This window comes from Mercenaria mercenaria, chromosome 18, assembly GCF_021730395.1.
Source record: "Mercenaria mercenaria strain notata chromosome 18, MADL_Memer_1, whole genome shotgun sequence".
In the NCBI taxonomy this organism is placed as follows: Eukaryota; Metazoa; Mollusca; class Bivalvia; order Venerida; family Veneridae; genus Mercenaria; species Mercenaria mercenaria.
In genome coordinates, this window is record NC_069378.1 from 1,421,387 (window position 1) to 1,998,102 (window position 576,716).

A 576,716-nucleotide genomic window follows, 5' to 3' on the forward strand; every position below is an offset into this window, starting at 1 on the left:
GCTTACATGTTACGTTACCAATATATCAGGTATACAAATTATTCTGACAAATAGCCCCCTTCTCAAGAAAATAAGTCTTTCATAAACATGAAGAATAATTTGTAAACAAATCTCTTTTTCTTTTTACTATTTCTTGATTTTTTTAACTCAGTTACATCGTATTCTTCTTCAGTTAATCAATTATTGTTTACTTAAATAATCAGGCAACGCAAACATTTTCTGTACCTTTAATGGATTCAAATTTGAATCTATAACACTGCAAAACAATGTCCACCTCATAATTCTTGAGCTTTCTACTTTACATTTCTGTATGTAACTCAATGGGGCATGATCAGTCTCGAGAATGAATTCACTGCCGTACAAATATTTTTGAAATTTCTTAACTCCAAAAACTATTGACAAACATTCTCTTTAAATTATCGAAAAGTTCCTCTCTCTTTGGAGCATTTTCTTTATTCGCAAAAGCTATAGGAAATTGTTCATCTTCATACATCTGAAGAAGTGCTGCTCCAACCCCAGTATCTGAAGCATCACACTGTAATATAAAAGGTCGTAAAAATTCTGGTAACCGTAGAATAGGTGCTTGTGTAAGCAAAGTTTTAAAAGTGTTAAAAGCTTTGGCATGTTGTTCTTTCCATACGACGTTATTAGATTTGCCTTTCTTGATTAAGTCGGTCAGGGGTGCTGCAACATCCGGGTACGATGCTATGAATTTTCTGTAATATCCTGTTAGACCACGGAAGCTCCGTACTTGTCTCTTAGTCTTAGGTTCGTCAGCAATTCTTATGCGATCAAGTTTATCATCTTCCATTTCCAGTTGATCGTTTCCGACTTTATGTCCAGTGAATAAAAAATATAACTACAGTCAAACTCGCTTTATACGAACTCTTCGGGACCTGGGAAATGTGTTCGTATCAAACGAAATTCGTATTAACGAATGTATGACACCCGGATAATTTGCCCGAGCAAGTTGGGCAGTATCACCAGTATCGCCGATGAATAGCTTTCGATAAATTATAATACAGTAGTGAATAAATGTTCATTGGTAGTTTCAAAGTGATTAAGCGAGTGTATTCAGGTTACAATAAAATAACTCAACAAAATTCATACTGCATTTTTGCAACAGGTACTTTACAAATGGTATTTAATTTTTTTACTTGAAAAAAAAAACTGGTAATTTTTGGTTGAATTTTACTATTATTTAGTTCCTGAATATCAAATTCCTCTAGTTCTGAATAATATTTGAAATAAATTGCTTTTCTTTTTATGCCAGACTTAGGCGTAGCCATTTTTGATACTAAAAGTACACTACATGGCCCTAAAATATACAATGAAATTATATTTCATGGACAGGTGTATAAATGAAAGTGATTATCGCTCAATTGCTAAAGACATTATTACTTGGACTCGAATGTAATGAATAACTGCATACATAGTGTTAATCTCTTTATTATGTATATATCGATTACAGGTGATAATCACTTCGATTAAATATCAGCACTGTACAGATTCAATCTGTTAAAAAACCAAGCGTAGCAAAAATGTCCGCCGACTTCTAAAATCAGTTCGTATCAAAAAATGGAAAATTATAACATGTTATCTCATTGGGACTTCAAGAATGTGTTTGTATCACCCGAAAATTCGTATGAAGCGATTTGCTATTACCAAAATAATTTTACAAAGAAAGACTGTATATCCTATGAAACACTTTGATGGTCTTTATGTAAGCTTTGCATCCCTAACTCTCTTAAAAATATCTTGTAACATTGACTTATGTGTGTCCCATGTCACTGTGTGACCTAAAATATCGTCCACGTAATTGTCAGCATGTTTGCATCCTGTCAGTAATTTTCGCATCATTTTATTAAATGTAGCACCTGAATTGATCATACCAAATGGCATTTTTCGGAACTGAAAACTTCCTTCAGATGTTGTGAATGCTGTCAAGTGCCTATATTGCTTCTCGATGGGAATCTGCCAGTAACCTTTGCTGAGGTCTAATTTTGTGAAGAACTTATCCCCACGAAGTTTTGACCTAATATCTTCATCATTTCTCTGTATCAAATTTCGTTACAGAATCCAAACGTCTAAAATCGATATAAAATCTGTTTGTATTATCTTTCTTTTTTACCATAACGATAGGGGAGTTGTATGCAGAGGTGGCAGGCTTAATAGTACCAGCCTTTACAAGAGATTTTCTTTCGAGTTATTTAGTCTTTCGATAACTGAGGATTGATGTTTCCGACCCTCCTATTCTGACAAGATCGAGCACATTTTCGTCATCAACTACCCCTGACTCTGTACTAACATCGGTCTCAATCACGGCGATACTTCCTGCAAAAATATCTTGTCTTTCCTCGTACGTTTTAGTAAATTGATATGGTAAAGCCCTATTTTGTCAACGACCCTTACTTTAAAATCCACTTTATTGACCACATCAGCTACTTCGTAAGGTCCTTTCCACTGAAGCATCAATTTATTGTGGTTAGTTGGCAAAAGTAACAGCACTTTATCCCCGACCTTTAAACTTCTGTTTCTAGCATTCTGGTCATAATGGTGTTTGTGTGTTTCTTGTGCTGCATGCCGACTTTCTCTTGCTACTTTACATGTTTCCACCAATCGATTCCGTAAGTCTAATACTTATTCATAGGTGTTTCCTGTTTCTGGTGTTCAGCTTCAGTCCAAAGTTCTTTAAGTACTTGCATAGGTCCTGACTGTCCTGCCATAGAGTAGTTCAAATGGTGAGAATCCGGTACTGGCCTGTGGAACTTCTCGATATGCAAACAGCACTGCTGACAAATATCTGTCCCAGTCTTTTGGCTTTTCTTGACACATCTTTTTCAACATACTCTTTAAAATACCAGTCATACGTTCACAAAATCCATAGCACTTGGGATAATATGGAGTTTTGAATATTTGATTCAGACTGATCAGCCTAAACACTTCTTCCATTAGTTGTGAGGTAAACTGACTACCTCTGTCACTCAAAATTCGGATGGAAATCCTACTCTAGAAAATATATCTAACAAACCTTCAGCTACACGTTTTGTCTCAATCCTAGGTAATGCAACTGCCTCAGGATATCTTGTGGCATAGTCGACCACGATAAGAATATACCGATTTCCCTTTTTTGAAACAGGAGCAATAGGTCCTATCAAATCCATGAAATGGTGTCTCCATTATTGGCGTACCTCCTAGTGGAACCTTTCTAACATTTCCTTTTGGGATCATTTTATGATATATATCACACGACCTACAAAACCTTGTGACATCACTAGTTAACCCAGGTCAGTAAAAACTTGTTTGTATTCTATCAACTGTCTTTCTTATTGGCAGGTGTCCTAAAACTATTGATTCATGAGCTAAAGACATAACCCGCTTTCTGAACTGAATTGGAATTACAATTTGTTTTATTATATGGTAATATATACTGTATAATAATACTGCCTTTACTTTCTTCGAAGGTTCTATACAATAAATACAAATACAAATACATGGCATTTATATAGCGCAAAAATTATAAAATATTCTATTGCGCTTTACAATTACATAACACACATTTAACATATATACATACAAAATATGAACAGGATTCTAGAACTTAGATTTAAAGATTTGGACATGTATAAATACTATTTTACACCACTTCTGATATTTTGTATTTTAACAAGACTACACTCATTGTTCATGAAACTGCCTAAATAAATGTGTTTTCAGTTTTGATCTAAAGCTGGCTTCAGACTGAATGTTTTTCAGATAGCTAGGCAGATCGTTCCACCATTTGCGACCAACGACCGCCATAGATCTGTCTGCTAATTTTGTTCGCCGTCTAGGGATGTTAAAGTTAGTGTCACTTTGTGAGCGAAGTCTGTATCGTTGTCGAGTAGGTACAAACATTTCCCTCAGATATACTGGAGCTGTACCATTGATGACACGGAAGACTATTACTAAAACTTTGAACATGACTCTAGCCTTAACTGGAAGCCAGTGTAATTCTTTCAGAAGTTCGGTACTTGGTCTTTCATAGGAAGCATTCTTGACTACTCTAGCGGCATGATTTTGGACTCGCTGTAGTTTATTGATTTGGTAGGCTGGAATTTCTGTAAATAAACTGTTGCAGAAGTCAATGTGAGAATGAACCAATCCATGCACTAATGATTCAGTTGACTTTTGTGTGAGATGTTTCCGTATTGCCCTAAGGTTTCGTAACTGCACATGAGCTATCTGACATTTTTTCTGAATGTGATGGTCAAAGTTGAGTGTATTGGTCATAGTTACACCTAGGTCTCTGACATGATCGACGCATTTTACGTCACACCCACCAACGTTTACACTTGTGATGTTCAATTTCGCTAACTGTTGTCTTGTTCCATACATAATAATTTCAGTTTTAGATTGATTCATTTTCAGTTTGAAGGTTGTCATCCATTTTATGATTTCATTGAGACAACTGTCGAGTTGTTGAAGAACAGTTGTCTCATTTTGAGAATTTCCCGCTTGAATTTTTAACGCAATCTTGTGGTCGTCCGCGTATCCATAGAGATCAGCTGGATATTTCTGCACCACTCGGTTGAGAGCCGATATATACAGGGTAAAGATCACTGGTCCGGCACAAGAACCCTGCGGGACACCAAACCTCAGTGGCTCCGTGTCAGATGCTGACTGTTCAACTAAAACTTTCATTGTTCTGTTCGTGAGATAAGATTCTATCCATTTCAAGGGAGTGCTATGTATACCAAAGTCATCTTGAAGGATTTGAATCAGTATCGGGATATCGATGGTATCGAACGCTGCACTCAAGTCGATCATGACCACGATTGTTATTTGATTTTCATCTATGGTTTCCAAAAGATCATTATACATTTTGACCATTGCTGTTTCAACCCCATGATATTTTCTATAGGCACTTTGGTAAGCTGGGAGGAGATTGTTAGCTTCAATATGCTTGTTGATTTGATTTAGTGCAGCTTTTTCAAGAATTTTGGAGAGGAATGTTAAATTTGACACTGGGCGATAGTTTTGCAGTTCAAGTGGGAGACCTTTCTTCTTCAACAAAGGTTTTATCACAGCACTTTTCCATTCCTCAGGGAACACACCAGATAGCAGTGATCGATTTACAATTTCTGTCACAACGGGAGCAAGTTGTGAAAAATGCTCCTTTAATTTCTTAGTTGGTATCACATCAAGTTCACAAGTTGTAGATTTTGATGCATATACAAGTTTCAAAATATCGTTTTCGGAAAGTGGTTTGAACGCAGTAAATGTATTCATAATCACAGGTGGATTTGAGTAGGAAGAATTACCATTGGGTGCTTCAGTTGATATGTTGTCAAGATCATTTCTCAACTTGATTATTTTATCAGCAAAGTATCGTAGAAAGTCATTTGCCAAAGATACTGCACTTGTGTGTAATGGGAGCGGATTGTCCTTCGACCTTCCCAGTAAATCGGATGTTACAGCATATAGCTTTTTGATGTTTCCTTCAGCTTCTCCAAGCTTGTTACGGTAGTACTCATCCTTGGCCCTAAAAAGTTCAGCACTATATACATTTCTTACACCACTATACACTTTCTTTGAAAGGTCAGATTTGTCATTCATAAAGATTTTTTCTATTGATCGTTTGTATTGTTTCAGCTGTTTTAGGTATCCAGAGTACCAAGGAACTGTCGGTCTACAGAGAATAGTTCTTTCCTTTAGAGGGGCATGTTTCTGAACAATGTCGGACGTGATTCTAGTGAACTCAGACACAAGATCATTGACATTGGACGAGTTCACTACAATGTTATTTAATTGACCGAATTCTGATTGTAATATGTCACTGGATACAGATTTCCAATTTCGAGATTTGATTTCTTTCCTGATCAAGGGAGGGCGGCACTGTTCAATGTTACAACTAACAAAGCAGTGGTCAGAGATGTAATAGTCTGGCAAAGGTTCTGAGACATTCACACGTTTGTCTTCTAGCTTTGTGACCATCAGGTCAAGAATATGACCACCAGAATACATCCTTTTTGACTTCATACAGACACGTGAAACCACTCTTGGTCTTCATTGTCTTCTGATCCGAGGCATATGTCCACAGTTTTCCTAAAGTATTGTCCTCCTTCTGAGCTTTTTTTAAACGTTCGACATCAAGTTCATCATGTTTGGTTTCGGCAGACTTCAATGGTTTTAATGACTTTTTCTTTCTTAGTCTGTGCTCTCGTTACCACAGCTGCAACAATATTTTCTTTTGAGGAAGACTGTTTTCCGTCACTATTACTCCAGTTAATGTCTGGTCTACCACAAGCCCCTTTTATATTTCCTATAACCAAGTCGCAGATCAAATTTGTCAAAACCATGGCTTCAATTTCTCCTGTAAAATATGGTGTATCAACCTGTATCCGTGCTGAAGGAACTATTTCTGAACGTCCATCAATCACAGCCATAATATATTGCTTATCTAACATAAAATAGGCCATAGTAAAGAAATTTGGTGTGTTCAACTCCTTCATACACTTCTTTTTAAGGAACTGATTCAAAATTGCTCAGTAGAGAAATGACAGAGAGCATGACACTTTATCTCATAGAGGTGACCATTTATGCCAAATAAACAAGACTGCTCCTTACTTATCGAAGTTATGTCCCGGACAAACTCTAAATGACATTTTACCTCAAAGTGTGGCCTAAATCTTTGAGATAGAAATCTGGAGTTTACGCATGACACTCTGTTTCATGGAAGTAAACATTCATGCCACATATAAGTTTACAAGATTCCTTTATGCTGGTCAAAGTTATGGCCCGGACAAAATCTGGGGTTTGCGCATGACACTTTGTCTTATATAAGTGAACATTTATGCCAAATGAAAAAAGATAACTCAATATTTATGGCCCGGACAAGCTCTAAAATGACCTTTGACCTCCAAGTGTGACATTGATCTTTGACATAGGAACCTTGGGTTTAAAAAATCAGAGTTTAATCAAATTCTGCATATGAAATAATTTCGATCGTAACTACCATAACTTTCTTCTTTTCTTCGAGTTATTTAATTCCTCTTGGTATTCATTGCAGTCTTAATGCAGCAAGGAGAACACTGAATTATTCAAATTTATCCCTTCCTATTTTGCCTTAAAATAGTTTACAGTTAGAAAATGTTTCCACCGCACTAAATTTTAGAACCTGTACATGGACTAGAAAAACATAAAAACAACAATAACAAAACAACAGTGGGACAACATCATTGCATTCTCAGTGGTTTATACACCACTGGGGACTTTAAACTGGTAAACTGTGTACAAAACTTTAATCTTAACCCTTTTCTTCAAAGTCCCAGTTACAGCTAAGTGTAGTCCCAGATAGACGATATCATTACGTCGAACTTCGGATACGTCGTTGCAATTTTGCAGTTCCTTGAATATCGAGGTAACGGTATTTGACTGTATTTAAATTTCTGCCTAAGACGGCCTATGGGTTAGTTTTCCTATGAAAATACTAAGTATGTAGAGTGAGGCCATTGTTGCAATGCAGCCTATTCCCAGGCTAGACTTATCATCCTTGATGGAGAGAAAAACTTATAATCGGAATACCGTTTCCCTATACAAATAACGTGTAAAGGGAGACAGTTGTTGCAAAACAGTCCATTTTCCAACTAGACTTACCACGCTTGATGGACAGAAAACAATCAAAACTGAAAAAAGCAAGATTTAACTTACCAAAAGGTTCCTCTTAGTGCATATCAAATATTCGTTTTAATGTATCTGTTTTTAGCATCCTGTTACAGATGTTTAATAAAACAGTTATGAAAAAAATGTGTTTTGTTTACGTGCATTTTTATCTTTTGAAAATATTTAAAGTTATTTCACACAAACGTTTATTTAATATTTATAATAATAATCAAACACCTTTAGATAAACGATTCTACCTAAATATTATCAGCGAACAATAAATAATAAAGACCATCATTCTATCAAAATTTCGTGAAACCAGTGTCGAAAGCTTCCCTAGTAGCACAGATCGGAATTTGGGGGCATATGTTTGCCTCTTTGTAAATGTTAAGTTTCACATAACAATACATGGACCGAAAAGTGCTGCCAAACGCAAATTGCATCGCATGATTGATACTTTTAACTCCAAAACGAAATATGGCCGTCAATTAATCTTTTTTGTTTGTTTGGGTTTAAAGCCGTTTTTCAACGTTGTTTGAAAATGAAAGAAATTGCGTTACCATGGAAACTCGAGCCCCGACCGCGGCATATACATTTTAAGTTTACATAAGAAAGCTCACGCGCTTACTAATAACATTATCAACTACCCATTTCTACGGATAACAGTGAAACCGAATAACACTGAAAAATGTAATGTATCCGTATGTCCTTCTTCTATTAATATGAAATACCTCTGAAGGGTCATGTTCTTCAAACCTTGATAGAAAAAAATGTAGTTAAGGACAGAAATAAACGAAATATAGATTGTAGCAGCTAAGACATTAACTACAAGAAATACATAAATTGCTACTGTTCAGTTAATTTGAATCTACCCTGGTAATAAGGTACATGTATACTACCTCCTTAAAGACCCAACTTAACTATGTAATAACGCTTCTCTTGAATTTGCTTATATAAATTCTACTCTGAGATGCAAAATGTGCTAAAGGCGAAGTCATATATTCTTTCTGCTTTCAGAATTACACGGAGCAAAAGAAGTCCTGTCTTTCCGACTAATCAAACCAAAAACTACACTTTTCCTCGTAAATCGACTTTATACAATACCCGGCACTTTCGATGAAGTTGTGTTCGATCACTGTTGGGGATATCCTTGTAGTAGAGTATAGTTTAAAAGATTCACGCGTGGATTCCTCGATGCATCATGCTTCCTCTATGACGATGAATGTGTGAAGTTCTTGTGCGACTTCAGAGAGCCAAATCCTATAGCCGGTGTAGGTCATTCTGGTGACATTATGGATGATGAAAAGCGAGTTGGTCATCAAACAATTCAGGTATCCTTGAAAAGCATACCATACTATATACAAAACATATTTTTTCTCTTAGTGCTTGGGACTATGAAAATATTTCAGCATTCAGTTCTCTGAGTTTAAAATTCTACAAGAAGGACGACCCATCAAACAATTTATGCAAAAAAAAATTCAAAGACAAATACATTTCGCAGGCAGTTCTGATGTGTTGTGTTCCCGAAATGATGATGGTAATTGGGAAATATTTGAGCTCGGCAAGCCATGCAACGGAAATGCATTACATGACGACGGCTTGTTCCGCAAGCGAAAGCCTTAATAGCTTTTCAGCCAAATGAATCATATACATTTTGTAGTTTGAGCACGTGTAGCTTCAGTACACATGGTGTTATAAGACCTGATATGTTAAATGCAAACTTTTTTTTTTGATTGATTTAAGTTAAATGAGCTTTAAAACTATCATCTTTCATATGTCTTATTAAGGTTTATACAAATGTCTCCGTTAAAAAATAAGAAAATGATTCCTTTTGTCACTTTTAGATCAGTTTAAGTTCTGAAAACGCTCTAGCTGAACATTTGAGTAATTTGATCCAGGAAACGTTTGTAATTGTATAAACTTTATGAAATATGCATAATATATAATAGTATTCAGATTAAAACGTTCTATGCTACAGGAAACGTCGCCATTTTCCTTTATCTAGGTTATTGACATTACCAAGGCGGTTCTCCTATTTTAACTTGATTTTTGCCTGTGTCGTTTTATATGTTATGTGTAACGTCTTGTAAGTTGGTATTATTACTTTCCCCATCATCACCCTAACATACATTTTTGTATGCCCCATCCCCTTTGAACATACCGTTTCTCTTCTCATCCCCATTTTTATATCACGGTCTTCTATAATAGAAATGCACTTGTTGATAGGTATTTGAATAAAATCTATAAAACGATCATATAGAAGCATAGAATGCAAAATAATAGCAGACCCGGTTTGACTGAGTCTGTTCATGAGAGGTAATGAAATATGCAGCATCTCTCACGCCCCCTAGCACCGGTTTAAGCGGAACTCTATTACACATATATTGAATGGACTCCATGATCCCAAAGAACCAGAAACTATAACAACACTGAAGTATACCTTTCGACTACGGATTCCAGTTGTTACTGGCCAACTTTGCAATGTATGCTGTTGGCAGTGTTTTCTGTTCGTTCTCAGTTCTTCCATGGAGTCTATTGTAACCTTTAGTTTTTAAGATTTACAAATATATAGATATACGGATATACAGATATTTGGTCGTCGGAAAAAATATCGAATATCCGTTTAAGTCCTTACACGGTGCGTTAAAAGATAGATTGACAAATATTTCCAATGATAAAATGTTCAGTTGCTTTTACGTTAAAAAACGCCAACGTAGATGTCGTTGACATATTTCAATTACGTTCACGTGGTGATGTCAATTGTAGAGTCCTAGAGCGAAGTCCAATATAATATAGTGACTCACCGCACCCATACCGAAATAACAGCATGGTGTTTGATATTGTCGCGATATACCGCCAACTTTTGAAAAGGGTATCAGTCAATAATTATTTAAATAAATATATGTTAAATTTCATAAAGTTTCGAAAATTTGGAAATATGGTTGTTCACGAGCTAATATTTGGCTACAAAAATGCTCTAACATTAAATTTTGCGAATACGTGCAGTGAACTTTATATGATGTACATGTAATATCGTTAAACTTAAAATAAATGTGAATATAAAAATACTTGCATTCAAGTTGCAGGACTGAATTAATTGACACGATTTTATTGATGAGACGTTTGTTGTATTTGTAATCTAAACGTATGAAAGTATGATAGAAGATAAATTAATGCTCCAAATTAAACCTCAGTGTACATCCTGGTTCAGTCATGCTTTGAATAGAATGTTTAAGTTGTGTTTTTTAGTGGTCGTTACAGTTGGTCGATCAATCGATATTTGCAATTAAATTGTAAAAACATATATCGTAAATATAAGATTTTAAAACATTTTAGAGGCATCCGTGGCCGAACGATTAAACTTGCCTCTCATCCCTGTTTGCTCACGCCCGGAATGGTGGTTATACCCAGGTACCAGTATGTGTGCAAAATAATACGTTGAGGGATTTGCAATATGAACTAGCCTTTGTCGGTGTGACGCAAAACAAACACCAAGTGCGTTTACCAGATTATAATAAACAACTTACAAATAAAAGCGGAATATTTGTTTGTCACACTTAACCCGATAAATAGAGACCCTAACCAACAACGCCCCCCCCCCCCCCACCCACCACACACACACACCACCCGATACCAAGATCATGTGGTATGTTTTCTTTCGATGTTCCTCGGTTGGCACGGTACCACCTTGCGCTATATATTTGATCAAATTTCAAAAATGTATAGGTAATATACTGAATCAAATGTCAATACATTTGTACTAAGTTTTACCCGCTTTATGCTTGTCTATTTGCTTTACATATATGTTATTTCTATTTTTCTGTAAAAATATGGCTTGTTCCTCACAATCCATTTGCTGTGTATAGTTTCCACACTTTCAAGTTATGTTATTAACTGGGCACATTGGTATTAAAAACATTTCATCGTTAAAGTTGGAACAAATTGTTTTCTTCATGTTAAGGTAATTTTTATTTTTTGCTAGTAAATTTCGCATATATGAGTTTACGCATATAATCGGTGCGAGTACTGGTTTCAACAGGATGTGTGCTATGACATATAAAGTATGCAAAATAGATTTTCTTGTTGTTGTTTTTTCTGATAAGAATTTCTATGTTACTAGTATCACTTTCTGTTTTAGTCGCCGTGATTGTGCTGTAGCATATTGGCCAATTTGTTGATTAGTTAAGTGCATCTTCTTTTAGTTAAGACCATCACCAGAAAGCATATCAAACTGTATGTTTAGGAGAAAGGTTGCAAAACTCCGCTATAGCTTATTGAAAAGTTAGATACATGTAATACATTTGTTTTAACATTTTGTTTTATTCATAGACCTATTTCTAAAAAGCATACCAAACTTTATGACTTTTAAAGAATGAATTGGAAATTCTCAGAGAATTTCGGCTCTAAAGATGCGATGCTTAATTGTAATAATTGATGTTTTGCTTACTTCTCTCGTTCCATATCAATAACTGGTAATGTCTCCATTAGAATAACAACGCAATAAGAAAAGTAAAAGGAAGTCAGAAAAAGTCAAGGGACCTCCGAGTTGTTGATGTCTCTGACTTCAAATCACTTGTCTCTCACTGATCTTGCTTTAAAACTTCGTTTGTGGTGTATAATTCTTCATGCAAGGAAGCCATCCAACTGGCTAATAGAAAGTCGCTGTCCGTACCTAAACAATCCCCAGAGAAGTAACTTGGGTCTTAATTCTCTGTGAAAATCGGGAAAAGTCGCCACATGATTTAGTTCGTGTCCGAATGACTCTAATCCCAACAAACACAAACAGGAACAGTTCTTAAGCTATAACCACCGACCGTATGTAAGCCAGCTGGATGATTTCCTCGCTCGAAGAATTCAGCATCCTACCTGAGGCTCGAACCCACATCGGTGAGGGGCAAGTGATTCGAAGTCAACCACCTTAATCACACGACCACTGAGACCCCCTGGTCTTTCGTCAACACATGAAAATTTAGACTCCGTGTTGTCATTATCCCTGGTCCTTTACGATCACAGACTCCATTCTTCTGTGAAGTGGAATTCTGCAATTTGGTGTCACCGATATCGGAAGAGGACAGAGACATGTCGAGCTTCTGTCCCCGGAAGTATAACCGTTTTGGAAATGTGCTTTCTTCATTCTTAGAATTTCACCTTTTCTATTCATAGTTAATGGATCAGCAATGAAGGAAATAATTTCATGAGGTGTGTGACCTAGTGGTTAAGGTCGCTGGCTTACGGAAAGTTGTAATTCTATCCCAGTGCCCACTTGCGATGAAATGATACACGAATGGGCACATGGGGTTTTTCTTTACCATCAAAACTGGAATGTCGCTATAATTGAGTCGGCGTGACGTTAATTCAAACAAGAAAGACTAAGAATTACCTTACTTATAGTGAATACCAGTGTAACAGACCTTATAAGGAATATGTGGAATTTCTTGGCAGCACACAGGAACCTGTATTTTGAAAGTGGCCCCTATGACAAGAGGTGTGAAACTTGTGGATTTAATTGAGATATGAAATGAATTAAGGAGCTGTGTATTGTTAACTGTGTGACATGTGCCATTTAATGTTAAAAGAAAAACAATTCATTACAGATATAGAAAGTCTGATTTTTGTCTGAACTTTTACATCTAAAATGCAATAACATAAATAAGAGTGGGTTCTTTTTGTTTAAAAATATTTTCATGCAGAATTTACACATGCACTTAATCTTGTGTTTCTTTTGAGATTACCATTAATGCATGAACAGCAGCATTTTTCGTTTCATCCAATTTTCAGATTTTAAAGAATTTATTGCAATTTTAGTTTTCCTAATGCTGAAACTGGCATTTACAGAATTGTGGTTCACCGGTCTTAAAGCTTCATTGCTAGCATTTTTCAAATGCATGACTTGGAGCCAGCTGTTTGCTATAAATGTCTCAAATATAAACACCGCAAAGTATTATTTGGTTTGACAAAGAATTTAGGTAATAAGGTTTAAGTTTTAACCTTCGTTATCCAACTAGATGAAGTGTATTCATAAAAAAGTAGTCTCTCGTTTCATGATAGATTTGACTGAAACTGAATGTAACCAAATTTGATAGAAATATATAAATAAAGAAAGAATGCTGGAAAATCATGATTTTTTTGCATTTAACAAATCTGCGGATCTATACACCATTTAATAATTATTCTATAAAGATATAAGATATAAGATTAGTTTTCCGTGCTTTGTTTGCAAATAAGACACGTTTTCCCGTTCAGATGCGTCGTAATTAATCACTCAGGTCTTCGGCCTTCGTTATTACGTTACTACACATCTGAACTCAAAATTGTGTCCTATTTGCAAGCACGGAAAACTAAAAATCCATTTCCCAAATGAACGATGTTGGTATACTTTAAACTTTATTATCGACGTAGTAATAGTAATCATTTACCCACGTTCTAAGTGAACTGCAGTCATGAGGGATTTATCATATACACGACGTTTATTTTTTATAATACATGCTATTCAGTGATGGAGGACGAATGTTATCGTTATATTCTCAAACAGAATAACCATTAAACATTGGGTCTACGTTGAAATTTTCAAAAAGAAATATAGGTGTGGAGTAAGAATGTTCTTATTGCGATTTTACAATTTTATCAAGATCAAACAACTCATTCTGTTTGTTTTTTTGTTTTTTGTTTTTTAATTTGCGATGTAACTTCAGCCGTCTTCTACAAACTTCAAATTTAATCATGCTTCATACTCGGGTACATTTTCACACAAGGAGGAAGAACCTGAAAAAAATAACCATAGATTACAGTTATACTTTCACAGATTAGCAGATTGTTAACTCTTACCTTCCTAAGTTTCTAAAATGGACTACTCTATCTTATAATTTTGGCATTACCATTTATAGTTCATAGGGGTATTCACTGAGGAATGTGCAGGTTGATCTTGATCTGAACTGGCCGCAAAGGCAGATTACAAATGCCGCTAGTATGCTAAGAGTTGACTGACAGCAATTCTTTAGGACATGTCTAAGAACTTTAGCCTACAATTATATGTTAGGCCAGCATGAAATTGACCAATGATTTATACTTCCATACCATGAGATTTAAAACAAATCTGTTTCAGCATTTAATTAATTGTTTAATTGCTCAAATTTAATTAATTGTTTATGTGCTCAAATTTAATTTATTGGTTATGTGCTCAAATTTAATTTATTGGTTATGTGCTCAAATTAAATTTATTGGTTATGTGCTCAAATTTTGTGCTCAAATTTAATTAATTGGTTATGTGCTCAAATTTAATTTTTGGTTATGTGTTCAAATTTTGTGCTCAAATTTAATTAATTGGTTATGTGCTGAAATTTAATTTATTGGTTATGTGCTCAAATTTTGTGCTCAAATTTAATTAATTGTTTATCTGCTCAAATTTAATTTATTGGTTATGTGCTCAAATTTTATGCTCAAATTTAATGAATTGGTTATGTGCTGAAATTTAATTTATTGGTTATGTGTTCAAATTTAACTACCGGTAATTGGTTATGTGCTCAAATTGTAAACTGGCCAACAGCAATGTTCATTTTGAGCTTTGTTACCAAATTCAGTTTGTATTGGAGCATTGGTCAAAACAGACTTAAGCGCTTTCATCCGAAGTTAAAATGCGATGTGTCTTTTTACATGGCATTTTGTTATGATTGCCTCTGTTGACCCAGTTGTGGACCATGTTGTATACTAGTATGGGTACCAGCAAATTGTTTTGGTTAAGGTACGTTTTGTTTAAGCTGTTCTTAAAACAGATATATCAAACCCTCTACATAGCGAATATTTATTGTTTTCACAAAGAAAGGTTTAACAAAATTCAATTTGAATTAAATTTAAAAGTACAGTTTATCTTAAGTTTAAAAACCTTGGACCGTCGTATGATTCATCTTCACCTTTAATTTGAATGAGAAGTTTGCTTAGCTATAACCGATTCCATACTGTATAAAAATAGATTGTCTCTTATTTATGCAACATTAGAATGGAAAAGTGGAAAAACTTCTGGCGGTCAGGTCGTTTATTAACCAAGCACGTGTTGCATCTATTCTTAAAACAATATCAAACTCTAAATGAATTTTAAAACCCCACAACACAAGATGAATGATCTTCAGTTGAGTTTGTACGTGTATAGTAAAGAGACGACCTTTCATTGAAATTATAGCTACTTTAATGTACACATACTTACTTTCACAGGTTGGCCCATAAATGCATGATGGGCAATGGCAATGGTACCCATCTGATAAGGAAACGCAAGAACCACCGTTCTTGCATGGTGCTGAGCTGCAGTAATTCACATCTGAATCTGAGAAACGACACGAAATACGAATCAGTAACACTGTTGAAAGCACTACATACATGTATCCTTTTAATAGAGCATAATTTGGACACAAACTCACTTTTTTATTGGATTTTAATAAAGTATATGATGAATTTATTGCTCAAGATATAGTGTCAATATTTTGAAGTAGTGTGGTGGAGTACAAATAAGTTGCTATACACCCTTACAATAATGCTAGCCATGTGTATTACTGTGAGATGACATTTGATAGATTGTGCCGCGCCATGTGAAAACCAACATGGTGTATTTGCGACCAGCATGGATCCAGACCAGCCTGCGCATCAGCATCAACGTCAGAATGCATGCTGTTCGCTTTCAAAGCTTATTGCAATTAGAGAAACCGTTAGCGAACTGCATGGATCCTGACCAGACTGCGCGGATGCGCAGACTGGTCTGGATCCATGCTGGTCGCAAACGCACTATGTTGGTTTTCTCATCGCGCCGCACAATTATTGTTTTATGGTAATATATTTCCAAAATCATACATACAATTTGTGGTGATTTAAAACTATATCTATCAATAATGTAATATACACAACCGAATGTTGTTTAACCAGCAAAAATAAGATCTGTCCCCTTCCCTCAAAAATGCAATAGGAGAGTAGTAACCCAAAGTCTTTGAACTTTATAGATTATAACGAGTAAAGAAGACACAATTTGGGCATGATTGTCTCGAGAAATATGTCAAAAACATCTGCATTACATGATTCTGTATATGACGTTTTATTCATGTCCATTAAAAAACTAAAAAATGTAATACGTGCTACATGAGGCTAAAAGGTATAGGGTCACAATTCGTGTCCATCCATGAACAAAATGTATTACATACACCTACATTCTGTTTGAATCCCTTTTATCACATGTTTGACGACGCGGGAGTGAAATAAAGCTTTTACATAAAAATGATAATGCATTCTAGCATAAAACTGCTGTTATTGTCACTTTTCGGGGGTGTTTTAACAGGAGAGAAAACGTGTGTTAACAAGGAGATTCTCGCGCTCGCGTGCTGTTATAACACCTTTTTATATATGCGCGTTCTGTGGCAAAGCGTAAACGCCATTCGGCCCCAAAACGGATAATTCAAAACGAAATGACGTCAACGTAAAAAACAACTCAGACATTCCCGCGCATTTCGTGGAAATTTAATGACGTTGAGTGACAGTGTGTTCATTTATCAGTTTTTTACGCGTTTTATGCTAGAATAGCGTTAGCGCATGTTGTTTTCGTGTTATAACATCTGCAGAATCCCTCGGGATACGTTGGAACCCTCGCCCTAACGGGCTCGGGCACCAACCAGTCCCTCGGGATTCTGCAGATGTTATAACACGAAAAAACATGCGTTATCCCTACACTAGTGTAATAAAGCTTTGACGTCGACGTCGTTTATAGAAATAGGAGACTTGGTAAAATTTACTTGTTTATATTGTAAAAGAAAGTAGAGTTTTTTATGTTTCGACAGGAAAGGCTTACACGTGAAAAAAAAAGAATACAAATGTATTACATTTGTGACTTTCCACATTGAATTTACTAAACTCGTTGAAAAAAATAAAGCTTCACATTTTATTATTTCATTCAACTCATTTAATAAATTCAACATGAAAAGACACTCGTGTAATATCCTCTATATAATGAAACATACTGATTTTGTCAGTTGGGAAAGGCGCCAAAGGAAATAGACATTACGATAAATTAAAAAAAGTGATGATTTGCTTTATTACGGGATCGGATGGTTACAAATACAAATAAGTCATGGTTGTATGAATCCGTTTAAAATTGTCAAAGTTGTTCACGCCACTCACTTGAGGGGTGAAGGACGGATGGGGTCCTTATGTTTGTTCATCCCAGAAATATACCCTCTCATTGTGATTATTGGTACGAAGTTTGCATTGGAATTCCCTTTCAAAATGTCTAATTAGGTAGCGCCGCAAATATTTTGTTTTGCATTTTCCTTGGTAGGTATTAAGCCATGCTTTAAACAAGGATGAACATAAAGTGTTAGATAAATCAATTATTATTAATTTTAATGGCTTAGTGCATGTATATATTTGTAAGAACAAGTTATATCCTTTTACAGTTTACGGATCACCTTAAATGCCCTCAACGGTTAACGGTAACTAAATTTTGTTATGGTAATAATTCCACTCAAGAGATTGATACGACCGTCATTTCATTGCGCAATCAAATTTTAAAGTACAATGTAGTTTAAAATTAATCAGTAAATAATAATAATGATCTAAGAGAAAAACTAGTATAGAACAGCGTCTTGTAGTCAGTGTAATGACACAACTATCACTTGCCTTGGCATCCGTAAGTGATGCACACTTTAGTCTCGTTATACATCCCTGTGCAGTCTGCTCCACCATATAAAGGCCCAATACATTCTCTGCTTCTAGTTTGGATTCCATGACCACATGTGACAGAACACGCGTTCCAGTTTGTCCAGTTGCCCCACACTCCATCGACTTAATGGATGAGAATTTTGATTTTATAGATATATAAAACTAACGTTGAGGTTCATTCTATCGAAATAAATGAGTTGGTCTCGATGTTAGATTTGCGGATTTGTTACTGAACAAAAAGTATAACAAGAGGGTTATTGACCTTAAAACGCTGCTTCAAGGTTGTTTTTAAAACGTAATGGTACAAGTATAAAGTTAGGTTTATATAAATATCAAGGCTCTAGCTATTATGGATTCGGTGTAGATTCAGAGTAGAAAACACTACGTATCTGTTATCTTAGCCTATATTATGTAAGTGTCACACATTTATGCTTGGTCATTTTTGAACCTAGGGCAATAAGAAGAACAATTACGGTAGACAGTCCTGATAACACATACCAAATGTCCAGGGTATTCATTAGTACAAAAAAGCTAAATAATCCATATAAAATTAGCTGTAACATATAGCCAGACCCATTTTAAGTAAGGAGTACTAGCCTAATGTTCTCAAATGACCTATAAACCACAAAAATAGGGGTAATGTATCTTTAAAGAGAGATGTTATGTCTGTCAGGCCAACACTGTGGAATATCTTCCAAAGTGACAGCTAAAATGTGGGTATGAACACATGTGAAATTAGGTAAGGAAGCAAAACATCTCCTTGAAAATACTACCAAAATGACAGGTATAAGTCTATAATGAAATAAAAATGGGACATGGCTTGCATAAAACATGAATGTGCCATTCTAACTGGGAAAAAAATGGAGGATTCTTTCTTTCCGCCATTTTCCGACTAGCCCGGAAGTGCTGCTTGATTACCTATTTAATACTGTTGTACCTTTAAGAAAAAAATTGGCGTTCTATAATAGTGTCAGTTTCATTTGTATAATAAGTGACAGCTTGATAAAAATATTTTTCAAGGTTTTATGGCATTTTCAGTACCGCGTGTCACTGCGGCAATCTTCCTTATAAATAGTTATGTCACTTCCTACGGATACAAGTCCACCTACGATCTGCGCAGTGCAAAGCAGGGATCAGTTGGCAGGGAAGTGTTCCATACAAGTAAAATTGATCAATTTATGTTAGTTATTGATTTCTTGTCGGCATTCGAATGTCAGTTTCAAGAACCAGTGTCATTTGACAACATCAGCCTGCACATCCATGTTTGCCATTCAGTTTTTTTGGTAAGCACCGCTTTTTGCGGTTAATGGTACTGTCCAAATTGAAAGTTCATTATAGAAAGTTAGCAGGGCAGGGTTAAAAAGCCTTTGTGGTAAAAAGGTGCAATTTATAACATACATAAACTTTACAACTAAAAGCTACACAATGAATACTTAATAAAACTTTCGTCTACTTTAGTATATTTTAATGGTATACTCTGTGTAAGATATTCCATACATCGACAAAAAATTTCTACAAGTTGTAAATTTGTTACGCAATAGCTTTAAAAATAATATATTTTATTAAAAAAGCACACTCCTGTAGAGAATCTTCTTTTAAAAGTGCTGAATCCGACATGATAGTTTGTCGAAAACCAATTAAGTTAACGTCGAGTATAAACAGTTGCTTAAACAAACAAAACATGTCATTTACTTGGGCAATGGAACGGAATGCACGCTCTAGTGTCGTTATTTATTCCTGTACAGTCTGCTCCGCCATAGAGAGGCCCAATACAAGGTCTGCTTCTGGTCTGGATACCATAGCCGCATGTGACAGAACACTCGCCCCAATCTGTCCATTTACCCCAGACTCCATCAACTGGAGAACAGCGAAGTTTGATTTTTTATGTGTTCTAAAGTAGCCTTATTTTGATGATGGCGAATAAATGTTTTGTCGTATTGAAACATATTAACGATAAGGCTTACCCTAAAATTTTATTTCGCACAGAACGTATGTGATGTTATAATATTAATATTTATCAACAAATTTACTCACCATTCTCTATATTCTAATTATTAATGTTAAGATTATGTTAAAATCTATGTTAAACATGACGTGTCAATTTCCGGATAACATAAATAGCTTCTATCTGGAAAGAACGTGTTTTTTTTTTTGTTTTGTTTTGTTTTTCTTCATAAATTTAAGAGTAAGGGTAGATTTCCCGGAAGCACAGAGCACAGAATACACAGCCAGAGCCATACATTGCAAAGTAAACCTGTCACAAAGACAGCATACGGGTTTCTAAGAAAATCCAGCGAGAAGAGCAAGAAAAAGCGAGCAAATCATTCCTGCATTTAGGTACTGTTTTGGCATGCTCTGTGTAAGGATATGGCAAAATATCTACTTTTTCCCCTTTTTTATTGCAAGTTTGGTATTTATTTTACCAACACTAAAAAATCAGAAGCTTTGACTATGACGCATCTAAGGAACAAAACTTTAAAATTATATTTCAGTATGGTTTATGAAAATAATAATTCAAGCACACACTATACTTGTATAAAACTCAGATGAATAGTATAAGTATTTTGAGCTTTGATATGATTTAACTGACTGCAAACGTAGAGAATGTATGACTTATTTGAAAGATAAAATGTTATGAAGCTCAATAAAAGAAGTAAACTTGAGTTATCTAAAACTTATAAGAAAGATATGAAAACATTGCAAAATAATTGTGTTATTTGCTAAAACTATGAGATAGAGTAGGGTATAATATTATGAGTCTCACATACCCCAGTAAAAATATTGCACACTGTCGTCGTTGAAAAAAAAAATCTTTATATATGTACAACAACGAATATTGGTTCATATTTTCTCCCCATTTATTTATAAATGTGTCTTTTAGTCTTCAAGTACAAGTTTGGTTGGCTAAAATGCCCACACCAGTGGTAAGCTTCACTGTGACTAGAACTTTCATACTTTATTCGACAATTTTTAAAAGTACAATGTCACTTACCTGGACATTCGCCATGGTAACACTCTCTAGTGTCATTGTGTAGTCCTGTACAGTCTGCCCCACCAAAGTGAGGCCCGGTACATGTTCTGCTTCTGGTTTGGAGACCATGGCCACATTTGACGGAACACTCGCCCCAATCTGTCCAGTTACCCCACACTCCATCAACTGAACGGGGATAGTTTTACTTTATTATATATTTACATTTTTAATTTAATACATCCAAAAGCAATAACAACGTTTTGAGTGTTACCTTTGTAGAAATGTTTAACCCTTACCCTGCTAAATTTCTATAATGGACTGGTCCATCTTTCAATTTGGACAGTACCACTTATTATTAAAAGGGGTTTTCGCTGAAAATTTACTGACTGAATAGCGAACAGTGCAGACCATGATCAGACTGCACAGATGTGCAGGCTGATCTTGGTCTGCACTGGTCGCAAAGGCAGAATCATCTGCCGCTAGCAGGCTAAGGGTTAATAGTGTAAAATACATGTATTTCAAACTTGAATACAGTAAACGTTTATAGCGAACTTGTCGGGACCAGCAAACTATTCGTTATATCCGATGTTTAAGCAAATCATAGTTTTGTGTACAACGAATATATGTAAATAACAGTCTAATTAATCAAGCCTCGAATTGTGTCCTTCGGTAAATGTGTAGTTACACGATTGTACTTACATCCTAGTAATCGCCATTGTAAAGAGCTAATGTAATTAACAGTAGCTCACTTTTGCAATGTCAGAGACCGCTCTTTCTTCTCTTTGAAAGACTAATACGATTTACATTATTCATTATGAAAAGACATAAGTGTATATTGCAGTAAAAAACCCAATTAATTATGAGCTATCATTTTGTTCTATTCTGAAATAATTCATGCAAGTAAAATATTAAAAATCGAATGCCGTTTTTGCATACGGGTTATAAAAATGTCAGTTTCTATAACATTAAACACACTACCACAAGCAATATTTAATTCGATCAAACAACCTATTTGTGTTTCAGTAAAATAGAATGAATATATCATTGATCTATTTCATGGAGAAAGTACCCGAGTATCCTGTTATTTGAACCGCACCATGAGAAAACCAACATACTGCGTTTGCGACCAGCATGGATCCAGACCAGCCTGCGCATCCGCGCAGTCTGGTCAGGACCCATGATGTTCGCTTTCAAAGTCTTTTGCAATTAGAGAAACCGTCAGCGAACAGCATGGATCCTGATCAGACTGCACGGATGCGCAGGCTGGTCTGGATCCATGCTGGTCGCAAATGCGCATGCTTGTCTGGATCTATGCTGGTCGCAAATGCACTATGTTGGTTTTCTCATGGTGCGGCTCATTTTAAAATGACAGGAGCAGTCTGACGAAACAGGAGTGTCTTTTCTCTGATTATAATTATTGGCTAATTGTGTGAGAAAATTTTCAGTCTAATATTTTCGCCACCTTTTCAGGTACTTTAATTGAATATTTTTTTTTCTGCAGTTAGATATGAGATCAGTGAAACTGCCATTGTGTGGGGTTAATATAGTTCTGGCATTCGATGGTAGTTAGGCAGCTTAACTTGGTTAAACAATGGCATTAAATAATTTAGTGGTTTATTGGTTTATTTTGTGTACACCAATATTAAGGTGTACGAGCGTTCTTTTTTCAGGATATCCACCATTTCAAAAAATGTGTCTTCAAACATTTCTTTCTAGCATTTTTTTTTGCCAAAAATTAATGCTAAATGATTAAAATATGGCTAAAATGTACAATTTTACCAAACAGATTTTATTTGTTGCGAAAAAAATGTTCGCCATTAATTTTGGCTGGCATTTGCCTAAAATTGATGAAAGGTGTACAATGGGATAGGGGTCGGTAAATTCAAATGTCTATTAAAGAAGATCAGATTTGGTTCTAATATTTTTCTGGCTGATATATAATAATGATAAGCTACAAAAGAAATAAAAGTTTTCAACATAACACTTTATATTATCCAGGAAATATATATTAGAACACAAAGAACTAAAAGAAAATCAAAATACACCGGTTTTAAACATTTTTTCTTTTTTCTAAACAAATCTCTTAGATGCACGATGACACCAAGTTTATTTCTTTTTATCTTTTCTGAATTAAGACATAGATCAGTTTATGCTTGAAGTTTTAACTAGTAGAAATAATATAGTCATTTCCAAGTATTCCATATGGTCAGACACTGCTATTAATTTTTCCATAGGCTTACATTGTAAGAAATGACTCTGCAGGACCCCTTCAGAACTTTTGTTGACACATGAGGTGCCATAAACCCTGTCAAATAGCCTTCCATAACATTTTCACATAGGCATGCCCGATTCATTGTTTTCTATTTCCATTCAAAGACAACGGCCCTCAACTGTGCATGGAATTTAGTGGTGAATTCCAACAAGTACTTACTTCATTAAATTGCTAATTTCAAAGTAAAATGTATAGCCAAGCAGCTATAAAATACTTCAAAATCCACAGAAAATATTACATTTCCAGATTTTAAGGATATTTTCATGATTCAAAGCAATAGCTGAAGTCTCATTGAATGCTACGGGTTTCCCTACACATTTTTAACCAATCCGAAGCCGGCAAAAATTTTATTATAACAACATTTTACCAAATATGAAAATATTCAGCGAAACAGAGAACGGAGCCAAGAACTTCGCAAATGATCATTAAAACATCATGTAAAATGCTATTGTACAACTTTTTGATATAGCGTTATTGTAAGCAAAAATGAAATATCTGAAATTTTCTAATCTTACTGGTCGTTTCTCCCTTATTCATACTGAAGAAAATTCCGCACATAACAATTTTAAGAAACATTCCGACCGCTGTTACAACTGAACACCACTTGATAATAATTTGTTCCCAGTTGCTACGTACTGTTTAAATAGTGTTTTCAAATTGCTCAAATATCTAACTGAACTTACTATAATATTCAAACAAATGTTGCTATTAACCTAAATGATGAGACGGATCAAACTGAACTTACTTGCATAGTTTGACAATTATATTCAAACAGATGTTGCTATCGCCCAAAATGATGCAATGGGTCAAACTGTCCTTATCTGCGTGGTTCACATGCAGATGCGCATAATGTTAAAATGGTTTAGTGAACAATATCAAATATTTTATAGGAGTTGGAGTTTTATACTAAATTTGTAGACGTAGAAACTGAAAATTAAAACAATGAATAATAAAATATGTGAGAAGATGCTCTGAAGCACAGAATGCAACCAAGGTAAAGTACTAGTAACGCATTTGTGAAATCAGTCAGTGAAGGTATGGAATTGCAACACTCTCACGTCCTGTACGTTAAGCGGAACTCTATTAAAATGTATTGAATGGACTCATGATCCAAAAGACAAAATATAACAACAATAAGACTTATTAGAACTAAAAATTTAAGTGTTCTAAATTATTCTAATGTAATTCAAGTTGATAGCCGTTACTTTGGTGTTATGCATCAATTCTCTGTTGATATACAGTCAAACGTCGTCCGCTCGGACTCGGACAATTCATTACACTACCTTCATATCGAATGTGTCGGCAAAATATGATTATAATAGTATAGTTCAATCTACGATGTTGTGTCTTACGATCTACACGAATGCATTCTTAATATTCATAACGTAATATGATGAGATTACTAATACGTATTTTCCCCACTTTTGTTTACTTTTTCATAGGAATTACACAAAATTTTGTTGTGAGAGAAAGAAGTTCGACTGTATTAGTTTTTTGACTAACGAATACATTAATAGAGAATTCAATATTCACCCTTGTATCGATAACGAAATGACTGTATCAGTCAATCTACAATGAGGACAAATGTATGACATTGTTTTGTCAATATTCTTATTACTCATTCTGATCGTGTAAGTATTATAACTGATTTAATGGTTTGAGCTGTCATTTGCACTAAATGAATATGGACTATTGATCGTATGGAGAGCCCAACATGTTATTTTGCTTTGAGATGGTTGGCGATTCAAAGCATTGTCAGCTTTATGGACTTAGTAAGAATATTTATTTGTATTATCAGTTTGTATAAACATGATATACATGTCAAATTTTTGAAGATCAAATAACCACATTGACAAATATACAAGTTCGTAGTAGTTTGGTATGACCAGTGTTAAGAAATCTCGATGATCAGCCCGAAATGCTATGAGATAATAGCCAATTTTGTAGTTGAAATTTGCTATGCAGTTCTAAGGTATATTGTTGTTTATTGAGAAGTATACCCATACACTTGGAACTAATGGCTGTACCCATGCAAGGTAATTTTTAACTGGCAGTACGATGTTCTGGAACTTTTATCAAAAGAGTAAATGTCTATATCTTTTAAAATCTGTTTTAAAAACTCAAGTTCTCAACTCAAGAAAACTATTTTTTGAATAGTCGAGCTAAAAATCGTTAACAAGTTCATATCATGTTGTTACAAACTCATTCACCAAAACATGTCCACACACACAAAACTGGTCAATGTGTAATGGTATGTAAATGAAAGAAGTCAATGACGGCTATTATCCACTTTCAAAGACAACAAATGTAGGGCATTATCCATGGTCATTTTCGGCTATTATCCATTTTTCACACAAGGATCAATATAAACGGTTTTGACATGAAAACGGCAAAGGTAAACAACGTACTCTAAACTATGTCAGATAGTGAAATGGTAGAGCTGTATATACAGTGAATTACAAGCAGAAAAAAAAATTCTAAACTTTTATTTTTTATAATTTTCAACTAAACTTACAGGTTGTAAACTACTAAATACGTGTAATCACAAAAATAAAGTAAAATAATTTGGTTCATGGAAACAAATCACAATCGTTCTTTGCAATTGTGGTTAAATCTCTTTTCAAGCACTTACGAAAACTGAATTTTCAGAAGCGATTCATCTGTCTTTGTAGCATTTGGAATTATCACAGCATTTCGTATTATCCGATAACAAGAAGTTTTGTCAGATGGAGGGACAAACAATATAAAACGTTTTTAATTCATGGGGAAAATTTATATGATAAAATCTATAGAAGATCTTTGGAAGCGATATGAAAGCAACCAAATAAAATGATAACAACTGTTGATTGGGTCCGTTTATGAAGGTAATGGATGTGCAAACACTCACGCCTAACACGCCTTAGTAAATCTATTATATTGTGAACGAATGTTTTTTTAGAACTTTCACAGTTGAATCTATGTTTCAGCATGCACAATCAGATATAATTTTTTGCGCGTAAACTGTCTTTACAGAAGACGCTTGATGAAATTTATCTATTTAATTATATTTGTCTGCGTCCTGATTTGTACCTATTGATAGTCATGGCAGGAACGGAACCAGTTGTAGCATGTGATATATATACAACATGTTTATGAATGTATATGCATATACAACGTTCATCACTATATATATATATATATTCAGACAATAGTCAAATTTCTTTGTTGTTAAATACACTGAAAATAGCTTAAAATCACTGGACAAATTTCAAACTGGCTTATGACTGAAAAGTCTTTAAACAGTTTGCTGTCAGAATGTTAATTTTCTACATTAGATTTAGCTTATGATTATTATTATTATTATTGATGTTGTTGTTGTTGTTGTTGTTGTTGTTGTTATAATTATTATTGCTCAAAATAGGTCACTGACTACTTAGGTCCCATACTCAGGTCATATAGGAATGGTTTTAGTGGCCAGTACAGTCAAGGACCACAAAAATGTTTTACCGTAGGTTCAGCTTCTTCATAGGATTAATGGTCATGTTTTAGTTGTATTAGACAGCAGTTTCCATCTCTAAAACTTCAAATTTGTATTTAAAGATCGGTATAAGATATTGGCAAAATACAGTTAGCAGGTTAGCTGATTTGTTTCAAAAGACTATTTCTTATTTCCTTCAAATTGATCTTATTATATCTGCTTAGGGCGGGCCGTCATCTGTTGCTGTAAGAACTTGTGGGGAATTTTATTGTAACCATATCATTCACTGTCACTCTTTTTAGTAAGCTTTTCAGCAATGTCAGAATTACTGCCCAACTGTAGCGTTTACATCGCCTTTTATGTTGAGGGTACCTATACGTACACCTTTTCTTAAAAGTTCAGTAAACCATTCTTCGTGCAATGTAAAATATAAAGAATTACCTTGCGGTATGTATAAAAACAAGGAAACATCACTTTCTGTATTATAAACGATTTATAAATTTTCACATCTATTTCAGATATCGTGATACCCTCAACACAAATACCGCCGCGACCCTTCATTAAAGCAGCATGCCTCCAGATTTGGCTAAAAAAATAATCTTTCTTTCAAATTGAAGTTTGGTCTTATTTTGTACATTAGAATGTGAATTTTTGTTTCTAACATATTTTAAAAGTTCCAAATCAAGAAAAAAAAGATGACCGCGTCGGGAATCGAACCCCGGACCGCCGCGGCAATAAGGACATTTTCTCATCGTCGTAACCAATAGCGATATAGCTGAAGTAGTGAATAATGACTTCAAAATATAGATATTTATAATGGAGACAGTTTACCTGGAGTAAAAGCGTGACAAACGCTTTTCGATTTTCATCGCAAAAAGTAGTAAAAACAGCAAATTCTCATGTGTTTCCGTAACATAAAGTTTGTCAGTAATTAAGTTTTAAAGCCTTCTTAAGGAATATAGCATTTATTTCAAGATATCTAAAAAAAAATACTTTTTTGTCGAACGATCTGGAGGCATGCTGCTTTAACTTCATGCAAATGTGCAGATTGTTTTGAAGACATGACAAATTCAAACATGTGCAGATAATGGTTTATTTATTCCTCGATGGGAAATTTATTCCGTGAAAAATGGCCATAATTGTTATCGTCATGACGTCAATGCTTAAATTTATACCATATTTGTTAACAGCTGCTTCCGGCAGTTGGTTCCGGCTGACATTATCATGTGATTGTGTTAAACCAATAGAAATGCCTTTGAATAATACATATTTGGTAGAGTTTCGTTTATACTACTAATAATTATACTATCAGGCTGATTTTGAAGCCAAGTTCTACCACTTATATTAATCACTCTCATCAACTGATGGAATCCATCGCTACGAGAGTGTAAGAAAAGAGAAGCCAGTTTCCCTTTTAATGCTGAGCGCCAAGCAAGAGAGCTTCTGGTACCATTAAATTTTTCACAAAATTTGATTCAACATAACTCTGTTTAGAAAAGTGTAACTCATTAGTCGGAGAGACACGCAAAATCTTTATAAGGTAGAGCTGATTTTAGATTTCCAGTTATTTATCACTAATATTTTCTCACGACAAAATGATAAACATACTCAAATATAATTCATGTGTAATAGACCTCAGATCTGTGTTATAATGACAATTGCTGGGAAATCTCCCTTAATCATCAAAATTCAAACAAACCTATTCAACATAAAATATGCAACTAGTAATACACAATTGCTTAGTTTATATACAGAGTTGTACATTTGATCTCAATCATGTTTTGCTTTTCACTCATTATTTTCATAATTATGTGCAATTCATTAATACGGTGACTTTTAGGTCAAATGGGCCGGGTATCCGTTACTGAATTTATATTGTTCGTTTGAAGGGATTGCACAAATGTTCTCCATGATGAGGCGACGTGTCAGGTGCAAAACCTGGACCCCTAGCTTAAAGGTCAAGGTCACAATTGGAGGTCAAAAGTCAGTAGGGCTTTTTTTCCTGTCCGGTCTATAACTCTGCCATCCATGAAGGGATTCTAATATTACTCGGCACAAATGTACCTTATAATAAGACAATATGGTATGCACAACTTTTAAGCCCCTAGCTCAAAGGTCAAAGTCACAATTGACAGTCAAATGTTAACATGGCATGAACAGGGTCTGTTTCGTGTCCGGTCCATAACTCTGTCATTCATTAAGTTTGTAAACATTAAAGATTGCGTTTTGTAACCTTAACTCAGGGTTCCATATTTTAGCGTGTCTTGTATAAGAAAAACGTGAGCTCAAACTAAAACAAAACATAATCAAAAAGTAAAAAGGCCATTTTGTAAGTAGAGAAATTTTGTTTTGAAAACGTGTAAACACGTATGACCTAGTAATCGAACTGTACTGCAGTAAAGAAAATTAGGTGCCTTCTATAGTAGGGAACTTTGTATTGCATGGCAATACTTCATTCACTGGTTTATTTTGGATTCAACGGTATTTCAGCTATGTAACGGTGGGCAGTTATCCTAGTATTCCCGAATTCTGTACCAGTACAAACCTGTTCTCCGCTAATAACTGCGAACTTCCCCATATGAATCAGAGCAGAGGACGAATGATTTCAGACACCATATGTCTTTTATCGAATTGTCACGGAGAACATACGCCCCGCTAAGGGATCGAACTCACGACCCCGCGATCCGTAGGTCTGCGCTATCCCTGTTGAGCTAAGCGGGCGGTTAACATCAATTACAATCAGATTTCATTGTAAAAAACAGAACTCCAGTCAATGAAGGAAACGGCACGCGGCAGCAAATCAAGCGGAAATGTTACTTATGAAGCAATGACATGCTGCCGTGTCTGAATTAAAGGTGATAAAGTCTTCAGCTGATAAGCTTAAGAAAGATCTTTGTGAAGTAAAATATGAACTTTCTTGTGGATGATAGCAAACTGTGTTCATAAATGTGTTAGAAGTTATTAGTCTATTCTCTTTATTGAATAAAAGAAATATTCAAAAGATTTGGAAGAACATTTGCTTAATGTTAATTAGTTACAAATTAGAATGCATGTTACGAGGGTTCTGCCGAGCGTTGATAAATGTTACAATTTTTGTACCAGTCTAAGTCGAATATTTCTATCATTGGAGTTTCTAATGTGTTCCCATCCCTCCCCAGTTAGTAAAGGAATGTTTCCATGACAACACAGGCACAGACAGCATATCTGCTACTGTATCCCGTGACAAGTTAATACATTTGTAATGTAACCATATTTGATACCGAACATGACATGCAATCATACCCTAACTTGACCCTATCCGAGCAAAATGTTAAAAAACGAAAAAAGAAAGTTTTTTTTTGTCTGGGTGGATTGAAACCTAGAATACCCAGCACAAAAATTGCAAACTACATCAAAAATCGTGGTCCCAAAGTAGCTCTGGGAAAGAAAATACTACTTTGCAATGTTTTCATTCAGGTTAACGTTGAAAAATGAGACGATTCCATAGTTCTTGCCAAAAGAGTATCATGTCGCCCTTGCCTTTCCAGCAGTCCTTACAGATCATAAAAAGAAAAGAAAGAAAGAAACAGAACCAGGCTATAAATACATTAATCCTAGAGCTTGGTTAAGTCACATATTGATATTCATTCTTCTCCAGCCCGCCAGTGAGTGCACGTCTCGATAAGGCACAGAACATTGACAGAACTAGGTCATTGGCATTTTTCTGTCAATGTCCTGATTGAAGCTGGCGGGAGTGGCCCTAAAGGGGACTGTTTGTGACAAGGAGCTATGTACTTGGCTGACAGCTTGCTGTTCAGACGGCCTGCATATACTGACGGCTTTGCAGAGAAGACCCCGAGCTGCTCAAACTCCACGCTCAACGTGGGGGGCGAGCGGGTAGGGGCACATCACCCACAGCGGAGGAGCGGCGGAGGATTCCAGCGACAGCGGCTTGCAGCACTTACCGCCCTTTTAAGGGCGCCTTCGAGCAACCACGTCTCTTTACGGGTCTCTGTCGTTTAGGTCTCATTGGCCGTGACAGTGATTCACTTTTGGCAACAAAATTATTTTTCTTTGGCATATACTCTACGGAAATTGCGTAGAGGTAAATTTTCACCATTTTGGCTTCAAAAATTTATCTTTAACAGCATGCCTGGTGACATGCTGGGGATCCGTACTCTTAATTAGCGAAAGCTATGTTGTGCCTTAACGGGCGGATGGACCCTAATTAAACATAAATAGAACAGAACAGAACAGAACAGCTTGGTTAAGTCACGGTTACAATGAATATAGCCCATTTTCAATTTGTGCTGATAGGTATAATTCTCATGTGTAGTAATGTGTCGCATCTAATCAGTAATATTGGTATTGCTACCTGGAATGCAACAGGCCAGCTACCCGAATCAATATTGATAATGATATTGATATTAATTATATATTATTCAGATCTGTGGAATATCTGAACAATTTTTATATAATCACGACTTTCATTTTTAGACCAGATTAAAAACAAATTTTTAAGTGACATTATAGCTAACAAGAAATATCTTTAAAAATGATGGTCGGCGAATTGTAATAAGGAAAGAAGTTTATGAATTTTTCATCTAACATTCATCTTTCATCTAACATTTTTCAAATTGCAAAACTAAACACCACACTTTAACAATTTAAATGGTTCTCTTTTAATTTTTCGCAAACGTTTCGTAGGATTGGAATTTTGTTTCGTTTATCCTTAGACGAATAATTACAGCAGTAGTTTGATGAAGATTCATGAAGCGGTTCATGAGAAGAGGTCATTAAACGTGTTTATATTTTTAGCGTAATTGGTCCCTATCCCCATTTGTAACAAAATAGCAGGAGACCTTACGATATTGTTACACATCGAGTTTGATAAAAATCCATTACATTTTAGTGGTTAATGCGAAGAAAGGCCTATCTACTTTTAGCTATAGTGGTCCCTAATAGGGCCCAAGTTCCTATATAAATAAATTTGGAAGAGGACCTTATAATGATGCTCCAGACCAAGTATGACAAAGATCCACCAAGCTGTTCATGAGACGCTGTATAAAGGCATTTCTAGTTTTAGCTCTAGCAGCCCCTAAAAGGGGTCAAATGTCCCAGCTGAACAAAGTTGGCTGCGAGCCTAATAAAGATGCTACAAATCAAGTTTGATTAGAATACATGAGAAAAATCAATTAAAGGATTTTTTTATTTATTATTTTTATTTATTTCTAAAATAGGCCAACTGATCCCGCTTTAACAAATGCATATTCGCTATTCATGAATCTTTGGACAAAGACGTCACACCTAAAAAAGTGAAGGTCAAGCAAAACATACAATCGTAATTATTTCAATATTTCTGTTTCATAAGCAAAGTTTGACCGTAGTCATATCACATAGATAAACTGTATGCAGCGTACCTTTATTTCAGCGTAGTGAGATTCAGTCATTATATAGCATATTTATAATGAAACAGATTTCAACTGAGTTCAATATTTGCATACCATACTAAAGAAAAATATTCATATATAATAAATCAGTTAAATAATTTATAACAAATGTTCAAAGCAAACAAGTACTCATTTTAATATGCAATCTGAATAAGTCACAAAAGCAAGAAACCTTTTCATATACAGACGACAACTGTAACAAGGAAAATCTTTTAAAAAGCACTTCTCTACATAAAAGACTCTTATCACACCCTTATTCATGTGATACGCAGACCGTATTCAGCTCTTTCTTTAATTTGATATATGTTGGTATTTGAACAGGTTTTTATCATATTTATTAAACTTACTTATCATTTTGAGATATATCAATATTCTTGCTAAATATATTGAGCCAAAGTTAGCTTTAAAACTGTGAACAGCGTCGTTTAGGATAAACGCTTTGTCTACATTTCACTCAGCGTAGCACAATCAACAGAGTGAAAGAAATTGACACTCTCGTCCAATCAGGCAGAGTGTTGCATAAATCTTCCATTTTGATAAATTATCTATAATGCGTTATCAAGTAGTTTGATTTGCAAACTGAAGTCACGTGGCATAGGTAAACGAAAACGAATTTAGACGGCGTTCGCCGAAAAAAAACTTTATGCTCCTACGAAACCGAAGAGTAGGGAAAGGAAGCCAGTCTATTCTCATCTCTTTCTCTGAATTCGAATTATGTCATCGGAATACAGGTTAAGCTATCCAGACATGAATGCTATTATGTATTTCAGGTATACTTTCCGAGTTTGCAGAAACACCCCTGGCCGCAACCTTTAAGAGCTACCCGGACGATGTTAGAAAACACAATAAGTCAGTATCAAGACAGACAAAGGTTCAGTACTTGTCATGGGACATACCAGCAAGGCACGAGCAGAATTTCCAATTAGATAGTCGTGAAAGATTGCTTTAAAGATATCCTATAGAAACAACAAAGCTCAATGAAAGTTTCCAGTGCCACTGAGTACTAAATATAGATTACATAAGTAACAGCAATGTTATGGGTGGGCAGTTGGTATAAACCACTGCGTATGTCCGAAAATTATGAGAAATTTCTATATCATTCGAAGCAGTAGTATTTTTAAAAGTGCACTTTGATAGAAAATTATATGTGACAAAAAAAACTATACATAGTCATTTTCTTGTGATGCCTTGTTAGAACTATGTATTGTATGTCTACATCTACGGGAATACTCCCAACAATCAATTTCTGATCATAACTGGGAGGTCGGGGCAGTTGTTAAAAACATGTTTCTATGTTACATGATACATGATATACATGTGTTAAGAGAGTAAGAGCAGTAATATGTACAGCTTTGTTAAAAATAAAAAAAACAGGATGATGACATTAGTACAGATGCGAGTCTAGGTCAGATGTGAAGCACTGAAGGTTCACACTGTCCTTGATGTTATAAGGCAAGGCGTTCCAGTATCTGATCGTGCGGGGGAAAAAGGAGTTCATATGATATTGTGTTCTTGAAGATGGAATGATAAAGTTTAAATTTCTAGAGGCTGTCAGGTGGTTATGATCTACAGAGACGAGGTTGTGTGATATTTTATACAACATAATTAAAGATGCATGTATTCTTCTCTGTTCTAATGTCTGCCATTTAAGAATTTCAAGCATTGATGTTACGCTGCTTTGGTATGAGTAATCATTCATAACATATCTGGCTGCAGCTCTTTGTACCTTTTCTATCTCATATGCTAAGTTTTTCTGCCATGGATGCCATATGGTGTTACAGTATTCTAATTGTGGGCGGACGTATGTTTTATAGGCAGTTTCTTTGATATTACGGTTATTACATTTTACATTTCTTTTTATGAATCTGAGAGTGTTATTAGCTTTTGAAGATGTAGTTTCAATATGTTTTTCGGCGACGCCGTCTAAATTCGTTTTCGTTTACCTATGCCACGTGACTTCAGTTTGCCAATCAAACTACTTGATAACGCATTATAGATAATTTATCAAAATGGAAGATTTATGCAACACTCTGCCTGATTGGACGAGAGTGTCAATTTCTTTCACTCTGTTGATTGTGCTACGCTGAGTGAAATGTAGACAAAGCGTTTATCCTAAACGACGCTGCTCACAGTTTTAAATTAACTTTGGCTCAGTATATTTAGCAAGAATATTGATATATCTCAAAATAATAAGTAAGTTTAATAAATATGATAAAAACCTGTTCAAATACCAACATATATCAAATTAAAGAAAGAGCTGAATACGGTCTGCGTATCACATGAATAAGGGTGTGATAAGAGTCTTTTATGTAGAGAAGTGATTTTTAAAAGATTTTCCTTGTTACAATTGTCGTCTGTATATGAAAAGGTTTCTTGCTTTTGTGACTTATTCAGTTTGCATATTAAAATGAGTACTTGTTTGCTTTGATATATTTGTTACAAATTATTTAACTGATCTGTTATATATGAAGATTTTTCTTTAGTATGGTATGCAAATATTGAACTCAGTTGAAATCTGTTTCATTATATATATGCTATATAATGTCTGAATCTCATTACACTGAAATGAAGGTACGTTGCATACAGTTTATATATGAAATATTGAAATAATTACAATTGTATGTTTTGCTTGACCTTCACTTTTGATAGGTGTGACGTCATTGTCCAAAGATTCACGAATAGCGAATATGCATTTGTTGAAGCGGGATCAGTTGGCCTATTTCAGAAATAAATAAAAATAATAAATAAAAAAATCCTTTAATTGATTTGTTCTCATGTATTCTAATCAAACTTGATTTGTAGCATCTTTATTAGGCCTGCAGCCAACTTTGTTCAGCTGGGACATTTGACCCCTTTTAGGGGCTGCTAGAGCTAAAACTAGAAATGCCTTTATACAGCGTCTCATGAACAGCTTGGTGGATCTTTGTCATACTTTGTCTGGAGCATCATGATAAGGTCCTCTTCCAAATTTATTTATATAGGAACTTGGGCCCTATTATGGACCACTATAGCTAAAAGTAGATATGCCTTTCTTCGCATTAACCACTAAAATATAATGGATTTTTATCAAACTCGATGTGTAACAATATCGTAAGGTCTCCTGCTATTTTGTTACAAATGGGGAGAGGGACCAATTACGCTAAAAATATAAACACGTTTAATGACCTCTTCTCATGAACCGCTTCATGAATCTTCATCAAACTACTGCTGTAATTATTCGTCTAAGGATAAACGAAACAAAAATTGCAACCCTACGAAACTTTTGCGAAAAATTAAAAGAGAACCATTTAAATTGTTAAAGTGTGGTGTTTAGTTTTGCAATTTGAAAAATGTTAGATGAAAGATGAATGTTAGATGAAAAATTCATAAACTTCTTTCCTTATTACAATTCGCCGACCATCATTTTTAAAGATATTTCTTATTTCCAACTAAAGTCATCACTAATAGTAATCCCAAGATATTTAGCATTTTCTGTAGTTTTTAGTTCTTGATTATGTAGTTTATATGGAAAAATGATATTTTTTCTTTTTTTTGTTTTTGTTTGGAGATTCTTATGATTTCGCATTTATCAGGATTGAATTCCATAGACCATTTACATTCCCATTCTTCTAATTTTGTCAAATCATCTTGAAGTTTGTTTAAGTCTACTAATGAGTCGATGGTGAGGTTTATGATGGTATCATCAGCAAATAAACGTATTCTACTTTTAACAGAGTCGGGAAGGTCATTGATGAAACAGAGGAAGAGACAAGGACCCAACACTGAACCTTGGGGAACCCCTGATAGAACTGGTAGAGAATCAGAGTGTGAGCCTTCAACTACTACAGATTGAGAGCGATTACTAAGAAAAGATTGAATCCAAGATAGAGATGTTTTGTTGACACCAAGTTTCATGAGTTTATAGAGAAGAAGTTGATGGTCGACCTTGTCGAAAGCTTTCGAGAAATCCATTACAATGAGATCTGTTTGTTTCCCAGATTGGAGATTGTCAAAAATTTCTTGTGTAAAGGATAATAGTTGAGTCTCACAGCTATGTTTGGAACGGAAGCCATGTTGGAAAGGTGTGAGAAGATTGTTGCTGTCGAAATGGCGCATGATGTTAGAGACCATGATATGCTCCATTAGTTTGGAAGCTATGCATGTCAAGGAGATTGGCCGATAATTGCTAGCTTTATATTTAGGACCCTTTTTATATACAGGTGCAACGATAGCAGTTTTCCAGTCCTCTGGAACTATACCAGTTCTCAGTGAGTTCTGGAAGACTTTAGTGAGAAAAGGAGCTGTTTCGAGAGAAAGTTCTTTAAGCAATCTTGGTGATAGTTGATCCGGACCAGACGCCTTGTTAGGATTCAGATCCTTGAGCATTTTCAAAACACCTTCTACAGTTATATCTATATCGGTCATGTGTCCGGGAAAATACACATAGGTATTGGCTTTGTTGTATAACGCCCTGTTAGAACTTTTATTGTATGCATCCAAGGAAAGATACATAATCATTGGCTTTCTTGTAATGCTCTGTTAGAACTTTGTATTGTATGCATCCGAGGAAATATACATAATCATTGGCTTTCTTGTAATGCTATGTTAGACTTTTGTATTGTATGCATCCGAGGAAATATACATAATCATTGGCTTTCTTGTAATGCTATGTTAGACTTTTGTATTGTATGCATCCGAGGAAATATACATAATCATTGGCTTTCTTGTAATTCTATGTTAGACTTTTGTATTGTATGCATCCGAGGAAATATACATACTCATTGGCTTTCTTGTAATGCTATGTTAGACTTTGGCTTTCTTGTAATGCTATGTTAGACTTTTGTATTGTATGCATTCGAGGAAATATACATAATCATTGGCTTTCTTGTAATGCTATGTTAGACTTTTGTATTGTATGCATCCGAGGAAATATACATAATCATTGGCTTTCTTGTAATGCTATGTTAGAACTTTTGTATTGTATGCATCCGATGAAATATACATAATCATTGGCTTTCTTGTAATGCTATGTTAGACTTTTGTATTGTATGCATCCGAGGAAATATACATAATCATTGGCTGTCTTGTAATGCTATGTTAGACTTTTGTATTGTATGCATCCGAGGAAATATACATACTCATTGGCTTTCTTGTAATGCTATGTTAGACTTTTATATTGTATGCATCCGAGGAAATATACATACTCATTGGCTTTCTTGTAATGCTATGTTAGACTTTTGTATTGTATGCATTCGAGGAAATATACATAATCATTGGCTTTCTTGTAATGCTATGTTAGACTTTTGTATTGTATGCATCTGAGGAAATATATATAGAGCTAATTCATCTACCCAAGAAAAAAGTATTCAAAGGGTATCAGTTGTTACGTTACGTAATTGAAGAAATGCACCAGAGGTGCTGGCATTAGAGCAGAATATAAGGATCTTACACGCCTGCCTGTGTAAGACGGGGTGGAAAACCGAACGTTAGCGTTACACAGGCAGGCATGTAAGATCCTTATACTCTATTATTAATCACAAATTGGCAAACGTTATCAACATCAACAAATGAACTTGCAGAATAAGTCACCATAATTAAATAAGTATGATCTTTTTAATTAATGTTTAAACGTGTCATCAATTAAGTTGAAATAACTATAAAAAAAAAAAAAAAGGGAAATAAGTCGCTCGGTTCATGAAAAACATATATGCCTCTCAAATGTTGAAGCTGAGGAAAAGACACGCTCTCTCGTCGCATCTTTTTTTTTTAATTTTCGGAAGAACGATTTATCAATATGGTGTTGCCTTACAGTGCATCCCCACCTCCGGCCCACTAGTGAACAACACTGGGGAGACTGAAATAGTGTATTCATGGGGAGAGGAAGTAACTGTACTAAGAAACTGGCAGACCAGTATCTGGCCAATATTGAACCGATATCATTTTGTATATCGAATTGATATCGTTTCGACAAAATTTGGCCGGTACTCGGACGAGTTTTCGACATCTGTCCCACAGGGGCATGTCACTGGGTCTGTCGTTGGATTTTTTTTGTTTTGGAGACTGACTTTAAATTGAGATGGCTAACTAATGAATAAAAGTGTCCTGGCAGACATAACTAACTCAAATGTAAAAGTTGTATTTGACAAGTTATTTTGTTACAGTTTGAATGGTACAGAACCTCGTTTGGCGTCTGCACCGTGAACCCGATTGCATTAAAGTGTAACCGAATCTACTCCTCACTGATTAAGCTAGTAGTTGGCAGAACCTCTTCTGCCTGATAAATCTTATAACTATTCGCTGCCACCATCCAAGATAACTTGGAAACTTATTAAGTAATAAAATAAGCAAAACTTGTTACTTCTAATACTAATTTTAATTTACAGTCAGTCTGCACAGTCCCACATTTTTATAAAGTCCAGAATACAATGTATAATAAAATGTCAGGTATGAATACGCAAGATTTTAAATGCAAATACAAACAGTCAATTATAGTAAGATGTAACTTTCAACAGGATATACTGGTGCAAAATACAAAGTTTTAACCTAAACTCAACTTTCTCTCAAAAGACTCCTCTTTTAGATATTCAGACCTTTATATACAGGAGCACCTGAAAATCACAGATAGACCCGAAGACCCAACTATCTCGGGTAGACCCAAAGACCCCAATGTTTCAGGTTACTTATGGTGAACTACAGTACAAAAAAAAGAACAAAGGGTTTAAGTCTTACTTTTCCAGAAATGATGGGTTAACCTGTAAATGTCATAAATTAATGTAACTACAGACCCAATATGTCAAATTGACTCCAGGCCTACTTATTCCAGTTACAAGGCAGAAATATAAGATTTACAACAGTATCTGAAACTTTCAGGTTAACCTGATAATCAATGGTTAAATTACATAATAAAGTGGCTGGAAATCCCAGGTTCTTACTGACCAATACTTAACACCCAATTAAGCAATTAACAGTTTTATTATACTCTACCAATTATAACTATTAGCATTATGACAAAAGTATCAAAATTAATATTCATATCTCTTAAGAGAAAGGTTTGCATGATTATATTGTTGATATTTTATATTTTCATATGTATGTATCTTGCAAATTGAAACTTTAATAAAAAATGATATCTTTCTGTTAATACAAAGAAAAATGTGTTGCATTTAAGAAATTACAACAAAAGTATGCTTAAGCAGGTATGAAAGTTAAGTACATTTATTCTAGAACCTTATCTGGGTGAAAAGCAAACCGATCGTTTGGTTGAACGATAGGCAACTCTGCATTAAATTGATAAATTTTGAACTGTGTGTTCTTCCCCTTAGTTATTATGTACCGATCAAAGCCCATTTAGTAACATTTTATGATATTTTTCACTTATAGTTAAGAAACAAGAATACCCATTACACAGAGCTGCTTCCTTTATACGAAATATGTATCATATTTCGTATATATAAAATTGTCACTTTCGAATTCAATATAGTTTTATGGTGTTACGGATTTCAGATTGTAGCTACAAATAATTTCATTGCCAAGATAGATAAAGGCAGGTACAAATACAATATTGTGCATGTAACTTTTTGACATTGATAATATTTATACCATTCCTTAGGTCAAGTACGGTTATCAAAGTTTATATGAGCCGCACTATGAGAAAACCAACATAGTGCATTTGCAAACAGCATGGATCCAGACCAGCCTGCGCATCCGTGCTGTTGCAATTAGAGAAACCGTTAGCGAACAGCATGGATCCTGACCAGACTCACGGATGCGCAGGCTGTGGTCGTAATTGCTCTTTGTTGGTTTTCTCATGGCCAGACCAGTCTGCGCATCCATGCTGTTCGCTTCTAAAGCCTATTGCAATTAGAGAAACCGTTAGCGAACAGCATGGATCCTGACCAGACTCACGGATGCGCAGGCTGGTCTGGGTCCATGTTGGTCGTAATTGCTCTGTGTTGGTTTTCTCATGGCCAGACCAGTCTGCGCATCCATGCTGTTCGCTTCCAAAGCCTATTGCAATTAGAGAAACCGTTAGCGAACAGCATGGATCCTGACCAGACTCACGGATGCGCAGGTTGGTCTGGGTCCATGTTGGTCATAATTGCTCTGTGTTGGTTTTCTCATGGCCAGACCAGCTTGCGCATCCATGCTGTTCGCTTCTAAAGCATATTGCAATTAGAGAAACCGTTAACGAACAGCATGGATCCTGACCAGACTCACGGATGCGCAGGCTGGTCTGGGTCCATGTTGGTCGTAATTGCTCTGTGTTAGTTTTTTCTTGGCCAGACCAGCTAGCGCATCCATGCTGTTCGCTTCCAAAGCCTATTGCAATTAGAGAAACCGTTAACGAACAGCATGGATCCTGACCAGACTCACGGATGCGCAGGCTGGTCTGGGTCCATGTTGGTCGTAATTGCTCTGTGTTGGGTTTCTCATGGTGCGGCTCATATATACTTACGCTATTAAACAACACTCCAATTTGGTCGGGAAAATCAGATTTAAAAAAAAAAGCACAATGCGAAAATCTAACACGACATTATAAGTACTCAGTGACCAAGTAATTAGTGTAAATGAATTTGAATGACTGCCTTTAAAACACTTGTGGCATCGAAAGTTGTGTCGGCGTAGATTTTAATTCCTTGATAAAAGGAAACAAAAAATGGGGAAAATGACGTAGTTTGTAATCTTCTTCAGTATTACGTTACTGCATGAATTATTAAAGATGCATGTGTCGGTGTAGACGTGTAAGAACACACACACAAATAGAAAGCGGCCTTTTGAGTGTATTTCAAAGGTTCCGCAGAAACTGAGAAATTGTCATAACGAAGTCAGAGTGTCATTAAAAGGAAGCTGCATGTCTCTTTGTTAGTTTCCTGAATAAGAATTCTCCCAATTTCATCAATTCGTGCTCCGATTAGGGAAACCTCAACAATCCACTGCTGTATTCCTTAGTGGAACATAACATGAAAATTCTAGTCGGTACAGGCGCTATTTTGATGATCGATTTTTATTTTTCGGTTATAAATAATAGGAATTCTGTTTCTCCGTTCATTTCTAGAGACCTGAACTATTTCGCTTTCGTTTTTCGTAGGCGGTTACCGTTTTATATTTTATCGCAGTTATTTTTTATTTTTTTATCTTGTCAGTCTATTTGCGTAGTTTTTAGTAAATAAAAGAAAATCAAAAGAACCTGATAAGTTATGTTCAGACGTTATTTAAACCGTTTCTTGCACGATATGTATTTACTGTTAAAAGCCGACAATCGTTGACCTTTGATTTAGTCAATGCCGCTTTTGTAACGGTCACCTGTATAAAATATGATAGGTGTAAATCTATTTATAGCCACGGTCATATAGACCACGTGGTTTATGCTATTTGGAGTACACTAAAATTTTGTCACATAGAAGTTTAATCCGTGACATAAATTTGTGCACGCTTGGATTTATATAGTGTTTTTTCATAGCTGTGTGTTTTTTTTCTCCCGGAATAATCATTGTCTAGTTTGGAATTACATCATAGAAATGAGATAAAATGGGATTGGAGTAAAATTAAAAACATCGTCTGCAAACATGGGGAACTTGTTTTGGAAGTTTATTTTCGCAAGTGGATTTTTATGTCACCTGAGAAATTTTGTTTTGTGTGTAGGTAAGTAAATTGGACCAGTGTCTGCTCTAAATATTTTCTTTACATCGTAAGATATTAATATATGATGAAAGAAAGTCAAATATTGTTTTTCTTACATTTTATTTCAGGGCAATATTTTTGAAGCGCAAAATGCGTGCAAGTTCCCTGTTACGTACCCCATTTATCAATTGAATTACATGACATTTCGACTTTTTTGCGACTTAGTTATCAGAAGTAAGGAATATGGTCCCTTTTTTCAAGGTCGATAGGAAACGATGTTATATTTGACCATTTTTATATATAATTTTTAGTGGCTGAGTAGAGCACGTATACAGAGAGAAAAAATACATTTATTTTTATATGTTATGTAACAACTGGGAAGAAATTTCAGTGATACAAATAAATGTGGAAAAGGGATAGCCTACCTGCATATAAAATAATTTGTTTTGTACGTAGGTTATGTGGTCCAGACTTGACAAATGAATTGGCCAATCTAATTTAGAGAACTTATTACAGAAGTGATATGCCTTCACATGGTGCATTAATATAAAATTTGTATTGTTCTGTAATGTAACATTAATAATTTGTTTGCATTACAGTGAATTTGTTTAACAGAAAACAAATATGTAGAATTCCTTTGAATGTCAATCATTAGAGGAGATAGAAAACACCAAAGAATGTGACTTAATTGGTAATTAAATAACCCTTACCTTGCTAAATTTCTATAATGAACTTGGCCATCTTTCAATATGGACAGTACTATTAACTGTTAAAAGGGGTGCTTACGGAAAGATACTGAGTCTGACTGAATGGTGAACAGTGCAGATCATGATCAAACTGCATGGATGTGCAGGCTGATCTACACTGATCGCAAAGGCAGAATCAGTCTTGTCCAGTATGGTGGGGGTTATGTTCATATATATAAACAGGTAATCTGATTTGATTTATGTTCCATGCCGGTTATGATAGTAAAGTTTAAGCAACTTTATAATATATTTTTTTTTTACAATTTTTAGGTCCTTCAGTTTAAATACACATATCCCTATATAGTGGCGATACACCTGTAATACACCTGTTTACACACTGTTATGCTGAATACTTCATAGAATGATGACAATCTTAAGATACAAGGGGTCTCTAAAGGGAAATGACATAGATCTTCATATATAAGTGTCTGTAAACAGATCTAATATTTCGTTTTTAAATTCCGATGGTGACTTTTTTTATGTAAAATATCAATGTTTTTGTCTGCATGCTTCAGATGAGATAAAACCAGTTATATTTGTAATTTAATTAAGTTAAGAATGAATAGGCTCAATCATAAAAATATGTTTTGATATAATGACTAATATATATATATACTTCCAATTAACTTTAATCTTGAAGCTTAGTGCCACAAATTCGCAAGTTCAGAGTGAATTAACCTAAATTTATTCACTGATGAATTTCCAAGTTTCAATGAAAAAGGTAGATTTGCAGCAATATTATAGACTGATATAATTCAAGTAAAATCATCCTATGTGGTAATAATGAAATAGGGTACCCGGTAACCCTACAAGGATTTCAAATATATAATGAAAATATTACCGTAATTACCCCCAAACTAAACACACCAGGGGTGTTGCAATTTACTGGAGGAGACAGGGTGCCTGGGAACCTTTAGCCCTTACCCTGCTAAATTTCTATAATGAACTTGTCCATTTTTCAATTTGGACAGTACCAGTAACTGTTAGAAGGGGTGCTTACCAAACATATACTGCCTAAATGGCAAACAGTGCAGATCATGATCGCAAAGGCAGAAAAAATCGTGTTCAGCATGATAAGGGTTAGATAGGGGCCCAATTTCAAAGAAAAATATAAATTTAGGGATGGGGATGGGGGAATTTATTTATTATAATTGAGTGAGAGTTTAAATACAGGAATTAATATGATATAGTCATGGTCTTCCTTTAGACACGCACTAATGAATTAACTCAGGTTGAATGCAATTTGATGTTATAATTAAACTGCATAATAATTATATGCTTTTATTTACCCACGTTTTATCAGCTTAGCTGCCAACTAGCTGAGTCTTAACTTGTTTGGTTATTGACAAAATTTGAGCACTATGTTTTCGGACTTTTTTTTTTCTATAAGAAAAGCTTGCATGTAATGAAGGAATATATAAGTTCAAAACCACAATTCAGAAAATTACAGGAATACATTTTGCATTCATGGTTGACAGTTTTATTGTAAATCTGTTATGGTTCTCTTTAAAATGTATCACACAGTAAAATGACAGTTGCTTTATAAAATATATATCACATTTTACAATGCTTTCCACCACATTGCATTTTATGTATTACAAGTAAAAAAAACATTCACTTTAAATTACACTTTAAGGCAATACAATATATTTTTTTAATGCGGATTCTACTAAGCACCATAAAACTGTTCTTTATTCTTTGGAATGTCATTTTTAGTTTGTGTATTTCGACCTAGTGGCACAATATTATTTTGAACTTTTTTTTTTTCATATAGGATTTTCTGAAATACTGCTTAATTAAATTAAAAAGTATTTATTAGTCTTATTTCAAGTCACATTTTAATGATATTTTAAAGGCTTGAATGGATATTAATCCATGAATAAACTTTATGTGGCCTTATTATTGTAAGAAAGTCATGAAATGGTCCAAATATTTAATTAAGTAATATGACATAACATATATAATCTGTGTTGGAATTGTGTAATATGTATATATTGTTTTAATTGGTGGGTGGTAAATTATACTGATTGATGTAAATGTATTGAACATGGTTTTACAACCAAATGCATTTCAAACTTTGGGGAATTTAATATTTTCATTTTTCATGATAATGTTATGTTGTTTACTATGAAAATGTTGCAAATTTTATGTAGATTTGCTTTTTCAGGTTTATTTATAAATATTTTGAAGTTTGTACTTAGGTCCAAGAAATTTTTATTTTACTATTTTTGCATTTTAGATGAAATATTTAGTCAATAACACTGTCTACCTGGTAGCAATAAATATTTACTTTTTGAAGTTAGTTGTCAGTCAGTAAGGAAGGTGTCTGGCATGTTTTAGCTAGAAGCTGCATTAAGAGGAAAACCTGGGCCCTTAGGTAAACAAATGCCAACACAGCAAAGCGATAGATCAATCATTTCTATCATTCTCTGTTCTTTTGGGAAGTAATTTATGAAAAGTTGTCAACTTAAGGTCCAGCATACTGGTATATAAAACCAGACTACAGCAGTTTCTGGCATAAACCAGTTACTGCTGAATAAAGTTATATGTGTAAAAGAATATTTCTTTATTATTGTCTGGATTTTATAGGTATGTTGGCTCTACTTACTGTATTTTTGTTATAACTTGTTTTAAGTAATTTCACTTCTTAAGAAAATTAAAGTTGAAATAATAAATATTTTTTCGGCAGATTTTAAGTAAATATTATTTGCATTTATTTTCATTGGAAATGTTGGTTATATATTACATGTGTATTCCAACTGAAATAGCTAAATAGAAATTTTCTTATTTTTGCATTTTTACCAGATAAAATTTTCAGTATCAATCTATATGCTTTTATGTAGTTCAAAATATATTGTTAGTTTAAAATTACAAAATACAATTCTGTATATAGCTATTGCATAGGAAACTTTGTATATAAATTTGAAAATGAAATTTGGTATATAGATTTATCTATCTTTCTGTAATGGTATTTTCTACGGAAAATACTGTAAACATTATTAAGCTTTTAATGATCTTTAATATCAGAACAAATGTTAGACATAGGTTTGATATGCAAATGATGCACTTAAAGTCTATATCATCTTTAGTGTAATTTGTCCTGTCAGAATACAAGATGTTAAATTTTGGCCTAACGGTTAGAATGTTCTGAAGATAAAGGCTTTCCATTTAAAACTCATTTCAAATCTACAGCATACAGTATAACCTGTATGTGTGGCCACTATTTGTTATAGTCATTCTGGGACAAAATTGAACATGTTTTAATATTTCCTTTTTGGCAGAACACTGAACTTTTGGGGTGTCTAAACAATATTTAGTTAAACATGGTTTTGGGAAAATAATCAACTATATGCACATCCTTATTTTACTTGTTGAATTGATATTTATAAAGATATAAACTTTAATTAACTAAGTTCTGATCATTTTTATATATATATATTTTTCATTTTATGTGAACTCGTAGCGTTTTAAGAAAGTTTGAATGTAAATGTTCCTTAGCAAGGGAACAAGGCTTATGGAGGTTGATCTGATAATCCTGAGTACTTCTCACTAAGCGAGTAATTCTACCAAGCTAAAATTATACATAATGAGCTTTTCCCCTTTAAAATTAGAGACATAAAGATTACTGTTCTTATAGGCTAATATCCTCAAAAGTGATATGTTAAATGAAGAATTCACTTTGTAATGGTATTATTGAATATGTTTTATTGTAACTTAATAATTGTCAATTTGAGTCATTGGGATCACACAACATATGTTATATATTAGGCATTGAAAACGTATTACTTTGTTTGATACACATGGTGCATATGACATGCATATGTGTGTTTTGCAATGACTTAACTTCCTAACTATTACATGTACATATATTACTGATTATGCATTGAAATAGTATTGTTATATTTGATACACATTGTGCATGTGTTTTATATGTATGTAATTGTATATAAACCAGTTACTGCTGAATAAAGTTATATGCGTAAAAGAATATTTCTTTATTATTGTCTGGATTTTATAGGATACAGATAAAGAATATTACATTGCACGCTACGGCTTCACAGACTGGTGGATGAATAGAGGGTAGAGATCTTTCCATCTTCATGAGCAACCCAAGAAACCCAAATCAATACGCGACAACCAAACGACCTGGATTACGCTCCGGCGGGCCACCTCTGCCTCTCAACCCAGCATTCAGGGACGAAACAGAAACAGAAGAGTTATTTAATAGTGATCAGGAGGCTTCCCTTCACCTAAGTGACATAAGTGATAACGAGTCATACGACAGTGATCAGGAGGGTTCTCTCCATCTCAGTGATATAAGTGACTTAAGCAATACGTCGGTTCCAGCAATAACTCCGGTAGTACCATTCGAAGAAGAAGAGGACGAAATGGCAAACAAAATAACAATGCCAGACTTCCACGGAAACCCTGGGCATAGAGCAGTGGATTGGTTAAGGGATTACGATGACTATTGTAAATTCCTGAACTATGACGATGAGAGGAAAACAATCCACCTCAAATTCCTACTCAAGGACCATGCTAAGGAGTATTACAGTTCCCTTCCCGTCGAAACACAGCGTGATTACGAGAACCTAAAGGAGAGATTAATTCAAAGATTCAACGGAGAGGACGGATCAACCCAGTTGTGGGACCTAACACAAAGGAACGGGGAGTCAGCGGCAGACTATTTTACCAGGGTGCTTCGGTCGGCCAACCACCGACAGTATCCAGAGGAAATGGTAACGAATATTGCTATAAGGGGACTGAGACCAGAGTTAAGGCAAATTGTGATGCCTCAAGGTTTAGAATCTCTAGAGAAAATTAGGAAGGCTACACAACTAGCCGAACAGTCTATGCAAAATTCGACTACTAGTGTGTCAAACGTAAATGCACCATGTAACAATAGTCAGTGCAGCAGTTCTGCCCAATTTGACGTGCTTCAGCATGAGGTATGTAGTTTGAAAGATATGGTTAACAAACTAACCATCCAGCCAGAGTTCCAACAACAGGACTACCCCTCCCCACAGCTCAGGCACCATGGTTACCAGCAAGAATACCAGCAGACAAGGCAGCGCCCGGGATATCAGCAACAGTCTCAACGACAACCTCCGCAGAAAGTTTATCAACAACAATGCCAGCAAATACAGCCACCAGCTTTCCAGCCAACAAGAGCTTCCCCCCTGCGACCAGCAACAAGTGGATGTCAGCGCTGTGGTGAAGGTAGGAAACATGCTTATGAAAATTGTAAAGCCAAAGATTTGTACTGTAGAAACTGTTCAAAAAAGGGTCATTTTGCTAAATGTTGTTTTGATCTTATATACCGTCCTCGGTATGGCAATCAATAGGAACACGCGCCTGTTTGTAATGATATTACAGACAGGCACTTATCAGGTACATTTGTGGATGTCAACAAAAATACCCTTGTGAATAAACAAAAAAGGTTCAAGCAAAATAAGAGAAATAGGATTAGGGACAGTTTAGCTAGGGAAAAGGTTGAGATTAATTCGGAAGTTTGCGATAAGAACTCAATAAGGGATACAAAGAATTTACCTGATAAGACTGAAAATTCAAAAACTCCAAATTGTAAAACTGATCATAGAACTACCTTAAAAAATGCTGCTACTCATTCAAATTCAAAGGGTACTCAAACACATACTCACACCTCCCTTAATGAGCCTTGTCATGAAGAAACTATGGAAAACGATGAATCTGGTATCAAAAATGTTGTTAGCCTGACTGCGTCAATCATAAAAAACACAATTCCAGTAGAACTATTAGATAATAAATTTCAAGCCCTGCTAGACACGGGTGCGGGTGTGAGTTGTGTTCAGAGATCCCTGCTTGAACAAATAGTGCCTAATTTTGTCAGTAAAATAGAACCTTCACCTGTAAATCTTGTTAAGGGAGTAGGAGGTGAACTTCATCATGTGGATGGTGCTATAACATTACCCATAAAGATTTCTGGATTGATAATTGAACAAAACTTTATCATTCTTAAAGATCTTCATCATGGAATAATCATAGGACTAGATTTTTTAAATAAACATAAATGTCACGTTGATTTTCAGCATAAAATAGTCAAGTTTCCATTCATTAATATTTCAACTGTTATACTCCAAGATAATACTTTAGGAAAAGTTAGGAGTAATTCCACTCAAATTCTGAAAGCTAACGCTGAGACAGTCGTAAAAGTTAGGATATCAAAGGGACATAATAATGAAACTCTATTGCTTGATCCCTCTGAGACCTTACAGGGAACAAACATTGTTGGTGCTAGATGTCTTGTGACAATTAAAAACAATAAAGCTATGATGAAGTTGGCTAACCCAACTGATGATGATATATACTTGTCAAAATCTTTAGTTCTGGCCCATGTTTATAACATAGACACTAATGACATATTTTGTTTTGGAGATGATAGTTCACATGACATAAGCACTAGCAATATTTCAAATGTAGAGATTGACTCTCCTGCAGAAAAAGACTTTAACAAAAAAGTGCCTGAGTTTGATGATGAAGTAAAATTTGATATTAACAATGCTAATTTATCTGAAGAACAAAACTCAAAATTGAAAGACCTATTGATGAGTAATAAAGATGTATTCTCTACTTCTTTACATAACATAGGGAAGACTGGCCTTTGTAAACATACAATTGAAACATATCCTGATGCGCCTCCGGTACGGTCGGCGCCTTATAGACAAAATCCCGAAAAACGCGCTGAAATTGAAAGACAAACGAATGAATTTCTTAAACATAACATTATTCAGAGATCTACAAGTGTTTATAATTCACCAGTGGTATTGGTAAAGAAGAAAGATAATACCTACAGAATGGCCATAGATTTTAGAAAACTTAATGCAATAACCAAGCCGATTAGCCAGCCTCTACCAAGACTAGAGGATGTCTTTGACTCTGTTGGCGAAAGTAAGGCCAGAATTTTCTCAACTCTTGACTTAAACTCTGCATTTTTCCAAATGGAACTTGACCCAGAATCTCGGGAAAAGTCAGCATTTGTAACTCATGAGGGAGTTTTTGAATTTTTGAGGCTCCCTTTTGGTCTTAGAAACTCACCAATGTCCTTTCAATTGTTAATGACTCATGTTTTAAAAGATGTCAATTGGAAATATGTTCTGGTTTACATCGATGATATACTTGTGTTCTCAAAGGATTTTGACACTCATTTGCTGCATTTACAGGAGGTTTTCAAAAAACTGAGGGACGCAAACCTAACCCTCAAACCCTCAAAATGTTGTTTTGGCGTGGACCAAGTTCACTTTTTAGGCCATATTTTGTCTTCTAAAGGCGTCCAAGTGGACCCTGCAAATACTGAAAAAGTACAAAATTATCCTGTTCCCACGAAAAAGAAAGATTTACGTGGTTTTATCGGTTTATGTAATTATTATCGACGCTTTGTGAAAGATTTTGGCAAAATTTGTGTTCCGTTAAATGCTTTACTTTCAAAAGATGTAGGCGAAAAGTTCTCAAAAACAGATTGGACCGAGAAGTGTCAAAATGCCTTTGAAACCCTTAAAACGGCATTAGTGTCACCTCCTATCATTAGATTCCCAGACATGAGTAAAGAATTTATCTTGTCAACTGATGCCAGTGGCTCAGCTATTTCCTACATATTGGGTCAAAAAGATGATGATAATTTAGAATATGTTGTCTGTTATGGGGGTAGAGCATTACATGGGGAAGAAAAGAAATGGGATATCTATTCCAAAGAATGTTTAGCAATAAGGGATGGTATTCGGGCATACAAACATTATCTTTCAAATAAACATTTCAAACTTTATACAGATAACCATGCTCTGAAATGGCTTATGACAAAGAAAGACCCTTCTGGCAAATTTGGAAGATGGATCATGGAATTACAAGATCTTGACTATGAAATAATTCATAAACCTAGTCACAAAAATGCTAATGCTGATGCCCTGTCTAGAATTGATTATAAACAATTGGAGAAAAACATAAAAGAAACCAAACAAAATCAAAATATTAATGTTTGTGATGCCTCACCATCCTTTATTGATGCAAATGGTACTAATGTTATGGCTGACGCAACCATATTAGAAACTATAAAAGCAAGAGTTCTCAAGATGGTCAACAAAAATTTAGGAATTGAAGAAAATGATGAACGTCAAATTCAAACGAACGCCATTAATAATGGTCTGTCACAAGAAACCATTTCAACTATTACTAATATAGTAATGGATGAAGTGATGGAACAAAAAGATATTGTTAGAACTGAAGTTAAGTTCGAATACAATAAAGACCCACCTATCATATTTGTGACTGAACCTGAACCAGACTTTACTGATATTGCAAAAGAGCAAAGGGAATGTTCATATTACAAAGACATAATAAATTATATAGAAAATGATCAATTACCTGAAGATAAAGATAGAGCTCATGTAGTATCAGTTTTGGCAAACAATCAGTATGTAATGTGCAATGGCACTTTATATCATTTGTATAAAGCTAGGTCTAAAAACAAAGCTGGTAATCCAATTGACTTTGATAGAGAAAAGATTCAATTGTGTGTTCCTGAGAAAAGAAAAAGGTCTGTACTGCAGGCATATCATGACTGTTTGGCTGGAGGCGGCCATTTTGGGTTAAAGAAAGCATATGATTCAATGAGAGATAAATATTGGTGGCCAAATATGTATTCAGAAACTGAATCATATATTCGAACATGTGACATTTGTCAAAGAGCAAAAGTAGTTAGAAACAAACCGCCTCCTCCATTAAGTCCCCTGCCTGTAGGCGAACCTTTTTCTAGGTTACACATGGACATTTTAGGTCCTTTGCCTAAATCCAAAGATCAGCCTTATCAATATATACTGCTGATTGTAGATTCATTCTCTAAATGGTCGGAGGCATTTCCTTTGGTAAAAACTGAAGCAAAAGATATTGCAAATATACTGTACAATGAGATTTTTACTAGATATGGGGCACCTCACTCACTGGTGTCAGATAGGGCTCAAAATTTCATGTCTAAGTTGGTGAAAGCTTTGTGTGAACTGTTTGAAGTAAAACGTGTTCATACAAGCAGTTACCATCCCCAGACGAACTCAGCCTGTGAACGGCGCAATAGTTCAATTGTTCAAACAATGCGGTGTTATATCAATAAGGATCAATCTAATTGGCCATCTCTACTTCCGAGTATCATGATGGCATTAAGGGCCGTTCCATGTGAAAGCTCTGGTTTAAGTCCACATGAAATATTATTTGGCAGGAAGATAAGACTTCCAATCGACACTACACTGACCCCAAAACCCACTTTGCCAGTAAATGTAAGGCAGCATTTTGAACAATTGATAGCTAAACTTAAGATATCGCATGAAATTGCAAGAGCCAATATGGAGGAAAGTAGTGCTAAGGCAAAAGCTAACCATGACACAAGTGCCAAAACACCCACTTTTAAAGTAGGTGACAAAGTAATGTTGAAACAAGAGCATACTGAAAAGGGCTTATCCCCAAAATTGACTGAAAAATGGGTAGGACCATTTGTAATAATTGAAAAAGGCTCCAACTTCACTTATCAACTGAAAAACATGGGAAATGAAAAAGTAATGAAATCATATCAAAATGCCTGCAAACTAAAACTTTATCATGAGAGGAGTATGGAAGATACTCAAAGTGATCAAACAGGGATCCTGCAAGAAGATGTGCAAAATCCAGAGTCTGATCACTTGCTTCCACAGCAGCCGGCGATACCACCGCCAGCTGTGGAGCAACCAAGTACTTCTCATCAACATGAGGAGACTCAAAAAGAGAAATCAAATAATGTAAATGAAAACAATTCGGAGAATATAGACACAAATAAAAATGATGTAGGGAATGAGTCAGATGAGGTTGATAAAGCTAATGAGGTTGATAGAGCTATAAGTGGTAATAAAGTTAAAGAAAATGGTGAATTGAATGAAAATCAAAAAGAAGTAGATAGGAAAAGAAATAAAACAAATAAAATTGAAAGGGCTACAGGTCGCTCTGCTTTAGGAAATGATATCCGTATCATAGGTGCAAAACGTCAGGGGTATGAACAATGGTATCATATACGCTGGCCTGACAATCACAGAAATTGGGTTAAAGTGCCTTTTGTAAACACAAGGCTTATTCGTGAATACTTAAAAACACATACGAAAATGGGAAAGAAAAGGAAGTTTAAATCTAAGTTCTTTTTAAGATCTCAAAACGCATAGTATGTTGCATGACAGGTACAGACTTAGTGCTAAAAGTGAACCCAAGCTGCGCAGCAAACAAATCTATCCTCCATTCTTTGTACTTAATAAATATAAAATACTAGTTTTGAATCTTCAACATTTTTTCTTTGTTGTCTCTAAATGCTACCTCTCTTTTCTGGCATGGTTCGCCACTAGTATTTTATCGAGTTTCCTAACTTTCAGGGTTCACAATTGGCCGAGTCCTTGCCTTGTTACTGCTGCTGCTGTGTACTGTTGGATCATGTAGTGCTTCAACAGAAGTCATACAGAGGTTGAACTATGGAGTGCTTTTCAAACAGAGCGACAAAGTCATCTTGGGGGCGGATACCTGGTTTCACACATTTGTAATAGACATACCAGAAGCGGTCGCTTCCCCTTATGTGGTTCCATGCACAGATAATAATGTTACATGTACTTTAATTTCAAACTTGGTCACCCAATTAAATGGGGTAAGATCTGAAACATCTACTAGGTTACGTGAGGCTATTAAAACAATTGAAGAATTAGTACCCGAAACAAAAATTCATAAAGCGCGCTCAAAACGTGCACTCTTATCATTTATCGGTAGACTTTCAAAAGGGCTATTTGGCACGGCAACTGTAGAAGACTTTAATATTTTGGCAAGACACATGAACAAAATATCAAAAATGACCATAGGTATATCAAATGCAATGGTGCAGCATGATGATCACTTAAGTTCCTATATATCTTCAGCAAATGAGAGAATGGACAATCTAATGTCAGGAATTAAAGATAACATGCATGCAATTACTTCCATTCAAACACAATTATTTACCAACATGGAAAATATTGAAACGGCCTTTACTAAAGCTTTAGGAACAATGTCCCAACAAATCAAAAAAATGTCTAAAATTAATCATGAAATTGAAGAATTCAAACTCGGTGTCATAGACTTAGTGAATGGAAAACTGTCCCCTCTTCTTATATCCCATCAGGTAATGGAAGCAACTTTAAGTGACATACAATCTATTCTTCAAACTAAATTCTCCGGATTCCATATATCAGTTACTAATATAAATGAAATATATAACTTAGATAATTTCTTATTTGCTAGGAATGCATCAAAATTGTACGTCACTATAAAACTTCCAGTATCAAACTTTGAAAAACCATTGAAATTATATCAGATTGTGTCTTTGCCTGTGCCAATTAATGCCACTTCTGAACATGCTACACAAATATTGTCTATGCCAACTTACTTCTTTTTAACATCAAACAACCAATACTATGCAACTCAAAACACCTTTGATTTCTCAAAATGTCAAGGTAAAAGTGTAAAATATTGTTCAAATAATCTAGTTCTAACCCCAGTTACTACTCAAAGTTGTGTGTTGGCCCTGTATACAAACGATAAAGATCGTGTGAAATCAATGTGTGAATTTCGGTATGTTCAGGCTGTTATAAAACCTAAAATAATGGAGATAATACCAAACTCAATAGTGGTATACAGGTTACCTTTACTGTCTATGCAGTGTTTTCAAAAACATAGAATGATTAAGGGCTGCGACTTTTGTATTTTAGATCTGCCCTGCAGATGTTCTATTTCTACAAACGAAATTTACCTGGCACCTAGATTAACAAATTGTCATATTAAAAAAGATAACCTAATGGTAGTTCATCCGGTCAACTTAGCTTTACTACAACATTTCTTTGATACTGATTTTGTTAACCAAATCAATGCTGATACCACATTTAAAGCAGCTCTTAATGTCTCTGTGCCTCACTTTCATATGTACAATCATGAAATGTCAAATATCATCGCAGCCGATAACAAAGCTCATTTAAATTTAGCTAAAATGGCTGAAGCAACTAAAAATGATGCAAAAATATTTCAATCTCTAGCTGAACCATTGCTAGACAATCAAATTCAACTGCAGTCTGAATGGCCTGATTTTGATGGAATCTTACTACTTTGCTGTATAGGTGTAGTGTCTCTCCTTTGTTTTGTTACAGTTTGGTCTGTTTGGAAAATTAGATTTTTGTCTGTGGCACTTTTAACACTTCAAAAAGCACAAAAAGCTAAAGCTATGGCTACCGATTTACCATCATTCATCTATACAGCAAAGCCTAAAGCAACTGAACAAAGTATTAATTTTGATGTAAACATATCTTGGGATCAAGCTAACTTCATATTGCTTTCAGTGGTGTTACTCATAGCAATGATTTACATTTATAGAAAACTAAGACAAAGTAGAACTTCTAAATTATGTCTAGAAGTAGTATCTGGTAATCATTGTGTCCTTGTTGATGTCCACAGATTGCCCATGTGTTTGTCCAATTACAAGATTTGCCCACCTGAGTCTATTACTGATTTGGAAGTGTCTGATGACTGGTTGTTTCCAAAATTAAGCATTTGTTGGCCAGAGTTCTCAATCATCAATACTCTGGATGAGGAGAAAATTGAGATTGCCTCTGAAATTAAATTAAAGCCATGGACTGCCTTCAAGCTCAGAAAAACTTTGGAAAAATCATTCTTCACTTATTTGCACACTTATCATTCAGGTATTCTTTCTCCTTTAAAACAGTAGTATTTGGCTTTACAGTTATAAGTATATTTCCTATATTATGACTAGTATGTAGCGCCCCGGTTACAAAAACACTGTGATAAACATTTCAAACTTTGGGGACCAAAGTCGACAAAGCAGGGGGAGATGTAAGGGAGTCATGAAATGGTCCAAATATTTAATTAAGTAACATGACATAACATATATAATCTGTGTTGGAATTGTGTAATATGTAGTTATTGTTTTAATTGGTGGGTGGTAAATTATACTGATTGATGTAAATGTATTGAACATTGTTTTACAACCAAATGCATTTCAAACTTTGGGGAATTTAATATTTTCATTTTTCATGATAATGTTATGTTGTTTACTATGAAAATGTTGCAAATTTTATGTAGATTTGCTTTTTCAGGTTTATTTATAAATATTTTGAAGTTTGTACTTAGGTCCAAGAAATTTTTATTTTACTATTTTTGCATTTTAGTGAAATATTTAGTCAATAACACTGTCTACCTTGTAGCAATAAATATTTGTCTTTTGAAGTTAGTTGTCAGTCAGTAAGGAAGGTGTCTGGCATGTTTTAGCTAGAAGCTGCATTAAGAGGAAAACCTGGGCCCTTAGGTAAACAAATGCCAACACAGTAAAGCGACAGATCAATCATTTCTATCATTCTCTGTTCTTTTGGGAAATAATTTATGAAAAGATGTCAACTTAGGGTCCAACATACTGGTATATAAAACCAGACTACAGCAGTTTCTGGCATAAACCAGTTACTGCTGAATAAAGTTATATGTGTAAAAGAATATTCTTTATTATTGTCTGGATTTTATAGGTATGTTGGCTCTACTTACTGTATTTTTGTTATAACTTGTTTTAAGTAATTTCACTTCTTAAGAAAATTAAAGTTGAAATATAAATTTTTTTTCGGCCCCAGATTTTAAGTAAATATTATTTGCATTATTTCATTGGAAATGTTGTTAATATTATACATGTGTATTCCAATCTAGAAAAGCTAAAATGACATAATCTCCTTATATAATGCATTTAAACAGATCTAATATTTCGTATTAAATCAATGGTGACTTTTTTTAGTGTAAAATATCAATGTTTTGTCTGCATCTTCAGATGAGATAAAACCATTATATTTGTAATATAAGTTAAGATAGAAAGGCTCAATTCATAATAAATTTTTGATAATGAAATCTTGGTATATAGATTTACTATCCTATTAACTTATTATCTAGAAAGCTAGTGCACAATTCGCAAGTTTAGAGTGAATTACCTAATATTCACTGAAATTTCCAAGTTTCAATGAAAAGGCTAGTTTGCAGCAATATTTAGATGGTATAATGTGATTCAATGTAAAATCATCCTATGTGGTAATAATAAATAGGTCCCGTAAACCTACAAAGTTTCAAACAAATCAAAATTAATAAATATTTACCGAATTACCCAAACATAACACCTGGGTGTTGGCCAATTTCTTAAAGAGACATGTGCCTGGGAACTTTAGCCCTACCCTGCTAAATTTCTATAATGAACTTTCCTTTTCATTTGGACAGTACCAGTAACTGTTAGAAGGGGTGCTACCAAACATATACTGCTAAAGGCAACATGCAGATCATGCGCAAAAGAACAAAAATCGGTTCACCATGATAATGTTAGATTGGGCCATATTTCAAAGAAAAACTTTAAATTTAGGGTTGGGGTCATGTGGTATTTAATTTGTTATTTTATGGAATGAGGTTTATACAGGAATAGTTGAATAGTCATGGTCTTCCTTTAGACAGCACTAATCAATTAGCTCAGGTTGAAGCAGTTTGATGTTATAATAAACTGCATAGCTTATCTTACTCCCTTTATCAGCTTAGCTGCCAATTCTGAGTCTAACTTTGCTGGTTATTGACAAAATTTGAGCACTAAGTTTCGGACTTTTTCCTTTCATAAGACAAAAGCTTGATGTATTAAGGATATATAGTTCAAAACACAATTCTAGAAAATAAGAATACTTCATTCATTGTGACAGTTTTATTGAAATCGTATGGTTCTTTAATGTATACAAGTAAATGACGTTCTATAAAATATATATCACATTTATCATGGTTCCACACAATCATTTTATTATTACAGTAAAAAAAATTCACTTTAAATTTACACTTAAGGCATATGACATAATATGTTTTTTAATGCGTTCAGTTACATGTACTAAGCACCATAAAACTGTATTTTTATTCTTTGATGTCATTTTAGTTTGTGTATTTCGACCTAGGGCACAATTTTTGAACTGTTTTTTTTTTCATATAGGATTTTCTAAATACTTACTTAATTAAATTAAAAAGAATTATTAGTCTTATTAAGTCATTTTATGATTTTAAAGGCTTGAATGATATTAATCCATGAATACACTTTATGTGGCCTTATTATTTTGAAGTTGCACAATACATTAGAATATCCTTCAGCAAGGCTTGACAATTACCTAATATCTCATCATTGTAGGTGATAACAATCTTTTGTTGTTATTGACAGTTACAGATCAAAGGTACTTATTGGAAAACCCTCAGGGGGTGGGTCAATAGGCTGCTTATACTCGGTGCAGCATGTCTTGCACGTTGCATGGAGAGCTGCTAATTGGAATATCTTCACAATTATTCTTCGCATTCAATGTATGTGAAGCTTGGAAGAATGGGAAATTTTATTGGAGCGAAGGATATGGGGGTTCATTGACTAGGATCTGGTGGTTGCGCAACCTCAAATCACAGTTAATCACTTACTGCATGCATACTGCAGGGTGTTTGGTCCTCGTCTGAAGTTGAGCTTTTGTAGGAGTGTCATCCAGATGGCCAATGCTTGATGGTTCTACCCTGGTATCTGCCTGTCTGTACTCACAGTAGTATATAAAGCTTGAAATAATAATGCAAGGAGGTGCACCATTGATCTTCCTCCACTATCAAAGATGTAAATATTTGTACCCCCCACAACAAAGTTGTAAGGAGGGGTATACTGGTTTCAGGTTGTCTGTCTGTCCGTCCGTCTGTCTGTCCATCTGTCTGTCCGTAGACACAATCTTGTGTGCACCATCTCTCCTCATCCCCTTGACACAATTTAATGAAACTTCACACAAGTGATGCAGTAACAACAGTACTTGTGCATGGGGCATGTTAGGTTCTTTCAGAAAAAAAAATTGCAGAGTTATGGGACTTTGTTTTTTGTTACTATACTATATACATAGACACAATCTTGTGCGCACCATCTCTCCTCATCCCCTTGGCACAATTTAATGAAACTTCACATAAGTGATCAGTAACAACAGTAGTTGTGCATGGGGCATGTTAGGTTCTTTCAACGACAAAAATTGCAGAGTTATGGGACTTTGTTTCTTGTTAACATACTATGTACATACAGTCTGCATATGGAGTCTTGTGCGCGCCTAATCTTCCGAACCCTTGCACACAATTTAATGAAACTTCACACAAGTGATCAGTACCAACCCTAGTTGTGCATGGTGCATGTTATGTTCTTTTAGATAAATATTCTGCATAGTTATGGGACTTTGTTTTTTGTTACTATACTATACTGTATATACATACAGTCCACATAATTATGCAGTCTTGTGTGCGTCAAATTGCAATGTACTGTGTCAGTGCATGCGGGGGGTACATTCATCACCTTTAGTGATAGCTCTAGTTTATTATATTTCAGTTTGAAAATACAAAGTATGGAGAGCAGTCATACTCTATGGTGGCATTGATGTTGCCCAGACGAAATGATGACCATGGTTGACCATGGTCACCAAGGTTTTTATGGTTGACCAAGTTTTAACATAGTCAGCCATCAAATACTATGGTGAAAACATGGTCAGGACCATGGCAGGCCATGGCCCACCATGGTGAGATAAGGTTGACCACGGTCAGAAAAGTCTATCAACAGTTTGACCATGGTCTGCCATGTCTCCCATGGTCAATTTTTTTCAACCATGGACTACCATGGTCATTGTAGTAATTTTCACACTTATCAAGTTTAACAATGCACCAAAGACGCCTGACTGCATTTTGGCCCGAAAAGTCTTTCTAGTTAAAGAGTATTTTTACTGCATATTATAGACAGATTCAATTGTAAACTTTTATAATCTGACTATAATTTGTTGTCATCTTAGCCATTTTATGACAAATAAATGACCGACTTGCAAAAATGGATATAGACTGCAATTGACATGTATTTTCACAACCCTTTAAAATTCATATTTAAACAGTAATCACACCATTAGGTCGACCATGTTCGTGGACCTTGGTCGACCATGGTTTTTGACAATGGTCTGTTACCATGTTTTATGACCGTGGTGCCAATTACCGCAGCCATGGTCAATAATTGTAAACTATTGCCCCATGACCATGAACTACATGTTAACTGATTACCATGAATAACAGGTTCGATAGCCTGATTTCACTTGCATTTCGCAAGTTTTTTAACTTCTAAATAAACACTTGCATTCCGCACATGTTCTATTTGAACTAACACAACACCACGACATCCACCAATCTATTTGCGCTATATAAATGTAACTTATTATGTTACCAAAAACCACCGATGCGGAACGCATCAATGCGCAGTATTGCGCATTGAAAGACCACGACTGTATCGAGTGTAAATGTCTTTACGACGAAGATGAAAGAGTGCCGAAGAAAACATGTATCGCACCTAAAATCACATTTGCCAAAATTTCACTCGCAAAATGCGGTGTCGAAATCTCACCTGCGTTGAATTGCACCGCATTCGGAGTATGCAGCTTAAATCGAACCTGAATACTGTCATTTGACTGCTGTTTGTGTCCTTGTGCATCCGCACCCGTGTTAAAGTTTTGATGCACTTTCTCTTTATCTCTGTAATTACTTGATGGATTAATTTCAAACGTAATATAGTCATTCCTCATCATCACCTACATCATATGGCACAGGGTTCAGTTACTTTCGCACCAAGATTTCATGAATTAACCCCCCTTTTTGCTTAGAATTTCAGGTTAAAGTTTTGGTGTACTTTCTCTCTGTCTCAGTTATTACTAAATGGATTTGATTCAGATTTATAAGAGTTGTTCCACATCATCACCCATATTTGACACAAGGGCCATAACTTTGGCACCAATATTTTATGAATTATGCCCCTTTTTTACTCAGAATATCGGTTTAATTTTGATGCTTTTTCACCATAATTCTGTTGTTACTAAATGGATTTGATTGTTCCACATAATCGCCCACATCATATAACACAAGGTCTATAATGCTGGCTCCAGTATGTTATGAGTTATGCCGTCTTTTTACTTAGAATTCAGGTTCAAGTTGTGACACACCTTTGCTCTACTATAATATCTCAGTTATTACTAAAATGGATTTGATTAACAATAGACCACAACAGAAAAGTTTCTTAATAATAGGTCAGTGCCCCTTGGTCTAAATGAGCAGATTGTGTCATGATGCAAAGAATGCGAGCTTTATTAACTAGTGACCAGAGTATATGGACATAAATGAATACACTGTAGAACACCCTATTAAATGGACAGGTTTCAAGCCGAGGGCAGTTGACCTCATTACCCTTTTATACTACACAAAGTCCACATGTCACTTAAATTTGTTACCTTTTATTTATGTTGTCAAGAAAATTGCTGAACTGTTACAGAGTTAATGTAAGGTCAACAAAAACAATTACATTTAATATGATATCCAGCTAGAATAAAATCTAGAGACATTTGCAGACCATATAACTTTGCAAGTTTCATAAGTATTTAGTTCACTTGGAGGACCTGAGGAAAAAACATGGATTAAGTTTGCGAGCCCGCCCGCCCGCTTAGCCTAATAGGGAGAGCGCTAGTCTACAAATCGCAGGGTTGTGAGTTCGATCCCCGGGCGGTACATATGTTCTCCGTGACGATTTGATAAAAGACATAGTGTCTGAAATCATTAATTCCCCGCCTCTGATTCATGTGGGGAAGTTGGCAGTTACTTGAGTTGAGGAGAACAGGTTTGTACTGGTACAGAATCCAGGAACACTAGTTAGGTTGACTGCTAGCCGTTACATAAATGAAGTACTGTTGAAAAGTGGTGTTAAACCCAATACAAAATAAATTTGCGATGCTTGGTCTTTAATGAATATCCTGGCTATATAAACACTGGGCTAAAATGCAAATAACAAGCAAAAAAAATGCATTTATAAAGATTATTGGGTGTCATTCTTCTATGTTTATTTTCCTGACTAGATCTTATACAGATTTGATATTATGATAAAAGATTTTATGATATATATTATACACAATATTGACAGCTTTGATATAGGTATTATTATGGCTTAAGGCAAATATTGAAATATTCAAGACTATAATTGTGACACTTGATTTAAATAAAACTTGTCTGTATGATAGAAAGGGAATGAAATTCTTTTTTACTGTATGGTTCATTCAAGACTTTTAATTTGAAAGATACCTGAATATCCACCAGCTGTGGAACGGGGATCCCCCTACCCCACACCCCCTCAGTTCCTTTTCCTGTAGCAATTAAAGTTCTAAATGGAGACCCCCAAAGACCATCTCTACTTTGCTATTTCCAGGTGTGTGTATGTAAGTTTATTATATCTATTGTTGCCACCGGTATCGGGTTACCAACATGGGCGACTCCTCCAGAAGACTGTTTAAGTAATGTTAGTAGGAGGATAGAGCAATTAAGATACAGAAGATGCTCCAATCCCACAAGCTTCCCTGCTTCTTTAAAGTGCCAGTTTATTTAAGACCATACTCTGACTCTTTAAAGTTATCCAACGAAGTAAGTTTTTAGTCGAACTCGTGTTCGCCCTTTTGGTAGTCAAATTAATTTACCACCAGGACTACATGTGACTAAGCATTTTTGCTATTTCCACCAAGTTTTCTATATTCAGTAAAAATCAATATCCCTGAATAAATGAAAGAAGAATAAAGTTGTATCATATACAATTGGACTACCGTATACTTCCTGTTAAATTCTCATTCTCCCCTCACATATATATATTAAAAAATAGTTAAATGTTCATATCATTTATGATAAAAATAACAACAGGAATTTGAGTTATGGAACGTAACCGATGACTGATACAATTGGTTCTGAATATGCAATAAATTTGCCCTTGTGATCAGTTGTATTGTTTTAAAGACAAACACTTGGACAAATACCAATATATAATATTTGAATTTCATAGTATATGATCAAATTGAATTTAACATAACTAGCTGGAAACCTCTATCACAATTTGTATAACAGTATCAAAAAAGATCTTAATATTTTGAGAGATAAAGTGCATTTGCTACTATAAACCGTAATTCTCTCTTCTTTGTTACAGAAAAAAAATGTTATATATAGATAACCAAAGGGGTTATTTGCACATGATGGATTAAGTCTAATGATTTATTTTTGAGTCTTAGAGCCATAATTGTGAAAAAATCATACTAATATAAACTAGAGAGTAGTTATATTAGTATGATTTTTTCACAATTATGGCTCTAGGACTCAAAAATAAGTCATTAAACTTAATCCACTCATGTGCCGGACCCCTTTGTATAGAACTAGTTTTATCTGTGGTTATGATTAACCTCAGTATAAGAAGATAAGTAGTTATATTGAATACCTAATATTAATATGAAATTCATGGATTAACTGCACTTAAGCCAATCATATTCTGTTGTTAATTTCACATGAACTATGGAAAAAAAAAATCTAAAATGTTTGAATTAAAATAAATTTACAATTTATATATACTGTAAACAATGATAATTTTGCCCTGCCTTATAATAAATGGTTGTTATGTCAGACCTGCTGAATGGTAAATTATGATTGACCATAGCTACTGGAGCAAGGTGACATTATAACCGGACTGATGTTGTATTGATTTGACATTATTCTGATCTTGTCTATACTGTACAATTCTGTTAATGACTTATGTAACATTCTAATGGCGTCCAGTTCAAATGAATATATTCCAAAGGTTGGTGTCAATTACAGACAGAAAGTGTCCATTTTCTTTGAGTTAGCAGTTTTAATAGACGATCATCCACCTGTATTATTAATTAAGCAGCCACTTGCCTTAAATTTATAGCAGCCAGTCATGCTGAGCTTGTTTCTTTTTTGTTCTAACTTAAATTTGACCTAATTAAGCTGCCACCTGTCTTAAGCATCCAGATTGTTTTGCTCAGTTGACAGCTAGGCTATTTAACCCTTCCCCTGCTAAATTTCTATATAGTGAACTTGTCCATCTTTCATTCTGGCAGCAAGTGATTGTAATTCTGCCTTTGCTTCCAGTGCACAGACCAAGATCAACCTCAGATCACTAGGATAACTTAATGTTTGGTAGGTGCACTTCAGAAATACAAATAAACTGAAATCAAAGTCAGAACATCTCAATCTGTAAGAGAGAGAGATCATACTATCACAATCATGTTAAGATGTTGCAATGATCTCTAAAGATTTGTGTTTGATAAATACAAAGTTGATTGTTATAGCATACATATGTTTGCAAATTTCTTTCAATACCGTTTGATAAATGCAAACTTTCTGTGTACTTCATAGCTTTAAAGGTTATTTGAAATCCACCTGTTGATGTAGTTACAATAATGTTAACTGCATTCCATCTCGGTCAAAAAAAAATTTGCTGCTGTTTATAAGATTAGTGATGCAGTTGTTGCTTCTGAAGAAATCTGCATTTCCATCGTCATCATCATCATCATCGTCGTCATCAGAAACCGCAACAGCATAATGATCATAATCATCATCAGCAGCAGAATCATCATTATCATCATCAGCAGCAGAATCATCAACATCATCATCATATCATCATATCATCATATTTACATTAATCATATAAATTTACCTAGATTTAAGTGTTGTTTGCAGTTATCATCGTAACTATCATTATCATCAGCTACCTTCATAATCATCATCGTTGTTGTCACCATCATCATGTGTTTTTTTCATCATCTACATCACAGTCAGGCATAAAAGAGATATATTTTAGTGCAGTCAGTAATACGCAATGTTTGGATGTGCAGTTATTAATAAACATTACCTCAACAAGGACATAGTAATTGTTGTCCTATTTTTAGCCCACCATCTTCAGATGGTGGGCTATTCAAGTCACTCTGCGTCTATGGTATATATACACCATAGAGACATATGCTTTATAAAAAGGTTTTTATGTAAGGGAAATAATTTTTGATGGGTGACAGGTTGGTGTGCTCCAGAAAAATTTAGTATAATTCTTTCATCTTTACCTACTGACTTTATCTTGGACCTGTGAGTGTTTTCCCTGATATATCTATAAGAATTTACTATTTTTTCACCACTACCCCATTGTTGGAATCTATTTAATAGATAAGGTTTGACAGGAGTAATTGGGTTGTAATGGATGTATGTTAAGGCCAGGCCTATATAAAGAGGGGTTTATTCTAAGGCCAGGCAAACAGGCAAATGTTTGTTTGAAATTTCCAGAATGTTTTTCTCCCTTATTATACACCGAAATACCTTTAATAGGTGAACCTTTACAAAAATGTATCAAATTATTCCGATTAGTCAAAACAAGCATGGCTGCCAAAGTTATATATAAAAAAATGTCCAAACAATTAGATCTAACTTTGGTATAATTTTGAATTAATTTCACAGAAATGTTCTTTTTATAAATATGTCTGCCAGAGCTAAAAATACATATAACTCTTCAAAAGCCATCTCCTAAACCACTGGTCAGTGCAGTTTGAAATAATTTCAAGGAAATGTTCCTGTAAACGACTAAAGGTATGTTAAGCAATATTGGGCCATCATGGCCAACTTGTTAATTGCATTAAGTGTGTTTGACTTTGACATGAAAGATATTTATCTAAAATTATTTACGGTACATATTTTAATATTTCTTTATAATCAGCAGTTATTTCATTATTTCACCAGAAATATTGAATAGAAAATTGTACAGTTGCAAAAGAGACAGCTAGGTTTAATATTGAATGCAAGATGTACAAAGTGTTTTGACCTTTCTAAAATCTTAGATTCTCTATTAAATTGGTGTTCTCGAAATGTAAAATGAACTTACTGCAAAGGTCATATTGTCTGTCAAAGCTGTAATTTTGGTTGATCAGAGTTGCCTTTTACAGCCCATTTGTATAAATGGTGTACTTAAAACACAGTTTTTATTGCAGAGCGTTATTTATTATTAATAGTGGTGTATTCTCTTAAATTATTGATATGTTTCCATACAAATTTGGAACTACTGGGTTAATTCTATGTCCATATAGTATTATTTTTACTTATAATCTGGCAGTATATATGTACAGTAATCAGGAATAAATTGTTCAAACAACTTTTTTATACACTGTGGGGAATCACATGATCAAAATAATTTCAAAACAAATGTTATATTTTGAAGAACATAATAAATTTCCCTTAGACCCATTTGAAATTGATGGTTTTATTACCATGGTAATTCATGGCTTTCCATGGTAGTTCATGGACATGGGACACTGATTTACCATGGTTGACCATGGCTGTGGTAATGGTCTCACGGTCGTAAAACATGATATCATACCATGGTTAAAACCATGGTCAACCATGGTTGTAGACCATGGTCGACCATGGTGATTATTGACTCTCAAAAAATTTGAAAGGGTCATGAAAATGCATGACAATTGCAGTCTATATCTATTTTTGCAAGTCAGTCATTTATTTGTCAAATTGTACAGTTGCAAAAGAGACAGCTAGGTTTAATATTGAATGCAAGATGTACAAAGTGTTTTGACCTTTCTAAAATCTTAGATTCTCTATTAAATTGGTGTTCTCGAAATGTAAAATGAACTTACTGCAAAGGTCATATTGTCTGTCAAAGCTGTAATTTTGGTTGATCAGAGTTGCCTTTTACAGCCCATTTGTATAAATGGTGTACTTAAAACACAGTTTTTATTGCAGAGCGTTATTTATTATTAATAGTGGTGTATTCTCTTAAATTATTGATATGTTTCCATACAAATTTGGAACTACTGGGTTAATTCTATGTCCATATAGTATTATTTTTACTTATAATCTGGCAGTATATATGTACAGTAATCAGGAATAAATTGTTCAAACAACTTTTTTATACACTGTGGGGAATCACATGATCAAAATGATTTCAAAACAAATGTTATATTTTGAAGAACATAATAAATTTCCCTTAGACCCATTTGAAATTGATGGTTTTATTACCATGGTAATTCATGGCTTTCCATGGTAGTTCATGGACATGGGACACTGATTTACCATGGTTGACCATGGCTGTGGTAATGGCCCCACGGTCGTAAAACATGATATCATACCATGGTTAAAACCATGGTCAACCATGGTTGTAGACCATGGTCGACCATGGTGATTATTGACTCTCAAAAAATTTGAAAGGGTCATGAAAATACATGACAATTGCAGTGTATATCTTCTTTTGCAAGTCAGTTATTTATTTGTCATAAAATTGCTAAGATGACAGCAAATTATAGTCAGACTATGAAAATTTACCTTTGAATCTGTCTATAAATGCAGGAAAACTATTCTATGACTTAAGGAAAACCTTTGGAGCCAAAATGCAGTCAGATGTCTTTGGTGCATTGTAAAACTTGGTAAGTGTGAAAATTACTACATGACCATGCTAGTCCCTAGTCCAGGTCAGCCGTGGTTGAAAAAGTTGACCACAGAAGACCATGTTCAAACTGTTGATCGTCTTTTCTGACCATGGTCGACCAATGACCAATCTTATATCTCACCATGGATGACCATAGTCGACCATGGTCCTGACCATGTTTTTACCATGGTATTTGATGGTTGACTACATTAAAACATGGTCAACTATCAAAAACCATGGTGACCATGGTCATCATTTAGTCTTGGTAAGATATGAAATTTAAACATAGCCTATATGACTAATGAAATTTGTTAAAATTGTTATGTTAACAATAATGATAGATATCCTGTAATTACAAACACTAAAGGAAAATAAGAAGTGTCAGTTTCTTGAAGTGTTCCTGATAATCAGAAAGTGATTGTGATTGAAATTTGTGTTAAGTTTTAGGAAACACCTCCGGTGTCATATGATCATGATAGGCTATATTTTAAATTAACAGCAAAAGTTGCTTCAATATTATCCCGTATTATTCATAAATTTATTTTGGTGTAGAGATTATTTTGATCGTGATTCCCCTTTAATAGTGTTATAATTATTCTAAGAACCCTGATTTAAATAACAGAACATGAATATCATTGACCTTTTTTGTGCACTAGTTTTCTTTTCCAGTACCAGCCTAGATGTAACCTGATATTTCACATTACTGTGTAAAGGAAAATCTATTTCCATGGATATATACTGGGCCAGATTTCTACAGGAAACAGACTTAATTGGATTTTTGTCTTGGTACTAGCTTTATATCTCTCACTCTTACACATTTTCTTTTCTCCTATTTCATTCTCTTTAAGCTTGATTTAGGTTCTGATAGATCTATATAATTATATTTATAAATGAAATCAGCCTGATTTTGTTCTAAAACTGGATGAATTTGTGCTGTGACTACCAGTATATATAAGCAAAAAAAAAAGTTTGGCCACAATTTAAAGCCATTTGCAAATCTTCCCCTGTTTTAAATGATTTAAGGCACCCAGGCCTCAGAGTGTGCAGGGTTATTATATCATAATAACAGTCTCTCATATCATGTTTTCCAAAAAGCATGAAAAGGCCAAAAAAAAAAAAAAGAAAAACCCGGAGAATTTAGAATTACTCATTTAAAGCAGTACTTCTTATTTTTAAAGCATGGCCTCTAAACAGTGCCTGCAGTACCGCATGTACTGACTGGGAATGAAGGCACTTCGCTTCCCGTACCGCAGTGTTTTATGTACCAGTGTATAGTATTACAATTACTGACAAATGGAAGTAAACTTTCTAAATAAACAAAAAAAAAAAGATGACATAAATCTTGAGTTGTGCCACTTTAATGATCCTTAATTAACACAGAAATCTCAAAATTCCTATTAATTTTAATCCCCATCAAATAGCCATTTTGGCCAGAAACCAAAAGAGGATATTTAATTCCTAGTGTGAATATGTATTTAATAAGTAAAAGAAAGCTAAATTATAATGTTAAAGAACATAATTCTATCACCACAGGCATGTAAAAAAATTATCCTCAGATAAGACTTTAATATTCGTTTCTAGAGTTTCTGGTATCAGATCTTAAATCACCTGCATCCTAATTGAAATCCTATTGCTCATTGAACATTTGCAGAAATTTCAAATCAAACACATATCACTTTGTTGGGGAGTTTTCACAATTTTCACATTTTTTCAGACAATAATACTGGGTTTGTTTTCAGTGATAATTTATCTGATTGTGGGTTTTGAATTGAAACTTCAGGAATGTATTTTAAGTGGTTTGGATTAAGAAATTAGTGTTTTTATTGTTTAATTTTAGATCAAATTGGTAAAAATACAGTTTGAGGTGTAGCAGAATATTGTTTATAGGTTAAATACAGTTTAAATACGGGTTGCTGCTGACTTCCTAAAGATGTGCAAAATGGCTAGACTTACAGAGTTATCAAATATTTTAGGTGTTAAATAATAAATTTATATGGGCTGCAATATCACCCCATGGCTGAGTGCGGTTAAGGTTGCTGGCTTCCAGTCACCTGCCTCTAAGTGCTGTGAGTTTGAAACTATGCAAAGGATATTCCATGAAGCATTCCATGTCACTAAGCTTAAGGTAGGTCGATCAGGTTCTGTCAAGGTGCCGCCTGCCCAGTCAAAATTGATGATGTATTACCATGGTAATTCATGGTTTACCATGGTAGTTCGTTGTCAATGGGACAATGGTTTACAATGATTGACCATGGCTATGGTAATTGGTGCCACAGTCATAAAACATGGTATTAGACCATGGTCAAAAACCATGGTCAACAATGGTTGTGGACCACTGTGAGTCATTGACTATAAAAAACTGTATAAATATGAATTTGAAGGGTCGTGAAAATACATGACAATTGCTATATATCTAATTTTGCAAGTCAGTCATTTATTAATTTAAATTGTCATAAAATTGCTAAGATGACAACAAATTATAGTCAGACTATGAAAGTTTACCTTTGAATCTGTTTATAAATGCAGGAAAACTATTCTATAACTAGGAAAACCTTTGGAGCCAAAATGCTGTCAGGTGTTTGGTGCATTGTAAAACTTAATTGGTAAGTGAGAAAATTACTAACATGACCATGGCAACTGTGGTTGAAAAAAGTTGTCCACTGTAGACCATGGTCAAACTGTTTATCGTCTTTTCTGACCATGGTCGATCATAGCCAATCTTATCTCACCATGGTCGGCCATGGCCAATCTGATCTCACCATAGGGATTTTTTTGAACTTCGTCAAATGGTTCAAAGGTCCTTTCTGATGTTGTCTAAAAGTGTCAGTATAGGCCTCGGATGTCAGATATTACCATATTTGGGAGCTACAGACCTAGATCATTCAGAAATATTTTCAAAACGAATTTCTTATAATAAATGTTGATTCTATGGAAGCCTGAAAGGGCCATCAGAAGCTATATACATTTTATTGTGTTAGGCTGAAAGGATATACAAGCAGTTCAAGAGTAGACTGGCTCACTGAACATGTTACTTACATGAAGTAGAAGAAGAATTACATAAATCTGATTATTTACTGGGATTATAGTCCAGTAGATATGATAATGATTTATGTCCCACATTTTAAAATGCAGCTGAAGTGTCTGCTGCTGGTGTATTATTGTCTTTATTGAGTCACCGTTTAACCTAGATCAATTAAAAAGACTGTTTAAATTGTTTAGTATAGAATTGTCCATCTGTTACATAAACAGCACATGGTGTTATATATACTGGAAGGTTACCTTATAATGTTAATATTGTTCAATACTTACCACATAAACTTTGAAGAAGCCTTGTGTACAGGGGATAAGATTTTGTCTTCTTATTACTTGTGTATATCTTGTATAGAACTAGCTCCAGTTACAACTATGACTCTAATGACATCAGTGCTGGTTTTTCTCATGAATAAACTGGGTAAGAGTTTTTCTTATACTATCTAAGTATCTTAACTGATTATATTTATATAGGATATATTTCAAACACCATCTGTAATACACCCAAACTCTTGTCCTAACGTCTATATTAAAGGGAGATAATTGATTAAAACAAATGGTAAAATTTTCTATATAATACCGTGTTCACACTAGCAGAACGGTTTTATTTTTATTAGGCACTAATTGGCTATAATTGGTATTTGACATTCAAAACCCATCAAAATATAATCTAGTTTGCGTCCACACTTGGCAAAGAAATGTGGTTTAGATATACACATGTAATGTTGGAAGTTAACAAATAGCTTGCAATAAGCAAAAAGGTTACAAAGAATTGAGGCTAACAGAAACAAGAATGGGTCATCAATATTTAAACTTCTGTGTTCATCTAAGAATTTCTGTTCATTCCATCTATTGTCCATTTTCAAACGAGTTTAAAAAATAAACCCAAGTTAATGTAGGATTAAAAACGTAGTCTGAACACGGTATAAGTGACATAATTATATATTAAGATTACTAACTTTATTTCTAAAAGTAATACGGTACATGAAATTGTTTTGTATTAGAATGGTTGAAAGTATTCATTTAAGTATGAATAATAAATTCAGCAATGTTCAACAAGATAACAGGATCCTATCAAATAAAAAAAGTTTTTTCTGGCTACAGAGATAAAATGGCTCCAGCGTTAGCCCTGCTAAAACCTTGCCCTGAAATTGTTCTGATCGCACTGTAAAAGGGTTACTTGTTTCTTATTTCAAAAAAAAGTCAAGGTATCACCATCTATTTAGACTGGCATCAGTGGTTATAGGAGTATTTTAAAATAAATATCTCCTGCCATAGAATTCTCTCTAATAGCACTTTCTGAAAACAAAACAGTATCTCTAATATCTGACTCTGTTGAGATGAGCCTATACAGAGAAATGGGTTTTCTTATAAATTATCAGAAAGAAATCAATTTAATTGTGGATTACTTGGTCTCAACAGACATTGTAAGTCTGTTATGTTGATATGATGATAGGAAGTTCAACCAAAGAAATACAAATTTACAAAGTTTATTACTTCCATTTCAAAAGCAGTTCTTTTGGTTCAGGACAGTAAAAGACTTAGTTAAAATATAAATACATTTTAAATTGTAATCTGTTTATGTTATAGTTATTAAATTATAAACTCAGGTAAGAACCTGTTCTATAATAGACATTATAACTTGTTCAAAATTTAATAGAAAAGAAAATGTTATTTTAAAAATTATATAAAAGCTAGCTAGGATATTATGATAGGAAAAAATCTGTCAAATTACATAATATTATGATAATTTAAGGAAGTACTCATGAATGCATTCCAAATATCTGGTTACCTTGAGGGTATTATGTGACCGACATGCATTTAATATGATGTAAAAATGAGCCAGAAATGTAATAAATTAAATACAGTTTCATAATATGGAAATTTTAATTATCATTGCTGAATCAGGCATTATCAAAGCTTTTTTCTAGGGTTTGGGGGGAAAAAAGTCCCAGTTCAGATTTTAAATTATTTATGATGTAAATTATCTAATATGAGAAAAAGTGTTGAAAAATCAATTACAGCCGAATTGTCCAAAAAGTACCCCTCCGAAATAAAACGTTACTGTTCATGAACATCAGTGCATGCATATTTCATGAATGGAGTTCATGAACACTTCATGAATTGTTTGTGAAGATAAAATGGCACAAATTCTTGAAACATTCTTAAATACCCTGTTCATGAACTGTGCATGAAAAGTGAAAGATGACTTCAAGAACTAATGTACATGAACAGTTCATGAACTATTCACTTCATGAATAGTTTTTGATATTTTGTTGAACATGAATAGTTCATGAACTTCTTGCTATATATTTGCTGAAAAATTTGGGTCACGAAAATATATAACATTTGATTTTATAGGTCTAAGAAATGTCTGCCCTGTTTTGGGTACTTTATTTAATAAATGTTAATGTATCTATGTGCACTCAACTATCATTGAGGCAAGATCTACAAACTGACCCAAGTATAGGTGACTTCGACCTTTATATGATCTTCACCTTCAAACTTAAACCCTTAATAAAACAACATTGTTAGTCCTACAGCCCAGATAAATGACCCAATTTAGTTCATACTTACACTCAACTAACCTTATGGCAAGACCTACAAACTGACCTATGCATAGATGACCTCGACCCTCATATGATCTTCATCTTCAAACTTTAAAACTTAATAAACATTGTTGGTCCTACAGCCCACATAAATGACCCAATTTAGTTCATACTCACTTTCAACAATCCTTGTGGCAAGACCTACAAATTGACCTAAATATAAATGACCTTGATCCACATATGACCTTCACCTTCAAACTTATAACTTAAATGAACAACATTTTTGGTCCTACAGCCCACATAAATCAGACCCTGGAATTAAGTTCATTCTCACATGTAGCAAGACCTACAAACTGACCTATAATTGACCTTGACCTTCACATGATCTTCAACTTAAAACATAAAAAACATCTTTTGTCATACACAGTGTTTTGAAAAGCATCTCCTTGTTAAAAGAGCATTTGATTTTTAAATGAAAGGGACCTTCATAATTAGTATAGTTTGGTAAAGTTCTGACTCTGATCTCGACATTATCCAATATATGTTTTTAATACAAAGAAATCAGTAATTTAAATGACTAAAGTGAGAGCCATTTCAGTATGGCTGAAATCTCAAATAGTAAGGTGAACCCTAGCTGTTTAAACCTCTCAAATAATGCATTGTTGTTATTTTGTTTTTTACCAAAGGTTCCTTTGAATTATTTCCAGGATTTCTGCACTGACTATGGAGTTTCTAAAGTAATTTGCTTTCAACTGTACAAATCTAAAGGCCATCAGCTGAGTATCTCAAATTTGCTTTAACACTGAACAAAATTTTCCCCACCCACCAAAGGAAGAGAAATGTCAGTCTTCATCTTTGAGGTTTAAAAAAAAGTTATTGGTAGTCTTTAATAAAAGGCCTAGCTCTATTGAAACTGAGGGTAGCAACCTTTCTCATTATTATGTTCCTAACATTTTGACCCCTATGAATTATTTTGGGTACAGCTACTAATCTCCCTCAGAAAAAATGTCCACCATCTGGGCAGAAAGAAGACAATTGTGCATTTTTGGCAGCTAATTATTGGCTTTCTTTCCAAATACAAGCAAGATCTTATGCTAATGAGCATGTTTAAGGATGATTTGTCATGATATGTCAAGTCATATGAAAATTATCAGTGATTTATGGTAACTATTAAACTAAGGAAATAGCTAGGAAGGCTTTGGATGGAACTCAACCCATTATATTGGGGAAAAAGATTTGTTTTATAACATCATGAGGCCAAATATTCCATCTGCTAGAAGATCTAGAGTGAATACTATGTTGACTTACGTCACTTTTTGGAAAATCTTTGTTATAGTAAATGAGATATTTGTGTTGAAAAAAAATGTATATTCAGTATATTTCCTGAAATTTTTGAAAACAAAAACATTGATGTAAAGTAAGGAATCTGTATATATTAGTGTTCCTGCACCAAGGCGAACTTTAATCTTGGCCTTAGTGGAACACTGTATAATATAATCAGTTTAAAAGTCACCTTTAAATACAAATCATTAGTTTCTATATGCCTAAAAATGTTATTTTTAATGATGTAAATATATACACACAGGTTCTGATGAGGGTGGGGATAATTAGAAGTCATTGTCTTTTTTATAGATGCAAATATATATTTAGCTTTATTCAATAAGTATTAATTAGAAGACAATAATTGATAATTATAATTACTAATAATAATTAATTATTAATTAATGATAATTAAAAGTGTCTCAAGGTTCAGTTGTAACTTATGTTTAAAACCTTCATATTAAACGACAATACATGCATCTACATCAACTGCACACTCTTGTTGGATATTCTTCTTTTTACTGTTGTATACATAACTGTAATCTGACCAGATTTACATGGATTCAATTTACAAGAAGGATGTCAATTTATTTGGATATTTAGCCCACAAGTCAAACACCCCTCTTGACTTTTGAATGAAAAAATCTTTAACAATAACAGTGTTTAAAGAATCAAAGGTGACAGGCCTGGAGAGAATGATATACAAGTCAAGGGTTATCATTTATATGTAATTCTAGGGGGTCATTAACCCTGGCGAATAAATATATCCACCATAATGAATAAACCCTATCTATCACCTGTAGTGATTTTCATACATCAAATTGTGTATGTGATCCCTAGATTTGTTTTTACAGTGGACATTGAGAAATCTTTGTATGAAATCTATACTTAATATAGCTGCAAAATATATCACAGACCCTTCTGAGCCAGCCCCCTCATCCCCTCCACTCCTGCAGATGTCAGCCAGTATCTTGGAATAGATCTTGATCATAAAATTATATTTTGTTACAATTTTAACTTTTTTTGTGAAAATTAACATTTAACTTTCAATGCAGGTATTAAACACCAGTTAGAATCGTCATGCAGTCAGCAGGTATCTGAGTCATTTAATGTCAGTCAGTATTTTGTGATTTAACTGAATGTCATTGAATGTCAGGCAGTACAAGTTGAATATCAGTCATCATTATTTATATTGACAGTTCAAATGCATAATTATATTACTTAGTACATGCCATGTACTAAAAGAGGAATTGAACTGATAATGTGAAAATAATGTACTGAGTGCTTTTTGATAAATTTATACTTTCAAGGTATGTTATAAACATGCAGGGTGATCTGTGATCTTACATAAAACATGATAATGTAATTCTTATACAACTTAAATTTTATGCATCATCATGGTTTGCCAAGTTTTACTGCATAATGAGGTATATTTTATAAGGGTATTATCTCATATGAGGTTTTTATGGTGGTGTAAATGTCCCATGACTTTGTTACATGTTGATACATGCAAAACACAATACTTCAGAGACTTGGGACAAACTATTAGCCTTTATCATGCTGAACACAGCTGATTCTTCCTTTGTGACCAGTGCAGATCATGATCAGCCTGCACATCTGTGCAAGTTGATCATGATCTGCACTGTTTGCTATTCAGTCAGTAAATTTTTGGTATGCACCCCTTTTAACATTTAATGGTACTGTCCAAACTGAAAGAAGGACACGTTCATTACAGAAATTTAGCAGGGTAAGGGTTTTCTTCAGATACAGTAAAAAAATGAATTCTAAACTTGTATGAACACTACAAACAGCAGCTTTTTAGCTCGTCTATTCCGAAAAATAGATAGAGCTATTGGACTCGGCCATGTGTTGGCATCCAGATTTGGTTAAGTTTTTATATGTAAGACCACTTGTGGGAATGGATTGAAACTTCACACACTTATTCAGTGTGAAGAATGGACTTACACTGTACAGGTTCCGTAACTCTGTTTTGCTTTTTTGCAAAATTTTGCCACTTTTCAACTTATATTTATTTACAGTTGACAAGCCGCTGTTGAATCATAAATTGAGTGTTGCTGTCCTCCAACAGCTCTTGTTAGCTCACCTGTCACAAAGTGACAAGGTGAGCTTTTGTGATCGCGCAGCGTCCGTTGTCCGTCGTCCGTGCGTGCGTGCGTGCGTGCGTCCGTGCGTGCGTAAACTTTTACTTGTGACCACTCTAGAGGTCACGTTTTTCATGGGATCTTTATGAAAATTGGTCAGAATGTTCCCCTTGATGATATCTAGGTCAAGTTCGAAACTGGGTCACGTGCAGTCAAAAACTAGGTCATTAGGTCTAAAAATAGAAAAACCTTGTGACCTCTCTAGAGGCCATATATTTCACAAGATCTTCATGAAAATTGGTCAGAATGTTCACCTTGATGATATCTAGATCAAGTTCGAAACTGGGTCACGTGGGGTCAAAAACTAGGTCATTAGGTTTAAAAATAGAAAAACCTTGTGACCTCTCTAGAGGCCATATTTCTCAATGGATCTTCATGAAAATTGGTCAGAATGTTCACCTTGATGATATCTAGGTCAAGTTCGAAACTGGGTCACGTGGGGTTAAAAACTAGGTCAGTAGATCTAAAAATAGAAAAACCTTGTGACCTCTCTAGAGGCCATATTTTTCATGAGATCTTCATGAATATTGGTCAGAATGGTCACCTTGATGATATCTAGGTCAGGTTCGAAACTGGGTCATTTGGGGTCAAAAACTAGGTCAGTAGGTCTAAAAATAGAAAAACCTTGTGACCTCTCTAGAGGCCATATTTTTCAATGGATCTTCATGAAAATTGGTCAGAATGTTAACCTTGATGATATCTAGGTCAAGTTCGAAACTGGGTCACGTGGGGTTAAAAACTAGGTCAGTAGATCTAAAAATGGAAAAAAGTTGTGACCTCTCTAGAGGCCATATTTTTCATGAGATCTTCATGAATATTGGTCAGAATGTTCACCTTGATGATATCTAGGTCAAGTTCGAAACTGGGTCACGTGGGGTCAAAAACTAGGTCAGTAGGTCTAAAAATAGAAAAAACCTTGTGACCTCTCTAGAGGCCATATTTCTCAATGGATCTTCATGAAAATTGGTGAGAATGTTCAGCTTGATGATATCTAGGTCAAATTTTTAAGTGGGTCACGTGCCTTCAAAAACTAGGTCATTAGGTCAAATAATAGAAAAACCTTGTGACCTCTCTAGAGGCCATATTTTTCAATGAATCTTCATGAAAATTGGTCAGAATTTTTTATCTTGATGATATCTAGGTCACATGTGCTCAAAAACTAGGTCACTATGTCAAATAATAGAAATAACGACATCATACTCAGTTCAACACTGGGTCATATGGGGATAGGTGAGCGATTCAGGACCATCATGGTCCTCTTGTTTTGTTTTCTGTGATGTAACTGCCCAAGCTTCACTAGATTGAGCATCCAGGTTCATAATTTGTGCAGTACTTCTTCTGGTCAGCTTAGACCGTTTTTCATATACTTTCTACTTTTGGATTTAACTCGAAACTGCTCAGATACCTTAAGTATTTTGCTGATTGTCTTGAAACCTTGATTGAGTGATCAATGTTTTACTGTATTCTAAAATAGAAAATGGAAAAAGAAATACAGATATATATGTGAAAATTTAAATTACAGAGATACTCATTAGAAAATTCCATTTATTTTAGGGTCATAATGCCTGTTGTCATATTGTTTGTTTACAGACAAAAATATAATAATTTCTTGTCAGATCCTATTTTCAACAAATGTTTTCTCATAATATTATATTTGTTGAGTGTTTGTATATTGAAAGATGTAGAAAGTATTACTGGATCAGTTGTTTTTATTACCTCCCTTTATAACTCTAACAGACTGTATTTTCATGTAGTTACCTGAACAGTACAGACCATGTAGTTACATAATATTATATAAGACAGTTGCTGTTTTGTCAGTTTTTAAACGTGAAATTAAAAGACTTACGGAACTTCAAAGAAGCAGTTTAAAGAGAAATTTGGAATTTTTCACAAAAGCAAACTGGAGTTATCATAAAGAAAGTTGAAGGATATGTTAAATGTTTTCAGTTGGCAGCTTTTAATATATAATTTTATGTATATTATATGCAGTTTTGTTTTATCTTAATGTATTATCAGGGAGACATTAATTGTAGAAATAACAAAATACTGGTAGTTCAGCAGTATGCACAGACTTTCTTTTATCAATGATAGAAAGTAATCCACCCTTGGGAACTATGTAGCCTGATCCTTATAGCAGACTGGTTATCTTGTCAAATGAGAAAAATTGAGACAATTAATCAGAGAATTGTGTCACAGTCTATTGTTTTTACATCATTAAAACAGGTGTAACAGTAAACAGTAATTAGGCTATTACTATGTAATGTGTCTCTAAATGTGTCAATTCCTGGAATTCCTACAAATAAAAGTGGAACTCAGAATCCTGGGAAGACTTTAGGGGATTAAAATGATATCTGTGGGATTTAGAACTGATAATTGATTAATCAATGTAATCCAGGTGCATCTATGTAGGAGGTTTCAATCTTTATTAAACTGAACTTAAACTTCTTAATTTTGTGGTATGTTGAATTTGTTTATGCTTCATAAAAATCTAGCAGCTTTGTCCATTCATCTGTCTGCATCTGGCTAATATTCCTTCAGCTCTGGCCCATAATTTATGTCACACTTTTAACCCTTACCATGCTTAATTTCTATAATGGACTGGTCCATCTTCCAATTTTAGCAGTACCATTTATTAATTGAAGGGGTGTTAACTAAATATTTACTGGCTGAATAGCGACCAGTATAGACCATGATCAGATTGCACAGACTGGTCGCAAAGGCAGGATCAATCGTGCCAAGCATGGTAAGGGTTAAAAGTGACCAATGTCTAGTGAAATATTGTGCTTGGGTCCCATTATTATAAAACCCTGTTGCATCTCTGAGCCAAAAAATCCAGGACCTCACAAATTGAATATCCTATACAGTAACAATGATTTTTCAGTCAGTTGATTTTTTTTTATCTTGATTCATGGTTAAAGGATTCTGTATTGAAATACGAAACCAAATATTTTGCTTGACTGCCAGTCTAATGTAGCATAAAATAGACAGTAACATTTCTGACAGCAGGGCTACTGTTGTCATTTAACCTTTGACATCCGGTTACAATATCAACAGCTTTATCACATTATATTTTAATGATATCCTTTGTAAAGCTTTTGTTATGTAATTGATTTTGAAGGAAGTACATCAAGGGAACTGACTTGTAACATGATTTAATGTCATAAAAATTATTCCATCAATTTTACATGTCCCTGTGCAGAAAAGCATATGATACAATAAATCAGTGAAGCATAATTTTGATACTGATGGTTCACTTACACCCTGTAGAAGTCATAACAGTTGCTCCCTCCTAAATGCAACTTGGTCAAGATCTGAACAAGTATGAAACAAGTTTTGTGCTCTCATATATCATGTAAAAATGTCAAATTGTAGAAAAACCTTGTGTACACTCCAGAGGCAAAGTGTTTGACTGATTTTCATCAATTATGGACAAAATGGTTATGTTAATCATAGACATTTAAACTAACTTTGAAACTTATTTTGAAACTGGGTCATCTGGGATCCAAAACTGGACATTAGGTAAAATTATATTAAGAGACTTGTTAACATTTTCCATGCCATATTTATGTCTCCCACCACACAGAGACAAATTGATCTACTTCTGTCTGTGTGTCTGTGCGTTCGTCTGTCACAAATCTTGTCCGCACTCTAAGTCGAACATTTCTCATCCGATCTTCACCAAACTTGAACAAAATGTGTTTGCCAATAAGTCCTCGGCCAAGTTTGATAAGTAGTCAGATAGGCCTAAGCATTAGAATTAGCGACAGGACGCTTACTCCAAAACTTACCGATAGACTGCTTACTCCAAAACTATCAAAGGTATATTTTCTTTGAGTAAACAGTATATAAAGACAGACTTACTATTCAGATGATTAGGCAGTTGCAGCAGACATGCGCTTTTCTCAAAAGAAGCTCTCTAGTATCTGCCTGATCTTCATGAATCTTGGTAAGAATGGTTATATGATATCTTTATAAAATTTAGGTCAAATTAAAAACTGGGTCATCTAGAGTCAACAATAAAGCCACTAATTCAATTAAAGTATAGCCTAATATTACAACTACAGCTCGTTTAAATGGGTCAACCATGTTGTTGCACTTATAAAATAGACTGGTCCGGTTTATATAGGTTTGTCGGGGAAATAGATATTGTTGTATTTTGCCTTCGAAATATTTCTATAATATGCTTCTTCCCCTTCCGTTTGGATCCGTCCATGTTTACAAACATGTTTGTTTATTTTATGGACTGTAGATACATAATTATGAAACCTTGTCCTTATGTCTGCCTCTTTGAAATGAAGGTAAATTTACTTTCAAAAGTAGGTCACCTTGGTCAAAAATAGGCGACAAGGTCAAATCATAGAAAAATGGTGAAAGCGCTATAGAGGCCTGATTTTCTTCCTCACTCACTTTATGAAGACTAATTGGGGTTCCAAGGTCATCCAGGGGTAAGAAGGTAACTTAAAAACTTTGAGGTGAGCGACTCAGGTTGTCATGGTCCTCGGGTTGATTAGAAATTTTATTGACTTAAAAAGAGCATAGTGGTTCAACCCAGGTGCCCGCTCGTGATGAAATAATGCACGGAAGGGCACCTGGGGTCTTCCTCCACCATTAAAGCTGGAAAGTCGCCACATGACCTATCATGTGTCGGTGCGACGTTAAATCCGAAAAAAAAAAAAAAATAAATAAAAAGAGCATAAGTATTGATGGCTTGATTAAATCACTATTGGACACAATAATAATATTAACTGGCAAGCTGCCTAGGTCATTTAGCCATTGTCCACAATCACTAATAGGGGAAAAATGAAAATGTCAGATTGTTCATCACAGGATGATTTTGTGTTGACATTTTAAAATCATGTGAAAAGTTTACTTGTGAGAAGTTAAATACATCATGCAGTGGAGACATACCTGGCACCACATCAAATATCAAAGTCTGATGTATATGATCTGTTTTTAAATTTATATCCCACTCATTCATATTATATTACCTGTGGTTATAGTAAAAATCACCTGTAATTTATAGACAAAAATAATGGACTACATATTGATTATCAAAACTTTGCAATAGATAGAATTAGTTCTGCTTCAGACACTGTTATTTCTGAATACCCCTAAATGTCTACCTTGGAGAGGAAAACAAAGTTTTATGGAGGTGCAATACTGAAGCACCACTTGCTTAAGCATCCAGGTTTACCTTGAGAAGATCATGGTTATTCCTCAGGTGAAATGATGACCATGGCCACCACGGTTTTTGATGGTTGACCATGTTTTAACGTGGTCAACCGTCAAATACCATGGTGAAAACATGGTCAGGAGCATGGCCGACTATGCTGAGATAAGACTGGCCACCATCAACCATGGTCAGAAAAGACGATCAACAGTTTGACCATGGCCTACCATGGTCAGCTTTTTTCAACAACAGTCGACCATGGGCTACCATGGTCATGTTAGTAATTATCACACTTATGAAGTTTTACAATGCATCAAAGATGTCTGACTGCATTTTGGCTCCAAAATTTTCCTAGTTATAGAATAGTTTTCCTGCATTTATAGACAGATTCAAAGGTAAACTTTCATAGTCTGACTATAATTTATTGTTATCTTAGCAATTTTATAACAAATAAATGAATTACTTGCAAAAATAGATATAGACTGCAATTGTCATGTACTTTCATGACCGTTTTGAAATTCATATTTGAACAGTTTTTTGTTAGTCTGACATTAATCACCATGGTCGACCGTTGTTTTTGACCATGGTCTTTTACCATGTTTTATGACTGTGGTGCCAATTACCACAGCCATGGTCAACCATGGTAAACCATTGTCCCATGACATTGCACTACTGTGGTAAACCTTGAATTACCATCAGTTGCAACTGGGTCAATGCCGTTTTCCTTCAGCTTCAGGGTTTACCTTGAGCAGATAGTGGTCACTTAGTGCCATTTTCCCGGAGCATCATGGTTTACCTTGAGCAGATCACAGTTATTCAGTGCCGTTTTTCTCGAGCATCAGGGTTTATCTTGAGCAAGATCATCGTGAAGTGCTGTTTTCCTCGAGCATCATGGTTTACCTTGAGCAGATCACAGTTATTCAGTGCCGTTTTTCTCGAGCATCAGGGTTTACCTTGAGCAAGATCATCGTGAAGTGCTGTTTTCCTCGAGCATCATGGTTTACCTTGAGCAGATCACAGTTATTCAGTGCCGTTTTTCTCGAGCTTCAGGGTTTACCTTGAGCAAGATCATCGTGAAGTGCTGTTTTCCTCGAGCATCATGGTTTACCTTGAGCAGATCACAGTTATTCAGTGCCGTTTTTCTCGAGCATAAGGGTTTACCGTGAGCAGATCATCGTGAAGTGCTGTTTTCCACGAGCATCATGGTTTACCTTGAGCAGATCACAGTTATTCAGTGCCATTTTCCTCGAGCATAAGGGACTTTACCTTGAGCAGATCACATTTATTCAGTGTCGTTTTCCCAGTGCATCAGGGTTTACCTTGAGCAAATTGATCACGGTTATTCAGTGCCGTTTTTCTCGAGCATCAGGGTTTACCTTGAGCAAGATCATTGTGAAGTGCTGTTTTCCACGAGCATCAGGGTTTACTTTGAGCAGAATTTCTGGTCACCTGGTGTTTTCTTTTTATTTTCAATGTCTGGGTTTCCCAAAGCCCTTGATATCTCCAGTGTTTGAACATTCCCTTAATATGATTGGACTGTTATAATAGAATACAATTATCAAGACAAGATTATTTAAGTTACAGACAGCCACAAGATTACTCCTACAAGTATCTCATAAAGAATAAGTTTTTATCTGGCACCTCATTAAGATTATACCATTATACTTACATTCCAATATATTGTACTTTGATAACTTGAGGTTTACCAGGTCCTTAATGTTTTTATTGCTGTGGTGTGGTTAACAGGTGTCCATTAATGTTCTACCTTTTCATTCATTGCTTTTATTTATGCTCATAATATGTTGCTATTAAAAACTGTGAGTTCAGAGAGAGACTGCTTCACACAAGTTTCTAACCTAAGTAACATTAGTATCATATTAGAGTATAAACCTATGAGCCTCTCTTCCCAACCCCCAACCCCAACTGCTTAGGTAGCTTTAATAACCAAATTGAAATGTTGTTTATCGTTTTTTTTAATGAAAAAATTGAGGTGGCGAGCGAGAAAAGAGTTTAAAATATTTTTTTTGTTTTTGAGAAAATCAGGAGTGAGCAGCGAAGAAATATATTTGTCTTGATTTGGCTCTCGACTGACTAAATTAAACCCTTAAAATAGAATGTACAGAGGAGAAACAATCCCCATAACCCTGAATTTTGACAGAGTACTGTTGTGCCCCTTTTTATATACCTTAGAATAGTTTTGTTTAAGTTTTATATAACGTCCAATAGCTCTGTTACTTTGAAAGCTTTTGACTATTATGCCTTTTACTGGCAAAGTTCTAATTCAGAGTCAAACACTTAGAAAAGTTGAGTGCGCTGTCTTACGCACAGCTCTTGTTCTAACTTTCTTAACAGAGTTATCTTTAAATTTGTTAAAACAAAGTCTCAGTTAAAATCTGAAATGTATATATTTTAAAGTGATAAACATTATTCTACTCGAGGACTGGAAAATTTGAAAATCTAAACTGGTCTGAACACAACTCAAAATGTAAATTCCTTACCCTACCCACTTTCGTATACAAATGCTGATCATTTGGACTGGAAAAACAGAAATGCTTCGATACGTATTTACCCTTACCATAATAATGTAGACTGATTTAGGGTAAGGCGTAAAATTTTTTTATTTGTTTCCGGTATCCCGACCTACTCTAAATTTTTGGCCTGACTCTAAATGTTTTGCCTTGGAGAATATTTTTTTCAACTTTTAACAAAAAGTTGCAAAACAGCACTTTTTATGCTTTAAACATGGTCAGTGATGTTAGAAATCAACTTGTTGATGCTGTAAAGGCATAACCCCCTTATTTGTATTCATTTTTTGACACAAAAAAAATCTGAAAAGTCTCACTTATCAAATAAAAAAAAAAAAAAAAAAAAAAAATCCGACTTACCTACCCTAATTTTTTTGAGCATGTTACTTGAAACTAAGATTTTTTTTAGGCCTAAGTTCTCAGAGACATCTCCCTTGAATTTAAGTGCTAAGGAGATGGCGCTATCAAAAACTAATATGACGCACATTCTGTTTTTGATCTTGCATATGTCACAGTGTTATTTTATGAAACTTTGCGTGGGATTCCAACATCCAACATTGTTATACTGTCACAACTTGGGAACCACAAATGAATTCTCCGCTAGACACGCTGACTCTGAAAGATGAGTTTTTAAAAAATGGGTGACAAGGTCCTACACATTGTAAATTCTGTTTGTGTCTTTTCACTGCATACATTTTACATGAGACAAATAGATTTAATTGCTGCAGGCGTGTGTGTGTGGTGTGTGTGTGCGTGTGGTGTGTGCGTGTGTTTCATCCCATTTTCTCGAAATTTAAGAATCTTCAGTGATCTGTAAACATTCCTCTATAGAGACTTCATACATGTTACATGCGTGATTAGATTTTCATTACATGTTGTCAGTGTTGACTTTGTCTTCTAATCTAATATGATTTGACAGGATGGCCGTAAATTAATGTCTTTAATAGAGTTTTTATGGTAAGGTAGTGAAACAGCTGATCTTTATGATTGTTTTACTGTATGTGTATTGCGTGGTTAAAAAGGCTCATAATGCCTTTTTATACGCCTGAAGGGACATATTATGTTATACCCCCGGTGTCCGTCCGTCCCTCCATTAGCAATTTCGTGTCCATTCTGTAACTCTTGAACCCCTTGAAGGATTTCAAAGATACTTGACATAAATGTTCACCACACTGAGAAGACATGCAGAGCGCATGTTTTGGATGTCTCGCTTCAAGGTCAAGGTCAAACTTAGGGATCAAAGGTCATATCAGATTGTTTCATGTCCGCTGTGTAATAATTCTTGAACTGCCTGAAGGATTTCATGGAAACTTGGCAAAATGTTCACCACACCGAGACGACGTGCAGAGCGCATGTTTCGGATGACTCACTTCAAGGTCAAGGTCACAGTTAGGGGTCAAAGGTCATATATGACTTTGCTTTGTGTACATTGCTTTGCTTTGCAGTGCTCTTGTTGTTTTTTTTGGCAGATCCCATTTTTGTTCACTTACAATAAATTTTTTTTTGGAATTACTTCCCTTTTATGTTACTATAAATAGCTTATTTTGAAACTTTTTTATTATTGACCTGTACCTTGTAAGGAATTTTTTTTTTTTGACTTAGAATTTTTTTTTGAATTTCTTCCCTTTGTTGTTCCTGTCCTTTGGGCTTCAACAGTCAAGTTCTTTAAATTTCGCTCCCATCCTCTGATGTAACCCTTTGGGCATATATTGCCCGGCTTGGCGGAGCTCTTGTTTTATAATGTGGCTGCCGACATTTTTTTGTTATCAGAGTAGAATATATAAATTAATTGTTAAATTCTATTTTCAGTAATTATTTGATCTAATATTTGTCGAAGGTTTGAACACTGCAGATTAACATACATGTAGTAGGAAGTTCCTTGTTTCTGATTACCTCCCTTTATGGTTCTAGCTATATAAATTCATGTACAATATATTATAACATTCTGTTTCGATTGCTTTTTCAATTGTTTTTAACATAAAATTGTAAGCTTTGTGGGACTTTAACAACAATAGATTTCTTGAGATGACTGTTACATCATTAAATTGTTCACTTATGAAAATGTAGCTGTCATCATTCAATATAACTGAGCTGCGCCATCCGCGCAGTCAGGTCAGGATCCATGCTGTTCGCTAATGGTTTCTTTAATCGCAGAAGGCTCCGCACAGTCTGGTCTGGATCCATGCTGGTCGCAAAGCCATTATGTTGGTTTTCTCATGGGGCTGCTCATATTCTCTTAACTGAACTTATGTTTTAAAAGGGAGAGGTTTCTTTTGGATCATGGGTAGTCAATAAAAGTCTCCACTTGGAATGGATGAAACAACATGCTCCCAGTGAGGCCCATTTTACCCCCCAGGCAGCCAGTCTAGGACCGATACTGCTGAATTATAGTATAATTTATAGTATTATGTATACTTGTAAGTTTAAGTAAAGTGAGTGCTGAACATCATGCAGTCAGGATATCAGCTGTGACTGGGAATCAGACCAGGAGTACTTGTATACTGTGAAATCTTTTAAATTCGCTGACATGAAATTTCCATTCTCATCCATCAGATGTTCGTCAAAATCCCGAGACGAACCTCTGATTTATTTCTGTCATTTATTTGGTGAGCATGCGCACTCGTAATTACTACCGGGAGAAGTTTCAGCCAATCAATGTTCGCCACTATTTGGCACGCCGAATTGAAATTTCAAACAATATGTAAGCAAGATAGTTGCTAACGATGGATAAAGGTGATATTCCATGATTGCGATTAATAAAGATTTATTTCTGTTATTCGATGTTAAGAAATTTACCTGAAGAAATAATAATATTCCTCGTAAGTCGGCATGGATATGAAAGGACGCGGTCATGCTTTTCACGGACGATTTTGATTGGTTTGCTACATTTTGTCGCGAAACGACGCTGATTGGCTGAAACGTTTTACCTGTAATGTAACCAAACCACAAATATCGGCGAAATGTGCCAGAGGTTCATCCGGGGAACCACGGTAGACCTCTGGTATGCGAGAATGGAAATTTCGCGCAAACGTGAAAAAGGACTGTTTCGCGCGGACTTTAATTCGCGCATTTTCAATTTTTGTAATGAAAAAATATAATTAAAAAATAATAATAGCGCGGTCTTTAATTCGCGCAATATCGGTCGTAGCGCGAAATATGCGAAAATTCGTCCTACGCGAATAAAAATGATTTCACAGTAGTAGTTCAACCTATTATAAACTGCGCAACTGACGCTCATGTTTATTTATAACATGATATTGTTCACTTATTACAGTTTTATTGTATGTATTGCAACATTATATCTTGCTTGACTAAAATTTGCATTCCTTGGAGTTTATATCTTTAGATTGTTTGCTCAAAGGATTGTTTTACTAGTTGTCTGATGTGATATTAAGCCATCTTTCAATAACCATTTTACTAAAATTTGCATTTTTTAGATTTTATTGCATGATGGGAGATGTTAAGTTGAACAGTTAGCTATTATAATGTTATTCTTTAAGGCATTTTGTCAAAGTGATTTCCTTGAGTTTCAGCTCATATAATTTCCATAAAAGTTGGTTTTTTGAAAGGCAGAACAATATCTTTCTGGTTTTTAAATTATGCATGTTCATATTTCAGTTTTCTTGTCTGCTATATTTTTTTAACAGATTTTTACGATTTTTTATGAGCTTTTTACTTTTGTCCAGGCCTTGATTAAGCCATTCACAATGGGATTCTTGAGTATAATTATTTTCCCCTTAATATCATAATATTTATTCTGTAATTAGAAGTGGCGTGAACCCTAAGAATAGTACTCTTCAACAGAGTCAATATATAACAGCCGCTGAAGTATTAAAGCGGCAATTATGATATTTACAAAACGTTCCTATTGAAATAAGAATACAGATGCCACTGATGGATCGTATTACCTGAAATTACACGCTCCTTTAGCTTGATCGAAAAGGCAATTTAGTGCAGGTAAAAAGCGGCTTCGGTATAAAAGTTAAAGAGAGAGTAAACAATGTTATAGATTTTAGCGATCACATTCCCAGATAAGGTAACGGAGACAATTTGACGATATCTAATATTGATGGAATGATAGACTGGTACACCAACTGTATTATATCGGGACAAATTGGTCGCCTGTTTTTATCAGATTACAAACAAAAAGAATTATTGACAGGTGCTCTTTTGTAAACAGAGCAAATGATAAAATGCGAGTAATTGAAGAGATTGTTAGGAACATGCTTGCTGTGCAGAGGTCAGTATCTGGAGACATTTTTCAACCAAGCTTGTATAAAACCATTGAAACTGCTTTAAACATACTAATCTGAATTTAGCATAAAAACTAAAATAACTCTGGTTTGAATTTTGACAGAATTATGCCCCTTTTTAACTTAGAATTTTTGGTTAAAGTTTTTGATAAAGTCAAATATCTCTATTACTATCAAAGCTTTTGACTTGAAACTTAAAATACTTATTTACCATCAAAGTCTACACCAGGAGAAACAATATCCATAACTCTGATTGAATTTTGACAGAATTATGCCCCTTTTGTTAAAAGTCAAATATCTCTGTTACTGTTAAAGCCTTTAGCTTGAAACTCAAAATAGTTATTTACAAAGTCTACACCAGGAAACACAATTCCCATAACTCTGATTTGAAATTTTGACAGAGTTATGTCCCTTTTTAACTTAGAATTTTTTTTACTGGCAAAGCTCTAATTCAGAGTCAAGCACTGAGAAAAGTCGAGCGTGCTGTCTTACGGACAGCTCTTGTTATATATGCACAATCTATAAGGCAAAATGTAAGCATATTGCAGCCCTGTAATGCATAATTAAAACATGTTTGAAAGGAAATAAAGGCTTATTGACTAAATTTTTATGTAATGTTTTGTGCTAGAATATTATTTAGGCATATTTGTTTCCTGTTGTTACATCTGTAATTGCCCCTTGTGATTCATCCTGGGCAGACCGTATGTTCTTGGAGTGCTCGCCATGACGATTTGATAAAAGACATTATGTCTGAAATCATTTGTCCTCCACCTCTGATTCATGTGGGGAAATGGGCAGTTACTTGCGGAGAACAGATTTGTACTGGTACAGAATCCAGGAACACTGGTTAGGTTGCACAGCTGAAATACTGTTGAAAAATGGCATGTTAACCCAAAACAAACAAACAAAACCCTGTGATACATTGATGCTCTGGTCTATTGGGGTAGGGAGTTAATGTTACCTGAGTTTAAATAAGTACTTTTGAATTGAATTGTGAGAACTATGTGAAGTTCTCATAAAAATAATACAGTCAGGAAAGTAGAGCTTTTGATGGGATTGAATGAGGACCTGCAAGACTGTATTTAAACTCATTATTCAGGCTTTTCTAAAAATTATTTTAAAGTAATTACCTAAAAATCTTATTTCTGCTAAAGAGTTTTTCCCTTCGAAAAGTACCGGTATAATTACAATTACCACAAAAAGTCCCAACAGTTAATTTGCTCAACTGTGCAGGAGAAATTTGAGTCAGCTTCCATTTTCTTGATAATGGCTGTAATTTGGTTTCTAGGGTTACCTAAATGACCAGTAGCATTGGCTGTAAAGATAAATTTAATGGCAAATCTTTCCCAGTGGACATTAACAGACAATTACTTTTGTCAGTATTATCTCCAGTGGTTATTATTCAGTAAGTGATGTATTGGAGCATTTCAGATAAGATTCCAGCAAATTTTCTTTTCTTTTTATTAAGTTAATTATGCTTGAATTTGGTCAAGTTGGGCTTGTGCTGTTGTTTATTAAATATAAATTGATCAGAAATTTTTCAGTATCCTCAAATACAGTCAGACAAAGACCAAAATGAATTAATGCCTTGATTTTCAGTCTCTGATTTTGCTATATACTGTCGCCTCTTGTCAGAAAAGACAGAACACCTTAAACAGTGAGATAATTAAGTATATATAAAACTGTACTTAAATACTTTTAATCACTTACTACATCAGATGACCATCCTGACCTTGTGGAAAAATTCATGGACAAACCATGGGAAATGACCAGGTTTCGGCTATGATGTAGATACATTATGACCATGGTTGAAACATGGTTTGACCAGGTATGTCAAATGGAACATTACCACATCGAAGTTGGAACATGGTCACAACAAATTGTGAACTGACAATGATATGAACGTGTCGTCTGAGAGCGATCCGGCAATGATTTGAACATGTTCAAATCAGTTCCAGATCATTTCAGCAATGTCATGGACAATTCATAGTCATATCACGGGTATGACATGTCTGTTATAGCCATGATGTGACAATGTTCCATTTGACATACCTGGTCAAACCATGTTTTAGACATGGCCAGATTATGGCCAAATTAAAGCCATGTCAGACCTTTTACCATTTGCCTGAAATGGCTGTAAGCAGAAGTGACGTCATGACGTTTCAGTGATGCACAATAACAATGTTTCACTTTAGTTTCATTAGCTCATCTGATTTTTTGAAAAAAAAATGATGAGTTATAATAATTGTCATCACTTGATCGGCGTCGGCGTAGGCGTTGCCTAGTTAAGTTTTATGTTTAGGTCAGCTTTACTCCCTAAACTATCAAAGGTATAATTGCTTTGAAACTTGAAACACTTGTTCACCATCAATAGCTGACCCTGTAAAGCAAGAAACATAACTCCATCCTGCTTTTTGCAAGAAATTACGGCCCCTTTTGGACTTAGAAAATATCAGATTTCTTGGTTAAGTTTTATGTTTAGGTCAACTTTTCTCCTAAACTATCAAAGTTATTGCTTTGAAACTTGCAACTGGTGTTCACCATCATAAGCTGACTCAGTACCTCAAGAAACATAACTCCATCCTGCTTTTTGCAAGAATTATGGCCCTTTTTGGACTTAGAAAATCATGGGTTAAGGACAGTTTTTCTATTATACAAAAAAATCAGATGAGCGTCAGCACCCGCAAGGCGGTGCTCTTATTGTTTTAATTGTAGAGTATCATATGTTTTTGAAAATATTCATATTTTATCATAACAGCAGAAACTATTTTGATGAAAAGCTGTTCTCATAAAATAAGCCAAGAATTCAAGTGAATTCAGTGTAAAGCATTCCTTCAAAGTGACATTAAAATTTTGGTTCATCTTGGTTGACTGTACAATGTAAATTATATGTGTAGATTGCAATAAATTCTCTTTGGAACTATTCAGAATCAATGTTAGGCTATTAAAACTCAGAAGAATTATTTAATGTCTAAAATGGAATAATTGACTGCAAGTGTTTATCACATCACAAAAGTTATGCAAATTACAGTGTAAAAAAAACTTAAAATTGTTATAGGTACCCTGTCAAAAATGTCATGGGCATAATAGGGGGTAACATGCAACTGCTGCATAAAATACATAGTACATGTACATAATTTATTTAAATCACAATTCAAATTTCTTAAAATGGTCCTTGAAAACAGTCATCTGGGTTGTCAAAAGCATTTCAAAAATATTCCTTACCGTAGATACCCATGTATAATGCGCAGTTTTTTTTTCACCCCGGGACCACCCCCAAAATCGTGGGTGCGCATAATACACAGGTATAGACAATTTTCCAACTTCAAAACAAGTTTGTTTACCGATGTTCGCCATTTTGGTAAAGGGAAACTACTCCCCGCGCTTACTGTCTCCGCTAAAATCTAAGATTGCCGTTACGTTCCGTAAAAGATCGAATTGTTTATTTTTCTTTCAAACAAAATTAATTTCATATAAATTTAAAAGTATTTTGACGAAAGAAATGTTTACAAATCACAAAAATTATGATACTAATTAAAGATCGAGAATTATCTTTAGTCGAGATCAAACTGTGAACAACATAATTGACACGAGGTGACACGTTAATTGCCGGTAATTACTGGCTTTATGATCGTGACAAAAAGACTATCACACCTTTTGTTATCAGTTTGAATTGAGAAGCTCATGTCATTTTGAAAGATACCATTCTGAAATATTGAATCAGCTGCTATTTATTTATTCAAAATAGTGAATTAAAAAAGGTAAAACAACAAATATAACAATAATTTACTGGTTTTATTTTCGAGAAAACAAAAATCGATAGTACCGTGAGACCGATGCTGCTCTCCGCCGCGGAGATAAAATTTATTACCGGTGTCGATGTAAACTCTACTTTCGTTTTCCATCCACCTCAAAATTGACCAAAAATTTTTATTTATTTTTTTTTCCCCAGGATTTTGGACTAAGATCGGGGGTGCGCATTATACACGGTACACGGGTGCGCATTATACATGGGTATCTACGGTATTTAAAAAAAAAAAAAAAAGAAAAAAAAGCAACATAATAATGATAAGATCATAACTACAGTAGTGATTTAATGCTGATTTTAATAATGTATGTTTTAAACTATTCCATACTGTAGTTGATATGTTCTTCTAATTTGCTGCACTGACATCTCAAAAATTGGTCATAATTGCAACAATACTTCCGAGAGTGCATATTACACTATCAAGGAAACTGCTCAAGTGAGTCATTATGAATTTAAATGTTCATGAAAGTTCTTGAACTTTTCATGAACTTGATAGATTAATGTTAAACCTATATTTTATGTATATAAATTTGATATTTATATATTTTAAGGTTCATGAATTGTTCATGAAAGTTCATGCATTAAGTTTGCCAGTGATGTATTGTTCATGAACAGCCTCAAATTTGTTCATGAACTTATCACATTTTTCATGAATATAAACTTTATGAACAGATCTTAAGCAATTCATGAATAGTTCATGAATGTTTGATGAACTAGTGCTGAAAGTTCATGACCTCATGAACTTAATCTCAACTGGGTAGCTAGCTATAGACTATAAGCAGCAGTTAATTGTCAACATTTATGACTGCATCAACAGAATTGAGTGATTTAAGTTTGATATTAAGTATTAATTTTGTATTTCACCTTCCGGTAGTTCATGTCATGTTCATAACAAAATTTTAGCGGGTCATCATTTTAAAAGTGGTACATTATTTGCAGGGTTAATGCAAAAAAGGTATCATAGCCTATCATCACTTGGTACCTTTTTGCATTTACCCCGCAAATTATGAAATTTAGCTGGTGTTTTGGATTTTAACTGCACAAATTTTACTTTGTATTTAGAATTTCTTTGCCATTAAAGAATGGACATATTATACGATCAGTCGTCTTAAAGTCTTAGGCTTTAACGCACGTTGAATACAAATCCCAATGGTTTTTATATACTATTTCATATTAAATTTGATTAATTTTCTTCTAAAAATGAAATTTCAGGAATTTCTTAACTTTTTGCTTTATTTCAGTTGCAAATTTAATAAATCTGAGCAAAGTGTCTGTTTTCTGTAATAATATTCTGTGTTTAATCTTTCTATAAATTATGATTATAGATGTTTCAAATTTAGGAGATCAGACATTTTTGTCTGCCCTAAATGAATAATGTGAAATGTTTGGTTATTCTCTGAATAATAAATTTGTTTGCTTTGACAGAAAGTATTATTTTCAATACTACAAAGCAAAAATGCTCTTTTAGAGAAAATAGTTCAGCAAATTGGAAAATCTCAGTTGGATCTCGGAATTGAGATTTATTTGTCTGAATTGTATTAAAGTGATAGGAAGTTCAAGACAGCATGCCAAAATACTTTGTTTTTCTTTGTGATTTTAGTATTTTTCCTTATATTGGAAACTCAGGTTGCCATCAGATGTTCATGAACTATTATATACTAGTACTCAGTAGCTGAAAACAGGTTAAGAAAAAAACGTACTTTGCTTATCATTATATGGCCTTTGGTCAACTACCATTTTGTCAGTGCCATTTGCAGTCTGGAGAATGGTCGAGCATGATTGACCATGGTCATCAGAGGTGTGATGTTCGGTCAAGCATTGCTGACCCTGATGGTCATGCAAGCATGGTTTGATATTGGCAACATTGGTAAACCAATATCTTCAATGCAGTATGTTAGAGCTATGGTCGTTATAACATTTCAAGAGCTGCAAATACAAGAAATGCTGAGAAAGTTGAAGACATGCTGCAAAAGTTCAAGAAATGCTGATAAATTTAAGTTCTGCATCTGAAAATCTTCAAGAAATGCTGAAAAAAGTTCAAGAAATGCTGAAAAAATGTTCAAGAAATGCTAAAAAGTTCAAGAACTGCTGAAAAGAAGTTCAAGAAATGCTGAAATAGTTCAAGAACTTTTCAAGATTATTGCTGTTCATGAACCATTTTGATACTCTTCAGGAACTTTTTAAGAACAGTTCATACATTCTGCATGTTCATGAACACTTATTATCTTCATTCATAGACAGTTTAATCCGTTTGAAGTTTAAGAACAGTTCATGAACTGTTTTTTTTTAAAGTGCATGAACAGTTCATGAATTCAAGAACTCAATTTTGCAGGGGTTGTCAAGTATGATTGGCCATTTTCAAAGCATCAAAATAAAACAGTTTTAGTATGAATCTTTTCCAAAGACATATTGCATGTGAACTGTGTGTTTTGAAGAGTTTCTAAATTGACTTGAAACAATCTCAGAATTATTGTAAAATGGGAAATAGTAATTGTGCAATTACAGTCGATGTATTTCTATAAGACCTGAAATGTGTTTGCATGTCTCCTGGTTTGGAGATGGGTGTTTTGTCTGAGGAGAAAAACAGTTAAGGCTAAATAAAAAAATAAGTGTGGTTCAGGTAACCCGACTGACCTTATTTCTACCGCCGACCCTAAGACTTTTTATTGATTTTTGGAACGAAAATTGTGTGTGATTTCGAAGTAGCCTCAGGCTGGGACGAAAAATATTGAGTACGAACTGAAATGCTTTGAAGACAGCGTCTGTCGATAGATAGTCTGATACTTAATAAAACACGATACTTAGTAATACACAAAGACAATACACCAAGACAATACACAAATGTGTCACTATCGAATTACACTTTGGGGCATAATTTAAAACTTCGCCGAGAATTGCCAAGAGTCGATATGATTCGGCAAACTTCACCCCATCTACTTCTATGAAAGCAAATGAAACGGAATATTAGCTGCGCGCTTCGTCTAAAGCTCCACCCATTTTCTGGATGCTTTAATTAAGTTTTCCTGAAGTATAATAACTGTACTAACAAATGTTTTATGTAAGAAAAAAAAATTATGTAAAAAATGAAACTTTCAGAAAATAGAAAATAAAATATACCATTATACTTGTCAAGTTATACAGTATAGAATGATATAAAACTATCTGAGAATATTTACTGAAGGTGATACATTATCTTGAAGCCAGATTGATAATAAGCTAGAATTGATGGAGTATAGATAAAGAGAAGTGTGTTATGAAGGCTCCTTCATCATTGGTAAAACAATAGGCTAACCTCCATTAGTCTGGACTTCTTGTCTCAGAAGGTCTCGCCTGGCTGTCATTATAAAATATAGAAGAACAAACTTCCTTAGAAAATACTTTTGTATCACAAAGAAATTAATGTTCCTTTTAAACATTTGCTACAGCTAAAGAAACATGACATCAGTTTACCAAGATGGTATGTAACAGTATCTTTTAAAAAAGAAAACATTTTAACACAGTTAGCAGCATCACCCTTTCTGTAAACAGGAATCTCATATTTGATGTTACAGTCGTAGTAAAATAAAGCCATCATTATAATACACTAGTGGACGAAAGCTTTGACGTTGATGTCGTTTTAAGTGTAGGAGATGTTGACCAGTTGAATTGACTTAGTCTGTAACAGGTAAAAAAAGAAGATTTTTTATGTTTTAGCAGGAAAAGGTAACACGGAATAAAATGAATATTGCATTTTTGTCTTTCCATATCCTTTCCACAGCTATATAACGTAATAAAACTTATTAGCATCTGATGGCCCTTTCACGCTTCCATAGAATCAAAATTTATTAACAAAATTCATTTTGAAAACATTTCTGAAATGTCTATAGTGACTGCAGCTCTTTAAATATAACGGTTATATCTGACTGTTGGAATACTGTGAAATCATTTTTATTCGCGTAGGACGAATTTTCGCGTATTTCACGCTAGGACTGATGCGCGAATTTAAGACCGCGCTATTATTAATTTTTGATTATATTTTTCATTGCTAAAATTGAAAATGCGCGAATTAAAGCCCGCACGAAACAGTCCTTCCTCACATTTGCGCGAAATGTCATGCCAGCCAATTTAAATGATTTCACAGTATGCCATAATGTGATAAAATCAAATTACTTTGTTTCATCTATCCAGTACTGGTGTCATATGAGAAGGTATGGTTGTGGCCCCAGTGGGGCTCGAACTCGCGACCCCTGGATTGAGCAGCTGACACTTTTAATCCACTTAAGACCGCCGCTCCTTCTAATTTGAAACAGGAAAGCTTCCTCAGTGAATATCATGCCTTTTTACAGAAAAAAAAAAGCCTTTTTACAAAACAAGAGCTTCTTTTCACCATTTTAGGTTTCTTTAAATTTATTAACATTTTATTTTATGTTTTTCGGTGGTTTATCGAAATATAACGGTGAATTATATCCTGATAAACTCACTGGCCACTCAGTGAAAATTATCAAATCTGATACCCGGATTAACGTCAAAAAGTTTACCGAGCGTACTGAAAGCCGGAAACAATATGACGATGACGTCGTTAAAATGACGTCATCTTTGCGATGCTTCCTGATAAAATTTCCCGTAAATTTCGACATTTTATTGAAATAAACACAACAAAAGTAGAGTTTTAGACATAAAATAAACAGAAAAATTGTTGGTATCGATGTAATATCACGGTAATTTCACTCGTGAACACCAAAAGTTGTTATTTTCACTCGTGGCTACGCCACTCGTGAAAATATCACTTTTGGTGCCCACTCTGTGAAATTATAACGTGATATTGCACCGAAACCAACAATTATCCTCTATTTATTGATCAGAAACTTGTTCCATACTTCTATTTTTAAAAGCAGAATTCCAGGAAATATAATGTAACTTAAGTTTTGTATTGTATATTGCAATACTTCATAACATTTTTTTCATTTTGTAAAGAAGAGAGTTGCTGCATCATAACACAAAGTTCTTGCAATATAAATGTAATTGTATCTACCAGAACATCAATATTTTGTAAAAGAATGATAAAATTGTATAAAAAAAGTGTTTATTAGCATGAATATCTGTAATATTAATATGGAAATAGTTCAAACCAATTTCACAATATCCTTAGACATTATTTATTTTCAGTTGCATTTTTTTTCTTTAATTGAGAAATGATCAATACAGAAGCGGGGTTGATTTTAACCAGTTCCCTGTCTTCTCCAGAGTCTGTCATTTTAATTGGTAATCACATTTGGGTTGAACATTGTCATTGACAGCGGAACAAATCATTCTTCTAACTTAATCACACTTTTTCCATATCAGATGACAGAATTAATGTAGATGCGAAATCAAGGATCTTGGCAGAAATATGTGGAATAGCACATCAATTCTGTTGATTTTTACAAAAAAATACATGCTATATACCAGCAAAACTAGAAATCAAAAGTTCTTGTTCGTGATGGAGATCATTACATTGTTATGTAGCATGATATACTTAAGATTTTAAGTCTTGAAATGAAATCAAGGAAAGAATGTTCCCAGTCGAAATTGACAGTTTATTACCACGGTAATGCATGGTTTTCCATGGTAGTTCATGGTCATGGGGCAATGGTTTACCATGGTTGACCATGGCTGTGGTAATTGGCAAAATGGTCATAAAACATGGTGTCAGACCATGGTCAAAAACCATGGTTGTGGACCACAGACAACCATGCATTTACTCATTTATTTATCACAAAATTGCTATTCTATAACTAGGAAAACCTTTGGAGCCAAAATGCAGTCAGGCGTCTTTGGTGCATTGTAAAACTTGATAAGTGTGAAAATTACTAACATGACCATGGTAGTCCATGGTCAACTGTGGTTGAAAAAATTGACCATAGTAGACCATAGTCAAACTGTTTATCTTCCTTTCTGACCATGGTATGATATATACTTAAGATTTATATAGTTTTGAAATGAAATCCTGGAAAGAAATATCTTTTAGTCTTTATAATGATACAAGAAATGCTTTGGGTGGAAATTGTAAAGAAGATTTGGTGATGTTCCCTACTTGGAAAATAAATCAATACTCAGAGGGAGCTATGAGTTAAGCCAGATTGCCTGGTGCTGAACTTGTCACACTGATAATATATTTAGAGAGGAGGAAAGTGTCATTGACAACAGAACAAATCATTGCCCTAACTCAATCACTCATTGAACTGCTTCAGTTGACAGCAGATTGATGTGAAGGATCTGTGGTAGAAAAGTTCAGAATAGATCTTGCTGTCTAAGAATGTTGTTGACCTATCATCCAGTGTTACTTCAGAATGCATGTTGAGAATCACTGATTAAGAGCTGGCTGTTGTTCACTGCAAGAAAACATGCCAATAGCAAAAGAAGTAAATGGTAATAAAGCTAGCATTAAGTATAATACTTAAAATGTGATTCCTAATGTTTTAACGTGGTGGTCAACCATCAAATACCATGGTCAGGACCACGGTTGGCCATGGTCAACCATGTTGAGATAATATTGGCCATGTTCGACAATGGTCAGAAAAGACAATCAACAGTTTGGCCATGGTCTACTGTGGTCAACTTTTTTCAACCATGGTTGACCAAGGCTACCATGGTCATGTTAGTAATTTTCACACTTATCAAGTTACAATGCACCAAAGACGTCTGACTGCATTTTAGCTCCAAAGGTTTTCCTAGTTATAGAATAGTTTTCCTGCATTTATAGACAGATTCAAAGGTAAACTTTCATAGTCTGACTATAATTTGTTGTCATCTTAGCAATTTTATGACAAATAAATGACTGACTTGCAAAACTAGATATAGACTGCAATTGACATGTATTTTCATGACCCTTTCAAATTCATATTGATACAGTTTTAAGCTCGACTATTCAAAGAATAGGTAGAGCTATTGGACTCACACGTGCGTCCGTGTCGGCGTCTGCGTCTGCGTTGGCGTCCGCATCCCGATTTGGTTAAATTTTTGTATGTAAGCAGGTATCTCAATAACCTCTTGTGGGAATGGATTGAAACTTCACACACTTATTTACTGTGATAAACTGACTTACACTGCACAGGTTCCATAACTCTTCTTTGCTTTTTTACAAAATTATGCCCCTTTTTTGACTTAGAAATTTTTGGTTAAGGTTTTGTATGTAAGCTGGTATCTCAGTATCCACTAATGGGAATGGATTGAAACTTCACACACTTATTTACTGTGATAAACTGACTTACACTGCACAGGTTCCATAACTCTTCTTTGCTTTTTTACAAAATTATGCCCCTTTTTTGACTTAGAAATTTTTGTGCACTGTCATGAGCTGATAAGCACTGTGCAGGTTCCATAACCCTGTTTCACATTTTTACAAAATTATGCCCCGTTTTTGACTTCTGTATTCATTCAATTAACAAGGCTGTTGAATAGTCGAGCATTGCCGCCTCCGACAGCTCTTGACCATGGTCTGATACCATGTTTTATTACCATGGTGCCAATTACCACAGCCATGGTCAACAATTGACCCATGACCATGATAAACCATGAATTACCATGGTAATAAACTGTCAATTTCGAGTTGGAACTGTATCAGACTTGAAACATTATGTTGAAGCTTGTCAATATATATAATAAGGTCTAGCAAAAAGCTTGAGGAGAATGGTCTATAACTGTAGAGATCATGTTTCTTATTTTACAGGACAGAAAATCTCGAATTTTCACTGACATGATGGAACATTTCCCATTTTTATGACAGAAACAGTCTCCTTTTTATGTGATTCATGTGATAGTTTCTGAAAGATTTTTGGTATTGGAATTCATGTCTGGTATTTCATTAGGACATTTAATAGAAGATGACAGACCTTGTGATCCTTGTCGCCAAACTGTCAAGACGGGTTCTTAATGTATTGATTCATCCTCTACTGATTTAGCGATACCAAAAGCTGGACGATAAAAATAGTTCATGGATCAGACATGTCTGAATAATTAGATCAGATTCATGGAACTTACTTAGTCTTGATATTTTGTCTCTGTTTTGACAATGTTTGATTCCTAGCAGGAAATTTTGGTTACCTCCCTTCTTTTTGTCTGCAACCAAGACAGGCGGAATAAAACTTAATTTTGAAATCAGAGACTGTTACAAAATGAAACGACATGTGTAAATTTATTCAGTAGAATAACTACTATTAGTTGAAACAGAAAAACATAAAATTTTAAGAAAAGAAATTTAATGTTGATTTTGTAGTAGTTAACCTCATACATATAGATCTAGGTCATCCTTCTTTGTCTATATAAATCCGCCATTTTGATTTTTGAGGAGTCAATTTTTAAAATCACTCGGGCGTGGAGTTAACGGTATGTTTACATATCTATCCAGTAGCAGACAATTACCTAACAATATGGAACCGCACCCTGAGGTGATTCATCGAGAAACAATAGATGGAGCCTAAACCTGTTGCAACACACTCAAGGAAAACAATACAGCCCCTTTATTTTAAACAATAGGACGGATTCTATTTCAAGGATTTAAGCCCAGTTTCACTTTATATCGCTACAATTCAATTTAACCCAAAAATAAAAAAAAAAACTTGGACAATAATGAGTCAGATGGGTAGGTCTGGACACGTAAGAAAAGTTAACTACTCAAACATTATTGTTAAAGGGAGATAATAACAGAGACAATAAAATATTAGTTCTGATATGTATTCAAATAAACAAGCCACTCTGCTTAGTAGATATATCTGTTACAGAATTTATGGAAACTGAAAATGATGCAGTTTTACTTGCCGAATGAGATGTTTTTAAAGTTTAATTTTTTACGCTGATTGCCCATTGTAATCAAGATAGAGTTTTCTTAGAGAGATTAAAAGAAGGCCGGCAATGTTACCATATTGTTCCTTCTAAGGCTAGTGTATTTGAAATCAATTTAATGAACATCTTTAGGAAAGAAACAATATGAATATATGAAAAATTTTATTTCATGTATCATGCAGTGTTTTACATTGACATGTTAACCAGTACTTTCCTCCCTTTTGCCTATCTTGGGCCGTATTCATAAGGCATCTTAAGTATAAGTATAAGAAATTGATTATTTACTTAAGTATATTTGTTATTCATCAGGGGCGTAACTGGGCCTATTTTGAGAATACGCATGATTGCTAGGGGGGTTCGGGGGCATGCTCCCCCGAGAAAATTTTTTTCTTAGAACGTCTCTGGTGCGTTCTGGAGGGTATCCAGATGACGAATTTCAATATGAAAATCATACAATTCACAGTATTGTCCAATTTATTTGACCTGTCAAAAAATGGACCCGGCTTTCATGTTAACCGTATATAGGCTGGAACAGAATATAATGAAAGCCGGTCCATTTTTTGACAGCTCAAATAAATTGGGCAATAACAAATTTGATTTAATACCTATTTTTTATATCTTTAACATCCGATCTGAACCACATTATTATAGGCCTAAGTGACCAGAGAGGGTCCATCACTAGATCTTACATATCAAGTAATGCCCAACTGAATAGCAATGATTTTACGCATGTTACGGCACAGTGTTGAAAATCAAAATATGCGGAACATTTATCCGATAAAGACAGGAGTTAATTAAATACACGTTTTACACGCTTCAGTCGTCAGCAAGAAAAAACACAAAATTCCCCTGATTGACTATAGATGTCTATGGTCGACGGGCTCGTGTCGTATCAGTGATCAGTGCGACATTTTCTATTGACATGATATATATCCAAACACGGAAGTGCCAAACGTCGGCTTTTCCTTTTCGCAAATACGTCAACAACATGTTCTGCACTAATTTCCCGCTCTCTATAAATGTTCAGGAGTCCTAACCCGGACAACCGCTTTCTGTACCCATTGTGATTGTACTGCGCATATAGGTCTTCACACTTCTCATAGTGGAGAAGGATCTTTCTGCGGTTGCAGTTGAGACTGGCATCACTAACAGAATGATCAGACATTTTCTGATGCTTGGGTACATATCGAACGCATACTCCAAGCTTCTCAGTGCATCCTATGTCCACCAAATGCGTCAACAATCACATTCCCTGAGAAAGAGGTTTTCGCTGACATCTACTGGCAGGTTGGCACTGTAAAATTGGAACACTTCTAAAGTCTTTGCATGCATTGTTCCTGTGAAAACGGACGTGACACCTTCAGCTAGGCTAAACGGGTCATTGTCCGCAGGGGGTACTACTTTAAGGTCTCTTAGGGGCTATGAGGATACTCAACCGTAACCCAGTACCCAATGGGGGCATTGTAGTATGCTTAATTGAAAAAATACTAATAGCGCCTGCAGATGCAGTGTACAGATACATCCATGTTGAACAGCTGATTAAGGGCATTAAAATAAATTTAAAATATTTTCGAAATCCATTTTGTAGCGATAAGTTTATCTACCATTTAATTCATATCTGAAAATAAGTCTAATTTTTTTATTATTAGTTTTACCGATATTTTTTAAAAGGCAGGACAGGAGGAGGGGAAAAAAAGAAGTGTCCTGAATTGTAAAGTATTTTTGCAAAATCTCAAACGCAGCCCTATTCAACCTGAACTAAAACTACCAACAAGGCAACACTATCACCAAATGAAATGATGATCATTATTGAACATCTCTGTTCACAAGGCAAACGCTGACAACTAGAAGACAGACAGTAGTTGATCACAAAAACTTACCTGGTGTACCCAGGGCTCAGTTGTTCTCAACATGTTCGAAATATGCATTTTTATTGTTCTTGTATTTTCATCCAAGAAGGCTTGTAATTGTTCAGCAGTTGGTGCCGAGTGGATGCTGGTTCAAATTCGGCTATAGCCCACTACTTTTATATGTTAAGTGATTAAGGTCACTAATTTTATATCCTTACACAATGTCATACCATCAACTGTGGAACAAGGTTTGAATCCCAATGTTCAACGAACCCTATCCGTGGAACAAGTTGGCAGATAAAAGTTAAAGACAGTCGTGATAGTTTTTTTTTTCTAGCATTAAAATATTTTTTTTGACTTTAAATAATAAGATATCAGCAATAAAAAATACACTTATCATATAGTTTACATTTTTGATGATTTAAAGATGATGCATTAACAGTGCACCCCTTATAAATAAAAAAAACTGGAATAAAACCTTTTTGGCAGCAAATATAAAGGAGTCAGGACATATCTTGTTTTATTATATTCCAATACATATTCAAAAACTCATCTTTTTTATTGCATATGATTTGTTCTTAAGCATTAAATATTATTTTCATGTAAAATCAGTATGGAACCTGTTTTCTGATGTTCCTGCCCTTAAACTGTTATTTGATTTTTTTAAAAAAAAAAAAGATACCACTTCACATTTATTAATTTTCCTGAAAAAAAGGTAAAATACCCACTACTAAGAAAATCAACATAAAAAAATAAGTTTACCACCTATGATCACTGTGTGTGCATCATTTTTGGACACTGAGTTTTTTTTTTAAGTCTTACTTTTTTTACTTTCCCAAATGTTAGGACAGGAGGGCTTGTAAAATTAAAGATAGGAAAATACTGGCGTAAAGTGTTTTGGAAGAGATAAATTAAATCAAACTCTTTGGGGAGGTACGAGATAACAGTTCTTAGATAAATTCTGCCGCTGATGCTTTACTTGCTAGTTAGGCCTAAAAATTCTTTGTTTCCGGTAACATGCTTAAAAAATAAGATAGGTAGGTTGGAAATTTTTTTATTAAGTGAGACCTTTCGGAAATTATTTTAATGTCGAATGAGAGGGTTATACTTTAACAGCATCAGCAAGTTGATTTCTAACATCACTGGCCATGTTTAAAGCATAAAAAATGCAGTTTTGTAACCTTTTGTTAAAAAGTTGAAAAAAAAATTCTCTAAGGCATTAGAATCGGGTCAAACATTTACGGTAGGTCGGGATACCGGAAACAAACAATGTTTTACGCCTTAGCAATGAGTTTTTTCCCTGTTTAAAACGTTGGTGTTTAACTCAGGGGATGTTTTCAGTATTCCGGCGGGCCCTTAGTATACTCAAGCAATGTTTTGCTTCCCACACAAAATAATCGTTTGTACAATACAAGTAATTATCTGTCTATTTTCTCAATTACTTCATGACTATGCTTTCTAAAACGTCAGCGCAAGGCCGCGAAATGCCACAGTCAGCCATTTCAAACGTTCACGGTTTGTTTAAACATGTTACATTTGGAAACAACGATAAAGCGATACAATCAAGGGCTATAAACAGTGACACGAAGTAGGTCTGTGGTCGGCTTTTTGTGAGGGACTTTTTCTTTTTGAGATGAAGAACTCAAGAATTCAGCTGTGATCGATAGGAATTTAATGCCTAACCCCCCTTAAGCATCGATTTTTAATGCAGATTTCGCATTTTTAGACTTTTTATTTTTTGAAAATGCGATTTGAAAATGACGCACGTGCGTATTTGCGTATGCCTAGTTACGCGCCTGTTCATAAAACAACTTAATAAGTAATTCTTGTCTTTTATCCTGGATGAAAACATTAAAAAAGACAACAATAATTTCAGACAGATACAACATGCACAATTATGATTAAAATGCTTTTATCTGAAAAACAACACTTTAATCATTATACTCAAGTCATTTCTTATGTATCTTAAGTTTAAGCTGTTTTATGAATAGGACTTAAGTTTTTTACTTAGACTTTAGCTGAAATCACCACAATTTAAGTAAAATCTTCAACTTAAGTCAAAACTTATACTTAAGATGCTTTATGAATACGGCCCCTGGTGTATTAATTCTGGAGTACAAGAAGTTTTGGTTCAGACTGACAGTCTGTGAAATGAGTATGTAAAACAGGAAATTATTACCAGTTGAAAAGAAATACTGATATTGTTTTAGAATACATATTGAAGCAGGGGGGTGGGAATTACAATATATATTAAAAAAATGTTAAGACATTTTAAAACATAAATTTCTAAAAAGGATATATCTCGATCTATATTGAATGGGGACATTTTGGCTCTTAAGTCAATCTCTAAAATATTATTATATTATTATGAAAGTGAAAAATATCATGAAATTTATCAGTGTGGCATGGCTGAGATGTTCAACCGCCATATTATATAAAAGAGCCTTATATGGCGTATTGTGTTGTTTTCATTCCACAAGTAGTGGTGGTCTCTTTAAACGATGTGTTTCTCTCATTTAAAGAGTAGTGAGATGTTTTGGAATTCACTTTTTGTCCTTTTGTAGAGAATCAAGTAAAATTACTCCTGACACACCAGATGAGAGCTTTCTCAAGAGTTGATTAAGAACTATTGATCGTAGTTTTATTAAAGGCACATGCCATATATAGTGTTGTATTAAAGAGGGTACAGCTGCTTGCAGCATTACAAAATTGATTAAAAGAAATTGTTATAATTCCATATTGAAAATTTGCAGTTGTTTGCTATAATACGAGTTCAGTGCCACCTTTTTTTGAAGCATTTTCACTATATCTCTGTTATTTCAGAAGGGATTTGATTCAAACTTAAAGTAATTGTTCATCATCATCACCTACATCATTTGACACAAGGGCCATAACTATGACACCTGTATTTTATGAGTTATTCCCCTTTAAGTTTATAGATTAAGTGCTTAGCTTTTTCACTGTTGAAAGGATAAAGAAGATTTAAGAATGTTGCAATGAGAGAGGCACAGAAATGATACTGAATAATGTAATTAATGTAGGTCATTTATACAGAGTAAAATCTACTACTGTAATATCAAAATTTCATTTTTTCCCCCCAAAAGTGATATTTGTCCTCAGCCTCTCCTCTGTTTACATATAGAACATATTGATTTAATCATTATGTTTAAGCAAAAGTATCATATCAAACAAAGGAATAAAATTAGTACTTTGAGGAATAATTCTGGGCATACTAATTTAAAGCCAAAAAAATTGGGTAAAGATAATTATATTAATGTCGTGTCTCCAGAGAACTGAAATGGAGATTGTCTCTTCACATTATACAATGACCACTGTCTTAATGACATTGCATGAGACATTATTTGCTACATTAGCTCTGGAAATATATTGCTTTAGCATAGAGAATAAATTTAGCAGTCAATCCGCCTTAAAGGCACTGACCTCCAGATGGTACAACAAGAAAAAAAAGGAAACATTTTTTGATATCAGAAAATTATTGCTATATTTCTTAAGATTAGGCTTTGAAACTTAATTATACCCCCACCAAACATGTTTGAGGGGGGTATATAGGAGGCAGTTTTGTCGCGTCCCGTCGCGTCGCGTCCCGTCCTGTCGCGTCCTGAAATCTATTATCTCAGTTATTACCAAATGGATTTGATTCAAACTTAAAATACATGTTCCACCTTATCACCCACATCATGTGACACAAGGTGCATAACTCTTGACACCAAGTTTTCATGAATTATGTCCCCTTTTACTTAGAATTTAAGGTTAATTTTTTGTATTTTCACTATATCTCAGTTATTACTAAATGGATTTGATTCAAACTTAAAATAGATGTTCCACCTCATCACCCACATCATGTGCCCACATCATGTGACACAAGGTGCATAACTCTGACACCAAGTTTTCATGAATTATGTCCCCTTTTACTTAGAATTTAAGGTTAATTTTCTTGTATTTTCACTATATCTCAGTTATTACTAAATGGATTTGATTCAAACTTAAAATAGTTGTTCCACCTCATCACCCAGATGATGTGACATAAGGTGCTTAACTCTGACATAAATTTTTTATGAATTATGTCCCCTTTTACTTCAAATTTAAGGTTGATTTTGATGTATTTTCACTATATCTCAATTATTACAAAATGGATTTGATTCAAACTTAATATAGATGTTCCACCTCATCACCCACATCATGTGACACAAGGTGCATAACTCTGACACCAATTTTTCATGAATTATGCCCCTTTTTACTTAGAATTTAAGGTTAATTTTGATGTATTTTCACTATATCTCAGTTACTACTGAATGGATTTGATCCAGACTTAAAATAGATGTTCCACCTCATCACCCACATCATGTGACACAAGGTGCATAACTCTGACACTAATTTTTCTTCAATTGTGTCCCCTTTTACCTAGAATTTAAGGTTAATTTTTGATGTATTTTCACTATATCTCATTCTGATTGGCTTAGAGCCAAAGGGAAGTAACCTTTTTTAGCCCACCATCATCAGATGGTGGGCTATTCAAATCACTCTGTGTCCGTGGTCCGTCGTCCTTCCGTCCGTCCGTCAGTCCGTCCGTCCTTCCGTCTGTTAACAATTTCTCGTTATTGCATCTCCTCAGAAACTACCTGGGGGATTTTGACCAAACTTTGTCAGAATGATGTATTGGTACCCTAGTTGTGTCCCCCTGAAAATCAGACTGGTTCAACAATTTTTTAGTAAGTTATGGCCCTTTGTTTATTTCTATAATTTACATAGATTTATATAGGGAAAAACTTTGAAAATCTTCTTATCCAAAACCACAGAGCCTAGGGCTTTGATATTTGGTATGAAGCATCATCTAGTGGTCCTCCACCAAGATGATTCAAAATATTTCCTTGGGGTCTAATATGGCCCCGCCCCGGGGGTCACATGGTTTATATAGACTTATATAGGGAAAAACTTTGAAAAACCTCTTGTTCAAAACCACAGGGCCTAGGGCTTTGATATTTTGTATATGACATCATCTAGTGGTCTTCTACTAAGATTGTTCAAATTATCCCCCTAGGGTCAAATATGGCTCCGCCCCGGGGGTCACATGGTTTACATAGACTTACATAGGGAAAAACGTTGAAAATTTTCTTGTCCAAACCACAAAGCCTAGGGCTTTGGCATTTGTAATGTAGCATCATCTAGTGGTTCTCTACCAAGTTTGTTCAAATTATCCCCCTAGAGTCAAATATGGCCCCGCCCTGGAGGGTCACATGGTTCATATAGACTTATATAGGGAAAAGATTTTAAAATCTTCTTGTCAATAACCTACAACATTCAAATTTGGACCACATGTATGGTTTTGAGTGGCAAGATGAACCTTGACATGAGTTGACCTTGATTTTGACCTAGTGACCTACTTTCACATTTCTGTAGCTACAGCCTTCAAATTTGGACCACATGCATAGTTTTGTGTTCCGAATTGGAATTTGACCTTGATTTTGACCTACTGACCTACTTTCACATTTCTCAAGCTACAGCCTTCAAATTTGGACCACATGCATAGTTTTGTGTACCGAAACAAACTTTGACCTTTACATTGACCTAGTGACCTACTTTCACATTTTTGAAGGTACAGGCTTCAAATTTGGAACACATGCATAGTTCTGTGTTCCGAAATAAAATTTGACCTTGATTTTGACCTAGTGACCTACTTTCTCATTTCTCGAGCTACAGCCTTCAAATTTGGACCACATGCATAGTTTTGTGTACCGAAATGAACTTTGACCTTAAGATTGACCTAGTGACCTACTTTCACATTTCTGTAGCTACAGGCTTCAAATTTAGACCACATGCATAGGATTGTGTACCGAAACAAACTTTGACCTTGACATTGACCTAGTGACCTACTTTCACATTTTTGAAGGTACAGGCTTTAAATTTGGACCACATGCATAAATTTGTGTTCTGAAGTGTAATTTGACCTTGATTTTGACCTAGTGACCTACTTTCACATTTCGTCCTTGAAATTGATCTAGTGACCTACTTTCACATTTCTCAAGCTACAGCTTTCGAATTTAGACCACATGCAAAGTGTTGTGTACGGAAATGAAATTTGACCTTGAGCTAGTCAGTAAGTCTTGAAATTTGGAACACTCAAAAATGGCACATTGGTGGGCGCCAAGATCACTCTGTGATCTCTTGTTTAACTTTTGTACTGAGTTTCTTCCCCTTAAATTCCAGGAATTAGTCTATTTTTAGAAATCCTATTTTTAGATTTTCAGTATTTTAGGTATTTTTCTAACTTTTTTATTATAAGTCCTATGTAAAAAGTAAAAACATTTTTCTGTTGTAACATGGGTCGTAAGACCCTTTTTTGTATTCACTTTTAGTGTATCTGTAATATTAGAGATTTAATATATTTACTTGTATTACTATACTAGTATTATACTAGTATTACTTATATGTGGAAGCCCAGGATGAAGTACTCCAGAGTATTTTTAAGATTCCTTATGGTTGCCATTCTTCTGTGACAAGACCGTATGGTGGGGGTATGAGTCACTCCTGTGACAGTTCTAGTTACTGATGTATTAGAGTCTCTCTAGGTAGTGGGAATACTACTGGGATAGCTGAAAAAAACGTAATTGTTGCAACAAGGTTTTTTGCTCTGTAAATGTTGATTTGTTAAGACTGTATTGTCTAATTGGAAAAAAAACCAATGTTTTTTTGTTGGGAGATGTACCGAGATTAGAAGTTTTGTTGCATTTTAGCAGAGGTTTAAGATCAGCTGTCAAATACGTATCAGCTCTTCATCAGTTCATTCATTTGCTCTTTAAAGCCTTATTTTGCAAAGTTTGCATTTTCCAATAAATAATGCACATCTTCACAGAGAAATTGAATATTTTATATCTGACAAGCTGACATGCTGTGATCTGTCATCACCATTGTAATGTGAGAGAAAGCAATGTTGGCCATTGTTCTTTAAATGTTTGGTTCTCCATTAACCCTTACCCTGCTAAATTTTTGTAATGAACTTGTCCATCTTTCAATTTGGACAGTACCATTAAGTGTTAAAAGGGGTGCTTACCAAAAAAAAAAAAATACTGAATGAATGGCGATCAGTGCAGATCTTGATCAGACTACATGGATGTGCAGGCTGATCATGATCTACACTGGTCGCAAAGGCAGAATCAGTGAAAATTGACAGTGTCTCACAGCTCTTGAGCAGTTCTGATCAGATCAGATATGGGCATAATGTTTTGGCCATGTGTGATAAACATCTGGATCGTTCCAGCGGCTCTGGAGTTACGGCCCTTAAAGTACTCTAAATTGTGAAAATTGACAGGGTCCCCTCTCTAACTTGAGCAGTTTGTATCCAGTGTTCACCAAACTTGGTCAGAATGTTAATGGGCTTAATATCTGGGCCATGTGTAGTGACTTAACTAGCCAGCTAGCCCTAGTCAGTTTGCGTACGAAGAAGAAGAAGAAGCCCTAGTCAGTAAAGTTATTGCCCTTGAATAAATTGAAATTGCAAAAATTGACATTGTCCAATTGATAACTTAAGCTGTAAATCTTATCCTTAGAATGTTTATGGGAATAATGTCTTGGCCAAGTTCAATAAAAAGCTGGATAGCAGTTTAGTTGTTCTTGAGTTATTGCCCTTGAATTTACTCAATTAGTAGAGTATTTTTTCTTTGGTTTCAACTGCACTTATTTCCATAAAAGTTTAGGTGAATATCTCAAGGGTTATGGCCCTTGCAGCAGTCAAAATTGAGAAAATTGATAACTTAATGGTCTCAGCCACTTTTTTAGAGTCAACGGAAATTTGCTGTGACATGCATAATATTGTGATACTTTTGCACCCTTATTACTATAGAACTTTATTTAATATGCAAAGTAATTGTAACCTTGTGGGAGTCTTTGCGATTTGCAAATCTGTCTGAGTTATTATTTGGAAGCTCCCAGTCAAAATTGACTGGTAGTTTATGGTCATGGGACGATGGTTTACCATGGTTGACTAAGGCTGTGGTAATTGGCACCACAGTCATAAAACATGGTATCAGACCGTGGTCAAAAACCATGGTTGACAATGGTTGTGGCTGTCAAAAATTGTATAAATATTAATTTGAAAGGGTCATGAAAATACATGACATTTAATTGCAGTCTATATCTATTTTTGCAAGTCAGTCATTACCCCTGTGAAAAAGGTTCATGAACTTCATGAATTTATTCATGAACAAATTCATGAAATAGTTCATGAATAAATATTCATGAGAGTCAAAATTTATGTTGCATGAATTTTGATATTCATGAACTTGTTCATGAATTAAAAATAATACATGAACAAGTTCATGAATATTGAAATTCATGAAACATAAATTTTGATTCTCATGAATATTTATGTCTCCCACCACACAGTGGTGTGGGAGACATATTGATTTACTCCAGTCTGTGTGTGTGTGTGTCTGTGTGTGTGTCTGTCACAAAGCTTGTCCGCACTCTAAGTCGAACATTTCTCATCCAATTTTCACCAAACTTGAACAAAATGTGTTTGACCATAAGAGCTCGGCCAAGTTTGATAACTAGCCAAATCGGTCCAGGCGTCTTGGAGTTATGGCCCTTGAATTACCAAAAATCGGCCTTTTTTTAGTCTTGTCCGCACTCTAATTCAAACATTTCTCATCTGATCTTCACCAAACTTGAACAAAATGTGTTTGACCATGAGACCTCGGCCAAGTTCGATAACTAGCCAAATCGGTCCAGGCATTTTGGAGTTACGGCCCTTGAATTATCGAAAAATTGGCAGTTTTACTCTTGTCTGCACTCTAAGTCGAACATTTCTCATCCGATCTTCACCAAACTTGAACAAAATGTGTTTGACCATGAGACCTCGGCCAAGTTCGATAACTAGCCAAATCGGTCCAGGCATTTTGGAGTTATGGTCCTTGAATTATCGCAAAATTGGCAGTTTTACTCTTGTCCGCACTCTAAGTCGAACATTTCTCATCCGATCTTCACCACACTTGAACAAAATGTGTTTGACCATGAGACCTCGGCCAGGTTTGATAACTAGCCAAATCGGTTTAGGCATTTTGGAGTTACGGCCCTTGAATTACCAAAAAATCCGCCTTTTTACTCTTGTCCGCTCTCTAAATCCAACATTTCTCATCCGATCTTCACTAAACTTGAACAAAATGCGTTTGGCCATAAGACCTTAGCCAAGTTCGATAACTAGCCAAATCCACCCAAGCACTTTTGATTTATGGCCCGTGAATTACTGATTGGATCCACTCATCCAGACCATATAATTGGATCCACTCGTCTAAACCATCTAAAGAAACTAGACATTTTACATAGGGGCAGTTGTGGGAGACATGCGCTTTTCTCAAAAGCATCTCTAGTTATTCATGAATTTTAATTCATGAAGAAGTTCATGAATATCAAAATTCATGAAACATAAATTTTGATTTTCATAAATTTTTATTCATGAACTATTTCAGGGTCGTGAAAACTTGTGACATTTTAACCCTTTCCCACACCGAAACGTTTATCACCGTATCTATCGATTACCAAACAGAAACGTATTGACCCGTGTCTATCGGTTCCCCGATAGAAACGTATTATACCGATTAACGGCCATTTGAACAGAATCGTTTTATCCCGTGTCTCATAATCAATCGCTTTATTTTCGTTCTTTTCCTAAAGAAACAAATTCCGGATGTTTACTAACTCTAAATATGGGATTTCGTCATCATTATTTACGTACAAGATCATGTGGTTACTATTTAAATTTATCGAGTACTTTGCAAGGAAATTTCCTACATGTGCACAACGCTACGTCATGGAAAATTACTGAGAAAACTGCTTGCAACTGGCCGGTTCGCGGGCTTTCCTCGTTCTAAAAATAACAACCATTTAACATCAAAGTATTTTTAAATGTGTTAGGTCATGAAGGTCACGCGTGATACATGCAGATTTCCCCTAAACAACAATTTGTGTATACGATGGCTTGGAATTTATGGCCTTACATAACGGGAAGGACCGCGGCTTTCAAATATTTTATGACACCCTAAGAGTTAATTGCAGCGGAAGTCACCCGTGATGCACCGACGTTTGATCATCAAAATATTACGTAATATTATCCTAAAAATATATTAATTTTTAGCACAAGAATACTGTAGTCGGTTACGAGTCTCGATCTCAGCGATCTTTTTGCACTTTCAGAAATTTTACGATCCGTTATTTTTGTAGTGTTATTCAGTTTGATGGTTGTTGTTTTATATAAATACTTACTGATTCCGATTCGGAAGATAAGTCTATTAACTATAAATCAAACTTTCAAACATCATTTTGAAATGAAATTGTATATGAATTTCAATGTGAAAGTAATCCAAAACAGAATTTTATGCCTAAAAATATATATTCCTGTACTTTAACACTTTATATCTTCGAAACTCAAAGAGAAACTACAATAAATTTTGTATCATCGGAAAGAGAATTTAAATTGCTATAAACTTTATATTGACAAAAATAATGTCAAACTTACAGAAAATATTAAAATAATGACATTTTTAACATAAGTGTGTGTAATCACAGAATAATGCCAACACCTCTGTTCAGATAAGACAGTCATCTTTATCAGCCATATACCAATTATAGATTATTGATTATCACTTATCAGTGTTGTGTAAAAGAGGTTACTTTGGCTTCTGTTCTGTGTGGTAAAGGGTTAAAAGGATTTTATAGTTTTTAAAATGAATGATTTATGACAACACCATAATTACTTACTTGATATTCAGTATACTCATATATATTGCTTCTTTTAAACCATTCCTTACTGTAGTATGATAAATATTTCAACTTCAAGACGAGGTTTTGATAATCTTCATCGCAAGCTTGTAGGAGCCTTACCATTTCGTTTCGGGTTAAGGTTGCTGTACACAAGCTTATGCTACTTTGGGTTGTATGGTTTTTTTGTTATATTTTTTTTTTCTCAATAATTCTAAGGGACTCAAATCGATCAGTTTCCCTTGGTTAAGAACTACTGTCGATCACTTTCGAAATTTCGAGTATCGTTCGGTAATTTAACAACGTTTTACTAAACCTTAAACCTCGTGAAATGATTGATCAGCAACCAGATTATAGATACAGTCTCACATATCTGTCATTATCATTACAGATGTAGGAATAATTGAAGCAATATTATATAAATATATGAAATAGTTGCTTTCACTGGGGATGGGTACTTCTTTGTATATAGTATTTTAGTATCCATGTATTGTATTGTGAATTTAATGTTTAATTCATTTGTTTGCCTGTGTATAATATGTAATGTATGTTGTGCTCTTCATATTATGGAGGAAATAAAAGTATCTATCTATCTATCTATCTTATCTGCTGCACAAACTTCTCAAAAATTACTGAATCACATGTGCAAAAAATTTCCCAGCATGCAACAAAATAATGGAAACTGATCATGTGACATTATGAATTTAATGTTCATGAACATTCACGAACAGTTCATGAACTTATTTATTATTGTAAAAGGTAATAAACCTAAGTTTTATGTTTAATGAATGAACAGTTCAGAAACTCACAATTGGGTTCAAGATCTGGTACTGAACTAGAAAAAGGTTTTGAATTTTAGTACTTTTAATGAACCTGTGTTCATGAACAATTTTGCTTCTTAGTCTAATACCAACAGTAACTGTTCAGGAACTGGTAAAGTTCTGTAAGTTATTGAACGTTTGCTGTTTTTGAACCAATGCTCAAGAACCATCATTGTTCTAGAACCACAGTCTAAGAACTGTTATGCTGGTTCAGGAACAGTTCTTTAAGTTCTTCAGTTCTTGAATGTTCAAGAACTTAATACTAGTATTAGAAAATATTTTACAGGGGAAACCCTGTAGTTCCTGAATCGCAATTTCAATCATTATCTGAATTTCATTTTCAAGTTCATGAATTTCTTAAATGATTTAATGGATTTTCTGAAATGTTCATGAACTACATTTACAAGTTCATGAAATGAAAGTAATATTCTTGAACTTGAGAGTTCATGAATTTAAGTAAGTGAACTTTTCCTTGTAGTTCATGAACTTTTTTGATAATTCATGAAATAATTCATGAATTCTTACAAATTCATTAATAAATTCATGAAGTTCATGAACCTATTTCACAGGGGTTATTTGTCATGAAGTTGCTAAGATGACAACAAATTATAGTCAGACTATGAAAGTTTACCTTTGAACTTGTCCATAAATGCAGGAAAACTATTCTATAACTAGGAAAACTTTTGGAGCCAAAATGCAGTCAGGCATCTTTGGTGCATTGTAAAACTTCATAAGTGTGAAATTACTAACATGACCATGGTAGTCCATGGGTAACCGTGGTTGAAAAAAGTTGACCATTGTCAAACTGTTGATCGTCTTTTCTGTCCATGACCAGTCTTATCTCACCATGGTCGACCATGGTATTTGATGGTTGACCACGTTAAAACACGGTGCCAACAAAAACGTTATCATTTCGCCTGGGTAGTGCAGAAATAAACAAATGCATGCTGCCTTAGCCTTATTTTAATAACTGACTGACAAATAAAGTAAATTGTTCTATATTTTAAGAGAATAACTCAGAATTCTATCTGGAAATTACTGCAGTAATCCTATTAGCTGTGTTTGCCGTTCCTTTTTATTGTCAGTTTAAGTCGCTTTAATATGGTTTATCATGGCACTCCATTTTTAAGAAGGTTTATAGTTATTAATCTTCAGTTTGTTGAATTATGTGCAAATACCCATAGAATATTAAAGACCTGCTCCAGTCCTACATTTTAACCTTAAATTGTCACTGAAAAAGCATGCAATTCCTGACTATGAACAGTGACACCTGTCAAAATAGTCTATTTTATATAAAATTCTATATAAAATAACTGTGTTTTTTCGTGCTAAAGTGTGGCACGTGGCCGTTAACTGTTACCTATTGTAATCATGGGTTGCATACACACAATAGAATTTGAATAGCCGCGGAGCAGGGCTTTAAGTATTGCAGAACAGGGCTTGATACTACTTTTTAACTCATCTGATTTTTGAAAAAAATCTACGAGGAATGGTTCTCACTTGTATGTCGGCGTTGGCATTGGTTAAAATTTTTATTTAGGTCCGCCTTTTCTCAAAAACTGTAGAAGCTACATCTTGGCAACTTAAATTTGCACACTTCTTTCTGAACTGTAACTTATTTCTTACATACTGTCCAGCACTTGCAGATGTGCGGTGGCACCCGTAGGCAGTGCTCTTATTGTATCTAAGAAATAAGTTACAGTTCAGAAAGAAGTGTGCAAATTTAAGTTGCCAAAAGCAGAATAACTTGCCGCCAGCAGGCTAAAGGTTAAATAAATTGTATACATTTAATAATGATACATAATTCCATACTTTCATTTTTCTCCAAATTTCAGAAACTTTATTTCCATACTAGACTTGATTGATACTTGCTTATATTGATTTCCCTGTATATTTTACTGTTTTATGATGGAATAGCTCCCTGTTATATTAGTGTAAATTGGGTTTTATGAACATAGAATAAATTGATGTAGAACAATTCTTCCACCCTGGTATACAATTGAAATGGATTTCTCTTGCTGGAAACTTTTGTCAGAAAATAAAAGAGTCTTCATTAATTTTTATTATTAGACTGCATATCCAGCGGTTGTTTAGATTTGGTTCTACAGTAACCAGAGGTTGTCACTTTCAGTCAAGGATACCCAGAGGTTGTCAGTTTTAGTTCCAGGATATAGCCAGACATTGTCAGTTTTGATTCAAGGATATAGCCAGAGGTTGTCAGTCCTAGTACCAGGTTATCCAGAAGTTGTCAGTCCTAGTTCCAGGTTATCCTGAGGTTGTCAGTCCTGGTTTCAGGTTATCCAGAAGTGTCAGTCCTAGTTCCAGGTTATCCAGATGTTGTCAGTCCTAGTTTTAGGTTATCCAGAGGCTGCCAGTCCTAGTTCCAGGTTATCCAGAGGTTGTCAGTCCTAGTTCCAGGTTTTCCAGAAGTTGTCAGTCCTGGTTCCAGGTTATCCTGAGGTTGTCAGTTTTGGTTCCAGGTTATCCAGAGGTTTTCAGGTTATCCAGAGGTTTTCAGTCCTAGTTCCAGGTTATCCAGAAGTTGTCATTCCCAGTTCCAGGTTAGCTAGAGGTTGTCTGTCCTAGTTCCAGGTTATCCAGAGGTTGAGGTTGTCAGTTTTGGTTCCTTGTTATCCAGAGGTTTTCAGTCCTAGTTCCAGGTTGTCCAGAAGTTGTCAGTCCTGGTTCCAGGTTATCCTTAGGTTGTCAGGTCTTGTTCCAGGTTATCCAGAGGTTGTCAGTCCTAGTTCCAGGTTATCCAGAAATTGTCAGTCCTGGTTCCAGGTTATCCTGAGGGTGTCAGTTCTTGTTCCAGGTTATCGAGAGGCTGTCAGTTTTGGTTCCAGGATATAGCCAGAGGTTTTCAGTCTTGGTTCCAGGTTATCCTGAAGTTGTCAGTCCTTGTTCCAGGTTAGCAAGAGGTTGTCAGTCCTGGTTCCAGGTTATCCAGAGGTTGTCAGTCCTAGTTCCAGGTTATCCAGATGTTGTCAGTCCTAGTTCCAGGTTAGCAAGAGCCTGAGGTTGTCAGTTCTGGTTCCGGGATAGCCACAGGTTGCCAGTTTTGGTTCCAGGTTAGCAAAAGATTGTAAATTCTGCTTTTCAGGTTCCAGGTTAACCAGTATCAAATCCACAATGTTAAATATTTGAGATAGGTGAAGTCTTATTTTCTAAAATTCCTTCCTCCACCTTATTATTCCAAAAAAAGTTATCCACCTTATTATGCCAAAAGAAGTTATCCACACTGTTAAAATGTTATTCTTTCAGTGCTCAAACCAGAATTTTTTCTGTATGACAATTGTGACCCTCTCTCAGACTTTTTAATTGACACTTATAATCACATATATTTAGCTTTCAATGTAAGAAAAAAATTTCTTATCAAACATTGCATTTTCATTTTGTAGGGAAAGAAGGTGTTCAGCAGCTAATTATTTTGGACCAATTACAGTTTAAGGACATATTTAATAGTAAATTGCAGATTCCCTACTATACACATAAGTGCCTGGTCTACAGTTTCAGTAATTGGTACAAGTCTCTATCCAGCATGGGCAAACAACCAGTCTCCTGTTATTCAAGTATCCAGTATGGTGTGAATTCTAGACAATTGTTGGGGTGGGGGGGGAGAATATTCCAACCTACAAATGTATTGCCTTTTGAGTTTGTTAAGAAACCATTATATAAACAACAGCATTATTAATTTACACTCTGTTAAGTGATCAGCATACTGATAGGAACTGGTGCTATTCTATACCTTTGGGCGTCTAGTGCCTAATGTGGTGTACTGCCCTCAACCATAGCTGTTATCTACACTAAAAGCTTTGTCACAACACTTTGTCTTCAAAATTGCAGAAAATTTATGCTAAATTACCCACTGTTTGTTGTGAATTGAGCGAAATGTTAGTTGTAATGCTGTGAAATGTCATTGGGTTTTGTTGGTTTGTCTGTAACATTAGCTGCAGAAGTTGCTAAGCCGTTAAAGCTAATTGACTTAGCTAATAAAATGAAGAATTATTAAGGCTAATGTTTGAATCACTGTCTATAGTCCTCTTCAGGGGAAAAGCCGGTATTGGTTTTATGTAAGAAGGTAAGCAGCTGCTGTGGACAAAGTAGGTTTCAAACTCACAGCCTTTCTGCTGTTGGCCAAGTGCACTTTAATCATCAGACAGCCCCTCGGCTGCAAATGATTAATTATGCCTCCACTTTGAAGAAGAGATCTGTTGTCAGTAAACACTTTGGTTTATCATAATAAACTGGAGAATTCTTTGGCCTAAAGTAAGATAGTTACAGTGGTCAGTACTAAGATGGGGATATGTGAGTCAAAGAACTAGCTCACAGTGACCTTGAGACTGAAAATAGTTTCTGATCTCTAGGCTGGTACTTGCCAAAGGCCTGGGCCCTGGGGCTATACTGACATACTCTTCACTTTTTGAACTGTTCCTGTTCGAAAGAACACTGAGCAGGTCACACATGAATTCAAATGGGTGTTATAATTCAGATATGCGAAAAAATATTGAAATCATCTTTACTTCATCATTTTTCAGCTATATCACAAATAAAAAAATGTACTAAATACTGCTTGTAACTGATCCACATTTTGATAGTGTTAGAATCTCTGATATTCAATCGGCAGGTTTTTAATTTTATAGTCTCTTTAACAGATTCATGATAGCTTTGATATTGTCTTGAAAAAGAAAGTTTTATTATTTAGATTACCTTGACAATTACTTGAGTGTTGCACACACCTTCATTCACAAAAGCAGTAAATGAAGAAACACCTGTTGAGAAACTTGTGAAAAAAATAGAAAGAATTCAGTGAAAGCAACTTGGCAGCTTCTTATTTATAGATCTGATTGATACTGTGATACTGTGCACTGCAGAAAGTGCAATTCTTTTGTAAGAGTTCTTTCCCTTGTTTCGGAAACACAATTTAAGGTTTGAAGAGTTACCCTTCTTACTCAAAATAACAAACCAGCTGCTTTTGTGTGACTTTATATATTACTTTATGTTTTCAGACATATTAGATATAGAATTTTATACCCGAGTATATAAATTTCTATTACACAGATGTTCTAGACAAAGAAGAAATCTTGCATATTTGTTCTGATACTAATATTAATGTATTACCAATTTCTATTTCACAGATGTTGTAGAAATAGACCCAGGCACCAGTTACGTGCAGCCGGAGAATATGTATAAGTGTCCAATTGGTTCTGATTTTACATATGCATGTCCAAGTACCAAACAGCCTGGGCGTGGACTAGTGTGTATACACGAATCATGGTTGTGTGATCAGGACCCTGACTGTCCCGAAGGCGAGGATGAGGGGACGGGGGAGGGTATGCCATGCCATAACAGACATAGTGAGTACAATTTTAATTGAAGTCATTTCTTTAACATTTCCATCACTGAATTGTATTATTATGTCTCCTCCCCACTTGGGGAGACATATTGTTTTTGCCCTGTCCGTCCATCCTTCCATCCGTCACACTTCATTTCCGATCAATAACTGGAGAATCATTTGACCTAGAACCTTCAAACTTAGGATGGCAAGGCTTATGGAGAAGATGACCCCTATTGTTTTTGGGGTCACTCCATCAAAGGTCAAGGTCACAGGTGCCTGAACATGGAAAACCATTTCCAATCAATAACTTGAGAATCACTTGACCCAGACTGTCGAAACTTCATAGGAGGATTGGACATGCAGAGTAGATGACCCCTATTGATTTTGGGGTCACTCTGTTGAAGGTCAAGGTCACAGGGGCCTGAACATGTAAAAACATTTCCGGTCAGTAACTTGAGAAACCTTTGACCCTGAATGTTGAAACTTCAAAGGATGATTTGGCTTGCAGAGTAGATGACCCCTATTGATTTTGGGGCCACTCTATTAAAGGTTAAAATATAGCCAAGAGGTGCACAGACTTTTCACAATAAAAAGCTGTAAAGTTGCAGTGTGATCTTGTGTCTGTGATAGTAATGAAATAAACTTGAATTGTACAGGGTTTGCGCTCTGGTAATAGCAATGGGTCCCTTTAAAATAAGGCAACCTTAGTGGTAATTAGTATTTGAGTGGTATACATAGTGCACCCAAGGTTATTGGCATAGAGTCAGCAGTACCTTTGAGAGTTAATTAATGCATTTTTTGCGGTATTGTATAAGCTATTCCCTTCTGTGGTATAACGTACCACTGAGAGTTAATTAATGCATTTTTTGCGGTATTGTATAAGCTATTCCCTTCTGTGGTATAACGTACCACTGAGAGTTAATTAATGCATTTTTTGCGGTATTGTATAAGCTATTCCCTTCTGTGGTATAACGTACCACTGAGAGTTAATGATGCATTTTTTTGTGGTAATGCATCAATGTTTACAGGTACTGCGCCTTAGCACTGTTGAGTGATAAATATGTTATTTTATGATAGATGCACCACTGAGTTTTAATGTACTCCTTTTGTAGAAATGCAGTGCTTTATATGGTAATGAAACTTGTGTTGCATTAAAGGGCCATAGTGCCTTTGATTAAAATGTGGCTGCCACATTTTTTGTTATTTTTGGTTTGAAATAAAACATATTATTTTCTTGTTATTAAAATCCAACATTTGATAATTGTTTTCTCATGTATTTGCCTATATGGTTAACATAATAGAAACTACTAAAAAATGCGCTGTTTTGATTTTCTCCCTTTATGACCCTGACTTTATTATTTCATGTGTAATATTGAAAGTAGCATTTTTGGCTCATCTGATTTTTTGAAAAAAAAAAAAGATGAGTTATTGTCATCATTTGATGGGCGTCGGCATTGCCTGGTCAAGTTTATTGTTTAGGTCAGCTTTTTTCCTAAACTATCAAAGCTATTGCTTTAAAACTTGCAACACTTGTTCACCAGCGATAGCTGACTCTGTACAGCAAGAAACATAACTCCATCCTGCTTTTTGCAAGAATTATGGCCCCTTTTAGACTTAGAAAATATCAGATTTCTTGGTTAAGATTTGTATAGTGGACGCAACTTGACCCCGATGGTTGACCTTTGCATTATAATACACAATGAGGCACAACCTATTATTGAAAAGGAGTGTACGTAAAACACGAGCTGCACGAGAAAAAGGAAATATAAATTTTTGTTAATATAAATTAGTGTATTGGAAAATTTTAACAGATCAAATGTAAGTGTATATACTTTGATACTGCACTGTATACAAACTAATTCCATACAATTATACACAGCTACCCTAAGCACCCTTGATTTCTATAATGAAATAATCGATATGAATAATCAGCCTAAGGTCAGCCATCGCGGTCAAGTTGCAACTGCTATAGTGTACTGTCACATCGAACAGTGTACTTGATTTGTAGTGTACCATCACATGTAAATGTGTACTTGATTTATAGTGTACTGTCACATGGAAATGTATACTTGATATGTAGTCTTCTGTCACATGGAAATGTGTACTTGATATGTAGTCTTCTGTCACATGGAAATGTGTACTTGATATGTAGTCTTCTGTCACATGGAAATGTGTACTTGATTTATAGTGTACTGTCACATGGAAATGTATACTTGATATGTAGTCTTCTGTCACATGGAAATGTGTACTTGATATTTAGTCTTCTGTCACATGGAAATGTGTACTTGATATGTAGTCTTCTGTCACATGTAAATGTGTACTTGATTTATAGTGTACTGTCACATGGAAATGTGTACTTGATATGTAGTCTTCTGTCACATGGAAATGTGTACTTGATATGTAGTCTTCTGTCATTTGGAAATATGTACTTGATTTGTAGTGTACTGTCCGATGGAAATATGTACTTGATTTGTAGTGTACTGTCCCATGGAAATATCTGCTTGATTTGTAGTGTACTGTCCGATGGAAATATGTACTTGATTTGTAGTGTTCTGTCCCATGGAAATATCTGCTTGATTTGTACTGTACTGTCACATGGAACTGTGTACTTTGATTTGTAGTGTACTGTCACATAGAACTGTGTACTTGATATGTAGTGTACTGTCACATGGAAATGTGTACTTTGATTTGTAGTGTACTGTCACATGGAAATGTGTACTTGATTTATAGTGTACTGTCACATGGAAATGTGTACTTGATATGTAGTGTACTGTCACATGGAAAGGTGTACTTGATTTATAGTGTACTGTCACATGGAAATGTGTACTTGATTTATAGTGTACTGTCACATGGAAATGTGTACTTGATATGTAGTGTACTGTCACATGGAAATGTATACTTGACTTATAGTGTACTGTCACATGGAAATGTGTACTTGATTTATAGTGTACTGTCACATGGAAATGTGTACTTGATTTAAAGTGTACTGTCACATGGAACTGTCTACTTTGATTTGTAGTGCACTCTCACATGGAAATATGTACTTGATTTGTACTGTACTGTCACATGGAAATGTGTACTTGATTTGTACTGTACTGTCACATGGGACTGTGTACTTTGATTTGTACTGTACTGTCACATGGAACTGTGTACTTTGATTTGTAATGTGGAAATGTATACTTGTTTGTAGTGTACTGTCACATTAAAATGTGTACTTTGTATGTAGTGTACTGTCACATGAAAAATGTGTACTTGATTTGTAGTGTACTGTCACATGGAAATGTTTACTTGATTTGTAGTGTACTGTCACATGGAAATATGTACTTGGTATGTAGTGTACTGTCACATGAAAATGTGTACTTGATTTGTGGTGTACTATCACAAGGAAATGTGTACTTGAATTGTAGTGTACTGTCACATGGAAATGTTTACTTGATTTGTGGTGTACTTTCACATGGAAATGTTTACTTGATTTGTGGCGTACTTTCACATGGAAATGTGTACTTTGACTTGTAGTGTACTGTTACATGGAACTGTGTATGTGATTTGTAGTGTACTGTCACATGGAATGTGTAATTTGATTTGTATGGAGTCACGCATGATGGTGTGGTAATTTAATGACATGTCTATTTTAAATGTGAAATTGTGTGGTAATGTACAGTCCAATGGAAAAATGCTGTGGTGTGGTAATACACAGTCAGATATAGATGTGCAATGGTGTGGTAATACACAGTCATGTATAGATGTGCAATGGTGTGGTAATACACAGACAGATATAGATGTGCAATGGTGTGGTAATACACAGTCAGATATAGATGTGCAGTGGTGTGGTAATACACAATCAGATATAGATGTGCAGTGGTGTGGTAATACACAGTCAGATATAGATGTGCAATGGTGTGGTAATACATGTAATACATAGTCAAATGGAAATATTAACATGTGCGAGATTATGCGCAGTGAAATGGAAATTTGGACTTCTGTGGTAATGTAAATTGCCACATATATTTGTGTTTCTGTATTTAAGAAAGGTAACACCCAGTCAGGCTCTCCTGCTTTTAGATATGACTGAATATAGGTAACAGAAATTTGAGAGAAAGTTGATGATGATTTATTTTTTTCCTTATTCATATAATAGCTTTTGTTATTTGCCAGTTTTTAGGTCCTGTCAAGTAAAAAGCTCTTCATTAGGTCATTTAACTGCACCCATTTCTTCACATAATTTGGAAACTACTCGCACAGTCTTTCTCTCTCTGCTTGTAAAAAGAACATGTATTTAACAAACAAGAAAAACTAGTTTGTACTTAACAAACAAGAATTTGTAGTCCTAAGAAAAAACTAGTTTGTAAGATACAGTTATGATTAATGATTTATAATTATAACAAACAAGATTTGCATCTGATAGCTTTATTAATCATCAGTAAATAAAATATCAAACCATTTTTACAGACTGCACAAGACTTTGGTTGTATTAAAATACCTTTAACCTTCAGCCTGCTGGATTTGATTCTGCTTTTGCGATCAGTGCATGTCCGTGCAGGCTGATCATGGTCTGCAGTGTTTGCTATTCAGTCAGTAAATTTTCAGTGAACACCCCTTTGATAAGCAATTGGTACTGCCCAAACTGAAAGATGGACCAGTCCATTTTAGAAAATTAGCAGGGTAAAGGTTAAGAAAATAAACATTTTCCAGAATTTACTGTATCAGTTTGTTTTTACTTTTGATCTACTTAACAAGCAGAAGAAAATATGTTCTCAGTTTCTGAAAAAAATGTGCTATCAACGAGTATAAGTTGGGTAGAGTGAGGTGACTCATAATTTTTATGACTCAATGATTTTTGTCAAGTAGACCACTAATAGACTCTCAGGATGATAATTAAAAGTTGTTTTTATCATTTCAGCTGATATGTGCACAAAAGACGAACAATTCCAGTGTTCGGATAATCCAACTCTTTGCATTCCAATAAACTGGATGTGTGATGGCGACCTGGATTGTGATGATGGGTCTGATGAAGCCAAGCCTAACTGTAAGCTGCCAGTATATTTTCTAATGCGGTCCGGGTGTTAAAGTATGGGGCGAAGAAGAATTTATGTATAAATTATATGGTCCAGTAATTAATGACTCTTTCAAGTGAACAATTTTCTCTTCTTAATTTTAAATTTGCTATGACAGTTATTTGTTACTGCTGAAAAAACCAAAAGGTGTAAGGTTTTTGTGGCAAAGGTTAAACATGAAGACATTTTTTGAAACTGTTGGCATAATATATGCATATTAAAAAGGTTGAGCTGAGACAAACTTAACTATGTTTGTGACAGACCAGGGCTTTTACTGTCATCTTTGTATACTACAATTTTTGAAAATGTTTTTTTACGATATTAATCAAACTTTTGTTTAAATCTAAGTTTTGAATTGGACTAGATTTTCTAGGAAGTCCTGTTCCAAACAAGCTGATAAGCAGTACACTTGCTGCAGTTTCTTGTTTGAGATTTGGGGCAAAAAATTTCCAATAATACAATGTTTTTCAAACTTGTATATGAACACAGTTTCATAAATGCAAAAACAATCAAAGGCCACCGTGCTTGTTTAGGAGTTACCTGCCCTTTTTCTTCAGCTTTGCATATTGAAGTGCAGATAACTCCTGAACAAACCACTGTCATGGTGACCTTCGATTTTTTTTCATATTTCTGTTTCTAACATGACACTGTTTGAACAAAGTTTGAACTAATTCTATTTTGGGGAAATTTTTTACCCAAAACTGCCACAAATGTGCAATATCTGTTAGCAATATTTGCTAATAATATCTAGTGATAATGTTGTATTACTAGCAAAGACAGTACTTACGAAAAAACAGAAAGTTTAACAATCCTGCTTTATTTTTTGAAGGTTTAAAAATGGGAATAGACCGAACAGGTTAGCCTTGCAAGCACGTTTTTGTTTCTGTGTTTTTCTTGTGCATTTTTGACGAACACTCACAATCATAACACGTATGACTGGTCATTGACATAATTTGCATTGGATGAATTAATATTTCAGTCATATAATAATAATTTACAATATTTTCATGCTATAATGATTTTCTTGACATACCGTCTCATAACATGTACGAGTGCTCACTAAGTCTTCATTTGCATTGCATAATTTTGCTGTAATGATTTCTAAACTTCTGTTTAACATTATGTTTTGTGCAAATATTTAATAACCACCCTATGTTAGAAATAAAATATGTGGCTATGATATAACACTGGCATGTAGCTTCATATAATGGTTATCTCCCTTTTGTATGTGAATATAATAATCAGATGTACAAACCGTTCAGGATAACCTGTCAGTTCAGCAGATTAGCCCAGCTAAATTTCTGTAATGTACTTGTCCATCTTTCAATTTCGACAGTACCATTAACTGTTGAAATGGGTGCATACCAAAAAGATTCTGACTGAATGACGACGACAGTGCAGATCATGATTAGACTGCACAGATCAACCATGTCCAGCATGATAAGAGTTAGTATAAAATAAGTTTATTTTTATGCCCCCTTTAAAGAAGGGGGTTATGTATTGTTTTGTTCATTGTCATTCGGTTGGCCAGCCGGTAGACCATTTAGTTTAGGAACAGTAACTAGACAATGATGTTCAAATTCCATTATGGAGATGGTCAGTAATGTTCAGTAGATATATCCCCTATTCTATTAGGGGGTTACAAGGTCAGAGGTCATAGTGACTTGAGATTAAAACAGTTTACGCTAAACAAGTAAAGAACATTTTGACATACCACCTTCAAAACTCAAAGGATGCATGATTGCCTGTGACAGGTAAATGACCACTAATGTTTTTGTGTCAGTAGGTCAAAGGTCAAGGTTAAAATGACTGAAGATGGTTTCTGCTTCGTTATTAAAGTATGCTTTGCCCAACAGTCATTGAAAAATATGAATGGACCCAAATTGTTTTTTGGGTCAGTAGTTAAATGTCAAGGTCTCGTTGACCTTGAGACTTGTTGGTGATCCTATTGTTTGGGGGGCAGTAAGTGAACAGTCATGTAAGAGATGATCTCGAGACTCGGACAGGCCACCATATGGGAATGATACAGTTTTACAAACGGCACTTGTTTCAGCTTCAACATTGATAATATATCTATACTGATCTGCTGAACTGACATGGTAGTCTAAATGGTTTGTATTGTATGGCTAAATGGTTAATTCTTTTCTTGATACATTTTACAGAAGTTTTCATCTGATTCATTGACTTAATATCATTTCTATCTTTTGGGTTTGAGAGATGTATTGTTAGCAAAACTGTGTCCCATACTGCATTCAGATGCTAGAGATTTTGAGACTGTTGTAAAGGGGGACTGAACACTGATTAAAAGTCCTCAAAGCTTTTGAGCAAATAATAGAGCTCACCAGTAAAGGAGAGGGTGCCAAACTAGATCCACACTTTTTAGCTCACCTGAGCAATGCTCAGGTGAGTTTTTCTGATCGCTAGATGTCCGGCGTCTGTTGTCTGTCTGTCTTCTGTCTGTCGTCTGTCTGTCTGTGAACATTTAGCTTGTGTATGCGATAGAGGCTGTATTTTTCAGCTGATCTTCATGAAAATTGGTCAGAATGATTACCTTGATGAAATCTAGGTCAAGTTTGAAAGGGGGTCATCTGGGGTCAAAAACTAGGTCAACAGGTCAAATAAAAGAAAAACCTTGTGTATGCGATAGAGGCTCTATTTTTCAATTAATCTTCATGAATTTTGGTCAGAATGATTACCTTGATGAAATCTAGGCTGAGTTCGAAAATGGGTCATCTGGGGTCAAAAACTAGGTCACTAGATCAAATCAAAGAAAAACCTTGTGTATGCGATAGAGACTGTTTTTTTTTTAACTGATCTTTATGAAATTTGGTCAGAATGATTACCTTAATGAAATGTAGGCCGAGTTTGAAAGTGGGTCATCTAGGGTCAAAAACTAGGTCACTAGGTCAAATCAAAGAAAAACCTTGTGTATGCGATAGAGGCTGTATTTTTCAATTAATCTTCATGAATTTTGGTCAGAATAATTGCCTTGATGAAATCTATGTCAAGTTCGAATATGGGTCCTCTGGGGTCAAAAAGTTGGTCACTAGGTCAAATCAAAGGAAAAGCTTGTATATGCGATAGAGGCTGTATTTTTCAATTGATCTTCCTGAAATTAAGTCCAAAATGACAACCTGAATGAAATCTAGGCCGAGTTTGAAAATGGATCATCTTGGGTCAAAAAGTAGGTCACTAGGTCAGATCAAAGAAAAACATTGTGTATGCGATAGAGGCTGTATTTTTCAATTGATTTTCATGAAATTTGGTCAGAATGATAGTCTTGATGAAATCTAGGTCAAGTTCGAATATGGGTCTCGTACTCTGGGGTCAAAAATTAGGTCACAGGTCGAATCAAAGAAAATACTTATTTATACTCAAGATGTTTGCTCCAATTTTAATGATAATTGGTCAGAATATTTTTTTTCCATGAAATCACTAGGTCAAACATGTTTACAACACTGTTATGGTGTGTTATAGTGTGTTTCTCAGGTGAGCGACCTAGGGCCATCTTGGCCCTCTTGTTTATTAGGATAGTTTCAACAGCAGGAGAAATGGTTAATTTTCATTATGCATTCATAACACTTTAATCATAATTAGAAGATAACAGAAGTTCTGCTGTCATGGTTATTGTCAGCAACAATATAATTAACCATATCATCAGCAATAACAACAACAACAAAATGACCACATCATAACATTGTCATCATCATCATCATTGTTGTCATCATCATCATCGTTGTCAGCAATGAAAACACTTCAATACAGTGTTCCAGCTTTTTTCATTATTAAATTGTCCCATAATTATGTTCGACATATTTATTTCATATTAAACTATATATTGCTTCTATAATATACATCAATTATGTAATACCTTGTATAACATCTGAACGGACAAATTGCGTTTTAAATATAATGCTTATATAATTATTATTCTATTTTATATTTCACATGGTACTAAATTGTAACTAATGCTTTTGACATTCAAACTTTTGCTTAATTTAGCAACAGAGAAATGTAAGGGCATTTCAAACCACGTTTTCACTTTTTTGCCCATGAGAAATGCATATTTATGATTACTGTATTTTCCTAGCACTGCCCATCCCACCCTTGCTAATAGAAGGAAATTGAAGATTATAAACTAACATAATGAGGAAACATTTTTTGATTTTATGATTTGCATACAGTTAACTTTATTGTCATTTTATAATGAAAGGAGTGTACTATAATAGTTGCAAAATTACTTAAATGCTGGAAAACTAAAACAGTATAAAGCCAATTGCATCGATTTACTAACATGCACGTAGTTTCAACCGATGGAGCTATAATATTATGTTACACTGAAGAATAACAAAATTATAATTATGCCCATAAACTGTAGGATTATAAATATTTTGTTAACCTTTAGCCTACTGGCGGCGAGTTATTCTGCCTTTGCGACATCCGTGCAGGCTAATCATGGTCTGCACAGTTCACTATTCAGTTAGTAAATTTTTAGTGAACATCCCTTTGAATAATAAATGGTATTGCCCAAACTGAACGATAGACCAGTCCATTTTAGAAATTTAGCAGGGTAAGGGTTAAAATTAGAATAATTGCACTTGCAACTCCATGCATAAATTAAAGTACAACTGATGATTTTTTTCACCATAAGGAATTACAGTCTTATCCTTAAAAGTACAAATTCTATTTTTGAGTCGGCTAAAGGCTGAAAGCCTTTTGACGAGTCCTTGCTATCCAACGATTCTCTAAATGGACCAAATAACACAGTGAAGGGATGTAGTTCCATTAGATTTCTCAAACTTCAAACAGTTTACTGCATGAATGAAGTTAAGTTGTGTCAATTCCCTTTGCTATGACCAATAAACGATGTAATCTGTCATATTTATGACTTGTAATTGTGCAATTCTCGAATGTAACTCATTAAGCATAAATGTGCATTTTAAGAATTGCGCAGGCTTACAAAGCTTGGGTAACATCCAGCGAAAGACAAAAAATAGTTCCACAGGGCTCCAGATAAGATGCGTATTAGCGTAAATTACGTATAGAAATAATGCAAATACGCATGTCTAATAATTTCTAAGCGTATAAAAACGTATATAAAATTACAGAAACGCACACAATGCTTTTTTAAAAACAAAATCTGAATCGTCTGGATGCGTTAGGTAATATAGCCGATCAGCCTTAATTCTCCCACATTGAACGTAAACACGCATCGTATGATTTCTATAAACTTTGCGTGGGTTGAATTTTGCAGTCAGTAAACGGATAAATTATCGGAAGAAGAAGCTCTTACTGGTTTGTTTAGTTACTACTGATATTAAAAATGATTTTAATTCTTATTTTTCGAGAAATAAACAAATCGTCGAAACATTAAATTGTATTTTCTTGTAGTTTTTGAACTCGAAAGTAGATTGTCTATGTTTGGCTGCTTTCACGAAACGAAATAACTTTTTTATGAAAAGATTTAAATAAGAGGTAATTTAACCGTAAACTTCAATGTCAGATACTGCCAATTGCTGCTAAATGTCTTCGTATCATCACAATTTGTAAAATATATTGTTCAAACTGGAGAAAAGTGTAATCGTATCCGGATATAATATTTTGGGTAAATATCGAGCTGTGTTATGAAATTTTAAGAAAAAAACTAAAAACAAACTGAAACTGGTAGACTATACTGTCAGTACATCAATCATTAGCCGACTCAGGCCATTCAGGCCTTTGATTTTTTTTTTACCAAAAGAAGTGAACATGTAGTTCAGTTGCTTGTATCTCAAAGAGGTGTATCCTCCTCGAAATCTGATGCATATAATCCACAATGGACTTTACAGTAGTTAAATTACTTCACTACAAATGACGTTTTTAAACCAAAGGGAGCTAACTCACATTTTGTAAGTTACTTCATTGCATACCTCATTATATACCTCATTGCATTTAGGTTCTAGCTATTTCGTCACATACTCTGGCCCATTATAACTTTAAGCACCAAGCACAATGTGTATTATCAGATTTATTCTATAGTTCCTCATGCCATTCCAGTTCAAAATAGTGCTTTGTTAATATTTTTTATAACATTACAATTTTGTTATATTAATGCACACCAATATAATGTATATATTTTCTATATGATTTATTGATTTATTTTTGTTGAATATATTTGACATTTTTTGTAATATAATAAATGTTGTTTTGTATCAGAAAAAAATCACAGTTTATTACCAAAGCTACCATGTGATGTTGATCTGTCGTTAACTGAAAAAATTGTTTAAAATTATTGACTGATAACTGTTGATAATTCAGCATTATTTATCAGTGGACTAATGTTAATATTAAGAATAGATGCTCCTTTTTACCCATAATTATAATGGTTTTTCAAGTTGAAATTTGCATAATCGCTGAAAAATGTTTCATATCAGTGAACAAGAAGTTTAGGTTTAATATGTTAGCATTTGAAGAATTGGTACAGATTGTCCTGATAGAGCTTGCATGTTAAAGGAAATTTGCTTTATTATCAATTTCGTATATGTATAAATTAGCCGCACCATGAGAAAACTGACATAGTGCGTTTACAACCAACATGGATCCAGATCAGGATCCATGTTGTTCGCTAAAGGTTTCTCTAACTGTAATAGGCTTTGAGATGTAATAGCATGCATCCTGACTAGACTGCACAGATGTGCAGACTGGTCTGGATCCATGCTGGCCGCAAATGCACTATGTTGGTTTTCTCGTGGAGCAGCTCAAATATTCCTTTATTTTGCAGGTCCCCATGTAAAAAATTTAATTCCATGTACACCAAACCAGCTACGTTGTGGTGGATCTCATAAATGCATTCCATTGAGCAATGTCTGTGATAATAAATATGACTGTGATTCCGGGGAGGATGAGTTTGGATGTTCTAATAATAAATGTACGTTCTTTCTTCTATTTTATTATTGAAAATTATAAGAATCTTATCATATCCCAGTCTGTAATTTCAATTATGGTGATGATCTTGAAGAAGATAATTTTTATGTTTGGCTGTTCTAATACTAAGTAAATTTAAACCTTTCATATTATTATCTTATATAATTGTAGAATATCCGAGTCAAGGTCTAAAGTAAGGTACTGGTCCATCCATGACTCTGTTTTCAATCAATGGATTTTACTATATGGTATTTGGCACAAATGTTTTCAATAACAAGACTGTGTGTTGTGTGCAAGACCTATACCCATAGCAATAGTGTCAAGGTCACATGTGGAAGTCAAAGGTTGACAATTTTGCTTTTGTGTCTAGTCCATCAATCTGCCATCCATCAAGGGATAATAACAATACTTAAATGTACTTCATAACATTAGATGAAGTGTATAAATAGAGAACGATAACAAAAACATTTTCGCAAAAGTCGATTATGTCTTTATTGGTAATTTAGGGTTTTCTTTATAGTTGATATGATTCCAGAGCAGTACAACTGTTTTGTCACGGATAATGGTTTCACTACCCGATTCCCCTTTTCTCAATAGTAACATTAACATGATATTGTTACAAATAACGTGCGAGAGTAGTAATTCGCAAAGTTAGGTTTGTAGCTGTAAGGTCAAGGTCAGCCTTGGAGTTCAAATATTTGCAGTGTCTACGGTATCTTCATGACCTGGTGTAACTCGTGCCATTCATCAATTGATTTTGATCTTGCTTTTCAAAACTGTTTTAATAACAAAATATTGTGTAATGTGTTAGGCCCAAGGTCAAGGTCACTATTGGAGGGCAAAAGGTTACAGGGTCTGTGTCCTGTCTTATCCATAACTCTGCCATCCATCAAGGAATTTGAATATTACTTAGCAAATGCATAACCTGTAAGGTGACAATGTTGCACTCACGTGATGTAGGCCCATAGCTGCCCTTACCATAACTCTGCTGGCCAGATTTTGTCATGTGCAACATTAGATGGGGAACATGGGTAACTTATGTTACAGTTTTCATTTTACAGGTGAAGATGTACAGTGTGACAAGTGTGCGGAGGTATCCGTTGATGGGGCCAAATGTTATTGTGACAAGGGATTTTATTGGAACAATTCAAGAAATTGTACAGGTAAGGGATGTATGTGGTTGGAGCCCTCCTGGTTAGCTCTAAGGATCAAGCTGTCACAAGTTTTTTTATACCTGGGCAAAGTAAATTATTTTCCTCAACAGTTTTAAAGAAAATGGTGTGTCTCATTTCATTGAATTCTTAGGTCCTTCACTGTTGTTTTATGTGGAGAAGTTGGCAGTTACTTGTGGACAACAATTAAGAATCCAGGAACACTAGTTTGGTGTACTGATGAAAGTAATGGAACTGAAATATTAATTTAATAAATACTGCATTTTAACCATATCGCACAATTCCTGACTGCTGTAAAATTATTTAGTTAAATCATCTATAGCTACATAAAACTTTTGTCAAATATGTAACACATTATTACTGACACAGAGTAAATTGTTTCATGAGCATTTTAACTACATGTCACAAATGAAAAAACAAAACAAATAAGTGCCATATTATTACATTTCTGAGACACTGATGAAATGTATGCTTGCAATTTTTCTTGATAACAAAAGGAAAAAACTGTTAATAGAGTTATTATTGAATCACAATAAAGCATAACAAAAGGTTCACAAAAAAGTTGCAAATTGTTCATTCTGCTGAGTTTGTGTCTTCTGTTGTTGAATTTATTCATGTGAGGAGGCCATTCAGCGGCCATGGAAAGTTGGTAGGTGTTCCACCACAGTGATCATAATGATGATCTAAATGATGTCAACTTGACATATAACATATAAACAAACAGAAAACTAGATTTGAACCTGACTTAATTGTCACCTATAATACGCTGAAGCAGCCGCTCACCTAACTTCTGAAATGGAATGTTTGTCCAAATTTCAACCTGCCTTTAATTTTAATAAAAGCAGTCACACTGCCTTAAGTGGTTGCTCAAACTGAAGTAGTCGCACTGACTTAAGTAGTCATGCTGATTTACTGTACCACTCTCTTAGCTGACTGCTCAATACAGGTTTTACTGTAGGGAATCAGTGGTGCAATAGTAAGCAGTTTGGACTACAGCCAGCGGTCCTGGTTCGATTCCTGGTAGCAGCTGATATCCTGACTAGTGTTCTGCGCCGGATGATATTTACTTAAATAGGTAACGTTTCAAGCAGTATTAGTCTAGAGTGGATGCTGGGGAGGTAAATATGGCACCTGCCATGGGCTCGACTGGAAAATAGTTGTTCCAGCCATTCCAGGTGGGGACTTCCGTCGACTACCCATGTTAAACAAGAAACTTTACCTTTTACCTTTACTGTTATATGAACCATCATATTTGTATTCTTTAATTTTTAGATCTGAATGAATGTGAATATGACCAGTTTTGTGACCAGCCGAGTGAATGTACAAATACAGATGGTGGTTATACGTGTGCATGTATAAGCGGATATGTATTAGAAGGGAACTCAACATGTAGAGCTGTGAATGGTAAGTTTTCATTACAATAAATTGCAGTGAATGTTTCTTTAAGTATTTTTTCAAATTTTAAACAGGTTGTGATAAAAAGTTGTATAGATAAACTTGGGAAATCTTCATTGTTTACTGCTGCAATGAAATCCTTTTAAGAGCTGAACAAAGTATAGGAAGCCATTATATACAACAGTATAGGTGTTTCATGTCCATTGTTTTACAACACACAAGTGTAAGGTTGTTACACAAAGTCTGGGGACCAGAATCAAAACTACAGTATTCAATCGGCCAAACTTAAAATGTGCTTAGCCCTTATCATGCTGGACACGATTGATTCTGCCTTTTTCGACCAGGGTAGATCTTGATCAGCCTGCACATCCCTGCTGTCCGGTCAAGATCTGCACTGTTCTCCAGTCAGTATCTTTTTGATAAGCACCCCCTTTTAACAGTTAACGGTACTGCCCAAATTAAAAGATGGACAAGTTCATTATAGAAATTTAGCAGGGTAAGTGTAAGAAATAAAAGGTGATGTGCTGATTAATCTAGGTGTTGACAAGACATGAATAAATAGGCTGTGATGTGATCATTGGCAAAATGCTTCATCATTGACAAAATTCTGTTGTTCTAATAATGTCCCCAAAATCAGCTAAATCTGGTTATATTTCCACTATTATTAATCTGTTAATATGCACATAAGATGATTTCTAATTTGATAGAATTATGATAGGTGTCATGTCCTAGTAATTGAGTTAAAAGTTACCAAAATTATTGGAATTATGTTTCTTTCAAAAATGGAAAAAAAATCTCTTTTTTTTCATCATATTTTGGCCAGAATTGATGGATCTGAGTTTTGTCATAACTAATCAACAATCAGGCATTTTTAGCTCAACTTTTCGAAGAAAATGTAGAGCTTTTGCACTCGCCCCTGGCGTCTGCGCCGGCATCGCCGTTGGTTAAAGTTTTTGATAAAGTCAAATATCTCTGTTACTATGAATGCTATTGACTTGAAACTTAAAATAGGTATTTACTATCAAAGTCTACACCAGGAGAAACAATCCCCATAACTCTGATTTGAATTTTGACAGAATTATGACCCTTTTTAACTTAGAATTTTTGGTTAAAGTTTTTGATAAAGTCAAATATCTCTGTTACTGTCAAAGCTATTGACTTGAAACTTAAAATACTTATTTACTATCAAAATCTTCACCAGAAAAAACAATCCCCACAACTCTGATTGAATTTTGACAGAATTATGCTCCTTTTTAACTTAGAATTTTTTGTTAAAATTTTTGATAAAGTCAAATATCTCTGTTACTATCAAAGCTTTTGACTTGAAACTCAAAAGAGTTATTTTCTATCAAAGTCTACACCAGGAGACACAATTCCCATAACTCTGATTTGAATTTTGACAGAATCATGTCCCTTTTTAACTTGGAATTGTTTTTACTGGCCAAACTCTAATTCAGAGTCAAGCACTGAGAAAAGTCGAGCGCGCTGTCTTACGGACAGCTCTTGTTTTTTCACTGATTAAACAACTTTGATTCCCAACACTAGACAAGGTAACATTTGTAGAATGGTCAACAAACACATTAATCACCATGGGCTGTTGCATGAATGGTTAAAACAGACTCTGGTGACCGGTCGCGCAGTGTATCCTTTCCATTGGTCAATTGTAGATGTAGTCCCAGGAGCAGCCAGTCAGAAGCTTGAATGTTGGGCAGGGACTCTGATGGAATTGCCAGTCTCATGAAGCACTTTTTGTACAGTAATAAAAAAAAAAAATGTTTTTATGTCTTGTTTAAGAACCAGAAGGAGAAGAGCCCACATTGCTTGTTTCAAATCAGTGGGATGTCCGACAGCTCAAAATCAGCGGAAAGAACTTATCACCTCCTTTTGTAAGAGTAGGACAAAGTGTGACAACTCTGGCTTTTGATCATCGGAAGGAAAGAGTTTGTTGGGTAGGTGGTTACTCAGATCCTTATAACTGTTTAGATGTGTATCCTGACCAACCTGATATTTGTGTTGCAGTAGAACATTGCATGAAGTCATTTACTAGGCTTGTAGATGAATTGTACTTCTGCCTGAGTACTTACCTGTGCCTAAAAATAATTCTAGGAGAAACTTCCTGGGTATCCCTACACTTTTGAAGCTAGGAAGGCCACATGAGCCACTCCATGAGAAAACCAACATAGTGGCTTTGCAACCAGCATGGATCCAGACCAGCCTGTGCATCCGCACAGTCTGGTCAGGATCCATGCTGTTCGCTAATGGTTTCTGTAATTGCAATAGGCTTTTAAAGCGAACAGCATGGATCCTGACCAGACTGCATGGATGCGCAGGCTGGTCTGGATCCATGCTGGCCGCAAAGCCACTGCGTTGGTTTTCTCATGGCACGGCTCACATATTGTCTACATAGTGCAAAAAGAGGTTAATTGTATTGGCATGAAGAAGCATTTTATCACTTTCTGCACTGAGGTGATGAGTGATGAATTGTGACTGCTGAGATGATGAAATATGACCACTCTATATTCTAACTTTTATTACAATATAAGTACCTGTGGTAAGGTAGCTGCAACCGCAGTACCACACATAATGGTAAATTGTATGTTATTAGGATCAGATTACATATCTGATATTTTTAGATTACAATTCCCATATTTTCAGATTACATATCTCATATTTTCATATTTCGTATCTCATATTTCATATCTTATGTGTTCAGATTACATATCTCATGTGTTCAGATTACATATCTCATATTTTCAAATTCCATGTCTCATATTTTGGATTACATATCTCATATTTCATATCTCATATTTTCAGAGTACATATATCGTATTTTCAGATTTCATATCTCATATGTTCAGATTTCATATCTCATATGTTCAGAGTACATATCTCATATGTTCAGAATACATATTTCATATTTTCAGATTACATATCTCATATTTTCATATTACATATTTCATATTTTTAGATTACATATCTCATATTTCATATCTCATATTTTCAGATTTCATATCTCATATGTTCAGATTTCATATCTCATATGTTCAGATTACATATCTCATATTTTCAGATTTCATATCTCATATGTTCAGATTTCATATCTCATATGTTCAGAATACTTATTTCATATTTTCAGATTACATATCTCATATTTTCATATTACATATTTCATATGTTTAGAATACATATCTCATATGTTCAGATTTCATATATCATATGTTCAGATTTCATATCTCATATGTTCAGAATACATATTTCATTGTTTCAGATAACATATCTCATATTTTCATATTACATATTTCATATTTTTAGATTACATATCTCATATCTCATATTTCATATCTCATATTTTCAGAGTACGTATATCATATTTTCAGATTTCATATCTCATATGTTCAGATTACATATCTCATATTTTCAGATTTCATATCTCATATGTTCAGATTTCATATCTCATATGTTCAGAATACATATTTCATATTTTCAGATTACATATCTCATATTTTCATATTACATATTTCATATGTTTAGAATACATATCTCATATTCTCAGATTACATATCTCATATTTTCATATTACATATTTCATATTTTCATATAAATATCTCATATTTTCAGATTACATATTTCATATTTTTAGATTACATATCTCATATTTTCAGATTACATATTTCATATTTTTAGATTACATATCTCATATTTTCAGATTACACATCTGATATTTTCAGATTACACATATAATATTTTCAGATTACATATCTCATATTTTCAGATTACATATCTCGTATTTTTAGATTACATATCTCATACTTTCAGATTACACATCTAATATTTTCAGATTACACATCTAATATTTTCAGATTACATATCTCGTATTTTCAGATTACATATCTCATATTTTCAGATTACATATGAGGGCAGTAAAGGGAAATCACTGCTACAATGTTCTGATGTAAAATCCTCCACAGGGCAGCTACATACCATTCCAGCCCACACTTACCTTACCAGTAAGTGATACAAAGAAAAGATCAGAAGTTTTTGAATTATTTCTTTTAAGAGATGATAAAACATTTCTTATTTCTGAAAATCTCTAAAATTTTGAAAATTTTACATAAATCTAAACATTTTAATTATTCAGACTACATGCTGTTTGGAAAAAATTTCCCTCAAACCAATCACTGTTAATTCTTATATTTTAATAGCTGTTGAAAGTTTTGCCAAGGATTGGATCCATGGTAATTGGTACTTTGCGGACCCAGTTTTGATACGAGTTACAATGTGTTCAGCTGATGGAATATATTGCCATGCACTTGCCACAAAAGAAAGCAAGCTTGTTGGACCGAGGAGTCTGGTGCTTGATCCTTTAGATGGGTGAGACATCATCTTATACTGTGAATTTATATAATTTCATGGGCATGAAAATTCGTGATTTGGGCCAAATTGTTTATTTTGTGTGGATATGAATGTGTGGATTCTGAAAATAAGACAAATGGGAATTTTACTCTTTAATTGGGAAATAATTTCATGGATTGACTCAAGCATGTAAAAACTAAAATTAATTCTGTATGATAATAAATGGTTTCACAGTGATGAAGTTTTAAATAGCAGCTACTGGAGTAAGAAAGTAGGATAAGATTGAGATTGGCATTTTTTCGACACTGTGTTTGTTACTGTTTGCCATGGTTATTGCATCAGACCTTAAGATGTAGATTTTGGAAGGTTCTACCTAGTTGCCTGTCATTACTTAAAAGACAGGGCTTGAGGCTTCTCTTCCACCATGTAAGTTTGGAAGTTGCCACAGGTCTATGTACTTGTGACTAAGTTCCAACAAAACAAGCCTTCTCTATATCACAGAAGTTGTTTTGACTCTGCCAGAGAGTTCTCTCTTTCACTTGAGAATATACAGATGGATTAGAGTTTTTCCATTGAATACTTTATGTCCTTAAAAGTGTTGGTGTCTCATTTACGACTATTAATGGTCCAAATAGATGTATTACCTCGTGTGAGTTTAAATGATGAATCTTTAATGAAACAAATTGTTTGTTCTTGTTTTGCTTGAAATTGAAATTTTAATTTTACAGGTTCCTGTATTTTGCTGACTGGGACGAGACAAACCATATTATTTATAAATCAGCCCTAACCGGTCATGGTCTGACCGTTTTTGTGTCAACCAAGCTGATCAAGCCCCGAGGGTTAAGTATTGATTATGCAAACAAGCATCTATACTGGGCAGACATGGACCTCAATGTCTTGGAGAGGATTGATCTATCAGGAGATGCTAACTCTCGGAGAGTTATTGCCGTTGGCCAAAAGGTACATTTGAAATTGCATAACCTTACCATAAAGTGGAATTGGTTATAAGTTAGGCTTCCACAGTAAGTGAAAAATTGTGTTTGTATAGTGTGTAAGCAGGCACACTTACAACAGGTTGATAGGTTGAAGTTAAAATTTGCAGTGAAAATTGAACTTTTTTCAATAAGACTTGAGGTATTTTTTATACGCCCGAAGGGACGTATTATGTTATGACGCTGGTGTCCGTCCGTCTGTCTGTTAGCAATTACGTGTCCGCTCTGTAACTCTTGAACCCCTTGAAGGATTTCAAGGAAACTTTACACAAATGTTCACCACACCGAGACGATGTGCAGAGCGCATGTTTTGGATGTCTCGCTTCAAGGTCAAGGTCACACTTAGGAGTCAAAGGTCATATTAGTTTGTATTGTGTCTGCTCTGTAACTCTTGAACCCCTTGAAGGATTTCAAAGAAACTTGACACAAATGTTCACCACACCATGACGACGTGCAGAGCGCATGTTCCGGATGACTTGTTTCAAGGTCAAGGTCACACTTAGGGGTCAAAAGTCATATCAGTTTGTTTCGTGTCCGCTCTGTAACTCTTGAACTGCTGGAAGGATTTCAAAGAAACTTGGCAGAAATGTTCACCACATTGTAACGATGTGCAGAGCGCATGTTCCAGATGACTCGCTTCAAGGTCAAGGTCACACTTAAGGGTCAAAGGTCATATATGACTTTGCTTTGTGTATATTGCTCTGCATTGCAGTGCTCTTGTTTTTATTTGGCAGATCTCTTTTTTGTACTTACAATAATTTTTTTTTTTAATTACTTCCCTTTTATGTTACTATAAATAGCTTATTTTGAAACTTTTTTATTATTGGCCGTAGGGAAAAACCAAGACCACTTTTCTATGGTACAACATGGATGGTACCTCCAAGTTTAAGGTGTATTTTTACATACCTATACCTGATAAGGATTTTTTTTTGTAGACTTAGATTTGTTTTTTGAAGTTTTCCTTTAATAATTTGTTGTTCCAGTCCTTTGGAACTACAACAGTCAAGTTCTTAAAATTTTGCTCCCATCCTATGATGTAAGCCTTCGGGCGGATATTGCCCCGCTTGGCAGCGCTCATGTTTCTGCCTTATCCTGGTCTTAAAACTTTAAGTACTACATATACAGAAATTGTAAGCGTCAGATATATGTTCAACATTAGCAAGCAAAAGAACAGGCTTGCTTGTTGAAAAGTTTTACTGTGAGATCATTTGAATTCGCTGGCATGAAATTTCGCGCAAACGTGAAAATGGACTGTTTCGCGCGGGCTTTGATTCGTGCATTTTCAATTTTAGACATGAAAAAATAAAATCAAAAGATATAATAGCGCGGTCTTAAATTCGCGCATCGGTCCTAGCGTGAAATATGCGAAAATTCGCCCTACGCGAATAAAAATGATTTCACAGTATCTGTAAGCTATTTAAATCTTTATGAAAGAATAAGCCTATACTGACTTATTAAATTTGCTAATTTAATAGGTTTTGCTGCATAACAATTTCTTGGCTTGGTAGGTGGTTCTAGCCAGTTGCTGAGCAATTGTTGCAAATTAGCAGCAAAGGTGTTGCCTGGGAAACCCTCTGGTAACTACAGACAAGAAGGAAACAGCTCAGGAATGAAGTTTGTAATGCTCGACTATTCAATTCTGTTTGACCTCCTACAGTTGGACCTGCAAATAAAGGCCATGATTTGTAGAGTCAAAAACTGGTTGTTTCTTGTAGGTGGTCATTATTTACAGGTTTATACATGTCAAAGGTTGAAGAAGATGTGTTTACAGCCAGGTAATCTCTGTTTACAAGTGGTCATTAGCTAAGGTTTCTGTCTTCTAATTTAAGAAAAGTGAAAGGAAGTGTCTGCAAGAGTCACTGGCACTGGACTAGAAAGAAAATGCTACTGTACTTGGTAGAGTCTACCCATAGGTTGATGGAAACATAAAATCTGCTTAGTATCTCTGGGATAAAAGATATTGAGACAATGTGCCTGGTGCATATCAATGGAAGATAAATTACCACTTTTTAAGTGAGAAATAACAAATTCAGTGAGCTAGTATACTTTTCCATTCATAGTGTACATTGGCATAGAGTATAACATGTACAATGACATTTTCTTTGTGGTCAGGTGCCAGGGGTTAGGGTTGTGGTGCTCGTATCTTCTGTAGAAGGTTTCACCTTCTGTATGTCCTTGTCTGCCCTCACCCAAATTTAGATACCTTCTGAGTGTTGTTGTTTTTATTTCTCAAGGTTGAATACATACACAGTATAGCAGTGTTTGAGAATTACCTATATCTTAGTGATCGGCATGAGAATCAGCTGATCCGAATGCATCGATACAAGTACGGAGAACCAGTAGAGACACTCAATGGTAACTTGTCGCGTCCTGGACAACTTTATGTCTATCATCGACAGACACAACCTGATGGTAAGATTTGTTTATGTTAAGCCCACATGCCGTTAGCTCAACATAATCAGCAGAAGGCTGTTGGGTATTACATTTGCATGCATATTTCTTACAGATTAGTTTGAAAAGCATGAAGCTATCTTTTTTATATTCTATAGAAATATTTGCCTCTGCCTCTTGGTATGTAGTGTCTTGCACAAACTCCAGGTCCCTACCTCAAAGGTTAAGGTCACACTAAAAGGTCAAAGGTCATATTTAAGATTGTTGATGCCTTAATTTAGTCTTGCATGCAGCAGTTGTTATCTCACCTTGGTGCAAACTACTTAAATTAAGCTATTATAAACACCCTATTTAGGTCATTGTGCACCATGGGTTGTTACCATTTGAACCTAATCTTAATGAAACTTGGTCAGAATGTTTGTCACAAATGTTTGGATGATCAGTACTGGGGCATTCTGGGTAAAAATCTTAAGTCACTAGAATGATGGAGAAACCTTGTTAACACTCTAGAGGAATGTTTGATTTTTTTTTTTTTTTTTTTTGGATTTAACGTCGCACCGACACATGTAGGTCATATGGCGACTTTACAGCTTTGATGGTGGAGGAAGACCCCAGGTGCCCCTCCGTGCATTATTTCATCATGAGCGGGCACCTGGAGAGGAATGTTTGTTGTAATGAATTCCAGGTCAAGCGTTAAACTCATCAATATTTTAAATATTTTGATTTATCACATTCGACGTGGTGGGAGTGTAATAAAGCCATTACATAAAAGTGATAATACACTAGACTGAGTGTAATAAAGCTTCGATGTCAACGACATTTACAATATATGAGACGTTGGTCAAATTGACTTGTTTATAATAGTTAAAGATAAAAAGAATATCACATTTGTGACTTTCTGCATTGAATTAAACTCATTGAATAAAATTGATAAAATGCTCGACAGAGCCTCAATTTTATCATTTTATTCAACTCGTTTAATAAATTCAGTATGAAAAGACACTCGTGATATATCCTCTATATAAAAAACGTTACTGAAGTCAATCCAGTTCAGTCTATAAATACAGTTTTGTGCTAGAAGGCTTGCTCATTTTCTATAGAAAAGTTACTTCTATATTTTCTCCTACATTCTTTCGAAAATTTTATTAATAGTATATATTCCTGATAATTTTAGCCATAGAAGAAGATCCATGCCAGTCAGCCAAGTGTGACCATATATGTGCGGTACATAGACAAGGTGGAAAGCTGAAAGGGGAATGTCTTTGTGCTGCCGGATACACTAAATCTAATAACAAATGTTTAGGTAAGTTTATTAATCTTTTGCCTGCTGGTGGCAAGTGATTTTGCCTTTGCAACCAGTACAGACCAAGATCAGCCTGCAGACGGCAAGTAATTCTGCCTTTTCGACCAGTGCAGACCATGAACAGCCTGCAGGCGGCAAGTGATTCTGCCTTTTCGACCAGTGCAGACCAAGATTAGCCTGCAGGCGGCAAGTGATTCTGCCTTTTCGACCAGTGCAGACCATGAACAGCCTGGCTGGCTCCGTCCCCTTTTTTCAGAGTTGTGACCCCTAAAATAGTCAAAAATGCACATTTTCACCTTTTGATGCACCTAGCTCAAAAAGTGTTTAATATAAATGGTTGAAAACTTGCATAAGACTTTATCATGATATAAACTTGCACACATCTTATTTTTGGCCGACTCCACCCCCTATTTTTAAAGTTAATGCCCCTGAAATAGTTAAAAAAATGCACATTTTCACCTAATTATGTTCCTAGCTCAAAAAGTACTTAATGTAAATTCATGAAACCTTGCTTGAGTCTTTATCATGATGTGACCTTTCACACTTGGCATGCTTCTTGAGAATCTTTGCGCTTATTACAGAGTTATGGCCCTTGAAATAGCCAAAATATTTGATTTTTTGTTTGTGATGCTCATAGCTGAAAAATATATGGCCTAGAATAATGAATCCTTTTCATAAAAAAAGGTAAAGGTAAAATGTTCTTGTTTAACATGGGTAGGCGATGAAAGTTCCCACCTGGAATGGATGGAACAACTTATTTCCAGCCGATCCCACGGCAGGTGTCATATTTACCTCCCCAGCATCCAGTCTAGGCCGATACTGTTGGAAACAGTACCAATTTAAGTAAATCACCCAGCACTGAACACTAATCGAACCCTGACCACTGGCGTTGTAGTCCAACCTGCTAACCACTGTGCCACTGACTCCCTTGACTCCCCTGACTCCATAAAATGTTTGTTTAGGCTAAACCCCATTAAATCTGCAAACATTTGAATTATTGCCCCTTATTTGTGACAAATATACCAATGGGGCACACCCTGTGTCCTACAGATGCATTCTAGTTGAAATAATATTACAGAAATATTCCTAAGTTGTTTCATTATTTATTAACATTGTTAAAAACTGTTTTGGCTTGTCAAGAAAAAAATGGCAGTCTGAGACTGGTCCAGTTTTCCCTGTGTCGCCAGATGATAAACTTTGTAGGCCAGTTTCAAAGTAGTTGGCAGAAACGTTTTTTATACGCCCAAAGGGACATTATGTTATGATGCTGGTGTCTGTCCATCTGTCTGTCTGTCCATTCATTTGTCATCAATTTCTAGTCTGCTCTGTAACTCTTGAACCACTTCAAGGATTTCAAAGAATGTTGACACAAATGTTCACCACATCCAGACAACATGCAGAGTGCATGTTCTGGATGGCTCACTGCAAGGGCAAGGTCGCATCTAGGGTTCAAAAGACATGTGACAATGTTTCAAATCCACTCTGTAACTCATGAGCTGCATAAAAGATTTTAAAGAAACTTAGCACGAATGTTCACCACATCAAGATGACGTGCAGAGCACATGTTCTTGATGGCTTGCTTCAAGGTCAAGGTCATTCTTAGGGTCAAAGGTCGTACCTTTGGGTTTTATATTGCACCGCATTGCAGTGCTGTTGTTTTTATACCTGTTCATCCTGAGCAAAACAGGACTGCCTTGCTTTTAATTTTATTTCATATCTAAATTTACAGTAAATGTATAGTTCAACTTTTGAAAGATATGATAAAACACATTTTTGGTATGATACTGGTTACAGAATTAAATCATTGAATAATTCCACTCTGGGCAACACATTGATGGGCTGTTAAAGACATCATTCAGGTTTCTTTCCAAACGTTCCCTTAAAGTCTAATTTCTAAAATGTTTCTATATTTCTTTTTAAGTTGATGCCAGCTGTTCTGAATTCTGTACTGGTACACAGTGTAATGGAGCAACTGACACACACTACCCAGAAACATGTACACTAGGTAAGTAATGCTTACGTATGATGTGCTTGAGGAAAAGAGATATAACTTGGTTTGAATTGTCGATAAAAGCTAATAATATTTTTATGAGAACTCTCACTGAAAAGCAAAAATTTTTCCCAAAATGTTTTCTCACTTCATTTCTCATCTGTAATTCTGTATTGATAAATTGACTACAGTTACAAAGCATGAACAGTATTGCAGCTGTTTGCTGCATTGTCAGTATATCACAGAAGTCCTTCAGTAGAAAGACAGTAGGTTCTTGCGCAATATCAGTAGAAAGCAATAGGTTCTTGCGCAATATCAGTAGACAAGCAATAGGTTCTTGAGCAATATCAGTAGACAAGCAATAGGTTCTTGCGCAATATCAGTAGACAAGCAATAGGTTCTTGTGCAGTATCAGTAGAAAAGCAATAGGCTCTTGGGCAATGTCAGTAGAAAAGCAATAGGTTCTTGCGCAATATCAGTAGAAAAGTAGTAGGTTCTTGAGCAATATAAGTAGAAAAGCAATAGGTTCTTGCGCAGTATCAGTAGAAAACCAATAGGTTCTTGCGCAATATCAGTAGAAAAGCAATAGGTTCTTGTGCAATATCAGTAGAAAAGCAATAGGTTCTTGAGCAATATCAGTAGAAAAGCAATAGGTTCTTGCACAATATCAGTAGAAAAGCAATAGGTTCTTGCGCAATATCAGTAGAAAAGCAATAGGTTCTTGCAGCAATATCAGTAGAAAAGCAATAGGTCCTTGAGCAATATCAGTAGAAAAGCAATAGGTTCTTGAGCAATATCAGTAGAAAAGCAATAGTTCCTTGAGCAATATCAGTAGAAAAGCAGGAAGTCCTTGAGCAATATCAGTAGAAAAGCAATAGGTCCTTGAGCAATATCAGTAGAAAAGCAATAGTTCCTTGAGCAATATCAGTAGAAAAGCAATAGGTTCTTGCGCAATATCAGTAGAAAAGCAATAGCAGGGGTGGTATAGTACGTCATCAACAGGTGCACGCAACACTTCCCGATGCGGCTTTTTTATGTCAAAACATCTCGATTCGGTGAGTAAACTTACGATTATTTCATTGGTAACGAATAGATTTGGAAATGACATATAGTCTAAAGTACCCGCATGTGTCTCTAGTTTATCACTGACGTTTGCATTTTTCAAGAAAGTCTTACGTTTAAGAGAACATTCGAGCACAATGCACTTAATGGAAACACTTCCCCATTCACCACACCATATTACATCGCATAAAAAGAGTTTTCTTGCATTTCTAATGACTAAATGTCTTGACGGGTGTTCTTTTATGGCAAACAGAGGTCAGTGATACCTTAATTAATTATTGCAATCGATAGTTTCAAAGAAATCAGTAATATAAAATTTCGCCTTCCCGGTTCACCAGGTAAAACGATGCACTTCCCGGCTCACCGCCCGTGTGGCATCGTGCTATATGTAGCCCTTCAATTTATTTTGACGCATTGTACTTCGGTTGCCATACTAGCAAAACTAGTATTAAGCAATGAACGTTTATGTCAGTAAAAACAGTGTTTAATTTACCTTCAAGGGCTATATTATGACAGATTTACTCTTTCTTTTTCAGATCACAACAGAAACACCGGAGATATTCTGTTTATCAGAATTAAATTATGAAGCTAAACATTTGGGGTTTAGCAGTATGATATCCGTAGACAGATGAACATAAACTGCATATAGTAATTCATGCATTTTTTGGGAATAAAATGACACGTAAAAAAAACAGAATTTTAGAAAGAACAATACCCGCATGTTGTGGATGTTTGTGAAAAAGTCAGAAATGAAGACCACAAAAGTAGTCGTTGTTTGAGGCTCACTCACTGGCAATATGTGCAGACACCGTTTAAAACAGCTCACTGTTACGTGTGACCACTACCGTACAATAATTAGCCATGGACAGCTTTTGTAGACGGAATTTAATGTGATTTTGCGGGGACCAAACAATTGTAAATTTTTTTATTGAAACATGTTTTGTTTTGTCTGTCTGGGGTTGAAGTCACAGAGTCTTGTCAGTGCCTCTCCTTTCTTCTAAATAACATTTGACAGATTTTGATGAAAGGCAACAGCAGTATTAAACCTCGTATGAAATGTAGTTGACACTAATGCTCATAACGGGTAAAACACAACAATGTAAATATTCTTGTTATCTCTATGTTTCGGTCAATAAACGTTCACAGATTATACTACATTGCCACTTTATCAATTTTTGTGTGTTTTTAATGAAATTTCTGAGTTATAATTAGCGTAGTTGAGCAAAACCTCAACATTTACCAGTTTAATGGTTTCAAAACCTATTATATTCTGATTTTTGTTGATCTCCACTTCATGTCTTTCTGTGGTGTCTGACTATTTCCAATTGTTGAGAATATGTGACATAGAGATGTACACTTCTTCTTGATCTAAGAAAATTAAAGCTTACATTGTGGAAAAAATGTGTCAGATATTCGATCTTAATGAAACTTAAGGTGAATTTCATTTTTTTAAATGTTGAGTTATAAAGAATTACGTCCAAAGTTAATGAAACGTTATCATTATACTCGTATTTATAAGTGTGTAAAAAAATTTAGAATTGCTACAATCAAGTAATAAATCTACTTTCGTTGATTTGTGTAAATATATTAACATTAGCTGATAAAAAGGAAGATGTTGCTATGTCTTGAGAGTGTATGTGCGTATTGTTTATGTCACAACGGCTTCCACTGTGTAAGGGTTTAAATAAAAAATCAGTAAAATTTCCTGTTTTAAATAATCTTTTATACAACAACATTTTCAACAACTAAACAGTTTAAGAAAAGCAAAATAATTTACATTGCAAGTAAAATTGTTCTACCACTGTTCAAGCTCACTTCGAGTTTTAACATGTAATTGGGTGCACTAAGATTTGCAAGCAAAATCTGAACATTAGTCAAATGTTAAATCCTGAATCGTTTTCTAGTGTAGATTCAATCGATGTCCCATTCTACTACGTGGTAATTATAATTCGGTTGCAGTCACTCTTGGTCTTTCCCTACGCACATCTAAAACTCTTTAATAAGAACATTTCGTTGGCGCGATACAGTAATTTCTCATTTTTCCCGAGCAATTGTGATGATCATGTGGCCCTGACATGTTAAACAAAATTAAATAGTAGCATATCATTAAAAACTAAACTGCATTGGTGCGACTTTATACCTTTAAAAATATATTAAAAGGTTGCTCCTTTTAAAAACAGCACATGATAATAATTTAACTGTATAATTTTGCTTTACTTAGCATAATAATCAATGCATATTCTTATTTGTCTCATCGAGTCTTGCCTTGTACTGAAGTTCGGAATCAAAGCCATCATACTCGACTATTTTCGATGACACGCCATATATAGTTATCATGAAAAACAAATTAGAGTAACAAGTTAACTAATGGTTTCCAAAATACTTTCTATTTATATTATCATGAGTCGAAGTGCCTGTCTAACTATACCCCTTATTAAAGTTTATCTACTGTAACATTATTGAAATTAAATCAGTTATTTATATCCATACCTTCAAGCAGCAACCGACATAGTCGTGACAAAGTTTGGTACGGAGACCTAGTTGAGCGTTGAAATCCTTGTCTGGGGTAATTCCGTTAGAGGATGTTCTCCACTTCTCAAATATTATGTCGTACAGCTTTTGGAAAATATAATACGTCAATTATGTCTTGCATGCCGATCACTCAGCAATCCTTTTAAACATATAATGACAATTCCATTGATGCAGACTAGAAGTTTTGTTTTCTTTTTCATCTTTCATGTACCTAAAATAACAAATATAAGGACATGATAGAACATAATTATATCATACATATGCACGTTTATAGTATACAACATATGTTCAAGATATGCCTCGTTCTTTTAATATTATCTTCAAATGCTTAAATGAAGTTTACGGACCATCTAGTGCAAGCACTCTAACAATCAGTTATTCGAATTAATAGAACTTCCAGGCAAGCGTGATCACATTTACATGAGCACCAGCCCGATGTTAGTCATGCTAGAAATTGGTGAGCCGGGAAGGACATCAATTCAGTTGGTGAACCGGGAAGGCGAAATTTTAGTTTACTGATTTTTCGGGAAGTTTAGATTCTAATGACTAATCAAGGTAACACTGACATCTGTTTACCAAAAATGAACACCCGTCAATGCTTGGATTTATCAGAAATGCATGTAAACTCCTGTTATGCGACATAATATGATGTGATGAATAGGGAAGTGTTTCAATGAAGTGCATTGTGCACGAATGTTCTCTTAAACGGAAGTCTTTCTTGAAAAATGCAAACGTAAATGATAAACTAGACGCATGTGCGAGTACTTTCGACTATATGTCATTTCCGAATCTATTAGTTATCAATGTAATAATTGCAAGTTTACTCAACGAATCGAGATGTTTTGACACAAAAAAGCTGCATCGGGAAGTGTTGCGCGCACCTGTTGATGACGTACTATACCACCCCTGAATAGGTCCTTGAGCAATATCAGTAGAAAAGCAATAGTTCCTTGAGCAATATCAGTAGAAAAGCAATAGGTCCTTGAGCAATATCAGTAGAAAAGCAATAGTTCCTTGAGCAATATCAGTAGAAAAGCAATAGGTCCTTGAGCAATATCAGTAGAAAAGCAATAGGTCCTTGAGCAATATCGGTAGAAAAGCAATAGTTCCTTGAGCAATATCGGTAGAAAAGCAATAGGTTCTTGAGCAATATCGGTAGAAAAGCAATAGTTCCTTGAGCAATATCAGTAGAAAAGCAATAGTTCCTTGAGCAATATCAGTAGAAAAGCAATAGTTTCTAGAGCAATATCAGTAGAAAAGCAATAGTTCCTTGAGCAATATCAGTAGAAAAGTAATAAGTCCTTGAGCAATATCAGTAGAAAAGCAATAGGTCCTTGAGCAATATTGACATATTGATTTACTCCTGTCTGTCTGCCACAAATCTTGTCGGCACTCTAAGTCAAACATTTCTAATCTGATCTTCACCAAACATGAACAAAATGTGTGTACCAATAAGCCCTGAGACAAGTTTGATAACTATCCAAATGGGCTCAGGCACTTAAGAATTATGGCCCATGAAACTCGTTTTTTGATAATCAAAGCACTGAAAGTCTGAAAAGGCAGTTGTGGGAGACATACGCTTTTCTCAAAAGCAGCTCTAGTTTTACTTACATCTGTTTTACAAGCAGCTTTAAAAAGCTATGTTCAATTCTGTTCAATTAGATCTATGAAAGACATACTAATATTTTCATGAAAAAATGCCACAGTACCTGCTGTTGACGTAATATTTACCCCGAAGCAGGAAGTGAGTCCAGAACTTGGACTCCTGATGCAGAGATTTAGATATGAAAAGCGCCTTCTTAGATATTTGTGCTGTGACAGTGGATATAAACTGATACAATGAAGCTTTATATAATGGTACTTCACTATGTTATTTACAGAATATTTCCAGCTGGGTGAAATTATATTCCTAATTACTGAAATAATAAGAGCCTAGGTAGATCACTGTCTCTTTTCATGTTTACAGAACTCTGTCCACCAAACACGTCCTACTGCTCTGTACTGGAGAGGTGTTTACCAAGAGCATGGTGGTGTGACGGTAAAGTGGACTGCCCAAATGGAGATGATGAGGGATTATATTGTAAATACAAGGAATGTTTGCCCATCGAGTTTCAGTGTGCGTCGGGAAAGTGTATTGATATGTCATACAGATGTGATGGAAATTATGACTGTGGACCTGATGATAAAAGTGATGAAGTATGTTACAAACTTCTGTAGATTCTTCTGCTTTTAGGTCATTCATACATTAGTTTATACATAATTCATTTTAGGTCAGTTGTGAAGGAAGTTCTACAACTTATATCAATCACTCTTGATACCTCATTCCTGATGAAATCCATCGCCACGAGAGTATGAGAGAAGAGGCCAGTTTCCCTTCTAATGCTAAGCACCAAGCAAGGGAGCTACTGGTACCATTTTACATGTCTTTGGTATAATCCGGTCGGAGATAAACCCACGACCTCCCGCACTCGAAGTGGACACTCAAGCACTAGGCTATCGAGGCGGTTATTCATGCATTTAGGAGGGTTTTTGGTATTGAGGGATTTTGTTGGTAAAATGTGTGCTACATCACTTTAATAGTTATAAAATTACTTAGCAACCCTGATCATTTTAATCCTGATCTTTGGGGGATTTTTGTGTTGATAGATAGAGGTTCAGTCTAGAAAATTGTGCAGTTTCTGGAAAAGAAGTGGTTTCGATTTACATGGGTAGTTTTCAGATTATTAAGGAGGCCAATTTGCAGGACTGCAAAATTTTTTCAGTTTGGGTGGGGGGAGAAGCGGTATTCAAGGGTTTGGAAGGGTTTGACTGTAGTTGATTTCCATTTCATTGACTGTTATGAAATACTTGTAATTTTGACAGTTTGTTTATTCTATACATTTTCAGTTAAACTGCAATTTAACTTGCAATGCAGAGAATTTGTTCCGATGCACAGAGAACGGGGCATGTATAATGAAAGTGTTTGTATGTGATGGACATAATGACTGTACCAATGGCTCAGACGAGCGACAAGAACTATGTGGTGTGTATAATTTTTAACTAACCTCTTTTGTGATTTGTTTTCTAGAAAACACTACCATTTTCTAAAAATAGATTTTAATGTTCTCCATCTTTTAAGGAATCAAATGCATTATGAATGAGCAGGTTACTGTAAAAGCATATAATTTTGCTGGGTCAAAATTTCGCGAATTTGAAATTTTGAGTATGTTCTCGAGTTTCAATATTCGCGAAATTGTAAAAATTATATCCTACTTGAATAAGAATTAAACTAATGGTGAATATTTTACGCAAGGATTAATTTTCGTGAGATAAAGGGCCTCGCGAATATAGCGAAAATTAAACCCTCGCGAAAATTTCTGCTTTTACAGTAATAAATGAGTGAAGGATGTTTGATGTGTGATCAGAATTTATGTTCATGCATTATGTATGAGAAATATCTACAGCTGAGATCATCCAAATTTTTAGCTCACCTGTCACAAAGTGACAAGGTGAGCTTTTGTGATCGCGCGGCGTCCGTCGTCCGTCGTCCGTGCGTGCGTGCGTCCGTGCGTCCGTAAACTTTTGCTTGTGACCACTCTATAGGTCACATTTTTCATGGGATCTTTATGAAAGTTGGTCAGAATGTTCATCTTGATGATATCTAGGTCAAGTTCGAAACTGGGTCACGTGCCATCAAAAACTAGGTCAGTAGGTCTAAAAATAGAAAAACCTTGTGACCTCTCTAGAGGCCATATATTTCACAAGATCTTCATTAATATTGGTCAGAATGTTCACCTTGATGATATCTAGGTCAAGTTCGAAACTGGGTCATGTGGGATCAAAAACTAGGTCAGTAGGTCTAAAAATAGAAAAACCTTGTGACCTCTCTAGAGGCCATATTTTTCATGAGATCTTCATGAATATTGGTCAGAATGTTCACCTTGATGATATCTAGGTCAAGTTCGAAACTGGGTCACGTGGGGTCAAAAACTAGGTCATTAGGTCTTAAAATAGAAAAACCTTGTGACCTCTCTAGAGGCCATATTTCTCAATGGATCTTCATGAAAATTGGTCAGAATGTTCACCTTGATGATATCTAGGTCAAGTTCGAAAACTGGGTCACATGGGGGTAAAAACTAGGTCAGTAGATCTAAAATAGGAAAAACCTTGTGACCTCTCTAGAGGCCATATTTTTCATGAGATCTTCATGAATTATGGTCAGAATGTTCACCTTGATGATATCTAGGTCAAGTTTGAAACTGGGTCATGTTTGATCAAAAACTAGGTCAGTAGGTCTAAAAATAGAAAAACCTTGTGACCTCTCTAGAGGCCATATATCTCAATGGATCTTCATGAAAATTGGTCAGAATGTTCACCTTGATGATATCTAGGTCAAGTTCGAAACTAGGTCACGTGCGGTCAAAAACTAGGTCAGTAGGTCTAAAAATAGAAAAACCTTGTGACCTCTCTAGAGGCCATATTTTTCAATGGATCTTCAGGAAAATTGGTCAGAATGTTTACCTTGATGATATCTAGATTAAGTTCGAAACTGGGTCACGTGGGGTTAAAAACTAGGTCAGTAGATCTAAAAATAGAAAAACCTTGTGACCTCTCTAGAGGCCATATTTTTCATGAGATCTTCATGAATATTGATCAGAATGTTCACCTTGATGATATCTAGGTCAGGTTCGAAACTGGGTCACGTGGGGTCAAAAACTAGGTCAGTAGGTCTAAAAATAGAAAAACCTGTGACCTCCCTAGAGGCCATATTTCTCAATGGATCTTCATGAAAACTGGTGAGAATGTTCAGCTTGATGATATCTAGGTCAGGTTCGTAACTGGGTCATGTGCGGTCAAAAACTAGGTCAGTAGGTCGAAAAATACAAAAACCTTGTGACCTCTCTAGAGGCCATATTTTTCACGAGATCTTCATGAAAATTGGTGAGAATGTTCACCTTGATGATATCTAGGTCAAGTTTAAAAGTGGGTCACGTGCCTTCAAAAACTAGGTCATTAGGTCAAATAATAGAAAAAGCTTGTGACCTCTCTAGAGGCCATATTTTTCAATGGATCTTCATGAAAATTGGTCAGAATTTTTTATCTTGATGATATCTAGGTCACATGTGCTCAAAAACTAGGTCACTATGTTAAATAATAGAAATAACGACGTCATACTCAGTTCAACACTTGGTCATGTGGGGATAGGTGAGCGATTCAGGACCATCATGGTCCTCTTGTTTCATACTTTTTGTCTTGGAGAAAATGAATTTTGCCGATTATTCATTGTCTGTTTACAGACATGTATTCCTATTTTTAGCTCGACTATTCGAAGAATAAGTAGAGCTATCCTACTCACCACGGCGTCGGCGTCGGTGTCGGCGTCGGTGTCGGCGTCGGCGTCACACCTTGGGTTAAGTTTTTCGTACCAGTCCACATTTTGACAAAGTCTTTTGAGATAAAGCTTTGAAACTTTCAACACTTGTTTACCATCATCATGGCCAGTTATAGGCAAGAGCACATAACTCCATCAAGGATTTTGGCTGAATTATGGCCCCTTTTGACTTAGAAATCATGGTTAAGTTTTTCGTACCAGTTCATATTTTGACAAAGTCTTTTGAGATAAAGCTTTGAAACTTTCAACACTTGTTTACCATCACCATGTCCAGTTATAGGCAAGAGCACATAACTCCATCAAGGATTTTGGCTGAATTATGGCCCTTTTGACTTAGAATCTGGGTTAATATTTCGTACCAGTCCACATCTTGACAAAGTCTTTTGAGATAAAGCTTTGAAAACTTTCAACACTTGTTTACCATCCCCATGTCCAGTTATAGGCAAGAGCACATAACTCCATCAAGGATTTTGACTGAATTATGGCCCCTTTTGACTTAGAAATCATGGTTTAGTTTTTCGTACCAGTTCATATTTTGACAAAGTCTTTGAGATAAAGCTTTGAAACTTTCAACACTTGGTTACCATCACCATGTCCAGTTATAGGCAAGAGTACATAACCCATCAAGGATTTTGGCTGAATTATGGCCCTTTTTGTCTTAGAAATCTGGGTTAATTATTTCGTACCAGTTCATATTTTGACAAAGTCTTTTGAGATAAGCTTTGAAACTTTCAACATCTGTTTACCATCACCATGTCCAGTTATAGGCAAGAGTACATAACTCCATCAAGGATTTTGGCTGATTTATGGCCCTTTTTGACTGAGAATCTTGGTTAAGTTTTTCGTACCAGTTCATATTTTTTGTAAAGTGTTTGACATATGGCTCTGAAACTTTTATCACTTGTTTAGTATAATAGTCTCTATCTGTAGGAAAGAGAACATAACTCTGTCATCTATTTTGGCTGAATTATGGCCCATTTTGGACTTTGAAATTGGTTCTGTTTCCATACAAGTCCATGTTTTGTCAAAACTATTTGACATATGGCTTTTAAACTTTGAACACTTGTTTATCATTATGATTTCCATCTGTAGGCAAGAGTACATAACTATTTTGACTGAATTATGGCCCTTTTTGGACTTTGAAATTGGCTCATATATTGCCATTTAGTGCAAGACTTATCGAAATCAAAGTAATACAGGAACATTGTTTGTCTAATCTATTTATTTCTTTTGTCTGAATATCCGTGGAAATATTTTTACACCATTCTTCAGTCAATTCTTCGAATAGTCGAGCGCGCTGTCATCAGACAGCTCTTGTTTCATAAAGGTATATTAGATCCAAATTTCATATCTAAAAACATGAACAATTACTTCATACAGTTAATGTAAAACTTAAAATTAAGAAATTTTTATGTATTAACAGTACTATGCATTAGGTTTGAAATAGTACACACTGTATATGTATATAGGTAAACACAGTATAAATGTGTACCACTATAAAAACTGGCTGTTTTTTTTTTTCAATCCACTGTTACTGCATGACATTTAATTTTGAATGTAGTTCTATACGCAAACTTAATTTTTGTCGAGCCCGCTTGCGGAAGCGAAGACATAGTTGTCCAAATGGCTGTTTGGTGTATGTGCGTGCATCCATGCGTGCGTCCGTCCGGATTTGTTTGTCCGGACCATAACTTTGACATGCATGGAGCAATCTTGTTTATTTTTGGCATGAATGTTAACCTCAGTGAGGCAGAGTGTCATGCTCAAACCCCAGATTCCTATCTCAAAGGTCAAGGTCACACTTACAGGTCAAAGGTCAAATTCAAAAATGACTTTGTCCAGAGCATTTCTTCCGCTTGCGGAAGCGAAGACATAGTTGTCCAAATGGCTGTTCGGTGTATGTGCGTGCATCCGTGTGTGCGTGCGTCCGTCCGGATTTGTTTGTCCGGACCATAACTTTGACATGCATGGAGCAATCTTGTTTATTTTTGGCATGAATGTTTACCTCAGTGAGACGGAGTTTCATGCGCAAACCCCAGTTCCTATCTCAAAGGTCAAGGTCACACTTACAGGTCAAAGGTCAAATTCAAAAATGACTTTGTCCAGAGCATTTCTTCTTCATGCATAGAGGGATTATAATGTAACTTGGCACAATTGTTCACCATCATGAGATGGAGTGTCCTGTGCAAGAACCAGGTCCCTAGGTCTAAGGTCAAGGTCACACTTAGAGGTCAAAAGTCAGATACAGGAATGACTGTCTGGAGCATTTCTTTTTGATGCATAGAGGGATATTGATGTAACTTGGCACAATTGTTCATCATCATGAGACGGAGTGTCATGCGCAAGATCCTAGAATTACTTCCCTTTATTGTTACTATAAATAGCTTATATTCATAACTTTTTTATTACTGGTCGTAGGGAAAAATCAAGACCACTTTTCTGTAGTACAACATGCATGTTACATCCAATTTTCAGGTGTATTTTGACCTCTACTGGTGAGGATTTTTGTGTGGACTTAGATATTTTTTTTAAGATTTACGTCCCTTTGTTGTTACTTTAATTGTAACTTTTTGCAATCTCTTTTTTATTTGGCATAAATGTTTGCCTCAATGAGACAAGGAGTGTCATGTGCAACTCCCAGTCCTTTTGACAGCTGGCAGGCTCGCCATGTTGCCCGTGGGCATCTAGTATATATTAAGTAAAGTTAAATACATTTGATTAGGAGTTTATGCATTTGAAGTAAATATCTAAAGAAAAAATATTTTAGTGAAAGATGGCCATTGGATATGTTTTAATATGTTTTCAGAACAAAATCCGGTGTTTTTTCCATGTAACAAAGACATAGAATTTCAGTGTCGGAATGGTGAGTGCATAGCGTTGTCATGGCAATGTGACAATGATCCAGACTGTGGGGATGGCTCCGATGAGATTGATTGTAGTAAGTGAGATTGTTAGTACAGATATTATACATTTGAAGAACTCTGCTGTTTTTCTTTGTTGAACAAGGATATAGAATAGGGAATATAGAGCATGCAATTGTAAAGCCGTTTCACAGCAGTATTACAGTGACATTGTGACAGTTGAGCCAGGATTCTTGTCTCATGAAATATATAGAAATCTGTGACTGAACTGCTCCTGTTTGGACTTCATTCAAACTTTGTATCAAATGTTCTGTTTCAAAGTTAAATTTGCATAGTCTTTAAATATTCCAGGTGAATGGTGTTATCTGAGTCATGGCCTGGTAAAAGTCCTTTTTTGAAAGCTCAAGTTTATGCAAGTTGCTGGAACTGAAACTTTTGTAGTATATTATCATTTAGTTAAGGATATATGGAGAGACATTTGCTTCCCCCCCCACCCACTACACACACAAAGCAATCTTCGATCTTAAGTATCATGTCTTTTGTTTACTCTGCATGTGTGTAACTGTTATGTTTAAACTTGTTACAGAATCAAAAATCCAGTGTAAGGACCATGAGAAAGCTTGTGATAATGGAAGACGGTGTATACCGGATCACTGGTTTTGTGACGGAGAACCCGACTGTATTGACAGATCCGATGAGTCTGACTCTAATTGTCCAGGTGAGCATTTGTTTTATGGTTTTAATCTTTATTTAGTCTTTATTCTTCAGAAGTATTTAGAGTATAAGTGGCTGAGTGGTTAACGTCTCTGACTTTGAATTACTTGCCCCTCACCGATATGGGTTCGAGCCTCACTCGCTGCATTGAATTCTTCATGTGAGGAAACCATCGATCTAGTTTACTGAAGGTGGGTGGTTCTACCCAGGTGCCCTTTGCATGATGAAATAATGCACGGAAAGGCACCTGGGGTCTTCCTCCACCATGAAAGTTGGAATGTTGCCTATAACAACGTTAAACCCAACAAAATCTTTATGCTTCAGCATGATTTGAGTATATGAGCCATGCCATGAGAAAACCAACAAAGTGGCTTTGCGACCAGCATGGATCCAGACCAGCCTGCAAATCCATGCAGTCTGGTCAGGATCCATGCTGTTCGCTAATGGTTTCTCTAATTGCTATAGGGTTTGAAAGCGAACAGCATGCATCTGCACAGTCTGGTCTGGATCCATGCTGGTCGCAAAGCCACTATGTTGGTTTTCCCATGGCACATCTCATAAAGGCTTTATTAGAGTAAAAATGAGCTTGTTAAGGTGTTAGTGTTACTAAAAAGTGATCATCTATAGGTTGATACTTAATGGGTAAATCTGTGCCATGAAGGAGGCAAAACTTATAAGATTTATACAACCTTCATGAATTCTACTTAATAGGTTGATATTAGATGTACAGTAGTAGATTAACATGATATACATTATTTATAAGTAATTGATCCACCAAATCCATAACACAACTTGATTTTATGAATTGTGGCGTTATTTTCAAGATTCTGATCAAAAAGTTACATATACGTCATACTAAAGGTCTCTAGAGATGGTAGTAGAATCCTTTATAAGTTTATGATGTCATTGATAGTGTCAGTTTTGTTGCTTAAAATATAAATTTCTCTGTGAAAATTAAGGCTCATGAAAATTTTTGAAAAATAGATTGGTTTGAAATATTACAAAATTATTACCTGGAAATACTTCTTTTTTATTCTGAATAAGATATTCTGGAAGTTTTACAACTGTTGAATCTGTCTACAAATACTGTGAATATGGAATTTTAAAAATAGCTTATATTGACAATTGAATATATATTACATGTACACACAAATTAGCATGAATATTGTCAACAAAAAAATGGAATATCACCTGAGGCCATGTTCAGTGCCTTGTTCTTTTAGCCATTTTCGCATTTCTGGAACTTTAAGAATTTAAGGAGTAAATATTTGCTAATTTTATACAATACAGGTGCCAATTACACCTGTCTTGCACCAAAGAGGGAATGTGAAAAGGATGGTATACATGTGTGCCTGAAACCTGAACAGCTCTGCGACCAGAACAAGGATTGTGATGATGAACACTTGGATGAGGGTGGAATGTGTGAAGGTAAGAGATTGTGAGGAGGAGCACTTGGATAAGGGTGGAATGTGTGAAGGTAAGAGATTGTGATGATGAACACTTGGATGAAGGTGGAATGTGTGAAGGTAAGAGATTGTGATGATGAAAACAAGGATGAGAGTGGAATGTGTGAAGGTAAGAGATTGTGATGATGAAAACAAGGATGAGAGTGGAATGTGTGAAGGTAAGAGATTGTGATGATGAAAACAAGGATGAGAGTGGAATGTGTGAAGGTAAGAGATTGTGATGATGAAAACAAGGATGATGGTGGAATGTGTGAAGATAAGAGATTGTGATGATGAAAACAAGGATGAGAGTGGAATGTGTGAAGGTAAGAGATTGTGATGAGGAAAACAAGGATGATGGTGGAATGTGGGAAGATAAGAGATTGTGATGATGAAAACAAGGATGAGAGTGGAATGTGTGAAGGTAAGAGATTGTGATGATGAAAACAAGGATGAGAGTGGAATGTGTGAAGGTAAGAGATTGTGATGATGAAAACAAGGATGAGGGTGGAATGTGTGAAGGTAAGAGATTGTGAGGAGGAGCACTTGGATAAGGGTGGAATGTGTGAAGGTAAGAGATTGTGATGATGAACACTTGGATGAAGGTGGAATGTGTGAAGGTAAGAGATTGTGATGATGAAAACAAGGATGAGAGTGGAATGTGTGAAGGTAAGAGATTGTGATGATGAAAACAAGGATGAGAGTGGAATGTGTGAAGGTAAAAGATTGTGATGATGAAAACAAGGATGAGAGTGGAATGTGTGATGGTAAGAGAGTGTGATGATGAACACTTGGATGAGGTAGGAACGTGTGAAGGTAAGATACTGTGATGAGGAACACTTGGATGAGGGTAGAATGTGTGAAGGTAAGAGACTGTGAAGAGGAACACTTGGATGAGGGTGGAATGTGTGAAGGTAAGAGATTGTGACGAGGATTACTTGGTTGAGAGTGGAATGTGTTAAGGTAAGAGATTGTGACGAACACATGGATGAGAGTGGAATGTGTGGAGGTAAGAGATTGTGACGAGGAACACTTGGATGAGGGTGGAATGTGTGGAGGTAAGAGATTGTGACGAGGAACACTTGGATGAGGGTGGAATGTGTGGAGGTAAGACTGTGAGGAGGAACACTTGGATGAGAGTGGAATGTGTGAAAGTAAGAGATTGTGAAGAGGAACACTTGGATGAGGGTGGAATGTGTGAAGGTAAGAGATTGTGACGAGGAACACTTGGATGAGGGTGGAATGTGTGAAGGTAGAGACTGTGAGGAGGAACACTTGGATGAGAGTGGAATGTGTGAAAGTAAGAGATTGTGAGGAGGAACACTTGGATGAGGTAGGAATGTGTGAAGGTAAGAGATTGTGACGAGGAACACTTGGATGAGGGTGGAATGTGTGGAGGTAAGAGACTGTGAGGAGGAACACTTGGATGAGGGTGGAATGTGTGAAGGTAAGAGTCTGTGAAGAGGAACACTTGGATGAGGTAGGAATGTGTGAAGGTAAGAGATTGTGAGGAGGAAAACTTGGATGAGGTAGGAATGTGTGAAGGTAAGAGATTATGACGAGGAGCACTTGAATGAGTGTGGAATGTGTGAAGGTAAGAGATTGTGACAATGAACACTTGGATGAGGATGGAATGTGTGAAGGTAAGAGATTGTGACAATGAACACTTGGATGATGGTGAAATGTGTGAAGGTAAGAGATTGTGACGATGAACACTTGGATGATGGTGGAAAATGTGAATGTAAGAGATTCTGAAGAGGAACACTTGGATGATAGTGGAATGTGTGAAGGTAAGAGGTTGTGACGATGAACACTTGGATGATGGTGGAAAGTGTGAATTTAAGAGATTCTGAAGAAGAACACTTGGATGATGGTGGAATGTGTGAAGGTAAGAGGTTGTGATGAGGAACACTTGGATTTAGGTGGGATGTATGAAGGTAAGAGATTGTGAGGATGAGGTAGAAGGTGTAACAATAAATGACCTTGATAATGAACTCTTATATAAGGTTAGAATGTGTAATGGTTGTGATTAATACAGCAGAATAAAGCAGTGTGATGGTGTGAGTACTCTGTCGTGGGTTTAGTAGCATTGATTTTGCTTTGAATTTGTACATGAATCAAGAACACCTCTTGGAATAGAAAAATGATCAACTGAAAACACAAAGATGAAATATTAAGTTACAGATGGTTAATACCTTATGACATGCCTGTTCTACAAAAAAGCAGTGTTTTGGACACAACTCTTACCAATAAGATTTATGTAATTTCCAAAATGAAATTAAGTTACGGTATTATAATAAGGTGAATATATATATATTTGGTGTATAATTATTTTCTATTCAGCAAAGATTTGTCAGCAGGAGGGTCAGCCATGTGAAGATATCTGTTACAATACACCAGACGAGCCGGGTTTCATGTGTGACTGTAACACTGGAGAAAAACTTGATGCAGATAACAAAACCTGCATACCCGCTGTTGCTGCCGACAAACTCTGTGACCAGTGGGGAATCTGTGGCCAGTCTTGTGAGCTTGATATTCAGGCAGAACATGGATATAGGTGTACATGCTTTGATGGTTATTTTCTAGAACCGGATGAGTTTACCTGCAAGCCTCTAGGTATGTTGGTACTTCAGTAGGATGGTACAAAAGTGTGAATTACCTTTAGTCTTCTTGGTTTAAAATTAATTTTGGATTCAGTAAGATAAATTTTTATTGATGTGTTGTAACCATTACCTTGTCGGTCATATTTTTCATTGGTAATTCACAATCTTATCACCTCAGAGTTTATGCTACATACAACACTGTAGATGCAATTCGAGGTATCGGACCATCACCTTGCCTACAGACGGCTGGTCTCTTGGCCATTGTTTTAAACCTTAGCATGCTGGACAGGATTGGTTCTGTCTTTGCGACCAGTGTAGATCATAAACAGTCTGCACATCCATGCAGTCTGATCATGATCTGCACTGTTCGCTATTGAGCCAGTATCTTTTTGGTAAGCACCTCTCTTAACAGTTGATGGTACTGTCCAAATTGGAAAATGGACAAGTTCATTATAGAAATTTAGCAGGGTAAGGGTTAAAGAAACAGATAAAGAATGTCATACTGTGGAGTAAAAATGCAATGTTACCTTGGCACAAGGTTGTTTTATTGCTTTCGACTTTTTGATATTTATTGTTTATAATTGTATGGAAATTTAGACTTAGTCTAATTTTTAGCTCATCTGATTTTTTGAAAAAAAAATGATGAGTTATTGTCATCACTTGATCGGCGTCGGTGTCGGCGTTGGTGTTGCCTGGTTAAGTTTTATGTTTAGGTCAGCTTTTCTCCTAAACTATCAAAGCTATTGCTTTGAAACTTGGAACACTTGTTCACCATCATAAGCTGACCCTGTACAGCAAGAAACATAACTCCATCTTGCTTTTTGCAAGATTTATGGCCCCTTTTGTACTTGGAAAATATCAATTTCTTGATTAAGTTTTATGTTTAGGTCAGCTTTTCTCCAAAAACTATCAAAGCTATTGCTTTAAAACTTGCAACACTTGTTCACCGTCATAAGCTGACCCTGTACTGCAAGAAACATAACTCCATCCTGCTTTTTGCAATAATTATTGCCCCTTTTGAACTTAGAAAATCAGTTTTCTTGGTTGACTATTATGTTTAAGTCAGCTTTTCTCATAAACTATCAAAGCTATTGCTTTAAAACTTGCAACAGTTTTTCACCATCATAAGCGGACGCTGTACAGCAAGAAACATAACTCTATCCTGCTTTTTGCAAGAATGATGGCCCTTTTTAGACTTAGAAAATCATGGGTAGGACAATATTTCTATCATACAAAAAAGTCAGATGAGCGTCAGCACCCGCAAGGCGGTGCTCTTGTTAGTAATGGGGGCCCTTGCTGCTATTGAAAGGTCAGGATGGCATGAACAAACCATTGTTTTGTTTTCGTCAGGAGAAAAAAGTGGTATCATTTTCTTGCCAAATGAACAGTCTTTGCTGTAGATGTATTGCATTTGGGAAATTTGGATGCAAATAAATCTAAATATTTAAAGCAATCTGAGGTTTCAGAATCCTGACATTAGAAAAACTTGAAATTTATGACACTGCAAGCCATATATAGTTATATATTTCTAAATTGCAATTTATTTATTATTTTTTAAAGAGATGAAGAGATCTAGTTATTTTGTACTGTTTACTGAAAGTTATTTATATTACAAAAGATAGAGAGTTTCCTTATATGGCACTGAAAATAACTAGCAAAATGATATCCACAGGGTGGCTGCCTGTTAGGTTTCACAAAAAACAGCTTTTTGTTATTGAGGATGACAAAATGACTTTAAAATAATGTTACATGGCTTAACATTTAGCCTGCAGCCGGCAGGTGTTTCTGTATTTGTGACTAGCACAGACCAAGATAAGTCTGCACATCCATGCAGTCTGTTCATGGTCTGCACTGTTTGATATTCAGTCAACAAATTCTCAGTGAACCATTCAAATAATAAATGGTATTGCCCAACTTGAATGATGGACCAGTCCCTTTTATAGATTTAGCTGGGTAAAGGTTTAAATACCATTAAACAGTTCACCATCTGAAATGTTAAGTCTTGATGTTGTCATTTTAGCAGTTTTGCTTGAGTGTCCCAGTCTGCCTCATTAGAAACAATTCATTTTTTTATATTTTGGACATTGAACCAGTGTATTTAACTATTTCAGAGAGTGACCCACTCTATGTTATATTCTCCAACCGTCATGAACTCCGAAGAGTTGATGTTGCTACAAGAAATGCAGTGTCTCTGGCCTCCGGCTTGCGAAACACTATTGCTCTTGACTTTTACTACAATGACGGGTTACCGATCTTGTTCTGGAGTGATGTAATGGAGGATAAAATTTACAGGGGAACCATGACAGGAAACAGTAAGTTCTTGCACATTACAGGGGAACCATGACAGGAAACAGTAAGTTCTTGCCCATAATGGTTACAGGGGAACCATGACAGGAAACAGAAAGTTCTTGCCCATAATGGTTACAGGGGAACCATGACAGGAAACAGTAAGTTCTTGCCCATAATGGTTACAGGGGAACCATGACAGGAAACAGTAAGTTCTTACCCATAATGGTTACAGGGGAACCATGACAGGAAACAGTAAGTTCTTACCCATAATGGTTACAGGGGAACCATAAAAGGAAACAGTAAGTTCTTGCCCATAATGGTTACAGGGGAACCATAAAAGGAAACAGTAAGTTCTTGCCCATAATGGTTACAGGGGAACCATGACAGGAAACAGTAAGTTCTTGCCCATAATGGTTACAGGAGAACCATGACAGGAAACAGTAAGTTCTTGCCCATAATGGTTACAGGGGAACCATGACAGGAAACAGTAAGTTCTAGCCCATAATGGTTACAGGGGAACCATGACAGGAAACAGTAAGTTCTTACCCATAATGGTATGATCTTCTTTCCTTATAACACACAATTCATTCAAAACTACTAATATACCCTAAAATCCGGAAAATATGCCGGTTTTGAAAATAAGCCTGTCTCGAAAATAAGCCACTATTTCACTACAGGCAAAAAGGGCTCAAAAATAAGCTGCACTCAAAACTAACCCATCCAGTTTTTTGTATAAGTAAATGTGTTAATGACTTTGTTAGGACACCATAATTATAAGATCGCAAAAGTTACCAACGTGTACATAGCAGATTTATTTCCACATATAATAGCAGTAAAACATACTTTGGAATAAAAACACTTAAAACTATGCCAGTTGTGCTGATATTTAAAACCCTGGACAAATTAAAACTTTAAAAACGCAAAAAAAATCCTGTCTCAAACGCTTCTTGTCAAGTCAGTTCTGCTAATTAACATGACCGGTCTTTATAACATAATGCAGTGTTTATCACGAATTGTGTAAGTTATTCATACCTGTTGGCCAATTAAATCAGGAGTATTTGTAAGGTCAAACAAAACTTTTTAATGGGTAATTATCTGTTAGCAACAGATTATTTTCATTTAGAAATTTTAACAAATTATAACAAAACTGGTATGTCAGAATTATAAGTATTTACCGACGTCGATGTTTTTACTAAAAAGCAAAATATATGACATCCATATCTTCAGTATTTCGGTACACCGCTTTTTAAACCATTACTGAATATATGTACTCAAAAGTTCACTGGACTCAAAAATAAGCCGGGCTTAATAATAAGCCACCATATCCTTACGAAAAATATTTAAAATAAGCCGCGGCTTATTTTTGGGATTTCAGTTGATTTTGCTTCATTACTAGCATCACAAAATGTAACAGATTAATAGATTTATGCTACTGAACAATGTGTAAAACAACAATAAAAATATGTTGCTGTTGGTGTGGAACATAACCAAAGAAAACAACAATATTGAACATGTTTTGCTTAAACATTTGCAGTAACTATTTATAGGTTTTATATGAAAACGTTGACATATATTAGCAATATAAAATGAGTCGTGCCATGAGAAAACCAACATAGTGCAGCCTGGTCTGGATCCATGCTGTTCGCTTTCAAAGCCTATTGCAATTAAAGAAACTGTTAGCGAATAGCATGGATTCTGACCAGACTGTGCGGATGCTGGTCGCAAAGCCGCAATGTTGGTTTTCTCATGGCGCGACTCATATAGATAATGTCTTAACTCTCTGTAGGATTTTCTGTCTGAAATTCAGGAATTCATTTGCACATGCCCTCAGTTCTGACCATCAGGAGTTACATGTAATAAATTCATTGATTCTTGTAATTTAACCTTAGCCTGCTAGTAGCAAGTGATTATGCCTTTGCGACCTGTGCAGACACAGATGTGCAGGCTGATCAAGGTCTGCACTGTTTGCTGTTCAGTAAATGTTCAGTTAAAACCTCTTTGAATAATAAGTGGTACTGTCCAAATTGAATTATGGACCAGTCCATTTAAATATGACAGAGTAAGGGTTAAAAGAACCATCTAGAATATTTTCCACTTATTTATTGAACAGGTTTGATGAACGTTGAGGCAATCATATCCTCTGGTTTGGCTACAACAGAAGGTATGGCCGTCGACTGGGTGTGTGAGAACATATACTGGGTAGAGAGCAGTCTGGACCAGATTGAGGTTGCCAAACTGGATGGCTCCAATAGAACTACACTGATAGCAGGAGAAATGAAAAGTCCCAGGGCTATTGTTGTAGATCCTAGAGAAGGGTAATTTGTGTACATTTTTGTAATAGAGGGGTTGACATGTATGAATAATAGTCAACCTTTATACAACCCCACCACCAAAACACACTTTTTTGTTTTTGCCCTGTCCTTCCGTCTGTCACACTTAATTTCTGATCAATAACTGGAGAACCATTTGACCTAGAACCTTCAAACTTCATAGGGTGGCAGGGCTTATGGAATAGATGACCCCCTTTCATTTTTGGTGTCATTCTATCAAAGGTCAAGGTCACAGGGGCCTGAACATGGAAAATCATTTCCGATCAGTAACTTTAGAACCACTTGACCCAGAATGTTGAAACTTCACAGGATGATTTGTCATATCTGATATGAAATAATAATAATAATAATAATAATAAAGACTTTATTTATAGAGGCAACACAGTTAGGTCTAGCCCAATCTTCCCTGTGAGCCTCATACAAAACAAATATTTACAACGGTACAAAATGAAACAAAACAGGGTTGATAATAACAATCACATGGTATTTACATGTAAACAATCTTACTAAAGGGCGGCCAAAAACAAGCTTTATAATGAAAATGAAAACAAGTGGTGTCTGTTTATTGGTGGTCTGTAGACCTCAGGCATGGCTGTTGATTTTAATACAAAATGTATTGTCATTTCTAGAGCTCAAAAAGTGCAGAGTGCTGTCTGAAAGGGGCTGTTAGAGTTAATTGCACCATGGAATTGACAGTGTTTTATTTGTATGAAAATAGCAACAATTTAGTCAACAGGTGCCAGTTTAGAGAGACTGGGGATGGACACAGCCTGTCAATAGAGAAATATTGAACCCAAGTTTAACACTACTCAGATAAATGGACTGTATGATGGAGGCTTACTGCTTGGTCCATATGGTACAAATTCAATCTTAATCAGTAATGTTTGATTACTTGTTATATTAACACTATGACTTTACCCACAGGGCTTTGTTTTGGACCGACTGGGATGGACATGACCCACGTATTGAGAAATGTTCAATGAGTGGTGAGGGGCGTAAAGTGATACACAGAATTAGCCCAGCGGAAGGTGGCGGCTGGCCAAATGGACTCACGGTTGACTTTGATTTTAAGCGCTTGTATTGGATAGATGCAAGGTATTCTTGTCTTTGACTTGCTGTGATTAGTAAACTTACGTAAAACAGAAGAAATAATACACAAAGCTGTAGTTCTGAGAAATGAAATTTTTAATTATTATTCTGCAGTGGTATTACTGGTAAATTTAAGAATGTGTTCTTCACACAATGATGGTGTGAGAACATCAGAATAAAAAAATTCGCATTGAGAAATTACAGTATATACTTGTTCCACAGAAAACGTTCTTTGAGGTCATTAGCTTGCTGTTAGACAATCATATTTCCTGTGTTTCAGATCGGAGTCAATCCACACAGTTGACTATTTTGGGAACAATCAGCGACTGATTCTTAAAAGCCACAAAGATATGAGACATGCGTTTGCAATTACATTGTTTGGTAACCATGTCTACTGGACAGACTGGAGTACCAACTCTGTTGTCAGGGTATGTGATTTCCTCCCTTGCTGAACTTTGGGCAGTGGTATTTTTAAAGTAAAGGAACTATTTCAGAAATTTTGGAAAACATTTTGATAATGGTAACTAATGTGAAATCATGAATATTCAAAGAGGAGTAACTTATGTGAAATCATGAATATTCATGGGGGAGTAACTGAAATCATGAATATTCGTGGGGGAGTAACTAATGTGAAATCATGAATATTCATGGGGGAGTAACTGAAATCATGAATATTCATGGAGGAGTAACTAATGTAAAATCGTTAATATTCATGAGGGTCTACTTTTAGGCAGTTACATTAATGGATTGAATCTTACAATATGACCATCAGTCCATAAAAAAATGTGAATACTGTAACAAAAACATCATGAAATAAGGCTTATACATTACAGTTCAGTTTTAAACAAGCTGGGTGTAATCTTCAAGGGGAGATAATTTCTTTGAAAAAAGTATTTATTTTGATATTGATTTCTTTACAATGAAAGCAATTGGTGTATTTTTCTTTACAACAACAAGCAAAAACAAAAGGAGATTCAAAGAATTTTACAATATGATAACTTTGAAATATATATTGGAGGAGTGTTCAAATATTTGATATTTACTACAGTAACTGTTGTGCACATGAAAAAGTAGCATCCTTAAATGAAATTATGTTTGCACTTTTTAGGCTAACAAATTCAATGGTTCCGATGTTCAGATAGTTCAGAAAAGTATTACTCAACCATTTGACTTGCAAGTTATACACCCGAAGCGACAACCAGCCATGGCAAATCCATGTGCAGTGAACAATGGCGGCTGCTCAGACCTATGTCTCCTCGGCTATAATGGCAGTGTAGGGTGCAGATGTCCACATCGAAAAAGATTGGATAAAGATAATAAGACTTGTGTCGGTATGTACAAAATTAGAATATATTTCATATGAGCTTTTCTTGACTAATTAGCAAACTACACATTGGTAATGATGTCTAGGATTAGGATATCAAACCATTAATTGATAAGCCAATGACCTTAAATATCAACCATTCTTACACTTTTAAGATTTTCTTTTATATAAACAAAGAAGGATTTTTACAACAAAGAAGGATTTTTACATGTTTTTCAAATTGACTTACTTTTGGCTATTCCACCTACGAAAGGATTCGAGATTAGTATCCCTTCCTGGTTTAATTCGAACATGTGAAGAGTGGAAATTTTGGCCCTTGTGATTAAATTACAATGTATTTGAACTCAAAACCATGTTTTATTTGCCAATAAAGCACTCAAAAATAAAATCTATTTCCCAAATAAATGGTTCAAAGCTAGATGAAAATGTTCACATCCTAACAGTGTCCCCCAAGTAAGCTAAATCTAGTTTTAAACAGTTGAGCCGCGCCATGAGAAAACCAACATAGTGGGTTTGTGACCAGCATGGATCCATGCTGTTCGCTAAAAGTTTCTCTAATTTCCGTGTTGGTTTTCTCATGGCGTGGCTCAGTTGTTCATTTGACAGAAGTGCCCTTTGTATCTGTTTTGAAATATGCATGCAAGATGGTTTTTTCATTATATAGAATTTTGATAAATGTTACTGATAAATTGACCTGGAAATTTTACTAATTTCCGACACTACAAAACAACATGGTGTTATAATAGAATGTTGACTTTGTTTCCCTCACCAACCCCTCACTCCTGCAAATTGTCTTATTTTATTGACAATGTAGATTTTGTATATAACAATAAAAGATAACATGAAAGTAGAGAACAACAGGCACCTGTCTTTTTGATATCAATATTTCAGGTGAGGTTGATGTGGGCAGGAATGGGCAAGTCTCTCCTTTTCCTCTTTATATAGACCTCGCCTGATCAAATTCATATCAAAAGACAATAGCCTGTTATTCTAATTTATCATTTGTCATTGACTCGAGAAAGAAATTCCAGGCAAGTGTTATCATGCAGTTTTAATTGTGGTTGCATGATGAAACAAGGTGCCCAAATGCATGATGTGACAAAATGTTATCATATATTGCAGAAAGGTAATTTTGTATGTGTTTTTAGTCATTATATATTGTTTATAACATTTGTATTACAGAGGATATGAAGTTTCTACTGTTTGTAAAGAATCATGAGATACGGGGTGTGGACATTGAGAAGGCTCATTTCAACGTATTGCCTGTCATTACAATTCCACATGTAGATAATCCTACTGCCATTGATTATGATATCAACTCGGACACTCTGTACTGGGCTGATAAAGGTCTCAATGTCATCAAAAAGGCCACATTCAACGCTGAAGTCGAAACACTCATTGATAAAGGTACGTTGTTGTTTTTTTTTTCAAAATTAATTTTGATGTTTTAGTTGCAATTTTTATTAGTATACCAACTGGTCATTATTTACATTTGTCAGTTACTTTGGGATATGGGTTTGTTGATGTCAGCTTCAGAAGGTCAATTGATTCCTAAGTTTATTTGTTCAGTTAGATTAATTGATGCTCATTGACACAATCAGAAACTAAAAAAAAAATTAGATTAATGAAATTTTATGATTTTTTTAGAATTAAAATGAAGCAGAATGATTTAATATATGTAGTACATAGACTGGTTGTGTTTGTATTTTCAGGGTTGAAGAATACTGAAGGTTTTGCCATTGACTGGTTGTCTAGAAATATGTATTTCTCATCATATGACCTGACAGCACAGACTGCTTCCATCTCTGTAGCAACTTTGACTGGTTCATTTAGAACAGAACTGATCAGTACGAAAATAGTACAGCCTAAGTCTATAGCACTTCATCCACTGAAAGGGTTTGTATTTTATTTATAGGTGACATATTGATACTTAATTACTGACTTAATTCTCTTTGTCTAAGTTTAAGCCTGGGGTCTTTACTACTGTTAAGAAGTGTTGGTTTCACTAGCAAGACATAGTGATTGTTGTTTAACATGGTAGGGGAACTGGGTCTGAGAACTATTTTCTTTTTTTCATTTTTTTCACAGATGGGCTAAGGATGGTCCTGTGCGACGACATTAAAATGAAATATATTTTACCATCAGGTAAAAGTGCCAGGCCTACAAGTCTTCATTTGTCCATTTAAAAAAAAATCAGGACATGTTTTAGAATGACATTGTCTGTCCATCAGCAGTTTCCTTTTCTGGACTCAAAGTAAGAAAGTATAAAAGTAACAGTTTACAGACTTTAAAGGATAACCAGAAATAACTTGAGGAGGAACCCTATTTTTTTGAGTCTGTAGGTCTACATTCTAGGTCACAGTGACCTGGAGACTGAAAAATGTTTCCACACTTTTACATGTAAGTCATAAAGTACAGTAGCTACAGCTTAATGACTGAGTACCACTAGAGGAAGATGTCTGTTCATTTGGTGTTCAGTAGCTCAAATGTCAAGGTCATAGGACCCAGGCTTACTTTCTGGTAATGTCTTTGTTTCTGGGTGCATAAGTCAGAAAAGTAAAGGTGAGGGACTTGTTTTCACTATGTCCCCTTGTTAATGCCTATGGTATTAGTTGTTAACAAACTTGGCAATTTTTTTACAGTCTGTCGAGCTTTGCCTAGTTTAACTGTGAATGGTGATGTCCATTTTCCAATATCAACTTTGAGGATTTTTTTATTACTGCCTCAACTTCATTTCTTTTTGTTAAAAATAGCTTCAAATGACTTTTCTTGTTGAATGTAGAGGACAACATTTCATCTGATTTGATCTGAGGCTTACAATTTAAAAATACACTGAAATCCAGGATCTGTTGTTAAGACTGTTAATTTGGATAAGTGGATGGTAGAGTATAATCATGTGTATTTCAGATATATGTTCTTCACTGATGTTGATGGTGCTGATGGCTCACACAAGATCTATCGTGCTAGAATGGATGGAAGTGCAGTTACACAACTGTTGACTGGTCTCAACAAACCAACTAGTAAGCATGTTTATGAGAAATTTCTATTTGATTTACTTAATTGGCAATTATAGGTTAATTTCCATGCATTCTTACTATATCTCTGTTGTTGGTAAATGGATTTGGTTAAGAAGTAGTAGTTCCACTTCATCACCCACATCATGTGACACAAGGTGCATTACACCTGCAGAAGTTCTCCATGAATTATGTGTCTTTTATACATAGAAATTTTAGTTAATGTTTTGGTGATGTTCACTCAGTCTCTTGTTATTACCAAATGAGCCGTGCCATGAGAAAACCAATATAGTGTGTTTGCGACCAGCATGGATCCAGACCAGCCTGCGCAGTCTGGTCAGGATCCATGCTGTTCGCTAACAGTTTCTCTAATTGCAATAAGCTTTGAAAGCAAACATCATGGATCCTGACTAGAGAGCAAATGCACTATGTTGGTTTTCTCATGGTGTGGCTCAAATGTATTTTACTCAGAATGAAACTGTTGTCAGCATTAACATCCACATTGGGGACATTACCAGTTGCTCTCTAGAAATAGTGCATGCTTTTCTGAAACTAGTTGTTAAAATTTGTTTCAGGTCTGGCTGTTGACTTCGAGGACAACAAGGTGTTTTTCATAAATTCTGGGAATAAGACAATAATATCATTTGATTTTGATGGCAACAATGTCAAAACTATTGTAAACCCAAACATTACAAATCCTGAGGCCCTGACTGTGAACAAGGGGCTACTATACGTTTCTACAGAAGAACAGATTGTGTCCATTAACAAAAATGGCAGTGGATTGTTTCAGCTAAGGGAGGCAACTCCAAATGTACATGCTCTGTTGATGTTTGATAAAGCAGCAAGGCAGAAAGGTTGGTTTGTTACTTAAATCTTTAATTACAGTGTGATATCATTTAATTGGTTACGGTGAACACCAAGAAGAAGAAGAAGATTTAATTGGTTACTAATTACATGGTTTTGGAAAAAAAATGCTTGTTTTGGTTCAGATATGAATTTTTTATTTTTTTGTTTAATTCTAATTTCAGTGTAATTACCCGAAGTATAACTTTTGTTGCCAGTGAATCTTATCTCAGTCATTCTGTATATGGTTGTTCAGTCAGTTAAGTGTTTGCTCTATAGATAAATTTTATATTTAAAGCTAAATTTTCATCAAATAGTTGACTTCAGTGATACAATCAGCAACTGTCTTCCTCTATCATTTTTCAGCTGGTACTGTTTTGAATGATTGTCACCTACAGAAGAGTCGGTGTTCCCAGCTATGTCTTCCATCAGATGCTCAGATGTCACACTGTAAGTGTACGGCAGGATTTGACCTTGACACAGACAATGCTTCATGTGTTGGTAAGACATCTCAGTATTTTCTACCTTTTTAAAGGCCGTAGACCTGTAATAAACAGTGTTGGGGCCCAAAAAATAATGATTTTTTTTTACTGTTCTCTTGAAATAAGTCCATGGACATATAACCTCTTTTCATGTATTAAGTACCTTAAACATGGTTTTTCTATACATTATTTCTTAAATATAGCAGCATGTGACAAAGTTTGTTCTTTCTAAACTGAATAATGAGGACCAAGATTACTAAAATATATAGATATTTGCATCATAACACCTGTCTGTAATTTACGGTAGAATGTCCTTTACGGGTATCAAGTCATTCCTGTTGTATGCTGTACTTTACGGTAGAATGTCCTTTACGGGTATCAAGTCATTCCTGTTGTATGCTGTACTTTACGGTAGAATGTCCTTTACGGGTATCAAGTCATTCCTGTTGTATGCTGTACTTTATGATAGAATGTCCTTTACAGGTATCAAGTCATTCCTGTTGTATGCTGTACTTTATGATAGAATGTCCTTTACAGGTATCAAGTCATTCCTGTTGTATGCGAAAGAGACAGAGATAAGGGGACAGAAGTTTGATGCCCTGTCTACCCAGGAGGCCCTACCACCTATCTCACAAATACAGTCTGCTAGTGCTGTTGATTTCCTTGCTTGTAAGTTTATAACATTTCTGGAAAAGGAGAAAAGTTATTTTATTATAGTTTATTACATTTCAATCATATCATTGTATGATATGTATTGCTTTTCATGTAAAGTTAGAAGAAAGCATGAAATACATTAACTTTTTTCTTAACAACATACCGGTTCATGTATATATCAAAGTTGTGATTTTGAGTTGAGGATTTTTAGGGCTCTTGAAAAGTTGGTTGAAAAGAAGAAACTGACATAAAATCTGTGATATTGTTGAGGGAAATAGTTTGGCTTTCAGACTTAGATGCAAACAAAGTCAGAAAACGTATTTTCATTCATCTATTACTGCCAACAGAATGGTAAACTAGTTATGTTTGAAGACAAAGTCTCATGACATTTAGGCTCACAACGTGAGATATTGCAAGTTAAATAAAAATTATATTGAAATATTTTTTGTAAATAATTGATATTCATATAACATTTTCATAACTTTATGTGTGTTTCCTTTATCTAGCTGAAGATAGCATATTCTGGGTGGACACAAAAGCAAACTCAATTTCCCGTATTAAACGTGATCTTACGCAGAGAGAAGTTATTGTACAGGATGGTATCAGCAGTGTTGAAGGACTTGCTGTAGACTGGATTGCTAGTACGAATTATTTGAGCTGTGCCATGAGAAAACCGACATAGTGCATTTGTGACCAGCATGGATCCAGACCAGCCTGTGCATCCGTGCAGTCTGGTCAGGATCCATGCTAACAGTTTCTCTAATTGCAATAGGCTTTGAAAGCAAACAGCATGGATCCATGCTGGTCGCAAAGCCACTATGTTGGTTTTCTCATGGCGCAGGTCATTTTTGCTTTCTACATTATATTTGATTCATACTTAAAATTTCACTGGAAAAAAAATGGGCCTCGACGACAGCAGATAGTTACATAAAATGTGTATGTTTAATCAGATACACATACATTTTCCTTAGAAAATTTGGATGAATAGGGATGAGAAATGGTCTACTTCCCTGTAAAGGATTAGACATGAAGATTAGACAGAAAAACAAACAGTGGAATTTTATTTTGTTACAGACATATTTTCACAGCAAATTACATTTATTAATATTTGAGAGCATCCCTATGGTTGTGGTTTAGTTCACTGATTTCTGATCAATAACCCCTCATAGTTGTTTTTTTTTTTTTTGAAAATCACCAAAGTCCAAGGTTATAAAGCTTAAAGTTTCAGACCAGTCTAAAAACTCTAGAATCTGATTGGTCGATGCTGAGCTCAATCTTGAAATTGTCCAATAGCAAAACTTCATTCTGGGACTTGTAAAAGCTTGTAACCAGCATGGCTTAATTTCTTACCTGTTAGTAAGGATGAAATTTAATCTTTAACATGCTGGACAGGGTTCTGCCTTTGCGACTAGTGTAGATCATGATCTGGACTGGTCGCAAAGGCAGAATCAGTCGTGTCCAACATGATAAGAGTTAACTCTCTTTAGCATGAAGAATATAAAAATCTAAAATGAATAAATACATGTATTACTTTGCTAAGCATTAACTTCATTAGTTATTTTATTATTTTTGTTGGGTCATTGCACCTGTGGAGCATATCATAAAAGTTGTGTTTATAATATGTGATGTCTTTCTTAATTCACTTGTACTCTCTTTAAAATGTTCCATGAAAATGGCAGTAACCGCAGTATTGTGATAGAATATGTGTATTCAATGTGATATAGCTTTATAAATGCATTGTCTATCATTTTATTTGTTGCTTCAACAGATCTGCTATTAAGATAGGTAATGGTGCTCTTTTTTTTCCAGAAAATATATACTGGACAGATGCTGGGCACAGTACCATTGAAGTAGCAAAGATAAATGGTTCCAGTAGATACGTGATTACCAGTGGAGATATGGAAAAACCTAGATCCATTGTGGTCAATCCTGTATTAGGGTAAATGGAAAATTTCTGTATTGGTCACAATCGTTTAGTAGCTGACATTCAGCCTTCAGCTTTAAATGTAAACTTTAAATCAGTGATGTTTTTCCATAAAGACTTTCTGATTAGCTCAGTTGCCATTTGCCTATCCAGTTGTTACGGTTTGGACAACTGTGCTGGTTTGTCCTTCACATCCATTAAATGTTGTTAAGTTGTTAGTTTCTTGCAAAGAACATTACAGTATTAGGAATAAGTTAAAAAATAATCAAAATGGAAAAACCTAGATCCATTGTGGTCAATCCTGTATTAGGGTAAATGGAAAATTTCTGTATTGGTCACAATCGTTAGTAGCTGACATTCAGCCTTCAGCTTTAAATGTAAACTTTAAATCAGTGATGTTTTTCCATAAAGACTTTCTGATTAGCTCAGTTGCCATTTGCCTATCCAGTTGTTACGGTTTGGACAACTGTGCTGGTTTGTCCTTCACATCCATTAAATGTTGGTAAGTTGTTAGTTTCTTGCAAAGAACATTACAGTATTAGGAATAATTTAAAAAATAATCAAGGTGTATTATCAATTGTTTACAGTTACATTTTAGTTAAAGAATACAGGAAAATTCAACAGAATATTTAACCTTTTCAAGTTCTGTGTTTTCAGGTACCTGTATTGGAGTGACTGGGGTCTCGAGGCTCGGATTGAGAGGGCCAAACTGGATGGTTCAGAACGTGTACATTATGTCTACACCAACATTACAATGCCTTGGGGACTCACTATAGACTATGAGACACACAAACTGTACTGGTGTGACACTGCTAATGATATGCAGGTATGTATAGATAATTACCTAAATCATTGCGGAAATGATCCTAGTTTCTTCTTTATTATAATAAAATGCATAAATGAGTTTGCATAAACCTGTGTTAGCTTTCTAGATAAGATAATTTTTACGACAACTGTGATTTAATAGACAGCAGATATACTTGCATACAAAAGAAATCACTTGGTTATAATTTTGGATGTAATATTGTTTAATATTCACCTGCACATAAACCATGAAAATTTGTTTCCTACAAATATTTAAAGAACAGAGCGTACCGGTATATTGTTTTTCTGATATTGGTACATCTGTTAGTAGGTTGGTCTGTCAGTCAGCAGATACTGATCAATTAACTCAAGAATGCTTTAGTCTGCATTGGTTCGACTTCATGGGATGATTACCTGTGGTCAATAGATGACCCTTATTTTATCATTTGTTCAGTTGGGGAAAGGTCAAGTTCAAACTGACTTCACACTAAAGTTGTTTTCCACACAATATCTTGAGATGGCCTAGACCTTCAGTGTTCCAACTTCATAGGGTAATTGCTTGTGGTTAGTTGTTGACCCTGTTTTTTGTGGGGTCAGATGGTCAAAGTTCACGGTCCTTATGATAGTCAGACTAAAAATGGTTTCGTCTCAATAAGTAAAACAAGCCTGGGCCTGCAGTAGTCAAACTTCATAGGATGATTATCAGTGGTCAGTAAATGACCTATATAGTTTGGGGAGCAGTGGGTGAAAAATCAAGGTCAAGAGGGTTTCTGCTGGAGAAGGTTTGGATCTACAGTTGTTAGAATTAACTTGATGATTACATTTGGTGAGAAAATGATGTTTGTTGTATTAGGGCAAAGTTTGTAAGTCAGAGGTCAAGGTCACAGTGACCTTCAAACTGAAAATATTTACTGCCTAATACCAGGAGAAGGAAAGTTGCATTTGGTCTTTAGATGGAGCATCCGATCTGGAGGTCAGTGGAGGTCAGTGGTCAATGCTACAGCGACCTACTTACAGAAAACTGTATATACTCGATAACTGGTGACATAAGATAATTGTGTGGTCAATAGATGGTTTGTATTGTTTTTGAGGTCAGAAGGTCAAAGGTTAAGGTCTTAGTGACCTACTTTCAGTCGTTATGTGGTGAAGGCATGGACTTCCAGCTGTCAGTTTTGATAGGTGGATTTCTTTATGGTCAGCTGATGGCTCTTGTTGTTTTGGGATCAGTATACCAGTCATTGTTTGAGGCTAGAGATTAAAAAACATGTTGGAAAAATATTGGAACTACAGTCGTCAAACTGCAAATCCAGCTTTGTTTCACCCTAAGCGGATTGACATAGATGCTGAAATTGATCTATGACAGTCCTATAGATTTACTAAAGGTTTTGTGTTTTAATTTTTTCAGACGATTGCCGCTATAGATCTACTAACTAATCAGAGACATGTGTTAATCAGACAGACTCCAGATTTTCAGATGAACCCAATATCGCTGACAGTATATTCTGACTACATTTACTGGATAGATGGGTATATAAATGAAATTAATTATGCAATTTAATAAAATGTTGAAAATAGGTGATGTGTAAAAGTGATCTTAATTGCTTTTCAACTCTTTTTCCATTCCAGTACATAAATTTTATATTTTGTACATAATATCTTGTCCTGAAATTTATTTTTCTAAGACAATGAAAAGTGGAAAGCTGATCTATGAATGAAGCAATGATAGATATGTCGTGGGCTGAGCGCGAAACTATTGTAACTGTATATGAATAAAGAACAAGATACAATAGTTAGCGCGAAACTATTGTAACTGTATATGAATAAAGAACAAGATACAATAGTTTCGCGCTCAGCCCTCGATGTATGTATATATTTATTATTTTAATTTCAATGCTAAAGACAATTATTCTTCACTTCATCATTAAAATTTAAAAAAAAATGTTTATTCAATGTTTAAGCTGATTAGATCAGGTGAAATGAGGTGTGGTATTCAGTAGTCTCTGTATTGAAATACTGTGAAATCATTAATATTCATGGGGGACTAACTTTCATGGATTTCGTGGTTGAGTCAGTCAACGAAATTTAATCTCAACGAAATTGCCATTTTGACCAAAACCACTAAATTTCATGCCCACGAAATTAAATGATTTTACAGTAATAAAATCTTTTTCTAGGAAGTTGAGTGGTTCTTCTATTTATCGTGCCTCGAGGATGGATGGAAGTGGACAAACTTTGATACGAGCTGAACTTGGAGGCCATTTGAAGGACATTAAAGCTTTTGACAGCAGTAGACAAAGAGGTGAGATTCATGTGGCTTGTTTAATTGTACCACAGAGAAGTGAGATTCATGTGGCTTGTTTAATTGTATGAGGTGTTAAACTGTTTATGTTTATACCATCCGCTAAACTCTGTTTGAGGGTCAGTATGGGAGTCACCTTGTCTTGTTTGTTCCTTTCCAATCCCATTACTGGAACCCATACATTTACCATGTTGAAACTTACAATATGATATTACTGATACAAAGGCAAGTCCATAACCCATATATTTTGTTTACAGATTTTTACATTAAAGAATATTTTTCTGTTTTTTAGCTCAACTATTCGAAGAATAGTCTAGCTATTCTACTCACCCTGGCGTTGGCGTCGGCGTCGGCGTCACGCCTTGGTTAAGTTTTTGCATGCAAGTACATACAGCTATCATGTACACTACAGGCAGCGCGTAGTCTACATAAATCACCCGACCTCGGTGTTCGTTTTTTAATTTGGGTGTCAAATTGCGGTGGTCGGACACCCGTTTGACCACCACGGTCAATTAAACACGATCGTTACAGTACCGTCGAATAAGTGATCGCGGTGGTTTTCCGGTGTCCGTTGCGGTGGAATTGCGGTGGTCACGGGGTTAAAATTTATAGGAAATTAATATTTTATAAAATAAAAAAAAGAATAGTTCAAGATAAATTAAGTGCATTCTACAAATGTATTTAATTGCCTTTAAAAAAAATATTAATAATTTCTTTTTTATTCAGGTACGGTATATTACAAGCGTGCGTATTGGAGTTAAGCAGCCGCCGTGAAATGTAAACATTCACAGTTTAACGTGCATTCAATTAATGTGTCTTCATTTGCATACTTTTTAATAGATCTATATATATTTGAATTATGTACATTTAGTACAATTTCGTTCTAATTGTAAAATCTTTCACGGCTGCTGCTATTTGACAGTTTCGTTATCATGTTTGAGTTTTCATATATTTTTAAGTTTGTTTCATTCAACTGTTTTCGCATGTTTGAATTTATAATTCCTTTATCATTGTTTGCATGTCTGAGTTTTCATTCAATTTCAGTTCGTTTACGCACGTTAATTATTTAAAGGTTGTTTCATCATGATTACTCAAATCCAGTGCTTCGTTATGATACTAAAATTCAGGTTAATTACATAAAATTAGACCTCAATTTAAATCCTACTTAAATGCATTAAAAGTTTGTCGTTCTTAACCGGAAAATATAATATACACAATTTATTCCCTAAATTAACAGCTGTAAATATTTACGAATTTGATTTAATCGAACTATATTAAATTTAATTATTGCTTTTGATAATGCAACACGTAAATACCTGCGTATTATAATTATATGCTTTTTGATCAAACAATATTTACAGTGCATCTGTTGTCTTGAAAACTGTAGTGTTCTGTTCATTTACACCTGTTTTAGACTAATTGCTTTTTTACTGATTCATGTTCGGTAATCCAGGGGTCCAGGCATGACCCCCCTCCACCACTAGTTCTAAAATTTCGGCAAGATGTATTCTTTAGGGGAATTTCAAGCAAGAAATTTATTTAAGCCACGCCCATTGAACGGAAAAAATGTTGCCTTAAATTACTTAAAAGAAGGCATTTTGCCGAACATTTATATTATACATGGAGCTTCAACATTTTCACACAATTCTATAATCCCCTTGGAAGGATATTTCAATGCATACCTGATATACAAATGTAAAGGTATAGAAGTCCATGGTATCGGCGAAAGCAGTCCACTGAGAATTACGTCTTGAGATAGGGAGAGAATGCAGTATTGGGGTTTTGGAGAATGATAACAGTAGTAAGCATAATTATATTAAACACACAAAAAAAGAAGTAGAAATGCTTTATTGTAATTATAGACAGACATATGTAATGTATACATGAAAACTACAGAATTTATTCATACCTAACAACTGTGTTTGGCGGTTTTAATACAACAAAGATCAAACTAAAACTACAGTAGCAAAACATATATACAAAACATGGAGCTAGTGGGTCTTTGTAAGTAAAGCAAAAATCGGAGTACTCTATTTAGTTATTTTTTGGATAAAAAACGACATGTATATACATTAAGAAGAACACAGATTCATTTAAACGCAACTTTGTACAATGCTGTTTCTTTCGAAAGTCTCATATTTCTCACAGGTTCATATATGACACAAAGTCGTCGGACACGTACGAAAAGTTTATATCTGGCATGCTGAGTGCTGGACTTTGTTCTTGATTGCACGTCGTTGACTGCTTTTTCTGTTTACGTTCTTGTCTGCTCACACGGCGTAAAAGTTCGTTAACCTTAGGAACTACAACATCCTTCCACAGTCTTTGGTCTTTCACCTCCGGATAGAACGTACACACATACTGCTGCACAACAACCTTCCTTTCCTCGCACAGCTCTTTCTTATTTAGATTTCCCCCGCCATTCCAACTGTACATATATCGTAAGTTCGTCACTCCAAAAAGTTCTGGATAGAGACGCTGCACTAGATGTGCCGCCATGTTCCCAGGTCCAGATGACGCCTTGTGAAGGTCTCGAAGGTCCTCAATTGGAATATGGTGTTGAGCTGGCACTTCCTGATCGTCGGTGCTTGTAGGCCTAACGGTGTTGTTGTTGATATTCATATCTTCCAGCTTACACGCGATGCTCTCTAGCAGAGCCCTCATTACTTTTACTTCCCCCTCCATCTCCCTTCGTTCGCGTCTCTCGGCTTCGAAAAGCTTTCGTAAGTTAATCTGTTCCGCTGCCATAGACCTAACGGATGCCTCCAATGCCAACAAGTTGCTCTGGAGTGGTCCAAATCCCGTTGGACGGCCTGTTCTGCTTATGAATCCAGGACGTGATGTTGTTGGAGTGTCGCCTGAAGGCACAGCATCCACGGCAGGTTCGACTGACGTCGGCGATGCTGCTTGCGTCGATATTTCTGTGCTCACGACGGATGACGAGATGGCTGGTACAACCGTCAGTGCTGATGAAGACATGGCTGTTGTCACGGCGGATGTAGTAACGGCCTGTACCCCTGTCGTTGCTGCGCTGACCGGAGATGATGTCGACACTGTGATTGACCCACCGCTCACAGTTACAGTTGTCTCTGGGTAAAACCCAGGTGGAGATACAACCCGTATCACACTGGCGGGCTGTCTCGGCTTTGGAGTCTGAAAGAAAGGAAGATAAGCTGCATGTCAGTCTTGATTAAAATGCGTTTTACAGTTTCAGAAAATTTATATTTTATTTTACATGTAAATAAATTTCTGTTCAAACGTATAAACGTACACTACGCTTAAGCAATGGTACCAATTAACGTCATTCAGCCAAACTACCCGTTTCAACTGGCGCGTCACATTTGTTCGAATTAATTAAGAGAACACTTATTGTCCCCTTATGCAAATTCGAAATTCTCGCGTGTTTACATTTGTCACTTACACCAGAAACTTTGCTGCTGTCTCTAATTTTTAACTAAAATTATTATGTGACAAGACTGCTTTATGCAAGAAAGAAATGACTTTTACACTTAACTACTGTGAAAATATATGTAGACTTGTCACTACGTAATTACCTTTGTTTTCGTCGTAGCAACGGATGTTGCAACGGATGTTGCGGTATGTGCGACAGGCTCGCGTTGTAACTTCTTGCATTCTGCCTTCATCTCCTTCTCACTGCCCGCTGCGATCACCACCGCTGTGTCAACCTCGTCCTTCCTTCCCCACTGAACCTTATAAACTCCGTCTACCATAATCTGAAACACAAAACGAAATTAATTTTATTATACATCAGAGGCTGATAGCGAATCTTTCTTTATAAAAGAGCAATTTTATTTTTAAAATGACTTTAATCCACTTAAGCAAAAAGCGATAGCGCTTTGATAACTCTTATCTCGAACAGTGATCAAGTCACAAGACATAATCTCTTACATGCTTGATTGTCTGCGTGCATTCAATGATAAATGATAAATGAATAAAATTCTTTATTCGGAAATGTGAATGTAATGACTGATGTTTTTCTTTAAGATAGTTCTGCATGTTTGAATCTAAGACTGAATGACAAGGACAGATCTATCAAGTTACCAAAGTCTACCAAATCTATTCAATAATTTCATTGCACATCTTTTAATAATATCATGTATTGCTATTAAAAAAATCAAAGTATACATGTATATATACATGTTTATACGTACAAAGATATAGAATTGTATAGGATTAGCTAGCTATAAGTAAAAAGCCGTATAAAATAGTTAACTATGATTTTAAATGTAGGCAGCTACGATAAAACCTAACAGATCTTATGAAATTTAATAAGGTACATTATATACAATGGGCACAATATCTACACATCTGTTTAATTCACTGAGCATCAAATTAACAGAACAGAACATTTTATATACGAGATTTTTGTGGTTGTTCCATAGTTGAATCTTATTTATAATTGTAACACTTTACAAGGTGCGTATAATAATAATAAAATAAAAAGCTACAAATCATAGCCAATATCTTGTCAATTTTCTTTTAATTCTAATACACTGATACAATCCGCAACTTTGACATAAATCACGCGTTTAATTTCAAATACTTATGTCATACATAAAATTTAATAAATCTGGTATAATAATAATACATCAGCACGTGTCACGATGTTACACCTTTCATTCATACATGCCGTGATTAGGGATGGCAACATACATGTTACTTTAGAATTTAATTGACATAATTTAAATGCTAATATCTTGCCAATACAATACGCTGTCCCATGCCACGATGATATACATACATGTATACAAAGAACAGGGTGCTACTTGACCAAAATGACACTTTTAAAAATCTTAAATTCAAATTCAACCATTGTTGACAACACACACGGCTGTCAAATTGACAATACACATTATGCAATACACATAGTATTTGTACTAATAGACAATACACATGGGTGTCAAACTTGACACCTGTATTATAAGTACACGGATCATGCCCACTCACTTCAGAAATCTTTATAATTTGAACAAGTGATTGCTAGCAATACATAGTTATTCAAGAGAAAATGAGTAAAAATCGTCGAGTTAATCACAGTGTTAAATTAAAAATCATTGACTTGTATAAGTCAGGCAAACGAAATCGTGATATCTTAAAATCTCTGAATGCACAAGGACAGGACATACCAAGGCACGTTATTTCGTACTGGATAAGACATTATCAGAATGGATACTTTGATCCTTATAATGTAACAAGTGAACAGAACGTTAAAAAATTCACCAAAATCAGTAACAGAGACATTGAAATTGTAAAAAAATCACTTGGGCTAAACCCGTATCAATCTGCTGTGGAGTTACACAAAGAATTAAAAGAAGACGGTGCAGAATTTTCCTTGACAACGACAAAATCGGTTATAAAGGCAGCGGGTTACACTAATGACAAACCAAGGTATGCGCAGATGGTACGAGGACCGAACACCATGCCACGTGTGGTATTCTGCGAGAACTTGATAGCAGTTAACGATTCCTTGAGCGACATTATATTCACAGACGAATCTTCTATACAACTACACAACAATAAAACCACCACATACAGACAAATAGGTACAATGAGTCACTCCTTACCGAAACCAAAACACCCGTTAAAAGTTCATGTGTGGGCCGGTATCAGTCGTAGAGGACCCACAAAAATTCTTATTTTTGAAGGAATTATGGACAGCAAGTTTTTTACTGAATCCGTGTTAAAAGATATGTTGTTACCCTTCATTCATCATGTATATCCGGATGGTCATCGCTTCCAACAGGACAATGACCCCAAGCATAAGTCAAAGTTAACTCAGGAATTTATGAGAGAGAATGGCATCAACTGGTGGAATGTATGGCCATCAGGTAAGTAATCTGAACAGTAACTAAAAGTTTCATACATTGTACAAGTTATAATTATATTTCAGGAACTGCACTGTTAGCTATTCAGCAAGTTAATCGTTCATGAAAACATCTCTAAACTATAAATAGTTCTGTTTGAATTTGGCGATAGAGAAGTCCGTTTTAGAAATGTAACTAGGAAAGTGTTACTGTAAGACACATCCGTGCAGTCTGATCATTATCTACACTGTTCGCTATTCAGTCGGTATATTCATGAAAACATGCGAGTTTGTCCTAACTCAAAGATGGACCAGTCCATTTTAGAAATTTAGCAAGGGTAACATTAAAAGAGACACATCCGTGCAGTCTGATAATTATCTACATTTATCCCTATACAGTTAGTACAGTATATTAATAAAATTGTCCAAATTCAAAGATGGACCAGTCAATTTTAGAAATTTAACAAGGGTAACATTACAGAGACACATCCGTGCAGTCTGATCATTATCTACACAGTTCGCTATTCAACTTCAGTATATTGTTCATGAAAACAACTGAGTTATTTATAATATTGTTTACAGTTATAAACAGTATTTGATTGTTTAAATGTATATGAATCCTTATTTTTCAGAGTCACCGGATCTTAATCCAATAGAGATGGTTTGGAGCCAGTTGAAACGTTCGATAGCGAAGGATGAACCTAGAACGAAGGACGAGCTCGTAAAGTCAATCACACAGTTCTGGTACAGCAATATGACAGTAGACCTGTGTAACAGGTACATTGACCATCTGTTCAAAGTTGCACCTGTCTGTGTGCTTATGAAGGGAAAAGCTACCGGTGATGTGCCAAACCGCTTGCTCCCAGAACGTTCGGAAGGTAAAGACTTCAGATACTTCGATTCACTACTTCAATCAGAGTGCAGGAGAGCAAAAGTAGCGTCATTAACTACAGAGTGAATATTTGTGAAGGCGGAATTATTCAAGTTGCATTCCGTATAATAATTAATATACATGTGTACTTGTCTACATAATGAATTTCGCATGAAAGACACTCGTATTTTAGAAACACATTTCTTTCAGTCGTTACCAATCAGTTGCTGCCTTTTTAGTACTTTGATTTTTAAATACTGCACGAACAACAGGCTGGAAGAATTTTGTTAAGTCGAGAACTTGTTCAGTTGCTGGTTTTTTAGTACTTTGATTTTTAAATACTGCACGACCAACAGGCTGGAAGAATTCTCTTTAGTCGAGAACTTGTTCAGTTGCTGGTTTTTTAGCACTTTGATTTTTTAAATACTGCACAAACAACAGGCTGGAAGAATTTTGTTTAGTCGAGAACTAGTTTTTACTGTAATAATTTGTTAATGAACCATTAAAGATGTCTCATGTGCAGAAAAAATAGAAGTATAAAACTAAAAATAAAAAGTGTATACAGTAATCGTTTTATTTGTTATATATTTGATACAGACACAGTCTAATAACACGAGAAACTCGTGTTCTGTAGGTACCATCATATTTGCTTCGAATACAAGTATTTCCCCGCTTTAATGACAACCCTGACTTGTTTTATAAGAGTTACCATGAAATTTCAGGTTGTTTTTTTTTGTAATGTTTTATTTCACTCTAATTTTGTTAAATTGACCAAAGTTATATAAAGTAGTAATAATTTCATAGATTTTGTTTAATAAAATCATCCAAGAGGAGCCCCGCGGTTACTTTCCTGATTCACACACAAGCCATGCATAAAGGCTGCCACTGCCAATGAACTAAGTCTATGCACTACTACTTTATTTAATAACTTTAAAACCTTTAAAATATATTAAAACTTTAAACACGCCTTTATAAAAACAATTTATTTACGTCCGATACTTTTCCATACACACAGGTTTATTTTTAGATTACACGCCACGCCTATATGTCATATCGATAAATATGTTCCTCTATGTACTTTACTGTTCGCCTTATGGTTAACCATTCTGATTTACTGTATGCTTTTAAATTGATGGCATTTTTTTATTATTAAAGATTTTTCTATTCTGTTTGTTTCCTTTTCTAGCTAAAAGTCAAAATTTATTGTTCGCGTTAATTTCAATTTATTTACTTTTAAAGTATACTAGCAATTTACAATCGCGCTGTATGAAATTTAACCGGTAATTTTACTGGAAATCGGCCGTTTTTATGTAATTTTGTTTAAAATAATGTTAATATCTGAATGAAAATGCCCTGATATTCTAGCTGTATCTATTCTTTATTGATACTGAAAGTTTGAAGCAAATCTATTACATAATAGAAGCTCTACACGCGTTTCCTGTGTAGGCCTACATGCCACCTAAATCCCGCGATATAATTCTATTAAATTTCAGGAAAAAACGATTGACGATTTTATATTTAACCTTCACTCTTTAATAGTATACGCATGTGCGTCAGGCGTCTACAAAATTTTCAATAACATGTTCGTCTGCAAAATTACAATGTGTTTGATGCAGAAACTTGGCCAAATCAACTGTAGGCCTATATATTTCTTAAAAAATGTTGTTGTTTTTTAATATTCATGAAATTTTGCATAATTCAACTCTAAAATATTAGACAGTTCCTAACTAAGTTTTAATAAAATCAAAGAACAGGTTTTTAAGATACAGTCGATCAACTGACACAATCACAATTTCAAAAGTTGCAAAAATACCGCCAGTGCCGACGAAAATGTCAAAATGTGCTCATATTTAACTGATATACGTCGGGTTGGTTTAATTAGAATAACATTTTGTATTCAAAATCGAAATAATGCAAAATAGATATGTACAAATGAATATTAAATAAAACAATGATTTCCTGCGATACACGCTGCAAGTCAATTATTCGCCTATAGAAAAAGTGCGACTGTTCAAAATCAAAAATGCTTTACACGGGTTGTGAATTGACATTAAGCAAAAACTGAAGTACTCACCTCTTCATCGGTGCGGAAAAATCCACGAGTCCTGACCTGGGTCTTATTATCACACTGGTAACGTACCACAAAGTGCGTACACTGTTTTGTCAACTGTCTGATACTCATTGTCACAGAATCTCGTAATCACAAAAACAAAATAACTGTATAATAATGAACTATTTGCACTATATAGTTAATCCAATTATTATATTTTCACTATATGATTAATCCAGTAATACTGTCACAGTGTGGGTTGTAAATAATGAAATGTAGGGAGCATAATAACATCTGGTGCTTATATTGCCAAAAGCTGTACCAGAAAAACAAAAGATTTACAGATCAAGAGATTCTCACCCACTCACTGAACAAAGATACCGGCTTCAATTATTACTAATTATATGACAGTTTGAACACGTACAATAAGAATCCTTTATTTTGAAAATACACCTCCTTCAATCAAGTTCAATTAGATACCAGTTTGTGCACGTGAGATATTCACACCCACACACTGAGCAAAGCTACCGACTTCCAACTTAAATTAAGATAAACTGCACGTGCGAGTAACGCCCAGTAATTGAGTAAATCGTGTACCAATTAATTACCAACTGTTAGAGAATAGGTACCGACTTAATTACTGCAAAAAACACGAATCTTTGAAATACTTTCGCACATGATATAAATTAGATATATGAATTATGTATTATGCGGAAGTGTTGAAGATTCATATATATAACTTCCACACCCAACACCTAATTCTTGAAATTATTTTTGTTTGTTGAATTATCATAAAAATATTTTCAATGTGTGTCCAAGGCCGAAGTCCGTATGGGGTCTTCCTCCACCAGCAAAGCTGGAAAGTCGCTATATGACCTATAGCCTAATTGTGTCGGTGCGTCGTAACCCCCCCCCCCCCCCCCCCCCCCCCCCCCCCCCCCCCCCCCACACACAAAAAAAAAGTCCATCCCGTTTTGTACATGTAATTTGTCAAATTCTCAGCAGTAAACATGAGGGGTCCTGTATTCTTTTTTATTTATCTTTATTTTACAAACATATAATATGTGTATAATGAAGAGATTTTTTTTTTGAGAAACAAATATCCGAAATAATGCTTACACTTCCTAATTATTATAATGTACATATATATACCTAAAACAAACGTGATATATGAAAATGGTGTAGTATTTGTAATAACAGTATAAAGTCTCTCGTATCTCTTACTTGGCCATTTACATTATATTTTCTGTGCAGTATTTTATATGTTTATGTAAACTGATTCATGTTAATGGATGAGAATCAAATCAAATAATGCAATCTTCTGATGATCTATTCTGCTTTTCTACTCTGACATCGACGAAGACTTGAAATACATTTTCTGTTCTACTATTTCCATCAGAACCTGAAATTTATCTATAAATGTTGATGACACAAAAATTTATGTATACATGTATGAGAAATGCTAACTCCGTTAGAACCTGAACATCAAACGAGTACGTATTATTTGAGGTTTGCTATAAATAGTGCACGTGACGTGTAGGTATGCTACATTTATGTTTGAAAACAGTGTCGATTGAATGCGTTGAATTCTCGAAACAAAAACATCGGACTTTGTATTAGGAATGTGATTAAATAAAACATGAACAAATCAATCATAAAATCCGTGAAAATGTACATACATGAACAACTGTTACCATAACGGAAACAAGTTACGTTTTAAACAATGAAACGTACAACAAACAAACTGATTTTCTTTGTGATACGTACGCTATCATCTAAACTATAATTGAAGATTGAATTTTTTTTAGGAATATAAATGTACATGTACATGGATCGTAAAAATCATAGTGGAAAATAAATGTACAGGTAAATTGGTGACCGCGCCGACCACCTCGATGTCGCCGTGATGACCACCGAGGTCAGCGTGGACATCCCGTTTCAAAGTGACCGCGGTGTTAATGGCTCTGAACACCCGACCTCGATGGTCATTTTGTAGCGGACACTCCGCTGTTGACCACCGCTGCGGGTGTTCAAATGTAGACTGCGCGCTGCCTGTAGTGTAAAGGCATATAGCTTTGAAACTTATTTATTCTTTTTCTAGGTCAATTACCAACCTCACTGGGTCAAGTTCCATAACTCTAACATGTATTTTGAGCAAATTATGCCCCCTTTTGGACTTAGAAAATTCTGGTTAAAGTTTTACATGCAAGTTACTATCTCCAAAACTAGTGCAGATATTAAATTGAAACTTCACATGTGTCTTCGGGGTTATAAAACTAGTTGATAGCACCAAGTCCCATAACTCTGACCTTTATTTTGGCCAAATTATGCCCCCTTTTGGACTTAGAAAATTCTGGTTAAAGTTTTGCGTGCAAGTACATACAGCTATTACTAAAAGGTATATAGATTTGAAACTTATTTTTTCTTTTTCTAGATCAATTACCTACCTCACTAGGTCAAGTCCCATAACTCTGACATGTATTTTGGCCAAATTATGCCCCCTTTTGGACTTAGAAAATTCTGGTTAAAGTTTTGCGTGCAAGTACATACAGCTGTTACTAAAAGGCATATAGATTTGAAACTTATTTTTTCTTTTTCTAGATCAATTACCTACCTCACTGGGTCAAGTCCCATAACTCTGACATGTATTTTGGGCAAATTATGCCCCCTTTTGGACTTAGAAAATCCTGGTTAAAGTTTTACATGCAAGTTACTATCTCCAAAACTACTACAGATATTAAATTGAAACTTCACATGTGTCTTCGGGGTTATAAAACTAGTTGATAGAATCAAGTCCCATAACTCTGACATGTATTTTGGGCAAATTATGCCCCCTTTTGGACTTAGAAATCCTGGTTAAAGTTTTGCGTGCAAGTACATACAGCTATTACCAAAAGGCATATAGCTTTGAAACTTATTTATTCTTTTTCTAGGTCAATAACCAACCTCTCTGTTTCAAGTTCCATAACTCTTAACATGTATTTTGAGCAAATTATGCCCCCTTTTGGACTTAGAAAATTCTGGTTAAAGTTTTACATGCAAGTTACTATCCCAAAACTAATGCAGATATTGAATTGAAACTTAACATGTTTCTTTGGGGTTATAAAACTAGTTGATAGCATCAAGTCCCATAACTCTGATATGCATTTTGGTCAAATTATGTCCCCTTTCGAACTTAAAACTCTTTTGATATTTAACATTTTGGGTAATAATTTCCTGCTTCTGTGACAATATTTCGAATAGTCGAGCTTGGCTGTCTTATGGACAGCTCTTGTTAGATCAGACAGTTTTCCATTTCAGTTTTGTTTTAGGGTACATGAATCAACATAACTAAGGTCAAAGATTCCAAAGACAGTCAAAGATTCCAAAGACAGTCATATATATACATACTTGTATTATGATAAGATATTGTGAAGGGATCCTATTGATATAGTGGCTTTGCAACCAGCATGGATCCAGACCAGCCTGCACATCCGTGCAGTCTGGTCATGATCCATGCTGTTCACTAACAGTTTCTTTAATTGCAGTAGGCTTTGAAAGTGAACAGCATGGATCCTGACCAGACTGTGTGGATGTGCAGGCTGGTCTGGACACAAAGAGTACAATTATTGGTAGCTGTATAAAATTGTACTTTCTTAACAACTGAATGTACCAGTAGATTTATTTGATGTATTTTAACATGTGAAAAAAGACCCCAGTTAGTAGATTACAGACGCATTTGATTTAACATTATATAAGTTTATTTTCTTATTTATAGATAGCAACCTTTGTGCAGAAAACAATGGTGGATGTTCAGAACTGTGTTTCTATGTTGGAAGCCATGAAGTGAAATGTGCATGCTCCTACAGCAAGCTTGCAGCAGACGGCAAAACTTGTGAAGGTGACAAAAATAAATATGATAAAAAATTATACTACAAGAATTACATCAAGAATTACATCAAAGTCATTTGATCTGCAGTATAATACATAGACAATGTTTAGCTTTAATAGTATAAGATACCTTTCTTGGGGATGAAACTCCCCTTCAGCTTTCAACCATGAACGTCTCATGTTTACTGCTGCAGCTGAGTTTCTGTGGGCATTAGGCTATAGTTAAATAGCCTATCCCCCAAGAAAGCTGGAAGTAAACTGGCTCGACTACACCAGACTAGATATAATAACTTGTTCTTTTATTTATCTCTAACTTGTTTACTATGTTTGTATTTACTTCAGTATAACAATATATATACAGTTTCTAGTCATGGTGTATCAAGCCAGTTTTAGCCAAACAAATAAATGATAGAATAGATCTATGCTTTTATTTTTTCTGTAGTGGAATATTTGGTATAAACAATGTTTAGCTTTAATAGTATAAGATACAAATACCTTTCACAACATGAACAATAGGTGCAGTATTTCCACATAGGCAAAATCTTGATTTTATAAGTGCACATTATTACTGTGAATTGTCTAATAATATTAATGGTGTGAAGTTTCTATTTTTGACCAACTTTTGGAGACAACAGGAATCATGACAACAGACTAGATGTAAAGAAAATGCATTTGAATCTTGAATATGAATGATTTCTTCAGTATGTTATTGTCTATTTCAGATCATAAAGGATTCCTCATGTTCTCCAAGGTAACTCGTATGGAGAGTATCCACCTGGATGATGAAAATGACAAAAACCCTCCAATATACACAATAAAGAACGACACTTTCCTCCGTAATGTGATCGGTCTCTCTTTTGACTACGAGCATCAGATGATCTTCTACAGCGACATACAGAGAGGTGACATTCAGTCTGTCTTCTTCAACGGGACAAATATCAGAGTGGTTGTTGAAGGTATGCTAATTTATGTATTTAGTTACCTGTAATGTTCAAACCCTAAACAGAGATATTATGGTATATGGAAAGAACATCCGTACCCTGTTGTTTGTGCTTCAAATCTCATTAGAAGTAGACACCAACCAAGGCCTCAGTATTGCCTTACCAGAGTGTGCTAGCAAAAAAAAAAATCATGGAAACAGTCTTAGAGTGCAGTCTTAATCATAAGCTATACACAAAATGTTGACTCCCAGATGTGGGTTCTAGCCTTACTCAGGGCATTGTACCCTTTGATCTTACAAAAAGTATGTTCAGGTAAACAAAATAAATTCTTACAAAACAAGATAAGAATGCTGTTTTGTTGTATATGCCCCTAGCACTGGCTTATCAAACCTTATCTGCAGAAAATTAGACTTTTTTCTGTTACTGGCACATCTTTTCATTTTAGGTATTGGTTCAGCAGAGGGATTAGCCTTTGAAAAATTTAATGGTGACATCTACTGGACAAGCTATACCAACTCGTGTATCAGCAAAATCAACGTAAATGACGCTCTAAGTAACAAGACACGTAAACCAGAAGTTGTCGTACAGATGTCCAAACATGATCATCCTAGAGCAATAGTTGTCGATAGTTGCTGGGAGTAAGTACATAACATTTTTTTTACGTTTTGTCTGAAAGACAGACAAGTTCATTGTATAAATTTAGAATGGTAAGGGTAATAATGCCTAGTATATAGTACCATGTTACAGTATGATTTTTATCTGAGAAATAATCATCCAAGTTGTTTCAGCTCTAATTTTTTCATTTGTTCTGAGATTCTTATTTATTAGCAAATATTTTTACATAAAAAACAAAGAAACAAATGAACATGCATTATTTGAAAAAGGTGAGATTTTTAATGAACCAATATTTAGAAGAGAAAAAAAAACAGGGTGGCAGGACAAATTGTAGTCATTGACTGGTGTGTGAAATAATGTCTAGTGAAAAAATTCCTCTAAAGTTTTTTTTACACCCTGAAATGCTAATGGATGTTATCAGAAGTAATGAGTTTAAGGTAGTTCTGCACGTTTGATAAACCGGAAGTGATGGCGTAACGTCATTTATCCGGAAAACGTGGAATGAAGGCCTGGATTCGGCGTACGGAAATGTAAATCATTTTATGAATTAATTGAAATCTATGAATAAATTATTACAATGGCACTGTTGCTATATTTCTATAGTCAAAAAATGATATTAAAACATATGACACGTTAAAATAATTAAAATAATATCTTAAAATTAGTGTGAAATGTCCGGTTCACTTTAATCATTGTCAAATATCTCAAGCACACAGACCTATAAATTTTATTTCACCAAATTATAGATGATGTGTTTATTTACAACTGTGAGAAATTTTATCAGAATCTACATTGTAGAAAAATTTCTATTTGTGAAAATGTTATGAAAGTTATGATTTTCCCATAGACTCCCATTATGAAATTTTGCGTGATGTCCAAATTTTTCAAATCAGTCTAGCAAAAAATCAAGCACACGACCCTCTCTTTTTTATTTGCTGAATTTCCTATGTATATTCTGAAGTTTTGAAAAATCAGAGTTTAATCAAATTCTACATTGTAGAAAAAGTTTTGATCCAAACGTGCAGAACTACCTTAAATTAAACATTCAGTGCACAGGGGAAATTATCAACTCCAAAGCTGTAATAAAAACGCAAGACTATAAAATTTAGTTAGGTGTCTAATATTTGCTGTATGTTCTATGTGAAAGATTTTGGAGTCTTTGATTATTTCCCATTGAAAATGGCAATCAAACAAACAAAAAAACACTTTGTTTTTAAGTGTCTGTATTTATGAATTTTCAGATTGATCTACTGGACTAATTGGAATAATGAGAAACCAAGAATTCAGCGCTCGAACCTGACTGGTGAAGGTGCAGAGGATGTTATTGTAACAGATATTCTTACACCAAATGGTCTCACCATCGATCACAAGGCGAAGAAGTTGTACTGGTCGGACGCCAGGCTTGACAAGATTGAGACATGTGATATGGATGGATCAAACAGACATGTAAGTTCTTTGATCAAGTTTTGTCCAATGCTTAGCTGGAAGGTACGAGGTAAATAGAGAGTTTATCCTTAACATTATTATGTCAGTGTTGGCATCCATGTCTAGGTCAACATCCAGAGCTTGGTTAAAGTTGTTATGCACTTTCACTTTATCTCTGCTGTTTCTTGATGGATTTGATTCAGTCTTAAAATGTTTGTTCTGTATCATCTTCTACATCGTATGACACAAGTATCACAACTTTTACACCAATATTTGAATATTTCATGAATTATACACCCAATTTACTCAGAATTTAAGGTTAAAGGTTTGATGCATTTGCATGCTGATTCTGTTGCTACTGAATGGATTTGATTCAGATGGAAATTGGTTGTTCCTCATAAGCACCCACATCATATGACAGAACAAGGGCATAATTCTGGGTCTAAAACTTCTTGAATTATCCACTCCCCTTTTTACATAGAATTTTGTATAAATTAATGCAATTATCTATCCCCGATACTGTTTAAGCGTTACTCTACTGCTGATAATATTCAGTGGATTTTGACTAAAAGTTGGCCCTTTAAATATTTGTATATCATTCAAGCTTTTTCATCTTCATTTTGAGTTCTGATTTCTTCTTTCAATTCTGGTTAGTTCATACAATTATGTTTTTGTTTTAGGTAATTATCACATCTATACCACAACATTCCTTTGGTCTTGCTGTGTATGATAACTACCTGTTCTGGACAGATTGGATGCTGCGTGCCGTTATACGTGCCAACAAATATGATGGCACGGGTATTGTTTGGCTCCGTAAAAATCTGGAGCGACAGCCTATGGGAATCATTGCAGTTGCTGAGGATAGTGAAGATTGCACGATAAACAATTGCTTTAACAATAAACACGGATGTCAAGATAAGTGTTATACAGATGTTACAGGCCAGGCCTTCTGTCAGTGTACATATGGAAGACTTAAAGCTGATGGGCGGAGTTGTGCATGTAAGTAACTTTCTTGTTTTATCCGGCGGGCTGGGCTGAGAGAAAAAAAAATCTGCCTTTGAGTTTGCTGTTAAAGCTTGGCAGTTTTGGGAGTTCACAAGCTAATATACCTTTTCGAGGTAATTAGAAATATATGACCTAGTTTTATGAACTCCCATAGCCGTGTAGCTTTATTAATCCCCCGCCACAAGTGGTGGTGGGTTATAGGAATGGTCTCCGTCTGTCCATCCTTTCATCTGTCTGTAATATTTTGTGTCAGCTGTGTATCTCCTAAACCCATTCAAGGATTTTCACAAAACTTTGGTCAAATGATCACCTCATCAAGACAAAGTGCAGAACTCATGAGTCAGCCATGTTGACACAATGTCAAGATCACAACTTAAGGTCAAAGGTTTGAGCCTTCCATTTTGTGTCCGCTCTGTATCACCTAAACTCTTGAAGGATTTTCTTGAAACTTGGTTCAAATGATCACCTTATCAAGATGATGTGAAGAACTCATGAGTCAGCCATGTCAGCTCAAGGTCAAGGTCACAACTCAAAGTCAAATGTTTGAGCTTTCCATTTTGTGTCAGCTCTATATCTCTTAAACCCATTGAAGGATTTTGTTGAACCTTGGTTCAAATGATTACCTTATCAAGATGATGTGAAGAACTCATGAGTCAGCCATGTCAGCTCAAGGTCAAGGTCACAACTCAAAGTCAAATGTTTGAGCTTTCCATTTTGTGTCAGCTCTATATCTCTTAAACCCATTGAAGGATTTTGTTGAATCTTGGTTCAAATGATCACCTTATCAAGATGATGTGAAGAACTCATGAGTCAGCCATGTCAGCTCAAGGTCAAGGTCACAACTCAAAGTCAAATGTTTGAGCTTTCCATTTTGTGTCAGCTCTATATCTCTTAAACCCATTGAAGGATTTTGTTGAACCTTGGTTCAAATGATTACCTCATCAAGAGGATGTGCAGAACTTATGATTCAGTCATGTCTGCTCAAGGTCAAGGTCACAACTCTAGGTCAAAGGTTTGAGCCTTCCATTTTGTGTCCTCTCTGTATCTCATAAACCCCTTGAAGAATTTTCAAATTCATTGATGTTGTCATACATGGACTATAAAATATACTTAACAACATCAGTGCTTCCACTCAATGCCATCAACCCTTTCACTATCCATAAACTGCTGTAGGGGATATAGCTGTCTTTCAGATTGCCTTTTAATAAATTTGATGGAACAGAAAACCTTACTTCCTTCTGTTGATCCTAATGCAACAGTTTTGTCTTTCAAAGTGAATAGTTCTTATGTCATTTTCATTGTGTGATTTGATAAATGGTTAGGTTACAGGTTGTTAGTACTTCATAGTTTATTGTACTTTTGGATATACTGTGAAATCATTAAATTTCGTGGGCATGAAATTTTGTGGTTTTGGTCAAAACAGCATTTTGTGGGGATATGAATTCATGGATTTCAACTTTTGAACAAAAAATGAATGAGAATTTTACTTGTTCGTTGGGATTAAATTTTGTGGATTGACTCAACCACAAAATCCACGAAAATTTGTCCCCCATGAATATTAATGATTTCACAGTAATATGGTTATTTGCGAGTGTTTTGATCTGCTTGTAAAAAGTCATTGCTGATATTACTCTGTCTGTGCTACAGTAATATGTGACTTAATCTATTAGAGGCTGACTTAGAGGTCTGTGTGGCAGGGTGGTTAAGGTTGCTGACTTTGTATCACTTGTCCCTCACCACTGTGGGTTCAAAACCTCACTTGGGTTTTATATCTTACATGTGAGCAAGCCCTCCAGGTGGTAGCTTTACCCACCTTTGTCTGAAATAATGCCCAGAGGGGCACCTGAGGCCTTCATCTACCACCACAAGGTGGGTAATCATTATATGATATAATTATAATTATGTCTCATAACACAACAAGAAAACAAAGAGACTACTGTACTTAAAAGCTTTCACCCTAACAGTGTCAGGAAATTGTTGTAACTTTCGGAATAATTCGCAGAGCTTTCACATGCAATATGGTTGCAGAGGCAAACACTAGAATTTATTGGGCCAACTTCACCAGAAGCAGAGGTCTTCACCTTCAGTCTAACTGAAGAGTGTTGAAACTTCTTCTGAGAAAAAATAAAACTTAGTGAAAAATACACATAAAATGCTTAAAACATTTTTGTTGCATAAAATATTTCAACCCAAATCATGAAGTCATGTGGTGACAGGAGTTGTCTTATGGACATACATGAAAATTTTGCTAATTTAGAAAGCAGATGGGAAAGCATGTTATCTGCAAAAGTATTCATATGATTATGTCCCTTTTCCCAAAACAGCTGAGATAGTAAAGGCAGAAATATTTTTAAAGATTTAAATAGATTATCTCATTAATAGCCAGATGAGTAAAAGACTGTTTTTAGTGTTCATATACTGGTTCTCACACTTTGGGAAAGTATTGTGGAAGTTAACTTTCACCAGAATTTGAACCATCTGGAATACTGTAAGTTTACTTTCACCAGAATGTGAACCATCTGGAATACTGTGAGTTTACTTTCACCAGAATTTGAACCATCTGGAATACTGTGAGTTTACTTTCACCAGAATTTGAACCATCTGGAATACTGTGAGTTTACTTTGACCAGAATGTGAACCATCTGGAATACTGTGAGTTTACTTTCACCAGAATTTGAACCATCTGGAATACTGTGAGTTTACTTTCACCAGAATGTGAACCATCTGGAATACTGTGAGTTTACTTTCACCAGAATTTGAGTTTACTTTCACCAGAATTTGAACCATCTGGAATACTGTGAGTTTACTTTGACCAGAATGTGAACCATCTGGGATACTGTGAGTTTACTTTCACCAGAATTTGAGTTTACTTTCACCAGAATTTGAACCATCTGGAATACTGTGAGTTTACTTTGACCAGAATGTGAACCATCTGGAATACTGTGAGTTTACTTTGACCAGAATTTGAACCATCTGGAATACTGACCAGAATGTGAACCATCTGGAATACTGTGACTCAGAAACTGTATGTTGTAACTGTCACATGTTCATTTTTACCAACATACAATTATATTGCATATCACATCAGAAAAACTTTGTCTAAAACCTTTCTCAGCTGTATAATAAAACAATGAATAACAGCTTAAAAGCTCATGGTTACGGAATTGCTATAGGAAATGAGATTGGCAAGCAATGTTATGAATATAAATGGAAGTTCCAGCTATAAAGAGCAGTAACTGTTGGCCTAGATAATGCAATGTAACTTAAACGGGCATATCTCTGGGGGAATATCGAAACTTCAGACATGTTTAAAAGCAGATAGCAAGGTTATCGTATATCAAAATCATAAATTAGTATTGTTACAGTTGATTTTGTACAAGTATGGACAGTGAACTACAGCAGAGTTCAGATATGGATCCAGGGACCATGCCCCGCCATTGATTATCCCCTGAGAAGCAACCTTTTCTCATCAAAGTTAAGACCCAAAGATGCACTAGAGGTCACCATTCCATACTTATATTTTAAACATTTCCTGAACCCACTCTCATACCTACTGTCAGAGGTTGAACAGCATTGTGGGTTCTACCAAAATGATTTCTATAGAGAGGTTGTTCTATGCCGCAGTTTCTTCTTGCATCTGGTTTTATCATATTGAGGTACTCAAAATTAGGACTCAAAAATGCAACAGAGGTCACCATTTCATACCTGTATTTCAAAATTTCCATTGGGAGACATACCTACTTCCTACTCCCTGCTAAGACAACGCCAGTGAGGCCTTCACCAGAAACCAAGATTTTTTTCATGTTTGCCCTGATTTTCTCTCATATTGGCCCTGATTTTCTCATACTGTTTCAGTTGAGTTTGGAATTTTCTGATCTTTTTTTCATATTCTATGCACAATTTATCTACGGTAATCGGGTGTCCAATATTGCATAGTTGAATAATAGACATATTTTTGTGTGAGTTTGAAACAGGTTTTCTACATGAATTAAGGACTAATCAAAATTAATGTACTGTATAAAATTCATGTAACCCTTAATAACAGTTATCAGGTAATGAAAGCACTTTATAAATAAAAACAAAAAAACTGGAGGTGTGCCCCTTTAAAGAAAAATGTCTTTTTGATAAGCTTAGGGTATGATTCTAGGTGTATTGTGAGTTTGATATATCTAAGTGAAGTGAATGTCCTACACGACAGTTTCACAAACTACTGTTATATCTTGTCATTCAGTGTCCACTTCGGAGTGATGTGTGAAAGTTGTTAGTTACAAGTGTAGGCATTATCATCTAAAAGCAGTAAAATTATAACAGGAATCAAGCTGTATACTTACTAACAATATAATTATTAATGAAATATCATCTACTATTAACATTCATTACATTGAATAATTCTTAAATTTGTGATACTCCAAAGACTTTTTATATGTTTTGATAATTTTGATGTTAAAGCTTTTGAAGTAATGCAGAAAATTTACATTTTTCTTACATTTTTACCAATGTCTAACTTTTATTTTCACTCACTTTATCATTTTTCAGTGTAATATATACATTCTTTGCCAAATTTGTTGGAAATGAACATGTTGAAAAATTTCACCCAAACTGTGGGCGTGTAGCTTTAATTTTGGGCCAGTCCCTTTAATATACATTTTTTTATCTTTAGGATAAAAAAAAAGCCCACATGAGTTACAAGTAGTACACTTTCTAAAAATTTTCAGCGAGTTTTGTCAAAGCAGGAAAACAAAAATGAATATTTTGCTATCTGAAATAATGATGCAAAGTTAAACTGTATCATCAGCATTATGGAAATATGTAAATGAGCATTTTTTGACTTCAGATGATAGTTGTTAAATCGATACAAAGAGATAACACCAAGTCACATGCCTTTCAAATTGTTCTGACTCATTTTCATAGCTTCTGAATTTTCAACGGCCATAAGTTGTTATAACCCAATTTCAAATTTCTCTTTTTTTTTCAAAGCGAACATCAGAAAATGGATACTTTAAAATTGGCTTTGAAACAGATGACAGATTTGATATTGACCAAGTATCAGGTTGTCCTTTCATCCATATGTTTCTTGTTTCATTGTTATTCATGGTTGTTGGCTACTTTGTATTTATAAAATATTGAACTAGCCAGGCAGTTAAACCTGTGACCATAAAAAATCATTTTCCTGCACATCTTAATAATTTATGGTAGGATGCATGCTGAAATGGAAATTATTTGAGCTTTAACCGTTAGATAAAGAGATTGAAGCTAGCTGTTCTGTTAAAATCAATATTTTGATGGCAATTTTGAATTAATTGCTTCAGCAGCTGCTGGTGGGATGAAGGGAGCTAACTTTTCCCAACATAATTTCAAATTTATATTTGCTTCGATGTTGTAAGCAGCATAATTATTTGAGAGTGAACTGTTAAACTCTGGTGTTTCTTTTAGCTTTGAACTATTTGTAATTATAGTAATATACGTATGTGAAATATGCAAGGATATTGTGCTCAATTTCAAATCCATATTAAGCACCAAACTGTTAATTATTTTAGTTTTATTAATTCCATGCTGTAAGCGGTATGCTAAATTTAGCATGACAGGTCTGCATACACATGTGATATTGTTGACAAAAAGTACACGATATATTACCGGCATGGACTTCAAAAAACTGTTAGACAGTAAGTGAAACTGTTACATGAATTAGTAACAAATATTATTTTGTGTTAAAACATTATTTTAGTGCAATTATTGCTGTTATTCTTGCGGAAAAAAAGTAAGAAAAATATAAAATGGTTGGATTTTTATTGCTGCTGATGGTGGTGCCCTTGAGTTTGGCAGAAACGTCAAGTAAGAATGGAACAATGGAAACTTCAAATGGCTCAAATCTAGGTAATATTTTAAATGTGACATTTTGTCTTTAGAGTTTTAAATAATTGATAAATAGTATTATTCAAAACTAAATTACATTATCCAAAGCACTATGGTGGCTGGAAGAAAAAGAGTACAGTGTAATTACACTAAGGATCTGGGAATAGGAGTGGGGATGCATATGTCTTGTTAGACAGGATGGGGGCTGACATAACAGCAGCTAAACCATAGAACATAAGGAGGCGTGAAGCAGATCTCCTGTTTTCAAGGGTACGCCATCTCAGTTGATTGAGCATGTTTGTGACACCTGCTGTAAGGGGAGTAGTCATGATCAACCCATTCTGCTGCCCTCCGCCACAGGCAATCGGCGTGTGACTTTGACCCCTTATGAATGATGGACCCCCCACCCTGTTCTCTACAACCCAGATCCCAAACATAATAACAGAAAAACACATTTCCAAAAAAAAAAAAAAAAAAAGCTATATATAAAAAAAATAAAGGTATGGTACTTTACGGCCAAACATTAAGGAAAAAATGGAATGGCCTCAGTAACGATCTCACTGCGTACACAATTTTCGGTCGATTTTTGAAAATCTGGTCTTAATCAATGCATAAAGCATAAATCTTAACGGTAAACATGCACTTTGGTCTCAAGGCTGCATCATTTTGATGCAGCGAGACGCTATTCTTTGACAAAATCATCTCGTACACGATGTGACCTAACCCGTATATTCCGGGCCAATAGACAAGTCAATGGCAGCCACCTATTCCCTTCGTTATTTCCAAGCACAATCGTGGCCAGCCTTTAGAAACATAAATAATTAGCCGCTTACCTATAATTACTTCGTCCAGTTTCCGTTAATAACGATGCATCCAGCGTTGAGAAATTTCTTTCAAAACATCAGCTGCCATGTTATACGGCGACCCGGAACTGGTTTTTACTACGTAGCCTTTTTGCGATTGGTCGATTCTGGAGGTGTGTTCTCCACGTGAGCTGGTATAAACATGGCAGCTGATGTTTTGAGAGAAATACAGGTGGGAAATTGACTGGATGCATCGTTATTGACGGAAACTGGACGAAGTAATTATAGGTAAGCGACTAATTATTTATGTTTCTAAAGGCTGGCCACGATTGTGCTTTGAAATACGAAGGGAATAGGTGGCTGCCATTGACTTGTCTATTGGCCCGAGAAATATACGGGTTAGGTCACACGTGTACGAGATGATTTTGTCAAAGAATAGCGTCTCGCTGCATCAAAAGATGCAGCCTGAGACCAAAGTGCATATTTACCGTTAATGATTTATGCTTTATGCGTTGATTAAGACCAGATTTTCAAAAATCGACCGAAAATTGTGTACGCAGTGAGTTCGTTACTGAGGCCATTCCATTTTTCCTTAATGTTTGGCCGTAAAGTACCATACCTTTATTTTTTTTATATATAGCATTTTTTTTTTTTTTTTTTTGGAAATGTGTTTTTCTGTTATTATGTATGGGATCTGGGTTGTAGAGAACAGGGTGGGGGGTCCATCATTCATAAGGGGTCAAAGTCACACGCCGATTGCCTGTGCCCTCCGCTGAATCATTTCCATCTGGTGAATGTTACGTTGGGTATATTGGCTCCAGACGCAGCAAGCATATTCCAGCTGTGGCCTGATAAGCTAATTCCCGAACTTTTGGGTTTTTTGCATCCAGGGATATTTTGCTTAATGAAGTTAAGTGTTCGGGTAGCTTTGGACGTGACAAAATTGATGTGTTTATTCCAGTTAAGATCTGAGGGTATAGTGACCTCAGGATACTTTGCATTAGGAACTGTTTCCAAGACCATGGCCATGGAGTATATACTTTGATCTGAAAGAGTTTTTTGACCTTGTTATATTCATAACTGAGCATTTTGCATGAAATACAGCAAAAAAAAAAAGAAGAAAAAAAAACACTACTAGATAGTTACATTTTTTCTTTGAATAGGAACTGTATAGAAAGTTTGTTAGCTATCCTCTGTACCCGAAAGCACTTTAAATAGTCCCGTCTCTTTACTGAATGAAAAAAAATGAAAGAAGATAAAAATACACAGATTTAGTAACCCGGGCCTTTATAACTATTACAAGACATTGCCAGATTGGCATTTTGAAGTTATGTGTTAAATTGTTAGATCAGATACATTATATTTCTTATTTTACTTTAATACTTAAGAACATATCATAGGCCCATTTGGCTTGGTGGTTGCTTATGTGAAATATTGCATTTACAGTTATTTAAATGCACATGTGGAGTTCCTTCGTTGAACTATAAGAAGTTCTAAATCTTGATAAATTCCATGTAAAAGTGACAGATTGATCATTGAGTCATGCAGCTGTATCGGAAGTAATGATTGTCAGTAACAAGTTGATGTACATGGCTAGTACTGGCTATACTTGACATTTTTGTCATAAATCTTCCTTTTTAGATAGATTACCATTAGATAGGCAGATATTTTATAATTATAAACTAAATTTTATTTATGTATGTATTTTGTACAATAATTCATTTTGATGGTGTGATAAAAATAAATGAAAATTTTGTATCCATTTCAGTTGAATTGGCAATCACTGACTCTGCATTATCCAGAATAATTGCTGTTTCTTTGTATATTAAATAAAAATGTGTTCTTTTACTCATATTCATAATCAAAGTTTAATTTTTACTGACTTGAAGAGCAGTTACGTTGTACCCAGGGCTGTTTTAGCCAGAATTATGAAGGGGGTTGGGCCTGGTCATTTTGTGGGGGAAAAAAGAGCAATATTTGGGAAAATTGTAAAAAAATTATGAGCAATTCTACAAATTATGAATATAAATAGTGGAAGTACAGATAGCAGACACTAACTTTTATTATGCAAAGAAAAAACACAAATTCATTCATTACCAGGGGTGAGGGTGACACTGAACAGCTGAAACACCTTCATTCATTACCTGGGGTGGGGGTGACACTGAACAGCTGAAACACCTTCATTCATTACCAGGGGTGAGGGTGACACTGAACAGCTGAAACACCTTCATTCATTACCAGGGGTGAGGGTGACACTGAACAGCTGAAACACCTTCATTCATTACCAGGGGTGAGGGTGACACTGAACAGCTGAAACACCTTCATTCATTACCAGGGGTGAGGGTGACACTGAACAGCTGAAACACCTTCATTCATTACCAGGGGTGGGGGTGGGGGTGGGGGTGGGGTCTGCCTTGGTATATTTACAATTGTATCGGTAGAACGTGCATGACGTGCGTGTCTAAATTTCTACTCTTCTTGATACCGAAATCAAATAAATTTAGCAGTTACTTTTAAGCTGTCAGAAGAGTCATTTTAATTTGAAACCAGAAACACAACTACAAGCCCGCTTGTTTATCATTACTACCTGTATAAATTCTGTTTTTGCTTTGGTACTTAACCGGATACACCCAAGTGCTGCTTATCACTTGATTCGATTAAAAATTAGTCACAAATTTGTTGTAGCAGGATGTAAATAACGAAATTTAGGACCCTGATGATTTATGAAATATGCACAAAATTGTGATTTGTCTTTGGCTCTGTGAAGAATGAGTGCAATTTTTGATTGTGAAGGGGCCCAACTTAGGCCTTTTTTTTAAGAAAAAAAAAAAGACCTGGTACCTTTTTAAATGACAAATAATTTGAGTAAGAAAAATAGATTGATTCCGACATCTTTTGAAGAATTTGAAAACAAAGCAGTGCCCAGAGTTGGGTAAGATTCTGTCTCTGATTGGAAAAATATGGTGAAAGAGGTGCTTGCCTTCGCGGCCAGTGTAGATCATGATCAGCCTGCACATCCAGTCTGATCATGATCTTCACTGTTCAGGGCTTTCCTTGACACACATTTTGGTGCGTTTTAGCACACTGATTTTCAAAATGACCCTCAAAATAATTCTGAACGCGTCATTGTTGGTGCAACTACCAGTACGAAGTAGTAAAGGTAGACTGCGTTCTAGGTTTAATTATCAGCTCAATATTGACATCTCTTTATACGGTAAACCATTCATCAAAATGGTGAATCAACAAAAGATTACGTTTTTCATGTCATCTGCACGGACGAAAACTCTATTGAAAGGTCCTCATATACATCATATGTCATCACTTCGAAATGAAATGCTGGCCATGTATCAAAGATTCAAAACAATCCTTCCATATTGGGCTGCGAAAATTTTTGCAACACTGCACTTTGGCAAAAATTTCGTCACGAAACTTGTCGAAAGATCCCTCCATCACGCAGATTCACTCAAAAGGTTGCAATTATTGTCTGATTTCAAAAAAGTGTAAACAGTTAATTTGTTGATGTTTTCTTTTGGATTTTTTATATAGATTTTAATAACATTTTATTCATTTTTTTTTTTAAACTTAAAAAAATGACCCCTTGAAATTGAAAGTGACCCCCAAAGTCAAACAGGAAGGGGTCATAATGACCCCCTATCAAAATTTCCGAGGGAAAACCCCGACTGTCCACCATTCAGTCAGTATCTTTGAGTAAGCACCCCTTTTAACACTTAATGGTACTGTCCAGATTGAAAGATAGATAAGTTCATTACAGAAATTTAGCAAGGTTAGGGTTAATAACAAATATTTATTCCTAATACTGTAATACATCAGTATCATCTTATATTTAGGGTCTATAGTGTTTGCATTTGTGTAGAACAATAAATTGTTGCCTTGGAGACCAATAAACATTAGAGACACATAAAAATGTCTTCTTGGAGATGGATAAATGGAAATCTTCTTGAAAGATGCAATCCAATTACTTTGATACTGTCTAGATGTTGATAGATTTTGCTGTATACATTTTCTGGTCCAAGTTTTCAGTCAGGCTGTAGTTCTATATGCTGTAATGTAATATTAAAGTAAGGGGAAAGCAGTCATGTTTGGAGTAAAATGATGACAACGTCATTGTTTGTAGCCTCAAACTCCACTGCTGTTTACTTTTATATGGAACTTATTACTATTTAAGGAATTATCTTGCTTCAAAATTGAGCAAATTTGAATGAGTCTAAATTCATATTTAATGGGTCATAATGACTTGTACTCTATGCAACTTCACATTTTTGGATATGTATGTAAATTCTATACATTTTAGGATTACCTCCCTTTAAAACCCCGCTTTTTTTAACCGTGTTATTATGCATACTCTATTTGGAGAGCTGCTTTATTCTAACATAAAAATAACGAGTCATGTGTGACTTGAAAAAAGTATAGACACTGAACACAAAACTAATTAATGCATAAAACAACATTCATACATTTGGGTGATAAGTTTTGAAATTAAAGCCAATTTATTTACTTGGTGCATCTGACTTTAGATTTCTCCCTGATATTTATGAGGATACATGGTCATTTCTATGCAAGGACAGTGAGTGTCGTATGGAATGAGAGTTTATTTGTTTGTATGTAAGCTTATTTATAGTGGCACAGTAAACCATATGGGCGACTCCTCAAGAAGACTGTTAGTAAATAAGTAATATTAGTGAGAGGATAGTGCAAGATTCAGAAGACACTCCAATTTAAGAAGCTTCCATAGTTCTGCAGCGTATCAGGTGTAATGCACCCATACACAGCTCTCTTATCTGAGTGAATGTTAGTATTTTTAGTTGGGGGAGCGAGGAGGGGGCTAGTACAGGTACTGCTTGACCAGTGTCAGCTCTCTTACCTGAGTGAATGTTAGTATTTTAGTTGGGGGAGCGAGGAGGGGGCTAGTACAGGTACTGCTTGACCAGTGTCAGCTCTCTTACTGAGTGAATGTTAGGTATTTTTAGTTGGGGGAGCGAGGAGGGGCTAGTACAGGTACTGCTTGACCAGTGTCAGCTCTCTTACCTGAGTGAATGTTAGTATTTTTAGTTGGGGGAGCGAGGAGGGGGCTAGTACAGGTACTGCTTGACCAGTGTCAGCTCTCTTACCTGAGTGAATGTTAGTATTTTTAGTTGGGGGAGCGAGGAGGGGGCTAGTACAGGTGCTGCTTGACCAGTGTCAGCTCTCTTACCTGAGTGAATGTTAGTATTTTTAGTTGGGGGAGCGAGGAGGGGGCTAGTACAGGTACTGCTTGACCAGTGTCAGCTCTCTTACCTGAGTGAATGTTAGTATTTTTAGTTGGGGGAGCGAGGAGGGGCTAGTACAGGTGCTGCTTGATCCAGTGTCAGCTCTCTTACCTGAGTGAATGTTAGTATTTTTAGTTGGGGGAGCGAGGAGGGGGCTAGTACAGGTACTGCTTGACCAGTGTCAGCTCTCTTACCTGAGTGAATGTTAGTATTTTTAGTTGGGGGAGCGGGGAGGGGGCTAGTACAGGTGCTGCTTGACCAGTGTCAGCTCTCTTACCTGAGTGAATGTTAGTATTTTTAGTTGGGGGAGCGGGGAGGGGGCTAGTACAGGTACTGCTTGACCAGTGTCAGCTCTCTTACCTGAGTGAATGTTAGTATTTTTAGCTCATCTGATTTTTTGAAAAAAAATGATGAGTTATTGTCATCACTTGAGCGGTTGTCGGCGTCGGCGTCGGCGGTGCCTGGTTAAGTTTTATGTTTAGGTCAGCTTTTCTCCTAAACTATCAAAGCTATTGCTTTGAAACTTGGAATACTTGTTCACCATCATAAGCTGACCCTGTACAGCAAGAAACATAACTCCATCTTGCTTTTTGCAAGATTTATGGCCCCTTTTGTACTTAGAAAATATCAGATTTCTTGGTTAAGTTTTATGTTTAGGTCAACTTTTCTCCTAAACTATCAAAGCTATTGCTTTGAAACTTAAAATACTTGTTCACCATCATAAGAAGACCCTGTACATCAAGAAACATAACTCCATCTTGCTTTTTGCAAGATTTATTGCCCCTTTTGGACTTAGAAAATCAGTTTTCTTGGTTAAGTTTTATGTTTAGGTCAGCTTTTATCCTAAACTATCAAAGCTATTGCTTTAAAACTTGCAACACTTGTTCACCATCATAAGTTGACCCTGTACAGCAAGAAACATAACTCCATCCTGCTTTTTGCAAGATTTATGGCCCCTTTTGGACTTAGAAAATATCAGACTTCTTGGTTAGTTTTATGTTTAGGTCAACTTCTTCTCTATACAATCAAAGCTATTGCTTTGAAACTTGCAACACTTGTTGACCATCATAGCTGACCTGTACAGCAAGCAACATAAACTCCATCCTGCTTTTTGCAATAAATATTGCCCCTTTTGGACTTAGAAAATCATTTTCTTGGTTGAGTATTATGTTCAAGTCAACTTTTCTCATAAACTATCAAAGCTATTGCTTTAAAACTTGCAACAGTTTTTCACCATCATAAGTGGACACTGAACATCAAGAAACATAACTCTATCCTGCTTTTTGCAAGAATGATGGCCCTTTTTAGACTTAGAAAATCATGGGTAGGACAATATTTCTATTACACAAAAAAAATCAGATGAGCGTCAGCACCCGCAAGGCGGTGCTCTTGTTTAGTTGGGGGAGCGAGGAGGGGGCTAGTACAGGTACTGCTTGACCAGTGTCAGCTCTCTTACCTGAGTGAATGTTAGTATTTTTAGTTGGGGGAGCGGGGAGGGGGCTAGTACAGGCACTGCTTGACCAGTGTCAGCTCTTGCTAATGACTGTATTTTCTTCTCCCATTTATATTCTTTTTAGTGTATCATTAACAAGGAAGTTTTTTATCAATAGATAATCAATACAGTGTATCATACTAGGGTGTTTCAAGGTTTCTTACAATACAGAGCAACAGCTTGTGCAACAGATTTTGCTATTTCTTTCTCCAGTAAGGAAAATATAAATTATCCTAGGGGGTGCGCCTGTCCTTGAAATTAAGTGTTGTCAGTTTGTGTGTGCATCACAAATGTAGTGAATATCAAATTAAAAACTTGAAATAGATCTTACTACTTGACACACAGAATATGTGAAACAGTTATATGAACACTTAAATGAAGAGGGAATGGCCTAATTATCAAAATTTACCTTTGGCTAAATATTCAGTTTTTAGCTCGACTATTCATAGAATAGTGAGCTATTGCACTCGCCCATGCGTCGGCGTCCGCGTCCGCGTCCCGATTTTGGTTAAGGTTTTGTATGTAAGCTGGTATCTCAGTAACCACTTGTGGGAATGGATTGAAACTTCACACACTTATTCACTTGACAAACTGACTACATTGCACAGGTTCCATAACTCTATTTTGCTTTTTTACAAAATTATGCCCCTTTTTCGACTTAGAAATTTTTGGTTAAGGTTTTGTATGTAGTGGTAACTCAGTAACCACTTGTGGGAATGGATTGAAACTTCACACACTTATTCACTGTGATGAACTGATCTACTATTGCACAGGTTCCATAACTCTGTTTTGCTTTTTTACAAAATTATGCCCCTTTTCGACTTAGAAATTTTTGGCTAAGGTTTTGTATGTAAGCTGGTATCTCAGTACTTACTAATGGGAATGGATTGAAACTTCACATACTTGTTCACTATCATGATCTGACATGCACTAAGCAAGTCCCATAACTCTACTCTCTTTTTTTCAAATTATGCCCCTTTTTCGACTTAGCAGTTTTTGGTTAAATTTTTGTATGTAATCTGATATCTCAGTATCCACTAATTGGAATGGATTGAAACTTCACACACTTGTTCACTGTCATGATCTAACATGCACTGTGAAGGTCCATAACTCTACTTGGCATTTTTACAAAATTATGCCCCTTTCACTTAGCAGTTTTTTGTTAAGTTTTGTATGTAAGCTGGTATCTCAGTATCCACAAATTGGAAAGGATTGAAACTTCACACACTTGTTCACTGTCATGATATGACATGCAGTACAGAGGTTCAATACCTCTACTTTGCATTTTACAAAATTATGCCCCTTTTTCAACTTTTGTATTCATTCAATTGACAAGGCTGTTGAATAGTCGAGCGTTGCTGTCCTGCGACAGCTCTTGTTTAATATATTTTTATAGAAACAAACAGTGTTAAACTGAGGGTGTACCAGTTACAACTTAGTGGAATCATTCATATCTTCCATAATTTATATATTTGCATTTTCCAGAGGTATAAAATTGTTTTTAGTTATGTATAATGTTTCTGTTACTATTAGCAATATTGATCTGCACACCTGCTCTCTGTTAATTGGCTGTAATCCCAAACCCATGGGATGCTTTAATTGTAAGATGTCTTAATTGCTCTGCAATTGGTGTATAATTGTGTCATCCAGAAATTACTTGAGATCTTCTGCAGTAATTATCTAACATCCTATATTTTCCTCAGGGATCCAGCCCTGTCTGTTCAGATATTACGTCAGTATTACTGTTAGTACTGTACAGAACGCTATATATTTTGTACTTTAAGATACGGAGTCTTTATGAGATTGGTGGTATAGAGTGTTACTCATGACGCTGTGTGTGTGTGTGTCTGTCCATCTATATGTTTTTGCTTGTGTTTGTAAAATTGTGATTGATCAAGAATAATCAATCGTCTTGTATGATTGGATTTCAGAATTACTTCAGTGGCACAAATGACCAAAATTAAAACTTAGACCCCTGGCTCAAAGGTCAAGGTCACACTTAAAGGTCAAAGATTTAAAGTCAATAAATGCATAGGAAACAGATGTAACTTTGCACAAACTGTCACCATATCTAAATGATAATTGTCATGTGGAAGTTCCAGATCCCTAGCTGGAAGGCAAGGTCATACATACCGCTCAAGATTTAAGGTTTTATTTTTTGCATGATCTGTAATTTTTTATGCATAGATGGATATTTATACATGGCACAAACATTTCCATAGCTCAATTATGTCTTGTTTACAAGACCTAGACCACTAGTTCAAAGATTAGTTACACAGAAGTCAAAGATTTTCCATGAATTTTCCATGTTCTATGAAATGAAATTGTATTGAAATTAACTAAGTATTGATTTATTAGTAATTTAAAACTATTTGCAGTTGCAGATTACCAGACATGCAGTTTTAATCCCTAAATCTTACTTTTTTACTTACTGTATATATAAGTATATATATATATTATATATCTGGTAGACAGATTGGATTATCAGCATAGAATGTATACATCAGGCATGGGATTTTCAGTACTGGCCCTGACTTCAGACTTTTGATAGCCAAAATTTACTTATATAACTACTGAAACAGAGATTTCAGGCTTTTACTATGTAGACTTGTTAGGCTGTTGGTTGTTGACTGAATCCCAGGCCTTATAACGAAGAAAAGGAACTGTGTGTCAGTCAGTGCAGTGTATCATATGATGTGGTGAATGCCTCACAAGTGCAAACAAATCACATGAACAGTAAATTGTAAAAAAAAAATGTGCAAGGAAGACCGAAATATTTGTCTTACATCTTTTAAGTTTGTAATATCAATGTGGTAAAAGGATGAGTTGACATACATGTATAGTTTATCTCTGTGACAAATCAATGAGGTACAGGAAGTTCTTTTCATGTATAGTGAGTTGTCCACTTGAGTTGTCTTTTTGAGCGTCTTAATCCATGTTAATTTATAAGCATGATAAAGGTTTCTTTTATGATAGATCTATCACAGATATGTAAAAGTGCACATGGTTAGAAATTGTGACTAATTGTTGGAGAACACTTGATACTGGACAGACTTCATTGTATTTGTGCACAGGTTTAGTTCGAATAGCTAAAGAGTGGACCTTAGACTGTTGGTTTGAAAGAGGGAAAACTTTTAAAGTTCTTTCAAGAAAAAAAAATAACATAGCATCAATCTATTGCTGATACAAAAAAATAACATAGCATCAATCTATTGCTGTTAGAAAAAAATAACATAACATCAAACCAGTGCAGTTAGAAAAAAATAACATAGCATCAATCTGTTGCTGTTAGAAAAAAATAACCTAGCATCAAACTATTGCTGATAGAAAAAAAAAACAACATAGTATCAATCTATTGCTGTTAGAAAAAAAATAACATAGCATCAGTCTATTGCTGTTAGAAAAAAAATAACATAGAAACTATTGCTGATAGAAAAAAATAACATAGCATCAATCTATTGCTGTTAGAAAAAAATAGCATCAAACTATTGCTGTTAGAAGAAAATAACATAGCATAAATCTATTGCTGATAGAAAAAAATAACATAGCATCAATCTATTGCTGTTAGAAAAAAAAACATAGCATCAATCTATTGCTGTTAGAAAAAAAAAATAACATAGCATCAATATACTGCTGTTAGGAAAAAAAATAACATAGCATCAATCTATTGCTGATAGAAAAAAAAACATAGCATCAAACTGTTGCTGATAGAAAAAAAAACCCCAAAGCATCAATCTATTGCTGTCAGAAAAAAAATAACATAGCATCAATATACTGCTGTTAGGAAAAAAAATAGCATCCAGGTGTTGCCCCAAACAGAAAAAACCTAGCATCAAAATGTTCCCTGTGGAATATAAGACTAACATTAAAAGGTCCCCCAACTTGTCACCTCCACCCCCTCCTGCTTCATGTTGGAAATATTTAAGTATAATAAGCTAAGTAATGCTTTAAGGAAGTGTTTTTTAACTAACTTGGCAGATATGATCAATATACATATTTGTTTGAATCTTGTAAAATTGTTGTTCAGAACACTGAAGGACATGCGGATGTAACTTCAGCTACAGAGATCACTTCCATAACAGTTGAAATTTGTGGATTTGTTGCAATATCTGCCCCTTACAACAAGTTATTTTCTAAGCAATTAAGATGCAATGCATGGATAATATTGACAGAATGAGAGCTTTGGGATATTTAAACATGTTAAATCCAGTGCAGGAGAGAGAGGCTTGTCTTTGATAAGAATTCTATTTTAAGGTTGCATCGTGTTCAGATTATAATCTTGTTACTTTAAAGACACACAATGCTTTTTTTAAAACGTATGCTATTGTAAGCATGGTAAAATTGAAGTTTTGTACATTCTGACAGCCATAAGTTTGAATACATATTAACCTTTAGCCTGCTAAATTTCTATAATGAACTTGTCCATCATTCAATTTAGGCTGTACCAGTTAACAATCAAAGGGGTGTTCACTGAAAATTTACTGGCTGAATAGCAAACAGTACAGACCATGATCAGCCTGCACAGATCCGTGCAGGCTGATGTTGGTCTGCACTGGTCGCAAAGGCAGAATAACTTGCTGCCAGCAGGCTAAAGGTTAATATTTCCTTTTTTATGCCGTATCAAACAAATGAGCTCAGTATTGTACTATTATCTTGAATGTTCTATTTATATATTAGTTAGAAAATAAAAAAATATCACCCATGTTAAAGGACATAATTATAATTTTCCTTCTTTCTTTTTAGCTCACCTGTCACAAAGTGACAAGGTGAGCTTTTGTGATCGCGCGGTGTCCGTCGTCCGTCGTCCGTCCGTGCGTCCGTCCGTGCGTCCGTCCGTCCGTCCGTAAACTTTTGCTTGTGACCACTCTAGAGGTCACATTTTTCATGGGATCTTTATGAAAGTTGGTCAGAATGTTCATCTTGATGATATCTAGGTCAAGTTCGAAACTGGGTCACGTGCCATCAAAACTAGGTCAGTAGGTCTAAAAATAGAAAAACCTTGTGACCTCTCTAGAGGCATAATTTTCAATGGATCTTCATGAAAATTGGTCAGAATGTTCATCTTGATGATATCTAGGTCAGGTTTGAAACTGGTCATTTGCGGTCAAAAAACTAGGTCAGTAGGTCTAAAAATAGAAAAATCCTGTGACCTCTCTAGAGGTCATATATTTCACAAGTCTTCATGAAAGTTGGTCAGAACGTTCACCTTGATGATATCTAGGTCAAGTTCGCAACTGGGTCACGTGCCATCAAAAACTAGGTCAGTAGGTCTAAAAATAATAGAAAAACCTTGTGACCTCTCTAGAGGCCATATTTTTCATGGGATCTGTATGAAAGTTGGTCAGAATGTTCATCTTGATGATATCTAGGTCAAGTTCGAAACTGGGTCACGTGCCATCAAAAACTAGGTCAGTAGGTCTAAAAATAGAAAAACCCTTGTGACATCTCTAGAGGCCATATATTTCACAAGATCTTCATGAAAATTGGTCAGGACGTTCACCTTGATGATATCTAGGTCAAGTTCGAAACTGGGTCACGTGCCGTCAAAAACTAGGTCAGTAGGTCAAATAATAGAAAAACCTTGTGACCTCTCTAAAGGCCATATTTTTCATGGGATCTGTGTGAAAGTTGGTCTGAATGGTCATCTTGATGATATCTAGGTCAAGTTCGAAACTGGGTCACGTGCGGTCAAAAACTAGGTCAGTAGGTCTAAAAATAGAAAAACCTTGTGACCTCTCTAGAGGCCATATATTTCATGAAATCTTCATGAAAATTTGTCAGAATGTTCACCTTGATGATATCTAAGTCAAGTTCGAAAGTGGGTCACGTGCCATCAAAAACTAGGTCAGTAGGTCAAATAATAGAGAAACCTTGTGACCTAACTAGAGGCCATATTTTCCATGGGATCTGTATGAAAGTTGGTCTGAATGTTCATCTTGATGATATCTAGGTCAAGTTCGAAAGTGGGTCACGTGCCGTCGAAAACTAGATCTTCATGAAAGTTGGTCAGAACGTTCACCTTGATGATATCTAGGTCAATAGGTCAAATAATAGAAAAACCTTGTGACCTCTCTAGAGACCATATTTTTCAATGGATCTTCATGAAAATTGGTCAGAATTTTTATCTTTATAATATCTAGGTCAAGTTCAAAACTGGGTCACATGAGCTCAAAAACTAGGTCACTATGTCAAATAATAGAAAAAACGACGTCATACTCAAAACTGGATCATGTGGGAAGAGGTGAGCGATTCAGGACCATCATGGTCCTCTTGTTTAATAGATATCTTCCTGAGAAACTAAGTCTGACAAGACTACCTTGAAACTTACATGCATAAACAATCAAAGGGGCACTTTTATAAATAAACTTAAGAGGAACTTTTATGACATTTAAATGTCGTATGAAAATACCGAATTTTTTTTTTGCATCTAGTTGGTGCAATGTGATTTATAAATGCATATTTAAGTAATGTGATGAACAGTCTATAAGTCATATGATTGAGAATGTATATTTTCTTCATGTGATTAAAAATTTATGTAGCATAATTAATTGCTCAGTTTGTGACTCAGCAAGAAAGGGTAGCAATACATCGATAATTTCCTTACTCAGGGGAAATATCTTGTTTGTGGTCTTTCCGGAATACAATTTTTATACTCCACTAAGTACATAGTAAATACTGTAAAATTGTTAATTTTCATGAGGGACTAATTTCTTGGTAGCAAATACTGTAAAATTGTTTATTTTCATGAGGGACTAATTTCTTGGTAGCCTCAGTCCACAAAACTAAATCCCCACAAATTTCTGTTTCTTTGATCGTTTAAAAAAATTTGAAAGGAACAAATTCAAGTCCCCATGAAGCAGTAGTCTTTGACAAAACCGCAAAATTTAATGCTCATGAAATTAAATGACTTTACAGCAATATTGTTTTAGTGAAACTACACGCAAGGAGGATCTATGCAGCATTCAAATACAACTCAAGTCTGACTTGATGCACCACTGGTAATTACTATACCCCTTTCAAGGTCCTTGTGTTCAAGGTAGTGAGAGCACATTTCCATAATGTCCAGCTGTGCACAATTCTGCCAGCACACCACTTAGGCTTACCTAGTACACCTCTCAGCTGATGAATCACTAAAACTGACCCATTTTGCTACTCAGTGAATACATAACTTACACTGACCCATTGTACGAATACACAACTGTACAGCTGTGTGAATACACCACTCAGACTGACCAATTCTGCAGCTGTGTGAATACACCACTCAGCCTTCCCATTGTACAGCTGTGTGAATACACCTCTCAAGAGTGTCCTATTGTACAGCTGTGTGAATACACCTCTCAAGAGTGTCCTATTGTACAGCTGTGTGAATACACCTCTCAAGAGTGTCCTATTGTACAGCTGTGTGAATACACCTCTCAAGAGTGTCTTATTGTTCAGCTGTGTGAATACACCTCTCAAAGTGTCCCATTGTAAAGCTGTGTGAATACACCCTTCAGAGTGTCCCATTGTACAGCTGTGTGAATACACCACTCAGAGTGTCCCATCCCATTGTACAGCTATGTGAATACACCATTCAGACAGTCCTATTGTTCAGCTGTGTGAATACACCACTCGGAGTGTCCCATTGTACAGTTATGTGAATACACCATTCAGACAGTCCCATTGTACAGCTGTGTGAATACACCACCCAGACTGTCCCATTGTACAGCTATTTGAATACACTGCCCAGACTGACCCATTGTACAGCTGTGTGAATACACCACTCAGACTGATCCATTTTACAGCTGTGTGAATGCACCACTCAGACTGACCCATTGTACAGCTGTGTGAATACACCACTCAGACTGATCCATTGTTCAGCTGTATGAATACACCACTCAGACTGATCCATTGTACAGCTGTATGAATACACCACTCAGACTGACCCATTGTACAGCTGTATGAATACACCACCCAGACTGATCCATTGTACAGCTGTATGAATGCACCACTCAGACTGACCTATTGTACAGCTTGTGAATACGCCACTCAGTCTGTCCCATTGTACAGCTGTGTGAATACACCACTCAGACTGATCCATTGTACAGCTGTATGAATACACCACTCAGACTGACCCATTGTACAGCTGTGTGAATGCACCACTCAGACTGATCCATTGTACAGCTGTATGAATACACCACTCAGACTGATCCATTGTACAGCTGTGTGAATGCACCACTCAGACTGATCCATTGTACAGCTGTATGAATACACCACTCAGACTGATCCATTGTACAGCTTGTGAATACACCACTCAGACTGACCCATTGTACAGCTATGTGAATACACCACTCAGACTGATCCATTGTACAGCTGTATGAATACACCACTCAGACTGACCCATTGTACAGCTGTGTGAATGCACCACTCAGACTGATCCATTGTACAGCTGTATGAATACACCACTCAGACTGACCCATTGTACAGCTGTGTGAATACACCACTCAGACTGACGTATTGTACAGCTTGTGAATACGCCACTCAGTCTGTCCCATTGTACAGTTATGTGAATACACCACTCAGACTGATTCATTGTACAGCTGTATGAATGCACCACTCAGACTGACCTATTGTACAGCTTGTGAATACGCCACTCAGTCTGTCCCATTGTACAGCTGTGTGAATACACCGCCCAGACTGATCCATTGTACAGCTGTATGAATACACCACTCAGACTGACCCATTGTACAGCTGTATGAATACACCACTCAGACTGACCTATTGTACAGCTGTATGAATACACCACTCAGACTGACCCATTGTACAGCTGTGTGAATGCACCACCCAGACTGATCCATTGTACAGCTGTATGAATACACCACTCAGACTGACCCATTGTACAGCTTGTGAATACACCACTCAGACTGACCCATTGTACAGCTGTGTGAATGCACCACTCAGACTGATCCATTGTACAGCTGTATGAATACACCACCCAGACTGACCTATTGTACAGCTTGTGAATACGCCACTCAGTCTGTCCCATTGTACAGCTGTATGAATACACCACTCAGACTGACCCATTGTACAGCTGTATGAATACACCACCCAGACTGATCCATTGTTAAGCTGTATGAATACACCACTCAGACTGACCCATTGTACAGCTGTGTGAATACACCACTCAGACTGATCCATTGTACAGCTGTGTGAATACACCACTCAGACTGACCCATTGTACAGCTTGTGAATACACCACTCAGACTGACCCATTGTACAGCTGTGTGAATGCACCACTCAGACTGATCCATTGTACAGCTGTATGAATACACCACCCAGACTGACCTATTGTACAGCTTGTGAATACGCCACTCAGTCTGTCCCATTGTACAGCTGTATGAATACACCACCCAGACTGTCCCATTGTACAGCTATTTGAATACACTGCCCAGACTGACCCATTGTACAGCTGTGTGAATACACCACTCAGACTGATCCATTGTACAGCTGTATGAATACACCACTCAGACGGTCCCATTGTACAGCTGTGTGAATACCCCACTTAGACTGACCCATTGTACAGTCAGTGAATACACCACTCAGACTGTACATCCCATTGTACAGCTGTGTGAATACACCACTCAGACTGATCCATTGTACAGCTGTATGAATGCACCACTCAGACTGACCCATTGTACAGTGGTGTGAATACACCACTCAGACTGATCCATTGTACAGCTGTATGAATGCACCACTCAGACTGACCCATTGTACAGTGGTATGAATGCACCACTCAGACTGACCCATTGTACAGTGGTGTGAATACCCCATTTAGACTGACCAATTGTTCAACTCTGTGAATACCATCTTCTATTATAACTCTATGAGTTCACTGCTCAGACCAATTGTATAACTTCGTGAATACACCACTTAGTCTGACCCATATGTATGTTAGTGACTTCACCAGTCAGACTTATCCAGACAGACCAGTGGTAACACCATTGAAGCTTACCACATTGTAATCTCACTAGTCAGGCTGATTCATTGCACCACCTGTGAGAACATAGTCAGACTGGTTCAGTGCATCACTTGGGCTCATCCCTAGCACCACTTGGGCTCATCCCTAGCACCACTTGGGGAATACTTCTCACATGCACCAGGCTCATTCATTTCAACAGCAATCTGACTAAAGTACTTGATCTTCTAAACGAAGATCTGAGAACGACCCATTCACATTCGTCTTCTGTATATTTTGGATTTCCAAGATTGCTATTTTTATTTTCGCAAATCTATTTTTGTTTGAACCAATCAGACAACTTGTTCGAATGTTAAAGAGTAAGAAAAATTTGCAGTTAATCCAGGGCTCGAACCCGGGACCTCTCGCTTACAAAGCAAGTGCGCTACCGACTGAGCTAAACGGCTATCTGACATTTTTCTACATGAAAATTGTTAATATCAAATACCAAGGCATTTTAAAGCTTGCAGAATGTTGTAAGTTAACTTTTGATTGGCTAGCGGAAGGGTTGTCAGAACGAGGCCATCAATAGGTCGTTGTCAGATCCTATGCGTAGCGTAATAGGAGATGTACTTTAGTCAGATTGTTTCAACAGTCATTTGAATTACTACCCTGGTGTATCATATGCACCACTTGGTGAATGCACTTCGCCAGCATCCATTGCACCATTCTATGATTATTTTTAAAAACGCTGCTTAGGCTTACCTAATGCACGACTTAAGGAATGCATAACCCAGGTCTACACCAAAGTTGCACACCTGGTGTTCTATTTGGAGTTTCACTCGGCTAGGGCAGAGTTATAGTCCTTCACTTAGTGAAAAATACACAAAATTCTTAAAAGGTTCTGTTGCAGACATCTTAAAATATATTTCACCTAGAGTCATATAATTTATTTTTATTTTGTTGGGTTTAACATCGCACCGACACAATTATAGGTCATATGGCGACATTCCAGCTTTGATGGTGGAGGAAGACCCCAGGTGCCCCTCCGTGCATTATTTCCTCACGAGCGGGCACCTGGGTAGAACCACCAACCTTCCGTAAGCCAGCTGGATGGCTTCCTCACATGAAGAATCCAACGCCCCGAGTGAGGCTCGAACCCACATCGATGAGGGGCAAGTGATTTGAAGTCAGCGACCTTAACCACTCGGCCACGGAGGCCCCTTAGAGTCATATAAGGAAAATAGAATACATCTAGTATCATAATAAACCAAATGTTAATACACATTTCAAAGTTAAAGTTTGGCTAAGCTAAGGAAAAGGGAAAAAAATAGGAGCTTTAGGCAATACATAGTGTCCTGTAGTTTTTAGCAAATAACAAGTGATCTATAGTTGAAATTTCAGCCAACAAGGTTCATACCTTTCTATTATATTAATGATTCATCACATTAACTTGCCATTGACCTAGTGTTTAGTTATATATATATCCCGTTTTATTATTTCATTTCTCTTCTGTATTGCAATGAAATATAATGTGCAGTAACAGGTATGGGATGTATGTTCAGTTCTTGAGTACCATGTGGTTCTAGGACAGCAGATTTTAAAAGAATTGAAATCACAGTCTTGCCCTTGCATGATTGTTAGAGGCGACTAAATGGGGTTTTAACTCTTGGTTTTTCTGTACCTTTGTGATACCTGCAGGAATTCTGGGCCTCTGTGCTCGAGTGGTTAAGGTTGCTGACTGGGCCTCTGTGCTCGAGTGGTTAATGTTGCTGACTTAAACTACTTGGTCCTCACCGATTTGGGTTCAAGCCTCACTTGGGTGTGTTGAATTCTTCATGTGAGGAATCCATCCAGCTGGCTTACGGAATGTTGGTGGCTCTACCCAGGTGCCCCCACGTGATGAAATAATGCATGGAGAGGCACCTGGGGTCTTCCACCATTATAATTGTGCTGGTGTGATAGGAAACCCAACAAAAAGTCTTGGTTGGTTCTGTATAACCTGTACTGTGTTGGCACACTGTAAAACCAAAGTGTCAAATTTTGGGCTAATCAAAATTTACTATTTATCTAGAATACTTTTCTTGCTTCAGGTGAAACAAAAAATATTTCTGTTGGCTTCATTCAGATGCATATCACATATCTGACCTTTACATTTAGTTGGTTATGGACTTCAATTTGAGGATAATGGAGCAAAACAGTTCAGAAATTCTTCTTGATGTATTTAATAATTGAAGCCAGTTTCATCTGCATTATCATTTTCACCAACATTTTACGCTGTGGTCGACTCCTCCAGAAGAATGTCAAGTTATTTAATTTTTTAGCGAGTATTGTCACAATGCAGAAGAAGGCTTCCTTGTTTAACCCTTACCTTGCTAAATTCCTATAATGAACGTGCCCGTCTTTCAATTTGGGCAGTACCATTAACTGTTAAAAGGGGTTCTTACAAAAAAATAAAAAAATACTGACTGAATGGCGAATTGTGCAGATCATGATCAGACTGCATGGAAATGCAGGCTGATCAGAATCTACACTGGTTGCAGCATGATAAGGGTTAAAGTCTACTATAGACAGTTATGAATCTAAACTATGTTTGCTCCACCAAATTATAACAGACTGCAAGATTCAGATAGAAGTTGTGTATTAATTAACTAGTTTACAGATCTTCAAAACTTTACCATAATTATTGCTTGGAAATGTTGCTTTTATGCTAACAAGGATATTCTGAAAGTCAAAATTGGAATTTTAACACTTCGTGTTCAGACTGCTGAAATTTACAGTTAAAATTGTTTTCTTTGATGAATTAAAAACTAATCAATATACTATAACAATTTAATAAGTTTATTCTAGAACTAAGGCATGTTACAGCAGGAAAAGATGTTGCCCCTGACATGGCCTAATAGGCAGGTCCAAATTGCCCAGTCTTACTACATTATGCCCCAAAAAGAGATGTTGCCAAAAGGTCAATGAGTCACAGATTCATAGAATTTCCATTGATATCTTGGATATTGAGCCTAACAGCTCAATGGTGACTTGACAGAAAACTTTTCTTATTTGTAGATATTGATAGTGCATAATAACTCTCCTAGAAATAGATCAAGGCAGTGAATTTCCATTGATATCCTGTGACAGTTCAATGCCAGAGATGTCATGGTGACTTGACAGAAAACATTTCATGTTTGTAAATAATCATAGTGCACTATAACTCTCCTAGAAATAGATCAAGGCAGTTGTCTGTGAATCTTGGCACCAGTTCTCCTACCATTGTATAATTAATTCCAGTAAGAGATATTATCAGTGGGTACAGGTGTACAGGTAAAAATACAGACTAGATGTAACAATATGAAAATTGTGTTAATATTGGTTTTAGGTATCATTTTAGTTTTGTTAGGAAATATTTTGGCTTCACAGCATCTTGCTATCTGATATAGAATATACAGTTGCCTAAGTTGCCTGTTAGAATGAGATATGTTGATATATTTGAATATTAAAGGTGAGAGGAAGTTTATATTCAGCAATATTTGGGGACCTCAGTGGCCAAGTGGTTAAGGTCACTGACTTCAAATCACTTGCCCCTCATCGATGTGGGTTCAAGACTCACTCGGGGCTTTGAATCTTCATGTGAGGAAGTCATCCAGATGGCTTACGGAAGGTCGGTGGTTCTACCCAGGTGACCGCTCGTGATGAAATAATGCACAGAGGGGCACCTGGGGTCTTCCTCCACCATTAAAGCTGGAAAGTCACCATATGACCTATCATGTGTCGGTGCGACGTTAAATCCAACCAAAAAGAAAATGCAATATTTGATAAGGTTTAAGTCACGTTCTGTCTCAAACCCTGATCTCATCATGTCCTGTAGTATAACCCAGCAATTATGTTTTCCCCCAAATATCCCCAATCGAGCTGAAACTCTATCTATTTCTCAGTTCTCTTTTCTTTAATTTCAGCCAATTTCCAGTGTACAGGTCTTGGATACGAGGCATATGCGTGTTTAAATGGATTCTGTCTACCATTCCAAAAGAGTTGTGATGGCGTCATTGATTGTGTGGATGGATCAGACGAGCTTCGTACAACTTGCAGTAAGTATTACTTTGGAGCCGCTGTGGCAGAGTGGTTGAATCTATGTCCTTTTCAGTGTTATAAGTTTAAACTGTCAAAAGTGAAAAAAGTCTGTGCAAAACCTTCAGTAAGGTTCAACAAAGATGCTTTGTCTGTGTCATCATTGGAAGAAACCATGTAAAATTAAAAATAATAGCCAGTCTTAAAATGATGCCTACCCTGATTGTTTCGGGGGTCAGTGGGTCAAAGGTCAAGGTTTCAGTGATCTTGAGACTGAAAGGTATTTTTCAACAATAGCTGAAAAAAGCTTTTCCTAAGATCATCAAACTTCATAGCATTGTCTTCTGGTGAGGCAAAGGTCAAGGTCACAGTGATCATGATTTCTGATCAATAACTAGAGAATGTTTTTGCATAGAATTCAAATTTATAGGATAATTATCTGTGGTCTTCAGTGACCTCTAGTGTTTTGGGGTCATGATTTTAAAGACCAGAGTCAAAGTAACCTTATGACTCAAACTGGTTTAGGATATACAACTGGAGGATGCTTTAGTTTTTAGCCGTCAAACTTTTTAGCATGGTTCACTATGAAATTTTTGGTCATTAGGTCTAAGGTCAAGGTCACAGGTACATTGTTTGTGCTTGAAACTGAAAATTACACACCCTCTTGCCACAAACAGGGTGTGGTGGTTGGATATATTTGTTTTACAAACAACTTGTTTCACTAAATTTAAATTTTCATCTAAAAAATCTGCAGGAATTGATCTTGCATTCTAGGAGAACAGGAGATATAGTTGGATAAGAGAAGAATTGAATAATGAAAAAGTGTGTAACTTGCCTTCAGAAAAACAAGAATGGGAAATGGCTTCCAGAAATTATTGCTTTTTGCTCTGACATGTGTGAACTAGGATTTGATGTATTTGTAGAAATAAATGGATGGATCAATAAGAAATAACCATAAAACATTGTAGCATGTTACAAGCTCATTTTGAAAAAGGCTGTAGCTCAGCAAGGAAAGGACATGTTTTATATTGGAAAAAAAAACAGCTTTCTTCCGCAGCAATTGTAAGCAAGATGTGTATCGGCTTTCACATTGCCAAGTAGTGTCTGACTAACTAGGTTCTTGGGCAGTGTCCGACTACATAATACCTGTTCCAAAAAATTTAAGTTTAAACCACCAGATACTGTCATTTAGGTTTAAAAGTTCCCAGATTTGATTTTTAGATCTATTTACTGTCTTGGCAGAGATTAGGGATTAGTTATTGCATTATTATTTATGATAATCAACAAAACGTCTGGAAATTTGTTAATGCCATGGAGTGATTTCTGCCTTCTAATTGGTTACAAGGAACTGCAGCTTATTACAATGACAAGTTTTTCCTTTTGAGTGTTAGCATTGACATTGTTTACAATGAAGAAAAACTTGCTGGAAATTCAGTGCCATGATGATGACAAATTATCCCACAGGAATGAAAATTTTGTATAGAAATTTGTAAAGAAGCCCCTAAAGAAGTCATAAATCATATCTGTTTAAGATGATGTTTTATTTTTAGCTTGACTATACAGATGTCACAGTGACCTTGAGACTGGAAACAGTTTTTCAGTCAATAATAGGAGAACACTTAAGTCAACCATTGTCAGACCTCATAGGCCTCTTGTGGTCACTAGACGGCCCCTATTGCATTTGGGGAGCAGTAGGTCAAAGGTCAAGGTCACAGGACTTAAAGACCAAGAATTGTTTTTAATCAGTATCAGGAGAATGCTTAAACTTCAGAACCTGATTGGCATTAATGACCACCTTAATAAGACGATATGTCAGATGTAACATCCAGACACCTAACTGAAAAGTCAAGGTCACACATAGAGGTCTTTTATTTGTCTGCTCTAACTTTTTTTATGCATACTTGGATATTATTCAAATAACTTGCCACAAGCATTTACAAGTCAAGGTCACATATAGAGGTCGAAGGTTTAAGATTATTTTATTGTCTACTGTATAACTTCTATGCGAGCATGGATAACACAAACAATCACCGTTTCAAAACAACTTGTCCTGTTTCAGACCCTTACTTCTACTTTTAAGGTCAAGGTCACATTTAGAAGTAAAAGAATTTATATCATTATTTTTGTGTGCACTAGGCCATTTGTATGAATGGATGGATATTCAAGTAACTAGGCACAAACATTTAACATAACTAGGCAATGTGTATTGTGCAGGACCTACTGACATCAGCTTGAAAGGTTAAGGTCACCTGTCAGAAATTAAAAGATTTTATATGAATGTATGACTATTTATGTAACTGTGGGAAAATATTCAGCATTACTAGAAGTTTTGTTGGGTGTAACACCATTTTTTGCTGTCACATTTCCAGTTTTTTCTTATTAAGTTATTTGTGGTTGTAGACTTGTTTGTTGAATTTTTAAAGTGACACTGTTTTAAAGTATTTTGTGTTTATTGTAGAAGACCGATCATGTCCACCTACGATGTTTAGTTGTTCTAACAGAACTCAAGGACAGTGTATTGCCTTGTCCAAGAAATGTGATGGAATCGTTGACTGCATGGACGGTTCTGATGAGGCGCTCTATGTCTGTGGATGTCGAACAGATGAATTCCGCTGTAAAAGTGGTGTTTGTATTCCGAAAGAATATAGATGCGATGGCAACGGTGATTGTCTTGACAACAGTGATGAAGTGGGATGTGGTTAGTGGTTTTTTTGGTCATTTCATAGAGAAATATTTTGTTGAAATTAATTCTTTTCTTTTTAAATTTCAGTAGTTTCAGTTTAACATATAGATATATGAGTTTAACATATAGATATACAGTCGAAACTCGGTATCTCGAATTTTAAGGGACTGTGCTTTTTATTTCGAGATAACCGAAATTCGAGTTACGAGGAGGGACTTATATGGACAGAAATGAGTACACATTACGAAAAGATTTGATAAAAAATAGAAACTGTTTCCTTGATGCCGTCTATACGCTGTCGGCACTTTACGCGTACACGATTCCGTACAGTTTGTGTTTATCAAAGTTTTTATCAGTTTTTCGAAGAATAAAAATGATATTAACCTCAAAATTTAATGTTTTTGAGTCAAGTTTCCTTTTCGTACCATGTTTCTCTGCCGGAGGATTGACAGCATTTCATTTTGACATTTTGAACGAATGATGCTTTCCCTCTAGAAGTTAATGTTTATACAGTCACATCGCGATTACCTCTGACAGCCCTTTTTTTGTAAATTTGGGGAAGGGTACCAGGTCCCTTTTGGAGGGGAAATTTACGTTGCGAAATCATTGTTTGGAGGAATATATTTGCTGAAAAGTTGTTAAAATCAGGACTGAAAATCAAAACTAATTTCATTTTTTTTTGCATGGGGAATTTTTGGCCAAGGTGGGGAAAAAAGTATACTTTCTAGATTGGGGAATGGGGCCGAATTTCGGCCGTAAATTCAGCATAAAATAAGGCCTGTCTGATTAATCTTTATTAAAGATCCCAACTGTTCAAACTAATAAATTCATAAGTTTAAATTAAAAGCAATTTTCATAACATCCCAAAAACAAATGACTGCTACTTAAATTATCATTATGGCACATGCGAACAAGTATGACATCATCTCACTTTGATAATCTTTCTGGATAGGCAATAAACATTGACATGTGTTAAAAACTAGCCACATTCACAATGACATGTGTGAATTTTTATCGCATATTTTTCTCATTTCGACTTACAGAGTTTAAAATGCTCTTGAATTTTTTATTGACGGGACTGAAAATCCCTTTCGACACATCCGGAGTTTCGGTAAGTCAAATTTTGACCTAACCGAAGTTGAATTACATATTATAAAGAAGGAAATTTGACGGGACTTGAAAATTTCTTCGACTTAAGCGGAATTTCGAGGTAAGCGAGTTTGAGATACCGAGTTTCGACTGTATAATGAGTCTTGTTTGTTAAGAATAATCTTGATATATTTATGTCTCTCCCCCACCCGCAACTTGCAGCAGACATGCTGTTTTTGCCCTGTCCGTCTGTCACACTTCATTTCCAATTAATAACTGGAGAACCATTTGACCTAGAACCTTCAAACTTAATAGAGTGATGTTGCTTATGGAGTAGGTGACACCTATTATTTTTAGGGTCACTAGATCAAAGGTCAAGGTCACAGAGACCAGAACATGGAAAACTTTCTGATCAATGACTTGAGAACCATGTGACTCAGAATGTTGAAACTTCATGATTGGACAAACAGAGTAGATGACCCCTATTTACTCTGGGGTTACTTGATCAGAGGTCAAGGTCACAGAGCATAGAAAATGTTTCTGATCAATAACTTGAGAACAATCCGACCCAAAACCTCAAACTTCATAGGGTGATAAGACTTGCAGATTAGATGACCCCAATTGTTTTTAGCTCACCTGTCACATAGTGACAAGGTGAGCTTTTGTGATCACGCAGCGTCCGTCGTCCGTGTGTAAACTTTTGCTTGTGACCACTCTAGAGGTCACATTTTTCGTGGGATCTTTATGAAAGTTGGTCAGAATGTTCATCTTGATGATATCTAGGTCAAGTTCGAAACTGGGTCACGTGCCCTCAAAAACTAGGTCAGTAGGTCTAAAAATAGAAAAACCTTTTGACCTCTCTAGAGGCCATATATTTCACAAGATCTTCATGAAAATTGGTCAGAATGTTTACCTTGATGATATCTAGGTCAAGTTTGAAAGTGGGTCAAGTGCCATCAAAAACTAGGTCAGTAGGTCTAAAAATAGAAAAAGCTTGTGACCTCTCTAGAGGTCATATATTTCACAAGATCTTCATGAAAATTGGTCAGAACGTTCACCTTGATGATATCTAGGTCAAGTTCGAAACTGGGTCACGTGCCATCAAAAACTAGGTCAGTAGGTCAAATAATAGAAAAACCTTGTGACCTCTCTAGAGGCCATATTTTTCATGGGATCTGTATGAAAGTTGGTCTGAATGTTCATCTTGATGATATCTAGGTCAAGTTCGAAACTGGGTCACGTGCCATCAAAAACTAGGTCAGTAGTTCTAAAAATAGAAAAACCTTGTGACCTCTCTAGAGGCCATATTTTCCATGGGATCTGTATGAAAGTTGGTCTGAATGTTCATCTTGATGATATCTAGGTCAAGTTCGAAAGTGGGTCACATGCCTTCAAAAACTAGGTCAATAGGTCAAATAATAGAAAAACCTTGTGACCTCTCTAAAGGCCATATTTTTCATGGGACCTGTATGAAAGTTGGCCTGAATGTTCATCTTGATGATATCTAGGTCAAGTTCAAAACAGGGTCATATGCGGTCAAAAAACTAGGTCAGTAGGTCTAAAATTAGAAAAATCTTTTGACCTCTCTAGAGGCCATATTTTTCATGGGATCTGTATCTTGATGATATCTAGGTCAAGTTTGAAACTGGGTCACGTGCGGTCAAAAACTAGGTCAGTAGGTCTAAAAATAGAAAAACCTTGTGACCTCTCTAGAGGCCATACTTGTGAATGGATCTCCATAAAAATTGGTCAGAATGTTCATCTTGATGATATCTAGGTCAAGTTTGAAAGTGGGTCACGTGCCTTCAAAAAGTAGGTCAGTAGGTCAAATAATGAAAAAACGTTGTGACCTCTCTAGAGGCCATATTTTTCATGGGATCTGTATGAAAATTGGTCTGAATGTTTATATTGATCATATATAGGTCAAGTTTGAAACTGGGTCAACTGCGATCAAAAACAAGGTCAGTAGGTCTTGAAATAGAAAAACCTTGTGACCTCTCTAGAGGCCATACCCTTGAATGGATCTTCATGAAAATTGGTCAGAATGTTCACCTTGATGATATCTAGTTAAAGTTTGAAACTGGGTCACATGCCTTAAAAAACTAGGTCAGTAGATCAAATAATAAAAAAAACTTGTGACCTCTCTAGAGGCCGTACTTTTCATGGGATCTGTATGAAAGTTGGTCTGAATGTTCATCTTGATGATATCTAGGTCAAGTTTGAAACTGGGTCAACTGCGGTCAAAAACTAGGTCAGTAGGTCTAAAATTAGAAAAATCTTTTGACCTCTCTAGAGGCCATATTTTTCAATGGATCTTCATGAAAATTGATCTGAATGTTCACCTTGATGATATCTAGGTCAGTTTCGAAACTGGGTCACATGCGGTCAAAAACTAGGCCAGTAGGTATAAAAATAGAAAAACCTTGTGACCTCTCTAGAGGCCATATTTTTCATGAGATCTTCATGAAAATTAGTGAGAATGTTCTGATGATATCAAGGTAAAGTTCAAAACAGGGTCACGTACCTTGGAAAACTAGGTCAATAGGTCAAATAATAGAAAAACCTTGTGACCTCTCTAAGAGACCATATTTTTCAGTGGATCTTCATGAAAATTGGTCAGAATTTTTATCTTGATAATATCTAGGTCAAGTTCAAAACTGGGTCACATGAGCTCAAAAACTAGGTCACTATGTCAAATGATAGAAAAAATGGCGTCATACTCAAAACTGGGTCATGTGGGAAGAGGTGAGCGATTCAGGACCATCATGGTCCTCTTGTTTGCGTCACTCGATCGAAGCTAGGTCACAGGAGCCAGAACATAGAAAACCGTTTCTGAGGGGCAAGAACATGGAAAACCATTTAGGATTCATAACTATAGAACCACTTGACCCAGAACATTGAAATTTCATTGGATGATCCCTATTGCATTTCAGTCACTAAGCCAACCATCAGTGTCCCTTTGACTTTTGCTCCTGTCACCTATTCTTGCCTACTACTACTATGTTTTGGGGAATCCATGTGCTTTTCTACAAAAACATCTTGTAGTTACAATCTTGTTTCAGAAATTTAAATGGAATACCATTTGATTAATGGTCGAGGAAGTGGAATTTTTGTTTTTGCTCTCAACCTTGTTATTAAAGTCTAGCTGAAGTCAAATTTCATGTGAAGGAACTGTTAAAATAGCTTTCACTTGGAAGACAATCACTACTTAAAATTACAGGGAAGCTCTCAGGCTCACTTCAGCAATTCATGTGTTCCCAAGCTGTTTTCATTATAATTTCTATGATTGGATCACTTGAAAACATGGAGAACTTGAGAAGTTTACTCATCTTATTAGTGACTGATGTTTTCCTGTATGCCAAATGGGGTACAAGTTTTCTCAGTTCACATCAATAGACATCTGTTTACTTGCGTGTAACCACAACAGATCCTTTTATTATACAGTCAGGATTTTCCTTGATGCACAACTTTGTGCGTTTTAGCACAGTGATTTTCAAAATTACCCTTAAAATAATTCTGTATGGGTCATTGATGTTGCATCTTAATTACTGGTCAAAATAACTGCGTCGCGAATTTTCGTACTCAGTATTTTTAAGTATCCATTCGCGCAGGTGCAAAGTAGTAAGGTAGACTACATTCTAGATTTAATTATCTGATAAACCTTTCAACAAAAATGGCTCACTAACAAAAGATGACGTGTTTTCTGTCTTCTGCACGTGAGGAAAGCCCAGTCACTGCCCTGTCCGCAAACGAAACCGAAACAGAAGCTACAAACCTTAAACGGCAAGATGAAATGCCAGCCTTGTATTGCGAAAAACGATAACAAAAATTGCGTCTATTGACGCTTTCAAAATCAATTGTTTACCGATAATGATTGCATGCTAGACTGTAATTATTATTTTTATCGATGCATTTATTACAAGAAAATCATGTACTGTAAGCCAGTGAAGATAAACTTATTTATCCGAGTAAATGTTATTATCTTCACCATTTATTTTCCCGTACTTTGTCAAAGCATGACAAACCAACATCCGTAGTTTATTTGGAGTGTGACTGGGTGGTGGAGATGACAAAAATACAGTGAAAGAAAAAGAAAAACTTCTGTGCAAAAACAATTTAAGCAAAACGAATATGATTAAGTAAAATGGAAATGTAGTGTACAGGAGAATATTATTTGTCTACTGTGTGTTATATTTGAAATTTGTTTGTTGTACATAATACTTCTTTCATAAATTTTAGTGACAGTATTAAAAATGTCATTTAGTTGTAATTTTATTATGGCGAGTGACTGTTCACTAATGGCGAGTAGATTAATTACTGGCTACTAGTCCTGCAGGGCGAGTGGTGTGGAAAAAACATTTACACCCCTGAATACTAATATCACTTTCTGTTTAACTGTTTCAGATGCAATACAGTGCCAGGAGGGCTACTGGAAATGTAAAACAGGAAAAACATGTATCCCAGAGAATCGTAAATGTGACAGCCATAATGACTGCGGTGACAAAAGTGACGAGGCTAATTGCACAAAAAGTATGTTATATGCAATGTTTCCGTTAAATCTTTAAATGTTAATGTTTGCATTTCTTTTGTTTAATCAGATTTGGAGAAATGGTATACAGTGCTTTAGGGTATAGCGGATTTTAGGGTATAGGGGATAGGTTGATAAATTTTGCATTTAGACTTGAATTATTGTATAAATTTTCATATCATTCTTTTATTGGCATGCAGACAGACATTTTGACATACATTTTAAATGATTGCTTGTTGTGTTATTTTTCGTATGTTATCAAATAAAAATCGAGGCTATCCTTTACTGGCTAAATGAGCGTGTATGTAAAAAACATCAATGAATGAAAAGTATTTGATAGAAATTTAAAAAGCTGAATGTTTTTGAAAAGAGAATACATTATTATTCTGATTTATAGTATAAAAAATATTGGGAAGTTTGTTTAGATGTGGATTTTAAATTTTAAACTAATAATGGAAAAAATGACCAAAGCTATCCTGTACACCTTATAACCACCACGTATGTAAACAATAGCATGGAGAGAAAAATCACATGAATTTCTATTAAATGCTGAATGTTTTGAAAAGAATAGCTGTTTTCTGTCTGATATACAGAAAAAAAACTACTAAATTTTGTTTCTTTGAATTAGAATGCAAGAAAAATTAGTTAGCTATCCGCTATACCCTAAAGCACTGTATTGTTTGGTGAGTCCAGAACATAGTGAGGTTTGGTGGGTTGCCATAGGAATCACATGCCCCTCAGCTGGAAAGTCGCCATATGACCTATAATTGTGTTGTGTGAAGTTAAACCCAACAAAATAAATAAATCTGCATCGTGTCCTAAAATAAAAACACAGTCTTGTGTTTCGCAAATTCTTAACCCTGCAAATAAGGCTCGTAATCATGTAATTGCTAAATAAAGACTATGTTAAAGTTTTCATGGCTGCAGTAATTAAGTAAATTATTAAGTAAATATTTCATTATGCCATAGTATACAATACAATACTATACCAACCAGTCAGGAAAATGATTATAGTTACATGGTCTATCAGGCCCAGAAGTCAACAAATTTTCAATGTTAACGGTTTTCTTAATGTGATCTGAAATTATTACAAGTAATGTTTTCTTCTCTCATGGAATAATATGATTAATATTATTGATACTTGCCTACTATGAAAAAATATTTTAAAATTCTGCTTTAAAGGGACTAACCAAACATTTTAGGCGAAAAATAATTTCTCTCAAAAATCCATAAAAGGAGTACTCTTAAAAGTGACTAGTGGTACAAACTTATTGACATAAGATTTTTGCAAGATATTCTTATAAATAGCATAATAAATGAACATGTCAAAAAATTTCACCCAAACTTTGAGCAAGTAGCTTTAAATGATCTTTGCTTGAAGACGCTGATATCTGTATACTTATAGGACAGACATTAGCTGAAGACAGAGGGCATATGTTTTAACCTAGGGTTGACTTGTCATTTTTTTTTTTAAAGCAAATTCTTAGAACACTCTTTTCTTGCTAATACCCACTCCATTGTACATACCCTAAGTAATAAATATCTTCCCTTTAGTTAATATCATATGAGCCACTATCTGTAACACTTGAGCCCGCTCGGTTAGCTCAATAACGAGTGTGGATCTACAGATTGCGAGGCCGTTAGTTTGATCCCCAGATGAAGCATATGACAATTTGATATAAGATATTGTTCCTGAAATCATTTGTCCTCCACCTCTGTTTCACATGGCAAAGTTGGCAATTAACAGGTTTGTACTGGTACAGAATCCAGGAACACTGCCCGGCCTTAAATAAGTGAAATACTGTTGAAAAACTGCACTAGACCCATAAACAAACAAACGGTAACACTTGAAACTTTGGGTGTTTTTTGGTGTTTTTTTTTTTTTTTTCAATAACAATCTTATATAGTAGACGCAACTGACGCGGGGTTTACTTAGGTTATTCATATCGATTATTATATATAATCAGGCGTTAGGTAGCATGTATATTATGAATAAGTGTGTACTTTGCAGTATCATATATACTTACATTGATCAGTTAAACTTCAAATCCCTATTTATTTACATATATATTTCTTTTTTCGTGCAGCTGTGTTTCGTAATCTTTTCAATATAGGTTGTGCTCATTTGTACTATAATGCAAGTCACATCGGTCAATTTGGTCACTATAGTAGATATAATGGATGATTTGAATGTATAACAAGATATATCTGTTACAGCAAGCTGTGCAACAAACATGTTCCAGTGTCAAAGTGGAGAGTGCATATATGAGAACTGGCATTGTGACCGAGACTTTGACTGTGAGGATAATTCTGATGAGCAGGGCAGCCATGCCAACTGCAGTAAGTTACCATAGCAACCAATGTAACTGCTTGTTTCAAGTTTTTATACATATTTAAGTTACAGAAATAAGACAGTGCAGTTCATCAAGTCATAAGTAGCCAAAGACCCTTGATAACAAACCCTTTAGGCCTACTGTTCTTACTCATTGCAGTGTTTTGCAAACAGTAGAACATATAAATTTTAAGTTATACTGGATATTGACCTGTATTATCTAAAATTATTCTTGCCAATTGAAATAGTGCATTTGACAATCAAATCCAGAACTAAATATGAGCTGAAAAGTTTCCATTTTATGGTAATTGAAATATATATATATATAAGTTTTGTAAATATTTTCTATTTTCAGCATACCATTGTTCAAATACACAATTCATGTGTAGGAACGATTCATCCTGTATTTCCGTGAATTGGGTCTGTGACGGCAATTATGATTGTCAAGATAGAAGTGATGAGGCAAATTGCAGTAAGTTTTTTTTGTCTCAGCATTTACATATTGGCCTATTACAAAGTAAATGCTAGCTTATGTCTCCATTTTCCTTTAGGATTGTTGGATGTAAATGTCCTTCAATTGTTGACAATTTCTTTGAAGAACATATCGAGGGCTTGGTGCAAAACTATTGTAAGTGTATATAAATAAAGAACAAGATACAATAGTTCTGTGCCAAGCCCTCCATATTGTAAACCATTAAACCGGTTTCAGTCAAACATTCCTTTTGTGATCCTCTTTCATTTTTAGTCCATAAGTGCAATATTCTGGTTACCATGGCAACGAAGGAAGAAAGCTGAAAAAATGACTAGGTCGAAGATCATAATCACTCTTTGATGTCAAAGATTAAAAAACTATATTTCAGATTGTTTGATGGATTTTCAGACAACTACAATTAAATATTCACTTTCATTATAAAAAGAGAACAATGCATGATCCAGGATGAATGTCAAACTTGGAGTTCAGATAGTTCAAGGTGACTTGATATCTTAGAAATTGTTGGAAGGATTTTCATAAAAACAAGCAAATAAGCCCGTCCGCTTAGCTCAATAGGGAGAGTGCAGATCTATGGATCTTGGGGTAGTGAGTTCGAGCCCTGGGCGAGGCGTATGTTCCCCGTGGCGATTTGATAAAAGACTTTGGGTCTGAAATCATTTGTCCTCCACCGCTGTTTCATGTGGGTAAGTTGGCAGTTACTTGCAGAGAATAGGTTTGTACTGGTACAAAATGCAGGAACACTGGTTAGGTTAACTGCCTGTCGTTACATAACAGAAGTACAGTTGAAAACGGCATTAAACCCAAAACAAACAAACAAATAAACCAAGCAAGGAAGTTCAACAATAAGCAGAGTGCACAATGCAGGTCACTAGGTCAAAGTCAAGGTCACACTTGAAGGTCAGAGGTGATGATCACAACACTACCTACTTTGTATCAAAGCTTTGTCTAGGGGTATGAATAGCCTGTAGATGTAAAGTCTTGAATACCAACAAAGGAATGTCATCAGACAGCATGCTATATAAGGCACAAATTTAAGTTCTGAACCCCAAATTTACTGAAGTGACAGTGAATATATCTCATTTGTGTATGGAAACCAAACACCGCCATATTTCCATTATCATTTATCAACACATGAGTGTAGCTGTTTAACTGGTTATATCAATATTTTATAAGGGTAAGTAGTTCCAGCTTTTACCGTAATGAGTAAAGTTAGATATATGGATAGCACATGCAGACTTCTATGAATAAATCAGGAGACCCATATTTGCAGGGTTTAGTTTGAAACAGTTGTAAATCATATGAAATAAAGAAGAGATATGATCTTTTTACACTAAGTCCTCATTTGCTTTCTTCCATGCTTCTTGTAGTGTTAAATTGAATTATAGGGTTAGAAGCAAATGACGCTGAATGCAAATTACAACAACAACAAGAGAGAATTTTTTTAGAAAGCAGAAAATTATTGCTTTATTTTTTAAGAAGGCCATGATACTTAGTTACTGACAAATTTTTATATTATAAGTTATGGATATACATAATCCATTAATTATAAAGCTTTTTATTAAGCGACTGTTAATTGCGGGGACCTGGGTTCGATAGACATTTGGGGCAAGTTTTATGCTTCTTGATTTTGCATTTTTAAGATAGTTCAGAAACAAAAACTCGTGTTCAAATGTTTATAATATGTCCAAACTTTAGTTTTAAAGAAACACAAGTTTTTAGCCAAAATCTGGAGGTCATTGTCTCCAGTTGAGGTGAACATTATCTAAGAATAAACAAAGGAAACATGTTTGAAATCATTTCTTTTCAACCTCTAATTCATGATGAAACGGAAATCCAGGAAAAACACCAGTTAGATCCACAGATTACTGCTTTATAACTGAAAAACTGTTAATAAACTCATTAAAAACAAGTAAGATTTAAGGGACAGAATGTAGAAAATTACACAAAGAATCTAAAGTTTTGACTGGTGCTTCATTATTCAGGAGAAGGTGTGTGCAGGGCCATTCAGTAATTTAAGTCACTGCCATACAATTCCAGCTAATATAGCATGTAGCTGCTTGATCCAAGGTGTAATTAATTCACCTCAAAATTCAGCATTTACACAGAATTTGATCCAGTGTGTCATTTAACATATTTTTTTTTTACTATTAAATGGTGTTACTAAAAAGTCTTTGCATACAGAAAATACAGAAAATCTCTGATCACGGCATCAAACAAGGATAATATAAGGAAAATGGCTCGACACCAAAATGAATTGCACTGGTGGATCTTCAGTCCTAAAGCAAGCAATGTTTTGCTGTTATTATTCCAATAAAATTTTCTTCAAAGCAGGTGTATACAGAATACCATTTGAATGTTCTATAAACAAGTAATAAGGCTTTTAATTTTATGTGAAATTTAGATAAATTAACTGTCTTCAAAAATATATTCAAATATTGAAACCTATGACAAATATCTGAGATAGCATTTTACAGAATATAGGAAATGACAAGAAGTCAAGGATATTTTATGACAACAGTAAGGTTATTTTTTTTTATGGCTTCAAAACAAGGAAGGAGGCTTGTACAATATGCCTCATCTAGTCTAACAAATGGAAATAGCAAGACTGTTTATTCTCTTGCTATTCCTATTTATATGTGATTTGTCAACATTCATCTGGATAAATGGAAAGATTTATGTTGGTGGATATAACAGTTTTAGACAAAAATGTCTGGCTGTAGACTTAAAAATATGAATATATACTCCTTAGAAATAGCATGTTTGTAGGAGTAACCAATGATGAATATGCTTAATGCATTAGAAACTGTCTGGTTGATGGAACACTAGTTATAACCATGTCTTCAAGCAAAAGTTACTGTATTATAAGGGTTTAGATTGTATAAAGGCATAGGTTGTATGTAATTTTAGTTGTAGGAATATGGTATTAAATACAGTGCTGCAGCGAAACAATTTAAATTTTGATGCTTCCATAACTGCATTTGTTTACATGTGTTATACCCTTACATATGAAATCATTTTAGGGTTGGTCTTGTGTATTAACTTGATTGAGGTGGCCTACTTTTTATGCCCCCAAAGGGAGGCATATTAGTTTTCAACTGTCTGTCTGTTCGTTCGTTAGTCACAACGTTAACTTTTTGCATGAAGGCACTTTACTTGTGAACCACTGCACCCAGGACCTTCAAACTGAACATGCTGATAGTACTTATTGAGTACAGGACCCCTACTGACTTTGGGGTCACCAGGTCAAAGGTCAAGGTCACCTGGTCAAAGGTCAAGGCGCTGCAGGGGCATTTGTCACCATTAGTGACAGCTATTATATACTTTAAAGTGTGCCCGCCGGCTTAGCTCAGTAGGTAAGAGCGTTGGTCTACGGATCGCGGGGTCGCGAGTTCGATCCTTGGGCGGGGCGTATGTTGTCAGTGACTATTTAATAAACGACATTGTGTCTGAAATCATTAGTCCTCCACCTCTGATAATTCATGTGGGGATGTTGGCAGTTACTTGCGGAGAACAGGTTTGTACTGGTACAGAACCCAGGAACACTGGTTAGGTTAACTGCCCGCCGTTACATGACTGAAATACCGTTGAAAAACGGCGTTTAACCCAAAACAAACAAATGCTTTAAAGTGGTACCAATAAACCTGTACAGCTATGAGCACCATGAAGTGTAAACTATTGGGCATGACTTTTTTCCAAGATTGATGCAAGCATTGCAGAGTTAAGGGCTCTTATTTACTGGCTGCATGTGGGATTGAGGTTTCAGTGTTGATTCAATAATTTCTGAGCATAGAGCCTTTATTTTTTGTGACAAAGAAGGGGAGGAGTATATTAATCTCATTATGTGATAACTCTAGTTTTATGTTGCTATTAGAGGAAGTTCTGACTGTGTTTAATGTCAGGCTTCTGAAATTCTAATCCATATTCTGGAGAAGGCTGTAGTCACTTCTTTAGAAGTGTCTATTTTACTGCAACTGTGCTTGGCACATTACGATCTTGAATTATAGACATGTTATGCTATATTTATTTAAAGTCATTGTTTCATGTGTATTATCATCGAGTTGCTAAATTTTCTATACTTTTACAGAGGAATGGAACAGTACAACAAAACAGTTTGTGTGTATGTAGAATTATTGTAATGATAAACAGATGTTGCACCTCTATCCACCTCAATATAGCCAGCTTCTAAGCTCACCTGGGTACAATGTGCCCAATGTGAGCTATTGTGATTGAGTAGTACTTCTAGTTGTCCATGATGCAGTTTGACATCACATATATTCAGGGTCAGACAGTCATCAATTATGGGCTGTCTTGGCCCAGTTCTTCCACACACCTTTCCATAAAACCCAAGCATTCTTTCCTGTTAGCTGAATAGGTTGCACAAGACTTTGATTAGGAAGTCAAAGGTTCAGGTCTAAGGGGAAGTGTATGTTTCCTGACAGTGTGATGATTGACTGATTAGGAAGTCAAAGGTTCAGGTCTAAGTGGAAGTGTGTGTTTCCTGACAGTGTGATCATTGACTGATTAGGAAGTCAAAGGTTCAGGTCTAAGGGGAAGTGTGTGTTTCCTGACAGTGTGATAATTGACTGATTAGGAAGTCAAAGGTTCAGGTCTAAGGGGAAGTGTATGTTTCCTGACAGTGTGATAATTGACTGATTAGGAAGTCAAAGGTTCAGGTCTAAGGGGAAGTGTATGTTTCCTGACAGTGTGATGATTGACTGATTAGGAAGTCAAAGGTTCAGGTCTAAGTGGAAGTGTGTGTTTCCTGACAGTGTGATGATTGACTGATTAGGAAGCCAAAGGTTCAGGTCTAAGGGGAAGTGTGTGTTTCCTGACAGTGTGATGATTGACTGATTAGGAAGTCGAAGGTTCAGTTCTAAGTGGAAGTGTGTGTTTCCTGAAAGTGTGATAATTGACTGATTAGGAAGTCGAAGGTTCAGTTCTAAGTGGAAGTGTATGTTTCCTGAAAGTGTGATAATTGACTGATTAGGAAGTCAAAGGTTCAGGTCTAAGTGGAAGTGTATGTTTCCTGACAGTGTGATGATTGACTGATTAGGAAGTCAAAGGTTCAGGTCTAAGTGGAAGTGTATGTTTCCTGACAGTGTGATGATTGACTGATTAGGAAGTCAAAGGTTCAGGTCTAAGTGGAAGTGTGTGTTTCCTGACAGTGTGATGATTGACTGATTAGGAAGTCAAAGGTTCAGGTCTAAGTGGAAGTGTGTGTTTCCTGACAGTGTGATGATTGACTGATTAGGAAGTCAAAGGTTCAGGTCTAAGTGGAAGTGTGTGTTTCCTGACAGTGTGATGATTGACTGATTAGGAAGTCAAAGGTTCAGGTCTAAGGGGAAGTGTATGTTTCCTGACAGTGTGATAATTGACTGATTAGGAAGTCAAAGGTTCAGGTCTAAGGGGAAGTGTATGTTTCCTGACAGTGTGATAATTGACTGATTAGGAAGTCAAAGGTTCAGGTCTAAGGGGAAGTGTATGTTTCCTGACAGTGTGATAATTGACTGATTAGGAAGTCAAAGGTTCAGGTCTAAGGGGAAGTGTATGTTTCCTGACAGTGTGATGATTGACTGATTAGGAAGTCAAAGGTTCAGGTCTAAGGAAATCAAAGGTTCAGGTCTAAGGGGAAGTGTGTGTTTCCTGACAGTGTGATGATTGACTGATTAGGAAGTCAAAGGTTCAGGTCTAAGGGGAAGTGTGTGTTTCCTGACAGTGTGATGATTGACTGATTAGGAAGTCAAAGGTTCAGGTCTAAGGGGAAGTGTATGTTTCCTGTGATGATTGACTAAAGATGATAACTCTGAGAGACTGCTAAATTTTGGTGTAAAGTCTATGAAATCAAAACAAATGAACTTTGTTAACTTTTCTTGTCATTAAAAGATTTTTTTTTTTTTAAGTTTTAGGGGAATGGTGGTAGGTGGTAGGTCCATTAAGGAGGGGAAAATTACGCAGTAACCACTGAAATAGGCAATATTTTTCATAAATATGTTACACTAAAAAAGAAAATGATTTAAAAGCACATCACTCATGTTTTAATAAGTACAGTTTACATTATATTATCATGTACATCTCGAAAGAGTTTTGTTGGTTGGGATATGTAAACAAATATTCCTTTTTTTTTTTTTAGCTCACCTGTCACATAGTGACAAGGTGACCTTTTGTGATCACCCTTCGTCCGTCGTCAGTCCGTGCGTGCGTGCGTCAACAATTTCGTGTCTGCACGATAGTGGTTTCATTTATGATTTTATTTTAACCAAACTTGCACACAACTTGTATCACCATAAGATCTCGGTTCCTTTCTTGAACTGGCTAGATCCCATTATGGGTTCCAGAGTTATGGCCCCTGAAAGGGCCAAAATTAGCTATTTTGACCTTGTCTGCACAATAGCAGCATCATTTATGATTTGAATTTAATCAAACTTACACAAAACTTGTGTCACCATAAGATCTTGGTTCCTTTCTTGAACCAGCCGGATTCCTTTATGGGTTCCAGAGTCATTGCCCCTGAAAGGGCAAAATTAGCTATTTTGACCTTGTCTGCACAATAGCAGCTTCATTTATGATTTTATTTTAACCAAACTTGCACACAACTTGTATCACCATAACATCTTGATTCCTTTTTTGAACTGGCGAGATTCCTTTATGGGTTCCAGAGTGATGGCCCCTGAAAGGGCCAGAATTAGCTATTTTGACTTTGTCTGCACTATAGCAGCTTCATTTTTTAATTTGAATTTAATCAAACTTGCACAAAACTTGTGTCACCATAAGATCTTAGTTCTTTTGTCGAATCGGCCAGATCCCATAATGGGTTCCAGAGTTATGCCCCCTGAAAGGGCCAGAATTAGTTATTTTGACCTTGTCTGCACAATAGCAGCTTCATTTATGATTTGATTTTAACCAAACTTGCACACAACTTGTATCACCACAAGATCTTGGTTCCTTTCTTGAACTGGCCAGATTCCATCATGGGTTCCAGAGTTATGGCCCCTTAAATGTCCAAAATTGGCTATTTTGGCTTTTGCAGCCATATAGAGACTTCATTTATGGTTTTATTTGATACAAACTTCCAAAATATCTTCAACAACAATAAATCTTGGATTCCATGACAAATCAGATCCAGTCGTAGGTTCCAGAGTTATTTTATATCTGATTACCTCCCCTGATTGTAATCAAAATGGATTTATATCAGTAAGTACTTATAGGACTTATTTGAAATTTCATTATTGTCATTAATTGGACTGAGCCAATCAGGGTAGATAACTATGGACTGATTTTATGTCAAATTACCTCCCTTTATTTCAAATTAAAATGGGTATATCTCCATAACTAATGAAGATACTGATCTGAAATATCATTTATGTCAACAGATTTATTTGGCAGATCCTTCTTTTGTTCACTTACAATAAACATTTTTTAATTACTTCCCTTTTACATTACTATAAATAGCTTACTTTTAGTAACTTTTATTATTGGCCGTAGGGAAAAGCCGAGGCCACTTTTAAGTAGTACAATATGGATGGTACCTCCAATTTTTAGGTGTATTTTGACATATCTGTACCTTGTAAGAATTTTTTTTTTCTTTTTGGTTAAATTTCTTCCCTTTGTTGTTACTGTCCTTTGGACTTAGATATTTTTTCTGAGGACCTTCTTGTCCTCAAGTGCAATGATAACAGGTGAGCGATATAGGGCCATCATGGCCCTCTTGTTGTTGTTGTTTTTTTTGTTTTTTTCAGAATGGGGAAAAAACATACTTTTTGGTGTAAAAATCACTGTTAAATCACTGTTAATGGAGCATTTCTTACCCAGTCTTCTCATTATAAATCCTATTTTAAAGGGACATTTCTTACTCATTCTTGTTAGTGTGAATCGTATTTTAATGGGGCATTTCTTACCCATTTGCGTCAGTGTAAATCCTATTTTAATGAGGCATTTCTTGCCAATCCTTGTCAGTGTAGATCTTATTTTAACAAGAGTATTTCTTACCCACTCTTGTCAGTGTAAATAATATTTTCATGGGGGCATTCCTTACCCACTGTTGTCAGTGTAAATAATATTTTGATGGGGCATTTCTTATCCACTCTTGTCAGTGTAAATAATGTTTTAATGAGGCATTTCTTACTCATTCTTGTCAGTGTAGATCTCAATTTAACAGAGTATTTCTTACCCACTCTTGTCAGTGTAAATAATATTTTAATGGGGCATTTCTTACCCACTCTTGCTAGTGTAAATAATATTTTAATGGGGCATTTCTTACTCACTCTTAAGTGTAAATAATGTTTTAATGAGGCATTTCTTACCCATTCTTGTCGGTGTAGGTCTCATTTTAACAGAGTATTTCTTACCCACTCTTGTCAGTGTAAATAATATTTTAATGGGGCATTTCTTACCAACTCCTGTAAATGTAAATAATGTTTTAATGTGGCATTTCTTACCAACTCTTGTCAGTGTAAATTTTATTTTAACAGAGCATTTCTTACCATTTCTTGTCAGTGTAAATCTTATTTTAACAGAGCATTTCTTACCATTTCTTGTCAGTGTAAATCTTATTTTAACAGAGCATTTCTTACCTTTCTTAGGCGAGTTTAAATGGAGTATTTTTTACCCATCACTTTAAAGCCAGTTTTAATAGAGATGTATTTACCCAGCTTGTCTTCCCAGTCATGCTTAATTTATGCTTACTTCACCAGAGGCTTCACCTTTTTGGCAAAATAACAAGCAAGATTGCTAAAAAGTATTATTTAAATCAAACTACTTTCTATGAAGTCATTTAATTTTGTTGGTGTAAGATTTTCTTGTTTCAGTCAAAATAGTTCTTTCATACGGACTATGCTTGTGGATTTCATACTTTATAGATGAATTACATTTTACATTGGGTTTAGTTTCAATCATGAAATTGTAACACTTTCTTTATATTAAAATTAATGACAGCAATGGCTGAGATACAAAGACCTCACCATATATATTTTTGTGTAATCATGGAACCAAAAGCAATACATCTTAGATTAATTTATGTGTAGGGATAGAAATCTCCAGTTTTAAGAAACCGAAAGGGAAGGAGTTTACTGACTGACCATGATTTTGTAAGGCTGAAGAAGTCGCGTTATCAACTCTGTCCAACTTAACGCGTTTCGTACTTTTTCTATGTGTCTTTAAATAAGGACGTCTCTTAATAACGCTCTACGTGGATATACTACTCTGCAGGAATAAATACTGGAAAAATTTTGTAAACATCCTGGATTTGATTTGTTGAGAAATTAGTGTATTCACTAGAAATGTTAGCGTCTGATATTACTTTGTACAGTTTTTAATGGTAACTTTTTTTGTTGCAGCAAAACAGAATTGCACAGATAGCCAGTTCCAGTGTACATCTGGTCGTTGCATAGAAAAAGAATGGATTTGTGATGGTGAACCGGATTGCAGAGATGGTTTGGATGAGAGCAAGACAGCTAATTGTGGTAAGTTACAGTTGTGAGGAGAGCAAGAAAGGTAGTTGTGGTAAGTTACGGTTTGGATGAGAGCAAGAAAGGTGGTTGTGGTAAGTTGTTAAGGTTTGGATAAGAGCAAGACAGCTGGTTGTGGTAAGTTAAGGTTTGGATGAGAGCAAGACAGCTAGTTGTGGTAAGTTACGGTTTGGATGAGAGCAAGAAAGGTGGTTGTGGTAAGTTGTTAAGGTTTGGATAAGAGCAAGACAGCTGGTTGTGGTAAGTTAAGGTTTGGATGAGAGCAAGAATTCTAGTTGTGGTAAGTTATGTTTTGGATGAGAGCAAGACAGCTAGTTGTGGTAAGTTACGGTTTGGATGAGAGCAAGACAGCTAGTTGTGGTAAGTTATGGTTTGGATGAGAGCCAGAAAGGTGGTTGTGATAAGTTATGGTTTGAATGAGAGCAAGACAACTGGTTGTTGTAATTTATGGTTTGGATGTGAGCATGAAAGGTGAATGTGGTAAGTTATGGTTTCATTGAGAGCAAGAAAGGTGGTTGTTGTAAGTTATGGTTTAAATAAGAGCAAGAGAAGTGGTTGTGGTAAGTTATGGTTTGAATGAGAGCAATACAGCTGGTTGTGGTAAGTTACGGATTGGATTAGAGCAAGAAAGGTGGTTGTGGTAAGTTAAGGTTTGGATGAGAGGAAGACAGCTGGTTGTGGTAAGTTACAGTTTGGATTAGAGCAAGAAAGGTGGTTGTGGTACGTTACGGTTTGGATTAGAGCAAGAATGCTAGTTGTGATAAGTTACGGTTTGTATGAGAGCAAGAATTCTGGTTGTGGTAAGTTATGCTTTGGATTAGAGCAAGAAAGTTGGTTGTGGTAAGTTATGGTTTGGATGAGAGCAAGACAGCTGGCTGTGGTAAGTTATGGTTTCGATGAGAGCAAGGCAGCCTGCTTTGGTAAGCTATGGTTTGAATGAGAGCAAAACAGCCTGCAGTGGTAGGCTGTGGTTTGGATGAGAGCGAGACAGCCTTCTGAGCTAAGCTATGGTTTGTACAATGGTGAGACAGCCTGCTGTGGTAAGCTATGGTTTGTACGAGAGCGAGACAGCCTGCTGAGCTAAGCTATGGTTTGTACGATGTGAGACAGCCTGCTGTGGTAAGCTATGGTTCGGATGAGAGCAAGACAGCCTGCTGTGGCAAGTTATGGTTTGAATGAGAGCCAGACAGCTTGCTGTGGTAAGTTATGGTTTGAAAGAGAGCCAGACAGCTTGCTGTGGTAAGTTATGATTTGAATGAGAGCCAGACAGCTTGCTGAGGTAAGTTATGGTTTGGGTGAAAGCCAGACAGCCTGCTTTGGTAAGCTATGGTTTAGATGAAAACAAGACAGCTGGCTTTGGTAAGTTAGGGTTTGGATGAGAACAAGAAAGCTAGGCAGTGTTGTTAATATTCATGTTGATGCAATTTGAATTTTTCATGTGAGTAAGTCATCTAGCTGGCTTATGGAAGATTAGTGGTTCTATTCAGGTACCTGCCCATAATGAAATTATGCACTGAGGGGCAAATAGGATCTTCCTCCATCAAAAGCTTGAAAGTCACCATTTGACTTAGTTGTGTCAGTGTGTCCTTAAACCCACCAAACAAACAGCAACAGACAGTTTTTCTGTGGCTCTGTTTTCATTGATTTTGTTACACTTTTGGGAAAATCTAAAATAATATTTGTCCAGCAGGACTGCTACGTCAGCATGTTCCACTTGCCAGAAGCTGATTTGTTCTAGAGTTTGCAATTAAGAAATTATTTGTATTGAAACAATAAGTTATTATATGTATAATTATGAAGTAATGAACCAACTAAAAATGTTGTATTTCTATGTTCAGATCCAGTATACTGTGATGACAATGAATTCCAGTGTCAAAATTACCGGTGTATAGAAAAAGAATTTTTCTGTGACAAAGATGATGACTGCGGAGATGGAAGTGATGAACCAGATACATGTGGTTAGTATGATTAGCCCTTCCCCTTCTAAATTTCTATAATGAACTTGTCCATCTTTCATTTTGGATAACACTATTAACTGTTAAAAGGGGTGCAAACCAAAAAAAGGGTCTGACTGAATAGGAAACAATGCAGATCATGATCAGACTGCACAGATGTGCAGGCTGATCATGATCTACACTTCTGGTAAAGGCAGAATCAATCATGAACAGTATGGTAAGGGTTAATGTGTTTAGAGATACTGTTATTATCAGAAGAAAACTATGGGAGATAAAAAATGATTTATGTGTACCGGGCTTATGGTTAAAACGATAAATATGTAATTCAGATTGTTTGAAAGGCATGTTTAATATAAGTTAGATAAACACATGTCAGGCTTGTTCACGCAGGTCAATAAAACTTACTGTTTGACTGAAATCTAAATCTTCAGCTGTAACTTATCTATTAGGATGTTGCATGAAAATTGGGATGACGGTTACTTATTTCTTATCCCCATTTCATTGCTCTCGACCAGTGAGATGAAAAGGTTTAAGCAAGGTGTATTATATTGTGGAATATTTACATTATCTGTTGAACTACACGTTCATTTTCAGAATTCTACAGTACCTGCTCAGACTTTGAATTTGAATGTAAGGACGGTTACTGTATAGATGCTTACAAACACTGTGATGGTACCCCCGACTGTGCTGATGGATCCGATGAGAAGCTCTGTCCAGCAAGCTTATGCGGCAACACTACGATGTTTTTCCAGTGCGCCAACCGTGCCTGTATTCCAATGAAACTTGTTTGTAATGGAGTTAATGATTGTGGTGATGAAAGCGATGAGTCCCCAGAATGTTGTAAGTTATTTGCTCCGGAACGAGTTGCTTTATGTAAATACCAAAAAATCTAATTGCGGTGATGTTATGATGTGATTAGTTATTTGAGGCGTTCTTTGTAGATACCACAGTTTCATTCCTGTTTATCTCCACTAAAAGATTATAAAAACATTCAGTAAAACAACCTGTATATTGTAAGATAAAACATACTTTGCTGTTAATTCTACCCACACCCCCCACCCCCAAAGCAACACCTATTCATAATTGAAACTCAGAGGGTTCACCTCTTTTTCCATGACTACTTGTATATATATATTAACTATTTCAATGCCAAAGGCTAGTTAAACAATATTTTAAAACCATACTTCAAAGAACAGGAGAATTACAAGGCAAACTCCATTTTTATGCCCCCACTTTTTTTTGGGGGGGGGGGGGGGCATATAGATTTGCTCTTGTCCGTCCGTCCTTCTGACAATGTTGTTTCGTGCCTAGCTCCAAAAGTATTTGACGTAGTCACTTTACAGGAATGTTGGTCAGCATGTGTAGTTGTGCACCTGGGGTTTCGCGTTCGGATTCTTCCAGTCCTGTAGGAGTTATGGCCCCTGACTTAGTAAAAAATTGGTCATTTTAATGTTGTGTCGCGCATAGCTCCAAATGTATTTGACCTGGAGTCACCAAAGTTTATAGGAATGTTGGTCAGCATGTACAGTTGTGCATCTGGGGTTTTGCGTCCAGATTCATTCAGTTCTGTAGGAGTTATGGCCCCTGACTTAGTAAAAAATTGGTCATTTTAATGTTGTGTCGCGCATAGCTCCAAATGTATTTGACCTGGAGTCACCAAAGTTTACAGGAATGTTGGTCAGCATGTACAGTTGTGCACCTGGGGTTTCTCGTCCGGATTCATTCAGTATTGTAGGAGTTATGGCCCCTGACCTAGGAAAAAATTGTCATTTTAATGTCATGTAGTGGGGGCATCTGTGTCCCATGGACACATTTCTAGTTATTCAACATTTCGACAATTTATTTTGTCTTCATCAGGAAGTCAACAATAAAATAAACAACAACATGAATCTATGATGTCATAAAAGATGACATTGCATTACAGATATTTTGGCAAAAAAATTTACAATGTACAATAGGTTACATAATGTTGTATATAAAGTACTGAAGTATATTGTGACACAAATTTATAGTGGTTTTACTTAATACATAATATGATTATAAATATTATTTAAAAAAATAATGTTAATAAATAATAATAATAAAAGCAAATACAGGATCACAAAGATACTAAATGACTGGGTAAATTGTGTTATAGCCAAAAAAAAGAAAATACCACTAATATTACCTACCCTAATTTTTTTAGCATGTTTTTAGCATGTTACTGAAAACAACAATTTTTTGTTAGGTCTAAATAGAAAAACTGTTATGTTTTTATGTTTTACAGATATTGACGAGTGTAAAGAAAGACGACCTTGCAGCCAGATCTGTAATAAAAAGATCATAGGTTTTGAGTGTAGCTGTAATCCTGGGTACCAGCTAAGGGCAGATAAACGCACATGTGAAGGTAAGAAAAATGATGCAGTTATGACTGATCCCAAGTACTGGATTAGGGCAGATATATGCAGCTGTGACAGTATGTAAAGTTCAGCAGTTATGACTGTGATTAGGGCAGATATATGCAGCTGTGACAGTATGTAAAGTTCAGCAGTTATGACTTTGATCCCAAGAACTGGATTATGGCAGATAAATGCAGCATTGATGGTATGTAAAGTACAGAACTTATGACTGTAACTTTGGTACTGGTTTAGGGCAGAACCCATGTGTGAAGGTTCGCTAGGAATGCAATTTTGACTGTAATTCTGGGTACCAGCTAAGAGAAGATAAGTGTACATCTGTAGGTATGTAAAATAAAACACTTCTGACTGTAACCCCCAAGTAGATGAAGAATATTTGACATATAACGTCTTCATTATGGTGATAGTTTGTGATCACAGAAAGATCAGTGTCAGGTTCACCTTGGGCCTGAAAATAATGTCTAGTCAGTAACTAGAGAAAACCTAGGTGTGTGGATATGAAATTTCACAAAATGATTGCCTGTTGGTGAATTGTATTGCTTTGTGGATAATTAGGTCAAAAGTAAAGAGCCCGCCCGCTTAGCTCAGTAGGTAAGAGCGTTGGTCTACGGATCGCGGGGTCGTGAGTTCGATCCTCGGGCGGGGCGTATGTTCTTCGTGACTATTTGATAAACGACATTGTGTCTGAAATCATTAGTCCTCCACCTCTGGTTCATGTGGGGAAGTTGGCAGTTACTTGCGGAGAACAGGTTTGTACTGGTACAGAATCCAGGAACACTGGTTAGGTTAACTGCCCGCCGTTACATGACTGAAATACTGTTGAAAAACGGCGTTAAACCCAAAAAACAAAACAAACAAAAGTAAAGAACTTGCTAGAAGTCTCACTTTGTGTTTATTTTTAGATACTGATCAGTGTAAAATGACTTTTACAAGTTCACACATTTAAATATTTTTAGGTAATGATCTGTTCAAGTTCACACTTTTGTTTTATTTTTGCAAAATGATTTCACACTTTAGTTCTATTTTTGCAAAATGATTTCACACTTTAGTTCTATTTTTGCAAAATGACTTCAAGTTTTTGTTCTACTTTTGCAAAATGACTTCCAAGTTCACACTTCTGTTCTACTTTTACAAAATGACTTTTCATTTTTATACGCCCTTTTGAAAAATGGGACGTATTATGGGAACGCCTCTGGTGGGTGGGCGGGCGGCGCCCACAGACTTTGTCGGGAGCATATCTTCTACATGCATGGAGGGATTTTGATGAAACTTGTCACAGTTGTTCATCATCATGAGACTGAGTGTCATGCGCAAAAACCATGTCGCTAGGTGTAAGGTCAAGGTCACACTTAGAGGTCAAATGTCAATTTAAGAATGACTGTCCGGAGCATATCTTCTTCATGCATGGAGGGATTTTGATGAAAGTCAGCACAATTGTTCATCATCATGAGACAGAGTGTCATGCGCAAGAACCAGGTCCCTGGGTCTAAGGTCAAGGTCACACTTAGAGGTTAAAGGATACAAGAATGAAAACTTTGTCCGGAGCATTTCTTCTTCGTGCATGGAGGAATTTTGATATAACTTGGCACAAATGTTCACCACCACGAGGCGGAGTGTCATGTGCGAGAACCAGGTCTCTAGGTCTAAGGTCAAGGTCACACTTAGAGGTCAAAGGATACAAGAATGAAAACCTTGTCTGGAGCATTTCTTCTTCATGCATGGAGGAATTTTGATATAACTTGGCACAAATGTTCACCACCACGAGGTGGAGTGTCATGCGTGAGAACCAGGTCCCTAGGTCTAAGGTCAAGGTCACACTTAGAGGTCAAAGGATACAAGAATGAAAACCTTGTCTGGAGCATTTCTTCTTCATGCATAGAGGGATTTTGATATAACTTGGCACAAATGTTCACCACTACGAGACGGAGTGTCGTGCGCAAAAACCAGGTCTCTCGGTCTAAGGTCAAGGTTACACTTAGAGGCCATGGGTCAGATACAAGAATGACTTTGTCCAAAGCATTTCTTCTTCATGCATGGAGGGATTTTGATGTTACTTGGCACAATTATACACCATCATGAGACGAAGTGTCACGCGCAGTTCCCTTCTTTAGAATTACTTCCCTTTGTTGTTACTATAAATAGCTTATAGTGTAACTTTTTCATTACTAGTCTTAGGGAAAAATCGAGACCACTTGTCTGTAGTACAACATGCATGCTACATCCAATTTTGAGGTGTATTTTGACCAATCTCTACCTGGTAAAGATTTTTGTGTGGACTTGCAATTTTTTTTTTATTTCTACCTTTGCAAAATGACTTCCAAGTTCACACATTTGTTCTTCTTTTGCAAAATGACTTCACACTTTTGTTCTGCTTTTGCAAAGTGACTTCACACTTGTTCTATTTTTGCAAAATGACTTCACACTTTTGTTCTACTTTAGCAAAATGACTTCCAAGTTCACACTTTCGTTCTTCTTTTGCAACATGACGTCACACTTCTGTTCTGCTTTTGCAAAATGACTTCACACTAGTTCTATTTTTGCAAAATGACTTCACACTTTTGTTCTGCTTTAGCAAAATGACTTCCAAGTTCACACTTTTGTTCTATTTTAGATATTGATGAGTGTAAAACAACATATCCATGTTCACACTTCTGTCACAACACAATTGGTTCATTCTACTGTGAATGTGCTGAGCATTACAAACTGGCGGGAGACAAGAGACACTGCAGTCTAACAAGTGAAGGTATGTATTCATTTTCAGAGAATAAATCCTATCAGTAAACATAAATTTCAGCTACTTTACGTCCCAAATTTATTTTACTGAGTTTGAGAAGAACTCTCAGATTTAAGACTATGGCATTCATTTTTGGTTGTGTTTTTTTTGCCTCCAAAGGGAGGCATATTAGTTTTTAACTGTCCGTCCATTCGTTCGTTAGTGACAACGCTAACTTTTTGTATGAAGGCACTTTAGTCGCAAACCTTTGCACCTAGGACCTTCAAACTTCATTTGCTGATAGTACTTATTAAGTACATGACCCCTACTGACTTTGGGGTCACCAGTTCAAAGGTCAGGGTCACAGGGGCCAATGTTAACTTTTTGCATGAAGGCACTTTACTCACGAACCACTTCACATGCTGATAGTACTTTTGCTCTTGTCCCTATTGACTTCTTACAAGAGCACTGTCTAGTTTTTGTTTGGAAAATATTTTGTACATTGTAAAATCATAGAATTTCGTGGGAATGAAATTTCATGGTTTTGGTCAAAACAGCAATTTCTTGGGGATATGAATTTATGGATTTCATCTTTGGACATAAAATGAATGGCAATTTTACTTGTTCGTTAGGATTTAATTTTGTTGATTTTCTGAATTTGTTGATTGTCTCAACCAAAAAATCCACGAAAATTAGTTCCTCACGAATATTAATGATTTCATAGTATTTTCTTCCTACTGTTTCAGAGGGGCAAGCCTACTTACTGGTGTCGAATCGTTATCATATTAAGAAAGTTAATTTTGACCGGACCATGGAGAGCATCGTCGGAAACCTTACACACTCTGTTGCTATCGACTTTGATTATAAAGAACAGAAATTGTACTGGACAGACATACACAGTCAGAGTAGTACTATAAATAGAATCTCCCTAAATGCCACGGAAGACTCTTCTGAAAAGGCAGAGGTAAGATTAGTGAAAATAGTACTTGTATTTTAGAAGGTACACACTATTTAGAAAATACCGAAGAATGATTCAATTTTGTGTGCATATTATGTTGTTTTTGGCCATTTTGTGCTAAGAATTCTGGGATGTCAACTTCTGAAGGCAAAATAAATAAGATTTTTTTATGTCTGTTGGGGTTGTGGGTTGATGCAACATAAGGTAGTCACGGCAGTCAAGGTTCTAATGATAAGCATAAGAAGAAAATTGTACCAAATTGTATGTATGTATGTATGTTTCTTGGCCTTACTTTGGTACACTATGTATCTTTTACCACCACAAGGCGGAGTGTCATGTGACTTTTACAGCGTACTTGTGCCACAGACGGCAAATGAAAATTGTCAAGAGATTTTCAAAATTTGATACAATATCATTTTATGTTTCAGGTTTTACATAGTTCAACTGTATTGAACCCAGATGGCATGGCTGTAGATTGGATCGGCAGGAACTTGTATTGGTGTGATCGTAATACAGATACTGTTGAGGTGTCAAAACTTCATGGCACGTACCGAAAAATCCTGATTAAGGACAAATCATTCTTGAGAGAACCAAGGGCATTACAGCTGTTCCCGAAGTATGGCTATCTTTTCCTGTCTGACTGGGGTGAAAAACCACATATAAGTCGAATTTCTATGGACGGAAAAACAAAGAAGCATATAATCACTGAAGAAATTGCTTGGCCTAATGCTTTGACGATTGATTATGTGACTGAGAAATTATTCTGGGCTGATGCTAACTACGATTACATAGCATTCTCAGACTTAGATGGAGAAAATCGACACGTTGTGATCAGTGAGAATCTTCCACACACATTTGCCCTGACGACATTCATGGATTCAATATATTGGACGGACTGGGAGACAAACGGAGTATTTGTAGCCGAGAAGTTTTCAGGCGAGAAGAGGGATATCATGGTGAAAATGCAACACAGGCCGATGGACCTTGTTGTTTATCATGCCTTGAGACAACCAGAGAGTAAGTATTTTCTAGCAACTAGGGTAGGAAAATCTTCTTACACACCCAATTTGGAAAGTTGCGATGATGCTCGTATCTGTCTATTCATCTGTCTGCCCAATTTAGTAGCCAGAGCGAAACTTAAAGATCATTGTAGGGTAATAAGTGTGGTTAAATTGAAATGGTAAAATCCACTTAAAATTTAACACTTACTTAAAGAAAGCTAGTTTGAAAGAAAGACTTGGTCCAGTGACTGTCATCAGAAATCTAGAACATAGTGTAATTTATTGGTACCATTATATAATTGAATGAATTGAGAAGATTTTTTCATCACAAACATACGTCTTTCAATACTTGTGGAAAATAAAAGTTTAACTAATGGTCTGTCTTAAGTTATTATGATATATATATTTTATATTATATATATTTAAAGGCAGATTTTACTGTTTTTGATATAATACTTTCCAGTGAAAACAAACCCATGTGAGGCACTGGGTTGCAGTCATCTGTGTTTGTTACGACCTGAGAATGGGCCTAACGGAGAGAGACGAGATGCGAGTGCTGTATGTGCCTGCCCTGAGAATCACAATCTAAACGAAGACAAGAGGACTTGCACAGCTGCCTGTGATAAGTAATATATCTTTGATAATTATATCTCCCACCACACAGTGGTGTGGAAGACATACTGATATAGTGTCTGTGTCTGTCTGTCACAAAGCTTGTCACACTCTTTAAGTCAGACATTTCTAGTCCAGTCTTCAATAAACTTAAACAAAATGTGTTTGACCATAAGACCTCGACCAAGTTTGATAACTAGTCAAATAGGCCCAGGCACTTCGGAATAATGGCCCTTGAATTACAAAAAAAAAACGCTCTGGTCTTTACACACAGAAGGCCCTTCTGTACTACTAATCATTAGTAGTATAGGGTCCTTTTGTGTGTCCTTTATGTGTGCTCTAAGTCCAGTCTTCACCAAACTTAAATGAAATGTGTTTGTCCGTAAGTCCTTGGCCAAGTTCGATAACTAGCCAAATCAGTCTAGGCACTTCAGAATTATGGCCATTGAAATACTGAAAATCGGCCTTTTTAGCTTGACTATTCTACTCACCCTGACGTCGGCGTTGGCGTCACACCTTGGTTAAGTTTTTGCATGCAAGTACATACAGCTATCATTTAAAGGCATGAAACTTGATTTTTATTTTTCTAGGTCAATTACCAACCTCCCTGGTTAAGTCCCATAACTCTGGCATGTATTTTGAGCAAATACATGCAAGTTAATATCTCCCAAACTAATGCAGATATTGAATTGAAACTTCGCATGTGTCTTCGGGGTTATAAAATTAGTTGATAGCAGCAAGTCCCATAACTCTGACCTTCGTTTTGGCCAAATTATGCCCCCTTTTGGACTTAGAAAATTCTGGTTAAAGTTTTGCGTGCAAGTAGATACAGCTAATACTAAAAGGCACATAGATTTGAAACTTATTTTTCCTTTTTCTAAATCAATTACCAACCTTACTGGGTCAAGTCCCATAACTGTGACATGTATTTTGAGCAAATTATGCCCCCTTTTGGACTTAGAAAATTCTGGTTAAAGTTTTGTGTGCAAGTACATACAGCTATTACTAAAAGGCATATAGATTTGAAACTTACTTTTTCTTTTTCTAGATCAACTACCAACCTTACTGGGTCAAGTCTTATAACTCTGACATGTAGTTTTGGCAATTATGCCCCCTATTGGACTTTTCTGGTTAAACTTTTACATGCAAGTTACTGTCTCCAAAACTAATGCAGATATTGAATTGAATCTTTAAATGTGTCTTTGGGGGTATAAAACTAGTTGATAGCAGCAAGTCCCATAACTCTGACCTTCATTTTGGCCTAATTATGCCCCCTTTGGACTTAGAAAGTCCTGGTTAAGTTTTGCATGCAAGTACATACAGCTATTTCTAAAAGGCATATAGATTTGAAACTTATTTTTTCTTTTTCTAGATCAATAACCAACCTCACTGGGTTAAGTCCCATAACTCTGACATGTATTTTGGGCAAATTATGGCCTCTTTTAGACTTAGAAAATCCTGGTTAAAGTTTTGTGTGCAAGTACATACAGCTATTACTTAAAGGTATATAGATTTGAACTTATTTTTTTCTCACTGGGTCAAGTCCCATAACTCTGACATTTTGGTCAAATTATGTCCCCTTTTGAACTTAAAACTCTTTTGATATTTAACCTTTTTGGGTAATATTTTCCTTTTTCTGGGACAGTATTTCGAATAGTCCAGCTAGGCTGTCTTACGGACAGCTCTTGTTACTCTTGTCCATGCTCTTAAGTCGTACATTCCTCATCCGATCTTCACAAAACTTGAACAAAATTTGTTTGTCCATAAGCCGTTCTGTTAAGTTTGATGACTAGCCAGATCGGCCTAGGCACTTCGGAATTATGGCCCTTGAATTACCGAAAATTGTCATTTTTACTCTTGTCCACATTCTGAGTGGAACAGTTCTCATCTGATCTTCACCAAACTTGAACCAAATGTTTTTGACCATAACTCCTCAGCCAAGTTCATTAACTATCCAAATCACCCAAGGCACTTCAGAATTATGACCCTTGAACTACCCAAAATCATCCTTTTTACGCTTCAAAGGTATATTTTTGTAGTGTGTAAACAGTATATAAAGACTGACTTACTATTTAGATAATTAGGCAGTTGTGGGAGACATGCACTTTTCTCAAAAGCAGCTCTAGTTTTATGGTGTTTTTTGGTTGAAAATTATTCACACTTAATAAATGTGTAAATTGTCGCAGTGTAAATTTGAACTGCCAATTAAAAATACTTTTTCAGTAAATGACAAGACTGAGAACTGTGACTATATGGCACTTAGTTGTGAAGCAGCTCTATGTACACAGTTACTTTTCTATATTTAGACAAATTATGTATTTTTGATGAGGATTTTCTATATTTAAAGTATAATAAGAAAATTCAAATGGTTGAACGTTTATTTTATAGATGAAAAGAGCGTTATAAAAATCTGGTAAATAATAATAATTATATCTGTAAATTGAATTCTTCAACCTTCCAGAAGGATTCTATATAGATAAACAGTTCTGGATAGAAGAATATAATAAAAGCGTCTTGTTTTACATTCTATTGGCCTGTCCCTATGTTCACAAAACAAATATTGGTCTCAGCTGAGTTTGAGATTTGAATTAAATTTTTATTGCAAATTTTACTTTAACTGCAAGATCAAATTCCATTTGAAACTTACCATCAAGACTGGATGTCACTCGAAAATAATAATTAATTTAACACATTTTTAAACATGCAATTGGTATGGGTTATTTACTTTGTATTTAGATATATGCACGAGTTCTGCAGTGGTAATATTATGCGACTTTAGGAGCGCAATATTATCCGCGAAAGAAGGAGTGCATATATCCACATACAAAGTTGATAACCTTTTTAGCTCTTCCGATTTTTTGAAAAAAAATGATGAGTTATTGTCATCACTTGAGTGGTTGTCGGCGTCGGCGTTGCCTGGTTAAGTTTTATATTTAGGTCAGCTTTTCTCCTAAACTATCAAAGCTATTGCTTTGAAACTTGGAATACTTGTTCACCATCATAAGCTGACCCTGTGTAGCAAGAAACATAACTCCATCTTGCTTTTTGCAAGATTTATGGCCCTTTGTACTTAGAAAATATCAGATTTCTTGGTTAAGTTTTTGTTTAGGTCAACTTTTCTCCTAAACTATCAAAGCTATTGCTTTGAAACTTGAACACTTGTTCACCACATAGCGACCCAGTACATCAAGAAACATAACTCCATCTTGCTTTTTGCAAGAATATTGCCCCTTTGGGACTTAGAAAATCATTTTTCTTGGGTTAAGTTTTATGTTAGGTCAGCTTTTATCTAAACTATCAAAGCTATTCCTTTAAAACTTGCAATCACTTGTCACCATCATAAGCTGGACCCTGTACAGCAAGAACTAACTCCATCCTGCTTTTTGCAAGATTTTGGCCCTTTTGGATTAGAAAATATCAGATTTCTTGGTTAAGTTTTATGTTTAGGTCAACTTTTCTCTTAAACTATCAAAGCTATTGCTTTAAAACTTGCAACTCTTGTTCACTATCATAAGCTGACCCAGTACAGCAAGCAACAATAACTCCATCCTACTTTTTGCAATAATTATTGCCCCTTTTGGACTTAGAAAATCATTTTCTTGGTTGAATATTATGTTTAAGTCACTTTTCTCATAAACTATCAAGCTATTGCTTTAAAAATTGCAACAGTTTTTCACCATCATAAGTGGACACTGTACATCAGAAACATAACTCTATCCTGCTTTTTGCAAGAGTGATGGCCCTTTTTAGACTTAGAAAATCATGGGTAGGACAATATTTCTATTATATATTATTCAAAGAATGAGTGTCATGTTCACACATACAAGTTGTAACCTTTTTATTACATACCCACTGTCAAATAATTGATTCATGTCTAAATTATCGTTCTGTAACGAAAGACAGAAAAAATACGAGTAAAATTTCTCCGAAAATGCAATAAGCAAATAAAAATGACACGCATTAATATTTTCCTGCGAAAAATGATGTCAACTTGTCGCAACGTGCGCGAGGAGGCCATGGACGTCAGGCAATTCTTTCCATAACAACATTAATAAAACATTCCACATCTGATATTTAAACGTTCCACGTCATGATACGAAAAAATATTGCACGATTGCGGTCCATTGAAACCCAGTGGAAAACCTGAGTTATTAGATTGGGGTATGTCGTTGGTCGGGCGGGCGGGCGGCGTCAAACTGGTGTTTCCGGTCAATAATTTTTGTTTCGGTAAAGATATTTGAATAAAACTTGGTATGTATGTAGCTTATATCAAGACAAAGGCTGGGATTGATTTTGGGGTTTCTGAGGTCAAGAGCAAGGTCACTGTTACTTAAAATAGAAAAAGGATTTCCGGTCAATAACTTAACTTAGGAATGAGCTATCATGATGAAACTTGGTGTATAGAAAACTTATATAAAGTTTAGCTTGGGATTGAATTTGGGGTTTCTGGGATCAAGGTCAAGGTCATTGTTACTAAAAATAGGTAGGGTTAGGTTAGGTTGGGTTAGCAGATCTTCTACATGCATGGAGGGATTTTGATGAAAGTTGGCACAATTGTTCACCATCATGAGACGGAGTGTCTTGCACAAGAACCAGGTCCCTAGGTCTAAGGTCAAGGTCACACTTACAGGTCAAAGGATACAAGAATGAAAACTTTGTCCGGAGCATATCTTCTTCATGCATAGAGGGATTTCGATGTAACTTGGCACAATTATACACCATCATGAGACTAAGTGTCTTGCGCAGTTCCCTTCTTTAGAGTTACTTCCCTTTGTTGTTACTATAAATAGCTTATATTGTAACTTTTTCATTACTAGACGTAGGGAAAAATCGAGACCACTTTTCTGTAGTACAACATGCATGTTACATCCAATTTTGAGGTGTATTTTGACCAATCTCTACCTGGTAAGGATTTCTGTGTGGACTTACAATTTTTTTTTTTGTATTTTTTTTTTTTTTCTAAAGATTAACTTCCCTTAGTTGTTACTATAAATAACTCATATTGTAACTTTTTTATAATTGACCAAGACCACTTTTCTGTGGTACAACATAGTTGTTACTTTCTAATTTTAGGTGTATTTTAAGGTATCTCTACCTGGTAAGGAGTTTTTTTGTGGACTTAGAAAAACAAAAGAATTACAATGATTACTAAACAACCACAAAATTAAAATTACATCTGCAAATACAGGTGCTTGAGTAAAGAAATTTGCTGTGACGGGCGTATATTGTGACATTCTGGCACTCTGAAAACCTGGTTTCGTGGCATTGCCGCGTTTCTTGTATTGACTTGTCAAAATTTTGTCCCCAGCTTTCATTATATTCTTTTCACACCTTAGTAAGATTAACATGAAAGCCGGAAACATGTTTTGACAGGTCAATAAAATAGTACAATAATTACGATATATATGTAACAAATAGTTTCGTTATCAGACTCAGCCGAGACTGAAATTGTTTTGTGAATATTGGGCCTGATAAAGTTAGCTGCATCTTAGATTGTGGCTTACTGCTAACAATACTGGTTTATACAAAGGAAAAGGGACCGTTGTATAGGGACTCGTATGTCCTTGTTACAGTTCAATTAACCCAGTGTTATGTATTTCTAGTTCTCAGATGCTGTGTGTAAGCACTTCAAGGTGTATACCACAATGGTGGGAATGTGACGGTCACCCCGACTGCGAAGATGGATCAGATGAGCCTCCAGAGTGCAAAGATAGTAAGTTTTTCATAATAACAGATAATCTGATGTTCTAACAGTTAACTGGGTAACTGATTGACCAAAGGGTGTGAAGATAGTAATTTTCCATGGTAACAAATAATCTGACATTCATACAGTTAACTGGTTAATTGATTAACAGAGAGTGTGAAGGTAGTAAGTTTTACATGGTAACAGGTACTTTGACGTTCTAACATCAAAACAGTTATCTGGATAAATGATTAACCAAAGGGTGTGAAGAGAGTAAGTTTGCCATGGTAACAGATACTGTGATGTTCTAATATCAAACAGTTAACTGGGTAACTGATTGACTTAAAGAGTGTGAAGATAGTAAGTTTTCCATGGTAACAGATACTCTGATGTTCTAACAGTTAACTGGTAACTGAATCACTAATGAGTGTGAAGAAAGTAGGTTTTCCATGGTAAAAGACACTCTGACATTCTAACATCAAACAGTTAACTGGGTAACTGATTAACTTAAAGAGTGTGAAGATAGTAAGTTTTCCATGGTAACAGATAATCTGATGTTCGAACAGTTAACTGATTAACTTAAAGAGTGAGAAGATAGTAATTTTTCCATGGTAACAGATCATCTGATGTTCTCACAGTTAACTGGGTAACTGATTGACTTAAAGAGTGTGAAGATAGTAAGTTATCCTTTGAAACAGATAATCTGATGTTCTAACAGTTAACTGGTTAACTGGTTAACTAAAGAGTGTGAAGATAGTAGTTTTTCCATGGTAACAGATAATCTGATGTTCTAACAGTTAACTGGTTAACTGAATCACTAATGAGTGTGAAGAAAGTAGGTTTTCCATGGTAAAAGACACTCTGACATTCTAACATCAAACAGTTAAATGGGTAACTGATTAACTTAAAGAGTTGAAGAAAATGCGATTCCCGTACTATCTACGTCATGTGTAGACAGTTGCTGACGATTCTCAGCAAGATCATGTCTTATTACTCATCAAAACTGAATAAAACTTCAAATATAGTAACATGCCTTCCCCATGATAATATAAACTGAATGACAGGTTTAGCAACTCCCACCTTCATGTTGCATAAATTCTTTTTTTAGCTCATCTGATTTTTTGAAAAAAAATGATGAGTTATTGTCATCACTTGAGCGGTTGTCGGCGTCGGCGTCTGCGTCGGCGTTGCCTGGTTAAGTTTTATGTTTAGGTCAGCTTTTCTCCTAAACTATCAAAGCTATTGCTTTGAAACTTGGAATACTTGTTCACCATCATAAGCTGACCCTGTATAGCAAGAAACATAACTCCATCTTGCTTTTTGCAAGATTTATGGCCCCTTTTGTACTTAGAAAATATCAGATTTCTTGGTTAAGTTTTATGTTTAGGTCAACTTTTCTCCTAAACTATCAAAGCTATTGCTTTGAAACTTGGAATACTTGTTCACCATCATAAGCAGACCCTGTACATCAAGAAACATAACTCCATCTTGCTTTTTGCAAGATTTATTGCCCTTTTGGACTTAGAAAATCAGTTTTCTTGGTTAAGTTTTATGTTTAGGTCAGCTTTTATCCTAAACTATCAAAGCTATTGCTTTAAAATTGCAACACTTGTTCACCATCATAATGTTGACCCTGTACAGCAAGAAACATAACTCCATCCTGCTTTTTGCAAGATTTATGGCCCCTTTTGGACTTAGAAAATATCAGATTTCTTGGTTAAGTTTTATGTTAGGTCAACTTTTTCTCTTAAAACTATCAAAGCTATGCTTGAAACTTGCAAAACGTGTGACATCATAAGCTGACCCTGTACAGCAAGCAACATAACCCCATCCTGCTTTTTGCAATAATTATTGCCCTTTTGGACTTAGAAAATCATTTCTTGGTTGAGTATTATGTTTAAGTCAACTTTTCTCATAAACTATCAAAGCTATTGCTTTAAAACTTGCAACAGTTTTTCACCATCATAAGTGGACACTGAACATCAAGAAACATAACTCTATCCTGCTTTTTGCAAGAATGATGGCCCTTTTTAGACTTAGAAAATCATGGGTAGGACAATATTTCTATTACACAAAAAAAATCAGATGAGCGTCAGCACCCGCAAGGCGGTGCTCTTGTTTTTCAATAAGGTGATGGACCCTTTGATCTCTGGCTGTCTTATGTACACTTCTTGTTAAGTCAGTACTATTTTTAAGCTTTCATTCTTACCATATTACAGAGCCGTATTACTGCAGACAGACTGGGTTATTCCAGTGTGCTAACGCTACCAGTGAGACTGACTGTATACCACCTATAGGTATCTGTGATGGTACTCCGCAGTGCGCAGATCATTCTGATGAAACTGGATGGAATAATTGTGGTAAATGAACTGTTTTCTCAATGGATTGTCTGCATTAGCAGGCTAGTTAGTTACTATTATTTTGATCCCCCTACTCTTCCTCAAAAACATTTGGGAGTGAGGCACTAAAGAGTTGCCCATGTGTTTTTAGCTCCCCTATTTGGAGAATAGGGGAGCTATACTACTCACCCTGGTGTCGGCGTCGGCGTGACCCTTCTTGGTTAAAGTTTTTTGGCAACCTTTGTTTTTCTGTCATATCTTTGTTACTATTGCTTAGATCTTACTGTAACTTCACATAAACATTGTCCAGTGTACAAACAATGTATGTGTAGGGGCTGAGCCCATTATACTCAAGGTCAAGGCCACCAGGCTGTTATACTGTCATCAGATGGTGGGCTATTAAAATCACTCTGCGTTCGTGGTCCGTCCGTCCGTCATTCCATCAGTCCATCTGGTCGTCCGTCCGTTAACAATTTCTCATTATCGCATCTCCTCAGAAACTACTTGGGGGATTTTGACCAAACTTTGTCAGAATGTTGTATTGGTACTCTAGTTGTGTCCCCCTGAAAATCAGACTGGTTCAACAATTTATGAGTGAGTTATGGCCCTTTGTTTATTTTTGTAATTTACATAGATTTATATAGGGAAAAACTTGGAAAATCTTCTTGTCCAAAACCACAGAGCCTAGGGCTTTGATATTTGGTATGAAGCATCATCTAGTGGTCCTCTACCAAGATGATTCAAATTATATCCCTGGGGTCAAATATGGCCCCGCCCCAGGGTCACATGTTTTATATAAGCTTACACAGGGAAAAACTTTGAAAAACCTCTTGTCCAAAACCACAGGACCTAGGGCTTTGGTATTTTGCATGTGACATCATCTAATGGTCTTCTACTAAGATTGTTCAAATTGTCCCCCTATGGTCAAATATGGCCTCGCCCTGGGGGTCATATGGTTTATATAGACTTATATAGGGAAAAACTTTGAAAAACCTCTTGTCCAAAACCACAGGACCTAGGGCTTTGATATTTTGTATGTGACATCATCTAATGGTCTTCTACTAAGATTGTTCAAATTATCCCTCTAGGGTCAAATATGGCCCCGCCCTGGGGGTCACATGGTTTACATAGACTTATACAGGGAAAAACTTTGAAAATCTTCCTGTCCAAACCACAAAGCCTAGGGCTTTGATATTTGTTATGTAGCATCATCTCGTGGGTCTCTACCAAGTTTTTTTCAAATTATCCCCCTAGGGTCAAATACGGCCCCGCCCCGGGGGTCTCATGGTTCATGTAGACTTATATAGAGAAAAGCTTTTTAAAATCTTCTTGTCAATAATCTACAGCCTTCAGATTTCGACCACATGTATAGTTTTGAGTGGCAAGATGAACATTGACATGAGTTGACCTTGATCTTGACCTGGTGACCTACTTTCACATTTCTGTAGCTACAGCCTTCAAATTTGGACCACATGCATAATTTTGTGCACTGGAAAAAACTTTGACCTTGACATTGACCAAGTGACCTACTTTCACATTTTTTAAGGTACAGGCTTCAAATTTGGACCACATGCATAGATTTGTGTTCCGAAATGAAATTTGACCTTGCTTTTGACCTAGTGACCTACTTTCACATTTCTCAAGCTACAGCCTTCAAATTTGGATCACATGCATAGTTTTATGTACTGAAAAAAACTTTGACCGTGACATTGACCTAGTGACCTGCTTTCACATTTCTCAAGCTACAGTCTTCAAATTTAGACCACATGCATAGTTTTGTGTAACGAAAAAAACTTCTGCATCATCTGCATGTGTGGCTACATGCTTCATAACTCTAACTGTGTTTTTGACAGAATTATGCCCCTTTTGTACTTAAACTTTTTGCAATCTTCGCTTTCTGGATACTACTTTAATGCAATATAAGATAAAGACTTGAAACTTAAAATGTATCTTTATCATTTTCATCTGCATGTGTGGTAACAATCCTCATAATTCTGATTTGTATTTTTGACTGAATTATGCCCCTTTTATACTTAAATTTTTTACAAACTTCGTTTTCTGGACATAACTTTGGTACTATATAAGATAATGACTTGAAACTCAAAATATATCTTTATCATCATCATCTGCATATGTTGTAACAATCCTATTAACTCAGATTTGTGTATTTGATGGAATTATACCCCTTGGTGTATCTTCCTTTTATAGTAGAGGTCTCTTATTCAGACATATATTCATTTTCTGTCAAATCCCCAAATAGTGGAGGGCGCTGTCTTACGGACAGCTCTTGTTTATTTTTATTTCAGACAAAGATCATGTTACCTCGTACATTTGTACACAGAGGTCTTGTTATTACAGACTAGGATCATTTCACCCCCAGTATTGTCAAGTTGGCAGACAAACTATGATCATTTTACAACATTTGCAGAGAAATTATTTATTACTCGTGACAAACAGGTTAATACTGTCCTCCACTTCTGATTTATGTGGGGAAGTTAATACATTGCTGGTGGAGAACACGTTGATACTGGTGAAAAAATATTGGAACACTGGTTAAGATTACCGACTATTTCACATATCTGAAAAAAAATTGAGAAAAGAAGGTGTTAAACTCAATAAAACATAGTTTTTCTGTTTCTATTTCAGCTGACTATCCTTGTATTCTGCACCAGTTCAAGTGTAAGGCTGAAAATAAATGTATTAGTGACCTAAAGAAATGTGACGGAAACAAGGATTGTGATGATGGCGAGGATGAGAAGGACTGTGGTAAGATTTTCATCATTACCAGTGTACTAGTGGTACAGTTATGAATTTTGATGGTGCAGACATACTGCATTTTGTTGCAGAAGAAAGAAATAGTTTGCTTTACTACAGTTTTATGCCTCTCTAGCCTTGGAACCTCGCTAAATGACCTTGAGACTGAAAGTAGTCCGTGCCTCGAGGGTGAAGGTCAAAGTGACCTTGAGACTGAAAATAGTCTGTGCCTCGATGGTGAAGGTCAAAGTGACCTTGAGATACAAAAATAGTCAGTGCCTCAAGAGTGAAGGTCAAAATGACCTTGAGACTGAAAATAGTCAGTGCCTCGAGGGTGTAGGTCAAAGTGACCTTGAGACTGAAAATACATGGGTGAAAGTTTTCCGTATTATGACGGAATTCCGTATTTTGGACCTTCCCAAAGGTCATTTTTCCAAATCGTGTAAATCCGATGAGATTTTCGGGGGTGGGGGGGGGGGGGGGGAAGGAGGGTATCAAGTCAACTCGTCCCGTAGTCATTGTTCCAGTGCGGTCGTCTATCAATGGCAAAATAATGGCCTTCATATTTTCCAGGATGCTAAAAATAGCGCTGATTTCAACACTTGCATCGTCCTTTTCCGTTAGGAATACCGTATGTAACATTATTCTATAGCCGAAAATAACTGAACGCTGGCGATTATTCATCCAAAAATAGACTGTAGATCGGTTATTTCCACGGATAAGAGTGAAGATTCTATTTGAAATTTCCGTGTGTAACCATTTGTAACCGATGGTTAACGAATCATTTCAGCACGCGTGATACTTTATGACCTCCTTTTACGACAACCAAAAACCTGTTGATTACTGCTATCGGAGGCAGAAATTTCGATTGTTCACAATATTGAAGAAAATGACCAATCTGACCATCATGAAGTTTCTACCAACGGATTAAAACACCAAGGAGATTGAGAAACAAGCCAAGAACAAAATTTAACGGCGATGGCAGTTGTCCGAGTTCGATTCTGAGAGGTTGAAATGGTCTGATAGTGAGACCTAGAAGGCTAGATAGATATTTGATGTGTTGCATATTGCACAAACAATTAATTACAAATCCAATGGAAAGAAAGGTATCAGACTTCACTGCGAGGACGGCAAACGCCAGAAAAAAACCACTCGAGTTGTGGAAACTGAGGTGAGATGATTTTTCATTATCTGTTTATAAATGCTTAATCTATATGGAAGAGGTACTAAAACTCACAAGCATCCATGACAAGAATGCCTCAAATTCAAATAAAAATAAGGGTATTAAACATACTCCAAAATACTGAAACACAGTTTTTAACAGTGTTACCTGAACTTCATATATTATTGTATCCTTAATTCAGGCAATTTTGGCATGGATGTGACCCCACCCTCTTCATTTCTTCTATCTTCTCCTTGCTTTACTGGTCATATACACTGTTGCTTTCTGGGACTGTTCTGTTAATTCTGAGTAAATATTAGTTTAGCTTTCCCTGAACTTATGAGCCCAGCAGCAAAGTGTCATTTTAAACCAAAGAAGCCAATTTCTTAGGGGAACCCATGCTCAATTTTTTTTTAATATATATTTATATATGTCTAAATTTGGGACTGTTTGATGTCTTTTATGGCTCTTCTGTATAGTTTTGTATGTCATTTAATACTTGGTCCATTTGTTTACTTTCAGGTTCTGCCGGGTTCTTCTAATGGTACTAAGAACACTGAATCTATGCAAGACAGGCTGGATAAACAACATGCCATAACCAGTGGCACATACGTAAACACACGGCATTGCCAAAAGTTAGAAGGATGACCTAAAGAAAAATCTTATAGGACAGATCTTATCCCTGTATACCAGTGAGGCAACAAACAATAACAATGATAAGAATTTGAATGTAATCGCATTGTGTATTGTGAAATAGTGTGGAAATAATAAAATTACAAATTAATTTTTGAAAAATAAGGTCTTGAATTGTTGTTTGCAGAAGTCTTCAAAACTGAAACACAGAGGACTCTACTTATCAGGAGAAGCTTTGTACAGTACTTGGAAATTGCTGTATTTCAGGAGCTTCCGGGGGCCACTGGCCCCCTGGACCCCTAGCCAGGGCTTTCCCCTGGACCCACTGGGGGCCCTATCAGTCCCCTGGCCCCCAGATATTTCTTTCATTATTTTCAGTTTTTCTAACTTTCACCCATGAAAATATAAGGTCAAGATGACCTTGAGACTGAAAGTAGTCAGTACCTCGAGGGTGAAGGTCAAAGTGACCTTGAGACTGAAAATAGTCAGTGCCTCAAGGGGGAAGGTCAAGATGACCTTGAGACTGAAAGTAGTCAGTGCCTCAAGGGGGAAGGTCAAGATGACCTTGGGACTGAACGTAGTCAGTGCCTCAAGGGTGAAGGTCAAAGTGACCTTGAGACTGAAAATATAAGGTCAAGACGACCTTGAGACTGAAAGTAGTCAGTGCCTCGAGGGTGAAGGTCAAAGTGACCTTGAGACTGAAAATAGTCAGTGCCTCAAGGGGGAAGGTCAAAGTGACCTTGATACTGAAAGTAGTCAGTGCCTCCAGGGGGAAGGTCAAAGTGACCTTGAGACTGAAAGTAGTCAGTGCCTCGAGGGGGAAGGTCAAGATGACCTTGAGACTTAAAGTAGTCAGTGCCTCTAGGGTGATGGTCAAGATGACCTTGAGACTGAAAATAGTCAGTGTCTCAAGGGTGAAGGTCAAAGTGACCTTGAGACTGAAAATAGTCAGTGCCTCAAGGGGGAAGGTCAAGATGACCTTGAGACTGAAAGTAGTCAGTGCCTCGAGGGTGATGGTCAAGATGACCTTGAGACTGAAAATAGCCAGTGTCTCAAGGGTGAAGGTCAAAGTGACCTTGAGACTGAAAATAGTCAGTGTCTCAAGGTGAAGGTCAAAGTGACCTTGAGACTGAAAATAGTCAATACCTCAAGGGTGATTATCAGAATTTGGGTTCCTTTCGAAAAAGTTTGCTTTTTCAGGGCTATATAAGGAATTTGCCAGTAACTTGTAATGAAATACAAAATAGCTAATAGACTGATTAAATGACCCTTGAACCTTTAGCCTGCTGCCGGCGAATGATCATGGTCTGCATTGTTCACTGTTCATTCAGTAAAGTTTCAGTAAACACCCTTTCTAATAATAAATGGGATTGCCCAAATTGAATGATGAACCAGTCCATTTTAGAAACTTAGCAGGGTAAATGTTTAAGAAATAATAAGTTCCCAAACGTGGTTTATCATAGAATAACCTGTGTTTTGAGTTTTTATGCGTAAGAATATATCACGAAGGTCGTAGCCTGAGTGGTATATTATTTCAAATAAGAACGAAAAACTCTGGTTATTCTACGATAAATCAGACTTGGGAACTTATTTCAATTCTAACATGACATACTAGTATCAAGTGTTAGAAAAAATGGTAACAATATTTTTACGGCAGTGGTACGCACCTGGATCAGATAACACCACTGCACAAGCGTGGGTTATTGCAGAATAACCAGAGATAGATTTTGCTCTACATGTATGTAGGTTATTTGCTGGTCGTGTTAGAAAAATTGATAAAAAATTTTTGTATTATCCTAGTTTATATTTTGTCTATTGCAGCCAAGCAAGAATGTCTGGAGACTCAGTTCCGATGCAATACGACTGGAAACTGTATCCCCTATCTGTGGCAGTGTGACGGGGATAACGACTGTGGAGACTGGTTTGATGAGCAGTCCTGTACTAACCGCACATGTAAAGATGATTATATCAAGTGTGAAAAAACAAGTGAGTCAAGTTTTGTTAGCTCTAGTACTTTGACAGCTGGTTTAATAAGTACTTAATGATAAAACAAAGGAAATTTTTGTTAAGAGAGATTTGAATAGCATGCAAGAAAGAAATAGAAATCTAAATAGTAGATACTTATCAGTTGTGTCAGTGCCATTTGTTAGGGAAAAGATAATATTAGAATAAGATTCTGAAGACTGGCAATTTTTTTTTAAAGAGTCGTGATTTTGGGGCTGTGTGACGTAGCGATAAAGGTCACTGGCTTGGCTAGTATTAGTTTGAAAGGTTTTACTAACATTGCTGTCTGAAACAGCATCTTCAGATGTTAAGAAACTTGAAAAGTTAAGGTGTAACTTGAACTTTGTCAGGGTGACGTAAAACCTCACAGAATCGTAACAAACCGAGTTGTAAAGGTATGTACATAATATTATGAGCCGCACCATGAGAAAACCAACATAGTGCGTTTGCGACCAACATGGATCCAGACCAGGCTGCACATCCGCACAGTTTGGTCAGGATCCACGCTGTTCGCTAATGGTTTCTCTAATTGAATTTGGCTATCAAAATGAACAGCATGGATCCTGTCCAGACTGTGTGAATGCACAGGCGTGTCTAGATCCATGCTGGTTGCAAAGCCACTATATTGGTTTTCTCATGGCACAGCTCATATATGGTGTATTTGTTACAGAGAAATGTATTCCTAAGGCTTGGGAGTGTGATGGAGAGCATGACTGTGGAACTGGAGATGATACAGATGAAGATCATGATAAATGCTGTAAGTTACCTTTTGTGTGATACCTCCAAATGTCCAACTGTATATTTGCCCTGACCATAAAAGTTATTTCTTCATTTTTCTTGAAAACATGAAGTGTCTCAACTTTATAACATAGGAATTTGAATAATGCTGCTTAAGGCTGTAGGAACAATTTTTTTCTAATGTTAAGAATTTTTTCATACTCTCATAACTTCATCCTGCTATTTGCAGGAATTATGGCCCCTTTTGGACTTAGAAAATATCAGATTTCTTGGTTAAGTTTTATGTTAAGGTCAACTTTTCTCCTAAGCTATAAAAGTTTTTGCTTTAAAACTTGCAACACTTGTTCACCATCAGTAACTGACTGTACAGCAAGAGGCATAACTCCATCCTGCTTTTAGCAAGAATTATGGCCCCTTTTGGATTTAGAAAATCAGATTACTTGGTTAAGTTTTGTGTTTAGGTCGGCTTTTCTCCTAAACTATCAAAGCTTTTGCTTTAAAACATGCAACACTTGTTCACCATCAAAAGCTGATTCTCTACAGCAAGAAACGTAACTCCATCCTGCTTTTGGCAAGAATTATGGCCCATTTTGGATTTTGGAAAATATCAGATTTCTTGGTTTACTTTTGCATTTTGGTCAATTTTTCTCCTTTTCTCCTTAATGGTCAAAGCTATTGCTTTGAAACTTGGAGCAGTTATTCGCCATCAAAAGTTGACTGCACAGCAAATACCGTAACTCTATATTGCTTTTTGCAAGAATTATGGCCCCTTTTGGACTTGGAAAATCATGGGTAGGACAATATTTCTATTATACAGAAGCATAAAAATCAGACGAGCGTCTGCACCCGCAAGGCCGTGCTCTTGTTACATGTTAACATAATTACCCCACCCACTTTTCAGTGGAAAAAAAACGTACTTAGATTTACAAAAAAAAATCTGACGTTAAGATTTTCAAATATTTTGCAGCTTTAATGACACACAAAAATGTTTCAAAAAGGAAAGAAAAATAGTTGAGGTCACTGTACATCTAAGAGATTTATTATGAAAAAAATGTTAAAAAAACTGGTGAATTTTGAATTTTTATGCCCCCGGCATCTACTGTTGAGGGGGGCATATAGTGATCGTCCTGTCTGTCCGTTCGTCCATCCATACGAGGTTAACCAAATGGGACCATTTCGTCTAGCATCAATACCCCTTGCTAGAATGACTTGATACTAATGCAGATGTAACCTGTGAACATTCCTCATCTTCAGACATCACCTGACCTCAGTTTGACTTTGACCTTGACCTCGTTTTGGACTTAGGGTGCTTTATATGGGCCATCTCTTGGTTAACCAAATGGAACCGTTTGGTCTAGCATCAATACCCCTTGCTAGAATGACTTGATACTAATGCAGATGTAATCTGTGACATTCCTCATCTTCAAAATCACCTGACCTCAGTTTGACCTTGACCTTGACCTCATTTTGGACTTAGGTTGCTTTATATGGGCCATATCTTGGTTAACCAAATGGGACCGTTTCTTCTAGCATTAATACCGCTTACAAGAATGAATTGATACTAATACAGATGTAACCTGTGACCATTCCTCATCTTCAAACATCACCTGACCTAAGTTTGACCTTGACCTCGTTTTGGACTTAGATTGCTTCATATCGACAAGGATTCCACCGGGAGCATCAAGCGTTTATTGAACGCAGCTCCTTGTTTTTTTGTTCTTTTTGTTTTGATTTATATTTTCTAGATAATATAAAGTTCTATCTTGAAAACTTTTATTTCAGTTCTAGCTTACCATTATATGTATCAGTCATGAAAATATCAAAACTAAACCGGGTCTACTTTGATAGATATTTAAAGTTACCTACCCCTACCCCATTGTAAATCTTACATCAATTTTAGGCAAATGCCAGCCAAAAATAAGGGTGAAATTTTTTTTTTTTTTTTTTTTTTTTTTTTTTTTTTTTTTTTTTTTTTGTGCAAAAAGTAGAATCTGTGTGCTTGAATGGTACAATATTAGTCACATTTTAATTATTTAGCATTAATTTTTTGGCAAAGTTTCTGTTAGAAAGAAATATTCAAAGAAACATTTTTCAAAATGGTGGATATCCTGAAAAAAAAAAACCCCAAAAAACGCTCGTACATCCTTAAATGTATGATTTTTAGCTCATCTGATTTTTTGAAAAAAAATGATGAGTTATTGTCATCACTTGAGCGGTTGTCGGCGTCGGCGTCTGCGTCGGCGTTGCCTGGTTAAGTTTTATGTTTAGGTCAGCTTTTCTCCTAAACTATCAAAGCTATTGCTTTGAAACTTGGAATACTTGTTCACCATCATAAGCTGACCCTGTATAGCAAGAAACATAACTCCATCTTGCTTTTTGCAAGATTAATGGCCCCTTTTGTACTTAGAAAATATCAGATTTCTTGGTTAAGTTTTATGTTTAGGTCAACTTTTCCCCTAAACTATCAAAGCTATTGTTTTGAAACTTGGAATACTTGTTCACCATCTTAAGCAGACCCTGTACATCAAGAAACATAACTCCATCTTGCTTTTTGCAAGATTTATTGCCCCTTTTGGACTTAGAAAATCAGTTTTCTTGGTTAAGTTTTATGTTTAGGTCAGCTTTTATCCTAAACTATCAAAGCTATTGCTTTAAAACTTGCAACACTTGTTCACCATCATAAGTTGACCCTGTATAGCAAGAAACATAACTCCGTCCTGCTTTTTGCAAGATTTATGGCCCCTTTTGGACTTAGAAAATATCAGATTTCTTGGTTAAGTTTTATGTTAAGGTCAACTTTTTCTCTTAAACTATCAAAGCTATTGCTTTGAAACTTGCAACACTTGTTCACCATCATAAGCTGACCCTGTACAGCAAGAACATAACTCCATCCTGCTTTTTGCAATAATTATTTCCCCTTTTGGACTTAGAAAATCATTTTCTTGGTTGAGTATTATGTTTAAGTCAACTTTTCTCATAAACTATCAAAGCTATTGCTTTAAAACTTGCAACAGTTTTTCACCATCATAAGTGGACACTGTACATCAAGAAACATAACTCTATCCTGCTTTTTGCGAGAATGATGGCCCTTTTTAGACTTAGAAAATCATGGGTAGGACAATATTTCTATTACACAAAAAAAATCAGATGAGCGTCAGCACCCGCAAGGCGGTGCTCTTGTTATAATATTTTGTTTCACAAGTAAATGAATGGAGTAATTTATTTCTTTTATAATTTTTTTTGTAAATTTCTTCACAAAATCAAGTTCCTTATGGCAAATTTTCTATAGTTATCTATGTATGTAGTAGAGACTGTTCTGAAATCGATATTTTACTGCACATTTAAATATGTGTATTTCAGCATTGATATTTCACTGCATATTTAAATATGTATATTTCAGCATTGATATTTCTCTGCACATTTATATATGTATATTTCAGCATTGATATTTCACTACACATTTAGATATGTATATTTCAGCTGATAGAACTTGCGATGGGACGTACTTCAGGTGTGACAATGCTCACTGTATTCCTGGTAGATGGCGCTGCGATGATGATCGAGACTGTAGCGATGGAAGTGATGAAAAAGAATGCGGTAATTTTTTTTATAACCAGACAAAACTGTACAAAAACAAAATAACACATTATGAGAGACCAAAAGGTACTAAAGATCAGGTGTATCAAATTTAGAAGTTTGTGGTGTTATTTAATATTTTACAAAGGCTGCCCTTGATCAAGATTATTTATGTTTCTCTCAAGTTTGGTCATTATTGTACCCCCCGACAACAAAGTTGTAAGGGGGGTATACTGGTTTCAGGTTGTCTGTCTGTCTGTCCGTCTGGCCGTCTGTCCGTAGACGCAATCTTGTGCGCACCATCTCTCCTTATCCCCTTGACAGAATTTAATGAAACTTCACACAAGTGATCAGTACCAACAGTAGCTGTGCATGGGACATGTTAGGTTCTTTTAGAAAAAAAATTGCAGAGTTATGGGACTTTGTTTTTTTGTTACTATACTATATACATAGACACAATTTGTGCGCACCATCTCTCCTCATCCCCTTGACACAATTTAATGAAACTTCACACAAGTGATCAGTACCAACAGTAGTTGTGCATGGGGCATGTTAGGTTCTTTTAGAAAAAAAAATTGCAGAGTTATGGGACTTTGTTTTTTTGTTACTATACTATATACATAGACACAATCTTGTGCGCACCATCTCTCCTCATCCCCTTGACACAATTTAATGAAACTTCACACAAGTGATCAGTAACAACAGTAATTGTGCATGGGGCATGTTAGGTTCTTTCAGAATAAAAATTTGCAGAGTTATGGGACTTTGTTATTTTGTTACTATACTATATACATAGACACAATCTTGTGCGCACCATCTCTCCTCATCCCCTTGACACAATTTAATGAAACTTCACACAAGTGATCAGTACCAACAGTAGTTGTGCATGGGTCATGTTAGGTTCTTTCAGCGACAAAAATTGCAGAGTTATGGGACTTTGTTTCTTGTTAACATACTATGTACATACAGTCTGCATATGCAATCTTGTGCGTGCCTAATCTACCAAACCCTTACACACAGTTTAATGAAACTTCACACAAGTGATCAGTACCAACCCTAGTTGTGCATGGTGCATGTTACATTCTTTTAGATAAATATTCTGCATAGTTATGGGACTTTTTTTTTTGTTACTATACTGTATACATACAGTCTATATACATACAGTCCACATAATTATGCAATCTTGTGTGCGTCTAATTGCAATGTTCTGTGTCAGTGCATGCGGGGGGTACATTCATCACCTTTAGTGATAGCTCTAGTTATATACAGATTCACCTATGTGGTATAACCTCGAACAACTACACCTTGAAAGAATTCAAAGGAACATATTCTCTTTTTTAGCCTGCCCACTTAGCTCAATAGGGAGAGCACAGAACTACCAATCACAGGGTCGTGAGTTTGAGCCATGTGCAAGGCATTATGTTCTCTGTGATGATTTTAGAAAAGATATTATGTCTGAAATCATTTGTCCTCCCCCTCGGATTCATGTGGGGAAGTTGGCAGTTACTTGCAGAGAACAGGTTTTGCAATGGTACAGAATCCAAGAACACTAGTTACGTTAACTGCCCACTGTTATATAACTGAAATACTGTTGAAAATTGGTGTTAAACCCAAAACAAACAAAGATAAATATTCTTTTATATGGAAAGCAAATTCTTGATAAACTTTTCCAGTACAACAAGTTCTGTTCAAGCATATTTTAGTCTTCTTAGTGTTCTATTTAAAGAAGTTGTATTTTATGTTTATACGGTTTCACTAGCACCTATTGAAAAATAAAACATTAATGAGTCACGCCGTGAGAAAACCAACATAGTGGGTTTGCGACCAGCATTGATCCAGACCAGCCTGCGCATCCGTGCAGTCTGCTCAGGATCCATGCTGTTCGTTTTCAAAGCCTATTGGAACTAGAGAAACTGTTAGTGAACAGCCGTGCAGGCTGGTCTGGATCCATGTTGGTCACAAAGCCACTATGTTGATTTTCTCAAGGCATGGCTCAATTTTAAAGTCTTCCAAAGATATGAAGTGTGCAGTTCTGTGCACTTATAAAATGTGATACAGCAAAATTTATTTGATATTTGTGCTCTTTGTAACTTCCCCACAGATAATTGTAAATTCTAACACGACTTGATTTATCTTCCTATTAAACAAAGAAGGCTAAAAGTTCTGGGTTATTTTACACAATTCACTGTTCTGATGTCATTATTATGCCATAGTGTCAAACAGCATAGTGACACGTTGAAAAAGAAACCAATAAAAACCGGCAAGTATTTGATGGACGTTGTCAAGGATGTACTTAAAAATCCTTGGTAACATGTTAGATTTGATATGATACATCTCATTTAGTGATTTGCTCTTGAATAAAACAATTGTTTGTCGCTCAGATGCGTATTATTTTATCTATCGGGCTGCACCCTCATGATATAACAACAAATCATTGGATGAGTTATATTATTTTACTACCCGAAATTCTACACAAGAAACAACTGCAATATTCACAGTTTACTATATGTTTATTTATACATTTAGGTATTATGACATTCACATAGGCTATACTGATTATAGGTGCATATGATACTGCAAGCAACAACTTTAATTATGTAATTCACACTTGTATATGAAAGTTATTATAAATAGTATGGCAAAGTTTGGCCACTCCGTTGTTTGTAGTAACCCTGTCGACCGGGAGGAAACCAGACGCGCCTGTAAAGCACCACATCATTACTCCACGGTTTGCTGTGGAAGCAACAATCAGCACCACACAAACGCAAGGGATACCACAGTACACCAAAGTAAACCAAACACCCCCATAACTCGACGGTTGGCTGTCAAAGTAATGAGGAATATTTAGCGTACCAACGGAGCCAGGCAACGTACTGTGATTCTAAGCAAAACGAGCAAGGCTACAGTACACCACAATATTTAGCGGACCAACGGAGCAAGGCAACGTACTGTGATTCTAAGCAAAGCGAGCAAGGCTACAGTACACCGCAATATTTAGCGGACCAACGGAGCAAGGCTACAGTACACCACAGTAAATTAAACATTCCCCATAACTCGACGGTTGGCTGCCAAAGTAATGAAGGAATATTTAGCGGACCAACGGAGCAAGGCAACGTACTGTAATTCTAAGCAAGGCAACTATACTATAATGAGCAAGGCTATGACATAAGCAAGGCTATGACACATTTAAGCAAGGCTAGTCAGATATTGCCAAAGCACTAGAGCAATACCTTTTACACAGTAACATCCATACTATGACAACGTTCGTAAGCACGCCCGATCGCCCCCGCGGTCGACAGAATTTTTCTCGGCCACAATAAATTTGCCAAAATTTATCCCCCAAAAATTCTGAGTGAGATTTCTTAAATCAAATATAGTACTTTTATCACAATTATATTTGTTCTATAAACGAACCTAATTGAACCATGTAACTTTAAATATAAATAAATTGGCAACTTAACAGACATGACATGCACGGCAAATCTTGCCAACATCACGTGCAGATTAAATGAAATCACGTTAAACCTGTGTATAAGACCTTTTTATCTAGAAAGAACTTTTAACCAAACAAGAACTTTTAACCAAATCGTTTTCGTGATAATGGTGTATAATACAACTCAGGTTCAACCTTTGAACGAAATAAGTAATAGATTCGGTAAAATTTATTTGCTTTGAGTACAAATTTGAGTTAAAGAATTATGTCCCAATCAATCAGTTTAAAATCTGAATCCAACCTCTTACCCCATTAATTTAGGCGATAAAAACTGTCTCCTTTCAACGAGTTCGGAAATTGGTCGTATTAGACATGCCGATATACAATTCACTTCTATACAAATCTTAATAGTACATACAATAGATTTCCTCGGTCCAGTAGCACCAACAAACCAGTCTATAAATAGATTGCACAATCGCACTGAAGTCCCATTACGAATAAATGGTCAGGCAAGCACGTGTCTATTTCAATATTATACTTCGCTTCGGTTAGCAACACACTTCTCTGTCTGACATAACATGACCTAATTTTAACCTTGTAATCGTGTTTGAATATCTATAAATAGTTCCCTCAAAACAAAGTCAATGTGTTGCCTTCATATTTGCGTGACTAAATGAAATGTTTTCTTTGAAAAACTTGTATTTGTCTCGTATTTTTGTATGTATATAAACTGAGAACTTATGAATAAACTTGAAACTTATATGATGTTTCAAAATCTTCAACACGCACACGAATACAGATTCAATCCAATGCTTATAAATGACGTTGACATGTCTGTCTTTAGTAAAAGTATCAGTTAAGTTTTGTCAATTCAAAGAAATATTTAATGTATTTAGACTTAAATTGTTTATATAGCAAATTCGGCAATGCTGATCTTAATCCAACAAATTTTGCGCGATCCACGGAATTATTGAGATAAGTTTTCATAATGGACAATATCCCTACTCGCTAAGATTGCCCCGTCATAAATATAAAAGAATCTGAACATTGAATAATTTTGACTAATTTGTAAATTCTATATACACTTTATTTAAAAACCCGTTTTGACCCTGCCAACACTTACACAATGTTGTGTCGCATTTCTAAAAGAATTCCAGAAGTTTTAGACTGCGGCTACAATTGACCTTTATTAAGCAGAAGCTTAAAACTGGTTTGCTCTTTTGATGTCTGATGTGACTTACAAACATCGAATACTGATTATCGTGATACAAATTTATATCGTTGACATGTGTTATATGATCTATTCGAAAATGATTTGGTGTTGACAATTCGCCTACTCAGACCATACCAAAAATAAGACGATTTTTTTTATTTTTTTTTTTATAATATATAACTTAGCGGACAGCTGGTATAGATCAACTAAACCCAGTATTACCCGTTCCTGTGACAACCTTCTAAATTCGCTACACAAATGATAAACTTGTCCTGAACAGCCAAGTATGTTGTAATAGAATTTGATAATTTAAAAGAAGTGTTAAGAACAATATGATACGCGATGTTGGAATTGGCCTAAAACATACCAGCTTATCTTATATTTACAACTATGATATTCTATTATAATCTTTAATTACAAAACAAACAGTGACACTGTCAATGGGGAACAATTGAAAAAACAGTTATATCTGCTGTTATCCCCCGTGAATACCATCCAAAGTACATGTTACCTGACACAAGTTACCTTAGAAGTAAAGCCCTTCAAAATAAATATGTAACAGCTGTATGTTAGAATTCGAAACAAATGTCTATCAAGAATTAATGATAATCCTTAAATTTTGTAGAAAAGCTAACCACATTATTTATATATACATATATTTATTTATTTATTTATTTTACTCTAATATTCTCATGGTCATACCGATATAATCCCAAACTATATTAATTAATATAATTAAGGTGATTTGACTTAATTCAATTAAACCTTCCTTCCTTTTTTAAAAACAAATACATGTACTGTATATTCAAAACAAAACATTCAAAGAATAATGAAATAGTTGGGCTGGACCGCAAGTTCATAACATTACTAACTCGGTCCGCCCCAGACAGGAAATGCAAAACAGCCTCTCAAACATTTAATGTAGCTAATGGTCATATACGAAAGTTCGAGCTTTGACAAAAAAATTCCTCTCCAACTCCAAAACAAAAACGCAGTAATGCAACATTCTCCGGTATCGGACGGGTCCAAAACACCAAACAAAAAGAAACTGTTAAATACATTTCAACTTCTTAACACAAAAGACCGCATGCATTTTGTTTTAAAACCTCTTGTGAGCATTTGACGTCGATATGAATAAAAAGATAAAGTAAGATTATTTGTAACGATATCTTTGATAAAAGGGGAATCGAATATTGAAACAATTATCCATTACAAAACAGTTGTACTACTTTTGAATCGTACTGACTGACTGTAAAGAAAAACCAGATTTAATATAAAGAAAAGAAAAGAAAAGCACTTTTTTCAACTTTTCTAATAACGTTATCATTTTCTATTTATAACTATATATTAAAGAACTGTATTCGTTTGTATTCAATGACGGTAACTATACACGATTTGCATGAAAAAATAAGAGGTACACAAGAATTCAATTTGAAATTGACCGTGACATATTCTAGGCCAAGACAATGTGTTTAATGTCTTAACATTTTATTGAATTAATATAGCAGTATGTATGTAAATCTACATCCATGTATTTGGTTACATTTCAATCACTCTTTGTTTCTGCAATATTAGGCAATTATTCATATATCCTTTAAAAACTATGCTGAAAAGATATTGTATAAATAAGTTTGCAAATAACATTGCGCGAACCAATTTATCCAGGAACAGCCTAAATTTACACCTGACAACTTTGTATAGCTGTATATTACCTGTATTACAAAGAAAAACATTTCAAAGGTCGACATGCAACCCTAACAAATTCGACCTCTTTATTTATGTTACATTTTATCCAATCTGAAATTAAACAGTGGATCTTAAATTCTTATTATCTGAATGCACGTGGACTCGTATACATTAATGAGATCATTCAGGGGCAGAATTGTAAGTACTTCCAAATCATAAATTTTGACTAGTGAATTTGCTGATTTTAAGATCCCGATAGAACTATGCTGTGTAACCTGGTCAGACTTGTGCAGGTGCCTACGTTTCACGCATGCCGGCGGATTCTCCCGGTCCTGTGCTACTTATCGCAGGATGACAGCCGGTGATTGTAAGCGCATGTATGATAAAAAATTACTTGAACATCAATTGACATAAAGCTACTAGTATAAATAATAAAACAAATTTATCTACTATCTAAGACGCTAGTTTTTCCTTACAATCTTTCTGCCCAGTTCCGATAAACTCGTCCAAACTTAACCCGCATACTCATGATACTGGGCCATTCACTATTTAGACAATTCAACGGTCCCTTTTAGATTCCAAGGCGAGATTAATGTAAGACCTTCTGCAAATATGCTATTTAATTGCTAGAAATAAATGTGCAAAGTGTCCTCGTCCTATGCAACGTGACGTCACTAACTTGCTCTACGAGCACCTTGCGAATAGTTAGCGGAAATGCTATTTGTGAATCTCGTGTTTTGGAAGTACCAGAAAAATTAATTTTACAGTTGTTAAACGAGAAACGCTAATGGTTTGGTTCGAATCTGCAAATCATAAGAATTAGGGCCGCCACACCCCATATTTAGATTCTCAACGGAAGAACGGTAATTATTAGACTACAAAATTATGTGCGTGTTTCAAATCAATAACAAAAGACATACCAGCATTTGTTTGATGCATGAGATTTATTGGCAAATCCACCGTCTTTTGTTTGCTTTCCTTGGTCATCCTCCAAACAAGCTGGCTTGCCTCTACGTTCCTAGCGCTCTGTATCGTCCACGTGGCATGTAGATCTAGCTATTCAATTTAACATCGATCTGAAACGCTAGCCAGTACACCTTAAATTCAACTGTGAATATTGCACGTGATCTGAAGTTAATATAATGCTTGAGTGGTTCCCAGACGCTAAGGCGTTCATCATTACTCTATTGTGTTTAGACAGGTAACCAATAAATCACAAAACCAGAATACTTGACAACAACGATAGTTTCTAGTTTACACACGTAGCAACAAGATCCATTCATTTCGTGAGAAAATAAATGTAATTATTTTTAGGCAAAATAATTTTTATTATTTCTTAAATAAATAAGGAAGTGATAGGAATTGTAGATTTTTGTGTACAGTCTAACCTGTCTTAAGCAGCCAGCCAAGGGAAGCAGACAATTTGGCCGCTTAAGCCAGGTGACCGCTGATCGGAGGTGCAGCCAGTATATGTATTTTTCAGACTTCTGACCAGTCTATAGCCTTTAGGCCCATTTCTTTTTGGGTTTTCTATTATTATTTTACCAGGATACAATGACGTGCATTTGCCTTCGCAATACGAATGGTATTCTTAGCAATCTAAAACTCCGGCGTGGTTTTTTTACTACAAAAATTGTTACAGACAATTTCCCAACTTCAAAACAAGTTTGTTTACAATTTTCGCCATTTTGGTAAGAGAAGCTACTCTCGGCGCTTATTGTCTACGTTAAATCTAAGATTGCCGTTACGTTCCGTAAAAGATAAGAGTGGTTTATATTTTTTTTTTTCAAACACAATTAATTTCGTATACATTTAATAGTATTTTGATGACAAAAGTATAAAAAATCACAAATATTATGCTACTAATTAGTTATCGAGTATTATCTTTAACCGAGGTCAAACTGTGAACAACAAATTTGACACGAGGTGACACGTTAATTGCCGATAATTACTGGCCATTTGATCATAACAAAAGGGGATTACACATTTGGTTATCAGTTTTAATTGAGAAGCTCATGTCATTTTGTCGTTCTTGTGGTGAAGTCACGCGAAACTTAGCAACCACGTGCTTCTCAAAATCGGGTATCTTCGGCGATTATTGCCTAAAAATAATTGGATCTGGAAGAAAAATGGCCGCTGAAAGGGGTCAAATACGGCGGTCGGGAGGCAATTTCGGTGGCCGCTGGCCGCGGACGGCAGGTGGCCGCTGAATAAAGTGATAAAATAGAGGAAAATCCGTCGGGGGCGTCATAAAATGGCCGCTGAACGGAGGTGACCGCTGATCGGAGGTGACCGTTAGTACAGGTTAGACTGTATGTTGCTATTCATAATTAAAGTAGTTTCTGACATTAATTTCGCTAAAAACAAAAACACCATCATTCTGTTGAATAGGTTTGTGCACTTTTTTTTTTTTCAGAAACGAGAAATTGCACAGACCAGGAGTTCAAGTGTAAAGAGGGCAACAGGTGTATACCTCTATCCTTGGTTTGTGATGGAAGACATGACTGCAAAGATCATTCTGATGAATTGACTACCGATTGTCTATCCGGTAATTTGATCTTTCAGCGCTAATAACTGAATTTGTATGATACAGCTTGGATCCCATTTTTCAAAATGAGCCGCGCCATGAGAAAACCAGCATAGTGCATTTGCGACCAGCATGGATCCAGACCAGCCTGCGCATCTGCATCAGGATCCATACTGTTCGCTAACAGTTTCTGTAATTGCAGTAGGCTTTGAAAGCGAACAGTATGGATCCTGGATGTGCAGGCTGGTCCGGATCCATGCTGGTCGCAAATGCACTATGTTGGTTTTCTCATGGTGCGGCTTAAATATTTCATTTACTTTAATTTAATCTGACCTTTTGATTTATTTAAATATTGCAAATGATTGATAATTATGCAAAATGTAAGAATGTCTGTCAATTTAATTGACAAAGTTTTTTAGTAACTTCATAGTATACCAACTTGAGATGTTGCCCTTAACAATTAACTTCAATATACTTTGAAATCATTATTATTTTAAGGGACATGGCCATGTGGTTAAGGTGGCTGACTTCAAATCACTTGCCCCACATGGATGTGGGTTCAAGCCTCACTTGGGGCGTTGAATTCTTCCTGTGAGGAACCCATACAGCTGGCCTAAGGAAGGTTGGTGGTTCTACCCAGGTGCCGGCTCGTGATGAAATAATGCATGGAAGGGCAGCAGGGGTCTTCCTCCACCATAAAGCTGGAAAGTCGCCATACGACCTATAATTATGTCGGTGCGACATTGAACCCAATAAGATATTATCACATTTAGGAAATTGTGTTTCTGTCAATCCACTAAAAAAATCTCAGTAAAACAAAAAATACAGAAATCCCATTTTACTGCAAAATACTTCTTCTTACTCGTATGTTTTTTTTTGTAAATCAAGAGTTTACCTATCATTTTCAGCGGTCAAGTGCTCAGCGACAGAATTCCAGTGTGTGGCAGGATCATCATGTATTCCAGGATCATGGAAATGTGACGGAGAAGATGACTGTCTGGATGGTTCCGATGAGCAAAATTGCCAGTCGAATTGTGGACAAGGGGAATTCACTTGTAAAAATGGTCGATGTGTGTCATTTCTTTGGAGATGTGATACAGAAAACGATTGCGGTGATAACTCAGATGAAGAGGAATGTAGCAGTATTGCGTGTCCAATCGGTCGGTTCAGATGTGGTGATGACAAATGTATTCCCCTACATAAAAAATGTAACGGAAGGGTTGATTGTTCAGATGGGCTAGATGAGAATATCTGCAGTAAGTCTCAGTACTGAAAAAGTTCCCATTTTACTGTGAAATCATTTAATTTCGTGGGCATGAAATTTCGTGGTTTTGGTCAAAACCGCAGTTTCGTGGGGATATGAATTTGTGGATTACAACTTTTGAACATAAAGTGAATGGGAATTTTACTTGTTTGTTGGGATTAAATTTCGTGGATTGCCTCAACCATGAAATCCACGAAAATTAGTCCCCCACGAATATTAATGATATCACAGTACACCTTTATTTGTAGTAAAAATACATGATACTGTAAAAACACATATTTTCGCTGGGGCAAAATTTTGCGAATTTTAAATTTTGAGTATGTTTGCGAGGTTTAATGTTTGCAAAATGGTAAAAATGGGATCCTGTTTGAATTTGATTTATGCAAATGGCGAATATTTACAAGAGGATCAGTTTTCACGAAAAGTAGGGCCTCTTGAATATAGCAATATTAATACCCTTGTGAAAATTTCTGCTTCTAAAGTAATTGGTTAAATTAATTTCCTCAAGTTGCTGGTCTTCAATCTATGTTTAAATCTACATAATTAACTTTTATCCGTTTTTGCCTTTGCGACCAGTGCAGACCAAAATCAGCCTACATGTCCATGCAGGCTGTTCATGGTCTAAACTGTTCACTATTCAGTAAGTAAATATCTAGTGAACTCCCATTAAAATAATAAATGGTTCTGCCCAAATTGAATGATGGACATGCCGATTTTAGAAATTTAGCAGGAGCAGGGTAAAGGTTAAAAACTTGTGATTGAGGTTTTACTAGTACTTTTTGAATGTCAGTGGCTAAATGAGCCATGCCATGGTGGCTTTCAACCAGCATGGATCCATCCGCGCAGTCTGGTCAGGATCCGACTGTTTGCTGTTTCTCTAATTGCTGTAGGCTTTGAAAGTGAACAGCATGGATCCTGACCAGACTGCGCAAATGCGCAGGCTGGTCTGGATCCATGCTGGTGGCAAACACACTATGTTGGTTTTCTCATGGCATGTCTCAAATTGTTTAAATTCAAATAGTAATACTCTGGATCTTGACATATATAGTTTCATAATTGGTCGAGGATTTTAGCTATGGCACTAGATGTGCCACTATGTTAAGAAGGCACAAACAGGTCATATATTAACCCTTACCCTGCTAATTTTCTATAATGAACTTGTCCATCTTTCAATTTGGACAGTACCATTAGCTGTTTAAAGGGGTGCTTTCCAAAAAGATACTGACTGAATGGCGAACAGTGTAGATCATGATCAGACTGCATGTGCATTCGTGCAGACTGATCATGATTTACACTGGTCGCAAAGGCAGAATCAATCGTATCCTGCATGCTTAGGGTTAATACTTATTATGTTAAGAGAGGTAATTCTATTTATAACTATCACAAAATATAAAAATGATATAAAATAAAAATCTTCCCTGAAGTACAATGTCAGCAGTTGATAATATATGAAGTCATGAACATATTTTTGTTTCAGCCATTTCTAAGTGTCCATATGGTACATACAAGTGTAACAATAATCGTACATGCCTGCACCCACACCAGTTGTGTGATGGTAAGCCAGACTGTGCTGATGATGGTGATGATGATGACGCTGATGATGAAGCAGCCAAAATTTGTGCTAAAGGCAAGTTCCAAATAGAGCAGTCGTCATGAAATACTTTTGTAACAATCTTTTTGACTATAGATAAATTAAACATGCTTAAAGCAGTCAGAACTTTCAGTCCGCTGTAGTTTTATGATAAAAGAAGTAGGTGTCTGTAACTTGATCAAATTGTTGTGTTCATTTGTCTTGAAGGAGTTCTGCTTATTTGTTGCACTTGTTTATGGCCATTATGAATTATTTGGTAGATTATTGTTGGAATTTTGCAGTTATTTTATTTACTGCAATATTTTAAACAGTCATTAGTCATCTGTGACATTAAGTGGGAACTTTGAAAAAAAAGTTTGTATGAGTCATTTAATATAGTGTCTCAAAATGTGGATTGTTTCCATCTTATGATATATACCTGTGTATTTTAGATAACTACTAATGTAATGTGGTAAACTGAAATTTTAAAAAAACATTTAAGTAATGATAAAAATGTTTAAAGAAAAAAGTTATGCTAACTGGGTTAAATTTTGAAAGGGAATTTTAAAAAAGAGTTAGAAAAAAAGATCACTGTCTGTAATTTATCATGAAGTTGTTGGCTGTGGAGGTGCTGGACAACAAAGTAAGGGGATAAAGGCTTTTGTAACAAACATATTGAACTGTAAAATTGGTAAGACTATTTAGTGTAATTTAAGGTCAGACAATAGAATGTTTGATAGAAAATTCGACTTTTTAAGAGAGTTAAGTATTTGGTTTTCCTGTTTTCAGACAAGTTACAGTCCTGTGGCATATTGAATGGTGGCTGTGATCAGAAATGTACCTATCTTAGCGAATTGCACATGACAAAATGTTCGTGTGATCCAGGTTATGTACTTGAGGATAATAACAGAAGACTTTGTGTTGGTGAGCTTGTTTTTCGTCTTAATATTTTCATGCAATCAAAGACTTTAGAATTTTTCTAGCACTTGTTTTAGCTCGCTTGAGCCAACAGCTGATGGTGAGCTTTTGTGACCGCTTGATGTCTGTCGTCTGTCAACATTTTCTAAAAAATCTTCTTCTTAAATACCACTAAGCAGAATTACACCAAACTTCACTGGGGTGGCTCCGTTTCAAAATTGTTCAAAGAATTGAATTCCAAGCAGAACTCTGATTGCCATGGCAACTGAAAGGAAAACCTTTAAAAATCTTCTTGTTCAAAACCACATGGCATAGAGCCTGGATATTTGGCACGTGACATCATCTAGTGGACCTCTATGAAGACTATGTAAATTGTGCCCCTGGGAGGAAAAGAAGCGCACCCCAAGGGTGCCGAGTTACATAGACTTACAGTGAAACACCGCTCCCTTGAGCATCGATGACTCGAGCACCCGGGCTCGCTTGAGCAATTCATGTAGTCCCGGCCGATTTCCTTCTATTTTCTATGTGAAATTACCATGGCTGGGTCGAGCATCGATAACTCGATCACTCGAGCATGACACCTGGTCCCTGTGTATTAATTTACTCTTTGTTGCTTATGGCAAACTTGAGCAAAATTTTTCACACCTTCGGCAGTCAGAATGTATCGGTTATTTTAAAATTTTCTCACGCCGTGAGAATTGCATGGTCTATTCCCCGACTGTCTTAAATGTTTGTATGTGGTATATTTGATCTGATAATGAGATTAATTATTGATGAAAGGTGGAAGAAAAATTTTATTGATCCAAATTGTTATAAATTATTACATTTTTTGCGGGATCGAGAAGATAATTATGAAATCTTAATATTTTATTCAACAATTGTTTGCATGCAAATAAAGGAAATAATATAGCCTTTTCATAAAAATGAGACGATAATTATGAGATCTTAATTTGGAGAAAAAAATTGCGAATTCGATTACAGTATTTCAAATAAATAAAATGTCTTAGCTGTTTCTTCACATTTGCCATTTACGATCTATCATAAATAACGTTTGTAATACGATTTTTCTTGAAAATGTCACGAGTGTGTTATTATTACGCATCACCGTTTCCTCTGCAAATGTTTGGGTCGCTCGAAACCATGGATAACTTGAGCATTTTGCTCATCCCCTTGCGACCTCGAGCGAGCGGTGTTTCACTGTATATAGGAAAATCTTTTTAAAAATCTTGTCTAAAACCACAAGACCTAGGCCTTTGACATATGGTATGTAGCATTTTCTTGTGGTCCTCTACCAGAATTGTTCAAATTATGCCCCTGGGGTGAAAAGAGGCCCTGGCCCGGGGGATCTCAAGGTTTACATGGACTTATATAGGGGGAAAAAGTAAAAATCTTCTCGTCTGAAAGTTTAAGGCCTATGCCTTTGATATTTGGTATGTTGCAATTTGCCTAGTGGATCTCTACCAAGATTGTTCAAACTATGCCTTTGGGGTGAAAAGAGGCCCCACACTGGGGGTCAATTTCTCATATAAGTTATATATAGGAATAGATACTTCAAAAATTATCAGATCATTTTCTCTAGACTGTTTATAATTATAATTACCTGATGACCCCATGCAGTTAGGGGTCACTTGACTGCGGCCTTGACCTACTGACCTTCTCTCTTGTTTTTTAAGATACAGCCTTGAAATTTGGATAGTCTGCACAGTTTTGCACACAGATCTTAAAACTGACTTTCAGTTACCATGAATGTGACCTGGTGACCTACTTTATAATATTTTAGTATCGCTTTGCCATTTTAAACATGTGGCTCATTTTACTCAGGTGAGCAATCCAGGGTCATCATCACCCTCTTGTTGGACATATTACATGTGTGTTATTGTGTTGTCCATTCATTCTTTAATATTTTTTATTGCTGACACATACAGTAAGATAAGTACAGTAACTACAGCTTTAAACAGTAGGAGCCCATCAATTTTTAAGGTGACAATTCTAGACAACTGACCTTGAAACTAAGAAACAGACTTTAGACTAATATTATAGTCTGGAAGTATAACTGAGCATTACAGTTTTCAACTTTACATGACTGAGAAGAGAGATGTTTTAGGGAGCTGTGACTCAAAACAATAGGTCATGGGTACATGACTGAAATAAATTTCACAAGAGGAGGAGCCCTTCAATTTTTAGGGTGAAAAGTCAAGATGACACTGACCCTGAGACTGAAAACCGATTTTAGACTAATCCTAAAATCTTGGAAGTGTAACTGCTTCAAGTAGTTAACATAACTGAGAATAATTAAAGACTGATGTTTTAGGGAGCTGTGACCCAACATAATAGGTCATGGAGACCAGAGTTAAATTTGTTAACTTTTTTAATGTCGAAAAATTTAAGTGAGAAAGGATAATACCAACATCTCTCAAACTTTAAACAGTTTCTTATTAACACTTCAGGTAAATCACTATTGTTGTTATGGAAGGTTACTCAAAGATCAAGGTCACAAAGACCAAAGAAAACTTTTTTGTTTTATTTACAGAGGCAAATCCTTGTGCTGATTTTGGAACATGTTCACAGCGATGTTCGTACTCAAGGAATGACAGCCAGATAAATTGTACATGTGACATAACATACAAGGAAGCGAAGGATGCAGATAACAACACCGTCTGTATACCTGGAGGTGAATATATACGACATGTCTGATTTGTGTGTGGGCTGTAAGGGATAGGGCATCAGACACTTGACCCACAGGTAGTGGGTTCAAATTCAAGTTAGGGTGAAGTTAGAGCATTTTGCCTTCAAAAGTGACTATGTGGCTAAGTGGTTAAGGTTGATGACTTTGTATAAAGATGCCTCTGAGGCTGAATGGTTAAGGTTGATGACTTTGAATAAGGGAGTCTTTGTGGCTGAGTGGTTAAGGTTTATGACTTCAAATCACTTGTCCCAGTGTGGATTAGAAGCTTACTCTGGACGTTAAATTCTATGTGTTAGGAAGCTTTCCAGCTGGCTTATGGAGGTTGGTTGTTCTATCAAGAAACCTGGAGCCTTCCTCCACCATGAAAGCTAGAAGTCATATGACCTATAATTGTGACAGTGAGACATTAAACTCAAAAAGGAAGTCTGACAGAGCTCCAGATAAGCTTTTGATGCAATTTGGTATTTACCCATCACTTTTTGTGTGAATTGGGTTTTGGAAATCTGAATTGGGTAAAAATAACCAAGGCTTTTTCAAAAGTAATTGTGTATTTGCTAAACCCAATTGGGTATTTCACCATAATGAGACGACATGTCATGTGCAAGACCAAGACCCCTAGCTTCAAGGTCAAGGTCAAAGGTTAACTGGGTCTATTTCGTGTCTGGGTCTTTTTCTTGTCCGGTCCATAACTCTGCCATTGATGAAGGGATTTTAAAATTACTTTGCATCCCTATATTGAGATGATGTGTCATGCGCAAGACCAAGACCCATAGCTTCAAGGTCAAGGTCACACTTGGAAGTCAAAGGTGTTTCTTGTCTGGTCCATAACTCTGCCATTTATTAAGGGATTTGAAAATAATTTGACACAAATGTTAACCATATTGAGGTACATCATGCATATGACTAGGGTCCGTGGGGTCAAGGTCACAAAATTATGAATGATTTTTTTGTGCAGACAACTGTAGCATTCTTGAACAGTCTTCGGGGGCATTTGTCACCAATAGTGACAGCTTGTGTTTCTCTTGTGGCTAAATTGGATGAAACATGCTTACTGTTACAGTATGTATCATTAACCAGGTTTGACTAATTTTCTACATGCCTGTAAGCAAGGTAAAAATGTGTATTTTAATTTATAGTTCTAATTATGTAACTTTAACCAAGGATATTTTTTTTCTTGTTCCATCGTATTTTTTTGCCCTTTAAATGCAGTCGGAGATAATTCATCCACAAAATCCCCATTGATGTATTCACCGCAATGTTTTGCTCTCCCATAAGATGTTGGCCAGTAATGGTTGCATTATATTACCATGAACAGAAAAACTGTCTTTGTTGAACAGCAAAATATCTTTCTATTTGTTTGTTTCTGCTGCAACAATGTTTACTGTATAGTGGGATATATTCACGGTGACAAATGTTCGCGTTTTCTTTAGAGTTTTGAAATCACAGTGTCTTGATTTCACGGAAACTACTATTACTGCGAATTATAAACCTTGATCAAAAACAAAAAAAGGGAGGTTACTCTTCCTAGACATGCAAATAATAACAAACACGCAAATAAATCTGTCGTCGTCTGAATAGAGACGCATATAGTGTGTAATAGAAGCTACTAGTAATAATTCAACACGTGCGAAATTAAGTTCTGTAATGCATTGAAATAATCTCACCACTGTTTTATTAATATGTAATCACATTTCGAAACACATTGTAAGTAGCTCCTTACGAAGTACTCATACAAACCCCATGTTTATATTAAATCCAGCAATTGCAATGAAAATTACATCTGGTTCTTGTATTCTTGGTGTTACGTGTATTCTAGTCTACGAAAAAGTTGGTTATTACGAGGAAATGGCTTAATAAAGGGAAATGCAGTATAAAAAGGTCGCCTTTAATAATTTTGCCGGATCCAACGAAATTAAATGATGATGAAAAGGCAACTACAATTAACAAAAATCGATTTGTAAAGTATAACCGCTATATAACAAACAGTTCAATGTTTTTCACACCTTTATTTCTCATGTGTATAATTTCTAAATCTATAGGATCGAAGCAATTAGTGATAAAGGGAATAGACGATAAACACTAGATCACCCTGTTATTGGCTTTCCCTTGGTGAAATGTATATGTTCGCGGTAAAAAATAATCACGGTGTTTAGATTTCGCGCTGTCAATGTTGACCGCAAATTTAGCAAAAATTAAACCTCTGCGAATATAACCAGCTATACAGTATCTGCAAAATGTTTTAGTACTAGAAGTGGTCATTTTATCTGCATTTTTGTTTGTTAACAAAGCTTTCAAATAACACCGATCAGACTGAATGGTCCTGTGCTTTTTCCGATAAATAGCTACCAGTTCTGCCGTAACGTATAACCATGCAGTCTGTTGTTTAGTGTTAAAGTTTCGTACCCATTCTGTAATACAGATAATACAATATGCATCCAATTTTTAATGAATTAGGTATTAGGAATTTTAATTGCGTTTCAGTACGCACACTATGAATTCAGCTGGGTTTTCTGCACCTTTAATTGCATAAATATGCAAATACGCAGCTTATCTAGAACTCTGGAAAGAAGACTTTGAAACAGTTGGTCACTACTGCGGTAGTTTTAAGAGCCTCACTTTAGAATGTAGAGCTTTTACATGTAAGAAAGCCATTCAGCTGGAAAGTCACCATATGACGTACATAAAATTGAGCCGCGCCATGAGAAAACCAACATAGTGCGTTTGTGACCAGCATGGATCCAGACCAGCCCGTGCATCCACACAGTCTGGTCAGGATCCATGCTGTTTGCTTTCAAAGCCTATTGCAATTATAAGAGAAACTGTTAGCAAACAGCATGGAATCGGACCAGACTGCGCTGATGCGTAGACTGGTGTGGATCCATGCTCGTCGCAAATGCACTATGTTGGTTTTCTCATGGTGCGGTTCATATATCTTCACCTCTACATCACATCAATTATCAGAAATTCATAGCTATTCAGACAGTTTAAAGATGGATTTAACTCAAAAGTACAATTCATTTAAAACCTTCACCCTGAGTAACACATAAACAAAAGTAAAATCACCCTGAGTGGGACAAGCTTCTCCAAAATCAGATAACCGCAAAATATCCAAGTACAGTATAAACAAAATATTTCATTGATAAACACAAGTGTTTCTACATTTATACAGGTGACTCCCCAATATTAGTGTTTGCAGACGAAGACAAGATATACGAACAGAAAGTGATTGATCTCTACGCTGATGACTCGACTGGTAGGAATGTAAGTAAAAAGACAAAATGGCCATACTACCCTTCCTTTTTTTTTTTTTACTGAACTTTGGTACAGACAAGAGTGCAAGTTTTTTTACACACATACATGGCTAAACATTTTTCAGTGAATCTAGAATACAGCCAGGATATTGCCTTTGGAATCATAAAATAGGTTGTGAGTAAATGTAAATTTGTATTAAGGTATAACTTATGTTCAGGTGTTTCGCTAAATTTTCAAAATGGACTGGTCCATCATTCAATTCAGGCAAAACCATTTATTATTTGAAGGGGTTTTCACTGAAAATTCATTGACTGAAGACCTTGATCAGACTTCACGGATGTACAGGCTGATCTTAGTCTGCACTTGTCACAAAGGCAGAATCACTTGCCACCAGCAGGCTATGGTTAATCTGTAAGCAGATATCTCTGACATCAGCATATGAACTTGTACATTGCGTTTTCCCATATACAATAGAAATTAATTGAGCCATGCCAACATAGTGGCTTTGCGACCAGCATGGATCCAGACCAGCCTGTGCAGTCTGGTCAGGATCCTTGCTGTTGCTAACGGTTTCTCTAATTGCAATAGGCTTTGAAAGCGAACAGCATGGATCCTGACCAGACAGTGCGGATGCACAGGCTGATCTGGATCCATGCTGGTCGCAAAGCCACTATGTTGGTTTTCTCATGGTGCGACTCATTTAAGCAAGGATTCTGTAAAGTCGACTTCATTTTCTGTATGCAGAATCTTCGTCAAAAATTTGGAAATTTCAATACCAGTTATAAAAACCTGTTTTTGTCACAACTAGTAAAAAATCAAGCTCATAACCATGTCATTTTTAGCTCAACTATTCAAAAAATAAGTAGAGTTATCCTACTCACCACAGCGTCGGCATCACATCTTGGTTAAGCTTTTCAAACCAGTCAACATTTTGACAGTCTTTTGAGATGAAGCTTTGAAACTTTCAACACTTGTGTACCATCACCATGTCCAGTTTTAGTTTTAACATAGAAATCTTGGTTAAGTTTTTCGTACCAGTTCTTATTTTGTGTTTCGACATATGGCTTTTAAACTTTTATCACTTGTTGTACCACCCGACAACAAAGTTGTAAGGGGGGGTATACTGGTTTCAGGTTGTCTGTCTGTCTGTCCGAGTTATGGGACTTTGTTTTTTTGTTACTATACTATATACATAGACACAATCTTGTGCGCACCATCTCTCCTCATCCCCTTGACACAGTTTAATGAAACTTCACACAAGTGATCAGTACCAACAGTAGTTGTGCATGGGGCATGTTAGGTTCTTTTAGAAAAAAAATTTGCAGAGTTATGGGACTTTGTTTTTTTGTTACTATACTATATACATAGACACAATCTTGTGCGCACCATCTCTCCTCATTCCCTTGACACAATTTAATGAAACTTCACACAAGTGATCAGTAACAACAGTAGTTGTGCATGGGGCATGTTAGGTTCTTTTAGAAAAAAATTTGCAGAGTTATGGGACTTTTTTTTTGTTACTGTACTATATACATAGACACAATCTTGTGCGCACCATCTCTCCTTATCCCCTTGACACAATTTAATGAAACTTCACACAAGTGATCAGTACCAACAGTAGTTGTGCATGGGACATGTTAGGTTCTTTTAGAACAAAAATTTGCAGAGTTATGGGACTTTGTTTTTTTTTGTTAGTATACTATTTACATGGACACAATCTTGTGCGCACCATCTCTCCTCATCCCCTTGACACAATTTAATGAAACTTCACACAAGTGATCAGTACCAACAGTAGTTGTGCATGGGGCATGTTAGGTTCTTTCAGCGACAAAAATTGCATAGTTATGGGACTTTGTTTCTTGTTAACATACTATGTACATACAGTCTGCATATGCAATCTTGTGCGTGCCTAATCTACCAAACCCTTTCACACAATTTAATGAAACTTCACACAAGTGATCAGTACCAACCCTAGTTGTGCATGGTGCATGTTACATTCTTTTAGATAAATATTCTGCATAGTTATGGGACTTTTTTTTTGTTACTATACTTATACATACAGTCTATATACATACAGTCCACATAATTATGCAGTCTTGTGTGTGTCAGATTGCATTGTACTGTGTCAGTGCATGCGGGGGGTACATTCATCACCTTTAGTGATAGCTCTAGTTTATTATAGAAGTGTCTATCTGTAGGCAAGAGTGCATAACTCTGTCAACTATTTTGGCTGAATTATGGCCCTTTCTGGACTTGGAAATTGGTACAATTTTTGTACAAGTCCATGTTTTGTAAAAGCTATTTGACATGTGGCTTTGAAAGTTGGAACAGTTGTTTATCATCATGATTTCATCTGTAGGCATGAGTACATAACTCTGTAATGGATTTAAATTGGCTGAATTATGGCCCTTTTTGGACTTGGAAATTGGTTCAATTTTCATACAAATCAATGTTTTGTCAAAACTATTTGACATGTGGCTTTGAAACTTTAAACACTTGTTATCATTATGATTCCCATCTGTAGGCAAGAGTACATAACTCTGTCAACAATTTTGGCTGATTTATGGCCCTTTTTGGACTTTTTAACCAGTTAAATTTTTCATACCAGTCCATATTTTATCAAACCTGTTTGTCGTATGGCTTTGAAACTTTGACCACTTGTTTACCATCATAGTCTACATACCTAGGAAAAGGACTTTAGCTCAGTTACGGCCCTTTTTTTGATAGAAATTAGTGTAGTTTCGCATATCAATTCCATATTTTGTCTTTAAACTGTTTAATATATGGCTTTGAAACTTTGTATGCTGACCAACCATCATGGTCACACATTGCCATATAGTGCAAGACTTATTCAAATCCACAAATTCAGGTACATCGTTTGTCTTATTTATTCTTTTTCTTTTGTCTGAAAATCTCTAGTAATATTTTGATCCTATACCTCTATCAATGTTTTGAATAGTCGAGCGCGCTGTCAACGGACAGCTCTTGTTATTGGGTACAGTTGCTCTGTAAAGTTTAATTTCCTGTGAATGTTGCCTAGTAGGAAAGAAATCAGCTGTGTACATTTTTGGAGTTGTTCATACTGGATATATTATATAACTAAATATATCATTTCCCTTATAAAATTACTTTAAAAATAAGCAAACCATGCTACATTGAAATTTCTGCGTTATCAGATTTTGATAAGTAGTTGTCATTTTTCATTTTATAATTGCGTTCATTGATTACAGATATCAGAAAATGCTTCAAAGATCATCTCCCTTGATGTTGACGTTTCGTCTTGGAATCAGGTTGATTGGAAGATGTTCATTGTGAAAAACATGCAGTTACGGAAGTCCATCATATTGAGAACATTTAAACAAAAAGATACGAAAAATTCAAACGATAAGAAAGACAGTAACAGCAGTGGGAAAAGGAAGAGAAGGGAGACAACTGTTGCTAAAAGGGAAGAAACTTTGGTAAGTTCATATGGGAGGCTGTAATTTTATATTTTGAGTTCTTTAGTGGTATTATAGGGAAAAAAAGCCTAATGAATTGATCTTAAATTGAAAAAATGGTCAGGCTACTGTAAGAGCAGAAATTTTCACGAGGTTTTAATTATAATTTGCAAATATATAAACCTTTAGATCATATTCAAAATTTCAAATTAACGAAATTTTGACCTAGTAAAAATATGTGCTTTTACAGTATTTGTAACACTGAAAGAATTTTAAATTAGACCACTATTGAAAACAATATGCCTGTTTGAAATTTTTCAAAATGACTGATCATGCAGGCAGCCATTGTAGTGTTTAAATCGTGGAATTATCTAAATGCCTATCTGTCTTGCAGATCACGGGTTTGAATGACCCACAAGGCATTGCAGTGGACTGGATTGGAAAGAATTTGTACTGGACAGATGCGTCGACTTCAAAGATAGAAATGTGTCAGTATAATGGAACCTCCTGTACAAGAAGGAAAACTGTTGTAAAAGGAGATCTCGCCGATCCATTTGATATAGTGGTTGATCCAAATTATGGGTAAGAAAAAATAGCATATTGAGATATATATGGTGTATCTAAATTGAATAGGTTAATATTTTTTTACATTAAAACTGTTGATTTAAGCTTCCAAAATAAACACTGCTTCTGAGTGAGCCGTCCAACTGGTTTGTTGAAGATTGGTGGTTCAGCACAGAAGGGCATTTTTTTTTTAACTGGTCCATGGCTGAGTGGCAAAGCTGACTGATCATTAACCCACCATCATCAGATGATGGGCTATTCAAATCATTCTGCGTTCGTCCGGCCGTCCATTAACAATTTCTCGTTATAGCATCTCAGAAACTACTGGGGGGATTTTGACCAAACTTTGTCAGAATGATGTATTGGTACCCTAGTTGTGTCCCTCTGAAAATCAGTGGTTTAACAATTTTTGAGTAAGTTATGTCCCTTTGTTTATTTTTATAATTTACATAGATTTATATTGGGAAAAAATTTGGAAATCTTCTTGTCCAAAACCACAGGGCCCAGGGCTTTGATATTTGGTATGTAGCATCATCTAGTGGTCCTCTACCAAGATTGATCAAATTATTGCCTTGGGGTCAAATATGGCCCCATCCCGGGGTCACATGGTTTACATAGATTTATATAGGGAAAAACTTTGAAAAACCTCTTGTCCAAAACCACAGGGCCTAGAGCTTTGATATTTTGTATGTGACATCATGTAGTGGTCCTCTGCTAAGGTGGTTCAAATAATTCCCCTAGGGTCAAATATGGCCCCACCCTGGGGGTCAAATGGTTTACATAGATTTATATAGGGAAAAACTTTGAAAATGTTATTGTCCAAACCACAAAAACTAGGGCTCTGATATTTGTATTGTAGCATCATCTGGTGTTTCTCTACCAAGATTGTTCAAATTAACCCCCTAGGGTCAAATATGGCCTAGCCCTGGGGGTCACATGGTTCATATAGACTTGTATAGGGAAACATTTTGAAAAACCTTGTCCAAAACCACAGGGCCTAGGGCTTTGATATTTTGTATGTGACAAAATCTTCTAGTGGTCCTCTACTAAGATTGTTCAAATTATTCCCCTAGGGTCAGATATGACCCCGCCCTGGGGGTCACATGGTTTGCATAGACTTATATAGGAAAAACTTTGAAAATTTCTTATCCAAACCAAAAAGCCTAGGGCTTTGATATTTGTAATGTAGCATCATCTAGTGGTTCTCTACCAAGTTTGTTCAAATTATACCCCAGGGTCAAATATGGCCCCGCCCGGGGTCAAATGGTTCATATAGACTTACATAGGGAAGAACTTTTTAGAATTTTCATGTACAAAACTTACAACATTCAAATTTGGACCACATGTATAGTTTTGACTGGCAAGATGAACCAGAGTTGACCTTGATCTTGACCTAGTGACCTACTTTTACATTTCTGTAGCTACAGTCTTCAAATTTGGACCACATGCATAGGTTTGTGTACCGAAACAAACTTTGACCTTGACATTGACCTAGTGACTTACTTTCACATTTCTCAAGCTACAGCCTTCAAATTTGGACCACTTGCATAGTTTTGTGTTTCAAAATGATATTTGACCTTGATTTCGACCTAGTGACCTACTTTTACATTTCTGTAGCTACAGCCTTCAAATTTGGACCACATGCATAGGTTTGTGTACCGAAACAAACTTTGACCTTGACATCAACCTAGTGACCTACTTTCACATGTTTGAAGGTACAGGCTTCAAATTTGGACCACATGCATAGTTTGATATTCCGAAATGAAATTTGACCTTGATTTCGACCTAGTGACCTGCTTTCACATTTCTCAAGCTATAGCCTTCAAATTCCGACCACATACAAAGTTCTGTGTACCGAAATGAACTTTGATCTTGAGATTGACCTAGTGACCTACTTTCACATTTCTGAAGCTACAGGCTTCAAATTTAGATCACATGCATAGTTTTGTGTTCTGAATTGAAATTTGACATTGAACTTTGCTTAGTACTTACTTCCACATTTCTCAAGCTACAGCCTCCAAATTTGAAGCACATGCACAGTGTTGTGTACTGAAATGAAATTTGACCTTGATTTTGATCTTGATCTAGTGCAGTAATTTGGAGCATTCCAAAATTACTAAACGGTGGACGCCAAGATCACTCTTTGATCACATGCGTAGTTTTGTGTTCTGAATTGAAATTTGACATTGAACTTTGCTTAGTACTTACTTCCACATTTCTCAAGCTACAGCCTCCAAATTTGAAGCACATGCACAGTGTTGTGTACTGAAATGAAATTTGACCTTGATTTTGATCTTGATCTAGTGCTGTAATTTGGAGCATTCCAAAATTACTCAATGGTGGGTGCCAAGATCACTCTTGTTTACCTGTCACTGCTGTGGGTTTGAATTGAAGCCCTGGTTAGGTTAGCTGCACTCCATTACATAAATGAAATATAGTTGAAAAACAGCATTTAAAACCTAGACAAATAATCATTGTTAAATAGGAGATTCTATTTTGGATATTTGTAATGTTTATATTAATATTCCAACTGAAATAATCAGTTTATTTGATATCTAAATTTTTAAAATACAATATTTAAACAATATAATTTTATAACGTTTTCAGCAAGATATTTTGGACAGATAGAGGCTACCCACCAAAGATTGAATCGGCTAATCTTGATGGCTCGGAGCGAAGAGTGCTTGTATCAGATTTTGTCATTTGGCCAAATGGTATAACATTGGATTATACCAATGATAGAATATACTGGGCAGATACCAAAAGTCACACTGTTGAGTCTGTCAGACTGGATGGCTCTGACTATCAGCTGGTTAGAACGTTTGATGGTGAGTTTTTATGCTCTATATAGTTAGTGGTACTTCATTGTCACAGAGAGTTTATTTATAGGAAATATGAAGAAATGAAATGTGTAACAGTCAAACATGTCTATATAATGCAGCATTGGAAGGATAAAATCTGGTCTTTATCTGTAGAGCATTAATTTACTAATACCTATTTTTTTTCTTCTCTTTCTTTGTTGTTGTACAATCTGGAGGCCAGTGCCTTTAAGATTGGAAAAGGAGCAAGGACAGGTTTGACTATATTTGAAACACTGTATATTAGTGCCATTCATAAATAACATAAATGGAATAGATCAGCTTTCAATATGCTTTACAAAGGTAACAAAGTTTCTAATTACCCATAATCCATTTGCTTTTAAACAGTTGTAAATGCTCACCCAAATTGTTCTTTCTCACAAGTAAAACATACCTGAAGTTGATTCCTATGGTTTTAACTCAGATGTAATGGTAGCCATGGCAACAGCAGAGACCATTACTCAAGACTCTTCCCATCTGCGTTACTTTGTTAATTTTGCTAATGTATAGATTGTAAAACTCTTTTTCTCTGTTTAGGTTCATTGATTTCATGTTATTTGAAAAAAATGTCTTTGAATTGAAACAGTAGTTTAGTCGTAGAAGTAGGATATATGGCATATTGTGTGTACTAGGTAATTTGAAACGTTTCTGATTGTGTTATACCAGGAAGCAAGGAAGATAAATCTTCTTTAGCTCACCAGAGCCAAAGGCTCATGGTGAGCTATTAGGATGGGTCACCGTCCGTTGTCAGTCGTCCGTTGTCCGTAAACTTTTACTTCAAACGACATCTCCTCATAAACCGCTAGGCAAATTTCATCCAAACTTCACAGGAATGTTCCTTGGCTGAAGCTCTACAAAAATTGTTAAAAGAATTGAATTCCATGCAGAACTCTGGTTGCCATGGCAACTGAAAGGAAAAACTTTAAAAATCTTCTTTTCAAAAACCAGAAGCCCTAGAGCTTAGATATTTGGTGTGAAGCATTGCCTGGTGGACCTCTACCGATTTTGTTCTCATGACCCCGGGGTCAAAATTGACCCCGCCCCAGGGGTCACTTGATTTTACATAGAAAAATCTTAAAAAATCTTCTTCTCAAAAACCAGAAGCCCTAGAGCTTAGATATTTGACATGTAGCATTGCATAGTGGACCTCCCCTAAAGTTGTACAAATCATGACCCAGGGGTCAAAATTGACCCCGCCTCAGGGGTCACTTGATTTTACATAAGAAAATCTTCAAAAAATTTCTAAAAATAAACCAGAAGGCCTAGAGCTTAGATATTTCACATGTAGCATTGCCTAGTGGACCTCTACAAAATATGTTCAAATCATGACCCCCGGGGTCAAAATTGACCCCGCCCCAGGGGTCACTTGATTTTACATAAGAAAATCTTCAAAAATTTTCTAAAAATAAACCAAAAGGCCTATTTCTTAGATATTTGACGTGTAGCATTGCCTAGTAGATTTCTACAAAATTTGTTCAAATCATGACCCCCGGGGTCAAATTGACCCAGCTCCATGGGGTTACTTGATTGTACATAGAAAAATCTTCATAAATTTTCTAAAAATAAACCAGAAGGCCTAGAGCTAAGATATTTGACATGTAGCATTGCCTAGTGGACCTCTACAAAATTTGTTCAAATCATGACCCCTGGGGTCAAAATTGACCCTGCCCCAGGGGTCACTTGATTTTACATAGAAAAATCTTTAAAAATTTTCTAAAAATAAACCAGAAGGCCTAGAGCTTAGATATTTGATATGTAGCATTGCCTAGTAGACTTCTACAGAATTTGTTCAAATCATGACCCCCAGGGCCAAATTTACCCCGCCCCAGGGGTTACTTGATTGTACATAGAAAAATCTTCAAAATTTTCTAAAAATAAACCAAAAGGCCTAGATCTTAGATATTTGACATGTAGCATTGCCTAGTGGACCTCTACAAAAGTTGTTCAAATCTTGACGCCCGTGGGTCAAATTGACCTAGCCCCAGGGGTTATTTGATTGTACATAGGAAAATCTTCATAAATTTTCTAAAAATAAACCAGAAGGTCTAGATCTTAGATATTTGATATGTAACATTTCCTAGTAGACTTCTACAAACTTTGTTCAAATCATGACCCCCGGGGTAAAATTGGCCCCGCCCCAGGGGTTACTTGATTGTGCATCGGAAAATCTTCCAAAAAATTTCTAAAAATCATCAGTTTGACATTTGAAACATGTAGCTCATATTATTCTGGTGAGCGATCCAGGGTCATCATGACCCTCTTGTTTTTCAATCTGATTTTCACTTTCTTATTTCAGCAAGTGATCCACCATACCAGGTTGATGTGTTTGGAGATGATTTGTATGTAACTACGTACAAGAAGCGTGAAGTGTTGAAATTCCCCAAATTTTACGATAAAACTGTAAATAGCACAGAAACCTTGACAAAGTCCATAATGCACATTGAAGATATTGTAATCATACACGCAAGCAAGCAGATGATCAAATTGCCAAAAGGTATTCTGCTTTCTAAATATATTCTTCATGTATAATGATTCCAGCCTTGTAGTGAATAAGAATTTATGTTAATGAATTGGGACATTTGCTAATGAAGTAAGAATTTTTTCTAACAATAAGGCCTATTGTTAATGAATTAAGAATTAATGTTAATGAATAAGACTTTATGCAAATGCGCAAGGCCTTGTGCTAATGAATTAAAAGCATTTGCCAGTAAAAAGGCCTTGTGCTAATGAGTTAAGAATTACATGTATATGCTAATGAATAAGAAATGGTTGGATCGGAATTTGATGATTGTTTATTATGATATGGTTCTGCATATAAAAGTTTATTGTATCCTTGTATGTTCTGTAAGTACTGTGTATTCTGAAAATATCGTGTATTAACCCTTAACCTGCTTAATTTCTATGATGAATTTGGCCATTTTTCAATTTAGATAGTACCATTAACTGTTAACAGGGGTGATTACCAAAAAGATACTGACTGTGCAGAACATGATTAGACTGCACGGATATGCAGGCTGATCATGATCTGCACTGGTCGCAAAGACAGAATCAGTTGTGTCCAGCATGATAAGGGCTAGCTTAAATAACCAGTGTAGTTGGACATGGACATTGGCATAATGGTAACCTCTTTGACCTCCAAACACGTTGCCAAGGGTTTGAAGCATAGTCTGTTAAGATCATTTTTTTATACCATGTATTGTTATTTCATTGACATGTCTTTGATTTTACTGAAAACTCTTGGAAACGCTGGTGACAAGTAATTTGTCATTTGATCTAAAAAAAAATTAAGTCTACATTTCCAACAACAGTATAATATTATTATATTATAGTATAGTATAGTTATATCACTTGTTATGTTTATTCATGAGTACCAGGTCAATACCTGCGCTCAATAGACATTATAGTGACTGTACGTATACTGTTTCATTTCAGTTACAAACGCGTGCAGCAGCCACCCATGTCCTTCTCCAACACAACTGTGTATAAACAATCCTCAAGGAAACTCGGTCAAATATTCCTGCATGTGTGCTGATGGTGCAATATTCAACCCCACCTCAAAGAAATGTGACTTCATCGAATGTCCACAGAATTATTGTAATGGCAAGGGTAACTGTACAGCCACACAGAACAATGACTTTAAATGCAGGTAAAGTTACAGTCCAGTCTGACTCATGCGTAGCAGTTATAAATTATACTAAAGAACTTAATAAGAATTTTATAAAAAAAAAATTGTGTGTGTTTGCAAAGTCAAGGTCATACTTGGTCAGAGTCATGATAACAACTTTTTACTTTCGCTGTATCAAAGCAGTTTTTGACTTGATATTCATTTAGTTGTTCATGCTGATTTATTGTTGTGATATGTATTTTTTTTATAGTTGTGAAATTGGATACGGCGGTAAGAGATGCGAGGTTGATGTGTGTCTACACTACTGTGGTGGTGGAGGAACATGTCTTGTACACTCGGAAAAACCGTCTACACCAGTCTGCATGTAAGTTTGTACAAAGTCAGTCTAGAAATGTGTCTTTATGTTGTCATAAATTATAAATAAATCCACTTGCAATGAGTCACCAGCAAGAAACTTTAATACAGTAACTATAAATTCTTTCAGTGAATAGGCAATAAAACGTATCTTGCATGTCAGTAACTATGATATATGTTTCCCCCAAATGAAAATGAAGATAAGAAACTACGAAAATTTTGTATGTAATTCCAACTGTCTCTCTGATTGGAAGAACATCTTTCAATGGCAGACGTGTAAGATCTGTTTGATAAATTTCTGTTGTCTAGTAATGATGTAGTAAACTATGGGTTGGTTTTAAATCTATGTTTTTATAAAAATCAAAGACAGAGATCCCATTGAAGCAGTCCCGGTCAAAGAATGCACCCACCTTCATCTGGGCTTATCTAATTTTTTACCTGCCTGAACCCATTTCTTGTTATCCCCCGACAAAAGTCGGAGGGATATAGTTTTGGCGTTGTCCGTCTCTCCGTCTGTTCGTCCGTCCAGAGCCATATCTAGGAAATGGTTGGGAATATTTATATAAAACTTCATATACATGTTCACCACTATGAGTTTTTGCTGCCCGCCAAGTTTCAGTCAGATTGCCCTAGTAACACCAGAGTTATGGCCCTTAGAAGTTTCTAGTGTTAACGATATAGGGTACTATAAATATGGCAATTTCTGCATCATAACTTTTGATATATTTGACCCAGAACTATGAAACTTAAACAGACTTTAGATCACCATAATGTAGTTGTGTACACACAATTTCATTTGGATTTATTTTGTAAGTTAAGAGTTATTGCCCTTTAATTGTATAAAAATCCACATATTTGTACATAACAAACTTACCATTTGGTAGAATTTCATTAAATTTCTTTCATTCTTTTCCATGAACATTTATTGTAAACATGTGAAGTTGTGTACCCACACCTGGTCACCTCCTTACCTTGATCACACCCCCCCCACACACACACACACACAAAATAATAAAAATTCCTTATTTTAGATTTTTTTCAAACAAATGTCATATACATGTTCACCACTATGAGTACCCACACCTGGTCACCTCCTTACCTTGATCACACACCCCCCTCCTTCCCCCCCCCCCCACCCCCCACAAAAAAAAATCAAAAAATCCTTATTTTAGATTTTTTTCAAACAAATGTCATATACATGTTCACCACTATGAGGTTATGGGGCCCATCAAGTTTCAGTCAGATTGCCCAAGTAACACCAGAGTTATGGCCCTTAGAAGTTTCTAGTGTTAACTATATAGGGTACTATAGATATGGCAATTTCTGCATCATAACTTTTGATATATTTGACCTTAAACTATGAAACTTAAACATAATTTAGAGCACTATAATGTGGTTGTGCACACACAATTTCATATGGATTTCTTTTGTAACTTCAGAGTTATTGCCCTTTAATTGTCTAAAAATCCACATATTTGTACATAACAAACATACCGTTTGTCAGAATTTCATTAAATTTCTTTCATTCTTTTCCCTGAACATTTATTATTAATATGTGAAGTTGTTCGCCCACACCTGGTCACCCACTTGCCTTGGTCACACCCCCTCCCCTTCCCAACCCCCCTCCCCCCCCCTAAAAAAAAATAATTTTTTTCGTGCCTTATTTTAGATTTTTTTCAAGCCTTCCATGAATATTTATCAACATGCAAGTTGTACCATTTCCCTCCCCCTCGCTCCTCCACCCAGTCATGCCCACCACTGATCATGCATCCCCTTGAAGCTGGTATTGATTCACTTACACGTTTCCTTATTGGAAAAAATGCAGTAGCAGTTGCCATACAAGGAGGTGCTTAGTCAAGATTTTGGTAGATAGAGCCTGTTTCTGTTGTGAGCTAGCACCACAACTTACCTGTCAGGTTCTCAAAGGGTTCTGTATGTTTTGTTTTTCAGTTGTCCAAAAGGGTTTTCTGGAGAAAGATGCCAAACATTCCATTGTAATGAATACTGTCAGAATAATGGAAAATGTGTGTATTCAATAAAGAATGATAACGTAACATGCAGGTAAGAAAGATTTCTGTCCCTTTTTAGCTCGGCTATTCATAGAATAGTAGAGCTATTGGACTCGCCCATGCGTCGGCGTCCGCGTCCCGATTTGGTTAAGTTTTTGTATGTAAGCTGGTATCTCGGCAACCACTTGTGGGAATGGATTGAAACTTCACACACTTATTCACTGTGATAAACTGACTTACATTGCACAGGTTCCATAACTCTATTTTGCTTTTTTACAAAATTATGCCCCTTTTTCGACTTAGAATTTTTTGGTTAAGGTTTTGTATGTAAGCTGGTATCTCAGTACTCACTGGAATGGATTGAAACTTCACACACTTGTTCACTGCCATGATCTGATATGCACAAAGCAGGTCCCATAACTTTATTTTGCTTTTTTACAAAATTATGCCCCTTTTTCAACATAGAAATTTTTGGTTAAGTTTTTGTATGTAAGCTGGTATCTCAGTATCCACTAATGGGAAAGGTTTGAAACTTCACACACTTGTTCACTGTCATAATATGACATGCAGTGCAAAGGGTCAATAACTCAACTTCGCATTTTACAAAATTATGCCCCATTTTCAACTTAGGAGTTTTGGGTTAAATTCTTATATGTAAGCTGGTATCTCAGTACCCACTTATGAGAATGGATTGAAACTTCACACACTGTCCACTGTCATGAGCTGATAAGCACTATGCAGGTTCCATAACCTATTTTGTATTGTTACTAAATTATGCCCTTTTTTCGACTTTCATATTCATTCAATCAACAAGGCTGTTGAATAGTTGAGCGTTGCTGTCCTCCGGCAGCTCTTGTTAACTTTAAACTTGGTGGTGGCAAATGATTCTGCCTTTGCGACCAGTGCAGACAAAGATCAGCCTGCACATTTATTCAGGCTAATCTTTGTCTGCACTGTGCTATTCAGTCAGTAAACTTTCAATGAACATCACTTTGAATAATAAATTGAATGATGGACCAGTCCATTTTAGAAATTTAACAGGGTAAAGGTTAAAGTCGTAATTCACAATTTAAACTATGCCATCAGTGATAGGGTATGTTTTCTGACTGGAAATGAGTTCATTGTAATAGAACAGACAGTAATGAAAATAAAAACAGATCTGGATAAAGTATAGTACTGTTCTTTTATTCTGTTTCTATTGGAATAAAGTTTCTATTGACATTTACAAAATAACAATGTTATAATCTAAATAATATTTTTGCTACCTTTCTAGAGCTGCAGGTTCATATCCATGAAGAAGTCTGTTTGTCATGACTAAAAGAGGTTGAGATTTTAATATGTTAACCTGTACCCTACTAAATTTCTATAATGAACTTGTCCATCTTTCAGTTTGGACAGTACCATTAACTGTTAAAAGGGGTGCTTACCAAAAAGATACGGACTGAATGCAGGGGCGTCGGAAGTGGGGCCGTGGTCACGGCCCCAATAATTTGCTCAAGAACGCTTTTTTGTAAATTCATAAGTTGGGGTCGCAGATCCACTGACCCAATATTTCGTATAGTATGCTAAATTTTGCTTCGCGTTAAACAATACACGGTGTCCAGAGTAATGTGTTACTGTGGTGTCGGTGACACGATCTGGGGGTGTTAATTGGAGTCATACACACGTGTCCGTGATTGGACTTAATTACGCATGAACAAATCAGCATGTTTTTAATTGGCATGTCTTTAGTTAATGGTACGTTTAAGCTATACCCGCCGCAAAGATCTAAGGTATTAACTTATAAAATTCAGAAAAATAATTATCATGTTTTTATTTAATGAAAGAGGTAAATGTTAAGATTTATCACACCGCTAAGATGTAAGAAATTAATTACATAAATTGTTTTTACTCGAAAAATTATTGTTCAGTACATTAAATAAAATAAAATACATGCATTCTGTGTATTGCGTTACGCATTATTAATTCTGATCTTTATTTTGCTTATAGTCATGTAAATAGTAAGAAAATACTGGAGACTTGAGATGGGATTCAGTACCCCTAAAATGCACCAGATCTCGCCATTTATGATCCTGTTTTTTAAATGTTTTCAGGGGGAAACCCCCATACCCCCCCTTACAGATACCTCCTCCCGTACCTACCCCCTCGCGGCCCCAATATCAAACACCTTCCGACGCCCCTGGAATGGCGAACAGTGCAGACCATGATCAGACTACACAGATGTGCAGGCTGATCTTGGTCTGCACTGGTCCCAAAGGCAGAATTACCTGCCACCAACAGGCTAAAGGTTAATGTGTACCATTGTGCAGTACATTCATCTACATATATGTGTGCTGAATTCATATGTATAGGAATAAACAGCTGCTAAAAGTGTTCTATATAATTAAGCAAGCCACTTGCTGACTATAAATGTAAACATTTAGGACTGAAGAATTTCATGATGTACCAAGTCTTCAGAAAAAAATTCAACACTGTATAAAAAGACTATAAATTGTCTTTCTCTTATATCTTAGACACTTTAAAGTTTTGATTTGTCATCTTGCAGGTTTACAGAATGTCTATGGTTCTACATTAGTGCTGTCCTGTGTTGGAAATAATATCCATATGGGTGTTGTAGGTCTTGCCTCAGAATTTAAACTCAGAAGTTGCCATATGAACTTAGTTGTGGAGTTAATGACAACAATCAACAAGCAGTTTTGAGACAAAGTTTGTTTAACCTTCATATTGATCAAGCACATTTCATCTGGATGTTTTGTTTATTTTTCAGTTGTGGCCGAGGATTCTCTGGAAAGCACTGCGAGATAGAGAACCCTAACGTGTCAGATTGTGATAACTTCTGTCTTAATGGTGGAACTTGTCAGCATAACAGCTCTGGAATACGCATCTGTAAATGTAAAGAAAATTATACAGGTATGTATTGCTTACCCTTTCTCTGCTAAATTTCTATAATGAACTTGTCTATCTTTTAATTTGGACTGTACCATTAACTGTTAAAAGGGGTGCAAAAAAATACTGACTGAATGGCGGACAGTACAGATTATGATCAGACTGCACAAATGCACTGGCTGCAAAGGCAGAATCAGTTGTGTCCAGAATGGTAAGGCTTAAATAAGACTGTATGACAAACCTGTACATTTCCTACTCTCCTTGACTCAAAAGAATTTTGCTGTTTGTCCAACAAATTCATGCAACAATTTCTCTGGAGAACCGTTATCAGTCAATCAGTGTATAATGCATATTAAGATCCTCCATACTAAGAAATGGTGATTTTGTTTTGAAGATGTTTATCTTGATGACATTTTAAGGAGTTATCACCATGAACTTTGCTGATTAGAACATGTTATTTTTGAAATATGCAATGGCACCAGGGCTGTGGAAATTCCAATATTTTTCACTTGTCCATGGACAAGTCAGACTTAAAAAATCCACTTGTCCAGTTTTTCAACATTAAAACCTGCATAAAACTACCAATAATTCTATCTTAAGGACAATGATTTACAGTTAGTAACAAAAGCAAACATACTGTGAAATCATTAATATTCGTGGGGGCTAATTTTCGTGGTTGCGAGTCAATCCACGAAATATAATCACAACGAACAAGTAAAATTCCCATTCATTTTATGTTTAAAAGTTGAAATCCACGAATTAATATCACCATGAAATTTCTGTTTGACCAAAACCATGAAATTTCATGCCCACGAAATTAAATGATTTCACGGTAATACAGTTAATTACTGTAACTTTGACAGAAAATAAGTCATTAACACTTTTGCCTGCATACAGGCTGAAGTTGCAAGGCTTGATAAAATGCCATGCCAGAAACACTGCCCGTAGGAAGCCAGCTGAATTCAGAAAATCTTGAAACTTTAATCGTACTTTCGTTTTCTTTATGCTTTTGATCTTTTAGTTTTTGCCTGACGATTTACTTCCATTTTTCCTTTGGCTTAGTTTTGTCAGCAGCCGAAGATTTGATATTGAATTTATCCAAACATTTTCGAAAATTGTTTCGTTTCCGGTTTCTGTTTGCCTAGTTACTTTGTGCCAATTCACGCAAGACCGAGACCAAGAGCTAATCAGAACATAGAAAATCGTGCTAAATTTAGAAGCAAGTGTATTGTTTTTGCAGAACTGCAGCACAAGAGGCCCTCAATGGGTAAAACAGGTTTCTTTTGTAAAATTATTTTTAATAACCTCCATAAACTTGGAGCAACAGCGATACTAAATTATTCTTCACTTTTCTCAATGTCTGTTTGTCTGCAGAGAAACAAATTGAAAAAATGCACTTGCCTGCTGGCATAAAATCCCCCGAGTACGACAAGTTGGACATAGGAATACCACACCCCTGGGCACTCGGATTTCTGCATGGGGTCAGTAGCTTTAGATTAGAAGTCTTGGTGATATATCAATGATACCAGTGCAGACTACATTGAATTTTAAATGACATTGTAAATGAAATTATAATTTTTCAAATGCAGGTAGATACTGTGAAAAATGCGGACTTCAGGATTCCACAGAAACTTGCGAAAATGGAGGAACAGTCATCTGCCATAAAAATGTTGATAATTCCGCACCTAGATGCCAGTGTTTGCCTGGGTATGATCCCAAAACAAATTGTGCTAAACGCACATGTGACGGATATTGTGAAAATGGTGCTCTTTGTACGTTAAGAGATAATGCACTCGCATGTCAGTGTCCATTAGGATATTTTGGAGATCGTTGTGAAAATATCGCTGTTAATTGTACCAATGTGAAGTGTCTTAATGGAGGTAATAAACTTTTTTTTTTTTTTTTTTTAAGAAAAGAAAAAAAAAAGGCCAGAACATTAAATGATAGAATTTGATTAAAATGGTTTAACCCCTCTGTTGTATCTACATTTATAATGTTGTAGCTCTGATATTATGTTACCTGTCCAGAGTTTGATAGTATTTGAGCCGTGACATGAGAAAACCAACATAGTGGGTTTGCGACCAGCATGGATCCAGACCAGCCTGTGCATTCGCGCAGTCTGGTCAGGATCCATGCTCTTCGCTTTCAAAGCCTATTGCAGTTAAGAAACCATTAGCGAACAGCATGGATCCTGACCAGACTGCACGGATGCGCAGGCTGATCTGGATCTATGCTGGTTGCAAACCCACTATGTTGGTTTTCTCATGGCACGGCTCATTTTATTTCTTAAAATGTATCTATGTCTTTAAACAAAAGACTGTAATGGTACAGCATCATAAGGCTGCCATGTATCAGAAAATAACTGTGTAACCTTTTTATGCTTGAAAATTGCTTAAACATTATATCGAAGACTTGTCACTATGAGCAGAAAGATGTTTCATTCAGTGAAATATCTGATAAAGATTCTGTTTATTAAATTTTTATATGGGAGTATTTTGTAGCATAATATATACTTTTCTTCAGCCAGCCCACTTAGCTCAATAGGGAGAGCATAGATCTATGGAGTGCGGGGGTTGTGAGTTCGATCCCCCGGGCGAAGCTTATGACCTCTGTGGTGACTTGATAAAAGACATTGTGTCTGAAATCATTTGTCCTCCACCACTGATTCAAGAAGGGAAGTTTGGACAGGTTTGTCTGTAACAGAATCCAGGAACACTGGTTAGGTTAACTGCCCGCCATTACATAACTGAAATACTGTTGAAAAAAGCAGTATTAAACGCAAAACAAAAAAAACCAAAAAATCTTTCTTCTTTAGGTAAATGTGTTCTTGCCAATCAGATAGGAAATGCTGGAGGACAGGGGGCACAAGTGCAGTGTAGCTGTCAGGCTAGATACACTGGTTCCCGCTGTGAGATGTATCTAGGCTGTGATGGTTTCTGCAAGAATGGTGGCAACTGCTCAGTCGGTGGTAAGTATTTTAAAAATAGGTTATTTGTTGACACAGCACTATTTGTTTTGAGGGGGTGGGGAGGGGAGGAAAGTGGCTTTTTGGCCCAATGGTTAAGGTAACTGACGGAATCACTTGCCCCTCAAGGGGCCTCATGCCGTCGTATAAGGAAGTCAACCAACTGACTGTCCAAGACCTATGGTTCTAACAAGGTATACTAAAATAATACACAGAAGCACTTGTGGTAATTCTTAAGCAGAATTCAATCTGTTAGTTCAACTTAAAACCCTGCAAAACAAAACAAATAAGGTCTAATGTTTGAAAGAAATGTATCACATCCGTTATTGATTTTTTAGCTAATCTGTACAAAATATATGGAAAGCTTTTCTTCATTCATTGTGTCAGTGTCGGCACCAAGACAGATCTTTCTGGTGATACCTGTTGTTACTAAATGGATTTGTACCGAACTGAAAACCACAGTTCCTTATTATCACTGTCATCATATGACATAAGGTCTGTTAGTGTTGCACCAGTATTTGAGCCGCACCATGACAAAACCAACATAATGCATTTGCGACCAGCATTTAGCCAGACCAGCCTGTAATCAGACAGGATGCGCAGGTTGGTCTGGATCCATACTGGTCGCAAATGCACTATGTTGGTTTTCTCATGGTGCGGCTCATTTCATGAATTATTCCCCCTTTTGACTTAAAATTTCAGGTTAAAGTTTTGATGCACTTTTACTCTCTTTTAGTACTAAACAGATTTAAAGTAGGTGTTACACATCATCTCTAATATCATCTGATACTAGGGTCATAACTCTTGTAGTATTATTTCATGAATATGCCCCTTTCTTATTTTGAATTCTGGTTAAGGTTTGACGCACTTTAGCTCTTTCTCTATTATTACTCGATTTAATTTAAACCTGACATTGGTGTCAGTTATCATCACTGATGTCATTTGATGCAAGGTCTCTAACTCTGGTTAAAATATTTCATGAATTATGACCCCTTTTTAGCTCACCTGTCACAGGGTGACAAGGTGAGCTTTTGTGATCACTTTTCGTTCGGCGTCCGTAAACTTACTTTAAACGACATTTCCTCATAAACAGCTAGACCAATTTCATCCAAACTTCACAGGAATGTTCCTTGGATGGCCCCCTTTCAAAATTGTTCAAAGAATTGAATTCCATGCAGAACTCCGGTTGCCATGGCAACCGAAAGGAAAAACTTCAAAAATCTTCTTGTCCAAAACCACAGGGCCTAGGGCTTTGATATCTGGTGTGTAGCATCATCTAGTTGTCCTCTATCAAGATTGTTCAAATTATCCCCCTAGGGTTAAATATGGCCCCGCCACAGTGGTCACATGGTTTATATAGACTGATATAGGGAAAACTTTGAAAATCTTCTTGTACAAAACCACATGGTCTAGGGCTTTGATATTTGGTATGTAGCATCATGTAGTGGTCCTCTACCAAGATCGTTCAAATTATCCCCCTAGGTTCAAATATGTCCCGTCCCGGGGGTCAAATGGTTTATTTAGACTTATATAGGGAAAACTTTGAAAACCTTCTTGTACAAAACCACATGGCCTAGGGTTTTGATATTTGGTTTGTAGCATCATCTAGTGGTCCTCTACCAAGATTTTTCAAATTATCCCCCTAGGGTTAAATATGGCCCTGCCCCAGGGGTCCCAAGTTTTACATAGACTTATATAGGAAAAAAAGTTTAAAAATCTTCTTGTCTGAAACCACAACACTTAGACCTTTGATATATGGTTTGTAGCATTGTCTTATGGTCCTCAACCAAAATTATTCAAATTGTACCTCTTGGGTGAAAAGAGGCCCTGCCATGGTTTTATATAGATTTATATAGGAAAAAGCTTTAAAAATCTTCTTGTCTGAAACCATACGACCTAGGCTTTTGATATTTGGTATGATGCATTGTTTAGTAGTCCTCTGCCAAAATTATTCAAATTATGCCCCTGGGGTTAAAAGGGGCCCCACCCTGGGGTCACTTAGTTATTATGTGAGTTATATAGGAAAAATACTTAAAAAACCATCTGATCCTATTTCCAATAAATTATAATTACCAGATGACCCCAAGTAATATGATGTCACTTGACTGTGACCTTGACCTACTGACCAACTTTCTTGTTTTTTAAGATACAGTCTTGAAATTTTGGTGACACACAGTTTTGTACACAAATTGTAAAACTGAATTTCATTGACCATGAATGTGACGTACGGACTTTCTTAATATTTTATCATCAGTTTGACATTTGAAACATGTACATGTAGCTCATATTACTCAGGTGAGCGATCCAGGGTCATTATGACACTCTTGTTTCTTTGAATTTCCAGTGAAAGTGTTATTATTAAACAGATTTGATTTAAACTTTAAATTGTGGTTCCAAATCATCACCCACATCATATGATACAAGGTCCATTTCTCTGGCAGAAGTATGCCACTTGTATCCTTAGAATTTCTGGTTAATATTTTGATGAACTTTCACTCGATTTCTGTTATTACTTAAAGGAGTTGATTCAAACTAAAAACAGTTGTTCCACATAATTACCCTCAGTGGGGGTATTCATAATTCCAGTGATAGCTCAAGTTTCCTCTGTTACTGTAAAAGCATATATTTTCGCTGGGTCAAAATTTCACGTTTTTGAAATTTTGAGTATGTTCGTGAGGTTTAATATTCGCGAAATTGTAAAAATGATATCGTACTTGAATTTGAATTATACTAATGATGAATATTTACGCGAGAATTAATTTTCGCAAGACTTCCTGGTATTTTGTTAGCAATAAAATTAGTATTTATTGGAAAGAAACTTTAATGTCATTATCGAAGAATTAAATTTTTCTTTACAGAAAATGGATCAATGATGTGTACATGTCCAGTATATTATGTTGGTACACGGTGTGAAACTTGTAACTGTGGTAAAAATGGAGAATGTAGTACTCAAAAAGTCAATAATGTGGAGCAGACATATTGCAAGTAAGTGTAACTTTTGTCATTGTGTTGAAACTATTGTCCTCATTATCATATTTACTCGTCTATAAGACAATGTTTTTCTCCTTAAAATGTCAGAACTAATGCGTTGTCTCCTGTAAGTGAGTCAGTGTCATTGATCTAAAGTCTTTATAAAACAGTCAACAAAATACTGTGCATTTTGAAGTTCTAAAAGGACCTCGTCTTAACGATCAACTTAAAGATGGGTAAATACCGTGTTGTAAACTCTGATGTAGCGAACTTTTAAGGACAGAAAATTGTTCCTTATAACTATGGCTTGTTATATTCATACATATAAAACATTTCATTGCAACTTGAATGAAAAATTCTATTTTTTTCATGCATGTAAAAAAAAAATGGCGTAAGAAGATGAAAATATGGTATTTGAAACTTGTTTGTTATAACCATTTACATTTCGGCATAAATTACTGCCTTCCTGCCAAAATATGTTCCTTATGACCAAAGTCTCACACCTACTTTGCTATATTTGTAGGTTTCTATACGAATAAAAAAGTAAAAATCGGGGAAATAAAATATCGTTCACTATAATTCTAGTTTTACAATTTTAAACGCTCCGATAGCCTAGTGGTAGAGCGTCCGCTTCGAGTGCGAGAGGTCGTGGGTTCGATTCACAACCGCTCATACCAAAGACGTGAAAAACGGTACCAGTAGCACCCTTGCTTGGCGCTCAGCATTAAAAGGGAAACTGGCCTCTTCTCTTATACCTTCATGGCCATGGATTCCATCAGGAGTGAGGTGTCGAGAGTGATTAATATAACTTGTAGAACTTCCTTCACAATCGGCCTAAAATAAATTATGTATAAACTAATTCTAGTTTTACGCTATAATATAGCATATATTATATGCGTTCGCTATATTAGAGTTTACTGTTTACATGTAGGACCTGGTGTGGAAGTTTTAATTTTTTTAAGCATTTTTTATAGCCAAGTTTTGGTCCAGAGCCAAAACTTGGTGTAAGTGAAAAGCATGGAAAACAATGCATATCAAATTTAGTGCCAACATATATGGTTTTCACGTTGCTGAAGCTCAAGATAAATGTTTAAGCTTGGATCATCTTTGGCTAATGTAACATTGTATTGTATCAAATTTCAGATGTATAGATAAGCATTTTGAAGGCCAGTTCTGTAACAGGTCTATTTGTCATGACTGGTGTTACAATGGCGGGCAATGTATCCACTGCCAACTCATGGAAAACAACATTGGACAATGTGAGGAATGTGTGTAAGTAAATAAACTGTAATTTTTCATTTGCAGATTGAATCAAAATGTCAGCCAGCATAATTTTTCCATTTTTAGCTCACCTGAGCACAAAGTGCTCAAAGGTTGGCTTTTGTGATCGCCTGTGTCCGTCATCCGTTCGTCCTTTGTCAGTTGTCAACAATTTGACTGTTAATGCTCTAGAGGTCACAGTTTTGACCCAATCTTAATGAAACTTGGTCAGAATGTTAGTGTAAATAAAATCTTGGACAAGTTTGATATTGGATCATCTGGGGTCAAAAACTAGGTCACCAGGTCAGATCAAAGGAAAAGCTTGTTTAACATTGTAGAAGACACATTTATAACTATATCTTCATGAAACTTGGTCAGAATAATAATTTTGATGATCTTAAGGTCCACTCTGAATCTGGGTCATGTAGGATCTAAAACTAGGTCACTAGGTCAAATCAAAGGAAAAGTTAGTGAACACTCTAGAGGCCATATTTATGACCATATCTTAATGAAACTTGGTCTTAATGTTAATCTTGATGATCAGTAGGTCAAGTTCAAATCATGGTCAGATGGAGTCAAAAACTAGGTCACCAGGTGAAATCAAAGGAAAAGCTTGTTAACACTCTGGAGGTCACAATTTTGGCCCAATCTTAATGAAACTTGGTCAGAATGTTAACCTAAATAAAATCTTGGATGAGTTCCATATTCGGTCATCTGGGGTCAAAAACTAGGTCACCAGGTTAAATCAAAGGAAAAGCTTGTTAACACTCTAGAGGTCACAATTTTAGTCCAATCTTAATGAAACTTGGTTAGAATGTTACCCTCAATAAGATCTTGGACAAGATTGATATTTGGTCATCTGGGGTCAAAAAACTAGGTCACTAGGTCAAATCTCGTTAACACTGTAGTGGCCACAATTATGACCATATCTTAATGAAAATTGGTCAGAATGTTAATCTTGATGATCTATAGGTCAAGTTTAAATCTGGGTCAGGTGGGTTTAAAAACTAGGTCACTAGGTCAAATCAAAGGAAAAGCTTGTTAACACTTTAGAGGCTACATTTATGACCTATCATAATGAAACTTGGTCAGAATGTTGATCTGGATGATCTTTAGGTCAGTAGGTCAGGTGAGCAATACAGGGCCTTTATGGCCCTCTTGTTTTTCTTTTTTGGTAACCATAGTAACTGTTCCATAAGATGTTTTGCCAACATGGAATTCTTGATAAACAGACTTTTTTTAAGTCCATACATTATTCTGTATCAGCAGTCAGTAGAATAACAGCTGATACTGGTTTCCTTGACAAGGTGTCTCAGATAACTGTTACCAACAACAATATTGATTATGCAAGATAAAGAAACTTTGAGATCACATACTTGTATTGGAGTATAGTCGATTTGATTCTGTATATTTTGTTATTGTGTCACTCCTGATGCCCTAAACCTTTTCAAATTGTGAAGTTTTAACCCTTTACTCCACGGAAGGACCTCTCAGCACCTTATACCATTACCCCATAGAAGCGCCTCTTAAGTGCCTCTTGGCACTTCTATCGATTCCTATATGCAAGCGTTATTCGACACCTTTGCAGTATTTCCATGCAAGCGCTTCTGGATGCCTCTATTTTCAAACAAAAAATAAAGATGTTTCTAAACTGCTAAATACTAACTATAATAATTACTTGTTGTATTTCAGTTGCAAGCCGCAGACAAGTGGACCGAGATGTCACATATTTTTGCCGCGGCAAAAGGAGAAACAGTCCCAACATTCTATTTTACCTATAATTGTATCTGTTGTCGTGGTTTTGTGTATCCTCGTTGCCATTCTACTCTTTATTATCATCAGAAAAAGAAGGTTTGTGTTTATTTTTTAAGTCTTGACAGTAAATATCCTTGCTTGAATACAAAATGATCTATTTAATGGAGTGGTTAAAATAGTTGTATACCTTGTCTCTCAAATGCTGTAGATGAGAAGTCTGTGTGGGGTTTGGTTCTACTGGAAGGTCAAAATAAAGTCTAAATGGTTATGATTGGAAAAACAACACAACTAAAACAATGTACTTGGTGTGTGTGTGTGTGTGTGCAAAACTGAAAAATGCAAATTTTCTTCTTAAAAGAAAAATAACTAGTTCAGACCAGATTAAACAGTAATATTACTTCCACATTCCGTGAGGACTACTTGTTTTTAGCTCAATTTTAGGAAAAAAAACGAAAGCTATTGCATTCGCACAAGTGTCGGGGTAGGTGTTGCGGTTGACTAAAGTTTGCTAAAAAGTCAAATATATCTATTACTATCAAAGCTATTGCCTTGAAACTTAAAATACTTACTTACTATCAAATTCAACACCAGAAGAAACAATCCCTATCACTCTGTTTAAATGTTGATAGAGTTATACTCCTTTTTAACTTAGAATTTTTTGGTTATTTTTATGCCCCCGAAGGGAGGCATATAGTTTTTGAACCGTCTGTCGGTCCGTCGGTCTGTCAGTCTGTCCGCAATTTTCGTGTCCAGTCCATATCTTTGTCATCGATGGATGGATTTTCAAATAACTTGGCACGAATGTGTACCACAGTAAGACGATGTGTCGCGCGCAAGACCCAGGTCCGTAGCTCAAAGGTCAAGGTCACACTTAGACATTAAAGGATAGTGCATTGATGGGCGTGTCCGGTCCATATCTTTGTCATCCATTGATGGATTTTCAAATAACTTGGCATGAATGTGTACCACTGTAAGACGACATGTCGGGCGCAAGACCCAGGTCCGTAGCTCAAAGGTCAAGGTCACACTTAGACGTTAAAGGATAGTGCATTGATGGGCGTGTCCGGTCCATATCTTTGTCATCCATGGATGGATTTTCAAATAACTTGGCATGAATGTGTACCACAGTAAGACGACGTGTCATGCGCAAGACCCAGGTCCGTAGCTCAAAGGTCAAGGTCACACTTAGACGTTAAAGGTCATTTTTCATGATAGTGCATTGATGGGCGTGTCCGGTCCATATCTTTGTCATTCATGCATGGATTTTAAAATAGCTACGCATGAATGTGTGACACAGTAAGACGACGTGTCGCGCGCAAGACCCAGCTCCGTAGGTCAAAGGTCCTAAACTCTAACATCGGCCATAACTATTCATTCAAAGTGCCATCGGGGGCATGTGTCATCCTATGGAGACAGCTCTTGTTTTTTATAAAGTTAAATATCTTTGATAGTTTTGACTTGAAATTTAAAATATTTATTTACTATCATAGTCTTCACCAGGATAAACAATCCCCATAACTCTTATTTGAATTTTGATAGAGTTATGACCCTTTTAAACTTGGAATTTTTTGGTTAAAGTATTATCAAGTTTTTACTGGCAAAGCTCTAATTCAGAGTCAAGCACTGAGAAAATTTTTTTATAAAGTCAGATATTTCTGTTACTATCAAGCTTTATACTTGAAACTTTAAATAGTTATTTACTATCAAAGTCTACTCCAGGAGAAACAATCCCCATCACTCTGATTTGAATTTTGTCAGAGTTATGCCCCTTTCTAACTTAGATTTTTTGGTTAAAGTATTGTAAAGTTTTTACTGGCAAAGCTCTAATTTAGAGTCAAGCATTTAGAAAAGTTGAGCGTGCTGTCATCAGACAGCTCTTGTTTTACAAGTACTATCTACAGTGTGATATTCCAGTGAAGATTGGTGCTTTCGTACTGAGCACTACATGTAGACACAAGTCAATATATGGCAGAAATATTATTGAATGGGAAACTAAACCTAAACACATACACCTCTTTTTCAGAAATGTCCAGTTTAGACACAGCAGATTAAAAGATCATCCAAACATGCAAGTTTCGAACCCGATCTATATGCCACAGACGACAGAAGACCTGGATGATGAGGAGGACCAATCCCATCAACCCTTGGATCAACCGTTCGATTTCGACCCAGAAAAGGTGAATTTTTTTCTTACGTAGTACTTCCTTTGCTGGGATTAGTAGTAACTGGGTTTTGGGTTGAATTACTGAATTACTTTGTATGCATAACTCACATATTGCCTCTGATTGTTTGGTGTAGAGTAGCCACATTTATGCCAGGGTGACCAGAGCCCATATTCATCAATGTGTAAACTCTGAAATTTGGGCATTGAAATACTAAAAAAAATACTTTTTGCCCATTATATATAAATTTTGTACAGATTTTAATGACACTTTGCACAGATATGGCATATATTTCAACAAAAAAAAATTTACAAAGTTTCAGTAACATAGATCTGTTGTAAAGGATATTACATAAATTTAAATTTTATTAAAGTTTAAACCCTTACCCTGATAAATTTCTATAATGAACTTGTCCATCTTTCAATTTGGACGGTACCATAAACTGTTAAAAGGGGTGCATACTGAAAAGTTATTTAATGAATGGCGAATAGAGCTGATCATGATCAGACTGCATGGATCTTGGTCTGCACTGGTTGCAGATGGAAAATCACTTGCTGCCAGCAGGCTAAAGGTTAAGGCTTAATTTCAGTCTCAGCAGGTTGGTGAATATGGGCCCTGAACTCTTAAATTGACAAAACTCAATTAGAACAAAATTAACTGATAACACTGTACTCACAAACTGTCATTATTAATGATAATTCAACTAACCATTGTTGTTAGGATGTTTTGTCTGGATAATATCAACCTCTAGTTTGTGTGCTTGTTGTTATTGCTTTTGGGGAGCATGTAGTTGCCACCTTGTCCTTCCATCCGTCTGTGTCTGTCCATCACACTTCTTATCCGGAGGATGGCTAAAAAAGTACAGAAGGTATCAAGTTGTAACTTTATACAGTAATGGAGCTCAGTGAGCAGGATTGTACTGACAAGGAACCATAATGCTAGGTTGTCTCATTTTTTTGAATTCTTCAAAAAGAAAAAGTTCATATTTTTCTCAAAATCCTGACTGCAGTAACTTTATTTTAACATTGTTGAATAATGGTGTTCAACTAGTGTTGACCGTACATAAATCTGAACACATTTGCTGCAAATCAAGCGGCTTAGGTATTCTTGTAGTGGCAGTCTCGAATCTGTATAATTAATACTCGCATACCCAGTTTATTTCATATTGATAAAAATAATTAGTGTTTGAATTTATGCAAGTAGTATATGTGCTTTGTATAAATAGTTTACCTGAGTGTGCTTTGCTCGGTATTAGTCTTTGAATTGCAGACATATCCTCTGTTTCTATTGTTTTTTTCTTAAAGTTTGTCTTTAAATTGCTAAATTTATTTGGGGCACAGGAATTTTGAGTAAGTTCATGCAAAGAATTAGAAGAATGTTTATGTGATTGTACCCAGTGTATTTCTTAAGTTGTTGAATATTGTTATGTGGTGTGGCATGATAATTTTTTATTTCATATTTAATATTCTGATATACAGATTACACTCAGATAAATACCACTGGTGATGGCACTGCATTGAAGCATTTATTTAGGGGTCAATTTTTATTCCCTCCATTGGGGAGACGTATAGTAGTGTAGTCGGACCATCTGGCTGTCTGTTTCTGATTGAAAAATGTAGAAGGCTTCAGCCAACAGGCATTAAACTTCATAGGACGATTGTCTGTGATCAGTAGATAACCCCTATTGTGTTTGGGGTCAGATGGTCAAAGGTCATAGTGATTTTGGATGGCCAGCATGCTTGTTTTACAAACACATCTAGTTTTATTTTTTACTCCCCTTCAAAGATTTATTGCCTGTCTTCAGTATTTTGGAGGTTATTAGGTTAAAAGTCAAGATCAAAGTGACCTCAATATGGAGTGGTTTTCAAAGAACGATTGGGCTTACAATAGTCCCAATTCATAGCATGATTACCAGTTGTCACCTAATGACACCTATAGTTTTTGATCAGTGGGTCAAAGGTCAAGGACAAAGCAACATTTTGACTAAAAATGATTTCTGATCAAAAGCTGGAGAACACTACTTATTGCCATTTTTGTAGCATTTTCAGCTTGAATCCTGATTGCTTTTAGGGTCATTAGGTGAAAGTTCAAGGTCACGGCATAATAACCTGAAATTACACACACTTTTAAGACAGGCCAGCTTTAGAGGCATATATGTGTCACAAATATATCTTATTATCATTCATTTTTGGTCATATTTCAGAGAAGAATTTTCTGTATAACATAGTTGTGAGTTTCGTAACATATTCTAGACAGTTAAAAGCTTATTGCTGTGCAGATTGCCCATGAACTTGCTTTGTGCACTTTATATAAAGGAGTACATACACTGAGGAATGTTGGCAGTATCTTCAGACTTCAGAAGGGTAGAGGGAAGGGGGGGTGTAGGAGAGCAAAACATTCAGACTTGCTTCAGGCGTAGAGACTCAGTTGTACATTTTTGTGTGGCATGGATTTTGATTCCATACCTCATGTTTTTATTTCAATGTAAATGAGATGTGGAACCAAAATTTGCAGTCCTGTTTGGCACCATATAACCATTACTGTGTTGGTGCGCCGTAAAATCCAAATAAATAAATAAATAAATTTTGTGTGGCATGGTTGTTTTCAGGAGTAGAGACTCAAGTGTATATTGTTTGTGGCATGGTTGTTTTGTTTTGTTTCATGGTTTTCCCCTTGATGTTAGAGATATTGTAGTTTTATTTAAACTATTTGGCCTCCTCTACACTATTCCTGTTGAGAAAAAACTTAAATAAACTGTAAATGAAGTTGTTAAATGGAATTTTGTAATTTGTTTTAAAATAGTTTTACCCCAGTAACAATTTGGTGGATAGGTATTGGGGTTTGGGGGAGATGAGAATTATGGGGAGATATCCTTTTATTGGTGTTAGGAGCAAAAATTCTGAATTAAAATGTTGAAGCGTACAAATGAAGTCTTTACTGTTGACATTCACTCAAACAGGGCATAGCATTACTTTTATTGATTCAGGGATTGCAGAGACCTTGAAAAGTCCTTGAATTCAATGCTAGTCTAGAAAACTCCTTGAAAATGGCTAGAACCCCAAAACACCCGAGAAAAGGTTCTTGAAATTTAAAAAATACTGCTTGAAATTTACCAAAAATGCAAGCTAAGCTTTCTTGTTGCTAACAGATGACGAGTAAAATGTCTTTGAAATAAGGAAAATTATACTTGAAAGAGTGAAAATAGTACCTAAAAAGTCCTTGAAAAGTACTTGAATATTGTCTTAGATATTCTGTATAAACCATGTGAGTTACTCTGAACACTTTGAATATATTAAGAATATTTAATGGAATTTTACACAGACCTCAACACTTCCATGTACACACCTTAAATACCTGTTTTAAGAGACCAGTTTAGGGAGAGCAAAAAAGTGGTCTCATAAGACAGGTGGTCTTTAATACAGGTTCAATCTATATGAAATGTACTATAAAGGGACCTAAAACTATAATGACCTTTTAACACAGGTGGTGTCTTAAGCAGGTTTGACTGTACTTATTGAATATTGTAAATATATATATACATTTTACTTTACACTTAGGAAACATTGATGGATAGTGACAGTGATATATTGGAATGATATGAGCCGTGCCATGAGAAAACCAACATAGTGGCTTTGCGACCAGCATGGATCCAGACCAGCCTGTGCATCTGCGCAGTCTGGTCAGGATCCATTCTGTTCGCTTTCAATTGTATAATGCAATTAGAGAAACCTTTAGCGAACAGCATGGATCCTGACCAGACTGGGCGGATGCGCAGGCTGGTCTGGATCCATGCTGGTCACAAATGCACTATGTAGGTTTTCTATGACGTGGCTCATTTTACTTTTGCTCTTAGGAAACATTGATGGATAGTGACAGTGATATATTGGAATGATATGAAGGTCAAGGTTATCCATTTTATAATATTCCCCCTTTTGTTTAGACATTCCCTTTTATAGAAATGCCTATAAATAGCTTACATTCATCTAGTTTCTTATAGAGAGGAACAATAAAAGTAAAAGAAATATGAAAGACCTTTGACCTTGCAGAACAAGGGCTGTATTATTATGCTAGCTTGTGTCTAGAATTTTGTTAAACAGGACGCATTGAAATCTTTTTGAAAAGAAAATTGATGAAAGCAAAAATTTTGCCATTGAACTCATTGGCATACAGGGTTTGTATATCTGATTTTAGATGGAAATAGAGGACATAAATTAAATAAATAAAATGTTGAAAAAAAAGATAGTTTTTCCTGTGAAAAATGATGCTGTTTTATTGAAACTCAGAATCTTCCTATTATTACTGCTGCAGGATTTTTGAATGATGTACAACTTATAAAACAAGAGAAATTCATGAAAAACTCTGTTAATCATTTAGTAGCAGCCATAATCCATGCATTTGATTGCCTTTCCCAGAATGTGGAAACTTTTGTAATCATTTTTTCTAGCCACAGATCTTTCTTTGCGGCCCCTCAAAATATTTAGGGGTCATATATATTTTCCCTCGTTTTATCATATTTTCTATACATGATTTTAGTCCACCTTTATAACATTTGCATCTCCCTTTTTATGCCCCCAGCATCTACTGATATGGGAGGCATATAGTGATTGTCCTGTCCGTCCGTACGTACGAGGTTAACCAAATGGGACCATTTCGTTTAGCATCAATACCCCTTACAAGAATGACTTGATACTAATTCAGATGTAACCTGTGACCATTCCTCATCTTCAGACATCAGCTGACCGCAGTTTGACCTTGACCTTGACCTCATTTTGGACTTAGGTTGCTTTATATGGGCCATCTCTTGGATAACCAAATGCGACCGTTTCGTCTAGCATCAATACCCCTTACTAGAATGACTTGATACTAATTCAGATGTAACCTGTGACCATTCTTCATCTTCAGACATCACCTGACCTCAGTTTGACCTTGACCTCATTTTGGACTTAAGTTGCTTTATATGGGCCATCTCTTGGTTAACCAAATGGGACCATTTCGTCTAGCATCAATAACCCTTACTAGAATGACTTGATACTAAGGCAGATGTAACCTGTGACCATTCCTTATCTTCAGACATCACCTGACCTCAGTTTGACCTTGACCTCATTTTGGACTTGGGTTGCTTTATATGGGGCCATCTCTTGGTTAACCAAATGGGACCATTTTGTCTAGCATCAATATCCCTTACAAGAATGAATTGATACTAATACAGATGTAAACTGTGACCATTCCTCATCTTCAAACATCACCTGACCTCAGTTTGACCTTGACCTCGTTTTGGACTTGGGTGCAAAATCTATTGACAAGGATGCCACTGGGGGCATCAAGCGTTTATTGAACGCAGCTTCTTGTTCTCCTTTTCAAACAATCTTGTTAATGAACACTATCCTAGCTGTGCACAGCCACTGTCATGCTACCTATTCCTTCTTTATATTTTAAACAATTTTATAAACTCATTTCTTTGTAGCATTTAAAGTGGTAGTTGCAGTTTTTTGCATGTTGCTTTTACTTTATCTACATTTATTTTGTTTTGCGATTAAAGGTATATCTGTTTGCTAATTAATCACTGATGATGAAAAAGCTGTTTGAATTTACCTTACTTCAATGCACCAGGTTTTTTTTCTTTAACTCTAATTCTTCCTAAGATGTAAGTTAGTATCTAAAGTCTTTTGCAGATGGGTAGGATTAGATAATGAGCAAATTTTGTTGTTGTTTTTTTCAGTCAACAAACTTTGCCAACCCTGTTTATGAACAGTTTTATGCTGACAGTCGTCAAACTTTGCTTCCGAAAAAAGATGACTCGGATGATGAAGCTTCGCCAAGCAAAAAGAATGGAAGTGTCTAGTATTAGCTCAAAGTTATCCAGTGTTTGTATATAGTGACCTTGTACATATAAATTGAAAACACTTCTACAGTGTGATTATGATAAAATGGATGTAATCCAACAGCTGAGAAAGAATCTGTAACCACAGAAGATCACATAAAAGTATATTTACTATATTACTGCTCTGAAAGAGATTGGATCTGTTGAGTGCTTGTTCTAATTATAGAAATGAAAATTTTATTTATAGAAATGATGAAATTATTCTATTCATAGAAGTGAAAGGTTGTTTCTATTCTTAGAAACACTGTCAGGAGACAGGGGACAAGAAAAGTGTATAACTGGGGTGTAGCAATCTTGGATATACTGGGAAGTCTTAACCATTTAATTGTTTAAATAGTGAATACATAAGATTTAAGAAAAAAAGGTTATACCTTAAGGCCTAAAAAAATTGTTTGTTTCTGGTTTCCTGACCTACCCTAAAGTTTTGGCCCAACTCTTGATGCTTTTATGGCCTTGGAGATTTTTTTTAACAACTTTTTAACAAAAAGTTGCAAAACTGGCTTAAACTGCACTTTTTATGCTTTAAACATGGTCAGTGATGTTAGAAATCATCTTACTGATGCTCTAACCCTAACCCTTATTTGTATTTATTTTTTGACACAAAAATATTTTCTGAAAAGTCTCACTTATTAAATAAAAAAAAAATACTGATCTGCCTACCCTTATTATTATTTTTAGCATGTTACTGGAAACAAACAATTTTTTCTTAACCATAAAGTGTCATATTGCTTTAGATGTATTCAGATATAACTAATGTATTAAGTTGAACATTATATTGTTAAGTCTGCTTGAATAATATAATGAGTTTTCTGATTATAATTCTATTATAAAAGTACTGGTATGCAAAATATAATGTTACTGATATACTGATTGTTTAATTCCAGTGTACATTTTGCCATGAATTATTCATCTGCAGTTAGCAATATATTCAGATGTTTTGTGTCATATTAACTTTATTCATCTGTGAAGAGGGTTTACAGAATTATGAAAATGTGGAGGATGTTCATATAATGGCTTTGTAAGGGTACATTAAGGTAGACAAACCTTTTCTTCATTCAGGCTTGGAATGCATTTATATTGAAAAACTATGTACTAAATTGTAATATCATTCCAGTTTAAAAATCATGCTATTTAATTTACTGTTGTTTTTTTTATTAACCATCCTTATTTATAGATGTAACAGAGTTTTCAGTGATTCTTATCATAACATTACAGATGAGAAAAACCTGAGCCCCTGGAAGCTTCAAGTTGAGCCCAGTCTCAAATTGCCAGTCTCTGATTGGTTTAGTCTGGGTTGCCAGTCTCTGATTGGTTTATTCTGGGTTGCTAGTTTCTGATTGGTTTATTATGGGTTGCCAGTGTGTGATTGGTTTATTCTGGGTTGCCAGTTTCCAGTTGGTTTCTTCCGAGTTGTATCTTGGAAATTGGCCAATGGTTTGCATGCATTTTGAGACTGGTTTACCAAACTTACACTGGAGACAAATTTTTAATTGGGGTAATTTTAGAATAAGTTCAAGAAATGTTTTACTTTATATTATTTTTAAAAATAAAGTTTTTAGTTTAAGAGAAAAATGTCTTCAGAAGTCTGACAGCAGAAGATAAGGCCATTAAAATGAATTGTTAAGTTACACTTTCTGTCCTTTTGTCTGTTGCTTTTTCTGATTTACAAGCCTTGAACAGGGACATAAATAGATATACATTATTCCTGCCTTGAACAAGGGGAAACAATTGTATTATCACATACTTTTCACAACAGTAAATAAAATTACATTTTTAACTACAAGAAATTGTTTGATTTGATGATAAACGTTCTTTATTTCAAGAAGCTACTTGGAAAAGTATCTCAGAAAATGGTTTGGGGTATTCTCTTCAGTTGCTATGTTGCAGTTACAGTATTATGGCCTTACCTGTCTATGCTGACTGAAAATCTGGATTTCCTAAAATGTATTTTTGTACTTAGTGTAGAAAAATAGTCAGCATTCACACATTAATATGCTTCCGAATTTATGGTGCTCACCCTTCAAACCAATTAGGAGTAACCCAAATGATGTAGAATGGAAGAGTCCATCACAATTTTTTTTTAGGTTTGAAGGGGTTTGATTTTTGTACAGTGTTTTGAGTATGTTCATAGACAAACTAACTGAGAAATATCTTGCGCTTCATTTAATCAAAACAGAAATGTTCATCCTCCATTTTGTCTATTGTCTTTAATAATACTTGTTTTTTATGACCAGTAGTTTAACATTAAGTAGATTTGAAACTGTCACAACTCTCACAAAATCTCATGGTTTTTGAACGAGATTTCATGGTCTCTGAAGGTATATGATTACCAGGATTATTGTACTTTTCAGTGGGACATTTGCTATGTAAAATGCTATCACAGTTATTTTATTCACTCCAAACATAAACAGGGAGCATTTTTATATTACTTTGCTTATGTAATAGTAAAAATGCCAGTCTCTTATTAAGAATGTCCTTACATCACAAACGAATTTTCAAGAAAAAATTTCTGGATCTAACTAGATATGTTCTCTCTGGAAAAAGTTTTAACAGTAGTTGGGATTTTTTAGTATATGCCATTGTTGTATATAGTTTACATGTATCTGATTTACACTGGTTTACAAAACCACATTTGTCTAACCTGCTTAAATATGCTACAAATTTATATTGTGTGACATTGTATGGAACTTTTAGCAAGTTTAATGTATGTATATATTTTAACATTTCACAGAGCTTTCTTGTATTCTGTGGTGTACAAAAAGATTTTTAAACTCACTAGTTATTGTGTTATATTTCAGCACTTATAATGTACCATAGCCTGGATCCCTGTCTGAATGGTTATCTTTGTTTTTGTAGTAAATACTGCACATTTGCTGTTCAGTCAGTAAATTTTCAGTGAATACCCCTTTGAATGATAAATGGTACTTTCCAAATTGAATGATGGACCAGTCCATTTTAGAAATTTAGCAGGGTAAAGGTTAAAAAGATTCATTTGTTTACTTTATTCAGCTCAAATCACCTTTTTGGCCGTTTTAGCTCATTTTAAAGTTTATGTTTTGAATTTATATAATTTATTTCTTCCAACTTCTAACTGATACATGAAGTAATGTGTGTATAATTTGAGAAAATTAAATTGTTCCTTTATTCCTAATTGGTCCTTGGAAAGTGCACAGTTGACAAGCTACTGTTTAATGATGGCAATAGTAATCAATAGTAATTTATTATCAGTTGTAATCCTAATAGCTTTCTATAAACATGCATCACTGACAAAAGAAAAACTGGTTCCCATTAGTGGTTCAGAAATAAGCATTTCAAAAATGCTAAAGTTTATATTATAAGAATATTTATGGAATGATTATTTTATTGGAAAATGGGGTTATAAGACTAAAGAGTATTGATTGAAGGGTGATTTTATTGGTAAATTGAGTGGGTAGGTAGTGCAGAGACCACATATAATAATACCAGTAAACAGATTTCATGCTTTTGCTACTAAATATTTGTTTTGGACTTAACTGTATTTTGTAGATTAATAGAAGCCAAAATTTTGCCTGATTGATCGTTTTTTAGTGGGTCAATACCTAAAGATCAAGCTTCAGCTTTCTTTGCAGTGTTTGTTACATCAGGCAGAAATGTTGATGATCATTGTTGTACAGTTTTGTTGATACCTGTGCTAATATTTGTCCAAACTTCCCTTATAGTTTTCCTTGTTTTTTTTTGTGATACTGTTTAAAAGGTTGTGCAGAGATGTATTCCTAGTTTTATGTTTTGTGTTTCTCGGTTTATGTTACGTGTTGTTCAGTTTTATGTTAGATTTTAGGCAGGTTTTGTTTTTGGTTTTTAAGGCATTTTTAACAACTGAATTGGAGAGGTTTGGGGAAAGGGGCATTATACTCTAACTGGGAAGTCTAGGGCATATGGATATAGTATCGATCCCATAGAAACTATTATATAAAACTAAAAATCTTTGCTATTTACATGAACAGAAATTATTTGTAACTAGCAGCAGAAATAGTAAGATTTTTCTTGCAGAGAAGGCTGGGAGTTGCACTGAACTTCATTAGTCCATTGACTATTGTGAGTGTTACTAGTATACAGAATAAAAAAAATCTGTTAGTTTTCTACAAAAGTTTGTTTATATCAGGAGTTACAAGTGAGTCTGTATTAGCGGCCAAGGTACATACTAGTATACAGAAACTGTTTGTGGTAATAGCATGTAAATGGTATTTCTGCATGCTGCTTATGTTTATGATTTTTTTGCAAACAAAATCAGATTGTAAAACTTGGCTTTGTATTAAAACTAATTATATATGAGCTTATATTTTTTACTGGTCTACTTAATAGAAATTTGAAAACGATCAAAATTTTAGTTTTTTACCAGAAACTCGAATTTTTTTACTTTATCAGAAGAAATCGTTATACAGAATTTTATGGATTAGTGTGTAAAGAACTGGTGTACAAATATACATGTTGTTTTTAAGGCCAATAGAATTAATTCTTAGTTTCTAAGTCCTTTTTTCAATAATGTTAGTTTCTAAGTCCATTTTTCAATTTTCGATCAGGCAATATTGTCTTTATCTGTTTTAAAGATCTACCAAAATGTCTGTGTAGTAAGGTCTTAATTTCAAAATTAAACAGATTATGCTATGTATAAAAGTTGTGGCCCATGTTTTTTGTGTGTAGGAAAGTGATTATGTTCATGATATTTCAGATGTATTTTCGGCAGTTACATATAAACACAAATTGTTAAAATGCACTACAGTTTAGATGCATACATGAGATTTCAGATGTATTTTCCGCAGTTACATATAAACACAAATTGTTTAAATGCACTACAGTTTAGCTTGTAAAAAAAACTATTCACTTTGTGATTTGATTGTTTAAAAAAAAAAACTGGTATACTGCTAAAATCTTTGTTGCCCTGGCTTTTTCATACAAAAGGAACTTGACCTGAGAAACAAATTGTTAATTGTTTTGGCCTGATGTTGTTTTGTTTGATATGTTGTCTTCTACTTTATATTCTATGTAACAAAATTGTATTTTTGTAATTTCATTTAATGCAACAACCATCCAGTTTATGAATTTTATGAATAAAAGCTGATGAAATGTAAAACATTTTGATATTTATGTACCAGACCAACCAGTGTGTTTAGTTTAATGTCTTTTTCAACTATTTCTCATTAATATAAACGGCGGTTTCTGCTTGCAGCAGTGAGCATAATGCCCAACTTTCAAAGTGCTGCCTCATTGGAATATCACGCCATAGACACGTGACATGATACCCCACCCAGTCACATTATACTGACACCCGGCTGGCAAGTCCTAGCGCTATCCTGTTAATGCTGATCGCCAAGCGAGGAAGCTACTAGTACTATTGTTTACGTCTTAGGTATGACGCGGCCAGGGATTGAAACCACAACCTCCAACACTCAAAGCGGGCACTTTACCACTAGGCTGCCAAGGCAGTTCCAACCAATGTGGATGTTGGCTTAGTTGAATGGTGACCATCACTTTCCCCTCTGCCGGCTTGAATCCCTGTTTGAGATGTAGAATTCTGCTCATACGAATGTCTTATAAAGGTGCATACCAGTGCCTGGGAGCACCGTGGGTCTTTCTCTACCTTAAAGGTGCATACCAGTGCGCGAGAGCACCAGGGGTCTTTCTCTACCATCAAAAGCTGGAATGTAGCCCTACAACCGAAAATTGTATTGTAGGTTTCCACTAAAATAAAGCGTACCAAGCCAGGAAATTTTGCATTCAACTTTACTAACAATAAATTCCTTTTTATAACTATCAAAGAAGTCGATAGTAAACTTCTGAATAGTGAAAATGACCCGTCAAGTCCTCTGTCTCTTTAAAGGACATCCCCTAAACCACTATGCCAATTTCATGCAAACTTCACAGCAGGAATGATCATCATTGGATGGTTCCCTTTCAGAATTCTTCAAACCTAGGTAATCCATGCAGAATTCTGGTTGCCAAAGCAACTAGTAGAAAAAATTATTAGTGTAAAATAGAAAATATGTGCCAACAGACATAAATGAAAATGTTGCAGGCTCGGTTTGACTGTTCATGGATGGTAGTGGAAATACAAGCTACTCGAGCTCCGGGATGAGCAGAACTGAACTTTTACCAATTTACAAGTACCAAAACAAAATTTAGAGACGCCCGCAGATGTATTCATATGGCAGTATACTCCTCGTTTAAATGGGTCAACAGTGTTGTTGTACCTAAAAAGAAAGACTGGTGGTCAGGGCTACGAATATGCGATATGTATTGTATTTTGTCATTATTTTTAGCTTGACTATACAAAGTATAAGGAGAGCTATCCTACTCGACCCAGCGTCGGCATTGGCGTCTTGCCGCGTCCCCACCTTGGTTAAAGTTTTTTTTACACTTCCTCTTTTTTCAACTTATCTCTGTAATTACTTGATGGATTTGATTCAAACTTGAAATACTTATTCCTCATCATCATCCACATCATCTGACATAAGGGCCATAACTCTGGCACCAATATTTCATGAATTATCCCCCCTTTTCACTTAGATTTTTCAGGTTAAAGTTTTGATGCACTTTCACTCTATCTCTGTTATTACTGAATGGATTTGATTCAGACTTAAAATAGTTGTTCAACATCATCACCCACATCATATGACACAAGGTGCATAACTCTGGCACCATTTTTTCATGAATTATTCCCCTTTTTTACTTAGAATTTCAGGTTAAAGTTTTGGTGCACTTTCACTCTACCTCTGTTATTTCTGAATGGATTTGATTCAAACTTAAAATAGTTGTTTAGCATCATCACCCACATCATATGACACAAGATGAATAACTCTGGCACAATTTTTAATGAATTATTCCCCTTTTTACTTAGAATTTCAGGTTAAAGTTTTATGCACTTTCACTCTATCTCTGTTATTACTGTATGGATCTGATTCAAACGTAAACAATTGTTCAACATCATTACCCTTATCATATGACACAAGGTGCATAACTCTGGTACCAATTTTTCATTAATTATTTCCCCTTTTTACTTAGAATTTTAGGTTAAAGTTCTGTTGCACTTTCACTCTGTCTCTGTTATTACTGAATGGATTTGACTCAGACTTAAAATAGTTGTTCAACATCATCACCCACACCATATGACGCAAGGTGCATAACTCCATTTTTAGCTCATCTGATTTTTTGAAAAAAAATGATGAGTTATTGTCATCACTTGAGCGGTTGTCGGCGTCGGCGTCGGCGTCGGCGTCGGCGTCTGCGTCGGCGTTGCCTGGTTAAGTTTTATGTTTAGGTCGGCTTTTCTCCTAAACTATCAAAGCTATTGCTTTGAAACTTGGAATACTTGTTCACCATCATAAACTGACCCTGTATAGCAAGAAACATAACTCCATCTTGCTTTTTGCAAGATTTATGGCCCCTTATGTACTTAGAAAATATCAGATTTCTTGGTTAAGTTTTATGTTTAGGTCAACTTTTCTCCTAAACTATCAAAGCTATTGCTTTGAAACTTGGAATACTTGTTCACCATCATAAGCAGACCCTGTACATCAAGAAACATAACTCCATCTTGCTTTTTGCAAGATTTATTGCCCCTTTTGGACTTAGAAAATCAGTTTTCTTGGTTAAGTTTTATGTTTAGGTCAGCTTTTATCCTAAACTATCAAAGCTATTGCTTTAAAACTTGCAACACTTGTTCACCATCATAAGTTGACCCTGTATAGCAAGAAACATAACTCTGTCCTGCTTTTTGCAAGATTTATGGCCCCTTTTGGACTTAGAAAATATCAGATTTCTTGGTTAAGTTTTATGTTTAGGTCAAGTTTTTCTCTTAAACTATCAAAGCTATTGCTTTGAAACTTGCAACACTTGTTCACCATCATAAGCTGACCCTGTACAGCAAGCAACATAACTCCATCCTGCTTTTTGCAATAATTATTGCCCCTTTTGGACTTAGAAAATCATTTTCTTGGTTGAGTATTATGTTTAAGTCAACTTTTCTCATAAACTATCAAAGCTATTGCTTTAAAACTTGCAACAGTTTTTCACCATCATAAGTGGACACTGTACATCAAGAAACATAACTCTATCCTGCTTTTTGCAAGAATGATGGCCCTTTTTAGACTTAGAAAATCATGGGTAGGACAATATTTCTATTACACAAAAAAAATCAGATGAGCGTCAGCACCCGCAAGGCGGTGCTCTTGTTTCATTAATTATTCCCCCTTTTTACTAAGAATTTTAGGTTAAAGTTTTGATGCACTTTCACTCTGTCTCTGCTATTACTGAATGGATTTGATTCAAACTTAAAATAGTTGTTCAGCATCATCACCCACACTATATGACACAAGGTGCATAACTCTGGCACCAATATTTAATGAATTATGCCCCTTTTTGCTTAGGATATACTTATATAGTGTTTACCTCTCTTATTACTTTAAGTTGATATTTTTGACATAGACTCAGGCTATTGTGCAATATCTTCATCCACAATTGGAGTCATTAAACACTCCAGTGACAGCTCTAATTTCCTCAGATGTGCCCATTTCACTATCCAGCATCGAAATAGTAAAGCGCGGTCTCCTGTGACAGCTCTTGTTTAGCATGGACCTCCTTCAGTTTGAACCGTGCATGTTTACAAACGCGTTTGTTTATTTTATGAGGAGTAGCTTTACATGGAACGTTCAGTAATAAGCAGAGTGCAATTCCATGAACAGCAATGCATGGTCCATACTTCAAATAGTAATCTATTTCAAGTGTCCTCTCTTTCCCCTCATATTATAGTATTGGATATAAGAAAACTGTGAGCTTTCTTAAAATGTTAGAGGGAAAGGAGAAAGACACAACAACAATGTGTTATCAACACATGCACTGACATATTTCTATCTCGTTTTTTTTTTAAAGAAAAAAAAATATATATATATCCAAAACGTCAACATAGGCTGGATAGCTACTTTACACCTAGGCTACGCTCATGAACATCTGACTTCATCATGCATGTCCAGTAAACAACTGACCAAGTGGCTTATCATATTCGGGGCAGATAGAGGGCACTTGAAATAGTAATCTATTTCAAGTGTCCTCTCTTTCCCCTCATATTATAGTATTGGATATAAGAAAACTGTGAATTCCCTTTACAATGACAGTGCAACATTCATCCTATATTACAACCCTCCCTTGACTTTCTATACATCCAATACTCACAAAAAGCAAGTCCCACAATCAAGTGTGCAACCGCATGCCCCAGTTCAAGTTGCATACCACATAAAACTCATATATTCATTGAATACACAACTGTATGAGCTACCAATACATCAAAAATGTGCTAATTTTGTGGATCCAACACAGCTGTAAATTAATGGTAGACACCTGGTATGTGAATGATATTCATTTATCCTTTAAATAACTTTTGTACTGTGATTTATTATGTAACATTCTTAATATAAGCAAACATTGTCTGTTTAATAAGTTATCATTTGCCATCAGCTAATTCGTTTGTCTCTTGCAGAATTACATTACAAAGTTAAATAAATATATTCCGTATCTATTTGTTTATCACTTGTCACGTAATCTTTGATCAAATATGTGATAATCTCTTACAATCGGCCAAAATCTTTTCAGTTCCCATGATAGATAAACGAGTGTTTATTTCCTGAAACAACAGTAAACCAACTCTTCAAAATCATATTAATCGATGGTAGTTAGTTCAATGCTAAAACTTGAATTGAGCATGGCAGCAACAGTATATATTCTTTACAAGGTCGCACTTATCATCACCGCAATGAAGGTCCCGAATAAAACTTCCTTGTTTTGTTGTCTTCTGACAATGAATTAGACTACTTCATTCTTCCATTCCGTGTGTTTATAGGTCCACCATTTGAGCACTATCAATAATGATTCACAAATAATAAACCCTTTCACCAAAACAGCAAGTCAAAATCAGTTTTATTTAAAAATCACCCATATGATTTCGATTACATCAAAGCAATATAACTCCCATTAACGCTCCCTCTAGAGCCTTGGATGAAAACAAATGCTAAGCTGATGGCCCAGAAGTACCGTGACTAAATTTATAGCCTGGCTGGTTTTTTAAACATGTCAAATATTCACTGTTAATCCTAGAGATTCTTCAAATAAAGGTTTTGTATTTGAACTTCTAAACATTTAACAAAAATGTCAATGGACCCGTAACTTAGGCTGTCCTTACAACATACATACTGACTGTTAAGTATACTGCATATATTTTGTCAGATAAATAGCAAGTTTCTCACATCGCACAGAAGAAAACAACTGAATGAAATCATTATAATTCTGACTATAAAAATATGAAGTTGTTCATCATTTGACTAAAAAACATGAATATTCTCAGTTGAATGCCACCTCTTATTAATCTTTAGCATTTTATGAAAGAGAGCATCAGCATAAAAGAACATTCTTTAATTGCTTTATACACATTCAAATATTCAGTTCAGTCTTGCCGCATGCATTATCTAGTTATTAAAATTTTGTATAAAGGGAGAGGTCATTGACAGTCACGGGACCAGCATTAGTGGTTGTGGTCTCCCTGTACAACTCCTCTATTTAAGATGATGTAAGTTAACAGAAAAACTTTAATTTTGCTGCATCTTTACAAAGTCCTTTTGCTCAGTGTCTCTTCATTGTCAAATTTTATTGTTTCGTTATGTTTACCATTATAACTGAACATAGGGAAAGCTTATTCATTTTCAGACGCCGGATAAAATAATCGAATTAGATAAAATTTTCTCCCGTTTTTGCATTTTCTTCACAACATACGTGGCTTTCACTGACATTAATTGCCACACTTCGAAGTTATTCTCTACACATCTTGATCTTGGTAATGTTATACACTTGTTATTTTGAACTTTGGTCTCCAACATCTGATACTGTAAATGAACATGGATTTCAACTTTTTTATAACGGACATTGAAAGTTGTCATACAGTCACAATCACAGTGAATAATCATATACCAGAGACTGGAATCATATACCATCAACAAGTGCAACCACGTAATGGTTATCTTAACCTGGGAATATTCTACATCAACCAAACTGATCATTTTTAATCCGGTCATGTTTATACAGCTGCAATACTTTATACACAAATTGGTTGCATCTTGAAACAGGATACTTTCCCAGGGCATTTATGACATAATTATGTCTTAAAAGCATCATATCTTGCCCATACTCCTTGTACACAAATATTTAGCAAACTTGATTCGACCCTTAATTCTTGCTAAATGGTGCATTCTTACCACTGTACCTACAATATCACAGACTTCTTACTTAAATGATATGTATAAACTGAATCACTGTGCATATCCTCGAACAAGACATTTAAATTTTACCACTTGAACTCAGCACAATCCAACCCCTGTGATTGAAAATTTTGCCTCGAATCTCCAATTTCTGTAATGTGCATCCCGGACAAGGAATTGTTACCAAAAGCTCTCCCTGCAACATCCTTTCACAAAAAATATTCAACGAGTTTAGTTTTTCACGTGCATCTCTGCACAAAACATTCACCACAATTGCTTCTCCCCAGTTTCTAACACCTTCACAAGAACTTTCCTGTTTTTTCTTGCATCGTGTTACAAGAAACCAGTACTGAAAACCCTTTTTGGCAAGCTTGATCACGCCCATCGCCGCATAAGAAACCCTTGACTGAAAAGATGTTATTCCGATAAAATATATTACTGTGCAAAAAACTCGATCACATGCGCTATTTCACAAGAAGATTCTTATTGAAAATTATTTTCCTTTCAAATATGATCACGTGCATCATTGCACAATGACTTTCTAATTCAGAATTTATTTCCTGTAAATATTATCATGAGCATAATTGCACAAAATTGTTTCTTTTTGCACAAGTATTCTGTTTTCAAACATGACCACGTTTGTCATTCTAAAAGAAATTTGACCCCTTGTTCATCATTGCAAAAGAAGTTTGTTATTGTTTTTTTTTTTCAAATATGACAATGACGTACGCGTCTGCACAAGATTTGCAAATACATTCACGTGCATCATAACACAAAATATTTGTCGCCGAGAATTTCGTTTTTCTGATTTTTTTTTTGTTCTTAGTGTTTTTGTTGTTTTCTTTTATCACCATGACCACGTGCATAACATCACCAGGAATTCAACACTGATTTTTCTTTTCAAGTAAGATATCTTACATCTTTGCACAAGAGATATGATTACGTGCATCATTGCACTAGAAATATGATCACGTGCATCTTTGCACAAGATATTTGTAAATGAGAAAAACAAAAACAAAAAAAAAAGTTTAATAACATCATAATTATGCAACATTGCAACAAAATCTTGGTCGCTGCAAGTTCATAGTTTGCTTTCACTTCAATGTTTAGCGTTGCAAATGTAATGACGTCTTTCACTGTAACAGACAGAAATCTGCAGCCGAAATTCTCGTTTGCTTTTTATTTATTTATTATTTTAAGATATGATCACGTTTTCCATTAAAATAGACATATGGCCAAGTCCATCGCTTCACCAGACATCTGCAACCATTAATCTGCAAACAAGACCACGCGTACCACTGCACTTGATTTTTTTTTTTTTTGCACGTGCATGATTGCACACAATAGTAATATTTTGTTTCCAAATTTTGACACGTGCATCCAGGTACATGAAAGATGATCGCACTCATCATTACACACAAGAACATTTACCGAAAAATGTTTGTTTTCAAATACGATAACGTGCCCTTTTGCACAAGAAATCTAACTAAAACATTTGTTTTCAAATATGATATCGTGCCCTTTTGCACAAGAAATCTAACTAAAACATTTGTTTTCAAATACGACCACATGCACTTTTGCACAAGAAATCTAACTAAAACACTTGTTTTCAAAAACAATAACACGCCTTTTTGCACAAGAAATCTAACTAAAACATTTGTTTTCAAATTCGACCACGTGCCCTTTTGCACAAGAAATCTAACTAAAACATTTGTTTTCAAATACGATCACGTGCACTTTTGCACAAGAAATCTAACTAAAACATTTGTTTTCAAATACGATCACATGCACTTTTGCACGAGAAATCTATCTAATAACATTTGTTTTCAAATACGATCACGTGCACTTTTGCACACAAAAAAAATCTAAGTAATAAAATTTGTTTTCATTACACACAAGAACAGTTACCGAAAAAGGTTTGTTTTCAAATAAGATCACGTGCACTTTTGCACAAGAAATCTAACAATTAACATTCGTTTCCAAATAAGATTATGTGCACCTTTGCACAAAAATATAACTTAATGACATTTGTTTCAAATAAGATCATGCGCACCTTTGCACAAAATGTAATTTGCATAAAAAATATAATTAATAACATTTGTTTTCAAATCAGATCATGTGAACCTTTGCACGAGAATATAACTAAATAACATCTGTTTCAAATGAGATCAGGCGCACTTTGCACAAAAAGTAATTTGCACAAGAAATATAACTAATAACATTTGTTTTCAAATAAGATCACGTGCACTTTTGCACAAGAAATCTAACTAAAATATTTGTTTTCAAATACGATCACGTGCACTTTTGCACAAGAAAAATATCTAAAATATTTGTTTTTAAATACGATCACGTGCACGTTGCACAAGAATTCTAACTAAAACATTTGTTTTCAAATATGATCGTGTGCACATTTGCGCAAGGAATATAACTAAAATATTTGTTTTCAAATACGATCACGTGCACTTTGCACAAGAATTTTAACTGAAAAATTTGTTTTCAAATATGGTCGTGTGCACTCCTGCACAAGAAATATAACTAATAACATTTCTTTTCAAATAAGATCATGTGCACTTTTGCACAAGAAATCTAACTAAGATATTTGTTTTCAAATACGATCACGTGCACTTTGCACAAGAATTCTAACTGAAACATTTGTTTTCAAATATGATCGTGTGCACTCTTGCACAAGAAATATAACTAATAACATTTGTTTTCAAATAAGATCACGTGCACTTTTGCACAAGAAATCTAACTAAAATATTTGTTTTCAAATACGATCACGTGCACTTTTGCACAAGAAATATATCTAAAATATTTGTTTTCAAATACGATCACGTGCACGTTGCACAAGAATTCTAACTAAAACATTTGTTTTCAAATATGATCGTGTGCACATTTGCGCAAGGAATATAACTAAAATATTTGTTTTCAAATACGGTCACGTGCACTTTGCACAAGAATTCTAACCGAAACATTTGTTTTCAAAATGATCGTGTGCACTCTTGCACAAGAAATATAACTAATAACGTTTCTTTTCAAATAAGATCACGTGCACTTTTGCACAAGAAATATAACTATTAACATTGTTCTTAAATAAGATCGCGTGCACTTTTATGCAAGAAATCTAACTGTTAACATTTATTTTCAAATAAGATCACGCGCACATTTGCACAAAAAGTAATTTTTACAAGAAATGTAACTAATACGATTACGTGTACTTTGTATAAGAATTGTAAGAAAAAAACATTTGTTTTCAAATATGATCGCGTGTACTCTGTACAAATAATATAACTACTAACATTGTTCTTAAATAAGATCACGTGCACTTTTGCACAAGAAATATAACTAAAATATTTGTTTTCAAAGACGACCACGTGCACTTTGCACAAGAATTCTAACTAAAACATTTGTTTTCAGATAAGATCACGTGCACTTTTGCACAAGAAATATAACTATTAACATTATTCTGAAATAAGATCGCGTGTACTTTTACGCAAGAAATATAACTAATAACATTTGTTTTCAAATAAGATCACGTGCATTTTCGCACAAGAAATACATCTAACAATATTTATGTTCAAACAAGATCACGTCGCTTTTGCGCAAGAAATTTAACTGTTAACATTTATTTTCAAATAAGATCAGGCGCACCTTTGCACAAGAAATGTAACTAATAACATTTGTTTTCAAATACGATCACGTGCACTTTGTGTAAGAATTCTAAGAGAAACGTTTGTTTTCAAATATGATCGCGTGTACTCTGCACAAGTAATATAACTACTAACATTGTTCTTAAATACAATCACATGCACTTTTGCACAAGAAATCTAACTAAAACATTTGTTTTCACAAACGATCACGTGCATTGTGCACAAGAATTCTAACTAAAACATTTGTTTTCAAATATGATGGCGTGCACTTTGCAAAAGAAATATAACTAATGACATTTGTTTTTAAATAAGATCACGTGCACTTTTGCACAAGAAATATAACTACTAACATTTGTCTTCAAATAATGGCAAATGCACATTTGCACAAAAATATAACTAATAACAATTGTTTTCAAATAAGGTCACGTGCATTTTCGCACAAGAAATATATCTATTAACATTTGTTTTCAAACAAGATCACGTGCATCTTTGCACAAGAACTATTAGTAATACAATTATCTTCAAATAAGATCTTGTGCTCCTTTGTATAGGAAATCTAACTTAACATTTCTTTTTAAATAAGATCACGTGCACTTTTTGCACAAGAAATATATCAAATAACATTTACTTTCAAAAAAAATCAGGAAAACGTTCGCACAAGAAAATAGCTAATAACGTTTGTTTTCAAACAGGATCACGAGCACCTTTGTACAAGAAATATAACTGATAACATTTGTTTGTTTTAAATGATCATGCGCATCTTTGCACAATAACTTTACCTAATAACGTTTGTGTTCAAACAAGATCACGTGCATCTTTGCACAAGAAATATAACTACTAGCATTTGTTCTCAAATAAAATCGTGTTTACCTTTGCATATAAAAAATAAAACTAATAACATTTTAAAAATAAGATCATGTGCATTTTCGCACAAGAATATATCTAATAACATTTGTTTTCAAATAGGATCACGTGCATTTTTTTGCACAAGAAATAAAACTAATGCAACTGTTATCAAATAAAATCACGTGCTCCTTTGTACAAGAAATCTAGCTAAAACATTTGTTTTCAAACAAGATCACGTGCACTTTTTGCACAAGAAATATATCTAATAACATTTATTATCATACAAGATCACGAGCACCTTTGTACAAGAAATATAACTATTAACATTTGTTTTCAAATAAGATCATGTGCATTATTGCACAAGAAATGATAGGACCACGAAAACCATTGTACAAAATAATTAAGCAATGTTTGCCCCAAACAAAAGCAGGTGTATATCAGTGCACTTGAAATTTGTTTTCAGAAAAGAAATGAACACGTACATCATAGCACAAGAAATTATGATCAGGCTCATCTTTGCCCAAGAAATGTAACTGAAAACAATTTGTATGAAAGTAAGATCACATGCAACACTGCACAATAAATTTGAAATTGATTTTTGTTGTTTTTGTTGTTTTGCAGATATGGTCACGTGCATCATTGCACAAAAATTTACAAACAATTTCATGTGTACCATTACCCAAGAAATTTGCTACTGTGAAATTAGTTCGTATCTTCCTTTCTATGCAAACATCTCTCCCCGAGTTATGTCATTAAGCTTTGATTTACTTGACACTTGTTTGTTTATGCAAGTAGCTGTGACTGTATTATCTATAAATATCAAGCATATCTTTACAAAAAGACTGTAATGCTATTAAAAACTGCCAGGTGGTTCCTGTTTATATCCCACTGACCAATTCATTTACAGTACTCCAACCCTCTAGGGAAGATTCTGTGAAAAGTGAAAAGTATGGGGTACTGCAGGGACAGCAGATGTTTCAGCAAAAACCCAACTATTTTCTGCATTGTTCCGCCACATTTACGCTTTAATAAGCATCTTTAAGGTTGCAGCTTTGCTAAGTATAAACATGGTTTCATCAGTAAAATAGCAGATTTGAGCGTTTCCATTTTAAAATGTTTCGAATCAATATATTCATTTAATCTTTAAGATCAATAGAACTAAACCGTCTTTTTTATACCTGATAAACACATTTGAATATCTAAAATCCGGAGTTTTTTTGTTTTTTTTTAATACATGATCATGTGCATCATTTCGCCAAGATTCTGTCATTGATACTTTTCCCTGTCAAATAAGATCTCTTTGCACGAAAAAATATGATCACGTGCATCCTTGCACAAGAAATTTATAACTGAAAAACATAATTTTCCAAACGTGACCACACGTATAACTCACAAACATTAGTTCAGAAAGTTTATCTATTTCTTTTTTATTTTCAAAAATTTCATCACATGCGTCATTGCACAAAACATATGCTACTGAAATTTTATTCCTTTTTAATACTTCCCATCACGTGTTTCCATGCTGACAAAACCATACCACGGGGTTTAATTCGTTTATTTTATCCTTTGCACCCATAACATAATAAATATTCTTGGTATTTTGGCATCTTAGCACAGAAAATAAAACCTACAACACAACAAGCACTGTCAACAGTTTTGAGTTCTCAACAAAACACCTAAATACACATGTCTACATCACTTTTACTTGAATATCCTTCACTTGCAACTGTAACACCGTCTTTCAGGCCAAATATTCAATTAAATACGTAAATCACCTCAGACTGCCAATAACATTATATACCACCAGTTACACGTGCGACAACACAAATAAACTTCACAGTTTTGATCGCTACATAGTATTCTTTATATTTCGTTGTTAAAAAAAAAAAAAATAAAAAAAAACTACTTTCTGTACAAAATAATATCATTTACCTGTGCCAGTAGCACTACAAACGTTCGTTACTCAAAACCTAATTCTAGTAGCATACTCTAGTAACATTTTGAACAATTTCTACTAGCTGCAGTGTCCATTCAGACTATTTTCTAGCATATAACAAATAATTTCTCAATTTGTAAATATATTTCAGTAACAAAACAATGGCTACTTCCAGTAAATATAACAGAAACTATGAGGGAAAACTCAAGTTGACAGTCTATCATGGCAACAAACTCTTTTTAATACATTGATCTACCAGTTATATGTGCTAGTTCATGAAATTGAATATACACGTATATTATATACATTATAACTTACATTCTCTACAACTGTGATTAAATCTCGTCGACACTGCACATCACAGTGCATGCATTTCACTTTTACGATTTCCTAGTTATTTAAACATTTTGTGCATTAAACTACTTTCAAAACACCAACTGAAAAACCAAACGTAACAATTCAGTTCTGACAAATAAAAGAAATATTTGATATCAGACCTCTCGTCAGTCACTTTACTCTCATATATTACAATTTTTAATCACTAATCTTTAGCATCTCATATTAGTCTGGTTGCAATAATGAAGAAAATAAACATACCGGTTCGATCCACTTTTCCTTATTCCTATCACCTCTCATCCTCTACCTTACCTTTTACTTTTCCATACATATTTAATACATACATATTTAATTTCATCACTATGTGTATATGTATATCCATTGCTACTCCTTTGAAATCAAGAAAAGAGAGACAACGTATTATTGTCCAAGAAATTGTTATGTCTAACATTAAATTGTATCAGCTACATTAACAACGATGCTGCTGCATGCATGTCCAGTAAACAACTGACCAAGTGGCTTATCATATTCGGGGCAGATAGAGGGCACTTGAAATAGTAGGCCTTGTTAAAAAAACAGGGGTAAGATACTTAATTAAGAAATAATAAATATGTCCCTATATTTTATCAGTTAATAAAATATGGGCAGGAGTTCGGATGCGTAATAATTAAATCACGAGTGCGTAGCACGAGTGATTTAATATTCGCATCCGAACGACTGCCCATATTTTATTAACTGATAAAATTATTGGAACATATTTATTATTTCGATTCTAACCACGCAAATTCTGCGCATTTTACAGCATTACATTTTAGCTCAACATGTCATTCGGCTGGCCATATGCTATTACAAAAACCTCCCACGAATGGAAAGCGTTGCATAAAACGGAATTTTCCGATATTCATTAAATTTTAATTAAAGTATTAAGTTGTGAAAATGCTATTTTCAATAATATCTAAGGTCACATATAGAAATCAGATGTAAATACTTTATTCAAACCTTATATATATGCAGTTTCTTAAAATAGTACACGTCACTACATGATGGCACTGAAACATACACGCCAGAACATTGCGGCATATAAACACGTAAACACTTGAGTCTGGAAGATTGGAACATGAATTATAATTTTATTTTAGTAATGTCAAAGTAGAATCTAGTTGACATTCGTGGTGCTTACAGCGCAGAAATTGTAAACTACGTACACGACCAGATAGATGAACTGATGTTGAGGTTGAAACTTACCGGGCTGAAACATTTTCTTACGGTAAAAATATAAACAAGTAAATTCATCAGTTAGAAATTGTTTGTTTCAGAAAATTTGATGTACATTTTATTACTACTGCTTAGCACTGAAAAAGTTGAGTATTTAGTCGACATATAACGGAATCTCACAGTCATGTTACAATCGTAGGGTGGAATGGAACAGCTATATTTTATCGTAGATTCATGTATAGGCGATTTCGCTATATGTTTATATAGCAACTGCTGCGGATCGTGTTAGAATTGAAAATGAAACTCTCTTTTTTTTTATTTAACATCTATCTTTAAACAACCAAATATTCAATGGCATGGTTTGATAGGTAGCCGGTGCATGCCGTGGTGTGGACGCATTGGTCAAGAGGACTAAGACGCTTTCCAACGGAGGTGAAGGACCCGGGTTCGATTCCTGGCTACTCTCATTGCGGTATGTCCTTGGGCAAGGCACTTTAACACGATTGTCTCAATCGACCCAGCCGTAAATGGGTGCCAGTAAATTGTTGGGGGTAAGGTATAATTGGTTTTAACTGTTCTTAAAAGAGGGTCGCTCAAAAGCTCTACAGAGCTTATGTTCATTGTTTCACCTTTATCTTTACCTTAAAAGTTTACGGTTCATTTTCTTAAGTGACTTGTAGTTTTGTAGGCATAATCTCTATGATAAGTTTTGATTTATCTGATATAGAAATCTCCTGAAGCGTTATATATCACCTTTACCTTTATCATGCTAAATGTCTAAAATGGACTGATCCCTCATTTAATTTGGGCAGTACCTCTTATTCAAAGGGGTGTTCACTGAAAAGTTACTGTCTGAATAGCCTACGTCCGTGCAGGCTGATCTTGGTCTGCTCTGGCCGCAAAGGCAGAATCACTTGCCGTCAATAGGCTAAATGTTAATATTACTGTCAAAATTTAGCTTACGCTTTAATGGAGTAAAGTACGATTTCAAAAGCGTTTCTGATATTTTATTGGTTTATAAATTAAGTACTATATTTTCATCAAGTTTATACAATTGTAATATAGGGGATGGACCTTTATTATGCATGAAATCTAACAAGAACTGTGAGCATACCATGGTAAATACATGTATCCAGTTTATATAAAAAACATAGCAAGATCGCAAAACATTTCCGATTTAATACCCTGTAAGTACAAACACCCACAATTATTAAGTATCAAAATCGCAGAAATTGCTTTTTTGTGGGAGAGACAAATTAACATGAATATGTTTTGCCTTTCACAATGCAATGTAACAATGACAGAAAAGATTATGCTGTAACAATTACATGGGTCTTTAATTAATATTTTCTAGGTGTAAATATTTATGTTGTTTCTAATAATAATATTCACCCGACTACCTGTTTCTCAATTGAAAAGCTTTATAGATGTTAATCGAGATGTTTCGGATTTCTGTTACGTTTTCACTGTTTAACAATTGCAAAAACTTAAAATTACTCGGACTTTGCCGTTATAGTATTTTCTTATGTATTGCCAACGTGAATGAGAAAAAACTGAGCACTCAATGACAAAATGAAATTCGTCCTCAAGGGCAACAAGATGTACCTTTACTTTCCTATAAATAATACATGTAACAGCATGCGAAACAGTCAAATATAGTCCTATATATCACGTCAGTTGAAAGTGTCATATCTCTTGTGTTACTTTCATCACAGCAACATCACCAAAGCCAAAATTCGCTGAAACGAAAGAGAAATTAATTTTATTTTAGTTTTCAAATTATTACATGTCTTTATAATACAATTGAAAATGGAAGAACAACTTCAAACTGGTTTTTAATTTATTTCCAACTAGTTTCGGCTTTTAATGCCTTCATCAGGGGTATAATGTTTACAAGCAATAACGTTGATGACGTCATGTGGAATATGACGTCATAACAACGACGTCCAAACGTATGCAACAGCATGGCGTAATTTAACATTCAAAAACATTATACATATTATACAGAAATGCACAATGTAAAGGATCTATGAAGATACATTATTTCCAGAGAAAATGCAGATAGCAAAAAGGATATTAAAAGTCTGGAAAAAACTTGAACATTTATAATGCTTATTACTGTATTTTATATATCAAAAGTAGTCTATAGAATTGACTGATTATACAGAGAAAAATGTAAGAAATGTAAAACATAAAGATTAAAAATCTTTAATTAATTATTAGTATAAATATTTTGAGTTCATTCCATTTGGATAAACTGTGTCTAACTCATGCATCCAGTAAGTCTCCCTCAGAAGACGTTTCCAATCACCATTTATGTGTTCTATGGGCATGAATGAAAAGTCATCAATTGTGTGAAGGTTGGAATTAAAATGTTCAGAAACATTAGTCAAAGATTCGGGATAATGGTTTATATCAAAACGATGACTATTCATGCGTTTAGAGCACATCTGGTTGGTCTGTCCAACATACTGAAAATTACACCTTTTACATGTGATAACATAAATTACATTTTTGGAACTACATGGAAGACTCTTTCTAATACTGTAGTTTTTCAAAGTTGCAGAAGATGTAAAAAATTTAGATTCATTTATAGTTGAACAATGTGAGCAGCGAGCTCTATTACATTTAGAAATTTGACCATACCTACTAGGTCTTGTAAAAGAAGAATAAACCAGAATATCATTTAAACTAGTAGGTCTCTTGTAAGCAACAATAGGCTTGAATTTAGAAAGGTACTGAACACTCTGCCTATTAGAAAGTTGTAATAAATTCCAGTACTTATTCAAAACCTCCCCAATGTTAGGTAGAGATGGATTGTATGTACATACAAAAGGAATTATGTTATTAGAAGTGCCATCTGTTTTACTACTAATTAGTGCATCATCCATAGACATTGACTTTATTTTATCAAAACACTTATCAATTATCGACATGGGATAATTTCTTTTGATAAAAAAAGTTTTTAATTTCTCCAGTTCCTGTACAAAAGAATTATCATCTGAGGTAAGACGTCTGTAACGCTTTGCCTGACTTAGAGGAATACTCCTTTTACAAGACATAGGATGAGAAGAAGAAAATTCTACATACTGGTGGCTATTAGTTTGTTTTTCGTGAACTTTTGTACAAATAATACCGCCATCATTCTTATATATCTCAACATCCAAAAAGGTTACTGTTTCCCTAGAGATGCTGCTACTGGTAAACTTTATGCTCGGATGATAACTATTTAAATTTTCTATGAACGACTGAAGCTTATCAAAACTGTGCTCCCAGATAAAGAAAATATCATCCAAAAATCTAAACCATATGAGAGGTTTATATTGCCAAGTTTGTAAAAAATCTGATTCAAGCTTGCCCATAAAAACTGAAGCATAACTTGGAGCCATCTTCGTACCCATAGCAGTACCATGAATTTGCAGAAAGTTTTCTCCATCAAACTGAAAATGATTTTTTGTTAAAACCAAATTTATCAAGTCACAAATAGATTCAATAGAAAGCTTGCTTTTGGTATTACCATTCTGTTGCAAGAAAAATTTACAAGCGTCAGTACCATCTGCATGAGGAATATTGCTGTAAAGTGAACTTCCATCAAGAGTTACTAAAAAAGCATTGTCCTTTAACTTCGGGACTGCTTTGAGTTTAGTAATAAAGTCTGCAGAGTCCCTAATGTAAGAAGGTAAATTTTCCATGTGAGGTTTTAAAATTCCATCAAGATATGCAGAAATATTTTCAGTTATTGATTTACAACCTGATACAATAGGTCTGCCCGGAAAACCTAATGCGATTCATTATTATGTTCTTTGTGAATTTTGGGAAGAACATAAAATTGTGGAGTTCTTACATTGTACGGCACTCTTAATAGTTCTTCATCATTACAATCTATTGAATTCAAAGTATTAAGAATTTCTTGTTGCAAGTTTTGCTCTGGATTATAATCTAGCTTTTTATAGTACAATTCATTATTTAATTGTCTGTGGACCTCGGCACTATAGTCACTTCGGTTCATTATAACAATAGTAGAGCTTTTATCTGCTTTTTTGATAACAATGTTATCATCCTGTGCTAATGACTTCAGTGCAGTTTGTTCATCTTGCGAAATATTTGAATGAAAATAATACCTTTTATTAGTTTTTAACAGTTCATGTGTAATCGCATCAATGTAAAAATCTAATGATGTATCACGTCCTGCTGGCGGGGTAAATGTTGATTCTTTATATGTCCTCTTTTTGGGGTAATTCTTTTCAGAAGATGTGGAATCAACACTATCTTCACCATCATCAGGTGTAGGAGCAAAAAATTCTTTAAGTCTGAGTCTTCTACTAAATTCAAAAATATTTTTTTTAAGTTCAGTTTCAACATGTGGTTTCGGTTTTAAACAAAATTTCAAACCTTTTCCTAGAAGTTGGTATTCTGTATTTGTTGATGTCCGGCTAGACAGATTTAAAACCGTCTCTTTTCCATGTTGAATTTCCTTCCGAATCTTCTTTTTATGTAAAATGTGAAGCGCAACGCATACGAACCGGCATCTGGTTGATATTATATGTATAACAAAATGGTAATACATTTCTACCACATCGCACTACTGTTCCTATACAGAGTATATCTAAAAGTAAAAATGAATTAACTTTAAACTCTTAAAAAGAGCATGAAACGTTAGCGCCTGTGCAGAACGACGTTTTCAAAAATCATGTTCAGATTAAATGTCTGAGGCTAAGTCTTGTCTGGTTTGGAGGTGTGTAGTGAGACTACAGACTTGTCTGGTTTGGAGATGTGTAGTGAGACTACCGTCTTGTCTGGTTTGGAGGTGTGTAGTGAGACTACCGTCTTGTCTGGGTTAGAGGTGTGTAGTGAGACTACAGTCTTGTCTGGTTTGGAGGTGTGTAGTGAGACTACAGTCTTGTCTGGTTTGGAGATGTGTAGGGAGACTACCGTCTTGTCTGGTTTGGAGATGTGTAGTGAGACTACAGTCTTGTCTGGTTTGAAGGTGTGTAGTGAGACTACAGTCTTGTCTGGTTTGGAGGTGTGTAGTGAGACTACAGTCTTGTCTGGTTTGGAGATGTGTAGGGAGACTACCGTCTTGTCTGGTTTGGAGGTGTGTAGTGAGATTACAGTCTTGTCTGGTTTGGAGGTGTGTAGTGAGACTACAGTCTTGTCTGGTTTGGAGGTGTGTAGGGAGACTTCAGTCTTGTCTGGTTTGGAGATATGTAGGGAGACTACCGTCTTGTCTGGTTTGGAGATGTGTAGTGAGACTACAGTCTTGTCTGGTTTGGAGGTGTGTAGTGAGACTACAGTCTTGCCTGGTTTGGAGGTGTGTAGTGGGACTACAGTCTTGTCTGGTTTGGAGGTGTGTAGTGCGTATTTCCAGTTGTAGAGGGTTCCATAAAACTAGTAATGATAAATAATGTTATCACCAACACAAATTTTAAAATATCTTTTTATCAGCAGCTACCGGTTTAACCTTAAGCCTGTTGGCGGCAAGTGACTCTGCCTTTGCTACCAGTGCAGACCAGTATCAGTGCAGGCTTACATGGTCTGCACTGTTCGCTTTACAGTCTGTAAATTTTTAGTGAAAGGTTTTAAAGTTCTAAAAGTAATTCAGTTTAAGTTAAAGCCGATTAAGATCAGGATGAAGAGAAGTTTTTATTGCAAGTTTAGCTATTCTTATACTTTTTATCTATGATATCATTAATCTTTTAATTGGTTTTATGATATTTATGTTATTAATGTTTTTCTTACGCAGAGCTTGGGTCATTTATGGCAAAATGGTTGTAATCTGTCGAAGATGTAAGATCCGTGTAACTAAAATTTATTACTAGATGTCAAACCAGTTGTCCATGGTACTATCCTCATCGTTCTACAACACCTAGGCAACCTCTTGTCCATCTTTGTAGATGAATATCGAACCTTAAATAAACAGGATTATCTAGCTCATTCAGCTCAAACAAGTATAAAAACACGTATGATTTTGAAATTAGCCACGCCCACTTACGGCCTTGTTTTCTGCAAATCAAATAATATGAAACGGTCTATTGAAGAATCATTTATGCAAACTGTGCCCAACTCATAGAGGAAAAGAGCACCATCCTCTGGTGGCCTTATCGCAAATCACGGCAACAATTATAGTAGACAGTCTTGCAAGAAACTGGGATTGCTGATCCAGAGGTGAATGTTTCGATATTGCAGAGGTAAACAAACATCATACCCGGGATGCCACGTTCGTTGACAAATCAAAATGGCGTGGCAAAATTTGGTAGAGGATCACATAAAACACACTTTTGCAAAAAAATGCCGTCCAAACACCTTTCGATTTTCTGAATGGATTTTTTTTTTCAAATTGGCTAGCAGTCTCCGCTATATAAAAAAGGGTTGTTGACAAATCAGAAATAATCTTGGTAGATTTTCCAAAAGAAAATGCCTGGAAAATCGAAGCAGTGGCATAGAAATAGTTGCTCAGCTCACATTTAGGTAACTCGAACTATGTTTTAGAAAGGTTTGGACTACATTTTTAATTAAATATATGATTATGTTAATGTTTTACAATAACTGCATTCTAATATAACTGTGGGCGTGTATAAAGATGTGTCTTATTTAAGAAATAATAAGTTCCCAAGCGTGGTTTGTCGTAGAATAACCCGTGTTTTGAGTTCTTACGCGTAAGATTATGTCACGAAGGTCGTAGGCCTGAGTGATATATTGTTTCGCATAAGAACGACACAATCGGGTTATTCTACGATATATCACACTTGGGAACTTGTTATTTCGCTTCTAACACGAGAAACTAGTATCAACTGTGTTAGAACAAAATGGTAACTACTTCATGTTATAACCCGAAAACACATACGTTATCCCAACATCACTGTCGAGTTTCCAACAAAGAAAATGTTCAAAACTACCATTAATCTGTTAAACTGACATAGAAAAAATGAGTCGTCATGAAAACCGTGACATTTAAGGCAAAAATGGAATTAGGTGTACTTTGATATTTATATAATTTGTTCAATGATAGTCATTTTGTAGGTCGAAAACCCGTATATTTTCAAAATAAAGTTAAATAGTGAACTGGCGTATCAGTATGCGAAATTCTAACCTACTTCCATTTTCAATGACGATCAATAACTCAGAAGTCGTCCTAAAAGCCGTGATACTTTGCTAATGTCCGAGCGACCGACATAACAAGTGTGATATTTGATAAAGATTCATCAAGCAGTTAACGAGAAGTTGTTTAAAAATTCTAGTTAAGCTCTAGTGGCCCCTAAAAGAGTCCAAACACCCTCCCCACATTTGAATAAAAAATTGGAGACTACCTTAATATGATGCTACAAATCAAGTTTGGTGGGGATCCATCCAGGGGTTCATGAAAAGAAGTTGTTTAAAGTGTTTTCTATGTTTACCTAAAAGGGAACAAGTGCCCCAATATAAACAAGCTTGAGAGAGGACCTTACAATGATTCTGACTTGAAAAAAAAACTTAGAGGGGACCTTATAATGATGCTACAGACCACGTTTGAAGAGGATCCATCAAGCAGAACATGAGAATAAGTTGTTTAAAGGTATTTCTATGTTTGCCTATAGCGGCCTCTTAAAGGGTATTTATTAAACACTCCTCGTAACTTGGAGTCGGAACTATAGATGTACCTTATTCTATCGGAATATGACATTGAAAAGCTTTCATTTAAAACAAGAGAATTTGTCACGAATATTTTTTAATTGCGGGACGCATCAAAAATAATAAATTATGTTATTAAAGATATCTGGTGTTCATCTTTCACTAAATATTTATCTTTAGATATTTACTTCTGATGTAAAAACTCATTATCAAAATGTATTTATATTCGCTAAATTAGTTGTAAATGTAGAGCTACATTCTTCAAAATGTCATAGAGTAACAGTGGAATGTTAAAACAACTTCCAGTGCTTTTAGTGACAGTACACAGATTTTTGGGGTTTAGCTGTAAATGTTTGTTTGTTTTCGGATTATCGCCGTTTTTCAACAGTACTTCAGTTATATAAAGGCGGGCAGTTAACCTAATCAGTGTTCCTGGATTCAGTACCAGTACAAACCTGTTCTCCGCAAGTAACTGCTAATTTCCGCACATGAACAAGAGGCGGAGGACGAATGATTTCAGACAAAATGTCTTCAATCAAATCGTCACGGAGAACATACGCCTCGCCTGGAAATCACACACACGAGCCTGCGATCCGTAGATCTGTGCTCTCATCCCGGTTGAGCTATGCAGGTAAGTTCAGCTGTAAAGGTATTTAAATCTAATGCATAATGCTGTTAATGTACATAAAAGTTGTTAATTGTGTGGTTGTAGAGACTATATGTTGCTAAATTGTTCATATTTTTAGTTATGAAATTTGGGTCTATTTACCTTTAAGCAACAAACAATTTAAAATATGAACTGTTTCGCTGTCTTTCATTGATTGTACATTACTGATATGCGTATTATACGTTAAACTCCGATTTATTGGTCCAATTTCATTTTCTTCCTACGGAACATCGCTAAAAAAAAGCATAAACTAACATTAAAGGGAGCGGCTAGGAGTCATCTTTCATAATTGCAAAAAAAAAAAAAAAAAAAAAAACACCTTAGGAGTCAAGTTGATAATAATTAAGGAAAATATCGATGGGATAAGCGGCAATAAATTATTCTTTCAGATAGTAATTGATATAGATGTCTGTCCTCGGCGGACGAAACGTGGTTTCAGAAACCCATTGCTCGCTGCAAATCACGGTCTCCGTTTCACGTACCAGGTGTTAGTTATATCGGTATAGTTTTAGCCTCAGATGCGAATTTGCCGTGATGCGAATTTATCCTTATGTCAAGGTGCGTCTCATAAATGAAGGTAATATTTTCCTTTAAAATAATATTCAAATGAAAAACGATTTCCTGCAATGATATTCCAAACTGGACAGTTTTAAAACTGCTTCAAAAGTTTTCAATTGACTTGAATTGAATTAATGTCCTATACCAATCTGACTTAAGTACTTGATCTTCTAAACGAAGATCTGAGAACCACCTATTCACATACGTTTTCTGTATATTTTGGATTTCAAGTATTGTTATTTTTATTTTCACAAATCTATTTTTATTTGAACCAATCAGACGACTTGTTCGAATGTCAAAGAGTAAGAAAAAATTGCAGTCAGTCCAGGGCTCGAACCCGGGACCCCTCGCTTACTGAGCTAGCCGGCCATCTGAATCTTACGACATAAGAATTGTAGATATCAAAAACCAAGACTTTTTTAAGCTTGCAGAATGTTGTAAGTTAGCTTTTGATTGGCCAGCGGAAGGGTCGTCAGAACGAGGCTATCAATAGCTCGTGTGATCCTAAGCGTAGCGTAATAGGAGACGTACTTCAGTCAGATTGTGTCCTATACCTGCTCACATGTGGAAATCATCCACGTGCAAACGGCAAAAAAATTAAAAGGTCAGAGGTCAGTGTGGATTACCCAGAAACCCAGAGCAAAGCAAACACAGGCAGAGCCGTACATCACAAAGTAAGCCTGCTACAAACAGAAATTACAATGTTTCAAAATTCCAACACATTTTAATCATATACAAATATAAAAAGTCAGTGCAGAACGGGTTATTTTGTTATCCTGTACATATAAGGGAAAATTGCATGCAGAACACTGCGCATTATTTGAATATTGCTTTTCCCATAACACTTTGCGATCAAGTATGTACTGGTCATAATGAGGTCAAGTTGCCCGTGTTTAGCAGACTGAGGTTCTATCTCTTTCTGGATAGGAGCTGAAGAGTATATTGCTTAACTAATAAATGCATGTTTTATATATACTCTCTGTCTGGTTTGTGCGTTAAGGTGATTTCTGGTTTTTTGTCAAGAAATGAAATTGAATCTGGAGTGATTACTGAAAAGGCTGGCGGTTTTCCATGAATAACGTGTGTGACAATCTCGTGCGTTGATACAAGCAATGACACGTCGACATATTAATCTTATGTACTACGAGAACGCAATCATTGATGAGCAACTTTATGCGATCACTGTTTTATGTACCGGACAAGCATTACATAAACATTGCCAATAAAATGGTTTAAAACGAAGAGAATAGTTCATGGAGGAACGCATTTTATTTTTGTAACGAAGTATACCATTGTTAAGAAATCGTCTGACGCCGCTAGATGTAATACGAAACCTGTCTACCGATAGTATCTCATTTTCTATATCATTCTGTGTAGATATGATAGGACTTACAGAATCTAGGAAGATCATGATCTAATGGCTATGTTTTGCTGTCTTATTTCAAGAATCAATTTAACGAGTAAGTTGAAAGAAAATGGAGACAGCTGGATATAACAAGTGAGTCTGTTTCGGTCACACATTCAGCTGCACCGGTAACTATATCTCATTTTACTATTATACATGTATGAATTCGTATCATATATTTCGTGACATGATCTATGAACATTTTGGAATTCGAATATATCATCCTTTTTGTGACAGGGTTTATCGTCAATTTCTTATTCGTCACGAAAACCAAATGAAAAATATGTATTATTCTAAAGGTCTCCAGTATCACACCAATTCTAAGGCGCTACTTTTATGACCGGAATGATTTTTTCTAAAACTTCATATATATATATATATATTTTGTTTTTCGATTTTTTACAGAAAAAATGATCTTTTATGCAAGATAAAAAGTGTGCTTTTATGCAAGATAAGACAACCTGGCAGAGTCAGTTTAGCAATTTAGCAACAAATAACGCCAAACCTGACTGAAACTGTATATTTGTAGGTGTTACAATGTAAAATACTGCAACAAAATGGATTTTTGTTGACAATATATATCCACCTTTTGAGGCAATAAAGAGAGCTGTATCATGTCAATATATAAGTGGCAAAACGCGCATTTACGGAATACATTTATTTGGAAAAATATCCTGTTCGTGCCATGTTAATCCTCGCTTCACTGACACGCATAAATGTGATCATTTTCGCTCTTTTACGGAATCCTGTTAAGCTCATGTCAAGTGTCGTCCGTCGTGTGTAAGGTGGACGCGCGTCACGACGCACAACAATGCGACATGACGTGCAACATGCGATGCCGTGACGACGCTTAACACATGATAAGACTGGCGACAATATGGCACGACATCGCAACATTAATGCCGTGTCGCGTTGTCGTGAGTCATGATTGCATTGCCGTGTGTTGTATCGCACTGTCGTGTTGTAAACTTTTTTTAAGTCGACGCACGAAATGCGATACGATACAGAAGATTACAATGTGACACGCGACACGATAGAACGGAAGACAATAGGACACAATATCCTCGTTGTCGCGTTTCATATCGCTTTGTCGTACGTCATGTCGCGTGTCGTTTCATGGTGTCTCGCGTCGTGTCGTGTCGTATGTAGTGTCATACGGCGTGCGTCGACCTAAATCATGACGGACGACACATGACATGAGCTAAACAGGATTCCATACCTAAAACATGCATAAAATTTCAAAGATTGTAAAATATTGTACGTTTATAAACAACATTGTGATTAAAAAGTGAATAGAAACTTATCCGTTTGTAAATCAGATGACATATTTAGTAAGTCGACTTGTAATGAGGCATCATTTTCCGTTCGATAACATATTCTTCGTGTATGCGTTTTCGGCATTTCCTGTTTGTTATGAAAGATAATGTTATGGATGAAGGATACCGAAATAACATCAGAAGAACACATAATCGTACGGACATTTCAGAGTGTCATTGCAGGTCCGCTTCCTTAATTCCGAGATAAATATCAATTATATATTCAGCAATATCATTCAGCAGAACCTTATAAATAGTACTTATAATAATGTCCTTATAAGGAGATAATGATGACTGTAGAATGACTAAAGTTGTCACCGTTTGTTGATGTGGATTCCATTTTTATAAACGGGTAATGATGCGAGAAATTTTCAAATTGAATACATTGCAACTATTGAGATAATCTTTTCAGAAAACATAACATTTTTAAGTATCGCGATAGCTACCTAGCTATCTCGTGGCAGAAATATGCCACCATACTTGCCGACATCATCTTGTAGTATGAGTTGAGTTTCTCCTTAAAAGTCTTCGTACAAGCAGAATTTTTAAATGTTATTTACATGACAAAATCTGTAAATAGAAAATTTATCATAAAAATTGAGTCCCTTTGTTGATATTGCCACACAATTGAGAACATTTCTGGTAATTGGCAGTGACACGAAAGTCCGTATCCGTATCAATGATAAGTTCTAAAAGCTCACTATGACAGACATACAGCTTGAAAAATCCTTCTTATAAAAATGTAAAAGAGGCTGCACGCAGGTACATTATAATGTTTTTTGTAATTGTTTTTTTTCCTATAAAATACATGCATTCGTTATATTTTGTCAAAAGGAAATGTTCTTTGATAAGAAGATGACTGTAGAGAAGTCAGAGCTGTGACAGCTGTCCGTTGAGTGTTTTGTGTGTAAGTCTAAGACGATCACCGAGAATTTCCTCTTACAAAAGTTTTGTATATTTATTGATAACTGCAATTTAAAAATTTGATCAAAACCGCAACAAAAGTAACATCATTTTAAATATTCAAACATTACAAAGACAAAATACGTTCACCAGCACCCAGGTATGTTCTAAAAATACGGTCAGGCTTTGAATTTAAGTCCCATATTCAAAGAAACAATGTAATATTATAGATTATCATATACCTATGAACGTTTGGTCTGAATCAGTCTGTTTTTCAAAAATGAATACAAAACCATGTTTTCAAATCCATGTGGATACAGTAAAAGACGGCTTGTTTCAGCTGCGAAGTTCCATGCGTCTAAAAGTTCATCGTTTCAAACGAGTTTTTAGCTCTATTTATAAACTACACTTTATCTGTTTACAGGTTAATACATCAAGTACTAAACATTGCAAAGCCTAGGTGCGTCTCGTTTTGCCGTATGACTTTCGTCGCATGTATTGGTGATAAATATTGAAAAGATAAAAAAGTTCTCTCCAGGTTGTAATTATGGATGATGTATGACAAAAATAGTCAACGATGAGACAGTAGAGTTGAGTGTTCAAGGTTCACAGGTAATTTTTTATTACATACTTTTCATAGAATCAGTAGCATATTAGAATTAAAACATAAATGGTAGAATCTACTTAAAAATGAAAAACTAAAAAAAAATCGTTACATTTGCATGTAAGATTAAATATCCTTCATTCATGATTACTGTCTTAAATATTCACTCGTGGATACCAAACAGTGAACATATTGTATCTGGTGTCTACCCGGTGAAAAAAAGATCTTACACTGAACAGAAAATTCTCTAATATTTTTGCCTTTGTAATCCGTGGTGTGAGTATTGCTAGTACTAACCATGAAATCGAATTCCTGAATAGATCGAACTCTTGTTGTGAGCTATACCGCTTGTTGTGAGTTATACCGCTTGTTGTGAGCTATACCGCTTGTTATGAGCTATACCGCTTGTTGTGAGCTATACCGCTTGCATATAAACGTTATACACATATTTTAAACCTGTAACTATCTGTAACATAGATTTCAAAAGTACGATTGAATGCCATCTCCAGTAACAGCCATTTGTAAGATGACTTCCAACGACATTACCTTGCGTGTTTGGTATGTTTAGCCGTCCTTTCAGACATACTACTGCTGCTTAGATACTGTGTAGCAAATGTTAATATTTATTTTTAAATATGAAATTATAGGGCATATCATATAATTAAGTATCTGAATAGATCTATCTTAGCCATTTCGTTTATATCCCGCCCTCAGCAATGTCGTACTGGTACAAAATGTAATGCCCTCAGCAATTTCGTTTGGCTCCCACTCTCAGCAATGTCATACTAGTAATGCCCTTAGGCATTTCGTTTGGTGCCCCCTCTTAGCAATGTCGTACATGTAATGCCCTTAGCTATTTCGTTTGGTTCCCGCTCTGAGCAATGTTGTACTGATAATGCCCTTAGCCATTTCCTTTGGTTCCCGCTCTCAGCAATGTCGTACTGGTAATGTCCTTAGCCATTTCCTTTGGTTCCCGCTCTCAGCAATGTCGTACTGGTAATGTCCATAGTCATTTCGTTTGGCTCCCGCTCTCAGCAATGTCGTACTGGTAATGCCCATAGTCATTTCGTTTGGCTCCCGCTCTCAGCAATGTCGTACTGGTAATGCCCATAGCCATTTCGTTTGGCTCCCGGTCTCAGCAATGTCGTACTTGTAATGCCCATAGCCATTTCGTTTGGCTCCCGCTCTCAGCAATGTCGTACTGGTAATGCCCATAGCCATTTCGTTTGGCTCCCGCTCTCAGCAATGTCGTACTGGTAATGCCCATAGCCATTTCGTTTGGCTCCCGCTGTCAGCAATGTCGTACTGCTAACGTCCCAATTCATGAGTTGGATTATGTCTACAACAATGACTAGGATTATGCTTCCCAGTTATCATTGTAGCCTCAGAAACGTTTCTACATTTATATGGCTCCATCCCTGTCCCAAGGCTTATACTTTTGGCCGCGGAAATGTTTCTACATGTATGTGAACTCAGCATGTCTTCAAACTTAAACTTCTGGCCTCGGAAATGCTTCTGCATATATATGGCCTCATCTATGTCTTTGATTTACAAAAGGTTGATTTTCATTCATCTAAAGTTAAAGCAGAGATCTTTCGAGTTTTCTCTTATTCTTTTACCCTTTTAAACTCGATGATCTGAGAAATAATAATCAATACAAGAAATGGTTTGCCCTTTCAAATACTAGATTCTATTAATAAATGACTATTTATAAATGTACTTTTTGTATTTCAGAAGATACGTAGGTAGATCGACAGTGGGAAGAAGTTTACGAGACACTCCTTCTGGATCAGCGCACACAATGAGGACAAATTTCAGTGTGTAAAAATAACTTGCTGACTTCCACGACCACAGACATTACCGCCTCTGCGCTCGAATACATGTGTATATTCTTACGCCGAGGACGATTTATTTTTTGAAAAAGTTTTTATAAAAGGAAAATGGCCTCCTTTTAATTCATTGACGTTTCCGCAAATAAACAGGACAAACATGTTGCATGAAGTTGCCTTGACTATCTGGAGAGGATTCCCGCCTATATTGCTTGTTTTCGGAACAATTGGAAATCTAATGACAATAATTGTTCTGATGCAACGCAAGAACCGTAACTCTAGTTTAGCAAAATATTTGTCTGCCCTTGCTGTAGCAGACTTAATCGTTCTGTGGATGGCTCTCCCAAGAAACTGGCTAAACAACGGATTTGGTGTTGATTTAAGGTCATTTTCTGAGTTTGTATGCAAAGTACAGTTGTTTTTACTATGTTTTGGGTCTCAAAATTCTGCCTTGTTGGTTGTTTTGGTTACCGTAGAGCGTTTTCTGTGTGCCTGGTTACCCCTAAAAGTAAAACGAATATGTACGGCTCGAAATGCAAATATCGTTATAATAAGCGTGGCGACCTCTCTTGCACTATTTAACTCGCATCTTCTTTTTGGTATGGGACTTACAAAGGGTAACATTTGTTACCCCAGTGACGAAAGCTACGCTTATTTTCTCTTTAACACATGGTCATTGATATCACTATTTGGATTTTCCTTAACACCATTATTAGTGTTAGTTGTTTTGAATACAGCCATCATTGTCCAAATCTTGATGGTGCGACGGAAGTCTCGAACCCAGGTTGCTCCTGTGACGCCAGTAGCAATGGCAAGAAAAATAAAAAATGGTCAGATCACCGCAATGCTGATCATACTAAATGTAGTTTTCATGGTATGTGTCACACCACTTTTATGCTTCCTGATATTTTATACTGACTGGGTTCTGTCACACGAAAATAATCACAGTGATGGCGTGTTGGAGCTGGTTTGGTCAATTTTCAATGCTTTATTTTACACCAATAATGCAGTAAATTTTATCCTATATTTCCTGAGCAGATCTGCTTTTAGGAAGGAGGCAAAGGACATTTTGTTCCGGTGTCTTAATTCGTGCAAGGCGATATGTAAAAGGAAAGTGCATTCACGCGAAAACAATGCGACCATTCGCGGAGCTGAAGAAAATGTAGAGTTGCAAAACATTGGAGTGTTCGATATATGAACACACGATATATGAATGGTTATTATGGATTTCATGAAAAATTGAGAAATAACAAGTATCTCGTTAAATTTGTCAGTGACATATATAAGATCAAGACAATATGTTGTTAGACTCTTACAATATTGATATTGCGGGAAATATTTTCCTTTCTTTTTATAAACACAAGCATCCTCACCTCCACCACTTCGTCCTATCCTCCACCACTTCATCCTCACCTCCATCACTTCGTCCTTGCTTCCACCACTTCGTCCTCACCTCCACCACTTCTTCCTCCACCACTCTCTACACGTGCACTCTTGTTGGTTTATTGTTCCAGTATGAAGATCTATAAGTATTTATTTTTATTTGTCAGGAGAAACGTTGGTCAACATGTGGCGTTTTTTCCCCAACATAATGTTAAAATAATCATGTTTGTACATTATACAGTATTACAAAACATTATATTTTCCCTTCGGCATAATAAAAATAGTCCTTTTTCATGGCACTCATGTTACGTCATGATTTTTCCATAATTACGCAGTATCGGTCAAGTTGTACACGCCAACATAAAAAGTGAGACATGTAAAATTGTGTACGGAAAATTAAGTCCTTTATATCGTTGTAGAAACGACAGTTCTCACATTTTACTGACTAGATAGTTTTGTTCTTACTTTGACGATGTGGGAGCGCCATTTTCATGCTTTTAGTTTATACATAATTTATTTTAGGTCGATTGTGAAGGAAGTTCTGCAACTTATATTAATCATTCTCGACACCTCATTCCTGATAGAATCCATCGCCACGAGGATATGAGAGAAGAGGCCAGTTTCCCTTTTAATGCTGAGCGCCAAGCAAGGGAGCTACTGTACCATTTTTCACGTCTTTGGCGGGGATCGAACCCACGACCTCCCGCACTCGAAGCGGACGCTCTACAACTAGGCTATCGAAGCGGTCATGCTTTTGCTCACCTGACCTACATATGCAAAGTTAGGACAACACCTGAACATTGCTATAAAACGTATATATCTACTTTTCTTTCTTTTACAATGGATAAGGTACGATAATTTGCGTTTGATGGTCAGATTTCTGACTGGTCGATTTGTTACATGTTTTCGCGACTTCACATAGAGTCATATACCGGCAATCACAGGAAAGATTTAATTCGACAAAACAACCTCTTTCTGTTTCCTCTAGTTAACTGAAATAGAAACAAATGAATCCTGGATCTATTTCTTGAAAAAGAAATACCTGAGTCTGCAATGACAAAACGCGAGGCACATGATAATACAATGATTTATAATTATAAATTTAGCATGTAAGGGTACCAGCAAAACACCTATCACGACAGACAATAATAAAACGTACATGTAACCTGTGACATCTGCGATTTTTACATGTTTACAACCTGAACAGAAACTATGTTTGTCCGTTTTTGCCCCAATCAACGTGGCAGAAGAAAACAGCAGTTGTAAATATAGTTTACTACATTTCAATCAATTCTCATCTTTGGTTGAATATACTTTGATGCAGAAACTTTCCTGCCATTCACTATTTACGGGTTGAACTTGTTCATATTTTATCAAATGTAACGAAACTGTTGTATTCCTGGATTTTAATAATGTAATGTAATATGATATACATTTTCCGCACATCAGGTGTTTATCGAAGCTTGATATTAAAATCTGTGATTTTATGGAGGCTGTAGATTAAAGATATTTTTCAGCATGCTATATCAATACTGATATGTCAGAATAGTCTTGACAAGGCTCCCCGTACTTAAATTCAGTGTTGCTATATTTTTTGGTCCTTTGGAATCATGGAGTCCATTCAATGCCTGTGTTAAAGAATCCCTCTTAGGCCGGTGCTTGGTGTGTGAGGGGTGTTGCACTTTCCATTACCTCTCAAGAACAGACCCAATCTATCCGAGTCTGTTTTATTTTGCTTGGTTGCATTCTATGCTTCTGTAATAGGAGCGGGAAAATGTGCGACCTTTGCTTGCAAGTCAGATGCTCTACCAACTGAGCTAATCGGACAATCGATATCACAGACTAATTACATTATATATACACTGCTACATTCCTGTCTCCTTTTTTAAAAGAAAAACTCAGATTCTTTTGACTAACCCAACCATTGCTTCACCCTAGCTCTAGGATTCCAAGGCTAGTCAGCACACTCTACGGCACCAATGTAATCGGAGCTGAAAAATGTGCAGCCCGATACAGGACTCGAACCTGCGACATTCTGCTTGCAAGTCAGATGCTCTACCAACTGAGCTTATCGGACAGTCGATATCATAGACTAATTATATACATTATATACACACTGCTACACTTCCATATAGATTTTGTTACCTATTACAACAGCAATCATTAAGTGCTGTGTGGTGGCCGTAAAATGTCTCAACATACTTAGATTCAGTGTTGTTAACCTTTTATATTTCATTCTTTAGACATAGGTAATATAGATCAATATAATTACTGTACTTATCTTCCTGTATGTATCATAACACCTGCTCATTAATGTGATATTGGTACAAGCAAAACTACAATATGTTCACTATAAATTAATCTTTTCCCCATAAATAAGCTGACAAAAACATTTGAAGCAGTATTATAAATCATAAATCATAAAACCGTTTTCATGTTCAACTCTATTGGATAAGTCCACAGGGAAGTAACTTAAGTACTGGCCTGAGGCAAGAATTGTCATTCTTTGCAAACTGATTACTGTTAATGTCTAAGGTATTCACTTTTCGAAAAGTAATTAACTCCACTATTCGGAGAATAGGGGGGCTATACTACTCGCCCCGGCGTCGGCGTCGGCGTGACCCTTCTTGGTTAAAGTTTTTCGGCAACCTTTGTTTTTCTGTCATATCTTTGTTACTATTGCTTATATCTTACTGTAGCTTCACATAAACATTGTCCGGTATACAAACAATGTATGTGTAGGGGCTGAGCCCATTATACCTAAGGGCAAGGTCATCAAGGTGTTATACTTAGGGTTTTTTTAAGGTTAAAGTTTTTCGGCAACCTTTGTTTTTCTGTCGTATCTTTGTTCCTATTGCTTATATCTTACTGTAACTTTACATAAACATTGTCCAGTATGCAAACAAAGTATGTGTAGGGACTGGGCCCATTATACCCAAGGTCAAGGTCACCAAGGTGTTATATTTAGGTTATTTTTAAGGTTAAAGGTTTTCGGCAACCTTTGTTTTTCTGTCATAACTTTGTTACTTTTGCTTATATCTTACTGTAAGTTCTCATAAACATTGTCCAGTATACAAACAGTATATGCAGGGACTGGGCCCATTATATTCAAGGTCAAGGTCACAAAGGAGTTATACTTGGAATTATTTTCATGTTAAATTTTTTTCGAAAGATTTTTTAATAGACATATCTTTGGTACTTTAAAAGATAATGACTTGAAATTAAAAATATTTGTTTATAATCATCATCTGCATGTGTGGTTACATACCCCATAACTCTTATTGTAATTTTGACAGAATTATGCCCCTTTTGCAATTTTCGCTTTCTGGATATTATTTTAATGCAATATAATATAAAGACTTGAAACTTAAAATGTATCTTTATCACGATCATCTGCATGTGTGGTAACAATCTCCATAACTCTGAATTATGCCCCTTTTATACTTAATTTTTTTTAAACAAACTTTGTTTTCTGGACATAACTTTGGTACTATATAAGATAATGACTTGAAACTCAAAATATATGGTTACCATCATTATCTGCATTTGTTGTAACAATCCTAATATTCTAATTTGTGTATTTGATGGAATTATGCCCCTTGGTGTATCTTCCTTTTATAGTAGAGGTCTCTTATTCAGACATATATATATTCATTTTACTGTCAAATCCCCGAATAGTGGAGCGCGCTGTCTTACGGACAGCTCTTGTTTTATTTATACTGTTTTGTAATATGTTTTGCTTGCTTGTTTATTACGTCGTTATCAATGGAATTAGCGCCATTAGCGTGGTGTAGTTTAGTTTGTTAATTTATTTAAGTTTCATCAGTATAAAAGTAAAGTTAAAGTGAAAAGTGTTTGTTTTATTCTAGTGTCAACCCTACTGAAAGGACCAGCCAGTTTGGCTTATGAGACACCTACAAACATTGAACAGCATTACTTCCCGATTCCTAATTTTCAATGTCAGGCACCTGGCAGGTAGGCAATCGGTAACCATTTAATGAAAAAACATATTCCAGAAGAAGTTGTCTTGGATAATGGAAATATTTCCTCAAACATTTCAAACGTATTAAATAAATGGTAAGGCTTGTGGCATAGCTAACATTCCTTCTGAGGTTTTACGTAATGACACAGCTATTTACTTTTTACGTGTTTTATTCAATTTATGTTTTAATAATAGTATAGTGCCCGCCTTATGGAGCAAACGTATTATCAATCCTTTCCCGAAGTCTTCCTCATTAGATCCAAAGGAGCCTATGTCTTATCGAGGAATTGCCCTCGCTCCAGCTATTTATAAGGCTTATTGTCGAATACTTAATGATAGTTTGACAGTTTATGTGGAGAGAAATAATATGTTAGTGGACGAAAAATGGCTTCAGAAAGAAAAGAGGAACTGTCGATCAAATTTCCTCACTAACTAGTATTATAGAAATCCGTAAAAATGTAAATTGTCTACATACAGTGCATTCATAGATTTTAAAAAGACGTATGATTATATTAATCGTTCGAAGTTATGGCTTAGATTACAAAATATTGATGTATCTGGTAAAATATTACATGCTATAAAGACAGTATATAAATCTGTTTCCTCATGTGTTAGAGCCAATTCACACAGAACAGAGTGGTTTGATGTCAACTGTGGTTTAAGGCAGGGATGCTTATTATCCCCTTTATTATTCAATCTGTTCATTAATGATCATGCTGTATATTTAAAATCGCTAAATATAGGTATTCAGTTAGATGAAGATAAAATTTGTATTTACTCTATGCGGACGATATTGTTCTTTTGGCTGATAGCGAAGAGAATTTACAAATATTGTTAAATAATCTGTATATAAATGTTGGTAAAAGCAATATTGTTCATTTCCGTTCGGGGGCGGTTCCTAGATCTAATTCTGTTTTTACATGTGGAGATAATATTATAGAATATGCTGATAGTTATAAGTATCTTGGTTTAATACTGAATAAATATTTAGACTTCAATGTTACAGCTAAGATGGTGACTCAGAGTGGTAACCGTGCATTAGACTTACTCATTGATAAAGTTAAACTAATTGGCGGAGTTCCGTATAATGTATTTACCAAACTTTACGATTCAGTGGCTTGGCCTGTCATTGGCTATGTGGCGGCAGTATAGGGGCATAAATCTTTCTCCTGTATCGCTGCAGTCCAGAAAAGAGCCATGAGGCTTTTTCTTGGAGTCGGACGATACACCCCTAATCTTGGAGTCTCTGGGGATATGGGTTGGGTTCCGTCAACTGTACGTCAGTGGAAGACGGTGACTAACTACTGGGCCCGCCTTTCCACCACTAACTCTTCACGATTAAATAAGCATATATATCACTCTGGGCCAACACTAAAGCTATGAACTGTAAGAACTGGTTCTACTTTGTTAGAAAACATTTAAATCAATACGGGTTAGAACAGTACTCGGATTTTACTACACCAGTATCCAAATATAATATTGTCAAGCATATTGGAGAAACTATGTTTAAAGGTCGTATAACCGAATGGAAAAATAGTATTATTGCTGTCCAAGGAAACTCCGGTAGATGTGGTAACAAACTACACTTGTACAATCATACTGTACTTTTAAAAAAGAGTTTTGTGTTGAGAGGTATTGTACTATGATACTACCAAATTCACACAGACCAGCACTGTGTAAATTTAGATGTGGAGTTGCTCCTCTCCGAATTGAGACAGGGAGATACGAAGGTTTACCTATAGAAAGAAGGATATGTCCGTTTTGTAATGTGAATAACGTTAATGTATTTGAAAATGAGAGCCATGATTTGCTTGAGTGTAGTATGTACAATGACATCGGAGATACCCTTTTTAGTAAGGCCATAGTTTCTGTACCAGATTTTATGGACAAGAGTAATGCTGATAAAATGAAAATTCTTTTTACTTCAGATGTTTTTATTATTACAAAGAAGACAATTTTATCTGTGTAAATAATATCTATCTATTATAAGTGATTTCCTTTTACTACTACTGAGAAACAACCACTAACGGAATCAACCTCGACAACATTTTAAAGCCGAGTATTCTAATCACATTTTAAAAAGTACTGCCACTTTCACGTTTTTGCTATTGCTACTACTGTTTCTGAACTAAATACCTTAGTCACGTGTTCATTGAAATATAGATTTGACTTCCATATTTAACATATCTGTATACTCTGAGGTAACTTTCCCTCACCAGATTCAATCACACACGCGCGCGCACACACACACACACACGGACACACAGAGAGACACACAGACAGATGCAGACACACACGCACACACACACACACACACACACACACACACACACACACATATACACATGTACAGCTTTTTAAGTAATCTGGTTACACATACATACACATGTCTGTGCTTTTTAAGTCATCTGGTTACACATACACACAGACACCTGCACACAGACACACACACACGCGCGCACACACACGCTTACACACATAAATCTGTACTGTTTTAAGTAATCTGGTTGCTTTTGATGTAGGTATTGTTATTTTTTACAGATTTATATGTGTCTTATAATTCTAAAATTGAATGGCCATTTACATATGTTTTAATGCTATGTTGTATATTTGTATAAACATGTATTTTGTAAATGGAAGAGACTGAAATAAATAAATAAATATCTAAAAATAAATTCGCTTCCATATATAATGAATGAGACTATACAAAAGTGAATGAACAATCAGAATGAAGTCACACCAGCCTAATAAAGAAACGCGTTTGAATAAGTTTGAATATGTAATTAGCGACGCCTTTATAAACGTCTGTTTTTACTTTCAAATATTTTTTCTTTAAAAGAAAAAACACGATAACAAAATAGTTGAAAGAAGCTTTTTATACATGACGGAACTGTTTGAATTGCGCATGAAAAGATTTATGTTGTCAGTCTCAGCACACGGTTGATCTTTGTGACTTTCGATTTGTGGTAATAACAGTCTGGCGAACGAGTCTTTACTTATTCGCATTTGAATAAGGAATAAGTAACAAAAAGTACGTAGTTACTTATTCCTTATTCGAAAAGGAATAAGGAATAAGTAACCAACTTTCTCGTCATCATCTATATTCTTAAAACTAGAATGTGTCTGTAGGACATAGGGTGTGCCCTCACTGGTACATTTGTCACAAATAAGGGGAAATAATTCAAATGTTTGCAGTCTTAAGGGGGTATAGCCTCAACAAACATTTTATGAAAAGGATTCATTATTCTAGACCATTTACGTTTTGAGCTACGAGCATCACAAACAAAACATCTTTTATTTTGGCTATTTCACGGGCCATAACTCTGTAATAAGTGCTAAGATTCTCAAGAAGAATGCCTAGTTTAGAAGGTTACTTCATGATAAAGACTCAAGCAAGGTTTCATGAATTTACATCAAATACGTTTTGAGCTAGGCACATAATTAGGTGAAAATGTACATTATTTGCTCTTTCAGGGGCCATCACTTTAGAAATAGGGGATGGAGCCAGCCAAAAAATAAGAGGTGTGCATGTTTATATCATGATAAAGACTCATGCAAGTTTTCATCCATTTATATCATATACTGTTTTAGCTAGGTGTGTCACAAGGTGAAAATGTGCATTTTTGACTATTTCAGGGGGCATAACTCTGAAAATAGGGGGCGGAGGCAGACAAAAAATAGGAGTTGCGCAAGTTCATATCATGATAAAGACTCATGCAAGGTTTCATCAATTTATATCAAATACTTTTTGAGCTAGGCCCGTCACGAACTTCGGACGGACGCACGGACGCACACACGGACGCACGGACAAGACCAAATCTATATACCTCCACCACTCATGGGGGTTACAACTATGCTGAAAAGTGATTGAATGAATAATTTTGCAGATGAAGTTGTGAAAACACATTTATTCAGGAAGGGCCTAAATTGTCCACCTGAAAACTTGTAGTACAGCTGTATATTACCTGTATTTTAAGAAAGCTTTTCAAGAAGTTTTTTTTGGGTGAAGAAAGTAGATCACTAGGTTGTGGTTGGTCTTTAAGCCCAAGCACTCAACTGGAACAGGGTCAAAGAGACAAAATAAACAATACAAAAAGAAAAAAATAACTTTTTGAAAAATACTATGAGTTCTAAATACAAAGAACGGAGCGTTTCATGGACAATGAATCAGAATACTGGTTTAAATACAAAAGTAACGTTTGGAGGTTAAAATATAGATTATATATTCATATGAATTAAAAAATACTTAGTGTTTATGTACATACATGTACACAAATGTACATAATTTAAGGAAACCAGACGTATGGTTAGACTATTGCAAATGCATCATTTCGATAAATATACTACTGAGATTGTTGTATTAAATACGATAATTGGACTACTTGTGCGCTATTCAGTCAGTAAATTTCCAGTGAACATCCCTTTGAAAATAAGTGGTACTGCCAGTAAAAGACATTTAGCAGGGTAAAGGCTAATATACTTGTATTTCAGTAACATTACCAGTATTCTTATATATATATGTTATTTAGTAGTACAGCCAGTAGTCTAAACATTATGTTTTTCAGTTGTGGGACCATAAGTGCAATAAACTTACTTAATAGTATATTTAAAATTCTAAAGAACCACGAAAAGTAGTCCTATTACCAGTCGCAGCAGTAGCAGTAGCAAAAATGTGTAATTGATATTAGCAGCAGTAGCAGTAAGAGAGTAAGTAGTAGCAGTAAGAGAGTAAGAAGTAGCAGTAAAAAAAAACATTACAGTACAAGTAACAGCAGTGGCAGTAGCAAAAATATGAAATTGGCAAATGCAGCAGCAGTAGCAAAACTGTGATATTGATAGTACCATGTTAAATTGGCAGTGTATCTGTAGCATCCGTAGGTACGGCTCTACTTCTAATGATCACTGCCACTTCTACTGTTGATACTGCTACTGCTTAGTGCCACTGCTACTACTGCTACTGCTTCTGTTGTTACTACTATTGCCAATTTCACATTTCTGCTATTGCTGCTCCTGTTTCTATTGCTACTGCTGCACACTATACGGCTGCTTCTGCTGCTGCTGCTGCTGCTGCTGCTAACTGTTACTACTACAACTGCTACTGCTACTGCCACTTTCACGTTTTTGCTATTGCTACTACTGTTTTTTTTTTGCTCCTCACTGCTAACGCTGATACTGCTACTGCTGCTATTAATATTGATGCTACTGCTACTGCCTGCTTCGATTTTTTGCCACTGCTATCCCTGATACTGATACTATTGTTTTCATAATATTTGTTACTGCTACTGTAATTTCACATTTTTGCTACTGATACTGATGCTTTTGCTACTGCCAATTTTACATGTTTGTTCTGCTTATTCTTCTACTGCTACTGCTACTGCCACTACAATTTTTACGGTTTTTCTACTGCAACAATTTATGTTTATTTTTCTACTGCTATTGATGCTTCTGCTTCTGCCGAGTTCACGTGTTTGCTGTTGTTTTTTTTTTACTAATATTGTCAGTTTCACGATTTGTCTACTGCCACAGTCGACTTCACGTTTTTGCTATTGCTGCTACTGCTTCCGCCCACTTCACATCCGTAGTTTTCCTTTATTTTTCAAATACTGTAAACCTGTCTTTCCCATTCAGTGCATGTGCATGTAAAACTGGTTGACGCTTTTGCCGTAACGGACATTGAAATCCTACATATCTCATTACCGGCTGTTGAAACTGTCAACATTCTACTAAAATGTAAAAAAAGGGGACACATTTCCTAAATTTCACAATACGTTTCGGTATTACTAGAAAACTTGGTCGTAATAATCTATTATAACTATATGATTTTCTTGTAATAACGATGCTATTTCTTGTAAAAACAGACTACATGTGTTTTGTCGTAAAAAAACCCACAAAATATTGATTCGTCATAACCAGACAACATCACGTTGTAACGCGATACTGGTAAATGTCTTGTAATCACGTAATAATTATTTTTGTTGAATTCGATATTCTCATAGAAAGTTCAGTCATAAACGTTTGTATTTTGTTTTTGTTTGTAAAGAAGTTTGCAAATTTCATGGGATTTTCACTTGAAAAGTACATTTGCCTTTAATATGTAATAATTAAAGATGGCTCTTCCTTCATTCAGAAGAAAAATGTATAAACCCTTTTACAGAAATTTTAAATCAAGTTGGAAGGTTTCTCTCCCGAAAACAGAATTTTAAAACAAGAAATAAATTTAATCAATTCATAACTCATTACTACTTATAGTGAAAAAGTAATTATAATTATGGTAAAATGACTTTTTTCCGAGAATGTCTATTTCATTGTTTGAATAAATATGCAGAGTACTTTTTGAAAAATATAATTATACATACATATTAGAATGTCTTCACCTGGACCCATCATTGTATTAATTAACTTCACCTACATAAAACTGCACACTCAGCACGGACAAAGCATGGGCAACTATCGATGAACATATCATAAGGCATTTTTATTTAAAACCAAATTCAAATATAACAAAACGAGATCTATTTTAAACGTTTCTTAGAACCAACATTGAACATCATCAATGTTAAAAATCTTTAACTTGCAATAAGTTGTTATTCAAATCTCAGTTAAGCGCCGTCCGATTTGTTTTAAGTTTAGTACAGTGGCACAAAACAATGAATTGTCTTTGCCTTAAGGCAAAGAAGGCGTAATGAGTGGGAATTTGAATCAAATAAAAATTACAGAACAGAACATAAACTTTATTTCGACTTTAGCATTTACAGCTCATCGTCATACATGATGATCACAATATACATTTACAATATACATTTACAATTTTACAGACTTTATATGGAATATTATAATAAGAACATGTAGGTAAACAAAAACGTACATGCAATGTATGAGAGTGTTTAACTTGGAACACAAGAGATATACTCAATTGTTAAGTACATCATTTCTAAGATTAAAACCTTTAGTACAAAACGTAGCTAATTTATTTAACACTGATTTTTTTATCCGAGTTGAGTAAAACAATAAACTTGTACATACTGGGAGCTGTATAGAAATATCTTTGTATATTTGCCTTTCTTAAATCGCTATATAATGGACAAATTAAAATAAAATGATATTCATATTCGATGTCGTTTAACGTACACAAGCAGCATTTCCTTTGATTTCTTTCTATATTTCTATGGCGTCCTGTTTCGATAAATAAATTATAAGAAATTAACCTTAGTTTCGCCAGCGCATTTCTCATTTTAGGATTTTTATAACGAGAAACGTTAGTATGCCATTCTGAAATATATATATCCCGAAGACGGGTGGTAAGAAGAGGTATGAAAGAATTAATATTAACAGATCCTGGGTATAACCAAACATCATTAAAGCCAGCATTTTGCAACAAGTTACGTACATAAGCTGCCCAGTTTTTTTACATTCTGATTGCTGATTAATTGGTCATTTTGAGACCTTACGACAGTAGATAAAATACAATTACAGCCTTTACTTGAGAAAAGTTTTAACCAATATTTAACAATTGTACCGTACCTATTAATATATAATGGTAATCTTCCTAACTCTGCATATAACGAGAGAGAATTTGTAGACGTCTTTGCATTTAAAAGCCATTTGAGCCGTGCCATGGGAAAACCAACATAGTGGGTGTGCGACCAGCATGGATCCAGACCAGCCTGCGCATCCGCGCAGTCTGGTCAGGCTCCATGCTGTTCGCTTTTAAAGCCTATTTGAATTGGAGAAACTGTTAGCGAACAGCATGGGTCCTGACCAGACTGCGCGGATGCGCAGGCTGGTCTGGATCCATGCTGGTCGCACACCCACTATGTTGGTTTTCCCATGGCACGGCTCATTTACAGAATTTTCTATGGATTCTTTCTATATTTAGAATTACAAATTTACATGTTAAAGTTTTAGGTATTTGTTTTGGAAATGAAAAAAATGAAAATGATAAATTAAATTTGGACGAAAAATTAGCAGCGTGCCAGTCTCTTATTAATACATGGAACAAACGAAATCTGACTATGTACGGTAAAATCTTAATCATCAAATCAATTTTATTACCCAAAATTACATAATTACTGCAAAATTTTGTCCCTCCAAATTCTGTTTTAAATGAGTTCAATTTGTTATTTTTTAAGTTTCTATTGAAAGGCAAAAACGACAAAATCAAAAAGAACAACAATCGGTCATAAATTAGAGGAAGGACCAGATATGATTGATATTTATTCCTGTTACAAATCGATAGCAGTTAAATGGGTTAAAACCTTAAAAGAATTAGACAATACAAGTTGGAAATTGATACCAAACCTTTTCTTAAACCAGTATGGTAAAAATCTCCTAGTTTTAAATGACGCCTCATTACAAGTCGACATACTAAATATTTCAACTGATTTAAATGCACGACATTACCTACGTAAATAACAAATACGGAATCTAAAGCTTCGAGTCTGGCAATCAGCATCAGTTCTAGGACTGATCAGCCCGGTGTCAATATAATGTGACTCGGTTGGGTACCATGTCAAATGTCTACGGCGTGATATTCTAGTGCGGCAGTTCTTTAAAGTTGGGCAACGCGGTCGCTGCTACAAGAAGACACCGTCCATTATATGGTTGAATTTTTGTTGAAAAATGACGCTAAAGCCGATCGCGCACACGCACGTACATTATTATGTTGTTGTAGGTTGTTTTTAAATATAAAATGCATGCATTTTTAACAATTATGTTTTATTAAAAGGAAACGTTCTATGATAAGAATATGACTGTAGAGAAGTCAGGGCTGTGGCAGCTGTCCGTTTTGTGTGTAAGTCAAAGACGAACACCGAGAATTTCCTCGTACAAAAGTTTTGTATATTAATTAATAACTATAATTGATAAGACTGCTTGTTTCAACTGCGACGTTCCGTGCGTGTAAAAGTTTATCGATTATCTGTTTGCAGGTATATACATCCAATACTGAACAATGAAAAGCCTATATAGGTGCGTCTCGTTTTGCCGTGTGACTTTCATCGCATGCGTCGGAGCTAAATATTAAAAAAAAATTCTAATCAGGTTGTAATTATGGATAATATATGACGAAAGTAGTCAACGATGAGACAGTAGAGTCTAGTGTTCAAGATTCACAGGTATTTTTTCATTACATACTTTTCATAGAATCAGTAGAATATTAGACTTAAACATAAATGGCAGAATCTACTTAAAACGTGAAAACTAAAAACAATCCATTTCGTTTAGGTCCCGCTCTCAGAACTGCTAACGTCCTAATTCATGAGTTGGATTATGTCTACAGCAATGACTAGGATTATGCTTCCCACTTATAATTGTAGCCTAGGAAACGTTTCTACATTTGTCTGGCTTCAGCTCTGTCCCCAGGCTTAAACTTTTGGCCGCGGAAATGTTTCTACATGTATATGAACTCAGCCATGTCTTCAAGCTTGAACTTCTGTGTCAGATTTTACGCTTAAAATACCTCTCATGTTTTTCTGTATTTCATAACTTAAATTTCCATGTAAATTTTATTAAATTCGGTTCAGTAATAAGAAATATTTTATAAACTTCAGTTATGCATGTTTTTATCCCAAAAAACACTATAACGGGCTTAAATTGTCCAATTCCAATCCGCGCCAAAGTAGTCAGATTTCCCGGCTATATCGTGATTCACGTGGAAATGCAAATAGTCAGAATACACGCATATGAATGAAATCCAATATTTGGCGGGACATAACCCTACAAATAGACTGGAATAGATATGCCTAGTGCACACCATTTTCGACATTAGACGAATTTACGTCAAATTGATTTTTCTTGGTAGAAAATTTATGCTCGATCGAGGTAAGAAATTTATTTGTTAGATTTTTGTATAATTTTTGAATTACAATTTTTATTTAGTAAAGTTTTGTTCATTCTACAGAATTTTGTAACAGATTTACTTTTCGGCAAGAGATTAGCTAGTTTCGGTATGTCAGGATAATTTAGTAAACTTTTCAGACGTTTGTAAATTATTTCAAAAGAGGAATCTAAAATGTTTCGTTTGTATTAGCTGTAACATTTTTACTTAAATTTGTATAACATGATTATTGTAAAGTACCTTTGTCATAAACATATGTCAAACATTTCGTTGTTAATTATGGAACGCCGTTACTGTATTGCATTGTAATGTATAAATCTATGTGGCAAGTTTAGTACCGTGCATTTGATATTTATTGTAATTTGAAATTATTGTGTGCCAGTCTATAGCATATACATACAATGTCCGTTTTGTTGTATGGCATTTGATATTATATTGATACCAGCTATTGTATAAGGTTTAAATTGCATTGAATTTTGTTAATTTGTAGTTGTAAATAATAGCTGCAGTTTATCATTTCCTTATCTATAATTTTTCATTATAAACTTTTCATAACTTTTCTATACTTTAACATTAGACTTGTAAGTAATTAATTTTAGAAACAATGGAAGTAATAAGTGACGTATTTTAATCACATGACGTATGGACTTTTTTTTTTATAATTTATTTTTCAATCTTCATACATTTACAAAATATGATGACTTGGACAAATGTTTTTAACAATAGATACAAAACATGTATTTTATCGTCATCTAAATAAACAAACATCTGTAGTATTAGATGTCAAAAGAAGACTTTTTCTATATATATATTTTTAGATGAAAAAAATTAGAGAACAAAAAATCTAAGAGAGAAAAAAGTTAAAAAGAGTAGATATATTGGATGTTTAGATCGTCTCCAAACTCATATAATTGTCTAAAAATTGTAATGGTTATTTATGCTACAATCATGTAAAAATCAATTTGTAGGCACACTTTCTAGAAAGTATCATTTTATTATATAGATGAAGAATAAAATATGTAAGATATTTTCTTTTTTTTTTATTATTATTATTGCCAACAGCATCTACATTCATACCTCAAAACCAGACCATTTGATATTATGTTGGTTTATTTTGTCATTTGATAATGCAATTTCTTTTTCAAGTTTTATCCTGATTTTAAGATATGATATGAAACTGTCAAAACTGAGTGTTTGTTTTCTATTTTTGATTTGAAAAATATAAGATTTCATTAGAAATATTATAAAGTTTATCACATTTTTTCGTTTTACGTTCCTTTCAGCGATACCAAAACTGACTACCTCTAAGCTAAATTGTGTTTTGAGATTTTTCTTGTCAAGGTACATATGTAATTTGTTCCATAGTTGTTGTACACAGTTACATTCCCAAAACATATGTTCTAATGTTTCAACATGCATATTGCAGAAATAACATAAATTTGATTCTGTTAATTTGTATTTAAATAATGATTTGTTTGTTGGGAGAATTCTCATCAGATGTTTGTATTGAAAACTTCGTATTTTTGTACCTATTGTTGCTTTCTGTGATTGCATGTATATGTTTGACCAACAAGAGGGGTTCTCTGATATAATCGCTGACCATTTCATTTCCGACTTAATTATTGGTTTTGGTCTGTTTCTTCTTTGCGTGTCGTAAAGTAGTTTATTTGGTTCTTTTGTCTTTCTTAATTTATCTATAAGTAATTCATTTCGTGCATAAGATATATTCTCTTGCTTAAGCACCTGTTTAACAGTTTGTGGAATGCTTGCTATAAGATTGTAGTACTTCAAGAATTGATTGTTTTCTATATTATATAAAAATTTAAATTCGTCAAAAGTATAGAAAGCTTTTGTTCTGTAATCAAATAAATGTTCCAAATGCTTTATTCCCTTTTCGTTCCAGTCTTTATAGAAAAATGTTTTATTTTCAAGTTTTATGCTTGTGTTATTCCATATTACCTGTTTACTTATGCTCTTATTGTTGTCCTGTGTATTAATATTTACCCAAGCTGTCAATAAATCTTTCATAAAAATGTTGGATTTACATATAGTTTCAATTTCTTTCTGAGAATAATTACATTCAAATAAAAGTTCTCCTCCAACATAAGATAATAATGTACTATAAAAGATCTTCCATTGTCCTTGGTTACTTTTATCTATTATCCTTCTGATCCAACAAGCTTTTAGAGCATTTATGAAGTAATCTAGATTTATCATTTTTATACCACCCATTTTGTAGTCCAGTATAATAATCTCCCTATTAATTTTATCTGGTTTATTATCCCACAAGAATTTAAACAATTGTGTTTTAATCTCTTTCATTACTTCATTTGATGGGTTTGGTAACACTGTAAGAGGGTAAATTAGTTTTGGTAAAGCTAATGATTTTATAACAGTTACTTTTCCAAGTAGTGTTAGTTTTCTATGTTCCCATTGTTTTAAACAGTTAGTAAAATTTTGAATCTTGGGTATCAGGTTTAACGTTATGCTGTCTTTTTTATCATTTGTAAATATCATTCCTAATGTTTGAGCTGACTCGGATGTCCAATTAAACATTTTATCTTTACAGTACCGGAGGTTTGTATCTTTTAATGATCCTATCCTTAGTATGTTAGTTTTGTTGATATTAAGTTTCAATCCAGATATACACTCGAAGTTCGATATAACATCTATTAGTTGTTCAAATGAATGTTTTGCACCATTATTGATAAAGGTTGCATCATCTGCAAACAGGGATTGTTTTATTTCAACATTATTAACTGTTATGCCTTTAATGATCTCATCAGTCTCAATATAATTTGAGAGAATTTCAATGCAAATAATAAATAAGGAAGAGGAAAGAGGACAGCCTTGTCTCACTCCACGTAGTATTGAAAAGGGTTTTGATAGATAGCCATTATTTATTACCATGCTGGTTATATCATTATAAAATAATTTTACCCACTGTATAAGAGAATCACCAAAATTGAAGTGTTTTAAACACCTTATCATAAAGTTATGATCTAGTGTATCGAAAGCTTTTTCGAAATCTGCGAACAGTAAAAGTCCTGGTATTTTATTTTGTTGTGCGAAATCTATTATTTCATATATTAACCTAACATTTTCCCCTATATATCTGCCTTTTATGAATCCTGTCTGTGCACTGCTTATGATAGAATTGATAATCTTTTTTATCCTGTTTGCTATGGTTTTGGCGGCAATTTTGTAATCTACATTTAATAGACTTATAGGGCGCCAGTTACTCAAAATTTGTGTGTCTTTATTTGGTTTCGGCATAAGCGAAATAATACCTTGTTTCTGCAAACTAGTCAGATGTCCGGTGTTATAAGAGTAGTTAATAGATTGAATAAAGTACGTTTTAATCTCTGTCCAAAATATCTTATAAAATTCAACAGACATGCCATCTGAACCTGGACTTTTTTGATTCTTCATCTCCTTAAGAGCTTCGAAACATTCATTTTCGTTTAATATCCCTTCACATTTTTGTTTTTCGTTTTCATTTAAAGTTCGCGAATTGGGTCTAAAGAAATCATAATCGCAAGTTTTGGATTCTTTTTTGTTATATAGCTGTTTATAGAATTCTGCTTCTGCCTTTAAAATTTCATTTTGAGAAGTTATTTCTTTATCGTTGATTTTCAATTTGTATATTGTTTTTTTTTCTGCGTTTCTTTTTTCTAAGGCTGCAAAATATTTTGTATTTTTTTCATTTCCTTCAATACTTATTGCTTTTGCTCTGATCAACATTCCATTAATTCTGTTATCAATGATTTGATTTAATTCCTGCTGTTTTTTGTCAAGTTCTTCCTTTAAAGTTTTTATATTAATGCTATTATTATTTTCGCTTAAAATCTTTTCTTCCAATACTTCTATATTTTTGTTTATTTCTTTTTCAATTTTATTTTCTTCTCGTTTTCTATGGGTGGAATATTTTATTGTTTGATTTCTTATAGTGCCTTTAATGACTTCCCATAGAATGTTTGGGTTTGCATCCTTATTAATTGTTACGGTTTCTCGAATGGCATTTCTTATTATTGTTTGATATTCTTTTTCAAGTAAAATGCTGTTGTTTAATTTAAAATAACCAGGGCCTTTTTTTATGTTAATAAAATCCAATTCTAGTTCAACCAATGAATGGTCTGTTTGGTAGCCTGGTTGTATAGTGCAATTTTTGACATAGTGCGTTAAACACTCAGATAATAAAAAATAGTCAAGTCTACTGGAGATGATTGGAATTGTATTTGAATGCCATGTATATTGTAATTTTGATGGATTACATAATCTCCAAATATCTATTAAGTTTCCGATGTTAATGATATCATTTATTTTCTGTCTGCAGTTTTTATGGCTATCAATCTTTCCATTTCTTTTGTCAGTATTTGTATTCAATATGGTGTTAAAATCACCACCAATTATAAAATCTTCCTCTAAGTTTTGACTAATTTCTTTCTCAATAATCGTAAAAATATCAGCTTTATCCTCATTCGGCCCATATACATTCATAATATTAATTAGTATTTCGTTTACTAACAATAATCAATCGCCCTTCAAGTAATTCATGATATGTTAAAATATCTCCTGTAAAGTTACGATTAAAAAGGATTGCTACCCCTTCACTATTGCTTTTGTCCCCACTAAAAAAGGATTTTCCCTTCCATTCCCTTTTCCATTTTTCAGCTATAAGTGTAGATGAATGTGTTTCTTGTAATAAGCAGATAGAATATTTTTTAGATTCTAAATATTGAAACATTTGTTGCCTTTTCCTGAAATTTCCTAATCCTCTTACATTGATTGAGCAAATCCTAACCGTCTCGAAACTTAGTAGGTTTTTTTTTTTTTGATAATTAGACGTATGGACTTAGTAGCACTCATATTTTGTATAAGTAGCATGTATTATTTATGGGAGCCTACGGAGGTATGGTGTACCCAAAGGAGCAGTTTTATGCCCTGACTTTTGTTTTGCTATGGTGCTTACCATATGTTATATATTTTAGCTTCTTCCACCAGACGACTTTTACTTTTATAATACCCGAGGTTATTTTATCTTCACTCGCCTGGATGTGATTTTTCCAGCGCAGAGCTTTCGTCCCATGGTTGTGTTGTAACCCGCAAAGACGATGACTTTTGCTATCAACTGAAACAGCTCAGGGATGCAATCACCTACCATCATAGCGAGCCAAAACGGAGTCAACGTTTTCACGGTTTAGAGGGACTTTACTTGAAGATATGTTGTTTATTTTTTGTGCTACTTAAAGTTCGAAGTTAACGGAAACACCTGTGTCACATCATGTTAAAACGGAACTGTTAGTGTTAGGACTTTATATCTGTTAAAAGAGATTCTGAGCTCAGTTTTTTTTTGGTTCATGTTTTCTTACAATAAGTTTTTTTTTCACTTTTCATTTATTCATTGTAAATAATCATTTTCTGTAAATAAATTTGTAAATCTTGTAATGAGTGTTGATTTGTTCTGGTAGTTATTGTCCCCGGTACGTCCATCCTGTCACACTCAGCCATGTCTTCAAGCTTACACTTCTTGCCGCGGAAATATCTCTACATGTTTATGGCCTCAGCCATGTCTTCAAGCTTACACTTCTGGCCGCGGAAATGTTTTTTCATGTATATGACCTCACCCATTTCCTCAAGCTTAAACTTCTGGCCTCGGAAATGTTTCTACATGTATATTGCCTTTAAGCTTAAACTTCTGGCCGCGGAAATGTTTCTACATGTATACGGCCTTAGCCATGTCTTCAAGCTTAAACTTCTGGCCTCGGAAATGTTTCTACATGTATATGACCTTAGCCATGCCTTCAAGCTTAACCTTATGGTCGCGGAAATGTTTCTACATGTATATGACCTCAGCCATGTCTTCAAGCTTAAACTTCTGGCCTCGGAAATGTTTCTACATAAATATGACTTTAGCCATGCCTTCAAGCTTAAACTTATGGCCGCGGAAATGTTTCTACATGTATATGGCCTCAGCCATGCCTTCAAGCTTTAACCTCTGGCCGCGGAAATGTCTGTACATTTATATGCCTCAGCCATGTCTCCTGACTTAAAATATTAGCCTAGAAAATGTTTCCTCAACCATGCCTCCAGTTTAAACTGAGCACATCACATCGTACAGACATGGTTAAGCTAATTTTTCTGAGTTATGATTTACAAAAGGTTGATTTTCATTTCATGATGGGGTGACATCTAAAAATAAAGCAGAGATCTTTCGCGTTTTCTCTTATTCTTTTATCCTTTTAAACTCGATGACCTGAAATATAATAATCAATACAAGAAATGTTTTGCCTAATAAATGACTTTAATAAATGTACTTTATGTATTTCAGAAGATGCCATTAGCATCCGTTATGTAGATCGACAGTAGGAAGAAGATTCTGGGACACTTCTTCTACATTAGCGCATACATCTATATGTCAATGTGTAGCATTTTCAAAATGAGGACAAATTTCAATGGGTATTAAATTACTTATTAACTCCATCGACTACTAACCCAGCTAGTTTTATTTCGTTACTTACACAGTTATCAGCACCTGTGCGCGTGAATACATGTGTAGATTTAATAAAAAAAGAGCATTTTTTATAAAAGGAAAATGGCCTCCTTTTAATTCATTGACGTTTCCGTAAATAAACAGGACAAACATGTTGCACGAGGTTGCTTGGAGTATCTGGAGAGGATTCCCGCCTATATTGCTTGTTTTCGGAACAATTGGAAATCTAATGACAGTAATAGTTCTGATGCAACGCAAGAACCGTAACTCTAGTTTAGCAAAATATTTGTCTGCCCTTGCTGTAGCAGACTTAATCGTTCTGTGGATGGCTCTCCCAAGAAACTGGCTAAACAACGGATTTGATGTTGATTTAAGGCCATTTTCTGAGTTTGTATGCAAAGTACAGTTGTTTTTAGTATATTTTGGGTCTCAAAATTCTGCCTTGTTGGTTGTTTTGGTTACCGTAGAGCGTTTTCTGTGTGCTTGGTTACCTCTAAAAGTAAAACGAATATGTACGGCTCGAAATGCAAATATCGTTATAATAAGCGTGGCGACCTCTCTCACACTACTTAACTCGCATCTTCTCTTTGGTATGGGGCTTACAAAGGGTAACATTTGTTACCCCAGTAATGAAAGCTACGCTTATTTTCTCTTTAATATATGGTCATTGATATCACTATTTGGATTTTCCTTAACACCATTATTAGTGTTAGTTGTTTTGAATACAGCCATCATTGTCCAAATCTTGATGGTGCGACGGAAGTCTCAAACCCAGGTTGCTCCTGAGACAGTGACGCCAATAGCAATGGCAAGGAAAATAAAAAATCGTCAGATCACCGCAATGCTGATAACACTAAATATAGTTTTCATGGTATGTGTCACACCACTTTTGTGTTTCCTGATATTTTATACTGACTGGGTTCTGTCACACGAAACCAATCACAGTGATGGCGTTTTAGAGCTGGTTTGGTCAATTTTCAATGCTTTATTTTATACCAATAATGCAGTAAATTTTATCCTATATTTACTGAGCAGATCTGCGTTTAGGAAGGAGGCAAAGGACGTTTTGTTCCGAAGTCTTAATTCGTGCAAGGCGATATGTAAAAGGAAAGTGCATTCACGCGAAAACAATGTGACCATTCGTGGAGCAGAAGAAAATGTAGAGTTGCAAAACATTGGAGTGTTCGCTATATAAACGCACGATATATGAATGGTTATTATGGATTTCATGAAAAATTTAAAATAAAATAAAACGTAAAAATTGACAGTGATATATATAAAGTCAAGACAATGTGTTTTTATACCCTTACAATATTAATATTGCGGGAAATTTTATTTATAACCACAAGCATCATCACCTCCACCACTTCGTTCAAACCTCCACCACTTCCACCTCACCTCCACCACTTCGTCCTAACCTCCACCACTTCATCCTCACCTCCATCACTTCGTCCTTATCTCCACCACTTCGTCCTCACTTCCATCACTTCGTCCTCCACCACTCTCTACACGTGCACTCTTGTTGGTTTATTGTTCCAGTATGTAGATCTATAAGTATTTGCTTTATTTTTATTTGTTAGGAGAAACGTTAGTCAACATGTGGCGTTTTTTAATATATAATATCAATACTGATATGTTAGAATAGTCTTGAAAAGGCTCCCCATACTTGGATTCAGTGTTGCTATATTTTCTGGTCCTTTTGGATCATGGAATCCATTCAATGAATCTGTAATAGAGTTCAGCTTACGTCGGTGCTAGGGGGCGTAAGAGGTGTTTCACTTTCCATTACCTCTCATGAACAGACTCAATTAAATCGAGTCTGCTATTATTTTGCTTGGTGTGTTGTATGCTTCCAAAGGATCTTCATGTAGGTTTTATTAACTATTACAACAGCACTCATTAAGTGCCGTGTGATGGCCGTTACTTATTTATATTCAGCGTTGTTAACCTTTAATATGTCAGTCTTTAGGCATAGGTAATATTGATCAACAGAATTACTAATCTTCCTGTTTTGTATCATAACACCTGCTCGTAAATGTGACATTGATACAAGCAAAAGTATAGTATGTCCACTATAAAATACTCAGCGATACTTCATTATCGGAATGTTACAAGGTAAACTTTTCCCCATAAATAAGCTGACAGAAACGTCTGAACCGTTTTCATTTTCAGCTCTATATAAGTGCGCAGGGAACTAAACTATTAGATATCTATGCTTGTGGCAAGAATGGTCATTCTTTGCGTTAATGTCATTCACTTTTAATTTTATTTACACTGTCTTGCAATATGGTTTGGCTTATAACAAGTTTGTTTTGTACGTCGTTATCTTGGAATTAGCGTCTTTAACGTAGTTTAGTTTATTTATTTATTTAAGCCTCATCAGTTTAAAGTAAAGTATAATGCATTTTATTTGACCTTGCGGGGCGTAGTTAATCTCTGCCTTATGCAAATAATGGTAATCTCAAAAAACTAGCAAAATAGGTAGAGCAAACCGATGACTAAAATTCAACGCTACGTTGGTTACAATGTAAGGTAGATGACCATTGGATAAGAAATAAGGTTGCCGAATAAATTACACATCCTGCACAATAATGCAGTCGCGAAGCACCGCCCCGCCCCGCCAGGTCGATTAAAACGCACTATAAAAGTGCAAATGTTTGTTTATTATAGTGTCAATCCCACTGAAAGGGCCAGCCAATTTGGCTTTTAGACACCTACATACATTGAACAGCATTACTTCCCGATTCCTATTTTTTTAATGCCAGGCACTAGGCAGGTAGGCAATCGGTAACCATTATTTAACTTGCTGGCGGCTCACCAAGTTGTCAACCGGTCTATCTTCAGTAACAAGACCCTCCTCTGACAGGGCTCGAACCTTCGACCTACCGATTTCGGGGCAGATGTCTTATCCATTAATATACATCACTTAAGAATACACAGGTACATTTTTTATAGTACATTTAAAATAAATGTTTAACATATATATACACACTGCCACGCTAGATAGAGTTACAAGAGATTATATTAGCATAACTTGACTACACAGACATATGACTAATACTATAAACTTCATACTTTCCAAGGTAAGAACATTCCCATGTAGAATAAAATGTATACTAAAGCGCAAATTAAATGAATGATAGACTGACTAACTGCTGATACATATATTTAGGTCTACAACAAATTAGATGGTATATCCATATACTAACATATTATTAAAGAAATACTCGATTCCATAAATGTGTGATTTCAGTTGTTCAATTGTAATAACCCAGCTTTCTAGCTTCTATCTGAGAAAGAGCGTTTTTCCAGCCTAGCATGCTTAAGCAGATGTCACTGCGTGTTTTCATGTTAAAACCCTGAATCTTTTTGCTGCTAATTTCAGAAAATTATCTATGAGTTCATAATCACAGTTTTTAAGGTTGTTCCACAACTCACAACCGAACAATAAGCGTGGTATACAGATCTTATGGATAAGCTCAGCCGATATAATTGGATTTAAATAAGACGGGTCAATTTTAAGGGACAATAATGAGAAAAGTGACGATTTGGCTTTTTGACAAGCATTGTTAACCTTATCTCTGTCAGACATTTTGCTATTCAGATAAATATCGACATGTTTGACACTCTGAGCAATTTCAATTTTTTTCGGAACCAAACTGGAATGTCATTGGACTTCTTATTCTTGAACGATCTCCAAAGATAACCACATGACTTTTTGATGGGTTAATTATGTATCTATACATACATGTATACTTGTATGTAATGTCAAGCATACCCTGCAAGTTTACAGGGTTTATTGCTGACAGGGCAATATCGTCTGCTAATGTGGTGTTTCCTATTATGGTATCTAGAACAAATGTGCCGAGACCACATTTCTCTAGTTCTTCGAGAAGGCCATTAATATACAAGTTATATTATCCAGGTGGAAATTACTCCTCCCTGTCGAATTCCTTGTTGAACTTGGAAGAAATTTGACTGTAAACCGTTTGCCGCCACGCAGCTGGACATATTTGTATGGGCATCAACAAGTAGCGCCCAAATTTTTCCCTGTACACCAAGCTTAGACAACTTGTAAAAGAGTCCATTTAACCAGACAGTGTCAAAAGCCTTTTTAGTGTCAAGAAAAGCAACATACACTTTTGAGTTTAGTTCATTATTATGGTATATAGACTCTTGAAGGTTAAAGGAAGCTGTTATAGCGCCAGAATGTTTTTGGTACGCGTTCTGTTGATGGTTTGGAAAGGGGGTATTGCTGTCTGATATCCAAGAAGATAACCGATTATGAACTATACTTTATACTATACTACACTGGCCATTCTGTATATGCCGCCGTAGGTCCCTATGTGACTTTATTAATTCATTTTGTATTTTGTTATTGTTTTCAAAAAGTATAACGGAAGTGCCTCACAACTGAAAGCAGAATTGACTTCGATTCGAAAAATAGTCCACTGTAAGTAATATTTTTTGATAAAGGTCCATAGAAATTAATAATTTTCAGATATTGAAGACGCATTTTCTGAATAGGATTCATTATTTGATAAGAAATTATAAACATCGACAGTTCTTTTTAAAATTATACACGTGCTGACACCTGTGTTGTCTCCCGTTTATTATTAGAGTTACCGTTCGTCCAGCGCAGTATTACTTTTGCAGTGAATCGCCGAGAAGTCGTGGGAAAATTAAAAACCATGTAAATAAACTAAAATTAACCACTTTTTCAAGATCAATTTCAAGTAATCGACGTTATGCATTTAACCCACCAGACCAGTGTAGCATCTTAGATACCTGTACTAATGTACTCATTTTGTAGAATGTCATGTTATGCCCTTGCAATGCTAATCCCACTCTGATATTTTTTTTTGTTTACATTTTTTGTCAATGAGAAAGATGGCGTCGATCCCGAGTTTAGATGACGGGGCGTTAAACTTTTACATGTTTAAGCAAACCTGGTGCGTTAGAAAGAAAAACTCAGAAGTAAAACATTATTTGTTACTGGTACATTGTATTGTAAAAAAAAGAACCCTGTTTTTTCCTTATACAAAAGCTTAATATTTTGTAATGGATGTACTTTCACAAAGACATTTGTTTTCTTATTACATTCATAGTACCACATCCTTATCCACAAAGTACTGAATATTACAGGTGTCCATGAGTATTATATCAATTTATTATGTCCGTAATCATATAGATATGATACAATATAAATCATAAAAACGTATTCACATTTATACTTATAATTAGTAATTTTCAAATAATAACTGAATTAACTGCATTTATAACTATGTATAAAACAGGATTATAATACTAAAAACTATTGCTTAAATATTATAATTAAGTTTTCGCTCACCTTAATTAGGGTATAAACGATTATGTATTCATTTTTGCATGGATTATGGAAAACGTGGCTTGTTTTCATACCTGTTGATCGACATTGTACGTCGGTAGAGTATAAACAAGCCGGATTCATTATTCATTATTAAACTTTTTTTATTTTCATTTGTTGTCACGCTTTTAGTTGTGGTTTGGATATGATTAATTCTGTCAGAACTTGTCGCTGTTTTCTTTTTTTTTTCGGAATGAGTTTTAAACAAAGTACAGTGTTTTTGTTGTTGTTTTAAGGTATTGGACACCTAACAGTAATGTTTGAAAAATAGCATTTGCTTGGTATATTCTTAAAGTGTGACCATGTTTCGCACTTTGTTTCAAATTTTAAACAACTTTTACCGTACCGTTTTTTTTTTTGTAAATTTTGTATAGTTTATTGTATTTCCTCAAGCTCAAGTACAGACAAATTTCAATGTGATGACCACTATCTAAAACGTTTGCAGAAAATTCATTACAGCATTAATTTTGATAAAAGAAACATCAAACTATTTTTAAACAATTAAAAAACACAAAATAAAAGTGTAAATATCATTTTTTGCTAGGGTGCCTCAAGTAAACAGATTTAATGAGACAGAATTCTAACTCCAACATTGAAAAATTCAGGTCGAATCCTGTGGGTCTGTTTTGAATTTTACACACTTCATTCACAAATAACCTTGGGGCAGAAGTAAAACCTACCTGCATTTCTTCCACAATATGTAATCTAAAGAATGAGGGCAAAATAGAGAACTTTTACCGCACGTAACTCAGTATTTTTAAAGATGTCTAACTCTACCCCTCCTGATTCAGAAGTAAATTAACTTTGAACAGCAAGAAATCGCTTATAAAATGAAAACTTTCCTCTTTTGTACAATACATCCATAACAAGTCTTAAAAGAAGTAAGAACTCACTAGAAAAAAGGAAAATATGTAGAAAAAAAATTTGGTCCCAGTGGGGCTTGAACCTACGCCCCCCTGAAAATTGCAGTCAAAGTAGGTTTATGGTAGGAATTGAATACTCTTCAAAAAGGAGGTACTCTATTACGGGTCCAATACCTTAACACGATCCTGAAGTCAGTTCTATCCGGCATCATCAATGAATAACAAATAATATATCTAGCTACTAGAACAGTTTCAGAAAGTTGCCAACTTATCAGTTGCCCAGTTATCAGTTGCCCAATTATCAGTTGTCCAGTTATGAGTTGCCCAATTATCAGTTGCCCAATTATCAGTTGCCCAAGTATCAGTTGCCCAATTATCAGTTGTCCAGTTATGAGTTGCCCAATTATCAGTTGCCCAGTTATCAGTTGCCCAGTTATCAGTTGCCCAGTTATAAGTTGCCCAATTATCAGTTGACCAGTTATCAGTTGCCCAAGTATCAGTTGCCCAGTTATCAGTTGCCCAATTATCAGTTGACCAGTTATCAGTTGCCCAATTATCAGTTGCCCAGTTATCAGTTGACAAGTTATCAGTACTATCTGGAACAACTGATACGTATTAGACCTTCCTGGTACTATGCTATCGTTTCATTATTCTTGTTAACATAAGTTTTAGCAAGAGTCCCTCCAGGACACGTCTAAATTGACTTGAAGTAGGCTTTTTTCTCATACCAGTCGAATCAATAAAATGAGACTAGACACTGTTTATGTGAATTCTGTTGTCTCATTGTGGAACTTTCCTTTGAAATGCTGCTTCCGTTGAGTTCGGGAAGACTTTTTGCAGCCACCACCTGTCACTTAAAGACTGCAGTGAGATAATTGATAAAATCTGCCAGAAGTTCCCTTGGAAACATAGAACGCAACCAAGCAACATAATGTAAAGTCACTTGCAGATTCCTATTCACACCTGCTTCCAAATAATACACGAATATATACGTATGTAAAAAAATGAGAAAAGTTGTAACGTTGACAAACTCACATTAAGTTAGTGACCTACATACAATAATCATAACACTTGTATGTAATATCGGCTTAAAGAAAACAGCTAAAACATAATGATATATTTGAATCAAAACATTAATTGCCAAGAGACAGCCAGCTGACTACTAACTATGTGACTTGACTTTCTCATGACGTTCGTATAATATTTTTCCAATTAGCCGAACGGTATTTTATGGGCGGCGGTTACCGCCAAAATTAGTAAATATACAATCCATTCATAAACAAGTCAGTCAGTGCATAGCATTTCAACCCCGTCTAGTCTAAAACTCCATCTCGTCCAATAAATATGCATTTAACGCATTGTATTTTGAAACCATGGAACGATGCATTGAAAAACTTGTTGCGATGCACCGTAATATGAAATCATCCAACAAAACATGATACCGTGCAGCTCAATGTGAAGCCATTTAACTCAACATGAGTACGTGCAGTGTAAATGAAATGATTTGTTACAACTTGACGCCGTCTAATGCATATTGAAACCGCTTTGTGTAATTAAGAGCGGTGTATTAAAACTTGATGCCATGCAGTGCAATGTGAAGACGTTTAACGCAACATGAGTTCGTGCAGTGTAAAATGAAACGATTCATTAAAGCTTGGCACCGTCAAATGCATACTGAAACCGTGTTGTGTGATTTGGAGCGGCGTATCAAAATTTGATGCCATGCAGCCAAATGTGTAGACGTTTAACGAAAGACGAGTACATTGCATTGTAAAAGGTTAATAAGACTATCAGTTCATAAGTTTGACCTGTTATAGATATAGAATCTGGATCAGTTTTACATATGAATATCTTAAAATTTGTCCTAAAACTGACCTTGTGGTAAAATTCTAACATTTAATTTAACACTGTTCCTGCGATTTATCTGAATATTAAAAGGGACCGTATTTTCGTGAAACATCTTTCTTCTTAATTTAAGCTTTTTCAGAAGTATACTTCGTGAAACAGACTCAGTAATAGAAATAATAATGACAAAATTAACAAACACGACTTAATTACCATTTATAGAATAAATGTTAACACATTTATGTTTATCAGTATATCTAATTTACATGTACTTCACTGTGCAATGTTTTGTCAATTTTTGTTTGTTTATTTGTTATTGTTTTTTTCGGGGCCTGGTGGGGCGGAAGATCTTATGCCGTTTCTAAACAGTATTTCATTTAAGTTGGACAGTCAGTTTCCTGGATTTCATACAAGTATTAACTTTATCTCCACAAGTATCTGCGCCCCATGTGGTTCTGGGACGATCTGTGTATGAAAAGAATTGGAACCACTGCCTTACCCTTGCATGATCGTAAGAGGCGACTAATAGGGTCTTAACACTTGGTTTTGCAGTAACTCTGTGATTCCAGCATGTATGCAAATTTTGCTTCCATACCTCATAATTTTATTTCGATGTAAATGAGATGTGGAACCAAAATTTGTAGTCCTGTTTGGCGCCATATAACCTATACTGTGTTGGTGCGCCGTAAAACCCAAATGAATAAATAAATAAACAAGTATCTGCTAAATTGGAGGAAATAAAAAGGACAATAAGAGGAAAAATAGTGACGAATCTATGAACGATGAGCGAAAATCAGGTCGGTATACGCAAACACTCGAGGGAACAACTGTTGTTAGTAGCATTTTGAAAGAGACAAATTCAGTGTTATTTAGAAGAAAGATGCTTTACGAAATTAAGGTCCCTTTTAATATTTAGATAAAACGCAGGTACGGTTTAAAATTAAATGTTAAAATTTTACCACAAGGTCGGTTTTAGGACAAATTTTAAGATATTCTTATGTAAAACTGATACAGATTCTATATTTATAACAGGTCAAACTTATGAACTGATAGTCTTATTAACCCTTTACAATGCACGTACACGTCTTTCGTTAAACGGCTTCACATTTGGCTGCATGGCATCAAATTTTGATACGCTGCTCCAAATCACACAACACGGTTTCAGTATGCATTTGACGGTGAATCGTTTCATTTTACACTGCACGAACTCATGTTGCGTTAAACGTCTTCAGATTGCACTGCATGACATCAAGTTTTAATACACCGCTCTTAATTACACAAAGCGGTTTCAATATGCATTAGACGGCGTCAAGTTGTAATATATCATTTCATGTTACACTGCACGTACTCATGTGTTAAACAGCTTCACATTGAGCTGCATGGTGTCATGTTTTGTTGGATGATTTCATATTACGGTGCATCGCAACAAGTTTTTAAATGCATCGTTCCATGTTTAAATGGATGGAATGAAGTTTTGCATTAAATGGTTTCAAAATACAATGCGTTGAATGCAAATATATTGGACGGGATGGAGTTTTAGACTAGACGGGGTTGAAATGCTATGCACTGACTGACTTGTTTATGAATGGATTGTATATTTAATAATTTTGGCGGTCACCGCCGCCCATAGTATTTGCATTTTGTTCGCACTTATACGTTATCCTTTTGGTCAGTTCATTCACATGTGTTTTGCTTGTGGGGTAAACTGTGCTAAATGATAATAGTTTTAATTTTAGCTTTGATGGCGGAGGTTGAAGGTTATTATTTCCGGCACGGTCCAGATACTAGCTTGGAACAACCGAACTTTTGTCCCTTTATCCGAGTGGTCTAGTGGATAAGGTGTCGGTCGCTCAATCCAGGGGTCGTGGGTTCGAGCTCCGCTGGGGTCACGACCATGACTTCTCATATGACACCAGTACTGGTTTTTTCAGGAAACGGACTCGAGAGTGGTTCCAATAAGCTTGAAGCTTTCATCACAATCGGGCTAAAACAAATTAGTATAAACTAACAAACTAAACTAAACTTAATATGCTCCATTAAAAACAGGTTTCAAACCCATAATCCGCGGTGGCTTGAACTCAAGACCCCTGGTTTCGGAGTCAGACAGTGTTACCACTGGAGCACTGCGTTCTCTCTGTGTTTTTAATCTTGTTGACACATCGTAAGAAAAATGCATATATTGGACTTACAGACAGACATTGATTATGACGCAGTTTAAAAGGTATAACGCTTTATCTTTTTTTTTGAAATCTTGCTTACTGAGCAAAAGTAAGTACGCGAAGGTTGTTATTAATTGCGTAATGCATGTATTGTTTTTGTTTGTTCCCACACAAAAATTGATTATTGTTTAGCATTTTATAACGTCATACGTTTAAATCCTGTTCGAGGTATTAATTAACAATCCTAACCACTTCGTAGAAAGTCATTTTTGACTGTGTATAAAAGAAACATTTTCACCGTCGAAATGCATTACTTACACAACAATGATTGGGAAGAACACATGTCTGCTCTGTTTCGTTTTGTTGTGTGTGGTGTACAGCAAACGTTCCGAGTGTAAGAGTATATTCAGGTACGTAACATGTACAGTATTAATTAATGTCACGATACGTCTGAAATACACTATATATAATGTACTTTAAAACTGACAGGAGAGCACTTTGATGTAAACAATAATTCTAATTTTATTTTTACCATGTCAGTTTACCTTGTCAGTTCATTTGCACTTAAGTTTGCGCATATCTCATATTTACTGCATGCTGCAGTTAAAGCAATTAATCTTAGCAGTTTAAGTTATTGTGATATATTGCTGCAAACACCAAAGAAGCACATAAGGTTATGGCTATGATATATTTACAATTTAAAAATTACATTTAAAAATGTCGGTTTAGCAAAACTGTGAATGATTGTTTCCTTAGAAAATAAGGAAAGAATAACACCAGTATTTTTCGAGTATTTATGTTACATGTAAGTAGACAAATATATTTTTATCAAAAACGAAGCACATAAGGTTATGGCTATGATAGATTTACAATTTAAAAATTACATTTAAAAATGTCGGTTTAGCAAAACTGTGAATGATTGTTTCCTTAGAAAATAAGGAAAGAATAACACCAGTATTTTTCGAGTATTTATGTTACATGTAAGTAGTCAAATATTTTTTTATCAAATAATCAAAACATTCGAGTGATTTGTCAGCTCAGTGTTCAGATGCGCAGTTTTTAAAGCGCAAGGGCGATAGCACAAGTGGTTAAATATGTAAGCATCTAAACGATAAACTATGGTAAATGAGACAATAAACCACAAGAAAGCCTTGATTGTTTGCATTCTTATTCTATGCTTCCAAAGGTCCTGGATCTTTTTTACAGATTTTACTATTATATGCTCGGTGAACATTTCTAATTAGGAGAAATATCGTAGAAAACACAACGAGAACTTGCATTATGATGTAAAGTATGTCTGTTATAAACTTATGTAGACATTTTCCTATGATTATAGTAAACCAAATGTTATCAAAACCGAAGATCTCGAGAAAGAAGGATGGCAGATGATTTTCCGGGCTACATCCGGTAATAAGCAGAGCGTGTATGATGCTTGGACGAAAGGTAATATAACATCATTGCTTAATCAAACATATGTATTTCAATTAAAATTTTCTTAATCCAAAATATGTTAAACACATAGTCAGAAATTTTATAGTGCGGTTGATTCATTCGTTCAGTTTGTTTTTGTTATTTATTTTTTTTACATCTTTTTCGTGGGGGCTTGGTGGGTGCGATTAAAATCACACCGACACAGTTATCTTATCAGCTTTTGATTGTGCAGAATGACACCAGGTGTCATTACGGTCATTATTTCATCACGGACGGGCCCCTGGTTAGAACCACCGACCTACCGTAAGCCAGCTGTATGGCTTTTTCACATCAAAGAACCGAGATTTCGAACCCACAGCGGTGAGGGGCAAATGATTTTATGTCAGATATCTTAACCACTTAAGATTTTGCCTGATAACACGGTATACTTTGAACAAATGAAAACCGTAAACGTTGGGTTTAGATACTGTTAGTGCACGTTCATTTAAAGGATTCGCTATGGGCGATTTTTTTCCCAATAATAGAATTTTCCGAAGGATGACTTTTATCACATAATTTTGCTTCTTATTGATGATTGCCCTTCGTCTCAGAAGCAAAAATATGCAAAAAATGTCATAAGTCACCAGTATTAAAAACGAGTTATATACCCTTGAAAACGGCATTTTTTGGAGCAAATAACTCTTTTTCAATACTGGTGGCTTATGACTTTTATTGCATATTTTTGTTTCTTAGATGATTGTCCTTCAATATCCAAAGTTTGAAGTAATTCTGTTTTTGAATTATTGACTGAAGTTTTGATGCCCGCCCTTTAAAGTGTTAAGTGTCAACAGAGAAAGTTTTAAAATATGTCGACTAAACTTTTCATTTACGCCTTTTGTCTTCAAAAAGACACAACAGGAGAACAACACAGCTTTATATTTGTACACACGTAATTTTAGCATTATTTTTTATTTATTATAAACAGGTGTTGGCACAAATCAGATAAGCTAACCGATGGAGCGGTCACGGGGTTTTACACTATGGGAGATCCTATTGTTTCTGGTGGGCAAACCCTTTGGTATACAGTATGTAAAATTAGCCTCTATAACCAAGATGGCGAGGTGCTAACTGATCTTTAACGGAAGGGGAAAGTGACGTAAACCTGGTTTGATAAAAAAAAGATCATGTCTCAAGCTATTCCGATCTGACTTTCTATTGACGCTTTCAATTTTTTTCTCATAGTTGGAGATTACCGACAAGGTTCTCAGAAAGGCGATTTCTCTCAACCGTTCTTAGGGAGGGTGTGACAAAGTATCGGACACATTGCTGTGATAGATACGAAACTATTCTGCGAAGGGATGCACGTGGGATCAACATCCGTTTACCCAAAATTTCCCTGTATTCATTGATTGTTTGCGCTGATGTTGGAATGTATGCAGTTTGGCAGGCCGATTTCATGGCAGTTTTTATTAAAACTAGTAACTAACTAAATGTCATTTAATTATTTTGTTATTTACAAGGTATGCAAAATTTCTAAACAACAAAAAGAAGTCCCTTTCGTGTTAACGACGTTTTATCTTCTCATAAAAAAATTGCTTTATTTTGTAAATTTTAAAATCATAATAAAGTGATATATCATGATAAACTGTGTTATATTTATTGTGTATTGGAATTCATTGGAATAGGTAAAACTCAAAAATGGTCTTTTAAAATATGTCATTATTGCTTACATTGTCCGACGAATTTCGTTATCTCAGAAATGTTTGATGCGCTTACCGTTATGTAAAATATATTGGTTTACTGCATGCGGGTATATTTTAACTTCTTGATTTCTTTTTGTCTCGAAAAGTCTTGTTTCTCGTAAATTTAATTTAAAATCCTAATATTTTATCTTGCCAACGCAAAATGAACTTGAATCTTTGTTAAATTGCTCGTACACTCAATATCAAGCTTGAAGACTACATTTTTGTACAAATTGAAACAACAAAAAACAAAACAACACAACTCTCATGTAACACAAAGGCGTATTTCAAGTCTGTTTGATAGAATCGTATTCATAATCAAGCTGAATGTGAATTGATCACTGCCGTGTGAAACAAATATTAACCTTTCGCTTGCTGGCGGCAAGAGATTGTACCTTTGAGACCAGGCTCATTATGGTCTGCTCTGTTTGCTACAGTAAATTTGCATTGAACACCCCTTTGAATAAGAAGTGGTATTGCCCAAACTGAATGATGGACCGGTTTATTTTAGATATTTAGCAGGGTAAAGGTTAAAGGATTGAAGGGATTTTAATATTACTTGGCACAAATGTTCCCCATGATGAGACGACATGTCATGCGTAACACCCAAAACCCCTGCTTAAAGGTCAAGGTCAGACTTTGAGATCAAAGGTAATAGGATTTTTTTCCTTTCCCGGTCAAATAACTTTGTCATGCACGGATTTTAAATATCAGTTGGCACAAATATTTCCCTGGACGAGACAATATGTCACGCGCAAAACCCGGGCCCTAAGTTTTAAGGTCAAGGTCACATTTAGAGACCAAAGGTCGGGTTTACAAAAATGACTTTGTCAGGAGCATTTCTTCTCATGCAGGGAGGGATTTTGATGAAACATGGCACAAATGTTCACCACTATGAGACGGATTGTCGTGCGCACGAACCAGGTCTCTAGGTTTAAGGTCAAGGTCATACTTAGAGGTCAAAGGTTAAATTTAAGAATGACTGTCCAGGCATTGGAGGGATTTTGAGGGTAATTGGCACAAATGTTCATTGCCATGAGGCACCTTTTTTAAGAATTACCTCCCTTTGTTGTTACTTAAATAGATTATATTGTTACTTTTTTTACTGGTCGTAGGAAAAATCGAGACCATTTTTCTGGGAACAACATGCATGTTACATTGAATTATTAGATGTATTTTGACCTATCTCTACCTGGTAAAGAGTTTTGTGTGGAATTGTAATATATATATATTTTTATTAATTTCCCTTTGTTGTTACTATAGATAACTTATATGATAACTTTTTCATAATTGTCCAAAATAAATCCATATGAAAGCAACTATAGGTTTTTATGTATGCAAGTTTTAATCCAAGTGTTTTGTTATAACAATTGTATATATAGTACAATATTGTTTATACATCATTGACATATATAAAATTTTTATGAATATACTGCAGTAGAAAACAAAAAGGTGCCTTCCAGTAGGGGACTTTGTATTGCATGGCAATACTTCATTCACTTGTTTATTTTATTTTAGTCTCTTCCATTTACAAACTACAAGTATATACAAATATACAACATAGCATTAAAACATATGTAAATGTCCATTCAATTTTAGAATTATAAGAGAGATATAAACCGGTAAAAAATAATATTACAAACATCAAAATCCACTAGATGACTTAAAACAGTACAGATTTATACGTATAAGCACGTGTGTGCTCGTGTGTGTATATGTATGTGTGCTTGTGTGTGCTTTGGTGTGTGTGTTTGTTTGTGTGTGCTTGCGTGTGTGTGTGAGTGTATGTCCATTACTTAAAAAAGTATACAGACATGTGTAAATGTGTGTGTGCATGTGTGATTGCATTTGTCTGCGTGTGTCTGTCTGTGTGTGTGTGTGTGTGTAATTGAATCTGGTGAGATAAAGTTACCTTAAAGTATGATAAGTGTGGAAGTCAAATCCATATTTAATGAACACGTGACTAAAATATTTAGTTCAGTCAGTCACATTCCATTAAAAATAATTAACCTAACTAAGTACAATGAAGAATATGTATGCACTTGCATGAATAATTTGTAGACTTAGAAACAATGGAAGTAATAAGTGACGTATTTTAATCACGTGACGTATGGACTTAGTAGCACTCATATTTTGTATAAGTAGCATGTATTATTTATGGGAGCCTACGGAGGTATGGTGTACCCAAAGGAGCAGTTTTATGCCCTGACTTTTGTTTTGCTATGGTGCTTACCATATGTTTATATTTTAGCTTCTTCCCCCAGACGACTTTTACTGGTGATGTCACGACCGGAAAGTAAAATTTCCCCGAGGTTATTTTATCTTTACTCGCCTGGATGTGATTTTCCAGCGCCAGAGCTTTCGTCCATGGTTGTGTGTAACCCGCAAAGACGTGACTTTTGTATCAACTGAAACAGCTCAGGGATGCAATCACTACGGAGTCAACGTTTTCACGGTTTAGAGGGGACTTTACTTGAAGTTTATGTTGTTTATTTTTTGTGCTATTTAAAGTTCGAAGTTAACGGAAACACCTGTTTTCACATCATGTTAAAACGGAACTGTTAGTGTTGGACTTTATATCTGTTAAAAGAGATTCTGAGCTCAGTTTTTTTTTGGTTCTTTGTTTTCTTACAATAAGTTTTCTTTTCACTTTCATTTATTCATTGTAAAAAATCATTTTTGTAAATAAATTTTGTAAATATTGTACGGGTTTGATTTGTTTGGTAGTTATTGTCCCCGGTACGTCATCCTTCACACTCACCCATGTCTTCAAGCTTACACTTCTGGCCGCGGAAATATCACTACATGTTTATGGCTCAGCCATGTCTTCAAGCTTACACTTCTGGCCGCGGAAATGTTTTTTCATGTATTGACCTCCCCCCATTTCTCAAGTTTAAAATACCGGCCTCGGAAATGTTTCTACATGAAATTTGCCTTTAACTTAACTTCTGGCTACATGTATATGGCCTTAGCATGTCTTAAAGCTTAAACTTCTGGCCTCGGAAGTTTCTAATGTATATGACCTTAGTCATGCCTTCAAGCTTAACCCTTATGGTCGGGGAAATGTTTCTACATGTATATGACCTCAGCCATGTCTTAAAGCTTAAACTTCTAGCCTGGGAAAATGTTTCTACATGAATATGATTTAGCCATGCCTTCAAGCTTAACTTATGGCCGCGGAAATGTTTCTACATGTATATGGCCTCAGCCATGCTTCAAGCTTTAAACCCTCTGGCCGCGGAAATGTCTGTACATTTATATGCCTCAGCCATGTCTCCTGACTTAAAATATTACCCTTGAAAATGTTTCCTCAGCCATGCCTCCAGTTAAAACTGAGCACATCACATCGTACAGACATGGTTAAGCTAATTTTTTGAGTTATGATTTACAAAGGTTGCTTTTCATTTCATGATGGGGTGACATCTAAAAAAAAAGCAGAGATTTTTCGCGTTTTCTTTATTCTTTTATCCTTTAAACTCGATGAGCTGAAATATAATAATCAATACAAGAAATGTTTTGCCTAATAAATGACTTTAATAAATGTACTTTATGTTTTCAGAAGATGCCGCCATTAGCACCCGTTATGTAGATCGACAGTAGGAAGAAGATTCTGGGACACTTCTTCTAAAATTAGCGCATACATCTATATGTAAATGTGTAGAAATTTTCAAATGAGGACAAATTTCAATGGGTTTTAAATTACTTATTTGACTCCATCGACTACAAACCCCCAGCTAGTTTTATTTCGTTACTTACACAGTTATCAACCCCTTTTGCGCGTGAATCATGTGTAGATTTAATAAAAAAAGAGCATTTTTTATAAAGGAAAATGGCCTCCTTTTAATTCATTGCGTTTCCGTAAAAAAACAGGAAAACATGTTTGCACGAGGGTTTCTTGGAGTATCTGGGAGGATTCCCGCCTATATTGCTTGTTTTCGGAACAATTGGAAATCTAATGACAAATAATAGTTCTGATGGCAACGCAAGAACCGTAACTCTAGTTTAGCAAAATATTTGTCTGCCCTTTCTGTAGCAGACTTATCGTTCTGGGATGGCTTCCCAAGAAACTGGCTAAACACGGATTTGGTTTTTGATTTAAAGTATTTCTGAGTTTGTATGCAAAGTACAGTTGTTTTTAGTATATTTTGGGTCTCAAAATTCTGCCCTTTTTGGTTGTTTTTGGTTACCGTTGAGCGTTTTCTGTGTGCTTGGTTCCTTAAAGTAAAACGAATATGTCGGCTCGAAATGCAAATATCGTTATAATAGCGTGGCGACCTCTCTCACACTACTTAACTCGCTTTCTCTTTGGTATGGGGCTTACAAAGGGTAACATTTGTTACCCCAGTAATGAAGCTACGTTATTTCTCTTTAATATATGGTCATTGATATCACTATTTGGATTTTCCTTAACACCATTAATTAAAGTTAGTGTTTTGAATACAGCCATCATTGGGCCAATTTTTGATGGTGCGACGGAAGTCTCAAACCAGGTTGCTCCCGAGACAGTGACGCCCAAAAGCAATGGCAAGGAAATAAAAAATCGTCAGATCACCGCAATGCTGATACCTAAATATAGTTTTTCATGGGATTGTCACCCACTTTTATGTTTCCTGATATTTTTACTGACTGGGTTCTGTCACACGAAAATAATCAGAGTGATGGCTTGTTGGAGCTGGTTTGGTCAATTTTCAATGCTTTATTTTACACCAATAATGCAGTAAATTTTATCCTATATTTACTGAGCAGATCTGCGTTTAGGAAGTAGGCAAAGGACGTTTTGTTCCGAAGTCTTATTCGTGCAAGGCGATATGTAAAGGAAATCATTCACGCGAAAACAATTGTGACCATTTGTGGAGCAAAGAAATGTAGAGTTGCAAAACATTGGAGTGTTCGCTATATAAACGCACGAATATGAATGGTTATTATGGATTTCATGAAAAATTTAAAATAAAATAAAACGTAAAAATTGACAGTGATATATAAAGTCAAGACAATGTGCTTTTATACCCTTACAATATTAATATTGCGGGAAATATGTTCCTTTATTTTTATAACCACAAGCATCATCACCTCAACCACTTCGTGCAAACCTCCACCACTTCCACCTCTTCGTCCTAACCTCCACCACTTCATCCTCACCTCCATCACTTCGTCCTTATCTCCACCACTTTGTCCTCACTTCCATCACTTCGTCCTCCACCACTTTGTCCTTCACCACTCTCTACACGTGCACTCTTGTTGGTTTATTGTTCCAGTATGTAGATCTATAAGTATTTGCTTTATTTTTATTTGTTAGGAGAAACGTTAGTCAACATGTGGCGTTTTTTAATATATAATATCAATACTGATATGTTAGAATAGTCTTGAAAGGACTCCCCATACTTGGATTCAGTGTTGCTATATTTTCTGGTCCTTTTGGATCATGGAATCCATTCAATGAATCTGTAATAGAGTTCAGCTTACGTCGGTGCTAGGGGGCGTAAGAGGTGTTTCACTTTCCATTACCTCTCATGAACAGACCCAATTAAACCGAGTCTGCTATTATTTTGCTTGGTGTGTTGTATGCTTCCAAGGATCTTCATGTTAGGTTTTATTAACTATTACAAAGCACCCATTTAAATGCCGTGTGATGGCCGTTACTTATTTATATTCAGCGTTGTTAACCTTTAATATGTCAGTCTTTAGGCATAGGACATATTGATCAACAGAATTACTAATCTTCCCGTTTTGTATCATAACAACCTGCTCGTAATGGTACATTATACAAGCAAAAGTATAGTATGTCCCACTATAAAAAAACTCAGCGATACTTCATTATTTGGATGTTACAAGGTAAGCTTTTCCCCATAAATAAGCTGACAAAAACATCTGAACCGTTTCATTTTCAGCTCTTATAAGTGCGCAGGGAACTAAACTATTAGATATCTATGCTTGTGGCAAGAATGGTCATTCTTTGCGTTAATGTCCCTTCACTTTTTAAATTTTATTTACACTGTCTTGCAATATGGTTTGGCTTATAACAAGTTTTTTTTTGGTACGGGCGTTATCTTGGAATTAGCGTCTTTAACGTAATTTTGTTTATTTATTTATTTAAGGCCTCATCAGTATAAAGTAAAGTATAATGCATTTTATTTGACCTTGCGGGGCGTAGTAATCTCTTTCCTTATGCAAATAATGGTAATCTCAAAAAACTAGCAAAATAGGTAGAGCAAACCGATGACTAAAATTCAACGCTACGTTGGTACAATGTAAGGTAGATGACCATTGGATAAGAAATTAAAGGGTTGCCGAATATTCACATCCTGCACAATAATACCCGTGGACAGTCGCGAAGCCCCGCCCGCCATGTCGATTAAAACGCAGTAAAAAGTGCAAATGTTTGTTTTTTATAGTGTATCCCACTGAAAGGGCCAGCCAATTTTGGTTTTTAGACACTACATACATTGAACAGGGATTACTTCCCGATTCCTATTTTTTAATTTCCAGGCACTAGGCAGGTAGGCAATGGTAAACCCTTATTTAAACTGCTGGGGCTCCCCAAATTGTCAACGGTCTATCTTTAGTAACAAGACCCTCCTCTGACAGGGCTCGAAATTCGACCTACCGATTTTGGGGCAGATGTTTATCCATTAATATACATCACTTAAGAATACACAGGTACATTTTTTATAGTACATTTAAAAAAAAATGTTTAACATATATATACACACTGTCACGCTAGATAGAGTTACAAGAGATTAGATTAGCATAACATGACTACACAGGGCATATGACTAATACTATAAACTTCTTTCTTTCCAAAGGTAAGAACATTCCCATGTAGAATAAAATGTATACTAAGCGCAAATTAAATGAATGTAGCTGCCTAACTGCTGATAATATATTTAGGTATACAACAAATTAGATGGGTATTCCATATACTAACATATTATTAAAAAAATACTCGATTCCCTAAATGTGTGATTTCAATTGTTCAATTGTAATAACCCAGCTTTCTAGCTTCTATCTGAGAAAGAGCGTTTTTCCAGCATGCTTAAGCAGATGTCACTGGGTGTTTTCATGTTAAAACCCCGAAACTTTTTGCTGCTAATTTCGAATTATCTAGGAGTTCATAATCACAGTTTTTAAGGTTGTTTCACAACTCAACAACCGAACAATAAGCGTGGTATACAGATTTTGGATAGCTCAGCCGATATATTGGATTTAAATAAGACGGGTCAATTTTAAGGGACAATAATAGAAAAGTGACGATTTGGCCTTTTGACAAGCATTGTTAACCTTATCTTGTCAGACATTTTGCTATTCAGATAAATATCGACATGTTTGGGCACTCTGAGCAATTTCAATTTTTTCGGAACCAAACTGGAATGTCATTGGACTTCTTATTCTTGAACGATCTCCAAAGATAACCACATGACTTTTTGATGGGTTAAAATTTTGTATCTATACATACATGTTTACTTGTTTGTAATGTCAAACATACCCTGCAAGTTTACGGGGTTTATTGCTGACAGGGCCAATATCGTCTGCTAATGTGGTGTTTCCTATTATGGTATCTAGAACAAATGTGCCGAGACCACATTTCTCTAGTTCTTCGAGAAGGCCATTATTTTACAAGTTATTATCCAGGGGGAAATTACTCCTCCCCTGTCGAATTCCTTGTTGAACTTGAAGAATTTGACTGAAACCCTTTTCCGCCACGCAGCTGGACATATTTGTATGGGCATCAACAAGTAGCGCCCAATGTTTCCCCGTACACCAAGCTTAGACAACTTGTAAAAAAGTTCATTTAACCAGACAGTGTCAAAGCCTTTTAGTTTTCAAGAAAAGCAACATACACTTTTGAGTTTACTCATTATTATGGTATATAGACTCTTGAAGGTTAAAGGAAGCTGTTTATAGCGCCAGAATGTTTTTGGTACGCGTTTTGTTGATGGTTTGGAAAGCGGGTATTGCTGTCTGATATCCAAGAAGAAACGATTATGAACTATACTTATACTATACTACACTGGCCATTTCTGTATATGCCGCCGTAGGTCCCTATGTGACTTTATTAATTCATTTTGTATTTTGTTATTGTTTTCAAAAAATATAACGGAAGTGCCTCACAACTGAAGCGGGAAACGACTTCGATTCGAAAAATAGTCCACTGTTTAAATAATTTTTTGATAAAGGTCCATAGAAATTAATAATTTTCAGATATTGAAAACGCATTTTCTGAAAAAGGATTCGTTATTTGATAAGAAATTATAAACATCGACAGTTCTTTTTAAAATTATACACGTGCTGACACCTGTGTTGTCTCCCGTTTATTATTAGAGTTATCGTCCGTCCAGCGCAGTATTACTTTTGCAGTGAATCGCCGAAAAGTCGTGGGAAAATTAAAAACCATGTAAATAAACTAAAATTAACCACTTTTTCAAGATCAATTTCAAGTAATGCTTTAACCCACCAGACCAGAGTAGCATCTTAGATACCTGTACTAATGTACTCATTTTGTAGAATGTCATGTTATGCCCTTGCAATGCTAATCCCACTCTGATTTAATTTTTGTTTACATTTTTTGTCAATGAGAAAGATGGCGTCGATCCCGAGTTGAGATGACGGGGCATTAAATTTTTACATGTTTAAGCAAACCTGGTGCGTTAGAAAGAAAAATAGAAGTAAAACCTTATTTGTTACTGGTACATTGTATTGTAAAAAAAAAGAACCCTGTTTTTTCCTTATACAAAAGCTTAATATTTTGTAATGGATGTACTTTCACAAAGACCTGTGTTTTCTTAATACATTCATAGTACCACATACTTATCCACAAAGTACTGAATATTACAGGTGCCCATGAGTATTATATTAATTTAGGAGTATGTTTTTATCTTCCAACAATCAATTTCTTAAATATGCTCCCCTTCCTCATTTCTACATGAACTGTGAAAGTAGCAATATGCGTCCCCTTAAGTAAAGTTTTTACAAAGATGGAGTATTTAAATACCTGTAAGCTGTCAAAGTCCGTAATCATATAGATATGATACAATATAAATCATAAAAACGTATTTACATTTATACTTATGACTAGTAATTTTCAAATAATAACTGAATTAACTGCATTTATAACTATTTATAAAACAGGATTATAATACTAAAAGCTATTGCTTAAATATTATAATTAGGTTTCGCTCACCTTAATTGTGTATTAACGATGATGTATTCATTTTTTTCATGGATTATGGAAAACGTGGCTTGTTTTCATACTGTTGATCGACATTTGTACGTCTGTAGAGTATAAAAAAAGCCGGATTCATTATTCATTATTAAAAATTTTTTATTTTCATTTGTTGTCACGCTTTTAGTTGTGGTTTGGATATGATTAATTCTGTCAGAACTTGTCGCTGTTTTCTTTTTTTTCGGAATGAGTTTTAAACAAAGTACAGTGTTTTTGTTGTTATTTTAAGGTATTGGACACCTAACAATAATGTTTGAAAAATAGCATTTGCTTGGTATATTCTTAAAGTGTGACCATGTTTCGCACTTTGTTGCAAATTTTAAACAACTATTACCGTACCGTTTTTTTTTGGTAAATTTTGTATAATTTATGGTATTTCCTCAAGCTCAAGTACAGACAAATTCCAATGTGATGACCACTATCTAAACGTTTGCAGAAAATTCATTACAGCATTAATTTTGATAAAAGAAACATCAAACTATTGTTAAACAATTAAAAAACACAAAATAAAAGTGTAAATATCATTTTTTTGCTAGGGTGCCTCAAGTAAACAGATTTAATGAGACAGAATTCTAACTCCAACATTGAAAAATTCATGTCGAATCCTGTGGGTCTGTTTTGAATTTTGCACACTTCATTAAAAATAAGCTTGGGGCAGAAGTAAAACCTACCTGCATTTCTTCCACAATATGTAATCTAAAGAATGAAGGCAAAATAGAGAACTTTTACCGCTAGTAACTCAGTATTTTTAAAGATGTCTAACTCTACCCCTCCTGATTCAGAAGTAAATTAACTTTGAACAGCAAGAAATCGCTTATAAAATGAAAATTTTCCAATTTTGTACAATACATCCGTAATAAGTCTTGAAAGAAGTAAAAACTCACTAGAGAAAAGGAAAATATGTAGAAATAAAAATTGGTCCCAGTGGGGCTTGAACCTACGCCCCCCTGAAAATTGCAGTCAAAGTAGGTTTATGGTAGGAATTGAATACTCTTCAAAAAGGAGGTACTCTATTACGGGTCCAATACCTTAACACGATCCTGAAGTCAGTTCTATCCGGCATCATCAATGAATAACAAATAATATATCTAGCTACTAGAACAGTTTTAGAAGGTTGCCAACTTATCAGTTGCCCAATAATCATAACACTTATATGTAATATCGGCTTAAAGAAAACAGCTAAAACATAATGATATATTTGAATCAAAACATTAATTGCCAAGAGACAGCCAGTTGACTACTAACTATGTGATTTGACTTTCTCATGGCGTTCCTATATTTTTTTTCCAATTAGCCGAACGACAGAGACTCTACCTTTGACATGGTATTTGCAATTTGTTCGCACCTCTACGTTATCCTTTTGGTCAGTTCATTCACGTTTTAATTCAAGTCTACAGTTTTCATTCTCAAAATGAGAAAATAATTATACATGTGTTCTGCTAGTGGGGTGAACTGTGCTAAATGATAATAGTTTTAATTTTAGCTTTAATATGGCGGAGGTTGAAGGTTATTATTTCCGGCACGGGCCAGATACTAGGCTAGAACAACCGAACTTCTGCTTGGACACCTTTATCCCTTTATCCAAGGGGAACGGTGGTCTAGTGGATAAGGTGTCGGCCGCTCAATCCAGGGGTCGTGGGTTCGAGCCCCACTGGGGTCACGACCATGACCTCTAATATGACACCAGTACTGGTTTTTCCAGGAGAGTGGTTCAAATAAGCTTGAAGCTTTCATCACAATCGAGCTAAAACAAATTAGTATAAACTAACAAACTAAACTAAACTAAATATTCTCCATTAAAGACAGGTTTCAAACCCATAGTCCGCGCTTAGTGGTAAGTGATATGCAGCTAGTGATACACACCACTCGGACACGAAGGCAAGACCAGAATATTTCAAGTATGCAGAGGCCAATAAACGTTTTAATCCGTGTTTGTTTGTATTTAAGCATATTTACAGTCGCCAACGGAAACTCGTATGGGCGACTCCTAGTCTACTATGTAAGTATGTGGATCGTACAAGATACATAAGCCGCTCCAATTCCAGAAGCCTCCCGGGTTCTTAAACGTGCCAGGTGTAAAGCACCAAATACACTGGACTCTTATCCCAGTTTTTTTTAGTTGGAGGAGCGGCGGCTTGGACTCATGACCCCTGGTTTCGGAGTCAGACAGTGTTACCACTGGAGCACTGCGTCCTCTCTGTGTTTCTAATCTTGTTGACACATCGTAAGAAAAAAAGCATATATTGGACTCACAGACAGACATAGATTATGACGCAGTTTAAAATGTATAAACGCTTTATCTTTTTATTTTAAAATGTTGCTTACTGAGCAAAAGTAAAAAAGCGAAGATTGTTATTCATTGCGTAATGCATGTATTGTTTTTGTCTGTTCCCACATAAAAGATTGATTATTGTTTACCATGTTATAACGTCATACGTTTAATTTCTGTTCGCAGTTTTTACAATCCTAACCACTTCGTAGAAAGTCATGTATGAGTGTGTATAAAAGAAACCTTTTCACCATCGAAATGCATTACATGCCTAAAAATGATTGGGAAGAATGCATATCTGCTTTGTTTCGTTTTGTTGTGTGTGGTGTACAGCAAACGCTCCGAGTGTAAGAGTATATTCAGGTAAGTAGTATATATATATATAGCATTTGTGTCATACACACTAGCGGCGTAGCTCATAATGTACTTTAAAAATTGTGAATGGAGCTCTAAACTTATTAATTAAAACTGACAAAAGAGCATACAAATGTTGAAACATTTTTTTCTAAATTTTGTTTAGTTCATTTGCACTGAAGATTGCGTATATCTCATATATACTGCACGCTCCAGTCAAAGCTGCTCATACTCTACCCCGTGTAGATATATAATTATACTCTTAGCAGTTTAAGGTATTGCTATATATCGGCAAACATCAAAGAAACACATTATGATATGATAGATTTACAATTTACAATTATCAAGCCTAGTCGATAAACTGTCGCTTTAGCAACACTTGAAGGAATGATTTTTCCTTAGAAAATAAGGGGAAAAAATAACACAAGCATTTCTCGAGCCTTCATGTTAAAAGAAAATAGTAAAATATTTTTTATCAAATAATCAAAACATTCGAGTGATTTGTAGCTGATATAGCACGGTTCAGAGTTCACATGCTCAGTTTTTAAAGCGCAAGGGCGGTAGCGCAAGTGGTTAAATATGTAAGCATCTGAACGATAAACCATGGTAAATGAGACAATAAACCACAAGAAAGCCTTCATTGTTTGCATTCTTATTCTATGCTATCACTTAAGCAATCTTTAAGTGCCGCGTGGCGGCCGTACACTGTCTCAACATACTTGAATTCAGTGTTGTTATATTTTCTGGTCCTTTGGAATCATGGAGTCCACTCAGTATGTATGTAATAGAATTCCGTTTAAGCGTGAGGGATGTTGCATTTTCCATTACCTCTCATGAACAGACTCAATCAAACCGAGCTATCAGTTTGCTTGGTTGCATTCTATGCTCCCGAAGGATCGTTTTACAGATTTTACTTTTTTTATTTTTTTTTGAGGCCCCAAATGGGTAACCCCGTTTATTTTCCCCGTCATATGTATAACTAGGGTCGGAGAACCATCCCTAATTAACCTTACACACAACATATTATAATATTATACTTATTTTAAACATCAACATTTACATATTACAATACTATTACATATGTATATCAAGTATGATATAAAAAGTCATAAACGGGTACCCAAGGAAAATTCGTTTTAACAAAACCATATCAAATAGGTGAAAAAGAAAAAGTGGTTATACATGTATGATATATAATGATGCTGAGCGAGCTTGCACAGACTGAGGATCAGTATTACGAAGTGTAATTGTAATGATATCTAATTACAAACATTTATCTGATGAATAATCTTACAATTGACCAGTTTTGTTTTTCTAAATCTGTAATGTTCAAATTCTTATAAATTTCCCATGCTAATGAAAGGCTCTTCTTAAGTCCAGTAACAGTTGGTATAATTCCTTTTCTTTTGCACAAATATATATATCTTTTTATCTCCAGAAACAAAATATCATATTCAACATTTCTGGGTTTACAACTGAAGGATCCAAGTAAAAAACATTCTTTTTTTCATACATTCCATATTTATATTAATGTTTGTACATATATCTTTTATTCTGCTAAGTAATTCTTGAACTATATGACAATTCCAAAATAAATGTAATAAAGTTTCTTCTTCCATTCTACAAAATGTACATAAATTATCGTTTCTCATATTCATTTCATACAACAAAGAGTTGGTACCTTAAGTTCTATGTACTAATCTAGTTTGAAACCACTGAATATATGAATCTCTTGTATATTTGAAAGGTAAACTATATATATATTCCCAATCTAAAAGACTAATATTAAACAAAGAATTCCATTTTATTTGACTTGTTGGTTTTTAATTATTTTTTTTATAAATATACTATAAATAGTTTTGTTGTTTTTCAGAATTACAGGCATTAAATACCTACTGATACAAGGATGTACCACATTGTAATCAATAACAAAGTTGTTATTTTTGCTTAATAGAAACCTTTCTACACTTCTTTTTAATATCTCATAATGCAAAAAGTTTATTTTACTTCCAGCAATTGCTTCTAAATATTGCAAACTAAGAAACGACACAGAATCTGACATAATATCACTAACAAATCGAATTACTCTATCATAGAGTGGTTTTAAAAAGATACCATTTCCACCAGAGAGAATTTCATGATTATAGAATAGTGGCATAGTTAACAATTGTTCAGCTGTATCAAATTGTGTACACTCTATTAATTTCATACAAGATTTTAAAACATCAATCCAAAATTTATTTGTGAGTTTTCTTGTAGTATATTCTGCGTGTATCAGTGCTATACACTGGGCACGTTAATAAACCAGGCTGTCTATTCGCAACGAGCTAGGCTAATGTAGCCGGACAAGCCTGTATCTGATTACTGATCTCCCTGTCTTCCTTTGTCTCATTCTGTCCCTCTGGTCAGATCGCTCTGTGTCTGTACTAGTATAGGATGAATTATGCGCCCTGTGTTGCTGCATTTGAACTCTGTAAAGCGCCTTTGAACGTGAAATTGATCATGAAAAGGGCGCTATATAAATCTGGTATAATAATAATAATATAATACAGTTTACCAGTATTAAATACTATGTTTCGAAGCTCTTAAGGAGATGAAGAATCAAAAAAGTCCAGGTTCAGATGGCATGTCTGTTGAATTTTATAAGATATTTTGGACAGAGATTAAAACGTACTTTATTCAATCTATTAACTACTCTTACAACACCGGACATCTGACTAGTTTGCAGAAACAAGGTATTATTTCGCTTATGCCGAAACCAAATAAAGACACACAAATTTTGAGTAACTGGCGCCCTATAAGTCTATTAAATGTAGATTACAAAATTGCCGCCAAAACCATAGCAAACAGGATAAAAAAGATTATCAATTCTATCATAAGCAGTGCACAGACAGGATTCAAAAAAGGCAGATATATAGGGGAAAATGTTAGGTTAATATATGAAATAATAGATTTCGCACAACAAAATAAAATACCAGGACTTTTACTGTTCGCAGATTTCGAAAAAGCTTTCGATACACTAGATCATAACCTTATGATAAGGTGTTTAAAACACTTCAATTTTGGTGATTCTCTTATACAGTGGGTAAAATTATTTTATAATGATATAACCAGTATGGTAATAAATAATGGCTATCTATCAAAACCCTTTTCAATACTACGTGGAGTGAGACAAGGCTGTCCTCTTTCCTCTTCCTTATTTATTATTTGCATTGAAATCCTCTCAAATTATATCGAGACTGATGAGATCATAAAAGGCATAACAGTTAATAATGTTGAAATAAAACAATCCCTGTTTGCAGATGATGCAACCTTTATCAATAATGGTGCAAAACATTCATTTGAACAACTAATAGATGTTATATCGAACTTCGAGTGTATATCTGGATTGAAACTTAATATCAACAAAACTAACATACTAAGGATAGGATCATTAAAAGATACAAACCTCCAGTACTGTAAAGATAAAATGTTTAATTGGACATCCGAGTCAGCTCAAACATTAGGAATGATATTTACAAATGATAAAAAAGACAGCATAACGTTAAACCTGATACCCAAGATTCAAAATTTTACTAACTGTTTAAAACAATGGGAACATAGAAAACTAACACTACTTGGAAAAGTAACTGTTATAAAATCATTAGCTTTACCAAAACTAATTTACCCTCTTACAGTGTTACCAAACCTATCAAACAAGGTTCTAGCTAATCTAAAGCAATTACTCTCACTTCCATTAACACATTTCTTGAACCATGATACTTCCAAGCTGTATGTATATGAAAATATGTCTATCATTTCCAGGCCTCCTTCTTTATTTTCTTTAATGATAACTGTTTTCTTGATTTTTACTCTACCTTCCCATACAAAATCATAAAAAAATATTATTAATTTCATGTAACTCTTGATCACTTGGGTTTGGTAACGATATCAGACAATGTGTAAACTAGGGAAGTAACAATGATTTAACAACCATAATTTTACAAATTGGAGTTAGTTTTCTTCTCTTCCAATATGATATACTTTCTACAATTTTACTGATTTTATCTTGAAAATTAAGATCTACCATTTTGTTTAAATCAACATCAAATATAATACCCAGTAGTTTAAACCTAGTTGTACCCTACAAAAGTTTCCATTTTGTTTTTATTGACCTTGTGCTATATTTAAGAGAGCCTATCCAAATAACATTAGTCTTATCAAAATTAACTTTTAATCCTGAGTGAAGGGAAAAATCATGCAGTAAGTCAAGTGCTGAGTTCAAAGATTTATCCGAACCATCTAATAATAATGAGGTGTCATCTGCAAATTGAGAAATCCTATATTCTGTTTCATCAATAACTATACCTTTAATATTTGAACAATTTCTAATTTTTATTGCCAGTATCTCAGCACAGAGAATAAAAATATACGACGAGATCGGGTCACCCTGTCGGCAACCACGGCCGCAGCTAAAAAAATTTGATAAAAATCAATTTAACTGTACTGATAATTGTGTATTATTTAAGAACATTGTTATCCATTTTCTAATCATTGGACCAAAATTGAAAAAGGAAAAAGTTTTCTGTATGAAATTGAATGACAAAGTATCGAAGGCTTTTTCGAAGTCGATTAACATAACTAGACCTGGGATATTATTATCTTCAGTGTACTTCATTACATCATACAAAAGTCTGGTATTTTCCCCAATATAACGTCCTTTAACAAAGCCAGTTTGATCTCTGGCAACTAGATTATCTAACATAGATTTTATTCTGTTAGCAATACTACCTGAAGCCAGTTTATAAACAATGTTTAACAATGTATTTGGTCTCCAATTTTTCAGGAACTGTTTTGGTTTATTTTCTTTTGGAATACATGTTATTATACCTTGTTTTTGTGTAACTGAAAAACTGCTGGTGTGAAAAGCATAATTTAAAGCTCTCACTACAAACTAAAGAAATTTGTTGTAAAACCATCGGAGCCTGGACTTTTATCATTTTTCATGTTTTTCAAAGTGTTAGAGACTTCTTCATATGACAATAAACCTTCTAATGCTGAAGACTGTTCTGGTGATAGCTTAGGATCATTACATTTATCTAGATCTTCATCCATATTATAGTTGTCTAACATATTAACTTGGGAATACAGTGTTTTGTAAAAGTTACTAGTTTCTTTCAAAATTTTCTCCTGGTTATATATATATGAACCATCTTCTGTTTCAATAAAGGGAATTACTTTACTTGAATAGTTATACTTTTCTAGATTACAAAAAAAGCTGGAAGCTTTTCCACCATCTTCAATCCAAACAGAACGTGATCTAATCATGTAACCTCTTATTTTTTCATTTCTTAGTGTATTTAATCTGTCTTGTAAATTTAAATATGTTTCTTTGTTTTCAGTTGTTAAATTATTTTCCAATTTCTTTATTTCCTCTAACAGTATTTGTTCTTGTTTATTTTTATTTTTAGTTCTAAAACTGGCATACGATATTGTTTTACCACGTATTTCCATTAAAAGTGTCTCTAGAAATAATTGGTCATTAATGGTAAAATGTAAGTTCTTATCATCTATGTCTGACAATTTTTCAAAATTATATATTGGTACACAGTATTGTTTCTTTATTTCTTCTATTTTAGTATTTATACACTCTAAGTATTCTATATCATGTAACAATGAATTGTTAAACTTCCACAGACCGTTACCATGTTTGACGTTCTCAAAGCATAAAGAAGTATTTACAATAGAATGATCTGATCTGTAACTAATATAAATATCTGAACTTCTGACAAAATTCAACATATTTTCAGTAATTAGAAAAAATCTAGTCTGGCTTGTTGTAAAGGATTAATAAGCCTCCATGTAAATCTTCTACTTTCTCCATGTAATATTCTAAAAGGATCTACCAAATTTCTGTTTTCAATATGTGTTAACAATTTTCTAGCCTTTACGTTATGATTTCTAGATTTGTAATTGCAATAGTCTAGCTCATGATTCAAAACTAAATTATAGTCTCCATATACTACATAAGAATCATTTCCAATTTTATCTATAACATTAAAAACATAGTTATAAAAGTCTGGACTATCTATATTTGGCCCATATAGTGTAAAATCAAATGAAATATCTACTATTCTTTATTTTACTATTATTTGCTCGGTGAACATTTCTAATTAGGAGAAATATCGTAGAAAACACAACGAGAACTTGCATTATGATGTAAAGTATGTCTGTTATAAACTTATGTAGACATTTTCCTATGATTATAGTAAACCAGATGTTATCAAAACCGAAGATCTCGAGAAAGGAGGGTGGCAGATGATTTTCCGGGCAACATCCGGTAATAAGCAGAGCGTGTATGATGCTTGGACGAAAGGTAATATAACTTCATTGCTTAATCAAACATACAATGTATGTATTTCAATTAAAATACTCTTAATCCAAAATATGTTAAATATATGGTGCGATTGATTTATTCGTTCAATGTGTTTTTATATCATTTTCGTGGGGGCTTGGTGGGTGCGGTTAGCGTTACACCGACACAAATACTGGTCATTCAGCATCTTACCAGTTTTTGATTGTGCAGGAAGACGCCAGGTGTCCCTACGGGCATTATTTCATCACGGACGGGCCCCCGGTTAGAACCACCGAGCTACCGTAAGCCAGCTGTATGGCTTCCTCACATAAAAGAATCCTTAACTCCAAGCAAGATTTCGAACCATTAGCTGTGAAGGGCAAATGATTTTAAGTCAGATATCTTAACCACCCGAGGTTTTGTCTGTAACACGGTATACTTTGAACAAATGAAATACGTTTGATCGAAACAGTTAACATTATGTTAAGATACTGTCAGTGCATATTCATTTAAAGGCGTTCGCTAGAGTTTCTGTATGTGAGATGGGCGGAATTTTCCCCATTAACAGAATTTCATTGAAGGATGACTTTATTGCATAATTTTATTTCTTACATGATTGTCCTTCATCTAAGAAACAAAAATATGCAATAAAGGTCATAGATCACCAGTATTGAAAAAGAGTTATCTGCCCTTGAAAATGGCATTTCTTTGGGCAAATGCCGTTTTCAAGGGCAGATAACTCTTTCTCAATATTGGTGACCTGTGACTTTTATTGTATATTTTTGTTTCTTAGATGCTTGTCCTTCAATATCCAAAGTTTGAAGAAATTCTGTTTTTGAATTATTGACTGATGTTTTAATGCCCGCCTTTAAAGTGTTAAGTATCAACAGAGAAAGTTATAAAATTTGTTGACTAAACTTTTCATTTACGCCTTTTGTCTTCAAAAAGCTACAACAGGAGAAGAACACAGCTTTATATTTGTACACACGTAATTTTAGCATTATTTTTTATTTATTATAAAACAGGTGTTGGCACAAATCAAGATAAGCCTAACACGATGGAGCGGTCACGTGGTTTACACTATCGGGATCCTATTGTTTCTGGCTGGGCAAACCTTGGTATACAGTATGTAAAATTAGCCCTCTATAACCAAGATGGCGAGGTGGCTCACGTGATCTTTAACGGAAGAGGAAGTGACGTAAACAACTGGTTTGATAAGAAAAAGATCATGTCTTCAAGCTATTCCGATCTGACGTCTATTGACGCTTTCAATATTTTCTCAATAGTTGGAGATTACCGACAAGGTTCTCTAGAAAGGCGATTTCTCATAAACCGTTCTTACGCAGGGTGTGACAAAGATATCGGACACATTGCTGTGATAGATACGAAAACTATTCCTGCGAAGGGATGCACGTGGGATCAACATCCAGTTTACCCACAATTCCTGTATTCATTGATTGATGCCGCTGATGTTTGGAATCGTATGCAGTTTGGTAGAGCCGATTTCATGGCAGTTTTTATTAAAACTAGTAACTAACTAAATGTCACATAATTATTTTGTTATTTACAAGAGTATGCAAAATTTCAAACAACAATAAGAAGTCCCATCATGGTTAACGACGTTTTATCTTCTCATACAAAAATTGCATATTATTGTTGTAAATATTAAATCATAATAAAGTGATATATCATGATAAACTGTGTTATATTTATTGTGTATTGGAATTCATTGGAATAGGTAAAACTCAAAAATGGTCTTTTAAAATATGTCATTATTGCTTACATTGTCCGACGAATTTCGTTATCTCAGAAATGTTTGATGTGCTTACCGTTATGTAAAATACATGTATATTGTTTTACTGCATGCGGGTATATTTTAACTTCTTGATTTTATTTTGTCCCGGAAAGTCTTTTTTCTTGTAAATTTAATTTAACATCCTGTGTTTTTGTATCTTGCCAACGAATCAAGCTGAATGTGAGTTGATCACTGCCGTGTGAAACAAATATTAACCTTTAACCTGCTGGCAGCAAGTGATTGTACCTTTGAGACCAGGCTCATCATGGTCTGCTCTGTTTGCTACAGTTAATTTGCATTGAACACCCCTTTGAATAAGAAGTAGTATTGCCCAAATTGAATGATGGACCAGTTTATTTTAGACATTAAGCAGGGTAAAGGTTAAAGTATAACACCGCCCTGTAAATTTAGGGATAATACACATTTTTTTTTGTTAACGTTGTCATAGTGTCAAATAGGAAGTGCGACATATAACGGTGGGCAAATTTTTGCGACATTTAACGTTAAAGGTGCGATATTTAGCGGCAGATGATTTTGCGACATTTAGCGGTGGTTGCGACATTTAACGTCAACCTTGCGACATATAACGGTGGTTGCGACATTTAGCGGCGTTGCGACATTTAACGTTGCCACAAACGTCTGCAGAAGCCGAACAAACGCTATTTGCTATTCTTGTGTACAAATGTGACGCGAAGTGTTAATGTATTGTTTTGATAGGTGATGACTTTACGATTCCGGTACAATTTTATTTACCATTCTGTTGCTATAGGAAACGGTAAACATATTTTGGTGTTAAGCTCTTTTACAGTTAGACGCTACATTTCCCCTTTGATTGTGTCTGATGGAAGAGGTGAAGGACTCTACGGCAGGTAGTTCTTAAATCCGACCGGGACTGAAATATTTGGATTTCTGTCTTCTGGTCTGTTTTGTCGGGTCCTTAAGGGTGTTTCACTTGTTAATCTGTCTTCTGCAAATGCATCGAATACATGCGTTTTAGGTTCATAAGGATTGCTTTTTATATGAATATACAAGTGTTCTTTTTGTGTTTTACTTAATATGCCTTTGTTGCTATTGCGTACGTAAGGGTTTCATCTGGTGGGGATAACATTTATTTACACTATCCTGTGACTTTGAAACATGGTGGGAGTAAGATTGAGGTCAGGTATTGACGGATTTTCATAAAATAAAGCGTATCGAAGACAGGTTTCAGAAATGGGTGTTTTTCTCTGCACAAAGCAGCGTCTGCCATCAGTTCTCAGCACATTTTTCAAACACTTTGCCCAAATCATTTGTGGCCTTACTTTGAAGATAATGTACACACTTCTGCAGTTGGGCGAAGTATTTGAGAAGATCTGATTGTAGACATTTTGTTCGGATTGTTGTCTTCGACGCTCTTTTTCATATAAAATTCCGTCACGTAATAAGGAAAGTATAGGCAAAATGACACCTTAATCGGGACATTTCCTCTGTGTGTATGGTATCAAAAAGTCACGTGAGTTGGCAACCCTGGAGTAGGTACATTGGCAGTACGTGAATCACTTTTTAATACATGATTATTCTCCCGTTTATACATGGATGGATGCAGTGAAGAAAGTAGTGAATAACGTTTTATCATTGTTGTTAGTAATAGTGACAGGAGACAAGATGAAACTTAAAACTTTCGCTACGAACCTCTTTTAGCAGGTGCGATTTATTCCCATTCAACAAGATAAATCTCACTTCTACCACACTGTTGATAGTCATAATTTCGCTTATCAATATACAAATAAAAGTAGACAAAATTGAGAGCTGTTTATTTTTGACGGAATGAGCTTCATATAGATCTATATCGAAAATAAACTTGGTCGCTCAGTCTTGTAATGCGGGTGGCCTTAGAATATAAAATATTTTGTGTCGTAAATTTTATTACATGCATGTGCTTCTGATTTTACCATAAAATGTAAACGTAATACTTAATTTTCTGTACATATTTTGTAATTATCTTTCTACTCAGGTGCCCGCTCGTGATAAAATAATGCACGGAGGGGCATCTGAGGTCTTCCTCCACCACCAAAGCAGGAAACAGAGTGTTGCGGTGCGAAGTTAAACTCAACAAACGAACAAACATACTTACTTCTTGCACAAAAGTACTCAAAATGTGGTCAGTTTTACGGATCCTATTTCGAACACTTTTAAAGTTGTAATAGGAGATACCGTGAAAAGTGTGTTCATGAGAGGGTATAAAATGTACAGTGCCCCTTATCTTCTCTCCCCGCACCCCCCCCCCCGCCCCCACCCATGCACCGGCTTAAGCTGAATTTAATCAAAACGAAATTGAATGGACTCTACGAAAGGAACAAAAAGTATAACAGTTGTGTTCACAACGTAAACATTATCTAATTAACATATCAAAGGCAACGCCAATGTCACGAAACCGTTCAACGTCTTCATGATGCCGTCATATCAAATACATTTAATTAACACAATATGCGATTTCCTGTGGTTCCACGTTACTCGCTACTAAATGCATTTTCTACATCTTAAAACCGTTCATATGAACGTTAACGTCCTGATCAAACACTTACCAAGGTGTTCTTGAACTGTCAAAGATCGTTTACGCGAGATGTTAGCCCCTAACTTCGTCAGACCCTGTCCCTTAAGCAATTTTCAAATACATATCAACCTATATTAAGAAAATGTAGTTTTGAAAATAACTGGTAAGTAATGTCTAGGAAAAGAGATAAAATTAGACCAAATAACGTCCCGTGACGTTGCCATGGGGAGTATAATAAACTTTTTCAAAAAAAAAAAAAAAAAAAGAAAAAATAAACATTCAATTAAGTACATTATAATTATGACAGTTATACCATAGGGCAAGTGGGAGCATCACTCTGTCAACTCTGTCATTTTGATAGATTTTTTATTGCTTTTTTGTGGTGGTGGTGGGGGGTGGGGGTGAGGTTTAACACCTTTTTTTCAACAGTATTGCAGATATGTAACCGCGGGCAGTTAACCTAACCAGTGTCAACAAAATGTTTTCTTTCGCGAATGCGCAAAGTTAGCACTTGTAACAAAACCTTGCACATTGAGCAGGTTAAGCGAATAGATATACAAAAGTTTTAACAGCAGGTTACCATTCAAATATATCTGTCATAACTGTAGTGAATCATTTAGATTTTTCTTTCATAGACGGAAAACGAGTAAAGAAAATCTGACATCCTGTTTTTCAAAATTTAAATAAATGTTTACATGTTTATGTGGTGTTTCCATGAAGTAAATATTTACCGTGTTATTTATTTAATCTTCTGTTCATAAAAAATATTAATACCTTTCATTGTCGTTAGTATTACGTAAACTGGTGTAATTAATGTCATATAACTTACAACTATAATTCATTACGTACAAGTCTTAATGCGCGTTTACAATTAGGCTAATTTGTACCTATATATAATGCGCTACTGTGTCAAAAAAAAAAAGTTTTTAGAGGTTTGTTAATTACTTATATGACGAGATGTGTTATATAAATTGTATGGCTCAGCTGACTTAAGGCCTCATTTAAAATGTGTTTTGAACAATATTTTGTATTGGTTGTTTCACGTTGTAATGCGTCATTTACAAACGGGTATAAAAGAACTTTACAGAGGCAGGGCAGGTGAAACACTGCTTATTTACTAGAAATGAAGTGGTAAACAAATGTTGACTATCAAACTATGTGTTTATAAGAAGTCTGTCGCCATATAGGGTTTTAGGTAATTTGTCTTGATTTCTTTTGATTGGTGCACATAGTAAAATATGAATGATTAATTAGATAAATTATTACTTCTAAGTAATTAAAAATTGATTAAAGGGAAAGGCAATGTTCTTCTGATGTTAATTCCATCTGCTAGGATTTCTTAAATCATTTTAAGAAGTGAAAGAATTTTCAAAAATTGCTCAAAAATGAGAAAGTTATGAGCATTTAAATATTTGATTAAAATGGCGGCCATTTTGCTTCCACGGAAACAAAACAAAATGGCGGATTTATTGAATTTCTAAATACATATTTGTACTGTATTTACTTATTTCTGTGAAATAATTTCTCTACTTTTTCCAGTTATAATGAAAGAAATTACCATGTTTTACATCTTACACTCAAGAAAGCTATGAAATTAACCTACTCAAAAGGTTATTTGCTAAATAAAGAATTCAGCAGTGTGTAAATGACGTCATAAACACACTAAAATGGCTGCCTCCATGATCAGCCATTTTCTTAAATTTCAAACTAACACATCTTTTTTCAATAGTGGTCCGATTTTAAAATTTCTTTCAGCCTTAATATGAAAAAGGCAAAGCCTCTGAGCGAGCGTAGCTTAAACGGCAAAGAAACTATTCACTGCTTAAAACAATTCCGAGAACCTATTCACTTGAAAAGAAACAAAAATTTAGTGTTATTATACCTGTAACAGCGAATATCATACGTTGCAAAATTTATGGAAAGCCGGTGACGTCATTACCTGTTTGTGGCGTTCTTATGGCTTTATGCTTATTTATGACATTTTATCCCATTTTCTGGCCATGCTTGATCTTTTAAAAGAAAATCATATTTTCTTCTACCAACTGGAAATCTTTCTTGCATTATTTTTGAGTGATGGATAATATTCAGCAATCAAATGAAGTTCTGTATTCACTGCCAACAAAGCATTTCCTGTGAGCACCTGTCCTCTAGGGACACGCACTTTGTAAAATAAAAGCAAAATTGAAATTATTTCCATAACATAACTTTTTTAAAAATAAAGACACCTAATGAACATAGAGATTGTAATTCAAATATAAAATTAAAAAAAAAAACAACAATTTTCCCGACTTTGACGGAAGTAGAACAAAATGGCGGCCCCAAAATGGCGGCGCCCAGACGAGAGGAAAATTTTTCAGCTACATCACTTTGCCCCATTCGGCATACCTTTGTTATATTCGCCTACACATTGCCGTAAGGCGAGCTACGCGCTCGCAATTGCGCGAAGCTCGCGAGCTACGCTCGCTATGAAAGGCTTGAGGATGGCTTTCATATGAAATTAACTTATTTTCAGGTATTCCTTACCCTTTAACAGTTGGAAAATAAAATAACGTGTGTACTTGAATGGTTAAATTACATTAGATATCGACCTCGTTTAGTATTTGGTTAAGTTTGAATTTGTTATCTTTTTCAACATGATTAACAATGGCAAACCCATTATGTGCTCTGACAGGTAAGTGAAACTGAAAAACGCTGACAAATCGGTTTGCCTTAGATATGGAAGATCAGTTGTCGACAGAATACATAGTCCGGGGCCGGGATGTGAGCACGCAACATTGAACTCTACCTACTGAGCTATAGAGTACACACCTACTAATATCAACTTAAGATATTGCATTGCACGATTGATGGAGTAATAAGGAAACGCATATTGACCCTCTTATGTTTAAAGTAAATGAGTATGTCATTTTCAATGTAGTACCTATTAACAAAATCCTGTATGATAAAGATTGATAAACATGGTGGCACAAAATGCAAATTAGTAATTAAGATGATATAAATACTGCGAGTATATCTTTTTATTTTTTATTTTGCACAAAACTTTACGTTTCGTAATTTTACACTTTACATGATAAAGAAATATTTTTTGCAGGAAATTTAACAATTATTATTTTTAGAAAAAGCTCGTGGAACAGAGAGTTCAGATGTTAAAGAAAATTGTAACAGCATTTAAATGAGCTGCTCATCCCAACGACCATCACAATTGAGAGCACGATTTGTTTTGCAAAAAGGGATCTGGCGTATGAAAATGGCACAGTCTCTTACTGCATTCCACACTAGAGTTCAAGTAACCGTTATAGGACCAAATTTCGACCCATTCTCCCTCCTAAAAGTATGTTGAAAAATGTTACCTTTCCAACCTTTTTTGTAGTGTCTAGCCAAACTTATTATACATAATTATATAAACGTTACACTGGGAAAACATTAATCATTGTAACGTGTAAGCTGTAAAAATTACTTGAAAACGTCCCCGCAGAGTCAAAGGAACTAGCCTCATTACCCCAAATTGAAGAGAGATCCTCTGGTATGACTATGCCTCCTTTTTGCAGGTAGGAACCTGGATCTCTATACGCTTTTTAAGTTTCAATTGTTACAAAATTATTTCAGTTCCTTTGAACTTTCACCGTCTAGTACTTTGTGGCCGGTTTGACTGAGGTGAGGATAAATGTATTAACTATTTTCCCTCAATTTCCTGACAATGGCGTCTTTTCTTTTTGCAGTAAACTGGAAAAACATAACAATTTTTGAACCTGAGCCTTTGTTCCAGTGTAAGGTTTACATATGCATATTCATTTAGAACGTGAGGTACATACGTAGACACGCATATGTGTGAATATGATTACATAAAATGTAGATAACTATTATGTCTATATGTAAATATTCTACAGTTAAGACAGTCTTACAAAATAAATTGAATTAATTCATTTACAAGACATTTAACACATATAAAGCCAAATGTTAAATTGCATCAAACTATAAACTGAGAAAACAATGCTGAATGTATTTATCGTCGTTTATATATATAACCGACCAGTTGGTGAAGATAAGTAATAAGCATGGGTTGCATTGAAAATGTTTTAGTTTTAAATAGATATCAATCAAAGGACTGAAAGTACTGGAGGATCGATTGTCTTTGAACACAAGATTTTGTCGATTAGCATTTATCATTTATCAATTAATTAACATTAACTATTTGACATTGACGGAACCGGCTACCTAACCACTGCCTTCTCCGCATTTATTTATTAGCATCTGCTCTGTTATCCGTAAGCTATACTCTGTGTACATATGAATTAAAATACTGCAAGTAAGTTAAGACAGAGCTCTTTGCAATATTTTGCGTGACCGATAAAACCATAACCCGCCATCAGTAGATCTATTAGCCCGTAATTGCATTCATAAATACTTTTGACCGTTTAACTGAACTAGATGCTTTTAATCATCTAGAAACAAATTATTGTTTGATTTACTAGTACGTAATATATTTTTCAAAAAATAAAACAACATTTTTATACAAATTTCCAAAATGAAGGTCTGTAAAGCCAGCGGAAGATGTAGTCCCTGAAATAATTTCTGTTCCGTTTTGAAAACGTTTCAGCACTTTATAAAAGTGTTATCTAATCAAGTCCATATCTAACCATCCGTGGACCAATATCTCTTTTATATAGGATAGATATCGTAAAATGATGTCAGACCAATATTGTTTTGCTCACTGGTTTTAAGTCGGTCCGATATCATGCCTAGGTCCGATATCGATCAGGTATCAACCCATCTATCCGTCACTGGGGATACTCCGTCTTTTACGCAGTTCACTGTTATTGACAAAAAAACAACAAAAACATCACGTTGAAATCGGCATGCCAAACAGCTGACATTTATTACATTTAAGTTGCATTTCTTACGACATCTGGCCAATACTTGACCTTTGTTGTTTTTGATGTGTTTAACATATATGAACGGTGGGGATATTTAATCATATCTTACACACATAACACTATGCCTAATCGTTAGGAAAAAATGGTGTGGGTCATATTTTTATATCGGGCAGACATAGCGCCTACCGGCCAATATTCCGACTGCTGTCAATCCAATATAGGCATGCAAACTGAGTGAAACATCTATGAACAAGTAAAATTTTTATGCAGATCATCAAATCGCCGGAAAACTGAATTTACAATAAGGTAAAAAAAAAAAAAACAAACACGAAATTTAATGATATACTCCATATCGACAAAATTAATCGCGTGATCCGAAACAGGTAAGCAGAGAGTTTCCCAGCCAGTGTGTTTATGTACATACAACATGTACACATTGCAAAGATTAACTAGTATTATCTTGAATAAATAACACACACAAATTTAATCAAGTTTAAATTGTTTAAATGAAAGTACACATTTTTTTTTGATTTACCCAGCCATACGGCTGCATTGTCCGTCAAGAACGTTTGATTCTTTTAGACAATGTATGTTGTAATTCATCTTTCCTCTGACTTCGACAACATTTTGCTTTTAAAAGGAATTTATTGTCTGTTTTACAAACAAACGCATCGTGTACATAACTTTCAATAAAAAGTGTATCCTTTTTCAAAGACCCTGTTTTATTTCCTCTTTCTTCTATGTGATCAGCAATATTTTAGAATTCCAATTAATTTTTCACTCCAGTTCAAAGAACTACTAGAGGCCAGTTCTGAAATTATCTGTAAAATGTTAGTAAAGGCTGGGATTAAATTAGGATTCTGTGTAGGTTGAGGGTCTAATTGTTTATTTATTAGCAAGTGATAAGAAATAGATTAACTGTGGTTATTAATCTGACATGGTTCTAAACCCATTGTAAAGGCATTCTGTCTGAAGTGTAGTGAGAATGTTTACCTGTTTCAGATCACATGATAGGGTTATTGATACGGAGTATAGGGATAAATTCTTTATACATTTTTCCTATTTTCCTAAAAAGCTATCTTTTGAAATAATAAAAATCTTATGCAATTTTCAGCTCCTAATTCCTTTATGTAAGCCTTTCATTAACTGCCTTATTTTTCTTTTATTTACAATATCATTTTTTTCATTTTTGATTTAAAAATAACGTGTAATGTTCCTAACGCCGTCATTTCATTACTGTATCAACATTTTGATGGACTACATGTACATTTGTATTTAAACGCTACTGACGTAATGAATAATTAAGAAAAATCAAAACAAAACATCTATAAATAAAACAAATATTTCTCATTCACAAATATTTAACAACTCACAACTTTCCCGTATCTCGCTATGCTATGCTACTTTAATCGTAAGTGTATTAGCCAGAATCCAAAATAGTCGTAAATATGTTAGCCAATAAATCTATTTATATCTTCGGCGTTTGTCCGGTGACCTAGTTTTCGCGCATTAATATGTTACTGCAGTCAGAACAAGAAACAACAGAAATGTACATTATACTGACTGAAAAATACGTTAAAATAGACGTTCGACAGCTGAAAATACCGTCCAGGCAAAAAAAAATATTTTGATGGTTAAATAAATGCATGGCACGGAACTATTTATTTGTACCTACGGCACTACTTTTGTTCGGTCTGCAGTAAGGAAATTTCTACATTGTTAACTTTGGATCGATTGTGAGACAGGAATTACAGCTACATAGATATGATAAATATGCAAAACATGCATGTTTCGTAATACTAATACATAATTCTTGATAGAATCTCTATTTATGCATTATTTTGTAATATATAAGGGGCGGGTGGTCAATATGCGTTTCTGAAGATTAAACATCCCGTGATCATAGTTATAAATCGATGAAATACATTTTGGTATTATTATATATTACTCAAAGGGAATAACATTTCTGGGACAAAAATATGTACTCTACAACAATTTAATGCAATATTGAAGTAATAGATCAAAGCATTCTGATAGTATATAATTCGTGTATTAAATGTTTGTCTATAATAAAATCATTTTATTTTTTACAGCAGTATGTGACAAGAGGCCACACTGTGATAACTACATCCAGATTGAATATGGCAGTGGAAAGCTGATTCTACCGTGTCCCTCAGGAAAAATATTCTTCGATGAAAAATGTAAATGCGATTTCGATGGTTAAAACGAGCTGGCACTTTATGACATCCGTAAACAATCAATTCATCTTGACTGTTGATCTATTCAAAAGTTAATTATTTAGTTGGCTATATTTATCACAATAAACAAGTGTTTAGAAAATACTATCTTCCAAAGCAAGAAAGTCAGTTTGAAGGCAATTTTGTATAAGCTGCGATTTATTCGGAAAATACAGTTTAGTACTGGATGAACGTACCACTGCTGTTTAGGAAGGTCTCACAACCCTGGAGGTCTTTTGTTTCATGGTTTCTATAGAAACACATTTATATAACATCTGCTAATAACCAAACAAAACAAGGTCAAAAGTCTAGCAGGAAAAGTCACGTTTCAGGAATGCATCCGCTCATATAAGAAGGGATATATGTAACATTTCAAGGTCTTAAGGTTTTATCATTTCCCTCAATACATGATGTATGTAGATATGATGTAAAAGAACATATGCAGAAAATCATAAACGAGGTATAAGAACTTAAATAATTAAAATGAAAATAAATGCTTGGGAAAAAATATTCCTCAATTCACGTTTAGACTGAGAAATTAATTTTCATTTTTTAACCTTAATTTCAAGAGAACAAAATGATATTATAAATTTTTTTTCAACAGTTGTTCATTGAATAACAAAAATTATATAAAATGTTTATTTTTGCGACATGCTTTGTTTATCCGAGAAATTTTCTCAGAAATATAATTTTCTTCATGTAAAGTTTTGGATTTACATGTATATTATCATTTATATCGCATATGCAAAAATCAATTCATTGAAGAAAACTTTAAGAAAATGAAATATATAATTCATAGTTTGCTTAAGTTCCTAGTTCTCATATTGAATACCAATTTCAAATTGGACATGTACTTAGCCTGTGCCCTAATGAAACTAAGAGTGTACAAATGTACAAATGTATATAGAAGAAGATAAAATTAACATTTTAAAGGCAGTCCATTAAAAAATCTAGGAAATGTCTTTAAATGTTTTACGGGATCTTGAAGTACATTTATTAAGTGATTGCTAATGGTAGAAACCGCGGGACATTTTATTTATTTAAAATTGCTTTTACTTTCTAAGCTAATCTAGATATACCCCATTTATACCGTTGCTCTTCTTCGGAACATTTTATTTTCCTTTTATAACACATTAAAACTCAAACATGGAAAAACGCATTATAGTCATGTCATAACACACGTGAAGAAACGCTAACCGGTTCTTCCAACTTAACCTTGACCCAAGTATGATTCTATATACCCTACCTATAACATACGCACAAATAGTACTATTAAATTATCACGTTGGAAGTACCTGATAATGATTACACTTTGTCAACATCTTCTACTAGCTTTTAAAGCTTCCAGTGTGTGCAGTGATCAACAGTGGATAAAAGTTGCACATTTTATATTAGAAATTAATAAACAGAAAAAGATATCTTATTATTTTTGAGAAAAAGAAGTTAATTATAGTATGGCATGCAGAGTGTTCATCGCATTTATTATTCAAATTTAGATCTTACCTTGATTAAACATGTAACGAGTCCTTCATCGAAAAGTTGATGTACTACATTGCAGTGACACCTTTTGCAGAAAGATACCTCGGAGAGGCAACACTCTACAGCAGGCACTGATGTGTGCGAAAGGTGCGTTGTATTATTTTGTCATTCTTCAAACGTTCGTTATATTTGCATAGCATTTCTTGGCATAAGTACAATTTTTATTTACTTTATTATATTTTCATCAATCAGAGCATGTTTTCATTGCATTTGCTAAATTTTCTGACACATGATTGTAATGTGATTTGTAATATGCACGAGTTCTCCAGCGGACATATTCGGCCAAGTCTGCATAAACATCAATGACAGAAAGAAACACAAATTAAGATATAAAAAGTGTCAGGAAATCGTCAAATTAATTGAATATAAAAACAACTTTGACTTTGAGCTGCATATCGAATCGACATTGGGTATATGGTTGGAAAACTGACAAAAACAAACCAACAAACAAATAAACAAATTCACCCAAGCTTGATATAAGAGACCAAACCGAACGTTTTTTAATATAACGTGAAACATTTGAAATACTAGTTTTCAACTGTACTGATACAATGCTTTCAGTTTTATAAGGGACCAATTTATCAACACTTATCCTTTCTATGGCTTGTATATTCATCCGTGGGTAGTTTCAGAAAGTTGTTTATCAAGAGAAACTTAAACTGCAAAGATTGTGGAATGAATCATGTCATTACCTCCTCTGATATCGTGTCAATAGCAAAAATAAATATACGAAATACCCTCGTGCGGACTTAGCATCAATTAATAGCGTGTGCCTCCGTGGACATTTTGCACAAGCGACAAAAACGATATCTTTGCTTATTTCATCTGATCTTTCCACTATTAACAAATGTATTAATATCATTCTGTATTGTTCTTTTATACCACAGAATCCCTTTAAGTATTGTATTGCAATACCATAATTAAGATATGAACAAACTGAACAAACTGAACTTTGAAGGGTCTGCTGGCAACTATCCATAGTAAAGACAAACACTATTTCGAAACAATACTTTCATGTCTCCTTGACCCATTATAGACATCATCGAGATGAATTTATTTAACCAGATTATTTGGCCGGAGCTGAACTTAAATACTTTTGGCTTAAGGATTTGTAATATAATGAATTATTTAACTTGAATGATTTGTTATAATATTAGTACATTAACTGTGATAAATAATACATGAATTAAATTGAAAAAAGTAAATTAATTTATAACCTACTTTCCTAAATTTCCCTGCGCAACCAGCAGATATGGCGACGATCAATTCAGAATAATACAGTACTTTTGTATAAAGCTGTTCGGGATAATGATAAGACAATACTGACATTACTGAAATGGAATTTTACTCGAGTTAGAAAATGAAAAACTAATGTAAATTAAACAAGTACTGTTCCGAAAATATTTCTGTGCAAATTAAATCAATACCTACAGAAACATTTTCACAGATGCTGTAATATACGTGTTCTGCTTACGATACAGTCAGCCACAGAAATGAGGAAGGGATCATGTCTTCTTTGAAATGTTTGATACAATCTCTATGCTAAAATTAAACTCCACCATGCCCTGTGTTGTTGGCTGCAATATGTTAAAAATGATCTCAACGTCAATCATTCAATTGATGCGTAATAGAGTTCCGCTTTAGCCGGTGCTAGGGGGTGTAAAAGGTGTTGCATTTCTCAGGAACAGACTCAGTTAAACCGGGTCTGCTATTATTTTGCTTGTTTGCATTCTTTGCTTCCAAAGGAACTTTTTACAGATTTTAATTCTTTTCTTTTTATTAACAGGTTGTTGATGTTTCAAGACTCAAGACTTACCGTCTTTTTGCGAGCAGAAATTTCACAATAGTCAAGCAGGTGATTAGCTTCTGTGCACCCCATTTTCGAGAAGTTCAGTTTCCAGAACTTTCAGCATGGATAGAGATATACATTCAAAGTCGGTGTTGACCTTCACCTTTCATTCTACATATGATGATATATATCCTATGGTATCAACGATACCTACATGTGTAGTAAACCCGTCTAAAGCCACAAAGGAATGTACGAGCTACGACAATGTCTCAGCTCTAGCACAACATATTCCGAAACGTAGACAGAAAGAATTCGTTCCTGAAAATAGGAAAGATAACGGTTACTGGGAAAAAAGGCGAAAAAATAACGAGGCTGGAAAAAAGTCCAGAGAAAAGAAAATAATCAACACCCTAGCTTTAGAAAACACAATGATGGAACTTACAAGAGAAAATATCAGGCTCAAGAATGAATTGATGCTAATCAAGAGAAAGTTTGGGGTGTCATTTGGTAAAGCTTTCACAGGGGACGAGGCTGGTATTCAACGCAGAGAGAAACACCCGCAATTACATCCGATCGATCTCAGAATCTGTAAGAGCAGATAGTCTATCCGAGTATATGGCCAGATACCCTTCAATATTGTCACACTCACATCATCGACTAGGTCTCCTCCGTATATCCGCCCTCTCTAGGCACACACTACATCTTCTCGCTTGCCTTCAAGTACAGTAATTACAGAGTCTTATGATATAAACGATGCCAACAACACTGACCCAGATACCTTTACTTACTCGACGAAACTTCGATGCTCAATACCCAAATAATCTGAAGTACAAATAGGAAGATCTTAATCCAGTTGATATTCAAATAGATGACTAAGTACGTCAATCCTATTCAGTCATAGTGCCAACAAATAATCGCCTTTCCCTTTACAGAAGTATCTTAGCAGATCAGTATCTGAAATCAACTTGCCTGTCAGTTATGGATCGAACGTCAAATATACGCAGCGATGATTGGTAATTAGTAATGACGAGACACTGATTGTCGGGAAGATATCCAGTATCTCTACTCGTGCATCAAACAGTCCAAGTCCAGATTAAGCAGGATCATGATATTTTCTATATCTTTTACAAAATTTATGTAGATTAACGTAGATCAATGTCCACTTCACCCAGCGAAAAAAAATTTTTCTACACAAACCTTCACAACTATTGAAAGTTGTGCTTGCGCCTTTAGGTAATAGTTTGACAATTTGAGTTATCAATGTAAACGATATCAAACAACTTGTATAATCCAAAATAAATCTCTGGTACTCGTAATAGATAGCAGGAAGGCACTAGCATATCGAATAGAAAAACGAAATATACTTGTTGAAAAGATGTCAAGTAAAATCCGATGTTTTTTTTGAAAGATGAAATTGAAGGATGAATTAGAATAACTCAAGCGGAAACAGTGGAGATAATATATCTTTAAGAAAATGACGAAATGACAAACAGGAATATGGACGAACTTTGTGTAAATATATCAGATAGTGTATGTAAATATATTGGAAACAAATATGTAAATAATGTAACTATAGCTCAATGATGTTTATGAGTGCATGAAAAAGGATCTTTCTCCGTTGTATCTGTATTTCACAATACGGCAAATGGCAGATGCATTGTGCATTTTAAAATTTGAAGAAAAATCCTATCAAAAACTTTGAAATATATTAATGTACAGTGATTGCCTCATTTTATTTTTACGCCCTGTTTAAGAGTTAACTTTGTTTACCACTTACCGTTGATACTTACAAATGAAATAACTCAAAGAATATGCCCCTGCTGAAATACCGCATACTCATGATACTGTTTCTTACAAATTCCGCATTTTATCGGGATGTAGTTTGTAATATTTTGAAAATTAAACATAATGCTTATTTAATCAAATATTTGTAAAATGTATAAAACAGTTATCACAAGAGGACACAATGCAAATATCATTAAACACAGTGCATGTTTGGTATTTAACCCCTCTAGTTAGCCGTTACGCTTTCCTATTAGATGGTAAGATGACTAATAAAGTGTAAGACTCCGCGATGCTTTTCTCCTAAATCCTACAAAAACGGACGGAGGGAGTGGAATTTTGTCTTGCAGCTTGCTTAGTTGTGTCCTTAAAAGATAGGCTCTTGATGCTCTGACTTCAGACCAGTAGTTAACATGGGTATAATGATATATAAGATTGACCCTATTTACATGTTTTATTTTATATAATATGGCATTTTTTAATACTGTTAGAGCCTTATTCAGCGGGGAGTTATTTCATTTACACTGTCTGGTCTAACTTTTTGAAAATAGGCTACTTGCGACGTTGACATGCCCTAAACGTGTTTAAACCCCCAGTTTCCTTTACATAGGTTATTGACCCTTCCAAGGCAGTGCACCTATTTCAAACTTGTTTTTTTTTGTCTGTTTCGTATTTTATGTTGCGTTTGTTGTCTTGTTTATTGGTAATGTTTCTTTCCTCTTACCCTATCGCCCCTTGCATTTTCACCCCGCTCCTTTTACTATGAGTGAAGTTGCGTGCCCAACATATTTTGGCCGCCGGCCCTCCCTGGGCTGTGCCCGACTGGAATTTTTCCATGCTTGTTTGCTCTGTTTCTGTATGTGTGTGAATGTGTCTGGGTGTGTGTTTCTTGTGCGGTAACCCATTGTGTTTTTTCCTGCTTATCTGCTTGATTGCTCTGTGTGTGTGTATGTTGGTGTCTGTGTCTGTTAGCTAAGTGAATGTGTCTCGTGTACGTGCGTGTTTGCGCTGCTGTGGTTTGAGGTGTAGGAAGACTGCGTGTTTGAGCTGCTGTGGTTTGAGGTGTAGGAAGACTGCGTGTTTGAGCTGCTGTGGTTTGAGGTGTAGGAAGACTGCGTGTTTGCGCTGCTGTGGTTTGAGGTGTAGGAAGACTGCGTGTTTGAGCTGCTGTGGTTTGAGGTGTAGGAAGACTGCGTGTTTGAGCTGCTGTAGTTTGAGGTGTAGGAAGACTGCGTTTTTGGAATGTTGCTTTCTCTGTTGAATATTCATCCTTGATTATTTTCACTTTCCGCAACACCCGCAACTTTTATCTATTCCATCCCCTGCCCTTTTTGTATTTTGCATATAATTAAAATGTACTTGCTGGATTTTCGAAGCACTCCGTCTGCTATACTTTTCCGTTACAGTTATTTTGTTGCTGCGGGCTTGGCTCTATGGCTGTGTTTGAGGTGCTCTGTGCTTCCTAGAAGTCTACCATTACCTTTAATTAGTTACGCAGGTTTACATCTTGTTTGACACAATACTAGAACGACATGGCGAACTAAATGAAAACGTTAAGGAGAAAGGTGACATCTAAGGATAATTAAACACAGAAATATCTAAAAAAAGAAGTTTGATAGATTACTATATAAGTCGTGCTACATAAACAATGTTTTGAAAATGCAACCTTCGCGCACAATAAGTTTTATTTTGATTTATTATTTCAGCTGCCACATCTATCAATGTAAAGTGTATCAAGAGTTTTCCTTCTGCTTACATATACGAGTAATGAATCGTTAAATAGTTTCCTTTATCAAAAATCAACTTTAGTCATTTGTATATCTTTTCATCTTATTCTAACAATCCATCATAGTTGACCTTATTCAATGTTAGCAAGTTTCAAAAATATCTATAAGTTATTTATAGATGTTGCATACAGGTAATAACTTCGTTAGTAATTCATGTATTCGGAAAACCTCTTTAGAGAACAACTTGCTAGGAGGACTTAACTAGATTAGTTGTACCGGAAGTTGATGCTCTGGACCCAGTTGCTCGAAACATTAACAGGCGATTAAGCTAACGGTTGCTTAACTTTTAAGTTCATACTTCGACATTTCAGAAGACTTAGAAAAACAAATGTATGAGCAAAGGATTATGAGCACTAAACATTCTTTTTAGTTAAAGCAAAACATCATACTGGTGTTCTCCATCATGACTAATATTTTGAATCAAAATGTAACCGGCTGTTAGTTTAACAGCCAGTGAATGTTTCGAACAGCTAGGCTCTAGTGAGTTTAGGTAGAATGTCCGAAATCAAAATCGGCATTTTTTGTTCGATTACGTATTTTCCTCATGCGATTTTATCATTCTCCGGTATTATATTGAAAAGCCATTTTCTGTTATGGCCGAAGAATGCCAGTTCAGCGTACAAGTATACGTTATCTCGTGTAAATAGCCGATAGTCATTACGGGTCAATTACCCTAATTTACTAAGCATTTTATAATGCATTTTTGGAGATGTGTTTGTACTTTGGATGTGTTGTGAACAGAGGAACTATTATCAAGCATGCGTTTGTAAAAAGCATACCTTCACAACCGTCAGATGTATTTTTAAAAGCCTCGATAGCCTAGTGGTAGAGCGTCCGCTCCGAGTGCGGGGGTCGTAAGTTCGACCCACGGCTACGTCATTCCAAAGACATAAAAATGGTACCATCGACTCTCAGCATTAAAAGGGAATCTGGCTTCTCCTCTCAAACCCTCGTAGCGATGGATTACATCAGAAATGAGGTGTCGAGTATGGAGAAAACAGAAAATTTAATCCACGGTGCTATAATAAGAAATAATCCCGAACACCGGACGGGAAGGCGACAGTGCGAGGTTTTACTAAAAATATTCAACTATGTATCAATATTTAAGCGGAATTTATTTCAGTTTCTCGATGCGAGAATTAAGAAGGCCATGCGATAATAAAGACGATAATTATCGTGGTTTAATGTGGCACGAACAGGATACCGTAGTCGAGAGTGATTAAATTATCTTGTTCAACTTGCTTCACAATGGTTCATTTTCGTTTGAGCGTAGCTAATTGGAACCCTCCCCCCCCAACGTATCTACTGTTTCTCCTACTAGTACATGTATATCATTTATAATTAAATGAAATCAACAAAAAAAAATAGTACACATTTCCTGTTTTTATCAGTAGAGTGCCTTTCTTCAATTTAAAACGTACTTTTGATTATTTTTGAACTGGACCAATGTGATATTAACATATGTAAAAAGTATGTAAGAAATGACTTAATTTTTCTATAATAAGCATATTTCAAATCATCATATTGAAGATGAGTGTATAGTTAGCTCAATATATAAACTTGTCATTAAACATGCGCACTAGTACAAAACACTGTTTCTTTATGTTTTAATTCACTAGATCGTTTTTAAGTGCGGAAGAAAATGGCAAAACAATTGCATAAATCATTTAATCAATCACCTTTACTGTAAGTGCAAAGAATATATTTTCATATCTTTACATAATAAATGACCTTAATCATATATATTAAAACAACAGCGTCTAGGCATTTTGTTATTCTTTTAAACATACAGTCGGACAAAATGTATAGATATCTGTTTGCAACGCTTGTAAGTAATAATTTCATATTACTTTTTTATCATGTACCATGCGTTAATATTTTCTTAATGATATTAACATGAAGTTTTTTTTTTGTTTTTTTTTTTGGATTTTAACGTCGCACCGACACATGATAGGTCATATGTCGACTTTCCAGCTTTAATAGTGGAGGAAGACCCCAGGTGCCCCTCCGTGCATTATTTCATCACGAGCGGGCACCTGGGTAGAACCACCGACCTTCCGTAAGCCAGCTGGATGAAGTAGTTGACTGTTTTGAATGTGTTGTATTCTACAAGAACCTTTTCAAAACGATTTCATTATTTAGTTCTAGAATTTTCAAATCTTTCTAATTGTTCTTAAACTTTACCATCAATTTTAAAACTTTGTTTCAAAAGCTTGAGATCAGAGAATCATAGCTTAATTACGTTAGCTTTTGACAATTAGGAAGATTATTTAATTTCTATTTATTCTTTTGATGCGTTTAATGTTATCTTAATTTATCGAGAATTGTGATTTTTTTTTATTTGTAATGAACTTGTATGTATATGCCGGGATAGACATACATGTAAGAGGGTATTATCGCATTTAGTATGTTTGATGAAATTTTGCAAGATAATTATGTTTCTTCATTTCAAAAATAGAAGAGTCGGCAACTGTATACACGAAATTTTAATGAAAATAACATTTTATATAAAAATAGACTAGTTATAATTTCAAGTGGCACTTACGAACGAGGAATATGTGATGACAACTAACAAAGGAAATGTCGTATTTCTACTAGCGATAGACCACTTTCCGCTTTACTACTATTAACGCTTCCTTTAACTTTTTAGACTGTAGGAACAATACATGCAGACCGTCGTAAAAACACAAAAACAGGTTTATTGTCGCTATTCTTGTTTAAAAACATTACACGACCCTTAAATGTATATGTGATGACTTTGCGATTAAATTAAATAAAAAATACTAAATGTATAAATAAATACATAAAATGAGCCACTCCCCATCGTCAGTTGCATCTCAAACACGCGATATTGGCATTTCAAATTTTTCAACGGTCTTCAACTAAAATGCAACGCCTTTTGAACAGAATTCATTAGGTATTTTTAAACGCAATTTCTGATTGGCCAATAACGACACACCTCTGAAAAGAATCGCAACGTTTCGTGAAAAATTTACTCAAAATTACTCGGATATTATCGTATCAATTTTTATGGCGGAGAATACAATTGAAAGCCCGACAAAAATATAAAAAAGTAAATATCACGTTTTAGTAGATGCTACTGACGGTGGTTGAGTGGCCATGATTTACATATTTAGAAATACTTTGTTATTAATGGCAAATAAATTTTAAAACCCTATAGGCTGACAAACATTTTTTTGCCGGGATTTCTTTACCGTTTTGTTGGGGCCACATTTTTGTCTACCGGGAAAACTTGCAGCAGAAAGTCACTCATTTTCTGATAGTATTTCATGAACGGGAAGGGCTAGAGACTTTGGATTGGTCTCATTTTGTAGCTAAATTACATGTGAAATAGTGATAGATAGTTTGTTCAAATGTCTAGAGAATTTATTTCCAACGGCCCGGGAAGTAAACCCCATTGCTCGCAGGCTCGATTCTCGAGATTCTGGCCTTCTGTAGGATATGTATCATTTGTAGGGGTGTCATATTTCATTACACATTTTTTCATTTTGAATCATTTAGGATGAAAACAAGGCCTTTTCTTGGTCCAGGTCCGATACTGGTGCCTGTGTTTTGAAATGGAAGTATGTTTAAAGGGGTTTTCTACAATGTGAAACTGCTTAAACCATATTCTTACTATATCTATGGGACTATATATTTCCCAGTTTGGAACATTTTCGCTTCAAAATTCCCATTTTTTGGGGGGTTTGTAGGCTATGTTCCCAATTAGCTAGAAAAAACCCTGGTTTAAACTTTTAAACAAAGAAAATGATTTTATAAAAAGTATTGCGATTAAACATTCTTGTAATTGAGATTGTAGTAAAAATAGCCTCAAAGTCTACTTTATATTTGAAATTTTATTTTTTATTCTCACTGCTGCTTCCGTGGCTCAATACCAAAAGTGTGAAATTATTCACATTTTTCAAGGTAAACAGATTATTTTGGGAAAAAAATTGTTCCCAAAGGGTCGTAGAATAGTATTTCCATTAGGGAGAAAGTAAGAACTTTCCTAAATCCCTATCTTCTGGCAAAAATAATTGCTAATTTTTGACACGGTCTTTAAAATCGGTTAATCGCACGAGCTCCCCTGACCTATTTACGGAAATACCGATAAACGGGATTTATGATGGGCTTTCGGTAGGTTCTGAAACTCAAGAGTCATTGACTTTCACCCTAAATTTTCAAGGGTCAAAACAGTTTTTTCAAGAGTCAAGATTAGCTTTTCAGGGGTCAAGCTACATGTATACTGTTATTAATGCAACTCCCACAGACTTTATCTAAAACTAGTACTTAGTCGTAACAGATTTTCTTAATCAATTCAATTTTAGTTGTCTTATTTTGCACATTGCCTAAAAGTGGGTGGGGTTTAGTGCTTTGCATGCTTTTATTATCAGCAAATTCTTCTAAATAAGAGTCGCTTTGGCACCAGTGTCATATTTTTCGTAAATGCAGACATTTTATTGGCTTTTTCAGATTTGTACTAGAAAAATCTTGTAGAAATGATAAAAATGTCCTAAATGGCGTCTCGAAAAAAAGTGACAATTACGGAAATGAAAGTAACATTTAAAATTTTGAAAAATAACTGTTTTAAATTTCTTTCTCATCATCCCCCGCATAATTTCTGCTTATTTAATTTGTTTTGGCCCAAACCAAGCCTCAGCAATGATAATAAATTACTATAGACGTGACGGCCGACCGGCTCATTTAATTATCGATTGAGCACACAAAAAAATTAACAAGGGGAAAAACACGATAATCTAAGGGCGCATTGTTTATCAATTAACTTAAAACATATTGATCAATAAACACCTTTGATAATGACAAGGCATATTGTACTAAATACAAACCGCGAGATAATCACATGTCATTTGGCGCGGGCGTGGCTGCATCTGTCGGTAGCTTTTTAAACCCTACGATCCCTCCGCCTACTGCCATATTTCCGCTATTGCCTGAACAATATTGAAATTCACTGGGATTTTGTTTGGGCAGGGGCAAAAACCGTCGAACTGAGACGCATAAAGTAAATTTTCCGCAAGTAAAGCCGATGCACGTGGCGTAATTTATGGGGTCAAATACGAGTTTTCTCGTTTTCGCGAGTCAAAACCCAGAACTCGGGTCAACCGGGGACGCCCTAAACACACAAGCTTCTAATTGGTACCCTGTCTGCATATTTTGTCCTCCATTGCAGCTGTCACCATATCAGGGTACTCTTCATTCTGAAAACCAATAGACGTTATAGAATCTTTTAAAATTTTCCCTTTTCTGCAAACATAATCCTTTAAGTAGGATTTTATGAATTTTATCAAAAATGGTTATGTTTATGATTAAATTAAATTCATAAATAGTAAAATTTTAATCTTGATTTTCAAAAATAACCAGTGCTCTGAACTGTTGCATGACATCATCAGTTTCTCATGACAGACTGTGCGAGATGTTGCAGTTTGATAGTGGTTGGGTAACCAAGTGGGGTTCACCATAACTTAATGGACGCGACCATCAGAAAATAAAAATAGCGTCAGTTAAGTTAGGTAGCCAGAACTAATAGGTTCATAGCCATTGCAGCTCCAGCTACCAACTGAGGTTTAGGTTACGCCGGCTGTATAGACATATATGTGAAGGTAGTCCACTAATTGTACTTGAGCCACAATATTGTGATTTTGCATAGGTCATATCTTTCCCCCCACATACAATGTAGAAAAAGTACATTTTCTGTGTTGAGCCTTCTGTGACAATTTTGGATGGAGGCGGCCGATTTTTAAATTGCATTCTAACTATTAAAACAAAAATATTAGTGAAATTTTAAGATCCCTGGAAAGAATATCCTTTTTTTAGTTTGACTATTAAAAGAATTGTCTAGCTATTGATTCTACTCACCTGGGGGTCGGCGTCACACCTTGGTTAAGTTTTTGCATGCAAGTACATACAGCTATCTTTTAAAAGGCATTAGCTTTGAAACAAACATATTCTTTTTCTAGGTCAATTACCAACATCACTGGGTCAAGTTCCATATCTCAAACATGTATTTTGAGCAAATTATGCCCCTTTTGGACTTTGGTTAAAGTTTTACGCAAGTTACTATCTCCAAAACTAATGCAGATATGGAATTGAAACTTAAGGTATTAGGCCCATAATAGAGTATCTCCTCTTCGAAGAGCATTCAATTTCTGCCATAAACCTACTTTGACTGCGATTTTCAGGGGTCCCGTAGGTTTAAGCTCACTGGGACAAAAATTTTTTTCCTTTTTTCTTTTTTTCTAGTAAGATTTTTACTTCTTTAAAGACTTGTTATTGATTCATTGTACAAAAATGAAAATATATCATTTGATAAGCATTTTTCTTTGCTGTTCAAAGTGAATTTACTCCGAAATAAATTGGGGTGGAGTAAAAAAAATCTTTAAAATACTGAGTTACGTTGCGGTAAAAGTTCTCTACTTTGCCTTCGTTCTTTAGATTACATATCGTGGAAGAATTTAGGTAAATTTTACTTTGCCCCACAGTTATTTTTGAATGAAGTGAGCAAATTGGGAAAAAACAGAACCGCAGGATTTGACCTTAATTTTTTATGTTGGAGATAGAATTCTGTCCATTAATCTGTTTACTTGAGGCACCCTAAAAAAAATGATAATGAAACTTATATTTTTTAGTTTTATATTTGTTTACCAATACTTTCATGATTGTTTCATAAAAATAATTTGTATAATGAAATCTCTGCAAACATTTTGGATACAGGCTGCTAGGGTTTGTAACGAGTATCCGAGTACTCGGATATCCACTAGTTGACCAAAAGTTCGAGTACGGATATTCCTCATTGTCAAAATCGTTGGATCGCGATCTTTTTCATTGATACATGCAATTTGTAAATTCTATCAAGAAAACAAAATTAAAGCCAAATTAAACGTCTTCAACGAATTTTTTGCACATCTAAGACGATTTGCGTGTTGTCAGATTCTAAACCGGATGTAAACAGATGTCTTAGGTAGAGTTAGCATCGGTTTATTTTCGAATTTAAAATTTATCTGTCAAAACAGTGAAGGTTGGCCCCGGTTCATTTTTCTGTATAAACAGGAAGGGTAGATTAAAGGCATTACTTTTCTTATGGTTATTTATCATTATTAATTCTTGAATATTCTGGGGAACGAGGAACGGTTAATGATTCTACATGGCGGGTGTTTTAAAATTCCTAGCTCCGTACTTCCGGTTTAGGCTAAAAAAAAACATCAGAAACAAAAAGCGACCCGACGCTCGATCGGCTGTTTCCATCCCTTTTTCAAGTGAAATTAGGGAAATTTAAAGTGGGGGTTGGGAGACACATTCCACACCACCTGGATATGCTCTATGTTCGCACTATTTCATATATGCCACGGGAAATTGGATTTAAAAAAACATAAAGGATGAATGGGAGAGTTCAAAGTGAGGCCCGGTTAGGCTAATTTTGGTCTATAAAATTGGTTGATTTGGCCAATTTTCACTACATCTGGCATGGAAAGCGACAGGTGCATAGGACGGAGGGTCATTTTTATGTAGTCTATAGTATCTGCAAAAGTCCATAGTAGTTTCAAAGAAAATAAGCAAAAACGAGATTTCTATGGATATTTCAACACTGGTACCCACACGTCAATGTGGAATTCGCAAATCTGTACTCCCCTGCCCCCGAATAGACATTTTTTATTTTAAGTAACTAATTCAATAAAAGTTAGATACAAAATTTCTGTCCAAGAAATAAAATTTTCTTATCAAAAAAATGCGGAACTGTAATTCTTTAAAAAGTTGTGATTATTAATGACTGACGTCATGCCCTTCATCTGCAAGAATGTAAAGGACATTACAGAAGTCCACCCGCGAAACCTGACTTTAATTAATGAGCAAAACATTAAACATAGGTCAAAAACTATTAAACTGAGCACTAGAGAACTGCAAAGCTTAGATTCCATACAGAAAACAGTACAAAAAAAACAGGCTTGCATTTTTGTATCCTTACAAGTTGTTGCTTTGATCTGTGGTTCGAATCTGTGAATCGTCAGCCCCGACTCGCAGATCGGATCGGATCGCCACTTGTCTGACCATCCACAGCCCTACAGGGTGCCACCTTGAAATATGTCTCTACTTGAGCTTGAGGAAATACCATAAATTACACAAAATTTATAAAAAAAAAACGGCACGGTAATTTTTTTAAAAATTGTGACAAAGTGTGAAGCACGGTCGCTGTAAGGGTATAACGAGCAAATGCCATTTTTATGCCCCCACTTTTGGTGGGGGGGGGGACATATAGCTTTGCTCTTGTCTGTCCGTCCGTCCGTTTCCCTTTCCCAAAATGTTGTGTCGCGCGTAGCTTGAAAGTAATTGTCGTAGTCACAAAAGTTTTACCAAGAATGTTGGTCAGCATGTGTTGTTGTGCACCGGGGGTTTTGCGTCAGATTCATTCAGTTTATGTAGAAGTTATGGGCCCCGACTTCGTAAAAATTGGTCATTTTAATGTTGTGTCGTGCCTACCTCCAAAAATATATGACCTAGAGTCACAAACTTTACGGCATGTTGGTCAGCATGTGTAGTTGTGCACCTGGGGTTTTGCGTCCGGATTCTCCAGTCTTGTAGAAGTTATGGCCCCTGACTTAGTAAAAATTGTCATTTTAATGTTGTTTTCGCACATAGCTCAAAAGTATTTGACCTAGAATCACCAAGTTTACAGGGATGTTTGGGCAGCATGTGTAGTTGTGCACCTGGGGTTTCGCGTCCGGATTATTCAGTCTTGTAGAAGTTTGGCCCCTGACTTTGTAAAAAAATTTGGGCATTTTAATGTTGTGTCGTGCCTACCTCAAAAAGTATATGACCTAGAGTCACAAAACTTTACAGGCATATTGGTCAGCATGTGTAGTTGTGCACCTGGGGTTTCGTGTCCGGATTCTGTCAGATTCATCCAGTCATGTAGGAGTTATGGCCCTGACTTAGTAAAAAATTGGTCATTTTAATGTTGTGTCGCGCTACCCCAAAAGTATTTGACCTAGAATCACCAAAGTTTACAGGAATGTTGGTCAGCATGTGTAGGTTGTGCACCTGGGGTTTCGCATCCGGATTCATTCAATATTGTAGGAGTTCTGGCCCTGACTAATGTCATGTAGTGGGGGCATCTGTGTCCCATGACACATTTCTAGTTTAAACATTACTATTAGGGGCCTAATACCCTTTAAAATGTTTTTTCGGGGTTATAAAACTAGTTTTATAGCATCAAGTCCCCAAAAATCTGATATGCATTTTGGTCAAATTATGGGCCCTTTCGAACCTAAAATTCTTTTTTATTTTTAACATTTTGGGTATTAATTTCCTGCTCTGGGGAAATATTTCGAATAGTCGGCTTGGCTGTCTTACGGAAGCTCTTGTTTTCCCTCAGTCAGTTGATGTTCATGTGAATAAAAGACCCAAAAAACAAGTTTGTCACTGTTTTAAACAACACACCCTAAAGTTTACACAAATTTTACATGGCTACGATTCATGTCAACGTGATTGATAGAGACAAACCACACTGTCAACGTGTACCCGAGTGTAATGGCGGACATGTAAATAGAGCGAGGTAGCCAAAATGAACAGTGTTTGTAGCAGTTCTTGTATTGGGTGGCCTCAGTAGCTCAAATTTGGTAGAGTGTTGGCACGTAAGCCAAAAGTCCCAGGTTCGAGTCCTGGTCGATGCTTGCACATTTTTCCTGAGGGCTGTTCATTTGGGGACTCGTTTCCCTAATGCTCACCCTGGAGCCCATGCGGGTGAAGCAGTTTGGCTGGGGTGTGCATCTGAATTCGGTTAACAGTCTGGAGCAGAACATTTGACAGGAGTGCCAATGTCTCGCAGTAAGAGGGAAGGTGTTTTAGCGGTTCTTGTATCAGGTGGCCTTCGATTGGTAGCTCAATTGGTAAAGCGTTGGCACGGTTAGCCGAAGATCCGAGATTCGAGTCCCCGGGAAGGCTGCACATTTTTCCTGAGACTGTTACATGTTTACGCTTTTTTACTGTTTTACTGTTATGTTTAAACCATATAAAAAGATAAGTTTTATTTTGTTTACGATTTCACAAAATGGTCAAGTAAATATATTGCCTGAGCGTGTTTTTTCCCATGGAAAAGGTAGGTTATTGGTTTTGATAGAGTTGGGGCAATATCATCGATGGGATCGGTGAATCATGATTTTTGCTTTGATCACAATACAATGCCCGGGTATCAAACAGGCCAATACTAGACCACATAATGTATTATAGTAACCCAAACACAAATGTCATTTTCGCCATTTTGGTAAAGGAAAACTATCTCCACACTTTTTGTTACACTAAATCTAAGGGTCGCCGTTACATTCCGTAAAAGGTCGAGTCTTTTAAACAAAATAGTTTCATAAAAAATTTAATGAAATATTAAAAAAAAAAAACACAAATATTTTGATACTTATTAAGGAGAAGTTTGTCTTTAACCAAAGTCAAACTGACGTGAATACCAAAATTGACATGAGGTGACACGCCCAATCGCCGATTGAAAACAACATCCATTATTGAAAGGCGGGGGAAACCAGTTTGCACAGTCTTATTTTATTTAATGCCTGCAGCCAATGGGTGATAATTAGATGAATATAACAAACTGGGTTTATAATCATTTTTTTGTTTGCTTTAAATGATTATATGTGTGGTGGGCAGGTTACGATTTATAGCATTTTTATTACTGCCGAGGCTTAGTAAAAAACTTTTAGAATAAGCAGAAATTGTAAGTATATTGAAAAGTTGTGGAAAAGAAAAGAAACTAAACCAGTTATTTTATCAAGAAATTAAAATTCTAACTTTAGTTTCCATATATGTCACCAATGGCAGTTTTCACGACCGTGATTTCGGAGATTTCTGTCATTTAAACAGTCGGGGTTTTAACTGTTTTAGGTTATGTAACCTATTTCAGTTATTTTTCAAGAATTTTATAACCTGTATTAGTTATAAAATAAGGATAACCCAGGTAAGTTTATTCAAAAAAAGCCCTTTACGTTTCACAAAGGAGCTTTAAAATGCAATTAGTAGCAAACTGTTTGGGTTAATCAAATTCTCTTTTAGTCTGATAATGACGGATGAGCATAATGGGATGTAGAGTTTTATAGCTTAAAAACCATTTGATAAGACTTTATCGGCCTTGCAAAAAAATTTCTGCACAGCTGGAAAGATAAAAGGCCCAAAGGGTTCAGGAAAAAGATTGCAGTAGTCACATTCAAAATGAGGAATTGAACGGAGGGCTTTGTAATATTTTATGATAACTGAAACAAGTTATGAAGTAAACGCAGTAATCAAATGGGTTATAAAATGTGATAACTTGAAACAGTTACCCCCCCTGAAATGTTAAATAACTGTTGTGAACAAGAGTTTCTAGTGCACTCTTAATGATAAGTTAATAAAAAGGCTGGAATTCAAGGGAAAAATATAACAAAATGTTGCAAAAGCAGCTCTTTATTTGGAACATTTGTAGCTCAACTATTTGAAGAATAGGGAGCTATCCTACTCGCCCTGGCATTGGCGTTGCGTGAGCATCACAAATTGTTAAAGTTTGCGTACTACCCTAAATATTTTTCAAAGTCCATTGAGATATTCTTTCATATTTTGCATACTTGGTATACCATCATGACCCCGTCTGTTAAAAGGAGGCGGCAAATCTATCAAGCATTTTGATTGAATTTTGGCCCCTTTTTGAATTAGAATAAAGTTTGTTTGCGTACCACCCCAAAAATTTTCGAAGTCCATTGAGCATGTTGAGATACTGCTTTCATATTTTTCATACTTGTTTTTATAATTTCAATATAAAATTATATTCAAAACTTCTGTATTTGGGAAATAACTCGACCACTTACACAAGCTGTGGGTATCAGATATTTTGTTTTTTAAATGGCAGGTCGATATATGTCTAGTGTACGGTATGAATACTGGGATTTAATGTTGTTTTTATGCCCCCACTTCGAAAATGGAGGGATATATTGTTTTGCAGATGTCGGTTTGTCGGTCAAAAAGTAGACCAATCGGTTTCTGGATGATAACTCAAGAACGCTTGGACCTAGGATCATGAAAGTTGATAGGGAGGTTGGTCATTACCAGCGGATAACCCTATTGATTTGAGGTCTGTATGTCGAAGGTCAGGTCCAGTGATCCAGAATAGTAGAACGGTTTCCGGATGATAACTCAAAAACACTTGGGCCTAGGATCATGAAAATTGGTAGAGAAGTTGGTTTTTTTATGACAGCAGATGACCCCTACTGATTTGAGGTCAGTAATGTCAAAGGGCAAGGTCACAGTGACCAGTAACAGTAAAATGGTTTCCCGGGAATAACTCAAGAACGCTTGGGCTAGTATCAGGAAAATTATAGTTAGGTTGGCCATGACCAGCAGATGACCCCTATTGATTTTTGGGGCATTAGGTCAAAGGGTCAAGGTCACATTGGCCCGGAACAGTTGAACAGTTTCTGATCTTGTCCAAAACTGTAGGGCCTAGGGCTTTTTATATTTTGGGATGTAGCAAAATCTAGTGGTCCTCTACCAAAATTGTTCAGATTATTTCCCTGGGGTCAATTTGGCCCACCCGGGGGTCACATGGTTATATATACTTATTTAGGAAAAAAATGAAAACCTCTTGTCCAAAACCACAGGGCCTAGGGCTTTGATATTTTGTATATGACATCATCTAGTTTAGGTCCTCTACTAAGATTGTTCAAATTATTCCCTAGGGTCCTAAAATTTGTGCAATTGCCGAAAGCTCAAAGGGGACATTTCGGTTCGACAAGCTCTTGTTGTTGTAAAAGACCCAAACCAGTTATGACAAAATACAGGTTACATGTTCATATCAATGTACTTTTTCCTGTGTACGTTCCTTACCGTTTTACCCGGTACAGGCATTTACACAAAAACTTCATTAACTCCGCAGCAGGAATATACATTCAAAGGTCCACTACACACCCAACAAGTATTATAGGAAAACCAGATTTTGTAACTGAGGGCTTCTATTTTCTGAAATTTGACCCCCTGCTCTATCTAACCAATAGTCATCAATATGTTCAAGAATAACCAACAAATAAAAAAAAAACCTTTTGCCTACTTCAAACCGATTCCCACCCGCTTACGAGCCCATTTCGCATCTTTTTATTTTTTTCAAAAGCTCACAAAAACCTTATGAAAATCATTTATATAATACGGTAATATGTACAGATTTCGGTTGGAGAATTTTTGGAAATTTCCCAATAAATGGTTCTCACAAACACTTCATCTGCAAACTTTAAACAGTAAATCTCTTTTCAGCATAGTTTTAAGAATATAGATGAAAAATATCTCATGTACACTGTATTGTGTGCGAAATTAGAGGGAAAGGGAATTTTTTTTTTCCCTCGGAGTGTATCATGGCAATTGTAATAGCTGAATGAAGATCACAATAGCAGGGGTTTTTTTTAAGAGTTGGGAAAGAATGCTGGGCACTGGTAAAAAGGGAAAAAAATCAGGCGAAAGAGGCCATTTGGGGAGAATTCACAATTTATAAACATCATGGATTATGCTTTTACATGTTTTGTATAATTTAGTCATTAAATTTTTTTTAGCGTTCATTTTTAAGTTATCCTTAGTAAATTTCAGGGTTAAAATTTTAATTTTCTCCTCACTAACAATGTAGTGCCATTTTGAGCTCGAATTCGAGAAAAGTAGAAACTATCCTACTCACCACGGCGTTTGGCGTCGGCGTCACACCCCGGTTTTAAATTTTTGTACCAGTCCACATTTTGACAAAGTCTTTTGAGATAAAGCTTTGAAACTTTCAAACACTTGTTTACCCATCACCATGTCCAGTTATAGGCAAAAGTACATAACTCTGTCAAGCATTTTGGACTGAATTATGGCCCCTTTTGACTTAGAAATCTTGGTTAAGTTTTTCGTACCAGTCATATTTTGGCAAAGTCTTTTGAGATTTAAAACTTTGAAAATTTCAAACACTGTTTACCCTCACCATGTCCATTGTAGGCAAGAGTACATAATCCATCAAGCATTTTGGTTGAATTATTGCCCCTTTTTGACTTAGAAATCTTGGTTAAGTTTTTCTTACCAGTCTACATTTTAACAAAGTCTTTTGAGATAAAGCTTTAAAACTTTCAACTCTTGTTTACCATCACCATGTCCAGTTGTAGGCAAGAGTACATAACTCCATCAAGCATTTTGGTTGAATTATGGCCCCTTTTGACTTAGAAATCTTGGTTAAGTTTTTCGTACCAGTCTACATTTTGACAAAGTCTTTTGAGATAAAGCTTTGAAACTTTCAACACTTGTTTACCATCACCATGTCCAGTTGTAGGCAAGAGTACATAACTCCATCAAGCATTTTGGCTGAATTATGGCCCCTTCTGACTTAGAAATCTTGGTTAAGTTTTTCGTACCAGTTTATATTTTGTGTAAAGTGTTTGACATATGGCTTTGAAACTTTTATATCTTGTTCAGCATTATAGTCTCTATCAATAGGCAAGAGTACATAACTCTGTCATCTTTTTTGGCTGAATTATGGCCCTTTTTGAACTTGGAAATTGGTTCTGTTTATGTACAAGTCCACGTTTTGTCAAAACTATTTGACATGTGGCTTTTAAACTTTGAAAACTTGTTTATCATCATGATTTCCATCTGCAGACAAGAGTACATAACTCTGTCAACTATTTTGCCTGAATTATGGCCCTTTCTGCACTTTGAAATTGGTTCAGTTTTACATACACATTGCCATTTAGTACAAGACTTATCGAGCCACAAATACAGGATCATTGTTTGTTTAATCTATTTTTATGCCCCCAGCCTCTACTGATGCGTGAGGCATATAGTGATTGTCCTGTTTGTCCATCCGTCTGTCCGTGAAAGGTTCACTAAATGGGACCGTTTCGTCTAGCATCAATACCCCTTACTAGAATGACATGATACTAATGCAGATTATTCCTGTGACCATTCCTCATCTTCAGACATCACCTGACCTCAGTTTGAACTTGATCTTGACCTCATTTTGGACTTAGGTTGCTTTATATGTGCCATCAGATCTCTTGGTTAACCAAATGGGACCGTTCTGTCTAGCATCAATACCCCTGACAAGAATGAATTGATACTAATACAGATGTAACCTGTGACCATTCCTCATCTTCAAACATCACCTGACCTCAGTTTGACCTTGACCTTGACCTCGTTTTGGACTTAGGTGCAAATCTATCGACAAGGATGCTGGGAGTATCAAGCATTTATTGAACGCAGCTCCTTGTTTTCTTTTGTCTGAAAATCTGTGGTAATATTTTGACCCCGTTCTTCAGTCAATTCTTTGAATAGTCCAGCCCGCTGTCATCCGACAGCTCTTTTTAATTACCCCAGGTCTGGTCACCCAGGGGGTTGAACTCTGCATGTGAGGTAGCCATTCACATGGCTTATAAATGGAAGGTCCATGGTTCTACCAAGGTGCCTGCTTGTGATGAACTAATGCATGTAGGGGCACCTTACGTCTTCCTCCACAATCAAAGCTTGAAAGTCACCATATGACCTTACTGGTGTTGGCACAAGGTTAAACAATGTGTGTGCATGGCTGTAGCAAATTTCATGTGTTTGTTTAAATTGTTACATCAGTAGTGGTTAACAGGTGTGTGACATAATTTTTTGCTGTGAACTGAAATTTTTAGCTATGTTTAATTTTTAATGGAAAATGGCATACTTATGTCATATAGGTTCTACAGAGAATTCTCAGAAAGGTCCTTGTTTTCTGATGTTTCTTACGTATATTTATATCCATTCTAAAATAAATGTTTTCTGTAGTGCCTATGATGTGTGTGCAAGGCTGTAGTAACTTTCATGTGCGTATTATATCAGTAGTGGTTAACAGGTGTGTGACATTATTTTATGCTGTGAACTGAAATTTTTTAGCTTATAATGTTTCATTTATAATGGAGAATGGCATACTTGTCGTATATGTTCTGCAGAGAATTCTCACAAAGGTCCTTGTTTTCTGATGTTTCTTATATCTGTTTATATCCATTCAAAAATAAATGTTTTCTGTAGTGCCTATAATGTGTGTGCAAGACTGTAGTAACTTTCATGTGTGTGTTATATCAGTAGTGGTTAACAGGTGTGTGACATAATTTTTTGCTGTGAACTGAAATTTTTAGCTATGTTTAATTTGTAATGGAAAATGGCACACTTATATATGTTCTGCTGTGAATTCTCACAAAGGTCCTGGTTTTCTAATGTTTCTTATGTATGTTTATATCCATTCAAAAATGAATGTTTAATGTAGTGCCTATAATGTGTGTGCAAGTCTGTAGTAACTCTCATGTGTGTGTTACATCTGTAGTGGCTAACAGGTGTGTGACATTATTTTATGTTGAAATTTTTAGTAATTATTAATTTGTGACGGAAAAGGTAAATGTCAAATCATGTTGTACTGTGAATTCTGATAAACATGACAAAGGTCATTGTTTTCTAATGTTTCTGATGTCATTTTATATCCATTTTGGATTGAACTTTTAGAGAGGTTTATTTTGGCTGGAATTTTTTGTCTTTGATTAGTTCTGTCGAGTGCAGGTATTTTAGGGGATTTGGAGTGCATGCAAAATTGTGCCTATAGAACATTATAGTAAAAATAATGTGGTCTTAGGCCTAATAAAAATTAGACAGATAGCTCAAGGTCAATTATCAATTTTTGTTATTTTTATGCCCCCGAAGGGAGGCATATTAGTTTTTAACTGTCTGTCCGTTTGTTAGTTCGTTCATCACAACGTTAACTTTTTGCATGAATGCACTTTACTCGCGAACCACTGCAACCAGGACCTTCAAACTTCACATGCTGATAGTACTTATTGAGTACACAACCCCTACTGACTTTAAGGTCAAAGGTCACCAGGTCAAAGGTCAAGGCGTGCAGGGGCATTTGTCACCATTAGTGGTTGACAGCTCTTGTTCATTCTACATGGATGTTATTTGAACAGTGAATGGCTTGTAAACATAGAAATCTGGTAAACATTTGGTTTAATCATTACATTTGCTGGAATTGCTTCAGTCTGGGTAAAATGTATTCATCCACTTGAAAAATGTTGAAAATTCTACTAATTTTCAGTTTACATATTCCTGGAAAGTTTCTGAATTTGCAGGTTTTTATTCATGAAATGCATTTTTATCAGTTTTATGTTTGAAACCGTTAGGCAGAAAAAAATGGTGTATTACAGATTCTGCAGTATTTCTTGATTTTTTTTTTAAAATTTAAGTCGCACCGAAGAACTCGGACCTAGAGTCAGATATTTGTTTTTTTTTTCTCTTGTTTACATGAAATTACTCTCTTGATTACTTGAATTTACAAGTACTCGCAGTTTGAACAGAGGAATATATATTATCATAATTTGTGCAAAAAAAAATAAGTTCAAGGATTTGAAAACTGAACAGATTGGGCTTTAAATTGGTATTTTTTATTGATTTTGAAGGAAAATAGGCAGATGGTCAAACACTAGACTTGAATTTTGGCTGCCTTATAAAATATTTGAGTATAATCATCATATCTGAGGTCCTGAATTGTACAAATACTTATTCTGTTGGATTTCTTACATTTGTAGTACCCAAAAACCTGAAATGAGAGCGCTTAAGGACAATGAGATGTTTGATGCATAGATGGAAATTGGCTGCCTTTGTATATATAAGTCTACATCTTCCCAGATTTGACCAAAGCGATGCTGTGAATGGTAAATAATGCTTTGTAGATGTTTTAAATAAAAATTAGGTACTTTTCTTTGATATTGTAAAACTTGATAATATGTTAAATTGCAATTGCAAGTGAAAAAAAGCTAGAAAGTAGAATTATAGTAGAATAACAGCTATTTTTGCCATAACGACTACCTGAAGAAAGTGTGGATTGTGTGTGTGTGTTCAGGTTTAACGTCTTTTTTAAACAAGTTTTCCTATAAATGGCGGTGTTTACTTGAAGCAGTGAGCTCTCAATAGTTAGTACACTAAGCTGTATTGCCCTGTGAGAATATTCAGTTCAGATTGTAGTTAATTTTACCTGAAAACAGTCAATATTTCTTGAGATCTAGAAGCCAGTAAGGCAAGGAATAATGAAAAGGCTGCTTTGTGATTGATAGTTTTAGTATTTAAACTGTTTGTTATACCAGATTGTTACATATACATGTATTTGGGGAAAAAAAGATTTTGATATAAATGTTCATAGAAAAATTGTTGTGAGTGGCACTTTTTTACAATTTCACATTTTTTTTGCAGTCAGATTGAGACATATATTGCTCATACATGCAGTTGAATTTTAAACTGTTAAAGTATTTAATCTGAGATATTATGACCAGCTTAAATTATTTTTCAGATGTTTGGCTTCAGGACTTTAAGTCTCACACAAGTTGCTGGTTCAGTCGCATGAATGGTCAGTGGAATTCACAAGAGTCACTGAAAAAATTAGGAGAACCAGTTGAAGTTGCTCAGGTTGATATATTTACAGAAATTTATCCAGTTTGGAACATTCAGCAGGCAGTGATGTATTCTTAAATCATTATAAATATTAGAGAGAGGCTGTTTTTGCCAGGGAGCTTGGCTGTGATAAACAACTTAGGATTTTGTACAGTGTAAATAGAAAGGGTGTTCAAGTTTTGTATACAGAGTGCACTGAATGTCATTTAAGCTTTTTATTATGCTCACATAATTAGACTTCTCAGAGCTGGCTGGCTCAATCATTTTTACCTACGGTATATATATGAGTGATATCACTGAAAAGTACATGACATATTTAAGTACAAATGTTCTTTTTTTTAAGTACAAAAGCTATTCATTCTCATATTTGCCACATACTTCAAAGGGTCAAATTTGACAGCTACAGGATTTTTCTTTGTTTACATTTTAGTTTTTCATATGAGCAGAGGACATGTTTTGATGCTAATTTTGTAAAATGAATGTAAGGATAATACACGTTTTTTGTGTATTAACATCTGCAGAGGCCCGCGGGATAGTTTGTGACAGAGACTGTAGGTTGAGGTCACAAACATATCCAACGGCTTCTGCAGACCTTAATCAAAACAAACGTGTATTGTCGCTATTCTTGCATAAAAAAAAATTACACGATGACTCAATGCGTTGTTTTCATGTGTGATGGCTTTACGATTCTGGTACCTTTTTAGCTCACCAGAGCACAAAGTGCTCAAGGTAGTCATTGTCTGACGTCTGTCGGCGTCTGTCATGCATCGTCTGTCAACATTTGCCTTGTGAACACACTTGAGGCCACATTTGTGGCCCAATCTTTATGAAACTTGGTCAGAAGTTAGTCTTGATGATCTCTAGGTCAAGTTCGAAACTGGGTCATGTTAGGTCAAAAACTAGGTCTGTAGGCCAGATCAAAGCTTGTGAACACTCCAGAAGCCACAGTTGTGAACACTCTAGAGGCCACATTTTTAACCCAATCTTAATGAAACATGGTCAGGAATTTTTTGTCTTGATGATATCTAGGTCAAATTTAAAACTGGGGCATGTTGGTTCAAAAACTAGGTCAGTAGGCTAGATCAAAGGAAAAGCTTGTGAACAATCCAGAAGCCACAGTTGTTACCTAATCTTTATGAAACTTGGTCTGAATGTTTGTTTTGATGATTTCTAGGTAAATATCGAATCTGGGTTATGTGGGGTCAAAACTAGGTCTGTAGGCCAGATCAAAGGAAAAGCTTGTGAACACTCTAAAGGCCACATTTGTGCCCAATATTTATGAAACTTGGTCAGAATATTTGTCTTGATGGTTATTAGGTCAAATTCAAAACTGAGTCATGTGGACACTGCACACAATTTTTTCTTCCGTTAAGACATGGGCGGATCCAGTAAAAAAAAAGTAGTTTTTATGCCAGAATAATTTTCATTAGATTTGAGCATTATTGTTTTTGTGAAATAATGAAAACTTCTTGACTTAATTCGATCAATACATCAAGAAGTTTTATTTCAGGTTTTAAGCTTAATTAGTATTAAATAATTTTTTATTTTTTTTTAATCATGCTTTACTTTCAGAGTTTCTAAATGCAAAACCAGAACTTGTGGTGACCTCAAGGACAAATGATGATTTGAATAGAGCTATAGAATGGTTACTTTTTCGTTTGGATTTGAAGGTAATTATGAATCTGAATTAGTATTCTAATATTGTTATTTTGTCCCCACCCCCCCTCGGTGGGTGAGACATATTGTTTTTTAGCTCACCTGTCACATAAGTGACAAGGTGAGCTTTTGTGATCACCCTTCGTCCGTCGTCAGTCCGTCCGTCCGTCAACAACTTCTGGTCTGCACAATAGTGGTTTCATTTATGATTTTTTTTTAACCAAACTTGCACACAACTTGTATCACCATAAGATCTTGGTTCCTTTCTTGAATTGGTCAGATCCCAGTATGGGTTCTAGAGTTATGGCCCCTGAAAGGGCCAAAATTAGCTATTTTGACCTTGTCTGCACAATAGCAGCTTTATTTATGTTGTGATTATTACCAAACTTGCACACAACTTGTATCCCTATAAGATCTTGATATAAGATTTTCTTAAACTGGCCAGATTCCTTTATGGGTTCCAGAGTTATGGACCCTGAAAGGCCCAAAATTAGCTATTTTGACCTTGTCTGTACAATAGCAGCTTTATTTATGATTTGAATTTAATCAAACTAGCATAAAACTTGTGTCACCATAAGATCTTGGTTCCTTTCTTGAAATGGCCAGATCCCATAATGTGTTCTAGAGTTATGGCCCCTGAAAGGGCCAAAATTGGCTATTTTGCCCTTTTCTGCACAATAGCAGCTTCATTTTTAGCTCACCTGTCACAAAGTGACAAGATGAGCTTTTGTGATCGCGCGGTGTCCGTCGTCCGTCCGTCAGTCCGTGCGTGCGTGCGTGCGTGCGTGCGTCCGTAAACTTTTGCTTGTGACCACTCTAGAGGTCACATTTTTCATGGGATCTTTATGAAAGTCGGTCAGAATGTTCACCTTGATGATATCTAGGTCAAGTTCGAAACTGTGTCACAGGCCTTCAAAAACTAGGTCAGTAGGTCTAAAAATAGAAAAACATTGTGACCTCTCTAGAGACCATATATTTGACAAGATCTTCATGAAAATTGGTCAGAATGTTCACATTGATGATATCTAGGTCAAGTTTGAAACTGGGTCACGTGCCCTTAAAAACTAGGTCAGTAGATCTAAAAATAGAAAAACCTTGTGACCTCTCTAAAGACCATATATTTCACAATATTTTCATGGAAATTGGTCAGAATGTTTATCTTGATGATATCTAGGTCAAGTTTGAAAGTGGGTCACTTTCCTTCAAAAACTAGGTCAGTAGGTCAAATAAGAGAGAAACGTTGTGACCTCTCTAAAGGCCATATTTTTCATGGGATCTGTATGAAAGTTGGTCAGAATGTTCATCTTGATGATATCTAGGTCAAGTTCGAAACTGGGTCACACGCGGTCAAAAACTAGGTCAGTAGGTCTAAAAATAGAAAAACCTTGTGACCTCTCTAGAGGCCATATATTTCATGAGATCTTCATGAAAATTGGTCAGAATGTTTACCTTGATGATATCTAGGTCAAGTTTGAAAGTGGGTCACGTGCCGTCAAAAACTAGGTCAGTAGGTCAAATAATATAAAAACCTTGTGACCTCTCTAGAGGCCATACTTTTCATTGGATCTGTATAAAAGTTGGTCTGAATGTTTATCTTGATGATATCTAGGAGAAGTTTGAAAGTGGGTCACGTGCCATCAAAAACTAGGTCAGTAGGTCAAATAATAGAAAAACATTGTGACCTCTCTAGAGGCCATATTTTTCATGAGATCTGTATGAAAATTGGTCTGAATGTTCATCTTGATGATATCTAAGTCATATTCGAAACAGGGTTATGTGCGGTCAAAAACTAGGTCAGTAGGTCTAAAAATATAAAAACCTTATGACCTCTTTAGAGGCCATACTTATGAATGGATCTCCATAAAAATTGGTTAGAATGTTCACCTTGATGATATCTAGGTCAAGTTTGAAACTGGGTCACGTGCCTTAAAAAACTAGGTCAGTAGGTCAAATAATGAAAAAACCTTGTGACCTCTCTAGAGGCCATACTTTTCATGGGATCTGTATGAAAGATGGTTTGAATATTCATCTTGATGATATCTAGGTCAAGTTCGAAACTGGGTCAACTGTGGTCAAAAACTAGGTCAGTAGGACTAAAATTATTCAAATCTTTTGACCTCTCTAGAGGCCATATTTTTCAATGGATCTTCATGAAAGTTGATCTGAATGTTCACCTTGATGATATCTAGGTCAAGTTTGAAAGTGGGTCACGTGCCGTCAAAAACTAGGTCAGTAGGTCAAATAATAGAAAAACCTTGTGACCTCTCTGGAGGCCATATTTTTCATAAGATCTTAATGAAAGTTAGGGAGAATGTTCACCTTGATGATATCTAGGTAAAGTTCAAAACAGGGTCACGTACCTTCGAAAACTAGGTCAATAGGTCAAATAATAGAAAAACCTTGTGACCTCTCTAGAGACCATATTTTTCAATAGATTTTCATGAAAATTGGTCAGAATTTTTATCTTGATAATATCTAGGTCAAGTCCAAAACTGGGTCACATGAGCTCAAAAACTAGGTCACTATGTCAAATAATAGAAAAAACGACGTCATACTCAAAACTCGGTCATGTGGGAAGAGGTGAGCGATTCAGGACCATCATGGTCCTCTTGTTTATGATTTGATTTTAACCAAACTTGCACACAACTTGTATCACCATAAGAACTTGATTCCTTTTTATACGCCCACAGGGACGTATTATGTTAGCGCCTCGGTGTCCGTCTGTCAGTGTGTTGGTTAGCAATTTCCCTTCCACTCTGCAACTCTTGAACCCCTTGATGGATTTCAGAGAAACCTGACACAAGTGTTCACCTCATTGAAATAACATGCAGAGCGCATGTTTCGGATGGCTCACTTCAATGTCAAGGTCACACTTAGGGATCAAAGGTCATATGACTTTGTTTTGTGTGAATATTGCTCTGCATTTGCAATGCATTGCAGTGCTCTTGTTTTTATTTGGCAGATCCTTCTTTTGTTCGCTTACAATAATTTTTTTAATTACTTTCCTTTTATGTTACTATAAATAGCTTATTTAGTAACTTTTTTATTATTGGCCGTAGGGAAAAACCAAGACCACTTTTCTGTGGCACAACATGGATGGTATTTTTAGGTGTAGGTATTTTTACATATCTGTACCTTGTAAGAATTTTTTCTTTTTGTTTTTGGTTAAAGCAATGGTACTCAGGTGAGCGATATAGGGCCATCATGGCCCTCTTGTTGCCTTTTCCATCAGTACCTCCGAATTCTAAGCCTGTCAGGCTTTCATAGGTAAAACTACTGGCCAGATTTCAACGAGACTTCGCAGGAGTGATCAGTACCAAGTCTAGTTGTGCATATCGCTGGCATTTTCCACTTTGCTGCACAATATGGCCACAAGAGCTAAAAATTGAAAAATCTTGTCCGGCTTATACAGGTCAAACTGCCGGCCTAGTTGTGCGTATAACCGACAGGTTCCGCTTCACTGCACAAAATGGCAACCAGAGCTCTATATATAGAAAAATCTTGCTGAACTTAAACAATTTAATCAAACTGCTGGCTGGATTTTGACAAAACATAACAGGAATGATCAGTACCAACACTAGTTGTGCATATTGCTGGCATGTTCCACTTTGCTGCACCAAATGGCCACCAGAGCTAAAATAGAAAAATCTTGTCTGGCATTCATAGATTGTGTTGTACCAAAGCATTAAGAGGATAGTCAAAGGACTGGTTAATCTGTTGTAAAATTTGACTGGGATGGATATCATGTCACATTTTAGTCTTTGCATGATTTCCAAGTGAGGTAGCACTATAAAGCATGGCTTTTTGAACAATTTTTATGCCCCCGAAGGGAGGCATATAGTTTTTGAACAGATCTGTCTGTCGGTCTGTCCGCAGTTTTCGTGTCCGGTCCATATCTTTGTCATCGATGGATGGATTTTCAAATAACTTGGCATGAATGTGACCACAGTAAGACATGTGTCGCGCGCAAGACCCAGGTCCGTAGCTCAAAGGTCAAGTTCACACTTAGACGTTAAAGGTCATTTTTCATGAAAGTGCATTGATGGGCGTGTCCGGTCCATATCTTTGTCATCCATGGATGGATTTTCAAATAACTTGGCATGAATATGTTCCACAGTAAGATGACATGTCGCATGCAAGACCCAGGTCCGTAGCTCAAAGGTCAAGGTCACACTTAGACGTTAAAGGTCATTTTTCATGATAGTGCATTGATGGGCGTGTCCGGTCCATATCTTTGTCATTCATGCATGGATTTTAAAATTATTAGGCATGAATGTGTACCACAGTAAGAAGATGTGTCACGCGCGAGACCCAGGTCTGTAGCTCAAAGGTCAAGGTCACACTTAGATGTTAAAGGTCATATTTCATGATAGTTCATTGATGGGCGTGTCCGGTCCATATCTTTGTCATTCATGCATGGATTTTAAAATAACTACGCATGAATGTGTGGCACAGTAAGATGACGTGTCACGCGCAAGACCCAGTTCCGTAGGTCAAAGGTCCAAAACTCTAACATCGGTCATATCTATTCGTTGAAAGTGCCATCGGGGGCATGTGTCATCCTATGGAGACAGCTCTTGTTCAATCATACAAACAGCCATGTCTAGTTGTAGCAGTGAGCACAATGCCCAGCTTTATAGTGCTGCCTCACTGGAATAACATGCTGTAGACATGACATGATACCCAACCCAGTTACATTATACTGACACTGGGCTGACCAGTCCTAGCACTACCCTCTTAATGCTGAGTGCCAAGCGAGGGAGCTACTAGTACCATTTCTTACGTCTTTGGTATGACACGGCCGGGGATTGAACCCACGACCTCACACGCTCTAATCAAAATGAAAATAAGTTCTGAAAAGTCTCCCTTAATAAAAAAAACATTTAAAAAAAACATTTTCAGACCTACCTACACTAATTTATTTTGAGTATGTTACTGGAAACAAAGAATTTTTTTTAGGCCTTAGCACACCTGAGCATGTAATCTTCATACTGGGTAATGAGATTTTAGGGCCATGGGAGGTTTTGCTTTTATTTTCGGCTTTAACATAATGTATTATATTTTCATCATGGTACAAGTATATTTTTATAGTCAGAATGTCAAAGTTAAGTTACAGGCTGTCCATTAAGCTCAATAAGAACAGCGCAGATCTCTGCATTTCAGCATTTTGAGTTTGATCTTTGGGTGAGGTGTATGTTCTCCGTCAGGATTTGATAAAAAGACATTGTATCTGAATTAATTCATCCCCCGCCTCTGATTCATGTTGGGTAGTTTGTTAGTTTGTAGTTACTTGCAAAGGACAGGTTTGTACAGGCAGAGAATAAAGAAACACTGGTTACAATGTAGGTTAACAATGTAATACAACTTAAAAACTGGTGAAAAATGGCATTAAACACAAAGCAAAGAAAAACACAAACAAATGAGCTGAGTTATGGATATCATGTGAAGTTAATTCACTTGATTTAATTAAGCCTTGTTTTAATTCCCATGAAATGGCCATGACAAAGCCAGAGTCTAATACCTTAAAACACAGTTTGCTCTAAAATCTTTTCGATTCTAATTTGCCCTTTATCTAAACAGTAAATAAAATATAGAAGCGTTTCTTCTTTGTCGCAACAAAAACTTTGATGTCACCGCACATGAACGTGATGTCATTCTAGCATAAGAGTGTTTTAACAGACACAAGCATATTAGAATATGGAATTCATGCCTATTTTCAGCAGTATACATGGTCTGGTCAGAAGTAGGGCTGAAACCCATGATCTTAAAACCAGTAGAGGATTATGATTATAAATCAGGGGGTTTTATAACTGGTCTAGACAAACCTTATAAGGAGTATATATTATACTTTTTTTAAAAAGAAATTTATGACATTATGATTAAGCCAAGTTCAGTTAGGATCCAACCAGGACATATATTCAACGTCACTCAGGGCGTTGAAATTCTTCATGTGAGGAAGTCATCCAGCTTGCTACGGAAGGTCATTGGTTCTAACCCCGTGCCGGCTTATGATGAAAATAATGCACAGAGGAGCACCTGGGTCTTCCCCACCATCAAAGCAATTTCATCAAGTGCCGCATTTTCAACATGAAATCAGTCCTTCGAGCTCTACAATACAAATTTCAATCAAACCAAATAGCAGGTATGACCGATAAATGTGTTGGTGTGACGTAAACCCCCAACAAATAAATAGATTATTGAGCAAGTTTAATCAAGTGCCCATTTAACAAGAAACAAGTCCCTTCAAAGCACTACCTTAACTTTCATCAAAACCAAATTAGCAAGTAACAACACAAGCTATACATACATTTGATTTTCATGAAACTTGGTCGAATCCAAAATAGAATTGTGTAAAATTGTTTTAACGCTTTTGGTTATGCATTTATTAAACACAAAACAATCAATTCCACAAGCTTGTCATGTTTTTCAATAACAGTGTGCTTCAACTGGTTGTCATTATGTTTCAGGCATGAAGGCCAGAGGAGGTTTTCTGCATCTGGAAAAAAACCCGTCAGTTGAGAATAGGAATCAGGAAGGATGCAAGCTGCCAGAAAAATTTGATGATTAAAATGTTTTGAAAAAGTCTTAACATTCTCAAAGCACTGATGGACAAAAATTCAATCCAGTCACAAAATAATTACAGCTAAGGCGTGTAAATGGGATGGACCATTGCCTAGAAACAGAAAATTCATGGACCATTTTGGTCTGTTATTACAAGAAATTCTCCTGAGTGTGTTTCCAAAGTGTGATTTCATGATAAAGATGTGTAAGGGGTTTTTTATCCTCAGTCTTGGTAGCTGCTGTTTTAAAAAAACTGCCTAACAATGTTAATTATACATAAATATTTATGGTATACTTCCTCTTTAAAAATAGTTTTGGCACAAGTTGTGATATTGTTTGCAGAATTTTAAACGACAATGAATTATGGTAAGTATTGTTAGTGGAAATTTCTAAAAAAATAAATGCAAATATAAGATAATTCAAAATTTAAAGAAATCATCCAGTTGAAAACACAACATCGATAATAATCATTGAAATATGATCCATGGGTCAACTGAATGTCAGTTTTTGAAAAGGCATACCTTCTTACAAGTGTTACAATCTTTAAGTGAAGTGAAGTCATGGAAAAATTGTAAATTATGTGATTTTCTTGTTTTGCGTCATTGAAGTATATTAATTTAAAGCTAGAACAATCCTTGAATGTAAAAGTTTTTAGGAAAAGCAACAGACAAAGAACGCAATCGGAAACCCGTGTCAGAATACAGAAAGAGTTCTCCCTGTTGTTTAAGCCCTCCAGGGGCTGACAAAAAGTGCTTATGATGTACTTGGATAGTTGAATGTCCAACCCCAATATATCATTGTTCAACAATTTCTTAAAGAACATTGCCTCTAAAACCACTTTGCCGGTTTCAAGAAGCCTTTACCGGAAATGTTTCATTCTTTGGTTAGCCCCTTTCAGAATCCTTCACATCTAATTCATTCCTGCCAGAATGCTTGTTTTGCCATTCCAGCCAAAAGGAAACATTTAAAAAGATCAATCACTTAGACAGAGCTCCCCTGATTTGATCTAGCATAACAGAAATAATAATTATGTTCATTGGTTTGACCCTCTACCGTATTCCTTCAATCGACATTGTTTTTGTTAAAAAACATGTCGAGAAACGGCAGTAGCAGAAATAGTTTTCCCTATATGTATATGGCTATAATTTAAAGAGAACTTTGAAACTGCAGGATTGATTTTAGAATATTTTACAGCAATGTTTTCCAACTGCATGTAAGTAGTGTCTGTATTAATTATAGTACAATAATGGAATACTTACATATGTTTGAAAGAATAAAATTTAATGAAACAATTGAAAAAATGCAATGAGAATAAAGTAAATTGTTTTCTTGTGCATTTATTGTACATGTATATACCTATCTGTGAGAAGCATTATCAGTTAGTTTCTTTAATTGACAATAGAATTATGCAGAAGAAAATTGTGTTATACTTTGGGGAAAAACTGTTTTCAGTATGTTTTGTGTTTCATCACATAAAAGCAACAAGTGCTCAAGGTGAGCGACTGGTGGTCTTCCTTCCTGCACTGTAAACAATTTGACTGATAACACTCTGTCACAATTTTAGCCCAGTCTTAAGGTGTTAGACGCCTAATAGAGTACCTCCTTTTTGAAGAGTATTCAATTCGTACCATAAACCTACTTTTACTGCTATTCTCAATGGGTTGTAGGTTCAAGCCCTACTTGGACCAAATTTTTATGCCTCCCGGCATCTACTGATGTGGGAGGCATATAGTGATTGTCCTGACCGTCCGTTCGTTCGTCCGTCTGTACGAGGTTAACCAAATGGGACCGTTTCGTCTAGCATCAATACCCCTTACTAAAATGTCTGTACGAGGTTTACCAAATGGGACCGTTTCGTCTAGCATCAATACCCTTTACTAAAATGACATCACCTGACCTCAGTTTGACCTTGACCTCATTTTGGACTTAGGTTGCTTTATATAGGCCATCTCTTGGTTAACCAAATGGGACCGTTTCGTCTAGCATCAATAGCGCTTACAAGAATGAATTAATACTAATACAGATGTACATGTACCATAAGCAAATTTGTTGTGTGGGAAAAAACCACATCTTCAACAGCACCCGACCTAAGTTTTGCCTTGATCTTGATGACCTCATTATGGACTTTGTTGCTTTAATATGGGCCATCTCTTGGTTAACCAAATGGGACCGTTTCGTCTAGCATCAATAGCGACTACAAGAATGAATAATACTATACAGAATGTAACGCTGTTGACCATTCCTGGTTATTCAGACACCACCTGACCTCAAGTTTGACCTTGACCTGCCCCACATTTGGACTTGTTTGCTTAGTATTGGCTAACTCTTGGTTAAACAAATTGGACTGTCTCCGTCTATCTCAATACAGCTTACAAGAAAGAAATGATACTATTGACAGATGAACTTGTGACCATTCCTTCATCTTCAAAACCTCACCTGACCTCAGTTTGACCTTGACCCTCATTTGGACTTGGTTGCTTCATATGGGCCAATCTCTTGGTTAACCAAATGGAACGTTTCGTCTAGGGCATCAGTACCGCTTACAAGAATGTATTGATTCTAATACAGATAAAAAAAACCTGTATTCCTCACATCACACATCACACCTGACCACAATTTGAACCTTGACCTATTTTTGGACTTAGTTGCTTTGTATTGACAAGGATGCCACCGGGGACATCAAGCTCCTTGTTTTTCCTTATTTTCCTTTTTTTCTAGTAAGTTTTTTACTTCTTTCAAGACTTAAAATTGATTTATTGTACAAAAATGGAAAAAAAAAATAATCTGATAAGTGATTTCTTGCTTTCAAAGTAAATTGACTACTTAAACAGAAGAGGTTGAGTTACACATCTTTAAAAATATTGAGTTACATGCGGTAAAATTTCTCTATTTTGCTTTCACTCTTTAGATTAAATATCGTGGAAGAAATTTAAGTAGGTTTTACGTCTACCCAAAACAGAAACACAGGATTCCGACCTTACTTTTCAATGTAAAGTTAAATCTATCTCATTACAATTTGTTTACTTGAGTACCCTAGAAAAAATATTGACATTTAATTTTTTGTTTTATAATTGTTTTACCAATAGTTTGATGTGTCTTTTCATTAAAATTAATGGTAATAATGAGTTCTCTGCAAACGTTTTTTGGAATATGGTTATCACTTTGAAATTTGTCTCTACTTGACTGGCAATACCTAAGTTATACAAAATTTATAAAAAAAAATGCTTGGTAAAAATTGTTTAAAAATTGAAAAAAGTGCGAAAACCTGGTCAACTTTAAGAATATACCAAGCAAATGCCATTATGTAAACATTTACTATTAGGCATCTAATTACCTTAATGAAACTTGTCAAAATATAATTCTCAATCCAATTGACAAGTTTGTTACATGTCATGTAGGGTCCAAATTAGGTCATTTATAGGAAACATTCTTGTAAACATTCCAGTATATGTCGATGTGGGAAAGCGAGAACAGTGCAAAACTGGGTACTCATCTCTGTTCACAAAATTCATGAAAAAATTGTTAACACACTAACACCACACCAGGATGTACAAGGCTGTAGGTTTTAAATTTCATGTGTGTGCTGCTGTATGGTTAGCAAGTTGGTAAATAATTCTGCTTAAAAACTGAATTTTCAATATTGTTCAGTGAAATGCATCTTGTCTTATATTCTGCAGTGGACCTCTTACAAAGTTCATTGTTTTCTAATGTCTGTGTATAACCATCTGAATTGACTGTCATTTGTAATGTCAGTAGTGCTCATGTTACTAGTATTTCAATTATAGAATTTTAAAATACCTCGGTTTTTAAGGGTTATGTTCGTAACGCTTTGCTGTTGTTTTTTGTTAGAGATTTGTTAAAACGAGAATGATCATTATTAATTTACTGACAACAGACAAAACACAGGTCCATAGTTGTGCTAATGACTGGCTATATTCGTCACAAGTTTAAATGGCAATAAGTCAAACATTTAGAAATTTAACTTGCAATTTCAAATGTCCCTACATTAAAATACTTATTGAATGGTTTGCCAGTCAATAAATATATATTATTACACAACTTTATAAATCACCAGGTCATAGTTTGTACTAATGCTTGTCTATGAAGACTTAATTTAGCTGGGCTAAAGTTCAAAATTCGAAAAAATATGAAAATTAATTTTTTGATGTGATGTAATAAAATATTAATGAATGGAAAGGACCGTAGGCAATGGTTTTGACTATTGATTGGCAAGTCATTAGTTAGTTCTTGTAATTTGTTTTACTGAATAATGAATTGGGGTACCCTGAAATCCCGAAAATAAGCCGCGGCTTATATCAATTTTTCATAAGATTTAGTGCTTATTATCCAGACCCCTTATTTTTTTGAGTCCGGCGAACTTTTGAGTATACATATTATTCAGTAACGTTTAAAAAACCGGCGTATTTTCGGGGGAGACGGGGAAAAACTGAAGATACGGAAGTCACAGTTTTGTTTCTTAGTAAAACATCGACGTCGGTAAATACTTATACTTCTGACATACCTGTTTTGTTACAATTTGTTACAATTTCTAATTGAAAATAATCCCGATGCTAACAGATAAACATCCATTAAAAAGTTTTGTCTGGCCTAACAAACAAAATACACCTATGATTTAATCGCCCAACAAATATGAATAACTTACACAATACGTGATAAACACTGCATTGTGTTATAAAGATGGTTATTTTAATTAATAGAACTGACGTGACAAGAAGTGTTTGAGACATTAATTTTATTATCAGCTTTAAAATTTTCAATTTGTCCAGGGTTTTAAAAATCACACAACTATGTCATTGTTTTAAGTTTTGATCCCAAAGTATGTTTATTGCTATTAACTTTTGGAAATAAATCTGCTATGAACACTTTTGGTAACTTTTGTTATCTTATATGGTGTCCTAACAAAGTCATTGATACTATTACTGATCAAAAATATTGACTGGGTAGGGGGCTTATTTTTGAGTGCCGGCTAATTATAGCCCTCTTTTGATTGTAGTGAAATGGTCGGCTATTTACGAGACCGGCTTATTTTCAAAACCGGCCTCATTTTTGGATTTCAGGTATCTACTACTGTCATCACACTGCAACGTACTGGGGTTTATATTGTAATACATTGTATATAGAACATATTGATAGGCAAGAAAATTGATTTCCTAGTACATATGAGCCACGCTTGAGAAACACCAACAAGGGCGTTACGACCAGCATGGATCCCAGACCAGCCTGCGCATCTAAGTCTATCAGATCCATACAGTTCGCTAATGGATTTCTCTAATTGCAACAGACTTTGAAAGCAAACAGCATGGATCCTGGCCAGACTGCAGCTCTTGTTTACTGTCCTGTCCATAACTCTTGTCATCTATGAAAGGATTTTAATAGCAGTTGGTTTAAATGTTTGCAAAAATCAAATGTTGTGTCATGCAAAATACCAAGACCCCTTGTTCAGAAGTGAAGGTCACACGTTACTAGTGTTTTTTTCCTGTCCTGTCCATGATTCTGTCTTCTTTGAAGGCATTCTTATATAACATGGTACAAAGGTATCCAATAGTGAGATGATATGTCATGCACAACACCTAGATCTATAACAAAAAGGTCAAGGTCGCACTGAGAGATCAAATGTCAATAGTTTCTTTTTCTGTCCATCAAGGGATTTAAATATTATCTGACATTAATGTTCCCCATATTGCCAAGGTGTGTTGTGCACAACACCCAGATCCCAGGCTACAAAGGTCAAGATCACACTTTTTTCCCCGGTGCGGTCCAGAATTCTAGGCAGCCATTAAGTGATTTAAATTTTTTTTTCGACACAAACCTTTCCAGTAATGAGACGATATGTGTCATGAACATAACTCAGATCCAAAACTCAGCGGTCAAGATAAAAGTTCAATAGGGGTTTTCCTTGTCTAGTCCCATATAGGTTATGAAAATCTCAACCAAACACCTAGATATTATCAAATGAAACAGTACGGGGGTATGCACTTTTTCAAAAGTAGTCTCTTGTTTGTTAAAAATAGTACTTCAATGGGCATTGTAGCACCTGCATGGTTCTTTTCTTTCAATACAGCTGTATATTTTGGTATTCATGGGCAATTGTCATTGAGCCGCCAATACTTTTGGTGATGTGTAAGAAGTATGAATAAAAGACTGTGAACTGAAACTAGATTTGTGTTGTTTTTATTAGCTTACCTGAGCCAAAGGCTCATGGTGAGCTTTTGTGACCGCTCTGTCCGTCGTCAGTCGTGCGTCCGTCAACATTTTCTTAAAAAATCTCCTTGAAAACCACTGGGCAGAATTACAAGGAAGTTCATAAGAATGATCTTTGGGCGGTCCCCTTTAAAAATTGTTCAAAGAATTTTATTCTATGCAGAACTCTGGTTGCCATGGCATGGCAACCAAAAGGAAATCTTCAAAAATCTTCTTGTCCAAAACTGCAAGAATTAGACCCTTGATATTTGGCGTGTGACATCATTTCTTGGTCATCTATCAAGATTGTTCAAATTGTGCCCCTGGGAAAAAAGGAGGCCCAGCCCCTGGGGTCACAAGTTTATATACCGGTAGTGAAAACTTTAAAAGTCTTCTTGTCTAAAACCACATGACCTAGGCCTTTGATATTTTGTATGTAGCATTGCATTTTGGTCCTCTACAAAAATTGTTCAAATTATGCCACTGGGATGTAAAGAGGCCCTACCCCAGGGGTCTCGTGTTTTACATGGACTAATATAGGAAAAAAATCTTAAAAAATCTTCTTGCTTGAAACTGCAAGGCCTATGCTTTTGATATTAAGTATGTTGCCTTTTCTAGTGTTTTTACTACCAAAATTGTTCAAATAATGTCCCTTAGGTGAAAAGAGGCCCTGCTCTTTGGGCACCAAGTTTAACATAGACTTATTTACTAGGGAAAGAGTAAAAGATATTGTCTAAAATTTAAGGCCTAGGCATTTGACATTTGGTGTGTAACATTTCCTGGTGGATCTCTAAGTTTGTTCAAATTATGCCCCTGGGGTGAAAAAAGGCCTCGCCCTGGGGTCACTTGTTATGATATGAGTTATAGGAGAAATACTCAAAAAAAAAAAAAAAAATTACCAGGTCATTTTTCCTAGACTGTTTAATTATAATTACCTGATGACTCAAGGGATTAGGGATCGCTTGACCTATTGACCTACTTTCTTGTTTTTTAAGGTACAGCCTTGAAATTTGGATGACATGTACAGTTTTGCACACCAATCGTATAACTGTCTTTCAGTGACCATAAATATGACCAAACTTTCTTATATTTTAGCGTCAGTTTGCCATTTGAAACGTGGCTTATATTATCAGGTGAGCGATTCAGGGTCATCATGACCCTCTTGTTTAGAAAACTGATATATTGCTAGTATTGACATTCAAAAAGTAAGACCCGCCCGCTTAGCTCAGTAGGTAAGAGCGTTGGTCTACGGATCGCGGGGTCGTGAGTTCGATCCTCGGGCGGGGCGCATGTTCTCCGTGACTATTTGATAAACGACATTGTGTCTGAAATCATTAGTCCTCCACCTCTGATTCTTGTGGGGAAGTTGGCAGTTACTTGCGGAGAACAGGTTTGTACTGGTACAGAATCCAGGAACACTGGTTAGGTTAACTGCCCGCCGTTACATGACTGAAATACTGTTGAAAAACGGCGTTAAACCCAAAACAAACAAACAAATCAAAAAGTAACTTTAGTGACACAAAAAGCTTATGTATTGCTATAGAATCTGACAGGTTTCATCATAATTTAGCCCTTATCTTGCTAAATTTCTATAATAAACGTGTCTATCTTTCAATTTTGACAGTACCATTAACTGTTAAAAGGGGTGCTTACCAAAAAGATATTAACTGAATAGCGAACAGTACAGATCATGATCAGAGTGCATGTATGTGCAGCTTGATCATGATCTACACTGGTCGCAAAGGCAGAATCAATCTTGTCCAGCACGGTAGGGTTATGAACTATTCTGAACTCAAATTCTTAAATTTGTTCATGCAGTACTACCGATAGTCTTACTGGCAAAATCGAGTAACACATATTTCGGTAGAAGTGTTATTCCTGGCATAGGAGTCTGTTGTGTCTGCCCCTTATTTTGGTTCAAGGTCAAGGTCTTTTGCATTCAGTCACTTGAACGGTTTGGAGGATTTTAAGTTGCTTTTAAACAAATGTTGGTCGATGTTACGTGGTGTGCAGGAGCCATATTTCAATCAGCTTTTAAGCCCACCCACTTAGCTCAGTAGGGAGAGCGTTGGTCTGCGGATCGCAGGGTCGCGAGTTCGATCCCGGGGCTGGGCGTATGTTCTCCGTGACGAGTTGATAAAAGGCAATGTGTCTGAAATCATTCGTCCTCCACCTCTGATAATTTACGTGGGGAAGTTGGCAGTTACTTGCGGAGAACAGGTTTCTACTGGTACAGATTCCAGGAACAGTTAACTGTCTGCCGTTACATGACTGAAATATTGTTGAAAACGGCGTTAAAGCCAAAACAAACATAATCAATCAGCTCTTTTCAAAGGCAGTGTAAAGATGTACATATCAGCAATGCCACTGGTGAATAAAAAAAAACTCGGACTTGTGCCTTACTTAAAATTTAGTTTATACTAATTTGTTTTAACTCGATTGTGATGAAAGCTTCAAGCTTATTGTAACCACTCTCGAGTCCGCTTCCTGGAAAAACCAGTACTGGTGTCATATGAGAAGTCATGGTCGCGAACCCAGTGGGGCTTGAACCCACGACCTCTGGATTGAGCGGTCGACACCCTATTCACTAGAACACCGCTCCCCTTTACTTTATTTGTGACTTCATTAATATTTTCTCAATATATTTTCTGAAATTGCTAGAATAATTTATTATTTTCATTAGCTTTTTAAAAACGAGTATGTTACCTGTGTCTCTTTCGTTACATTAAAAATGTCAAAATTCTTACTTTATTGTAAAGTTTATAAGAAAATGTTTGGTATAAACCATATTACAACACGGGGCGTAGAATTCTTTATGTAAAGGAGCCATCCGGCTGGTTTACGAAAGCTCGGTGGTTCTATCCAAGTGTCCGCCTGTGATGAAATAATACCCAGCGGGACTCCTGGGGGCTTCCTCCATCATGTCGACCGGTGTGACGTGGTCCTTTAAAATGTTCCATAACATATGAAATGCATTAGGATCAGTCAGCGGTTTGAATGTTAGTAAGGAAAGATTCATGGAGGCTGCATGCAACTTAAAAGACATCATTATTATATTTAATATTCCAAAGGATTCTTTTCTATTTTTCGAGTCTTTTCTCATCTATTTAGAATACTCTGCTCTAATTCTATAGCAGTTGTGTCTGACAAAATTGATGTTGTGTATGTGAAAAGTTTGTTCACACTCATTATAACCACACTGGCGACTGATCTGTGTAACTGCTTCATTCAAAGTCATATAATACTGCAGTAAAGTTTCTAAAGTTGAAGATAGCAATAATGTGCTCAGATGAGCTAAACTCTTTCTGTAAATTCTGTTATCATTATACGTCTCATAAATGCCCAGTGCAAATTTCTCATTACTTTTACTTATTCCCAGGGGTTTAATATAATTATCATGCGCAAAATCGTTATTTTCTTTTCTGCGCATACGAGGGCCATTCGTTTTATTTTGGAGCTCTACCTATAAAACCAATACACTGCACGATTTTCACGTGCAACTTCAGATATGTGGTGGTTCATTTCATATTCTTTCAAACAATACAACATTCATGCAAATTTGTCCAGTAGTCTTGATTAAATAGCCATTGAAAGAAGATACATTCATATACACTGTGTATTAAGTATGCCAAATGAAATAAAGACGCAAATGCGTGGTTACATAAGAACCCGTGTTACACTAGAATTACCAGCCCGGACGATATATAATGAACTTTGTGATGCCTACAGAAGTATTTGACTGTGTATCATATTCTACTGTAACACGATGGGTGAAAAGATTCAAAAGTGGAATTAATGCGCTAGAAGACAAGCCCCGTCCAGGTCGTCCCAACATTTCTATGAAGACTAAAACCATCAAGCTTGTGAGGGATTTACTTGAAAAGATGCCCGACTGACAACTTCTCAGTGGGCCAAGAGGTTAGGGATATGTGTCGGATCGGTTTTCAAGATATTAAAGAATCAGTTACATCATCGACGTATATCTGCCAGATGGGTACCTCATTTGTTGAACGATGCTCAAAAGCGGAAACGTGTTCAAATTGCCCGGAAACTATTAAAAAAATATCAAGATTTTACTGAATGGGCCTTTTTCAATTTATTTACTAGTGATGAGACTTGGGTTCACTGTTCTGAATCCACTAGAAAGAGTAGCAACAAGATATGGGCCAGGAAAAATACTAGAAAACCAACAGTTGCAAACTGGACAGTAAGTGCTAAAAAGGTCATGTATGCCATATTCTTTAATTGCCGTTGAGGAACCGTTAAAATCGCGATACCACGAGGCAAATCTTTTACTGGGAAACTGTATAGGGACCATGCGTTCAAAAACAAAGCTTGAAAAATGCGTAAGACAACGTCGCCCTGTCCTCGGATTAAGAGGGCTCTCTCTTTTACTTGATAACGCCCCTGCACATACGTCGTCACTTGTAACCTCGTTTCTGCAGAAACAATGGTGTCTCAGTGCTGCCACACCCACCGTATTCAGCAGATTTGGCACCTAGTGATTTCTGGTTGTTCCCAGGACTAAAATTAAACACATAGATCTTCGTTTTCGGACACGAACTGCTATCGGATCCGCCATATTCCAGTATCTGAACAATATACCCAAATGTGATTATGTTGATGCTTTCCGGATGTGAATAAAAAGGCGGAAATTGTGTATTACCATGAAGGGAGAGTATTTTGAGGGAATGCAATAATTGGTAATTATATTGTTTTTCTGTATTTCATAGAGTTGCAAAATTAAATGAATGGTCCTCGTACACGTGATATGATCCGAAATTTAATATCACGTGCGCAGTAGCACTATTTTGGTGTTCTGCGCGAGATATTATGTTGGGTGATATTATACTTTCTCATTGATAAAAGATTTGACTAGGCGCTTATATATAACATAGGATTAAATTTTGTTCTAGTATTCATGCATGTGTGAACCATGCCGACTTTAAAAAAGATTTTCTCTCCTTGCCAAAAATTTCGAAAAGAACTTTCATCAGATCGCGAACTGAAATTATGATCATCGGATAGGGCATGATGTAACTAAGAAAATGAGTGCTCATACTTATATGTTTCGTTCAGAACGCCGTTTTTCGAATGTTATTGCTATCGGTTTCGTTTTATTTCATTGTATGTTAATTATCTACCTTTGATAATTATTTCAATAAATCTTTTTTAGGCCACACCAAATTGAGTACTTGGTCAACGGATTTCCCGCTCCATTTTTTTCCAGAATGAAAGAAAATATTTTTTTTGAAAATCAGCTTCCGCCCGCTTCAGTTTTTGTAGACTGGTTTCAAAATTTCAGAGCGGGCCTTTTTTTCACTGTTTATATGCCTTTTTTCACTGTTAAGCGACATGAATTAAATAAAACTTAATACTTTTAATCATAATTGTCCATTAAAGCACCACGAGAACATGTTTCAAGCTCTGTATTGCACTAGTTTGCAAAATTGACAGCCGAAATGACAGTTAGATTGTATAAACAAATCTTAGAAAGTTCATATTTAAAACAGTGTCATCTATTAATCATTAGTGATAAGAAAAAAGTTTCGCTGCGATACTTAAATGTACACTTATATGAGCAATAACTGGGTAGCAGTTAAACAGGTGGTATACTTCAATTTTGACACATTCAACTTGTTACATCATTGTTCATTCTAAAATGCCCTTCAAACTTATGAAGATTGAATACTGCTAAAGCCGGTGCTAGGGGGCATGGGCAGTGTTGCATTTTCCATTACTGTTAATGAACAGACTCAATCAAACCGAGTCTACAATTTTCACTGTTTGCATTGTTCTCGGTGCTTCCGAGGGATCTACTTTCCAGATTTTGTGCATGTATTGGTTTCGAGTGAATTCCAGTTTTGACAATTTTATTACCTTTTGTACACATGGGAAGAATAAAGATCTCTTACCCATAATCAGTCCCTATATCCACGATGTGTATTTTACCTTGAGACCAATAATGGGTAAAACGTGATAAAAATTGAACAAGTCTGCTGTGTAGTCTGTTTGTGCATTCTTAGGACAAATATTTAGTAAGGACAATTGAACCACATACATGTGTCTGTGTAATACAATTCGTCAACTGTAAAGTTTATTTAGGGTCGAAGCCTGTGACATTCGAACATTCACCTATTCCATATGTTATGTAGAGCAAGACGCATAAGATATTTTATGCTTATCCTTCTGTTTACCCTCATAACTTGAAAGAAATAATGTATTGTTGACATAACTTTGATTTTAAGGAATGGTACATTGCTTCTATCAGCTATGTAAAATGAACACAATTTTCAGGCAGAGAACTGGTATGCACATGGAACTTAATTATGGGGAGGTACTCCTAAAAAGAGCTTACAAACTCAATCCGAGAAACACGAATTAGAGGTTTACTTTTTTCCAAGTAGAGTCGAAATACAAGAATATTATGCTACTGTTTATAGATTTTTTTTCTGATTTGTTTAATGGGTATCATCAGATCTATTTATCAAAAAGAAACTGAAGATGATAATGCATTTATGTTAAGACTCGCAACATCAAAAGTACGTCTTTCCTTATTTGCCAAAGTTAAATATTAAAACAAAGAACAAGAGAAACTGCAAAATTAGATGAGTTTACAAGCGAATTGGCCATCTTTGAAAGATGGATTTCCAGATATCTGGAGAAAATGCATTGAAAGTTGACAAACACTATAATATTGTCTCTCAATACACTACATGGGAGTAATAGCTTTCTTATTCTTATGTAGTGACATAGAATCCAAGGAGAAACTATTCTTTTATGTGACAAGGGCACTGGTTTGCCTAGGATACAAACTAAGCAAACACATAAGTCCTATACACTATATATGGTTAAATTTTCAATTTTTCCTGTATCCGCCTGTTGACCCTTCTCTCCATGTGTGTAAATATTACAATGTAGCGCGCCACGGTAAGCATAAAACAATATTGGAGTCCGGTGTTGAGTGGCTGTCATGCATTTCTGGGACAGTTTGTCATTTAACCTTCAATATTTAACTAAAGGATCTTTTGTTCTTTTATGTAATTTCAAACCTTTTTGATATGTTTTGGCAGTGGTTATTGATTCATGCGACAAGGTTTTTGTTTGTTTTTTTTTCTTCAAATCGCTCCTCGTCAGCTCCAAGAATAGGTGAAGTCCAAAGAAAAATATTTTTATTTTTATTTCGCTCATCTGCTCATAATGTTTTTGGAAAAAAATTCCGATGACCAAGAAATTAATTTGGTGTGGCCTTAACTCATTATGTTGATATACCAGTAAACATTTTGAACTTCATATGTTTTTGGTGTAATAGAACGAATATTGCATTCCTAAGAGGGTGATACGAAAAATGTTCAACACTCGAAATATGAATATAGACCTCTGCTTACGCCTTGGCCGATATTCATATATCTCGAGGTTAACAGAATTTATATCACCGACTCAGAAATGCAATATTTATATAATGGCATAAAAGTGTAGTCTCCCATAACCTCTATTATCCACGAGATTACCACAGGTCTATTCGGAAGGTTTTTGCGTGTGTGGAAGGCATTAACCCTTATCATCCTGGGTACGACTGATTCTGCTTTTGCGACCAGACTGAGTGTAGATCACGATAGGCCTGCACATAGTCTGATCATGCTCTGCACTGTCCGCCATTCAGTCAGTAACTTTTTGGCAAGCACCCACATTTTAAACTTAAAAAATAAACCATCAATTTTGATTTTTTGGCACCTTTGCTTGTAAAATGGGGACTTATTTCATTCGAAGAATGTATTTTCAGTAACATAAGGCATGTTTCAAGTTAAATTGTGCTACTTTATGGCAAACACAGAGAAAACTAAAGTAGGGATGTTTACTATGCGGTGCCGTTAAGAATGCGGTCTACAAAGGGTTGGCGCCATTTCACCACAGATCTTAAAACACTCCGTTTTCTTTCATATTTTGATAGCTTATTAATTGCAGTTTGAGATGATATATGAGCCGTGCCATGAGAAAATCAACATAGTGGGTTTGCGACCAGCATGGATCCAGACCAGCTTGCGCATCCGCGCAGTCGGGTCAGGATCCATGCTGTTCGCTTATAAAGCCTATTAGAATTGGAGAAACTGTTAGCGAACAGCATGGATCCTGACCAGACTGCGCGGACCAGTTCATAATGGCAACCGTATTTTTGAACATAAAAAGTACAATTGGAGACAATGATTGCTATACCATTTTATATCAGTATGTGTGAACAAGTAACATAAGTCATGGTACGGACATAAAAAAATCAACTCTTTATTTTCATTCTGTGGCCTTATCAAACATCTTACCTTATCGTACAACCAAATTTTTTGTCTGAATACACTTGCTGATACAAGTAGCAAAACAAGTTACCAATTTCATGTGTTCAACATTTTATGTGTAGGCCAACGAGCAGGCAGCATGTTTTCTGTATAATGTGTCCATATTCCAAGAAAACAGATACATGTATCACAGTTTTGACCTAAGATCGATTTTAGTCGTACTATGTTTGATAAGGCGACCGTCTGTGTCTTATAGGCTACTCGTCAATTCATGATAGTGAATATTTGTAACAAGTTATTTCAGAATACCTTAATGTATACAAAAGTTATGACACGGTCACGGAAAAGGACCCTTTTTATACATTTAACCGCTGAAGTGTGGCATTGACTTTACAGAGAAAAGAAAAGGAAGAGGAATATTGCCTATGTATGTGTGTATGTGTGAAGTTTGAGAGAGGTAGTATTGTCAGGACGAAATTTATAAGGACACACATACAGACAGGACAGAAAGACCGCATAATGACTCCTGTATAACCCCATCCTTCAAACTTCGTTTGCGGTTTATAATTATGAAGACATAATACAGGAGCAAGGGAAAACCGATATGTACTAAATTAGTCAGTTGCTAACAGACATACATACAGTCTTTTTTTACGAAATTTTTGTACAGTAATGCAAGCAAATATGTATACAACTAGGTCATCACACCGAATTCTCTTTCAATGATGATTATGAATAAATCGAAGGTTTTAGCAATGGTTTTATTTAATTTTACCAAAGTAGTATTGTCTTTGTCCGCGAAACAGTGGGACTTATATGTACAAAAAGTAGATCATATTTCAAGCAAAAAATTGTACTTTTTGACTCCGACAATGCGCAATTTCAGGACAAAATAATGATTAATCGAGTTTCTTTGCTATAATTTTTACTGTAATCAGATCAACACATTATATAAAGAAACAAATCATGTTCAGCTTTCAATAAACTATAAATATACAAACCAACAAAGCACATTAATCACTTTTAAATAGCTCTTTTTAACTTTTAGCGGTCAGCTTATTGTTTAGATCGGTCGCAACAGAAAGAAGGGGAGTACAGTCGTTTATAGGGGATGTATTTAGTATTTAACACTCATGCCTGCTGACTTTTAAGTCATATATATAGTAGGAAACAAAATATGTAGGTCAGAGACCATCAATTTAAAAATGTACAGTGTTACCCGGGAATAACCAAATTGCACGCTACGATTAATTCTCCTTGCGGTCCAGTCACTGCAATCACGAGTAGTTTACTCAGATTTCTTTTTCTTTTTTAACTGCATAATTCGTACCTAGACGGTAATATTCGCGCACATAACTAAATACCAAATTGAGGTGATTTTTTTTTCAGTTTACGTCGGTGCCGTCGTGCGAGAAAAGCACAGTGGTGAATTACATATGTGTGCAACAACTGAATGTGTTTTGATTGTTTTAAGACTGTAGTGGTAGGCAAGTAGCAGCTTTACGTCGCTTTCCGTCGTGTGTGTAAAACACAGTAGTGAATTACACGTGTGTGCAAAACCTGAAGTAAGTTCCGCGTGTGTTCCGGTTGTAGTGGTAGGCAATGTGTTTCATTTGACGTCGCTTTCCGTCGTGTGTGAAAACACAGTAGTGAATTACACGTGTGTGAAAAAACTGAAGTGAGTTTCGCGTGTGTAACGACTGTAGTGATAGGCAAGTGTGTGTCATTTGACGTCGCTTTCCGTCGTGTGTGAAAACACAGTGGTGAATTACACGTGTGTGCAAAAACTGAAGTGAGTTTCGCGTGTGTAACGACTGTAGTGATAGGCAAGTGTGTGTCACATTTGATGTCGGTTTCCGTTGTGTGTGAAAACACAGTGGTGAATTACACGTGTGTGCAAAAACTGAAGTGAGTTTCGCGTGTGTTCCGACTGTAGTGGTAGGCAAGTGTGTGTCATTTGACGTCGCTTTCCGTCGTGTGTGAAAACACAGTGGTGAATTACACGTGTGTGCAAAAACTGAAGTGAGTTTCGCGTGTGTAACGACTGTAGTGATAGGCAAGTGTGTGTCACATTTGATGTCGGTTTCTGTTGTGTGTCAGATTGATCACGTGATAATGTAGTGACTTTCAGGTGAAATTTCAAAGTTTTCAAAATTGAAAATAATATACTTTTGACCCCTACATAGTTTGACATTTGAAAATGTAGCCACATGATGCATTTATTTTTAGTCTATGACATCTAGAAAGTGGTGTAGTCAGTTTCAGGTGGTATGCCACATGTAGTGACATTCCGTTACAAACCAGTATGTGTGTGTGCGTGTGTGCGTGTGTGTGTGTGATTGAATCTGGTGAGATAAAGTTACCTTAAAGTATGATAAGTGTGGAAGTCAAATCCATATTTAATGAACACGTGACTAAAATATTTAGTTCAGTCAGTCACATTCCATTAAAAATAATTAACCTAACTAAGTACAATGCAGAATATGTATGCACTTGCATGAATAATTTGTAGACTTAGAAACAATGGAAGTAATAAGTGACGTATTTTAATCACGTGACGTATGGACTTAGTAGCACTCATATTTTGTATAAGTAGCATGTATTATTTATGGGAGCCTACGGAGGTATGGTGTACCCAAAGGAGCAGTTTTATGCCCTGACTTTTGTTTTGCTATGGTGCTTACCATATGTTTTATATTTTAGCTTCTTCCACCAGACGACTTTTACCTGGTGATGTCACGACCCGGAAGTACAATACCCGAGGTTATTTTATCTTCACTTGCCTGGATGTGATTTTTCCAGCGCAGAGCTTTCGTCCCATGGTTGTGTCGTAACCCGCAAAGACGATGACTTTTGCTATCAACTGAAACAGCTCAGGGATGCAATCACCTACGGAGTCAACGTTTTCACGGTTTAGAGGGACTTTACTTGAAGATATGTTGTTTATTTTTTGTGCTACTTAAAGTTCGAAGTTAACGGAAACACCTGTGTCACATCATGTTAAAACGGAACTGTTAGTGTTAGGACTTTATATCTGTTAAAAGAGATTCTGAGCTCAGTTTTTTTTTGGTTCATGTTTTCTTACAATAAGTTTTTTTTTCACTTTTCATTTATTCAATGTAAATAATCATTTTCTGTAAATAAATTTGTAAATATTGTAATGGGTGTTGATTTGTTCTGGTAGTTATTGTCCCCGGTACGTCCATCCTGTCACACTCAGCCATGTCTTCAAGCTTACACTTCTGGCCGCGGAAATATCTCTACATGTTTATGGTCTCAGCCATGTCTTCAAGCTTACACTTCTGGCCGAGGAAATGTTTTTTCATGTATATGACCTCACCCATTTCCTCAAGCTTAAACTTCTGGCCTCGGAAATGTTTCTACATGTATATTGCCTTTAAGCTTAAACTTCTGGCTACATGTATATGGCCTTAGCCATGTCTTCAAGCTTAAACTTCTTGCCTCGGAAATGTTTCTACATGTATATGACCTTAGTCATGCCTTCAAGCTTAACCTTATGGTCGCGGAAATGTTTCTACATGTATATGACCTCAGCCATATCTTCAAGCTTTAACTTCTGGCCTCGGAAATGTTTCTACATGAATATGACTTTAGCCATGCCTTCAAGCTTAAACTTATGGCCGCGGAAATGTTTCTACATGTATATGGCCTCAGCCATGCCTTCAAGCTTTAACCTCTGGCCGCGGAAATGTCTGTACATTTATATGCCTCAGCCATGTCTCCTGACTTAAAATATTAGCCTAGAAAATGTTTCCTCAGACATGCCTCCAGTTTAAACTGAGCACATCACATCGTACAGACATGGTTAAGCTAATTTTTCTGAGTTATGATTTACAAAAGGTTGATTTCATTTCATGAGGGGGGTGACATCAAAAAATAAAGCGGGAGATTTTTTCGGTTTTCTCTTTTTTTTTTTTACCCTTTTAAACTCGATGACCTAAATATAAAAAATCAATACAAAAAAATGTTTTGCCAAAATAAATAAATTTTAAAAAAAGTCCTTTATGTTTTTTCGAAGATCCCAAATTACACCGGGTTATGAAGTTTCGACAGTGGGAAAGAAGATTCTGGGACATTCCCTTCTACATTAGTGCATGCATCTATATGTCAATATGTAGCATTTTAAAAATGAGGACAAATTTCAAGGGGTTTTTAAAATTATTTAATTAACCCCAAACGACTACTAACCCAGCTAGTTTTTTTTCGTTATTTTACACAGTTATCAGACCTGTGCGCGTGAATACATGGTAGTTTTTAATAAAAAAAAGAGCTTTTTTTAAAAAAAAGGGAAAAAAGGGCCCCTCCAATTAATTCATTGAGGTTCCGAAAATTAAACCCGGACAAACATTTTTCCACGGGGTTTTTTGCTTGGAGTATCGGGAGAAAATTTCCCGCCAATTTTGCTTTTTTTGGGAAACCCAATTAAAATCTAATGCCCAGTAATATTTCTGTTGCAACGCAAAAACCCGGTTAACTCTATTTTTAGCAAAATTTTGTCCCCCTTGCTTTTGCAGATTTTAATCGTTCTGGGGAGGGCTCCCCCAAAGAAAAACTGGTTTAAAAAAAGGTTTGGTTGTTTTTAAGGCCATTTTCTGGGGTGTATGCAAAGTACATTTGGGTTTTTATTTATATTTTGGGTCTCAAAATTCTGCCTTTTTGGGTTTTTTTGGTTACCGTAGAGCGTTTTCTGTGTGCGGGTTCCCTTTAAAAGTAAAAACAAATTTTTCGGTTCGAAATGCAAAAAATCGTTAAAAAAGCGGGGGCGACCTCTCTCCACTACAAAACCCGGGCCATTTTTCTTTTTGGTTTAGGGGGGCTTACAAAGGGAAAAACATTTGTTACCCCAGAATGAAAGCTACACTTATTTTTCTTTAAATAGGGGCCCATTGATATCACTATTTGGTTTTTTCCTTAACCCCATTATTAGTTTTAGTTGTTTTGAATACAGCCTTCTTTGTCCAAATCTTATGGTGCGAGGAAGTCTCAAACCCAGGTTGCTCCTGAGACAGGCCCAAAATAGAAAAGGCAAAAAAAATTTAAAAAATGTCAGATCACCGCAATGCGGGAAACAAAAAAATTTATAGTTTTTCATGGTATGTGTCACACCACTTTTTTTGTTTCCTGTATTTTTACTGAGGGGTTTTTCTGCCCCACACGAAAAAAATTCACAGGGTTTGGCGGTTGGAGCGGGGTTTTAAGTCAATTTTCAAGGTTTTTATTTTACCCCAATAATCCCAAAAAAATTTTTAAATCCTATATTTACTGAGAAAGTCTGCGTTAGGAAAAAGGAAAAGGACTTTTTTTGTTCCGAAGCTAATTCGTGCAAGGCGATATGAAAAAAGGAAAAGAAAAATTCACGCGAAAAAAATTGTGACCATTCGGGGAGCAGAAGAAAATGTAGAGTTGCAAAACATTGGGAGTGTTCGCTATAAAAACCCGAAACGATATTTAAAGGGTTAAAAAGGTTTTTCCAAAAAATTTTAAAATAAAATAAAACTTTAAAAATTGACAGGGGATTTTATATAAATAAAGACAAGGGTGTTTTTTTTACCCTTACTTTTTAAAATATTGCGGGAAAAAATTTTCCTTTTAAATTTTTTAAACCACAAGAATCATCACCTAAACCCATTTTCGGGAAACCTCCACCACTTCCACCCTTGGGTCCTAACCTCCCCCACTTCACCCCTCACCCCCATCACTTCGCCTTTCCCCAAACCACTTTGTCCTCACTTCCATCACTTCGTCCTCCCCCCACTTTTTTCCTTTCACCACCCCTTTTCAGGGCACTCTTTTTTGGTTTAATTTTTTCCAGTATGTAGATCTTTTAAGTATTTCCCTTTTTTTTTTATTTTTTTAGGAGAAATTTTTGTCAACTTTGTGGCTTTTTTTTAATATTTTTTTCTTTACTGTTTATGTTAGAATACCCTTGAAAAGGTCCCCAAACTTGGATTCAGTGTTGCTATATTTTTTGGTCCTTTTGGATCAGGGGAATCCATTCAATGAATCTGTAATAGATTTTTCAGTTTTCGTGGTGCAAAGGGGGCTTAAGAGGGTTTTCATTTTTCCATTACCTCTCATGAACAGATAAATTTAAAAATCGAGTCGCAAATTTTTTTTTGCTTGGGGGGTTTTGAAATTTTTCCCAAAGGATCTTCATTGGGGTTTTTATTAACTTTTAAAAAACAGCCCCAATTTTTGCCGTGTGAGGGCCCCGGTTACTTATTTTTATTCAGCGTTTTTAAACCCTTTTTAAATATGCCCAGTTTTTTAGGCATGGGGTAATATTGATCAACAGAATTACTAATTCTTCCTTTTTTTGGTATAAACACCTGTTCGAAATGTACTTTGGGTTTACAAGAAAAAAGGTTATAGTATTTTCCACTAAAAAGATACTCGGGGCGATATTTTCATTATGGAATGTTAAAAAGGGGAAAATTTTTCCCCCATAAAAAAAAGGGCTGACAAAAAACGCCCTGAACCGTTTTTCTTTTTCCCAGCTCTATATAAGTAGCGGGGAACTAAACTATTAGATATCTATGTTTGGGGCCAAGAATTTGGCCCTTTCCTTTGCGTTAAGGTCATTACTTTTAATTTTTATTTAAAACTGTCTTGCTATGGTTTGGCTTATAACAAGTTTGTTTTGTACTTTCGTTATCGGGGAATTAGCGTTTTTAAACGTAGTTTAGTTTTTTTAAATTTATTTAAGCCTAAACCTTTTTTAAAGTAAAGTATAATGCATTTTTTTTTAAACCTTGCGGGGCTTTATTTTAATCCCCTTCCCTTTATGCAAATAAGGAAAAATCTAAAAAAACTAGAAAAAAAGGGTTTAGGGGAAAACCCGATGACTAAAATTCAAGCTACTTTGGGTTAAAATTTAAAGGGTTGATGACCTTTGGGAAATAAGAAAAAAAGGGTTTCCCGGGAATAAATTACCCATCCGGCACAATAAAGAAAGTCGCGAAGAAACCGTCCCCCCCCAGGTCGTTTTAAAACGCACTAAAAAAAGTGAAAAATTGTTTTTTTTAATTAAAGTGTCAACCCCAACGGAAGGGCCAGCCAATTTGGCTTTTAAAACCCTACATACATTGAACAGCATTACTTCCCGATTTTTATTTTTTTTAATGCCAGGCACTAGGCAGGAAGGCAAAAAGGTAACCATTTTTTAACTTGCTGGGGGCTAAACCAAAGGGTTGGGTCAACCGGTTTTCTTCAGTAAAAAGACCCCCCTCGGGACGGGGCTCGAACCTTCAAATCCCGTTTTTCGGGGCAGGTGTTTTAAACCCCTTTTATATACATCACTTAAGAATAAAAGGGTCCCTTTTGTTTTTTTGTACTTTAAAATAATTTTTAACTTTAAAATTACACACTGCCCCCGCAAGATAGAGTTACAAGAGTTTATATTAGGATAACGGGACAACACGACATAGGGACAAATTTACTATAAACTTCTTATTTTCCCAAAGGTAAGAAAAATTCCCCCATGTGGGAATAAAATGTATACTAAAGGAAAATTAAATAAATGATAGACTGCCTAACTGCTGTACAAAAATTTTTAGGTCTACAAAAAATTTAGATGGTATATCTTTTTCCCTAAAAAAATTTTTAAAACAAATACTCGTTTCCCAAAATGTGTGTTTTCCCAGTTTTTCCCAATTTGTAATAACCCAGCTTTAAAAGCTTCTATCTAAAGAAAGAGCTTTTTTCCAGCCAAGCATGCTTAACAGATGTCACTGCGGGGTTTTCAGGGTTAAAAAACCCTGAATTTTTTTGTCAAAATTTTTCAAAAAATTTAATCTATGAGTTCATAATCACAGTTTTTAAGCTTGTTCCACAACCCCAAAAACGAAAAAAATAAGCGGGTATCCCAGTTTCTTAGGGAAAGCTCAGCCAAAAAAAGGGGATTTAAATAAACGGGTAAATTTTTTAAGGGCCCAAAAATGAGAAAAGTGACGTTTTTGGCTTTTTGAAAAGCATTTTTAAACCTTATCTCTGTCGGGCTTTTTTGCTATTCAAAAATTTTCAAACATGTTTGACATTTGCGCAATTTAAATTTTTTTTGGGGAAACCAAACGGGAAATGTTTTGGGACTTCTTATTCTGAACAAACCCCCCAAAAGAAAAACCACATGACTTTTTGAGGGGTTTTAATTTGTATTATACTTTAATGAATACTTGTAAAAAATGTCAAGCATCCCCTGCAATTTACAGGGTTTTTTGCTGCCCAGGGAAATTGTCTGCTAATGTGGGGGGTTTCCTTTTAGGGGATTTTTAAAAACAAATTTTTCCCCGAGACCCACATTTCTCTAGTTCTTCGGAAGGGCCCCTTAATTTTAAAGTTATTTTAAATCCCAGGTGGAAATTACTCCCCCCTGTCAAAATTCCTTGTTGAACTTGGAAAAAAATTTTGGGACTGTAAACCGTTTCCCCGCCATGCAGCGGGGACATATTTGTATTGGGCATCAACAATTTAAGCCCCCAAATTTTTCCATGTACCCCAAGTTTAGAAAAACTTGTAAAAGAGTCCATTTAACCAGACAGTGTCAAAAGCCTTTTTTAGTGTCAAGAAAAAGGCCAACATACACTTTTGATTTTAAAGTTATTTTTTGGTATATGACTCTTGAAGGTTAAAGGAAGGTTTTAGCGCCAGAATGTTTTTGGAAAGCGTTCGGGTTGAGGGTTTGGGAAAAGGGGGTATTGCTGCTGATACCCAAGAAAAAAACCCGATTAGGGAACTATACTTTTACTATACTCACTGGCCATTCGGGAAATAGCCCCCGTAGGCCCCTTTATGGACTTTTTAAATTCTTTTTTTGTATTTTTTTATTTTTTTCCAAAAAGAAAAAAGGAAGTGCCTCACAACTGAAAGGGGGAATTGACCTCGTTTCCCAAAAAAATAACCCACTTTGGAAAAATTTTTTTGAAAAAGGGGTCCATAGAAATTAAAAAATTTTCAATATTAAAGACGCATTTTCTGAATGGTTTCATTTTTTGATAAAAAAATTTAAAACATCGACAGTTTTTTTTTAAAATTTTAAACACGTTTTTGACCCCTGTGGTTTTTCCCCCTTTTATTATTAGGGGTTCCCTTTGGGTCCAGCGCGGGATTACTTTTGCATTTAAAACCCCCGAGAAGTCGGGGGGAATTTTTAAAAAAACCAAAGTAAAAAAAAAAAATTTAAACCCCCTTTTTCAAGATCAATTTAAAGTAATCGACTTTAGGCATTTAACCCACCGGGCCCCGTGTAGCATCTTAGATACCTGTACAAATTTGAAAATCTTTTGTAGAATGCATGTTTTTCCCCTTTGCAATGCTTACCCCACCTGTTTTTTTTTTTTGTTTACTTTTTTTGTCAATGAAAAGGGGCGTCGACCCCCATTTTTGGGGGGAGGGGGCTTTTTTAAAATTTTTACATTTTTAAAGAAAACCCTTGGTGGGGTTAGAAAGAAAAACCAGAGAAAAACATTATTGTTACGGGGTACATTGTATTGAAAAAAAAAAAACCCTTTTTTTTTCCTTAAAAAAAGGGTTAATATTTTGTAATGGATGTCTTTCAAAGGACATTTTTTTTTTTTATTGATTCATATTAACCACCCCCTTTAAATCCAAAAAAAGAAACTAAATTTTTTAAGGGTTTCCAGGGGAGATTATATTTTTAATTTGTCCGTAACCCCTTAGATATGATACAATAAAAATCATAAAAAGGGTTTTTTACATTTATACTTATGATTAGTAATTTTTAAATAAAAAACCTAAATTTAAACTGCATTTAAAAACTAGGGATAAAACAGGGATTTAATACAAAAAAAACTATTGCTTAAATATTTAATTAATTTTCGCTCACCTTAATTAGGGTATAAACGATTATGTATTTTTTTTTGCAGGGATTATGGAAAACTGGCTTTTTTCATACTGTTGATCGAAATTGTCCGTCGTGGGAAGAAAATAAAAAAGGGCCGGATTCATTATTCATTTTTAAATTTTTTTTTAAATTTTCTTTGTTGTCAGGGTTTTTTAAGTTGTGGTTTGGATATAAATTAATTCGTCAGAACTTGTCGCTGTTTTTTTTTTTTTCGGAACTTTTTTAAAAAAAAGTACGTTTTTTGGGTTGTTGTTTTAAGGTTTTGGACACCTAACAGTAATTTTTAAAAAAATAAAATTTTGGTTTTGGTATATTTTTAAAAGGGGGGCCCAAATGTTTCGCATTTTTTTGAAAAATTTTAAAAACAATTTTTACTACCTTTTTTTTTTGAAATTTTGTTAAATTTTTTTGTATTTCCTAAAGTTTAAAGTAGGCCCAAATTTAAAATGTGATTCCACTATCTAAAATTTTTGCAAAAAATTCTTTACAGCTTAATTTTGATAAAAAAAAACATCAAAAAAATTTTTAAAAAAAATTAAAAAAACACAAAATAAAAGTGTAAATATTTTTTTTGCTGGGGTTTTGCCTAAAGAAAAAACAGTTTTAAATGAGACAGAATTCAAACCCCCCCCCAAAAATTGAAAAATTCAGGTCGAATCCTGTGGGTCTGTTTTGAATTTTACACACTTCCCATTCACAAAAAAAACCTTTGGGGCAGAAGTAAAACCTACCTGCATTTTTTCCCAATATGTAATCTAAAGAATAAAGGGCAAAATAGAAAATTTTTTTTCCCCGCACGAAAACTCAGTATTTTTAAAGATGCAAACCTTCCCCCTCCTGATTCAGAAGTAAAAAAATTTTAAACCAGCAAGAAATCGCTTTAAAATAAAAATTTTCCCCCAATTTTGTCCCAATACATCCATAAAAAGTTTTAAAAAAGAAGGGGGGAATTTCACTAAAAAAAAAAGGAAAAATATTAGAAAAAAAATTTGGTCCCAGTGGGGTTTGGGAAACCCTACGCCCCCCGGGAATTTTTGCATCAAAGTGGGTTTTTGGTAGGAATTGAATACTTTTTCAAAAGGGGGTTTAACTCTATTACGGGCCCCAATATCTTTAACCCAAACCTGAAGTCGTTCTACCCGGCATCATCAATGAATAACAAATAATATACCCTTGCACAAAAACAGTTTCAGAAAGTTGCCAACTTTTCAGTTCCCCAGTTATCAGTTCCCCTTTTTATCATTTTGCCCGTTAGATTCCCCAATTTTCAGTTGCCCAGTTATCATTGCCCAAGATCAGTTCCCCAAATTTACGGGTTTGTCCATTTTATGAGTTCCCCCAATTTAAACTTTTCCCCAGTTATAAATTCCCCATTTTTTCCGTTCCCCAAATTATCAGGGGCCCCTTTTTCCGGGTTGCCCAAGTATCAGTTCCCCAAAATTACAGTTGACCAGTTTTTCATTTGCCCTTTTTTAAAAACAGTTCCCCCCATTTTTCAGTTGCCCAATTTTCATTTGACAAGTTATCAGTACTATCGGGAAAAAACGGATACGTTTTAAACCCCTTCTGGTATTTAATGCTATCGTTTCATTTTTTCTTTTTAAACCATAAGTTTTAGCAAGAGTCCCTCCAGGACACGTCTAAATTGCTTTTTAAAATTTGGTTTTTTTTCCTCAACCAGTCAAACCAATAAAATGAACTAGCCCCCTGTTTATGTGAATTCTGTTGTCTCATTGTGGAATTTTCCCTTTGAAATGCTGCTTCCGTTGAGTTGGGGGAAGACTTTTTGAACCCAAACCCCTTCACTTAAGAGCGTGAAATAATTGATAAACCCTGCCAAAGGGAACCCCGGGAAAATAAAACGAAACCCAAACAACCATAAGTAAAGTCACCTTTCCCGATTTCCTATTAACATCTGTTTCCAAAAAAATACCCCCGAATATAAAAGTATGAAAAAAAAAAAAATGAAAAAATTTTTGTAACTTTAAAAAACTCCATTAAGTTAGGCCCTACTTTTCCCAATAATCATAACATTTTTAATTTAATTCGGTTTAAAAGGGAAAACAGCAAAAAATATAATGAAATATTTGAATCAAAACTTTAAATTGCCAAGAGACAGCCACGACTACTAACTTTTGATTTGACTTTCTCATGGGGTTTTCCCATATTTTTTTTTAATTAGCCGAAGACAGAGAAACTTTCCTTTTACCCGGTAATTTTCAATTTGTTCAAAACCCCCAAAGTTTTTCCCTTTTTGGTCCGGGTTTATTACGTTTTAATTCAAGTCTACAGTTTTTATTTTTCAAAAAGAGAAAAAAATTATACATGTGTTCTGCTATGGGGGAACCCGTTTCTAATGATAATTTTTTTAATTTTTGCTTTAATTATGGCGGGGGTTTTTGGGGAAAGGGTTTTTATTTCCGGCACGGGCCCGATACTAGGCCAAAAAAACCGAACTTCTGCTTGGACACCCTTTTTCCCCTTTTCCCAAGGGGGAAAAATGGTCTTTGTGGGTTTAAAGGGGTCGGCCGGGTTTTAATCCAGGGGGCGTGGGGTTTTTGGCCCCACTGGGGGCAAGACCATGAAACCCCTAATATGAAAACCAGTATGGGTTTTTTCCCGGAGATGGTTTCCCAAAAAAGCTTGAAGCTTTCATCACAATCGACTAAAACAAATTATTTTAAAACAAACAAACAAAAAAAAACTAAATAAATTTTCCCTTTTAAAAACAAAGGGTTTTAAACCCCTAGCCGCGCTTAGTGGGGAAGTGATATGCAGCTAGTGATACCCACCCCTCGGACACGAAGGGAAGGGCCCCGAAAAATTTCAAGTATGCAGAGGCCAATAAACGTTTTTTAAAAAGTGTTTGTTTGGGATTTTAAACTATTTACCCGTCCCCAAACGGAAACTCGTATGGGCGACTCCTAAGGGTTCTATGTAAGTATGTGGAATTTGTACAAGAACATAAGCCGCTCCAAATTTCCCGAAGCCTCCCGGGTTTTTTAAAAGTGCCAGGGTAAAGCACCAAATACACTGGGCTCCCCATCCCAAATTTTGGGTTTTGTTGGGGGAGCGGCGGTTTGGGGTCAAGACCCCTGGTTTTTGGAGTCAGAAAAGGGATTACCACTGGGGCACTGCGTCCCCCCTCTGCGTTTTTTTAACTTGTTGAAAACATCGAAAAAAAAAAAGGGATATAAAGGACTAACCCCCGACAGACATAGAAATGGCGCAGTTTAAAATGTATTAAAAAGCTTTATCTTTTTTTTTTTTAAAATGTTGCTTACTGAGGAAAAAGAAAAAACCCAAGAAATTTTATTCCCTTGCGTAATGCATGTATTTTTTTTGTTTTTCCCACAAAAAGATTTTTATTGTTTACCATGGTTTTAAAAGTCATTCCCTTTTTTCTGTTTTGCCGTTTTTACAATCCTAAAAAACCCTTCGTAGAAAAATCATGTTAGTGTGTATAAGGAAAAACCCTTTTTACCCTTTGAAATGCCCTTACAGGGCCCAAAAAAAAAAGGGGAAAAAAACATATCTGCTTTGTTTTTGTTTTTTTTGTGTGTGGTTTTTACAGCAAAAGTCCGATTTTAAAAAGTATTTTTCAGGGAAGTAGTTATAAATATATTAAACAAATTTTTGTCATACACAAATAACGGGCGAAGCTCAAAATGTACTTTAAATTTTTGAAAAGGAGCCCCTTTTTTCTTAAATTAAATTTAAAAATGACAAAAAAGCATAAAATGTTGAAAAATTTTTTTTTTTAATTTTTTTTAGTTCATTTCCCCTGAAGATTTCTATATCCGGTTTTATGCCCCTCCATTAAAGCTGCTCCAAAAACTACCCCATGTAGAAATATAATTTACTCTTAGCAGTTTAAGGTATTGCTATATAAACCCGGGAAACATCAAAGGAAAAAAAATTATGATATGATAATTTACAATTTTTCATTTTCAACCTAGTCGATAAAATGTCGCTTGAGCAACATTGTGGGAAAGATTTTTCCTTAAAAAAAATAAGGGGAAAAAAAAACAAGCATTTTTTCGAGCCTTCATTTTAAAAAAAAAATAGTAAAAAAATTTTTATTTAAATAAACAAAACAATTTATGATTTGTAGTGATAAAGCACGGTTTTAGAGTTCACAAGCTCGGGTTTTTTAAAACGCAAGGGCGATAGCGAAGTGGGTTTAAATAAGGGAAGCATCTGAACGGGTTAAAAAACCCTGGAAAGATACCCAAATAACCACAAAAAAAGCCTTTTAAAGGGTTTGGGATTTTTAAATTTTTATGCCCATCACTTAAACAAACTTTAAAATGCCGCGTGGCGGCCGGCCCCACTGTCTCCCGAAAACTTGAATTCAGTGTTGTTAATTTTCTGGTTTCCCTTTGGGAATTTTGGGGGTCCACTCAGTAGTTTAATTGAATTCCCCTTAAGCGTTTCATTTTCCCTTACCTTTTCAACAGATCAGTCAAAACCGAGTTTTTCAGTTTGCTTGGGGCCCTTCTTTTGTTTCCGAAGGTCTTTTTTCAGATTTTACTCTTTTTTTTTTTGGCCCCCCAAAAAGGTAACCCCGTTTTTTTTCCCCTTTTTAGGGGATAAAATAGGGTGGAGAAAACCCTCCCTAATTAAAACCCTTTCACACAAAAAATATTATAAAATTAACTTATTCTTTAAAAAACAGTAAAAAACAAAAATTACAATACCCTTTAAAATATGTTAAACAAGGGATGATATTAAAAAAATCATAAAAAAGAGTACCCAAGGAACATTTCCTTTTAAAAAAACCCCTATCAAAAAAGGGTTTAAAAAAAAAAAAAATGGTTTATACATGTATGTAAAATAACGATGCGGGGGGCGAAACCTTTTCACGACTGGGATCAGTATTACAAGTGTAATTGAAAAAATATCTAATTCAAACATTTATCTGAGGAAAAATCCCTTTCAATTTTACCAGTTTTGTTTTTTTAAATTTTGTAAAGTTCCAAAATTTTTTTAAATTTCCCAAAGCTAATGGGAAAGGGGTCTTCTTAAAAACTAGTAACAGTTGGGATAAAATTTCCCTTTTTTTTTACACAAATATAACTAACTTTTTTTCTCCCCGAAACAAAATTTTTCATAAATTTAACATTTCTGGGTTTACAACTGAAAGGGTTCCCAAAAAAAAAAATTATTTTTTTCATACATTCCAATTTATATTAAGGTTTTTTAAATATATCTTTTATTCGGGAAAATTAAATTTCCCTTTAAATAAATGAAATTTCCAAAAAAAATGTAATAAATTTCTTCTTCCATTCTACAAAATGTACATAAATTAACGTTTCCATATTCATTTTTATACCAAAAATGAGTTTTGGGCTTAAAAGTTTTATGTAATTTTAGTTTGGGAAAACCCCTGAAAATTGAAATTTTTTGTATATTTGAAAGGTTAAAAATATATATATAATATATTTCCCCAAACTTAAAGGTTTAAAATTAAAAAAAAGAGTTCCCCAAATTTTAAATTTACTTGTTGGTTTTTCATTATTTTTTTTTTAAATTTACTATAAATAGTTTTGTTGTTTTTTTAGATTACAGGGTTAAATAGCTATTTTTACAAGGGTTACCCCATTTTAAACCAAAACCAAAAATTTTTTTTGGGGGGGGGAAAATAAAACTTTTTAAAACTTCCTTTTTTAAAATCTATAAAAAAAAAAAGTTTATTTCACTTCCCGCAATTGCTTTTAAATATTGCAAACAAAAACAAGACACAGAAACGACATAAACACTAACAAATCGAAATTTCCCCTATCAAGAGGGGTTTTTTAAAGAAAACCCTTTCCACCAAGAGAATTTTTATGATTATAGAATTTGTGGGGATATTTTACATTTTTTCACTTTTAACAAAATTTTTGTACACTCTATTAATTTAATAAAAAATTTTTAAAAAAATCATCCAAAATTTATTTGTGATTTTCCCTTTTAGTAATTCTGCATCCGTTTCCCCCGTAAATTTAAAAACTTTTTTATATCAAACAAGGTTCTAACTAAACTAAAGCCCAAATTTCCTCCCCTTTCCTTTTAAAACCCTTTCTTTAACCCTGATACTTTTAAGTGTATTATAAAAATTTGTCTAAACATTTTCCCGGCCCCCTTTTTTATTAATTTTAATGATAACTGGTTTTTTTTTGTTTTTCTTAAACCCTTCCCCTACAAAAAACATAAAAAAAAAATTATTAATTTTATGTAAACTTGTTCCCCTTGGGGGTTTTGGGAACGATACAGACAATGTGTAAAAAAAGGGGGAAATAACAATGATTTAACCCCCCCCAATTTTTAATTTTTCCAATTGGGGTTAGTTTTTCTTCTCTTTCCCAAAATTTATATACTTTTTACAATTTTTCTGATTTTATCTTTAAAAATTTAAGGGTTAATTTTTTTTTTAAATCAACATCAAAAAAAATAAACCCCGTTGTTTAAACCCGTTTTTACCCCAAAAAATTTCCCCCTTTTTTTTTTTTGACCTTGTCTAAATTTAAGAGAGCCTATCCCAAAAACATTTGTCTTATCAAAAATTTAAATTTTTAATCCGGGGGTGAAGGGAAAATCATGCAGTAAATCAAGTTCCGAGTTTAAAAATTTATCCGAACCCCTAATTTAAAAATTTAGGTGTCATCTGCAATTTTAGAAAATTTTTATTTATGTTCTATCAATAAAACCCCAAAATTTTTTATTTTAACAATTTTTAATTTTTATTTTCCATATCTCAGCACAGATAATTTAAAAAAAACACGAGAAACGGGTTACCCTGTCGGCCCCCAGTAAATTTAAAAAAGGGTAAAAATCAATTTAACTGTATGATAATTGTTAAAAAAATTTAAAAAACATTGTGATCCATTTTCCCAATTTATTGGACCCAAAAATTTAAAAAAAAAAAAAAGTTTTTTTTTAGGAAAAAAGAAAGACAAAGTATCCCAAGGCTTTTTTGAAGTCGATTAACATAACTAGGCCCCGGGAAATTATTATCTTCATGTACTTCATTAATCAACAAAATCGGATTTTTCCCCCAAAATAAAAGGCCTTTTTCAAAGCCCGTTTGATCTCGGCAACTAGATTATCAACCTAGATTTTAAATTTTGTTAGCCCCTACTACCTGAAAAACCTTTTAAAAACAATGTTTTTAAAAATGTTTTTTGGTCTCCCCAAATTTTTTAGGGAAAAGTTTTGGTTTATTTTCCTTGGAATAAATTTTTATTATCCCCTTTTTTTTGGGGAAACTGAAAAACCCCTGGTGTGAAAAGCATAATTTTAAAACTCTTTACTACAAAAAATAAAGAAAATTTTTTGTAAAACCTGGAGCCTAGGGCTTTTATTTTTTTTTCAGGGTTTTTTAAAGTGTTAGAGCCCTTTTTCATAGACAAAAACCCTTTTAATGCTAAGACTGTTCTGGGATAGCTTGGGTCATTTTTGTATCTAGACCCTTTATCCATATTTTAGTTGTTAACAATTAACTTGGGAATACAGTGGGTTTTTTAAAAAATTACTAGTTTCTTTTAAAAAATTTTTCCCCGGGTTTTATATATTTTGGAAAACCAAACTTCTGTTTTTAATAAAGGGAATTTTCTTTTCTTGGAAAAAGTTTTTTACTTTTCTAGAATTTCAAAAAAAAAACTGGAAGCTTTTCCCCCCCATCTTTTAAAACCAAACAAACGTAACTAATTAATTTTTTAAATTTTTTTTCCAAAATTTTTTTATTTCCCTTTAAAAGAAAAAGTTCCCTTTTTTTTTTTATTTTTAGTTCTAAAACTGGTTAAAGAATTGTTTTTCCACGGATTTTTCCCTTAAAGTGTCTTTAGAAATAATTGGTCATTAATGGGGAAAATGTAAGTTTTTATCATCTATGTCTTACAATTTTTTTTAAAAATTTATATATACTAAGTATTGTTTCTTTTTTCTTCATTTTGTAAATTTTTTACACTCCCAAGTATTCTATATCAAAGTAACAATGAATTTTTTAAACTTCCCCAGCCCCTTACCATTTTTGACGTTTCAAAAATAAAGAAGTATTTACAATAAAAAATTTATCTGTAACTAATATAAATATCTAACTTCTGACAAAAGCAACTATTTTAAAAATAAGAAAAAAACAAATCTGGCTTTTGAAAGGTTTTAAAAAGCCTCCCGGGAAAACTTCTCCTTTCCCATGTTTAAAATTTAAAAAAGGATCTACCAAATTTCTGTTTTTCAATTTTTGGGTTTAAAAATTTTTTCCCCCCCCTTTTCGGGTTTGATTTTTAGATTTGAATTTCAAAAGCCCAGCTCATGAAATTTAAAAATAAAATTTTAGTCTCCATAAACTAATAAGAACATTTCCAATTTTATCTATAACATTAAAAACATGTTTAAAAGTCTGGACTATCTATATTTTGGGCCCTTATAGTGTTAAAAACAAAAGAAATTCTACTATTCTTTATTTTTAAATATTATTTGCTCGGTTTAAAATTTTTAATTAAGGGGAAAAAATCGTAGAAAAAAACAAAGAGAACTTTCAATTTTTGATGTAAAGTTGTTGTTATAAATTAAAGTAACATTTTCCAATGAAAATAGTAAACCGAAGTTATTTAAAAAAGAAGATTCGAGAAAGGGGGGGCAGATGATTTTCCGGGGAACACCGGAATAAAACAAGCGTGTATGATGCCCTTTGGGCGAAAGGTTTAAAATAACTTTTATTGCTTAATCAAACATATAAAGTATTAAATTTTAATTAAAATACTCTTAATCCCAAAAAATGTTTAAAAATATGGTGCGATTGATTTTTTGTTTTAATGTTTTTTTTTTTATCCTTTTTGTGAGGGGTTTTTTGGGTTTCGGTTTTTGCGGGTTTCCCGGGCACAATAATTTGGGCCCTTTTAGCATCTTACCCGTTTTTATTGTTCCCGGAAGGGCCCAGGTGTCCCCCACGGGCATTATTTTTATCACGGACGGGCCCCCGGGTTTTTAAACCCCGAGCTACCCTAAGCCAGCTGATGGCTTCCCCACAAAAAAAAAATCCTTTAAATCCAACAAGATTTTTGAAAAACCTTATCTGTTTAAAGGGGAAATGAAATTTTTAAATCAGATAACTTAACCACCCAGGTTTTTTCTGTAACACCGGGTTTTAAAATTTGAACAAAAGAAATACGTTTGATCGAAAAAGTTTTAAAATTATGTTAAGAAAACTGTCAGTGCATATTCAAATTTTAAAAGGGGTTCGTTTGAGGGGTTTTTGTAAGGAGATGGGCGGGGAAATTTTTCCCCCTTAACAGAAATTCATTTTAAGGTGGAAAAATTTTTGCATAATTTATTTTTCAATTGTCCTTCCCTCTAAGAAACAAAAATATGCAATAAAGGCATAGATCCCCAGTATTGAAAAAAAGTTTCTCCCTTGAAAAGGCATTTCTTTTGGGCAAAAGCCGTTTTTAAGGGCAGGAAAAAATCTTTCTCAATATTGGACCTGTGACTTTTATTGTTAAAATTTTTTTTTCTTAGATGCTTGTCCTTCAATATCCAAAGTTTGAAAAATTTTGTTTTTTAATTATTGATGATGTTTTAATGCCCCCCTTTAAAATTTTAAGTATTTAACGAGAAATTTTAAAAATTTTTTGAAAACTTTTCATTTAAAGCCTTTTTTCTTCGAAAAGCTACAACAGGAGAAGAACACAGCTTTATATTTTTACACACGTAATTTTAGCATTTTTTTTTTATTTATTAAAAAATTGTTGGCACAAATCAAACAAGCCTAACCCCATGGAGCGGTCACGTGGTTTTCACTATCGGGGGTCCTAAATTTTTTCTGGCTGGGCAAACCTTGGGATACCGTATGAAAAATTACCCTCTATAACCAAAAATGGCGGAAAGGGGGTCCGTGAACTTTTAAAGGGAAAAGGAAGTGACGTAAACAACTGGTTTTTATAAAAAAAGATTTAGTCTTTAACATTTCCCACCTGGGCAACTATTGGGCGCTTTCAATATTTTTCTCAAAAAAGTTTTTGGGGATTTCCCCCCAAAAGGGTTTTTAAAAGGGGATTTTCATAAACCCTTCCATACGCAAGGGGGTGATAAAGATATCGGACCCCATTGCTGTGATAGATACGAAAAATATTCCCCCCAAAAGGGGGCACGTGGGATCAACAACCAGTTAACCCACAAAATTTCCCGTATTCATTGATTTTGCCCCTGATGTTTTTAACCCTAAGGGAGTTTTTTGGGGAGCCGAAAATTTTATGGGAGTTTTTATAAAAAAAAAAGAAATAACCCCAAAGTTTACTAATTATTTGTTATTTACAAAAAGTTTGCAAAAATTTTAAACAAACCCCTAAGAATCCCATCATGGTTTAACGACGTTTTATCTTCTCATACCCAAAAAATTTCATATTATTGTTTTTTAAAATTAAATTTAAATAAAGTGGGAAAAATCAATGATTTAAACGTGTTTATTTATTGTTTTTTTGGAATTCATTTGAATGGTTTTAAAATCAAAAAAAAGGGCTTTTTAAATATGTAATTTTTTGCTTCATTGTCCCCACGAATTTCAATTTTCTCAGAAATGTTTTTATGTGCTTACCGTTATGGAAAATACATGTTAAATTTTTTTTCGCATGCGGGTTTTAAAACTTTAAATTCTTGGGTTTTATTTTTTTCCCCCGGGGAAAATCTTTTTTCTCGTAAAAATTTAAATTTTAAAAACCTATTTTTTTTTTATTTTGCCAAAAGCAAAAAAGAAAATTAAATCTTTGTCAAAATTTCTCGTACACTCAATATCAAGTTTGAAGACTACCATTTTTGAAACAAAATTGGAAAAAAAAAACAACAAGAAAACAACTGCTCATGTTGTAACACAAATGGTATTTCAAGTTGTTTGATAAGTCGTATTAAAAATCAAGCTGAATGTGGGTTTTATCACTGCCGTGTGAAACAAAAAGAAAACCTTTAAAACCCTTTTTCAGCCCAAATGATTGAACCCCTTTAGGGGCCACTCATCATGGGGCTCTCTGTTTGGGTACAGTTTAATTTTTAAATTTAAACACCCCCTTTTTAATAAGAAGTAGAAATTTCCCAAATTGAATGGGGGACCAGTTTTTTTTTAGGGCATTAAGCAGGGGAAAAGGGGTTTAAAAAATAAAAACCGCCCTGTAAATTTTGGGATAAACACGTTCTTTTTTATAGTATTTTTTGTTAACGTCTGTAGAATCCGAACAAACGTAATTCTTGTATACAAATATGACGCGAGTTGTTAATGTATTGTTTTGATAGGTGATGACTTTACGATTAAGGTACAATTTTAATTACCATTCTGTTGCTATAGGAAACGGTAAACATGTTTTGGTGTTAAGCTCTTTTACAGTTGGACGCTACGCTGTCCTCTTTGATTGTGTCTGACGGAAGAGGTGAAGGACTCTACGGCAGGTAGTTCTTAAATTCGACCGGGACTGAAATATTTGGATTTCTGTCTTCTGGTCTGTTTCGTCGGGTCCTTAAGGGTGTTTCACTTGTTAATCTGTCGTCTGCAAATGCATCGAATACATGCGTTTTAGGTTCATAAGGATTGCTTTTTATATAAATATACATGAGTATTTTTTGTGTTTTACTTAATATGCCTCTGTTGCTACTGCGTATGTTAGGGTTTCACCTGGCGGAGATAACATTTATTTACACTATCCTGTGACTTTGGAACATGGTGGGAGTAAGATTGAGGTTAGGTGTTGACGGATTTTCATAAAATAAAACGTATTGAAGACAGGTTTTAGAAATGGGTGTTTTTCTCTGCACAAAGCGTCTGACATCAGTTCTCAGCACTTTTTTCAAACACTTTGCCCAACTCATTTGTGGCCTTACTTTGAAGATAATGCACACACTTCTGTAGTTGGGCGAAATGTTTGAGAAGATCTGATTGTAGACATTTTTTTCGGATTGTTGTCTTCGACCCTCTTTATCTTATGAAAATTCGTCACGTAATAAGGAAAGTATAGGCAAAATGACACCTTAATCGGGACATTTCCTCTATGTGTATAGTATCAAAAAGTCACGTGAGTTGGCAACCCTGGAGTAGGTATGTTGGCAGTACGCCAATCAATTTTTTGATACATGATTATTGTCCCGTTTATACATGGGTGGATCCAGTGAAGAAAGTAGTGAATAACGTTTTATCATTGTTGTTAGTAATAGTGACGGGAGACAAAATGTAACTTAAAACTTTCGCTACGAACCTCTTTTAGCAGGTGTGATTTATTCCCATTCAACAAGATAAATCTCACTTCTACCACACTGTTGATAGTCATAATTTCGCTTAGTTTCCGGTAACATGCTCAGAAAAATTAGGGTAGGTAGGTCGGAAAACTTTTTTTTTTTGGATTATTTTTTTTTGTTAAGGGAGACTTTTCGGAAATTATTTTTGTGTCAAAAATGAATACAAATAAGTGAGTTATGCCTTTAGAGCATCAGTAAGTTGATTTCTAACATCACTGGCCATGTTTAAAGCATAACAAGTGAAGTTTTGCAACCTTTTGTTAAAAAGTTGAAAAAAATATTCCCCGAGGCCATAAAAACATTTAGGGTCTGGCCAAAAATTTAGGGTAGGTCGGGATACCGGAAACAAATTTATTTTTACGCCTTATCAATATACAAATAAAAGTAGACAAATTGGGAGCTGTTTAATTTTGACGTAGATCTATAACGAAAATAAACTTGGTCGCTCAGTCTTGTAATGCGGGTGGCCTCAGAATATAAAATATTTTGTGTCGTTAATTTTAGTACATGCATGTGCTTCTGATTTTACCATAAAATGTAAACGTATTACTTAATTTTCTGTACATATTTTGTAATTATCTTTCTACTCAGGTGCCCGCTCGTGATAAAATAAAGCACGGAGGGGCACCTGAGGTCTTCCTCCACCACCAAGGCTGGAAAGTCGCCATATCACCAACAGAGTGTCGGCGGTGCGAAGTTAAACTCAACAAACAAACAAACATTCTAACTTCTTGCACAAAAGTACGCAAAATGTGGTCATCAATTTGGATCCTATTTCGAACACTTTTAAAGTTTTGATAGGAGATACTGTGAAAAGTGTGTTTATGAGAGGTTATAAAATGTACAGTCTCTCTCATCTCCTCTCCCCCCCCCCCCCCCCCCCCCCCCCCCAACCCCATCCAAGCACCGGCATAAGCTGAATTTAATCAGAACGAAATTGAATGGACTCTACGAAAGGACCAAAAAGTATAACAGTTATGTTCACAACATAGACACTATCTATTTAATATATCAAAGGCAACGCCAATGTCACGAAACCGTTCAACGTCTTCATGATGCCGTCATATCAAATACATTTAATTAACACAATATGCGATTTCCTATGGTTCCACGTTACTCGCTACTAAATGCATTTTTTTACATCTTAAAACTGTTCATATGAACGTTAACGTCCTGATCCAACACTTACCAAGGTGTTCTTGGACTGTCAAAGATCGTTTATGCGAGACGCTGGTTCCTAACTTCGTCAGACCCTTTCCCTTAAGCATTATGCAGCTTTGCCATTGACTTTTTTCCTATACATTTTCTATTCAAAACACAAAATTTTAACAATGACCTCCGTTTAACACCCATTTGTAAGACGTCAACAAAACTAACATATCCGCAAAACATTTTAATGACGTAAAATGTTTAAGTTTATGTTTTTACATTTTCACATACATATCAACCCGTATTACGCAAACGTAGTTTTGAAAATAACTTGTAAGTAATTTCTAGGAAAAGAGATAAAATTAGACCAAATAAAGTCCCGTGACGTTGGCATTGGGAGTATAATAAACTTTTTCAAAAAATTAAATGAACATTATAATTATGACAGTTCAACCATGGACGCAAATGGAAGCACCACTCTATCATTTTGATAGATTTTTTGGGGGGCGGGGTTTAACACCTTTTTTTCAACAGTATTTCAGATATGTAACAGCGGGCAGTTAACCTAACCAGTGTCAACAAAATATTTTCTTTCGCGCATCATGCGCAAAGTTAGCACTTGTAACAAAACCTTGCGCATAGAGCAGCTACAGCGAATATATATTTTTCATCATTATTAACAAAAGTTTTAACAGCAGTTTACCATTCAAATATATCTGTAGTGATTCATTAAGATTTTTCTTTTATAGACGGAAAACGAATAAAGAGAATTTGACATCCTGTTTAAATTTTCAAAACTTAAATATATGTTTACATGTTTATGTGGTGTTTCTACGAAGTAAATATTTACCGTGTCATTTATTTAAATCTTCTGTTCATAAAAATATAGATACCTTTCATTGTCTTTGTTGCGTAAACTGGTGTAATTAATGTCATATAACTTACAACTATAATTCATTACGTACAAGTCTTAACGCGCGTTTACAATTAGGCCAATTAGGCTAATTTGTACCTATATAATGCGCTACTGTGTCAAAAAAAACAAGGTTTTTAGAGGTTTGTTAATTACTTATATGACGAGATGTGTTATATAAATTGTATGGCTCAGCTGACTTAAGGCCTCATCTAAAATGTGTTTGTATTTTGAACAATATTTTGTTTTGGTTGTTTCACGTAGTAATGCGTCATATACAAATGGGTATAAAAGAATTTACAGAGGCAGAGCATGTGAAACACTGTTTAACTACCAGAAATGACGTGGTCAACAAACGTTACTTGTATTTTAATCGTGCTATTTGAACTATCACACTATGTGTACTTTATCAAATTTTAACTAACATGCAATTGTAGCTGATGTTTAAAATATACTCTATCATGGACAGTCTTTATTTATTCAATTTATCCGTACAATTATAACTCGGACATTCTTCATATGCCTGTATCTGTCACATGTGTTTAGAAAATGCCAGTCTCCAAAACAGGAACATCAGTCTGAAGGCAATTTTCATGAAACATCTTTACATCTGGTCAGTTCCAAGATTGTCCTCACACAAAAAGAATCAAATTTCATGGTTTGTCTGATCTGGTAAAAGTCTGACCGGCTTTTAGATACACCTAATTCGTAACAAAGTTTTTATTTAATGGCGAGAGCCACATATAAACTAAACGTCGGATATTTTGTTATTGTTGCTGTTTTTTTTTTAAAATAGAAAATGCGGAAACTCCACAGGTCGCTCAACACAACAAAAACAAAAATGTTGCAGGCTTGGTTTGGTCGAGCCTGTTCTAGGACAGTAGTAGAAATGCATGCTACTGTCCGCGCCCTCTAGCCCCAGGTTGAGCAGAACTCAACATTTACACATGCTACAAGTACAAAAAACAAAAACAATTTACAGACATCCGCAGATGTGTTCATACGGCGGTGCACATGGAACCTTCAGTGATGCACTAGATGAAATTACTTACATTCGGATAAGAGTCCCGTGTATCGATCCTCAAAAAAATCAGGGAAGCTTCCCGAATTCGATCGTCTACTGTATCTTGCATTATCCTCCGACTAAATTTACTATTAGTCTTCTGGAGAAGTCGCCCATATGGTCTGCCGGTGGCGGTTATAGATAAGCTTAAATATACATACGCACACTCGGAAAACATAATTCAAATTAGATAGGGCCTTAAGAGCTTGGTGGAAGATCGATTCATTTTCTGTTAACAGCAAACAAATGTATATAACGGCTGCTAATGAAAAATCGGTAAATCTTTTTCCTGACAAGGAACTTAGCTCTACATAAGAAGTTGTGAAACTCACCTATTTAACATTTAGCATCAAGGTCAATACAATGACAACGACATACAGACGACCTTCTGTTCTTTTTTTGTTGTCAATAACTGGAAATGTAACAGGCAAGCAGTACAATTTCGGTTGTTTATTCTAGCGTAGATATTAAAGATAGATGATAGCTTAAATCAGCGCCTGCTTCGAGTGCTGGAATGCCGTAAATGAAATCTTATAGGAAATTGAATTTAAAGCTGATACTGAATTTTCACCCAACTTGAAGATCGGCATTTATATTTTACAAAAGATTGAACTGCCAGCTATCATTGTATGTTGACCTAGCACGAAAATGAAACTTTGAATAGGCTGAATTTCGATCTAGTATTGAATTTTTGACCTGTTTGAAGATTGAATTTCAGAGTTGGAAAAAGTGGAATATGTCTCTAGCATCAAATTTCGATCTAGTGTCCTGCTTGCTAAGTTTTAACTTATGATATTGTTAACAATTAAGCTGATTATTTGATGAGCAATGTCTTTGTTCCATTGTTTGCCAATTCTTACACTATCATATTTGTGATAAGATCTAAAGAATAGTTTTATAAGAATAATTTGCATAATTCGCATGTATTAATTCGCCATTTCATTGGTTGAAAATCGTAAACTGAAAAGACAAGAAATAATGCAGCATTTTCGTAAAAAGAAATGAGGACAACAAGTTAGCGGACATCCACAGAACAATTGCGATGACCGCTTCAATGTGGGCGTTGTCAGTTGTAGTGGCAGCAACTGTCGGTGCCGATGAAAACTTCTTGGATGCCAGTTTCCGAATGTCGTCAAACGAATTTGGGCAATTCGTCGAAATCACCGATAGATGGAGACCCTTTAAAGCTATATGAACAGCAATTTCATCACTAATTTGTCCATCATTAAGTATTGCAGTTTCTAGTTTAAATAAAAACATTTCAGGCGTCTCATGAGCAGATTGTTTCATGGTAAATATGTTCAGGTTAATTGTATTATGTTTATTATATAGCACATCTTTGAACTTTTCGTACGTTGTTGGTTGGTTCCCTAGATTTTCCAGCAATAATCTAGCATTACCCTCAAGGTGCCAGATAAGGGATGTCAAATGCTTGCTCATTGGACATTTTCATTACAGTTTTTTACTGATCAAAACGCTTTAAATATCTTTGTACATTTTGCTGCCATGAAATGTGTCCATCTCTATCGTTGCGTTGTGATTGTTGTTGTTACATTGGCTCTCCAGCAGCCAGATTTTGGTCTTCCTTTATTGATTTTCGAACATCCTGATTTTTGCCTTCTTCTATTGGTCCCTGCGACCGCGTTTTGTAATTAGATGGCTGCATCATGCGTACTTGCTGTTGTGTTAGGAATCTTTACTCACGCGCTTGTGGAGGCACTGGGAACTTGACGATCCTACCCATAAGGATTTCTGCTTGAGTGTTGCAAGTATTGTTTATCAAGATCATGCCCATTTCCAACTGTCAGCAGAGGTTAGAGCCTATGAAATGTTGTGGTCTATACATCTTTGTGGAACAAAATGTTGAGAAATGGGACATGATCTTATATCGTTTTTAGATAAATTTACATGCAACACTCAAGCAGAAAATTAGCTCGAATATAAATTTTCTAATTTTTATGTTAACGAACTTCGAGCTCGCATTGCATTTCAAGCCTGCTTAAAAAAAAAAAAAGAAACATCTGAAATTTTGAAATAATAAACTGAACTTTAATCTATCTTTGAATTTCGGAGAAGCCCTTAGAACGACGAGGTGAATTTTGAGTATTGCTAAAAAGATATAGACTGTTCAATGTCTGCAATAGTCTTAAAGAGTAAATTTATTTGTTCTTTGTCAAACAGAAGTAATTTCAAAAAAAAAAAGATCCGTATTTTACCGTATATCTAAATGTAGATAAACAGACATACAGTATACGTTAATAAGACCATTTTAAAAATAAACAACATACTTTTTAAGATTAAATACAATGTGTTAACTATTGCGGTACCTTTTGCAAAGCCAGTCTATCTTTATTACGTGTTTTTCATAAATTTAATTCTTTGTAATTTATAAATATATTTTTACTCGTGCGAACACTCCCTCATATGACTGATACAATGACAAGACTTTCTTAACCAAGAACAGTTCAAATCACATACTCGGCATTTTATGAATATGAGTCAACTGGTCAAATTTCAGATATAGTCCATCCATCATTCGCACAAAAATATCAAAAATAGGCAAATAGTTGGATACTGAAGATTTTCTTTAAATATAAATCACAAAATTTAGAGATAAAATAAATGATTTACTGTATACTGAAAGGGTCTTTGCTTCTTTCTTGGCCTTAGATTACGATTAAGGGCGGCGAAGCCGAAGATCAAGATGGCAAAAATGTTGCAATTTTCCCCTTCGATATCGCGATTTCGCGATAGAGCAAAGGGATACACGAAGAGCGAGACCACAATGCCAAAGTGTGAGATCATGACAGCGAAACTGCGAAATAATTTCGCCCTATGTCATCGAGATATCGCGTTTCGCGCTAAAGAGTAAGTATTTTGTAATAAAAATAAGCGTATCTGTGACAACATAAGCATGAAATTGCATATCATCTGATTTCCAGTAATCGTTTACCTGTCATCTACTGCTTTGTATAAGCTGCGACATATTCTGAAAAAAAAAAACAACAAAAACAACAACAACAACAAAAAACAAACAAAACACAAAAGTTTAGTACACTTAAACGTACCACTGCTTTTTAGGAAGGTCTTACAACCCTGGAGGTCTATTGTTTCAGGGTTTCTATAGAAACATAAACAACAAACACATTTATATAGCAGCTGCTAATAACCAAGCAAAACAAGGACAAAAGTCCAGCAGGAAAATTCACGTTTCAGGAATGCAGCCGCTCATATAAGAAGGAATATATGTAACATTTCAAGGTTTTAAGGTTTTATCATTTCCCTCAATACATGATGTATGTAGATATGATGTAAAAGAACATATGCAGACAAATATAAACGAGGTATAAGAACTTAAATAATTAGAATGAAAATAAATCCTTGGGAAAAAATATTCCTCAATTCACGTTTAGATTGAGAAATTAATTTTCATTTTTTAACCTTAATTTCAAGAGAACAAAATGATATTATAAAATTCTTTTTCAACAGTTGTTCATTGAATAACAAAAGTTATATAAAATGTTTATTTTTGTGACATGTTTTGTATATCCGAGAAATTTTCTCAGAAATATAATTTTTTTCATGTAAAGTTTGGAATTTACATGTACATTATCATTTATATCGAATATGCAATAATCAATTCATTGAAGTAAAACTTTAAGAAAATTACATATATAATTCATAGTTCCTAGTTCTCATATTGAATACCAATTTCAAACTGGACATGTACTTAGCCTTTGCCCTAATGAAACTAGGAGTGTACAAATGTACAAACTTAATGTATATAGAAGAAGATATAATTAAAATTTTAAAGTCAGTCCATTAAAAAATCTAGGAAATGTCTTTAAATGTTTTACGGGATCTTGAAGTACATTTATTAAGTGATTGCTAATGGTAGAAACCGCGGGACATTTTATTAATTTAAAATTGCTTTTACTTTCTAAGCTAATCTAGATATACCCCATTTATACCGCTGCTCTTCTTCGGAACATTTTATTTTCCTTTTATAACACATTAAAACTCACACATGGAAAAACGCATTATAGTCATGTCATAACACACGTGAAGAAACGCTAACCGGTTCTTCCAACTTAACCTTGACCCAAGTATGATTCTATATACCCTACCTATAACATACGCACAAATAGTACGTTTAAATTATCACGTTGGAAGTACCTGATAATGATTACACTTTGTCAACATCTTCTACTAGCTTTTAAAGCTTCCAGTGTGTGCAGTGATCAACAGTGGATAAAAGTTGCACATTTTATATTAGAAATTAATAAATAGAAAAAGATATCTTATTATTTTTGAAAAAAAGAATTTAATTATAGTATGACATGCAGAGTGTTCATCGCATTTATTATTCAAATTTAGATCTTACCTTGATTAAACATGTAACGAGTCCTTCATCGAAAAGTTGATGTACTACCTTGCAGTGACACCTTTTGCAGAAGGATACCTCGGAGAGGCAACACTCTACAGCAGGCACTGATGTGTGCGAAAGGTGCGTTGTATTATTTTGTCATTCTTCAAACGTTCATTATATTTGAATGGCATTTCTTGGCATAAGTACAATTTTTATTTACTTTATTCAATCAGAGCATGTTTTCATTGCATTTGCTAAATTTTCTGACACATGATTGTAATGTGATTTGTAATATGCACGAGTTCTCCAGCGGACATATTCGGCCAAGTCTGCATAAACATCAATGACAGAAAGAAACACAAATTAAGATATAAAAAGTGTCAGGAAATCGTCAAATTAATTGAATATAAAACAACTTTGACTTTGAGCTGCATATCGAATCGACATTGGGTATATGGTTGGAAAACTGACAAAAACAAACAAACAAACAAATAAACAAATTCACCCAAGCATGATATAAGAGACCAAACCGAACGTTTTTTAATATAACGTGGAAGATTTGAAATACTAGTTTTCAACTGTACTGATACAATGCTTTCAGTTTTATAAGGGACCAATTTATCAACAATTATCCTTTCTATGGCTTGTATATTCATCCGTGGGTAGTTTCAGAAAGTTGTTTATCAAGAGAAACTTAAACTGCAAGGATTGTGGAATGAATCATGTCATTACCTCCTCTGCTATCGTGTCAATAGCAGAAATAAATATACGAAATACCCTCGTGCGGACTTAGCATCATTTAATAGCGTGTGCCTCCGTGGACATTTTGCACAAGCGACAAAACCGATATCTTTGCTTATTTCATCTGATCTCTCCACTATTAACAAATGTATTAATATCATTCTGTATTGTTCTTTTATACCACAGAATCCCTTTAAGTATAGTATTGCAATACCATAATTAAGATATGAACAAACTGAACTTTGAAGGGTCTGCTGGCAACTATCCATAGTAAAGACAAACACTATTTCGAAACAATACTTTCATGTCTCCTTGACCCATTATAGACATCATCGAGATGAATTTATTTAATCAGATTATTTGGCCGGAGCTGAATTTAAACACTTTTGGCTTAAGGATTTGTAATATAATGAATTATTTAACTTGAATGATTTGTTATAATATTAGTACATTAACTGTGATAAATAATACATGAATTAAATTGAAAAAAGTAAATTAATTTATAACCTACTTTCCTAAATTTCCCTGCGCAACCAGCAGATATGGCGACGATCAATTCAGAATAATACAGTACTTTTGTATAAAGCTGTTCGGGATAATGATAAGACAATACTGACATTACTGAAATGGAATTTTACTCGAGTTAGAAAATGAAAAACTAATGTAAATTAAACAAGTACTGTTCCGAAAATATTTCTGTGCAAATTAAATCAATACCTACAGAAACATTTTCACAGATGCTGTAATATACGTGTTCTGCTTACGATACAGTCAGCCACAGAAATGAGGAAGGGATCATGTCTTCTTTGAAATGTTTGATACAATCTCTATGCTAAAAATTAAACTCCACCATCCCCTGTGTTGTTGGCTGCAATATGTTAAAAATGATCTAACGTCAATAAATTCAATTGATGCGTAATAGAGTTCCGCTTTAGCCGGTGCTAGGGGGTGTAAAAGGTGTTGCATTTCTCAGGAACAGACTCAGTTAAACCGGGTCTGCTATTATTTTGCTTGTTTGCATTCTTTGCTTCCAAAGGAACTTTTTACAGATTTTAATTCTTTTCTTTTTATTAACAGGTTGTTGATGTTTCAAGACTCAAGACTTACCGTCTTTTTGCGAGCAGAAATTTCACAATAGTCAAGCAGGTGATTAGCTTCTGTGCACCCCATTTTCGAGAAGTTCAGTTTCCAGAACTTTCAGCATGGATAGAGATATACATTCAAAGTCGGTGTTGACCTTCACCTTTCATTCTACATATGATGATATATATCTTATGGTATCAACGATACCTACATGTGTAGTAAACCCGTCTAAAGCCACAAAGGAATGTACGAGCTACGACAATGTCTCAGATCTAGCACAACATATTCCGAAACGTAGACAGAAAGAATTCGTTCCTGAAAATAGGAAAGATAACGGTTACTGGGAAAAAAGGCGAAAAAATAACGAGGCTGCAAAAAAGTCCAGAGAAAAGAAAAGAATCAACACCCTAGCTTTAGAAAACACAATGATGGAACTTACAAGAGAAAATATCAGGCTCAAGAATGAATTGATGCTAATCAAGAGAAAGTTTGGGGTGTCATTTGGTAAAGCTTTCACAGGGGACGAGGCTGGTATTCAACGCAGAGAGAAACACCCGCAATTACATCCGATCGATCTCAGAATCTGTAAGAGCAGATAGTCTATCCGAATATATGGCCAGATACCCTTCAATATTGTCACACTCACATCATCGACTAGGTCTCCTCCGTATATCCGCCCTCTCTAGGCACACACTACATCTTCCCGCTTGCCTTCAAGTACAGTAATTACAGAGTCTTGTGATATAAACGATGTCAACAACACTGACCCAGATACCTTTACTTACTCGACGAAACTTCGATGCTCAATACCCAAATAATCTGAAGTACAGAGAGGAAGATCTTAATCCAGTTGATATTCAAACAGATGACTAAGTACGTCAATCCTATTCAGTCATAGTGCCAACAAATCGCCTTTCCCTTTACAGAAGTATCTTAGCAGATCAGTATCTGAAATCAACTTGCCTGTCAGTTATGGATCGAACGTCAAATATACGCAGCGATGATTGGTGATTAGTAATGACGAGACACTGATTGTCGGGAAGATATCCAGTATCTCTACTCGTGCATCAAACAGTCCAAGTCCAGATTAAGCAGGATCATGATATTTTTTGAAAGATGAAATTGAAGGATGAATTAGAATAACTCAAGCGGAAACAGTGGAGATAATATATCTTTAAGAAAATGACGAAATGACAAACATGAATATGGACGAACTTTGTGTAAATATTTCAGATAATGTATGTAAATATACTGGAAACAAATATGTAAATAATGTAACTATAGCTCAATGATGTTTATGAGCGCATGAAGAAGGATCTTTTTCCGTTGTATCTGTATTTTAAAATACGGCAAATGGCAGATGCATTGTCCATTATGCATTTTAAAATATGAAGAAAAATCCTATCAAAAACTTTGAAATATATTAAAGTACAGTGATTGCCTCATTTTATTTTTACGCCCTGTTTAAGAGTAAACTTTGTTTACCACTTACTGTTGATACTTACAAATGAAATGACTCAAAGAATATGCCCCTGCTGAAATACCGCATACTCATGCTACTGTTTCTTACAAACTCCGCATTTTATCGGGATGTAGTTTGTAATATTTTGAAAATTAAACATAATGCTTATTTTATCAAATATTTGTAAAATGTATAAAACAGTTATCACAAGAGGACACAATGCAAATATCATTAAACACAGTGCATGTTTGGTATTTAACCCCTCTAGTTAGCCGTTACGCTATCCTATTAGATGGTAAGATGATTAATAAAGTGTAAGACTCCGCGATGCTTTTCCAGCCCAGGGAGGGCCGGCGGCCAAAAATATGTTGGGCACGGAACTTCACTCATAGTAAAAGGAGCGGGGCGAAAATGCAAGGGTCGATAGGGTAAGAGGAAATCCGACTGGAGTTTTCCCCTGCTTGTTTGCTCTGTATGTGTGTGAATGTGCCTGGATGTGTGTTTCTTGTGCGGTAACCCATTGTGTTTTTTTCCTGCTTATCTGCTTGTTTGCTGTGTGTGTATGTTGGTGTCTCTGTCTGTTAACTGAGTGAATGTGTCTCGTGTACGTGCGTGTTTGCGCTGCTGTGGTTTGAGGTGTAGGATGACTGCGTGTTTGCGCTGCTGTGGTTTGAGGTGTAGGATGACTGCGTGTTTGCGCTGCTGTGGTTTGAGTTGTAGGAAGACTGCGTGTTTGCGCTGCTGTGGTTTGAGGTGTAGGAAGACTGCGTGTTTGCGCTGCTGTGGTTTGAGGTGTAGGAAGATAGCGTGTTTGCGCTGCTGTGGTTTGAGGTGTAGGAAGACTGCGTGTTTGCGCTGCTGTGGTTTGAGGTGTAGGAAGACTGCGTGTTTGCGCTGCTGTGGTTTGAGGTGTAGGAAGACTGCGTGTTTGCGCTGCTGTGGTTTGAGGTGTAGGAAGACTGCGTGTTTGCGCTGCTGTGGTTTGAGGTGTAGGAAGACTGCGTGTTTGCGCTGCTGTGGTTTGAGGTGTAGGAAGACTGCGTGTTTGCGCTGCTGTGGTTTGAGGTAGGAAGACTGCGTGTTTGCGCTGCTGTGGTTTGAGGTGTAGGAAGATTGCGTTTTTGGAATGTTGCTTTCTCTGTTGAAATTCATCCTTGATTATTTTCACTTTCCGCAACACCCGCAACTTTTATCTATTCCACCTCTTCCCCTTTTTGCATTTTGCATATAATTAAAATGTACTTGCTGGATTTTTGAAGCACTCCGTCTGCTATACCTTTCCGTTACAGTTTTTTTTTTGTTGTTGCGGGCTTGGCTCTATGGCTGTGTTTGAGGTGCTCTGTGCTTTCGAGAAGTCTACCATTACCTTTAATTAGATACGCAGTTTTACATCTTGTTTGACACCTGGCGAATTAAATGAAAACGTTAAGGAGAAAGGTGACATCTAAGGATAATTAAACACAGAAATATCTAAAATAAGAAGTTTGATAGATTACTATATAAGTCGTGCTGCATAAACAATGTTTTGAAAATGCACACCTCATGCGCAATAAGGTTTATTTTGATTTATTATTTCAGCTGCCACATCTATCAATGTAAAGTGTGCTAAGAATTTTCCTTCTGCTTACATATACGAGTAATGAATCGTTAAATAGTTTCCTTTTATCAAAAATAAACTTTAATCATTTGTATACCTTTTTCATCTTATTCTAACAATCCATCATAGTTGATCTTATTTGTAAGGAAGTTTCAAACATATCTATAAGTTATTTAAAGATGTTGCATATAGATATAACTTCGTTAGTAATTCGTGTACTGGGACAACCTCTTTAGAGAACAACTTGCTAGAAGGACTAAACTATATTAGTCGTACCGGAAGTTGGTGCTCTGGACCCAGTTGCTCGAAACATTAACAGGCGATTAAGCTAACGGTTGCTTAACTTTTAAGTTCATATTTCGACATTTCAGAAGACTAAGAAAAACAAATGTATGAACTAAGGATTATAAACACTAAACATTCTTTTTAGTTAAAGCAAAACATCATACTGGTGTTTCCCATCATGACTATTTTGAATCAAAATGTAACCGGCTGATAGTTTAACAGCCAGTCAATGTTTCGAACAATTAGGTAGTATGTCCGAAATCACAATCGGTATTTTCTATTCGATTGCGTATTTTCCTTATGCGATTTTACCATTCTCCGTTATTATATTGAAAAGCCATTTTCTGTTACGGCCGAAGAATATCAATATAGCATACAAGTGTACGTTATCTCGTGTAAATAGCCGATAGTCATTTCCGATCCATTACCCTAATTTACTAAGAAATTTATAATGCATTTTTGGAGATGTGTTTGTACTTTGGTTGTGTTGTGAACAGAGGTTTTACTATTATCAAGCATGCGTTAGTAAAAAGCATACCTGCACAACCGTCAAATGTATTTTTAAAAGCCTCGAGTAGTAGAGCGTCCGCTCCGAGTGCGGGAGGTCGCAGGTTCGACTGACGGCTACGTCATTCTAAATACATAAAAATGGTACCATCGACTCTCAGCATTAAAAGGGAATCTGGCTTCTCCTCTCAAACCCTCGTAGTGATAGATTACATCAGAAATGATGTGTCGAATATGGTGACCATTTCGTGCCGCTTCAATTATCGCCTCACAAACACGTGACGATGCAATAATAATCACATTATCGCCTTGTCCGAAAACGTATATACATATGAGATTTAACAATTATCGCCTTAATGTTCGCATGTCTTTCTTAATTCTTGCACTGGGAATCTGAAAATTCCCCCAAAACCTGTTTCATAATGCGAGATTAAGCAAAACGTTGTATTGTCATATCGTCGCAATGCCGCTTGGGATAAAATTTCTGGACAAATTGATCGATATAATTCTTACCGAGTGCTGTGTATCAATACATCTAAACAAATTTTCAAATAGTCTCTGCTGATGCCATTTTCCTTTTTTTAATGGTGTAACAGAAAATTTAATCCACGGTGCTATAGTAAGAAATAATCCCGAACACCGGACGGCAAGGCGACAATGCGAGGATTTACTAAATTTTTTTCAACTATGTACCAATATTTAAGCGGACATTTTTTTTCAGTTTCTCGATGCGAGAATTAAGAGGCCGTGCGATAATAAAGACGATAATTATCGCCCGAGAGTGCTTAAATGTCGTATGTAATCATATAATATTTTAGACAAGGAGACAATCCGATAATTATAGCATTATCGCGTGTTAGCAGGACGAGGTTTTAAGTGGCACGAACAGGATACCGTAGTCGAGAGTGATTAAATTATCTTGTTCAACTTGCTTCACAATGGTTCATTTTCGTTTGAGCGTAGCTAATTGGAAAATAATAAAGCAGGAAGAAAGTCCCCCCACCCCAACGTTTCTACCGTTTCTCCTACTAGTATATCATTTATAATTAAATGAAATCAACAAAAAATAGTACACATTTTTTTATTATTTTTGAATTGGCCCAATGCGATATTAACATATGTAAAAAGTATGTAAGAAATGACTTAATTTTTCTATAATAAGCATATTTCAAATCATCATATGAATATGGGTGTATATTTAGCTCAAAATACTAATATATAAACTTGCCATTAAACATGCACACTAGTATAAAACACTCTTCTTTATGCTTTAATTCACTAGATCGTTTTTAAGTGCGGTAGAAAATGACAAAACAATTGCATAAATCATTTAATCAATCACCTTTTCCGTAAGTGCAAAGAATATATTTGCATATCTTTACATGATAAATGAACTTAATCATATTTATATAAACAACAGCGTCTAGGCAGCGTCTAGGCATTTTGTTATTCTTTGAAACATACAGTCGGACAATATGTATAGATATCTGTTTGCAACGCTCGTAAGTAATAATTTCATATTACTTTTTTATCATGTACCATGCGTTAGTATTTTCTTAATGATATTAACACGAAGTAGTTGAGTGTTTTGAATGCGTTGTATTTTATAAGAACCTTTTCAAAACGATTTCATTATTTAGTTCTAGAATGTTCAAATCTTTCAAATTGTTCTTAAACTTTACCATCAGTTTTAAAACTTTGTTTCAAAAGCTTGAGATCAGAGAATCATAACTTAATTACGTTAGCTTTTGACCGCTAGGAAGATTACTTAAATTCTATTTATTCTTTTGATGTGTTTAATGTTATCTTAATTTATCGAGAATGGTGATTTTTTTTATTTGTAATGAACTTGTATGTATATGCCGGGATAGAGATACATGTAAGAGGGTATTATCGCATTTAGTATGTTTGATGAAATTTTGCAAGATAATTATGTTTCTCCATTTCAAAAATAGAAGAGTCAGCAACTGTATAAACGAAAATTTAATGAAAGTAACATTTTATATAAAAATAGACTAGTTATAATTTCAAGTGGCACTTACGAACGAGGAATATGTGATGCCAACTAACAAAGGAAATGACGTATTTCTACTAGCGATAGACCATTTTTCGCTTTACTATTAACGCTTCCTTTAACTTTTAAGACTGTAGGAACAATACATGCAGACCGTCGTAAAAACACGTCGCTATTCTTCTTTAAAAACATTACATGACCCTTAAATGTATATGTAATGATTTTGCGATTCCGATACATTTTCTAATTATTATGTTTTTCTTGGAAAGGTAAACAAGTTACGGTAAACAAGTTTTAAATATCCATAACCAGGGCTCCGAAATTAACAACACTACCAAAAAAGCTTATACATGTACTGGTAGTTTTTTTTAACGTTTTTTTATCTCTTGGTATTACAAACATGACGAGGGATATACTTTCCAGATTTTTACAAATAATTTTTCATGATTTTTTTTTTAATTTGATAAACAGGAACACAATTTCAAGAATAATAACATTACATTCGAGTTGTTTTGAGTACGAACACGTTTCGGGTACGGATCAGTACGAACGTAGTAACAAGCTTCAAAACTTTCTTCGTGAAATTAGATAAAAACATACCGACTGATACTTACCAAAGTCGTTAAAATGAGTCCTAAAAACAAACAAGCCCGCCCGTTTAGCTCAATAGGGAGAGCGTAGATCTACGAATCTCGGGGTCGCAAGTTCGATTAACGGGCGGAGCGTATGTTCTCCGTGACGATTTGATGAAAGACTTTGTGTATGAAATCATTCGTCCTCCATCTCTGATTCATGTGGGGGAAGTTGGCAGTTACTTGCAGAGAATTGGTACAGAATCTAGAAACACTTGTTAGGTTAACTGTCTGCCGTTATATAACTGAGATTCTGTTGAAAAAACGGCGTTACCCCCGCCCCCCCCTCGCCGCCCCCCCCCCCCCCCAAAAAATCGCACAAGTTACACGCGATTCTTATAAATTCACGGTTATGGACAAAATTTGAATCGACACCAAATTTGAAAAGAGGAGTTAACAATGGGAGAAGCGCGTACGGAGAAACGCGTACATACATTTTTTGGGGGGCAGTGCGTTTGGGGTTGGTAACTGATACAGCAAAACATACTATGGATTCTATTGCATCTTTTATACTACAAGAAGATGTTATTATGGAAGAAAACAAAAAAAGACGCAAATACCAGATTTCAATCTACGCAGAAATACATATACGTCCATGGCAAAGCGTTTCAAAAATATAAATCATGTATTAACAGCGCGTGAATTGCCTTGTTTGCACACGATTTTTGTCCCGTTAATAAACGGGCGGATCCATTGAAAAAAAGTAGTTTCTATGCAAATAATTTTCAAAGTAGGCATACTTTCGTAACGTTCGGCAGTATAATCTGCTATATCATTACAGTTACAAAAACCTGATTGTATGCATTTAGATGTAGTTCAAATTGAGATACAAACGGATCATCTGTTGGAATAGATGTACATGTAACACAATGATAGCTCGCAGGTCAGTTTTTAGTTAATTAATCATTGTGTTTATTTTATCTGTTATTGATTTTGGTAGATAATCCTGATAATTCTTACAAATGATACGTATTCTGTTTACATGCGTAGGTCATTGTTGGTATTTACTACTCAAGCAAATTTCGTAACATCGGAGTGTTTTATCCATTAAGTTTTGGCCTAAATGACTTTGTTTACTATTAAATATTCTAAAGTTTTATATAACGTCCAATATCTCTGTTAGTGTCAAAGTTGTTGACTTGAAACTTAAAATAGTTATTTACTATCAAAGGCTACACCATCAGAAACATTCCCCATAACTCTGATTAGAATGTTGACAGATTTATTCCCCTTTTACTGGCAAAGCTCTAACTGAGAAAAGTCGAGCGTGCTGGCTTGCTTGTCTTACGGACAGCTCTTGTTTATTTATCAATTCTTTTAGTCAGGTTTTAGATGCATTAATAAATTAATGTGTCATGATTAGCAAACATAGCTTAGTTTTTAGTAGTAATGTTCCTAGAATATAATGCTATATATGTAGAACATTTTATAGTCTCTTGTAATTCTTATTAGAATGACCACATAAAATATTAGATTGAAATTCTGTGAATATGTACATATTATGTAAATGTGGATGAGACTCTAATAAACAAACAAACTAATTATTACCGATCAGATATTGCGAAATTCTAAAAAGAAATTGATTTCGTCAGCCTTAATTACTTTATTTTTGTTATCGATGGAATTTTCATTAATTGGCCAGAAATGTTAATTACTTTGTTTACCTGTTCAGCATAGTGTTGTTGTTTACAATTCATACAAAATGAATCACCGTTGAATGTTTTATCTATTAGATTTGATCCTAATTATTTTGTTTGTTTCGGTAACAGTCATTTATTTACGAAAATACACAATGGTGATTGATTCTACATCTGTTGTTTACTATTATATGAGTACATAATGGACGTTTTGATTGATATGTTTTTGAAATTGCTTCGAATATTTTGAAATACTTGTAAACATGTTATTGCGTTGTAGTTCGTGAAAAAGGTATAAATACTCAGAGAATTAAGAGAAGAGAGGAGAATGGGGAGAGGAGGACTGAGTCAAGAAAAGAGAGGACTGAGTTAAGAAGAGAGAGACAGAATCAGGAAATTAGAAATGTTTTACACAAATGGGATCGGATAATTGAACAGTTCGGATAAGTTCAGATCAGCTCGGTTAAGTACAGTTTGGGCTCGGGTTTAAGAGCGGGTTAAAATAAATGTGGAAGTTTTAGAATTGATTATTATGATATAGAACTTTTTGACTTAAGAATACAAATTAATTAAAAGTTTGACGCGGGAAAATACTATTTAAAAAGCTGATGTATTTATACCTGGATCGACTATTAGTATAGTTGTTTTTTTCTGTATAACCTTGTAAATAAAACCGAGTGTGAAAAACTGCTGACTTTCTCAATCTATCAGTGTGGTGTTACATAATTACTTCTTATTCATATGAAACTGCGTTTGGTATTTTACGCAAAACATATCATTAAGAAGGACAACACCGCCTTGTAACTTGATATCAAAGTGTTACCAAGCCTATTGATTAGCCTATTGTTTAGGCCATCGCATACATTAAGCAATGATACTTACCATAGTTTGCCTGAATGTATATGTAAAATATAAAACAAAACAAAAAAGCAATAAAATAAAGATTTTCGTTTCAGGTGGTGTTTTACCTGGTACGTTCGTTCGCAGACGGTTATCCTGGGCCGTGTGGACTTTGTGTTGGCGGTAATATTACCTGCTTAACAATATTTTCCTTACTTACGTTACATAATTTCTTGTAATACATTTTGCCTACAACAGCCAATGTTAAGTGTTTTGATTTAATTTAAACAACTTTATAGATGAAACATAATGATTTAACTTTATCCCATTATATTATATTCCGATAATTGCATGTTTATGATTAAATCCTTTTCCCAATTTTGTAAGTATTGTATATGTAAATGCAAATGTAAAGATAGGAATTACAATAATTGCGAGATCATCATAATAATATTCTAATGATATTTCCATGTGAAGTCATCTTAAAAATTATCTTAGAATTGACTGTACCTGTCCTCTTATTTATAACATTTCGTTATCCCGACATAACAGAATCAAGAAAGAATAGTCTAGATAATTATTTATAAAAGATATATAAAGATATATCCGCATTTTATTTTGTTTCTCATTTATTGTAATATGACTGAATATATCGTTGATATGAAATTACAATATTTCACCATCTTGGTCCCTTTGAACAAACAACTGAGTCCATTCAAAATAATTGGTAATCAGTCAAACCGAGTCTGCTATTTAGCTTGCATGCGTTCTGTCTTTTTTTTAAATAACCCTTATCCTGCTATATTTCTATAATGAACTTGTCCATCTTTCAATTTAGACAGTACCATTAACTGTTAAAAGGGATGCTTACCAAAAAGATACTGACTGAATGGCTAACACTGCACACCATGATCAGACGGCACGGATGTGCCGGCTGATCTTGGTCTGCACTGGTCGCAAAGGCAGAATCATTTGCCACCAGCAGGCTAAAGGATAAAGACTGGACAGGCGTATGCTATGCAAAATTGTGTGCAGTTGTTTCAAGTAGCAGTGCAATAATAGTACATATTTTGTTACTGGGAAACGAAAGCAGTATTTTAGATTATTTTACTGCTTTTATATAATCGATGAGAAACAACAAAAGTGCTATTTTGTAAAGTCTTACTTCTTAATTGATATAAATGCTTCAACCTATAATTTGGGTATTTCATATGCAGATCCATGTGATGACAGCCTAGAAAAAGGAGATGTAAGTCACATTATACGCTAATCATTTTAGTTTCGTTTACTACATACATTTTTACATTAGGTAGACATATATGTCTGAGAACTGAGACATTAAGACTATCTGCCTATATATAAATATAATGTCAAAAATTTGCTGCGAAAGAAAAGAATAAGATAGTACTATAAATATAAGAATTATCAGCATTTAAAGGATAGAAAGGCCTTTGATATAATGTCAGATAATTAATAAATTAACTGGAAAAAACACAAATGATGATTTTGCTGATTTGTAACGAATTTATTTTTTTCGGGTTCTAATAAATGTTGATTTACACGGCGAACTTTTAAGTTAGAAATGAATCAAGTGCATGGTCTGAAGGACCAAGTGCTCTCAGTTTACATGTATTTTAAGCCCATGCTAGTAGGTCATGCATGTCAACAAGGAAACATTTTACCCAACAATTAGATCTGAAACATTTCTTACACTAAACTCTTTACAGGAGTGCGCAGACGGCAAAACTTGTCAGGAATGTTACGTAGGCGTAGTCTGCAGTCTGGTTTGTAGTAAGTATAGTAACATATTCTGAAGTATAAATAAAGGAGAGCGATGGTCTAGTGAATATGGTGTCGGGAGCTCAACCAGAAAACTGTAGGTTTGTACCACAATGGGAACAGCACTACACATTCTTATTGACACAAGTACTAGTTTTTATTCCAAGAAGCTGACGTCGAGAGTGATTCAAATAAATGTCTAGCTTTCGTCACAGTCGAGCTAAAATAAATTAGTATAAAATATATAAAACGTAAATATAAACTTTGATACACAGTTAGAATTGCTCAGAAACAAAGAAAGAAAGATACTCAAATCGCAAGCGTCTGCTTGCATTTTGATTCAAAATGCTGTCACATTTATCAATTTGAATATTGTGAAACCTTTATAAATGAGCAGCGCCATGAGAAAACCAACATAGTGGCTTTGCGAACAGCATGGATCCAGACCAGCCTGTGCATCTGCGCAGTCTGGTCAGGATCCATCCTGTTCGCTTTCAAAGCCTATTGCAATTAGAGAAACTGTTAGCGAACAGCATGGATCCTGACCAGACTGCGCGGATGCAAAGCCACTATGTTGGTTTTCTCATGGCGCGACTCAAATCATTCTGTCAGAAGCGGACTGACTAACATTAAGAAGATTATTCAGATGATTCCGATTTGTCAAACGATGGTTGTCAATTTTCCCTATATGTTTATAGAGGATTAAGAAAAAATCTTGTCAGAAACGAAAGTGCTTGTTCGATTAAAAAAAAACATAAACATGTTCCCTGGGTAACTCTCTACCAAAAGTATTTAAATCAGTCTGATTCGTAAGAGGACATGGCCACCAGAGGGCGTGATCACTTTTCTTTAATTAATTGTATATAATGGAAAACTTCTTGTCAGAAACAGGTGGCCTAATTTATGAATAATTAAACACGAATGTTACTCTGGTGGCCCTTTATGATTTTTATTCAAGTAAATCTACCAATAATTTTCTAATTAGTTTAATTTTTCAAAATACATCGCCTCCAAAGGTTTTGGTTGCTTGTTCCTAAATGTAGATAGTGAAACTTCAAAATCTTTTTGCTAGAAACTGCTGGAAAACATTCAAAAGAATATCCCACAAATGATATCCTTTGGTGCCCTTCTACCAAGATTATTCAAACGTGTGTCAAACAGTGCCGCCAGAAACCATGGCCACTTTCCATATATACATATAAAAAGTGGAAACGTTAACTATAGAAAATGCTGGTCCGAGTTTAGAATAATTTTACAGGAATGATCATTGAGTTACTCTTTATCAAGATTAATTGAATTGTTCTGATTCGTCAAAAACAGTACGGCTGCTAGATGGCACTTTAGTAATAAAAGTCATAAAATTATTCCGAGTTTGTCAAAACACGTAGCCGCAAGATAACATTTTCTAAACCTTTTGTCCAAATGTAAAATAATTTCACACAAATATCCCTTGTGAACGTCAGATTTACATGTATTCTGATTTGTTAAAAAAATAGGGTCACTAAGAGGTTTGGTAAATATTTTCCCTGTATGTTATAGTGGAAAACATAACAATCTTCTCGTCTGGTTGTCTGCCAAGACTATTCAAGCTTGGCTTCCAGTTTCCATATATGTATAAGTAGGAACTTGTCAGAGACGGTTGTTCTGATTTAAAAAATAATGTATAGATAAACCGTGTTTTAACGTTATTAATACACAGAAAGAGGTTATACGTCTGCGGAATAATTTCACGAGGGTGTAGCAACGTCATTTTAGCGTAAGCATGTTTTAACAGAAACAAGCGTATTAGAATTTAATAATATTTAAATATTTTGCAGGTCAAACTGATGATAGCTCCGAAAAAAAATAACGTAAAGAACCTGATAAGAGACATTCTACCAGACTTATGCTTTTGTTTGAAATATAGAAATAACTTTCATTTGATATACTAACAGTAAAGAGAAAATATTTATTTTGTTATTTGCAGTGTTTAAAATATAAACTTTGTTGAGTTCTGTAAAAAGATGTTTTCGTAAATTAGACACACAGTAGAAATGTGATGTTAACCCTAAATGAATGAAGTTGTCTTCTCTGCATCAAACGTATCAACTTTAATTTCTTTTATAATGTTTTAGATATTGTATAATTGTTCATTTATCATGTTTGTTTAACGAAGTTCGAAAATTGTGCAAAAGGAATTACTAGTCCTCTTGTAGTATACCACCGATGAATAATAATTGTTTTACCGTCTTCTAGAATGACCAATATCTGACAACCCTGTTGTACAAAGGACAAATCTTAATGGTGTAATTTCATACTTTTACGCATGTAATAAAATGTTATGTACCATTAATTGATTTGAAGTTTGTTTTTTTCAAAATTATGCGAGTTCATAATTTGTATTCTGATTTATTTAACATCTTGTGTGTCCGTTTTCTGTTTTTACCTGAAAATGAAACTAAAGTTATCTATAGATAATTAAATGGCGTGCAATTAAAAGCATAAAACTACACTTATGTACAGATTATCATTCCCTCTACATGAGGAAAAGGATTGATATAAAGATATATTCCGAAGACTATTATTAATTAACATTAAGTTATGCTATTTTACCACCGACAGCGAAGTTATAAGGGAGTATACTGGCTTCCGGATGTCCGTCCGTCCGTCCGTCTGTTCATCCGTACGCACCAACTCTCCTCATCCCCTTGACACTAATTAATGAAACTTTACAAAAGTGATTAGTAACAACAGTAGTTGTGCATGGTGCGTGTTAGGTTCTTTCAGATATTGTTTGCAGAATTGCGCGTCTAATCTCCTAAACCGATGCACACGATTTAATGAAACTTAACACAGTAGTAACCCTAGTTGTGCATGTTGCATGTTAGATCCTTTCAGAAAAAAAATCTGCAGAGTTATGGGACTTTGATTTTTGTTAATATGATATATACAAACAGTTTGCATATGCAGTCTTGTGCGCGCCTAATCTCCCGAACCTTTGTAACACAATGATAGCTCGCAAGTCAGTTTTTAGTTAATTAATCATTGTGTTTATTTTATCTGTTATTGATTTTGGTAGATAATCCTGATAATTCTTACAAATGATACGCATTCTGTTTACATGCGTAGGTCATTGTTGGTATTTACTACTCCAGCAAATTTCGTAACATCGGAGTGTTTTATCCATTAAGTTTTGGCCTAATTGACTTTGTTTACTATTATTACCGGTCAGATATTGAGAAATTCTCAAAAGAAATTTATTTGGTCAGCCTTAATTACTTTATTTTTGTTTTCGATGGAATTTTCATTAATTGGTCAGAAATGTTAATTACTTTGTTTACCTGTTCAGCATATTGTTGTTGTTTACAATTTATACAAAATGAATCACCGTTGAATGTATTATCTATTAGATTTGACCCTAATTACTTTGTTTGTTTCGGTAACTGTCATTTATTTACGAAAATACACAATGGTGATTGATTCTACATATGTTGCTTACTATTATATGAGTATATAATGGACGTTTTGATTGACATGTTTTTGAAATTGTTTCGAATATTTTGAAATACTTGTAAACACGTTATTGCGTTGTAGTTCGTTAAAAAGGTATAAATACTCAGAGAATTAAGAGAAGAGAGGAGAATGGGGAGGGAGGACTGAGTTAAGAAGAGAGAGACAGGATCAGGAAATTAGAAATGTTTTACAAAAATGGGATCGGATAACTGGCAGTTCGGATCGGTTCAGATCAGCTCGGTTAAGTTCAGTTTTCGGCTCGGGTTCTAGAGCGGGTTAAAATAAATGTGGAAAAAAAACAACAACACAAATATCAAACAGGGAATGCCACGTACCAAAATCGCAGCCTCCCCAAAACGAAACCCACAGCACGCAGACGCGCACACCACAAACACACACACACACACACACACACACGCGCGCGCGCACCCACACAAAGCCAACACACGAGGACAAAACGAACAAACAAAGGAACACACACACATACACGCGCACACACACAAAGCCAACACAAGAGGACAAAACGAACAAACAAAGGAACACAGTGGGGCACCGCCTTGGAACGGTCAGTGGCAAAAACACCATGGGGAGCTTAAACCGGTTGATGGTGCGCACCCAACCTCACTCTTACTCCCACCATGTTCCAAAGACACGGGAAAGTGTAAATAAAAGTAATCCCCTCCAGGTGAATCTCTAACACACTTAATGGAAACAAAAAGGCATGGCATGTAAAACACAAAAATGTATAAAAATATAAAAAGCAAACCTTCAGAACCAAAAACGCCATGCCTTTTCAGAAGACAGAGCAACAAGAGAAACACCCTTAAGGGCCCGACGAAACAGGCCAGAAGACAGATATCAAAACAGTTCAGTCCTGGTAGGATTTAAAAACTGCTTATCATAGAGTCCTCCCCCTCTTCCGTCAGACACAATCAAAGAGGGAAGCGTAGTGTCCAACTGTAAACGGGTTGAACACTAAACATGCGGTATGTCTCAAAACAGTCGGGTCGTAACCTCTTTTAATAAAACGTTTTAAAATTTTACCAAATACATTTGGAAAATTACAATGACCCAAGATCTGACGAAGTTCGTAAAAAAAACAAAGACAAATATCAAACAAGGAATGCCACGTACCAAAATCGCAGCCTCCCCAAAACGAAACCTACAGCACGCAGACGTGCACACCACAAACAAACACACACACGCGCACACACACAAAGCCAACACACGAGGATAAAACGAACAAACAAAGGAACACGGTGGGGCACCGCCTTAGAATGGTCAGTGGCAAAAACACCACTGGGGAGCTTAAACCGGTTTATGGTGCGCACCCAACCTCACTCTTACTCCCACCATGTTCCAAAGACATGGGACAGTGTAAATAAAAGTAATCCCCTCCAGGTGAATCTCTAACACACGTAATAGAAACAAAAAGGCATGGTATGTAAAACACAAAAATGCTCGTGTATAAATATATAAAAAGCAAACCTTTAGAACCAAAAACGTATGTACTCAATGCCTTTTCAGAAGACAGAGCAACAAGAGAAACACCCTTAAGGGCCCGACGAAACAGGCCAGAAGACAGGTCCTAGTAGGATTTAAAAACTGCTTATCATAGAGTCCTTCCCCTCTTCCGTCAGACACAATCAAAGAGGGAAGCGTAGTATCCAACTGTAAACGGGTTGAACACTAAACATGCGGTATGTCTCAAAACAGTTGGGTCGTAACCTCTTTTAATGAAACGTTTTATAATTTTACCAAATACATTTGGAAAATTACCATGACCCAAGATCTTACTCAGTTTGTAAACCACATCCCCATAAAAAACGGGTATAGAAATACCTTCTCGCAGAAGTGTCTTTAAATTACTATTGAATTTTAAAACTAAATCAGAATTACGATAGTAAGATTTAGCAAAATATTTACGCAATTTGTAATAACGGTAGCCTTGCTGAAGAAGTTTACTTGTAATATATAGATTACGTTCATTGAAATGCTTGACATGACTACACGCTCTGGCAAACCGAATTAATTGAGAAATATATACCCCATAAGATGTAGCCTGAGGTACATCCCCATCCAAATGGGGAAAATTTACAATACTAAAGTTAAAATCATCCCTCTTGTCATAAATTTTGGTATGTATAATATTGTCATAAATAGAGAGATGTAACTCTAAAAACGAAACATCAGTATCCGAATTGTAAGTTTTAATTAACCACATCCCCATAAAAAACGGGTTTAGAAATACCTTCTCGCAGAAGTGTCTTTAAATTACTATTGAATTTTAAAACTAAATCAGAATTACGATAGTAAGATTTAGCAAAATATTTACGTAATTTGTAATAACGGTAGCCTTGCTGAAGAAGTTTACTTGTAATATATAGATTACGTTCATTGAAATGCTTGACATGACTACACGCTCTGGCAAACCGAATTAATTTAGAAATATATACCCCATAAGATGTAGCCTGAGGTACATCCCTATCCAAATGGGGAAAATTTACAATACTAAAGTTAAAATCATCCCTCTTGTCATAAATTTTGGTATGTATAATATTGTCATAAATAGAGAGATGTAAATCTAAAAACGAAGCATCAGTATCCGAATTGTTAGTTTTAATTAACCACATCCCCATAACAAAACGGGTTTAGAAATACCTTCTCGCAGAAGTGTCTTTAAATTACTATTGAATTTTAAAACTAAATCAGAATTACGATAGTAAAATTTAGCAAAATATTTACGCAATTTGTAGTAGCCTTGCTGAAAAAGTTTACTTGTAATATATAGATTACGTTCATTGAAATGCTTGACATGACTACACGCTCTGGCAAACCGAATTAATTGAGAAATATATACCCCATAAGATGTAGCCAGAGGTACATCCCCATCCAAATGGGGAAAATTTACAATACTAAAGTTAAATCCCTCTTGTCATAAAGTTTGGTATGTATAATATTGTCATAAATAGAGAGATGTAAATCTAAAAACGAAGCATCAGTATCCGAATTGTTAGTTTTAATTAACTGAAGCTCCCTAGGATAAATAGTACCCACCAATTGACCAAAAAAACTGATTATCCATATTAAGAATATCACCCAGACAGCGTGATGTATTATTAAATGCAGTTATAATATCTGCCTGCGTATCTGAAGAAAGGCTCAACATAAAGTCTCTTTCATAACAATAAAAAAAACAAATCTGCGACAAGGGGTGCACAATGTGTTCCCATGGGAATACCAACTACTAAACTGTCTAAAAACTGCATTCCCAAACCTGATGTAAATATTGTTCAGTAAAAAGGAAAGGGCTTTACAAACTTCGTCACAGGTCCACATTGTATAATATTTAATAATATTGCTAGTAAATAAAGCTTTATCAAAACTGCAAGCGAGAAATGTAGCATTCTCTCTGGCAAAAGTCTTTTGAATTAGGGCAGTTAGTTTGTCATTTATTAAGTTATGTGGTAAAGTGGTATACAAAGTAGAAAAATCGTATGTACTGACTGTAGATACCTTGTAATTATTAATTTTAAATTTATCCAGGATTTCGCCAGAATTTTTAATCGACCAAAATAAATGTTTTCCAGAGTTTTCGTATACTTTATCGCAGTATCTTTCCACGTGGGTTTTCACAGCAGTTAGACATGATGCTAATAGTTTTGAAATATTTGTGGTTGTACAAGAGCTTGAATTAGCGATGAAGCGGGCTTTATATGGTTGTTTATGCAATATAGGAATCCAGTACATGGTTGGTAGTTTAATTTGTTGAAAGTCTATACGAACTTTTAAATTAGAAACTTCAGTGATGTGATCAGTGACCAAATTATTTTCAACAGAAGGAATCAATGTATAAGTTTTAGTGCTATTTAGTTCGTCTTGTAAAACATTAATATAATGCAGGCGTCAAATGATGATAATATTGTTGGCCGCCTTGTCTGCTGGAACTAAGACATACTTAGAATGAAATTCTTGGATTTCCTTTTACAAATGTCTTATAGTAAACTTGGGTTTTGATGGAAGTAGGTGTTCATTAGTTTGATAAAATTTTATTCGAGAATCAACAATGTTAAAAATATTTCGTTTCCAAGACGTTAAAGCATTGGGATCAGCATTTTCACGACGACACCATTTAACACAAAAAGTTTCGATGGATTCCGCAATCTGACCACGACAAGCATCAAAATCAATAGTTGAAGAAATTCTATATTTAGGTCATTTAAAGAATAAATTACGAATACGTTTGTCTTTAATAATATCAAAAAGTTTTAGAATTGATTATTATGTTATAGAATTCTTTGACTTAAGAATACAAAGTAATTAAAAGTTTGACGCGGGAAAATACTATTTAAAAAGCTGATGTATTTATACCTGGATCGACTATTAGTATAGTTGTTTTTTTTCTGTATAACCTTGTAAATAAAACCGAGTGTGAAAAACTGCTGACTTTCTCAATCTATGCGACCATTGTGGTCACACAATTTGATGAAACTTCACACAAGTGATCAGTACCAACCCTTGTTGTGCATACTCCATGTTCTTTTCAATATTCTCAACATAATTATGCAATCTTGTGTGCGTCAAATTGCAATGTACTTCAGTGTGAAAGCTCTAGTTTCAAATTACTTTCAGATAAGGTACTTTCGCACGTTTGATTACTGGATGTGACGGTATAGCGTCATTTATCCGGAAAACGTAGAATAAAGCCTTGTAGCCATTTTACGGGTAGCATAAATATTGCCGCGAATCTGTTATATCCCGTGTATTTAGTGTTACACAGTCAGCACTACTCTCCGTCTTAAGGTAACCTTTGACAAGAGATAAGTTTTGATGTAAAACATTTAAAAACAAAAGTAGCATAATTAAGCAGAACTGTATTTGAACTCTAATTAACATTTGGCGACTTCTGAAGAATTGAGCACAAAGACATTTAACATTTTATTTGTCAATGATTTAAAACTGGTAAGTCTACAACTAGTTTAATTTAAATCTACATTGTGGAACATCTTTCAAAAACAAAAATGTCATGAAAAATGCAAAGTCTATTGTGAAAATTTAACATAGGACCAGCCCGCCCGCTTAGCTCAGTAGGTAAGAGCGTTGGTCTACGGATCTCGGGATCGCGAGTTCGATCCTCGGGCGGGGCGTATGTTCTCCGTGACTATTTGAAAAACGACATTGTGTCTGGAATCATTAGTCCTCCACCTCTGATTCATGTGGGCAGTTGGCAGTTACTTGCGGAGAACAGGTTTGTACTGGTACAGAATCCAGGAATACTGGTTAGGTTAACTGCCCACCGTTACATGACTAAAATATTGTTGAAAAACGGCGTTAAACCCAAAAAAACAAACAACAAACAAACAAACAGTAATTTCAAATTAGTCTATCAAAAATAAAGCACAGAGCCCTATCCTTTTCATTAGCTAAATTTCAGATACATAGTTGCTTTACAAAAATGTCGTTTAATCAAATACTACATTGTAGAACAATATTTGTTTCAAACGAGCAAACCTTAGGTAAGATTCGTTAGACTACATATTTGTTGCATGTCTGTTATTGCGAAACACATTGAAAAAAATACGTGGTTTAAATCAAACCCTTATTCAGCAAAATGCACAGATATTAGAAAGCGCAAATTATGTGGCAGGTGTAATCTTCTTGTTGATTTTGCCTTTGTTTTAGATCCCCAAAAGGAACGCGACTACTTACAAATGAATATTGAATATACATATACAAACCTGCTTGTTTTACGGCCTTAAATCAAATGAATATTTTAGTTTAGACCCTTGGTTGGGTGTGTCAAATTATAGATACAAAGTACCTGTCCATTTTCTAAACTGTTACAACATCTATGTTTCTACTTACGTATACAATACAGATTAAGACTGATTGTATGGCCTGTTGTTTTGGACCAGTAAACTCTGTTTGTATTGTCGGTACGTTCTTAGGAAGTGTAAATTGATAAAATTCTTTGCCTTATGTGGGTTCCCGGACACATGTTAACGTTACTAGATGTTGTAGCATTCAGGTCAATAAATTAAGAGACATTGAAAATTCACCAACAGTCAGTCTTTGTGGGGCAAGTGCATTACTTTGCTATTTCCTACACTATAATTGCTTCATGTAACTGGTAGATTTTTTTATCAGTATCACGTATGAACATAAATTTTCAAATACAGTCATGTAGGTAGACGGATGAAGTTGAATATTTGTTTTACGTAAGGTCATCCAAACCAAACTATTTTCAATAACCTCAATGCTATATCAAAATTTGTGTACCATTTCATTTTTATATTGAAACATTTTTGTAGAAATAATTTCTCTTTAGCATTAGCATTTTTGAAATGAGAAATTACCGCTCTTATGACACTGGTGTGCAAATTGTTTTGAAATATTACAGGAGTATATTATTAAATTAACTCATTAACACCTGCAGCCATATCGCCGCTTAATTACTGGCATCAATTTTCCGATACATTCCTGAGCCACTTATCAATTTATCTGCTTTGTATGCCTGTGGACTTTCACTGATAATCAATAATCGATAAGATCTAGGCATTCTTTGATTAATATTAGGGACAAACATCTGTTTATAACTGTTTCAGATGAATAAAACTGATATTTTTACATCTGATACTACAATTTATGATCTATTCTAAAATATTTAATTTACTATTATTTTAATTTGCAAAATTGTTTCACAGGCCTACTGAAGTAACACGAATATGGAAAACTGCAATATTCAAGAAAGATTTGACATAGAAAAACAGCCATTATTTCATTATTTTATATTTATTCAAATATCATTTACCGCTGAACTTTAAAGCAAATGACATTATAAAAGAACAGAATTATGCTTTATTTAATAAAGTTAGAAATACTGAATGAAAAAGAAAGACTCTGCAGTATATTAGAATGAGAAAATCAAACAGGAAATACCTAGAAATAACTTTGTAGTTGCGATATTTAGTGATGAGTATATTAAAAATACATGCTTAAATAATAAATATTTTGACAGTTTCGATCGCTTCCGGGTTTTATAAATCTTTAGTGTAAAATATTTAATTAGTTGACTTTGACAGCAGTCCACTCGTTAGTAATCTTACTAGCGTAAAATCACGTCACGCGGCATGCAGTACTATCAGGCAGATAGCGCATTTATGCGATCCTCGGCATACACGCCTGTTATCTTTTGACGGATAAATACGACATGCGGTACCCGATAAGAGATAAAATGAACGTATAAATGCGATCTGCGTCCATAATGAGTTAACGCAGCTGTATCTATCAATTATGAACTTACACATTGGACAGACAGACAAATATTTTAATTTTCTGTCAATGTAAACAAGGGAAAAAAAACTATATCCAAATAAGAATGTAATAGTAACCTTAGTAACTGATGATGAATATTTGTATCAACGGATGATTCGAAAGAACAAACTTTATTAACGATCGGGGAATCCTTCAAGATACTTCCTTTCGATTATCCAGCATTAGCATACTACAGCACTATTTTTATCTGCAGTTTTCCTAAGCAACTAATGTCTGGAATTTAGCTGAACTTCATAGGAAGCTTCACGCCCAAGCGGAGATGCGGTTATTTTGTGCGTGATTTTTCTCAGAAATCGAAAATTCTTCTATGGAAGCTACACTACTAAGACGAGGTATGTGCCCAATCGATGAATTTCGCTTTTGTGCTTTTGGTATGTAATAATCATACTTCGAGGAGCATCAATCGGTTTGTCTTGAAATTGACGTGAAATGAGCTGTCCAGTATTCAATTTGAATAAATGACCATTTAAAACTATTCGAATCGTGAAAAATTAAAGTAATTTAATTACAACAACTATAATGAATTTCGTAAAATCTTATCATGCGCAGTAAGTACAATACTAAACTCTAGTTTTTCATTTTGTTAAATGAACTATATCTTTGCTTTTAAAACAGACCCTTTGAAACTGTGCCCCTCGTACAAACATACACACTAATAAGATGACATATAAAATTCATGACTCGGGCCGCTAACTTTATTCTAAAGTCCTATATTATTTCAAACTTCTTTTACCAGGGATTGGCCTTTTATTGACACGTTGAGCTGCTGAATAGCATTGATTCTGCAATAAATTTTTGTTGACCAAACTAGATTAAATAATGCATAAATTTACAAAATGTGTGAGATGAGCTTTTTTATTTAGTTTTGTTTTATTATTAGCTCACCTAAGCCAAAGGCTCAGGGTGAGCTATTGTGATCGCTGACCGTCCGGCGTCCGTCCGTACGTCCATCCATCCGTCCACACTTTTCTTAAAACAACATCTCCTCTTAAACCATTAACCCAAATTTGATAAAACTTGACAGGGATGATCCTTGGATGGTCTTCTTTAAAATTGTTCAAAGAATTGAATTCCGTTCAGAACTCTAGTTGCCATGGTAACCGAAAGGAAAAACTTTAAAAATCTTCTTCTCCAAAACCACAAGGCCTAGGGCTTTGATATTTGGTATGTAGAATAATCTAATAAGATTGCTCAAATTATTCCCCAGGATATAATATGGCCCCGCCCTGGGGGATCACATTGTTTCTATAGACTTATATAGGGAAAAATTTTGAAAAATCTTCTTGTAAAAAACAAAAGGGCCTGGAGCTTTGATATTTGGTATGTAGCATCATATAGTGGTCTTCCCCGCGGGTCACGTGGTTTATATAGATTTACATAGGAAAAACACTTTGAAAATCTTCTTGTCCAAAACCATAAGGCCTATGTTTTTGATATTTAGTATGTAGCATCATTTAGTTGGCCTCTACAAAGATTGCTCAAATTATTCCCCCAGGATATAATATGGCCCCGCCCTGGGGGTCACATTGTTTCTATTGACTTATATAGGGAACAATTTTGAAAAATCTTCTTGTCAAAAACAAAAGCGCCTGGAGCTTTGATATTTGGTATGTAGCATCATATAGTTGTCTTCTACCAAGACTGTTCAAATGATCCCCCTAGGCTGATATATGGCCCCGCCCAGGGGTGTGGGTGTCACATGGTTTATATAGACTTGTATAGGAAAAAACACTTTAAAAATCTTCTTGTCTGAAACCACAAGACCTACGCTTTTGATAGATGGTATGTAGCATTGCCTTGTGGTCCACTGCCAAGATTGTTCAAATGATTCCTATGGGGTGAAAAGAGGCCCTGCCAAGGGGTTCCCTAGTTTTACATAGACATATATAGAAAAATGTTTTAAAAATCTCCTTGTCTGAAAGTTCAAGGCATATGCCTTTGATATTTTGTATGTACCATTGCCTAGTTGATCTCTAACAAGATTGTTCGAATTATGCCCCTTAGATGAAAAGAGGTCCCGCCCCAGGGGTCACTTGATATATGAGTTATGTAGGAAAAATTACTTCAGATATTATCAGATCATATTTCTAAGACTGTTTAATTATATTTACCTGATGACCCAAAGTGATAAAGGTCACCCGACTGTGACCTTGACCTACCGACCTACTTCCTTGTTTTTTAAGATACAACTTTGAAATTTGGATGACATGTTCAGTTTTGCACACCGATCTTAAAACTGACTCTCAGTGACTAAGAATGTGACCTACTGACCTACTTTCTGTTGTTTTTTAAGATACAGCCTTGAAATTTGGATGGCATGTACAGTTTTGCACACTAATCTTAAAACTGACTTTCAGTGACCATGAATATGACCTATTGACCTACTTTCTTGTTTTTGAAGCTTTAGCAAAGAAATTTGTTCAAGCAAGCAACTTCACTCAGATGAGCGATATAGGGCCATCATGACCCTCTTGTTCATTATCACAAACTTTTCAAACTGTGAACTGTACTTGCAGAGATATAGCATAAAAATCTCGAGGTTAATAGACAAAATCTTAACCCTTACCATGCTATATTTCTATAATGGACTGGTCCATCTTCCAATTTTGGCAGTACCATTTATCATTTGAAAGGGTGTTTAATGAAAATTTACTGACTGGATACCGAACAGTTCAGACCATGATCAGACTGCACGGATGTGCTTGCTGAACGTGGTCTACACTTGTCGCAAAGGCAGAATCAATCGTGTCCAGCGTGGTAAAGGTTAAGCACATGTGTAAACATAATTCAATAGATAATGTTATATAATATAATAATTTGCACTGTATCATATAGCTAGTATACATAAGATATATGAAATATAATTATCTAATCATGATTCCTTTCCACGACCGAGAATGTCATCACACAAACGATAAACATGAAGAAAGCAGACAATATCCAGTCTATTATAGTAACAGCCTGTATGACTTGTACAAGTCCATCATACTCATCATGGACTTCAAATGTCCAAGCACTTCCTGAAATATTTAAAACAACATATATCAATATAGAAGGTCTGCGAAAATATAAGTTATATAAACAATGTTTAGTATATGATTTCATATATATCTTGTGGTAGGTCCCCGATATTTTTTATTGTATGCAAACGTGTCCATGTGCTTGTTGAACGAACGTGAAATTAATGGTTACATAAAATGAAATACGTCTTAGCTTCAATAAGGGAAAACATTACCTTTTTACACGTTATAAATAAGTTAATTATAATCGTCATATTTTTCTAATGTTATAGTTCCATAAAGTGTAATAAAAATCTGCTAAATATATGCATAAGTAGATGGGCTCCTCTCATAGACCGGACACCACATAATATTGCAATTTGTTTTCCCTTTTTAACTAAACCAGATGCAGTCTATGTGTGTGTGTTTTGAATCAATACTAAAATGTTGTTTTAAAACTACGCAAACTCACGTTTACTTGTAAGAATTTCTCTTTTTCTAGCATTTGATAAATGAAACCATCACATATTTTCACGATATCTCTTAATGTCGTATTAGAGCGGTGGGTACAATAAAGGTTAGCTTTACATAACGTCGCATACAATCAACAGTCAGTATGAGCTAAACAGCTCTTGTGTGAATATAGTTATCCAGTAATATGCACATACTAGTACCTGAGATTATTTAATCTGCTCGTACAGCCTTTCAAGCAAGGGTGCTACCAATAAAATTTTGTACTACGCTGCCAGAGATTGAAGAAGGTAATTTGTTTTACAGGCTACAGCCAAGAAAAGCAAAATACGTTATTCGAAAACCTTTGACTATGGATAGAGAAAGATCCATGTTCAGTGAATCTAGTCTTATAGGAATGAACGGAGTCTTGCGGAAATATGTTCACCCATATAGGGGCTACACCAATTTTGATTTTGAAAACATAAAAAGAGTTATTTGATAAGCTCTTTTCTGAACTGGTTACCAGTTTAAAGTATTAAAATATGCAGTATCAACATGGGTCAAAGGATCCAGAATCAAAACAAACCTAATTAATTTATCTTTGGTAGCTTGAAATTTTGAGTATTACTACTAAAACCATGTTACCAAACAGGGAATGCATAGTCAAAATGGCTCCGGATGAGGATCATAACTAAAAGTTTCTTACTACGGAGAGTAAGGTATACACTTCTCCTAAAATGGAATTTTGAACGGGTGTTATCATTCTTGACAACAGAACTGGCAACAGATTCTGAAGACAAGTTTAGATCTAATGTAGATCCAAGGTATTCGCCAGAAGATGTTGAGTATCAGTCCCATCACATACTTTGTTTAAATAGGAAGTTTTTGTTCGACCCAAAAAGTGTAGATTCTGTTTTAACTAAGCGTCAAGATAATTTATATTATCAACCAACCAATGACTTTTTGGAAATTTTCTGCCAGCTCATTTACATGGTGTAAATGGTATTTTAAAATAACATACAATTTTTTTGAAGAAAATCCAAAAAGCATCTATAGGTAACATAATAATAAAATATTTTCAATATTCGTAAAACATGACCCAGGCAAAACAATGTGACATTATTTATTTTGTCGATTTTCCTAACAGATAAGAATTGTAAAAGTTACAGAAAAACATTTATGTCAGGTGCATGTTTTTATTCACTTGAAAACTTAGTGACTCGATTTAGGTTTATTAGATTGGAATTTCCACTATCGTTTGTCGAATTTTCGACCTAGCTTCTCGACATTTGATTTACTTATTTAAGATTTTTGCTAGCTAAAATTTTGACTTTTTTTTGTTTCCCTCTTCTTCTTACGCATAATTGAACATACGTCAGTTCGTCTGTCAAAGGTAAAAATGTTAATGGATAAGTTTGTCATGGTGACTTACTTCTCCTAAATTTCTGAACTTGGAAGTCATCTTATATTTCAGTAAAAAGAGTGACATATATGTAAATAGCCAGAATGATTCGGCTTGAGCAAAGGTGAAAACATAGCATTATCTGAGTGTATCTAAACTTACCCTACTCTACATTCATGTATGATTCTGGAAATATTAGATTTCAATCTGAAGCAATGACATCTATATATATGTTCATGTAAAGTATGGATATTTGTCACGGTCGCAAAGGCTCGAACCAGGTCGTAAACCTTCTATATATGGTCAAAATAGAAACATATTTCGTTTGAACACTACCCGGTCACCTTCAAAGATATCCACTCACTACTTAAGGTACCCGATATTGGTCTCATACGGTAATCAGGACATATAGGTACACATTCTTGTAGGGAGTGACTATCATTCCATGCAAAAAGGGACCAAACCAGATCTAAATCAGTAAAGAGATATCTTTTAAGTGCGAACACTACCTACTCATCTTCTATGACCGGCTAAGACAAAGGCTACCGAAGCTACATGTTCTTGGTCAAGACATTTACGCTCATATATGATAGGTAGTTATCCGAATTTTTGAAATATTGAGTCATACTTTCGAGTTAGGTATATTAAAATTTCGAGTTAGTTGAAATCTTAAGTTAATTAATACAGGCACAAAGCATAAATAATATGTCGTATAAAGCATAAACCTTTAGACCAAAAATATTTATTTTATATGTATTTTAATGAACCTGAGTCGATTGACATATTTCCAAAAAGTAGGCAGATTTCATACAAAAGTATCAAGTAGTTGTATAAGCATGCATATACTTACCAACTAATAGCCAGATTAAACTAAACGCACCAAGGAAATATGTGAAAAAGCTCAATCGAGAAACTTCAAGTTTTCTGCAAATTATCACTATCCAGAAAATAGTTCCGCATAATCCTTTTACAAGTACAAATATTGCCATATTTTGCTTCTCCTTTTGGGAGTACGATAAAACGGCTATCAAACCTGTACAGAAAATCAGATCTGTAAATAATCTAAATTAAATAACCATGGTATAAATAATGATAAGAATAGTTAACAACGTGTATGCATATAAAATATATTTCTGGTAAGACAGAGGTACAATCACGTGTTATAATCTTTAAGTTAAATTGCATGAGCATTTGTAGAAATAATTGTATTTAATTTTAATAAAATATTATCAAGAACACTGAAAACAAAAGTAGTTACACATACCAACCAGAAACCTGATTATCGATACTGGAAGCATCACAGATACTGTAAACATACAAATGTGCTATTTTACAACACACTATTGTTGGAAGAATATCTTTTTTATTCTATTTATTTCAAATTCTTTTTAATCTTGTAGATCTAGTAAGTTACAGATTACATGTAACACAAATATCTGATAAGGCATATGTTTCAAGTTTACTTAAAAAACTGTGGTAACTGTGATGATTTAAAAAATGACATACCTATCGGAACAGTGATCCAATGTCTTGTAACTGATTCGAAAACTTTCCGCATCGTAGAGGCAAATATAACTGTAAAACATTATCACAGAAATAGTAAAATATGCTATGCAAATAGTACAACATGCAATACATAAACGCTACATTCTTAGGACGGTCAGCACATTTTTATACAATCTCGCCAATCATACGTATGTTTCTGACAACACAGAATGACGTCAGATGACCTTCAACTTTTCCCGGAAATAAAGAAAATGAAAGTACACAGGTTAAACTTGAAAACGAAAGTAGCATTTGCATTGGTCAAAAGCGAAGGTTCACGCACAGGTGTCACCCCGTCCAATTGTATGCGCGTAAATGTTCAGTACTTTCTGACAACTTGAAAATACCTGGGCTTTAGCACTACATGTCAGCTTTCCATCGACGAAAAATATTTGAAAAAAAAAACAAACACAAACCCACAGGGGTCCGTAACGGAGCAAGGGTATATGGAGATTTTAGGATCTTCGTTAAATCTTTCAAAAGATCCTTTTTGATGTTGTCTAAAAGTTTCAGTATATGCCTCGGATGTCAGATATTTCTGTATTCGAGAGCTGCAGATTTAGACATTTTAGAAATATTTTCAAAATGAATTTCGTATAATAAATGTTGATTCTACGGAAGCGTGAAAGGACCCTCAGACGCTAATACGTTTTATTACGTTACGACCGCGGAAAGGATTTCCCATTAGAGAAAATATAGTTAAATGAAATGTATAGGCATGCAGTCACAGTGAATGCATATTCCTTAATGTTTTTGAAAAAAGGCCAAAGAGATTGAAATTGTATTGATCTTGTTTTCTTAATTGTCTTTCTTTAGAAGTTTATAGTTTGAATTAATTACCATGTTGACATTTATAAGTGAATATTTACATCTTTAAAATGTTTTTCTTTGTTAAAAAGATTTAAAAATATTGTGACTTAGTTCCTACTAAACCTATCAATCCCAATCGATGGCTGTGTGCGCTTGTACGCCATAGTTATATGAGATATATGGATGTGTGCGCTTGTACGCCATAGTTATATGAGATACGTACATTTTACCGGAGGTTGCCCATGGTAAGCGTGAAAAAAATGAGGATGAATATTCATCAGGGAAAGCCAAGGTCTAAAAACGCAACCTCCCCAAACGTACACCCAGCACGCGGACGCGCACACGACCAACGCACACATACACTCACACAAGGTAAACACACAAGGACAAAACGAACAAAAAAAAAGGAACACAGTGGGGCACCGCCTTGGAAAAACCACAACTGGGGAGCTTAGATCGGTTTATGGTGCACCTAACGTCACTCTTACCCCACCATGTTCCAAAGTCACAGGACGGTGTGAATAAAAGTTATCACCACCAGGTGAACCCCTAACATATAAAAAGGCAACAGAAGGCATGTAATGTATAACACAAAACTGCTCTTGTATATCTATATACATGCAATTATCAAGAACCTAAAATGCAAGTACTCAATGCCTTTGCAGAAGACAGAGCAACAAGGGAAACACCTAAGGGCCCGACGAAACGGGATAGAAGTCAGAAATCAAAATATCTTAGTCCCGGTGGGATTTATGAACTACCTATCATCCACCTCCAGTCCTCCACCCGTTGAAGAAAGCGTAGCGTCCAACTATGATTACTCTTCAAAATGATTTACAATATAGCCATATAAAACAAATGTATAAGCATTATACATGTACATGTATAATTAATTGCACTGCTTGTTGGTGACAGGATACGGGATATCCTTTCCGCAGCCTTAACGTACTAAAACGTATTAGCGTCTGATGGCCCTTTCACGCTTCCGTAGAAACAACATTTATTACACGAAACTTATTTTGAAAATATTTCTGAAATGTCTAGGTCTGCTCTGCAGCTCTCAAATACGGTTATATCTTACATCTGAGGCATATACTCTTACAAGGCCACGCGCATACATTTACACGGGTGATCCCTGACTATCTACGAATCAAAATGCGGCTTTCGTTTTCAAGTTTATCATTTCTACTTTCATTTTATTTACTTCCGGAAATACCTGAAGGTCGAGTGACGTCATTTTCTGTGTTGTCAAAAACGTATATGCCTGGCGAGATTGCATAAATATGTGCTGGCCGTTCTATGGTTATACTCTGTCGAGGAATACCAGCCATAAAATGCACAATGAACTGTATTATGACTAAATCACAAAACGTTAAACCTCATTTATACAGGATATAAACTTGTTTTGATCAGAAACACAAAAACTTTCTATTCCATCCTTTCGAAAATCATCAGATTTCACGATGTCAGAAATGTCTTGAAACTTTGACTTTCGTCCCGTTGCCTGTTTAAACCTTTATCTTGCACGTAGATTAAATGATCCTACAACAAACTGCCGAGTAACAAATATGCTAATTCCTCTGCTTTACGATGATTTAACTTAAAACAAAATTTCAACGGCCGTGTCTCCCATATAGAGTTATTAGAGAGTTTGAGATTTCAACCTTCGCCTTCCCCTTCAACGTCTCTTGCGAAGTTAATGTATGAAGTTGAAGTTCGATTAAAATTCCTTGAGATTTCAAACATTAGAATGAACCTTACTTCTTTTAATCCGCCCATTAAATTTATCCGTAATTATGATCGTTTTTTTCGTGCATTTTGATACCAATTGTCAGAAAGGGCAGGAATTTTACAAGAGATTTTAAAAATGAAAATTAAATAAAAAAACATTTCAATTAATATAATCATCGCATGGATATTAGAGCGATTACCTACAAAAACAACAACAACAAAAAAAAAACAAAAAAACAAAAACAAAAAAAAAAACGATAATGTGAACAAAGTAAAAACTCGTTAGTGTTGCTCCAAACATTTAGGTTTTATATAAAATTATGTCAGTATAGTCAGTATACAATGCAAGATTGTAAATCATACACGAGAGGAAATAATGATTATTACATACCAAAAATTATTTTCCATTGGGTTTCAATGGACCGCGATCGTGCAATATTTTTCCATATCATGACGTTGAACGCTTTCATATCGGACTAGTCCCAATCCGTGACTCTAGTTACCTCCCCTGACGGTCCGTCCATTGCGAATCTCGTTTCTTTAGATTTTTGTTGCTATTGTGTGTTTGTTTAATTTGTAATTTATGCAACATTTTGTTTACTTTTACACTTTGATTAATCTGACCTATTAGATACTGGCACGTAGTAATTTATCACGTCATTTTCGCGGAAAATATTAATGCGCGTCAGTTTGATTTGTTTATTGCGTTTTCGGAGATTTTTTCCGTATTTTTTTCTGTCTTTCGTGACAGAACGATAATTTAGATATAAATTAATCATTTGATAGTGGATGTGTAATAAAAAGGTTATCAATTTTGTATGTGGATACATGCACTCGTTCTTTCGCGGACAATATTGCGCTCCTAAAGTCGCGCAGTATTGCCGCTGCACAACTCGCTCGTGCATATATCCACATACAAAATTAATAACCTATAATGATCATATCAAAGTGATAATGTCACTCTGTATGACTCTGTATAATACCAAACTCTCAGACAGCGTAATATGATTTTAATATACTATTTTATAAGTAAAGCATCTGCGGATCCTGGACTTTTGGTTAGAGGGACACCAACATTAAAGAGGGAGTCACCCATTTCAGGGTGGGTGAGGGGAGGGGGTGTGAGTGGGGGGGGGGGCGGGTAGGGGTAGGGTAGGGTCACACCGAATTTCAAGACCGACTTTCTTTGTAAAATGTAAGAATCAAAGGGGGAATTAACCCACAATGTCCCTCTGCCAGGCTCTTGTTCCGTGCATTTAAAGAACGGGAGTTATCCATACGGCTAACAGGAAACGTCTCTCATCATGATATCATAGATCTGAAATTGTCTGATACTTCAAAACAATTTTCCGTCTTACTAGTACCATTTTATGTTTATAATCAAAACGCAATTGTGTATTAAGTGTCCGACAGAAACAGATTGATTTTATTTGGATCTGAAAATAAAATGTTCCACCAAATGATAATCGCGCGTAATTATTTATTTTTCAAGTAAAATGACTGTCATGCCATGTGCCTCCATCCAGATTTCAGTCTTGATGCCGAGTTTGTGGACAGAGTAGATGTAAAAAGAATGAAGTTTCGACTTTCGTGATATCACATCTTCGGACGTTCAAAACTCACTTCATACGACAAAAAGGCCCATCTGGTATAATCGATACGCCTGAGGACAAAAATATGCCGTAGAAGTTAAAGTTTGAACAAAATCTCAAAGTTTCTCAAAATCAGTTGATAACTTCATACTTCCAGGTTCAATTCAATGTATTTAGTTAAAATCATTAGCCAAACAAAACTTCATTATTCTTATACCTATTGATAGTGTTTCGCATCAAATTTAGTCTAATTTTATATATGGATAATCAAATAATTTAATAAGCAGAAATCCTGAAACTAAGCTTTTTATTTCGCATAGTAATAAAGAGAAGTCTTAGGCTTACGTGATATTACATGGAAAACTTTAGTAGCAACGTGTGGTATAAATAAAATACACGCATGTCGGTGACGTTTTACCCAAAATATATATGAGAGACGTTGAAGGGGAAGGCGAAGTTTGAAATCTCAAACTCTCTATTGTTCTATCTCCGCTTCTTACTGCTAACTTCACGAGCCTAATATAGATATTTGACCTAGAGTCACAAAACTTTACAGGAATATTGGTCAGCATGTGCAGTTGTGCACCTTGGGTTTCGCGTCCGGATTCATTCAGTCTTGTAGGAGTTATGGCCCCTGACTTAATTATTTGATCTGTGTCCTTTGTCATGTAGTGGGGGCATCTGTGTCCCATGGACACATTTCTAGTTTTACTTTATTTAAGGAGCAGTGCTTAGTTATGAGAATTGTTTATATTTATAATTGTTGGGTTCCTTCAGCATAAGTCCACAGTTATAGAGATTGAGACGTCTTAGATGATCTATTTCTAATGACTCTATTTGACGATTTTTTTTTGTGTCAACAAATTTAAAAATCTCGTTCATAATACATGACACCTTAAAATATGAAGGAACGCTGCCAACGATTAGACGTTGCTGTTTGAAACGAGACTCGGGTGATTTGGAAGTTCTAATTGTATAACTGAACCCGGTGTGGAAAAAGAGCCCTAGGAACAGAGACCCTACAGCACTGTGTGTATCGATTTAAAATTCATTGGATTACTAAAAAAGTACGTATATATAACACAAACAGAATCAAATATCATGCAAATTAAAATATCACAGTATTTCCAGTGTTGTCAAATTATCTATCGCAGCTTTTGAAAATATGGACATTTGTAAACAATGACTGGATTACCCTACCAACAATGAATGTATGTCATTGTTCATCATATACCTTGATCTAGGTTTAAATTTTTTCAGTAATGAACACAGCGAATGCATTTGGATGCAATATATTTGAGAAATTCAAATACTTTACAATAGTTGGTTCTACTGGCCAAGTCGTGGTTCGAAGCTCCATAGTTGTACCCCTTCCAAATAACTTGATTTGTCTTTACCAAGTGCTTTCAGCCAAAGAATGAAACACTTATACACGATACATGTCATCAGCATTTTCTATAGTCAAGTTAGTTATGAACCTCGACCTCTTTCACTTTATAGCAATAGCCTCAATACAAATAAAAATATCTATAAAGTAAGATTACCAAAGGATATCTATAATAGGAGATGACTCAATAACATCCATAGAGTAAGATGACAAAATAATAACTATAAAGTTTAAATAAACGAAGAAAAGAATATCTATATACTGAGATGACAAAAGAATATCTATTTATAAAGTGAGATGACAAAAGTATCTATAACGTGAAATGACTTACGAATATCTATAAAGTGTGATGGTCATAGAATATCTATAAAGTGAGATGATAAAAATATCTATCAAGCGAGATGACAAAAGAATATTTATTTATAAAGTGAAATGGCGAGAGAATATGAAAAAGTGAGATAAAAAAGAACGTCTGTTTTCAAAGTGAGATGACAAAGGAATATCTATAAAGAGAGATGACCAAATAATAAAAAATATTAAGTGAGACGAGTAAAGGATATATACAGTGAGATGACTAAAGAATATCTATAACACGAGATGAACAAAGAAAATAAAAAGAAAAAAAGAAAAGTGAGATGACGTAAATCTCCATGGTGTCGTGTCAGGGTCAATTTGACCTGGGGCCACTATCTCGAAAACTTATTCGTATCCTAAGATAAGGTATGATTTACGATAAACCTAAGGTAAGACTAAGGTAGCGTTATTCAGCTATCTCCAAACACCTCTTAACGCCCTCGTAAAGGGTTCGTAACTTAAGGTATTGTTAGTTAGTTAGTTTTCAACCAACTGCACGTGTATCTGATAGCTCACAAGCTGTGTGTTTGTGTGTTGCTAAACATCATGGAAACTATGTCCATATTAAGAGAAATTTTATCCCATGCAACCGTATAATGCCTACTAAAAACTATTTACATTTCATCAGATTTTATTCCGTGATAAAATAAAAACAATTGTCTGATATTTATTCAGCGATGACTTCTGAGATGCCAATTAGCTTTACGCTCAACAAAACCTCTAAACTTTTGGTCACATATACCAAGTTTTGTAAGAAATGCACGGTATCATTTTAGACTAGGGTATTCAAAGAACAAATTTTATACATAATTCTATTCAAAAAACCTTTCTACTAAACATCTTTTTAACTGTATCGACTTAACCTTAAAATAACCAACATCTGCACAGGAGTGTTGTCAAAACAATCTACTGTACCGATAAGGCAAAGAACACGGTTGGAGTTTGCAATAAACAATGTCAAACTTTTTTTGATAAGAAAGTAGAGTTTCGCGCCTTTTTCTGTGATAAAATTAGTCAGTTAATTGCATTAGTATCCCTGGGTTTCTTACAAGTCTTAAATTGTTCTCCACAAATGCCTGGTAACTCCCCTTCATAAGTCAGAGGTGGGGAATGAATGACCTTAAATATATTGTTTTTAATCACGGAGAACAAGAACGCCTCGCCAGGTATTCGAACTTACTTTGAGATCTTGTGTGTTCTACATATTATGCTAGCTCAGTAGCGTTCAATATTAAAAAATCAATATATCTTTAATCAATATAGACGTTTCAGCCTGTTTTTAATCTTGTTACTTTCTCAGGAGGCGACTCTTATTGTGAAATTTTTACCGTCAAAAAATAAGTTCATGTTGATCGCACAAAATTGTGTAGTTGTAACTATACTTATTACATACTCGTTTCTATTCCCCGTTAAGTTACACCCGTACCGGAAACGTTAATATTTTTTCCATAATTCATTTCCTGAATTTCATATCGGGTGCGTGACGTAATTCAGTGTGCGTTCTTGCACTATTTTTTTCTGCTTAGTTCAGTATTGTCAATCCTATTCAGGCTGTTGAACATATTTATGATATTTACATAATATTAATACGTGTAGATGCGTATGTAATAAAAAGGTCATTATCTTTGCATCGGGAAATATGCACGAGTTCTTCAGCGGAGGAATATTACGCAATATTTCCGCAGAAGAACTCGTGCATATTTCCCGATACAAAGCTAATAACCTATAAATATATAGTCTTGCACAATGCAATTCATTTCATTATTGTTCACTTCAGAAAACAGTGACAAAAACATAATTCAGTCTCACAAGTTAATTAACAGTTCACAGGCTAAATGTCTAAGATTCCAGTAATTCTATGATAGGAAATTTCAACTACATCAATATCTGTGATATAAACGCAACGTGTTTCGTATTGCTCTAAAGCTATATAATGATTGCTTTTTTACAACACCATTTGATGAATAGAATCCGCCAGTGAATATATACAGCAGTAACTGTGGTAAAAGCCAAGTTTTCATCAATTTCTACATTGTATGAAATACTTTTTAATCTAGGCGCGTCACAAGGTGAAAGTGTGCACTTTTGACTCTCGCAGGGGTCAAAACTCTGGAAATAGGGGGCGGAGACAGACGAAAAATAGGAGGTGCCCAATTTCATATCATAATAAAGATTCGTACAATGTTCAATCAATTTATGTTTTTGAGCGAAGAGCGTCACAAGGTGAAAATGTGCATTTTTTACCATTTCAGAGGCCATAACTCTGTAAATATGAGGCAAAACAAGACCAATATAGCAGGTGCGGAAGTTCATATCATGATAAAGACTTATGCAAGATTTAATCCATTCATATCAAATACTTTTTAAGCTAGGCGCGTCACAAAATTCCGACGGACAGACTCATTGACGAACGGACGGACGACAGGACGCACAATGCCAAATCTATATGCCCCCTCCACTCTGTTGTAGGGGCACCAAACCTGTGCGTTTTCATCTGTAAAAACAGATTAAAAGCACAAAATGTATCCATCTATACGAAATAAATTCATGTTCGTTGACACGATGGGATCGAAAGAATATTTCCGCTAGTTTAAGCGTGGTACAATAAGAAACAAACTTAGATAGGTCGAAAAAGTTCTTATATGCTACGAGAACGCTAAGGGGTAAATTTTTCAGCCACAACTTACGAGGACATTTACGAAGTGTCGTAAATAACGAGGCTTTCGAGATAGAGAAAATATCTGCTACGAATACCTTACGAACCCTTTAGGAACATCTTAGGACTTAAGGTACCTTCGAGATAGTGGCCCCTGGCTTCTACGTTACGGCCCTGAAGGTCTTCATACACTGGCTGCATTTAACGCAGTGGGTTCCTGTACGCTTGATATGCCATGAATATCAAGGTACTGTGAGAAAATTGACATAATTTTTATTTTATTATGTTTGGTAAGGCATAAATATAAAGGTTCTTTGTTGTAAGATTGTTCTGTCACGGTAAATCTGAAATATTATAATTGAATTTAAAAAAAGATAAACAAGATCATTTTCTGTAGATCAAAGAAACATACTTATCGTCAGGATGCATCCACGGCACGTATATTCTCTAACTGAATCTCTAGGTGAGGGTTGAATAATCGCTGGTGGACTGAAAGCGTTTAATTCAGAAATTAAGCTACGACCATTCTTTACTATAAAGCAAGTATTTGTAACATTTATCGGGTCTGGAATAACTGGTAAGTTTCATTACAAGCAGTATCAGAGTTACGAAATAAATCTTTTAAGTGTTCTGTTCACGTATTTATTTGAGAACTAGGTTTGACTCGTCTTACTGTAAATAGTTTAAAGTAATAGTAATTATATAAGTTTAAACTGACCAAACCTAAAAGCAACAATTGTTTTATTGAAGGTTGTCAGTGACATTTGAGCAACATTTTATGGTATTTTGAGTTATATTTTCTGGTCCACTGGGATCATGGAATCCATTCAATATTCGCTTAAGCCGGTGCTAGTGGCGAGAGGGGCGTGATGTGAGAGGTGTTGCACTTTCCATTACCTCTCATGAACAAACTCAATCAAACCGAGTCTGCAATTATGTTTCTTGGTTGCATACTATGCTTCCAAAGGATCTTAGCTTTTATTAATTATCACAACAGCAACCTTTAAGTGCCGTGTTGCGGTCGTAAAAGGTATCCCCGTACTTGGATTCAGTGTTTTTATATTTTTTGGTCCTCTGGGATGACGGAGTCCATTCAATCTATGTAATAGAATTCCGTTTAAGCCGGTGTAGGGGGGCGATGAGAGGTGTTGCACTTGCCATTACCTCTCATGAATAGACTCAATCAAACTGAGTCTGTTATTATGTTGCTTGGTTGCATTCTATGCTTCCAAAGGATCTTTTTACATATTTTATTGAAATATCCTGTGAGAGATTTATTTAAGGAACAAAGAAATCCATTACATAGAGTAAGATTCCTATTGGAAATGTATTTTTATTACTTTTTGTGAAATTTCGTAATTACCCCCTTTAGTATAAATGTATTTAAAACGTGGACTATTCCTTTAGATGTCAATATATCTAGTTCTTCATTTACACATGATAAATATTGGCATATTTCAACTACCTGAAACAAAAGGCAACTTTTAGAACAGTGTATAGCTTCAAACTCCATAAATCTTCTATCTATTTCGATTAAGCAACCGAAATAGGCAAAGGGAGGAAATAAAATATAATAAATCTGCATTTCTAATGAATTTTGGTAAAATACATACTTGTCGATGCATTTCTTAAACGAATTTAATACAATCATGCTTATAATCATGCTATTCCACAGTCAAGATATATTTATGAAATTCATACGTAAGCTAATATTACGCTATGTTGGTATGGCAACCGGGATAGGAAAATCAAATTTCAAAAATACTTGCACTGAAATTCTAACATATATTAAGATCTCAGTGAACAGAAATAAGACTAAATGACTAATTGTTTAAGTTGTAAGGAAATCCATTAGTGGACCAAAATCTGATTAACTACCATCTAACATACAATTCGTCATACACCTGCTCGATTAGGTAACCGTGTGTGGTGACTTAGCAACACACATCATAACCCAAAAATATGGTCCCGCTTATCATGATTGGTAAGCCAAAAATGTTATTATTGAAAATATAATTGAAGCCATATAAAAGTTATTGAAATTATATCATATGCACAATTTAAGGATGACCTTTAGCATTGAATTGGTCTTTTTGAGATCATTTCGGGCTTTACTTTTAGTTTCCTCAGTGTTTTATTTATTCTTCATTTGGTCATGAACTGGCAATATAAATGAAGTATTATGGGTGATATTTTCATCTTTTTTATCATTTATACTTTCCGAAAAATTTAACACATGTATAAGAGGTCTATATTCAATATACATATTATCATGTGGCAGCCGTTTTGCAATTAGGAATGGCAGAGATACTGACGGCCGAAAATAATGTGATCAATGGAATTCTTAATATGAGAGACATTAGCTATCATTAAAACATAACATTTTAGATAATAGAAAAACGTCACAGGATTGCAATTCGCCATAGAGAAAATGTTGTCGAACGATTTTTTTTCTAGTAAGTCTTTATCGCTGTGTTACTTACCTGTTACTGTCTACATTTATGTTTATACTAAAGTTAAGTGTTCTGGCCGTCCCACCATTACCAGATTGTGCAACATCGATGTTGTTTGTTCTCGTGTCAAATTCTAAGTGTCTGAAATCTGACGGTCTTAGTTCTTGGTTGGTTATACCTTTGTCGCAGTTAAGTCCATCTGCTTTTACAGTGCTGTAATACAGTTCAAAATTTTCGATTGACCAAGGGAAGATGCATGCTGTTGTAGAAGCGATATATATTTTATCAAAACCACATTTTCATACACATTTAAATTACAGCAGTACTTTTCTTTACAAATCAAACACCTTCAAAATAATCCAGCATTTTATAATTTGAAATGATACACACATTATGTAAGTCATTTAAGAAATGCTGTCATATATATTTTGAGGCGATTATTACATTCTTTATTTTATATTTCAAAATATTAACTGGTGCTTTTATTCAAACACACATAAAATGTTAGTTTTGTTTTGGAAACTGCATATTTAAGAATTTAACTAAATGAACCTCTTAAGTTCGGTTTACCTCCTTTTGTGCGAACATTCCGTGTGTCCATCATTGACGTCCACTTTAGTTGAACAGTTGCAACATATTTTCCGTGTTTTGTTGGGGAAGGCAGAAGCACCTTGAGCAGGTTTACGATTTATACATCGGCAAAATGGACAAAGAAACGTGAAGCTATCGTTACTGTAAAATAAAGATATTTGATTTATAATTCGGCAAAATGTACAGAGAAACTTTGCCCTATCGTTACTATAAAATTAATGTATGGTTAGGACTATTAAACACAGCATAAGAATAAGACATTATAAATGTTTAGATAGAAATCATAATTGCAATTTACAAATCGTTATAGCCATATGAATGTAATAAAGCTTGCCGAAAAGCTGTGCAAATAATTATATTGTGCATTATTGTTTAATAAATTGAAATAAGGCGTCAACTGTCTCATTCAATCAAATGTCGATATTCAGCTCAGTTGTTTTTAAATATTACATACCAGATGTAACAGTAAAAGACCTATATAGATAAAACATTTAAAATGACTTCAAATTCTTGTAACAAATATATGTTTACCTTCTTTCAATTACATGCTGAAGACAAGTCTGACAGAGTTCATGTATGCAGTCAGTGATCTTTAGAACGTCGCATCTATCGAAACATATAGGGCATTCAAAGCCTTGCGTAGTATGATATACGTAACTGTTAGATTCCGCCATTTATTTTGTGTAGACTAGAAAAAAAACTCTACAATTACACAAGTGCTGATGAAAGTTACAGAAAAATGATACTCTACATAAAAAGTGTTCAAATGCTGTCTGTGTTTTGAATATATATGCAAACAGGAATTGAGAGAAATATGCTTCAGTCTGAAACGTCTCTTGCTGAACTAAAATTTGAATTTTGAATTTTTAAAAGGGCAATTAATCCTTATTCTGCCCAATTTCTAAAATTGACTTGTCCATCATTCAGTTTGGGTAGTGCAATTTGCTATTCAAAGGGCTTTTCACTGAACATTTACTGCCTATATAGCTAAGAGGCCTGTACTGGTTCTTCCCAGGCAAGACGGCTTCTCGTGTATCGGTGCTATACACCCGATACGTTAAAAAACCAGACTGTCTATTCGCAAAGTGCTAGGCTAAGTTAGCCGGTCAGGCCTGTATCTCTCTCTGTTCTCTCTGTCTGTTCTGGGGGCTTTATCTCACTCTGTCCCTCTGGTCAGATCGCTCTGTGTTTTTACTAGTAGAGGATGAATTTCAAGGGCGCTATATAAATCTGGTACAATAATAATAATAACAACAGTGCGGACCATGATCTTGGTCTGCACTGGTCGCAAAGACAGAATATCCAACCACCAGCAGGGTAAATGTTGAAAATTAAGACTGAACTCAGTTAAACGTTTAAACGGATAAAAGATACAACCATTTGAATTGATTCACGTAACATAACAGTGATGTCATTGTTATTACATAATATGATATGCTGCCCTGACAATTATTAACTACACGCATGTGTGTTCAAAACATATATTTACCTCTATAAGAGTTTTTATAATTTAACATTATATATGCCCGCTTGTGATGAAAAAATGCACGGAGGGGCACCTGGATTCTTCCTCCACCATCTAAGCTTGAAAGTCACCATATGACTTAAAATTGTGTCGGTGCGACTGTTTTCAGGGTAATGATTTGAACAACCTCGGTAGAGGACCACCAGGCAATGCTACATTCCAAATATCAAAGGCCTAGATCTTTTGGTTTAAGATGAAAGATTTTGAAAGTGTTTTCCTATACAAGTCTATGTAAAACTTAAGATCCCCAGGGCGGGGTCTCTTTTCTCTCCAGGGGCATTATTTGAACAATCTTTGTAGAGGACTACTAGATGATGTCACATTCAAAATATCAAAGCCCTAGGCCCTGTGGTTTTGGACAAGAAGATTTTCAAAGTTTTCCTCTATATAAGTTTACATAAACACTTTGACCTCCGGGACCTGGCCATATCTGATCCTAGGGGAATAATTTTAACAAACTTGGTAGAAGACCATTACATGATGCTACATACCAAATATCAAAACCCTAGGCCTTGTGGTTTTGAACAAGGAGACTTTCAATTTTTTCCCTATATAAGTCTATATCAACCATGTGACCCACGGGGCTTGGCCATATTTGACCCTAGGGGATAATTTGAACAATCTTCGTAGAGAACCACTATATGAGGCTACATACCAAATACCAAAGCCCTAGGCCCTGTGATTTTGGAATATTTCCTTTCGGTTGCTATGGCGACCAGAGTTCTATACGGAATTCATTTTCAAACATTTTTAAAGAAGATCATCCAAGAAACATCAAAAGTTCATCAAAGTTTCTTCAAAATTTGCCTGGTGGGCTAGGAGGAGATGTTGTTTAAAGGAAAGTGTGGACGGACGCCGGACGGTGAGCGATCACAATAGCTCACCCTGAGCCTTTGGCTTAGGTGAGCTAAAAAGCGATAATCCTGCCAAAAATGGACTCCATCACTTTGGGAAAAAAAGTTTCAAAGTATCCGCATGGCCATAAGTTTATGTACAATTTTTAAATATCTACTTTTCATGAAGTCAAATAAGATTATACTAGTTTTTAAAAACTTACCTCTTTTATTCAGATTAAGGTGCAAACAAGTGAAAGAATAAAATTAACACAAGTGACAAAGTGACATGAGCTAAATATTATCTTAAATATCCTATGATATCAGTTTTGGTATTCCCCAAATTGATATGGTTCAGATTATTCTATCATCAAATGATAAAATAATCAAATCAAATAAATTGTGTGGGTCGAAATTAAACAACAATGTTATCACATATTATCAGAAACCGTTAACAAATTGCACTTAATCAGATGTAAAGTGGTTATGAAATGAATAATATTACGTATAAACTATGGCTATATTTTGGATATTAGGTTGAACATGAACCATATAATTATTATCTGTATTGTATAGAGTTTTTAGCTGAAAATGAAAAAATATGACAATACTTTATTGTCATGAGATGTAGGTCTCATTTGAATATGTAAGCATGTTATAAACAAAACTTCGTTGATCTTCACAAATTAGAATAAAATAAAAAGTTTTTTTTTTTCAGTGAGATATCGAAATATGTCTTCACCGATAAGGTTGACAATTCTGATATTTTCACTCAGGCAGGATTGTCTCCCTTATCGGCGAAGATATATTGCGATATCTCACTGAAAACAGGCAATTAACCTCTATATATCCTCTGTATATTTTCTCAAAATGATCATTCTTTAAATGAGTTAGTGATAAGTTTTATGTCGAAATTATTAGATTAAGAGCGTATGTACTTATAATATAAACATAACATTTAAAAAAAACAACAGTTTTTCTTGTCGAGGCTCTGATTTGAAGAAGGCATGCATACTCTTTCATTCAATGACATGTAAACTGCAGATACTTTGTCATAACACTGGCCCTGAACTTTGGTTATATTTAGATTGTCTTGACTCAAGAAATATAATTCATTCCGATACACTGAATTAAGAACAGTTCCACTTCTGAAAATAAACAAGCATCGCTTTATTGCAGCAATTTATGTAGGATCATTACAAATTACATAACATGCCTGTTTGTTTGGTTGGTTTGGGTTAAATGTTGTTTTTCAACAGTATTTCAGTTTTGTAAAGGCGAGCAGTATAAACAACCGTCGGAGAGACTGCTCAAAATGCATACCAAGATATTTTTAAGTAAGTTTGAAATATAAACACTGATTTTTAAGAGAAGGTAATACGCGTTTATGTTAAAAATGTACAATGAAAGGAGACTGGGTCCAGCAGTGTCTGTGTGTAGAGGGTTGGGCATGAGAGGAAGGTATGACGGACACTCAGCATCTATATGAGACGTAAGTGTCCGGAATATATATAAAAGGATTTTTTTTTTGTGCAATTGGTTGAAAAGGGATACTAAGAACTCACATGATATATACGATATAAGCTTGTGTGAGGAATGTGTAAAGGGAGTGGCGGTAGACACATGATATATACGATATAAGCTTGTGTGAGGAATGTGTAAATCCTGCCTGAGTGAAAATATCAGAATTGTCAACCTTATCGGTGAAGACATAAAGGGAGTGGCGGTAGACAAAAGGGTGTGTAATGGATGTGGTTAGGGTTAGAAGAAGTGGGTTTTGTTTTAGTAGTGGTGGTATGAGGGATGCATTATCAGGTATATTCCCACGTTATCCGTTTTCGACCGACATGTATTTTCGATTGTGACGTAATATCCACTTAATTTGCATATCGTGCGCACGTAAAGTGTTGATCACGTGATGTTTTGGTAATATGAACAAAGTTGTAAACACTAATTTCACTGTTATGGAGATAAGAACGATAAGTATATCAACAAGTTATCAAAATATCTTTTTATACAACTTTTAAATGAACCCGGAAAATATTTGCATTTGCGGCCACCTTTGTTGTTGTTGTTGGTATGATAGAGATAAAAACCTATACAACTCAGTACTATTACCGCACGCCAAACCAACATGGTCCATTTAGCCAATAAAATAGGATTGTTATAACAGTAGCTCGATCTGGAGTTGCGCGCCTCGTGAGGTACGATCTGGCAAAAATCAACTCGAGCCCTATACAAAATCCAAGGTCTATCTACTGTTATAAAATGGCCATTTTATTATATACCTCTACCTTTTTTGTTGTTTTGTTATTAAACGAAATCCTCAATGTTTATCGATATCAAAATGGAACTAAATGAAGTTTTTACGTGCGCTATTTATAGAAGTGTGTCAGGTCATGCATATTAATGAAAGTATCCCGACAGCATACAATACGGAAGGTACAATACGAATTTTAAAGGTACAATACGGATTTTATTTCTGCCTTTTCATACTTAATTGTGAAATACAAGCCGATTTTATTTTACAGAATTGATATAGGTATATAAAAATATAAATATGTTAAATTGTATCAATCCTGTATTCATGTTCCTTTATATGTTTACAGAATTCTGGCAAATTGGAGGGGCCCTATAGAAAATATAATGCTCATGACCTGACAGATGCATAAGAGGCTGTTTTAAATGATTAGTCACCATTTGAAAGGGCTACCGAAATTAGTAAAACAAAGTAGCTTGGATATTGCCACACAGAATCAACAATTACTGATTATTACATGGAGCTAAAAAGTATTCTTAGAGGACGTCGAAGTTGTTCCGTCATATGGACAGAATGGCCGGGAAGCTGATTTTAATGTTTACTGCAACAAAATGCGTGCAATTAATACTATGACCTTGTTTACAAATGGAAAAGAAATATTATGTATATATAAGAAGTGATTATTTTTCGGAGTTCATGCGAAATGAACGACAGAATAGGATTCATTTCGCATGAACTCCGAAAATAAAAACATTTCTTAATTACCGTTTGTGGTTAATTAGTCAAATTTATACATCCGTCTTTCATTAAAATATATATTTGTCTTACAGATTTCTTTCTTTCTTAAAAATTCATATCTTTCGTGTTTAGTTCTACCGTCTGCAAGAAAACCTTTAGTTATTGATCACCAAACAACGCTGATCTCAGGCCTACATGCGCACAAGAACATTTCTTTATTAAAATACTTTCTTTCCTGTCATCGGCTCTAAAAACTGGAACACAAACAATTACTAGGCACAGCATCATTGGCCTCCTTTAAAATACATATGTCTATATATGTGACAAATGGCAAAAACGACTTAATGTTACCTTAGAAATATTTCCAAACACCTTTTTCTTCAATGGAGTAATTACATATATCATTTGTTGGCTGCCGGGAGGTGCTTTCAGCAGTTTTGACGAAAAAATGAATTTGACACAAATATTTCACCCGTCAACAAAATCAAGCAAGAGATGAACTACACCTGTCCGAAGAGTACGAGAGTACGGTTGACAGCTTAGTTAGAGAAGGTGTTTGGAATATCAAAATGTCTGACTTCCTCCCATTAGCAACTGCAAGTGTGTTTAGGAAAGACAAAACATTATATTTTCTAGCAGACTTCACAGTCAATTTATACCTATTACTCAAAATATAAATATAGATATTCAGGTAGATGCAATATGTATCAGACTGTCATATCTAGCTGTGTAAGTATATGAGCATTAGGATTCCTATGTTAAATGCAAAAAGTAAAGGAACATCCAGAATGAAAAAGTGCCACTTCCGGCAGCACTTTAATAATTGATGAATATTCTGTCTGTTTTGGATCAACATTCGAATGAATAAACGATGGAGGAATCCTTCAAGTTATTTCCCTTTAATTATCCAGCATCAGTATACTACAGCAACTGTTTTCTTATCTGTAGTTTTGCACAGCAACCATTGTCTGGATTTCATAGTAAGCTTCACCTCAAACAGGCGATGCGCATAAAATCGTTTTGTTCGGATCGGCTACTTTTTTACTCAGTTATTGCTTATTGACTAGTCAACATTATTATATGATAATAAATTGCCTTTTTTTGTCCGGATTATTCCTTAGAAAACACTAGCTGGCATTGACCAAAAGTTCAAGAAGGGATTGTTCTTTTCTAAGAGAAGATGCGCATACGATATTTTGTTCCGGTCGGATAATTTTTCACTGAATTATTACCTTTTTGATTATTCAAAGTTGGTACATTATTGTACTGTTTCTTGCCCAAAGCAGTCTTCAGTAGCGAAACTTTGCTGGAATTCAGCTAAACTGCACAGGAAGTCTCACAAAGAGAAGCGCATATCTTTTGTGTGCTTCTTCCTCAATAACTACCTGATGGAGTTCTAAGATACTTCTTTCGAAGCTTCATTATTAAGACGCCGATGAAATCATTAGGCCCATAATAGCAAGTGTTTAAAATGGCATTTGCTTGGGATATTCTTAAACTTGGTATTGTCTTGCACTGTGTTGCAATTTTCAAACAACTTTTACCGTGCCGTTTGTTTCATAAATTTTGTATAATTTTGGATATTTCCTCTAGCTCATGTAGAGACGAATTTCAAAGTGATGGTCACTATCCAAAATATTTGCATATACTTGCATATTTCTTTAATCCATGAATTTTGATAAAAAAAAGATAAAGCTATTGTTAAACAATAATGAAAGACAATATACCTGTCAATGTAATTTTACAAGGCTGACTAAAGAAAAAATAAAAGGATTTAATGGGATATAATTCTAATTCTAACATGGAAAAATTAAGGTCGAATCCTGTGGGACAGCTTTAAACTTTGATCACTTCATTAAAAAAAACGTGTGCAGAAGTAAAGCCTAACTACTTTTACTAACTCAATATGTAATCTAAAGAGCAAAGGCGAAACAGAGAACTTTTACCGCATTCAATTCAGTAATTTTAAGGATGTCTAACTCTGCCCCCTTCTGTTTAAGAGGTACTTTTACTTTAAATATCATGAAATCGCTTATCATACGAAAAAATTATTTTTGTACAATAAATGAATAATAAGCAACAGAAAGTTGAAATGTATTCGAAGAAAGGAATACAAGGAATAAAACTGGTCCCAGTGGGGATTGAACCTATGCTGTCCTAAAATTTATGTCAAAGAAGGTTTATGGTGGGAAATGAATACTCTTCAAAAGGTGGTACACTATTATGTGTTTTATACATTGATAAGTGATAATCTAACTTCAGGGAGTATTCATCCGTCTTACAGATATTTTCTTGAAAATGAAATGAGAGGAGCTGTCAAGTGTTAGGAACATGGCCATTTAACGCCACTGGATTCAAAATAAATTATGTTTTTTTTTGTTTTTTTTTTTAATTACAACGACTATTATGTTTTTTTTTCGAAAGCCTTGTCATGCACAGTAAGCGCAGTACTTCTTTGTTAAATGAACTAGTATATCTTTGCTTTCATACATAACATTTGAAACTGTGACCCCGTGCAAACATTGATGATATTGTCAAATTCATGAATCAGACCGAAAACTTTATGACAAAGACCTATTTTATTTCAAACTACTGTCACGTTATTGACAAGTTGCTGAGTAAATTTACACTGCGACTGACAAAAATAGATTGAATAATGTTTATTGTATAAAATTACGAAATGTGAAAGTTGAGCTTTTATCATTAAGTTGGTTTTATTATCAAAATCGTTAATTTTAACCAAAGTGAGAAAAGTAATTGCAGTGACATACATAACAAACAACTAGGTTGAAGACAAGCATAAATATGTGCATAATCCAACAGATAATGTGATATGATATAATACATTGCACCGAATCATACAGATTGTATGCATAAAATATATCAATTATGAACATTTAATTATTCCTTATCAAGATCACGGATGTGCTCACGCAAACAATGCACATAACGCAAGCGAACAATGACCAGTCTACTATAGTAAGAACCTGTATGACGAATACTAGTCCATCAGTTTCTAGATGGTGTTCAAATGTCCAAGCACTTCCTGAAATATTTAAAATTACATTATCTCAATATAGAAAGTCTACAAAATATAAGTTATATGAACAATGTTTAGATGTATAATTTCATATACATCTAGTGGATGGTCTCGATACTGTTTTGTTGTATGTACTTGTTTCTGTGTGCTTGCTGAAATGAACGTGAAATGAATGGTTATATAAAATAAAATGAAAGGGGAAAGCAGAACAAGGACGAACACACAAAAGGAACGCCACGCCTCCCCTAAAGTTACATGTCCTTGATCAATGACCTATACATTTACGCCCATATGCGATAGGTAGATAATCGATTTTCGAGTAATGTATATAAAAATTTCGAGTTATTAAGTTGAAATTTCAAGCTAATAAATTACAGACAAAAAGCATTAATTAGTTTGTCGTTTAACACACAGGTACCAACAATATGTATTTTCATGAACCAGAGGCGATTTGCATACTTCAAAAAAAAACCTAGGCAGATTTCATACAAAAATATCAAGTCGTTGAATATAGGATATACATACCAACTGATTGCCAGATAAAACTAAACGCACCAAGAAAATACGTGAAAATGTTCAATCGGGGATTTTCATATTTTCTGCAAAGTATCCCTAGCCAGAAAATAGCTCCGCATAATCCTTTTACAAGCACAAATATTGCCAGATTGTGCCTCTCCGAGTGCAAGGTTGTAATAACGGCTACAAAACCTGCACAGAAAATCAGATCTGTAAATTATCTAAACTAAACAACAATGGTATAAATGCTGATAAGAACAGTAAAGAACGTGTATGCACCTAAACTTTATTTCTGGCAAGGCAGAGGTACAATCATGTATTCTAATCTCATCTGAGAAAATTTGCATGAACACTTATCAAAATGATTGTATCTTATTTAATGAAATATGACCAAGAACACCGAAAACAAAAGTAGTTACACATACCAAGCAGAATCCTGAACATCGATGCTGGAAACATTAGAACTGCTGTAAAAAAAAATGTTTTACTTTACGGCACACTATTATCAGTCTGGAAGAATAATGTTTTCATTCTATTTATTTTAAATTTAATCATGTAGTATGTTTAGAATAACACGAAACACAACTATCTGATAGGCATATCATATGTTTCAATTTTTCTGCCAAAACTGTTGAAACTGCGACTGTGATTTAAAAAATGAAATACCTATTAGAACAATGACCCAACGTCTAGTAAGGCTTTTAATCACAACGTCGTGCATCGTAGAAGCAATTTTAACTGTAAAATATGCTGCAAAAATAGTAAAACATGCTACGGAGATTGTAAAACATGCAACAAAAATAGTAAAATTTGCTATCGAAATATTAAAACATGATACGGAAATAGTAAAACATGCTACGGAAATAATAATACATGATACAGAAATAGGAAAATATGCAACGGAAATAGTAAAACATGCTACGGAAATTATAATACATGATACAGAAATAGGAAAATATGCAACGGAAATAGTAAAACATGTTACAGAAATAGTAAAACATGCTACGGAAATAATAATACATGATACAGAAATAGGAAAATATGCAACGGAAATAGTAAAACATGTTACGGAAATGGTAAAACATGCTACTCAAATAGTAAAACATGCACATGGTACAGAAATAATAAAACATGATACAGAAATAGTAAATAGTAAAATAGAGAAAAGTGAAAACTTTACAGGTCGTTCAACACGACAAAAATGAAAATGTTGCAGACTCGGTTTGATTGAGCCTGTTCATGGACGGTAGTGGAAATGCATGTTACCGTTCACGCCCTCTAGCCCCGGGTTGAGCAGAACTTAACATTTACACATGCTAAAAGTACAAAAACAATTTAGAGACATCCGCAGATGTATTCAAACGGCGGTGAACATGAAACCTTCAATGATACACGTGTTGAGGCATGTAATTCCATGAAGAGCGGCGTTTGGTCCCCAGATAAAGTAAAGGGTTTTCCCCAAACGAGAAAACAATGGGCTGAAATAAACAAACTGGAATTTAGAAAGGGGATCTGAGGTTATGGAGCCTGCGTATCACAGGAAAACATGCTACGCAAATAGTAAAACATTCTACGCAAATAGTAAAACATGCACGTATTGGTTTAGGTTTGCGTGGCCCTTATAAACAGGGACCCTAACCGCTGTATTCATGAATCTTGCAACATCAAGTCGTAATAATAAAATGAATGAACTAGCACGCAGAAAAGTACGAAAGACCCGTGGTGACATTTCAACTTCATTATTTCACGATTTCTGCTTCCTGATTTCACGATTTCCACTTCATGAATTCACGATTTCACGATTTCCACTTCATGAATTCACGATTTCACGAATTTACGATTTCACGAAAAAACTTCACGATTTCTTGATTTCACGATTTCATGATTTCACGATTTCTTGATTTCACGATTTCCACTTCATGAATTCACGATTTCACGATTTCTGCTTCCTGAATTCACGATTTCCACTTCTTGAATTCACGATTTCACGATTTCCACTTCATGAATTCACGATTTCCACTTCACTATTTCACGATTTCAACTTCACGAATTCACGATTTCCACTTCACGAATTCACGATTTCACGATTTCAACTTCATGAATTCACGATTTTCACTTCACGATTTCACGATTTCCACTTCACGAATTCACGATTTCCACTTCACGAATTCACGATTTCCACTTCACGAATTCACGATTTCACGATTTCCACTTCATGAATTCACGATTTCACGATTTCAACTTCATGAATTCACGATTTCCACTTCACGAATTCACGATTTCACGATTTCCACTTCACGAATTCACGATTTCACGATTTCAACTTCATGAATTCACGATTTCCACTTCACGAATTCACGATTTCAACTTCATGAATTCACGATTTCCACTTCACGAATTCACGATTTCACGATTTCAACTTCACGAATTCACGATTTTACGATTTCCACTTCATGAATTCACGATTTCCACTTCACGAATTCACGATTTCAACTTCATGAATTCACGATTTCACGATTTCACGATTTCAACTTCACGAATTCACGATTTCCACTTCACGAATTCACGATTTCACGATTTCAACTTCATGAATTCACGATTTCACCATCGTGAAATCGTGAATTCGTGAAGTGGAAATCGAGAATTCGTGAAGTGGAAATCGTGAATTCATGAAGTGGAAATCGTGAAATCGTGAATTCATGAAGTGGAAATCGTGAAATCATGAAGCAGAAATCGTGAAATAATGAAGTTGAAATGTCACCACGGGTCTTTCGTAGAAAAGTGCTATTCAAATATTCCAAATTAAAATGTAAACACAAAGTCACCGTATCCGAATGTTCAAATGATGTAAGGATAATTATATTCAAGTTGAGCACAACCACACTAATGCATCAAGCACCACCACAATCAGATAATTCTATAATATAAAATTCATTCAAAATTAACAGTTCTTTTAAATCTGTATTCACTATATTATTCAAGAATTTTAAACTTAATAGCACTTACGTTTTTAAAGGTGTAGCATTGTTGAAATAAAACTTTATGTCCTTTTACTAAAAGAATTAACCTTAATATATCTTAAGGTAGCTGTATTATTTTAAGGTAGCAGTTTACAGACAGCGATCTGCATATATTTTTTGGTATTGATATTAATTATTATATTTAAGGTAGCAGTCCTAAGGTAGTGAGTTTTATATTTAAAGGTATTAATTTAATAGAAAACGAAAATAAAGTAAAATAAGGTGGCATGCATCCTTGGCCAGCATGTTACGGAAATAGTAAAACATGATACAAAAGTAGTATAACATGTTACGAAAATAATAAAATGTGATACAGAAATAGTAAAATATGCTACGGAAATAATGAAACAGAAATAGAACAATATGCTTCAGAAATAGAAAAATATGCTACAGAAATAGTGGAACTTGCTACAGAAATAGTAACACATGCTACAGAAATAGTAAAATATGCAGCAACAGAAATAGTAAAACATGCAACAGAAATAGTAAGTTATGCTACAGAAATAGTAAAACATGATACAGAAATAGTATAACATGGTACAGAAATAGTAAAACATGCTACAGAAATAGTAAAATATTCTAATGAAATAGTATAACATGGTACAGAAATGTTACAGAAATAGTGAAACATGCTACAGAAATAGTACATTATGATACAGAAATAGTGAAACATGGTACAGGAATAGTATAACATGCTACAGAAATAGTTTAACATGGTACAGAAATAGTGGAACATGCTACAGAAATAGTAAAACATGCTACAGAAATAGTGGAACATGCTACAGAAGTAGTGTAACATGCTATAGAAATAGTAAAACATGCAACAGAAACAGTAAATTATGTTACAGAAATAGAATAACATGCTACAGAAATAGAAATTATGCTACAGAAATAGAAAAACATGCTACAGAAATAGTGGAACATGCTGCAAGAATAGTAAAATATTCTAATGACGTAGTATGACATGTTACAGAAATAGTAAAACATGTACAGAAATAGTAAATTATGCTACAGAAATAGTGGAATATGCTACAGAAATAGTATAACATGCTTCAGAAATAGTAAAACATGCAACAGAAATAGTAAAATATACTACAGAAATAGTGGAACATGCTACAGAAATAGTGGAACATGCAACAGAAATATTAAATTATTCTATAGACATTATAAGTTATGCTACAAGAATAGTAAATTATGCTACAGAAATAGTGGAACATGCTACAGAAAAAGTTAATTATGCTACAGATATAGTGAAACATGCAACATAAATAGTAAAATATGCTACAGAAATAGTGGAAAATGCTACAGAAATAGTAAAACATGCAACAGAAATATTAAATTATTCTATAGACATTATAAGTTATGCTACAAGAATAGTAAATTATGCTACAGAAATAGTGGAACATGCTACAGAAAAAGTTAAATATGCTACAGATATAGTGAAACATGCAACAGAAACAGTAAATTATGTTACAGAAATAGTATAACATGCTACAGAAATAGAAATTATGCTACAGAAATAGAAAAACATGCTACAGAAATAGTGGAACATGCTGCAAGAATAGTAAAATATTCTAATGACGTAGTATGACATGTTACAGAAATAGTAAAACATGCTACAGAAATAGTGGAATATGCTACAGAAATAGTATAACATGCTTCAGAAATAGTAAAACATGCAACAGAAATAGTAAAATATACTACAGAAATAGTGGAACATGCTACAGAAATAGTAAAACATGCAACAGAAATATTAAATTATTCTATAGACATTATAAGTTATGCTACAAGAATAATAAATTATGCTACAGAAATAGTGGAACATGCTACAGAAAAAGTTAATTATGCTACAGATATAGTGAAACATGCAACATAAATAGTAAAATATGCTACAGAAATAGTGGATAATGCTACAGAAATAGTAAAACATGCAACAGAAATATTAAATTATGCTACAGACATAGTAAATTATGCTACAGAAATAGTAAATTATGCCACAGAAAAAGTAAATTATGCTACAGACATAGTAAATTGTGCTACAGAAATAGTAAATTATGCTACAGAAAACGTAAATTATGCTGCAGAAGTAGTAAAACATGCAACAGAAATAGTAAAATATGCTGCAGAAATAGTGGAAATGCTACAGAATTAGTAAAACATGCTACAGAAATAGTAAATTATGCTACAGAAATAGTAAATCATGCAACAGAAATAGTAAACTGTGCTTCAGAAAAAGGAAAACGTGCTACAGAAATAGTAAAACATGAGATCGAACATAAAGCTGTACAGCCTCAATATAAACGAGAAATTCTATAAAGTGAGATGACCGTAGGATATCTTTAAAAATAATAATTCTATAAAACAAGATGACAAGTTAATAACAATAAAGTTTGATAATCGAAGAAAAGAACATCTATTTAATGAGATGACGAAAGAACATCGTTTTATAAAGTGAGATGACCTGCAAATATTAATAGAGTGAGATGAAAAAAAGAATGTTTATTTATAAAGTGAGGTGACAAAAATATCTGTAAGGGAGATGACCAAAGAATAGAACATCTATAAAGCGAGTTGAGCAAAGGGTGAAATGACGAAAACTCGATGGTGTCGTGTTAGGATTAATTTGGTCTTGCTACTATATTACAGACCTAAACATCGATAGATTTTATACACTGACCGTAGCTGGTTGCAATGAGCTCCTGTACGTAACTTAGATATCAAGGTATCGTGAGAAAGTTCCCGTATGTTTGATATGGAATAAATACAAAGTACCTGTGAGAAAGATGTAAGAATGTTTTGTTAATGTAAATCTCAAAAATAACGAAAAAATGTAGCAAATTGAATTTTTACAACTGATATCATCTTTTTCTGTAGAACAAAGAAACATACATATCATCTGGATGCATACAGGGCACGTATATTCTCTGCCTGATTGTCTTGTAGTGGGTTGAGTAATCGTTGGTGGACTGAAAGTGTTATATTCAGAGATTTAGCTACGCCCATTCCTTACTACAAAGCAAGTATTAATAGCATTTATCGAGTCAGAAATACATTAGTTGTGGTACCTGTTGAGTTTCATAACAAGCAGTGTAAGAGTTATATTTTATAAAGATCGTTTAGAAGTGGACTATTTCTGTAATTATTGGTAATAGGTAGCACTAGGTTTAACTCGTCGTACTGTACATAGTTTCAATTAATAGTAGTTATTTAAGGTCAATAGGCAACCACTGTTTTATGAAATCCAACATCTTACAGTCTATCCAATTCGTCCCACACGTGCTCGATAAGGTTAGGGTCTGGTGACTTAGCGACCCAAAGTAAAACTCAAACATATGCTCATGCATAGATAATAATATGGCGCGTGGAAAATGTGACTTTTGAAAATATCATGGAAACTACCTAATATAACTTATTGAAATTATCTAACACGCACAATATTATGCACGGATTTTGTTTTGCTATTGATTAGGGCTGAACTTAAACAGTCGTTCTTTTTACAGATTTAAAGTTGATGGGTCATGTGAGTTACATCTGTGTTTTATTTATCTTTTGACAATATGAATAAAATGTTATGAGTGACATTTTCAACTTTTTTTTTATAATTTATACGTTTTTTTTTTAGAAATTTAAAACATTTCTTTGAGGTCTATTCAATATACATATTAAACTTGCAACAATTTTGAAATAAGGGATAACAGCCATACTGACGGCCAATGGTAGTCTTAATAAGAGAGACCATCTATCATTAAAACATAACATTTTGGATTATAGAAAAAAATCACAGGATTACAATTCACCATATCTGTTTAATTTCGAAAAATTTCAAATTACAAGTCTTTATCGCTGTGTTACCTACCTGTTATTCTCTACATGTATGTTGATATTAATGTTAAGGGTCCTGGCCGTCTCTCCGTTACCAGATTGGACAACATCGATATTGCTTGTTCTGGTGTCACATTCTAGGTGTCTGGCTGTTGGTGGTCTTAGTTCTTGGTTGGTTATACCTCTGTCGCAGTTAAGTCCATCTGTTTCTACGGTGTTTATACTACTGTAAAACAGGTCAATTTAAATTGTCACAGGGAAGGTGCACGCTGTTGTAGAAGCGATATATATCTTACCAAAACCACATTTTCATACACACTTGAATTACAGCAGTAATTTTCATTACAAATCAAACACCTTCGAAACAACCTACTTGTCATAACTTCAGATGATACACACATTACGTAAGTCATTTAAGAAAAGCTACTGCATACTAATATATATTTTGAGGCTACTGTTACATTTTTGTTTGTATATATTTCAAAATATTAATTAGTGTATTCATTTAAACACACATAAAATGTTTATTTGTTTTAGAAACTGCATATTTAAGAATTTAAATTTTCGATTTGCCTCCTTTTATGCGAACATTCCGTGTGTCCATCATTGGCGTCCACTTTAGTTGAACAGTTGCAACATGTTGTCTGTGTTTTGCTTGGAAAGGCAGAAGCACCTTGATCAGGTATTTGATTTATACTTCGGCAAAATGGACATAGAAACTAGGTGCTATCGTGATTGAAAACATAATATGGTTAGAACTTTTAAACACAGTGTAAGAATAAGACATTAAAAATTTTAAGACCGAAATCCAAATTGCAATGTTGTGTGTGTGTGTGTGTGTAAAATGTATGTATTTGATATTACCTCTTTTTGTTTTTTTGCAAATGGACCTAAATAAATAGCATCTATAAGGTAGAATCTAACAATAACTCATACTATACTTTATGGTACAAAATTTCCTGATTTTTAAAACAAAGACAAATATCAAACAGGGAATGCCACGTACCAAAATCGCATCCCTACATACTAAATAATAGCATTTAGTTACAAGCAAATAAGTCATCGTACGATATATGCTATGTGCATCAACGTTTAATAATTTGAAACGAGGCGTCAACTATCTCATCCAATCAAATATCGATATTGTTGTACATGTATCCTACCACGTGATAGAAACAACACAACAAATCTAGAAGTAAAAGACTTATATACCATATAAAACATTTAAAATGTCTTCAAATTATGATAGCCAGAAGATGTTTACCTTGTTTCAATAACATGTTGAAGACACGTCTGACATATTTCATGCGCGCATTCAGTGATCTTTAGAACGTCGCATGTATCCAGACATATAGGGCATTCACAGTCTTGCGTAGTACCATTATCGTAACAGTTTGGTCCAGCCATTTATTATGTGAATACTAACCGTATAATAACAGAAGTGCTGACGAACCTTGCAGAAAATGATTTCTACGTAAAAGGTATTCAAATGCCAATGCTATCTATGTTAAGTTTCTTGCTGGACTGAAAATGGAACTTTTAAAAGGCAAGTTAAAAAGATTAAACAGACGAATAAAGTATGAAAATTGAACTTCAGAACAAAAGCATACAACCATTTTAATAGATTCATCTAACATAACTAAATCATTTTGTGCACAGTGTTAAAAACAAAGAAAAATATCAAACAGGGAATGCCACGCACCAAAAGCGCAGCCTCCTCAAAACGAACCCCCCAGCACGCAAACGCGTGCACCACACACACACACACACACACAAAGCTTACACATCAGGACAAAACGAACAACACACACACACACACTCAAGGCCAACACATAAGGACAAGACGAACAATAAGCATACACACACGCGCGCACACAAAGTCAACACACAAGGACAAAACGAACAAACAAAGGAACACGGTGGGGCACCGCCTTGGAACGGCCAGTGGCAAAAACACCACTGGGGAGCTTAAACCGGTTTATGGTGCGCACCCAACCTCACTCTTACCCCCACCATGTTCCAAAGACATGGGACAGTGTAAATAAAAGTAATCCCCTCCAGGTGAATCTCTAACACACGTAATGGAAACAAAAAGGCATGGCATGTAAAACACAAAAATGCTCGTGTATAAATATATAAAAAGCAAACCTTAAGAACCAAACACCTATGTACTCAATGCCTTTTCAGAAGACAGAGCAACAAGAGAAACACCCTTAAGGGCCCGACGAAACAAATATTGTCCGCAAAAATTGTCTTGAAAACATATATTAACATACCATATATTAACATTGATATTACCTAACAGCTAATACTTAATGTTGTCATGACAAATATTTATAGACAGACACGATCGACATCTTTATCACACGTTTCCTGTCGACTTTTCACGAATAATTTATCGCACTAAGTAATAATTTCAATTTCGTAGAAAATGAAATACAGTGGAGTAAAAACAAAACATTTACATTCAAATACGTGTACATTGAAGTGAAAAAACAGTAGAAGAAAAACAAAAATGACGAAATCTTTATGAAAATCATGAGACTAGAATAAGTAACAATATGAAAAAACGAAAAACCAGTATAGCCAATGCAACGTGAGCTTACGTCCCTTATAACTAATACAATATGTATCGGTGCGACTTTAAATCCAACAAAAAATATTGTCCGCAAAAATTGTCTTGAAAACATATATTAACATACCAACTGGACATCAATTATTCAACTTTAGTTAGTAATGCCTGATTAAGGAAAAACGATGATCCTGCCAATATTTACCGCCATCATTATGGAAATTGTTTCAAAATAACTGTATCACTAAGATTATATATCCAATTTTTAAACGTCTTTTCTTCCTGTTTCAGTTTACTTTTGCTGAAGTCCTTTCAGATAATACACGTTTTTGAAAGGTCGAGAAATCGAACCTTTTTCATTCAAATCAATAAAAAATATTCAAGTAAGCAAACAAACAGAGAGATAAAATCAAGACGAATGACAAAGTGGCAACTATTTATTGGCTAAATATTATCTTTATATCCTATAATATCAGTTTTGGTATTCCTTATATTGATTTGGTTCAGATCGATCTATCATCAAATGATAAAGAAATCAAATAAATTGTGTGTGTAGAAATTCAACAACAAATTCCTATCACATATTTTCAAAACCGTTAAAACTTTGCATTTAATCTGATGTAAATTGGCCGTAAAATGACTGATATTTGTGTATAAACTATATTTTGGACAATAAGGTAAAGATAAATCACTGTATCATTATATGCAACGCATGTAGTTTGTGGCAGAAAATGCAGAAATATAAAAATATCACATTTAAAGTCAATTTATTGTAGCACCGGCTTAAGAGGAACTCCATTATTTGTATGCAGAATTGACTAAATTGTTCAAAACCATCAGAAAATATGACAAAACTGAATTCAAAGTTAAAATTGTATTATATTAGCAAACCAGCAACTTTAATTTATGCATTATTTTCGCAAAAACAAATTAGGTAAATTATTTTATGTAATCCACTATATTAAAGCTGATACTTTTTTCATGAAATTATGAGTGTATAAAATGAGAACAATACAATAACATCAACAAAATATTCTTATTAAACTTAACATATAGTTGGTGAAATTTCTTCGTCAATAAGGACACACAATATGAACAAGTAACAACGAGGGCTAAGCTCTTTTGATTAGTATAATTATATCGATTAGGTTGGTACACTGTAGGATATATTAAGGTATATGGGGTGACCTGCTTTAATATGATTTTTCTCCACATTCCTGAAAGATAAGCATAATGTTTATACCAAAATGAAGGTAAAAGATTGGACTATACCACGGCACTTTTTTAATAACATTTTATGCATCATGACTCTTTTAAGATGAAAAAATATGTAAAAGTCTATTGTTATCTTCAAACAGATTCAAATCTCTTATAAGTACTTCAAATGAGCCATAATTTTGTGTGAGGCCAATAAACTACCAAAGTGTATCACAAAATTGTCCTAAATTGCCAGAAAAAAAGAGTTACAGACCAATCAATTATTGCTGGGATGTGTTTCCTTCCCCCAATGAATTAAAGTGATATAATTCAAGAATGGGTTCATTTAATATGAAATAAGGCACTGCCTTAATCGGGAATCGATCCGACTTCAACTCATCCCATAAGATTTGAAAAGAACTGTCTAATGACAGCATTGATTCCGTATCATTTTAAAGGTAGATTTTGGAATAAAACAACACTGCACATATTTGTACTGATGTGCAAGACGTTGCGGTTCGGACAAGTTATGTGGACGCTTATTAGGCACATGGAAAAAGCGTATTCTTCCAAACAATCCAAAGTCACACGCTATGTGCACGTGCCGGAAGGACATATAAATCACTGTATCATTATATGCAATGCATGTAGTTTGTGGCAGAAAATGCAGAAATATGAAAATATCACATTTAAAGTCAATTTATTGTAGCACCGGCTTAAGAGGAACTCCATTATTCGTATGCAGAATTGACTAAATGGTTCAAAACCATCAGAAAATATGACAAAACTGAATTCAAAGTTACAAATTGTATTATATTAGCAAACCAGCAACTTTAATTTATGCATTATTTTCCCAAAAACAAATTAGGTAAATTATTTTATGTAATCCACTAAATTAAAGCTGACATTTTTTTCATGAAATTATGAGTGTATAAAATGAGAACAATACAATAACATCAACAAAATATTCTTATTAAATTTAACATATAGTTGGTGAAATTTCTTCGTCAATAAGGACACACAATATGAACAAGTAACAACGAGGGCTAAGCTCTTTTGGTTAGTATAATTATATCGATTAGGTTGGTACACTGTAGGACATATTAAGGTATATGGGGTGACCTGCTTTAACATGATTTTTCTCCACATTCCTGAAAGATAAGCATAATGTTTATACCAAAATGAAGGTAAAAGATTGGACTATACCACGGCACTTTTTTAATAACATTTTATGCATCATGACTCTTTTAAGATGAAAAAATATGTAAAAGTCTATTGTTATCTTCAAACAGATTCAAATCTCTTATAAGTACTTCAAATGAGCCATAATTTTGTGTGAGGCCAATAAACTACCAAAGTGTATCACAAAAGTGTCATAAATTGCCAGAAAAAAAGAGTTACAGACCAATCAATTATTGCTGTAATGTGTTTCCTTCCCCCAATGAATTAAAGTGATATAATTCAAGAATGGGTTCATTTAATATGAAATAAGGCACTGCCTTAATCGGGAATCGATCCGACTTCAACTCATCCCATAAGATTTGAAAAGAACTGTCTAATGACAGCATTGATTCCGTATCATTTTAAAGGTAGATTTTGGAATAAAACAACACTGCACATATTTGTACTGATGTGCAAGACGTTGCGGTTCGGACAAGTTATGTGGACGCTTATTAGGCACATGGAAAAAGCGTATTCTTCCAAACAATCCAAAGTCACACGCTATGTGCACGTGCCGGAAGGACATATTTTTAATTCTATAGTATAGATCGCGACGAAAATCGGTAGAATCGATTCCCTATTAAAAAAATGTGATATTCTTTTATAGAACACCCTTCAAGGGAACAGACTGCCAAGTTGTATGCAATTTCCTCCATAAATAAAGGAATTGAATCACATCAAACTATTTACCAATTTGTGAATTTCTGTTATGAGAAAACGAAGATAATGTTTAATGAGAACTAAATCCTTAGCCCATATGAACTGCCATTATTTTTCTGCCAACGAATCAGACTACTTCATTCTTCTTATTTTTATTTGTGACTTTTTACTGCAGCTGTGGCTCGTTGATAGTTTTTCTATATAGAATATAGAGAAAAATATTGCGTGTCCAACTCCTTCCACACTATTAGCCTGATTTGCTTCCAACTTTCACAGATAAACAAGCTTGATGTGCAGATGGCCAGAAAGGAAGGATTTTATTCTGTGATTATTTTTACTGAAGTCTGTCTCAAACACTTCTTGTTTTGAAGGAATGGGGATGCAAAATCTTATCTGAATACAATTCAAACATGATCTTTACTATAAACTTTTCTATTTAAATGATGACACAGTATGTGTGGTCATCCGTGGCCAATGGACATAATTCTAGTTACCTGACTGTGACACAAGCGATATATGTCGATCGTTATATAATATGATAGAGAACATGTATACTCCTGAAATAACACCAACCATGAAAAGTAAGCCCCATCACCTTAGATAGAACTGTACTTTCAGGACAAGGATAGCCTGAAAATAAGCTGGTAGTATATGAAAGCCATCATCAAGCCTTTCATAACACTGAAAGAAATTTTATAATCGAACCACTATTGAAAAAGATATGGCAGTAATGGCTGATAATGAAGGCAGCCATTTTAGTGCGTTTATGACATCACAGTGTGGTTATGACATCACTTACACACTCCTGAATTCTGTATTAGCAAATACATCACTTACACACTCCTGAATTCTGTATCAGCAAATAACCTTTTTAATGAATTATTGAACAGAAATAAGTAAATACATGTCAAATATGTATCTAGAAATTTAATTATTCCGCCATTTTTTTTTGCCATGAAAACAAAATGGCCGCCATTTTGATCAAATATTTAAATGCTGAATATAACTTTCTCGTTTTTAAGCCAATATTGAACATTTTTTCACTTCTTTAAATGAAATAAGAAATTCTAGCAGACAAAATTGACATCTACATCTACATCTACATCTTTCACCCAACCGTCGATTTCCGACTATCACTGGGCGGCGCTGTCAGAGAAACAGTTGTTAAGGAAATGATATGTTACAATGTTAAAAGAATAAAAGCTAAAATGACAGTATGCTACAGTTAAAATGGGACAGAGGCAATAGAATTACATACTAACCACCACCAGCCTCTCTCTAAAGATACTGAGACTGGGGCTAGATTTAACATAAGTTGGTAGGGAGTTCCAGAGTTGGATGGTCCTTAGCAAGTAGGAGTTAGAAAAGTACTGAGTGTGAGACATGGGGATCAAGTAATTTAGGTTTCTAGTTGGTATAAGATGAGATTGGTCGACTGCAACTGCCTGGGTCCTTATTACATAAAACATTACTAATGAATTGTGTAACCTTCTATTTTGGAGTGTATTCCATTCTAAAGTTTTCAGCATTTGTCTAACACTACTGGTGTAACTGTAGTCGTACATGGCGAACCTAGCAGCTGACCTTTGAACATTTTCGACTTTGCTAGTGAGGGTTTTTGCCAAGGATGCCATACGCTTGAACAGTACTCAAGTTGATGGCGGACATAGGTGTTATAGGCAGCAATTTTGACCTTTTTATTGTCAGTTTTGACATTTCGTTGTATGAAGCAACGAGTGGAAGTTGCTTTTGAAGTGATATTGTCAATGTGTTTGGACCAGTTTAGATCTTTGGAAATGGTTATGCCTAGGTATTTAGCTGCCTCACAAGTTTTTAACTCTATGTTGTGAAGTTTGTAGGGGTAGACCACAGGATTTTTCTTTCTAAAGATTCTAAGGATTTCAAACTTGTCCAGGTTAAACTCCATGAACCATTTCTTCTCCCAGGTTTCTAAGCTAATGAGGTATTGTTGCAGGGATATACTCTCTGAACTGGAGTTGATAGTAAGGTATATTATGGTGTAATCTGCAAACATTCTTGCGTTACATTTGTCTTAGTCTGGTAAGTCATTGATATACACCAGGAAGAGACATGGCCCAAGAACAGACCCCTTGGGAACTCCAGACAGTACAGGAAGTTCACTGAAAAAATGACCATCAACTGTTGAACAGCGACTTTCTGGGATCGGTTCGACAGGAAAGATTTGACCCATTTGGTAATTTGTGGGTTGGCACCAAGGCTTTGTAGTTTATAAATTAGTCTTATGTGATCGACCTTGTCAAACGCCTTGGAAAAATCCATGACAATAACATCTGTTTGTTGACCCTGTTCAGTGTTATTGTAAAGTTCCTGAGTGAAATTAATGAGCTGAGTCTCACAACTGTGACCTGATCTAAAGCCGTGCTGGAACTGGCTAAGTAGCTTATGCTTGTCAAAATAGGTCATAAGTTTGGAAACAAAGATGTGTTCAAGGAGTTAAGAAGCAATGCAAGTTAGGGAAATTGGGCGATAGTTACAAGGTTTAGACTTGAGACCCTTTTTAGATACGGGGGCTACGGTGGCTTTTTCCAATCACTGGGTACTAGGTCAGATTCGAGAGATAACCTGTATACGTATATGGGCAGGTACAGGAGCAATTTCGTGGTGAGGTTCTTTTAGGATGCGTGGGGACATAAAAACAACATTGCCGTTCCCTTTAAGTTTTCTATTGCGCCCTCTACTACTCAAAAATATTTATCAAGTTATTGTTATAAGTAAGTGTGAGATTTTTTTGGGGAAAGAGGGAAAAAAATGGGGATATGAAGAAGTTCTAAGAAACAATATGAACAATATATGGAATACGTCTATGTGTTAACTATAAAATGGAAGCATACTGAATGTAACTCACTCACTCTGTCTCTGTTTGTTTCCCTCTCTGTGTGCGCGCGCGCGTGTGTGTGAACGTGCGTGCATGCGGGCGTGTGTGGAAGGGATGGGGTGTGAGAGGATGGTGCGACGGATAACTGACTGTGAGAAATGTAAAAAAATGGAAGAGCGTTACTAAGAGACAACATAATATATAATATGTATGTTAGTGTGAGGAATGTAAAAATGAGGTAGTGGGGGAAAAGGGTGTGTACTGGGTCTTACACGGGCTAGAAGAAGTAGGGTTACGGGTTATAAGAGGTAGTATGAGGGATACAAGTACTAAGAAACATGTGCTATAAGTGTAATTGAGCTTGCTAATAAAATATTTGAAAACAGGGAACTTCCACTACCTTATCTCTAAGGGTTGTAGTAATCGGTGTATATTCTCCCTTGATAAATTATTTCATCTTTGAACCAAAATGGCAAATTTGGAAGTAACGAAAAAAGTTTAAATATTGTCCTACAGAAAACAAGCGATTGAATCATGTTTACTTTTCACTTTGAAAGATAATTTAAAGTATAAACAAGATAAATGGGACAACGTCCTTTTTTAACTTTAAATAATAAATACCAGTCACTCTAGAAGAGAGGCCACCGTGTTCTGCACTAACTATATAAGGAGCTAGCGGATTGTCTCCCTTGTGTCAGATGTCCAATGTTCTTCCTTGTTTCGTAAGCACTTTTATGTATTTACAATACTGCTATTACACAATATTCAAATAATAAAAAAACAGCAATATATTTACAATATGCATGAAACAGATTAATCTGTTAATGAAGTACTTTCTAGCAGTGATTCATGCTTTTAACATGATACTTTCTAGCTGTATATAATATAAATTGATATCGTTTTATGTTAAGTGCTTGTAAAGATTAAGAAAACAACAACATTGAAGCGCTAATCTAACAGGCGCTAGACAATACCGGGACATGAAAACTGCACGATACTCTGTCGACTAACTAACAAGATCGCACTTAACATGCAATGAAAGCAATTTATCGGGAAACTCGCACTCGCATTTCTCTAGTGTCAGGCAGCAGTATAGTAGTATCACTGTAAGATTCGACAACGCACGCATGCACGCTCACACACAGAGGTATGTATACTGATGTATGGACAGTGTTGACATTATATATGACTGCATTTCCATTTTACCAGCGGGGGCATAAAGACGCATTCAAAATAACTGTGACGATTGTGGAAACAACTAGAAGCTGAAACAAATATTTTAAAAATCTGAGAAAGAGAAAAGGGATATTCATCTATTTAGTTAGACAGGTTTTATTTCCCCTTTCATTTAGCCAACATAAATTTGGCAACATTAATTTCAGCAAACATATTGTTTGAGGAAGATCTGGCCTGTGAATTTTATCAATGATTCTATGCCTCGTTTAGCTGTCTTCGTTTAACAATCTGTTTATATATATATATATATATATATATATATATATATATATATCGTAAAATTATAAAATGACTTCACACGCTCGCTTAGTTTTTCTTAAATTTTAATATAAAAGTCACAAACTAGTTTCGCCGTGAATGGCTCATCAGTGTGTCTAAATATATAACAATAAGAGAAAGGGAATTAATTCAATAGAAATGACGTTGACGTCAAGGAAACAAGGGACGTAATTTCGACGTCAAACAGGGGAGTTAATAACGTTATAATGTTATTTATCAATCCGTATCATGTGAAATGTTCCGCATGTTTAATTTCGGTTTAAAACAGTCAATAAAGTATTTTTCTTTTGTTAATCTAGCTGATAAACTGTTAGTTTTCATTTTATAAAATGGGAATATTGTAAATTTTGGCTCTGTTGTACAGCAAAAGTCTATATGGCTACTGACAGGTAATTGTCTTACCGACGGGTCTCTAATTTGTTGAGAATGAATTGTTCTTCTAGTTCTTAATTTGTCTCCGGTTTGACCTATGTAATATTCATGGCAGCCATTACACGTCATAACATAAATTACATTTTTCACATCACAGGACATATTTTCATTCACATAAAATATATTTCCATTAAAGTTGAATGAATTAGTTTCTTCTGTCTGTTTACGTAGGTTACAGTTAGGTCTATTGCACTTGTAAACCCTGTTCTTCCTTTGTATATTTAATTCAGAAAATTTTGCTGTAGTTAATAGTTTTTTCAAATTTGGTGGCTGTCTTTTGCTCCTAATGATAGTATTGGCTCTTAATAATTCGTTCATAATTGAGTCAGTCTCTAAAATTGATATATTGTTTTTGAGAACTTAAACATCTCTTTATTATTTGGGTTGAATGTAGATACATAGGGTATGATTTCGTTTAGATCTTTTCAACTGGTCTGAGGAGAGTTTCTCTTGGTAAGCTGTTAGCTAGTTCAATTCCTTTTTTTATTGTACTCTTTGGGTAATTTCGTTTCATTAATGAAACATATAGTTCTTTAAGTCTTCGAGCCTTAAGTTTGGAATCTGATACGATGGTACAAATGCGTCTTGCCAAGTTATAAGGGATGCTTCTTTTTGTGTGCTTTGGGTGGCATGAATGAAAGTTAAGGTATTGTTTAGTATCAGTTTCTTTGAAATATATATCTGTACTAATGTCAGTGTCGTTTTTGATGACCAATATGTCAAGAAATGGTAATGTTTGGTTACTTGAGTCTATTGTAAAACAAATATCTTCATGAAGATCATTTAAAATTCCATGAAATCGTTTAAGTTCCTCCTTTGTTTTATTCCAGAATATGAAGCAATCATCAAGGTATCTTTTCCAGTTTTCTCGTATATAATGTGCAAATTCTAAGTCATATGTCTGTTCTAATTTGGTATATAAATTTTCTTCTAAAAATGCTAAAACTAAAGTAGCAAATGTTGGTGCAAACTTTGTGCCCATAGCCGTACCCTTAATTTGATTGTAAAAAATATCATTAAATATAAAGTTATTGTTTTCAAGTATAGTTTTAATTGCTTCAAGGATAAACTCTTTTGTGAACCGTTTGTGAATTAAATCTGGGTATGTATGTAGCCAGTATTTGATTGCTTTTATACCTAATGTGTGCGAAATATTTGTGTAGAGTGCTGTAACATCAAACGAGACTAATAATGTACTTTTATTAACTTTCTTTGGAATATAGTTTAAGAAATCTAGGTCATCTCTTACATAACTTTTTACTTTAAAAATGAATGGTTTTAGCAAAATGTCGATTAAGTTACTGAGCCGCTGTGTTTCACAAGCTGGACCTGCTACAATAGGTCTAAATTTTAAATCTGATGGATTAAATAATTCTAAATATTCACCTTTCGTTTCTTTACATTTGTCATTTACTAGCTTACTTTTATGAAGCTTAGGTAGGCCGTAAAAGTAACTAGATTTATATTCAAAGTCCAGTAAGTAGTTTATTTCGTCTTTGGTCATGCCATTACTATTTGAACTGATAAGCTTTTTTATCTTTTCATTGTTCCTGTTTGCATTTATCAGTCGTTACTTTATAGAATGAATCATCATTCAACATTTCTAAGATCTTATGTTTATAAAAATCTTTGTTCATAATTACTATGCCACCGCCTTTATCAGCCTCTTTAATGATTATAGTTTATCCTCTACTAATGACTTCAATGCTTACGTTCTTTTAAAGAAATATTATGATGTACATAATTAGTTTTGTCATTTGAAATTAAAGAATTAGTTGTAGAGATGTATTGTTCAAGGATTTGATTCTTCCTTTTGGGGTTCAAAACTGCTTTTGTTTCTTACTAATGAATCATCTTGTATTATGTCCTTATTATGAAAAAATTCTTTTAATCTTAATCTTCGATGAAATTCATTAACATCTGTGATAAGCTCTTGAGTATTTTTAGTTTCTGGCGATGGTGTAAATTTGAGACCCTTTAATAAGACTTTGATTTCATTTTCAGAAAGTTGTCTGTTTGAGAAATTGAAAATTTTTATATAATTCTTGTCAGAGTTATCAGCTAGATTAGTCGGCGTTATGTTAATGTGTGGTTGCTCCCGCTGTCGAAAAAATCATTATCAGAATCGGACTGTATTAAAACCGGTTCTTTGCTTTTTCTGTAATTGTTTCTTTGCTTCTTTTGTCGCCTTGCTGTATCAGCTTGAGGAGCACTGGTGTTTATTTCGTTTAGGATGTCTTTCAATGTCTCAATGTTGATTAGTTGTGGCCCATTAGTCCTTTTGACTGAATCTGTCTGTCGTGTCTGTCGTTGACTGGCTTCTTTCCGTTGTGTCTGTTTGACTGCATTAGCATAAGACTTTCGATTTCTGGTTTCTTGCTCTTTGAAGAAAGAACTTTTGTTTTTGTGAGTTGTCTGGAAAGATTGTTCATATTCATCCAGCCACTTCTGGTTTTTCATCCATCTTTTACGGGAGATGTTTTCATTTATATCTGTTTGTTCTTTCCACATAGATAATAATGTTTTCATAACAGCACCGCTGCATTTCTGTTTAATTATCATCTCTATTTCCGAATCTATCTTATTGAATCGTTCTTCATGGTGCTGCGCTCTAAGTGTCTGTAATTCAATTTCGGACTCAAATTCCTTTTTGGCTGCTTCTTCCCTCAATTTTCGTTGGTCAGGATGTTCATTTTGAAATTCTTTACGGAGTAAATATCTTGGAACTATAATGGGGTTATTCTGGATCCACTTGCTATACACATCTCTGTGTCCGCTGTTTTTAGTCATGTTCCAATACGCCTCTTTCCTTCTTTGCATTTTGTTGTCCCATACATTTGAAATTTTTGCTTTGACCTTCAGTGCCTCTTCAAAAATAATATCAGATGTTTCATTTGAACTTGCTTCTTCATTTGTTGGAGTTTTTGAAACATTGGCCTCTTCTGAAATCTGCGTTATAACTTGAGTCATTTGATCCAGGGCGGGGCTGACTGTATCGATAATTGTTTTCTTCTGTTCTGAAAGTGCTTCTTTAACTACCTCAGTTAACTTATCCACAGAAGTTATCAGTAAAGAAATTTTTCTACTTATCTCTGATAATTTTCGTCCCTCTCTTTCTTCTAGGCAAACCACAGATGTAGATTGTGTTGCCGGAGTCCCTTCATCGTCGTTTTTTCTTCCTTTTGGCGGCATGATTCGTCCCCCGTTCCGGAAATACAGATAACAAATAAAAAAGAACCCGGAACGGGAACAAAATATCGTAAAATTATAAAATGACTTCACACGCTCGCTTAGTTTTTCTTAAATTTTAATATAAAAGTCACAAACTAGTTTCGCCGTGAATGGCTCATCAGTGTGTCTAAATATATAACAATAAGAGAAAGGGAATTAATTCAATAGAAATGACGTTGACGTCAAGGAAACAAGGGACGTAATTTCGACGTCAAACAGGGGAGTTAATAACGTTATAATGTTATTTATCAATCCGTATCATGTGAAATGTTCCGCATGTTTAATTTCGGTTTAAAACAGTCAGTAAAGTATTTTTCTTTTGTTAATCTAGCTGATAAACTGTTAGTTTTCATTTACTAAAATGGGAATATAGTAACTTTTGGCTCTGTTGTACAGCAAACGTCTATATGGCTACTGACAGGTAATTGTCTTACCGACGGGTCTCTAATTTGTTGAGAATGAATTGTTCTTCTAGTTCTTAATTTGTCCTCCGGTTTGACCTATGTAATATTCATGGCAGCCATTACACGTCTAACATAAATTACATTTTTCACATCACAGGAAAATATTTTCATTCACATAAAAATTTTCCCTTAAAGTTAAATGAATTAGATTTTCTATTTGTTTACATAGGTTACAGTTAGGTCTATTGCACTTGTAAACCTGTTCTTCCTTTGTATATTTAATTCAGAAAATTTTGCTGTAGTTAATAGTTTTTTCAAATTTGGTGGCTGTCTTTTGCTCCTAATGATAGTATTGGCTCTTAAAAATTTTCGTTCATAATTGAGTCATCTCTAAAATTGATATATTGTTTTTGAAACGTTAAACATCTCTTTATTATTTGGGTTGAATGTAGATACATAGGGTATGATTTCGTTTAGATCTTTTCAACTGGTCTGAGGAGAGTTTCTCTTGGTAAGCTGTTAGCTAGTTCAATTCCTTTTTTTATTGTACTCTTTGGGTAATTTCGTTTCATTAATGAAACATATAGTTCTTTAAGTCTTCGAGCCTTAAGTTTGGAATCTGATACGATGGTACAAATGCGTCTTGCCAAGTTATGAGGGAGCTTCTTTTTGTGTGCTTTGGGTGGCATGAATGAAAGTTAAGGTATTGTTTAGTATCAGTTTCTTGAAATATATATCTGTACTAATGTCAGTGTCGTTTTTGATGACCAATATGTCAAGAAATGGTAATGTTTGGTTACTTGAGTCTATTGTAAAACAAATATCTTCATGAAGATCATTTAAAATTCCATGAAATCGTTTAAGTTCCTCCTTTGTTTTATTCCAGAATATGAAGCAATCATCAAGGTATCTTTTCCAGTTTCTCGTATATAATGTGCAAATTCTAAGTCATATGTCTGTTCTAATTTGGTATATAAATTTTCTTCTAAAAATGCTAAAACTAAAGTAGCAAATGTTGGTGCAAACTTTGTGCCCATAGCCGTACCCTTAATTTGATTGTAAAAAATATCATTAAATATAAAGTTATTGTTTTCAAGTATAGTTTTAATTGCTTCAAGGATAAACTCTTTGTGAACCGTTTGTGAATTAAATCTGGGTATGTATGTAGCCAGTATTTGATTGCTTTTATACCTAATGTGTGCGAAATATTTGTGTAGAGTGCTGTAACATCAAACGAGACTAATAATGTACTTTTATTAACTTTCTTTGGAATATAGTTTAAGAAATCTAGGTCATCTCTTACATAACTGTTTACTTTAAAAATGATGGTTTTAGCAAAATGTCGATTAAGTTACTGAGCCGCTGTGTTTCACAAGCTGGACCTGCTACAATAGGTCTAAATTTTAAATCTGATGGATTAAATAATTCTAAATATTCACCTTTCGTTTCTTTACATTTGTCATTTACTAGCTTACTTTTATGAAGCTTAGGTAGGCCGTAAAAGTAACTAGATTTATATTCAAAGTCCAGTAAGTAGTTTATTTCGTCTTTGGTCATGCCATTACTATTTGAACTGATAAGCTTTTTTATCTTTTTCATTGTGTCCTGTTTGCATTTATCAGTCGTTACTTTATAGAATGAATCATCATTCAACATTTCTAAGATCTTATGTTTATAAAAATCTTTGTTCATAATTACTATGCCACCGCCTTTATCAGCCTCTTTAATGATTATAGTTTTATCCTCTACTAATGACTTCAATGCTTTACGTTCTTTTAAAGAAATATTATGATGTACATAATTAGTTTTGTCATTTGAAATTAAAGAATTAGTTGTAGAGATGTATTGTTCAAGGATTTGATTTCTTCCTTTTGGGGGTTCAAAACTGCTTTTGTTTCTTACTAATGAATCATCTTGTATTATGTCCTTATTATGAAAAAATTCTTTTAATCTTAATCTTCGATGAAATTCATTAACATCTGTGATAAGCTCTTGAGTATTTTTAGTTTCTGGCGATGGTGTAAATTTGAGACCCTTTAATAAGACTTTGATTTCATTTTCAGAAAGTTGTCTGTTTGAGAAATTGAAAATTTTTATATAATTCTTGTCAGAGTTATCAGCTAGATTAGTCGGCGTTATGTTAATGTGTGGTTGCTCCCGCTGTCGAAAAAATCATTATCAGAATCGGACTGTATTAAAACCGGTTCTTTGCTTTTTCTGTAATTGTTTCTTTGCTTCTTTTGTCGCCTTGCTGTATCAGCTTGAGGAGCACTGGTGTTTATTTCGTTTAGGGATGTCTTTCAATGTCTCAATGTTGATTAGTTGTGGCCCATTAGTCCTTTTGACTGAATCTGTCTGTCGTGTCTGTCGTTGACTGGCTCTTTCCCGTTGTGTCTGTTTGACTGCATTAGCATAAGAACTTTCGATTTCTGGTTTCTTGCTCTTTGAAGAAAGAACTTTTGTTTTTGTGAGTTGTCTGGAAAGATTGTTCTATTCATCCAGCCACTTCTGGTTTTTCATCCATCTTTTACGGGAGATGTTTTCATTTATATCTGTTTGTTTTTTCCCACATAGATAATAATGTTTTCATAACGCACCGCTGCATTTCTGTTTAATTATCATCTCTTTTCCCGAATCTTATCTTATTGAATCGTTCTTCATGGTGCTGCCCCTCTAAGTGTCTGTAATTCAATTTCGGACTCAAATTCCTTTTTGGCTGCTTTTTCCCTCAATTTTCGTTGGTCAGGATGTTCATTTTGAAATTCTTACGGAGTAAATATCTTGGAACTTATAATGGGGTTATTCTTGGATCCACTTGCTATACACATCTCTGTGTCCGCTGTTTTTAGTCATGTTCCAATACGCCTCTTTCCTTCTTTGCATTTTGTTGTCCCCTACATTTGAAATTTTTGCTTTGACCTTCAGTGCCTCTTCAAAATAATATCAGATGTTTCATTTTTAACTTGCTTCTTCATTTGTTGGAGTTTTGAAACATTGGCCTCTTCTGAAATCTGCGTTTTTAACTTGAGTCATTTGATCCAGGGCGGGGCTGACTGTATCGATAATTGTTTTCTTCTGTTCTGAAAGTGCTTCTTTAACTACCTCAGTTAACTTATCCACAGAAGTTATCAGTAAAGAAATTTTTCTACTTATCTCTGATAATTTTCGTCCCTCTCTTTCTTCTAGGCAAACCACAGATGTAGATTGTGTTGCCGGAGTCCCTTCATCGTCGTTTTTTCTTCCTTTTGGCGGCATGATTCGTCCCCCGTTCCGGAAATACAGATAACAAATAAAAAAGAACCCGGAACGGGAACAAAATATCGTAAAATTATAAAATGACTTCACACGCTCGCTTAGTTTTTCTTAAATTTTAATATAAAAGTCACAAACTAGTTTCGCCGTGAATGGCTCATCAGTGTGTCTAAATATATAACAATAAGAGAAAGGGAATTAATTCAATAGAAATGACGTTGACGTCAAGGAAACAAGGCACTAACATACAGCACTCTACACAAATATTTCGCACACATTAGGTATAAAAGCAATCAAATACTGGCTACATACATACCCAGATTTAATTCACAAACGGTTCACAAAAGAGTTTATCCTTGAAGCAATTAAAACTATACTTGAAAACAATAACTTTATATTTAATGATATTTTTTACAATCAAATTAAGGGTACGGCTATGGGCACAAAGTTTGCACCAACATTTGCTACTTTAGTTTTAGCATTTTTAGAAGAAAATTTATATACCAAATTAGAACAGACATATGACTTAGAATTTGCACATTATATACGAGAAAACTGGAAAAGATACCTTGATGATTGCTTCATATTCTGGAATAAAACAAAGGAGGAACTTAAACGATTTCATGGAATTTTAAATGATCTTCATGAAGATATTTGTTTTACAATAGACTCAAGTAACCAAACATTACCATTTCTTGACATATTGGTCATCAAAAACGACACTGACATTAGTACAGATATATATTTCAAAGAAACTGATACTAAACAATACCTTAACTTTCATTCATGCCACCCAAAGCACACAAAAAGAAGCATCCCTTATAACTTGGCAAGACGCATTTGTACCATCGTATCAGATTCCAAACTTAAGGCTCGAAGACTTAAAGAACTATATGTTTCATTAATGAAACGAAATTACCCAAAGAGTACAATAAAAAAAGGAATTGAACTAGCTAACAGCTTACCAAGAGAAACTCTCCTCAGACCAGTTGAAAAAGATCTAAACGAAATCATACCCTATGTATCTACATTCAACCCAAATAATAAAGAGATGTTTAACGTTCTCAAAAACAATATATCAATTTTAGAGACTGACTCAATTATGAACGAATTATTAAGAGCCAATACTATCATTAGGAGCAAAAGACAGCCACCAAATTTGAAAAAACTATTAACTACAGCAAAATTTTCTGAATTAAATATACAAAGGAAGAACAGGGTTTACAAGTGCAATAGACCTAACTGTAACCTATGTAAACAAATAGAAGAATCTAATTCATTTAACTTTAATGGGAAAATATTTTATGTGAATGAAAATATGTCCTGTGATGTGAAAAATGTAATTTATGTTATGACGTGTAATGGCTGCCATGAATATTACATAGGTCAAACCGGAGACAAATTAAGAACTAGAAGAACAATTCATTCTCAACAAATTAGAGACCCGTCGGTAAGACAATTACCTGTCAGTAGCCATATAGACTTTTGCTGTACAACAGAGCCAAAATTTACAATATTCCCATTTTATAAAATGAAAACTAACAGTTTATCAGCTAGATTAACAAAAGAAAAATACTTTATTGACTGTTTTAAACCGAAATTAAACATGCGGAACATTTCACATGATACGGATTGATAAATAACATTATAACGTTATTAACTCCCCTGTTTGACGTCGAAATTACGTCCCTTGTTTCCTTGACGTCAACGTCATTTCTATTGAATTAATTCCCTTTCTCTTATTGTTATATATTTAGACACACTGATGAGCCATTCACGGCGAAACTAGTTTGTGACTTTTATATTAAAATTTAAGAAAAACTAAGCGAGCGTGTGAAGTCATTTTATAATTTTACGATATTTTGTTCCCGTTCCGGGTTCTTTTTTATTTGTTATATATATATATATATATATATATAGTTGTATTTAAAATGAAGTTGCACGCTTGGTATAAAGTATAAATGATCGTAATACAAGCCTAGCCTTTAAGGACGATAGACATTCTTCTATTATCTTATTTTGATTCATTCGGTTTATTTCAATCATCTACTTGTAGCTTTTACTATACCTGTATACATTTTTTCAGACTTTAGACGTGTCGAAAAAGGAAGATATTGATTTGATAAAGTTTTGCATGAAATGAAATCGAGATAGAAATGTTGACAATAGATGTACAGGTATATAAACTATCATGTGTTGGTTCATTCGGTTATTTTATTTTCTAAATATAAATGATCTAGCAAACGCGGATTTATTTGATCGTTTAAGGAACAAAATATAGCTGTATGGCTGTTAGAAAGATGTTTCCTTTACACTGCATTACGTCCTAGTTTTTACACCAAACAATGGTGCTAAATTTTATGAAGATCATATTAAATGTATGAATGATACTTAGGCTAACTGGTTTATTGTTGAAAATTAAAAAAGAATTTTGACTCGAAGAACATCTCATGAAAGATAATTGATCCTTTACTTTTGAATTGACGAAATTCAGACATAGGTTTTATCTAGTAAA

The 576,716-nt window shown here is 35.1% G+C and overlaps 8 protein-coding genes and 2 long non-coding RNA genes across 17 annotated transcripts; 7 read left to right on the top strand and 3 right to left on the bottom strand.

The window, feature by feature from the left end:
* Nucleotides 1–41,800: 41,800 nt before the first annotated feature.
* LOC123539304 (low-density lipoprotein receptor-related protein 1-like) lies at nucleotides 41,801–328,294 on the top strand. Of its 3 annotated transcripts, XM_053530562.1 has the most exons (82): nucleotides 41,801–42,083; nucleotides 119,395–119,613; nucleotides 124,495–124,620; nucleotides 125,478–125,504; nucleotides 131,409–131,555; nucleotides 132,613–132,714; nucleotides 133,996–134,127; nucleotides 135,913–136,067; nucleotides 138,023–138,125; nucleotides 138,321–138,489; nucleotides 139,200–139,431; nucleotides 141,698–141,875; nucleotides 143,029–143,157; nucleotides 145,079–145,162; nucleotides 150,708–150,937; nucleotides 151,628–151,763; nucleotides 156,919–157,050; nucleotides 157,560–157,691; nucleotides 158,978–159,115; nucleotides 161,476–161,748; nucleotides 163,847–164,047; nucleotides 166,135–166,339; nucleotides 167,279–167,449; nucleotides 167,724–167,871; nucleotides 168,552–168,774; nucleotides 169,950–170,174; nucleotides 170,480–170,663; nucleotides 171,675–171,787; nucleotides 172,357–172,635; nucleotides 172,991–173,125; nucleotides 173,644–173,775; nucleotides 174,267–174,401; nucleotides 175,570–175,699; nucleotides 176,342–176,510; nucleotides 177,894–178,015; nucleotides 178,663–178,787; nucleotides 191,290–191,412; nucleotides 192,125–192,358; nucleotides 192,789–192,981; nucleotides 194,200–194,404; nucleotides 195,064–195,382; nucleotides 222,685–222,816; nucleotides 225,255–225,494; nucleotides 230,973–231,098; nucleotides 233,314–233,436; nucleotides 233,784–233,900; nucleotides 238,006–238,038; nucleotides 243,254–243,379; nucleotides 245,224–245,343; nucleotides 245,935–246,180; nucleotides 247,607–247,726; nucleotides 250,348–250,479; nucleotides 251,196–251,413; nucleotides 251,836–252,424; nucleotides 252,872–253,034; nucleotides 258,624–258,733; nucleotides 260,923–261,063; nucleotides 263,689–263,808; nucleotides 267,413–267,577; nucleotides 268,266–268,352; nucleotides 271,814–271,930; nucleotides 280,658–280,789; nucleotides 281,677–282,024; nucleotides 283,510–283,659; nucleotides 284,392–284,526; nucleotides 287,051–287,191; nucleotides 290,376–290,467; nucleotides 293,689–293,916; nucleotides 294,290–294,477; nucleotides 297,067–297,287; nucleotides 299,614–299,811; nucleotides 300,750–300,963; nucleotides 301,193–301,306; nucleotides 303,247–303,357; nucleotides 306,073–306,215; nucleotides 307,781–308,071; nucleotides 309,007–309,159; nucleotides 312,015–312,141; nucleotides 313,270–313,398; nucleotides 315,079–315,237; nucleotides 317,165–317,318; nucleotides 323,023–328,294. In XM_053530562.1, the coding sequence occupies exons 1-82, from the start codon at nucleotides 42,008–42,010 to the stop codon at nucleotides 323,143–323,145; spliced, it is 13,467 nt and encodes a 4,488-aa protein (XP_053386537.1). In that variant the 5' UTR covers nucleotides 41,801–42,007; the 3' UTR covers nucleotides 323,146–328,294. The 3 variants fall into 3 exon arrangements, with proteins under 3 accessions (XP_053386537.1, XP_053386539.1, XP_053386538.1); XM_053530564.1 differs by lacking the exon at nucleotides 238,006–238,038; XM_053530563.1 differs by lacking the exon at nucleotides 125,478–125,504.
* LOC123565947 (uncharacterized) lies at nucleotides 180,818–188,074 on the bottom strand. Of its 3 annotated transcripts, none has more exons than XM_045359698.2 (3): nucleotides 187,557–188,074; nucleotides 182,342–182,521; nucleotides 180,818–181,940 (listed from the first exon to the last, which is right to left on the bottom strand). In XM_045359698.2, exons 1-3 carry the CDS (start codon nucleotides 187,662–187,664, stop codon nucleotides 180,930–180,932), a joined length of 1,299 nt encoding a protein of 432 aa, XP_045215633.1. In that variant the 5' UTR covers nucleotides 187,665–188,074; the 3' UTR covers nucleotides 180,818–180,929. The 3 variants fall into 3 exon arrangements, with proteins under 3 accessions (XP_045215633.1, XP_045215634.1, XP_045215635.1); XM_045359699.2 differs by lacking the exon at nucleotides 187,557–188,074 and adding an exon at nucleotides 186,473–187,483; XM_045359700.2 differs by lacking the exon at nucleotides 182,342–182,521.
* Nucleotides 209,231–212,468, top strand: LOC128550791 (uncharacterized). Its single transcript, XR_008368447.1, has 2 exons — nucleotides 209,231–209,480; nucleotides 209,645–212,468. It is a non-coding gene; the product is annotated as an uncharacterized LOC128550791 (long non-coding RNA).
* Nucleotides 328,295–378,325: 50,031 nt separating the features above from the next.
* LOC128550790 (C-C chemokine receptor type 1-like) lies at nucleotides 378,326–380,233 on the top strand. The gene has a single exon (XM_053530570.1). It carries the CDS (start codon nucleotides 379,178–379,180, stop codon nucleotides 380,219–380,221), a length of 1,044 nt encoding a protein of 347 aa, XP_053386545.1. The 5' UTR covers nucleotides 378,326–379,177; the 3' UTR covers nucleotides 380,222–380,233.
* Nucleotides 380,234–389,547: 9,314 nt separating this feature from the next.
* Nucleotides 389,548–412,306, top strand: LOC123539080 (uncharacterized). 2 transcript variants are annotated; one of them, XM_053530571.1, is made up of 3 exons: nucleotides 389,548–389,689; nucleotides 390,616–390,722; nucleotides 411,634–412,306. In XM_053530571.1, exons 1-3 carry the CDS (start codon nucleotides 389,604–389,606, stop codon nucleotides 412,143–412,145), a joined length of 705 nt encoding a protein of 234 aa, XP_053386546.1. In that variant the 5' UTR covers nucleotides 389,548–389,603; the 3' UTR covers nucleotides 412,146–412,306. The 2 variants fall into 2 exon arrangements, with proteins under 2 accessions (XP_053386546.1, XP_045179492.2); XM_045323557.2 differs by lacking the exons at nucleotides 389,548–389,689; nucleotides 390,616–390,722 and adding exons at nucleotides 404,125–404,283; nucleotides 410,523–410,629.
* Nucleotides 412,307–425,497: 13,191 nt separating this feature from the next.
* On the top strand, nucleotides 425,498–425,977 carry LOC123538875 (nuclear factor interleukin-3-regulated protein-like). The gene has a single exon (XM_053530645.1). The coding sequence runs from the start codon at nucleotides 425,498–425,500 to the stop codon at nucleotides 425,975–425,977; it is 480 nt and encodes a 159-aa protein (XP_053386620.1).
* Nucleotides 425,978–446,183: 20,206 nt separating this feature from the next.
* LOC123530213 (uncharacterized) lies at nucleotides 446,184–449,594 on the top strand. Of its 3 annotated transcripts, none has more exons than XM_053530572.1 (3): nucleotides 446,184–446,658; nucleotides 447,291–447,406; nucleotides 448,966–449,594. In XM_053530572.1, the coding sequence occupies exons 1-3, from the start codon at nucleotides 446,568–446,570 to the stop codon at nucleotides 449,080–449,082; spliced, it is 324 nt and encodes a 107-aa protein (XP_053386547.1). In that variant the 5' UTR covers nucleotides 446,184–446,567; the 3' UTR covers nucleotides 449,083–449,594. The 3 variants fall into 3 exon arrangements, 1 of the variants encoding a protein (XP_053386547.1); XR_008368446.1 differs by having other exon boundaries at nucleotides 446,189–446,696; nucleotides 448,964–449,594; XR_008368445.1 differs by lacking the exon at nucleotides 446,184–446,658 and adding an exon at nucleotides 446,759–447,153 and having other exon boundaries at nucleotides 448,964–449,594.
* Nucleotides 449,595–506,756: 57,162 nt separating this feature from the next.
* LOC123538460 (uncharacterized) lies at nucleotides 506,757–515,770 on the top strand. Its single transcript, XR_006683727.2, has 5 exons — nucleotides 506,757–506,906; nucleotides 510,644–510,710; nucleotides 511,745–511,776; nucleotides 512,255–512,318; nucleotides 514,124–515,770. It is a non-coding gene; the product is annotated as an uncharacterized LOC123538460 (long non-coding RNA).
* A 4,953-nt stretch (nucleotides 515,771–520,723) lies between these two features.
* LOC123539061 (uncharacterized) lies at nucleotides 520,724–543,840 on the bottom strand. The gene is made up of 9 exons (XM_045323535.2): nucleotides 543,689–543,840; nucleotides 541,638–541,794; nucleotides 541,086–541,247; nucleotides 540,546–540,728; nucleotides 538,475–538,551; nucleotides 529,494–529,562; nucleotides 529,252–529,293; nucleotides 528,838–529,020; nucleotides 520,724–526,153 (listed from the first exon to the last, which is right to left on the bottom strand). Exons 2-9 carry the CDS (start codon nucleotides 541,778–541,780, stop codon nucleotides 526,002–526,004), a joined length of 1,011 nt encoding a protein of 336 aa, XP_045179470.2. The 5' UTR covers nucleotides 541,781–541,794; nucleotides 543,689–543,840; the 3' UTR covers nucleotides 520,724–526,001.
* A 5,260-nt stretch (nucleotides 543,841–549,100) lies between these two features.
* Nucleotides 549,101–557,578, bottom strand: LOC123539412 (uncharacterized). Its single transcript, XM_045323984.2, has 7 exons — nucleotides 557,434–557,578; nucleotides 556,895–557,086; nucleotides 555,928–556,004; nucleotides 550,685–550,768; nucleotides 550,444–550,485; nucleotides 550,028–550,210; nucleotides 549,101–549,508 (listed from the first exon to the last, which is right to left on the bottom strand). Exons 3-7 carry the CDS (start codon nucleotides 555,932–555,934, stop codon nucleotides 549,360–549,362), a joined length of 465 nt encoding a protein of 154 aa, XP_045179919.2. The 5' UTR covers nucleotides 555,935–556,004; nucleotides 556,895–557,086; nucleotides 557,434–557,578; the 3' UTR covers nucleotides 549,101–549,359.
* Nucleotides 557,579–576,716: the final 19,138 nt, after the last annotated feature.

What these genes read in the sequence shown, in the direction of transcription:
- LOC123539304 (XM_053530562.1), top strand. Translation starts at nt 42,008, where the DNA reads ATGGGGAACTTGTTTTGGAAGTTTATTTTCGCAAGTGGATTTTTATGT. An exon ending in CACCGTCTGTATACCTGGAG is followed by an intron (nt 287,192 to 290,375) that starts GTGAATATATAC and finishes ACATTTATACAG; the next exon opens with GTGACTCCCCAATATTAGTG. An exon ending in TCGATTTCGACCCAGAAAAG is followed by an intron (nt 317,319 to 323,022) that starts GTGAATTTTTTT and finishes TGTTTTTTTCAG; the next exon opens with TCAACAAACTTTGCCAACCC.
- LOC123565947 (XM_045359698.2), bottom strand. Translation starts at nt 187,664, where the DNA reads ATGAGTATCAGACAGTTGACAAAACAGTGTACGCACTTTGTGGTACGT. An exon ending in TTTTCCGCACCGATGAAGAG is followed by an intron (nt 182,522 to 187,556) that starts GTGAGTACTTCA and finishes TTTGTGTTTCAG; the next exon opens with ATTATGGTAGACGGAGTTTA. An exon ending in TTGCTACGACGAAAACAAAG is followed by an intron (nt 181,941 to 182,341) that starts GTAATTACGTAG and finishes CCTTTCTTTCAG; the next exon opens with ACTCCAAAGCCGAGACAGCC.
- LOC128550790 (XM_053530570.1), top strand. Translation starts at nt 379,178, where the DNA reads ATGTTGCACGAGGTTGCTTGGAGTATCTGGAGAGGATTCCCGCCTATA.
- LOC123539080 (XM_053530571.1), top strand. Translation starts at nt 389,604, where the DNA reads ATGATTGGGAAGAACACATGTCTGCTCTGTTTCGTTTTGTTGTGTGTG. An exon ending in GAGTGTAAGAGTATATTCAG is followed by an intron (nt 389,690 to 390,615) that starts GTACGTAACATG and finishes CTATGATTATAG; the next exon opens with TAAACCAAATGTTATCAAAA. An exon ending in GTATGATGCTTGGACGAAAG is followed by an intron (nt 390,723 to 411,633) that starts GTAATATAACAT and finishes ATTATAAAACAG; the next exon opens with GTGTTGGCACAAATCAAGAT.
- LOC123538875 (XM_053530645.1), top strand. Translation starts at nt 425,498, where the DNA reads ATGGATAGAGATATACATTCAAAGTCGGTGTTGACCTTCACCTTTCAT.
- LOC123530213 (XM_053530572.1), top strand. Translation starts at nt 446,568, where the DNA reads ATGAGATGTTTGATGCATAGATGGAAATTGGCTGCCTTTGTATATATA. An exon ending in CCAAAGCGATGCTGTGAATG is followed by an intron (nt 446,659 to 447,290) that starts GTAAATAATGCT and finishes ATTATTTTTCAG; the next exon opens with ATGTTTGGCTTCAGGACTTT. An exon ending in AACCAGTTGAAGTTGCTCAG is followed by an intron (nt 447,407 to 448,965) that starts GTTGATATATTT and finishes TTACTTTCAGAG; the next exon opens with TTTCTAAATGCAAAACCAGA.
- LOC123539061 (XM_045323535.2), bottom strand. Translation starts at nt 541,780, where the DNA reads ATGGCGGAATCTAACAGTTACGTATATCATACTACGCAAGGCTTTGAA. An exon ending in TGGATGCATCCTGACGATAA is followed by an intron (nt 529,563 to 538,474) that starts GTATGTTTCTTT and finishes AATGTTTTACAG; the next exon opens with TTATATTTGCCTCTACGATG. An exon ending in TTTAATCTGGCTATTAGTTG is followed by an intron (nt 526,154 to 528,837) that starts GTAAGTATATGC and finishes TAAATATTTCAG; the next exon opens with GAAGTGCTTGGACATTTGAA.
- LOC123539412 (XM_045323984.2), bottom strand. An exon ending in TTGGGTCATTGTTCTAATAG is followed by an intron (nt 550,486 to 550,684) that starts GTATTTCATTTT and finishes TTTTTTTTACAG; the next exon opens with CAGTTCTAATGTTTCCAGCA. An exon ending in TTTTATCTGGCAATCAGTTG is followed by an intron (nt 549,509 to 550,027) that starts GTATGTATATCC and finishes TAAATATTTCAG; the next exon opens with GAAGTGCTTGGACATTTGAA.